Source organism: Pongo abelii, chromosome 11 (genome assembly GCF_028885655.2).
Source record: "Pongo abelii isolate AG06213 chromosome 11, NHGRI_mPonAbe1-v2.0_pri, whole genome shotgun sequence".
In the NCBI taxonomy this organism is placed as follows: Eukaryota; Metazoa; Chordata; class Mammalia; order Primates; family Hominidae; genus Pongo; species Pongo abelii.
Window position 1 is genome coordinate 40,603,267 of NC_071996.2, and position 576,716 is coordinate 41,179,982.

At 38.1% G+C, this 576,716-nt stretch overlaps 2 protein-coding genes, 1 long non-coding RNA gene and 3 pseudogenes across 10 annotated transcripts; 2 read left to right on the top strand and 4 right to left on the bottom strand.

Moving 5' to 3' along the window:
* Positions 1–269: 269 nt before the first annotated feature.
* Positions 270–2,010, bottom strand: LOC100454017 (14-3-3 protein epsilon-like; annotated as a pseudogene).
* Positions 2,011–21,001: 18,991 nt separating this feature from the next.
* On the top strand, positions 21,002–21,671 carry LOC100454387 (isopentenyl-diphosphate Delta-isomerase 1-like; annotated as a pseudogene).
* A 3,403-nt stretch (positions 21,672–25,074) lies between these two features.
* On the bottom strand, positions 25,075–230,308 carry LOC134759589 (uncharacterized). 4 transcript variants are annotated; one of them, XR_010135975.1, is made up of 5 exons: positions 229,913–230,308; positions 229,343–229,474; positions 125,102–125,222; positions 58,900–58,965; positions 25,075–47,823 (listed from the first exon to the last, which is right to left on the bottom strand). It is a non-coding gene; the product is annotated as an uncharacterized LOC134759589 (long non-coding RNA). The 4 variants fall into 4 exon arrangements; XR_010135973.1 differs by lacking the exon at positions 25,075–47,823 and adding an exon at positions 55,700–56,897; XR_010135974.1 differs by lacking the exon at positions 58,900–58,965 and having other exon boundaries at positions 25,075–47,812.
* LOC129057973 (E3 ubiquitin-protein ligase RNF14-like) lies at positions 126,286–138,695 on the bottom strand (annotated as a pseudogene).
* A 210-nt stretch (positions 230,309–230,518) lies between the features above and the next one.
* SPOPL (speckle type BTB/POZ protein like) lies at positions 230,519–304,558 on the top strand. Of its 5 annotated transcripts, none has more exons than XM_002812449.6 (11): positions 230,519–230,716; positions 281,413–281,550; positions 281,739–281,860; positions 282,144–282,295; positions 283,796–283,923; positions 290,329–290,506; positions 290,589–290,644; positions 292,106–292,228; positions 296,018–296,160; positions 296,250–296,303; positions 300,262–304,558. In XM_002812449.6, exons 2-11 carry the CDS (start codon positions 281,473–281,475, stop codon positions 300,404–300,406), a joined length of 1,179 nt encoding a protein of 392 aa, XP_002812495.1. In that variant the 5' UTR covers positions 230,519–230,716; positions 281,413–281,472; the 3' UTR covers positions 300,407–304,558. The 5 variants fall into 5 exon arrangements, 4 of the variants coding, with proteins under 4 accessions (XP_002812495.1, XP_054405314.1, XP_054405313.1 ...); XR_010135971.1 differs by lacking the exon at positions 230,519–230,716 and having other exon boundaries at positions 300,262–300,552; positions 302,094–304,558; XM_054549339.2 differs by lacking the exon at positions 230,519–230,716 and adding an exon at positions 285,686–285,782 and having other exon boundaries at positions 281,433–281,550; positions 282,215–282,295.
* Positions 304,559–401,425: 96,867 nt separating this feature from the next.
* On the bottom strand, positions 401,426–516,872 carry NXPH2 (neurexophilin 2). The gene is made up of 2 exons (XM_024243596.3): positions 516,326–516,872; positions 401,426–403,935 (listed from the first exon to the last, which is right to left on the bottom strand). The coding sequence occupies exons 1-2, from the start codon at positions 516,374–516,376 to the stop codon at positions 403,192–403,194; spliced, it is 795 nt and encodes a 264-aa protein (XP_024099364.1). The 5' UTR covers positions 516,377–516,872; the 3' UTR covers positions 401,426–403,191.
* Between the last annotated feature and the right edge of the window lie 59,844 nt (positions 516,873–576,716).

Here is a 576,716-nt window from a genome sequence, read left to right on the forward strand (position 1 = left end):
CATTTACATTAGGTATATCTCCTAATGCTATCCCTCCCCGCTTCACCCACCCCACAACAGGCCCCGGTGTGTGATGTTCCCCTTCCTGTGTCCAAGTGTTCTCATTGTTCAATTCTCACCTATGAGTGAGAACATGCAGTGTTTGGTTTTTTGTCCTTGCGATAGTTTGCTGAGAATGATGGTTTCCAGCTTCATCCATGTCCCTACAAAGGACATGAACTCATCCTTTTTTATGGCTGCATAGTATTCCATGGTGTATATGTGCAACATTTTCTTTGGTTTTTTTTTTTTTTTTTTTTTTGGCATTTTTAATTTGGGTTTCTTTTATTTAAGTTTAACGTTAATTCTATGTTGTGTTTAAGTAAGAACGATAAAGATTCTGTATCTGTGGCTCCAGTCAGATGTCCAATAGTACAAATTAGCTTCAAGTTACACATACTGAACAAAAGAGGCTGAGCGAGTGAAGGAGGGGAGGAGTGAGGGGAAGGAGGTAGGGGGAGGGGGAAGGAGAAGAAACAAAGAATTGAACAGGCATGCAGGCTTCTCCATACCACCTTCAACGCTAACCTGCTTCAGTGGGAGAGTAAAGTAGGCAAGAATGAGCAGCCACGGATTGTTGAACTGTTACCAGCACCATGCTTTTCAGCAACATTTCAGCAGAGTTTGAAACATTTTTTACAGCAAAACAATTACACTCCCTCCCCAAACGACCTTTAACCATCTCAAGCTAACACTCAATTACTTTCAAAAATCGGTATAAAATACAGTTTAAACAATTAGAAAAATGAAAACTGATACCACTTATGCCTCTATAGTGTGATTAACCTCTCTTAGATGCTTGCATCACCTAGAAGTCTAATGGCTTTCAAATGTAATTTCCTTTTCTAATGGTTATCTTGCCACATCTGGCACGGAGACAACACAGTAATGCTGAAAAAGCCTCTATGCAGTCCTGTTAGTGTCTTAAAGAACCGAAAAGCTGGGACCAGTAAAATCCATAGAAATTCACTCTTGCCTTTAAGAACTTTTGAAAACTGTTTTAAAACAACAACAACAACAACAACAGGGCAGGAATCTAAATTTTGAGACCAAATTTAAAAGTCAGATTTGGTGGTTCTCAGTGACAACGGGGAGTTTCCAAGGGGTGGGATGGGGAGGAGGGGGTGGTCAGAGAGGGTTTCTCTTGTTGGCTTATGTCTCACTGATTTTCGTCTTCCACGTCCTGCAGCGCTTCTTTATTCTGCTCTTCACTGTCACCCTGCATATCTGAAGTCCATAGTGTCAGATTATCACGTAACAACTGCATGATAAGTGTAGAGTCCTTACAGCTTTCTTCACTCAGTGTATCCAGTTCTGCAATTGCATCATCGAAAGCTGCTTTTGCCAACCTGCAAGCACGGTCAGGGGAATTAAGAATTTCGTAGTAGAATATGGAAAAATTGAGAGCAAGACCTAAGTAAATAGAATGCGCTGGTGGAAGTTCTGTCATTGCAATATCACTAGCAGCTTTATAAGCCACTAGGATGGTCTCCGCAGCCTCCTTCCTGTCATTTCCTGTGGCAAATTCTGCCGGTATGGTAGTCCCCTTTCATTTTATAATAGAAAACCTTGGACTCGCCAGTGTTAGCTGCTGGAATGAGGTGTTTGTCCAGTACATCCAGAATGTCACAACAGATTAACTTTAGCTCAGTCTCAACCATTTGCCGATATTCCCGAATCATTTTTAGCTTGTCTTCTCCTCCCTTGTTTTCTTCTTTCTGTTCAACGTTGCTGATTATTCTCCCGGAGGCTCTTCTAGCTTCAATCACATTCTTATTTGCAATGTGATAGGAGGTTTCTTTCTTCAACTGTCAGCTCCACATCCATCCCTGCTACTTTCTTCATTGACTCCACCATTTCGTCATATCGCTCAGCCTGCTTGGCCAGCTTTGCCTGGTACACCAGATCCTCTTGATCATCCATAGCGGCAGCGGCTCCGGCAGGGTCTTCACCACGGATGGAAGCGGACACTATCTCCGACTCTCTCAGCCTCTTGCTCCGCGTCAGGGCCTATGTGCCACATTTTCTTAATCCAGTCTATCATTGTTGGACATTTGGGTTGGTTTCAAGTCTTTGCTATTGTGAGTAGTGCAGCAATAAACATACATGTGCATGTGTCTTTACAGCAGCATGATTTATATTCCTTTAGGTATATACCCAGTAATGGGGTGGCTGGGTCAAATGGTATTTCTAGTTCTAGATCCCTGAGAATCGCCACACTGACTTCCACAATGGTTGAACTAGTTTACAGTCGCACCAACAGTGTAAAAGTGTTCCTATTTCTCCACATCCTCTCCAGCACCTGTTGTTTCCTGACTTTTTAATGATCACCATTCTAACTGGTGTGAGATGATACCTCATTGTGGTTTTGATTTGCATTTCTCTGATGGCCAGTGATGATAAGCATTTTTTCATGTGTCTTTTGGCTGCATAAATGTCTTCTTTTGAGAAGTGTCTGTTCATATTCTTCGCCCACTTGTTGATGGGGTTTTTTTTTCTTGTAAATTTGTTTGAGTTCTTCATAGATTCTGGATATTAGCCCTTTGTCAGATGAGTAGATTGCAAAAATTTTCTCCCATTCTGTAGGTTGCCTGTTCACTCTGATGGTAGTTTCTTTTGCTGTGCAGAAGCTCTTTAGTTTAATTAAACCCCATTTGCCAATTTTGTCTTTTGTTGCCATTGCTTTTGGTGTTTTAGACATGAAGTCCTTGCCCGTGCCTATGTCCTGAATGGTATTGCCTAGGTTTTCTTCTAGGGTTTCTATGGTTTTAGGTCTAACGTTTAAGTCTTTAATCCATCTTGAATTAATTTTTGTATAAGGTATAAGGAAGGGATCCAGTTTCAATTTTCTACATATGGCTACCCAGTTTTCCCAGCACCATTTGTTAAATAGGGAATTCTTTCCCCATTTCTTGTTTTTCTCAGGTTTGTCAAAGATCAGATGGTTGTAGATGTGTGGTATTATTTCTGAGGGCTCTGTTCTGTTTCATTGGTCTATATGTCTGTTTTGGTACCAGTACCATGCTGTTTTGGTTACTGTAGCCTTGTAGTATAGTTTGAAGTCAGGTAGCATGATGCCTCCAGCTTTGTTCTTTTGGCTTAGGATTGACTTGGCGATGCGGGCTCTTTTTTGGTTCCATATGAACTTTAAAGTAGTTTCTTCCAATTCTGTGAAGAAAGTCATTGGTAGCTTGATGGGGATGGCATTGAATCTATAAATTACCTTGGGCAGTATGGTCATTTTCATGATATTGATTCTTCCTATCCATGAGCATGTAATGTTCTTCCATTTGTTTGTGTCCTTTTTTATTTCTTTGAGCAGTGGTTTGTAGTTCTCCTTGAAGAGGTCCTTCACATCCCTTGTAAGTTGGATTCCTAGGTACTTTATTCTCTTTGAAGCAAAACTACCATCAGAGAATACTATAAACACCTCTATGCAAATAAACTAGAAAATCTAGAAGAAATGGATAAATTTCTTGACATGTACACCCTCCCAAGACTAAACCAGGAAAAAGTTGAATCTCTTAATAGACCAGTAACAGGCTCTGAAATTGAGGCAATAGTTAATAGCTTACCAACCAAAAAAAGTCCAGGACCAGATGGATTCACAGCCAAATTCTACCAGAGGTACAAGGAGGAGCTGGTACCATTCCTTCTGAAACTATTCCAATCAATAGAAAAAGAGGGAATCCTCCCTAACTCATTTTATGAGGCCAGCATCATCCTGATACCAAAGCCTGGCAGAGACACAACAAAAAAAGAGAATTTTAGACCAATATCCCTAATGAACATTGATGCAAAAATCCTCAATAAAATACTGGCAAACGGAATCCAGCAGCACATCAAAAAGCTTATCCACCATGATCAAGTGGGCTTCATCCCTGGGATGCAAGGCTGGTTCAACATATGCAAATCAATAAATGTAATCTAGCATATAACAGAGCCAAAGACAAAAGCCACATGTTTATCTCAATAGATGCAGAAAAGGCCTTTGACAAAATTCAACAGCCCTTCATGCTAAAAACTCTCAATAAATTAGGTATTGATGGGACGAATCTCAAAATAATAAAAGCTATTTATGACAAACCCACAGCCAATATCATACTGAATGGGCAAAAACTGGAAGCATTCCCTTTGAAAACAGGCACAAGACAGGGATGCCCTCTCACCACTCTTATTCAACATAGTGTTGGAAGTTCTGGCCAGGGCAATCAGGCAGGAGAAAGAAATAAAGGGTATACAATTAGGGAAAGAGGAAGTCAAATTGTCCCTGTTTGCAGATGACATGATTGTATATCTAGAAAACCCCATCATCTCAGCCCAAAATCTCCTTAAGATGATAAGCCACTTCAGCAAAGTCTCAGGATGCAAAATCAATGTGCAAAAATCACAAGCATTCTTATACACCAATAACAGACAAACAGAGAGCCAAATAATGAGTGAACTCCCATTCACAATTGATGTCTTCAATATTTCTTACTGCCCCTTGCCTTGCTATCCTCTTTCAAGACTCTCCGTAAGGAGCAACGCTTTTTTGACAACAGTAGGGGATGAAAGATGTGAAATGGTTAAAGGAAAACTGCCACTACTCCTGCTGACCCACTCCACAAAATCCCTAAATTCAGAAAGTGCATTCAATCCAGGCCAATAGCTCATTTCTAATGTTTCACTTTCCCTCAAGAGAAATATGTATCAAAAGAAAATGAATCTAGCGTTTTGACTAAAGCTGCCTTCCCTAACACTGAGAATTTGAATTGCCTCTGTTTTGGTGCCCCAGCGATTTCAATATCTGATGCAGCGTTCCACATTAAGAATCAGAATGAATGAGAGGAACACCTTCTTTTATTTGTTTTGTTTTGCTTGTAAAGCAAAAGAAGAGTGATTGTGAAAATGGAAATGGAGAGGAGAAACAGAGGGATGACTCACCTGCAGACATGTTCCTGAGGGAGGTCATCTGGAGGAAAAATTCATATGGGTGTTGTGGATCTGGAAATGGACTCATTTAAACTCTCAACGTGCATGGCACACCTACTTGCACATCCAAGGACATATGTACCTCAGTTGGAAGCTTGGTGGTTTGGAGAAAGTTCCTGATTCAACAAAAGTTAGAAAGCGGGGAGGTTTCAAGACCTGGAAGTGAAATCTAGACTACAGGGAGCCGGGAAAGAGTCAGAAGGAGAGGAAGCTGGGAGTAGACAGTTGCAAAACCCTCTCAGTGCTCTTAGGCCACACTAAGAATGTTGGTCTTTATCCTAAATCAGTGGGAATCCCTTGAAGTAAATAAAGGTAGAACAAGATTAGATTGACATCTTAAAACAATAAAATATGGACTTAATTAGGAAGTATAGGCAGAAGGGAATAATTAAGAGGCTTTTAATTATGGGAGTCAGTCCAGGGAAGAATAGTGGAAGTGGTAGTGGAGAGAATCAGACAGGCATAACAGATATTTAGAGAATATAATTAATAGAAATGGATGAATTATTGGATATGGGAAAGATGAAGACGAAGGTGTCCAAAAATGATTTCTGGGTTTCTAGTTTGCAGGTCTCGAGAATTTTTCATTATTTTTTTTTTTCTGAAAAACCTATAATTGATATAATGGGAAATAAAAAATAAATTTTTAAAAAGAATGAACAAAAATCTTCAAAAATAGTATTTGTAATTTCATATCATGTTTACAATGTGATCATAGATAAGACAATAAAATAATTTTTAAATGAGAAGACTGATATTTGATAACCTGCAAAATGTATTTTTAAAAAACCAGGTGTTACACTCTAAGTATCTTGCTTTTGAAATATAACATTGGTGACCAGTTGTGGTGGCTCATGCCTGTAATCCCAGCACTTTGGGAGGCTTCCAGCACTTTGGGAGGCGGAGGGGGGTGTGGATCACTTGAGGTCAGGAGTTCGAGACCAGCCTGGCCAACATGGTGAAATCCTGTTTCTACTAAAATACAAAAATTAGCTTGGCATGGTGGCATGTGACTGTAATCCCAGCTACTCGGGAGGATGAGGCAGGAGAATCGCTTGAACCCAGGAGGCAGAGGTTGCAGTGAGCTGAGATTGCACCACTGAACTCCAGCCTGGGTGACAGAGCGAGACTCCAACTCAAAAAATTTAAAATTTAAAATTTAAAAATCAAAAGAAAGATAACATTGGCTATATCTCAAATGGCACCAATGCCATTATCCTTCCACTACAACCCTCAAAGCAAGACCATTTTTTCAGTGAATAGTAGGCCTCCCAGCGTAAAAAATTAGCTCTGAATGCATAGAGAAAGTAACTAAATTCAACATCAGTGTTATTTTTTGACCTATGCATCTTTCACCATATGAAACTGAAAATAATATGTATTATCAAAATCTCTACTTTCTTGCATAGTTCATCTGATCCAAAGAATCAAATAGCACATTGCTGAAAACACACCACCAATTCTCATGTGGTTATTTTGCAAATCAGTTTCTTTTTCTCTACTTTTATGTAACACATAAAATTTTCATATAGTTGAAATGAACTGTGCAGAGGAAAAGGTAAATGCCAGCAGGCATCTAAATATTGTAGCATCTGTTATATTTTACACTCTGTAATCACAAATTTTATAAGGCTTCATTGCATTTGAGGCTGGATTCTTCACAAATTATTGAAGATTGATAGCTGTAGTAATTGTCATTACACTTATATTTTATTATATCGAATTACATAAACTTCTACCTTTTTTGTGATAATATTTTTCTAGATAACAATTCATGATGTCTGCTTTATATTTTCTTGTAAATGTGTAAAATTTATATGATGTGAAATTAGCATCTTCCAATTAAGGTATCTCAAATTTGGAGGGTGTGTGTATGTGTGTGTATGCGTGTATGTGCACATGTGCTAGTATATGTGTGCCCAGATTTGAACATGTGTGTGCATGAGTGCATGTGTGTAGCATTGCTAATTATGAAAAAGCGTTTTCTAGATAATTTAAAACAATAGCCTTTCTTTTAAGTTTTAGACCTCTAAGTTAACATGATCTTTTTCTCTCTTTTTAACCACTTATTAAAGTTCATCTCATCTGCCTACTTTCAAGGCTAACAGTTATTAAGTGTCTACTGTGCACTTGGTACTATTCTAGTATTACTATGGAAACAAACTCTTGTAAAACCTCATTTAACTTACAAAAGACCCATATGTGACAGGTAAAATTCACTTCATTTTATAGACAAGGAGAAGTCTCAGAGAAAGCTACTAACTTTGCCCAATGCTGTTTAATCAGGTCTCTAACATTGGTCTACCTCAGGGCCACTGCATCTAGTCACCCATGTTGTATATTGCACAACTCCAGGAATGCCACTCACAAAGCCTATTATATATACGGCACCCCTTAGAGCTTTCCAGTGCTACAACCCTATATCTGTCTTGAAAATCTAATATATTTTTTACTGCACTATTTTACCACCTCACTAACTCATTCATATTAAAGTAGCAGGAGTAGAATACAGTTGGGTAAAGAAAATAAGGAGTCAAGTTTCACATTGCACTTCTTGAAAACACCACGAATATTTCTCCATAATTATTTTACATTATTCAATCCTTAAAGCAACAACTCTCTCATATTTCCATTCTTATACAAAAAAGTATTTATGATCATATGTAAATAACCTAAGTACAAGCTAAACTATCATTATGGACTGCCTTTATATACTATGTACTGTGAAATTTTTTATTATGACAGCATGAACAAACTAGCCCGAAATGATCTTTTGACACTCAGAATGAGTCATGTATTGATACACAGGCTGGCACTCATTTGAGCAGGAAGTATGCCTCTCAAGCATCTTAATCTACTTATAAACTTCTACCTTAATTCAAAATTGTACATTTCTAAATGATTATACTGTACATAGAGTATGCTTTCCAAAGAAAAGATGTATTAAAATAGTGAACATCTGCAGAGACATGGTTAAATGAGCAAAGACAATTTGAAAGCATTTGTTGTCCTAATTCCTAGCAAGTTGACAGACAATGCCCCAAAACTCTCTATCGGATCCAGAATAAACTAATAAGCTAATCAGAGCATAACAAGCCTTTGCTAAGTGATTTCATAAGAGAACTATAAGTATGTTTAAGCAGCACTCATGGGCATTTCTCACTAAACTTGCAAACTCATTCTGAGAAATATTGTTAAATATTAGTAAATCCATGGAGTATAATATTCTCACTAGTGATTAGGGCTCTAGGGTACAGAGTAAAATGAAGAGGTATATAATTTCCCCCTGTGAATTCACAAACAATGAAGTTCTTTCTAAGTGTCTCCTCAAAGCTTCTGATCTTCAAGCTGTAGCACTGAAGTTCCATTTACCTAGTTATTAATGAGGACTCTTCAGGGACTTATGATCATGAACAATTTGGTCATAGCTCTCTTAAAATGTTGAAAGTTATTTTCTTAGGAAAAATCCTTTAGTTCAAGAATTTGTTGAATATCAAGTTTATGAGGCAAATCTAGAAAACTCTGTAGGAATACTATAATTTGCTAACCAAAGTTATTATGTCATGCCTAAGGGAGCTTATAATTCATGAAGCTGTCAGGATTCATAGCAATCAGTAAACAGAAAATTATTCTCATAAATAAATATTAATAATTAAGAAATATAAAAAGTGGTTTTCAAAATATCTAGTGACTGCACAAGCATTTGGGTTACTTTCATCTCCTTTGAGTGTTTTATTTCTCTTATGAGAATTATAAGCTGTATCAGTATCATGCCCAAATATAAGAAAACCTTCTAGATCAAATTAACAATAGCAGATATAGTCTATTTCTGTATAGACAAAATAAGAATCACAGTAGAACAATTCTAAATAAATTATGGCTCTCTGTGTTCTCTAAATTAATAAAATGAAAAATTTAAAAAATTTAGAAAAATCTATCAGGATATTCCAATCCCCCTCCTCCTCTTCCTTTTTCTTCTTTCATTTTAGTTTTAAATTCAAGTTATAATCCAAGAAGAAATATGTATTAGTCCATTTTCATGCTGCTGATAGAGACATACCTCAGACTGGGCAATTTACACAAGAAAGATGTAAGATTTGGACTTACAGTTCCACATGGCCAAGGCCTCACAATCATGGTGGAAAGCAAGGAGGAGCAAGTCACATCCATGTGGATGGCAGCAGGCAAAGAGAGAGCTTGTGTAGGAAAACTCCCCCTTATAATAACCATCAGATCTCGTGAGACTTACTATCATGAGAACAGAATGGGAAAGATCTGACCCCATGATTCAATTATCTCCCATCAGGTCCCTCCCGCAACGCATGGGAATTTAAGATGAGATTTGGGTGGGGACATAGCCAAGACATATCAAAATATAAACCTTTTTTCCCTCTACAATTATATAGAACTTTATAGCTTTTTTACATTTTAATTATTCAAAACTCAGAATGGTAAAAAGGTATTAAGACATTTTTGCTATTAATAAATTGGTAAATATTATAGTTTTCAAACTTTTTCTTTATGTTTATTCTTCCTTATTTAAGGAAAGAGGAGAAAAATAGATCATATCATGTGAGAAAGAAAGAAAAAAAAAAACCCTAAACCTCTCCCTAAACATGAAAGTTTTCTTCAAAAGATAGAAAACTCTCTTAGAAATATATTCAAGCAGTCACAGTCAAAGTTGTGTCCACTTCTGCCCACTGGTACTTTATACAATATGTCCTTTTGAATTCTCTAAAATGATTCTAATTTTATTATTTCTCAATGTTCTACCTTTGAATCATCAGAGAGCCTTTTCATCTAAACTATTTCATGACTGCAAATATTTAGAGAGTAAATTCATTTCAAGCCCATGGATATCACTTTTCATGCTGAAAATCATCCAAAGCACGTCCAAGTTAACCTATTTTCCTGTTTTTGACACAAGGTGCCCATCTCTATGAGGAAACCTGGCTAATGACCAATTTACAGTTTATGCTGTAAACAGCCCATACTGCCTTTATATTTTGCCTCTTTACAAAGGATGGAAAAATCTAAAAAAATAACCCATCGTAGAGACAAGTACATTTTATAGCAGAAAGGTATACCTCACTAGTATTAAAAATCACGTCTAAAACCTGTAACTTTGTTCCATCTGGTGAAACAACCTTACATTCTTCTCCACAGGCCAGTGATCACTTTGCTGCAAGCTCGGGAAGGATATTTCTCATGAATGTGATAAACTTTCTCTTCACTATTGACTCTTCTCTCTCTCCCTTATCTGATAAGGCACAGAGAGGCTTCCTTAACCTATACATACACATAAATGAACATGTCCATATGGTTTGCAGAGAGAACTAGGCAATTTGGATGCACCTGAAATACAGACCAATTCAGCATGTCCAATATTCATTCCAATAACATCATGTTCTCATCATTGCACCAACTTCCCTTTCCAAAAACCTTTTACTGTTATTAGTGTTACCATCTTATCAACCAGAGAGTGAGCACCACAGGGAGGAGGTAGCATGCTTACTGTGTTCACCACTGGAATCCCAGCACTCAGCACAGAACACTGTTGTCTTACACACAGATGATCCTCAACAAAGTATTGAATGGCAGACCAATTTTCTTAGTCACTGAGACTTAAAACCTTATCAACACAGCAGTTAAGGTTAGATAGCAAGACTAGTGACCCTACCATCAAAAGGCCTGGTTTCTATTTTAGAGTCTAACATTATATAAATGCTTGACTTCAGGCAAACTGCTTACCCTCAATAGAGCTAAAAATTTGGGGCATTGGAGAATGGAGGCAGTCAAGCAACTAAATAGTTCATTAAGAGAATTAATTCATTGAAATATTCAAAAATATTCATTGACTCTAAGATTTATTCTCTTCCTAAATGCTCCATATATAGGCAATAAGTCCATATATAGGCAATAAGTTTACCTTCAAAATGTTATTTGTATCTATCTGTTTTTCCCTGTTCCTGTTGCCAGTCTCCTGAGAGCTGGCTTGTACCACCTCAGGTGTGAATTAACAAATTCTCCGTAGCATAGCAGAAGAATTTTCCTTAAGTTTCTTTAGGCATGACGATTTTGCAATGCTAGCATGCACAAGAACCTGGGATGTTTGTTATAAAGACCCATTCCCAAGACACATCTCCACAGACTTTGATGGGGCATGCCCAGGATTCTCCAGCTGCAGCAGGTAGTCTGCAGAGGATATCCTGAGAAACTTCTTCTTTTTTTTTTTTTTTTTTTTTGAGATGGAGTCTCACTCTGTTGCCCAGTCCAGAGTGCAGTGGCACAATCTTGGCTTACTGCAACTTCCACCTCCCGGGTTTCAAGTGATTTTTCTGTCTCAGCCTCATGAGTAGCTGGGATTAGAGGTGTGCACCACCATGCCTGGCTGATTTTTGTATTGTTAGTAGAGGTGAGGTTTCACTATATTGACCAGGCTAGTCTTGAACTCCTGTTCTCAAGTGATCCACCTGCCTTGGCCTTCTGAAGTGCTGGGATTACAGGCGTGAGCCACTGCACCGGACACTGAGAAGTTTCTTGACTGCAGTGACTAGTAAATAGGCTTAAAAAGGCATCCTCAAAAATATGAATATTTATAATCAAATTATGTGTATGTACATTATGTGATGAAGCCTCTGTTAAAGATTCCTAAACTACCAAATTTGAAGAGCTTCCAGGATGGTGAACACATCCCTGTGCTGGGATGCACACATCCCAGGGGGCACTGCAACTCCACAGCAAAAGAAGCTCCTGAACATGAGACTCTTCCAGACCTCACACCATGTGTCTCTTCACCTGACTGCTAATCTGTATCCTCTCTCATTTCCTTTATAAAACTAGTAAACATCAGCAAATGTTGAGTTTTGTGAGTCCTTTCAATAAATTATTGAACTTTGATGGGGGAAAGGTTGTGGGAATTCTTGGCTTTGTAGCCAAGTTGGACAGAAGTGTGGATACCCTAGGAGTTCATTATTTGCTACTCAGGTCTGAAGGGCCTTGTAGGACTGAGCCCTTAAACCAGTAGTTAATGTCAGAATTGAGTTAAATTATAGAACATGAAATTGACATCCAGAGAGTTGGGAAATGGGTGACTGCAAGGGGGAAAATCCCTATACATTGGGTGTGAGAAGTGTTGTGACTAGAGAAACAGTTTTCCTTTCATTATATTGCCCGCTACTACTAGAATGAGTGCTTCTAGGACACACTATATGTGGAAGAATAGAAATAAAACATCCAGAACATGTTGGAAAAACAGGAGTCAGCATGTGACAAGGAGAGGGAAAGAGGTTCTATGAGAGAAATAGCCCACAAGCAATTATTTCTCATGTTCCAAATGACACCTGAAACTCTTGCAAGAAAATCTATTAGGACCGAAAGTGTGTCACTATGCAACAAAGCAGCAGTAACACATAGCAGAGGAAATATCCTCTCACAAGCAAAATGCAAAATAAGCTGACAGCAACATGTAAGCTGGTAAGAATATATATTTGATAAGGATCATAGAAGCTACAGCAATGTGAATACATTTTTTCAATCACTTACAGATATTTTAAGGAGCCACATCCTATAGAATCCCAGCTTTTCAGTTATAGTAATCAAAGGAGCAAAATATTCTCGAGTGCCTACCTAATATCTGCAGAATGATGGGTCAGGCACCATGGAGGAAGAAGAACCAAACAATCTGCTTTGCAGGAGTTTACTATCTGAAGAAAAAATTAGAAAAGTCAGAATGTTTAGAAAATATAAGAGCACACTTAATGGTAAGCAATATACTAACACACGGCACTGTGCAGTGACATACAAAAGCATTTGATTGAATGAAGGATTGATTGAAGTGATTCTTGGTCATTAGCTCACTCTCTCCTCTTCCCACATGAACCCTTGGATACTGATTCATTGTGGTTTACTTAATTTTTAAAATGTAGAGTATGTAAGATTACTCATGCTCTTCCATTCATCATACTTTCACCATCAATATGCTAACAACTCTTTTATCTCATTTTATCTTTATTTTAGTATATTGCCCCTTTTATAGTTCTCCCTCCTTTTCACCCTTCCAACCTTCCATCTAAGTGGTTATTTAAATGCATTAGTTCCTTGAAAATTAGAGTGTATTTTATATGTGCTTTTAATTTGCATAAATGATAGTGTTAGTATCTTGTTTCTTGCTATTTTCATTCTTGCTAGTGTTTTTGAGATTAGATTATTCCATGCTGTCAAATGTAAATCTAGCTCATTGTTGCTAATGGTTCATAGTAGTCCAACATTCTGACATATACATACACCTCCTTTTACTTGGCCATTCCATCAGGTTTCCTGCTATCACAAGCAATGCTGTGAAAATCCTGCACAAAGTCCGACGATTTTTCATGAGCTGAATTGTAGCATCAAGACATGCTTATTTTACTAGGTAATTTCAGCTTTTCTCCAGCATCATTGCAGCATTTTAGATTCTCACTAGCTATGCGTGTGGATCCCCCTTCCTCTCGACATGTTTACCTGCCTTCTAACTTCTGCTAATTTGGTGATTATAAAGTAATATTTTATTGTTTAAATTTTTATTTATGTACTTAGCAGTGACTTTGAGAATCAGTTTACATATGTATTACCATTCACATTGATTTCCATTCAACTACTGTACTCATTTTAATAAATTTTCAGTCCTTTTATTTCCTAAATGGCATGTGTTTTTTAACGTATTTTAAATATTAAACAGTTCTCAATCTTGTAAATTCCATGTTAAAGCTTCCTATAATGTTTTATTGGATATAAAACTCTTCTTTCGATTGCAGTCAAATTCCCTAATCAAGTTCCTGTTTATTTTTGTTATTTTGTTTCTTTACTGTTATTTTTATGCCTGTGTTTTTATGGGTTTTTTTTTTTAAAAAAACCTTTTCTAGCTCAAGATAGAACATGCCATTCTCCTACATTCCTTTCCTCCTCTTCCTCTTCTTCTTTTTTTAATACCCAGATTTGTCAAATGTCTGTTTTGCCAAGAAAGGCAATTAAAAATTCAACTTCATCACTGACTGTCATCATTGTATAAAATAAATGAATATTTTAACACCAAATTACAAGGAGAAAATTTCACAATAATGATAGTCATTTACAGGTGAATAAATTTTATACTTTGAAAAACTTTCCATATCTGATTTTTTTTTCTTCTCAGTTCATAGCACACTAGTTTACGAACCAACAATTGGGACCCACTGAATTAAGACATTCTCCACCTTAGAGCAGAGATGTGGGTCAAGGGACCCTGCCTAAGAATGAATGGAAGCCAAACAACTTTGATCAAGTGGATCTCTGGTGCTCTGCCAGGGATTGGATCAAAGTAAACTCCAGGTAGCCACTGATGTGTTTTCTGACATTACAAATTAGATCTGTCTCTTCTTGGGTTATATATACATGGAATCACAGTCTATTTACTCTGTGGTGTCTGGGCTTTTCTGCACAGAATATTTTTGAGCATCATCTATGTTTTTAATGTATCAGTAATTTACTGTTTTTATTGCTGAGTAGTATACCACTGAATGAATATACCACACAGAATTTATCCATTCACGTGTTGATGAACATTTAGGCTGCTTCCACTTTTAGGGCCATTATAAACAAAGCTACTGTGAGCAGTTTGTACAAGTCTTTGTATAGACTTAGGTTTTCATTTCTCTTGGGTAAACAGAAGTTTACTTTCTGGGTTATATCATAAGGGTATGTTTTACCTTTTCTTGTGCCTTCTTTGTTGAGTGACCCTAAATATTTACAGTTCTTGTTATTTGGGGAAATATTTTGTTAACCATTATTTTTCATTGTTAATTAGTGATTTTGATTTTTTAAGTGGGTTTTGTACCAGCAAATGGACAGACTATTTCATAGTTATAGTAATTTGTCTGCAAGTTTGATTTTGTGTTGTGCCTAGGAGTTACAGACATAGACTATTAGTACCACGTGGTACAGATATAATTGGGGGAAAATCTTATTTGTAGAAAAGTAGTAGGACACTCACAATCTTGTGAACTCGCATTATTCCCTAGTTTAGGCAGTGCAAATTTGGATTGCATGGGCCATGACCAGTGTTCCAATAGAAAAAGACCTTGCTCCCTGCAATACTCTACACATTGATAGAGACAAAGGGCAAGGAACCATTCTATCACTATATTTAAAAGGAAGCTCTGATAGAGGCAGTCATGTTTTTAGAAAGGGGACCTCTGAAAATCAGCAACTGGATCAGTCTGTCCCTGCATTGAGCTGGCTCAGACCTGCTCAGTCAGCTCTCAAAAGGTCAGCTATGCAAACTGCCTCCACAGAGAAAAGAAAATACATATCCAGAGACACCCAGATGTGTACTCCCCAGTTTGCTATGAAGCTAACCTGGAAATAACAGTAATTTTAATTCTTTCTCTCTGTTCTTTCATACCTACGACTTGTTTTTCTTATGTTTGCCAGTTCCAAAAGCATATGGAACACAGCAGTGCTATCATATATACACAATATTATTTCTAAACTTAAGAAAAATTCATATAAACATACCACATTATATATTTATTCTACCTTTTTTGGTAATATTTTTTGATATCAGGCTAAGAAAGTTTCCTACCAACCCTACCTTACTAAGAATGTCTTCTGGTATATTTACTGAAATAATTATGAGATTATTTTTCCAAAGGGCCATGAATTATCTTGTACATGTGTCAAAATATTCTTTGGTTCCTGGTATAAACCCTACTTGATCACGATATACTTTAAATAAGCAATTAAATATATAAAAAAGAAGTAAATAAAGAAAAATAAAGTCAGATTTGTTCAGCTCAACACTTTAAAAGGAGTCTCACATTTTTGTTTACATGTGAAGTCAGCCTATATTTTTGTATACTTGAATTACCATTTTCTGGTTTAAAGACCAGGGTTAGTGAAGGACTAAGTAAAATGTAACTATTGTTTTATTGCTGTTTTAAAACAAGTAGACAGATACAAAAAAAACAATCTACCTAAAAAGGCTTTTCTGATAAACAGAACCAAATTAGAAGACAGTGAAGAACAGGTTAGCTTAACATGTCAACTCTTATTACAAGAAAAAAAGGAGAGAAAAATCTAGCTTTTATATAAGCTCAACTTAAATAACAATAATTATAGTAATAATACAATGCTTCTACACTCTTGGAAGAAAACCAACTGTTATAAAACATATCTCAAAGAAAGGACTGCACAGGCATAAAGAGAGCCTAGGCTCCCTAACTTATTCCCATATTACAGTGACCTGACAACAGAAAAACTTGGAAGTATTGGCCTAATATGTTCCGAAGGTCGTTGGAGCATCCCAAAGCAGGTTCTTAGAGAAAAACGTGATAGAATAAAAAGAGAGAATAATGTAAACATGTTTCTTTTAAATTTTATATAAAAATTTAAATATTAACCTGCATATTTTAAAACACCTTAAGTATTATACTATATGATAGTCGATCCCTCCACTGACTCTAGTCAGAGTCAGTGAAGGATATAAACCAGGTAATGGTATAGTGTTGCCTTAGCTGTTCCACCAACTAATTGGCCTCCTTGCTCAGAAAAGAAAAAAGAAGTCTGTGAAGTGAGTTGTGATGGAAGAAATCCAGACAACCTGAAGCTCAGGCTGTTCTTTCTGCTTTTTTTAAAACCCAGGAGGATTGGCCCTACCTGGAGTCAGCAAGGAAAGAAGTCAAAACTTATACCAGTTTCACTGAGAGCTGTCCAGTTTTCCTTTTCTACTTCGTGTTTTGGATTAACTTGTTTATGATAGGAAGTTTCTGTACCTTCAAAATTTCACAGTACTCCCTTTTCAACTGCTGATCCACTGCCTTTTTGTGGGAAAAAAAGAGAAATGAGGAAGCAGGTTTTTAGCTAACATTTCAATTTTCTCTAGTAGTTATTAGAATATTCAAGTGTTGTCATTATTCTCATGCAAAATTTGTGCTTTCATAAATAAATCCTTCAAGATTTTCAAGTTGAGGGAAAGTTAGTGATTACAGCCTCATGATTCTTCTTTTTTGTTATACCTGTGCTAAATCCTCTCTCTACATGCATTTTGTAGTATTTACATCTTCTGTCTTTTCTCTTGATCAGGTTTACTAGACGTTGTATGTCTTATTATACTCAAATAATAACTGAGTTTTTGTTTTATTAAGCCTCTCTACTGGATTTTTGTTATTCTCTGTTTTTAAAATTTGTACCTATGTAATTATTATTTCTGTCCTTATACGTTTGCCTTTACTCTGATGAACTTTTTTGTAGCTTTGTGATTTGAATATTAATCCCATTTATTTTTTGTTCTGCTTGTTTTGTGATGTATTTAAATCTATACATGTCTCTTTAAGTAAAACCAGAGATTCATCCTGCAAATATTGGCCTATATTCAAATAGTATGTACATTAGCTCTAAGAATTCATAACTTCTCTTATGATTTTTAAATAAAAGCCATTTAGCAAAATGTTACTTAGTATTCAGCCATATGAGATGGTTTTAGCTTTTCCTTGGACTTATTTCTAATTGTATTGCATTTTAATATGAGTCTACATGGTATTAAAGAATTAGATTATACTGAGGCCTTCCTCTGTGGCCAGTATCTGGTCCATTTGTGTAACTGTTCTTTGTCCGTAAAAAGAATGTCTTATCTTTTGTTTGAGTCTACAAACTTCTATGTATCTATTCATTTAAGCTCAATAATTATGTATATTTTTGATCTGCTTGATTTAACAGTTTCTGAGGTTTATGTGTTAAATTCCCCAATTAGAATTGTTGATTTATCTATTTTTCTCCATAGAGCTACAGGTTATTGTTCTGAATACATAGTATTAGGTATGTAAATGTTCATGATTATTATGCCTATTATTCCTATTACAAGTGCCCTCATTGGCCTTTATGATTTTTTTTTTTGCCTTAAATTCGATATTAAAACCATTAATCTGACTGTTTTGGGGGGAAGATTGCATTCACCTACTATATCTTAAGCTGTTTTTTTCATTATCACTCTAATTATATTTCTTTGTTTTAAATATCACTTTTAGATAAATATTGCTGTTTTTAATCATACTCAGAAATATCTCTTAATCTTTGAGATAATCTTGAGTTAATAAACATTTATTATAACACTAATAGCTAAATACATATTTCTGTATTTTATTTTATATTTACTACTTTATTTTTTTCTCATTTCAACTTGCCTCTGATCTTTTCCTTCTCCCTCCCACCATTCATCTCTGTCAGGTTAGTACCATTCTGTAATTTTATTTGTGGATTGTTCTTTATTTATTTGTGTTGTAGTGATTTTTTATTTAGAAAATAAACCTCACCAAATTATGTGTTCCCACCTTCTGTGTTCATCTTTTTTCTTACTGGATTATTAGTTTGAAATGGTCTGGGTGGAGATATCATAAAACCAATTAATAATGACTTACATTTTTTTTTCTCATCTAAAAATATGCTTTCATTTTAAGGGGCTGCTGGCAATAGCTCATCAGTTTAACAATATCAGGGTCAACATTTCTGCTATTCTTTTTTCGCTTCCTCTTTGTTGCAAAGCAGCTCCCATACCTCTTGCCATCACTTCTGTGTTCAATTCTTCCCCTTTTACCAGTTGAAACTTTCCAAGAAGCCCCACAGCAGGCATATGCTTACATCTCATTAGCCAGGACTCCTTTGTATGTCCTCCTCTAGTTGCAAGAGAAGTTCATAAAATAAGTATTTGCTTTGCCAAATTCTATAATGTATATAATTTACTGTTAACAAGAAGGAGGAAAGAGATATGTTTAGCCAACCAAAATGTCTTCCACAGGTACTTCCTCCAGTGTCTCACTACCATGTGCTTACATTTGGGTTTGCTTGGTGGCTCTTAATGAGCCCTTTCAACAAGCTCTTAAAACTTTCTGTGATTTACGGAAGTGTTAAGGCATTATTTCTCTCCTTTCATCTGCTTTTTCTTCATCTGTGGCTTTGTTTTTTATTATACTGTAAGTTTTAGGGTACATGTGCACAACATGCAGGTTTGTTACATATGTATACATGTACCATGTTGGTGTGCTGCACCCATTAACTCGTTATTTAACTTTAGGTATATCTGTGGCTTTTAAAGGCAGATACTGACACATTAATTTCACTCTCTGTATCCTTTAACTTTTCTCATTTTTCCAAATCCTTATTTTTTACCCTTGTCTTCCAGAAGAGTCCCCTAACAAGATATTCCCACTTGCTGTGGCGTATTTCAGCTGTATTAATTCTGTGATTCAATTCATCCACTGACTTACGGTGATAATTACAGGTTTTACACCCATTATCTTCTAAGGGTTTTTCTTCACGAATTCTTGTTACTGTTTCTTTTTACCATTAGCCTCAGTTATCTCTCTGAGAATATCTTGGGTTTTCTTGTTCTTGTCGTTGTTGTTACTTTATCTCTTTAAAGCAGTTTTAGGTTCCTAAGAAATTAAGAGGAAGGTTCAGAGACTTCCCATGGGCTCCTTCCCCAGACACACACACCATTCCTCACCAGAGTGCTATATGTGTTAAAGTTGATGACTGACATTGATAAATTATTATCAACCAGGGTTCAGAGTTTACATGAGAGTCCACTCTTGATGTTGTAGATTCTATGGGTCTGGACAAATATATACTGATGTGTGTTCATCAATGTAGTATAATACACAGCAATTTCATTGCCCTAAAATTCTTCTGTGTGTTACCTATTCAACCCTCCCTCCAGGCCCTGGCAACCACTGATCTTTTTACTGTTTCCATAGTTCTACCCTTTTCAGAAGTTTTACCTCTTCCATACAGTGGAATCATACAGCATGTAGCCTTTTCAGATTGGTTCCCTCCACTTAGCATTTAATGGTTTCGTTATGTCTTTTTATGACTTGATGGCTCCTTTTTTGGTGGTGAATATATTCCGTTATCTGGATGTGCCACAGTGTGTTTATCTATTAACCTACCAAAGGACAACGTGTTGCTTCCAAGTTTTGGCAATTATAAATAATAAAGCTGCTATAAATATCCACATGAAAGTTTTTGTGTGAACATACTTTCAAGTCATTTGGATAAATACCAAGAAGAGTGAATGATAGATTGTACAATAAAAGTAGTTTAGCTTTATAAGAAACCATCAGAATTTATTTCAAAGTGAGTGTACCATTTTGTATTCCCACCAGGAATAAATGAGATTTTCTGTTGTTCCACATCCTTGCCAGCATTTGGTGTTGCCAGTGTTCTGGATTTTTGCCATTCTAATAGATATGTAGTGGCATCTCATTGTTGTTTCAATTTGCATTTCCCTGATGACACATGATGTGAAGCATCTTTTCAAATGCTTATTGGCATCTGTATATCTTCTTCGGTGAGGTATCTATTGAGGTCTTTTGCCCATTTTTTAATTAGCAAATGTGACTGTACTGCCTCTAATCCTGATTTCTCTACTCTCAACTGGTGATGTTGGTCTCTTTTCTTACCCTAGTTCCTTTATCTATACAAATGTCAGTACGCTACCTCTTTTTTGATATTGTGAAACTGAAAGATAGTATATGCATAAGCATCTGCTACATAGAAGGAAATCGATACTAGTTTCCCTTTCTTCCATCCAATCAAAATCCTGCCCCATCAAATATTATTTCTTCACTGAAGCTGTTTTCTATCATTGGATCTTTACTCTCTTCTTCCGATTAGGAAATCTTAGATATTTAAGAACTCATTTTTATCAAATAAAAATGTGTTACAACTTTAAATGATCTTAGAAATCTGGTACTCTTCACTTATTTTAGTAACATGCATGATCAATGACTAGGTCAAAAGCAGAGTAGAAATAGAACCCAAGTATTAACTCAGTCCACTGCACTATGCATAATTCAATAATAAATTGCATTCTTTCTTTTCAAAAGACTGCTGCTTAATGTCATTTGTGTTGCCTCCACAACCAAGCTATAAATTCATCAGGATAGGGTGTCCATGGCCAGAGGCCGCTCAGGACATTGTGTAACGATGCCTGAAATAAACACTGACCACCTCGACGAGCAACAGGTTCAACTCCTGGCAGAGATGTGTATACTTATTGATGAAAATGACAATAAAATTGGGGCTGAGAACATTGAGAAAGGGTTATTGCATCAAGCTTTTAGTGTCTTCTTATTCAACACCGAAAATAAGCTTCTGCTACAGCAAAGATCAGATGCTAAGATTACCTTTCCAAGTTGTTTTACTAATACTTGTTGTAGTCATCCATTAAGTAAACCAGGTGAACTTAAGGAAGGAAAATGATGCCCTTGGAGTGAGGCGAGCAGCACAGAGGCGGCTGAAAGCTGAGCTAGGAATTCCCTTGGAAGAGGTTCCTCCAGAAGAAATTAATTATTTAACACGAATTCACTAAAAAGCTCAGTCGGATGGTATCTGAAGTGAACATGAAATTGATTACATTTTGTTTGTGAGGAAGAATGCAACTTTGAATCCAGATCCCAGTGAGATTAAAAGCTATTGTTATATGTCAAAAGAAGAACTAAAAGAACTTGGGAAAAAAAGCAGCCAATGGTGAAATTAAGATAATGTCATGGTTTCAAATTATTGCAGAGGCTTTTCTCTTTAAATGGTGGGATAACTTAAATCATCTGAATCAGTTTGTGGACCATGAGAAAATATACAGAATGTGAATATGTAGGTGAATGATTACTGAAAAATTTCTCTACTTAACAAACTTAGAATGACTTTTTTCATTTAAATTTAGTTCACTATCATCAATGTATTATATACACTGATACTTTACAACTTGTGCGGAAAAAAATAACTTACTATTTTGTATCACACACCTTGTATATGTGTTCTGTTTTTAAACGACATTTATGAGAGATTATTGTGAAATGAGAGAGAGCAAATAAAAATTTAACCTGTGCAGACACATGCTTATGGCAAATTTGAACAAATGAGTGAAGCCCTGTGTTTTTAGTAAGCTGTGATAAACATTTCTGGAGCACTCGCAGAGCACTGTTATTTGCCAGGTGCTTTATGTATCCTTAAATTTTTATCATAGTTCAGAAAAATGTGCAAAGGAAACTATTGCTTAGCTCCTTCAAAACAGTCCTAATTAACTTCATATTAACAGATTAAACTAGCATAGCAGATTCAAGGGAAATTAAATGATATGGACCCTAATTTGTATCATTCTGAGTTGATTGTGTGGTTTATCCATTCTGGAAATATGTTGATACTTAAAGTCAGCCATTGCTTTTGATAAGCAATATTGATTAGGTTAAATCTTCTTTTAAATAGTATTTGCCAATTAGCACAGTCTGTGTTTTCAGAATTACAGTGGGCACAGAGGTGTTCATAAAATGGGAATTGAGTCCCACTCGACAAGAGTTGCTTAACCTTGACACTGTTAACATTTGGGCTGGATAAAATCCTTGGGTGGGGGTACGTCCTGTGCATTATAGGATGGTGAACAGCATCCCTGGACTGCACACTGGATGTTGTTAGCATCCCTCTCCCATGACACCCACAATTATACCAGATGTTGCCAGATGCCCCTGGGGGACAGAGTCAACCCCCAGCTGAGAACCACTGTCCTACAGAGCAGGCAGTATTGTAGGGAGAAATAAATAACAATGATAAAGGCCAGTGTTCATGTTAAATGGATTGAGATTATGGAATGTGTATATTAATGTTAAAAATTATATCTTGATCAATGCACTTTTATAAACTTGCCATAGATATCTCAAATTTGAAATCTCACAACAGCTTTATTATTCTTAAATGCTGTATGATAATGAAAAAAATAAAAATTTATTTCTTACAAAGTTAAAAAAATTCATCAGGATATTCATTCATTCATTCATTGACTATTTTATCTATCAATTAGTTATTGATCAGGAACATAAACCAGGCGTTATTCTGAATGAATATACAAGAATGAAAAACAAATAAAGCAGGTATCAAGTTTTATACATATCCAATTATAGCACGAATCACATACTGAGAACATTATTACTCAATAGTTACTTGTTCGATTGACCTTAACAGACAATTGCATATAGCGATAACTAAATAAGCAGTAATTTATTATTTGGATTTCAATGTGAAAAAGACAATTATTTTTTCCTCCAATGTCTAGTACTTTAGTCTATGGATTAAGCTACTTTTTTTTTCTTTCAGAATAATTTCCCTCCCAAGAGATATCTTCAAGATTTAAGCAACTTCATTGATAAGTTCTCAATAAGACATGTCCAGACATCTGAATCCCAGATGCTTGATAAGTAGGAAAAAACAGAAAAAGTCACTTAAAGGGGCAAGAATATGTAAAAAGGTTTTCATATCTCATATCATATAAGAAACGTGCTGAAAATGATAAATATTGTTCACTAAAAATGATTATAATTCAAGATGCTATTAGGGAAACAGATTTAATTGTATTTGTCTTAGACAAATTAGTTTTGGTTAAATGAATCTCTGGTGGATTGGACCAGGAGAGGTAGTAGGAAGCTTCTTTATTGTAAGGACCTCAGTGAACTTCAGATATTTGGAAAACTGAGGTAGCAGAAAAATCTGGTATTTTTGTCCTGCCCAGGTGAAGAGTGCCTGGTAAAAGAAGTACCTGTGTACTTTCTAAGAGCAGGACAATCTGCTGAATCATGAAAACCCTAAAGACAATTTTTTACTTTTTTAATCCTGAGGGGGAAAAAGGGAGACAGACTTGTGCGATAGAAAGATTCCAAGATTGAAAACATATAGGCACAGGTGTGCACCCATTGTGTAGTAGGTATCTCCAGAGACTATCTAAATTCTGATTCTACTTCTGGGACTTAATGTCTTCACCTGTAAATTGTGGTGTCTGGTTCATCATAGACGCTCAGTAGCTGTAGCTACTACTACCATCACCATTATCGTTACCACCACCAACAAAAAAGATGAAAGAGACTAAAGTGAAGCTATTTAGAATAGTGGCTACATGATTAAAAGTTATCTTGCACAGGTGAAGAGGTATGTATCATTACTTGCCTAAGATTTTTTTTTTAAGTTATCAATTATCAAAGCCAGAATTCTCAAAGTCCAAGGTCCATACACTGGATGCAATGTTGTGCAACTTTTCGTGGAGCCACAGGATAGGAGTTTTGCCAATGTGTTGACAAGGGCCTCTGACATTACAGCATCCCACAGTGATATATTGCAGACCAGGCATTTCACTACTTTATGAGCAGAATCTGCTTCAATACAGCAGCAGCTGAATTTGCAGTTCAGAAAGAAGACTGGAATAAACATAGCCTGCAATGTTTATTTTATGTTCATATTATTTACCAAGAGGAACCATGCTCAGTTGTACCAAAATAAGATGACATTGACAAGTTCTTACATTCAGCATTTAATGAGTAAATCCACAGTCTATGTGAATCCCATTGCCTTGAAAGTGAGGGAAATAAAACCACCAAGGGCCTCATTGACTTCAGAATTGTGAGAAGTCCCTGACTATATTACAGACCATTTATCCAAATAAATTTCTGATTATTCCACAATATGTCAATTCCAAGTGCCTACACACATGCTTCAGTTGCTCTTTGGGGGCCATTTTTCTACATAGAACGTGTTCCTGGAAAATACAGAACATGATGAGAGAGCCTTGCTAAGCTGAGCAAGATGGGTGTGTGGGTGGGCAGCTATTCTTTAGGCATTCAGGAAATTCTGAACGTAGAGCGTGAGCCACTGAAAAACTGTAGACCCATAATGCATGCGTAGCTGTCAGCGGAGGCCTCGTATGATAGAATTAAGCAGTAGCACTAAGGAAATCTGAGCATCTTCATTTGGGCGTTTTGAAGCACCTCAGACTAAGTGAGTTAAATGGTGATTATTGCTTTGCTTGGAAATATGAACTAAGCAGCTGTATTTTTATTTACAAATTTTTTATGACAAAGGTTATATGGGTTTATTGTATACAAACAAATATACACAAAAAAGTTGAAAAATAAACTAAAGCCACTAATCAGTATGATCATTTTGACATATGCATATTCAGATTTTTGTATTTATTCATTCAATTTTATTTAAATATTACCTTTAAGCCAGGCATATCTCTAAGTACTAGAAATGCAGAGAAGATAATATTTTTATCCATAGGTGATATGTATACATATTTTTAACAAAAATTGCACTCATAGAGAGTACGTACATTTAACTTTACTTTTTGTCAGTCAACAATATCATGTAAATTCACATAAAGACATAAACTTAAAAATGTAATTTCAGTGGCTATGATTACATTGAATGGCCATGCAGTAGCTTATTTAACCAATATTTCTTTTTTTTTTTGCATTAGAACTAGTTTCTAATTTTTCCCCTATTAAAAATATCCTGATCAAGATGTTTGTAAAAACTGTCCACATTGCATTGGATAAATAATTAAATGTGGGTTTTATGGATCAAGAGAATGGGTCAAAAACATGGCAGTCATGTTTTTAAGGTTTCAAACAGGTTCCAAATGTCCTCCAAAAAAATTTGTCCAAGTTGCATAATTCCTAAAAGGACAAGCAAATGCCTATTTCCTCACAACCTTGACAATCTTAATAATTTAATAAAAAATTAGATTTTATGAAAAGAGAGTATCTTATTTAGTTGTATTTTCCCTGTCTTTGGTTACTAATTGAACAGTTTTTCATAAGCATATTGCCTATTTGTATTTATTATTTTTCTGTTTTCTACTGAGTTTTTAAAATTTTCTAATATAAATTGTTAGCAGTCTTGGGGTGTTTGGGATAAATAATTTATGCTTATTTCCTTTAAGAAATTAATACTTCAGATTGGAGAATAAAATTACTGAAGAGTTTAAGAAATAAGCAGACAAAGTACAGAATCTTCATACGCAAGTTCATATCGTAAAATGTCCAGGACATCAATAAGTCAATGCTAAATTGAAGTGCATAGAAGGCTGAGAAAATCCATGGGGCGTGGCTTCCCAAGTTTACAAAAAGAAGGGGCTGGGCCGCCTAATACAGGGGAACATGCTGGCTGGGACTGGTTGTCCAGCAACCCAGCTCCCCTCTGTTCCAGGCTTCTTAGCAGAGGTGGCCAATGAAGGTCTCTGGAACTCCATTCTCTCATTTCTAACACAGAGGTAGACAAGATGATGCTTTTCCCTCTAAAATTCTAGGGAGCCAGATACAGAAGAGGTTACGAAGAGAACAGAAAAAAAAGGGATGAAGCATCAGAGTCAGAGAAACATAGATAACATAGAGAGAGGCATTCCAGATAGAAATGCAGTGTGCCATCACGTAGAAATGTGGAAGAGCATGGGACACAGCAAAGAGTTGGGTGTGAGCTGAGAGGAGCAGGAGATGAGATTATGGAGAAAGGCAGCACCTGATGATGAAGGACCACGGAAGGAAGATAGGAAGATATGGCTTTAGACTTCATTCTGTAGTTAAGAAGGGAATTACTGAAGAGTTTTAAGTGAGCGAGTCATAAAAACAGATTTAAGGAATTATTTTTTAACTAACTAAAACAAAACAAAACAAAACAAACTTTGGCAGTGATACGAGATCTGATTAGAAGCCTGGAGGAAGGGCTCCCAAGTCAGAGGCTGTCTATTGCAAAGTCAGTAGAGAAATAACGTGGATCTGAACTAAGGCAGTGGCACAAACTGCAAATTACTCTCAAGACTAAAACTTCCCCCTAAAGTGAATAAGATTTTCTAGAAAGATAATGCTAATAAGAATAATAGGGGAAAAAGAATAATAGGGCAAAATTTTAATAGCGATATTAACTCCTTAACATTGCCATTGATCAAAATTGACAAAGTGTGCCCTCTCATTTCATATTAGTTATATGCTCAACCAATTTTCTTTAAGCTAACCATAGCTTAAAGAATTTAAGCTGTTAAAAATAGGTATTTTTAACAGCCATATGCTGGGGGCATTTTCACAGTGCATGAAGTGCTAACATGAGTGCTATAAAACCACTGCCTACTGTGAAGTTCTTCTAGCCAAGATCACTGCCTCTGCTTCAGGAAAGAACTGAGTAGTTGGGGGAGATGATTACAACAGGAAGGATCTGAGCATTCCTTTAGCCCAGGATCCAAGTCCACTGAAATCTTAACAGAACCAAATTCTGGGCCCACCTCCTGCTAACAGATATGGTTTCCTAGAGGGCCTGGTGGGTGGAAACTCTTTCTCTCCACAGATACTAGGCAAATTCACATCTTTGGGTTAGAGGGTCAACTGTGCTATGACTGGTTGTTTCTGGCCTATTTCCAAAAAAAGACCTACTGAGAATCATTCCTGGTGCTGGTTTAGAACTGGCTCAGATCTTCTTCCCTTAATTCTCCACTTCACATCTACACTCCTGACTGAACTTTCTGCTTAGAATATGCCTACAGAGATATTACTTTGATCCTAGCTTCTTAATCAAGCCTTTAAAGCAAAAAGTCCCAAACAATCTCAATAACAATAAGCTGTTTATGTGATTGAATTCATTTAGGTACCACTACTACCTGTGAAGAAGGTCCAAATATTATCCTGATTTTACAGATGAGAAACTGAGGTCCAAAGAAGCTAGTGAGATTGACCAAGGTATCACATCTAGTAAAGAGTAATACCTAGGAGGTTTACCCAGGTTGGGCTCCAGGGCCTTGGTGGCACTTCCACACTGTATAACAGAGATGCTGTTCTTTTTTAAATGGTCACTATACCTAGAGTTCAACTGATAATTTAAAAGAAGGAATTTGCCAAGACAAATTGTAATCCTATTTTAGAAGTGGTCACTTTCAACATCTCAGAATCCTCATGGTCCAGGTGGCCTCAGGTGCCCAACAGAGACCTTTTCTGAGACAAACAGAATTCAGGGTCACTGGCTTTCAAGAAATGGAGCAACACTTATCTTTTTAAGGAGATCTTAAATTCAGATATACATGAGATTTCATTCTGAATAGAATAATTGTATAATGTCCTAAGAGATCAGTTTATTTTATTAATTTAAGCAGGAATTAAGTATTTAGGTGACGGTTATTTATTGAGCGTTTTTCAGATGAAAGTCTGTTGCTATTGACATTTCTTTCTAAATACTAATGCAATACAGCCACAAAATGAGAACTCACAAAAGAGTTGTGGATGGGACACATATTTGGGTAAAGGATCCTTATAATTGGAGGAAGGAAAGCTTAAATACATACACATGTGCTCCTAAGGACTTTTTGGTGAAACATAGTGATCTATCACACACAACAGCTAAGATATACATACATACACATACATGCACATACACATTACTACTAGGATGATGGATTAGTCTGTTTTTCATGCTGCTGATAAAGACAAATCTGGGACTGGGAAGAAAAAGAGGTTTAATTGGACTTACAGTTCCAAGTGGCTGGGGAAATTCTCACAGTCATGGCAGAGGGCTAAAGGCACTTCTTATTTGGCAGCCGCAAGAGAGAATGGGGAAGAATCAAAAGGGCAAACCCCTGATAAACCCATCAGATCTTGTGAGACTTAATTCACTATCACAAGAATGGCATGGGAAAGACCCACTGCCATGATTCAATTACCTCCCCTTGGGTCCCTCCCACAACATGTGGGAATTCTGGGAGATACAATTCAAGTTAAGATTTGGGTGGGAACACAGGCAAACCATATCATTCCGCCCCGGCCCCTCCACATCTCATGTCCTCACATTTCAAAACCAATCATGCCTTCAAAGCAGTCTCCCAAAGTCTTAACTCATTTTAACATTAACCCAAAACTCCACAGTTTAAAGTCTCAACTGAGACAAGGCATGTCCCTTCTGCCTATGAGCCTGTAAAATCAAAAGCAAGCTAGTTACTTTCTAAATACAATGGGGGTACAGGTATTGGGTAAATACAGCTGTTCAATTGGGAGAAATTGGCCAAAACAAAGGGGTTACAGGCCCCATGAAAGTCCGAAATCCAGCAGGGCAGTCAAATTTTAAAGCTCCAAAATGATCTCCTTTGACTCCAGATCTCACATCCAAGTCATGCTGATGCAAGAGGTGGGTTCCCATGGTCTTGGGCAGCTCTGCCCCCATGGCTTTGCAGGGTACAGCCTCCCTGCTGGCTGCTTTCACGGCTGGCATTGACTATCTGTGGCTTTTCCAGGCACATGGTGCAAGCTGTCAGTAGATCTACCATTCTGGGGTCTGGAGGATTGTGGCCCTCTTCTCACAACTCCACCAAACAGTGCCCTAGGAGGGACTCTGTATGGGGGCTCTGACCCCATATTTCCCTTCCGCTCTGCCCTAGCAGAGTTCTCCATGCCCCTGCAGCAAATTTTTGCCTGGGTATCCGGGCGTTTCCATACATCTTCTGAAATCCAGGCGGAGGTTCCCAAAACTCAGTTGTTGACTTCTGTGTACCCACAGCCTCAACACCATGTGGAAGCTGCCAAGGCTTGGGGATTCCACCCTCTGAAGCCACAGCCTGAGCTCTATGTTGCCCCTTTCAGCCACGGCTGGAGTGGCTGGGACACAGGGCACCAAGTCCCTAGGCACACAGCATTGGGACGTGGGCCCAGCCCACAAAACCACTTTCTCCTCCTGGGCCTCCAGGCCTGTGATGGGAGGGGCTGCCATGAAGGTCTCTGACATGGTTTGGAGACATTTTCCCCGTGGTCTTAGGGATTAACATTAGGCTCCTTGCTACTTATGCAAATTTCTGCAGCCAGCTTGAATTTCTCCTCAGAAAATGGGTTTTTCTTTTCTACTGCATTATCAGGCTATGAATTTTCTGAAGTTTTATGCTCTGTTTCTCTTTTAAAACTGAATGCTTTTAATAGCAGCCAAGTCACCTTTTGAATGCTTTGTTGCTTAGAAATTTCTTCTGCCAGATACCCTAAATTATCTCCCTCAAGTTCAAAGTTCCATAAATCTCTAGGGCAGCGGCAAAATACCACCAGTCTCTTTGCTAAAACATAGCAAGAGTCACCTGTGCACCAGTTCCCAATAAGTTCCTCATCTCCATCTGAGACTACCTCAGCCTGGACCTTATTGTTCATATCACTATCAGCATTTTTGTCAAAGCCATTCAACAAGTCTCTAGGAGGTTCCAAACTTTCCCACATTTTCCTGTCTTCTTCTGAGCACTCCAAATTGTTCCAACATCTGCCTGTGACCCAGTTCCAAAGTCGCTTCCAAATTTTTGGGTATCTTTTCAGCAACATCCCACTCTACTGGTACCAATTTACTGTATTCATCCATTTTCATGCTGCTGATAAAGACATACCCAAGACTGGGAAGAAAAAGAGGTTTGATTGGACTTACAGTTCTACATGGCTGGGGAGGCCTCAGAATCATGGCAAGAGGGAAAAGCCATGTCTTACATGGCAGCAGCAAGAGAAAATGAGAAAGAAGCAAAAGTGGAAATCCCTGATAAATCCATCAGATCTCATGAGGCTTATTCACTGTCCTGAGAATAGCATGGGAAAGACCAGCCTCCATAATTCAATTACTCCTTCCACAACATATGGGAATTCTGGGAGGTACAATTCAACTTGAGATTTGGGTAGGGACACAGCCAAACCATATCAGATGACAACCTATTTGCCCATCATCTTAATGGAAAGTTAATGCTTCCACTCTAGTTTATTGTGATAACATAGATCTAAAATATATCCCCCAATACAAAACCTTACATAACATATGGGTTCAGTGATTACTGATTTAAATATTTGCTTTGAATTTGAATAAGACTTGGAATCTTTAAAAAATAAAACTACTGTGATTTTAAGAATTATGCTATATGGGATATAAAAAAAGCAAAAACATTATTTCGATGAACCCTTCCTAGCATACATACACCTTACATCAAGAAGAACTATTTGCTCAGAAAGTGGTAATTTCCATTTTAAATGAATCTGAGATTTCAACTATTTTTAGTGGTACAAAATTTTTACAACCTTTGACTCAGTACCTCCTACTAAACGCATCCTTTCAAAAGCAAGAAATGTTGAAGGTCTGTCTATATTATTCAAACCAGCAATTAGATCCAGATGTTACTGCACTTTATATTTAGATACCACATTTCAATATCTAAAAAAGAAAGAATGCTCATGAAGGACAGAGAGAATAATTTATAAATGCAATTAAAGCATATTGTTTAGACTCCTTCTCACTAATTTACCTGATTGCAAAGTAAAATTAAAAGAATTCATATTTAAATGTAAAATTGGGCCAATGAGTAATGAAATTTTTCAAACTGTGTGTACAAGGAAAAGAATACCAAGTATACAATGGTTGTGTCACATACAGTCTGTCGATTTTATAGCTTTGCTATGACATCTTCCAGCTTTTTTATAAGGCAGTCAAATTCTAGACAGTATGATGGATACATTTATATTAATTTTAAAGAAAATATATGGAATGATTATTAAAGAGCAACTTGAAACTAACTACATGTTATATACAGTAGCAAAGCTGCTAATAGAGATCTATAAATGTTGCTGATGTCATGTGCTTTCTTGGCTTGGAATGCTCTTCATTTAGGAAAATAATAGAATGGAAATGCTATGCTCCAGCTAATGCTACTTGAAAAACCATAGTATATATATGGAAAATGGATATAGGTATATCATACAAAATATAACTTATTCTTAAGTTTGGTTGACCAGGCTAAGAAAGAAAGAGAATGGCTAGGTACCCCTCCCCTTTAATTATCAAATGATCTAAGTACTTGTTTAAATTAAGTCAATATGTTATGGCATTTTTGTGGCAGTGGGTATTCTTAATTATAGCTTTGGCTTTGGGTAATAATAAGTGGGTTGGCCTTTTCTAAGGGTATAACAATGGCTGGTAGCACAGAGGTAGTCTGCATTACTTGCCACTAGCAGAGGAGCCTGCAATGGGTTAATAGCTGGATGCCACGAGAGCTGTACAGGGTTGAGAACTGGAACCAACAATTAGGTGAGAAGTTGCTAAACTAGTGAGTAGTGAATGACCATTGATTCTTGCAGTTCTGTGCCAGAAAGACACCATTGTATCCAAATAATTGCCAGAACACAAGGCTAACAATCCTCTCTGGTCTCTAATTAATTGTTCATGATTCAAGTGATTAACGTATGCTACCATGTTCTTTAATGTTACTGTTCAGGTTATTACAGCACATGAACTTCAGGGTAAACAGGAATAATTCACTCATTCATTCACAATATTAGGTATCCACTTTATACTGGTCACTAATATGTATGCTGAGGCTTTTACATTAATTAGAATTAGTTTCCTCTGTGATCTCAAAAATATGAAAATAATTATAGATCAAATAATAACAGATACTATTTACATAGGGCTTATGACATGCCAGATACTATCCTAAGCATTTTACATACATTATCTCATTTAACCCTCACAGCAACTTCATGAGTTAGGCATTTTTATTAGCCCATTTTGTAACTGAGCATATAAAGGCACAACTTGTTAATTTGCTCAAGGTCACACAGCTAGTAAGAAATAGAGCCAAGACTCAATCAAACCAATCTGGTTTCAGAGTTCATTCTTTACCACAGTACATATTCTGGCCATGTATAATTCCAGGTAAGCAGGGTAGGCCAAGCTTATATTGTGAAAACACAGCCACGAAAGCCAAAGTTTCCATTATCTTGCTGTTATGCTATTTCTATATCTGCCAGTTTCTAAAATGCAAATTTCTACATCCTGTTCCAAAATGGCTATGCTAGCACCAACCATTATCTTTATTCCAGCCAGCAGGAAGAACTATTTTCTTTAAGGATTCTTCCCAGAGGCTTCCTTCACAAGCAAATAAGCTTGTGCATCTCACTGATCAAAATTTAGTCATATGATTGTAAGGGAGTCCGAGATGTGTAGTCTTTGTTCTAAGTGATCCATACCCAGTTGTTATTTGATAAGCTGATACTGAGGAAAAAGGGAAGAGCAGCATTCTTCATCAAAATATTGAAAAACCAGCCCTAAAACAACTGCTCTTTTCAGAATATTTCTATTATTGCCCCTAGTATATTTTTCATTCTACATCAGGTTCTTTTTGAATCTAGATGCCTTTGGGGTCATTGGTAGACTGTGATTCTGTCGGCTCTTCCTCATGTGATCACTGATAATCAGCAGACAGCACCTGTGTCTAAGACATGTTAGCAAACTGGAAAACAGTTACACTCCTCATACCACAGATCACCACTAGTTCCCTCTATCCTTTTGGTAAAAAATTGATTGAGTGAGTTTTCATTATAATAAAGTACCTCTATTTATCCGATCAGGAAAAAGAGTTCGTATTGTTACAATTATTATATTTGTATACATGTTAATTCTAGGACATTTGCAACAGTCAAAACAAGAAAAAATGTCATTGCTTAAGAATGCAGAAAGACAAGGCACAATGACTCACTTCTATCATCCCAGCACTTTGGGAGGCCAAGGCAGGAGGATCCCTTAAGCCCAGGAGTTTGAGACCAGCCTGGGAAATGTAGTGAGACCCTATATCTACAAAAAAATTTAAAAATTATCCAGGCATGGTGGTGTGCACCTGTAGTTCCTGCTACTTGGGAGGCTGAAGTGAGAGGATTGCTCAAGCCCAGGAGGTCCAGGCTGCAGTGAGCCATGATAGCATCACTGCATTCCAGCTTGGGCAACAGAGTGAGACTCTGTCTGAAAAAAAAAAAAAAAAGAATTCAGAAAGAATATATAAGACAGGGTATTTATCAGAGGCATGTTAAAAATATCCATGGCACTGTATCAATGCATAAAGGAAATGCTGTTGGTTTGGAATGTTATGAAGATTTAGGGTCCTTCCTCCTCCAAAAATGTATTCTTTTCAGTGTTCCGGAGTGCCTTTTCATCAGTCACACCAGGGTGATACCCACTAGTCAATATAATTTCTGTTTCATACACTGCAGAACAATCAAGGAAAAGTTCTTGTAATAGGTGCTGCTCTCTTGTTCACAACTTGTAGTTTGCTCATTAGTTAATGACTGTTCTTTGCACAGGAGACTTGTTTTTTCTCTTTTCTGAAGTCTCTAATTATATTCTTTTAGAAGTTGAAAGGTGATGAGTAGGAGTTGTTGATACCATAAAATAGAACACCAAAGTCCCATAATTCCATGTTGCTGGAAATAGTTTAAATTAATAGCAGGAAGCACTGTCGCCTCTTCCGTCCAAGAATATTAAAAAAAGGTGTTATCCTCAAAGGAGCCGGGGAATATGTAGATTAATTTGTAAACACCAGATGCTGACCTGGAGACAATAGTAACTTTAGGACATACATGAAATGCACAATTTATTTTCTGGTACCCTTCTCTGATTTCTGAACCCTTCCATTTTCTGCTGTCCTCTGCCTTCATATTCTCTCACAAGCTGTCTTATGTATCCACACTCCTGTTAAAAGGAGTGTTTAGTTTTGTGTTTTTACTAAAGCAAGACCCTTAGTAAAGTAGTTTTCAAAGAGAAGAATCCAAAGAATGCCTGTTCCAATGGAAACTTTTAGAGTTCTAGCACTTACAAAGGCTAGGCATTGTGGCTCATGCCTGTAATCCCAGTACTTTGGGAGGCCAAGGTGGGATGATCACTTGAGGCCAGGAGTTTGGGAATTCTAGTACTTACAAATAGAGGGAATTCTGAGTGACTATGCACTCCTGGTATCTCCAATTTCTTCGTGAGCTAAGTGCTCCCGTACTTGGCTTCCATGAGAATCACCTGGCTACACAGCCAGATTTAAAACCACTGACAATCTATCACATATCCCATGAAAGATAAGGCTGCCCTTGCTTATAAGATGAATAGAGTTGACAGAAGATTTGGATGTTCTTTGAATCTACAAAAGAACATGGCACTCAATTTTTTCATATGAAACTCTATGTGTTAAGTTGCCTATTATTAATTATCCAAGGAACAAGAACACTAAAATGAATAGAATTTTGTTCAATACTGTCTAATAATGATCAAGGTTCATAATAATAATCTTAAGGTTCTATAAGAGAGCAGTCCTCAATCTTCTTGGCACTGGTGTCCAATTTTATGGAAGACAAGTTTGTCACAAACCAGCTGTGGGGGGATGGTTTCAAGATGAGTCAAGTGCATTACATTTATTGTGCACTTTATTTCTATTATTGTTACATTGTAATATATAATGAAGTAATTATACAACTCATCAGAATGTAGAATCAGTGGGAGCCCTGAGCTTGTTTTTCTGCAACTGGACTGTCCCATATGGGGGTGATGGGAGACAGTGACAGATCATCAGGCATTAGATTCTTATAAGGAACGTCCAACCTACCTCTTTCACATGCGCAGTTCACAATAGCATTTGTGCTCCTATGAGAATCTAATGCTGCCACTTATCTGACAGGAGGTGGAGTTTAGGCAGTAATGTGAACCATGGGGAGCAGCTGTAAATACAGATGAAGCTTTGCTTGCTCACCTGCCGCTCACCGCCTGTTGTGCGGCCTGGTTTCTAATAGGCCACAGACTGATACTAGTAATTTTTAATTCAGTAATATTTTATGTAGACCTTTTATGTATGCTAGTTCTTTGGAAGTTGGCATTTTATATGTACTGCAGTGACTTCATTTATCAGAATAATAACATAAATAACTCAGCACCCAATAATGCTGAATAAAGGCAAGTGTGCTGGTTAGGCTAATGCAAAGCAATTGATACATGGCCTAAAAATGTTGAGCTATACAAAAATTTGAAAGACCACAAAGCACAATAGGAAAGGGTATGGGCTTTGAACTCAGCAGACATGTGTACAAATTTGTATTCACCAACTCATTAGCCATGTGAAAACAACCTAGCCTCTTCAGTCTGACTCCTGTCTGCAAAACATAAATACACCTTTCTCTCAGGGTTGGCCAGCAAATTCAATGAGATAATGTTTGCAGAGTGCCTGATACAAAGTCAACATTTAATATATGATAAATATTACTATTTGTGGGGGACATAAATGAGAAAATCAGAAGCTTCAAGGTACACCTTAGAGACCTAAAATTGAGGTCATCACTGGGCTTTTTTATACCAAGTCTTGGCCACAGCACAGCAACTCTGAAGGAGGAGATCTTGAATGTGGCCTAAAAAGTTCAGGTGTTTTTGATGGACGTTGTCAGCAAACATCACTGAAATTCTCAGCACTTGAGGACTTTCAGCCTGAAAGCTAGAGGGCTGCTTTATCAGTTTCCCTTATCCTTCACCTAAACATTCCCTTTTGTGAAGAAAGTCTTCCCTACTTCCCAGCAGTTAAGCACCACTCCATTTCCTGTGCTTAATCAGAATACCGTTGGAAGTTAGCTCAGAAGGACAGTTTGTTCCTCCCACTTTAAGCCAATGACAAAGAGTATCAGCTGACCCATTTTATTTTATTTTGTTTTATTTTATTTCTTTATTTATTTATGTATTTATTTTTGAGACAAGAGTTCCGCTTTTGTTGCCCAGGCTGGAGTGCAATGGTGCGATCTCGGCTCACCGCAACCTCCACCTCCCGGGTTCAAGTGATTCTCATGCCTCAGCCTCCTGAGTAGCTGGGATTACAGGCATGAGCCACCACACCCGGCTAATTTAGTATTTTTAGTAGAGACAGGGTTTCTCTTTGTTGGTCAGGCTGGTCTCGAACTCCCAACCTCAGATGATCTGCCCATCTCGGCCACCCAAAGTGCTGGGATTATAGGCATAAGCCACCGCACCCTGCCTTTATTTTGAAATATAATTTCCCTCTTGCACATCTTAACCAATCCTGAGGGGCCAAATAATGAAGGTATTACTTCATAGGAGCCTCAGCTTCCCCATTCTTCCAATAAAGTTTGTAATCCCTACCTAAGAAGACATAAACTTTAAGCATGCACCACTGACTCTAAGTGAGACTCAGAAAAGGAAGGATGGTGTCAGAAAATTAAGGAGTCATGGAATCTGTAAACATCGGTAAACGATTTGTAACAAGGTGGTAAGTATCACCTCTAAAATTTTAAGTCACATTTCCTACCCAACACAAAATACAACTATGACTATGGATGAAAAGATCTCCATCTTGCAAATCAAGAAAGCAAGGCCAGCTAATATAAATGAACCAGGGAAGAGTTCAGTTCCTCGTGGCAGAAGCATCTTGACAAAAACGAAGCTGCCCATAGTTCTACAAGCCTTTCCTTTAGCACCTCATATGCAGGACTGGTCTCCAATACACACAAAGATATAAAGGCTAATGCAGAGATAATTATGAAGTCCCTAAATGGTTACGAATAGATTTCTACAGGATATGTCCAGAACTCTTGTTTTACCACCCACACCTTCTCCCTACCTTAGTCTTCCCCAACTTAGTAAGTGACACCACCTTTCAGTTTCAGTCTGAATATAGGAGACTGTCTTTGACTCCTATATTTTTCTCACATCCTGTATCTAATGGATCAGCATATCTGAGGGTTCCATCAGCAAATCAAATCTGAGGGTTCTAGATTCGAAACATAATCAGAATCACACCACTTCACATTCTACTACTGCTGCCACCCTGTCCAAGCCTACGGTGGTGGTTTGGATAATCTCGTACGATTATTGCAGCTACTGCTTACCTGGTCTCTCTGCTAGGATCCTTGCCTCCCTGCAGTTTATCCTCTGCACAGAACACAAAATGGCAAGCTGCTGGAGGGGTTTTCTCCCCAGCTCCACCCTCAGCTTTGAGCCATCCCTGTGCCTATGCCTCAGACAGCGTCTCTCCACACTCTTGCCCCTCTCCCCAAGGTGGACCATTGTTGCTTATTACCTGGGAAAGGGGTTGGGAATTTCTCTGTTGTCATTGCCCAACTTCAGTCTTAGGTGAACCCTGTGTTGCTGGATCTTAGAGGTGGTGTTTAGTGATGCTGTCTTCTTACCTCTGACAGCCAAACTCTGCTCTGCGTCTTAGGTGAGTCTTCTGCAAGACAGTATTTCCTGCCCTGTCCAGCAGTAGGAGCCCTTAAATGGGCTTGACCCAGGATACTTTCCTATTCCTCCCCCAAAGTGAGAGGGCTTTTCTTTTGCCCTCTCTCCAGCAGCAGCAGTGGTCTTCACCTCTACCTGGGACAACAGGATTTGCTGCCTTTCCCTCAGTGACCTCAGACAGGCTTTTGTTCTATAGGAGAGAAAGATTCTGTCCAGGCTTCAATACAGCTGGATTCCTCCAGTCCTGCAACACCACGGGAGAATTTTCCAGGCCTTTCATCTGCCTTCTATTCTTCTAATCTTTTTGTGGGATGTCCCACGAAGAAGAGCCTTCAAGTGGGTGCAAACACTACTGTCTATGCTCCAAGGACCTACTTAGCAATTCCTTAAAATTTTTAGCTGAATGTGTTTTATCCACATGTATGGCAGCCCTCATTCTGCCCACACTGCCCATAGGTGAGCCAGTGCTTGCCTTTCAGGTCCTTGGAGGCACCTGTCTTATCTTAAATTTCAGACTGTTGGCTGCCCTGTGAATTCACCAGATGGGGTTGACAAAAGTTTAGGTCTAGTAGTCTATTTTTTATAGTTGGGCTGGGAGCTACTCTTTCTAGCTTCCTACATCCTAGGCCAAAGTAGCCTCCCTCATAACTAGATTTTTGCAATAGTCTTACTAGTTAGTTTCCCTGTCATCTTTCTCTCTCCCATCTCAGATTATGCTTTCCAACACTTGTTTCATTATGTTTTCCTCTAACACATTCAACGATTCTGTATTTCCTAGCAGATTAATTCCAATGTTACAAGCTGACATTCAGAAGATCATACTTTTTAGTGCTTGGAAGGCCCTTAAGAGTTGTTTACAGACCAACTACCTTTCTAATCTTCTCTCTTTTTACCTTCAGTTCAAACCCCTCCCCTTTTATACACAGTCTCTTAGTGTCTCAACCCACAAACATCCATTGGACACTTGATTATTATGTATCACATTGGGTACATTGGATTCAGAAATGAATCAAATACAGACCTTCCTCCCATGAAGCTACAGCTTAATGCACATTTTGCTCATTTCTACTTTTACCTTTGCTCATTCTGTGCCATTGAGCAATGGGCCTGCCATACCACATCCTACGCTCTGTAACCGGTTCTTCATACAAACCTTAGTCCAAGCACCATGATCTTCATAATGTCTTCTTTAACTATTTCAGGCTCATTGCTATTTCCCTTCCTTGTGTTCTAAGGTACTTCATTTGTATCTTTCTTCTATCCCTAATTAAATTATAAGTCCCATGAATGAATGGACCAAATTTTAGCAAAACTTCATGTTCTACCATATTAGTTTCTGACCCTTTAGGTACTCGATAGATACTTGTAAATGATGTTGTATGTCACAGTCATTAGAAACATCACCTGGGATCAGACAAACCTGTGTTCAAATTCAGACTTATTTGTCATTTGAGGGAGGCTTTTTAACCACAGTTTTATTTGCCTAATTTGAACAATGATGAATACAGGGTTGTTGTCAGGATAAATGAGATTTGTATATAAAGTGTCTGACAGTTGGTAAGAGTACAGTAAAGAGGAGACAGAGTATACCAGTCCTAAATTATGGGTGCAGCAAAGCACCCACATGCAGCCACAGGCTGATTTTACCCAAGTACAGAGGGTCTTAGAGCTCACCTACAGGAACTTGAAACCATGAAGTCTTCATTAGTAGTTAGTGCAGAAAGTATTGCTGACCCTTTGCCTGGCTTTGCAGTCACAATCACAACACAAGTAGAAATACCATCAGCAGCGTGGTGAAACACAAGAATATCAACCTATCTGCCTAAGTAAAAAAAGCCACTACAACACTAGTTTAAAATATTTAAATAAAGTGCACATTTCTTGAAAAATTCTGGTTCAGAGGGAACCGAAAGTAAGCATCTTGATCAGAAGCCTACAGCAGAAATCCTGTCTCTTTAGATGGTGGAAAGGGAATATTTAATTGCAAAAGATGCAGGTTCTTTTTTTTCCCCCCCTTTTAAAGATAGTCGTTAGAGAGCAGCATGCGACATACCAGTAACATTGTCGCTAAGTCTAACAGAAGTCAACGCTGAGGTTCATTGGAAAAGGTGCTAACACTAAGTTGATGGCCTTCATCTTTCTCTTGAAGAATATTCTAAATTATGAGGAATAAATAAATAATGGAAGGAAGAAAGGAAGGAAGGAAGGAAGGGAGAGAGGGAGGGAGGGAGGGAAAGTATGACAAAGAAGAAAGAAGGAGAAAGAAAGAAAAGAAAGAAAGAAAGAAAGAAAGAGAAAGGAAGGAAGGAGAAAGTAAGAAGAAAGAGAGAGAAAGAAAGAGAGAGAGAGGGAGGAAGGAAGGAAGGAAAGGAGGGAGGGAGGGAAAGAAAGAAGGAAGGAAGGAAGGAGAAAAGAAAGGAAAGGAAAGGAAAAGAAAAGAAAAAAGAAAAAAAGAAAAGAAAAGAAAAGGAAAAAGACCTTCCAAATGGGTTCACTGGTTAATTCTATCATACATTTGAGAAAGAAATTATACTAATTCTCTACAATCTTTTTCAGAAGATAGAAGCCAAGGAAATACTCTCTAACTCACTCTATTAAGCCAGTATTACCCTAATACCCAAAGCAAAGACATTACAAGAAAGAAAAACTGTACAACAATATTTTTCATGAATAAAATGGAAAAATCCCCAACAAAATATTAACAACTTAAGTCTAACATGTATAAAAACACTTTATACCACAACCAAGTGAAACTTATTCTAGGTATACAAGGATGGTTCAACTTTAAAAAATCAGTTAATAGAATTAATCACATCAATAGGGTAAAGGAGAAAAATCATATGATCACACGAATAGATGCAGAGAAAGCATTTGACAAAGTCCAACACACATTCATGATAAAAATCTTCAGCAAACATGGAACAGAGGAGAAATTCCTCAACTTAATAAAGAATATCTGGGGAAAAAAAGAACACCTAGCAGCTAACATCATACTTAATGGTAAGAAACCATAGGCTTTCCCACTATGTTAAGGGACAAAATGAGGATGTTTCCTTAGTACTCCTATTCAACATTATACTGGAAGCCCTAGCTAATGCAATAAGACAACAACAACAAACATAAAAGCTATACAGACTAAGAAAGAAGGAAAAGAAAATCATTGTTTTCAGGTAACATGATTTTCCATGTAGAAAATCTCAAAGAGTAAAAAATATATTTTGTAAAAAGGCTCTGGAAACTAACAAGCAATTATAGCAAGTTTACAGGATACAAGGTTAGGTCAATTGTTTTCCTATGTACCAGCAAATGAACAACTGGAATTTAAAATTAAAAACACAATACTATTTATATTAGCACCAAAATAAAAGAAATCCTTAAGTATAAATATAACAAAATATGTATAATATCTATATGACGAAACTACAAAACTGATAAAATAAATCAAAGGAGAACTGAATAAATGAAGAGATATTCTATGTTTATGAATCGAGAAAGCTCAATATTGTTAAGTGGTCAATGCTTCCCAATTTCATGTACAAATTCAATGAAATTCCAATCAAAACTTTACGAAGTTATTTTGTAGATATCAACAATTGATTTCAAAGTTTACATTGAGAGACAAAAGACACCAAACAGCCAGCACAATATTGAAGAAGAACAAAGTTGGAGGACTGATAGCTACTCAATTTCAAAGCTTATTAGGCTTATTATAAAGCTACAGTAATCAAGACAGTGAGGTAATAGTGAAATGACAGACAAACAGATCAATGGAATAGAATAGATAAACAAGAAATGCTCGTGTTTGATAAAGGTACAAAGGCAATTCAATGGAAAAAGAATAGTCTTTTTAACAAAGAGTGCTGGAATAACTGAAAATCAACATGCAAAAAAAAATACTAATTGTAGATGCAGACCTTACACTTTTCACAAAAATTAACTCAAAATGTATCACATCCCTAGGTGTAAAATGCAAAACTATAAACTCCCAGACAATAAAAGAAAATCCACACAACCTCAGGTTTGGCAAAGACTTTTTAGATAAAAATCCAAAACATGATTCATAAAAGAAAAAATTAAGAAATCAGACTTCAGTGAAATTCAAAACTTCTGCTCTCCAATAGATACTGTCAAGACAATGGAAAGACAAACCACAGACTAGGAGAAAATATTTTCAAAAGACATATTTAATGAAGGACTTTAACCCAAAACATACAAAGAACTATTAAAACTCAACAGTAAAACAAACAAACAAACCAGTTTAAAAAATGGCCAAGGCTGAGTGCGGTGGCTCATGCCTGTAATCCCAGTACTATGGGAGGCCAAGGTGGGCAGTTCAAGACGTCAGGAGTTCAAGACCAGCCTGGCCAATATGGTGAAATCCCGTCTCTACTAAAAATACAAAAATTGGCCAGGTGTGGTGGTGCACAGCTATAGTCCCAGCTACTCAGGAGGCTGAGGCAGAATAATTGCTTGAACCCAGGAGGCGGAGGTTGCAGTGAGCTGAGATCGAACCACTGCACTCCAGCCTGGGCAACAGAGAGAACTCCATCTCAAAAAATAATAATAATAAATAAATAAAAACAAAATAAAATAAAAATAGCCAAAAGATCTGAATAGAATCCCCACCAAAAAAGAGGAAAAGATGTTCCACATCATACGTTATTAGAAAAATGCTAATCAAAATGACAATGGCTAAACTGCAAAACACACATGACACCAAATGTTAACCAGGAGCAACAGGAACTCTCATTCTTTGTTGGTGTGACTGCAAAACAGTACAGCCACTTTGAAAGACAGTTTGACAATTTCTTACAAAATTAAACATACTCTTACACAAAATCCAGCAATAGCATTCCTTAATATTTACCTAAATGAGTTGAAAACTTATATCCACATAAAAAGTTGCACGTGAATGATTATAGTAGCTTTATTCATAATTGGCAAAACTTGGAAGAAACCAACATATCATTCAGTAGGTGAATGGATAAATGAATTATGGATACAGTCACACAATAGAATATAATTCAGCACTAAAAAAAAACAAAATGAGCTATCAAGCCTTTAAAAGTGTGGCAGAACCTTAAATGCATATTGCTGAGTGAAAGAAGCCAATCTCAAAAGGTACATACTATATGATTCTAACTATCTGACATTCTGGTATAGGCAAAACAATGGAGACAGCGAAAAGATCAATGTTTCCAGAGGTTGGGTAGGGGGAGACATGAATAGCTGTAGCACAGAGGGGTTTTAGAGCACTGAAACTACTCTGTATGATACTATAATGACAGATTCATGTCATTGTATAGCTGTCAGACTGGTATAATGTACAACACCAAGAGTGAATCCTAATGTAAACTATGTACTCTGGTTGATAATGATGTGTCAGTATTGGTTCATTGATTGTAACAAATGTACCACTCTGGTGCCCCACGTTGTTGGTGGGGAAGATTGGGGTGGGGGATGAAGTGTAGAAACTCTACTTTCTCCTCAGTTTTTCTGTAAGTCTAAAAGTCATGTAAAAAAATTAAAACTATTCATTTTTAAATACATAAATAAAGCAAAGAGAAAAAAGAATGAGAGTAGACAGGAGATTTATGGTTCTGTCTGTAAAATCAAATGGAGGGTCAAAGAAGAAAAACTGGGAAGAAATCCAGCAGTCAGGAGCATGAGAAGCACAAAAGAGACTAAAGAGACAGTGATTTCAAATAAGGTCAAGCAGTTAGCACAGGTCATTCTTGCAGAAAGCTCTGTGGCATTGCTGCCCACTTCAAGAATGGCAGAGAAGGCCTCTGACCTCTGGGAAGAAAACCAGAGTGAGCAGCATTTAAGTAGCAATTGAAGACAAGCTTATATAAATAAGAAGGTATTTATCTAAGCCAATTTGTAGTATTCACTTAAAAATTCCTTTGTAATATGTAAATGTAGGTAATTAGTGGTTAATATGTATCTAGTTTTTTAAATAGTTGTGATTAAGTGATTTTATTAAAGATATTATAATTTCCTTTCTCATAAGCATTGGATATCTTAACCCTCTGTTTCTCTCTTGGACTTATGCTAACCTTACAAGGGCCATTTGGGAGAATGTTACCCAAATTGCAGGTAAGCATTTTGATTGAGGTGCCCGAACTAGTTTCTTGGAACTAGCCCTAGCATATTTTAATTAAGATTTCTTTATTTTATCTTTTATCCAACAGAGAAACATTGTGCACCCAGTTTTCTAAGCTCTGAGCTTCACCAGTTATTCCTCTGCCTGTCCTGCCTGTAGCTAAACCCTCCAGCTTGCCGTCAAATAGTAACTTCATTACATTTAAGAAAACCCTGAGATTGAAGATGGCTAGTTGCAAGAAGATTTATCTGTTTATCTGAATAGTAATAAGCAAACCTGACATTGAATCCATCTCCTGACTTGCTTAAAGAATAACATAATAGATTCTGATGCAGGCAGTATAAAGCTTTCAGTTAAATCTATTCACATGGTGTGTGTGAGCACACGTGTGCGTGCTCATGTGTGTATGTGCATGAGCTTTCATGTATTTTCTACAATGGGCACACAAATAGATCAATCCCTACTGATCTTTATCGCAGGCCTGGGAAGGTATGAGACCAGCCTCATTCTGATAGGGTAAGTTTGGGTGGTGAAAGCTTCAGAGTGAATCAGGAACCTTGGTCCCAAAGGTCTGGCTAAGAGCTATAATGTGAAAGAGAATGGCTAGGAAGAGAGGGAGGAAAGCAGAGAGTGTGAAAATTTAGTGCATATAGAAAAGAGAATTAGGGAACAATACAGTGTCCAGTTTCATCCAAAATCTCTGTGGGATCACAGAACTTGTAAAATCTCTGAGTCATCAGTAGGAAGTAACACAATATCAGGACAACACTGGCAGTAAGATGTTACATGTGGAGAGAAAGACCATGTAGGAATCCAAGCAGATTAGAAAGGAATGCTGGCAGATGCCCCAAGTCGGGGTGGAGGGCTTGCAGGGAAATATTTGGGGGACCATCCTTGGGAGCATTCAGAAGGTGGTGCAGAGTCTTCAAGGAAACTGGAGGTCTTGGTCTGCTAGGTAACATTAAATATGACTTAGAAGAGGTGCCAGGGAAGCTTCTCTGAAAGCAAACCTTAGGACAGCCTTTTCAAGTCAAAGCTTATGTTTACACAAGGCAATAATGAATGCTCTTTTTTTTTTTTTAACATGTCTTTCTGTAAACATATATTTTTATTTCTTTTGCATAAATAGCTAGGAGTGGAAATAATGGATTGCATTGTAAGTGCATATTTAATTATGCAACAATGCCAAGTGCATATTTAATTATGCAACAATGCCAAGCAGTCGGCTTCAGGAGCAGCATCACTTTGCACTCTTATTAAAAGAGCACAAGGGTTCCAGTTGCTCCATATCCTCACTAACACCTGCCATTGCCAAGCCTTTCCAATTTTAGCCATTCTAGTGGGTGTGAAGAGGCATCTCATTATAGTTTTAATTTGGATTTCCCTAATGACTAATGATGTTGAGCACCTTTCCATGTGCTTATTGGCCAGTTGCATTCGGATTCCTCTAAATATAGGAATACCCACCTGTAAGAGACAGAAACTCATGGAAGGGGTGGAAACCTGTTAGTTTTCTTTCTTGTTTTAAGCCTCTTAGAACTTGTTTTATTTTTTATTTTTCAGTTAATTTTGTTTTTATTTTCATAGCTTATTGGGGAACAGGTGGTGTTTGGCTACATAAGTTCTTCAGTGGTGATTCATGAGATTTTGGTGCACCCACCACCCAAGCAGTACACACTGCACACAATTTGTGGTCTTTTATCCCTGGCCCCCTTCCCACCCTTTACCCCTGAGTTCCCAACGTCCATTGTGTTATTCTTAGGACTTTGCATTCTCATGGCTTAGCTCCCACTTAAGAGTGGGAACATACGATGTTTGGTTTTCCATTCCTGAGTTACTTCACTTACAATAACAGTCTCCAATTTCATCCAGGTCACTGTGAATGCAATTAATTCATTCCTTTTTATGGCCGAGTAGTATTCCATCATTCATATTTATCACAGTTTCTTTATCCACTTGTTGGTTGATGGGCATTTGGGTTGGTTCCACATTTTTCGGTTGCAAATTGTGCTGCTATAAACATGCATGTTCAAGTATCTGTTTTGTATAATGATTTCTTTTCTTCTGGGTAGAAACCCAGTAGTGAAATTGCTGGATCAAATGGCAGTTCTACTTTTAGTTCTTTAAGGAATATCTACACTGTTTTCCATAGTGATTGTACTAGTTTATATTCCCATCAGCAGTATAGAAGTGTTCCCTGTTCACCGCAACCACGCCAACATCTATTGTTTTTTGATTTTTTAATTTATTTTTTTATTATGGCCATGCTTGCAGGAGTGTAAGGTGGTATTGCATTGTGATTTTGATTTGCATTTCCCTAATCATTAGTGATGTTGACCTAAAACTCAACATCCAAGAATCTAAGTACAAGAAAGGCCACCTCACCAACAGGTACAACACCTCTTGCTTTCTGCATCTCCGCTTTATCTAAAGTCTGAACCCAGGAAGAGTCAGAATTAATTAAAAGGCTAACTATATAAAGAACAATATTTTGACAATTAGCAAGATTTGAATAAGGTCTATAGATTAGATAATAATACTGTATCAAAGTTAATTTTCCAACTTTAATAATTGCACTGTGGTTATATAAGAGAAAATCTTTGTCTTAAGAGATATGCACCAAAGTATTTAGGGATAAAGAGGTACCATATTTGCAACTTTTAAATGTTTATTAAAAATATATGAGGTGGGAGAGACAAGGAAAAGGAGAATGATGAAACAAATGTGGTAAAATATAAACAGTCAAGGCACCTAGGTAAAGGTTATGCAGAAGTTCCGTGTTTCTTGCAACTACTCTAAGTTTGAGGTAATTTCAAAACATAAAGTTATTATAAAAAGTCTTTGTCAACAACAAAAAAAGATATAAATACAGCTATTCTTATTTGTAGAATAGAGGCTTCTTAAGCTTTAGGACCCAAGTGATGTTGAAAATGTGGCATGCTCACTGCAAAATACACCCGACCTCCCACCCAGCATCCTTAATTGTATGGCTATCATTTCTAGAGGTTAAATTTTTTTCAGAAATCTCTGTGAAAAGATGAACATGTCTTAGTTGGAAGGGTACTGCCTTAATCTCTGCTCATTATCTAAGTGAAAGAAAGCAAGACTCTAAGGAATTTTTTTCTCTCTGGCTTTTTTGAGACTAACCCAACCAAAAGCCTTGCCCCTCTTTTCATGAATGTAGATTTTGTTTTCATTAGTTGTATAAAATCACATTAAACTCCCTCTGGGAGAACAGTAACATTTATTGTCAAAATAATTTCTTTTGATTGATATATCATGTTTCTAGAATAAGGCTCAAAAATTTTGTTTGTGCTTCTTACAGTCAGCAGACAATAATACTTATGGTCTGGTGTATTAGCCACAGCCATTTTTTGTGCTAAGTCCAGTAGGGATTTGGTATTGGATTCCTACTTAAGTGAAAATCACGATGCTGATTTTTTTGAATCATTTGCTTTGTGTTTCACATTTTAATGTAACACATTTATTGAGACTTTATCCAATGGTAAAACATTCACAGATAAAAACATTACACATATCCTATAGGTGCTTGCAGAAAGACCCTTTCATTTTCACTCTAGCATTCCAGCCTGAGTCTGGAAAATAAAAACCTCTATCACTTCATAATTTCTACCCACTCTTGAAAGGATGGTTGACATCTCATTGGTGGAGCTGAAAAACAGTTGAGCCTTCTCAACTCAGGGCCTTTCTCTTCTCTCTGTTCAGATTAACTAGGGTGAGTGCATTCTTCTCTGTTCCTGTTTCAGGGAGCAACCACCCATAGGTCCGGAGTGAGACTCACTTGCTAGAGGCAGTTCTGAAGGTCCATCTCATTCCCTGTTTGAAGACTCAGAGATATAAAGCAACAGTCCTCAGTGATTATATCTGCTCTGGAAAGACCACTATAGCCTTTCCAATAATAAAAACAATAGTCCATTAACTGTCTTCTGATTCTTTTATAATTTATATAAATTTGTTCAGAACTCCAAAGAGGAAGAGTGCTATTTACTGGCCCCTTAAAATCATAACATTCTTATAGCTTAGTTTTTCCACTTTCATATTTGTGGTCTTTCTTTTTGTGAATTCACATTGCCCTAACTGAGGTTTAAAGGCAACTTAGATTTCTACTAGGAATCGGTAATTAATGAAACTTCTATTTACATTCCAAAACAAAGTAGGTATTCATTATCTGATGAGTATGTGTTTATTACCAGGCATTAGTGACCATTAGGAAATGCAGTCCCTTCATTTCAGAAGGCTTCATTTGAACTTCACAAATCACATTACAAACTCTGTCAACACCTTCAACTTTCTGATGAAGTCAATAAATAGAGAAACTGGACTGGGACAGGACCTAGCCCGGCTTGGAAGGTCAGATGGAAAGTGGAGCAGCCTGGGTCTGGAAGAGACTCAATCACTGCAGGCAGCAGAGCCAGAGGAGCTGACCCAGCAACCAAGACTGTCTCCCTCCAGGAGGCTAGTGGATATTAGGAGAGTTCATTCTTTCTTCTTTTGAAATTTGTATTATGATAAAGAGAGATAAAGTCTGAGAATGTTGCCAATCTAAAGGAACAAAATAAATAAACAAGACAATCCAGTGAACTGAATTCTGGTAATACCATTAGACTTCTAAATCAAGCTGTGATCCTTGGTGTTTTTGTTAGGAGAGCCATTAAATACACTATCTTAAGGAAGTCATGGTAGGCTTTCTCCAATTTGTGCTTGAATAAATATTAGCTGATCAAGAAAATCTACTTATACTTTTCAATTTTCTTTATTTTAGGCATAAGGTAAATGCTGTAATGGTATATCATTCAGTTTGAAACAGAAAAATAAAAATTATACTAAGTGTTTAAGCCAGAGGAAACTTAATACAGGGACTCAGTCCCCCACGTGATGAAAGAGCTAAAAGATGACCAGGGGATGGTGAGGCATCAGCAGGCAGCCTGGAGGAGGCTGGTCACTAGAGCCCAAAGGCCAGGGTTGTCTGACAGAATTTGAAATACAGCAGATCCATCAATGAAATCTAGAGCCATGGAGAGACTCAGACACTGAGAGAGATGCTGTGTGAGTCACACAGATGGGGGAAAGACCCTGGCTCTTCCCTTTCACTCTCCCTCTGACCTTCTGTCTGTGACTCCCTTTGGCTAAACCCATGTAATCAGCTGATACAGGGAGGGCCCAAAAACAGCCTGCAAGGATTGCTCTCCCTGCAAGCCCTCATCTAGTGATACTAAGTAAAGCAAGAAGGGATCTGAAAGCAAACAAGCCAAAACTCTGCACAAGCAGTGTTTGTAAATTAGCAAATATCCCATCTCAAAAGTGTTAAATGTCTATTCCAGTGCTTTCTAATCAGAAGAATGGAGGATACAAGAAGTATTTGCTCACCATGTCCATTCTGTTCCTCATTTCTTCCTCCCAAACCATAAGGAATAAAGAAAATGGGTTTTTTTTTAAAGATCTCCAAATAATTCAGATTACACTTTTATTGTTCCTCATTCCTTCATCTTTCTTTCCTGGAAACAAGGCTCTACCTCAAGTCAAAATTCAAAATGGTATGCTTAAATGGTAATATTCTTAATGATTTTCCCTTTTTTCCTACTTTAAAATTGGGAGGAACAAAACACTCTAACAAATGAACAAACCACAAAAAAATGTTTTCTATCCTAGGAATTCCAAGACCACTAAACCAACATTAATTCTTAATTATAGGTTCAAATAAGAGAATTTATAAAACTAAAAGGAGACAAAATTTAAAGAATACAAAGTGGCTTTATGTGACACATTAAAAAAAAATCTTTTTAAGTGTGACTTTTAGTATGAGTTAAATGGATTTCTGTTTTAGAAGGTAAAAATGACACTCTGCCTGACCTCTCAGTCCATAATAGGATTCCTTGGCACCATCTATAATGATTTTGTCTCAATTCTACCTATAATACTATAAAGTGGAGGCAGCAGAACCTAGGTCTGAAACTGGGGAATAATTAGTTCCATCCATGAGTGGAAATTTTATGAGTTCAGTAAATGAGGAGTGTCTGGTTGAGTACTTAGGAGGAAAAGGGGAATTTGGTGTAGTAAAGTCATAATATACTACTTATCCGGAACCTTCTCAGGAATCTAAAGGTCATCTGCCTTTCAGTCCCCAAGAAATACAACCCTGCAGAAACCTCCCTGGCCATTTACAACCTGCCTGGCTCAGCTTTCCCTCAGGGCCTGAAGGACTACCCCATCTGCCAACTCAGGCAGCCAGACTATCCTGAGGCCTTTTCTAAATCCTTGATATATGATCTCACCTGTCCTGCACGGAATATGAGGCTAAGATATTATCAGAGAATGTGCCCAGGCTGCAGCAGTCAGATTTAACCCCTGTTCTGGGAGGTGACATTTGGGAAGGTAATTAAGGACTGAATAATAGGCTTCCTCATATGACCATGAGAGTCACCTCTGTGAGAATTTAGAAACCTAAAGTCCAGTGTGATGAGACACAATTAGGGATAGGAGAGAGTTTCAGACATTAAGTGGCTCTGACAAAGCTTTTCCAACAACCCCTTCCCTATCACTTGGAAAGAATTCATTGGGATGCCCAAATCTGATGTCAGCTATTCTGTGGGGACATCAGAATGATCTCAGGATGCACTGAGGATGCGTAGTGAGCAGCTAAAACACCCCTGAAGATCCTTATTTCTTTCTTATATTGGTGTTATCAATCTATTTATTCGTTTATTCTTTTGGCACTGTCTTCCCTTTCTCTCCACCCTTCTCTTTCTATACAAATAGATTTGAACCACAAATGAACAAAATTGAAAAGTATTTTCCAGGTTAACAAAGTGCTCGCCCCGTATAATTTTACATGTTGACGTGCTGCCCTCTGTCAGATGTTTAGTGCTTTTCCATAATGATGAAGTCATCTTGCCAATTGCAAAGTCATTTGATAACCCAGCCAATTATCTTAAGTGACTTTATTTTTAATTTTTAAAGTTGTTTTTATTAGCCAATAATTGATTAATAATTTCCACCTTGTTCTGCAATTGATTTAAAATATAAATCAATATAAATCAATTTTAAGGACATGTATATTTTAAGATATAAATTAAATGTATGAGAAAAAAAGAAAGCAAAACAAGATATGAAATTGAGCAAGAATTGAAGTGAATACACACACACACACAAACAAACATTGAGATCAAAACATTGAGATCACATTCCAGTAGGTGGCTTAGAAGTTTATATGTAAGCTTTAGAAAACATAAAATTGCAAACATGGTCAGTTGAACCATTAAAAAATGTATATGTTCCATTAGACAAATGCAACCCATCCTGACATAAAACCTGAAATAAAATCCCCTCATGTAATTAAAAATTTATCAATAACTAGCTACAGAAAACACAATTGCAATATTTTAGGGACATTTTCTATAATATTCCCAGATATAAACCAATGTCATCATGACAAAGTCCAATTCCACCAGAGAGATACAGCAGGTTCACAGTTACAGGAATTAGCTCTGTGCTGGAATAAATTATTAAAGTAATGGATTTCAGAGCACGTGGAGGTAAAAATGTACTGCTTAAGTATAGTTAAGCAAATAACAAATCTTCATTACAGGGTGCTTCTCTCAGCTAAGCTTTGACAACTGTAAGGAGTAAATGGTTTATTATGTGGTCTCTCAACCACTACTCTCGTGTTTCTAGTTAAAAACCAGCCTCCATGGCTTGATATTAAAGCTAGGGTTTTATAAGACAGCACTCTCTCATAAAATTTTCACCTTACACAAATATGTATTCTGCCTCAGCTCAGAGATGAACTAAGAATAGGATCAAAGTTTTCCTTACACACTTATTTGGATCAACTTCAAGATTCAGACGAAATGATTGGCAAAATCCCAGGGTTCTACTGTGTGTAATTTTGCTCCAATAAGTTTGGCCTAGAAAAATGTCTTCAAGGTCATAAGTAGATTCATGCATTCATTCAATGTCTATCGAGCACCTCTATGTTTCAGGCCCTCGCCTAGATGTTATGGAAAGAGCAGTAAGCTAGCATAAACAGACAAAAATTCAGTCCTCAATGATCTTACCTTCTAGTGGATATCTGAGTTGGTTATTAAAAAATTCAATAAAACATTCTTTCAATATCTGGATTTGAGAAAGCCCATTTCTAAGTGTACTTTCCCAAAAATGATGTTTGAAAAATTAAAACTATTAATGTATCTCATTTCCCAATGTATACCTCTTCTTAAATTCAATGTCTTTTTTTGCAATCACTTTGTAGGCCATTTAAAAAACCATCTTCATGTTATCTCACAGCTTTTATCATCAATTTTTATAGACTTCCAACACAAATACTTATTACAAATATAGAAAATGATTTTGTAATATTACATAAATGGTGGCATTATATATATTTCTGAGGGGGGGAATATTTCACTATTTTCTTGACTATTGAAAATTTTAAGGAATTTTTATTAGTTTTTCACAACCCGTTCTCAGTCTAGTAAAAGATAGTTATCAAATCTGATAATCTGGAAAAAGATATTTTATATTCTATTCTCCGTGTTTAGTCCTTTTAATTTAATGTTAATTTCTATGTTCTGTATTTCTGGTGTATATTAAGTGCTTATTAATCAAATACTAGATTCTGTTTAGTGAGGAATTGACACTAATATTGCCAAAAAAGTGAAAAAGTAGATCACAATTTTATTACACTCAGATTTTTAGAGATATCTCTAATTTAAAGAATTATATTGTGTTATACAATGCAATAATATAGAGACAGTCCAGATTTACGAGTTAAATCACACTACTCCTTCACGGAGAGTTATAAATATTCCAGTTTGCCTACTATTTGGGTCAGGACTATGTCATAATCAATTATATGACTCAAACATGTTGGAAATTATATATTTTTAATGAAATACTTCATATAATAAGTAGTCATGATTGGAAATACGTTATTTTAATGAAACGTTCTTTAGGAAAAAGAGGGGTTTTTTAAGTCATGGATGTGAATAAAAATAGAAAGACATACTCATGGGATGCAAAACAATCCCCTAATCCACAAAATTCTGTAAATTTGATTATTTTTTATTTCCTATAATTATTTGCAATAGTAAATCTTTAGATATGTTTATTTCTAAACATGTAAATAGTTTAAAATAAGGTAAAATTTAGCAGATATTGAATGGATTTTAAAATGCTCAAGGGGGTTTTATTTTAGGCACAACGGTAATTAGGTGAATTTATAAGTAAGAGAACTGGCCCTGTTCTAAGGTAGAATTTTTCCAAAAGCAAAAAATGCAGAACAGACAAAAAGGAAGCAATGATTCAATACAGCAATTAATAAATTGAACATGTTATACATTTTAAAACAAGAAGTTCTTTAGCCCGTGAAATTAGAAAAGAAATATCAATAGCTAATATGTACTTATGTGTTGAACTCCTGGTCTCTGTTCTAGTCATTTTATATGTAATCATTTACTCTTCCTAACAACCTTCCTGGGTCAGTACTTTTCTATCCCCATTTCACAGGCAAGTAAACCAAGTCACAAAAACTCAGAAAAACTTGCTCAAGGTCACTCAACTAGTAAGTTCTGAAACTGGGGCTTTAACTCAGGTATTCTGGCTTCAGAACCCCTATGATATCCCTAATATTATAACAAGCATAAAAATAATATTTAAAATGAAAAACTGTGGGGCCGGGCATGGTGGCTCACACCTGTAATCCCAGCACTTTGGGAGGCCAAGGCAGGTGGATCGCTTGGTCAGAAGTTAGAGACCAGCCTGTGCAACATGGCCAAACCCCGTCTCCACAAAAAATAAAAAAAAAAAATTAGCTGAGCGTGGTGGTGCGTGCCTGTAGTCCCAGCTGTTTGGGACGCTGAGGCAGAAGGACTGATTGAGTCTGGGAGGTCAAGGCTGCAGTGAGCTCTGGTTGCACCACTGCACTCCAGGCTGGGCAATAGAGTGAGACCCTGCCCCCCAACCCCTTAAAAAATAAAATAAAATGAAATGAAAAACTACAGATACATTAAGTAAATTAGTTAAGAGACAATAATATCTATTATATCATTTATCATTTGCAAATGAGAAAAGGAAGGAAGGAAGGATCAAGAGAAAAAAGGAAGGAAGGTAAGAAAAATATTTGAAATAGAGGAAAAATTGTATGCTTGTCTACATAGGAAAACCTTTGGTATGCAGGTAACCTCAGTAACTGACAATCATTTTAAAGTTTCTAATTATACCAGGGTGCATATGTATGTGTGCCTACAGATAGGCAAGAATATATCTTGTAGATGTAATATATTACGTAAGCATTTATATATATTCTATATGTAATATATTATACACACATATGTGTATATCATATATGATATATGTCATTATATGTGCATATTCATATTATTTATGCATATATCCACACTTGTGTAATAAATGTTCAATAAATATTTGTTGAACAAACAAATTAATGCATATATACATATATACTTTTTGGAAGCTACACATGCAGTATTCAAAATGGTTATCTTCAATAGGGTGGGCAGGGTTAGGAGGATGAAGGCTTTTACTTTTCACTTCATACCTTGTGGTATTGTTTGCATTTTCTACCAGTATTTACATATTGCTCCTTACTTTTTCATGTCAACTGTAATTATCCAGAAAACAGGGTTGTGGGGCTTTTTTGCTCTATACTTATTATATTAAAATATAAATAAATATAAAGAAACACAATATTTATTGACTACTTTTAAAATAATGATAGGAATCTAAGGGAAAACACACCATGCCTTGAAATTTACCTGAACTGATTCAGAGCAGTACAATAAATAGGTTACCCAAAAGAATGGGGTTGTTTTCTTTTTGGTCGAAAGTCTCATCTCATGAATTTCCAATTCTCCAAATTTAAAATAAATGAATGTAAAAGCAGAGGTGAGATCACCACCACAGTTAGATGATAAATGCAAGGACCTATATCTCTTACTTTTAATCCTGTGTTATATTCCATTAAACTGCTTTCATTTATTCTGTAGATCTGTCCTGCCAGCCATATAGCCATAATTTAAATATTAAAACTGAAATCTTCTTAGAAGTAATCTTACTTCCTACTTTTCTTTTTGCCTTTCAGTAATTATTGTACCTGTGGGCAGGTGGTATAAAGGCTATGAAGTATATTAATAGATTTTTTAGTTTCATGATTATCTGATACAAAACTGAAGTGTTACCTTTCTTAAATGTAATCAAGTAAAAAATTATAGTTTTGATTAGCCATTGAATAAGTCCAGAAACATAATCAGATACTTGTCCATTTTGTCAACCTCTGATTTAGAGTCTTCATTGCAATTGAATGGCCTGATTCTACTAACAAATAAAATATTTGATTTAAGTAGACAAGGAAAAAATGATTTTTTTTCCATGAAAAGTTTCCTTTTCTCTTATGCAAAGAGATGGGCTAAAATCTTCCTAATGGTCTATTAAAACTACTAAGATTTGATATGGAAGGTAGGATGACTTTCAGTAATCTGATATACGTTAGAATTTTTATTTTATCACCCTCTTCTCAAATCAAAAAGATTTCTTGAACTTTTGAAATATAAGACATCAGGAAGAAGAATCATGATCTCTACCCAGAAATGTTCATCTCATTAAAAAAAATAAGATACAAATAAAAAATAAAAAGTTAAGCTTTCTACTAAAGTATAAAATTGTGCCATACAGACAATAAATCATCACTTTCTTTTTTTTTGTCATTCTTAAGATTTTTAAAAATCAGTTCCTCTACTTTCTAATGTTGGATTTCTTTGGGGTCCATTCTTTCAGGTTCTTCTCTACACCCTCCATCAGTGATCTCATCCTTTCCCATAGCTATGAAACAGTACCACTTCTGGTACTTCCCAAATGTATAGTTTTAATACGTCCTCAGACATGATAGTCTGCTGTTATTTGGTAAATCTTCTTGGATATCTTCAATGTTCCTAAGATTTAAACACCACAAAAATTTAACTCTTGATCATCTCTTTCCCACAGCTAACTGCTTTACCTGCATACTTTCTAGCCTCAGCTACTAAAGCCAGAAATCTGACAATCATCCTTCACAAGCTGACATTTCTCCTTAGCACCTATATCTCATCCATCATAAAGGACTATCACCTTCCAAAATATGACCTGACTCCATCCACTTCTCTCTTTGCACTTTTGTTGCTTACCTAAGTTCCTAACATTTCCTTTTTTTTTTTTTTTTTGACCTTCCTTTCTCCTCCATTCCATTTTCCATACAGCAGCTGAAATGACTGATTTAAAGTAAAAATCTCTGAGGTGACTCTTTCTCTTAAAAGCCTTCAAAAGTGTCTCATTACAGTTAAGATAAAATATGAATAACATTTGATTCACATTCCTTGTGATCTTTATGTCTCAAAATCATTATTTTTCATGAAACTGATTATAATTTGTTAATGCATTTTATATGAGTGGTCTTTATTTTTGGTTTAATTTTATACTTTTCTGTTTGTTTAATCATCCCCTAGTAGACATTAAATTCCATGTATAAGAGGCCATGGTTCTTTATACACATAATATCATTTAATACTCAAGATAACCCTGATGTGGTTTGGATCTGTGTCCCCACCCAAATCTCATCTTCAGTTGTAATTCCCAATATTGGAGGTGGGGCCTGCTGGGAGGTGATTGGATCATGGTTGGGGAGATCCTTCATGAGTGGTTTAGCATCATCCCTTTGGTGCTGTTCTTGTGAAAGATTTCTCATGAGATCTGGTTGTTTAAAAGTATGTGGCATCTTCCTCCCTTTGATCTCCTCCCTTTCTGCTCCAGATATGTGAAATGCTGGCTCCCACTTTGCTTTCAACCATGATTATACGTTTCCTGAGGCCTCCACAGAAGTCGAGCAGAGGTAGCATCATGCTTCCTGTACAGCCTGCAGAACCATGAACCAATTAAACCTCTTTTCTTTATAAATCACCCAGTCTCAAGTATTTCTTTATAGCAATGGGAGAATGGACTAATACAAACTCTATTTTATTTATTATCCAAGTTTTACAGATAAGGAAATTATGACTCAGGGAAGATGAGTGACTTTCCTGAGGACACACATCTAATATAATGCAAAACCAGATTTAAAAAGACCTTTTGGAAGCTAAGATTTAAATGGTTATTTGTGATGTTGTATCATCATCCCCTACAACCCACTCCTCATTGGAAATGTTCAAAATCCCAGTTATACTACGGAACTCCCTCTTGAAAATTATTAACAAGCTAAAATCAACATGAAGGAAAATCTTAAAAATGTCAAATGTCAAACAAATTTTTAATTGCATGATTATGAGGGAGGTAGGATAAGAAACTGGTTACTCCATATTTTTAGGGGATATATTTTCATATATAGAAAATTTAAGTGCTAAGAGTTTTCAAGAAAGACAAACCCAAATCCCAGTTCCTCCATTTCAGTTTTCTAATATGTAAATGGCTTTAGGATTTAAGGAATAAATTAGATAATATGTATGAAGCATTTAGCATAGTCTTACACTAAAATATAACATTGTTTTATTAATTAGTCATTTTTTCAGCACACTAAACAATCATCTATTAGGAGAAGTGGCACAAGATAATGTGTTCTCTGTTTTAAGTCAGAGGGTGCTCATGGTCAAGTAGCAGTGAGCATGGAATAACTGCAGTTATGCAAGATGAAATCTCCCAAGGGATCCGGGATGACCCTCCAATTCCCTGTACTTGAGAATTCCCTCCATAATCCGTGGGGAACTTTACAGATGAGTTTAGTTCACAGTTTTTTCAAGCCCTGACCTTATCACAGTTGTAATTATAGAGATCCTTTCTATTTTATTCGATATCCTTGATTCTCTCCTTTAGTGTCTTTCAAGGACTGGTTTGTGCCTTGCTTTTTCCAGCCCTCCTCAGGGACTGTTGTTCTGATACCTAGGTCTTTGATCCTGTTTTGTGGAGGCTGTTCTCCAGGGCTGCCTGCCTGGACTGAGACATATTATCTAAGGGAATACAGTTCTGGGTTCCCTGTTGATCTACTCTGTGGTCCTGCTGAGAAACACTCCTCCAGTGTGGTGATCATGTTAGCAATCATCAGTTGTCAGAAATCATGTTTCTGGAAACCTTGCTCTGCTGCTTATACTCCACACCACTTCCCCCTTCTGTAAGCATAAAACAGGAGGTAGGTCCTGATGTCCACCTGTGTACCATATATGCATGTTGTAATGAGATCCTGTTCAATTCCTTTATTCTATAATGTAATGTCATTAACTTCTTTGCTAATTAACCCTTATTAAAGGATTAAAATTCTGAAGACCCAAGACATACACAATGGACACTTACAGAAGAAAATGCTTGGGGGTACGGAGAACTTCTAATATCCCTCCAGAATATAGCTAACATATTCAAAAGTAGTTAATTAATGCCAGAAGGTTTTTTTAAAAACCACAGGGAAACTGTCATTTCTTTAGAACTGATGTTAAGATTAACTAATTAGGAATTGAAATCACTAAAAATACTTTGGGAAATAATTTTTAAATGCTTGTTTGTGTTACTGGCTGTGGGGGAAATCCAAGAAAGGGAATCAGACTCTGGTGCCCTCCCAGTTTCTCTGCAATTGGTATTCTCTCATTTCTGGTGACCCTGGTCCCATTTCCAAATGCCATCCCTTTCCTTTGTGATGCATAATCACCACCTAACAGGGATACTTCTCCAGCCTGTTGTCTGTATCCATCATGCCTTATCACCCCTGTCACAGATCTATCCTCCCCTGGTCAGACCACCTCTTGCTAACCACTCTTGCCTACTCCTTTGCACTAATTCCTTTAGAGTCCTCTTTCTATGTCTAGTGTCACAGGGCACAGAATGAGGAGTTAGACAGTCCTCATTCATGAACTTCCACCACACCTTTCCCAACATACCCATGTGCATTCATTTCATAGGTGGATGCTGCCAGGTTAGCAACTTGCCTTCTTCTTTGTAACTATCTGTGAAAACATATGAATAAGGGACAAAGTAAGACTTATGGAGAAAGGGGGAATGAACTTGTGAGTCCATGATCCCTCTCCCTTAATGTTCAAAGATATTAAAACAAGTCAATGAAGTGGCTAGGGTATAGTTAAAGCAAGAGCATAACTAAGAACAATAGGTCCCCTGAGAGGTCACTTAATTATAAGGGTGGAAGGAATCTGGAAGCATGAATATGTATTTTTATCAAGCAATGGGTGATATGAGAGTACTGGTCTCACTCACACACACTGTTAAAAATTATATTATTACTAGCATAATTAATTTTGGTAATGTGAGTGTACTTTATAGACCACAGCAGGGTGGGGGCTCTGAATTGAAAGAGCTTCTACCACTCATGAAACTATTGTTGCTAGGACAATTCAACCAAGATCCATGACTAGAAGGAATATGGGGCCATCAATGGTAGATGTCTTGATCCATTGATGATAGCAAATGGGGAATGAGGGAGAATGGTCATGAATGTGTTCACCTTCAAGGGGGACATCAATTTCTGCTCCCCCAGGGGGAAGCAGCATGAAAGCAATGGTGAGACGTGGTTCATCGACATGTATACACTCTCCTGGGGCATGTCAGAGATATTTGGGGAGAGAAACTCCTGGAAATATTAAGAGCTTTTTCTAGTAAAGTAGATAGAAGATCAAAATCCTTATAATTTATAATAATGTAAACTTGTGTGTGTGTGTATATGTGTGTTTTATCTAAGAGCTAGTGAAATTTCCTTACACCCATACTCTTTTCTCGAACTTGAACTCCTGACCTCAGGTGATCCACCTACCTCGGCCTCCCAAAGTGCTGGGATTACAGGCGTGAGCCATCACACCTGGCCAACCCTTAATCTTTTCTAAGAACATTTGACCCTAAAAAAAAAAAACATGAGTTTCCCCAGTGATACTATTGCCTTGGTATGGCAGAAACCATTAGTTGCTGATTATGTTTAACAATAATTGAATTTTTATTGAGTATATGGTTTCCCTGAATAGATACTACATTTTTCAGTCTTCCTTGCAAGTATGTATGGCCATGTAATTAAGTTCTGATCAATGAGATATAACCAGAGTTTTTATGTAGGAAACTACCAAAAGTTTTCAGGAACCTACCCTGAGACAGCTGACATATGCCCTTGTTTCTTCTTCTCTATGCCTTCCTCCATCCTCCTGCCAGAAACGTCATGCCACTATCTCGGACAGTGAGGATGAGGACCATACCTGGAGATAGTAGAGCACCGAGGCAAGGAGGTTGTGTTCATGGGGCAGAGAGCCATCATACCAGCCTGGGAAAACAGGAGATGGTATTTCCAGACGTTTTCACAGTCTGGCACCTGGACTGGGATGGCTAGAAAACTGAGGGGTAAATGGGCATCGCTTTGTGGCCTTTTCATGGAAGGTGGCTTAGCCAAACTATCTTCTGGCTTTTCTTCTATGCCGCTAATTACTCCTTCTTCATCATCTTAAATGGACCACTTTCCTCAGCTTTCTAGCCATTCCCCAAGGATCTGCCCTTTTGATCCTATGCATTTCACTTCTCCCTCTACACTCTCTCCCCAGGTAAATTACCTCTGAAGGCTGCTAAGTGACCAAACTCTACCTAGAATGACATTAAACACTTTTGCAACATAATTCCAAGCTTTTCTTCCTCCTCTCTCCCCAGAAATCCAACAGCACTTTGGAGTAAAAATACACACTGAAATTCTCCAGCTTTTATTTAGGCTCCCCTCTCTGAAATAACCTGCTCCTGCTTTCAGTCACATGTGACCATGTGTGCCCAGTGTTCAACACAGTCAGTCCTCAATGAATATTAGTTTCAAGACAGAAACAAAATTCTTGTCTTTTTGTCTTTGTGAAAGTATCCAGTATGCCCTGAAAGAACTAAGCAGCACCACTTCCTGCCTTCCTAGCAGTTATCCTTGTACTTGTATTTACTATAACACATATGATAATGTATTAGACTGGGTTGCCTGTCTGTGCCTTTTCCCTTGTCCTTTGAGCAAAGACTACAAAAATGAGCAGCCCAGGGGTCAAATCTTGCTGCTGACTGGTTTGGTCATCACAATATTACTAAACAATTAAATTGGAAGGATCTGGCAGCCACTATCCAATTTCTCAAGACCCAGCCCTCCCTATTATCTTATTCTTGCTTTTCGTATATTCACAAATAAGTTCCTGCCCCAACTTCCACTTTCCAGACCCTTAGAGAACAAAGACCAGTCCTTAGTAATCACAGTCCCTGTAAATGGGCACTCAATAAGTGCCAAGGGGAAATGAGATAAAATCTTCTTTGATGTTTCTACCCTACCTAGGGCCTCAGCTAAAAAAAAACGAACGAACGAACGAACGAACGAACGAAAGAAGGAAGGAAGGAAGGAAGGAAGGAAAGAAAGAAAAAGAAAGAAAGAAAGAAAGAAAGAAAGAAAGAAAGAAAGAAAAGAAAGAAAGAAAGAAGAAAAGAAAAAAAGAGAGTTATAGTGTATCCCTGGGGTGTTTGCATTTTAACAGATTTCAACACTGCAAAACCTTCAACACTTCCTCAACATAAGTATTTAAGAATAGAGCTCTTTTAAGGTACACCACAACTAGATACAGGTTGAGTATCCCTCATCTGAAATGCTAGGGACCAGAAGTGTTTTGGATTTTGGAATTTTTTCAGATTTTAGAATATTAGCATATACATAATGAGATATCTTGGGAATGGGGCCCAAATCTAAACACAAAATGTATTTATATTTTATATACACCTTACACACAGAGCTTGCAGGTAATTTTATACATTTTTAATAATTGTGTGCATGAAACAATGTTTGTGTACAGTGAACCATCAGAAAGCTAAAGGTGTCACTATCTCCCACCCACGTGGACCATCTGTGGTTGTTTGGCATCATCATCTTTCCTAACTTTAAATTTATAGGCTACCAATAAGCAATCATTTTCTTATACTTATTCACACATAAGTATTTAACAGTAAAAAACATGATACACCATTAATACAGTTGAAAGATAATGTGTTCAGGGTAACTACGCAGCGCCATAGCATCACCACAATACCTGCATCAGCTATTAGATAACAGCAACAACAAACAACGGCAGGCTTTCTGTTTCCACCCATGATGCTGTCTTTCAATTAAAAAGGTTATTGTAGGTTATTGTACACTGTATTTATTTTTATTTATTTTTCTTAGGTGAGAAGAAACATCAGAGGCAGTTGAAGGGCCAGGAAGTGAGTCTTCTAGGGATGAGGAGGTGTTCTGCTGGATGGCTTTTTAAAATGTTTTCTCCACAGTCATCTGCTTCATTTACAATAATTTACAATAATTTTTGTCTTAGAAGTTTCTGTTTGATATTATAAACTGACATGATTTCTTGTTCTGTTATAAATGCGTGTTGTTCTAGTCCTTCAATAAGACCATCACACATTTTCACCATGTCATCTATAGGCACTTTTTCTGCAGTGTTAATATCTTATCATCACTATTACAGTATCATGATTACCTTGATTCAGAACCATTTCAGCTATTTCACCATCGGTCAATAAAAAAACTAGAGCCTCCTTATCCATGTTAAAAACATTTTTGATATCCACCTCTTCCAGCTTACTGATAGATTCTGAAGATAGCCAGCCTGGGTGACAAGAGCAGAACTCTGTCTCCAAAACAAAACAAAACAAAAAAATAATTTTCGTATTTACTCTTCATTGATCTAAGGATTCCCTGGCAACAGGGCTAAATCACCAAAGTCACATCTGAGTGAAAGTATATGATATGAATACTATTTTTGATGAGAATTTCAGCTGGGTCATGATACACAGTTCTCAAAGAATAACAAAATCTTGCAGCCATCATCTAGTCCAGCTTCCTTGCAGTGAGCACAAGCTACTGGTATAAAACATTTGTGAAACCAATCAGAAAATATATCCCCTGAGACCTGCCTTTTTGTTAGCATAACAATGGACTGGCAAGAAATTCCTTTCCTGAAAACAGTGAGGACAAGCTTTTGCCTATCACAGCAAGTTTACACTTATGCATGTCTGCTGCATTAGCACATCCCAGCACAATTATTCTGTCTTTGGCATCCTTAATTCCTTTAGGGGCTGTCTCACCTGCTGTAGACCATGTCTTTCTGGGACAATCATGCCAAAACTGTGATGAACTGAAAATTGAAGAGAACTATGTATTATAGAATGTAAAGGGAACAAGTCAGTATTAAGACTTGTTCCAATGTCAGATTTTCATCAGCAATGACCTTGGCAAACTCACCAAGGAATTTCTCTGCTGCTTTGTGATCAGCAGATGCTTTATTACCACAAATCTTTAAAAAGGTAATGGTGTGTCTTTAGTTAAGTTTCTGCAACCAGCCTGTTGAATAGTCACAGTTCCCTTCAATTTTCAGTTCATCATGATAGATCTTCACTTATTTCATGATAAGCATACCATTAAGTGGCTTGTGTTCACTGCTATGTAGATGCATCTCTACACATTTGGGATCTTTACTTTTAACATTGTGCAGTGTATTTCTACTTTTCATTAACTTCTCTTTCACTTGTGGCATCATATCTGCACTCAAAAAGTTTTGAATTTGGGAGCATTTCAGATTTCAGATTTTCATATTAGGTATGCACAAACAAATTAGGTATGCTCAACCTGTACTGAAATAGTTCCAGTGCTTCCCTGAGTTCTTCATTGCACCTTGGAAATACCAGAACAGAATGTGGGAGGACAGGGAGCAGGATTTGATTCTGTCCAGTTTTGTAGAAGGAATAACAATCGCTACTGCATGCCCAGTAAGCAATGGAAACTCAATCAAATCATCACCTTCATCTTTCTTTTATTCTTTAAAATGGTCACAGTGGTGCTCAGAGGTGTCTGAAACACAAAATTACTTTTGCTAGACCTTTTTCTTTCTGTCTTCACAATCTGTACCCATGCTAGCCTTTTTAACATTAACATAGAAGATGAGTTTCCTTCCAGCATACATTTGAAAGTGGGGAATTTTACATAACCCAAATAAACTTGGAATTTTGTATCTCATTATATTTTTAAAAAGGAGAAAAAAAGAAAGACATACCATCTAGGAATGTGAACACATTTTTACAATTGCTTTGAGATTCAGAGCGTGCATTTTTTTAATACTTAATATCTTGTTTTCTTCATTTCCACTGAAATAACTCTGCAAGTTCAGTTTATTTTTTAAACCACTTTTTTTGCAAATCAGTGGGATAAAATTACCATATCTTCCAGCAATATAAAATAGTTTTATAGCTTAGCACTTGAAAAACAACTCCCATCAATCACTAGCGGTAACTGAGGCACTTCGTATACCAAACAACTTAAGCTGAAAGTGAAACATCACTGATTGGTGACAAAACAATTTTTGCCTTGTTAGTTTCTGGCATGTCTTCTCATCAATAGGTGTTAAATCTAAAGTAAAGTCAATCTTTGGCCCTGTTTAAAATATTTCTAGGGCCTAGGAGGTGGGTGATGGAAAAATCCTGTACATTTATTAAAAACTACAACTGTGGCTGGGCACAGTGACTCATGCCTGATTTCCTAGCACTTCGGGAGGCCAAGACAGGTGGATCACTTGAGCCCAGGAGTTTGAGACCAGTGTGTACAACATGGTAAAAGTCTGTCTCTAAAAAAGCAACAAAAATCAGCTGGGCATGGTGGCACACACCTGTAGTCCTACCTACTTAGGAGGCTGAGGCAGGAGGATCATTTAGCCCAGGAGGTGGAGGCTGCAGGGAGCCGTGATTGCCAGCCTGGATGACAGAGTGAGACCCTGTCTTAAAAAAATAAAGGATAACTGTAAATGTTTTCCTGCAAATATTGCCTGAGGAAAACTCCTTAAGGTCATTACGATCTTTCTATCACTTTCACCACAACTATTTAGTGATTTTACTAAATATAAGTTGAATCTGCTAAGTAATAAAAGCACATGTTGAAAGGAATACAGTTGTTTTTTCCTTGCAATTTGGCACTATACTAACATCCAAACCAGTTATCCCTGAACCCCCAAAAGAGGAAAGTCTTCTGTAATACTACTTTCTGTCAAAGTGTTTATTTCTGTCTGGCAGTTAGGTACAAAGTTATTTTTGTGGGGAAACATTGCTGAGACAGTATTCTACAACTTTATTGTTAGCAGATACCAATCTTCAGTATAATAAAAGCTGAGCTCTATATGAATGAATTTAATTTTTAATCCATATTATAATATGTATACATGTATTGTTAATACATATTTGAAAGGAATGAATGGAATCATATTTTAAGTACTTTTCTCAAGCCAGTAAACAATTTTTTTTTTCATTTCTTCTAATGTGAGAACAGCCAAGTTTACAGTCAACATCACTGGAGAAATACCAAGAAAGAGAAAGAAGAGGGCTAAATAGAAGATTTGCTATTAGTTTATTTATTCAATCAACAAATATTCATTAAGCATCTTCTCTGTGCCAGGAAGTGTGCTGGATGCTGACGCATTGTGGTGTCTAAAACTTATAGTCTAAGGAATAGTTTGTGATTCCATGAAGCTAAATAGTAACTTCAGAAGGCCATTCCCCACATCTCCTCTAAGGTCTGAAGAGAAATATTCTCAGACACATGAAATAAGTCCCATTTCCTCTCTGTCTGCAACCTATTTTTTATTATATATTTATCTGTTCTTTTCCAACAAAAAAAGTGAATTGTAGATGTAGATTACATTGAAACCATGGTCAAAGCGAAGCATTTCTTGTAGGTAGTATTTTTTATTAGGTTTTGTAATAAATTATACAGGTGGTGTTAAAAAATTGAACAGTTTATTAATGTGAACCCTCATTAGCATATATTAAATATTATTTATTAGAATGTTAAAAATTTATTAGTGTTTAAATTAATCATCAAATCACTTTACACAATTAAGTCTAATTAATGCAGAGAAATTTCAGAGGGAGGATGTTCTAAAATCCTCTCTTTTTTTTAAATTAAGGAAACAGCATGAGTCCAGTCCAGGTTGTTACACTGCCCTTAAGCACAGCTCAATTATTGGGCAGAGAGGGAGTTTTACATAAAAGCATTTTCACTGTTTGGGCACAAGGATTGTTGGGCCTCAGGAACCAAAGTGCTTTCAGGGCAATCATGTGGTAAGATGAGAAATCAAAGGGTTCCTTGAGTGGCTATTAGTTCGGGAGAAGCCCTCACAGGCAACTCTAATGTTCCTTCCTTTATCTGTACCCAAGAGTTAAAAACTGCTGCACTAAACTCTAAACTCCTTGAGGACAGGAACGGTGTCTCATTCATCTCTGCATGCTGGTGGCCATAACTATATCTGACAGTAAGATTAACTGTCAGATAGACAAATAATTTCTTCAAAAAATCTCAGGCTTTCTCATTTATTTATTTGTTTATTTACAGAAGGAGTCTTGCTGTGTCGGACAGGCTGGAGTGCAGTGGTGTGATCTCGGCTCACTGCAACCTCCACCTCCTGGGTTCAAGCAGGTCTCCTGCCTCAGCCTCCCAAGTAGCTGGGATTACAAGCACGCACCACCATGCCCAGCTAACTGTTCTGTATTTTTAGTAGAGATGGGGTTTCACCATGTTGGCCAGGCTGGTTTCAAACTCCTGACCTCAAGTGATCCGCTCGCCTCAGCCTCCCAAAGTGCTGGGATTACAGGTGTGAGCCACCACACCTGGCCGGGCTTTCTCACTTATTAAAACAATTTTTGAGTGCCCACTGAGTGTTAGATACTCTGAAAGTTAAAGTGTTATAAAATGAAAGGCAGCTGCAGTTATCTATTTCTGCAACTAAAACATGGGAACGCCTTGAATACCTTCTTAGGGCTATAACGAATACATGAGATAAAGATACCTTAGTGTAGTGTCTACACATAGGAACCACTCTAGAATTTTAGTTATCATGATGTCTCAGGCTATTGCATCACAGATGAAAATTATAGATATTTTTTCTGTTTCTGACAACAGAGATGTGAGAAATGTTGCCTACTTCATCTGCCATTTTTCTAGGTGTATCTCTTGGATTACCTTGGGGAGTAGGGCTGGGACTAGGAAAATGCAAGAAGAGAACTAGGACCCCAAAAGTAAGGAAGAACCCACTGTCAAGGCTGTACAAGTGTAACTCTGCACCTCTAGGATATGGAGAAGGAGCACCTCCTTAAATTTTGTACTCTAGGTGCCTCCTTGACTTCCAACCCTATTGGAGAATCTCCCTTATATAGATGAGTCACCTTAGAACTACTGAGAGTACACTTCTTTCGGAGTGTGGGAAGCTATCCCCAATGTGTGAAAGAAGTATAATATGACCATTTGGATTTTGAGCATTTAAGAGAAAACTGCTTATAATGGGTTAAAGAGTGGCCCCTCCATATTTGTGTCACCTGAAATGTGTAAATGTGGCTTTATTTGGAAACAAGGTCTTCGCAGATGTAATTAAATTAAGATGAAGTCAACATGGATTAGGGTGAGTCCTAAATCTAATATCATTAGAGAGAAAATTTGGACACAGAGACAGACACACAGGGAAAAGGCCATGTGAAGACAGGGTAGAGATTGGAATAACGCATCTGCAAGCCAAGGAACACTGAAAATAGCTAACAACCACCAAAGCCTAGAAGAGGCAAGAAAGAATTCTTTCCTAGAGCCTGTGAAGGGAACATAGCCCTGCTGACAGTTTAATTTCAGATGTGATGTCTAACCTCCAAAACTGTGAAACAATGAATTTCTATTGTTCTAAGACACCCATTTTTTTTCTATTTTATTATGGTAGCCCTGGGAAACTAACATACATACTCTTTAATCACTAGATGTGAATCCCCGGTGAGAGAAGGAAGAGAGTGGTCTGGATCTGTGAAGTGTAGGACAGAAACAATCATGACTTGGTGTTGTGGGGCCTCCTATTTCCCTGGGAGGAAGATATACATGCAAATGCAAAGACTGAGCACTAGGATCTGAACCCCTGGGAGCCAAGAGTGAGAGAGCTGTGACTGAACTTAGCACTGATCTGGCTAAGTTCAGTCCAAAGATGCATGAAGTCCCTGGTGGAATCTTGTCATCAACGTCAAGAGCATGGAAGAGCATCTTCTGATAGCTCTACAGGGCCTGTTGCTCATCAGAAACAAGTGCCAGCAAGGACCTGTGGGAACAGCAGGTGTCTCCCTACATGAGTAAGAAGCTGGACTAACCACTCTCCCTTCCTTGGGCTAACTATACTCTTGGAGGTTCTGGGCAGTTTGAAGATGGTTTCTAATTGTACTTTAGTTCTAGTCTCCAAGACAGTCTTGAAGTATGAAAAGGAGGAACCACAGAAGGTTTTACAGAGAGATGACACCCACACTGATGAAAAAATAGGAGTTAGCCAAGAGATGAATGGCTGGAGAAGCATTTCAGGTGGAGGAGCTGACAAAAGTGAGGGCCTAAACTTGGAAGAAGGATGGCACATTGGACTTCTGAAAAGAATTGAGAAAAACAAGAGCATAGACTAAAGTGTAGGAGTTTCAAACTATGTGATGAAGAAGTAAATGGTCTATGTGGCCAGCTGGGGAAGTGGTGGAGTTGGTATAGATGAAGGAAAAAAAAAAAAAAAAAACACTGAATCCTAAAACCAGGGCCACAATGGAGGTAACTGAAACTCCAAACACATTTCCAAATCTAAATGGTTGTTGTTTCATTAGTACTATTGTACCACCCTCCAGTTGCACTGTGAGTTAAATGGGGGTTATTGGGCTAGCCAAGGAATTATAATATATATAGTGTATATTTTTAATGTTTCTATTGATTATTATCCTCCTGAAATCCAAACAACCAACTTACAAAGAAGCCCAATCTATTTCTAAAAGGCAAGCTAGCTATACTAACTACCTGCCACATCCTGAAATGGCCTTGAACCTAGAGAGGGGTTGCAATTCAGTATAAATTATCCTCTGCTACTTTTGCATTCTTAATTGCTGATGAGCAAATTCATCACTTTTCTTTAATTTTCACATGCTCTTTTTCATTGAGATAGCCAGAAATGCCACAATCGATCTTGATAAAACCGATCTGGAGACAAGAACCAAAATACAATTAGAAACACTCCCTTACTCTCACCCCTATCACAAAGCTGTAATAGTGCTGGGCAGGAACTAGACAGACAACCCCTTGCAACCCCCTGACCATGAATTAGTGATCCTTGGTCCAGTGTCCAGAGACAACTGTATTTTCATAGGAAAACCCACACTTTCAGTTTTAGCATAAGGAAACTACAAGCCTGTGCTGCTACACTCACCAGTAAAAAGCAATGGAGATTGAATAAGGATGACAGTGGCCTTCCTTGAATTCTCTCCCTGTCCATGAATTAAATCCTCATAGAGGTGAGACTGTCATCACCACACAACCCCAGGAAAGGACATGACTGATTGAGTTCATATTATAATACCTGGTACTTCTCCTGACTCTGGGAAAGAAACATAAAATAAAGATGCCTGTACCATGAAATACTCAAATATGTTCTTCAGAATTCAAGGACTTAAATTATTCATTGACTGGGGCATTTTTTTTTTTTGAAGGAGAATAAAAGGGAAAAAAATACCCTAGTCTTTCTGTCACAAAATAAAATATCAGCCCTAATGTGCAAATTCACCTGCAGAACACAGTATAATCCCATATTATAACCAATTTTGTAAAAATTGAAAGTATATGCAAAATAAGATAAACAAAAGGAAAGGAAAGCAACTGAGTGCAAGAAAATAGCTCACAGCAAGTGACATTTAGAATGAAAGACAGAAAACCCACACTATTTTGTTCTATGCTTAAATAGACCAAGAGCAGAAATATACAACAGACATTTGATAATCAATATAACATTACCCCAAGGGCACCATATACAACTATAATTTTAAAAACAAAACTCAAGGAAATGGAACATTTAAATCAGAAGAACTTTTAACAACAAAATGACCAAAAAAATGGTTTAATGTTCTTTTATACCAGGGAATTCTTAACTTAAGGATTATTTTTCACAGCCAGTTTTTGCCAAGCAATGAGAGAACAGAAAAAAAAAAAAAAATCTTAGGTCTTTCTTGTCACTGTAGCCTTCATCATCACCACAATTCAACATGACACCATAACTTGTAAGAAATTCTCCCCGGCATCCATTTAACTGAACACTAATTGGAAAGTTCAGTGAACAGAAAAAGGCTGTGAACAATACATATTTCAACATGCTGTGCCCGATCCTGACCTTAAATGACAAGGAGGAAAAAAAATAGTTCAACACAGCCTCTGCATTCAGTCCTGTATTGTGAAATCATGATGTGGTTTAGCTCCAGGAAAGATGCCAGGCTCGTGGTGAAACCTCAATAAAACCTGGAAACTCCATGTGAATCAATCTGCTCCACACACACAGTTTTATAAAAGAGCATCTGGATCCCCTGCAGTGAAGTCAGGAACTCCACAGGTGAGAGGCAATAATAAGACACTGCTGAAAACATGAGCTCTGAAGCCAGACAAACAAGGGGTTTAACCTTGTATCTATTGCATTCTTGGGCAAAGAGCTTTGCCTCTCAAATTTGCTATCTGTAAAATGGGGCTAGTGATAACAATGTCATGAGCTATTGTGAGGAATAACCTTGATGTAAATATAGCACAGCCCCTGCCACATGGTAAGTGCTGCCTTAATGATAGCTAGCGCATACTGAGGAGTTACAGCATGTCACTGAAAAACTTTTGTCTCTGACATGAGCTAAATATTATGATTATCCCCATTTTACAGAGAAAAAGGCTGAGGTGTAGAAAAGATTAAGTAGCTTGCCTATGGTCACACAGCTGTTAAGTGGTAACCTGGCACTTAAACCAAACATTCTGGTTCCAGTTTGCACATACTACTTCTCATGTAGTTTTATTAAATAAATAATAGAATAAATGAATAAATCATAGTTATTACTTTTTTATTCCTGAAAATTTGATAAACTAATAGGGAAGTGATAGGCAGAAACACTATACTCATAAAATAAGATAGTATATAATTCATAGCTACATTTAAATCTGAAGCATCAAGCCCTACAAACAAGTGAAGACAGAAAGGGTTGTAAAATCCATTAGGAGAGTCTGGTTATCATTTATCTATGGTACTGCACTGGAATATCAACTTTATGGGAGCAGAAATCTGATGTGCTCTATCTCTGGCACCTCAGTAAGAAGCGATGAAAGGGTGAGTAGATAGATGAATGGGTAAGTCAGGCAGTGCCAGGGTCCAGGACCCCAGAGCTGTCTCCTCAGATGTGCTCCATGAAGACACACCAGCTCCGAAGCTGGCCAGGTATGAGAAAGCCCACTGGGGTTCTGTGCGGACACAGCCACTCTAGGACTCACAGAGACAAACCCCCTGTCCTATTGAGTGGGAAGATAGTGAGCAGGGTTTTCTCCAGCCACTAGGCAGCCTCAAGTAGACATTTACTGAATAGGTAAGAGGTCTTCATTAATAGGCTTCTTCCACACATAGAACCAGAAACAAATCCAGAGTCTTTTTGAGGTTTGTGCAAAGTGCTATATGACAATACAATGAGGTATCGGGATCACCCAGCTCTAAATCACCATGCAATTCAACCCTGCCCTTCTAGAGCACATACCACATGCAAACTACAGACTTTGGAAGTGAAGAACTACTGAGCAGAGAGTATCTTTGCCTTGCTGCGATGGAGCCTTAAGGAGATAAGATGTGGGAAAGACCTCACATATTGGGCAGTAAAAGATAGTAATGAGTTGCAGGTTTCCTTGGTAGAAAAGAAGAAAGAAGTGAATGAATAACCCCAGAGATTTATTTCCCAAAACTATTTTTGTGTCACTAATATTCTCAAGAAAAAACAATCCAGTTGAGATTGTATGTGTCTGTTCGTTGTTTGGTTTGTTAGGTGTTCCACGACACTCCTTTTGAGAAGGAGAATAGGAAAGGTATAAGTTCAAACAAATCACAATAGGACCTGGTCCTTTTGAAGGGGTTGCTATAAAAGAGAACAAATTTATTTCAAGTTTGAATGTTTAAAAACCTAGATTTGCCACAAATATTCGTTGAAATTGCCTCATAAGACATCTTGCAGGGCTCCTCCATGGGATCTGAAATTATGGAAGATGAAATCTCCTCTCAAAGACCCCGTCCTCCAGGTATTTGACCCCCAAAGAAGACAAAATAAAAACTAACACTTAAGGGGTCCATATGTTGCCAGTCACTGTGTAATGCATTATCTTATTTGACCATGACAAAAGATAAGAAAGACTGTAGTATGATACCTGCTTTAGAGAGAAGCTAGGCAACTTGCTAAAGTTCACACAGCTCAGAACAGAGCAGAACTGGGCTTTAAAATAATCCTTACTTTTACCCATTAATTATTTTCCATGCTAGGCTGCCTAGGAAGGGATGTTTGGTGATAATATTACAAACTAATGGAATAGCCAAAGAAAGCATAACCTAATTTTACCAAACTTAGTAGTCCCTATTATTTGAAGGATAGGTGTGACCAACCAAAGGCGACCAGGCTGTTGAGGCTCCCATTCTTACCTTGTACATGAACTCCATGTCATCAAAAGGGGGAACAAGCCTCCCCTTCCCACCAAACTCACAAATGCTTCATGAGTTTTCTAGACTTTATGGTGGTTTTTTTGGGGAGAAGAAAGGGTCTCATCACATATCAGAAGTCTCTAAAATCCAATTTGAGCATTTCTCTTTCCCAGAAAAAAAAAATGTCTTTCCAGAATGTGCATGTCTCCACTCTCTATCTTCCACCTCCCAGCCCAGCCCTGAGCCCTAGTTTCCTGTTCCACATGCCTCTTAATATTCCCTTACCTAAACAAAACCCTGCTCACTGGCTAAGCAGAGGAGACTCAATGGGGAAAAAAAAACAAAAAACAAACAAAAAAAACCTAAAAAACTAAAAACAAATCAAAACAAACAAAAAAACCGCCAAAACCACCAGGGGAATGAGGAGAGCCTTTGATCATCCTTTCAGAAAGCAGTAATGAAATGTGATATTTGTAAGCATGTAGTGTGTGCTGGACATTGTTCTTGGCCTTCAGGATACAACCATGAACAAGACAGCCTGGAGCTGATAGTCTAGTGGGGAGGACCCAACCACCAAATAAGAAAGCCAATTCATCAATCCCATCATTCCAAGTGTTGGTAAGTGGCAGGAGGGACAACAGTATAATGGTATGATCACAAGGACTAGAATTGGTGCTAGTTTATATTTCATGGCCAGCAAAGGCTTCTTTGAGCAGAGGAATTTTTATCTGAGTCCAAACTGGGAGGGCACAACCATGCAAAGATGGGCATTCAAAATAGAGAAATTAGCAAACACAAGAGCCAAGGGGTCTGTCCTAAGAAGGAAAGGGAAGTTGGGGTGAAGAAAAGAGAATCAAAAGTGTGCAGGCAGGACCTCATGGTCCAGAAGAAGTCTGAATTTCATTCTCAAGAGACTCGGAGGCCTCTGTAGAATTTGAGCAGGGCTGTGTAGCATTTTTTTTCTTTTTTCTTTTAATTTTTAATTTTTTTTATTTGAATACAGACATCATTTCAAGAGACTGAATAGCATTTTCTAAAGGCTACTCTGACCACTGGTTGTGGAATGACTGTGAAGGGCTGTGGGGAAGGGGGAATGGGTGCTCCCACACCCTCACACTCAGCCTGTTTGGCATTTGCTTTCATTTTGCTCAAGTGCCACAGGGCTTAGATTAGAGTGATCTATTTCTTTGAAAAAGTGGATGTATTTGTAATATGTGCTCAAAGTAAGGCAACCAAATCTGCTGTGAGGGGCTAGGACGGGGTGAAGGATGACTCTCAGGTTTTGAGGTGGATCAATACCGGGGGAGGATTAGTTGGTAGGTAAAGCGAAGAGTGAGGGAGGGAAGTTGAGACCAGAGTTTTAAAAACTCTATTTTTGCTACAGAATTTGAATTTTATTTGCTAGGCAGTGAAGGAGCTATCAAGGGATGTTTATTTGTTCTCGTAGTTTTTAATAAACTTTTTCTGAAGTAGGATTAGCAGGAAGGGCTGGTTTTAGGGAATGCTCCCACCCAGAAGGGCATGTGTTTACTTTATTGCTTTGCTGTTGTCATCTTGAAATTCTTCATAATTTTATCGTTGATGTTGTGTTTTGTAAGTGAAGTCCAATGGAACAACGAAGTACATGTAAGAGCAGAGAAGACTCACAAAATGTGCCTGTCCATGTTTCTTGCCATTCACTTGCATATAGCATTCACGACACCCCGTGAGCTTGGAATTTCAGTAGACCCAGGATGCATAGGAATTCAGGGTGTTGCAAGGTGAGTACTAGGTGAGTGTGTGTAGAAACCAAGATTCCAAAGACTGTTGGTAGAATGTGTGCATTTCAAAACATGAAATAAAATGTACTTATTATGCTACTATTGATGAACATTGAGGTAGCTTCCAGTTTGGGACTATTATGAATAGTGCCACTATGAATATTCTTGTACATATTGTTTAATGCACACATTTAACCATTTCTGTGGGGTATTTATTTACAAATGAAGTTGCCAGGTCATATAGTCAGTTTTAGTTGATAACAGCCAAATGGTTGTTCTGTGAATTATATAAATTCTGCATTTCTGCCAGGGATTATAAACATTCTACCTGTTCCTTGCTCCTGTCAGCAGCAATATTGTTCAGATTTTAAAATGTTAGCCATCCTGGTGGGTGTGTAGTGGCATTTCATTAAGTTTTAGTGTGTATCTTGCTAGTACCTAAAAAATTTAGCACCTTTTCAGATATTTATTGGCCACATGTAGATCCTCTTTTATAAAGTGTCTGTTATTCATGTTTTTCCACATGGATATCCAATTTTATTACTTACTTTCTTTCTCTTTTTTTTTCTTTGTTTGCCAGTTTCGCTCTTGTTGCCCGGGCTAGAGTGCAGGCGCACAATCTCGGCTCACTGCAACCTCTGCCTCCCAGGTTCAAGTGATTCTCCTGCCTCAGCCTCCCAAGTAGCTGGGATTACAGGCACCCGCCACCACACCCGGCTAATTTTTTGTATTTTTAGTACAGACAGGGTTTCACCATGTTGGCCAGGCTGGTCTTGAACTCCTGACCTCAGGTGATCCACCCACCTCGGCCTCCCAGAGTGCTGGGATTACAGGTGTGAGCCCATACCAGACCAATTACTTGCTTTTTCTAACTATTTTGTAGGAGTTCTTTATATATTCTATACTACTCTTCTTTTGTCAGAAAAATGTATTGCAGACGTCTTCCTCACTGTACCTTGAATTTTCACTTAAGTGTCTTAATTTTAATGCAGCTTGATGTATTCATACTTTTTGGTTAAAAATTTTTCTGTGTCCCTTTGGTTGTTCTTTCACATTTATCTTCATGCCCTACATAGAATTGATTCTTTACATATGTCATGATAGAGGGAGCACCATTTCATTTTGTTCCACATGGATATCCAATTGGCCTAGCACCATTTGTTGAAAAAACCATTCTTCCCCACTGCACAGCAGCACTATCTTTCTCCTAAATCAAGGGGCTAAATATCTGGAATCTCTTTATATGTATACCTGTTGAAAGAGTTATTTTTATCATGCCAACTTCTCATTGTGTTTGCAATTTTGTCAACGATTCCATGTCTATTTATCTATCCTTTTCAAGTAACATATTGTCTGGATTATATTTGACATCTCGAAGTGTATATTATTTATAAAACATCATTTAGAAAACATTTTGACATTTTATAAATATATTTTTCATCTATCATGTATAAAACAAATTGATATCTAGTATATGATATATGAGATAGATGATCTATTATGATACATGATTTATTATATAATATATAAGTCAACATGTATTATTTATAAAACAAATTGATATCTAGTACGGACTCAACTTTATTTTTCTTCTCTGATTGTCTTGCCTATCTCTGCCTCTCATCAAAGGTTTTTGATAAGCAGAAAAAATGACTGTTGTGGGATCTTACCAATCTTTTAGTATCATAAATATCTTGGAAATGGTCTGAAGGAAGAATTGGTAATGACCAGAACACTAAGAAGAGTGATGATAAAAGTTTACTAGGATCTTTATATTAGAAGTGAAAATTAAAGGGTGTGATAAAATATAATCAAGAGGACACACGCCTGACTGAATGTAGGAGGAGAGGGAAAGGGAGAAGTAGAGATAACCGCAAAAGCTGAGGCCCAGATAGCTGAAGGATTGGTGAAAATGTTCATTGAAATAGGAAAGAGAAGACCAAGAGTTGGTTTGAGGAATGGGTGAAAAGACACATTTAACAGACAAGTGGAATGGAGTCTAAAGGATTTAAGGAACCACAGCTGCAAGTGTCCAGCAGGCAATTGGAATGGTGAATTCATGGTTGAGAGATCAGGGCTACACACGGAGAATTGGGTTTATGTGAATATTGATATGTTGTAGATTAAATGTAAACTCAAAGGGAGGATACATGGAGAGAGGATAGGGGAAGAAGGGATAGTAGAAGACAGAGATTGAAAAAGAGACCCAAAGTGGGAAGATAAACGGTTGACAGAAGAAGGAGGGAAAGAAGAAGGGACAGAGCAAGGAGAGAGGAAGAGAAAGAAAAAATATTTAAATTTGAGTTACTAGATAAGAGCCTAGCCATGTCTTTATTCCAACACCAAATCCATCTACTGATTCAAGTACTCCACTAGAAAATTATTTTAGTGGGACATTCATGTGGCAGAACCTCTGAAACTCTGCCCACCTCGTGCAGTGCTGTTCTGTGCCTAACTGCCAGCTCCTTCCCAGCAGAAGAGCCGTGGGCTGATGAGTACGTTTTGGGCCCCTGTATTTTCCATCAATGTGTATGCATTTGAAATAACAGCAGGTCATTGAGTACTAATTCCTAACATTATTACAGTGTTCTTCTGAAGAAGAATTAATGTATAAATTGATTGACTTGAGGATCAGCGAAAAGTACGTCACGCATTGTGGTAAATTATAAAAAATAATGCCCTGCTTCCTAATTGCTTTCAAAAATTTTTATGCAGTTGCTTATCTTTTTTTATTACATATAGTCAAATTCTGTAATGTTAATGATTCACAAATAAAAAACATTAAATATTCCTGATGGCCTGTACACAAGGTTAATTTACACCCTGGAAGCCAGATAAGGTGTTAACTATATTCAGGCTGCACTTCAGTGGTTTGAAAGGTAATTGTTTTACATTCCCAGAGCTTAAAAGGGACTTCCAAAAATAGAGTAGGCTATCAAACACAAAGAGACAATAAAACACTTGAATTGTTGTTATCTTAACATTCCTTTCTATTCCGTGATTTATCTAGCACTAGTCAAAGTACTTTTCGCCAAATAAACAATAATGAAAGGTAATATTTTGGATAAAAATTTACCATCATTGATTAGAGTTTTGTAGCAACAATTTTGAGTCATCATTTAGAAAAAATAGAAAAAAATTCCTTTTCTATTTTGGAAAACCCTAGTTATAAATTTAAAGATCTGAACCAGATTCAGCAGTCATACCCATTCTTCTATAGTCTGTCAGATCCTTTGGGTTCAGGACATGCTACCCCAAACTATGACACCTTGACATTTAAGAAAACAGTAGAAGCAGGAAGGTCACTCTCATCTTCCCCTCATCCCTTCTCCCCTGAAGCAGGCTATGAAACTTAGCTGACCTTCCCCTGGTGTAGGTCATAAAACCTTTATTCCAGAGGTACCCACCATATACCTGGAGGAAAAAAATACCATCACTGAAGACACAGAAAAACAAAGAAGAATCTGAATACATAAGCCTTGCCAAGCCCCCTCCAGTGTATTACCATTGGATCATGCCCCCTTCTGCTGTTCATACTGTGTCCAGAATTGGTGGGTTCTTGGTCTCACTGACTTCAAGAATGAAGCCGCGGACCCTCGCGGTGAGTGTTACAGGTCTTAAGGCAGCACGTCTGGAGTTGTTCATTCCTCCCGGTGGGCTCCCGGTCTCGCTGGCTTCAGGAGTGAAGCTGCAGACCTTCGCGGTGAGTGTTACAGCTCATAAAAGCAGTGTGGACCCAAAGAGTGAGCAGTGGCAAGAGTCATTGCAAAGAGCGAAAGAACAAAGCTTCCACTGGGTAGAAGGAGACCCGATCGGGTTGCTGGGTCGGCCTGCTTTTATTCTCTTATCAGGCCCCACCCACATCCTGCTGATTGGTAGAGCCGAGTGGTCTGTTTTGACAGGGCGCTGATTGGTGCGTTTACAATCCCTGAGCTAGACACAAAGGTTCTCCACGTCCCCACCAGATTAGCTAGATAAAGAGCGTCCACACAAAGATTCTCCAAGGCCCCACCAGAGTAGCTAGATACAGAGTGTCGACTGGTGCATTCACAAACCCTGAGCTAGACACAGGGTGCTGACTGGTGTGTTTACAAACCTTGAGCTAGACACAGAGTGCCGATTGGTGTATTTAAAATCCCTGAGCTAGACATAAAGGTTCTCCACGTCCCCACCAGACTCAGGAGCCCAGCTGGCTTCATCCATTGGATCCGCACCGGGGCTGCAGGTGGAGCTGCCTGCCAGTCCCCCGCCCTGCGCCCGCACTCCTCAGCCCTTGGGTGGTCGACGGGACTGAGCGCCGTGGAGCAGGGGGCGGCGCTCATCGGGGAGGCTCGGGCCGCACAGGAGCCCACGGAGCGGGTGGGAGGCTCAGGCATGGCGGGCTGCAGGTCCCGAGCCCTGCCCCGCAGGAAGGTAGCTAAGGCCCGGCGAGAAATCGAGCGCAGCACTGGTGGGCTGGCACTGCTGGGGGACCCAGTACACCCTCCGCAGCCGCTGGCCCGGGTGGTAAGCCCCTCATTGCCCGGGGCCGGCAGGGCCCGCCGGCTGCTCCGAGTGTGGGGCCGCCAAGCCCATGCTCACCCGGAACTCCAGCTGGCCAGCAAGTGCTGCGCGCAGCCCCTGTTCCCACTCACGCCTCTCCCTCCACACCTCCCTGTAAGCTGAGGGAGCCGGCTCCGGCCTTGGCCAGCCCAGAAAGGGGCTCCCACAGTGCAGCGGTGGGCTGAAGGTCTCCTCAAATGCCGCCAAAGTGGGAGCCCAGGCAGAGGAAGCGCCGAGAGCCAGCGAGGGCTGTGAGGACTGCCAGCACACTGTCACCTCTCAATACTTCTGCATGACTATCCTTCTTCATCAAACTTACCATAAAATATACAGTTTTTTCTCTTTCTTTGTGTCTTCATTTCTGATGGCTCCTGTGTCATGTAAAACTTCTATTAAATAAACTTATATGCTTTTCTTTTATTAATTTGTCTTTATTATAGGTGTCTCAGTCATGAACCTGTGATGGGTAAAGAAAAAAATTGCCTCTGCCCTACAGGAAAAACAAGCTGAAGGCAAGTAGTGACGATTTTTTTGAGTGGCTTATACAAAAAAGGGCATTCCTTAACTTGGACACTGGAGGACAAATTTAAGCCAAAAAGTAAGTCCCTGAGCAGCATTTTGCTCCCCTCCCCTTTTTGCTAAGAATAACCTTGTTAAGAATATCAGTAAGTGAGGCTGGACATGGTAGCTTACACCTATAATCCCAGCAATTTGGGAGTCTGAGGCCAGAGAATTGCTTTAGCCCAAGAGTTTGAGACCAGCCTGGGCAACATAGCAAGACCCCCTCTCCACAAAAAATACAAAAATTAGCTGTCTGCGGTAGCAAGTGCTTGTGGTCCCAGCTACTTGGGATTCTGAGGCAAGAGGACCGCTTGTACCCAGGAGGTCCAGGTTGCAGCGAGCCATGACTGTACCACCGCACTGCAGCCTGGGAGACAGAGTGAGACCCTGTCTCCAAAAAAAAAAAAAATTAATAAGTGAACATACCACATTAACATTCTGTGACACATACACATTATACTTCATTGCTGTATCATGACTGGTAGCTTGATTACTAGGGCAATTGTCTCATGAGTCAGTTATTATGATATCTACTAGCCAAGGTATTTCTACATAGTTTAATAGTTTTCAAGGCCAAAAAAATTGGAGTGTAGCAATAAAAATTATATTACAAAAGCAAAATAAAATAATATGGCTGAAGAATAAACCCAGAATTATTTTGGCACTAAAATGTTTATCATTCCTTTGTCTTAAGAGAGGTTCTTCACTCATAAAACCTCAAATAACATGTGTTGTTATCTTTGTGCTTTTGAAATAATAAAAGTGGTAAAGGTCAGGTACACATAGTCTTTGCTTGCCTTTCACAAACAGTTATTTTAAAATGTATGTGTGTGAAGGGGAGTGGTGTTATGTGCTTAATTTATTTTTCTGTAGTTACATTGATTAATAAAAGTCAAATATATTCAAATGAGTCATACTTCAATATTAATTTGTTTTAAAAAATAATAATTAACTTTTTAATAGAGATGCTTGAACACAATCTAAGAAACACTTTAGAAAACTATCTCAAAAGTTTGTTTTTCTAACCAGGGAATTAATCCTGAAAAAAATTCACAGCCCAATCAGCATCACTCGTGACTTTATAAAATATTCTATGTTTTCAGGAATGCAACAGCTTGAGTTAGATGAAAATTAAAATTCTGAGGTTGATTTCAGTGTACTTGAACACTGTGTAAATTCACTGAGCTCAGGCACACATTTATTTACTTGAGAACTTTTCAATAAAGTCCTTACAATATGCTTATGGCTCCAAATAAGCTGTGAAAATCACAAATTCTAAAACTATGAATATCTTTTTGTGAAGTGGTACACTGAAATTAACACTACACTTTTTGAATAAAAGGCCAAGGTAGAAATGTCTCCAATTTTCTTGGCTAAGGAAATGCAGCTGAAGCTTTGTCTATCGTGTTGCTGGGTAGCAATTTCTTAAGGTAGCAAAAGAGTAACTTCCAGTCAAAGACAGAAAAAGTCATTCTATGTTGAGCATGCTGGGAAAAGTCTTCCACTTCATTCTTCCCTTTGACTTAAGAAACACCTGGCATGTTTCCTAATATTGCCTATTAGACTTTCCCCTGCTCTCCCCGAGAACACAAACTACATATTATTTTCAAATAAAGTATATCCCACTTGAGCTGTTTCCAACCCCATTAATCTCTTAGAGAGCAGATATGAAAGTGAAAGACCTTTGTTATTTAATGATGATCATAATAATGACTAGCGTGCATTACATGCTTACTATATGTCAAGCACAGCAGTAGCTCTTTGCCTATATTATTTCATTTAATCCTCACACAATGTAAGAAGTTGATTCCATATTTCATCATCTCTAGGAGGTCATCAGTGCATTATAATTTTTTTAAATACACAAATGAAAAAAGGGGAAAAATGCCATAAACTATAACGTAATCTTTTCTTGTCACTTCAAAGTTTTCTTCTATACTTGTTGAAAGAGTTCTTGTATCAAAGCAGTCTCTCCTTGCTTTGCAATTTTTCTCATCTATCTCAAGGGAGTTGCAATTTCTCCTGCCTTCGGTTCTATGGCTTGTTGTGATAAGCAATCCTTCTGCTGCGCCTCAGTAAAAAACATATAACCCAATTTCAGCCACTTGTGGGTATGTTTCTTTCTTGGATGTCATAAAACACTTGTTTTTTTCTTTGCAAGACAATCTGGCATAATGATCATTTTTCTAATGATGAATATTTGCTTCACGAATATCAAATCTAAACACCACTCCTCTGTTTTTGCATATACATTAACTTTTTGTCTTAAAGCCAAATATATTGTTGAATTTATCTGAAGCCAATTTAAATGGCAAACTAATTCAGCACATGCAGTAATGCAAATGCTCATAACTCAGGTGAGATAACCCTGACCAGTGATGACCAAGTGCATGTGTGATCAAGGCAAAGCCAACTACATTTCCACTATCACACGTGCAATAGTGACCATAAATCACCACTGACTGTATGAGATATGAAAATGTAAAATATTGTGTTCCTTGGAATCTGTGCAATCCGGTGTATTCAAAACATTATACAATTGTTAAGAAGCTGAGTCAGAAATGTTGTACAAGAAATCTGACACTCGATTGCACTCTCTAAATTGCTACCTTTACACTAGTTTTAGGAAAATAAAGAAAACAGATCCATTCCCTTATCTTTAACATTCCCTTATCTATAACTTTGCTATAAAGTTGGAACTCAATATAACTTCCACTTCAGGTCTGTGGATTTAACTTCAAACCTTTGCTGCTGCTGCTGCTGCTTCTTGTGCTTTTATTAAATAATGACACCAGTCTTGGTACTCTGCATAAAGGGGTAATGGTTTCAGGCTGGAGAGTTTATGATCTAAATTAGACAGGATAAAACCAGGAAAAGAGATGACAAGAGATTGTGAGGAGCTGGTATTGGTTTCAATTTGTTTCATTTTCACAGTGTCAATTTTCTTAATGCTTCCTCAATTCACACTTCCCATCTCTTTTCTCCCAATAATTTCTGAGATGCGTCAAGAAGTTAGTATGTTCCCTTTGTTACAAGTGAAGAAATCTGAGAAGTCTACCCATATTCACACAGCTAGTAAGAGGAAGAGATATATAGTTCTAGCTCTCTCAGATTATCCCTGTATTCAGGACCATGTTCAAGAAAATTATAATCTTGTTGTTATGTTTAATAAATGGATGAATACAATGTATCTGATCACACAAAAAGTCTCTTGCGAGAGAAGAATTTGACCACACACCAGATCCCAAACATCCACCTTGAATTTAGTGAAAATACAGCAAGATGGGATGGTTTGGAGCATGTGCTCCGGAGTAAGCCTGTCTTGGTCCATACGCTGGCTCTGCCACTAACCAGCTTCACGTTTGGTCAAGTTATTTAACATCTCTACACCTCTGTTTTATTATCTATAAAGTGGAGATAATAATAGCAACACATAAGAGAAAATAAAAGGCTAAAATTATATCAATAAGATTGTGTATAGAGTTGAAAGAATGGTCTTTAAAATAGACAAATTCTGAGAAATATGTTATTAAGAAAAAAGAGGAAAATATAAAATAGAAACTTAGAAATGATGAGTAAAGAAATTTTGAGGAAAAGAGAAGGTGCTCTTTATTGTGATTTTAAACTTGAATTGACTACCAGTTCACCTTCAATTTTTATACGTTATTATTCACTTAAATATATCTCTAATCTTTCTAGTGGGACCTCAAAGGGTTATCACTTCCCAGACACCTTCTTTTGCTCTCTGAATAATTCTTCTGTTTAAATTTCCAGAAACATATTCACATATCATTTCCATAGTCCCAGTACTATTTGTTTATGTGCCTCAGCAAGTACATCTGATAAATGCACGTTTTCTTTCCTGAAACCAGGCTGACTTCTTGGTATTTGTGAAAACACTCGAGAGACATACTGAGCAAATGAATGCCCTTTGAATTTCTTGTCTTTTAGTAATGGAGATAGTTACCACCCCTTTTCAGGACTTTTAAAAAGCATGCCCACATGAAAGTAGCTTATGGAAAAGTAATATCTCATTTGCGATGGTGTTAGAGTGCTCCAAAAGGGTAATGGTGAAGAATAATTGCACAGCCGAGGTGAAGTATGTTAATTCAGCAAGAAGTTTGTTTTTCCAATAGGAAAATCTAGGCTTATTACATATCACAATGTCATATAACTACAGCTACTGCACAATATACTCTTCACAGTAATGCAAGGTGGAAGGGTAGTGAATAATCTCAAGCATTACGAAATAATAATGCTTTCATTTGTGGAGGACCATGATGGTGCTAGCTTGTCTTTCATATTTCCTTTCTTTGAATAACAGAACCGCTTTTGTACTCCCCATGATTCAAGGGGCTTTCAGTCAAGTATCCCCTCCCCCCAGCCACCATATCCACAATCACAGGAGCAGCAAGAAAATGACCCAAGATCATCCAATCAGAGGTCCCCTTCCCGCAGTCTGCAGTGGTTCAGGAATAGGCACAGGACCCAGGTCAGGCCAATCGGAGTCCTTCTTGGGAAATTTCGACTCGAGCTAAAAGAAAGATTCTATTTTCTTTATGTTATGGTGTTAGAAGGATACAAGCTGAAGCTCCCTGTGGCCATATTAAGGTTTTGAGACGAAAGCTATCTGGTGTAGAAGAGATTAAGGTACAAAGAAAAGCAAAGTCATGCAACGATCAGAACATGTGACATTTCCAAAGACACTATTAACCTTCTCCTCTACCTTGCACCCTTGGCATGCTTTTTCCCCTTGAATACCATATGAACAATGCTCCCTGGAGTAGTCTTAGAAAAGAGGAAAAAAGCATCCAGGTCATTCTGAATACCTAGTTCCAGCCTTTTATAAGCATGTTTCTACAGCTTATCCTTCAATCCTATAAAATACCCAGTATCCTGTCCAGTTTTATCAGCCAATTAATTCCAATTGCCTTTTTAGATATTTGAGTTGAACTTCCTTCACTTGCAACTGAAAGGGCACTGAATAGTGCAAACTTTCTATAACTTTACAAAGTGCTCTCATACACATACAGAGTTATGGTGTCTGTTTTATGGATGAGAAAACAAAGAGGTAAAGAATTTGTCTGTCACTATAGTGGAGCAGAATTTTTTAGTAGAAATTTTTTTTAAATAGAAAGAAAAAGCAGGAAAAAGGTGAGAATTATATCTGGGATTTTTTTCCATGTAGGTTCAATGAGTTTTCCTCCAGGGTATATACTATGCCACATCTTTTTGTCTCCAAATTCAGGTCGGATTTAGGAGAACATTCCTTGATCCTCACTAACTCACTGCTGATTCCAGCTAAGTGCTCTTCATTCCTCCTGCCCACACTCTAGCCTGGAGAGAAGCTTACTATTGAACTGCAATTGTATTTACCAATGCTTTTTAATAGTTAATATTTATTAAACACTTACTATTTCCCAGGCACTGCTCTAAAGCACTGAATCTGTATTGACTCATTTAATCCTCAATAAATATTTGTAAGATAGGTATGACAATTATTTCTACTTAATGCATCAGGAAAAAGAGGCACAAAGGATTTTGTAACTTGCCTAGGTCACAATGCTAGATAAGTGGAATGTGGATTGGAATGGAGGAAATCACACATCAGAGTCTGTGCCTTTGCCCATATGGTCATCACAGTTTGTTCAGATGGTCTGCCTTAGACTCTTGAATGTATTTTATATCACCTGCATACGTGGGTACCCTTTTTAATTCCTACTCTTATATTTTGGGTATTTCCTATCATATCATTTTTGTAGCCTGAGTGCATATGGGAGCTGATTGCTCCTCCTTTTTTTCCTTCCTTGGCTCTGTCTTCCTCTTTATATGACTAAAAGTAAACTAATGCTCATTGCATATGCCCAGATATTTGCAGCACTTAGTTCCACAAGCTGACAATAGGAGAAGAGTGGGCCAAATCTGAGCTGACTATTTACTGAACTAACATTGCCTAAGAGAGACTACCCAGGGCACCCACAAGTAACAAAACTATTTTTAATATTTACTTCTCCTCTCTTCCTGTTGGCCTTCTGTAATATGAAGTACCACCCAAGATAAAACTATTCTCTTTCTGAAAACTGTGAGGCCAGTTATCTGCTTTTGCTCAATGTATTGGGTAAGTTGCACTATATATGAAAATAGTTCAAATATCAAAAATAAATTTTATTATTATTATTATTATACTTTAAGTTTTAGAGTACATGTGCACAATGTGCAGGTTTGTTACATATGTATACATGTGCCATGTTGGTGTGCCGCACCCATTAACTCGTCATTTAGCATTAGGTATATCTCCTAATGCTATCCCTCCCCACTCCCCCCACCCCACAACAGTCCCCGGTGTGTGATGTTCCCCTTCCTGTGTCCATGTTTTCTCATTGTTCAATTCCCACCTATGAGTGAGAACATGCAGTGTTTGGTTTTTTGTCCTTGCGATAGTTTGCTGAGAATGATGGTTTCCAGCTTCATCCATGTCCCTACAAAGGACATGAACTCATCCTTTTTTATGGCTGCATAGTATTCCATGGTGTATATGTGCCACATTTTCTTAATCCAGTCTATCATTGTTGGACATTTGGGTTGGTTCCAAGTCTTTGCTATTGTGAATCGTGCTGCAATAAACATATGTGTGCATGTGTCTTTATAGCAGCATGATTTATAATCCTTTGGGTATATACCCAGTATGGGATGGCTGGGTCAAATGGTATTTCTAGTTCTAGATCCCTGAGGAATCGCCACACTGACTTCCACAATGGTTGAAGTAGTTTAAAGTCCCACCAACAGTGTATAAGTTTTAGACCTAAAACCATAAAAACCCTAGAAGAAAACCTAGGCAATACCATTCAGGACATAGGCATGGGCAAGGACTTCATGTCTAAAACACCAAAAGCAATGGCAGCAAAAGCCAAAATTGACAAATGGGATCTAATTAAACTATAAATTCTTAAATACTCCTTCCTCCAAGAGTTTAATTTTCCATCACTTAAATAAACCTAGTGACTCATTTATTAATACACTTCTAAGAAACAGACTCTATGGAAAAGAAAAAATAGTAAACTTAAATGAAGAAACCTGGAAGTTGCCATCTCACCCACGTGACCAATGTTAATATCACCAGTAATTAAAAATACTGATATAATGTATCCCCTCAGAGGATGCAATAAAGAACATATTACCCATGTGGCATTTTCCTCCCAAAATCTACACCCTTAGTCTAAATAGGAGAACGCTCCAGACAAATCCAAATTGAGGACCATTCTACAAACACCTGACCAGTATTCTGCAAAAATATCAAGGTCTTGAAAAACAAGAAAAGACCGAGGAACTGCCACAGATTAAGAAGACAATGGAGACACAATGACTAATTACAATGTAGTATACTAGATTGGATCCTTGAACAACAGCAAAAATTACATTAGTAGAAAAACAGGAAATTTGAAGTAAACAATAATTTAGATAATATTATTGACAAACGTTAATTTCTTAATGTCCGTGTTACTATGTGTATGTAATATGTTAACTTTAGAAGAAGCAAGATGAAATATATGTGAGAAATCTTCATACAATCTTTGCAACTCTTTTGTAAACTTAAAATTATTTCAAATTTAAAAGTTAAAAAATCTCAGCATAGGGTAAAGTATGTGCCATAAGGAAAACATGCAATGTTCTGGCAGAAGACTTTACTTGAGGAATTTCCTGGGAGATGGTAATATCTGAGATGGTCAAGGTTTTGGAGATGAGAGTGCAGAAAGAGCATTTCTTCAGCATTTTCATTCTACTGACAAACACATCTCTTTTCTCTCCCATCTGTTCTGTCCTCCTTCTTGCTTTCTTTAGTCTTCTTCCCAATTATGTTGCACATCAGAGAATTCTGTCTTCCTTGTACTGAGTTTATGCCACCAGGTTAAAAAATCACTAAAGATTTCTGGGAAGAGGTAAACCTCAAAAGAATGTACATATCTGCATCACTGAATTCTCAGACCACTTTTCATTATGAAGATGAAACTTTTGACAACAGATTTACTGTGATAACTCTGAAGGTCATTGGCTATGATATTATTTCTGATAATGTACGTATACGTGGCAATGCCATTTCTTTTTAGGTAGGAGACAAAAATCTCTCGTAAGTGAGACTTTTTTTCAAATAATGAAAGTTTTATATCTTGAACATGTATTCCTGGAAAACTAAGGATCTACTTTTGGATGTAAATTCTCAAGAGAGCATGCAGAAGGACTGACTTCACAACAAAAAGTAACCTTTTAAATCCAGTGTTCCCACTCAATGTTCATTTATTATTCATCTAATTATTCATTCAACATTCTTTGAGAACTTGTTGTATGAGACATCAGGAGATACAAATGTGATTATCTTGACCATCCCTGAAGCTGTTAGTCCAGTGGAGTTCAAAGATAGAGTTCAGAATCCAGATAATTTACTGATCTACCTGTCTTCTATAATGGCCCATTAAAAGGATTATTGTACATTATCTTATGTGATTGTACAACCCATGCCAATTTTTAAAATATTTAATTGTTGGAAGTAGAATGCAGAAGTGATAGAGTCAGAGGCTATGTCTTATCTTGAGTGAAATTGAAATCACCATATCTAACCTAAAACCAGAACAGATGTATTTTGTTCTATTCCCAAATCAAATTTTAATAACCTCAGATGCTTCATTTGTGTTTGATACATTTTGAGTTCTTGTCCATCCCTGGTAAGAGTAATATGGTTGCTGAAAGATCTAGGCGCCTATTTGTGGCTCTAAAAGGCATCATAATATCCATTTGCTTTACTTTTTTAATACCTTAAAGTTTATCTACAAAGTTGAATGAATTCAAAGTTAATTTGGATAACTTTTTTTCTGATCCAAAATTTAGTTCTGAATATTAGGTGAGTTGCCTAATCCAACAAATTCAAATAAATTTTGAGCACAGATATACATGACATATTATCCTAGACATTCTTTCAGACCCACCAGTAAAATTTCTTGGATCATTTCTTCTTAATATATGAAATCTTCTGAACAGTATAACCCTGTACTTCCTTCAACTAAGACTTGTCTAATGATCTCAAGGAAACTCTTGCCTAGACTCTTGCTTTATATTTAGATCTATTTCCACTGGTAAACCTTCTTGATTTTTCAAACATGGGTACTTAATAGTTTTAAATTATTTTCCACTAACTGAAAAAAAATAACATTTAAAAGAGATTATTGTGTATTACTAAAGAAATATGTTCATTTTCTGAGACTCTATTTGCAAGCAGATTTTTTTATTTTAAAAACACAAATTGTACACACCAGATACAGTGACTATAAAGCTCACTGATTTGTAATTAGTGACCTACCTATGCAATTTACCATTTCTGAGACCTTAAACCTGTCCTAGGTGTAATTAAATGAGTAATGTATGTAGAAGCACCATAACTTTCAAGCGTCATATAAAATGATAATTTTGTATTATTAATACACATATTATTAGCATTCACTCATTCAACAAACATTTTATTTAGAACTCTTATTTAGAAACTAGGCATTATTTTCTTCAAGTGGCTTTTCCTAACCTTTTCCTGCCTACCTCCCCAGACTGACTGTGGTTCATCTTTATAATGCCATAATTTAGCTCATGATCTGAAACATAGCAAGTACTCAATAAATATTTATTAAATAATTTCAGGCATTCTTAGCCTTCTACTCTCTTCTACTTCTGACAGTATTTTCTAAATCAGGTTGTGTTAAAGTTACCTGATAGCTCCCAGTTTCATTCCATATGACCTGTAGTCTTGAACATTTTCATTTTGAATCAGTTTAAACTTGGCAGCATTATTGAGGTAATTAATGCGCATTCATACTTTGAGTTTTATATCTTCATTCAAACTCCATCTCTTTTTAAAAATTTAATTATGAAAGGCCCACCATATGTTTAAAAGCCATTATGATTGTTTAGATAGGGAGAGACTGGTGCTCCCTCTGCTGGCTCTGAAGAGAAAGAAGATAACTGGAAAACCATTGCAGAGTGAGACTGACATTCTGCCCAAGGCTTGCCACCCAAAGGATGATTTTAGAACTCTGAAATGCTTTACTGAATTGACTATATAACCTGAACTAAACTAAAATACCACACTAACACCTATGCTTGTCAGACATGAAAGAAATTATAGAAAGTGGTATCTTAAATTCAAGGTTAGAAAAGCTTTTTATTGAAAATAAATCTATATTCTAAAAGCCCTGATTTGATTATTATACAATTTATGTATGTAACAAAATTGTACTTGTACCCTATACATTTCAATAAATAAAAAATAAATAAACTAAGAAGAATAAAACAGTAAAAAGCATAAAATAAAACTTGACAGCTGGTATTAAAATAATAGGTGTATAAAATAACAATGATAATTTTTTCTAGGTGTGAGTAGTTGTTAACTTTGCAACTCCAACATATTATGTGTGTAGGGTATTTTACAGTTGTGACATAGATTAATGAGTATTATGCCAATTGATCCACACAAATAAATGCTTACAGTTAATAGGCCAATAATATTTCACTGTTGTTCCCTCCATTTGAAAGAGAGGAATGCCACCAAGGATGTATAGCTCTTCTACAGGACCAGCAAAACAATCCCATGACTTCAGATATTAATGACAGCTAAACTCTAATGAATGCTCACTATGGCTAGACACTGTAAAAAGGAGTTTATAAGCAATGCCTTCTTTAATTCTCATAACAGCCCTATAAAGGAGGCACGATTACCATTCCCATTTTATAGATAAGGAAACTAAGCCACAGTCACTTTCCAGCCCAAAATTCAGGATGACACCCCAACATCCAAGGTAAGACATGTGAAAACTCACAGAAGCCAACCCAAACGCAGGTGATAAGTTGCATGGAAATCACACACAATGTGGAGTACCATGAAATACTGACATACTGAAGTCTATTTTATAGACTAGAAACAAAATTTTTAGTGGTGAATATTACAAAAAAAATATATATATATATATATGGGTACCAACCAAGGTATATTTGTATTGCATATGTTTAAATATAAAAGTAATATATACATAGACTCTAGATTTGAAGGAGGATCTTAGGTTCCAGAATGTCTTCAGCTCTAATAAACATGGATACCTTATGCCTTGCAAAATTATTATTCACTTATTTAATTTAACAAAAGCTAAAAATTCTTCAGATTATGTTTCAACTCTTTTCAAATCAGTCCTGGAAGTCTCCTCATCTCCTTTTACAAGACAAAAATTGGCATGAATTAAAATCTTTTGAACCCTCCCCTCACCATTGGGTACAAGCTTTGCATTTAGGCTCAACATGTTTTCTCTTTAGGTCTTCAAACAGACTTTGCTGAAATCTTGGCTTTTCAAATGACTTGAAATATCATGAGCCACGACAGTAAAAATTTACATGGTAACAGAAACAACATGAGACTGAAATCAAAGACCTCTTACTGATCTTAATTTTGGGCCATATCATCCACTTTGCTTTGTAGGATTTATCCACAAACTCCTCAGAGTTTCTGTAGGAAATGCTAAATTTCTTTAACATCTCTAAATGATACAGATCTCCACATTCTCAGAATACACAGAAATTTTCAGAAAAGGATATTTTACAAAGTTAAAACTATCTACGATGAACCCAATTACCTTATGAGGTGGTGAAAGGGCTTCATTAGCTGTCCAGATTGCCATTTTTGTGCTCATTGTTTATCTAGCTGCATACACCACTGAGTAAACAGTCAGCAGCAGTTACCAAACTATTAAAATAATAGAAAATTATGAGGCAAAAACTTCAAATTCAGAAAATTCCACCCATAAACTTAATATTTTCTGAGCTTTTGAGAAGATACCCACGTGGTTAAATTTTTTAGCAATACCTCAGTGTTCTAGGGGAGGCTCATTTGAGAACCACGTCTTATGGGATTCAGACTTTGATCCTCCACCATCGTCTTTCCTTCCATTGTTTCCCCAAAATAGAATCCACAGGAATTGTCATTACAAAAAAAAAAAAAAAAAAAAAATGCCATGTTGAATTGCTTTTAATTTTATCTTATATTTGAAGGAAATTGAATTAAATCAAGCACCAGTGGATTGGCTCAGAGAGGGCAAAGCATGGGAGAAAAAGGCACTGGTTGCCATACAGTTGGCTGAGAAGGAACCAGCTGAACCCTAAAGGATTGGTGGAGGTTGAGTGTGGGCTGCTGTGACAGTGTAGAATCCCTGGCTGCCCCAGACACAGGAGGAACTGCTGCTCACCCCCAGGCTCATCTCCATGCACCTCCACAAGGTACTCATAAAAAAGATAGGGGCACAGTGGGTAACTGGGGAGACTCCCTCTTAGATGATACAGGCCAGGAGAAGGGGAAGAGCAGCCACTATGGGGAAAGCATGAACCCCAGACACCCTGCCCAGATCATCCTCTCAGAAAGAACAAAAGCCTCGAGCCTCTGTAGCGGAGGCAGAAAACCTTGTCACTTCCAGGCACAGGTTAAAAACCTATTGTTGATGACAGAATAAAAAAGAAAAATTATCTACCCCTGGAGGAGGGCAAGGAAACAGTCTTGGGCCCAGCCTCAGGATCTTATATTCATGCAATTAGAAGTGTGCTGTCACCACTGGGGAAAGCCAAAAAAACTCTCTCCTACACCAAGACATCAGAGAACGCCCTCCTTCACCTTCCACTACCACCCCACAACCACACCACCAACATATGATTATCATACAAGACATCAATTTCATTCCTATGTATGTACCCAAGGTAAAGGGCTAAGTGCCCACAAAACATGTACACATATGTTTATAGCAGCATTATTTATTATTGCTAAAAAGAACCTAAATGGCAACAACCTAAACTTCCATAAACTGGTGAATGGATGACAAACTGTGTTTTGGCCATTTGGTGGAATTCTATTCACCAGTAAAAAGAAATGAACTATTGTTACATGCATTAATGTGGAGGAATCTCAAGTGCTTTATGTTAAGTGAAAGAAGGCAGATACTGAAGATGATATGATATATGCTTCTCTTCTTAAAATATTCTAGAAAGGCAAAATTATAATGACAAAGAGTTCAATGGTTGCCCGGGGGTGGAAGAGAAGGAAATTGACTACAAAGAGGCACAAAATAACTTTTGGAGGGGATGTGAATGTTTTATATCTTAATTCTGGCAGTGGTTACAAGCCTATATACACTTTTCAAGTCCATAAACAAGGTGAATTTTATTTTATTTATTTATTTTGAGACAAGGTCTCACTCTGTTGTCCAGGCTGGAGTTCAGTGCCATGACCATGGTTCACTGCAGCTTGACCTCCTGGGCTCAAGCTATCTTCCCACCTCAGCCACCTAAGCATCTAGGACTACAAGCACACACCACCATGCCTGGCTAAGTTTTTAATATTTTTTTTTTTTTTTTTTGTAGCGATGAGTTCTCACTATGTTGCCCAGGCTGGTCTCAAATTCCTGGGCTCCAGCACTCCTCCTGCTTTGGCCTCCCAAAGTGCTGGAATCAGGCATGAGCCACCATGCCTGGCCTAATTTTATTATATTTAAATTTTCTCTCAGTAAACCTGACTAAAAATATCAAGAGATATAGATCTAGCCTCATTTCTGTCATAGTCTGAGTGATCTTAAAAAAACTTTAGTTCACTTCAACAAGCTTTTTTTTAATTATTATTTTACTTTACATTCTGGGATACATGTACAGAATGTGCAGGTTTGTTATGTAGGTATATGTGTGCCGTGGTGGTTTGCTGCACCTAGCAACCCGTCATCTAGCTTTTAAGCCCCGCATGCATCAGGTATTTGTCCTAATGCTCTCCCTCCCCTTACCCCCCACCCCTCAACAGGCCCTGATGTGTGATTTTCCCCTCCCTGTGTCCATGTGTTCTCATTGTTCAACTCCCACTTATGAGTGAGAACATGTGGTGTTTGGTTTTCTGTTCCTGTGTTAGTTTGCTGAGAATGATGATTTCATGAAGTACCTACTATGTGCCATGCCAGGTTATGTCAAAGAGATAAGCTAGCTGTGTCCCTCTAGGAACACAGAGTAATAAAATACTTCTTAAAATATTGTCAGCAATTTACAGATTAAACTTGAAATCCTATGCAAAATAAAAATATTTAGCACTATATGGTAATGAATTACATCATTTGAGAACTTGTGAGCTGTATCTCAAAAGGCTTTCAGAGGAAAATTTATAACCTAAAAGGCATTTATTGAAAAACAATAAGGATTGAAAATACATGTAGGAAAAGCTTAAGAAGCACAATGAAAAGAAACAAAAAAAAAACCCTCAAATAAATAAAAGGAAAGATATGAGCAAAACAAAAGAAACTATGCATTAAACTTAATGAATTAAGTTTATAGATTGCTTTATGCACAAATATCTCAGTCTTTAGTACATAATATATACTGTTAATCACCAACAACTTATAGTATTTATCCTTTCCTAAACTAATTTGACCACTAAACCGTGTATGTGTGTGTGTGTGTGTGTGAGAGAGAGAGTAAAACGTCTGCCTTATACCTGATTCATAGACAAAAATTCAGAAAACATTGGTCTAATGGCTTAATTAAATCATGTAACTTTTCCGAGCTCAAATTTACCTCTCTAGAAAAAAACTGAAATGTAAAATTCTCTCATTTCTACCCCTCAAAATCTAATTGGTTGTACAGAGGGCAGAAGACAGGAAAACCGATATAAGAGATCCACAAATAAAGTTACATAAAGTGGCAAGGACATCAGCAAGATAGTGGGCTAAGACTCTCCAGTGCTCATCTCCCTGCAGAAACATCAACTCATTCAGCTATGCATGCATAAAGATACTTTCACAAGAGGTAAGAAAACCAGGTAAAAGTTTACAATGCCTGGGTGTAGCACAGAAACAAGAAGAGACATATTGAAGACGGTAGAAAGGACAGTTTTACATTCCTATGTCATCCCTTTCCCAGTCCTGGACAGCACAGCATGGAGACAGCTATTCTCCAAGTGGGGAAAGGAGAGAGAATTGACTCCATATTTTGCTTCAGACCCAAAACCAGGCCTGCCCCAGTAAAATCCAGCATCAGGTAGGCCTCCATGGTCCCAGACCCCAGGGTAGTAGCTGAAGATGGAGGTTCTAGGCTCACCCTGGCACCAGGCTGGATCCCACAGCCCCAAGGCCCAAGCATGCCAGGTAGATTCAGTCTCTGGGCTGCCCTACTACCAGCCCAAGCTCAGTAATTCCAGGCTCCAGACTGCCCTCAGCACCAGGCCAATCTAAGTGACCCCAGGTCCCAGACCACCCCCAGCACTGAGCTCGCCCACATGGGCACAGGGTTCAGGCACCTGTCCTGGCATGAGGTTGCCCCCAGCAGTCCTAATAATCAGGCCAGGACCCAAGGATGAAGCCTCCAGACCATTCCTTACAGCCCCAAGATTCAGGCTGGTACCGGCAGACTAAGCCTCCAAAGCCACCCAAGCATCAGGCAGAAACCTATAGCTCGAAGTGTCAGGCTTGCTCAGCAGACTTAGTTTCTAGGCCTTCCCTAATAGCAGGTTAACCCCAGCAGCCCCACGCTCTAGGCTGACCCTAGCACCAAATAGCCCCAGATAGGCAGGCACACCCAGGCTTCGAACCCATCCCAATGCCAGGACAATCCCACAGAATCAGGTTCCAGGCCCACCCCAAGACCAGGCCAACCCCAGGTGCCCTAGGCTCTGGATTTCCTCCGGCACTGAGCTGGCCCCTATAGAAACCCTAGATTTCAGGCTCAATCAAGCACCAGGCTGGCCCCACATCCCTGGTAATCAAGCTGGTACACACGGACTCAGCTTCCAGGGTAGACCCCGTAAATACAGAATTCAAGCCCACCGAGTACCAAGCTAGCCCCTGTATTCCCAGGTTTCAGACCTGCTCCATGTCTAGGTCACAAAAGCTATGCAAAGTAGATACGCAGGTCACAAAAGTGATACACAAAAGATAAAAAGTAAGAAATCAAAAGACAATACTTGAGAAAATTACTTAATCACAAAGGAAGACAGTAAGAGAGAAAGGAACAAATTATCTACAAAACAATGAGAAAACAGTTAACAAAATGGGAGTAGTTAATTTCTGACTTAACAATAATTACCTCAAAAGTAAACAGATTAAATTCTCTAATCAAAAGACATACAGGAGTTGAATAGATACCAAAAAAGACTCAATTACATGCTGCCTACAAGAGACTTACTTTGCCTGTAAGAAGGCACATAAACTGAAAGTGATAAGATGGAAAAATATATTCCTATATTCCATGCAAATAACAATGAAAGAAAGCAGGAATAGCTATACTTAGATAAAATAGACTTTAAGTAAAAAAACCATAAAATGGGACAAAGGTGGTTATTATATAATGATAAAGGGGTTTGTTTATCAAGAAGATATAACAATTGTAAATATATATGCACCCAACATCAGAGCACTTAACTATATAAAGCAAATATTAATAGATACAGAAGGAGAGATAGACTGTCACACAACAATATCAGAGGACTTTAATACCTCACTTTCAGCAATGAACACACCATCTAAACAGAAAATCAACAAGAAAACATTAGACATCAACTACACATTGGATGAAATGGACAAAACAGATGTATACAGAATATTTCATCCAAAAGCAGCAGAATACACATTCTTCTCAAGCACACACAGAACATTCTCCAGGATGGGTGATATATTAGGCCACATAATAAGTCTTAGAAAATATAAGCAGATTGAAATTATATTGAGTGTCTTATCTGATCAGAATTTCTAAATCTCGAAATAAATAACAAGAGAAATTTCAGAAAATTCGTGAACATTTGAAACCTAGAAAACATGCCCCTGAACAACCAATGGACCAATGAAGAAATTTAAATAATATCTTGAAATAAATAAAAATGAACAATATCAAAATTTATTGAATGTAGCAAATGCAGTTCTAAGAGGAAAGATTATAGCAATAAATGACTACATCTGAAAATAAGAAAGACTTCCAAATAAATAACCTAGTGTTATACCTCAAGGAAATAGAAAAGGAAGAACAAAGCCCAAAGTTAGTAGAAGAAAGAGAACAAGAAAAGTCAAAACACAAATAAGTTAAATAGAAACTAAAATAAAAAAAAAACAGAAAAGAGCAACTCTTACGAGTTGGTTTTTTGAAAAGATAACATCAATAAGTTGTTAGATAGATTAAGAAAAAGGAGGGAAGGCTCAAATAAAAAAATAGAAATGAAAGAGTACATGAACAACAAATGTCAAAGAAATTTAAAGGAATATAAAAGATTAATATGTACAATTATATGCCAATAAATTGGATAACCTAGAAGAAATGCAAAAATTCCTTAACCTATACAGTATACCAAGACTGAATCATGAAGAATGGAAAATATGAACAGACAATATGAGTAAGAAGATTGACTCAGTAATAAAAAGTCTCCTATCAAAGAAAATCTCAGGACCTGATGACTTCACTGTCAAATTCTACGAAATATTCAGAGTAAATACCAATCTTTCTCAAATGCTTCCAAAAATATTGAAGAGGGAGTACTTCCAAACTAATTTTACAAGGCCAGCATTACCCTGATGTCAAAGCCAGACACAGACACCACAAGAAAAGAAAATTACAGGCCAATATCACTAATGAACATAGATGCAAAAATTCTCAACAAAATACTAGGAAATAAAATTTAACCACACATTAAAAGAATAATTCACATGATTAAGTGGTATTTGTCCCAGGATCCAGGATAGTTCTATATATGCAAATCTATAAATGTGCTCCAAAACTACCCATAGTAATTTACAAATCCAATGCAATCCCTATCAAAATTCCAATGACATTTTCCACAGAAATAAAACAAGTCCTAAAATTCAAGTGGAAACCAACGACCCTAAAGAGCCAAAACAACCTTAAGCGAACAGAAAAAGGCTGAAAGCCTCACACTACCTGACTTCAAAATATACTATAAAGTTATAGTAATCAAAATAGTATCATACAAATACTAACAGAATAGAGATCCCAAAAATAAATTCACACACTTAAAATTAATTATATTTGACAAAGGTGCCAATAACACACATAGGGAGAGGACAGTCTCTTAATAGTGTTAGAAAAACTGGATATTTACATGCAGAAGAATAAAATTAGACCCTTATCTTGCAACATATACAAAAATAAACTTAAAATTAATTGAAGACTTAAATGTAATACCTGAAACTGTAAAAGTATTCAAAGAAAACATAGGGGCAAGTTCCATAACATTATTCTGGGCAATTACTTTTTGATATGAACCTGAAAGCACATACCACAAAAGCAAAAATAGACACATGAGATTACATCAAACTAAAAAGCTTCTGCACAGCCAAGGAGACAGTCAGTACAGTGAAGAGTCAACCTGTGGAGTGGGAGAAAATATTTGCAAACCGTACAACTGATGAAGAGTTAATATCCAAAATACATAAGGAACTCACACAACTCTGTAGTAAGAAAATAACCTGATTTAAAAATGGGCAAAGGCTATGAACAGATATTTCTATTCACAGAAAGAAAATGTACAAATGTCCAACAGGTATATGAAATAATGCTCAATATCACTAGTCATCAGAGAAATGCAAATTAAAGTCACAATGAAATATAACCTCATACCTGTTAGAATGGCTATTACCAAAAGGTGAAAAATAACAAGTGTTGGTGAGGATGTGAATAAAAGGGAACACTTATACACTGTGGGTAGGAATGTAAATTAGAACAGCCATTATGGAAAACAGTATGGAAGCTTTTCAAAAGACTAAAAAGAGAACTACCATATGATCCAGCAATCTCATTTCCAGGCATATATGCAAAAGAATTGAAATCAGTATGTTGAAGAGATATCTGTCCTCCCATGTTCATTGTAGCATTAGTCACAATAGCCAAGAAATGGAACCAAGCTCTGCACTAGGAAATAAAAAATCAACCTAAGTGTCCATCAGTGGATAAATGAGTAAAGGAAAAGGAAGTGTGTGTGTGTATATATATATACACACACATATATATATATACACACACATTTACTATACATATACTATATACTATATATAATATATACTATACATATACTATATACTATATATTATATATAATATATAATATATATAATATAGTATATATATAATATAGTATATATACACTATATAATGTATATATAGTATATAGTATATATATAGTAAATGTGTGTGTGTATATATATACACACATTTCCTTTTCCTTTATCCATTTATCCACTGATGGACACTTAGGTTGATTTTTTTTCCTAGTGCAGAGCTTGGTTCCATTTCTTGGCTATTGTGACTAATGCTACAATAGTGTATATATAGTATATAGTATATATAGTGTATATATATACTATATATATTGTGACTAATGCTACAATAGTGTATATATAGTATATGGTATATATAGTGTATATATATACTATATATATTGTGACTAATGCTACAATAGTATATATATAGTATATAGTATATATAGTGTATATATATAGTATATAGTATATATAGTGTATATATATACTATATATAGTGACTGATGCTACAATAGTGTATATATAGTATATAATATATATACACTATACTATATACACACTATACATACTATACACTATATAGACTATATATAGTATATATACACTATACTATATATACACTACACTATATGTACTATATATAGTGTATATATAGTGTATAGTATATATAGTGTGTATATACTATACACTATATACTATATACACTATATATACTATACACTATATATTATATATACTATATATACTATATACTATATATACACTATATATACTATACACTACGTATATATACACACTATTTATACTATACACTATATATACTATACACTATATACAGTATACTATATATACACTATATACTATATACACTATATATTATATACTGTATACTATATATACGCTATATATTATATACTGTGTACTATATATACACTATGTATACTATATACTATATATACACTATGTATACTATATATACACTATCTATACTATATACTATATATACACTATATATACTTTATACTATATATACACTATATATACTATATACTATATACACTATATATACTATATACTATATACACTATATATACTATATACTATATACACTATATATACTATATACTATATATACACTATATATACTATATACTATATATACACTATATATACTATATACTATATATACACTATATATACTATATACTATATATACACTATATATACTATATACTATATATACACTATATATACTATATACTATATATACACTATATATACTATATACTACATACACTATATATACTATATACTATATATACACTATATATACTATATATACACTATATATACTATATACACACTATATATACTATATATACACTATATATACTATAAACTATATATACACTATATATACTATATATACACTATATACACTATATATAGTATATACTATATATATACTGTATATACTATATATATACACACACTATATATACTATATACATACACACACACACACACACACACTCACACACAATGGAATACAATTCAGCCAGAAGAAGGAATGAGATCATGTCATTTGCAGCCAGGTGGATAAACCTGGAGGAAATTATGCTAAGTGAAATAACCCAGGAAGAGAAAGACAAATACCGCATGATCTCACTTATATGTGGCATCTTAGAAAGTCAAGCTCATAGAATAAAGAGTAAAATAGTGGTTACCAGGGGGTGAAGGTAGGGAGGTAGGGAGATGGGGAGATGTTAGCCAGAGGATCAAAATTTTATTAGATAGAAGGAATTAGTTCAGGAGATATATTATACAAACTGGCATCTATAGTTAATAAGAATGTATTTTATGGCAAAGAGTAGATTTTTAAGTGTTCTCACCACAAAATATAATTATGTGAAGTAATGCATGCATTAATTAGCTTAATTTAACCATTCTACAATGTGTGTATATATATATTTCAAAACAATATGTTGTACATATTAAATATATACAATATTTGTCAATTAAAAATTACATAAAGCAACAGATAAATCATCTTAAATAAAAATATTTAAAAATTATAGCTGCATTATATAGAAACATTCCACAAATGAAAAGGAAAAACTGATCCACTAGAAAAGTGAGAAAAAGGAAATAATTTGGGGATTCACAGGAAATAAGCATCTATTACATTCATATTTTTTTAAAGGAGAAAAAGGCAATGCTGGTAGACTCCAGTTCACTCAAATCAGAAATATTTATCAAGCACCTAAGAACAAGTATATGTCAAATGGGCTAAATTTGGTCTGTTTCCCTAATCACAACTTTACCAACTTGTGAATCAACTTCATTGTTACAGTCCCTCAACAATAAGATTCAAGCTACCATTATTGCTTATTATTTTAAACTCGTTTTTTCTCATACTCTTGTCAGTAAGATACCAGGTGAATTGAGCAGTGTCATGTTAACTAAACTAGTTCTACATATTTAGGAAATTAACCTAAAAATCAATTTTTAACCCAACACTAATTGAAACATTTAATAGATGCTGCTGCCTCTAAGAAAAAAATAATTCATAGTTAGGTAATTAAAGCATATTTAATGTGACTTTGACATGTGCTAAAAAAGAAAAAAATAGAGAAACTATTCACTCTCTAATGAAAATGGCTTCATAAAACTAAAAAGATTTGGTAATAGTGAGCAACAGTCCATGAGAAACTGGTTATTAAGCAGTCAGTGCCCAGTTTGCTAGTTAATGAGGTGAGAAGAAACCAAGAGTGGTTAATAATCCCACAAACTGATCATAATCAAATCATTACAATGTTAATTACGGAAGTAAGAGGATTGTACCATGAAAATAAGAATAAATATAAAAATCACTGCTTTTGTCCTACATGTGTTATAATAAAGCATATTTTTCTAAGACTAGATGGGGCTCAAAAAGATGACACTTTCTTCTGCAGAGTTGTATTTTTCAAAAAAAAAAAAAAACCAGGTTGAGTGAGTTTATTGATAGCACCTAAAATATTTCCTTATTTTCCCACCTAAGAAATAAATTTTTGAACAATTTTTGAGATATTTTGTTTCCTAGACATCATATATATTCACAGGGCAAGTCATTAGTAACACAAATTATCCTCCAATCGTGTTGGAAATTTAATTTTCTTTATTGGATTTGTAAGTTGGTTATTATTCTCTGACTTATATTCTCAAGAGATAAATCAAATGTTTTCGTTCTATAATGTTGATAGAAATATTTTTGTTTGTTCATATGGCCCCTATGGATTTGTCTAATTACACATTTTAATAATAACCTAATCTCAGAACAATTGCCTCATCTGTCAATCTTCAGAGCATTTTTCTTTTGGTGAGCAGACTATGTTACTAAGGCTTAACTGAATAAAGATAATATATTTCCCACTATGCTCTGAGAAGATAAAAAGCTCCACAAATTTTTAAGTTCAAATTTACTTTTATCTGAACATAAGTCAATTAATTCTTGTTAGAAAAATGTAAAAAGCCCCAAAAAGTATAGAGACCAAAAAGGATGATTATCATAGTCCCACAAATCAGAGGCAGCTAATATTAATCTATATTTCTTCTCATTCTTTGTATTCACCTCCTTTAAATGGTTAAAACTATAGAAATATTCTAATTTGTTTTCACTATTTTTATTTAAAATGATTTAAGGGTAAGCATTTTCCATACCATCTCTGGCTGCATGGTATTATATGAAAAGCATCAACTATAGTTTATTTCACTATTACGTTATTAATAGACTTTAAAAGTATTTCTAAATTTTCACTTTTTTTTTTTTCTTTTTTTTGAGACAGGGTTTCGCTCTTGTCTCCCAGGTTGGAGTACAATAGCGCCATCTCGGTGAACTGCAACTTCCACCTTCTGAGTTCAAGCGAACTGAGGAGCCTGCCTCTGAGTTCAAGCGAACTCAGGAGCCTGCCTCAGCCTCCTGAGTAGCTGAGATTACAGGCATGCACGACCACACCCAGCTAATTTTTGTATTTTTAGTACAGATGGGGTTTCATCATGTTGGCCAGGCTGGTCTTGAACTCCTGATCTCAGGTGATCCACCTGCCTCGACCTCCCAATGTGCTGGGATTACAGGCATGAGCCACTGCGCCTGGCCAATTTTCACTATTACGTTATGAAAGATATCTTGGGTGAAATAAAATTGTAATAAAGAGCCCACGCAGAATCTGAAACAGACAGATTCAAATCCTCACTCAGCCATTTAGAAGTTTTGTTGAGAAGTGAAAGTAAGGTAAGTAAAATGTGCCATGTGCTAGACAACCAATGAATTAAGGCTATTGTTATAATGAAGTTTTTATAAATTTTATAATATTTTGCTATCATAGATGACCTGAGATTGGATTTCTAAGTTTATCAATATAAGCATTTTTAAGAGTTTTCCTACGTATTGCAAAATTGCCTTTCAAAATGCCATCTACTTTAAACTTTCACCAATATTACATGAGCTGTGCATGAAGCCTGAGCCTTAGCAACATTGGGCTACTCTCATATTTTCTAATTCAATAGGTGAATATCTTATGTCATTTCGCCTTTTATCTTTTCAAGCCCTAAATAACACTGTATGCTTTTATAATAAATTATCTGTTCATGTCTTTTGTCCATTAACATTATGGAGTCATATCAATATATGTAACTGCCTTAAATGTTAAGATAATAATAATTTGGCATATGTGTAATTAACTTTTAGTTTTTCTACCTTTAAATTCTGTTCATAATACCCAAGATATTGAGAATTTTCATATTTTTCTATAGTTGAATCTATTATTCTTTTCTTTTATGAATTCTTCCACCCTGTTCCAGGAATTAGAAAATAATCACTTCTTATTTCCACCGGGTCTAATGAGGTTTGATAGTCTACATTTACCTTTTTAATCCTAATAAAATATTTTTTGGTTTATGCTGTTAAATCAAAATACAAATTGAATTTCTCCCCAAGTAGCTAAACAATTGCCCAAATAAGATTTACTGAATAATCTTTCTCTTTCTCATTGTTCTACATCTCCTTTATGATGGATAAAGCTTTAACACATAATAAAGCTTAATTTTATAAGGCATCAAAATTTATCAAAGATATGATCCATTATACCTGATGAGCTTTTGGAAGCAGATCTCTGATTAAAGATCCTTGCTGCAACCCTCACCCAAATTATCTTACATACCTATTGGGTTCAAGTGGTTTTCAAGACAATAAAGGAAGATGTACAAAGAACACAGAATAAAAGAATTCTACGTTTTAATTTACGGTCTGATTTTTTCTTTTACTTTGCTCACATCAAACTTACATCATTAATGAAATGGAATGAGACAGAAATAGGTAACAGTTACCTAGCATCTATAGTGTTCCAAGTCCCTTTAGCCCCTCAAACTTCATGAGGTAAACATTCTTCTCCTAATTCTGCAATTATAGAAACCCATTTAGTAATTTTAACTAAACTGCCCAATACCACACAGTCAATAAGTAGCTAAAAATGGGATTTAAACCTGGATCACACTGACTAAAAAATTATGTTGGTTGAAAATGGCTTTTAGTTGGAAAGAAAAATATACACACAAACACACACTCAGACAGATATTCTTTTTTCCCATGGTGTATAATATTAATCTTCAGAAATCACTCCAAAGGGCTATTAAATATTTGTCCAGTAGCATATACTGCAATTTAGAGTCTTTATACTTTTCAAGAGTAAGTGTATATTTGAAGCTGGAAGGATAAAGAGGGAAAAAGCTCATGGTTGGGATGAGGGAATCTGCAACAGAGAGTGTGGAATGTCCCATGGAAGGTTACATGGAAGGTTAATCTGTTGGTTAAATCTCAACAGATCACCAGTGTCAACGAGGACTATGTTAAGACCAGATAATATGAGTTATAACTTAAAGGATGCAAGAATAGTGTGAAACAGAGTACTAATGAGGAATATTCCCTCTTTACTAATGCTACCAGTGATCGTTGCTTAAGGCCTTCAGCAACACAACCCAAGACGAAGGAGTCCAACAATCCTGATTATGACAGTTTCCAACATGAAATGACTGACTAAATTAGACTGAATCTGTAAATTTTATTTTCTGAGTCATGAAGAATAGGGATAGAGGTTCAGAAATTTAAATAAGCTATAGAAAATCATGTCAAAAATTATAATAGACACACACAGAACTGAACACCATGAAAACTAGATGAAAAGAGATGACTGTAAGGAAGGCATAGCCAGGCTACAGGTGTACTAGAAGTAAGAACAGGAAATCAGAAAATCAGTCTTCTCTCTGTATCTCACAGGGACTTCAGATCCTTTCTCTTGGCTTCTCCTTAGGTAGCTGCATGCTGCTGTCTCTCCTGGCCTCATCCTAGAAAAGGATGAAGAGCTGCTCTGCTGCTAACTGCAAAGTCATAATGTCATTCAGAAGTCTCCAGCTCATAATACCAGTGGCCCCTGCCACTTCAAATCCCATTTCCTCATTCCCTGCTTGGCATTTCTGACTTATGCACTCCTACTGATTTCTTACTCATCTCATTCTTCCTCTCTGCCAGCGCTTTTCCCTCTATTTTGTATGCTGATGGAAATGTCATTTATATTGTATTTGGTGGAGATGAAACTCATGAATTCCTTGTCAGAATGGGGTGTGTGTGCACACATGTAAATGTTATATATAAGACTGGACATATGGACTCTTGTTGTAATCCACATAATATAATGGATCCATCTTATTATATGAGGTGGGTGCAATTCTCGGTCCAAAACTTATGTTTTGCAAGAACCGTAACATATGTCTTTTTCTACGACTCAGCTTAATTTCTATTTCGAGTTCCCATGCTGCTGTAGTGGTAAAAACTCAATGTTAACCAGTTTGTTCCCACACCCCTCTCTTTCTCCAGGATTATGCCAAAGTTGTAGAGGCTTGCACAGTGCCAAAAAATTTGAGTGAGGCTCTTCAAAATCTTCCATTTTTCTACTCCAGGTCCATACTAGATCCCTCCACACCAGTCCCTGCCCTGGAGCCTGAACTAAATAGATCACATCCATGAGGTTCCCTTCCCTGTGGCTCCCAGAAAGATTCAGCCTTCTCTATCTGATTCTTTTCTTTCTGATTTCCAGAATCACACCCTCCTCTCCTCATTTCAGGCCTAGCACTGGCAACAGCTCTGCTGCTACAAGCCCCAGGTTCCTCAACTCTACACTCTTGCCTACACCTTATAATCAGTTCCCTTTGTAAATAATTTCTCCTCTAATTATCTAACTATGAGGGCACCAGACATTTCCTGCTGTGACCTTGACTGATTCAATTCTAGATGTTCATTGTCCACATAGATTCCCAGATATCTTTTATTCTGTCTGGTACCTGGTTGTCAGACCTCAAGATTTACAACATCCCTTGTGTTTGTCTACCTCCCGCTGCAGGCCTTGTCACTCCCCTGCTGCTTTGTCCATGCCAACTCTGGCTCAGAAATATCTGTTGGGTTGTCAAGGCTCTATCTGCCTGGACCTGTGTTACTCTCTCCCTCTCTGAATCCAAGGTTGTAAAATACAGTGAGCTCCCTGTCTCTAGGGAAGATCCACGTCTGCACACTTCCCACCCCTGCCCTGTCTACCTTATGCAACCCATACTAGGGGACAGGGTTGACTGGTGGGAGATGGGGAAAGGAATGAGGTACATAAAATACTGGGAGAGGAAATATATATGTCCTAACATATAGAAGTTGTTAATTTAGGTATTTAAACATCACCACCTTGTAACAAATCCATGAAACCCAACATTTACATAGTCACTAGAACCATCCAGCTTGTGGGTTCTGAGAATAAATAAGAACTTAAACAGTTCTTCTGCCAAATGCCAGGCTTTTCATTCATATAGCAAATTATACTTTGAAAAGCACATTGCATATAAAAGCTTACTGGATCCTCAGACAACCTGAAGAGGGCTATAAAGTGTACTTCATTCTATAGCTCAGAAACTGAAGTTTAGAGAGGTTAAATGGCCTGCCAAAAACTTACAGGCAGCTTTCCAGTAAATTATTTACAGTGAGTTATTACAATTGTAATCCTAATACTCGAAGTCAGACTGTCTCCCACCCCATATTACAGCTCTCATGAGATGACTGCAAGTGCTCTGTAGCTGCACAATATTATTGTCATATGAGAATATTCATGAGAATATGTGTATAAACTTCTTCAAAGTCAAGCAATGCATCTGTGGGCTTAGGCCACCAGGTTGTGGCTGCCTCCAGGCTGTTTCCAGACTCCCCACTTCCCGCCTTCCCTCCACTCCATCTGCTGCTTTTCCACCCCTTTCACACTCCCTGTCAATTTCCTGAATCACAGGTCCATTCAGAAGACTGTACAAAGAAGGAAAGAGGTGAGCGAGGGACCCTTGAGCAGCAAGTGAACTGCACCGAAATACTATGAGGTACATAAAGGAGAGGACACTACTGGGGGCATTGAATTCCCATAATGGAGCCAGGCTGAAGAAAATGAAGAGACAGCAAAAACAAAAGGAATTTCTATTTAATTCTGAGTCTAAGCACAGAAACTTGAGCCTGTGGACTGCAGTAGGGTGGATGGGCTAGGTGGAAATAAGAAACTCTGGGTTATGGGCTCAGATCTGTGGCTTGCTTATAAGGAACTTTGGGCAAATTAATTATTGGGCCTAGGTTTCCTTACCACTGAATGACTAGGTTATATTTGCAGTTTCTTCTAACTCTAATATATGGTAAGATGTCTACCTGACACTGTAATTTTGTGTTTTTCATTGAAGCATAAAATTGCATCATATGGTTCAGCTGCCATTTGAACTTCAGTGTCAAGTTTTGATGCTCTTGGGGAGTAGGTTTTTAAAAAATAGTAACAATTTTAGCTGTAAAAGTATTATTTTGAAGTTAATCTTACTCCAATTTCAATATAAGAGGAAAAATATGACTTGACTTATTTCATTGTAATCACAGCAAATATTTCACTCATGTCCTCATTCATTTAGCCAACATTGAAGGAACACTTACTGTGGGCCGGGTCCTTACTGTACTTATCCTTAGGCAATCAGAGTCTTTTTAGTTGGGGGACAGAAACAATACAGAGTGGATAAGGCTGTGGGTCATTTTAGAATATAGGTAAACCCAGGATGGCATGGCAGGTATAAAAGAGCAAAAAGGGCAACTAGCCCGACTTTCCCATGAAGAATGAATAGGAGCCCATCCGAGACAAATGGAGTAATATGTACTGTGTCTCAGCGAGGACTGGATATAGTCAAGGAATCATAGGGAAGTAGGAACAGTCTATCAAAAGGACTGGATATTTTGATGACTAAATCATGAAAGTCTCTCATACACTGCCTGTAATTGACCTTATACAATTCCTTTGCTATTTGTTACCCTTGTGAGGTTTCCAAATGATGTGAATCTTATGGCAGTGCCTAGTATTTGTTACATCCTGACTTGTTCTTAGAAGCAAACATGCCTAAAGTCACAGAAAATTAGATATGAAAAGGACCTAATAAATCAACTATTCCAACCCATTCACTCAGAGAGATAAACAAATTGCTACTAGACTTCACAGCAGCAGAGCCAAATCTAGTTATCAAATATCTGGGCACCTATTTCAATGATTTTGTATTTTTTCTACTGAACCTCCCTGCACTTTCTGCCAGCCTTTAGGTAGAAATTCCAGAGAAGGAAATCAAATATTCTCTGTCATTCTGTGAATCAGCTACCAATCATTTAGGAAGTATGCCAGACCATAGAATCAATCATGGCTATATTTCAGTTGTGCTACCATACACAGAGTTGTGTGCCATATAATTGATACTTTGGTCAATAACAGACAGCATGTGCAATGGTGATCCCATGGGATAACAATGGAGCTGAAAAATTCCCATTGCCCAGTGATATCATAGCACAATGCATTGCTCATGTGTTTGTGGTGATGCTGGTGTAAACAATCACACTGTGTTGCAAGTCGTGTAAAAGTATAGCACATATAATAACATATAGTACATAACACTTGATAAGAAATGTCTATGTCACTGGCTTATGTATTTACTATGCTATGCTTTTTAATCATTATTTTAGAGTATACTTCTCATTCTTCTTATAAAAAATGTTAACTGTAAAATAGTCTCAGGTAGGTCCCTCAGGTAATATTCTAGAAGAAGTCATTGTTATAGGAGATCACTGCTCCATGCATGTTTCTGCCCCTGAAGGCCTTCCAGTGAGACAAGTTGTGGAAGTAAAAAAACATTGATACTGATGTTCCTGACCCTATGTAGGCCTAGGCTAATGTGTGTGTTTGTGACTTAGTTTTTAACAAAAGAGCTTTAAAAGTTAAAAAAATAAAAATTTTAAAAATAGAAAAAACTTATAGAATAAGGATATAAAGAAAGATAATATTTTGTACAACTGTAACAGTAGGCTCATATTTTAAGCTAAGTGTTATTGCAAAAGAGTTAAAAGGTCAAAAAAATTAAAAGTTTGTAAAGTAAAAAAGTTACATTAAGCTAAAGTTAATTTATTATTGAAGAAAGAAAATTGTTTTTATAAATTTAGTGTAGCCTAAGTGTGCAATGTTTATGAAGTCTACAGCAGTGTACAGTAATGTCTTCAGACTTCACATTAACTCACTGACACCCAGAGCAACTTCTAGTCCTGCAAGTTCCATTCATGGTAAGTGCCCTGTACAGGCGTACCATTTTTATACTGTATTTTTTATACTGTATTTTATACTGCATTTTTACTGCGCTTTTTCTGTGTTTAGAGATGTTAGATACACAAATACCATTGTGTTACAGTTGTCTGCAGTATTCAGTATAGTCACATGCTGTACAGGTTTATAGCCTAAAAGAAATAGGCTATACCATATAGCCTAGGTGTGTAGTAGGCTATACCATCTAGGTTTGTGTAAGTACACTCTTATGTTTGCACAATGATAAAATCACCTAATGATGCACATCTCAGACCGTATCTCCATCATTACGTGGCTGTATTTATATGTTCAATATTTTGAAATTTTTTTCATTTAAAACAGTCTTAGCTGGAAAGACTTATAAATGCAGACTGAATGAATATTGCAAAAATTTCCTCAGAGCTGACTAAAAAAGTGAAGTGGCAGATGACACTGAACTCACATTCTCTGATCATTTGGCAAACATTTAATGAGCACCTAATATGTGCCAGGTACTGTTCCAAGAAGTGAAAAAATGGAGGAACTGTAATAAGGCAGTGTCCTGGGCCACATGGTGCCTATCTACTGAGTGAGATAAAGCATAAGCAATGAAATGCACATTATTATGAAGTCAAACAGTAACAACCATATGACAAAGATTCAAAATACAGAAAGTGAAGAATGTTCTTTAAATTCTAAAGGAATAAAAAGTGCAATAAGAGGAAACTGTATTGACTCTTACTTCCAGAAAAGATACTTGAATACATTGAAGCCTTTCGCATTCACCTTCCTCTGTCACAAAGTCATTCTTAGAAACATAGTGGGAAGAGATAGGAGGCACTCTCAAATTTCTTCTGGAGTGTCAGGAACCACCCTCCTATCTCTTATCAGATTGGTTTTGAGAGACATCAAGCCTCATCACTTTCTCCTCCAAATACAAGGGAGAGCTTGTGTTTTTATATTATTTGGGCAATGGTTCTTCTTTGCAATACCTGTATTGCAGTTTCTTCAGGAACAGAAAACAGAAGAAAACAGTCTACCTGTTTTGTGGGTTATATGTGAAGTGGAGGGGCCTCTTCTTTAACCATTTGATCCTGGTGACACATGGCTAGGGCATTTTCCATACCTGTAGGGGATCCTGAAGCTTTTAGGTGCATTGGTAGCCTGAGGTCCATGACTGCACATGGGCTCCCTTCCTTTCCCAAAACACCCAGGTTACAAAATATTGCATTAAATTTCAGAAAGTTCATTGAAGACCATCAATAATCATCTTCCTGAAGACCCCTTCAAAAAACAATCATGTTTCTCTGCATTATGGAGAATGAGTTCTAACTGGCTTAGGCAGGGAGAATTGCAATCCAATAATGCACATGTTCAGAGGCCTCTTGGCAAAAGGGCTTTGGGCCACCAGTCTGCACGGTTCAGGAAGCAAAATTCACAGGGATGACCAGTAGTACTGTTAACTGCTGTTATTAAAAACAAAAGAGGATACCAATTTTCTTAATTTTAAAAAGGAGCTTTAAATATATATGTAAAAATGGTTGCTCCTGAAATTCATAGAATAAATACAATGGCATCCTTTAAATATTAATTCTCAACTCTACCCATATATTAGGATTAGAAAACTCTACAAATGAAATTAAGAAACTAAGTAAATAAAGAGATAGTCTATGTCTACGGATGGAAAGACTCAATATTGTTAATATGTCAGTTTTTCCTAACTTGATCTATAGAATCAATGTAATCCTAATCAAAATTCCAGCAAGTTATTTTGTGGATAAATACAAACTAATTCTGAAGTTTATATGGAGAGGCAAAAGACCCAGAATAGCCAACACAATATTAATGGTAAAGAACAATGTTGGAGGCCCGACATTACCGAATTTCAAGAATTACTGTAAAGTTACAGTAAACAAGACAGCGTGGTATTGGCAAGAGAATAGACAAAACAGGGTAGAAAGCCCAGAAATAGACCCACATGAATATAGTCAATGGAAATTTGACAAAGGAACGAAGACATTTAAAGAGAAAAGACAGTCTTTTTCAATAAATGGTACTGGGGCAGCTGGACATCCACATGCAAGAAAAAGAAAATAAATCTAGACACAAATCTTACATCCTATACAAAAATTAACTCAAAATGGATCATAGACCTAAATGTAAAATACAAAACTATAAAACCCTTAGAAGATAACAAAGGAGAAAAAATAGATAACCTAGAATTTGGCAATAACTTTTTATATAAAACAACAAAGGCACAATCTAGGAAAGAAATAACTGGATTTTATTAAAATTAAAAATTTATGCTCTGGAGAAAGGAGGTGGAGTAATATGGCCTGACCAAATATAAACTTCTACTGATCATCACCCCTGACAGGAACACCAAATTTAACAACTATCTACACAAAAAAAATCAGCTTCATAAGAACCAAAAATTAGGGGAGTAATCACAGTACCTGGTTTTAACTTTCTATCACTGAAAGAGGCACTGAAGAGGGTAGGAAAGACAGCCTTGGATCACCAATGCAACTCCTCTCCCATGCCCTGGCATAGAGAGAATCTGTGCGTTGTGGGGAGAGAGAGTGCAGTGACTGTGGGACTTTGCTTTGGACCTTAGTGCTGCCCCATCACAACAGAAAGCAAAACTGGGCTGAACTCAGCTGATATCCATGGAAGGAGGGTTTAATCAAGTGCTAGCCAGAGAGGAATCGCCCCCGCCAGAGGCTGGAACTTGAGTTTCGTCAAGGTTAGCCAACACAGGCTAAAGTGCTCTGGGGTCCTAAATAAACTTGAAAGGCAGTCTAGGCCACAAGGACCGCAACTCCTAGGCAAATCCTAACACTGTGTTGGGCTCAGAGCCAGTGGACTTGTTGGGCATGTGACCTAGTGAGACACCAGCCATGGCAGCCAAGGGAGTGCTCTTGCTACACCTCCCCAAACCCCAGGCAGTACAGTTTGCAGCCAGAAAAGTGACTCATTTCTTCTATTTGATGAAAGGAGAGGGAAGAGTAAAGACGATTTTGTCTTGCAACTTGGATGACAGCTCAGTCACAGTAGGATAGGGCAGCAGGGAGAGTCATGAGGCCATTACAATAAACCCTATCTCCTGGAAAATGTTTCTGTATACACCCTGAGCCAGAAGGGAACCTGCTGCCTTGAAGGGAAGTATCCAGTCATAGCAGGATTTATTCCCTGCTGACTAAGGACCCCATGGCCCCTGAATAATTAGCAGTGATACCCAGATAGTAAGTCATGGTCCTTGAGCGAGACTTTGAGACATGCTGACTTCAAGTGTGAAACAGCACATTTCAAGCTGTGGTGGCTGTGGTGATAGACTCCTTCTGCTTGAGAAAAGCAGAAGGAAGAGTAAAGGGGACTTTGTCTTGAACTTTAGGTACCAGGTCAGCCACAGTGGGAGAGAACATAGGGTAGGCTCTTAGGGTCTCTGATCCCAGGCCTAGGCTCTTGGATGGCATTTATAGACCTGCTCTAGGCCAGAGGGAAGCCCACTGCCCTGAAGGGTGAGTCCCAGGCTTCGCAGCATTCACCATAAGCTGACTGAAGAGCCCTTGGGCCTTAAGGGAACATAAATGGTAGCCTGGCAGTACTCCCCATGAACCTGAGGTGGTGGTGGCCATGGGGTGAGGTTTCTCTACCTGTGGAAAGGGGACGAAAGAGTGGGAAGAACTGAGTCTTATGGTTTCAGTGCCAGCTCAGCTGCGGTACAATAGAACACCAGGTAGGCTTCTAAGGTTTTTGACTCCAGTCTCTGCTTTCTGGATGGTACCTGTGAATGTACCTGGGGCCTGGAGGAGCTCATCTCCCTGAAGGGAGAAACACAGGCATGGCTGGCTTCACCACTTGCTGATTGTAGAGCCCTAGGACCTTGAGCAAAGATAGGTAGTAGCCAGGTAAGGGTTACAGCAGACCTTCAGCGAGACCCAGTGCTGTGCTGGCTTAAAGTCTAACCCAGCACAGTTCCACTAGTGGTGGCCACAGGGTTGCTTGTGTCACTCCACCCACAACTCCAAGCACAGAGAGACACGGCATTTGTTTGGAGAAAGTAAAGGGAGAGAACAAAAGTTTCTGGTAATCCAGAGAATTCTTCCAGATCTTATCCAACACCACCAAGGTGGTATCTCTATGTGTCGGAAAGAACAACAGCATTACTGGGCTTGGGATGCCCCCTAATGCAGATAAAGTTTAGATCACAACACCCAAACCCCTTCAAATGCTTGGAAAGCCTTCCCAAGAAGAATGAGTACAAACAAGGCTAGACCACAAAGACTACAATAAATATTATACCTAAGTCTTTAATGCCAGACACCAATAAACATCTATAAGCATCAAGAGCATTCAGGAAAACATTACCTCACCAAACAAACTAAATGAGGCACCAGGGACCAGTCCTGGAAAACAAAAGATATATGATCTTACAGACAGAGAATTCAAAACAGCTGTTTTAAGGAAACTGAAAGAATTCGAGATAACGCAGAGAGGAATTCAGAATTCTATCAGATAAATTTAACAAAACTACTGAAATAATTTAAAAGATCAGACAGAAATTCTGGAGCTGAAAAATGCCAATGGAATACTGAAGAATGCATCAGAGTCTTTTAATAGCGTAATTGATCAAGCAGAAGGTAGAATTAGTAAGCCTGAAAACAGGCTATTTGAAAATACACCGTCAGAGGAAACAAAAGGAAAAAGAAAACAAAAACAATGAAGCATGCCTACAGAATCTGGAAAACAGCCTCCAAAAAGCATATCTGAGTTATTGGCCTAAAGAGGAGATAGAGCAGGAGGAGTACAAAGTGTACTCAATGGATAATAACAGAGAACTTCTCAAATATAGAGAAAGATATCAATATTCAAGTACAAGAAGTGTATGGAAAACTAAGCAGACTTAAAGAAGACTACCTTAAGGCATTTAATAATGAAACTCCCAAAGGTCAAGGATAAAGAAACAATCTGAAAAGAAGCAAGAGAAAAGAAACATGACATACAATGCAACTTTAAGATGTCTGGCAGCAGACTTTTCAGTAAAAATCTTATAGGCCAGGGGAGAGTGGCATGACATATTTAAAGTGCTGCAGGGGAAAAAAAAAACTTTTAACCTAGAATAGTATATCTGGAAAAAATATCCTTCAAACCTGAAAGAGACATAAAGACTTCCAGACAAGCAAAAGGTGAGGGATTTAATTAACACCAGACCTATTCGATGAGAAATGCTAAAGGAAGTTCTTTAATCAGAAAGGAAAGGATGTTAATGAAATCACCTGAAGGTCCAAACTCACTGATAGTAATAAGTACAGAGAAAACACAGGATATTATAATATGTAATTGTTGTATATAGAACTACTCTTATCTCAAGTAGAAAGACTATAAGATGAAGCAATCAAAAATAATAACTACAACAACTTTTCATGGCATAGCAAAATGAGATATAAATAGAAACAATAAAATTTAAAACCAGGGGGATTAAGTTAAAGTTAAGAGTTTTCATTTTTCTTTTTGCTTATTTGTTTATTTGTTTATAAAATCAGTGCTAAGTAGTTATCAGATTTAAATAATGGGTTATAAGATAGTATTTGCAAACCTCATGGTAATCTTAAACCAAAAAGCATACAACAGATTATGTAAAAAATAAAAAGCAAGGAATAAAGGAATAAAAACATACCACCAGAGAAAATCACCTTCACTAAGATGGGAATTAAAGAAAGAAGGAAGAGAAGTCCACAAAACAACCAAAAAACAAATAACAAAATAGCAGAAGTAAATTCTTACTTATCAAAAATAACATTGAATGCAAATGGACTAAACTCTTCAACCAAAATACATAGAGTGCCTGAATGAATTTTTTAAAAAAGACTCAATAATCTATTGCTACAAGAAACACATTTCACCTATAAAGACACAGATAGACTGAAAACAAAAGGATGGAAAAAGATGTTCCATGCCAATGGAAAACAAAAAGGAGCTGCAGTAGCTATATTTACATCAGACAAAATAGAGTTCAAGACAAAAACTGTAAGAAAAGACGATGAAGGTCTTTATATAATAATAAAGGGGTAAATTCAGCAAGAGGACATAACAATTGTAAATATAAATGCATCCAACATTGGAGCACCCAAATATATAAAGCAAACATTATCAGAGCTAAAGAGAGAGATAGACCCCAACACAATTACAGCTGGAGACTTCAACACCCCCATTCAGCATTTGACAGATATTACAGACAGAAAATCAAGAAAGAAACATGAGACTTAACCTGCATTACAGACCAAATAGATCCAACAGCCTTTTACAGAACATTTCATTCAACAGCTGCAGAATACACATTCTTCTCATCAGCACATAAATCACTCTCAAGGATAGACCATATGTTAGGTCACAAAATGAGTCTTAGAAAATTCAAACAAATTGAAATAATATCAAGATTCTTCTCTGACCCCAATGAAAGAAAACTAGAAATCAATAACAAGAGGAATTTTGGAAACTCTACAAACACGTGGAAATTAAACAATATGCTCCTCAACGATCAGTGGGTCAATGAAGAAATTAAGAAGAAAATTGAAAAATGTCTTGAAATAAGTGATACTGGAAATACAACATTCCAAAACTTATGAGATACAGCAAAAGCAGTACTAAGAAGGAAATTTATAGCTACAAGTTCCTACCTCAAAAAAGAGGAAAAACTTCAAATAAACAATCCAACAATGCATTTTAACGAGCTAGAAAAGCAAGAGCAAACCAAACCCAAAATTCATAGAAAAAAAGAAATAATAAAGATCAGAGCAGAAATAAATGAAATTGAAATAAAACTGCAAAAGACCAATTAAACAAAAAGTTTGATTTTTGAAAAGAGAAACAAATTGACAACCCTTTAGCCAGACTAAGAAAAAACAAAGATCCACATAAATAAAATCAGAAATGAAAAGAAAAACATTACAACTGATACAGCAGAAATTAAAAGGCTCATCAGTGACTACTATGAGCAACTATATGCCAATAAATCGGCAAATCTAGAAGAAATGGACAAATTCCTAGACACCAAGATTGAACCAGGAAGAAATCCAAAACATCAAAAGACCAATACCAAGTAATGAGATAGAAGCCGTAATAAAAAGGCTCCCAGTAAAGAAAAGCCTGGGAACTGATGGCTTTATTGCTGAATTCTACCAAACATTTAAAGAACTAATTCCAATCCTACTCAAACTATTCCAAAGCATCAAGGAGGGAATACTTCCAAACTTATTTTACAAGGCCAGTATTACCCTGATACCAAAATTAGCTAAAGACGCATCAAAAAAAGAAAACTACAGGCCAATATATCTGATGAATATTGATGTAAAAATCCTGAATGAAATTCTAGCAAACTGAATTTAACAATATATTAAAAAGATTATTCACCATGAACAAGTGGGGTTTATACCTGGGATGCAAAGATAGTTCAACATATGCAAATCAATCAATGGGATACATCATAACAACAAAATGAAGGATGAAAACCATATGATCATTCCAACTGATGCTAAAAAAGTACTTGATAAAATTCAACATCCTTAATTTTAAAAAACTCAAAAAACTGAATATAGAAGAAACATACCTCAACATAATAAAAGCCATATACAACAGACCCATAGCTAGTATCCTACTGAATAGGAAAAGACTGAAAGTCTTTCCCCTAAGATCTGAAAAATGACATGGACGGTCACTTTCACAACTGTTTTTCAACGTAGTACTAGAAGTCCTAGCTAGAGTAATCAGACAAAAGAAAGAAATAAAGGGCCTCCAAATTGGAAAGAGAGGAGTCAAATTATCCTTGTTTGCAAATGATATGATCTTTTATTTGAAAAAACCTAAAGACTCCACCAAAAAACTATTAGAAATGATAAACAAGATCAGTCAAGTTGCAGGATAAAAAATCAGTATCATTTCTATATGCCAACTGCAAACAATCTGAAAAAGAAATTAAAAAGCAATCCCGTTCACAAAAGTCACAAATAAAATTAAGTACCTAAGAATTAACTTACACAAATCAGTGAAAAGCCTCTACAATTAAAACTATAAATCACTGATGCAAGAAATTTAAGAGGATACAAAAAATGGAAAGACATTACATATTCATGGATTATAAGAATCAATATTGTTAAAATGTCCATACTACCCAAAGCAATCTACAGATTAAATGCAATCCCCTATCAAAATACTCATGACAGTCTTCACAGAAATAGAAAAAAAAATCCAAAACTTATATGGAACCACAAAAGATCCAGAATCGCCAAAGCTATCCTGAACAAAAAGAACAAAACTGGAGGAATTATACTACCTGACTTCAGATTAATACTACAGAGCTACAGTAAACAAAATAGTATGGCACTGGCATAAAAACAGACTCATAGACCAATGGAACAGAATAGGGAACCCAGAAAAAAGTCCATACATTTACAGGAACTCATTTTCAGCAAAGGTACTGAGGACATACATTGGAAAAGTACGGTCTTTTCATTAAATGATCCTGAAAAAAAATGGATATCTATAGGCAGAAGAAGAAAACCAGACCCCTATCTCTCACTATATACAAAAATCAAGCCAAAATAGATTAAAGATTTAAATCTAAAACCTCAAACTATGAAACTACTACAAGAAAACATTGAGGAAACTCTCCATGACATTGGCGTGGGCAAAGATTTCTTGAATAATGCCCCACAAGCACAGGCAACCAAAGCAAAAAGGACAAATGGGATCACAGCAAGCCAAAAGGCTTCTACATAGCAAAGGAAACAATCAACAAGGTGAAGGGACAACCCACAGAATATGAGAAGATAGTTTCAAACTACCCATCTGATAAGATATTAATAACCAGATGATATAAGGAGTTGAAACAACTCTATAGAAAAAAAATCTTGTAATCTGATTTTAAAAATAGGCAGAATATCTGAATAGACATTTCTCAAAAGAAGATATACAAATGGCAGATATAAAAACATGCTCAACATCACTGATCATCAGAGAAATGCAAATCAAAACAGAGACATCATCTTACTTAGTGTACACTTTCTGTACATCGGGGAAAGTGCAGAAAGAGTCTGTATTTCCCCAGTGACGTTTATCCAAAAGTCAGACAATGACAAATGTTGGCAAAGATGTAGAGAAAAGGGAAACCTCCTACTCTGTTGGTGGGAATGTAAACTAGTAAAGCCACTATAGAGAACAGTTGGAGGTAACTCAAAAAAAAAAAAAGAAAAGAAAAACAGAGCTACCGTATGATCCATCAATCCTATAGCTAGGTACTCAAAATAAAGGAAATGAGTATATAAAAGTGATATCTGCATTTCCATGTTTATTGCAGCACTTCACAACCACCAAGATCTGGAAGCAACCTAACTGTCCATCAACCAGTGAATGGATAAAGAAAATGTGGTACATATACACATTGGATGATTATATACACATTTCAGCCATTAAAAAAATGAGATCCTGTCATTTGCAACAACATGGATGGAACTGAAGGTCATTATGTCAAGTGAAATAAGCCAGACACAGACAAACTTCACATGTTCTCACTCATTTTGGAAGCTAAATTTAAAACAACTGGACTAGTGGAGATAGAGAGTAGAATAATGGTTATCAGGGGCTGGGAAGGGTAGTGGGGGGTGGGGGCTAGAGGAAATGGTTAATGGGTATAATAAATAGAATGAATAAGAGCTAATATTTGGTAGCACAAATACAAGAATATAGCACAAGGGTGACTATAGTCAATAATAGTCAAATATAGTCAAATAGTCAAATATAGCACAAAGGTGACTATAGTCAATAATAATTTAATTGTACATTTTAAAATAACTAAAAGAGTATAATTGGTTCATTTGTAATACAAAGGATAAATGGTCGATATGATGGATACCTCATTTACCCCGATGTGATTATTACACATTGCATGCCTGTATCAAAATATCTCATGTACCCCATAAATATATATACCTACTGTGCACTCACAAAAAATAAAAATTAAAAAAACTGTTCCATGATAAACATTGTCAACAGAATAAAAAGAGAAGTCTAAAGCCAAGAGGAAGTATTTGCAAATGACATATCTGATGAAAGACTCTTATCCAAAACATGCAAAGAACACATAAAACTCAACAATAAGAAAATAAATAACCTAATTTAAAAATGAGCCAAAGACCCTAAAAGACACATCATAAATGAAGATATACAAGGAGAAAATAAGCAATGTCATAATCAGAGCAATGTAAATTAAAACATAAATAAGATACCACTACACACCTATTAGAATGGCCAAAATCCAGAACACTGAACACCACCAGATGCTGGAGAGGATGTAGAGCCATGGGAACTCTCATTCACTGTTGGTGGCAATGCAAAATAATACAGCCACTTTGGAAGACAGTTTGGCAGTTTCCTACAAAGCTATATAAACTCTTACCATATGATCCAGCAATTGTGTTGGAGGCGGAAAGATTGAGGGTCATGATCAACTCAGTATACCACTGGAGGCTACATGAGTAAACAGCAAACAGTTCTCATAAATGCAGAATGTTGGCAAACTGACAAACTGCCTCTGCCGCCCAGAGGGAATGCTGAAGGCAGTCACGACCCACGCACGAGTGTTTCCTCTGATTAGGCACATCTGAAGCCTGTTAGCAATAAATGAACCTGTGATCAATTAAGCAGCTGACCAATCATCACCTCCTCCCTGCTCTTTCTCCCCAGTAAATAAGAACGGCTGTTGAAGCTCAGGGGCTGCCTTTGCTCACTAGAAGCAGGAAGCTCTCTTCTTCTTCTCTTGACCCCTTCCTTTAAAACAGTTTCTTTTGTCTTAAGTTTTCATATCTACATTCGTCCCTTCATTCAGTCTCATAATAATGGTCTCAAGTAGTAACAGTAGTAACTGTCATAGTGACGGTCTCAAGTAGTAACCGTGGCAGTCAGCCACACAACTGCACTCCTTGGTATCTACTCAAAAGAGCTGAAAACTTACTTCCACACAAAAACCTATACATGGATGTTTATTGCAGCTTTATTCATAATTGCCAAAACTTGGAAGCAACTAAGATGTCCTTCAGTAGGTGAATGGATAAATGATGGTACGTCCAGGCACAATGAATTGTTATTTAACGTCAAAAAGAAATAAGTTATCAGGCCATAAAAAGACAGGGAGGAAATACAAACGTATATTACTAAACGAAAGAAGCTAATCTGAAAAGGCTGCATACTGTATGTTTCCAATGATGTGACATTCTGGAAAAGGCAAAACTATGAAGATAGTAAAAAGATCAGTGGTCTCCAGCAGTCAGGGGGTTAGTATAGTGTCATACTATAGTATCATACTCTGTATGGTGAGTATGTGTAATTAAAAATTTGTCCGAGCTCATAGGATGTGCAGCATCAAGAGTAAACCCTAATTTAAATTATGGACTTTGGGTGATGGTGATGTGTCAGTGTAACCTCATCAATGCAGCAAATGTACCACTCAATGGAGGATGTTGGTAATGGAGGAGGCCACACAAGTACAGGGGTAGAGGGACATATATCTCTGTACCTTCTGCTCAATTTTGCTGTGAATCTAAAACTGCTCTAAAAAATAGTCAATTTCTTAAAAAGAAAATAAGTACTAGTGCTAGAATGTGTATGAATCTTGAAATACTATGCTAAGTAAAAAGCCAAACACAAAAGACCACACATATTATGTTATTTCATTTATTCAAAATGTCCTGAAATGGCACATCTATAGAGACATATCTAGATTTGTGGTTTCTATAGCCTGGGGTTAATGAGTAAGGAAAAGAGAAAGCTAATGGCTATGGGGTTTTGGCGAGGAGGGAAGATTAAAATGTCCAAAAATTAGTGTTGATGGTTGCAAGGCACTGTGAATATACTAAAAACACTTAATTATACAGTCTAAAAGGATAGATTTTATAAGATGTAAGTGGTATCTCAATCTGTTTCTTAAAAATATCAGCCTCTAAAAATATCTTCACAAGGACAGTTCTATGAAGTGTGTAGTCAACGATAAGTGTGTAGTCACTATTAAGTGTGTAGTCACTTAAGTATGACATTAAGGTAACTTTTTCAATCCATGGGCTCCACCCATTTCTTTTTTTAAACACAGTATTGGGGATGATCAGCATACAAGAAACTGCACATAATTAATGTGCACAAATTGATGAGTTTAGAGATAAGTGTATAATCTTGAAACCATCATCACAACCAAGGCTACAAACTTGAACACATCACTTCCCAACATTTCTTCCTGCCATCTTTATTATTTTTATTCATTTATAAGCTTTTTCTTTTGTGGTAAGAGGTCTTAATAAATGATTACACTTTTAGCAAATGTTTAAGTATACTATACATTATTGTTAACTATGAGCCCGGTGTTGTACAGTAGACCTCCAGAACTTACTCATCTTGGACACCTAAAATTTTGTACTCTTTGAATGACACCTCTTCTTTTCCCCTCCCCCCAGCCTCAGATGACCACTATTCTACTCTCTGGTTCTATGAGTTTTACTATTTCAGATTCCTCATAAAGGTGGTTTTATGTAGTACTTGCCCTCCTGTGCCTGCTTATTTCACTTAGCATAATGTCTTTTTAGATCCATTCATATTATCGCAATGGCAAGATTTCCTTCTTGTGTAAGCTTAATCATATTCCATTATATGAATATATCACGTTTTCTTTATCCATCCATTTGTCTATGGACATTTAGGGTATTTCCATATCTTGGCTATTGTGAGTAATGCTGCAATGAAAATGACAGTGCAGATATATTTTTGAGATCCAGATTTCAATTTCTTTGAATAAATACCCAGAAATGGGATTGCTGAATCATATGGTGACTATACTTTTACTTTTTTAGGAAACTCCATACTGTTTTCAATAGCAGCTGCACCAAGTTATTACATTAACAATACATTAATACATTCCCACCAACAGTGTACAGGGTTCCCTTTTCCCTACATCCTTGACAAAACTTGCTATCTTTCGGGTTTTTTAAATAGTACCCTTTTAAACTGGTGTGAGGTAATATACCATTGTTTTGATTTGCATTTCCCTGACAATTAGTGATGTTGAGTAACTTTGCATATACTTGTTGGCTATTTATATGTCTTCTCTGGTGAAATGTCTACTCAATCTTATATATTTTGGATATTAGCCCCTTATCAAATGGATGGTTTGCAAATACTTTCACCCATTCAGTAGGTTGTCTTTACTTTTTGTTGAGTGTTCTCTTTGTTGTGAAGAAGCTTCTTGGTTTGATATAATCCCACTTGTCTATGCTTGCTTTTGTTACCTATGCTTTTGGTGTCATATCCAAGAAATCATTGTCAAATCCAATGTCTGGAAGCTTTTACTCTGTTTTCTTCTAAGAGTTTTGCTTCAGGTTTTGCATTGAAACCCTTAAATCATTTTGAGTTGATTTTTGTATATGGTATGAGGTAAGAATCCAAAGTCATTCTTTTGCCTGTGGGTATCCAGTCTTCCCAATACCATTTATTGAAGAGACTATCTTTCCCCATTATGTATTCTTGATACCATCATCAAAGATTAGTTGACTTTATGTGTATAGTTTTGTTTCTGGGCTCTCTATTCTGTTCCATTTATGTATATGGCTGCATTAAATAAGTACCATAGTGTATTTATTTCTGTAGCTTGTTATATATTATTAAATCAGAGAGTATGAACAGCTTTGTTCTTTATTCTCAAAATTACATTGGCTAATCAGGGTCTTTTGTGGTTCCAAATAAACTTTAGCATTGGTTTTTTTCTATGCCTGCAAAAATTGCCATCAGGATTTTAATAAGTATTTCATTGAATGTGTAGATTATTTTCAATAATATAAAGATTTAAACAATATTAACTCTTCCAATCTATGAACACAAAACATCCTTCCATTAATTCATGTTTTTAATTTTTTCAACAATATTTTATAATTTTCAGTGTAAAAGTCTTTTGCCTCCTGGGTTAAATTTATTCCTAAGTATTTTATCTCTTTTGATGCTATTGTAAGTAGAATTTTTTCTTAATTTCCTTTTCAGAAAATTCCTGTTAGTGTATCAAAGTAAAATTGATTTTTACATGTTGATTTTGTGTCCTGAAACTTTACTGAATCTATTTATTAATTCTTATATTATTTTTGTGGCATCTATAGGCTTTCTACAAATAAGATGACATCATTTGCAATCAGGACAATTTTTACTTCTTCCTTTGTCGCTTGGGTGTCTTTTACTTCTTTGTCTTGCCTATTTGCTATGGCTAGGACTTCCAATATTATGGTGAATAGGAGAGGCAAGAGTGGCATCCATACCATGTTCTGGATGTTAGAGGGAAAACTTTCAGCTTTTCACCATTGGTATGATGTTAGCTGTGGGCTAATCATAAATGGCCTTTATTGTACTGAAGTCAGTTCCTTCTGTACGTAATATCTTGAGTTTTTATTATGGAAGAGTGTTGAATTCTATCAAATGCTTTTCTTAAATCTATTGAGATTATAATGTGATTTTTACTCTTCATTCTGTTAATGTAAACCATCCTTGAATCCCAGGAATAAATCCTACTTTGTCATAGTGTATGATCCTTTTAAATGTGCTGTTGAATTTGGTTGGCTAGTATTTTGTGAAGATTTTTCCATCTATTTTTATAAAAGATATTAGCCTATAGTTCCTTTTCTTGTGGTGCCTTTGGTATCTGAATGATGCCTCAAAAACTGAATTTGGAAATGTTTCTTGTTCTTTTTTTTTTTTTTTTAAGTTTATGACAAATCGGTATGTCTTCTTCTTTAAATGTCTGATAGAATTACCCCGAAGCCATCTGGTTCTGGGCTTTTATTTATTGAAAGGTTTTTATTATTATTATTACTGCTTCAATGTCCTTATTTGTTATTGGTCTGTTCAGAAGTGCTATTTCTTCTTTATTCTGTGTTAGTAGGTTGCATGTTTCTAGGAATTATCCATTTCTTCTAGTTTGTTCAATCTGTTGATGTATAATTGTCAGAGTCCCTATGATCCTTTTGATTTTGGTGACATCAATTGCAGTATCTCTACTTCCATTTCTGATTTTATTTGAATCTTCTCTTTTTTCCTTAGTCTAGGTTTGTTAATCTTCTTTATCTTTTCAAAGAACAAAGAATTTCATTGATTCTTTTTCTATTGTTTTCCTATTCTGTATTTCATTTATTTCTACTCTATTTTTTTTTTCTTCTGCTAAGTTGGGGCTTCATTTTTTCTTTTTCTAGTTTCTTGAGGTACAAAGTTACCTTGTTAATTTGAGATCTTTCTTCTTTTTTAATGCAGATGTTTATTTCTATAAACTTCCCTTTTAGTACTGCTTTGCCTATATCCCAAAAGTTTGGGTATGTTTTGTTTTTGTTTGTTTCAAGATATTTTTTAATTTCCTTTTTTATTTTTATTTGACCCAATAGTTATTTAAGAATGTGTTGTTTAATTTCCACATTTTTGTGAATTTTTCCAGTTTCTTTCTATTATTGATTTCTAGTTTCATTCCATTATGATCAGGTAAAATACTTTAAATAATTTTAATTTTATTGAATTTGTTGAGAATTGTTTTGTGATCTAGCATGGACTCTATGCTGGAGAATGTTTACGTGTATTTGGGAAGAATGAGTATTGTGCTGATATTGAGTAGAATGTTCTATATATGTCTGTTAGCTCCATTTAGCCTATAGTATTCTTCAGTTCTGCTGTTTTATGGATTTTCTATCTAGATGACCTATCCTTTATTGAGAGCGGGGTATTAAAGTTACTTATGGCCAGGAGCAGTGGCTCACGCCTGTAATCCCAGCACTTTGGGAGGCTAAGGCGGGCGGATCACGAGGTCAGGAGTTCGAGACCATCCTGGCCAACATGGTAAAACCCCGTCTCTACTGAAAATACAAAAAACAAAATTAGCTGGACATGGTGGCACGTACCTGTAATCCCAGCTACTTGGGAGGCTGAGGCAGGAGAATCGCTTGAACCAGGGAGTCGAAGGTTGCAGTGGGCCAAGATCATGCCATTGCACTCCAGCCTGGCGACAGAGTGAGACTCCATCTAAAAAAAAAAAAAAAAAAAAAAAAAAAATTACTTACTAGTATTATGTTTCTATTTCTTCTTTCAATTCCAAAATGTTTGCTTTATATACTTAGGGTCTTTGATGTTGGGTGAATATATATTTATGATTGTTAATCTTTTTATAAAATTTTCCCTTTATCATCATCTAATAACCTTATTTGTCTCTTGTGTAATTCTTTGATTTAAAATGTATTTTGTCTGATATAAATGTAGCCACTCCCGCTTTCTTTTGGCTAGTTTTTACATGGACTATCTTTTGCCACCCCTTCACTTTTAGCCTATGTGTGTCCTTAAACTTAAATTGGGTCTCTTGTACACAGTGTATAGTTGGGTATTACCTGTTTGTTTAAATCCACTCAGCCATTTATGTCTTTTGACTGGGGAGGTTAGCCCTTTAAATTTAAAGTAATCAGTGATAGGTAAGTACACTACAATTAACTTGACATTTTGTTAATTGTTTTCTGTCTCTTTTACAGTTCTTCTCTTCCTTTCTTCCTCTCTTGTTATCTTTATTGTGTTTTGATGGCTTTTGTAGTTATATACTTTGATTCTTTTCTCTTTATCTTTGGTGTATCTACTGGAGATTTTTTCTTATGGTTACAATAAGGCTTGAATTGAACATTTTATAATTGTGACAGTCTATTTGAAGTTGACAACATCTTAACTACAATTGCATACAGAAATTTACACTTTACTCCCCCACAACTTTATGTTATTGATGTCAGATATTACTTCTTTTTTATATTATGTTTCCATTAACAAATTTCTGTTGTAACAGGAATTCTTAATAATGTTGTCTTTTAACTCATTATAGCGTTAAAAGTAATTTATGTGTCACCATTACAATATTACAATATTCTTTGTTTATCTTTATATTGACCTTTATAGTGAGATTTATAATTTCATATGTCTTGGTGTTGCTGTTTAACTTTTTTTTTTCTTTCATTTCACTGTTAATACCTCTTATAAGGTAGATCTAGTGGCAACAAACTCCTTCAGCTTTTGTTTGTTTGGGAAAGTCTTTATCTCTCTATCATTTTTTTTTTTTTTTTTTTTTTGAGATGGAGTCTCACTCTTTCGCCCAGGCTGGAGTGTAGTGGCACGATCTCGGCTCACTGCAAGCTCTGCCTCCAGGGTTCACGCCATTCTCCTGCCTCAGCCTCCCGAGTAGCTGGGACTACAGGCACCCACCACCATGCCCGGCAAAATATTTTTTTAGTATAGACAGGGTGTCACCATGTTAGCCAGGATGGTCTCGATCTCCTGACCTTGTGATCCGCCCACCTCGGCCTCCCAAAGTGCTGGGATTACAGGCATGAGCCACCACGCCCGACCATTTCGCCATCATTTTTAAGGGACAGTTTAGTTGGTTATAATGCAGATACCCAGCATCAGCAATATAATACAGATTTTTTTTTCCTTTCAGTATGCTGAATATATCATCCCATTCTTTCCTGGCATGTAACATTTCTTTCTTTCTAATAAGATCATTTTAAAATTTATTTTTATTTTTAAGGTTAAGCATCCCCTTTGACAATCCAGAAACATAGTCCTTGCTCACTCTTTGGATACACACACCTAAAACAGTTAAAAGTGATTCCTCAATTTTCAATGACAAAGTAGGAAAAAAGAATATGTTCTCAAGCAGTCAAGCAGCAGTTCAATTTTTCTGTCCTCTTTTCCAAAAAATCTTACTTTGCTACCAAGCCACTCACCAAACTATAAGAAAAGACAATTTTTCAAAAAGCCAAGAAAACCCAGAAAAAGGAATAGGTATCAATCCAAAATTATCACCCAAAATACTGCCATTGCAAAAAAAAAAAAAAAAAAAGGAAGCCAAATTCCCATAGCTTGTTAGAGAAGATATTTAAAAAGAATTCAGAAAGTTAGGACCAGAACTACAGTGGTATAGACAGGTTATACTGTTACTACAGGCATATATGGTGCTAAATGTGGATAATTCAAGAACTTTCAACTTGGGAATATATTAGGCTTTCTCCTTTTCCATCAGAGGAAATAAAAACAGGTGCTGCTGGAATTAATATTAAAATTGTCCTTAGAAACAGAAGGTAGGGCAAAGGTAAAGAGGGGGAATGTGGAACAAAATAGTAAAGACAAGTCATTTTGAATCTACGCTCTAATGCCCAGGAAGGGTGAATAGAACTTAAATTCTTCTGAGCCAGTATCACTAAATTCTAGATTTGGCCTGAAACCAGTGGACCATATACACCACTAGTAAATATCAAGTGCCCAACAGTATTTGTGGTATTAAAAAATATTTTTAAAGTATTATAAATTTCCATTCTGAAAAGCAGTATATCAAAATAACACTGGACCACCCAGTCAGTTACAGAATACAGGGCTCCCTCCAAAGAGAACTGACTTGGCCAAAATTTAGGTTGGAAAGAATGTGAGTAACATGGAGTAAATTAGATCAGACTCACAGTATAATTTTCATAAGCCTTCTACCCACCCCTGTTGTAACGAGTAGTACTGAGGGAGCTCCAACAGAATGCCTTAGAGGGATACTTCTCAGAGACAAAAAGAGTCTCTAAGTTTAACTCTTGACCCCTCTTTTCCTACCTAAAGCTTTGGAGAGAAAATAAATATTTAACTATTTGGTGCTTTGCATACATTATATTTAATATTCTGTTGTTTCATTTTCTGAAGCTTTGGCTTATAATTTTGCTCAACTTACATTACATTAAAAAATGTATGAATGCACCTTCATCAGTAGTACCACATGAAAATATAAAACTTGTTCTTCCATATCTTCTATACAGGAAGAGTGAATAAATAGTGCCATAAATATCCTGCAAGGCTACTTTGTGTACTTGACAAAAGATTAGGGAAAACCAATCCACTTGCATATCTTGAGCAATCATTAACTAGTCTTCAATCCCATCTTCCCAAATATCTCCATTAACATCCACAGTATGAAACAGCCCATTAAAACATGGTGAGGTAGGATCAGTGAAATGTTTGTAAGAGTCTGCTCTAGAGAAAGAACCCATGCAAATCCAACAGAAATATTGCATACAGCCAGTACATGTCATCTTATTACATTCATCAATTTCTCTGTGGGAGTTCCACAACATGGCAGCTGTTTGAGTTCTTTTCTAGCCCCTCCTTACTTTCCATCTCTTCCAGTGCCTTCTGAATCACCCTCTTACGATAACTTTGTTACAAAAATCTTTTATTGGCCTCATCTGCATTCAGGGATTTATTTCGTAAGTCTATTAATTTATCTGCAGTCACCTTACATAGAGAGACCCCATGGTAGGTCAATTTGCCTAAGGTACAGAAGGCAAAATTGCAGCTGGAGCAGATGCTCATGCTGCAGCCAGGATTCTGCATCACAGGCAGCTGGCAGCATGAGCGGGGGCAGTACACCACATGTGCCACCAGGTCTAAAGTGGACTGGAGGAGAAGGCAGTGATAACAGGCACTAGCTCTTTGACCTGACCAGGAGTGGCCATCAAAGGGCACTTTGGTTTTGGGCAGTTGAGGCATTGGACCTGACCATCTCTGATCTGGAGTTCAAAGTCGTTCTTCAGACAAGCTTTGCAGTATACATACCTGCCCTCCAAGAAGTACATGCATTCACTGCCCAGCTTCTTACAGAAACAGATATTGCACAGGAAAAATTTACTATTAAAGCATTTTATGTGCTGAGCTCGATCAAAGTCAAAGATTTTCTGGATTAGACTTGACAATGATTCTACATCTGCACAGCTCTCTCATCCACAATTTCCTCTTGGTCTACATTAGATCCAGCAGCTCTTCCAGTATCTAGCTCTGTGCTGGGAGAAGCTTGAGCTGTCATTCTCTACACTTATTTCTGAGAACCCATCTTGAGCTCAAAAGGAGAGACAATATTCAAGTACACTAGGGTCTCTTCCTTAGGAAACTGCATCCAGGCAGAAGGACCACGCTGCCATGGTGTTCTTGCCATAGGAAGTCTAAGTGCTTGCATAAAGCAGATAGCAGTCACAAATATCTTGAAATTCTGTGGCAAATCCAAATAGAACCCGGTTTCTCCACTTTGAACAGACTCTGCTTTTCTAAATTCATCCCCATCATAAATACTCTCCAGGGCCAACAATTCACCCTCCTGAGCTTCTCTGTCTTCTGACAACATTTAATTTTCTAAGGAACTGTTAATAACAATCAGAAGAAAGAGATATTAACATTGCAGTCTCTGTTTCAGTTCAGAGTGGAGTTCGTGCAAATCCCATTTATTCTCCAGCTGGTGGAGCTGAGACTGCTGAAGCTGGATATGCTGGCCTGTAACGTTTCTGCTGTGAAGTCTGCTGATAGAAGTTCCCTTTTGTGTGAAAAGTTTCTTTTCTCTTGCTGTTTTTAAAATTCTCTCTTACTTTTATAACTTAATTATAATGTTTTTCCAGTATACCTCTTTGGGTTCAGCCTATTTAGGAATCTTTGAGTTCATAAATCAGAATGTCTATTTTCTTACCTAGATTTGGAAAATTTTTAGTCATTTCTTTTTCTTTTATTTTCTTTTTGAGACAGAGTCTCGCTGTCTCCCAGGGTAGGGTGCAATGCCACAATCTCAGCTCACTGCAACCTCCACCTCCCGGGTTAAAGCAATTCTCACATCTCAGACTCCCAAGTAGCTGGGATTACAGGTCCCAGCCACCACGCCTGGTTAGTTTTTGTATTTTTAGTAGAGGTGTGGTTTCACCATGTTAGTCAGGCTGGTCTCAAACTCCCAACCTCACATGATCCACCCACCTCGGACTCCTAAAGTGCTGAGATTACAGGTGTGAGCCACTGCGCCTGGCCCATTATTTTTAAAAATAAGATTTCTTCCCATTTCTCTTTTTATTTTCCTTCTTGGACTTCCATAATGGGTATATTGTTTCATTTGATGGTGTCCCATAACTCCCATAAGATTTTTCACTCTTTTTTGTTCTTTTTTCTTTTTGTTCTTCTGACTGTATAATTTCAAATGAACTGCCATTGAATTCACTGACTCCTTCTGTTTGATTTAGCCTGCTATGAAATGAAGGTTGCTAATAAATTTTTCAGGCCAGACATTGTATTCTTTCATTCCAGGATTTCCGTCTGATTCTTTCTTATGTTTTCTATTTCTTTGTTGAACTTGTTTTGTTCATGTCCCTATTGTTTTCCTGATTTAGTTTCATTGTCTGTGTTCTCTTGTAGCTCCTTAAGTTTCCTTAAGTCTACTATTTTTAATTATTTGTTAATTTTTTTTAGATCTCTGTTTATTGTCATTTACTAGTGTTCTATTGAGTTTCTTTGATGGTATCATGGTTGCCTGATTTTTCAGGATTTCTGTAACCTTTTGTTGATGTCTGTGCACTTGAGGAAGCAGTCACCTCTTCTAGTTGTTACTAACTGGTGTTAGCAGGGAAAGATCTTTGCCAGTCAACTCAGTCAGAGATTCCAGGTATATAAACTGGCACAGTTCACAGGTCAGCTGGGGAGCAGTGTTCACAGGCATGTGTGTCTTTGGTGGGCCTGTTGCAGGTATTTGCAGGGGGCAGTCCTGCTGTTGGGGTCTGTGGCTGGCCTGGGCTGCCACTGGAGTCCACAAATGGGTGTGGCTACCTTCAGGGTCTATAGGAAGGTGGGGTCACCATCAGGTTCACAGGTGGGCCTGCTGCTGAGTCTACTGCCATGAAGCTCCATTAACTTTCTTTGTGCCTTAGACAAATTACTAAAGCTTATTAAGTTTGTAATTTTTCATCAGTTATGGAGATCATACTTAAAGTATAGTTGTGACAATTTAATATTATATCATAGATAAAGTACCTGGAATGAGTTTTTGTCACTGTTGTAGAATAAAATTACTAAGGAATGATGAGGAAAGGCTAAAATAAATCCCATGATACTGAATTAGAGTCAGAGATATCAGCATAAACTCATGTTTATTTTAAAATATTTGCAAATAGATACAGGAATAATTATTGATATGTATGTATGCATGACTTAACATACATATACCTATTTCCTAGCTTTGTGAGCAGAGAGGACTTAGAAGCAGATATTCCAATATCAATCAGCACATCTAATATCCATATCTTAATTACTAAATACTATTCTCCAATAAAAAGAATAAGAACTCCCTGGAGAAATGGCTGATTCTAGGACCAGGGCAGCAAAAATACAGATAAATCTGGACCATCTTGCAGTGCCAGAAAAAAGAAAGCACTTTAACAATAACAAAACAAAGGATGGGTACATAACAATAGGACATAAGAGCCAACCTGAAACATTTTTAAATGGGCAAAGATGGAATAATTTTAACACAATAAATAGAGATAATACTGGATTATGACCACCCAAAATTAAATAAATATCCAGTTCATACTGATCTAAACAAATGATTAAATGCATAAATAAATTGGGGAAAATAAATGAATATTCTTTAGAAAAGAATTTTAAAGAAGAAACAGAAAGGAAATTAAGGAAAAATAATATCACCATTACATACTGTGATACAGGCTGGGAATCCCTTATCTGAAATGCTAGGAACCAGAAGTATTTTAGAATGTTTTTTTGATTTTGGAATGTTTTTATTATATTTACTGGTTGAGCATCCCAAATCTGAAAAGTCGAAATTCAACATGCTGCAATGAGCATTTTGTTTTAGCATTGTCAGTGCTCAAAAAGTTTTGGATTTTGGAATTTTATATTTGGGATACTCAACCTGTGATGGCTGTAGGCAGGATCCATAGATGAATGCTAAAATTTGTGGGTGGATCTTTATAAGGAAAGAGTACATTTGCTTAGACTTAAATAAGTATTATGCTCAAAATATTTATCAATTACTGTGGTGGTTTTAACATTTGTTCACAAATTCCTCGTAAGTTTTCAGAGAAGAAAGCTTGTATCACTAGTAGTAGTCATGTTGATATCACATACCTCTGATAACATGACGCTATCAGAGAATGTATCACTTTCGTGATATTCTTCTTGCCCAGAACCTCAGTCAAATCATGAGAAAACATTAGAAAACCCCAAGCTGAGGGTACAAATACCTGACCAGTACTCTTCAAAACTGTCGAAGTAAACAAAGAACAAAGAGAGACTGATTAGAGAAGACTATGATGTCATGATGACTAATGCTATATCTGATATCCTGGATTTAATTCTGGAGCAGAAAAAAGACATCAGTGGGAAAACTTGTGAAACCTGAATAAAGTCTGCAGTTTAGATAATATAATAGTATGCCAATGTTAAGTCTTAGTTTTAGTAAATATACCATGGTTACATAAAAGACTAATGTTAGGGGAAGCTGGATGAAAGATATTCAGGCATTCTCTCATCAGCACAATTCTTCTGTAAATATATAATCATTTTAAAATAAAAAGTTTTTTTAAAAAACTGCTTATATCCTTAATAAATAATAGCTATTATCATAGCTTTCTAAGATGACTCCTCTTCTGTTTACAATCCACTTTCCCTTTTTCTGAGAAAAAACTTCCTCCTTGGCCTCCAGACCCCTTTGGTTATAATGGTGAGTTTCCCAGAAATCACATTAGTAAATATGGTGCCTCCTACTACATACCTCCTATGCCCTGCCCTGTCATAGTTGATTGGACCAGGAATGGGCCCTTGACTGAAACTGAGCCAATGAGCCCCTTTCCCAAGGAATTTCAGATTCCAGATACATCTGTCTGATATCTTGACTAGGAAGATCTATTTAAGAGCTTTTAGAAGCTATTTTCTAATATCTTGCCTGAGAAGCAAAGAAGCCATTCTATAGCAAAAGAGCAGAATAAAACAGACATGCCCTGAAAGGGAGATAAATCAGTAGAGAGAAGACTACCTGGGTCACTATGGAACTCCAGCCTTTAGTTCTGAATTCTATCTGCTTCCCTACCCTTAGATTCCACAAAATAACCACTTTCTCTGTTGCTCTTTAGGTATAAACTGGCTAGATTTGGTTTCTGTTAATACAACTAAAAAGTGTTAATATAACCACTGTGTAGAAAATGACATGCAATGCATCTAGACTATTTCCTGTTGTGTTTGCTTTTCAATAATTAAGGTCAGTAATTTTTTAGTCATATTTTATATAAACTATCTGGTTAAATTACCTCTATGTTTACATGTATACCACACCTATTCAATTCTGATCATTTGTTTATTCTGTGTTCACTCTCCAAAATGCCTTCATTTTATCTTATGCCCCAATTCTATCTATACTTCAGGGCTTGATTAAAATGTCATCTCTTTCATGCAGACTTCCCTGTCACCCACCCAAAAAGAGAAAGAAAAAAAATCCCATGTCTCCTTATCTGCACCTTTTGTGGCAATTATTTCTTTTTATTTGCATAATTATTTACATATACTTATTCTCTTTCCTCTTAGATATGAAGCTACTTGAGTTCACTATCCCTGTTCTTATTCAGGCACCATTTCAAGAAATATTTATATAATAATGTAAACACATACATTAATTTCAACTGCTTTAAATAAGACAGAAATGCGAGATATTAATAATATTCAACAGCATCCTTTTCCTGTACTTAATAAGAAAAAAAATTTTAGGTAAAGTTATCTCACACATACTTCTAAAAACATATTGGAAAATATCTTCATCACCCTGGGTTTGGCAAAGACGTCTTCTTTTTTTTTTTTTTGAGACGGAGTCTTGCTCTGTCACCAGGCTGGAGTGCAGTGGTGTGATCTCAGCTCACTGCAACCTCTGTGTCCCAGGTTCAAGCGACTCTCCTGCCTCAGCCTCCTGAGTAGTTGGGACTACAGGCGAGTGCCACCACACCCAGCTAATTTTTGTATTTTTAGTAGAGACGGGGTTTCACCATGTTGGACAGGATGGTCTTGATCTCTTCACCTCGTGATCCACCTGCCTCGGCCTCCCAAAGTACTAGGATTACAGGCGTAAGCCACCACGCTTGGCCAGATTTCTTAAACAGGACACACAAAAGTACTAATAAAAGTGAATACATTACACTATATTAAAATTAAGAATTTGTTTATCAAAAAAGTATAATTTAAAAATGCTATTAAGATGGGAGAAAATGTTTGTAATATACATAAAAGACTAAAACCCAGATATTTTAAAATGTACAAATCAATTTTTTATTTTAAAAAGGACACATTCTAATAGAAAAATGCACAAAGACTTGAGCAGTTCCTTCACAGAAAGGGATATCTAGATGGCCATTAAACTTATGAAAATGTGCATGACATCCACAGTCACCAGAGAAATAATGCCTATTAGCCACAGTGAGATACCACTTCACACCTGCCAGAAGAGCTGAAATGAAAAAGATGGAAAAAAAACCAAGTGTTGACAAAGTGGGTGAGGAAGTAAACCAGGAGGCATTGCTACTATGAGTGTAAGCTGATGCAATTATTTTAGAAACTAGCTCAGTATGATGAACTAAAGCTGAACGCAGGCATAATTTATGACCCAGTAGTTCACACCAATGCATGTATACATGTGTACATCAATAGACATGTATAAGAATGTTGATAGCACCATTATTCATCATAGCCAGAACCTGGAAACAAACGTCCATTAACAGAAAAATGGATACAAACACTGTGGCACATTCATACAGAGGCACATTAAATAGCAATGAGAATGAACAAATTATCGCTAAACTCAAAATATATGGATGATTGTATAAACATAATATTGAGTGTTTGTTTTTTAAAGCAGGAACAAAGATTTTTCTACTGTGGGGTTCAACTTACGTAAAGTTCAATACTGTGCAAAACTAATCAGTGATGTTAGAAGTCAGATTGTGGTTATCTTTTTTCAGGTGCTAGTGCCTAGGGTGCTGGTATATTCTATTTCTTAGTGCAGAGACTGACTATACAGGTGTATTCACTTTGCAAAAACCCAGCAAGTTGTAAACTTATAATTTGTACACATTTCTTTATGATGGTTATGCCTCAATAAAATATTTTTAATAAAAGGTTTTTACACATTATTTGCAGCAACAATTTAATGCCTTAGGCACCATGCCAAAGAATTCTGTATGTATGAATTACATACCCTTTTAGTAGCACAAAAACTATTAAAACCAATATTTTTATATTACACCTTTAAGAATTAAGAGGTAAAATTACACAGTGATTTATTCAGCAGTACAAATGGAAACAATAATAAGTGTTTATTGATTCTGAAATTATGGAGGCCCGAGAATTTAAATCAGAGTTTCAGTATGCTGAAGCAATTCATTTGTTCAAATCACCTTGGCATTTATGATTAGCTAGAATTTGATTAATCGGGGGTATATGTCATCATCTTGCAGTGTGAAAGTATCCCCCCAAGTCTCTTTTCCTTTGGTGTATTTTGATCTGGGGCGTTCTGGGATTGTCCTTAACATTATAAGCTCACTTGGAAAGGCAGATAATGCTTAAAATCTAGCCAAGTGGGTTATGGCTCCATTAAAACTATCAGAAGGATCAGCAGAAATAAGTAATAAGAATCTACCTAGGCCAAGAAACAAAATCTGCTGTATGCTATAGAAATCTCCAGATAAAAGGTGCTTGCTTCCCACCTCCAATCCATAATGAACTTAAAACAATCCCCAGGACTTCTAGGCCTAGTACAAAAACATTTAGTTAGGTTTTCTGGGTTTCAGCAATTTTTCTCAGTAATTAGATTTAAGTTCAAATAGACATTGGTACGCCTGGAAGAATCACAGAAGGCACTACAGGGCATAAAGCAACAAGGAACTGTGCACCTCAGAGTAGGGGTGGTTGCTAGTTAAGGAAAGGAAAGAGGAGCCCTTTAAATTGTATACATTTTTTGAGACTAAAGATGTTAAGTAATGGTTCAGGCCAGTTAACCCTGGAATGCTAAACATTTGCTAGTCACAACTCACCATCTTGTTCCTTCAAAATGGGCACTAACGTTATCAACAACCTTGCCACTTCACACACACCCTCAAAGAGTTCAGGCTTCTTCCTGGGTTTCATACTTTAGGGGTCTTCACAAATTCCTAACTCTCTCTCTCTCTCACACACACACACACACACACATGCACACACACATACATACATACACACACACACACACACACACACACACAAGCATACCTATTAAAAAGCACATATGTGCCTCTGCCACTCAAGACCCTGTCCTTGACACTGGCATCATGTCACTAGAACCCTGTACTGTTCAGTTCCCAGGTAATTGCTATTCCACACCTCTTGCCCTACAAACTCAACTGTGCCCTTATGTGGTGAATGTATGAGGACTGTGCTAATTCCAGTATCAGAGTCAGAAGCTGCCTCCCAGTTGCTGTGGATTGAATGTGTTCCTCCAAAGTTCACGTATTGAAAACAATCCCCAAAGCAAAAGTGTTGGGAAATGGGGCCCTTTGGAATGTGAATTGATTAGTGCCACCATAAAAAGGGCCTGAAGGAGTGGGTTCACTTTCTTCTGCTCATCTGCCATGTGGGGACACAGCAAGAAAGCCCTAACCAGATGCTAGCACCTTGATCTTAGACTTCCCAGCCTCCAGAACTATGAGAGTATAAATTTCTTAGTAATTATATTCAGATGTCTTTGGTATTTTATCAATTTTTAGTTATGTAAAAACCATGGATGTAATTCACATTTCTTTTAATTTGGTTTTATATGTGCTATAAAAGTTATATTAGAAACAACTGGAAGATAAAATATATGTTATGTAACAGCTTTTAGGATGATTTATCACATTTAAATATTAGCATATGGCATGTAGGCCTCCATTTTTTTATCTAGCTACACACTTCACAAATGTAAAACGGAGGTCTGCAATAAGTCAGATAAAACTCTATCACCTCATTAATACCATTTCTAGTTTTTAGTCTTCATATATATTCTCTGATGTCAAGGTTATTTTTTAAAAAGTAAAAACAAAAGAATTATTAGGAGTTTTAGCATCACAACCTAATGTAATATTATACTAGTAACTTTTTTATCTTCCTAAGTCTTTTAATAATCAGAGGTGGTTTTTTCTGTTTTCAAATGTTAGAATCTGATTATCTTTTAATCAAACATTAGTTTATTCATAATCATCTGCATTTTTATTTTTTATTTACAGGATACTTTATGTGCATAATATTTCCCAAATCTGCCTAATCCTAAAAAGTCACATGGACCACTTCCAACACACAAATTTCTACATCCCAACCCATATCCATATTTCCTGTATCAAAATACCTAGGAAAGACAAGTTTGTGTATCTTTTTTCTTCCTTTTTTCCCTCTTCTCCCCTCCCCTTTTTAACGAACACCTGAAAGGATTCTCATGAAATAAGTCTGAGTAACACTGTTTTGTAAGCAAGCGTTTTTCAGTGACGGATCACAGATTATTATTCAACTTCTCCCAGCTTGTTAGGTCAAACAACAAACATAGGTCATCTCTTTTATGACTTAGAGTTGGGTCATATAACATCTCTCTCTCTCTCTCACTCTCCCTTTTACTGTCTTTCTCTTTTACCCTCCTCAAAACCAAATGTCTTTTAGTAACATCTTACAGTTATTCAAAGCACTTTCACATCTATAGTATTGTCTTAATTTATTCTCAAAACCAGGCTATGATAGAGGTGTTATTATCCTCAAGTAGTAGATTGAGAGACTGGACATAGAAGGGCTGAGGATCCTGTCGACATCATCATGTATCTAGGCAGAGATGAGACTAAACTAGGTCTCCAGTTCTAGTGTCAGTTAGCTCTTACAGTATGATACACAACCACAAAAACTCAGTGGCATTCAGCAAAGAGCATATAGTTTGGGTTGAAGTGCCTGAGACTGGGCTGGGGCAGCTCCTCTCCTGCATCTCATACTGGAACTCATGCTAGAGGCACCTGGGGCATAATCTTCTCCTGGCACTGCAGAAACACAGTGCAGAGGGAAGCAAGCCAAACCACTCATAAAAAATTTCAAGCCTCTGATTACATCATACTTGCTAATTTCCCTTTGGCTAAAGCAAACCCAAGTCAAGGAGGCAGGAAGCACACTCTGGCTAAAATGAAGCCATAGCAAAGGAATGAGTCTATTATTTTACCAGTGCTAAGGAAAACTTTGCATCAGTTATTCAATCTACTTCACTCAAAGGCACTGTTCTTTCTACTAGATCATACTACTTTGACCTTCAAACTTTGACATAGGCTTATTTTCATGGCTTACCCTGGCTATTTTAAAATTTGCTACATAGGAAAATGTAATTTTACAAATAATGTATAATTAAAAGCTCATCACAAATTAGTGTATTACCTTATACAAAAATAATGAATACCAAACAAATGTTTCAGTAAATAAGAAAATAAATATATTAATAGTTCGGCTTGCTAAGTCTACCATAAAATAATGTTTCATGCTAAAAGTTTGTCTATTGTTTGACTAAACACTAAAGAGCTTTCTTTTAAGCAAATCCACAAGTAATAGTAGAATAGCTAAGAATTTGTACAGTTATGAAATAAAAGCTTAGAGAATGAAGAAAATGTTTTTAAATGTTAAATTTCTAAGTCTATACCTTCAGGCAATTGCATATCTTGAATTTTCTTTTTCAAATAATGACTAGGAAATTTGTTTTAAAAAGTCACTTTCCTGTTATATTCTGTAGACAAATATTTTTCAGAAAAAAAATTAATATTAACATTTTAATCACTAAGCAGAAGTTATTAATAATGGAATTCCTTGAATGAACTATTGTTTTCAAAAGACACATACATACATTTTTTCAATTTAATTAATATTTAACCATAGGAAGCATGTTTTTAATTGGACAAAAGGTAGACTCTGGCATCATGGAATTTGGGTTCCAGTAGGTCAGTTCAAATATAGTTAGAGCACAGGCATAAAAGTGACTCTGTTATCAAGTTGCTTGAGAAACATGTTGAAATAAAATTGATTGTATTATTAGTCAAAATATTATCTGCCCCTACATTTGGGAGGTTACACTTTCACCTTATGAAGTATCAGGCATAGTTATTTGACCAGCAGTGACCTCCCTGTGAATGCATAATACAACCCTGCTCCGCTGACTTCAGGCATATATATCTTGAGGTATACCTCCCTGCAGGAGGATTGTGTATCCCTGTGATGGTGAACCCAGGACTTTTTTAACCAATGAAATATACTTGGAAATGACCTGGGCCACTGGAAGAAGAAGATTTGTGTACCACTGTATAGTTATGCCATGCTCTGTTCTCTCTCTATGATGAGGCTATACACATTTCCCATTGATACTGCTTCCTCTGCCTTGATCCCAAGCGAAGATGTAGAACAAAGTTTCAGCTGACCTTTGATAAGCCAGCTGTAGTGTGAATGAGAAATGAATCCTTGTCTTTGTAAGCAACTAAGATTTGGCTTAACACTCTACAGCCTAAACTTATACTCTACAGCCTAAACTTACTGGTATAGAAATTGATCCCCAAAGTGAGTGTTATCATAACACAAAACCTGAAATAGCTTCAGTGCTGGACAGTGGATAACCAGGAAACTTATTTACATTAGAAAGATGTGACCCTTACCATGTAGTGGCCAATTGGAATAACTAGGAAGAAAGATAATGTACGAAATGAGCTTATGGCTTTAAGTGGAGAGGTTGGGAGACATAATGTTAAGACCATTCTTTGGTTGCTATTGGATGCATTTGGTAAGGTACTGCAAAGAAATGAACTCAGAAAAGGACTGATGGCTTGTAAATAAGAGTCAAAGGAAATAAAGAGAGCACAGAAATTTCTGGGCCTTTCAGTTTTGAAGGATGCAACTGTTTTTCATCTCCAAATGGTAAAACATTAAACCAAAAGAGAAAGCTTTGGGTGACAAAGGCCAATTTGAAAAGAAGTTTCATGGGAAAGACAAAATCAAGCATGTGACCATAAAACCCATTGTGAAACTTCTGAATCAATTAAGAAATCAAACAAAAATCCTTTCAGTTAGACAAACGGCAGAGGGAGAACATACTAAGGATGTGCCTTCTGTGAAAATCTCATCAGCTTACAATGTCCAGAATTAATATTAGGAAAAGGAGCATGTATCAAGAAGAATTGATGATGTAGGTATTGGTACAGGAACTAAATAAAATAAAATAGACAAAAGGCCATGTAAGTTTTTGAGAGAGTTGTACTCAAAAAGATCATCCAGTCTGGACTAAATAAGAATGACTGAGACATAAAGTAACTCTTGGTCCTGAACTTTCTGTGAGTAGTATATCATTTGAGGTTAAGTCAGGAAACCAGAGCCACTATATGTATCACAAGGAATGAGGAGAGCATCCATCAAAGTACAGAGAAACAACAAAAAAAGAAAATAAAAAGGAATAAGGGATTTAATACGGGAATTAGAGTTTATATAAACGTGAGTGGAGCTGGGAAAGTAAAGGGATTGGACGTAGAAGTTGAGAAATTGTCACTAATGATTTTATCCTGATGTGCTGGCATGGGAGCACAAGTTGGAGCTTGCAGGAAAATATAAGTAACCTGTGTGTGTCACTGCCAAAGAGGAACTGGAGAACCTGGCCTGGAGAACCTGGCAAAGAAGGAGCTCAGGGAGAGTCCTGTGTAAGCCTCTGTGGATCCACAAGCTAAGATCAGGTGGGCTTGAGGCAGCTGTTGGTCAGCGTGGCCAGCCATCAAGATGAGCTGGAGCAGCAGAGTTACAACCAGAGACTCACCAGGCACCTCTGCAGATGATGCCTGATGACCATAACCTCCCAAGAATGATGTCCTCTACTCTTATCTGCCTTCCAATCTGATAAAATTTCTTTTAATGGACCAATCCATCTCACAACCATACAGAGAAGATTCTGAGAAATGTAGTTCCTAATCTTAGACAGGAGCCCAGGTGCTAAGTCAACAGTAGACAATTCAACACAAAAAGGAAGCAGGCTCAGAAGCAGCTGGGGGTGAGGGGAGGGCAAGGAGAGCATTTTCAAATGTGGCCAAAGATGATCATGAAAAACGTAGGAACTCCCAGAAGATGGGGCTAAAAGTCATAGAATACAATGGACTGAAAATCTACTTACAAGAACAGAGACTAGGCAACTAGGCTGTGAACTTGGAACAATTCTGCACCGCCTTCCCACCCCCACCTGCCCTGCCACTGCACCCCCTGCTCAGTAGAAGAATCTTGCTTAATAGGATTTCAGAATATCTATGGACCAGTAACTGCTCTCATTGTTCTCCTTTCCAAATAGAAGAGTTAACTGTCATTATCCTGTCCCTGTTCTTCCATCCAATCAGTGTTCAAGTCATTTTAGATACTTTTTAAATACAGTTTGACAGGTACCTGCAAACTGTAGCCTTCAGGCCAAATCTGGGTGTCTCCCATTCTTGTTAAGTACAGATGTCTTGGAATGCAGTTCATTCGGCTTTCTATGGCTGTTTTTGCATTATAAGGGCAGAGATGAGTAGTTCTGACAGAAACTGTAGGACCAACCCACAAAGCCTAAAATATTTACCAATCTGGCTCTTTGCAGAAAAAGTCTGTCCACTCATAAATAAGATCTATACAATGCAATTGGTGGCTGTTGCAGGAAGTCAGGGACCCCAAACGGAGGGACGGGCTGAAGCCACGGCAGAAGAACATAAATTGTGAAGATTTCATGGACATTTATCATTTCCCCAATCAATACTCATAATTTCCTATGCCTGTCTTTACTTTAATTTCTTAATCCCATCATCTTCGTAAACTGAGGATGTATGTTGCCTCAGGATCCTGTGATGATTGCGTTATCTGCACAAATTGTTTGTAGAGCATGTGTGTTTGAACAATATGAAATCTGGGCACCTAGAAAAGGAATAGGATAACAGCGATTTTCAGGGAACAAGGGAGATAACCATAAAGTCTGACTGCCTTCAGGGCCGGGCGGAACAGAGTCATATTTCTTTTATTACAAAAGCGAATAAGAGAAATATCACTGAATTCTTTTTCTCAGCAAGGAACAGCCCTGGGAAAAGAATGCACTCCCAGGGGCAGGCCTCTAAAATGGCCACTCTGGGAGTGTCTGTCTTATGCAGTTGTAGATAAGGGATGAAATACGCCCTAGTCTCCTGCAGCGCCCCCAGGCTTGTTAGGATTGGGAAATTCCAGCCTGGAGAAATTCTAGTCAGACCAGTTCTCTGCTCTTGAACCCTGTATCCTGTTAAGATGTTTATCAATGACAATGTGTGCCCAGCAGGACATGGAAACTCGTTAGCAATTCTAATTTCACCCTGGCCCTGTGATCTTGCTTGCTCTGCCCCCATTTGTCTTGAGACATTTTATTGCCTTTGAAGCATGTGATCTCTGTGACCCACACCCTATTCGTACACTCCCTCCCCTTTGAAAATTGCTAATAAAAACTTGCTGGTTTTGCGGCTCGGGGGCATCAAGGAACCTGCCGACATGTGATGTCACCCCCGGAGACCCAGCTGTAAAATTTCTTTCTTTTGTACTCTTTCTCTTTATTTCTCAGACCAGCCTACACTTAGAGAAAATAGAAAAGAACCTACGTTGAAATATCAGGGGCTGGTTCCCCCGACAGGTGGCTGTGTCTCTCGTCTCTCCTTTAATCTATTAGTTCCAGAGATGGCTTCATAGTAGTATATAATAATCTTTCTAACTTCTCTTTACCACTACATATTACTCCATCATGTGGATGTAACATAGCCTTCAACCAGTCCTCTTATGATGGGCACTTGGGGTTTTCTAAGCCTTTTGCTGCAATGAGTAGCCTGTGCAAATGTCATCTTGTTTTTTCCCTCCATTTTATTCAAAATAGGTTCTTAAAAGTAAGATTTCTGTGCCAACTAATAAATATTGCCCACTTGCCCTCTGCTTGAAATTGTACATTTCTTTATTCCAACCAACAATGTATGAGCATGCCTCATCCAGCTAGCAGGGATGCTGTCAAACTTTTGAATTTTGGCTAATCTCCTAAATGGGAAAAGGGATCTAAGTGTAGCTTTAAATTGTTGAACCCTTTACCAATGATGCTGAATACCTTTGCAAATAGTTAAGGGCCATTTTTATTTTTTTCTATCTTACTTAAATCTCTTGCCATTTTTCTATAGGATTTATAGGATGTTTTTCTTCTCTATTGTTATAAACTCTTTGTATACTCATAGTATTAAACTTTGTCTTTGATATACATTGCAAATACTTTCCTTGTTTTCACTTTCCTAGCTTTTCCTTGTTTGTGCCATGAAAAGTTTTTTGATGTTATTATTTTGAATTTTTATGCTGTCAAATTATTAATATCTTTCCTTACTGCTCTTGTATTTTGAGTTATATTTACAAGAGTTTCTCTTATGCCTAGGATATAGGTTTGCACCTATGATTTGCTTCAGTACTTCTTTGATTTAATTTAACTCTCTGGCACATTTGGAATTTGTCCTAGTATGTAGTAAGGAGAATGAGACCAATTTTCTCTCTATTGCCATCTACTTATGCCAACACTAATTTATTTAAATAAGTTATTTCCCCCCACTAAGATTATTTTACACTACATTTGCATATGTATTTGGGTCTATTTTTTCTTTCAACCTTTGCTATAATGTTATATCCTTCTAATTTAGAGGTTTCATAGTATGTTTTAATATATTTCAGGATTAGTCTACCTTTTTTGTTTTTTTTTAAAGGTTCTTATGTCTACTCTTGCTTCTCTTTTTTTCCAAATAAACTTTATAGACAACTTTTCTAGTTCCAGAAAAAAAAAACTGATGGCATTTTTATTAGGAGTATATTAAATGTATTAATTAACTTAGAAATAACTGATATCTGTATTATGTCAAATTTTACTGTCCAAAACTTATCTCTTCTGGTTGTTCAACTGTACCTTTGGATCTTCCAATAGTGAGTTATAGTTTTCTTTACAAAGGCTGTAGACATTTCATGTTGAGCTTATGCATAGGTGTGTCTTTGTGTCCGTTTTTAAGCATAAATTGGGTCTTCAATTTTATTATTACTTCAAATAATCTCTCTCTATATATATATGTTTATTCAATTTCGTATGTCAGTTTTAACTCTGCAATTTTATTACACTATGGATTATAGTAATTTTTATATAGATTATTGATTTTTTGTCACATAATCATACCATCTGAAAATGGAGATAATTTAACTTAATGCTTTAACTTATTCTTTAAAATATCAACTCTTAATTATTGATTTTTAAATTAGATTATCCAGAAATGAAGAGGTCTGTTTTTACCTTTCAAAAAACTACATAAGAATCTGAGATGATACATTGGCTTCTTTTCTTCCTTTGTTATATTAATTAAATAAGTCAAATGCTAATTGAGTGCCAATTTATAAAACAATTTTACAGTGAAATCTTTAAAATATGTTAAAAACTCTGAAGTTTAAAAAAAATGTGTAACCTCAAGTTTGCAGGTTTTATCTATTACTTAATTGGAAAAGTTACAAATAGAAAAAAGGATCAGCTCTAGGCATAACTATCAAATGGTTAAAGTTTGAAGTTTTCTCTCACAATTTGTGACCCTTTCTTAAACCTGTATTTCCCCCAAGGATGTTTGGTTATCATATTTACCCCTTATACTCTAAGAACACTTACAAAGAAAGCCACCCAACCTTGGATATCCTCTTTATTCCTGTCCTTCCTGGCTCCCATCTAACGTAGCAGAGGCTGAGCTGCTGTCAAAGTAAGAACTTTACCTAAGCACTACAAGCATAACCTAACTCTGTTTAATCTGGCATGTAAATATGATTCCCAAAAGGAACCAAAAAACAAACAAACCAAAGCAAATGATATGGTTTGGCTCTTGTGTCCCTACTCAAATCTCATCTCAAATTGGAATCTCCACGTGTAGAGGGCAAGAGGTAATTGGATCATGGGGGTGATTTCCCCCCTGCTGTTCTTGTGATAGTGAATGAGTTCTTACAGGATCTGATGGTTTTATTAGGCAGATTTCCCTATTCTTGCTGGCTCTCTCTTACCTGTCACCATGTAAGACATGCCTGCTTTCCCTTCCACTATGATCATGTTTCCTGAGGCTTCCCCAGCCATGCAGAACTGTGAGTCAATTAAACCTCTTTGCTTTATAATTTACCCTATCTTTACAGCAGCGTGAAAACAGACAAATACAGCAAACAAACAAAAGCTAGTGTGAATGAAGCACTGATGACTAAGTAAACTCAGAATGACTTTTCAGACTTTCAACAAAAATGGTATTTCTTTTTCTTTAGCTAGCACTCTTTTAACCAGCCATAAGGAGGGTCACAGAGTTTCAGGTATGAAAAATATCCTAGCCTCATTTGACTCACCTCCACCCCTTTCCCTTTACAGGCTTAAATTTTCCAACCAACAGCCCAATAACTGACAACAAAAATGACTGGCTGGACTTAGGACAGAAAATCTGTTCTGTGACTTCTTCCTATCTCCTTAGTTCCAATTGAAAATTTGAAAATGAGAACCTCTCAGTTCAAGTGGGACCAAGCTAGAACATGTGCAAAAATCAGTACAAATCCATTCTTGTGACTTCTAAAACATAGTAGATATTATGTGCTATCTATTGCATGAACGTGTTGATATGTTTATGTCAACAATATTATATTTGACTGTAAAGGATACTACATTTTATTAAATATCCAGAGATTACCAAGGGGACTTTATGATCAATGTCAAACTCTACAGTAAGCTTTGTACATTCATTTTCTCTGGTATGCAGATATAGTTACAAGTAAAGGTTTTCTCCAACTTTGGGTAGAATCACTTTAAAAATTCAGAGTTGGCCGGGCATAGTGGCTCACACTTATAATTGTAGCACTTTGGGAGGCCAAGGTGGGTGGATCACCTGAGGTTGGGAGTTCGAGATCAGCCTGACCAACATGGAGAAACCTCGTCTCTACTAAACATACAAAATCAGCCGGGCGTGGCAGAGGCTGTAATCCCAGCTACTTGGGAGGCTGAGGCAGGAGAATCACTTCACTTCAACCTGGGAGGCAGAGGTTACGGCGAGCCAAGATAGCACCATTGCACTCCAGCCTGGGCAACAAGAGTGAAACTCCGTCTCAAAAAAAAGAAAAATTCTGAGTCAATAAATAAACAGAGTCTCATATATTGTCAGTAAAGGTTTTGATGAGTTGGAATTTCCAGAACCCAAGAAATGAAAATGGAAGTGTAAAATAGTACTCATGAGGGAAAACATCAAACAGATTTCTCTTTGCCATGTATTTCAGCAAGTTTTAGATTTCAATTAGGGTCTGACTTTGGATTAAAGTTAAAAGTCATAGTATCAATGACTGAATCTCAAATTGCCTCTGAAACATAGGGACGGGCCCACCAAATGATGAAAGCACTTTCAATCACAAGGAAATTTCCTTTAGGTTTCCTTCTCTGAACACTCCTTAATATTTAGCAAATATATGTTGTATTAGTGCTGATAGTATATAATATTTAAATATGTGTTGGTTAATAAACTCTTAGTTCTTTGAATTCAGTCTGTTGTATTTCTCTTGTGCTATCCACTAAACTTAATAAAAGTCAGAGAGAACAATGTGATGTTCAATATATGTAGAAGATTGATTTAGACCAGTAAGTCGTGTAAAATAACAAATACATTCAAATTATAGATGAGGACCCAGAATTTAATCTAGAAACAGAGATTCAAAGGATTTTTAATAGACTTTTGTGAGGCTAGGAATTATATTTTTCTTATCCTTGCCTGGTATTGTAGGAGTTCACAGCACAAGGATTTTTTTTAAAGGCACAGTAAATATGTGCTAAATAAATTAATTAATGAGTTAATTTTGTTCTCAAATTTGTGTTTAGAAAATACTGAAAATCAGTAGAGACCTTCATGAATGTTATGCAGAAAGGGAAGAAGGTCTTCAGACATTTTCTTCTATGCTGCATAAGCACAGATCTCTGCTCCTGTTTTCCCTCTTTCTCAGATACCTGTAACTTTTGCAAGTTAACTCCACACATCTGGTAGCTGATAAGTTTTAACTGACATTTTCCAGAAACGCTTGAAACACCAGTGTCCCTTAAACAATCCAAATCAAGGGTTTGAATAGTGGACTTTAAGCACTAAACGAACATAGGGTTCTAGTGTGGGGTGTACACGCACAGGTGAGAAAGTCAGCTTGAGGTTCTGTCTCCAAACCTTACAACAGCCTAATGAGGTAGATACTATTATGCCCTTTTAAAGATGCAAACACTGAGACACTGAATGGTGTTTCTCAAAGTGTGGCCCTGGACTGATGGCATTAGCATCACCTGGAAACTTGTCAGGCAGATGCTTGGGCCCATTTCAGACCTATCGATTCAGAGACTCTGGGGTGGAGCCCCATACATCGTGTTTCAGCAAGAAGCCTGGGTGATTCTGAGGCATAGTAAAGTGTCAGAATCACTGCATTAGAGAGCTTAAATGATTTGATTTGCCCAGGGTCCCACACAGATGGGAAAGGCAGAGCTGGTAACTGAATCCAGGCATCAAATGCCAATATCTCACTTTATTTCACCCCATTTCCTCATGTTGGAGAGTCAGTCACCCTCCACTCTCTCAAAAGGCCAATCCTGTGCTAGAGCTGAAATTCAACAAGGAAAACGATGAAGCCACTTCCTAGGAGAGCCTCACAACTTCAGAATGTTAAAGACTCTTAAAAATCAGTTTACATATAAAGTCCAAATAAGTATATAATCTTCCTGATTAAAATGGAACACATATAATGGTTTTTGCTATGAAAATATAGAGATCAGGAAGGACTTTTCACTCATTTCATTCTGAGCTTTCTCTAAAATTGTTCTTTATAGATCTTAAAAATGACTTTCTTCTCTTTATCTAATCTGATCCTGACAATGAGTAGATGTTTAAAAGAGGTAAAGTAATTCATAGTAGGATACATGTATTTCGTGTCTTAATAGCCATTTTCCCTTTCTTGACCTGAGCTGACCTACAAAATTCTCTAAGAAGAGAACAAAAAGTTAAAAAAAAAAAAAAAAAAAAAGACTCTGAAATGACTTTGTTGGAAGTAGCACAGTACATCGGTTAAGAATCTAGGTTTTAGGCTGGGCACAGTGGCTCATGCTTGTAATTCCAGCACTTTGGGAGGTCGAGGGGGGGCGGATCACCTGAGGTCAGGAGTTCGAGACCAGCCTAGACAACATGGTGAAACCTGTCTCTACTAAAATACAAAAATTAGCCGGGTGTTATGGTGAGTGCCTATAATCCCAGCTACTCAGGAGGCTGAGGCAGGAGAATTGCTTGAACCTGGGAGGCAGAGGTTGCAGTGAGTGGAGATTGCACCACTGCACTCCACTCCAGCCTGGGCAACAGAGAAAGACTCCGTCTCAAAAAAAACAAAAAAACAAAAAAAAAACTAGGTTTTGGAATTAGAATCACCTGGATTTGATCCAATTCTGACAACTTACTATGTCCAATAATTTATTTAGATTTCTCATGCCTCAGTTTTAGCATCTAAAATGAAGATAAAAACTATACCTACTTCATAGAGTAGTTGCAAGAGTTTTATGAACTTAAAAAAAAAACTAGGTTCTGGAATTGGAATCATCTGTATTTGATCCAATTCTGACAACTTACTATGTCCAATGGTTTATTTAGATTTCTCGTGCCTCAGGTTTACCATCTAAAATGAAGATAAAAACTATACCTACTTCATAAAGTAGTTGCAAGAATTTTATGAACTAATACAATGAAGCACTTAGCACAGTTTAAGCACAGAGTAGATGCTTAATAAATGCTGGCTTATTGTTATTAGTGTTACTACTATCATTAGCCATGTGAAAATACTACAGCTAAGCTCCAGGTTTGCCATTTGTGCATATAGTTATTCATTCAACATGTTCCTCCCCTTTATGTCATTCCTCAAGATGTTTTGTAGGGCCCCTTTAATTTTCAGTAGGTATTTCTTCTGCCTGTGTTTCATCTCCCCGAGGACACAAACCCACACATTCACACACCCACTCATTCTCATGACTCAGGTTGTCACACTCACATCCCAGAGTCTGGGCCTTTTTACCAAAGCTGATTATAGGAGTGAAGATAACTGCAGAAGATCTTTTCCCTGAAAGTGTCCTTGCCACCAATCATCGCCGCCTGTCATTTTTAGTGATTCTTTGGTGTTAAGATGAACTATTTCCTCACCACATACCCCTTTTTAAACAAAAATGCCACTGAAAATGGGTAACTTACTAAATCATCAGTGTAAATAAATTATCGAATTGAATGAAAGAAAAATGTAGATCTTGAGTATGTTGGATTCTTCAGGGAGAGGAAGTAAAAGTTCTCCAGTGGGTGACTGGAGGTGTCAAAAGCAAACCTGTGCATTAGACCTCAGTCTGTAAAAGCTGACAAAGGCCTTTGCCTTTGAAATCAATACAAAGTTGCAGAAGTGTCTTTCTATGTACACATTTTCACCTGAAAAATGTTAGCTCCGTGATTTACCCAGGATCAGGGTAAAAATATTGAGCACAAATATCTACAGTCATATACACAGCAGTGTCATATGGGTAACCTCTAACTAGCCTAAGCAAACCAGATAAATAGAATGATAATAAAAGAGAGAACATATAATTTCACATACATGTACCTCCATGAAAACTTCATACAGAACCAAATACACAAAGACTCCGAAAATTTATATAAAGATAGTACCAATCTTTCCACCTACACATATTAACCCAGCAACATTGGTCTAATTCATACCATAGAAGTACCTAACCTAGACAAGTTCAATGCTAACATTAAGGAGACAAACAATCATGATGGTTAATTTCATGAGAGTCTCTTTTGAGAGTAAGGAGTCTGGGTCCTCATTAAATTAGCTGACTTTAGATTCCCAAAGTTGCAAAATTAGCATCTCCACCCTCCCAAAGCCATCACCATGTAGCATGGCCAATTACACTCAACAAGCATCAGCATATTTGGGCTTTAAAAGCTGCAGTCAGTTGCGCAGATGAGTTGGGCATGTTTCCAATGCCTTCCTAAGTATGAAAATAAACATATATTCAATAATGACCTAATGGGAAACATTCAGTGAAGCATCTGACAACCAGTTCAGACTGGCACCTTTATCCCTTTCAGTTTCATCTGTCTCTCCCAGTCAGTCAAAGGACTAGGCACCAGTAGTGTTTTGGTGGGGAGGGGGCTGGTGGTTCTTGCAGAAGTCCAGGTGTTTTGCCTAAACACTGATTATGACAATGTATCCTACAGTGGTAGGCATTCTATCTGCAAAAGCCTGATAACTCTATCAGACTCTGCTCGATCAAGCGACTCCAGAGGCCCCCTTTCATCTTCAGCTTGAGGCAGATCTCAATGGGCTGAAAGAGTATGAGAAACCGAGATAAGTGCAGGCTACAATTACAGAGATATGTCTTTGCTGCTGCAATTAGAGTTGTGTCAGCGCTTCTATTAACCTTTGCATTGCCAGCATTTTCCAATTTGGAATTCCAAGTGAGTAACAGCATTTAAACTAAGAAGAAACACAAGCCACTGCCTGAGTTACAGACCCGTGAAAGGGGTGAAAATGGACAGCAGCGATAGGACAGTATCTATTGAGCTGCTAAACAAGCCAAGCAGGGATTGGGAAAGTTTACGAGAGTGGCTCCCACACCACTGTTCTTTTGTACTGTGATGTTGAAACAATTTCTGGGGATAGGGTGGACTATTACTGTGTCACTGAGAGAAACTGGGCACTGGTAGGATCTCAATAATTTATTGGGCCTTTCCCTTCCCTGTATTAGATTCTCTAACCAAATACTCCTTTTAAACAGTTTAGAATAATGATTTTCAGACGATTTTGAAATGAAATATACAGAATTCGTGATTATCCAATGAGTTTAATAACTCTTTATATTTATGCCCATTATGGCATTCAAGCCTCACAATAATCTGTATGATGCATGGAATATGTGTTGTTATGTCCCATTGACAGAGATTGAAGATAAAAAGCAGAGAAGCTAGGTAAATTGCCCAGAATCACACAGCACGTTAATTGCAGGACCAACACAAACCCAAGCCTATTAATTAATATCTGGAATAGATTACATTAGTTTTCACCATTAAGGAATAGAAAACTAAAGTATCTTTTCTTCTTTATACCACAAACCAGCCGTCAGTTGCTGCACCAAAAGAAAAGAAAAGAAAAGAAAAGCTCTGGTTTTGAGAAAAGTTAATCATAATCTCCACTGAGAAGTATTTATCAATTGTATTATACATAACATAGAATTTTTTTTACAACCCTCCTCAAGCACCTAAAATTTTTTTCACTAAAATTATTGTTCACCCATTAGTTATTCAGCTCTTAAACTCTAATAAAACTGAAAACAAGACAATGATCTTCTCCTAGAAACCAGATTCTGTCTCTCCTCCATATTTGATTTGCTTCAAGTATCCAAGCATAAAATTAAAATGAATGATACAGCCACTGTCTTTTTACTTACCCCTATCTGATTCTCTTGCCCCAAAAGCATAGTCTTAGGAATGTAGAAATGGAACAAATTTGAGTTTGGTTGATTATTATTTTTTTATTAATAGGATTAAATATTAATTATGTTACACTTTGTTTACGAATCTGGTTTGGAATGCTGTTTTTCCGTCAAAACTTAAGGGCAATTTCAAGTTTATCAGGCCGAGTGATGTGACTGACATTTCCAGCTGTGTGTCAAACCAGTTTGGATTATACAGGCCTGAGTTGATTATCAAGAAATCTAAGGCTAAATTTCAAATAGCTTTGGGCTAACTGAGTGATTCCCAAACTTGCTAAAATAAAAATAATCTGGAGCTATTTTTAAAAATATAGATTCCCAGACTTATCTGGAATCTACAGTTTTAAGGTGTGCCCCAGGTGACTACTTCTCTCAGCTACATTTGGGAAACATTGTGCTAAATGTTCATTTTAAGTGGAAACTAAAAATAAAGCAGGGATTTTTACTGACTTTTTAAAAGATCTTAGAAGCTCCTCTTAAATCAAGAAATTCAAATTAATGTTTGTCAAGAAAACTTGGGAAAATAAAGACATTATCAAACATGGTCATCGCCTACTATATACATATTTCAAGAAGTTTTTGTTATAATCTTTCTGTAGGCATCAATTCTTCCTAAAATTTGTATCACCAGCAGCTAAGCCAGGTCTACACACTGTGCTTGGTATAGAATGCTTAAAAATATTTCATTAAAGAGGGGGAGGAGCCAAGATGGCCGAATAGGAACAGCTCCGGTCTACACCTCCCAGCGTGAGCGACCCAGAAGACGGGTGATTGCTGCATTTCCATCTGAGGTACCGGGTTCATCTCACTAGGGAGTGCCAGATAGTGGGCACAGGACAGTGGGTGCAGCGCACCGTGCACCAGCCGAAGCAGGGCGAGGCATTGCCTCACTCGGGAAGCGCAAGGGGTCAGGGAGTTCCCTTTCCTGGTCAAGGAAAGGGGTGACAAACGGCACCTGGAAAATTGGGCCACTCTCACCCGAATATTGTGCTTTTCCGACAAGCTTAGGAAACAGCCCACCAGGAGATTATATCCCTCACCTGGCTCAGAGGGTCCTACGCCCACGGAGTCTCGCTGATTGCTAGCACAGCAGTCTGAGATCAAACTGCAAGGTGGCAGCGAGGCTGCGGGAGGGGCGCCTGCCATTGCCCAAGTTCGCTTAGGTAAACAAAGCAGCCAGGAAGCTCCAACTGGGTGGAGCCCACCACAGCTCAAGGAGGCCTGCCTGCCTCTGTAGGCTCCACCTCTGGGGGCAGGGCACAGACAAAAAGACAGCAGTAACCTCTGCAGACTTAAATGTCCCTGTCTGACAGCTTTGAGGAGAGCAGTGGTTCTCCCAGCACGCAGCTGGAGATCTGAGAACAGGCAGACTGCCTCTTCAAGTGGGTCCCTGACCCCTGACTCCCGAGCAGCCTAACTGGGAGGCACCCCTCAATAGGGGCAGACTGACACCTCACACGGCCGGGTACTCCTCTGAGATAAAACTTCCAGAGGAACGATCAGACAACAGCATTCGCAGATCACGAAAATCCACGGTTCTGCAGACACCGCTGCTGATACCCAGGCAAACAGGGTCTGGAATGGACCTCTAGCAAACTCCAACAGACCTGCAGCTGAGGGTCCTGTCTGCTAGAATGAAAACTAACAAACAGAAAGGACATCCACACCAGAAACCCATCTATACAACACCATCATCAAAGACCAAAAGTAGATAAAACCACAAAGATGGGGAAAAAACAGAGCAGAAAAACTGGAAACTCTAAAAAGCAGAGCGCCTCTCCTCCTCCAAAGGAACACAGTTCCCCACCAGTAACGGAACAAAGCTGGACGGAGAATGACTTTGACGAGTTGAGAGAAGAAGGCTTCAGACGATCAAACTACTCCGAGGTACAGGAGGAAATTCAAACCAAACCCAAAGAAGTTGAAAACTTTGAAAAAAATTTAGACGAATGTATAACTAGAATAACCAACACAGAGAAGTGCTTAAAGGAGCTGATGGAGCTGAAAGCCAAGGCTTGAGAACTACGTGAAGAATGCAGAAGCCTCAGGAGCCAATGCGATCAAATGGAAGAAAGGGTATCAGTGATGGAAGATGAAATGAATGAAATGAAGTGAGAAGGGAAGTTTAGAGAAAAAAGAATAAAAAGAAACAAACAAAGCCTCCAAGAAATATGAGACTATGTGAAAAGACCAAATCTACGTCTGATTGGTGTACCTGAAAGTGACAGCGAGAATGGAACCAAGTTGGAAAACACTCTGCAGGATATTATCCAGGAGAACTTCCCCAATCTAGCAAGGCAGGCCAACATTCAGATTCAGGAAATACAGAGAACGCCAAAAAGATACTCCTCAAGAAGAGCAACTCCAAGATACATAATTGTCAGGTTTACCAAAGTTGAAATGAAGGAAAAAATGTTAAGGGCAGCCAGAGAGAAAGGTTGGGTTACCCTCAAAGGGAAGCCCATCAGGCTAACAGCGGATCTCTCAGCAGAAACTCTACAAGCCAGAAGAGAGTGGGGGCCAATATTCAACATTATTAAAGAAAAGAATTTTCAACCCAGAATTTCATATCCTGCCAAACTAAGCTTCATAAGTGAAGGAGAAATAAAATACTTTACAGACAAGCAAATGCTGAGAGATTTTGTCACCACCAGGCCTGCCCTAAAAGAGCACTAAACATGGAAAGGCACAACCGGTACCAGCCGCTGCAAAATCATGGCAAAATGTAAAGACCATCAAGACTAGAAAGAAACTGCATCAACTAACGAGCAAAAGAACCAGCTAACATCATAATGACAGGATCAAATTCACACATACCAATATTAACTTTAAATGTAAATGGACTAAATGCTCCAATTAAAAGACACAGACTGGCAAATTGGATAAAGAGTCAAGACCCATCAGTGTGCTGTATTCAGGAAACCCATCTCACGTGCAGAGACACACATAGGCTCAAAAGAAAAGGATGGAGGAAGATCTACCAAGCAAATGGAAAACAAAAAAAGGCAGGGGTTGCAATCCTAGTCTCTGATAAAACAGACTTAAAACCAACAAAGATCAAAAGAGACAAAGAAGGCCATTACATAATGGTAAAGGGATCAATTCAACAAAAAGAGCTAACTATTCTAAATATATATGCACCCAATACAGGAGTACCCAGGTTCATAAAGCAAGTCCTGAGTGACCTACAAAGAGACTTAGACTCCCACACAATAATAATGGGAGACTTTAACACCCCACTGTCAATATTAGACAGATCAATGAGACAGAAAGTTAACAAGGATACCCAGGAATTGAACTCAGCTCTGCAGCAAGCGGACCTAATAGACATCTACAGAACTCTCCACCCCAAATCAACAGAATATACATTTTTTTCAGCACCACACCACACCTATTCCAAAATTGACCACATAGTTGGAAGTAAAGCTCTCCTCAGCAAATGTAAAAGAACAGAAATTATAACAAACTGTCTCTCAGACCACAGTGCAATCAAACAAGAACTCAGGATTAAGAAACTCATTCAAAACCGCTCAACTACATGGAAACTGAACAACCTGCTCCTGAATGAATACTGGGTACATAACGAAATGAAGGCAGAAATAAAGATGTTCTTTGAAACCAACGACAACAAAGACACAAGGTACCAGAATCTCTGGGACACATTCAAAGCAGTGTGTAGAGGGAAATTTATAGCACTAAATGCCCACAAGAGAAAGGAGGAAAGATCCAAAATTCACACCCTAACATCACAATTAAAAGAACTAGAAAAGCAAAAGCAAACACATTCAAAAGCTAGCAGAAGGCAAGAAATAACTAAAATCAGAGCAGAACTGAAGGAAATAGGGACAAAAAAAACCCTTCAAAAAATTAATGAATCCAGGAGCTGGTTTTTTGAAAGGATCAACAAAATTGGTAGACTGCTAGCAAGACTAATAAAGAAAAAAAGAGAGAAGAATCAAATAGACGCAATAAAAAATGACAAAGGGGATATCACCACCGATCCCACAGAAATACAAACTACCATCAGAGAATACTACAAACACCTCTATGCAAATAAACTAGAAAATCTAGAAGAAATGGATAAATTCCTCAACACATACACTCTCCCAAGACTAAACTAGGAAGAAGTTGAATCTCTGAATAGACCAATAACAGGATCTGAAATTGTGGCAATAATCAATAGCTTACCAACTAAGAAGACTCCAGGACCAGACGGATTCACAGCCGAATTCTACCAGAGGTACAAGGAGGAACTGGTACCATTCCTTCTGAAACTATTCCAATCAATAGAAAAAGAGGGAATCCTCCCTAACTCGTTTTATGAGGCCAGCATCATCCTGATACCAAAGCCTGGCAGAGACACAACCAAAAAAGAGAATTTTAGACCAATATCCTTGATGAACATTGATGCAAAAATCCTCAATAAAATACTGGCAAACCAAATCCAGCAGCACATCAAAAAGCTTATCCACCATGATCAAGTGGGCTTCATCCCTGGGATGCAAGGCTGGTTCAACATAGGCAAATCAATAAATGTAATCCAGCATATAAACAGAACCAAAGACAAAAACCACATGATTATCTCAATAGATGCAGAAAAGGCCTTTGACAAAATTCAACAACGCTTCATGCTAAAAACTCTCAATAAATTAGGTATTGATGGGAAGTATCTCAAAATAACAAGAGCTATCTATGACAAACCCACAGCCAATATCATACCAAATAGGCAAACCTGGAAGCATTCCCTTTGAAAACTGGCACAAGACAGGGATGCCCTCTCTCACCACTCCTATTCAACACAGTGTTGGAAGTTCTGGCCAGGGCAATTAGGCAGGAGAAGGAAATAATGGGTATTCAATTAGGAAAAGAGGAAGTCAAATTGTCCCTGTTTGCAGACGACATGATTGTATATCTAGAAAACCCCATTGTCTCAGCCCAAAATCTCTTTAAGCTGATAAGCAACTTCAGCAAAGTCTCAGGATACAAAATCAATGTACAAAAATCACAAGCATTCTTATATACCAATAACAGACAAAACAGAGAGCCAAATCATGAGTGAACTCCCATTCACAATCCCTTCAAAGAGAATAAAATACTTAGGAATCCAACTTACAAGGGACGTGAAGGACCTCTTCAAGGAGAACTATAAACCACTGCTCAATGAAATAAAAGAGGATACAAAGAAATGGAAGAACATTCCATGCTCATGGGTAGGAACAATCAATATCACGAAAATGGCCATACTACCCAAGGTAATTTATAGTTTCAATGCCATCCCCATCAAGCTACCAATGACTTTCTTCACAGAATTGGAAAAAAACTACTTTAAAGTTCATATGGAATCAAAAAAGAGCCCGCATTGCCAAGTCAATCCTAAGCCAAAAGAACAAAGGTGGAGGCATCACACTACCTGACTTCAAACTACACTACAAGGCTACAGTAACCAAAACAGCATGGTACTGGTACCAAAACAGACATATAGACCAATGGAACAGAACAGAGCCCTCAGAAATAATACCACACATCTACACCTATCTGATCTTTGACAAACCTGAGAAAAACAAGCAATAGGGAAAGGATTCCCTATTTAATAAATGGTGCTGGGAAAACTGGCTAGCCATATGTAGAAAGCTGAAGCTGGATCCCTTCCTTACACCTTATACAAAAATTAATTCAAGATGGATTAAAGACTTAAACGTTAGACCTAAAACCATAAAAACCCTAGAAGAAAACCTAGGCATTACCATTCAGGACATAGGCATGGGCGAGGACTTCATGTCTAAAACACCAAAAGCAATGGCAACAAAAGCCAGAATTGACAAATGGGATCTAATTAAACTAAAGAGCTTCTGCACAGCAAAAGAAACTACCATCAGAGTGAACAGGCAACCTACAAAATGGGAAAAATGTTCACAACCTACTCATCTGACAAAGGGCTAATATCCAGAATCTACAATGAACTCAAACAAATTTACAAGAAAAAAACAACCCCATCAAAAAGTGGGCGAAGGATATGAACAGACACTTCTCAAAAGAAGACATTTATGTAGCCAAAAGACATATGAAAAAATGCTCATCATCACTGGCCATCAGAGAAATGCAAATCAAAACCATAATGATATACCATCTCTCACCAGTTAGAATGGCAATCATTAAAAAGTCAGGAAACAACAGGTGCTGGAGAGGATGTGGAGGAATAGGAACACTTTGACACTGTTGGTGGGACTGTAAACTAGTTCAACCATTGTGGAAGTCAGTGTGGCGATTCCTCAGGGATCTAGAACTAGAAATACCATTTGACCCAGCCATCCCATTACTGGATATATACCCAAAGGATTATAAATCATGCTGCTATAAAGACACATGCACACGTATGTTTATTGTGGCACTATTCACAATAGCAAAGACTTGGAACCAACAACCCAAATGTCCAACAATGACAGACTGGATTAAGAAAATGTGGTACATATACACCATGGAATACTATGCAGCCATAAAAAATGATGAGTTCATGTCCTTTGTAGGGACATGGATGAAATTGGAAATCATCATTTTCAGTAAACTATTGCAAGGACAAAAAAACAAACACCGCATGTGCTCACTCATAGATGAGAATTGAACAATGAGAACACATGGACACAGGAAGGGGAACATCACACTCTGGGGACTGTTGTGGGATGGGGGGAGTGGGGAGGGATAGCATTAGGAGATACATCTAATGCTAAATGGCAAGTTAATGGGTGCAGCACACCAGCATGGCACATGTATACATATGTAGCTAACCTGCACATTGTGCACATGTACCCTAAAACTTAAAGTATAATAATAATATAAATATATATATTTCATTAAAGAATGAATGAAAAAATGACCCAAGTCCCCACTTCTTCAAGAAGTTCACACCCATCTTTCCAACCACCTGTGATATCTTACCTCTCTCTCTCTTATGCATGTTATAAATAGAGCCTACAATGCACTTGATCCTATTGAACGCAATTGTTCCTCTAAGGCAGCACATTGTGGTAAAAAGAAATACGACTTTCGGTTCAGGCACCCATGGACAAATTTCTTAACCTAGAATCAACATGTGGATATGATAAGTATTTTACAGGGTTGGTGAGGGGATTCAATGAGTAATGCCCCCAAGTATTATGTATAACCTCTTTAAAACTACCTAAGTCTTCTTATACTTAATACAATGCCAAGGTCACTGCAAGAGCTTGGTTTATTCTATTTTCCTTCCATTCTTCCCTCACTGAATAATCTACAAATCCTTCAAGATCAGGGACCAAGTCTTACACTTCTTTATATTCCTTTGCCTCTATCCTTTGTCAGTTACTCTGAGCATATATGTTCAAATAATTGTGAATTTAGAAAGATCAAAATGAAATGGAACAGGAAAATAACAGTAGAGAAATAAAGAGAGAGCACTGAAAGAAAAAAATACTTAAAAAAATTAAATGCTGGAGGCCAGGCGCGGTGGCTCACGCCTGTAATCCCAGCACTTTGGGAGGCCAAGGCGGGTGGATCACGAGGTCAGGAGATCGAGACCATCCTGGCTAACACGGTGAAACCCCGTCTCTACTAAAAATACAAAAAAAAATTAGCCGGGTGTGGTGGCGGGAGCCTGTAGTCCCAGCTACTCAGGAGGCTGAGGCAGAAGAATGGCGTGAACCCGGGAGGCGGAGGTGGAGCTTGCAGTGAGCCGAGATCGCGCCACTGCACTCCAGTCCAGGCGACAGAGCGAGACTCCGTCTCAAAAAAAAAAAAAAAAAAAAAAATTAAATGCTGGAAAGAGTTGTCTTCTCAATAATTATCCCAGGCGCCATGGAACTAGCCCTCAGTGCAGAATTAGAGTTGACATCCTAAGACGGCCCAGCAGGAGTTGTTTCTCACAGCAATAATTGTTTGTAGTTTTGCTCACTTCCAGTAACTTAGATTTCAGAACAAAGAGTAAATGTTTGATTTTTACCTACACTGCACAGTATTCTCTCTGCAATACCGTTTTTATTTGCTGAGGCTTTTCTGCTTAACTGCAAAGTTCAAAGTTTCTTTCAAATATAATTCATGTAATTTTTAATCTTTAAAGTCAAATGGAGAGGAAAAGTAATACTATATACTGCATGTAGCCCAGAATTCTCCACATTCCTAGCTCCAAATAAAAACTAAAAACAAATGGGAAGACAGGTTTTTGTTAAATTTTTTTAAATATTTTTTATTTTTTGAGACAGGGTCTCATTCTGTCACCCAGGATGGAGTGTAGTAGTGCCATTATGGCTCACTGTAGACTCAACTTTCTGGGCTCAAGTGATCCTGCCTCAGCCTCCTGAGTAGCTGGGACCATAGGCAAGCACCAACATGCCTGGCAATGGAAAAAATAGTTTTTCAGGTTGCTTTCATTAATTAACTAAAGTAATTTAGCGCTAAAAACCCACCAGAAGTCTTTTTACAGATGAGTTCCAAACTGAGACCTAAAGACGGTAAATGAACCACCTAAGAACAAATCAATCAAAATTCCAACCAGGATGAATAATTTATATCTAAAGAAATTTATAAAATCATTACATTTTAGACCCACAAATGATCTTAGAAACACCCAGGTCTAAAATATCACTCTCAAATAGAAATACTCAATACAACATTCCTGATGGTGCTGCCTGAATATTACCTCTGAGAGTTAATCACTTGTCACAATTAGACAGCTCATTCAATTTGTGAGATATTTTATTTTCATATCTAGCCATAATATCTTTCCTTCTACACTCTGTTCCTGGTTCTGATATTTGAGAAACTGATTAATGCTGCTTCCTTTTCTCTTTAATATTTTCACATTTCTTTTAGGCATTATACTCCAGAGCTTTTAATAGTCAAATAATTGTATTTTATTATTTTTTAAGTTCAGGGGTACATGTGCAGGTTTGTTACATAGGTAAACTTGTGTCATGGGGATTTGTTGTACAGATTATTTCATCATCCAGGTATTAAGCCTAATACTAATTGGTTATTTTCCCTAATCCTCTATCTCGTCCCACCCTCCACCCTCCAATAGGCCCCAGTGTGCGTTGTTCCCCACCATGTGTCCATGTGCTCTCATCTTTTAGCTCCCACTTATAATTGAGAACATGCAATATTTGGTTTTCCGTTTCTACATTAGTTTGCTAAGGATAATAGCCTCCAGCTCCATCCATGTCCCTGAAAAGGACATTATCTTGTTCTTTGTTATGGCTACAGAGTATTCCGTGGTAAGTATGTGCCACATTTTCCTTATCTAGTCTGTCATTGATGGGCATTTGGTTGGTTTCATATTTTTGCTATTGTGAATAGTGTTGCAATGAACATATGTGTGCATGTGTCTTTATAATAGGATGATTTATATTCCTTTGGGTATATTCACAGTAATGGGATTGCTGGGTTGAATGGTATTTCTGTCTTTAGGTCTTTGAGGAATTGCCACACTGTCTTCCACAATGGTTGAACTAATTTACACTCCCACCAGTAGTGTATAAGCATTCCTTTTTCTCCACAACCTCGCCAGCAGCTGTTATTTTTTGACTTTTTAGTAATAGCCATTCTGACTGGTGTGAGATAGTATCTCATTGCGGTTTTGATTTGCATTTCTCTAATGATCAGTGATTTTACTATAAATTTTTAAATATTTCATGACCTTGGTCTCCTCCAGATATTCTGTAATTAATATTGATGAAGATAACAATAGAGAAAAAAATAATTATGAAAACAACCTATATTTATTGAGTGTTTTCTATGATACAGCATTATGACAAATGATTAGCATTTACTATCTGTTTTGTCCAGTGCTGTATTCACAGCACCTAAAACAGTGCCTGACATACATTAGGCATATGATGAATGTTGGTTGACTGAAGCCACCTTCAACAAACTCTTCAAAGTAGGCATAATTATTCCTATCAAAGAGCCAATATATATCACAGTTGGAATTTGAAGATAAGTCATTTTGACTACATAACTTGATACATGCAATTAACCATTGTGCTTTAGGCTTACAGATATTCTTTTCTCAAATTGATTCCATTTATTAACTATTACAGTAAGTCCTCACTTAACATCGTCAATGGATTCTTGGAAACTGTAGGTTTAAACAAAGCGATATTCAACAAAACTGATTTTACGATAGGCTAATTGATACAAATAAGAGTTAAGATCCTGTGGCATATTTCTGGTCACAAAAACATCACCAAACTTCTTAATAAAGACCCACTTCTAATAGTAAACATTGAAATAAATGTGGCCTACATGTACATTTCAGAAAGATTAATAAAAACAAGTAAGATAATTACTTAAATCTAATTTTTAGTGAATCAGTGAGTCACAGCAGTAGTAGTGGTGGTGGGTTCAATCGAGAAATAAATGTTTGCAAAGTGAAAGTTGTAATGAGCACCTCCAACCACCACACAGTCCAAAAACCATAAATATAGTATGCTCACTGAGTGCTTTCATGCCAAATTGTTTATTGTCCTGGATTTGTATGATTATTGTATACTTTACACATTTTTATCTTACCATCATTACTATTCATTCTTCATTTTCCAACCTGATTATTCCAATTCAGGGTCTTAGGTAGCTGGAGCCTTTCCTGACAGCTCAGGGCACCAGGAGGGAACCAGCTTTAGACAGGACACCATTCCACTGTGGGGCACACACACACAGACACACACATATACATACACTCTCTCAGACTGGCATCATTTAGACATACATGTTAACCTAACATGCACAGTCTTGGGATACGGGAGGAAACAGAAGTACTTGAGAAAAAAGTCCATGCAGACATAAGAAGAATATGCAAACTCCACACAGACAGTGACCCTGTCCCAGAATTAATTTTTTTCATTGATGGCATAATAAAATGACTTTGCACAAAATGATGTTATTTGAGGATATGTTGTATAAGTAAAAGTTCTGCAGCTAGAAGTGGATTGTATAGTATTCTAGAATTCTGTTCATGGTAGTTGATTCCTATAATATACAAATAAGCTGTTATTTCTTGATTCCTGACCCCTGCAAGCTACTACTCTATTTCTTTTATTCCCGTTTCAGAAAAATCCTTTAGAGTTATCTGCCTTGCTGTTTCCAATTCCTCCTCTTCAGTTACCTTGTAAAACCACTTCATTTACTTTCTCCCCAAATCCTCCATGAAAATTGTTCGTTAGGATCTTCAATGACTTTCACTGTACTAAATCCAGCAGTCCTAGTTATACTTCACTTATCAGCCACATGAAACACAATTCATCCCTCACTTCGCTCCAATACACTTCATTCCTTGCCATCCAGGACAACTTTCTTGGTGTCCTCACACCTCACTGAGCACTCCTTCTCAGTCTCAATCCTCTTTTTAATCCAGAGCTCTTGGTATTAGTGTGCCCCAGGGCACAGTCCTCTTTATCTATACTCACTCCCTTGTGATCTCATTCTTTCTCCGGGCTTTAAACACAATTTCAGTGCAAAGACTCTCAACTGTCACATTCCTGCCCATAACTCTCTCTCCACTGCCTTATTTTAATGTCCAACAGAGAACCAAAACAAAATTCCTGCTCCCAACCATTCCAAACCCACTCTACCCACAGCCTTGCCTGTCTCAGTTGATGGAAACTCTATCCTTGCTGAAGGTCAACACTCTTGGAATCAACATTGATATTTCTCTTTCTTTAACATATAATCTGTCAGAAAAATCCTAAACCTCGATTATTTTCTTTTTAAAAATGTCACCCTTCCACTCAAAACCTTGCAATGGCTCTCCGCTTCACTTAGAGTAAAAGCCAAGTCCTTAACTGGCCTTTCATGTTCTGCCTGATCCATTCCTCTATTACATTAAACATCACCCTCATTAGCTCACTTAATCCTCGCAAAAACCCTATGACAGTTTGTTATCCCTACGTTGTAGATAAGGAGACTGAGGCTCAAAAAAAGTATTTTTTTTTGTTTTTTGTTTGTTGGTTGGTTTTTTTGAGACAGAGTCTCACTCTGTTTCCCAGGCTGGAGTTCAGTGGTGTGATCGTGGCCACCAGGAGTTGCTCAAATCTCTGCAACCTCTGCCTCCTGGGTTCAAGTGATTCTCCAGCCTCAGACTCCCAAGTAGCTGGGATTATAGGGACATGCCACCATGCCGGCTAGTTTTTGCATTTTTAGTAGAGATGGGGTTTCAACATGTTGACCAGGCTGGTCTCAAACTCCTAGCCTCAAGATTCACCCACCGCAGCCTCCCAACATGCTGGGATTAAAGGCATGAGCCACTGGGCCGGCCAGAAGTTAAGTATTTGATCTAAGATTAAAAGACTAGTGAATGATATAGCCAAGATGTGAACTTGAGTAGCAGTAATCTTTATCATTCCATTCACCGAACCAAGAAGAACAGACTTTCATTGCAAAACCCCAAGGAGGCAAAGAAACAGGTGGTACCTGGTACCTCTAAAAATGAGAGGTGGATGTAGGACTAAAAACAGGTAAATTCATTGAAAATCTGATTAAAATTTCAGTCTTCACTTTGCATAGACAGGCACTTTGCATAGACAGATCCTCCCCAAACTTGGAAGAGGAACTGAGACTTATATGATGCTAAGGGAGGGCCAGAGAGATGCAGGACTGGGGAATACTGGACATAAAGAGCCAAATCATTCCCCAGTCTAAAATGAGATAGTATGTTTCCTTGTATTTCCCATAACTTTTTCCATGAACATTTCAAAAACAATTTTTAGAACATTAGCATGGAGTAGTATAGACCTGGCTAAATAGCTTAGTCCAAAAATAATGAAAATGACAAGTCTGCATTCAAAGACAAACTACTTAATGACTAATTTTTTTAATTGGTTCTAAGCTGAGACCTTTGTATAACAAGTTTCAGCCTAGAGAAAAATTTTTATGCTGCAGTTATGAACTGCTGATAATAGAAGATTTAATGGAATTTCAAATAGGCCATTAATTGTAACATATCAATATAATAACAGGAAGATTAAAATATGACTAAACTAAACAAGTTCAATACAGCTTAAGGACTTTGTTTGAAATTAAACTTTCCCAAGTATATATTTTGATATCAAATCTTGAAAAGTTAAATACTGAAACAGCAAAAGGTTTTTGTGGCAAATTTCCATAATATTCCTGAATAGCTTACTCTAACAACTCTGCAACTGTACGAATTAGAAATTAGATCAAGCATAAAATAAATTGGGATAAGACAGTTGTGTGTGTGTGTATTTATAATTTCTTATCCTTTTCAAAAGAAAACTTTGTGAAATGTGATTCTAGAGGGTAAATTTTGAGGTGTTTGTGACTTTTAATTTATTTCTCACAATATGGGGCTGCAAAACAGTAAAAAGGATTGGATGGAGTATTGTTGTTGAGTATATTGAGTGTAAACCTTGGAAAGGACAGATGGTGTATAGAGATATTTCATTCCGTTTGGGGAGAACAAAGAAAAAGATATGGTGGTAATAGCCACTATGTTGTTCTTCTTAGGACGGTACCGTGTTGGAGAGAATTATATAGATTCCAGCTGTATTTTGTATTACCATGTGTATACCAAAAAGACTCGCTGGTGGGTTGGATGTGGGAGGTGAAGAGAGGAAGAAGTTAAAAATGATGAACAAGGCCGGGCATGGTGGCTCAACCTTGTAATTCCCAGCACTTTAGGAGGCCAAGGCAGGCAGATCACCTGAGGTCAGTAGTTCAAGACCAGCCTGGCCAACATGGTAAAACCCCCGTCTCTACTAAAAATACAAAATTAGCCAGGTGTGGTGGTGCACACCTCTAGTCCCAGCTACTCAGCAGGCTGAGGTAGGAGAGTCGCTTAAACTCGAGAGGCGGAGTTTGCAATGAGCTGAGATTGCACCATTGCATTCCAGCCTGGGTGACAAGAGTGAAACTCCATCTTTAAAAAAAAAAAAAAAAAAAAAAAGATGAACAAGTTCCTGGCTTGAGCAACTAACAAAATGATGATGTCATTTGCTGAAAGAAGATGAGTAGGGCAAATAAGTTCATGGGGTGTGGAATCACAAGTTCTGTTTGGAACTTCTACAATTTGTGATGCTTGCGAGTCATCCAACAGGTGAAATCAATTAGGATGCTAAATATCCAAGTCTGGAGTCATCATCTCCACTAAACTAAGGACATCAGCAACAGTGAACACAAAGTTGGTCAGATTCAACATTATATAAGCACAGAGTAGGTGGTCACCTTCAAAATGCTACGACATAGTAGCAAAAGTCTAGTAGGAAAGTGAGGAAATCTAGATTCTTGTTTTTCTCCTCATTCCACTATCTAGCTGTGGGATTCATTCTAACTTTCTAGAACTCACAATGGTGCAACTGTTTATAGTATACACTCCAATTCAGAAAACTGGGGCCAAGTTCTAGTTGTGCCTCTTACCAGCTACGTAACTTCAGAAAAGATAAAATATTTGTGCCTCAGTTTCCTCATCAATAAAAGGGATATCATTATAACTATTTCATAATTATCTTGAGCATTAAATTACCATGTGTGTTTATGCGCACATATACACACAAGCATAACTTAAGATTGTTTCTGAAACATAGTAAGTGCTAATTAAGTGTTTGTTATTATTATAAGATGGATTAGATTACAATAACATCTTTCAGATTTTATCTATTAATAAGATCCTTTCTTCTAAACAATATTATGTAGAAACTCAATATGTAAATTTATATATAAGTAATAAAGAGGGAATCGCTACGGCTGGAATGTAGAACCCATATCCTACCAGCTTAACAGTTTCCCCTCCCTTTTCCCTGTCAATAGCTTCAGTGGAAGATCTAGGAAATTTCTGATTCTCTTTTTTGAAAATCATCAGACTAGATAATCTTTCCAAAGTGAGAGAGAAATAAAGATGTTTTCAGACATACAAGCAATAAAGAGTCCAAAAATAGATCCTAACTAAAAGAACTCAGTGCTTTGGCAATAACAGTAGTGAAGCTGGAGGTTCAGTCCATCTTACTGGAGGGATGCTTCTTCTCTACTTCTATGTTCCCTTCCATATGGTGCGTCTTCCACTTGCATCACAGCCCTGGGCTTCCTCTCCCCACCCCACCCCCAGCTCACGAGTCCTCCTCTGAGAAAAGTATCTTAATATGATGGGAAAATTTGAAAGGAGAGACTGGGTGTAAGCAGTGCAGCCACTTCCTCTCTCCTTCTGCTTGGGAGCCAGTTGTCTATAGGAAGAACCTTATGCTGTGCTGCTTCCATATGGTACTATCCAGGCACATTGCCACCCACTGTCAGGGGGCTTTTGCTATTATCCAGAACTGCCTATGACGTGGTTTGTATAATTATCTAATTCTGGGGACTGGTATTAGAAAGCCCACTTGTCCACCAGTAGGCAATTTTTCAAGTATCAGCTCTGTTGGTAACAAATATCACATTTGGCTTCCCATATGGCTTACACTTTTGTTTTTGTCTTATTTTTAATGTATTCAGAACTTGGATGACAAGATGTATGCTATTTAGAAGACCCCCTTGACCTCCAATAGTGTGGGGCAAAAACAAAAACAAAAAAACAGTGAACTCAAAAATACATCAAATATGTTGGCAAATTCCTGAGATAAGAAGGTTCCAGATCACAAAAACAAAATTTATCATGCTAAAGAGGTTGGATTTTATCCTGTAAGGAGTCAAAGGTCATTAGAACACTTTAAAGAAAAAACAAATGGCCAGATTGGTATGTTTGATTATTTTCTCAGACAGGGTCAGCATAGAAAGACGACAGTACTGAAAACCGGCTAGCATCAGGTTAAAAAGAAAAGGCAGCATTCTCTGAAGGCCAAATTCACCTGCTTTATAACTTTGTCTAAGGCTGTCTCAAATGATGATGTCATGTTTTCCCAACCTACTATCTAATTTTAAGCAGCTGGTCAGCCTGTTCCATAGATTTCATTAAGTCAAGCAATCGGATAAGCAAATCTTCAACTGCATTGGGATCTTTATCATGCTGTTTCAAAGATGCTTTACAACTTTCCATTTAAAAAAGAAGAATGAAGTAATGTTGTTTCTCTTCTGACTTCCAAAGTTTACATTTTCATGGCATATACATGATACATTATTATTTAGAATTTTATTGTGTAATTTAAAAAGGCAAAATACTGATAATCACAGAGTGATAGCTTAAGAACTAAAATTTGTGGCTATAAAATAGGTCATTTGTCACAAAATTAGCACAATTTTAAAATGTTGATGCAAAACAGATGTATACTACATTGCAGCATTTGTTTTCTCCCTGCATACAATTTGTTCTTTTTAGTAATTGTGAGAATATGTCAAGTACCTAATAGTTCCTCTTAGCCATAAGCTAGGCCTTAAGCTGATACTTGGTTCCTTGCCTTTCTGAGTCCTCTCTGTTTGTGCCATTCCTCTGAGAAGAATGCTTCCAGCAGAACTGACTTTGACATAGAAGTAAAGTTAACAGTTTCTGCTACAAACATTTATTAAGTTTCATAGTCAGCTAACACTGTCCCGGGCACTGGGAATACTGTAATGAATAAGCAAGAGAGGACACAGTCCATGGTTCGGGAAGATCAAAGTCACACACAAGCGAAAGCAGTAGTAGTAACACCCCATCCTCAGTTCCTAAGGGTTCCCCCATCCCGACCTCCTATCAGGAAATCCCCTGATGTGTACACTACCTGATGAGGAACTTTGTTGAGGAAACACAAGAAAGGGAGGGAAAGGATACTCACCTGGCTAGGCAAATCAGCCAAATCACCTGAGATGACAAACATCATAATCATAGATTGCCCTGCTTCCAGGAGGAGCCACTTGGTGACTTAAATCATTCAGCTGTTTCGTTGTTATTCTTTGTTTTATTGTGTTTTCTTCAACACAGCTGCTAAGTACTCCCTTTCTTAGCAGGGAAAAAAGTGCAGGCCTAGCTATTTCTACAGTCCAGCCATTAGTTCCCTAGGAAACAAAATATATTAATACGAAAACTCTTTTAGTAAGAAAAAGCCTACCCAAACTACTTGGAAGAAACAGACTTGTCTGGCTTTCTAGCTGGGAAGTTCCACCAATGAACTTCAGGCATGGCTAGATCATAGTGCTCAAATTACGTCTTAAAAGATTTGACTTTCCCATTCTATCTCTGTTTTTCTCGGGGCAGATTCTTCCCACATAGTGGCAGAGCTGACCATCAGCAGCTCTAGGCTTCCATCATCTTTACAGACAATATGCCTATCCCTCGCCCTCCCCACACCAGCGAACTGTCTCTTTCCTCATAGTTTCAGCAAAATTCCAGGGATTGTCCTCAAGAGAAATGCTAGAAAGGAAAAATACGTATATCCACTTTAAAAAAAAAATGTATATCCACTTTACATAAAAGCCCTGTAATATTTTTAAAGACTTTTAAATAAAGAGAACAAAATAACAACAACAAAAAAAATCAAATTACCATGACAAAAAACTGTATAGATTGATGTTTTTTATAGATCTCCCTCTGGAGTTTATGGAAATGTCAATAGAATTAAGCCAGCTATTTCTTAGCTCCTTTCACTGACTCACTTCTTGTTGTACTGTTTAGAACGATCTCTGCCTAACTTTTTTGTTTAGGTTTTTGTTTTCAGGATAATGCTCACAGGTTTTCCCAACTTCTTGGTTGCCATCCTCTCTTTCTAATGATATAGCCAACAATGAAATTATGTAGCCACTAGTTATAGGTAATAGATCCAAAGAGAGCCAAGTAAGACTTGTATCTTCTCAGAACACTATAGGCTTTCTAGATCTAAGGTCTTCTGGCTTCACCTGGAAAAGTCAATTTACTTAATTCCTTGATGCTTGACCTATGCTTTACTCCAATATTTTTTTTAACAATGGTTGTCAAGCACAGAGCTGGAAATTTGTCTCTATGGGACTGGAACTTAGAAAGCTGATGCTGGGCTTTGAGAAACCCTCACAAAAGAGGACAGAGACCAGGCACTCTAAGGAAGATGAAGATTGTACACATTCTCTCAAGCTGGGTGGGCCTCTTGCCCCTGCCATTCTCTCAGGCTGTAGAAAAGTGGAGACAATGAAAAGTAGTCAGCCCACTACCTGTGGCTAAGAGGAAAACAAATTCTTCTCATATGGTAGGAAGAATGCACCTGTACTGTATCAATGGAGAATTACCTGGGCATGATCAAGATTAAAATAAATCTCATGGCAGAAACAAACAAATATTTAATGCAAAGTAAAAGGACCTAGCTTGGAAGATATTATAGTTTAAAAATGAGATGGAAATACCTCACAGTTGCTTTAAGCTATAGATGAATTTAATAAGAATATAAATTCAAGGGATTTTAAAAATGAACTGAAAAATGAGTTGATCAAACAACAGTTTGAGATAAAAAAGAAGTTTGTCAGTCTGAGAAAAAAACAATTAAGGATGGATAACATTGTTCTCAGGCCATAAAATTCGTTGGCTCTTCTCTCTTCTTTCAAATAAAATAGGGCTTAGGAACTCAGGAAATAAAGCAGACTCATTGTTTGAAGAGCTTCCCTAAGATACCGCCTGTTTCCTGCTTTAAAGATAATACACCTTCTCTTCAAATTAGGAAAGATCAAGGCTTCATGAAGACTTTGGTGGAAACTTGGCAAATGCACATGTGTGCATGCACACACACTCACCAGTGGAAAGGAGTAAATATTTGAGACCTATTGAAGAGTTAAAGTCTTTGTGTTCCTTCAGCAACATCACATAAAATGACAAGTATGCGCTGATCATTCTCACTGGCCAACCCCTCAATACCATTGCCACCACTACCATTCTCTGACCTTCTCTAATATGCTGTGGTCCGGGAAAGCTGACCCCTGAGGACTTATCACCCTTGTTCCTTTGTCCTTGGGCTTCCAGTTGGGCAGGAGATCAGAAGGTAGGAGGAGGGAGAGGCCAAGATTGTTTTCTCCAATTTTTCCCTGCTGCTTTGTAGGTCTCTGGCAGTAGATATAACACTCCATACGCTGCTGGTGTGAGAGGGGACCCTCCTTTCTGTCCCCAGTTGTCAGTTGACTCCAGGAACGCTACCTCCTCCCCTTGTGCCTGTAGCAGCTTCAAGCAGTTGTTAAGTCTCTGGAATCTCACTATTGCTTATTTTTTTCTCTTAATCTCATTCTCACCTCAACAGTACTTCTTAATACGTCTAAATTATAAGCAAATAGGGCAAATTCTGTTTCCTCACGGATCCAAACTGAGTTGCAAATACAGATACTGACTTTGGCCAAATTGAGAAAAATGAATAATTTCAAAGGAGCAAAGAAAATAAAAAAGGTTCTGATAAATATAGAATTGTTCTCATAGGGAAATGGCTAAAGATAATAATAGTGAATGTAAAAAAGAAAAGAAGGAAGAGAAGGAGGACCAATCTAAGAGATTAGGGGGAAACCAATATATAAGAAAGTTAGATAAAAAGGATCTAACATAGATACTGGGTTGTAAAGAACCAAACAAATACAAAAAGTTATTTGAAAATACGAAACAAGAATAATTTCCCTGAATTGAAGGCAAATGCTGCAGACTGAAAGAACACACTGAATTTGAAAGAAATTTGATGCAGAGCAGTCAACGCCAATTTATATTCTAGTTAGGTTATTCTCCTTACGCTAGTTGTGCTACTATCAAGCACTAAGGAAAAGAATTCAAACAAAAAAGACCAAAAACGCCAGTCACTATCACCGGGGAAGTAATCACACTGGCCTCAGATTCCTTGACAATTGGAGATTGGTTGTACCGATCTTCATGGTTCTGGCAGGAAATCATAGTTAATAGTACATTGTAATAGTCCTATTATGTTAAAAATAATTTTTAATAAAACCTGGAAGGTAGACAGAATGAGATGACAGAACGTATGTGACTGTTAATGTCCTCATCATTTATAGCAGGGAATCACTATTAAAACTGAGACCTTAAAAAAAAAAAGACTACAATTCCAATCTTTTTTTTTTTTTTTTTTGAGATGGAGTTTCGCTCTTGTTGCCCAGGCTGGAGTGCAATGGTGCAATCTCGGCTCACCACAACCTCTGCCTCCTGGATTCATGCGATTCTCCTGCCTGAGCCTCCCGAGTACCTGGGATTACAGGCATGTGCCACCATGCCTAGCTAATTTTGTATTTTTAGTAGTGATGGGGTTTCTCCATTTTGGTTAGGCTGGTCCCGAACTCCCGACCTCAGGTGATCCACTCGCCTCGGCCTCCCAAAGTGCTGGGATAACAGGCGTGAGCCACTGCATCCGGCTCCTCCAATCTCTTAACATTTGTGTTTTTCCAAAATTTCTTCCACAGTTTTAGAGGAATATTTTACGTTGAAAGAAAAAAAAATATTTGAAGCTTACACTTCTATCAGGGTGTTTGGGAATTTTTGTTTGGTGTGTATGTATGCACGTGTGTGTGTATGGGTCATAAAGAAATTTGTTTGTTTCTTTTTCACTTTAAAAACACATCTGTAGGCCAGGTGTGGTGGCTCACGCCTGTAATCCCAGCACTTTGGAAGGCTGAGGCGGGCAGATCACCTAAGTCAGGAGTTTGACACCAGCCTGGCTGACAGAGCGAAACCCCATCTCTACTAAAAATACAAAAATTAGCCAGGCAGGATGGCACACGTCTATAGCCCCAGGTACTCAGAAGGCTGAGGCAGGAGAATGGCTTGAACCTGGGAGGCAGAGATTGCAGTGAGCTGAGATTGTGCCACTGTACTCCAGTCCAGGCGACTGAGCAAGACTCTGTCTCAAAAAAAAATAAATAAATAAATAATAATAATAATAATAATAGGTCAGGCATGGTAGCTCACGCCTGTAATCCTAGCACTTTGGGAGGCCAAGGCAGGTGGATTGTTTGATTTCAGGAGATCAAGACCAGCCTGGGCAACATAGCTAAACCCCATCTCTACAAAATATTAAAAAATTGCCTCGGCATAATAACACACACCTGTAGTCCCAGCTACCCCAGAGAGTTCCTTGAGCCCAGGAGTTCAAGGTGGTAGTAATCTATGGTAGTGCCACTGCACCTCAGTCTGGGCTACAAAGTGAGACCTTGACTCTCTAAAAAAAAAAAAAAAAAAGTCATCTATAATATAATCATATTTTAAAGCATTTCCTTCCTGTCTAGCTGTCTATTTTTTAAAGAAACATGCGTGGATAAAGTTCATCTAATATTAACCAAGTTTCTTCTTATGTGGTAAGATTTAACTGATTTTTAAATCTCTACGTTTGTACTTTTTGCAGTGTTTGAATTCCTTCTAAAAATACACTTAGTATTTACAAGAAAAGATAGAATAATTTATTTTATTAAAAATGACTGTAAACAAGACAAAATATTAACCAACAACTATAAATCTCTTTATGGAGGGATATGAATCATTTTAGCATTCTTCTTTTACTTTTTTCTAATTGACAAATAATAATTCTATATATTTATGGGGTAGAATGTGATGTTTCAAAACATGTATACATTGGGAGATGATCAAATCAGGGTAATTAGCATACCCGTTACCCCAAATGTTTATCATTTCTTTGTGGTGAGAACATTTAAAAACTTCTTTTTCAGTTATTTTGAAATATCTAATACATTAACTATCGTTACCCTGCTGTGCAATAGAGCAGCTAGAACTTATTCCTCCCAGCTGTAACTTTGTACCTGTTGACAAATGTCTCTCCTTTTGTCCATCTACCTCCCCCAACCCAAGCCCCTGGTAACCATCATTCTGCTCCCTACTTCTATTGTTTTTATTTTTTAATTTTAGCATCAGAATTACTTGCAAATCTGCTCTCTCCTTCTATGAGCTTGCCTTTTTTAGATTTTATGTATACATAAGATCACACAGTAATTGTCTCTCTGTGCCTGACTCATTTCACTCAACACAATATCCCCTAGGTTCATCCATGTTGTTGAAAATGACAGAATTTCAGTTTATTTTTTAAGGACGAATACTATTCCATTAGGTACATACACCACATTTTAAAAATCTATTCATCCCTTGATGGAAAGTTAGGTTGTTTCCATATCTTGGCTATTGTGAATAATGCTGCAATGAACATGAAGGTGCAGATGTCTCTTTGGCATACTGATTTTAAATCCTGTGAGTATATACCCAGTAGTGAGATTGCTGGATCATATGGTAATTCTATTTTTAGTTTTTAAAGAAATCTTCATATTATTTTCAAAATGTCTACTAATTTACAATACCACCAAGAGTGTATAAGGGTTCCCTTTTCTCCACATCCTCACCAACACTTATTATCTTTTATGTTTTTTATAATAGTCAATCTACAATTGTGAGGTGATATCTCATTGTGGTTTTAATTTGCATTTCTCTGATGATTAAAGATGTTGAGCATTTTTTTCATGTATCTGTTGGCCACTTTAAGAAGTGTCTATTCAAGTCCTTTGCCTATTTTTAAATAGAGTTGTTTTCTTGTTATTGAGTAGTTTGGGTTATTTATATATTTTGGATATTGGCTCCTTATCCCATATGTGATTTGAAAATATTTTCGGGGGGAGGAGCCAAGATGGCCGAATAGGAACAGCTCCGGTCTACAGCTCCCAGCGCGAGCGACGCAGAAGACGGGTGATTTCTGCATTTTCATCTGAGGTACCGTGTTCATCTCACTAGGGAGTGCCAGACAGTGGGCGCAGGTCAGTGGGTGAGCGCACCGTGCGCCAGCCGAAGCAGGGGCGAGGCATTGCCTCACTCGGGAAGCGCAAGGGGTCAGGGAGTTCCCCTTCCAGAGGTGACAGACGGCACCTGTAAAATCGGGCCACTCCCACCCGAATACTGTGCTTTTCCGACGGGCTTAGGAAACGGTGCCCCAGGAGAGTATAGCCCGCACCTGGCTCAGAGGGTCCTACGCCCACGGAGTCTCGCTGATTGCTAGCACAGCAGTCTGAGATCAAGCAGCAAGTCGGCAGCGAGGCTGGGGGAGGGGCGCCCGCCATTGCCCAGGCTCGCTTAGGTAAACAAAGCAGCCTGGAAGCTTGAACTGGGTGGAGCCCACCACAGCTCAAGGAGGCCTGCCTGCCTCTGTAGGCTCCACCTCTGGGGGCAGGGCACAGACAAAAAGACAGCAGTAACCTCTGCAGACTTAAATGTCCCTGTCTGACAGCTGTGAGGAGAGCAGTGGTTCTCCCAGCACGCAACTGGAGATCTGAGAACGGGCTGACTGCCTCCTCAAGTGGGTCCCTGACCCCTGACCCCTGAGCAGCCTAACTGGGAGGCACCCCCCAGCAGGGGCAGACTGACACCTCACACGGCCGGCCAGGTACTCCAACAGACCTGCAGCTGAGGGTTCTGTCTGTTAGAAGGAAAACTAGCAGAAAGGACATCCACACCAAAAACCCATCTGTACATCACCATCATCAAAGACCAAAAGTAGATAAAACCACAAAGATGGGGAAAAAACAGAGCAGAAAAACTGGAAACTCTAAAAACCAGAGTACCTCTCCTCCTCCAAAGGAACGCAGTTCCTCACCAGCAACGGAACAAAGCTGGACGGAGAATGACTTTGATGAGCTGAGAGAAGAAGGCTTCAGACGATCAAATTACTCCGAGCTACGGGAGGATATTCAATCCAAAGGCAAAGAAGTTGAAAACTTTGAAAAAAATTTAGAAGAATGTATAACTAGAATAACCAATACAGAGAAGTGCTTAAAGGAGCTGATGGAGCTGAAAACCAAGGCTCGAGAACTACGTGAAGAATGCAGAAGCCTCAGGAGCCGATGTGATCAAATGGAAGAAAGGGTATCAGCCCTGGAAGATGAAATGAATGAAATGAAGCGAGAAGGGAAGTTTAGAGAAAAAAGAATAAAAAGAAACGAGCAAAGCCTCCAAGAAATGTGGGACTATGTGAAAAGACCAAATCTACGTCTGATCGGTGTACCTGAAAGTGATGGGGAGAATGGAAACAAGTTGGAAAACACTCTGCAGGATATTATCCAGGAGAACTTCCCCAATCTAGCAAGGCAGGCCAACATTCAGATTCAGGAAATACAGAGAACGCCACAAAGATACTCTTCGAGAAGAGCAATTCCAAGACACATAATTGTCAGATTCACCAAAGTTGAAATGAAGGAAAAAATGTTAAGGGCAGCCAGAGAGAAAGGACGGGTTACCATCAAAGGGAAGCCCATCAGACTAACAGCGGATCTCTCGGCAGAAACCCTACAAGCCAGAAGAGAGTGGGGGCCAATATTCAACATTCTTAAAGAAAAGAATTTTCAACCCAGAATTTCATATCCTGCCAAACTAAGCTTCATAAGTGAAGGAGAAATAAAATACTTTACAGACAAGCAAATGCTGAGAGATTTTGTCACCACCAGGCCTGCCCTAAAAGAGCTCTTGAAGGAAGCGCTAAACATGGAAAGGCACAACCGGTACCAGCCACTGCAAAATCATACCGAAATGTAAAGACCATTGAGACTAGGAAGAGACTGCATCAACTAACGAGCAAAACATCGAGCTAACATCATAATGACAGGATCAAATTCACACATAACAATATTAACTTTAAATGTAAATGGACTAAATGGTCCAATTAAAAGATACAGACTGGCAAATTGGATAAAGACTCAAGACCCATCAGTGTGCTGTATTCAGGAAACCCATCTCATGTGCAGAGACACACATAGGTTCAAAATAAAAGGATGGAGGAAGATCTACCAAGCAAATGGAAAACAAAAAAAGGCAGGGGTTGCAATCCTAGTCTCTGATAAAACAGACTTTAAACCAACAAAGATCAAAAGAGACAAAGAAGGCCATTACATAATGGTAAAGGGATTAATTCAACAAGAAGAGCTAACTATCCTAAATATATATGCACCCAATACAGGAGCACCCAGATTCATAAAGCAAGTCCTGAGTGACCTACAAAGAGACTTAGACTCCCACACATTAATAATGGGAGACTTTAACACCCCACTGTCAACATTAGACAGATCAACGAGACAGAAAGTCAACAAGGATACCCAGGAATTGAACTCAGCTCTGCACCAAGCAGACCTAATAGACATCTACAGAACTCTCCACCCCAAATCAACAGAATATACATTTTTTTCAGCACCACACCACACCTATTCCAAAATTGACCATATCCTTGGAAGTAAAGCTCTCCTCAATAAATGTAAAAGAACAGAAATTGTAACAAACTGTCTCTCAGATCACAGTGCAATCAAGCTAGAACTCAGGATTAAGAATCTCACTCAAAACCGCTCAACTACGTGGAAACTGAACAACCTGCTCCTGAATGACTACTGGGTACATAACGAAATGAAGGCAGAAATAAAAATGTTCTTTGAAACCAACGAGAACCAAGACACAACATACCAGAATCTCTGGGATGCATTCAAAGCAGTGTGTAGAGGGAAATTTATAGCACTAAATGCCCACAAGAGAAAGCAGGAAAGATCCAAAATTGACACCCTAACATCACAATTAAAAGAACTAGAAAAGCAAGAGCAAACACATTCAAAAGCTAGCAGAAGGCAAGAAATAACTAAAATCAGAGCAGAACTGAAGGAAATAGAGACACAAAAAACCCTTCAAAAAATAAATGAATCCAGGAGCTGGTTTTTTGAAAGGATCAACAAAATTGATAGACCGCTAGCAAGATTAATAAAGAAAAAAAGAGAGAAGAATCAAATAGATGCAATAAAAAATGATAAAGGGGATATCACCACCGATCCCACAGAAATACAAACTACCATCAGAGAATATTACAAACACCTCTATGCAAATAAACTAGAAAATCTAGAAGAAATGGATAAATTCCTCAACACATACACCCTCCCAAGACTAAACCAAGAAGAAGTTCAATCTCTGAATAGACCAATAACAGGAGCTGAAATTATGGCAATAATCAATAGCTTACCAACCAAAAAAAGTCCAGGACCAGATGGGTTCACAGCCGAATTCTACCAGAGGTACAAGGAGGAGCTGGTACCATTCCTTCTGAAACTATTCCAATCAATAGAAAAAGAGGGAATCCTCCCTAACTCATTTTATGAGGCCAGCATCATCCTGATACCAAAGCCTGGCAGAGACACAACAAAAAAAGAGAATTTTAGACCAATATCCTTGATGAACATTGATGCAAAAATCCTCAATAAAATACTGGCAAACAGAATCCAGCAGCACATCAAAAAGCTTATCCACCATGATCAAGTGGGCTTCATCCCTGGGATGCAAGGCTGGTTCAATATACGCAAATCAATAAATGTAATCCAGCATATAAACAGAACCAAAGACAAAAACCACATGATTATCTCAATAGATGCAGAAAAGGCCTTTGACAAAATTCAACAACCCTTCATGCTAAAAACTCTCAATAAATTAGGAATTGATGGGATGTATCTCAAAATAATAAGAGCTATTTATGACAAACCCACAGCCAATATCATACTGAATGGGCAAAAACTGAAAGCATTCCCTTTGAAAACTGGCACAAGACAGGGATGCCCTCTCTCGCCACTTCTATTCAACATAGTGTTGGAAGTTCTGGCCAGGGCAATTAGGCAGGAGAAGGAAATCAAGGGTATTCAATTAGGAAAAGAGGAAGTCAAATTGTCCCTGTTTGCAGATGACATGATAGTATATCTAGAAAACCCCATTGTCTCAGCCCAAAATCTCCTTAAGCTGATAAGCAACTTCAGCAAAGTCTCAGGATACAAAATCAATGTGCAAAAATCACAAGCATTCTTATACATCAATAACAGACAAACAGAGAGCCAAATCATGAGTGAACTCCCATTCACAATTGCTTCAAAGAGAATAAAATACCTAGGAATCCAACTTACAAGGGATGTGAAGGACCTCTTCAAGGAGAACTACAAACCACTGCTCAAGGAAATAAAAGGATACAAACAAATGGAAGAACATTCCATGCTCATGGGTAGGAAGAATCAATATCATGAAAATGGCCATCCTTCCCAAGGTAATTTACAGATTCAATGCCATCCCCATCAAGCTACCAATGACTTTCTTCACAGAATTGGAAAAAACTACTTTAAAGTTCATATGGAACCAAAAAAGAGCCCGCATCGCCAAGTCAATCCTAAGCCAAAAGAACAAAGCTGGAGGCATCACGCTACCTGACTTCAAACTATACTACAAGGCTACAGTAACCAAAACAGCATGGTACTGGTACCAAAACAGAGATATAGACCAATGGAACAGAACAGAGCCGTCAGAAATAATGCCACATATCTACAACCATCTGATCTTTGACAAACCTGAGAAAAACAAGAAATGGGGAAAGGATTCCCTATTTAATAAATGGTGCTGGGAAAACTGGCTAGCCATATGTAGAAAGCTGAAACTGGATCCCTTCCTTACACCTTATACAAAAATCAATTCAAGATGGATTAAAGACTTAAATGTTAGACCTAAAACCATAAAAACCCTAGAAGAAAACCTAGGCAATACCATTCAGGACATAGGCATGGGCAAGGACTTCATGTCTAAAACACCAAAAGCAATGGCAACAAAAGCCAAAATTGACAAATGGGATCTAATTAAACTAAAGAGCTTCTGCACAGCAAAGGAAACTACCATCAGAGTGAACAGGCAACCTACAAAATGGGAGAAAATTTTCGCAACCTACTCATCTGACAAAGGGCTAATATCCAGAATCTACAATGAACTCCAACAAATTTACAAGAAAAAAACAAACAACCCCATCAAAAAGTGGGCGAAGGACATGAACAGACACTTCTCAAAAGAAGACATTTATGCAGCCAAAAGACACATGAAAAAATGCTCACCATCACTGGCCATCAGAGAAATGCAAATCAAAACCACAATGAGATACCATCTCACACCAGTTAGAATGGCGATCATTAAAAAGTCAGGAAACAACAGGTGCTGGAGAGGATGTGGAGAAATAGGAACACTTTTACACTGTTGGTGGGGCTGTAAACTAGTTCAACCCTTGTGGAAGTCAGTGTGGCGATTCCTCAGGGATCTAGAACTAGAAATTCCATTCGACCCAGCCATCCCATTACTGGGTATATACCCAAAGGACTATAAATCATGCTGCTATAAAGACACATGCACACGTATGTTTACTGCCGCATTATTCACAATAGCAAAGACTTGGAACCAACCCAAATGTCCAACAATGATAGACTGGATTAAGAAAATGTGGCACATCTACACCATGGAATACTATGCAGCCATAAGAAATGATGAGTTCATGTCCTTTGTAGGGACATGGATGAAATTGGAAATCATCATTCTCAGTAAACTATCACAAGAACAAAAAACCAAACACCGCATATTCTCACTCATAGGTGGGAATTGAACAATGAGAACACATGGACACAGGAAGGGGAACACCACACTTCAGGGACTGTTGTGGGTTGGGGGGAGGGGGGAGGGATAACATTGGGAGATATACCTAATGCTAGATGACGAGTTGGTGGGTGCAGTGCACCAGCATGGCACATGTATACATATGTAACTTACCTGCACATTGGGCACATGTACCATAAAACCTAAAGTATAATAATAATAATAATAATAATAATTACAATAAAAGAAAAAAAAAGAAAAAAAAAAAAAGAATATTCTACGCCAGTATTGCAGAATAAAGAAACATGGATATGTTAAAAAAAAAAAAAAGAAAAGAAAATATTTTCTCCCAATCTGTGGATTGTCTCTTCTCTCTATTAAGCTTCTTTTACTTTTAAATAAAAGTTTGTTTCATGCCTTTGCAAAACAAGTTTCCAGACTTCATTTGAGAATATGCAGGAAAGTTCAATAATTTGTGACAGCATATTGCAGGGTAAAGAGTACTCAAGCTTTAGATTGAACCTAAGTTAAATATCAATTATCTATTGTTATGTAGTAAATCACTCCAAACTTAGGTAGCATAAAATGACTACTATTTTATATACTTATGATTTTGTGGGTCAAGTAGTTAGGCAATGTACAATGATAATAACTTGTTTCTGTTCTTTGATGTCTGGGACCTCACCTGAGGTTACTTAAATATCCAACAGCTGGCTGGAATGGCTCAATGGAGGCCATATGTCTGGAGTCTTGGTTCTGACTCTTAGCTTGGGCTCCTCATATCATGGTAGTCTCAAGGTTCCAAGAGGAAGCATTACAAAGAAGACAAACCCCCTAAGTCCAAGTGCTTAGTAAGCCTCTATTAATATCATGCTTGCTAATGTCCCATTGGCAAAAGCAAGTCCCAAGGTCAAACCTAGACTCAATGTGGGAAGGGCATACACAAGAAATTTGGATCTTGGCTCTATCATTTTTGACCTTGACAAGTAATTTTATTTCTCTGAGTCTCAAAAGAGTTTTCTTTTCTGTAAAATGATGATAACAATACCCAATTCACTTGGTTTAAGGGATTAAATGAAACAAAAGTATAGCTAACAGAGAACCTAAGAAATAGTATATGTTTAATAGATATTAATTTTCATAATACTTATTATAAAAACATAAAGGGTACTTTTGTTTAAAAATGGTTGCACACCTCATAAACTTGCCTTTTGAATAAGTTTTATACAGTTTTGATTAGCACCATTTTAAATCTGTTTTTCAGTGTTTTCTCTGGGTCCCCACACAAATTCTATAAGTCCTTCTATGCAATGGTTACCTTATTTTCTATTTCCTTTGTTTCTCATCTTAACTTTTATTTTTACAGGCTTCTAATCAAAAGTACATTTTCCATTAAACTACTTGGAGGACATCTTATTTGTTCCTTATGCAACCTTATGATATAGATAAAGAAATTATTATCTTCACAGCTGGGGAAATTATGGCTGAGAAGGGTTAAATTAATATCTAAGATCATCCATTAGCATAGGCAAGACTATGTCCCAAGTCTCAGTCTTCCCAGGCTTCAGAACTGTAGACCATAATATATCTTTCTAAATTCTCATGAGCCTCTTGAGAAATCTATGTGAACATTCCAGAAATGTTATCATTGCAATGTTTCTACAATCTTTTCATATGTTGATTTACTGTCTAATAATAGAAACAGAATCCACCATAGTTAAGGGAAATTAACTTACTTTCTTCAGATATCAGATGCAAACCTGTTATAATATTAGTATGTATTTAACATTGTAAGAATATGTAGGAAACTTCTGGCTGTAAAAGAGCTCTTTTCTTTTTATTCAAATAAAAAAGGACTTAGAAACTCACTGATTAACTGGAGAGTGTTGAAGGGAGACTCCTTAGAATATACCTGTTTCTGCTTTGTTTCCTTTAATTAAGAAAGATCAAGATCTCATAAAGATGCCAGTGGAGGCCGGGTGCCATGGCTCACTCCTGTAATCCCAGCACTTTGGGAGGCCAAGGCAGGCGGATCACCTGAAGTCAGGAGTTCGAGACCAGCCTGGCCAACATGGTGAAATCCTGTCTCTACTAAAAATATGAAAATTAGCTGGGCGTGGTAGTGCGCACCTGTAATCCCAGCTACTTGGGAGTCTGAGACAGGAGAATCGCTTGAACCCGGGAAGCAGAAGTTGCAGTGAGCCATGACCGCGCCATTGCATTCCAGCCTGGCTGACGAGAAACTTCGTCTCAAAAAAAAAAAAAAAAAAAAGAGGCAAGTGGAAGCTTGATATTTGCAGATGAGTCTCACATACCAACACACATTCATTCATACAAGCATGCACACACACGTACACATCAGCAGAAGCAGGTAAACGTCTGATATCTGTATACTGATATCAAATGTTAAATTCTGTATAATCTTTTACAAAAGTAACACACAGATTGAGGAGGAGTACAAGATTTTGTGTACCAATTAGAGATCTTCAGTTGCAATGAAAAAGGCTAGCACTGGCAAACCTGAAAAATAAAAAAGGACTTACAGGAAGGATATGGGTGGCTCACAGAAGCAAAGTAATAACTGCCGAAGTGTGCTCAGCAAAGAACCCAGGGATGCAGTTAGCAAGAGCCAAGTAGCAGGAACTACTCTGTGGTTTTATTAGGTCACCTCTGTAGGGATGAATTAGCTCTATTTTTCCTATCTTTATATCACTCTTTTTAAAAGTTAAATCTTGAGCAAGAATGTTTGATTGTTCCTTATACTCACGCCTTGGCCAGGTGAGGACAGGGGACTTTGACAGTTAATAAGACTACAAACATTGGGCAAAAGGTAACTCAAGAAAGGAAATCATGGTATTATAACAAGAAGAAAAGAATGCTGGACCACTAAAAACTAAATTACAGACCAAAATGTCTTGTTTAGATTTAAAACATTTTATAGAAGGAGATATTTGCCCCAGATAAACCCAATAGCTAAGCTGATTCAAGATTATCCCATTTAATCATTACAGAGACTTATGTTAGAAAGTTCTCAGTACATCAGGTTAGAATAATTTTATATTATTCTCTTAGTATGCTACTTACAGTTATCTGTTTTATTGTTATTAAACCTGTCACTTAAAAACATAAGCAGCACAATATAGTTCATTCCAAACTACACTTTCTTTCATCTCATAATTACATTAGAAAACACTAAGCCTTCTGCTACAATGAGATAATACAATTCCTAGGTGTTCAAAGACACATGGCAAACAATGCCTAAAAGGCAATGTTATCTTACAGTTAAATATGCCTACCTCTGAGGGTTTTACCACTGCTAATGTGCTTTTAGAATTCTGAAAGAAATGTACTATACGAATGTCGTTGATTGGCAAATCATTACATACCAAATACCTAGAGAAAAATGATAGTAAGAATTCAAAACAATATAGTGAGTATATTTTGAAATGAATTTTGAAAAACATACATGGAAATTAAAACCTTTTCTGCAAACTGCCATAACTGTTTTCCTTGATTATAATGAGACATTGGCAGAACTAAGTATTTGATATCTATAATCATTTAAAAGATGAAAAAAATGGCAGATAGGAGGCAGGACTAACTTGCAGCTCCACCTGAGATGGATAGAACAGCACGTGGAGACTCATATTGTGAACTTTTGCTCTAAAAAACTACCACATGAACATATCAGAAAAACCAAAAGAATACAAGAGACCCTTTGAAAGAAGCAGGTTGCTGCTGCAAACTCCATGAGACAGCCAAAAAACTGTGAGTGCCCAAAGTGTGAGAGGGGAAAGTCCACCTTCTAACACACACTCTCACTGGGGAACCTGTCAATCCAGATCACAGGAGAAAGATCTAACCTTATCTAGATCTGAAACAAATGTAGAGAGCCAAGAGAAATACAAAAGTAGAAGCAGCAGTGGGAAGAGCCCTTTAGGCACTGCCAGTCCTCAGGGAAGCCATTTCTGATTTTATCTCACAGGGATCCTTGGGGAGGTCTGCCAGTGGAAATGGGGGAAGGATCACAGGGAGAAGGAAACTTCTAGCAGATCTTTGTAATAATTTTGACTGAACATGAATTTTCCTGGACACAATTGGGTGGGTGGGGGCAAAAGGGAAATGCAGATAGGAGCACAGAAGCCATGGCCAGCAGGTAGGGGTGGGGCCTGAAAGCCCTGCTTACTTTCTTAGCAGGAAAGCTTGTAGCCTGGGGCAAGATCTCAGTGCACTAAACACAACTACAACCAAGGATCCTCACAGAGTCCACGACACTCCCCTACTACCTCCACTGGAGCAGGTGCTGATGTCCATGGCTGAAAGACCTGAAAACCAATCACATTACAGGACTCTTTGCAGATACTCCCCAGTACCAGCCCAGAGTCTGGCAGCCCCACTGGGTGGCTAGTCTCAGAAGAGCAATAACAATCACTGCAGTGCAGCTCTCAGGAAGCCCCATCTCTAGGGAAGGGGGAGATCAATGGGACAAAAGAATCTGAACAGCAGCCCTTGAGCCCCAGATCTTTCCTCTGACATAGTCTACCCAAATGAGAAGGAACCAGAAAAACAATTCTGGTAATATGACAAAGCAAGGTTCTTTAACACCCTCAAAAGATCACTTTAGCTCACCAGCAATGGATCCAAACCAAGAAGAAATCTTTGAATTGCCAGTAAAAGAATTGAGAATGTTGATTATTAAGCTACTCAAAGAGGCACTAGAGAATGGTGAAAACCAAATTAAAGAAATTTAAAAAAAAATACAGGATATGGATGAAAAAATCGCCAGAGAAATAGCATAAATAAAAAACAATTAAAACTTCTGGAAATGAAAGACATACTTAAAGAAATGTAAAATACACTGGAAAATCTCAACAACAGAATCAAACAAGTAGAAGAAAAAAACTTCTGAGTTTGAAGACAAGGCATTTGAATTAACCCAATCTAACAAAGACAAAGAAAAAAGAATTAAAAAAAAAAAGAACAAAGCCTCTAAGAAGTTTGGGATTATGCTAAATGACCAAACCTAAAACTAATTGGTGTTTCTGAGGAAGATGAGAAATCTAAAAGTTTGGAAAACATATTTGAGGGAATAGTCAAGGAAAATTTCCCTGGCCTTGCTAGAGAACTAGACATCCAAATTCAAGAAGCTCAAAGAACACCAGGTAAATTCATCACAAAAAGATCATAACCTAGGCACATAGTCAGCAGGATATCTAAATTCAAGATGAAGGCAAGAATCTTAAGAGCTGTGAGGCAAAAGCATCAGGTAACCTATAAAGGAAAACCTATCAGATTAACAGCAGATTTCTCAGCAGAAACCCTACAAGCTAGAAGGGATTGGGGTCTTATCTTTAGCCTCCTTAAACAAAACAATTTTCAGCCAAGAAGTTTATATCCAGTGAAACTGAGGTTCATAAAGGAAGGAAAGATAAAGTCTTTTTCAGACAAACAAATGCTGAGAGAATTCACCACTACCAGTGCCAACTGGTAGACTACATACACTACAAGAGCTGCTAAAAGGAGATCGACATCTTGAAACAAAACCTCAAAATAGAAAAAACAGAACCTCCTTAAAACATAAATCTCACAGGGCCTATAATACAATACACAATGAAACAAAAAGGTATTTAGGCAACAACTAGCATGATGAGTAGAATAGTATCTGACATCTCAATACTAACATTGAATGTACATGGCCTAAATGCTCCACTTAAAACATACAGAATGGCAGAATGGATAAGAATTCATCAACAAAGTATCTTGTTGTCTTCAACAGACTCACCTGACACATAAGGACTCAGATAAACTTAAGGTAAAGTGGTGGGAAAAGATATTCCATGCAAATGGACACCAAAAGTGAGCAGGAGTAGCTATTTTCATATCAGACAAAACAGACTTTAAAGCAACAACAGTTAAAAAAGACAAAGAGGGACATAATGATAGAAGAACTAGTCCAACAAGAAAATATCACAATCCTAAATATATAAGCACCTAACACTGGAGCACCCAAATTTATAAAACAATTACTACTTGACCTAAGAAATGAGGTAGATAGCAACACAATAATAGTAGGGGACTTCAATACTCCATTGACTGCACTAGACAGGTCATCAAGACAGAAAGTCAAGAAAGAAACAATGGACTTAAACTATACCCTAAAACAAATTGACTTAACAAATATTTACAGAACTTTCTACCCAACAACTGCAGAACATACATTCTATTCATCAGCACATGGAACATTCTCTAAGATAGACCAAGGTCTATCTTGTATCAGCTGAAGCTCTCTTGAAAGCTCCACCTCCTGGCTGGATAGACCTTGTTTTGTGGCTAATACCATGTAGGCCTCAAAACAAGACTCGATAGATTTAAGAAAATCAAAATTATATCAAGTACTCTCTCAGACCACAGTGGAATAAAATCAGACATCAACTCTAAAGAAACCCTCAAAATCAAGCAAATAAATGGAAATTAAATAATCTGCTCCTGAATGATTGTTAGGTCAATGAAATGAAGATGGAAATTAAAAAATATTTGAGCTGAACAATAATAGTGACATAACCTATCAAAACCTCTGGGATACATCAAAAGCAGTGCTAAGAAGAAAGCTCATAGCATTAAATGCCTACATAAAAAGTCTGAAGGAGCACAAACAGACAATCTAAGGTTATATTTCAAGGAACTAGGGAAACAAGAAAAAAACAAACTCAAACCCAGCAGAAGAAAAAAATAAAAAGGATCACAGCAGAACTAAATGAAACTGAATAAAAAAAATCCGTAAGACAAATGAAACAAAAAACTGGTTTTTTTCTTTTTTCTTTTTTTTTTCAGATGGAGTCTCTCTGTCGCCCAGGCTGCAGTGAGGTGGCTTGATCTCAGCTCACTACAATCTCTGCCTCCTGGGTTCAAGCAATTCTCCCTGCCTCAGTCTCCCAAGTAGCTGGGATTACAGGCACCTGCCACCATGTCCGGCTAATTTTTTTGTTTGTTTGTTTGTTTGTTTAGTAGAGACAGGGATTTGCTATGTTGCCCAGGCTGGTCCCGAACTCCTAACCTCAGGTGATCTGCCCTCCGCAGCCTCCCAATGTGCTGGGATTACAGGCGTGAGCTACTGTGCCTGGCCAACAAAACTGGTTTTCTGAAAAGATGAAGAAAATTGATAGACCACTAGTGTGATTAACCAAGAAAAGAAGAGAGAAGATCCAAATAAGCTAAATTAGAAACGAAATGGGAGATATTACAACTGATACCACAGAAATACAAAAGATTATTCAAGTCTACCACGGACACCTGTATATGCACAAATGAGAAAACCTAGAGGAGATGGATACATTCCTGGAAAGGTAAAATTCTTCTAGTTTAAACCAGGAAGAAATATAAACTGTGAACAAACCAATAACAAGCAGCGACATAGAAATGGTAATTTTTAAAATCACCAACAAAAAAAGACCAGGACCAAATAGATTCTGAGCTAAATTCTAGCATTCAAAGAAGAATTGGTACCAATCTTATTGACACTATCCCAAAAGATAAAGAGGGAATCCTCCCTAACTTCATTCTATGAAGCCAGTATCACCCTAATACCAAAACCAGGAAAGGACATAACAAGAAAAGAAAACTACATACCAATATCCCTGATGACTATAGATGCAAAAATCCTCAACAAAATACTAGCTAACCAAATACAACAGCATATCAAAAAGATAATCCATCATGATCAAGTGGGTTTTATACCAGGGATGCAGGGATGATTTAACATACACAAGTCAATAAATGTGATACACCACACAGGATTAAAAACAGAAATCACATGATCATCTCAACAGACACAGAAAAATCATTTGACAAAATCCAGCATCCTTTTATGATTAAAACTCTCAGCTAAATTGGCGTAGAAGAGACATTTCTTAAGGCAATCAATGCCATCTATAACAAACCCACAGCCAACATTATACTGAATGAGGAAAAGTTGAAAGCATTCCCCCTGAGAACTAGAACAAGACAAAGATGTCCACTCTCACCGTTTCTATTCAACATACTGGAAGTCCTAGCCAGAGAAGTCAGACAAGAGAAAGAAATGGCATTCAAATTGGTAAAGAGGAAGTCAAACCATCGCTGTTCACTGATGATGTAACTGTATACTTGGAAAACCATAAAGACACGTCCAAAAAGCTTCCACATCTGATAAATGAATTCAGTAAAATTTCAGGATACAAAATCAATGTACACAAATCAGTAGCACCGCTATACACCAACAGAGGCCAAACTGAGAATCAAGTCAAGAACTCAATCCCTTTTATGATAGCTGTAAAAAAAACACAAAACAAAAAAAAAACCACTTAGGAATATACCTCTATTGGTCCATTTTCATACTGCTGTAAAGAACTGCCCACGACTGGGTAATTTATAAAGGAAAAACATTTAATTGACTCACAGTTCAGCATGACTGGGGAGACCTCAGGAAACTTACAATCACGGCAGAAGCTGATGGGGAAGCAAAGCACCTTCATCGCAAGGTGGCAGGAAGGAGAAGTGCCGAGTGAAGAGGGAGGAGTCCTATATAAAATCATCACATCTCGTAAGAACTCACTATCATGAGGTCAGCATGGGGGAACTGACCCCATGATTAAATTATCTCCACCTGGTCTCTCCCTTGACACATGGGGATTATGGGGATTATAATTCAAGATGAGATTTGGGTGGGGGCACAAAACCTAAACATATCATTCTGCCCTGGGACCCTCCCAAACCTCATGTCTCTTTTACATTTCAAAACCAATTATGCCTTCCCAATAGTCCCCCAAAGTCTTTTTTTTTAATACTTTAAGTTCTGGGATACATGTGCAGAACGGGCAGCTCTGTTACATAGATCTACACATGCCATGGTGGTTTGCTGCACCCATCAACCTGTCATCTACATTAGGTATTTCTTCTGATGCTATCCTTCCCCTAACTCCCATTCCCCATCAGGCCTCAGTGTGTGATGTTCCCCTCCCTGTGTCCATGTATTCTCATTGTTCAACTCCCACTTACGAGTGAGAACATGCAGTGTTTGGTTTTCTGTTCCTGTGTAAGTTTGCTGAGAATGATGGTTTTCAGCTTCATCCATATCCCTGCAAAGGACATGAACTCATCCTTTCTATGGCTGCATACTACTTTATGGTGTATATGTGCCACATTTTCTCAATCCAGTCTATCATTGATGGGCATTTGAGTTGGTTCCAAGTCTTTGCTTTTGTGAACAGTGCTGCAGTAAACATACGTATGCATGTGTCTTTATAGCAGAATGATTTATAATCCTTTGAGTATATACCCAGTAATGGGATTGCTGGGTCAAATGGTATTACTGGTTCTAGATCCTTGAGGAATCACCACACTGTCTTCCACAATGGTTGAACTAGTTTACAGTCCCAGCAACAGTGTAAAAGCGTTCCTGTTTCTCCACATCCTCTCCAGCATCTGTTATTTCCTGACTTTTTAATGTTCGCCATTCTAACTGGCATGAGATGGTATCTCATTGTGGTTTTGATTTGCATTGATCTAATGACCAGTGATGATGAGCTTTTTTTCATATGTTTGTTGGTCACATAAATGTCTTTTTTTTTTTTTTTTTTGAGACAGAGTCTCACTCTGTCGCCCAGGCTGGGGTGCAGTGGCACGATCTCAGCTCACTGCAAGCTCTGCCTCCCAGGTTCACGCCATTCTCCTGCCTCAGCCTCGCAAGCTGGGACCACAGGTGCCTGCCACCACGCCTGGCTAATCTTTTGTATTTTTAGTAGAGACAGGGTTTTACCGTGTTAGCCAGGATGGTCTCAATCTCCTGACCTCATGATCCACCTGCCTCAGCCTCCCAAAGTCCTGGGACTATAGGGTTTTTTTTTTTGTTTTGTTTTTTTGAGACAGAGTTTTGCTCTTGTCACCCAAGCTGGAGTGCAGCGGCACAATCTTGGCCCACTGCAACCTCCACCTCTGGGGTTCAAGCAATTCTCCTGCCTCAGCCTTGCAAGTAGCTGCGATTACAAGTGCCCACCAGCACGCCCAGCTAATTTTTGTATTTTTAGTAAAGACAGGGTTTCTCCATATGGGCCAGGCTTGTCTCAAACTCTTCACCTCTGGTGATCCTCCCGCCTTGGCCTCCCAAAAATGTCTTCTTTTGAGAAGTGTCTGTTCATATCCTTCGCCCACTTTTTGATGGGGTTGTTTTTTTCTTGTACATTTGTTTAAGTTTCTTGTAGATTCTGGATATTAGCCCTTTGTCAGATAGATAGATTGCAAAATCTTCCCCCCATTCTGTAGTTTGCCTATTCACTCTGATGACAGTTTCTTTTGCTGTCCAGAAGCTTCATTCCAGCACTAACCCAAAAGTCCAAGTCCAAAGTCTCATCTGAGACAAGGCAAGTCTCTTCCACCTATGAACCTGTAATATCAAAAGCAAGTTAGTTACCTCCTAGATACAATGGGGGTAAAGGCATTGGGTAAATATAGCTGTTCCAAATGAGCAAAACTGGCCAAAATGAAGGGGCTCCAGGTCCCATGCAAGTCTGAAATCCAGCGGGGCAGTCAAATCTTAAAGCTCTGAAATGATCTCCTTTGCCTCTATGTCTCACATCTAGGTCACGCTGATGGAAGAGGTGGGCTCCCATGGCCTTACGCGATACCTAACCAAGGAGTTGAAGGAACTCTACAACAAAAACTACAAAACACTGCTGAGAGAAATCATAGATGACACAAACAAATAAAAACACATCCCATGCTCATGGATGGGCAGAACTAATAATGTCAAAATGACCATGCTGCCAAAAGCAATCTACAAATTTAATGCAATTCCCATCAAAATACCATTATAATTCTTCACACAACTAGAAAAAACAACCCTAAAATTCATATGGAACTAAAACAAACAAAAAAAAGCCTGCATAGCCAAAGCCAGACTAAGCAGCAAAAAAACAAATCTGGAGGCATCACATTACCTAGCTTCAAACTATACTACAAGGCTATAACCACCAAAACAGTATGGTTCTGGTATAAAAATAGGCACATAGACCAATGGAACAGAATAGAGAGCCCAGAAATAAAGCCAAATACTTACAGCCAGCTGATCTTCAACAAAGCAAACAAAAACATAAAGTGGAGAAAGTACACCCTATTTAACAATTGGTGCTGGGATAATTGACAAGACACAGGTAGGAGAATGAAACTAGATCCTAATATCTCACCTTATACAAACATCAATTCAATATGGATCAAACATTTAAATCTGAGACCTGAAACCATGAACATTCTAGAAGGTAACATCAGAAAAACCCTTCTAAAGATTGGCTTAGGCAAAGACTTCATGACCAAGAACCCAAAAGCAAATGCAACAAAAACAAAGATAAAAAAGTGGAACTTAATTAAACTAAAAAGCTTCTACACTGCAAAAGAAATAATCAGCAGTGTAGGAGTGGGAGAAAATCTTCACAAACGAAGCATTTGACAACGGAATAATATCCAGAATCTACAAGGCAATCAAACAAATCACCAGACCAAAAAAAAACAAATCCAAACAAACACAAATAATCACATCAAAAAGTGGGCTAAGGACATAAACAGACAATTATCAAAAGAAGATATACACATGGCCAACAAACATATTTTTAAAATGCTTAGTATCACTAATTATCAGGGAAACGCAAATCAAAACCACAGTGCAATACCACCTTACTTCTGCAAGAATAGTCATAATTAAAAAATCAAAAAATAATAGATGTTGGCATGGCTGTGGTGAAAAGGAAACACTTTTACCCTGCTGGTAGAAATGTAAACTAGTACAACCACTGTGGAAAACAATATGGAGATTCCTTAAAGAACTAAAAGTAGATTTGCCATTTGCTCCAGCAATCCTGCTACTGGATATCTACCCAGAGGAAAATAAGTCATAATATAAAAAAGACACTTGCACATGCATGTTTATAGCAGCACAATTCGCAATTGCAGAAATATGGAACCAGCCCAAATGCTCATCGATCAACGAGTGGATAAAGAAAACGCGGTATATATACATATACCATGAAATACTACTCAGCCATAAAAAAGAATGAAATAATGGAATTCGAAGCAACCTGGATGGATTTGGACACCATTATTCTAAGTGAAGTAACCCAAGAATGGAAAACGATGCATTGTATGTTCTCACTCATAAGACGGAGCTAAGCTCTAAGGATGCAAAGACATAAAAATGATACAATGGACTTTGCGGATTCAGAGGGAATGGTGGGAGGGGAGTGAGGGATAAAAGACTATACATTGGATACAGTGTACGCTGCTTGGGTGATGGGTGCACCAAAATCTCAGAAATCACCACTAAAGAACTTATTCATGTAACCAAATACCACCTGTTCCCCAAAAACCTACTGAAATTTATAAAAAATCATTTAAAAGATGGAATAAGGAGCTGGGGTTATTGGAGTCATCTCTGTACCTCATTCCCTGAACAAAGTCAGGGAATGAGGTAGACAGATGAAATTCTGTGAGTTCTCTAGCAGTTTTTCATAAGGGTGGATAAGAACTCATGTGAACCTATAGAGTTTTAGAACTTAGAGAATCTAGAAGTAAAGAGCTCTTAGAAATCATCCAGGCCAAACTCTTCATATAACAGTTTCTTTCTTATCGTTCATGTGGTTTATAAGTCTTATCCAAAGATAGTAGCAATCCTAGTCATGCTAATTCTAATTCACTGCTTACCCATAGTACAGTGGAAACTTTTACCAAAATATCTGGAAACAGTTTTAAATTGTTTTTCTCTACCAGGATGCCCCCATGTTGAAGGAAGTAGGCAAAAACTGTGATAAAAATATGAGCTAGTCCTTTGTCTTTTGAATGCCTTAAAAACACCCAAAGAATCTGTGAGCTGGTAGAAACCCAAGAGGCTACTTCTTTATACATTCTTTGTCTTGTTCTAAAAAATAATTTATGGCAGCTTTAGAAGTCAACTAGTAAAACCTTATTTCCCACAGAGGAACCTTCTCTATGACATCTCAAATTGATATTTTCTTTTATTTTTCAAAGATGAAACATATTCACAAGTATCTTTCCCTTGATAAAGCTGATTATTAGCAAAAGAAATCTCCCCTATATGGATTTACATCCTCTTTCCTAAAATATACACTTTATTTAATACAGTCCACTTTTAGGACTTCTTTCAAGATCATAATCTGTCCATAATCTTCCTAGCAACCCTAGAAATTTTTCTTCCTATATCAAAGAAATGGCCTAACAGAATCACTTGTCCACTGTCAAAAGTAAGTTGCCTCTTCTGATTCTGAATCAGCATCAGAATCACTTGTTGTACCAATTCATAGGCTCCACTCCAGACCTAAAGTATCGGAATCTCTAAAGATATGACCAGAGAATCTACAACTATTACATATCAATAAAAAAAATAGAAATTTTTAAAAATTATACTTTAAAAAGACCAGAGAATCTGCATTTTAAATAAGCATATTCTGATTCTTGCATACACTTAAATCCTTGAACTAGTGCCTAGAGGATAGGGATACAAAGCTAATATGGATTTGACCATCTTAAAACTAACTCCTAGAAAAATGCTTTTATTCTGCAAGAAAAAAAGAGCATTGTTATCTGAAAGCTCTATAGTCCCCAAAGCAATACATTAACATAGCTGTAGGAATCCAGTGTTTGGCTAGTACTTACTCAGTCTGTTGGGGGCTAATTGTTCAAGGGGTTGCAGTCTTCATGGAGAAAGTACACAGAAACAATGAAGAACAAACTAGCACCAGACCCAAAAGGTTGGGGATGGGGGCAACTCTATGATTTTACTCCATGAATATGAACAATACTTCAACATACTTGACATTTAAGGAAAGCTTGTTTTATAATAAACTTTGGATTCTTGAGAGGCTTTTATGAAATTTTGTCTTTAGTAGCACAAAGTAGGGTTAATCCAATTCTATGAGCCTTAAACCAATACTCCAGAGTGCAGTTTGTCAAGAACCTATGATTGAGTTCTAGACTAACATACCAAATGTATCTCAGGGTTTAATCCTTAGATGGCTCTTCTTTTCTCTATCTACATTCACTCTTCTGGTATTCTCATGGCTTTCAATATCACCTATACTCTGCTGACAGCTAAATTCTCTAGTTCAATTCTCTAACCTGAACTCTAAATTCATACCCAATTGCCTATTTGACATTACTGCTTGGATATCCAATATACATCTCAAACTAAATATTTCTAAAACTGAATGGTTCATCACTTTCCAAACCTAGTCCTTTTGAAGGCTTTACCATCTTAGTTAACTGCAAATATATCTTTTCAATTGCTCAGGCTATAAACTTCAAGTCATCTTTAATTTCTCCTTTTCTTTTTTCACCCCAAATTTGATTTTTCAACACATCTTCTTGGATCCTTCTTCAAATTCACATCTGGAATCTGACTTCTTCTCACCATTTCAACCTCTACCACTTGATCTGAGCCACCATCCTCTCTTGACTAAATCTACTGTGATAGATCTCTAACTGGTTTCCCTAGTTCTATGCTGTACTCGCTCTAATCCATTCTTTACCACAAAACACAGGATAATCCATTTAAAACTAAGCTCAAAGATATCATTCCATTACTCAAAATTCTTCAGTGTTTCCTCATCTCACTCACTCAGGTTAAAAACCAAAATCTTTACTATGGCCTACAAGACCCTACATAAATCTGGCTCCTCATGACCTCTAAGATTTCATATCAAACTATTCTGCATCTGGCTCATGCTGCCCCAGTATTCCTAGCTCTGGTCTCTTAATGATGTCATCATGTTCCTGCCTTAGGGGCTTTGCACAGGCTTTCCTCAGATATTCTCATTGCTTACTTCTTCGCCATTTTAAGTTATTGCTAAAAAATCTCACTTTCTCTGTCAATAACCCCCTGACTACCCTGTTTAAAATGTATTTAGTGCCCAGAATTACTTACCCTCTTTTCTGCTTTGTTTTTCTTTCATGTAATCTCACCTTTTAAGATACGCTATAGGCAGGAGAAGGAAATAAAGGGCATTCAATTAGGAAAAGAGGAAGTCAAACTGTCCCTGTTTGCAGATGACATGATTTTATATCTAGAAAACCCCATCATCTCAGCCCAAAATCTCCTTAAGCTGATAGACAACTTCAGCAAAGTCTCAGGATACAAAATCAACAGGCAAAAATCACAAGCATTCTTATACACCAATAACAGACAGAGAGCCAAATCATGAGTGAACTCCCATTCACAATTGCTTCAAAGAGAATAAAATACCTAGGAATCCAACTTACAAGGGATGTGAAGGACCTCTTCAAGAAGAACTACAAACCGCTGCTCGATGAAATAAAAGAAGATACAAACAAATGGAAGAACATTCCATGCTCATGGGTAGGAAGAATCAATATCATGAAAATGGCCATACTGCCCAAGGTAATTTATAGATGCAATGCCATCCCCATCAAGCTACCAATGACTTTCTTCACAGAATTCGAAAAAACTACTTTAAAGTTCATATGGAACCAAAAAAGAGCCTGCATTGCCAAGACAATCCTAAGCCAAAAGAACAAAGCCAGAGACATCACGCTACCTGACTTCAAACTATACTACAAGGCTACAGTAACCAAAACAGCATGGTACTGGTACCAAAACAGAGATATAGACCAATGGAACAGAACAGAGCCCTCAGAAATAATGCTGCTTATCTATAACTATCTGATCTTTGACAAACCTGACAAAAACAAGCAATGGGGAAAGGATTCCCTATTTAATAAATGGTGCTGGGAAAACTGGGTAGCCATATGTAGAAAGCTGAAACTGGATCCCTTCCTTACACCTTATACAAAAATTAATTCAAGATGGATTAAAGACTTACATATTAGACCTAAAACCATAAAAACCCTAGAAGAAAACCTAGGCAATACCATTCAGGACATAGGCATGGGCAAGGACTTCATGTCTAAAACACCAAAAGCAATGGCAACAAAAGCCAAAATTGACAAATGGGATCTAATTAAACTAAAGAGCTTCTGCACAGCAAAAGAAACTACCATCAGAGTGAACAGGCAACCTACAGAATGGGAGAAAATTTTTGCAACCTATTCATCTGACAAAGGGCTAATATCCAGAATCTACAATGAACTCCAACAAATTTGCAAGAAAAAACAAACAACCCCATCAAAAAGTGAGCGAAGGATATGAACAGACACTTCTCAAAAGAAGACATTTATGTAGCCAAAAAACACATGAAAAAATGTTTATCATCACTGGCCATCAGAGAAATGCAAATCAAAACCACAATGAGATACCATCTCACACCAGTTAGAATGGCGATCATTAAAAAGTCAGGAAACAACAGGTGCTGGAGAGGATGTGGAGAAATAGGAACACTTTTACACTGTTGGTGGGACTGTAAACTAGTTCAACCATTGTGGAAGACAGTGTGGCAATTCCTCAGGGATCTAGAACTAGAAATACCATTTGACCCAGCTATCCCATTACTGGGTATACACCCAAAGGATTATAAATCATGCTGCTATAAAGACACATGCACACGTATGTTTACTGCAGCACTATTCACAATAGCAAAGACTTGGAACCAACCTAAATGTCCAAAAACGATAGACTGGATTAAGAAAATGTGGCACATATACACCATGGAATACTATGCAGCCATAAAAAAGGATGAGTTCATGTCCTTTGTAGGGACATGGATGAAACTGGAAACCATCATTCTCAGCAAACTATCGCAAGGACAAAAAACCAAACACCGCATGTTCTCACTCATAGGTGGGAATTGAACAATGAGAACACATGGGCACAGGAAGGGGAACATCATACTCCAGGGACTGCTGTGGGGTGGGGGGAGTGGGGAGGGATAGCATTAGGAGATACACCTAATGCTAAATGACAAGTTAATGGGTGCAGTACACCAACATGGCACATGTATACATATGTAACAAACCTGCACATTGTGCATATGTACCCTAAAACTTAAAGTATAATAATAATAAAATAAAATAAAAAATAAAAATAAAAAGATACTCTATAACTTACTTTTTTTTTTTTTTTGAGACAACATCTTGCCCTGTTACCCAGGCTAGAGTGCAGTGGCACAATCTCGGCCCACTGCAACCTCAACCTCCTAGGCTCAAGCCTTCCTCCCACCTTATAATGTACTTTTTCACTTTTATTTATTATCTACGTTCTTCCAGTGGAATATATAAACTCCACCAAAGCAATCATTTTTGTCTTGTTTTTTATTTTCCCTCTCTCTGTCTCCACTGCTGTATTTCCAGTACCCAGAATAGTTCCTGGAACAAAATAGGTTTTTAAATAAATGTTTTTTAAGTGACTCAGTTAATAAATAAAGAAGTTTAACTGGCTTTGTGGCCCTGATAGGACAGGTCACTTAACCTTACATCCTGTGTATCCTCATTTGTAAAATATGATTCATGATTCTTATTAAGGTCTCTTCCACACTCTGAAAGTAAAGTGATGCTCACAGATCCACAGTTATGGAAGGAAGCCCAGTGAAGTTCTGGGGCACAGCCTGGCTGTTTGAAGACTGTTGTAAACCAAGCTGCTGTGGCCATGAGAAAGGCACCCAGTGGTTCCTGTGATAAAGACTGAGTTTCAACAGAACTTGGTGTTAAGGAGAATCTGAGGTTGTACTACCCTAGAATAGTCATAAATAAAATCTGTCTGGTGGTTTCATCTTTATATCTTTTTTCTGCTTTGGGCAACCCAAGCTGTGTTCACTGCCTGTACTCAGCATGATTTTGTAAATGCTAGCCAAACTACAGAGTTTAAAGGTATGAAATACCTAATTAAAATGAGACTTCTGGTGGGAATAGCTTTCAGAGAGTAGTAATATGACTAGACAATATTTAACAAAAAAAAGTCTGAGTCTAGGAGTCAAGGGAACTGGATCCTAGATCTGGTTCTGTCACTGTGTGACTTCAGAGAAGTCACTTAGCTTTTATGCCTCAGTTTTCTCATTTGTCAAACCGGGATTTGCCAGCCCTCAGAGGATAATTGTAGGGATTGCATAAAATAACAGATAAAAAAGTACTTTTAAAGTTTATAAATGCCCTGCATGTTTCATCCTTTTAAAGCACTAACAATGTATTATGTTCTGAAAATGACAGAGAATTAAATGTGATCTTCACTCATAAAACTAGGAGATACAATCCTACAGGTCCACAATTTACCTAACAGGATATGACATGATCACTGGGAGATACTCCAGAAAAGAGGCTGTTGACAGAGTGGAAAAGTCAGGCATATGCAATTACAATGTTGAATCCAATCATCATCATGAGTTCAGGGTAGATATTTACGGATCATCATGGAGACCAGGAGGAACCTGACATTCTGAGTGGGTGGTAGAAGATTTTCTTTGGAGAGGCAAAGTTATCAAAGACAAAGTCACTTCCAACTTAAGAAGCAGATATTTTACAAGCTATACAGTTCATCCATTTAACAGGCCCTAGCATTTGCTGCATACAGAAATTAAGTCTGGTTGCCATGAGAGGATACTGGATATTCTGAGTGCCACACTTGGTACCAGCACAGCTGTAATCAGGACAGATTGCAATAAGGATACTTTTTTCTGGCTCCATAGATACTGACAAAATCCATGTTTTCTTTTTCCAGGGCCCAGCTCAGAAATCACCACTGATCAAATAAAGCACACATTCCCTTTGGCACTAAATTTGACTCGGCAGCGTCTGTACAGGGATCCTGGCAAGTAAGAGAATCATTTTTCTAACCCATGGCCAGTCCCTGGAAGTGAATCTAATCATAGTATGGTGTTCCAAGAGGGGAAGTGAGAAATTTTCAGAGATGGGCAGAAGGGAAGATATAAGAATAATCATAACAAGATTCTAAGGGGGGAAAGCCATATTGAATTAAACTTTAGATGCTCTACAGCAGCTCTGCAGTGCCCAAATAAGTGCCTATAAAAAACTAAATACATGTGTTAATTAATGAAAGAATGAAACCTAGTCAGGGTCGGCTAAGTATCTATAATTGTATTCATTTGGTTGCAGAACCAGAACATTCAGCCTTTAGAATCACTGGGGATTGGCTCACCGCTGTGTGGAAGCACAACTGTTATTTCTGAATGCCATCCACCATGGCTCAGCCACTGAGATGAAGCGCCATTCAGAAGAAGCAAATGTGTGCTCTATGTTTCAACCAGTCTGATTTGGCCAAGATCACACAGATAGGTTCTACAAAGAAAGCATTATTGCCATTATCATTGAAATACAAATCTAGTTTTGGAAGACAAGTGCCTTATAAATACACCAATTGAAAAACAAGCAGAGTGAATTTAAGCTATTTAAGTATGAGGAGATTCTTTAACAGAAATGCCTTCTTCTAAGTTTCTCTGCCAAATCTTCTTACTACATTTAAAGTTCTCAAAACCTTTTTGTTTCATGTCCTTGATTCTGGTCCCTTCAATGACTTTAGCTACTGTTTAGTACTCATACAGAGAAATTTCTCTTATATGATACAGTCAGGGAATGCAATATCCCAGCTCTACAATATTCTGGCTTCTAGAAAGATATGCTTTTGGCATACCATATAACATTTCCAACAGGTTTCGAACAATAATAATACATGATATTCTATTACATCATATTATATTAAATCATATTATAATCATATATGGGTACTTCTGCTGAATGTAGTATAATCTTCTGGTGACTCATCAAGTATTTTAGGGTCATGGTTTGTCTGTTTTATTGATGCTCACAAAAGCAAAACAACCATGCCAAAGTGCTGGTGAGTGAAGCATTATATTGAATAGATTCCTGCTAAACCCGAGAACATCTTTGCCCTGAAACTATCTGGTATCTAGATAGCTCTTGGTAACCCTAGGCATTTGCTGTCAACATAGCAAGATCAGCTCTACTTAGTTTCCCAGATCAAACAAGATCAGTTGTGCTCTATTTAGTGTATTGTTTAATGTCTTCCTGTGATTATATTCATTTATGTTTTAAGTTTTTTTCACAATAGACTCCTTCTTTTGTTTTCATTTCAGATTATCTCCAGACTCCAAGATTTTATTTTTTCATAGCAATTTCTTCCCCTCAATGCTTATTTTAATGCTATGCCCAATGAATTCTTCAAAAACTAGCCACTAACTGGTACTTACTGGCTACGTTTTGTGAAACAAAAATTACGGGAGGCCATTGTTTTAAGATGGAATTCCTGCACTAGTCCCTAACAAATTAGACCAAACCAAAACGGGGTCACTCATACTAAATGGCACATAATCAAACTAAAGCTTTAAGAAATCAAATAGGTCCCAAATGGACCAACTTTTCCTGAACATAGGAGACTCCAGTCTACCTGAGTCAGAATAATAAGGAAGTCCTCTCTCCTTGAACCTGCACAAAAAAGTAACCTGATATTAAATAATCAGTTATTTTTAATCTTTTTTTTTAGGTGGGGTCTCACTCTGTCACCCAAGCTGGGGTGCAGAGGTGCAATCATGGGTCATTGCAGCATAGAAATACTAGGTTCAGGACTCCCTCACCCTCCCGAGTAGCTGGGACTAACTACAGGCACACACTACCATGCCCAGCCAATTTTTTATTTTGTTTTTTGTAGAGATGAGGTCTCACTTTGTTACCCAGGCTGCTCTCAAACTCTGTACATCAAGCAATTCTCTTGCCTCATCCTCCCAAAGTGCTGAAATTATAGGCATGAGCCACTGGGCCCAGCCCCACTCAAATTTTTATTTTATTTTATTTATTTTATTTATCTTATTTTAATTTTTTTTTATTTTTCAGATGGAGTCTTGCGCTGTCACCCAGGCTGGAGTGCAGTGGTGTGATCTTGGCTCACTGCAACCTCTGCCTCCCAGGTTCAAGCAATTCTCTTGCCTCAGCCTCCTGAGTAGCTGGGACTATAGGCATGCACCACCACACCTGGCTAATTTTTGTATTTTTAATAGAGATGGGATTTCACCATGTTGGCCAGGCTGCTCTCGAACTCCTGGCTTCATGATCCGCCCACCTCAGCCTCCCAAAGTGTTGGGATTACAGGTGTGAACCACTGTGCCCAGCCTCAGTTATTTTTATATTGCTCTTTTCCTTGTCCGCACTTTACAAAACCCACTGTTCTGCCATTGCCCAGTGGGAGTTTTACTCTATCTTGAAGAATAGAAGCTGCCCCAATTCATGAGTCACAGATAAAAGCCAATTCTATCTATAACTAAATTTGTTGTAATTTTGTCTTTTGACAATTTTATATGGCGAAAATAGCCAATGTGCTAAGTGAATAACCAAAATATTCTTGTAAATAACATAAATTTGTGGTTTCCTAGTATACTCTGCAGAGCTCTGGGATTCTCTAGATGTGCTTCACTGATCACTGTGATATGAGGAAGAGGCTAAAGTCACGTCGCTCTGCGCATCCCATATCCTTCAAGCTGAGCAACTCCGTCCTAATCCTTTTTCTTTTTATTTATTTATTGAGACAGGGTCTTACTCTGTCATCCAGACTGGAGTGCAATGGCTCCATCACGGCTCACTGCAGCCTCGACCTCCTAGGATCAAGTAATCGTCCTGCCTCAGCCTCCTGAGTAGCTGGGACTACAGGCATGTGCTACCACACTCAGCTAATTTTTGTATCATTTTAGAGGTGGGGTCTCCCTATGTTGCCCAGGCTAGTCTCAAACATCTAGTTTCAAGCAATCCTCCTGCCTCAACTTCCCAAAGTACTGGGATTATGGGCAAGAGACACTGCACCTGGCCCTTGTCTGTTTTATATAGTGGATTTCTACACAAGATTGTGTGTAAATGTGTTTTATAGCAAAAAAATAGTTTGACAATTAGTAACATTGACCCAACTGCTAATTGACAGTGAATATTTCACTTCGGTGACTCTACTTGCTTGTTGACAAAGCTACTATAGAGCAGGGGCAGTGATATTGTCAAGTCCTGTTTTGTGTGTGTGTGTGTGTGTGTGTGTGTGTACAAATATTTTTAAATGCTTACCAATGGTTCAATACTGAATAAAGCCTATGTACTCCCAATGATTACTGTCCAAAGTAGCATTATGCAAAGTACTTAACTGAGCTTCCACCCTATGATTCTAAAAGCTAAGCAAAAATGCTTGTCACTCTTTTGAAGATATGGGTTATAATTATTGGAGAAGCACGTTCACATGCAGTTTGACTCTTCCCCACATTGGAGTAATTACCCTGCATTGTAGCTGGACTCAGGGGATTTTGAATGTAGTAATGAATTGCTGCGAACCTTCCAAGAAATACAGAACCATATGTCTCGGGAAATGGGTTGGAGGCTGCAGCTATAGATAAGAACGTGGGAAGGGAATGCTAGTACTTCTAAAGCCAACTGTGTAAGGTTATGAATTGAAATTCATTGCTAATGTGGATGAAGCTGGAATGTATTTTTCCCATGATGTTTAGCGTGGAATTTGTCATAGTAGCAGGAAATTGTATGCTAAACTTTTAAGTTGCTTTCCAGTGATTAACGAACAGAATGTCCAGATTCTTAGAATCTTCATACTGGAAGTTCAAATTTACATGTAGCTTATGTTATCTAGATGGCTACAATCATAAACTCTCAGAAGCTTAGGCCAAATCATAAAAAGGCCAAAATATGAGAATGAAACCATTGAGAGTTAAAATACAGAAGTTGAAAGTTGCCAACTGTAGAAGTTTTATATTCAAGAGATATTTTCTTTTTCCTGAGGAGACATTTTCTTTTTCCTGAGGAGATCGAAATCCAGTCAAATAATCAAATGTAAATAAAAAATATAACTTAATCAATCAAATCCATCTGTAGAAAGGATGGGATGTGTTTATAGAAGCCCAGTAATTCAAACCGAAGCTAGAAAAGGTGGTATCAAAAATAAAGATTTATAAAAATTTGTACTATCCAAGAAGAAGAGAGACTATATCTAGGTCACCTGAGGTAAAGTCTATCAATAAATAAGGGTGGCTCATCAAGCTTACAGCCTGGTGAGACAATATTCCAGATCTCAAGCTTTCTTACAGACAGGAGACAATCTTTCAGATCTCAAGAAAGAAAGAATAGATAAAATAAACATCTATAGTCAGTTGACTTTAAGTAAAAGAGATAATCCTATATCATCTGAGTGGCCCTAATTCAATCCGTTGAAAAGCTTTACAGCAGAATGAGGTTTCCTGGAAGAAGAAATTCTACCTATCAGCTTCAGCTTGATACATTTTGGACTTGTCTAACCAGCTCCCACAACTGCAGCCTGGGTGACAGAGTGAGACCCTGACTCAAAAAAAAAAAAAAAAAATTCCTTAGTATATATTGCCTATTAGTTCTGTTTTTCTGGTTGAACTCTGACTGAACTTCTCCATTAGTTGCCTGACAAAGGCAAAGCCTTCATCAAAAACAAGTAAATAAAGAAAGAGGAAGACTAGTGTCAAGCAAACAGAGGATTAAATTTAAAGGAGTGATAAAGGGAATCCCCCGATGATGGTAACTGACTAAAGATCCCTGGGACAACACTTGTGAACCGTATTCAATAGGCTGTCTAACGTCCACAAGGGAAACAGGAACAGATACTTGCAAAGTGAAGTTTACTCACACGTGTCAGATTAGTGGAAGTTAGTAGCTTGAGAGGAAGACAAAAGTCAGAAAGAATTAAAAACAATATTGACAGTAATTCTTAGTGACTAAGACAAAAGCTGCCCGGCAGTTCGGTGGAACCACCGAAGTCTGTCTGGAGTTCACTGTAAGCCCAGGAAGCAGGGACATCAATGAGACTGTTCTGGAGCCTTGCATGTGCCATAATTATGTTTTGCCTGAGATTACTATTAATATAAACTTCACATTCCAAAGAAGAATCTACTCTCTATTAGAAAAGCCCAAGGTAAAGAAAGTCTGAGCAATGAACGCTTCACCATGGTTTCTTGTATTAGAGAAAATGAAGGTTTCTGAATAGCATTTAAAAAATTATCATGGAAATGTGCCAGGAAGGAAAAGGTTTCCAGGAGGCAAAGGGGAATTAAAATATGTGTTGATAGAAAAATGTGTTTAGTTGATAGAAAGAAATTCAGAACTATTCAGGTTGTGCTGTGGGGAATAAAACTTTCGTACCAGAGTGACAACTTTGATACCTCTCAACTATCAGAGTCTATAAAGTAAAATCATGTTATTTAGATATCAGCATCATGTTTTTGGCTCAAATTAGTCAAAGACTAAATTTAATTCAACTTTAGATGTAAATTAGATTGTTAGGGAAAGGAATGCCTTCTGAAGTTCTGGGTAGTCCAGAAACCATCAAGTAATGAAATTAAGCAAGGAATTAACAGCAGTGCATTCTATTAGACCTCAGGTAGGTTTACGAAATTTCATTTAGGTGAGTCATAGATGCAGAAGTGCATGAACAAGTTATAGATAGTAGTTATGGCTCTCAAGGATCAAACAAGCAGTGGCTTCAGGGCTTTCAAGATATTTCTTCTACATCATGATCTGAGGATTCTAATGAAAGTTGGAGATACAATGCCTTATTCTTTAGTGTATTTTGTCTTACAGTAATAAAAACAAATGCACTTATATGTGTATATATGGATAAGCACTATAGTATTACAAATTAGGCAGACCGAGACATGAGGCATCCTGGTACCTTAGCAATTTGTATCAATAAGAAAGGAGCAAAAGCTGAGACTTTGAAGAACATAAGACCTGCCAATCTTGAACAGCTTGCTTCTGGGGGACTAGTCAGGAATTCCAATGCCCAAAAATCAAAAGATATGGAAGCCCAATGCTGAGTAACTAAGGGTCCCCATCAGTCAGGTAGGGAAAGCATCAGAAATCCATCTGATGTTGATTATAACTCTTGTCACAGCAAGCTTCTTGCCAGGAGCCAGGATCCACAGGAGAGAGGCTTGATACAAGCCACACAGGGAGTTGGAGTCACAGCCAAGTGAATTGCAGCTTGAGGAGTATCTCAAGCCCAGCAAGGAAAGCATAGCAGATTGATGATCTGAATTAATATGGTGGCTAACAGGGGAGAAACAAAAACTCTGCAACAAAAGGTTTACATGCTCCAGGAGCTTGGCAGGACCATACCAATTACAAATCAGAAAGAATGGTGCTAAGAAAACTGCTTTTACCACCTGACCTGGTTAGGCTCTGCTAGGAAACCGGAGTCACTGGGGGCAGCCTGAGAGGGGCATTTTTGACTTCAGCTGGATAGACCCGGAGAATACAAAAGTAAAGAAAATAAGTTCATTAAGGACAACAGGCACATATCTGTAACTACATAAAAAGAAGCGACACGAGTCCTTTTTCAAGGCTATTATATATGCTGTGTCCAAGGAACCTTTGTCAGTAAGGAATCAGAGTTTTTAATGAATAGGGTTATGGGAGTCCTATGCTATACATTTCTGAGCAGGTGAATCAAAATAAACTTCTGCACATTTACTCAGACAGATATTTGTTCAGTGTGGTAACAGGGACTGTTATGTTTTGATCTCAGTAATAGTTCATGAAGCCTACTGGACAATCAAGGAAATGATGATCAAAGCAAGGATATAAATAATCTATACATCTATACTTTATTTCTCCAGTAGAGTGTGAAAAAAAAAATCTCATTAGCCTTTGAAAAAACTTGGGAAATAAAAGCAGATGTCTTGGGCCAGGTGCGGTGGCTCACGCCTATAATCCCAGCACTTTGGGAGGCCAAGGCAGGTGGATCACCTGAGATCAGGAGTTCGAGACCAGCCTGGCCAACGTGGCGAAACCCATCTCTATTAAAAATACAAAAGTTAGCCGGGCATGGTGGTGTAAGCCTGTAATCCCAGCTACTGTGGAGCCTGATGCAGGAGAATCACTTGAACCCAGGAGGCTGGGGTTGCAGTGAACCGAGATCACACCACTGCACTCCAGCCTGGGTGACAGAGCGAGACTGTCTCAAAAAAACAAACAAACAAACAAAAAAAAAACAGATGTCTGAAGAAGTCATCAAGAAAAGCAACTAGTCAAAAAGATTTTAAACAGATACATCTTTAATGAAGTGGCTGAAGGTGTTTTTGTTGTTTTGTTTTTTCCTGTTTCATCCCAACTGATCCCACAGAGTGTTGGTGGCAGGATGTTGAATGGCAGGATATCAATCAGCACTTTTCCAAGTCTGAATGGGCTGTCATTCTACTTTCTTTGGTAAGAGAAGACTTAAAGTGGATGGAAAAATGCCTTGGCCTACCAAAAGAGCTTTATTCAGCAACCCAATCCAATTACTTTCCCCTCAGTCCACAGATACAGCAAACCTGGACCTGGAAAACTTGAAATAGGAACACTTTTATACTGTTGGTGGGAGTGTAAACTAGTTCAACCCTTGTGGAAGTCAGTGTGGCAATTCCTCAGGGATCTAGAACTAGAAATACCATTTGACCCAGCCATCCCATTACTGGGTATATGCCCAAAGGACTATAAATCATGCTGCTATAAAGACACATGCACACGTATGTTTATTGCGGCATTATTCACAATAGCAAAGACTTGGAACCAACCCAAATGTCCAACAATGATAGACTGGATTAAAAAAATGTGGCACATATACACCATGGAATACTATGCAGTCATAGAAAAGGATGAGTTCATGTCCTTTGTAGGGACATGGATGAAATTGGAAATCATCATTCTCAGTAAACTATCGCAAGAACAAAAAACCAAACACTGCATATTCTCACTCATAGGTGGGAATTGAACAATGAGAACACATGGACACAGGAAGGGGAACATCACACTCTGGGGACTGTTGTGGGGTGGGGGGAGGGGGGAGGGATAGCATTGGGAGATATACCTAATGCTAGATGATGAGTTAGTGGGTGCAGCGCACCAGCATGGCACATGTATACATATGTAACTAACCTGCACATCGTGCACACGTACCCTAAAACCTAAAGTATAATAATAATAAATTAATTAATTTAAAAAAAAAAGAAATACATCTTCATCTGTCCCTCTGATACGCTTGCAAAGGAAAAATTATGAAGTCACCCCTTATAAAGGCTGTCCTGATTCACAGAATATTCATTCAGAGGCTTTTCTTTATTTCATTTCTCAGAGTTCTACTATTTAACAAAAATTAAAATTAAAATATCCTTTAGTAGTTGGGACACTTTTTTTTTAAGAGGATAGGTAACTTTTTCTATCTAGTTAATGGTTTGGGGATAGACAGGCACATCATTTCTGGATAAATAGATCTCCTCCAAAGAGTCAAGTAATTTCTGTAACTTTTAATTTTTAATTTAACCCTAATACAACAGCCAATGGTTTTAGTGCTATAAGAGGTCTGAAAAGATTATCTTGCCCTATCCCCTATATTCTAACCAATAAAAGATAAGTAGACACATGCCTTCATTTTATGGAGTTCAATGCTATGCTCAGGTCTCACAGCAAATAAGAGGGTAGAGAATCCAAAACATGTTTACCTCATGTGGAGAGCCTTGATCTACCACACCATGCTGCTTCTCTTCTAGATCTGTGGCTGATTTAAGCTACGTTATTATAAACCAGGCCATAGATATTAACTCAGTAATTGAGTTTTGTGAAATTCCCAAGCTAGATGAAGATGATTAAAGAGTATCTTCTCAAAAACAACTTTATTATTAAAATTTAAATAGGTCTTGTAGAGTAAGTGTGGGTAATAATACACCTTTTTTCCTCTTAATAAAGCAGTAAATAATAGGAGAGTTGTTTATAATTTCTAATATTCTCATACCAATGCTTATAATTATACAATTCCTTCATATCACAGTGAATATATTCTGGTTGGGGATAAAATTCAAGTCAAGACTGTAATCAAAGAAACAAAAAAAAATGAAATCACTATACAGAAAGATATGGTATCACATGCTGGTGAAGTGTGGTAAAAAAATTTGCATATGTTCCCCGTGCCCCTTGGTGGATAAGACTAGAAGACCTGATAAAGAAGGATATAGGAAACCTAAAATGGGATATTTCCAAATTGGAATAATGGGATTTACACTATGCTACCCTTATTCCAGAGAAAGCCATCATTCTCCACCAAACATAGCTAAGCCAAAACCCTGGTTTTCGGAGGTAGCAGATTACCACACAGTATGCACTAAGAAGTGAGAAGTGGTGTTTCTGCAGATAGTCTCAAGATGGTTGGGTGGTGACTCAAGCCAGCCTTTGAGAAATCCTTATTTCCAAAAGAAAAAGTTGGGATATAGAAAATACAGTTTACTATCAAAAGTACATCTTGTTATAGGCTGGGCCCAGTGGCTCACGCCTGTAGTCCCAATACTTTGGGAAGCCAAGGCAGGCAGATCACTTGAGGTCAGAAGTTCGAGACCAGCCTGGCCAATATGGTGAAACCCCGTCTCTACTAAAAATACAAAAAGTAGCTGGGGATGGTGGCAGGGACCTGTAGTCCCAGCTACTCGGGAGGCTTAGGCACAAGAATCGCTTGAACCTGGGAAGCGGAGGTTGCAGTGAGCCAAGATCGTATCACTGCACCCTAGTCTGGGCATCGCAGCAAGACTCCGTTTCAAACAAACAAAAAAAATACATCTTGTCATAAAGTGTTATTAAAGTTATTGAAGCATATATTTCTGTGAAATATTTTTAACACACATTTTATGAAACTAGAGATTTGATTCTTTACATTAACAGTGTAGACAAAGACCTCTATCTGGTAAGTTATCATTTCTAATTCCAAGTGCATGTGACCATGCATATTCCTATCTTATTTTAGAATAAAATTTTTTGGTTTTTATATTGCTTGTAAAAATGCAGGTTATTTTAAAACAAGATCTACAAATTGATTTTTCAAACACTGTGGTAGAAATATTTAAAGGCAAATTAATATAAACATGATATGATTGATGATACTTAGAAATTTTTTTTTTTCAAAAGTGGTAGTCTTTTAAATTTTACACTTGTAGGTAAGAATATTTCTGGAGAGCATGTCCAGACTGATTTATTCATATAAGTGTTATTTTATACACTGGTTTGTTCCTAAAAGAAAGTAAGGGACATTACAAAGATACAAACCGTATGAATTTATGTTCAGATGGCTAGGTTAAATCAAGGAAATACTGTAGACAGTTGTATATTAGTAGATTAATAAAACAAAATTTTGTAACTTGTTTACTGTAAGTCTGTTGTAGGACAAAGTGACTCTTCAGACTAAAGTCCTTCATCCAAAGACTCAAAAAATGGATGCTGCATTTATCATTTTCCAGTGGGTTTCAGAGCATATCATCTTTAGGTTTGTCAAAAATTTTTTTAAAGAATCATTTAAATGGTATATGATGCTATCAATTCTAAATTTTGTTCTAAGCCACAAGCCTCTATTGATATAATGTTGGGATATATATTTTTTTGTTTTCTGTTTTTGTGTTTTAGGGAGGATGATGCCTACATATATTTGCACATTGAAATTGTTTCTAGAATAACAAGTAAGTTCATGTCAATGCTTACTAAATTTTGTGTGTGTGTAATTTTTTTGTTAAACCACTTTACTGAAGTATGATTGATATATTAAAGGTCATAAATATTAAATGTACACAACATGATGGGTTTGGAAGTAGGCATACACCCATGAAACCATCACCATAATCTATGCCATAAATCTACACATCACCTCCAAAGTTTTCTCCTGCCCTTATTATTGTTGTATGTGTGTATGATAAGAATATGTAACATAAAGTCCACCTTATACATTACAGTATTGTTAACTATAGGCATTATACTGTACAGTAGATCTCTAGAATTTATTCATCTTGTATAATTGATACTTTGTACACTCTGACTAATACTTCCCCATTAATACCTCCCACCAGCCCCTGCCAACCATCATTCCACTCTCTGCGTCTATGAATTTGACTATTTTAGATTCATCATATAACCGAGATAATGCAGTATTTGTCTTTCTGTGTCTGGTTTCACTTAGAATGATATCTTCTGGGTTCCTCCGTGGTGTTGCAAATGGCATGATTTCTTACATTTTTAAGGCTGAATAATATTTCACTGTATGCATATACCACATTTTCTTTATCTATTCATCTATCAACAGGCATTTAGGTTGTTTCCATTTCTTGGCTATTGTCGTGAACCTAGTAATACAGATATCTCTTCAAGATCCTAACATTAATTCCTTTGTATAAATACCAAGAAGTAGGATTACTGGATCATACGGTGGGGTTATTTACAATTTTTTGAGGAATCTCCTTATTGTTTTCCATAGCAGCTGCACCAATTTACATTCTCACCAACAGTATACAAGTGCTCCTTTTTTTTCCACATCCTGGCCAATACTTCTTAACTTTTTTTTATTATTAATACTCCTCCTAATATGTATAAGGAAATATCTCACTGTGGTTTTGATTTGCTTTTCCCTGATGATTAGTGATGTTGTGCACTTTTGATATAAGTGTTGGGCATTTGCATGTCTTCTTTGGAGAAATATCTATTGTGATCCTTTGCCAATTTTTAACCAGATTATTTGTTGTCGGGCTTTTGGAGGGTTTTTTGGTATGGAGCTGTAAGAGTTCTTTATATATTTTGGATACTAATTCTTTATACAGACATATGGTTTGCAAATATTTTCTCCTATTTTGTATTTTGCAGGATACGTTTGTCTCTCACTTCATTTGTTTTCATTCATCGTATCTTCACAATATTTATACTTGCCACATTGCTTTCTAAGTGATATTTGAAAAGTGTGTTTACATGGTATTCTTGCAACTGTAAAATCCTCCCAGAAGAACTGAATCTTTTACATTATCATGCCTTATTTTCCCTCCCTTTAAACCAGTTCTGTTCCCTCCCTTTAAAACCAGTGACCTTGATAGGGATTTAAAGCGATACCATCTCACACTAGTCAGAATGGCAATTACTAAAAAGTCCAGAAACAATAGATGCTGGTGAGGATGCAGAGAAAAAGGAACACTTTTACACTGTTAGTGGGAGTGTAAATTAGTTCAACAAATCAGTAAATTAGTTCAATTGAAATTAGTTCAATTGTGGAAGACAGTGTTGTGATTTCTCAAAGATCTAGAGGCAGAAATACCATTTAACCCAACAATCTCATTACTGGGTATATATCCAAAGGAATATAAATCATACTATTACAGGCTGGGTGGAGTGACTCATGCCTGTAATCACAGCACTTTGGGAGGCTGAGGCAGGCGGATCACTAGAGGTCAGGAGTTTGAGACCAGCCTGACCAACAGGTGAAATCCTATCTCCACTAAAAATACAAAAATTAGACAGATGTGGTGGCATGTGCCTGTAGTCCCAGCTACTCAGGAGGTTTAGGCATAAGAATCACTTGAACCTGGATGGCAGGGGCTGCAGTGAGTCGAGACTGCACCACTGCACTCCAGCCTGGGTGATAGAGCAAGGCTCAGTCTCAATAAATAAATAAATAAACCATTCTATTATAAAGATATATGAACCCGTATGTTCACTGCAGCACTATTCACAATAGCAAAGACATGGAATCAACCCAAATGCCCATCAGTGATAGACTGGATAAAGAAAATATATACCATGGAATAGTATGCAGCCATACAAAGGAATGAGATCATTTCCTTTGCAAGGATATGGAGGGAGCTGGAATCTATTATCTTCAGCAAACTAACACAGAAACAGAAAACCAAACACCACATGCTCTCACTTATAAGTGGGAGCTAAACTATGAGAACACATGGACACAGGGAGGTGAACAACAAAAACTGGGGCCTTTCACGTGGGGAGGTGGGGGGAGTGAGGCCATCAGGGAGACCAGCTAATGAACACTGAGCTTAATACCTAGGTGATGCAGAATTGGAAAAAACTACTTTAAAGTTCATTTGGAACCAAAAAAGAGACCACATTGCCAAGCCAATCCTAAGCCAAAAGAACAAAGCTGGAGGCATCATGCTACCTGACTTCAAACTATACTACAAGGCTACAGTAACCAAAACAGCATGGTACTGGTACCAAAACAGAGATATAGACCAATGGAACAGAACAGAGCCCTCAGAAATAATACCACACATCTACAACTATCTGATCTTTGACAAACCTGACAAAAAAAAGAAATGGGGAAAGGATGCCCTATTCAACAAATGGTTCTGGGAAAACTGGCTAGCCATATGTAGAAAGCTGAAACTGGATCCCTTCCTTACACCTTATACAAAAATTAATTCAAGATGGATTAAAGACTTACATATTAGACCTAAAACCATAAAAACCCTAGAAGAAAACCTAGGCAATACCATTCAGGACATAGGCACGGGCAAGGACTTCATGTCTAAAACACCAAAAGCAATGGCAACAAAAGCCAAAATTGACAAATGGGATCTAATTAAACTAAAGAGCTTCTGCACAGCAAAAGAAACTACCATCAGAGTGAACAGGCAACCTACAGAATGGGAGAAAATTTTTGCAATCTACTCATCTGACAAAGGGCTAATATCCAGAATCTAAAAAGAACTGAAACAAATTTGCAAGAAAAAAACAAACAACCCCATCAAAAAGTGGGCGAAGGATATGAACTGACACTTCTCAAAAGAAGACATTTATGCAGCCAACAGACACGTGAGAAAATGCCCATCATCACTGGCCATCAGAGAAATGCAAATCAAAACCACAATGAGATACCATCTCACACCAGTTAGAATGGTAATCATTAAAAAGTCGGGAAACAACAGGTGCTGGAGAGGATGTGGAGGAATAGGAACACTTTTACACTGTTGGTGGGACTGTAAACTAGTTCAACCATTGTGGAAGACAGTGTGGCAATTCCTCAGGGATCTAGAACTAGAAATACCATTTGATCCAGCCATCCCATTACTGGATATATACCCAAAGGATTATAAATCATGCTGCTATAAAGACACATGCACACGTATGTTTATTATGGCACTATTCACAATAGCAAAGACTTGGAACCAACCCAAATGTCCAACAGTGATAGACTGGATTAAGAAAATGTGGCACATATACACCATGGAATACTATGCAGCCATAAAAAAGGATGAGTTCACGTCCTTTGTAGGGACATGGATGAAGCTGGAAACCATCATTCTCAGCAAACTATTGCAAGGACAAAAAACCAAACACTGCATGTTCTCACTCATAGGTGGGAATTGAACAATGAGAACACTTGGACACAGGAAGGGGAACATCACACACTGGGGCCTGTCATGGCATAGGCAGAGTGGGGAGGGATAGCATTAGGAGATATACCTAATGTAAATGATGAGTTAATGGGTACAGCACACCAACATGGCACGTGTATACATATGTAACAAACCTGCACGTTGTGCACATGTACCCTAGAACTTAAAGTATAATAAAAATATATATATATATAAAAAATACCTAGGTGATGGGTTGATGTGTGCAGCAAACCATCATGGCACATGTTTACCTGCGTAACAAACCTGCACATCCTGCACAAGTACCCTGGAACTTAAAAGTTGAAGGAAAAATAAATAAATAAATACATAAATAAATAAATCTAGTATTGATTTGGGTTATTTCAGTTTGTGTTCTCCAAATAATATTTGTTCAAAATAAAGTAATTTAGAAAATGCTCTAAAATGTGAAAGACTTACGAGAATTTGAATGTAAGACAATATCCTTTAATTTTGAAGAATACTTTTGGGCAAAGTATTAAGAGTCTATTATGTGCTTGGCATCATACTAAATAATAAGAGAAATATAATACAAAGAGGCAGAAAGAGATCAGAAAGCTGGAGATGTGGGTACCTAACTGGTATCTCACATACACTGTGGTATGCGTGCCATTTTGACTCAGAAGGCAGTGGTTGGCTTTTCTCAGAGGGTGATATCATGCTGATTGCTAAATGAAGAAGAAAGTGAACAATGTGAAATTTTAGGGATACAACATGAGGAGGCAAGGTGTGAATCATACCAGGCCAAAATGGCCATAATATGGGGTCTAGATTTATGTGTACTAGAAAGCAGTCCTTGGGGTATTTTTCGTAGGGATGTAGTATGATGTGATTCATATTTTTCACATTGCACCCTATCTTGTACATAGAAAATAATAGTGTCTTAGTGGCAGAGTGGAAGAAGAGATTTAGTAGGAGGCAAGGGTTTAGCGTAAGTGGGAGCTGAGAGAAGGAGGCTTGGATCAGTAGAGGAGATGAAGAGAAATGGACAGAATTCCATAAAGAAATTCTGAAGACAGGCTGGGCACAGTGGCTCACATCTGTAATCCCAGCACTTTGGGAGGCTGAGGCAGGCAGATCACCTGAGGTCAGGAGTTCCAGACCAGCCTGGCTAACATGGTGAAACTCCATCTCTACTAAAATACAAAAATTAGCTGAGTGTGGTGGTTCACACCTGTAGTCCCAGCTACTCAGGAGGCTGAGGCAGGAGAATCACTTGAACCCAGAAGGCGGAGGTTGTGGTGAGCCAAGAACATGCCACTGCACTCCAACCTGGGCGACAGAGCGAGATTCTATCTCAAAAAAAAAAAAAAAGAAAGAAAGAAAGAAAGAAAGAAAAAAGAAAAGAAAAATTCCAAAGACATAACGGACTGGGAAAATATTTGAACCTCATATTGCTTTTCTACAAATCAGTAAGAAAAAGACTGATAACTGAAAGTAAAATGAACAAGGAATGTTAACAGGCAGTTTGCAGAAAAGGAAATAAAAAATGCTTCTAAATATATGTTAAGCTGTTCGATTTCACTCTTAATAAGATAAATGAAAATGAAAATTACACTGAAATGTATATTTACCAAAGATTAGCAAAAAGAAAAGAGTTTAATAGAATATAAACTTGGGGAGGGTAGAAAGAAATATTATCATACATTTCTGGGGTGAATGTAAATTAGTATACTGTCTGTGATGGACAATTTGCAGGTATCTTTCAAAATCACACATGTACTTATTCTTAGACCCAGAAGATTCTTCTCATTGTAATTTATCCTAGAGATAAACCTTTATTCTACGTCCTGTAACAGGCTGTCGGTGCTCTGCTCACGTTCATCAGATATGCAGCCTTCTACCAATGACTCTCAGAAGCTGGTGTGTATTCACTTCAGCTATCTCACTCTTGAGATTAAATAATTGTGAGGAGTGTGTTTTTCTTCTTTCTCAGATTTCCTCATTTGAGCTTCCCATAAGGTTAAACTTCAGTTGCCCATGGCAGTACCTTGGCTCGCTACTGCACCATTGGATGACTGCCTTCTTTTCCCTGGATCACTTCCCTCTTTCTTTACAGGTTTTCCCAGTACTTCTGAATAAATTACTTACAATCAAGATTTGTTTCTGGAGAAATTCAACTAAGACAATCAATCCAAGCCTTTTCTCTGAATGTTCTTTCTACTTTTAGATTCCTAACAGGGGTGCTACTGGCATTTGGGTAACATATGTCCATGTCATATAATCTTGCCATTACCTTTCAGGATGTTTAGTGTGTCTCTTCTTTGGACACAGAATTCCACTAGTTACTGTGACAGCCAAAAACTTAATACATGCATTTCCATATTTCCACGTGTCTTTCTCTCTCCCCTGGAAACACAGCTTTTCCTGTAGCCCTCTCAAGTAGTGCCAATATCTTCTCTCAGATGCCACATACCACTAGGCCAGTGGGGGGCTCCTTACTGCTTCCAGATCATTTTCTCTTCTTCCTCTAAAACTCCAGCTTTTAATATCATATTTTCCCACCATATTGCTATGATTCACTGTGTTTCCCTTGACCACTCCTCCTCATTCCTTAAAGATTTAGCCTTTAGCTGATTGACATTTTATCAAACACTATTCCTATAATAATTCTTGGTGATTGTAATATTCATGTGGATGATCCTTTCAACTCCATGGCCTCTCAGTTCCTTGACTTTCTCTCTTCTCTTCTTCAATGATCTTATCTGTCCTTCATAAGAGAACCTCCAGAAACTCCTACCAAATACCTTCCTGTATCTCTGCATCTGTGCCCACCTACTGCCTTCTCTTCTGTTACTATAAATGAACACCCTGCGCCTATCCAGACCAACATGTCTTCTAGTGTTCTAATCCCATACTTTCCTGCCCACTGAAGGATATAATTCTAGCAATTCATCTTGCTCTACCTGCATCCCAAATTTTTCCCTCTTCATAGCAGTCAAATATGCTGCAATTTTGCCCATCTGAAAATGATAATACGCTCAACTGGTTTTTACTCTACTTCACTGGCTACTTTACCACAACCTACTTTGCTAGTTTTGCCTTGTCTCTTTGATTCTAACTATTGGAGGGCCCCCACGGCTAAGCCCATGAACTTTTCTCTATCTTTTTTGATTATGATTTTGATTATGATTTTTTGACTATGATTTTGTTAATTTCTGTGGCTTTCAATATCACATATAAAATGAAAATTCCAGAATTTATTTATCCAGTTTGATCTCACCTCTGCATTCCAGACTTATATATCCACTATCCTTTTTGATAGCTCTATCTGGTATCTGATAAATAGTTCCAACTGGAAATTTTAAAAATCAAATTTATATCCTCCTGTCCAAACATGCTCACTCAATAATCTTCTGCTTAGGAAATGGCATACTCATCATTCCATTTGCTCACACCAAAGTCCTGGCATCATTTAATTTCTCTTTCACACTCTACATCTACTTTATCAGCAAATCTTTTTGGCTCTGTATTAAAAGTATAAATAGAACTCAATCACCACTTACACCTCCATTGCCCCCAACTTTCTAGTCTGAACCATAATCCTTTTTTAAAATTTCAATAGCCTCCTGATTGGGTTCCCTATTTTCATTTTCCCCCACAGTCTAATTTCACTACAGAAGTCAGAGTGATCCTTTTAAGACTTAAGTCAGATCATGTTATTACTTTGGTCAAAACTCTGTATCTTATTTGGAATAAAGGTGAATGTTCATATAATGGCTCACAAGACCAGATAGAATCTAATCCCTCAGGCACCATTCCAGTCTCCTCTTTAACCTCTGAATAAATAACTGGAGAATGGAGACAGGTTCCACATAGATTTCTGGAGGTAGAACTATTAAGACCTTCCAGTGGATTCGATGTGGCAGGATTAGGGAAAGAGAGCAATAAAACATGGTAAACAACTCCCTAGTTTTTGGCCTGAGCACCTGGATATATGATTGTGTGTTAACTCTCATGGGAAAGACTAGGGCAAGAGTAGGTATGGGCCTACCTAATATGTATTTGTAGGATGTGGTTATAGCAAGTAGATCCGAATTCTGTCATATACATGTTAGGCTTTAGGTACCTACTGGACATTTAAGTGAAGATCATGAGTATGCAGCTATAAAGTCCGGTAAGAGAAAACTAGGTGAGTGTATTTCATGAAATCTATAGAAGATGCTGCTGTTACTAAAAGGATGCAATGTTGAGAGATTTTGATGCTGCTGAGATATTTAGGAAAAACTGAACAGAGGCTGACAATGAATCAGATACATTCAGGTCATTGGTAACCTTGTGAAACCTTATTAGTGGAAAGATGGGATGGGTTAGGGACAGAATAGAAGGAGTGAAATGGAAGAGAGTTTATACAACTAACATGGTAGTAGAAAGATAAATTGATTCTGATTGCATCTATTTTTAACCATCATCGTTGTGATATAATTAACATACCATAAATCTACCCATGTAAAGTATACAATTCAGTGGTATTCAGTGTATTCAAAAGATTGTACAACCATCACTACTATCTAATTCCAGAACATTTTCAATATGTCCCAAAGAAACCTCACCTTCATTAGCAGTCACTTTCCAATCTCCCAATCCCTGCCAATCACTATCTTCTTTCTGTCTCTATGAATTTGCCTATTCTGGACATTTCATGCAAGTGAAGTCATATAATACATGGGCCTTTGTGTCTGGTTCTTTCGCTTAGCATGTTTGCAAGGTTGTAGTGTGTGTCCATGCTTTATTCCTTTCTATGATTAAATATATTCAATTATTTTATGGATATACCATATTTTATCTGTTTATCAGATGATAGACATTTGGGCTGTTTCTACCTTTCGGCTGTTAAAGATAAGGCTGCTATAAGCATTCATGTATGAGTTTTTGTGCAAAAATATTTTCATTTCTCTTGCGCACATCCTAGGAGTAGAATTGCTATGTCATGTAATAACTATATGTTTAGCAATTTGAGGAACTGCCAGACTTTTCTAAAGTGGCTGCACCATTTTATATTCCCACCAGAAATTCCAACCAGATTTGGGTCTTTTAAAAATATATTCCATCTCTACTTAGCTTTTTGAACATTTGGAACATAGTCACAATAATTGTTTTAGTGTCTGTCTCTGCTAATTATATCATCTGTGCCAATTTTGGGTCCGTTTTGATTGACTCGTTGCTCTCCCCATTATGAGTTGTGTTTTTCTTTTTCTTTTTCTTTGTACGCCCGGTAATCTTTGATTGCATGCATACTTTGTGAATTTGTTGGGTGCCGGATACTTTTGAACTCTCATAAATCTTCTTGAGCTTTGTTCAGGTATGATGTTAAGTTACTTGGAAACAGTTTGATCTTTTCAGATGTTGCTTTTATGATTGGTTTGGCAGGTTGAGAGCAGTTCTCAGGCTAGGGCTAATTATTTCCCACCACTGAGGCAAGACCTTCTTGAGTACTTTATCCAGTGCCTATGAATTACGAGCTTTTCCAATCTGGCCGGTAGTGGGAACAGACACTATTTCTGGCCCTATGTATGTTATGGCCACAGGTTCTCTCTACTTCCTCCAGATGATCCTTTTCTAGGCCTCATGTAGTTTCTTCATAGTCATGATCAAAACTCTTCTGAATACTTGACAGAGATCCCTCTGCAGACCCCCAGGCTTTACTCTGTGCAGCTCTCTCTCTCCTCTATCACTCTTTCCTAAGAAATCTCACTGCATTGATCATCCTGGACTCTCAGCAATGTTGCCTCAATTCAGAATCATAACTGGGCTCTACCTCTGTTCTCCTACCACATGTCATGACCTGAAAACTCTCTCAAATTAGTAAACTGGGGCAATAGTAGGTCTCATCCATTTTATTTCCTGTATTTCAAGAATCACCATGTCCATTGCTTCATATCTAGTGTCATAAAAACCATTGTTTCATGTCTTTTGTCTGTTTTTGTTGTTGTTTAGTTGTTACAGGTAGGTGGGTAAATCTAGTTCTATTACTCCACCTTGATCATATATTTTTTCTAAATCAGAGATAGCAGGGAGGACTCTGAAATGGCCCATCATCAATGCCTTTCCTTCCTTATTTATGATGAGAATGAGAGCTTTGACTCAAATCATTTCTATGTATATTTACATAGTTGTTTCTCAGATCTTAAAAAACAGATGGGGCAAGCACTGATACCTCAAATAGATTTCTTTTTTGGAAACAAAATATTCCACTGAGGAACAGTCATTTATAGTATGGGATGCTAGCCCAAGCTTTGTCCTGGCAGAGTTTACAGATCCAAATGTCTGCACAGAGGCTTGACAGATGTGAAGCGTAGGCCAGATGTAATATGTGATGAACTAAGAACACGACAGTGAACTGGAGAGGCAGGCTTGGTCCAAAGTCCTTCAAATTCAAAAGCATGACAGAAAATAAAAGTGCCCTAACTTTCTGACTGAACTAAATCCCACAGTCTGCATCCAACACTCTGACCACCCACCTCAGTTATAAGATAGTTTTTATTTATTTTTCACCAACCACAATAAGTAGCACTGAATAAGATTGTTTTATTAAAATATCTTGTTCAAAAATATCTTTAAAAGAGCAATACATATTATTAATTTTTGCACAGTGATATTATTATTAATGCCCATAAGTCCTTCAAAGGAGGCTCACTGTCCCCCAAAAGAAGATTAACTAGGAGAATGCAAAATCATAGATGAGGAGATAAGTGTAATTTTCCTGAAGCAGTATTTTACCAATCTCAGAATGTGTGTCCACAAAGCTTAGCAATATACTCATGTCAAGGACAGTAGTTACATCTCTTTTATCTTCCCAGCAAAAAGTAACTCTTTTACTACAACCAGTTTCACCTGTTTTGCAACTTGCTTTGGTCAATATTTTCTTTAGCTGGGAAGAAAGCTAACTGACACAGTGGAGATGGAAAACTGGTTTTAGAAACCTATTGATATAAGCTACAAGAGACATATTTGGAGAGCTGGAATCAATATTTTAAATACAATAATTTATAGACTTTACATAGTTATACTTTGGTTTCCAGTTTTCTAGAAATTAAATGATAGCTAAGACTATCATATTAGGAATTGAAATATGAGTGATTCTACAGACTGACTTAGCTGTGATGCTCAGTCCTGCAGCTACTCAAGGTAGTCCATACAAGTACAAACCCAAAATATCTGAGTCATGTTATGAGTGAAATATATGTTCCTACTAATATTCAATCTGAGTTACCTTGCCTTTTAAAGCACATCAAAGGATTTCAACATACAATAGTCAGATATAAAGTGTTAGTGTGTTTTTTTTTTAACACCTAGTAAAAATAACAATGTTATTAATCGTATGAAGAAGAAAGACCATCTTGGTTAGGTAGTCCAACCACAATACTTAACAGGAAGATTAGTTTCTCCAACATAAATACTTAGTAACACACACCACTGCTGTGACAATCACCACTGACTTTCACTGTAGGGTTTTTGGATCTTTAAGGTTATATTTTATGACTGAACTGCATTTTTAAAAGACTTTTCCCAAATAATCTATGAAAAACCAGACTTCTTTTAATTATGGTTTGTTTTAACAACTTATATTAAAAAGAAGGCACATCTTTCCAAGTAGGTTTTGTTAAATCAGTGGTTTTCAATTTGGGGCGGTTTTGTCTCTTTTTTTTTCCCCCAGGGGACATTTGGCAATGTTGAGAACTGTTTTGTTATAACTAGACAGGTAGGTGCTACTGGTAGAGATGCCACCAAAAATCTTACAATGCACAAGACAGCTCCCTACAACAAAGAATTATCCAACCTCAAATGTCAATAGAACTGAGATTGAGAAATCATGTGATAAATCAAGACTGTGATGCTGTTAAGCTTCTGTATAAATTCTAGTTGAGAAATACCTTTGTGGTAACTTTTAAAATTACAATTGTTTCAAGGAAAACAACTAATTTAGGCTTATTTACTATTTCAAAATAATAACTTCTTATTTGCTTAGCATTTTATCGTTAAAAAAAAATTTTTTTTAAATAGAGACAGGACCTCTCTATGCTGCCCAGGCTGATATTGAACTCCTGGGCTCAAGTGATCCTCCTGCCTTGGGCTTCCACAGTGCTGGGATTATAGGCATGAAACACCATACCTGGCCTTTTCTTTTTATTTTCTTTTAGCCTTTTATCTTTTGCACAATCCTTTCATATGTTTCATCTCATTTTCTCCTCATAGATTTGTGGTGAAATTATCTTTTTTCCTGTTCTGCTATCAAGGGCACTGTTGTGCAGGACAAGGCTATAGGATTCAAACAAGCCACACTGATTCACATTCTGAATGAAAAACCCAGTGCTCTTTTGCTATCCTATGACATTCTTGTTAAGGACACCATATGAAAAGAAATTTAAAAATAAACAAAAACAAATCATTGTGTACCTCTGGGAATGTGACCCCAGAAGATAGGTGTCATATGCTCTAAGAATGGAGGAAGCAGGAGAGACATAGGTTGGGTATGGAGGTGAGGAGCAAGTATGGGGAGTAAGAGGTGGAAAAAACAATGACATTACTAAAGCCACCTGGAGAAGCACAGGCAGATTCCTAAACTGAATGTGACAGCTTTCCTGTGAAAATCATTCCTTCTCCCCTAAGCAGGGTAAGACCCTTACGAAAACACAAAATGGATAAATCTGCTGAATTCAACTAGAAAAACAGAAACCACACTTATTTCTTCAAACAAAGAATGTGACACAAGGAATCTGTTGCACAGGTGATGGAAAAACTGAGAAGAATCCAGGGGAAATTCTTCCCTGGAGAAGCAACCACAGGAAACTATTACACTTTTAAGTAGGTGGCAGGAGGAGGTAGTATTGTCAGATCCCAGGGCTGATTTCATGGTAGGCCTGTCCAGCAAGAGAGGGAGCCTCTGGGGAGACAGCTGCAGCGGATGGTGCCTAAAGCAGAAAGAGATGGGGAGATACATTGGTTTCTCCCACCCTCCAGTCACCTGACAGTGCTCCCTGTTAGCCTAGCCCAGTAGGAAGCCAGCTAACACATGGGTCTGGAAAACAGCCTGTAGAAGCCAGCTTAGGTAAGGACAGAGAAGGGCAGGAGAGGAGTATCTTCCAAGACTAGCAGGCTAGTCATCACATGTCCCGCGGAGGAATGCCAATGGAGGAACACCATGGATTGGTTCAAGTGATCAAGTAAATATTCCAGGAACTTAATCATGTTTTCTTTCAAAATAAGATGTTTTAAGTCTATCCTGGACCAAACAATTAAATAACTAAAATTAAAATCAAACTCAGAAGAGAAAGAGTATTTGAAAAATGAAGCACAGTACCTTTTTGTATAAATATCCAGGCCTTTTAGGGTTAAGTGATTACCACAGAGATAAAAGTTTTTTTAAAATAGAAAATAGAAAGAAAACAGCTCTAATAGGGGGAATTTTGTCACACCTGTTTTGCACACAGTAGGCTCCACAGTCAAAATAGAGGCAAATTCTTGCTGAGCTTTTGACGACATGAAAATAAAGGCATTCATCACCTTTCCTCTCAAAATTGCAGACTGCAGCAGAACACCATTTTTAAAAGGCTAGTCTAATTTCCTTTCTGGGGGAAAAAAATGAGAAAGGAAACTAAGGAGACAAAAATATATAAACGCAGACTCTCCCTCTTAACTGGATCACTGTGTACCCAAAATATGTGTAATTCAATTTTAATAAATATATTGAAATTGCAGAATCACTAGTATAGAGACCTCAGAAATCCTGGAACACAAAAGCCAACTATTAATGGCTATTTCAACTGAGTAATGGTTAACATTTACAAGAGATGTAATCTGGGGTAATTGCTGGGGATATTTTGGCTTTCTTGTACATGTTCTTAACCTGATAACTGATCAGAAAAGCCACAGAGAAGAGTAGCAGGGATGCCACATGTGACTGAGTCATAAAAGGCTCCTTTAGAGAAGGAGACACTCAAAGCACAGGGAAATGTAAGCAGGCACCTTAAGTAGGAAAATGTGAAGTGTGATTTCTGGTAGCTGTCCTACTTGGGACACAAATGGCCTTTGCTGGTCAGTCCCAGCAGGCAGGGCAAGACTAAAACACCCAATATGCAATCCCAGACCAGGGCTTTGAAGGGGGCTGGGGCTCCAGGGAGCCAGATGAAGCTGCAGCCTTAAGAGAGTCCAGTTATCATTTCTACAGGGTCAAGCAAACGAATGCCACAGCCCAAAGTGGCAGTCGCCTGGAGGCAGGGTCCTCAGAGATGGAACAAGGGCTTGAAAGGGAATCTAGGGGCTGGTGAAACTCTTGAAATCCAGGCAGGCCAGCTTGCTTTGGGAATAAGGGGAGTGTTTGTCTGAGAGCTGCTGGCAGAAGGTGAGTAGCCAAGACAGGGGATCAGGCAAAGAAGCCCATTAGGATATAGAAACTGGGCAAGAGAGAGATTTAAGTGATGATGGGGGTGAGGGGCTTGAACTGCATCATAGAGACGTGTGTAAGTGTTTGCTTTCCTCCCAGAGGTATTTTTCTCATCCTTTAAGGCTCAAGTTCTCACTATAGGTGCAGTGCCCAGAGCTCATAAGCATTTCCCAGTCTTATCAAATTGTTTGAGAGCTGGACAAGAAAATGGCCTGGCTCTAAAACACAAAGCAAACTATAAAATGAAATTAATAAATGTTTCAAGAGGAAAATTATATGAATTCCTTTAATTTTCATAACAAAACATTGTGCTTTTCATGTGGGATAGGACTACATTTTCCAGTGTTTGATAGGATGTGGGATGAGGCCTCTGAAAGAATATCCAGGGTTTATGTAACCCTTGAATTTGCCTTTCTTCTGCTTGGCATAGTTCAGGCAGGGTAGGTCCAATGTGTTAAGACTTCAGCAAGGTTGGGCAAAGAATGGAAGGCAAAAGCTCAAATCACCATAGCCAGAAATGTGGGGGAGGGGAGGAGAAGAGACTGGAAGGAAGGGTGTCTGGGACAGTTGCAGAGGTTGGCTCGACTGAGTGCTGAGAGATGCAGGCACAGTGCCCCTGGAGAAGGTGCAGTCTGGTTTCTAATTTTGGAAATGGTCATACCAGGGTTTCCAATTCAGCAGGCAGGCTAGCAGTGAAAGACTGAAGTGTAGGAGAACCATCTGGAGGCCAGTGGCCATTCAGTTTTGTGTGGGGGTATAAATACAGAATGGACAAAAGCAAGACAGGGCTTAGTTTCTAAAGTGGGGAAGCAGCAGAAGGGAAGTGATGACTGAACAGGAGAATCTGGTTCTTCTGAGGCACCAGACCAGTGGAAAATCAGTGAGTCAAGGAACACTGAGGTCCAGAGGTTCCAAGGCTCCTGGGTTTACTTAGTGTCTGACTGGCTACAAGGCAATTTCAGGAACACCACAGAAGGTCAACCAATGAGAATGGACTTCTAGATTGCTTGTCTGGGAGCAGGGCCTAATTCTATTCTATACGCATCCTCATTGGGAGGAGGGTCACCTGAGTCTAAGTGAAACAAGGGGTGATCCAATCTGAGATTACCCTGGAGACAGGACCGCTTTGTGTGTCCAGAGAAATAGGCATGGAACTGCCATTTCTCGAGTCAGGTTCCAAGGTGACTGGGGTGAAGTGGCTCCAATTTAGGAGAAGGACACAAAGACAGGAAACCACCCAGTGAGCACTGCAGGGGCAGATGTTTAAACAAACTTTTCTAGCCAGGTACAGCCCTGATAGGGAGGAGGGTGTGTCTCTCTGAGGAGACCACAGACCCTGACCCGGAGACATTGTGATGACTGAGCAGAGATAAAAGAGGAGGAGACCGATCAGTTGCACCTCTAGAGCCAATTAGGGCTGGTGCAGAGGATGGTGGCCTCTAGCTGAAGAACAGACTGGAGAGCTTTAGACATCCCCTGGGTCTGTACCCAGGTTCCAGGGCCAACCACAACTCCTCTTTCTCTGTTACCTGAGAACAGAGAAGGGGCAGGGCCAGGGCACCAGCAGGAGAGAGCTTAGCTGGCCAAGCTGAAGAGAGAGGTCATTAGGGACTAGATCATGGTAGCAGCGACTGCCTGGATCCTGGCAGAATAAAAGAATTCCAGCAACAGTAAGTGACTTTAGATAAGAGCCCTCAGCTGATGCCTGGAGGGATGCTGTAGGAGTTTTGGATAATCTTGTAGAAGAGATCATTTTTATTGTTTTTCTTTTATTACACTATGAATAGAGGACCTGCAGGTAGGGTAGCCAAGACTTTTCCCAGATGATATATTCCCCAGCAGAAGTACTGCTATTTCTAATGCGTGAGGCACTAACGATAAAGAATCTACGGATTACTAGCATTTCAAGAGCCTCAACCACGTTTTAAACCTAATTCAAATGAATATTTAACTGAATGGCTATAAGATGTGGCAGTACGCCAACCATTCAACTTATTCTTCACATTTTTCACAAGAAAAACAACAAAAATCATCTCTCCTATAGACCTGACAGATTGATTATCCAAAGAACCAAAGCAGTAAATTTATGAATGTGTATTTAATTTGAAACAAAGAAGCATTCTGAAATATTTGACATAATGTGACTGGGAACATAAAGGTAAGAGTGTTGGCCGGGCACTTTGGCTCATGCCTGTAATCTCAGCACTTTGGGAGGCCAAGGCAGGGAGATCACTTGAAGCCAGGAGTTCCAGACCAGCCTGGGCAACATGGTGAAACCCGGTCTCTAGAAAAAATAAAATGAAAAAAAAAAAAATTAGCTGGACTTGATAGTCCATGCCTGCAGGAGGCTGAGATGGGAGGATCCCTTGGGCCCAAGAGGTCAAGAATGCACTGAGTTATGATTGCACCACTGCCCTCCAGCCTGGGTAACAGAGCAAGACGGAACGGAACGGGATGGACGGGACAGAACGGGACAGAACGGGATGGGGAAGGGACGGGGAAGGGATGGGGAAGGAAAAGAAAAAGGAAAGGAAAGGCAGAGAAAGAAAGAAAGAGAGAAAGAGAAAAGTAAAAGAAAGGAAAAAAGGAAAGGAAAGGAGGAAGAAAGGAAAGAAAATTAAAAAAAAGAAGAAAAGAAAGAGAAAAATAAGAAAGAAAGAGAAAGGAAGGGTGTCAATGAAGGACTTAAAGGACTTAAAAATGGTCCTGTTCTCAGAATTCAGGGTAGGCCCTGTTCTAAGTTTCCTGAGAATTCTCTGGAAATGATTTTTGAGTGATAAGTACATCAAATGTTTGGGTCCTTTTTTGCCACAGGCATCACTAGACAAGGCTTACAGGTGGAATTGCTTGAGTTCTGAAGTTTTTTGTATCCTTAAGAAGTCAGTAACATATAATATAAAAGTACTACAAAACTAGGAATTCACAAGCAAGGTGAAAAGCCAGAGGCAGAAAAATGAAGACATGGGAAAAGAGAATGAAATTACGTGTACAATAATTTATAAGTTATTAATATTAAACAAGGGTTTTGGTGTTTCCTTCCAGATAAAAGGGCTGATATTTATTACAGTGAAAAATAATTAGCAAATAAGTTGTCATTTCTTTCCACATTGATTCCAGAAGCTAAATGTTATTTTAATTGTATAAGTGTTAGCTTATGGAAGTTGGGACTGAGTTTGGTTTCCTTGAAGAAAATTTAGGAAAGAAGGGGATAATGATTAGAAAAATATGTGGGATGCCAGGTATGGTGGTGCGCATCTGTAAGTCCCAGCTACTCAGGAGGCTGAGACAGGATTGTTTAAGTCCAGGAGTTTGAAACTGTAGTGAGCCATCATCATGCCTACAAATAACCACTGCACTCCAGCCTGGGCAACAAAGGGAGATCCTGCCTGTTTAAAAAAAGAAAAGAAAAGAAAAAGAAAAAGAAAGAAAAAGAAAAAAAGTGGAAACCAGCTTACTAGCAAAGAGCTTGGTGGACTGCATTAAAACGTGCAGGGGCATTAGCAAAATCTCCAGAAGCAGCAAGCCCAAGAAGTACATCACTGAGGATTCATAAAGTATTGCATGCTTGCTAACAAGCATATTCCTTGCTTTTTTCTCTCTACATGGAAGATAATAATGGATTTGTGAGTTTTGTAGAGCTTAGTTTCTGACAACTAGAATTGGAAAATTATTGTATAACCCAGGTGGTGGTGTGCAAGGCAGTGGTGAGTCCATCGTGCCCACACAGCCATGAAATGGGAGCATCTGTGGTGTTTAATTTAGAAGAGGAACAAGATGTTATAGTCACTAAAATATCAAAGTAGGAAGCTTGATTGGTTCTTCAGGCAGAGCCTCATAGGGTTGGGTCATGGAGATCCAGAGTCTGAGGCTCGTCGGTGTATTAAACTCAGAACGGCTGTTCTGATCATCTTCACTAACTGCTGACATAATTATAGAAGTAGAACTTCCAAGTTGGCCATATACACTGAGGAGTATAAATAGTTTCCTACAGAAAATCAACAATAAGTAGCAAAATAAATATGCAAAAGTTATACGCATATTTATTCAGTAGGCTTTTAGGCAGGACAGGTTGGGTGATCCTAATGGTTAATGCCTTAAACGAAGCAAGCCCAATACTGACCTAGCAGAGGCAAACTGTGCTCTACATTAATGATAAAGCTGTTATTTCTCTATTTTAAAAATTTATTTACGGCAGCAATAGATGAAAGCCTATCATATCTCTCTAGTTTTCCAATAGGTATCCAGTAAGTAGGAAATCAAATTAAGAAGGTAGTTCTTTAGCAGACTGGTAATAAAGCATCAAGCTTTAGTAAGCTTTAATCCAAGCTTATTGATTAAAACCATCTTTTACTTTGCTAAGCCATCACAGTTTTGTTAGCATTACTTACAAGCCATATTCATTCTTACTATTTACTATCATTTTATTAGTGGGTAAAGTCATTGAATACTGCAAGCAAGAGAGGAATGGCATGTCCTAACACTTAGGGTAAGGAGATCAAGCCTAGGGATAAGACTCTCTGAGAATACCCTGAGGAACAATTTGACATCCTTGTGGTGGAAGTTTATTGAATCAGTTCCCAACTTCAGCCCAGTAAACTGTGAAGGGTCAGCATCACTCTTAACTTCCAACTGGAAATGTACTTGATGGACTTATAATTTAATTCTATGAGTGTATTATATTTATTAGGTGTCTTATAATTTTTAATTATTGGAAGAGAGGGGGTGACATACTACGAAGGGGTTGAAAGAGCTATAAGGCTTAGTCAAAAATTACATGTAATTTTTGCTGTATGTCACATACCATAAAGTTAACACGGGTGCACAGTGAGTGTAGCAAATAGTTTCAACTGTTGTTTGCTGGTGTTTGGAGATGGTGAAACGTTTGCACAAATATTTCCTCTCTCCACCAACTCTTCCCCCATTCCCTAATGCTCACTTCCACTTCTTTTTTTTAACTTTTGGAGTTCCCTGATCTGCATAAACATTCTACCAACTCAGCCCAAGGCAACTTTGAATTTTATGGTTACACTGCTAATTTTATCTTTATCTGAAAACTTTTGTCTTAAAGACAATTTTGTCTTAAAAGACAGATTTTGTCTTAAAGCACGTTTTGTCTTAAATAAGTCAATAAGATTGCTAATGTAAGGTCAGGTGCTAATCCTAGCACTTTGGGAGGCAGAAGTGGGAGGCTCACTTGAGGCCAGGAGTTTGCGCCCAGCCTACGCAATATGGCAAGTCTCTGTTTCTGCTAAAAATACAAAAATCAGCCGGAGTCACGCCTGTAGTCCCAGATACTTGGTAGCCGAGGCACAGAATTGCTTGAATCCGGGAGGTGACCCAGGATCGCGCCACTGCACTCCAGCCTGGGGTACAAAGCAATATCCTGTCTCAAACAAACAAAAAGAAAAAAAAAGAAATAAAAAAATAGCTAATGTAGTATTAATTTGAAATGAGGGGGATCTGCCTGTCCAGTATTCAAATCCCAGTAACCTTTGGATGAATTACTTGCCATTTCTAGTTCTTGTTGCTTAATTTTAAGATGGAAATTTCTACCTTGAAGTTTTAGAGAGGTTGTTGAGAGAATAGAGATGATACAAGTCTATGCTTAGAATACTCAGCACATAGCAAAATAATAAATATTCTCCCTCTGCCCTCTCTCTTTTCTTGGAAAGCCAGGTAAGCAATGAGAAGTTGGTTTATGGCCAGGTGTGGTGGTTCACGCCTGCAAATCCCAGCACTTTGGGAGACCAAGGTGGGCGGATCCCTTGAGCTCAGGAGTTCGAGATCTGCTTGGGCCACATAGCAAGACCTGTCTCCACAAAAATTTAAGATTACCTGGGCGTGGCACATTCCTGTAGTCCCAGCTACTTGGGAGGCTGAGCTGGGAGGATCACTTTAGCCTAGGAGGTCGAGGCTGCAGTGAGCTGTGATGGCACCACTGCACTCCAGCCTGGGTGACAAACAGCCCTGTCAAAAACAAAACAAAACAAAATAAAAATTGCTGACGTATGCACAGTTAAAGTAAAAAGAGTTGGGATCCTTGAATGACGTTCATGTCTGTTCTAGCAAAGACCGGATTGTTGGTCCCCCAAACTTCTTTAAAGTTTACTCCTGGTAGCTCGATTAAGTATCTTTGTCCCATGGCCGTGGGGAATAAAGAGTTCAGTAGTCACTCCCTTTTTAAACTAAATGTCCGAAGAGACAAGGCAATCCCATCCTCTCTTCACACATTTGTGCAGGTGCAGCTTTATTTCCCACCGTGCGGTCCCAGGAGGACGCCTGCTCTTCTGCACTCACTTCCTAGGCATCCCTGGCCGCCCCTCGGCAGGCTCTCCTGGCCTGAGACTTCCAGCTGAGCCTCATCCCCTCCACCCGAAATACTGCTCCATGGGTTACTTTATCTACCTGGAAAGTTCTGGATTTCCAACTGGAGCCTGTATACTGCTGGTTGTGTCTCAGCAGTTATTACAGCTCTGGGCTCACAACGGGAGCTTAGCAAAAGTTCCACCCTGGCTTCCTAGACTGCTACAGCTCCAAGAAAAATGGAGCTCATTGTGTGCGCACAAACGGCCGCCGCCTTTGGCGTCTCCCGCGGATTAGACCAAGTACGAGGTCTCAGCAGGCTTTTAGGCAGGACAAGTTTTACGCTTGGCCATATAAGGGTCAGGCTAAGCAAGGCGCCTCCGTGCGCCTAGCCAGAGCGATGCGGGCTGCGGAGCCTGCCCAGCCGGTAGCCCAGTGCCTGGCGGCGGCAGCGGCGGCAACTTCCCAAGCGCGGCGGCAAATCCGGGCCCGCCCGGAAGTGCCCGGCGCTGGAGGAGGGAGCAAGGGCCCGGGAGCCGCCGCCGCCGCGCGCACGCGCCCTCGCGGGCTGGGGGCCGGGGCTGGAGTTGTAACTCGGAAGCCGGAGCCCAGACGGGCCCGCGGCGGGGGGGGGTGGGGGCTGCGCGGGGGCGGGAGCGGCGGAGGTGGCCGCCCCTGGCGGCGGGTTTGTTTATCCCGGGGAAGAAGTTTAGGAGCGGGAGATAGGGAAGGAGGGCGGGTCGGGGAGGAGGGATGCGGTTCGGCGGAGGCGGCCGCCACAGGGACTTGCCGCCATCACCCCTGCTGCCACCACCGCAGCCTCGGGCTCCCAGGGCCGACACGGCCACCGCCTCAGCGGCAGAGGAGTCTCCACCGGGACTTACCGCCGCGGCCCCGCACGTCCAGGTAGGCGCCCCTCCCCCGGTCCCCGCAGCAGCTCCAGGCGCTTGCTCGCCTCTCCCGGCTCGCCGTAGACCGGCGGCCTCCTGCTCGCGCCTCACTGCGCCCTCTTCCCTCTGGGTCCCGGACCCCGGCTCGGGCGGCGAGCTCCGGCCTACTCTGGGGGCTACCTCCCATGCCCCCGGACCGCCCTTCCCTCGCGCGGCGGCGCCACTTTCCCCGGGGTTGCCCCCAATCCCTGCTTGATTTCCCAGCCTCCACCTTCCAGGATCCCCTTTAGTTTTACCCCCGGGCCTCGCCCCTTTTTTTCCTCTGGCCTCCCTCCTCCTCTATACCTGTATACCTCCATGCCTGCCCGTTTTTACCTGAGTGCTGCCCAAAGCCAGAAACGGCATGCTCTCCCACCGCGCAGTGTCCACTTTCATACCTTCTCATCCCAAATGCAGACACTTGAAACTCTCGTCCCTGTTAGCCCATTTTAGGCAGAGTTCTCAGCTCCGCAGACCGCTCAGTACCTCCACTCCGGTGGTCATATCTTTAACCTCTCCACCTGCTTTCTAATACATTTTTGCTAACTTATACCAGAGTACGTCAAGCTAACCGCGCGGTTCGGGGTCCAAGTCTTCAAAGAGCCCACTTTTATTCCTGCTGCTCTCCTTTTTCCTAATTCTTTTTGAGTCAATGTATTTGTGTATTGATTCAACATAAAAGGGATGGTAGCATTTTCTCTCTCAAAGCAGTCACACAACCCAGTAGAAATAAGATTCACCATGTGCTTATCCTAACTTTCGCTTGTCTTTTTCCTGACTGTACTCTGTCATTCAGGGATTCTTTCCAGGCCTCTGATGCTTTGTCTATTTTTGAATAATCTTGGGCCTAGTTTGACCCATTGTAGTACTCACTTTCCCACTTGCAATTGAATCCACTGTTTCTTGGACTAGATACTGACAGAGGTAAAAGGTTCACACCTTGAAAAATTACATCTCTCCTGCCACAATGGGATTGGTGGAATATTTGAAATTACCATTTCATCATTCTTGTGAGAAATGTTGCCTAGTGGTTAAGAACTCTTCTCTAGAGCTCAGACTAGTATGGTTGCCAGGGTGTAAACCCTTGCTCTGCCATCTACCAGCTTTGGCTTTGGGGAAGTTACTTAATATTTCTTCACCTCAGTATTCTTACAGCTGTAAAATGGGTTTATGATATTACCTCATAGGATGGTGCTAGTAATTGCACGAGTAAATACAAGTAAAGTACTTAAAACAGTACCTGGCACAGGGCAAATATCTGATAAATGTTATCTTTATCATCACTTCTTGGTTTGACTCGATCTGGCTTGTGGGTAGATTAGTTCTAAGACAGGAAGGTGGGAATGGAAAGCTACCTTCTTATTCTTTGACATTTAACATCCTTTCTTGGTATAGATAGCACTTATAATTTGTTATTGTATAAATTAATTCCTTCTGATTTGAAAACTACAGGGTTTTAGCCCACCAATTTCAAGTCAGCTAACTACCAAGCTACAGATAGGTCAGTCCTTATTTCACATGTCTATTTGGAACTTCTACAATTTTACCTTTGTTTTGAGAATAAGCAAAGTGAAAGTACTGTGTATAACAGATTCATCATACTGGAAAATGAGATTTTACAGATAAAAATTTTAGTACTGTAAGTTAAATACTCAAAACTGGTGGTATTCTTCATACTCATCTGATCTTTATCTTCAGTCACTACTCGAGATAGAGCTTTGGCTTGTCTTCATTTAGAAGACTGGTGGCCGTTTTCTCTTAATGTGTTATGTTCATTCATATTCACATGTCTTCTTGGCTTGGTGTTTACAGAATTTTACTCACTTTAAAAAATGCTGACAGTTTTTGCCGTATTTGCTTACCTCTTGTGCACTATTGCTTACTTATTACATTTTTAAAGGACTCACATTAAAAGATCTGAATAGATATTACTTTTGTGTTGTTTTAAATAGTAGAAGTTTGAAATCACTATTTGCTGTCCTAATTACATGTAAAAATATGTACATATGTAACTATCAGAATAAAAGTGTTTTTCCATTTATAGTTTAAAATCATTCCTGTGCCACCACGGAGCATGTCGCATACTTGGGGTGACACTGTTTATGGTAATGCTGTTCCCTGACCTAGAATAACCTTTGCTCTTTCTCCTGCATATCCAGGTTCTACCTGATTTTCATCTCTCACTGCTTCCACATAGTTCCTTCCAACATTTAGTTTCTTGGCTTTCCTAATGTCTATATCTGCATTTTTGGCCATGAATTTATATAAGCAGTGCAGGTTGAAGAAAAATAACTCCCCTAGAATCAGACTTTTAAAGCTTATAGAAGTTTGAAAGGGTGGTATAAAATTGACATTTAGTATTTACTCTATGCCTAGCACTATTTCTTTGGTTTTGTAAATGTTCTTTCCAAAAATATTTAATGAGCATCTACCATGTGCCAGGCATTGGGGATACATGAGAGTGGCCCTTCTCAACCATGTTTCTGGGTGAAAATCAAACCCTAATGCTCTGAGGCATCTAAGCTATGTAATGAATTATCTCATCTCCTGTGCACCTAGAATAGTACTAGCTATGTACCATTCTTGAGAGAACTAAGGAAGTAGTTACTCCAGTCAGTTTTTGTAGGGCTTGATTCTGCAGAGCACTAGTTGAGAAAAGCTCCTGTACAGAGAAGAGTAATATGCAGTCTCTGCTTTTTTGTAATTTTATTCTGATGTGGCACTGACAGGCAGTTTATATGTATTAACTTATTTAAACCCCATAATAATTCTTTAAGAAGGCTTTTTTATTCCTATTTTACAAATGAGGAACTTGAGAAACAGATTACTTAACTTCTGCAAAATCAGACAGTTGAGAAAGTTTTGCAGCCAGGCAACATAGTTCTCATCTATTACTCTTTTGCTTCTCACACCTTTCACTTCCTTGTTGATTTACTTTAGAGAAGACTCACTTCCTTGTTGATTAGAGAAAATTCTTCACCTTTCTGAATATCTTATTTATTTATTTTTTATAAATATAAGCTTCACAGCAGAGTTTCCTTCTCTTTTCATGTTGTTTAGTGAAGAAAGTAAAGGAGATGTAACTCTTGTAAAGCACTTCATCAAAAGTCTTATGTCAAGCCTTATATATGACTAAATATTGAAGGCATTTACATTTAGTGGTCATGCTCACTGTTTTGTTTCCTTGCTTGGATTTGTTCACTTAACGAAAGTTTATTAACAACCCATCTGTGCCAGGCACTGTGTTAGTCTCTGGTGACATGTGGTAATAGAAAGAGATTACTTGTGTTCATGGAGGCAGAAGTCTGGGGAATAAAATAAAGAAAAAAAAATTATAGGCCAGGTGCCTTGGCTCATACCTGTAATCCCAGCACTTTGGGAGGTCAAGGTGGGCTTATCACTTAAGGTCAAGAGTTCGAGACCAGCCCAGCCAACATGGTGAAACCGCGTCTCTTCTAAAAAAAAAAAAAAAAAAAAAAATAGCTCGGTGTGGTGGCACACACCTGTAGTCCCAGCTACTTGGGAGGGTGAGGCAGGAGAATCTCTTGAACCCCGGAGACAGAGCTTGCAGTGAGCTGCACTCCAACCTGAGCAACAGAGTAAGACTCTGTCTCAAAAAAAAAAAAAAATTATAAAAATAATTAGTTATCATTACTGCTACAAAGGAAGATGATTGTGAAGAACGAAGGCACACCAATCCATCAGGGAATGCTTCTCTGAAGAAATGACTTTTAGACAGAAACCTAAAGGATGAACTGTAGTGACCCAAGGGATGTTGGCAATTTCAACTTTCTGGACCTTAGCACGTGAGGTTGGTTGATGGGGAACAGACTGGAGCAGATCACAATGGCCAAAATCCATGCTAAGCATTTTATACTTAATCCTAAGAGCAATAGGAAGCCACCAGAGAATGTGAAACAGCTGAATAAGTTACCCAAATTTTTGCTTTAAAAAAATCAGTTGGCTGCTCTGCAGAGACAGGTTGGAAAGAGGCAAGTGTAAATACAGGGAGACTAGTTAAGTCATTGCTTCTCAAACTTGTCTGTGTTGAAGGACCAATTTTGTTTTAATTTTCTATTCATACTGGTATTTAGTAACATACAATAAGATGTTTGTTGTGGCAGTGTCAAATTGCTGTAAACATTCCTAAATGCTTTCTCTAGGTTTCTATATTTATTTCATTTCAGACCAATAGCAAAAGTTTGTGGACCAGTGTCAGTGCACGGATCACAATTTGAATAGCATTGAGATTAGCTGTTACAGTAATGTAGTCAAGAGTTGGTGGAACCTTGGTTCAGGATGGCAGTGATAGAGATAAACTAGCCTGATGTGACAAATATTTGGGGGGAAAAATTGGTAGGGTTTAGAGATGGATGAGATTTGGGGGTCCTGGGGAGAGGAAAAGGCTGACTTCCAGGGCCAGTAGTTCTTGTGCCTAAGGTGAGAGTACTGGGGGAGGAGCAGTTTTTTATTTTGTAGTTTCAGGGAAGGGGGAGGTATTGGTCATTTTTCAATTTGAGACTTATTAAACTTGAGACTGAGACATATAAGTAGAGATGCCTAGTAGCAATTGGATGTATAGGTCTGGAGCTCAGCAAAGAGGTTTGGACTGGAAATAAATTTGGAAATAGTCAGCGTACAGTTTATAATTGATGTCTGGGAGTGAAGGATGAGATTGCTTAAGGAGAGAGTATAGAGAAGATAAGGGGGCTTATGAGTAAGCCCTGTGAATCTTTCACATTTGAACTTTGGTAGAAAGAAATGGAACAAAAGAGGCTGAGAAGGAAGAAGCTAGAGGTTGGAAGAAAATTTTGTTGGTATCACTGAAGCCAAGGCAATAGACTGAAAAAGAAGGGAGTGGCCAGTTGAATATTTTGAATGCAACTGGGAAATTAAGTGGCAAACTAAAGAGCATATGCTGAATTTAGCAACATGAAGAAAATTTTATATCTCTGGTTGTCAATACACCCATAAACTGTTTGATGATGAATTTTGTATTAATCTGCCAAAGCTACAATCCTAAATTAAAATAAAATATTAAATCTATAGTATGAACCATATCTGTCTTCCGGAGTTCAGACATGTTTTTATTATCATCTGGCTGTTCTATAAGTATCTAAAACCTTTCACAGCTTAAACTTTTCACAGCTTATTCGTTCATAGTATGTATTTTTTAAATACTCACTATTTATCAGACACTGAATACTAGACTTCTAGGTATGGGATTAGAATTCAGAGACTAGGGACCGTGGACGATTAAACAAGTATTTGTTTTTCTTGTGTGATTAGTGCTCTTGTGGCAGTTTATTCAGGTTGCCTTGGAAGCACAGAGCAGGGGCATCAGAGGAGGCTTTCTAAGGAAAATGACCCTTGAGCAGAGTGTTTGTGAAAGTCAAGTTACATAGGTGGAGAGGGTGAGTTAAACATAGGTGGCAGAGGAGTTTAAAGAAATGATACTCTAAGTAATTTGAAAGCCTGCAAAGGCAGAAATTGGGGCTAGAGTACACGGGTGGTAGGTTGGAGAGGTTGGCCATGCCATTTAAAGGTTTCTCACTTGAACTTGTACCTTTTTTGGATTTTTTTTATTAATATCCTTACCACCCATATAGTCACTAAATGTGGACGTATCTTTTTAATATCTTTAAGAATTAAATATTTCTTTGTTTTAGTATTTATTGCCCAAGGTAGTGTTTATTTTTGCTAGTTAGCTTTACATTATATGTATTAAATCTATACTTACAGGTTCATTCAATAACTGATAGCATACTTAAATATTTTAGTTACATTCCAGTGACGACTTATGGAAGAAATTTTATACATGTAACTTTTTCTCTCAATTTTAGGGAGTTTAAAAGGAAAGACTTGCTAAGGATTGGTGAAGATGTACTACCTAACCTTGGGTATGTGGTCAGTGATGGTGTTTCTGGGCTCAGTAGAATGACAGGCATCCCCTGATAGCTTAAATGTTATTTTAGGTGGTTGTATTACATCAAAGAGTCTACAAATCCCTGGACTTTTCTCTTGGACCATGGGTAGAATACAATTTATCTATAGACGTGGATAAACTTTTTGAAGAATACTGTAGTTGGCAAAACCTTAATTGGCAAGGGCAGGGTCTCATAGAAAATAATGGGATAGAAAGGAAAATTATGTTAAAATTAATTTTATTATTTATTTATTTATTTATTTATTTGAGACAGAGTCTTGCCCTGTCGCACAGGCTGGAGTGCAGTAACGTGATCTCAGCTCATTGCAACCTGTCTCCCGGTTCAAACAATTCTCCTGCCTCAGCCTCCTGAGTAGCTGGGACTACAGGCACAGCCATCATGCCTGGCTAACTTTTGTATTTTTAGTAGAGATGGGGTTTCACCATGTTGGCCAGGCTGGTCTCGAACTCCTGACCTCAAGTAATCCTCCCGCCTCGGCCTCCCAAAGTGCTAGGATTATAGGCTGAGCCACTGGGCCTTGCCAAAGTGAATTTGAAAAACACAGTAAATGAAAAATTCTAGAAGGCATCTACTTTATTTTATTTTTTGGCAGAGACAGGGGTCTCACTGTCTTTCCCAGGCTTGTCGCAAACTGCTGGCCTCAAGAGAATTAAGAAAATTATAACTTTAAAAATTTATTTTTACTAGTTCATACTGGCTTTATTTTTTTTTTTTTTTTTCTTTTCTTTTTTTTTTTTTCTTTTATTATTATTATTATACTTTAGGTTTTATGGTACATGTGCGCAATGTGCAGGTAAGTTACATATGTATACATGTGCCATGCTGGTGCGCTGCACCCACCAAATCGTCATCTAGCATTAGGTATATCTCCCAATGCTATCCCTCCCCCCTCCCCCCACCCCACAACAGTCCCCAGAGTGTGATGTTCCCCTTCCTGTGTCCATGTGTTCTCATTGTTCAATTCCCACCTATGAGTGAGAATATGCGGTGTTTGGTTTTTTGTTCTTGCGATAGTTTACTGAGAATGATGATTTCCAATTTCATCCATGTCCCTACAAAGGACGTGAACTCATCATTTTTTATGGCTGCATAGTATTCCATGGTGTATATGTGCCACATTTTCTTAATCCAGTCTATCATTGTTGGACATTTGGGTTGGTTCCAAGTCTTTGCTATTGTGAATAATGCCGCAATAAACATACGTGTGCATGTGTCTTTATAGCAGCATGATTTATAGTCCTTTGGGTATATACCCAGTAATGGGATGGCTGGGTCGAATGGAATTTCTAGTTCTAGATCCCTGAGGAATCGCCACACTGACTTCCACAAGGGTTCAACTAGTTTACAGTCCCACCAACAGTGTAAAAGTGTTCCTATTTCTCCACATCCTCTCCAGCACCTGTTGTTTCCTGACTTTTTAATGATTGCCATTCTAACTGGTGTGAGATGGTATCTCATTGTGGTTTTGATTTGCATTTCTCTGATGGCCAGTGATGGTGAGCATTTTTTCATGTGTTTTTTGGCTGCATAAATGTCTTCTTTTGAGAAGTGTCTGTTCATGTCCTTCGCCCACTTTTCGATGGGGTTGTTTGTTTTTTTCTTGTAAATTTGTTTGAGTTCATTGTAGATTCTGGATATTAGCCCTTTGTCAGATGAGTAGGTTGCAAAAATTTTCTCCCATTTTGTAGGTTGCCTGTTCACTCTGATGGTAGTTTCTTTTGCTGTGCAGAAGCTCTTGAGTTTAATTAGATCCCATTTGTCAATTTTGGCTTTTGTTGCCATTGCTTTTGGTGTTTTAGACATGAAGTCCTTGCCCATGCCTATGTCCTGAATGGTAATGCCTAGGTTTTCTTCTAGGGTTTTTATGGTTTTAGGTCTAACATTTAAATCTTTAATCCATCTTGAATTGATTTTTGTGTAAGGTGTAAGGAAGGGATCCAGTTTCAGCTTTCTACATATGGCTAGCCAGTTTTCCCAGCACCATTGATTAAATAGGGAATCCTTTCCCCATTTCTTGTTTTTGTCAGGTTTGTCAAAGATCAGATACTTGTAGATATGTGGCATTATTTCTGACGGCTCTGTTCTGTTCCATTGATCTATATCTCTGTTTTGGTACCAGTACCATGCTGTTTTGGTTACTGTAGCCTTGTAGTATAGTTTGAAGTCAGGTAGTGTGATGCCTCCAGCTTTGTTCTTTTGGCTTAGGATTGACTTGGCGATGCGGGCTCTTTTTTGGTTCCATATGAACTTTAAAGTAGTTTTTTCCAATTCTGTGAAGAAAGTCATTGGTAGCTTAATGGGGATGGCATTGAATCTGTAAATTACCTTGGGAAGGATGGCCATTTTCATGATATTGATTCTTCCTACCCATGAGCATGGAATGTTCTTCCATTTGTTTGTATCCTCTTTTATTTCCTTGAGCAGTGGTTTGTAGTTCTCCTTGAAGAGGTCTTTCACATCCCTTGTAAGTTGGATTCCTAGGTATTTTATTCTCTTTGAAGCAATTGTGAATGGGAGTTCACTCATGATTTGGCTCTCTGTTTGTCTGTTATTGATGTATAAGAATGCTTGTGATTTTTGCACATTGATTTTGTATCCTGAGACTTTGCTGAAGTTGCTTATCAGCTTAAGGAGATTTTGGGCTGAGACAATGGGGTTTTCTAGATATACTATCATGTCATCTGCAAACAGGGACAATTTGACTTCCTCTTTTCCTAATTGAATACCCTTGATTTCCTTCTCCTGCCTAATTGCCCTGGCCAGAACTTCCAACACTATGTTGAATAGAAGTGGTGAGAGAGGGCATCCCTGTCTTGTGCCAGTTTTCAAAGGGAATGCTTCCAGTTTTTGCCCATTCAGTATGATATTGGCTGTGGGTTTGTCATAAATAGCTCTTATTATTTTGAGATACGTCCCATCAATTCCTAATTTATTGAGAGTTTTTAGCATGAAGGGTTGTTGAATTTTGTCAAAGGCCTTTTCTGCATCTATTGAGATAATCATGTGGTTTTTGTCTTTCGTTCTGTTTATATGCTGGATTACGTTTATTGATTTGCGTATATTGAACCAGCCTTGCATCCCAGGGATGAAGCCCACTTGATCATGGTGGATAAGCTTTTTGATGTGCTGCTGGATTCTGTTTGCATACTGGCTTTAAAATCTTTTGCTCTTGCCTTCTTCTTGGTTGTAAGTTTTGTATGTCTTATATAACAACTGTGTGCTTTTCATGTATTTATTATGGCTCTTACAGGTACCCTTTTAGAGGCCTTTTATCTCTATGTTGAACATAACTATAGCTCCTGTTTGGTATTCTTTATACCTTCTTATATGTTCTAAAAGAGGTCAGGATAATTATTAGCATTATATTCTGAATTGTGTAATACATGAGACTAAACTTTACATAGGTAAAAGCTAGCAGATTAAAATGATTTTTTTATTCTCAAGTATGAAATTTTTGCACCTCAAACCATGATTGGGACAGTTTAGATAGGAGATATGTATATGTATATATACCTGAAGTGAAAACATGATGAAGATACTCATCTCTGCAATATGAATATATTTAGAAAATACTCCCCTTCCCCCAACACACACACTTCTTTGGAGTTGGTGTATTTGCTTTCATCCTATATTAGATAAATAAATAAAAATATTTAGGGTTAACAATTAAAAACAAAGAGGTGTTTTTATTTTCTGCAGAACTGAAGGTTAATAGTATATCTAAAAAGTAGTGTGCTTTTGAAATATTATTTTATAGGTATGAGCTGAGATTAAATTCAAAAAACAAAAATTACAAAATATAATGTTATATTTATTGACAAAGAAAATACCATTGTTTCCTGTTTGGGTATGTTTTCTGAAGCAAATGTAACAATTTTTTTCTTGTGTAAAATACATTTGTATCTCCCCTCCTCGAACCCCCCAGTTAGGTGATTTTTTTAAAAAATAGATTTTATGTTTTTGAAGCTGTTTTAGGTTCACTGAAGAAGTTGAGCAGAATCTACGAAGATTTACCATACGTCCCTTGCACCCATACAGACATAGCCTCCTCCATTATCACCATTTGCCACCAGAGTGACCCATTTTTTAAACTGATGAATCTGCATTGATCCATCATTATCATCCAGAGTGCATGGTTTACATTAGATTCATGGTTGGTATTGTATAGTATATTCTATGTGTTTGGACAATTTTTATGACATCTATCTACCATTATTATGTTTTTCACAGCCCTAAAAATCCTCTGACCTAGGTCTATTCATTCCTCCTTCCTGCAACCCCTGACAACCATTGATCTTTTTACTGTTTTGCCATTTCCAAAGTGTGTAGCCTTTTCAGATTAGTTTCTTTCACTTAGTATTATGCATTTTAAGTTTCCTCTGTGTCTTTTCATGGCTCAATAGCTCATTTCTTTTTAATGCTGAATAATATTTCGTTATCTGGGTGTACCACAGTTTATCCATTGACCTACTAAAGGACTTCTTTGTTATTTACAAGTTTTGCAGATTATGAATAAAGCTGCTACAAACAACCTTGTGCAGGTTTTTGTGTAGACATAAGTTTTCAGCTCTTGGTAAATACCAAGGACCATGATTGATGGGTAGCATGGTAAGAGTATGTTTAGTTTTGTAGGAAACCACCCAACTGTCTTTCAAAGTGGCCATACCATTTTGCATTCGCATCAGTAATGAGTGAGGGTTGCTATTGTTCCACATCCTTGTCAGTATTTGGTATTATGCTGCTGTTGGTTGAAGTAGTCTATAGATGTCCATTATGTCTAGTTGATTGATAGTGTTGTTGAGTTCAAACTTGTCCTTACTGATTTTCTACCTGCTGTTTTCTGTTAGAGGGGTGTTGAAATGCCCATTTCTGTTAGAGGGGTGTTGAAATGTCCAACTACAGTAGTGGATTCATCTATTTCTCTTTGCAAATCAGATTTTGCCTTACATATTTTGATGCTCTGTTGTTAAGTACATACAAATTAAGAATTATGGAGAATTTACCTCTTTATCACTTTATAATACCCCTCTTTATTCCTGATAACTTTCTTCACATTAAAGTATAATTAAGTGATCTTTAAGGTAAAGATTGCGATAGTCTCAAGGTGTTTTTTCAGCTGTCATTTGGACATATTTTTTAATGTTTTAGTAGGAAATTCCTCTGTAGTTTTTATAAGACAAAAAAAGAAATAAAATAACAGTGAGTATAAATTTGTTCTGAGATTGCCAAGGCAAGTACAAATACAGGAAGCTACCAAATATCTAAACGAATTTAATTTCATTTAATTAAATTTTTTTTGGTGACAACACTTGGGATCAGTTTAAACCTTTACTAACCATTTAGGAATTAAGTTTTGGTAGAAAAGCTCAAGTGGGTCATGGGCACACACTAAGCAGATTTGATCATTTCTGAGTGCATTTAAAGTGCAACCTTTATCCAGCATGTAGAATTTAAAAATAAAAATAAAAATAAAGTACATATTTTAAAACATTAAAATACTTTTTCCTGTAAGCATTTTATCAATGGCATTTGAGAACTGGCTTGAATTGTGGAGTATCTTGGTTTATGCATTAATGTTATTGATGATTTTATTTTCTCAGGTGTCTGATTTATTTTTACTGTTGTCTGTCTGCCTCTCCCTACCCCAAGTGTTTTATCAACAAAAATTGCACCTTTAAGTTGTGTAATGAAACCAGCATTTTTTCTTAAGAGAGTATACCAGGTGTATTCGCACACAGGCCTGAGAAACTGACAGCCTTCTACAGTTTAAAGATAACCTTTACATCAAATTTCCTCATGGATTATTTTATTAAAAGAGAAGAAGTACCCTTTGTAAAGCACTTGTGCCAGACAGACACTGTGTTGAGTACTTAAGACATTTTATCTCATTTACTTCTTATCACTAACCCATGAGGTATAGATAATACCATAATTTTTTGAATCACAGTTGCTGTCAATTACCAGATGGATTATTATTTTATGTACTCCAGAGAGAGAGCACTGCGGATTATAATTGTAAGATGCCATCAATTTCAGAAATGTTAAAATATGACAAAAATAGCTGTCTTAGAATTAGTGAAAGGTGGAATTAGTGCTACCTTGTTTTGTGGTTATCACTCAGGGTTCTCAAGACAACTCACCTCACAAAATGAAGTGAAGTCAGGACAAACGTAGGTCTGTCTGCTTTACTCCAGAGCTCTCCAGGCATCAGAGCATAGAGACTAGGAGCATACAGCCACCTTGCCATTTAATAGCTGTATGACTTTAGGGAAGTTACTTAAAGTCTTAGTTTTCTCTTCTGTAAAATGGAAATGGAAATGATAATGGTAAAACCATATAGTTGTTATGAGAACTGAATGAGTTATATATACATTTATAATGTGCTTTCCATGAGGTTAAATGCTTTGCATATATATTGGTTAATTAAAACAGTATTGTTGTTTCTGATCTAAGTAGATGCTTGCTTAAAAGGGAGAGGAAAAGAGCCTTATCAAATGGTTCATTGATATTTTGTGCACATAATAAATATTAAAGTATTTTATTGATTTGTCTTTTAAAATTAATGTAAGATTGCAGTCTTGACAATTTTGACATCTAAATTACATTTTTATTTTCATAAAAATAATACTGTATAAAGTTTTAGCTGAAATCTGCTTTCCTTTCATCTCTGTTATGACATATTTAGTCAGAATATTGATGTGCTATGATGGATATCTTGAAAATAACCTGTGATATAGTTGGGATTCCTGTCAACCTCATAAGAAACTGATTCAGAAATTTTTTTAAAGGGTTTCAGTATTATTGACGCTTGTTTTAATTTCAGTTAAAATATACTGCTTTTTCATTGCACAGTGTATAGAGGAAAGATTATACCGAGACAGTTTTTGTAATAGTTTTATATGCACATGATTTTGTTGGTTCACCTTGAGATTTAAAATCTTGTCATCTTTCTAAACCACAGTTCTATAAAAATAAAGTATAATCTTTTCGTATACCCTGATAACAAAAATGGGTTAAGACCTTCCTTTGAACTTCTTGCTTTTTCCTTCATTCCCACTTTTGCTTTGTTTTCATTGTTTTTTGTTTGTTTGTTTGTTTATTTTGGACTCACATTATTCATTTACTTCACACATAGTTATTGACTGACTGTTAAATGCCAGGTCCTGTATTTACAGTGATGAATTGGAAATAGCCCTTGACCTGGAAGAACTCACTATTTGGGATTTATTAAGTGTCTAGTCATTGAGTACTTAGGCATGGTGCCAAGGACTTTATCTATACATCTTTTGATTTAATCCTCGTAACTACACTGCTAAGGTAGGTCGGTGCTTCTTGAATGTTTCTATTAAATAGATGGCAGAGAAGAGGAAATTCTTGGGGAATCAAAGGGAGGTGACAGTCTGAGTGTGGTAATGGTGGTGGTGAAGGGGGAGAGCTTTGATGTTAAAATTCTTTTCAATTTAGGTTTTCTCTTACAAATGATTTGAAGCCATGGTGGCTCACGCCTGTAATCCCAACTCTTTGGGAGGCCAAGGCAGGAGGATTGCCTGAGGCCAGGAGTTCTAAACTAGCCTGGACAACATAGCAAGACGTTGTCTCTATAAAAAATTTAAAAATTAGGCTGGGCATAGTGGCTCACGCCGGTAATCCCAGCAGTTTGGGAGGCCGAGGCCAGTGGATCACCTGAGGTAAGGAATTTGAGACTAGCCTGGCCAACATGGCGAAACCCCGTCTCTACTAAAAATACAAAAATCAGCTGGGTGTAATCCCAGCTGTAATCCCAGCTACTCGGGAGGCTGAGGCAGGAGCGCTTGAATCTGGGAGGCGGAGGTTGCAGTGAGCCGAGATTGCACCACTGCACTCCAGTGTAGGTGACAGAGTGAGTGTAGGTGACAGAGTGAGACTCCATCTTAAAAAAATGATAAAAATAAAAATAAAATTAAAAAATTAGCCACATGTTGGTGTTGTGGTGCATGCCTGTAGTCCCAGCTACTCAGGAAGCTGAGGCAGGAAGATCACTTGAGCTCAGGAGTTTGAGGAGGCAGTGAGCTATGGTCTTGTCACTGCACTCCAGCCTAGGAAATAGAGCTAGACCTTACCTCAAAAAAAAAAAAAAAAAATTTGGCTTTTGCATTCTGTTAACATACCTTTGTTTGTTTTGATATAAACAAATTTTTAATGTAAAAAAATTAATTAGCATAAGGGAAGAATCAAAAAAGTATCCTGTCCCAATTTTAGGGTAGAGGGAATATGGTACTGGGAGCAGAATTTTATTATACACTTCAGAGCATCAAGGGTGCTCATTTATTTGTTAAACTTTTTTTGCTTTTTTATTTTAAGTAAACTTTTGAAGTGTAACGTGCAAAGACATGCACATATCATCATACAGCATGTATGGTCTTTCAAACTGGCTTCTTACCCTAAACATACATATATGGTTATGTGATCTATAAACACCGAATATCTGAGACAGGTCTCAGTTAATTTAGGAAGTTTATTTTGCCAAGGTTGAGGACCTGCGCTGGGGTAACAGCCTCAGGAGGTCCTAACAACATGTACCCAAGGCAGTCAGAGCATGGTTCGGTTTTATACATTTTAGGGAGACATGAGACATCAATCAACATATGTAAAATGAATATTGGTTTGGCCCAGAAAGGCGGGACAACTCGAAGCTGGGAGAGGGCTTCCAGGTCACAGGCAGATAAGAGACAAATAGTTGCAATCCTTTGAGTTTCTGATTTGCCTCTCCAAAGGAGCCAAGCAGATACGCATTCATCTCAGTGAGTAGAGGGGTGACTTTGAATAGAATGGGAAGCAGGTTTGCCCTGAGCAGTTCCCAGCTTGACTTTTCCCTTTAGCTTAGTGATTTGGGGGCCCCAAGGGATTTTTCCTTTCACAGATTCAACCATGTTGTCTGTAGCAACAGTTTATTCTCACTGCTTTATAATATTCCACTGTATGACTCCGTATATCATGATTTATCTGTTTACTGTTAATGGACATCTAGGTTGTTTCCAGTTTGGGGCCGTCATGAATAGAGTCCCTATAAAATATCCCTGTATTCCTGTCTGTGCATGTCTTTTGGTCCCATGTGTTCATTTCCCTGGGGAATGTACCTTGTAATATAATCACTGGGTCATATGTGTGCCTTGTTCAGTTTTAGTGTAACCCAGTGATTTCCAAAGTTGTTGTACCAATGTATAACCTCATCAGTAGTAGATGAGAATTTCTAGTTGTCCCACATACTCTGGAACATTGGCTTGATATTCTGTCTCATATATTTAGCCATTCTGGTGGGTGTAACATGGTATTAAGTTGTGGGTAGGCTATTTTCTCAAAATAAACATGATTCCTTTCCCTACTCCTACCCTTGGTCCCCTCCTTTGTGTACACCAGGGAAAGTGGAACAGAGACCTGTGTATTTTCATAAAACCTATCAGATGATTCTGGTCACCTTGCCAGTTGGTAAGATGCAGAATATACAACAAATTTAAGTATAATTTAAGGAAAATGAGACGGTCATGAAAATTATAGCTCCACAGTGTAGTTTATTGACTTTCTGACAAATAGTGCTCTTCTAACTTGCTAAACATGGATGAGTTTTAAGATTTTGCAAGCTGGTGAAAAGTTTTGTAGGCTTTTTTATTTTACTGAGTGAGTTTGCAACATTGGCCCAAAGCTCTAATTACACAATGCTGGAATGCGCTTGTTCTTACTTGACCATCTACCCATATTGCAGGTTGTGTTCATTCATTATTCTGTGGGGTTTTGCTGCAGTTTAAAGAAGGGAAACACTATATGAGCAGATCTTTCTCAATTTTCAGAACTTGAAAAAAGTTGACAAAATAAATTTTACCATTTCCTCACAGCATGCTATGTGTTTTTATATCAAATTTCTTGTTATTTGTGGAGTTTTTCGTTTAAATTTCACGGAAGTGTTGCTAAGCTGTATTTTTTGTCATTTTGTAGTGAAAATCCAAGAGTGCAAAAAATATTTTTCCCTTGTATCCTTTTCAGTGTTAGGATTGTAGTTAATCTTTTCTCATTCCTTAATCATTGTAGATTATGTTAGAATCATATGTAGGGAAGTGTCATTCCTGTGCCTTTTGGGGATAATATTTGTTGATTTCTTCTTTTAAGATATGCACATCGACTCTTAACTCCAGATAAGCTCATAGTTTTCCCTTTCTACATTTTATATGCCTAACTTTTTACAGCTATTCTTTTTATAACTGGCTTCATTTCTTACTGCTGCAAAGTACTGTTTTAAGGTAGAGCAGCCATTTGGTAAATACTTGTGCTCTACATATTCAAAAGTATTTACTGATTATTGCTAGTCACAGGACTCTTGGAATTATTAGCTCATCATCAGAAGAGCTAAGATGTCATTCATTATTTGTAAGATTTTTATTTTGGAATAAACCTGTTTGACAGCAATTAGCTAAAAAACAAAAAACAGAAGTACATGTTTAATGAAAGCATAACTTATGAAGCTGCTATTCTGTTTTTTAAAATTTTTTACAGCATTGTTCATCAGCTCAAAGAAGCAGACAGTGGGTGGTTAGATTGATATGGAGTGGAGGGTTTACGGGATGGTTGCGGTAAGAGAACAAAGGAGTGAAATGTTAACCATGCTTGCTAGAGCGTATTTGAAGTGGTGATGCATTGTGGGTTTGAGGTTTGACAAGGAAGGAAGTTGAAGCCATAATGGGAATAATGACTTAAAAAAAATGGGAAGGGGCTAAGGAAGTATTGGTAATAAGAGATATTGAGGGATTAAATTGGTGACAGAACGGGAATAAAGTCTGTTGTAAAAGATATACTGAGGTTTATTTTCAGAGTTGGTCAAGCTATTCTAGGTAATAAGTTTGTTTGGAAAAGATTGCTATAATGTTATGTGGGTGAGATCATTCAGGAATGTCAAGGAATTTGATGCTGGTAGGTTGAAAATCCACAGGGTACACTCATCCAAGGTGATGATAGAAGTAGTGAAGAAAACTGTGGAGGGAGACAAGTACTGATGAAGTCCTCAATAAGGGAACCTAACTATTAATAGAAGAGGTGAGCCCGTGATAGCCAGGGAAAAGAGGAGAAGAGGGTATAGCATTTGACTCACACAGTTGCCAAACAGTTTTGGAAGAAGGCTGGAAAAGTGGTCTGGAAACAACATCAGGGAGTTGAAAGAACTCTAATTGCTCCATATTCCTTTTTTCTAGATCCTTCACGGGGGTAAGAAAAGAATATTATTTGAGCAGTTCTGGTTTATCTGCTTTAATTGAGTATTTACCTCTTTGACCTTATCTTCATAATCTTTGTTTCACCAGTGCCTGACCTATTTAGGTACTTAATAAATGTTTGTTCCGTAAATGCTAGACAAATGTGAAATTGTGCCAGTGTCCTGGAATTCTAGAACAAAGAGCATTGCTTAGACATTTGAAAAACTGATTTGAAAACTAGTAAAAGAACTGTTACTTTAACACAGTTATATTTTCAAAGATGGAATTAAGTACCATAACTATAATGAGACATGTTTGTGTTTACAGGCATAATACGGGAAATAAATTACATAATTTTTTACATAAATAGGTGGATGACAGTTTCTTGATGGATTATAGAGGGTGGTTGGGATGTTAGAATATTCTTGATTTTTAGAGGTTGGCAGGAGGATATTGTGGAATCGATGCATATCTTTTAGAACTTTCGACAATTATTACACCTCTGATCTCTGACTGCTGCTTACTTTGTTGTTTCCTTTCATTGGAGCATTAGGCTTTTGAGGATTGAGTTGTAGCAGATTAATTTTGGGGCAAGATGGGTAAAGAAATCTTCAGTAATTTTAAGTAAAAAATTTCTGGCCGGGCGCGGTGACTCACGCCTGTAATCCCAGCACTTTGGGAGACTGAGGCAGAAGGATCGCGAGGTCAGGAGATCGAGACCATCCTGGCTAACATGGTGAAACCCCGTCTCTACTAAAAATACAAAAGATTAGCCGGGTGTGGTGGCAGGTGCCTGTAGTCCCAGGTACTTGGGAGGCTGAGGCAGGAGAATGGCGTGAACCCAGGAGGTGAGCTTACAGTGAGCCAAGATCGTGCCACTGCACTCCAGCCTGGGTGACAGAGCGAGACTCCGTCTCAAAAAAAAAAAAAAACCTGACCTAGGCCGGGGCATGGTGGCTCATGCCTTAATCCCAGCAGTTTGGGAGGCCGAGGCGGGCAGATCACCTGAGGTCAGGAGTTCAAGACCAGCCTGGCCAACATGGTGCAAAAATACAAAATACTAAAAATACAAAAATTAGCTGAGTGTGGTGGCGCGTGCCTGTAATCCCAGCTACTTGCGGGGCTGAGGCAGGACAATCACTTGAACCTGGGAGGCGGAGGTGGCAGTGAGCCGAGATTGTGCCATTGCACTCCAGCCTGGGCAACAAGAGCGAAACTCTGTCTCAAAAAAAAAAGAAAAAAAAAAGAAATTCTGACTTGGTAAATGAAGAAGGAAGAGAAATAATGAAGGCAAATGACTCTATTATGATTTTGTTAAAAAAAAAAAAAAAAAAAGAAAAACTTTGGAAGTGGGGGAAGCTTTAATGAAATGTTTAGCCAAATTGTTCTGAAACAGAAGAGGTTAGGGAAGAATGAGAGAAGGGAGAGGGAGAGAACATAGTTTTTATTATAGATGAATTTGTTTTAAAACTAAGGTAAATTTGAAAAATGCTTAGGGTTAATATTAGTAGATCCAGAATTGGCAATAACGGTGCAGGAACTACCCTAAGTACTTTATAGACCTTATCTCCTGTAATACTCCTGTAATATGACTTTTATGAGTAAAGAATTATTCTCTTTCTGAAAATGAGAAAATTAAGGGCCAGAAAAGGAAAGTAACTTGTTCAAGAATATAAAACCTAAGTTTCTTTAATTTACAAAGTTTTATACACAGACTTTACAAATACATTTCAGTGAGTTTCGAAGGAGGTATTCACCATTGTAACAACAGCCAAATAAAGATATAGATCATTTCCATTACTCCAGAAAGTTCCCTCAAAGGTTATACAATTCCTAAGGGACATGTTAGACATCAGTATGTCTTTTTCCAACTGCACCTCCACATTGCTTGTATTAAAAGGCAGATTGGAGCTACTAGAGATAAGCAGTGTGAGAAGAGCAGAACTGATAGCTGGTGTATACCTGATGGAGAGCCAAGCAATAAAAGTTTAAACAGCAAGAATAAAACCTTTAAAACTATATTTGGACATATTTAACTCTGCTGTCTTTCATAGTTCCCAAGATTATTTCTATTTTGTAAACAAGCTCTATCTTAGAGTTTTATATTGATACTCATATGAATAATTTATTGAGTGCTTTCTATCTACCAGACACTGTATTAGGTGTCTTCTGTACATTCCCATTCAATATACCAGTCATTTGAGATAATTGCCATTTATTATTCCCATATTATAGACAAGAAAACTGAGACCCAGAGACCTTACACTGCTTTGGGATTGAACCCAAGTCTGATATCAGAAACTAAACTTTTAACTGTGATGGTGTTCTCTGGATCATTCTGTAATACTAAATTATTTTTGGTGCTTTATTTTAGAAGGCATTAAATTATGTACTGTTTTGTAAACATCTAATTCTTTACTAGTGGTTGACTTCTTATCCAGTCAGCATATCTTTGCTTACTCTCTGTCACGTTCTATACTAGGCAGTGGTTGCATAAAGATGGAAATATAGTAATCTCAAGGAGCTTAGCGTATTCAATGAATTGGAAAAAATCGTAGTGTTTTCACTTAAAAATTCTGGATTCAATTTCTGATTTGTTGGGCTTAAAAGAAAAAACACCTTAAGTAGCATTGCTTTTCTGTGTTTCACTTTCCGTATATGTAGAATAGAAGTAAATACTTAACAGGTTTGTCTAGAGGATCAAATGAAATAATGTATGTGAAGAATAAAGTTTAGGTGGTAGGATCACTTGAGCCCAGGAATTCAGGACTGGCCTGGGCAACATAGTGTGACCCCGTCTCAAAACAGACATAAAATTATGCAGGTATGGCATGCGCCTGTAGTGCCAGCTACATGGGAGGCTGAGGCGAGAGGATTGCTTGCCTGGGAGGTCAAGGCTGAAGTGAGCCATGATCACACCACTGCACTCCAACCTGAATGACCGGGTGAGACTCTGTCAGAAAAATAAAATAAAAAATAATAAATTTTAAAATAAAAAAATTGGTTTGATGTGTAAAGCAAACTCTTACAGATTATTGTACTATTAACTACAATACATTTGATTAATTCTATGTGGGTGGCATTTTTTGTGAAAGTCCCAGGTAGCTAGGGAGTAATTTTTACCCAGGAAAATGGTATAGGGACAAAGGGTGGTTAGTGAAAGTTTTACAGAAGAGGTGACATTTAAGATTAAAATGCAGTGTTGGTGCTTAAAGAAATAAGGTTAAATTATCTATCACTTATTAGGTGAAATAGCCTACTCTATGAGCTGAGTAAAAGAAGTGTATTACTACAGTTTATAAACTAGAGCTTGAATTAAATTGACTAAATTTTGTTATATCAAAAATGTATATTTTTGTATTCCATAATGTTTTATAAAAGACTAATTATGCATAGGTAATTTCTGATTCCTTCTGTCTTTTAAGAGCTTTAAGCCATTGCTGAAATTTGCAAAACTTGGTAGGCCAGTGCTCAAGTAAATTTGTTTTTAGAGACTATAGTGAACTTGAAGGTACTGCTTTGGCATTAAGAGTATCTGGATGATCCTGTTCCTTTTATCATGTTTGTGTTGCTTAAAAATATATACATACCTGCATACATACATGTACACAGACATACATTTGGGTCACAACATTTGGTTTCAGCTATTTGTAATTTTCACCAAAAAAGGCTGGTCAAGTTTTGCTATTTTGTTTATTCACTTAAGCACATTGGAAGTTGTAGATTTTATCTGGAGGACCTCTGAGAGCTAGTTCAAATTATGAGGTTATAGGCTGTCTTTGTGTTGTTCTTCCTTGTTTCTACATGGCCTACATTAGTGTAGGTTCCCCAAAAATACTCAAATGGGTCAATGAATAAGAGAGAAAGAGAGTGAACAAATGAATGAATGATTTTTTAAAAAAAGAAGAGGCTGTGCAACTTTCCATTGTGAGTAGTCACCTAACTGCTAGTCTGGCCCATTGTAGTTTACTACCCTGTTTATGTATTACTGTAATTTGAAATCTTACCTCTTATAATTGTAGTTATAAACTGTGATGCTAACTGAATAAAGTTGATTTTTAAAAATCCTAATACTGTATAAGACTATTAACATAGATACACTGGGCTTCGTCTTTTCTTATATGCCTTGTTTATACAATATTATTAATACATAATAGAAAAAATTGGACTTGTCACAACTAGCATGCCATATAAATGTAGTTGTTTGCAAATGATGATTTTAAAAAATGGTTTCCAGAGATCCAGAATATCTTTAATATGTTATGCTGTAGGAAAAGTAATCAGGTTCTGCAATGACCTGTAGTTGGTATTTTAAAAGAAGGTAATTGCAGTGTGAGGAAATTATTTGGTGATGTTGAGTGAATCTTAACACTACAGTTTATGAATCTGCATTAACTTATGGTAGAACTGGACAGAATATAGCAATTCTTGCCTCCAGTTCTGTCTGTAGCCAGAAGCTCAGTGATGTGCCAAAGAGTACATAGCCTGAAACGTGAAATGGGTAGAAGTAGAATCCAGGTATCTCAGCACATGGACCCCAGAGCTTTTTTTTTTTTTCCCTTCCATTTTTACTGTTGCCATGGAAAATGACATTATGCCTGTATCTAGAAATGTTGTTAGATGATTTCTTGCTTTTAATCTTTTCTTTGAAAATACATTAAAGCAACAGAAATGAAGTGATTTTGTGGGGTTATATTGTGTACACAGGGGTTCACTCTTGGTTTAATTTTTAGTTGTTTTTTTGTGTGTGTGGGAGAACCCTGGCAGTAAGTGACAAGGCAGCAGTAAACAGAGGCTCTAAATCTTCTCTTTTATAACAGCATGTGTTAATAGCTTTTAGGAATTATCAAGTAGAAAAAGAGTTGTTCCAAAAATATCTGGAAGTCTTTACCCTTGTAAACTTTTCATGTATCTATAAAATGTAATTAAAACTACCTCCTTGCTTTCAGTGTTGGAGGATGTTGTGGACTTCAAAAGAGATTCCTCAACATTGGAATAAGACCCCCCAAAAAAGAAGTTGAAAGTAGGCCAGTTCCTCAGCATAGTACCCAAGTAAAATGGAAGACTTATTCAGAGATGGAGGACAAATGAACACCTGGGGGAATGATGATGAGTTTTTTTTTTTGTTTTAGTGGTATTGATAGCTTCCTAGTTCAGCCTTCAGACTAGAACAGAGGTTCTTAGTGTGAGATCCCAGGACCACCTGAGACTTTGTTAGAAATGCAAATTTGGGAACCCGACCTGGACCTGCTGAACCCTTAACACCCGGATTGAAGCCCAGCAATTTGTTTTAACAAGCCCTCCAAGGTGATTCTACTGCACACTTAACTTTGGAACTTACTGCCCTAGAAAAACAGAAAGCCTTAAGGTCTATCATTGTAATCACTTAGAGGTGGGGATTGTTGCTTTAGAACCACATGAAATTGCCAGTATTCTGCTTTTGACATACAAAAATGTCAGTGTCATGTCATTCAACCTGATACAATTGACTGAAAAAACCTGTCAGACTTTGAAGGGAGGTTGCGTTTTGTTTGGGGCAGAGAGCTCACACTACAGAATAGCTATTTCACTTATGCCTCAAGGACCCAGGTAAGTAGACCATAAGGTAAATGAAGGTATTTGTTCACCCCCACCCTTTTTTTTTTAAACTGGGGTCCTGTGTAAATATATTACCAACACCAGTTACTTCAGTATACCCATCACTCCCTTCCTTTCCCCCAGCTCTGTTGGCTTCCCCTTTAAATAGAAATATATATAACTAAGAAGAAGGAATATTTTTTCCTGTCCTTAGACAATTTTTTTTTTCTTGAGGGTTCAGCTGTTGCCATTACTGTATCTTTAACCACCCCCTCTTCTTGCCCCTGCACATTCTTTTCAATAGCAGTGGTGTCCAGCAATGCCACTTAGTCTAATCAGTCTGCTGAAAGACACAGCTGTTTCTATTTCAGAGTGGAGCCTCTCCATTTAGTACACATTTTAGTCAACTTTAAGTAAACTGGTTTTGAGTAATTAAAACTACAAGATGGACTTTCTGTTTTCATGTGTAGGTCAAAATTAGCTATTCCATTAGTTCTCTCAAAACACGTAACTAGCCGCCTTCCTTTTTCATTTTATTTTTAAACCAACACTGAGTGTTGTGCTAGCTTTGCCTTACAGAAATTAATAAACTAGAGATGATATTATACTTAGGTAATACCACAGCCATGCACATAAACTCTATAGTAAAAGACAATAAATGAAGTAGGCTAATGGGGATGTATATTAGTCCGTTTTCACACTGCCAATAAAAACATACCTGAGACTGGGCAGTTTACAAAAGAAAGGTTTAATTGGACTTACAGTTCCACGTGGCTGGGGAAGCCTCACAATCATGGCAGAAGGCACGTCTCACATGACAGCAGACGAGAGCTTGTGCAGGGAAATTCCTGTTTTTAAAACCATGGGATCTCATGAGACTTACTGTCACAAGAACATCACGAAAAACACCCACCCCCATGATTTAGTCATCTCCCACCAGGTCCCTCCCACAACACATGGGAATTATGGGAGCTACAAGATGAGATTTGTGTGAGGACACAGAGCCAAACCATATCATTCTGCCCCTGGCCCCTCTCAAATCTCGTATCTTCACATTTCAAAACCAATCATGCCTTTCCAACTGGTTTTGAGTAGTTAACCCCCAAAGTCTCAACTCAGAAGTCCACAGTCCAAAGTCTTATCTGAGACAAGTCCCTTCCACCTATGAGCCTGTAAAATCAAAAGCAAGTTAGTTACCTCCTAGATACAGTGGGGGTACAGGCATTGGGTAAATATAGCTGTTCCAAATGGGAGAAACTGGCCAAAACAAAGGGGCTCCAGGCCCCCATGCAAATTCAAAATCCAGCAGGGCAGTCAAATCTTAAAGCTTCAAAATGATCTCCTTTGACTCCATGTCTTGAATCCAGGCCATGCTGATGCAACATCCTATGGTCTCAAGCAGGTCTGCCCCTGTGGTTTTGCAGGGTACAGCCTCCCTCCTGACTGCTTTCACAGGCTGGTGTTGAGTGTCTGCGGGTTTTCCAGGTGCATGGTACAAACTGTCAGTGGATCTACCATTCTGGGGTCTGGAGAATGGTGGCCCTCTTCTCACAGCTCCACTGAGAGGTGACCCAGTAGGATTCTGTTGGGGGAGGGCTCTGGCCCCACATTTTCCTTCCTCACTGCCCTAGCAGAGGTTCTCCATGAGAGCCCCACCCCTGCAGCAAACTTTTGCCTGGGCATTCAGGTGTTTCTATACATCTTCTGAAATCTAAGCAGAGGTTCCCAAACTTCAATTCTTGACTTCTGTGCACCTGCAGGCTGAACACCACATGGAAGCTACCAAGGCTTGGGGCTTCCACCGTCTGAGGCCATAGCCTGAGCTGTATGTTGACCCTGTTTAGTCACAGCTAGAGCGGCTGGGACCCAGGGCACCAAGTCCCTAGACTGCATAGGGCAGAGGGACCCTGGTCCCAGCCCATGAAATCATTTCTTCCTTCTAAACCTCCAGGCCTGAGATGGGAGGGGCTGCTTGCTGCAAAGGTCTCTGACATGCCCTGGAGACATTTTCCCCATTGTCTTGGAATTAGCATTCGACTCCTCATTACTTATGCAAATTTGTGCAGCTGGCTTGAACTTCTCCTCAGAAAATGGGATTTTCTTTCCTTTCACATTGTCAGGCTGCAAATTTTCCAAACATTTATAAACTCTGTTTCCCTTGTAAAACTGAATGCCTTTAACAGCACCCAGGTCACCTCTTGAATGGTTTGCTGCTTAGAAATTTTTTCCACCAGATACCCTAAGTCATCTCTCTCAACTTCCAAGTTCCACAAATCTCTAGGGAGGGGCAGAATGCCACCAGTATCTTTGCTAAAATGTAACAAGACCCACCTTTGCTGTAGTTCCTAACACATTCCTCATCTCCATCTGAGACCACCTCAGCCTGGATTTCATTGTCCATATCATTATTAGCATTTTGGTCAAAGCCATTCAACATGTCTCTAGGAAATTCCAAACTCCCTGTTTTCCTGTCTGCTTCTGAGCCCTTTCAGACTGTTCCAGTCTCTGCCTGTTACCCAGTTCCAAATTCCCACATTTTCCTGTCTCCTTCTGAGCCCTCCAGACTGTTCCAGTCTCTGCCTGTTACCCAGTTCCAAAGCTGCTTCCACATTTTCGGGTATCTTTTCAGCAGCGCCCCACTCTACTGGTACCAATTTACTATATTAATCCGTTTTCATGCTGCTGATAAAGACATACGTGAGACCAGGCAATTTGCAAAAGAAAGGTTTAATTGGACTTACAGTTCCACGTGGCTGGGGAAGCCTCACAATCATGGCAGAAGGCAAAAGGCATGTCTGACATGGTGGCAGACAAGAGAAGAGAGCTTGTGCAGGGAAATTCCGGTTTTTAAAACCATCAGATCTCATGAGACTCATTCACTATCATGAGAACAGCATGGGAAAGACCCGCCCCCATGACCCGTCTCCCATCGGGTTCCTCCCACAACACATGGGAACTATGGGAGCTACAAGATGAGATTTGGGTGGGAACACAGAGCCAAACTGTATCAGGGTGGTAGAAGTGTTTCACGTGAGCTGACTGGCAGTCAATAACTGATTTCAGTTTTCCAGGTAATTGACCTACTGTGTTATATACTGCTTTTCTTCCTACTTAATAGTGCTTTTTTAAAAATAGAAGTTGTGGCTGGGCATAGTGGCTCACACCTGTAATCCCAGCACTTTGTGAGCCAGGATGATTGCTAAGGGCCAGGACTTTGAAACCAGCCTAGGTAACAGCAAGACCTGCATCAGTAAAAAAGTAGAAAAAAAAACAAAAAACAAAAAACAAAACACAAAAAACAATTAGCAAAGTATGGTGGCACATGGCTGTAGTCCAGGCTACTCAAGAGGCTGAGGCAGGAGGATCTCTTGAGCCTGGGAGGTTGAGGCTGCAGTGAGCCTTGATTGTGCCACTGCACTCCATCCTGAGTTAGAATGAGAACCTGTCTCAAAAAAAAAAAAAAAAAGTTGTAGTTGTATCAATTTTTGCATTACATGAGAGAGTAGAGACAATAGGGTATCATCCATTCTCACCTTCACTCCCAGTTTTATTGTGCTTGCTTTTACTTGTGTTAGTGGTTTCTATAATGTTCTGTATGTTCTTTATTAGCTCTAGATAGTATTACCCATGTTTCTGAATCATATTCTTGTTCCTTTCCTTACTCCTTCAATCTCCCAATTTTAATTAGTTGTTAATTTTGCATCATCAAGGTATTTGCATTTTGTTCTGACTATAACTTTTTTTACTTTTTAAATCAATTCTAATGATTTTTTAAATCTAGAAATAGATGATTATATGAATATTTACTTTAGAACAAAGTGGAATGGCCCCACAGAGTCTGAAATGTAATCCTGTGTACATGAAAATTTCATCAATTGAAAATTTTCCAAGTGGAAAATTCTAGTGGATTCTCATCTGATTGTTGTTGTTGTTTCCTACTCTTCTTCTGAGGTTATTCAGCTCTGTTGTCTTCACTTCCATGTTTTCTTCTTCATTTGGTTAGAGCTGTGGTCTTTAAAATGAGACATTCATATAAAAGGAGGCATGCAAAATAATTTAGGGGAATATCAGGATTTATTAGAAATTAAATCACGTGTTAATTTTTATCTATAATTTTTAATTTTTGGTATGTTTTACAATACATATATTAATATAGTGATGTATATATTTTATAAAACTATACTAAGAGTATATTCTGATTTTTTTTACTCGTAAGGGTGTGCCATACAAAAAAATTCAGAGTTTAATTGGGTTCAGAATACATTTTAAATATAGGATGTCAAACTTTTCAAGTATGTGTTGTCTGAAAATGTCCTTTATTTGGTCCTCGTTCTTGAATAAATTTGAGTATGGAATTTTTCTTTTGTTTTTTTGTTTTTTTGTTTTTTTTGAGACAGAGTCTCACTCTGTCACCCAGCCTGGAGTGCAGTGGCGCAATCTTGGCTCACTGCAACCTCCACCTCCTGGGTTCAAACAATTCTTCTATCTCAGCCTCCCAAGTAGCTGGGACTACAGCACCTGCCACCACACCCGGGTAATTTTTGTGTTTTTAGTAGAGACAGGGTTTCACCATGTTGGCCAGGCTGATCTCAAACACCTGACCTCAAGTGATCCACCTGCCTCGACTTCCCAAAGTGCAGGGATTACAGGCAGTAGCCATGGCACCCAACCTGAGTATGGAATTCTAAGTTCAGGTTTTTTTTTCTTAACAGCATTTACCCCTTGCCTTAATACAGTATTCAGATTTTAGTCTGACTTGTTCCTTTGTAGATAACATAGAAGTTTTAGGATTTTCTTTTTTTAATGGAATTTTGAAGTTTTATCCAGATGTGTCTAGGTATAGATCTTTTTTCAGTAATCATTCTTGGCAGTTAATGAGGCCTGTCTATGAACTTGTGTCTCCCTTCAGATTATGGAAATAATCTTGTGTTTTTCTCTTTATATATCTCTGTTGTTCCTAGTCTTACCTTCTTTAAGTTCACCTGTCAGATCAATACTGGACCTCCTCAATCTGACCCACAGTTCTCTCATTTCTCATATTTCCTATATTTGTGTTTTTAATCTGTCTCCTCAGAAGTCGTCTTTATCTTTTATTTTCTACTCATGCATCAGTTATGACTATATTATTATCTATCTTGCACATTAAACTTATTTTGTCATTTATTTTTAATCAAGAAGTCTTTGTTTCTGACCACTTTTTCAAAGCAGCTTGTTCTTGTCTTATTCAATTGTACTTTATGAGAAATTTTTTAAAAGTATACCATTCAGTCCCCTGAATTGTCTCCATTTCTATGAGAGCTCTTTGTTAATTTTTTTCTTCCCATTTTGGACCTTCTCTTTTATCTATTAGTTTTCTCCAAATGTCTGTTATCCTTGGCTTTCCATTCATATATGAGGATGAGGGACTGTGTTGCTAAAAGATGATATCTGGCTGTCATGGTTTTCAGGGCAGTTGTGTAGATCTGTTTCCCCAGCATCCTCTTCCTTGAATGGGAAGGTTATGGACACTTTCGGTATAAGTGGGCAAGGTGTCTCAACATGATGACTTCCCTGAAGTTGCATGCGTAAGTTGGGAACTGTTACACATGTCAAAGTAAGGAGGGCTTTATTTTGTGTGGGAGAGTGCTCTAATACTATTTTACTTCTGTTAGAAGTTATCTTTTCTCCTTATTTTTCTTCGCATCTGGTTCCTAATGTGTGCTATGATATTGAGAGTTAGTCCAACCTGTATCCTGTTTGTCTCTCAGGAATTGGTGCTCTCACAAGAAACATACCCAAACAGGTGGCCCTCTTCCTTTAGAGGGCAATTGTTGGGTTTTGGCGTGATGGTAAAAGCTACAACTGCCACCCTTGGGGAAGGGTAGAGCCCCAGCTGTCTCATCTAGCCTAAATACCGTTTCTAAAATAATTACTCTGAGGCTTGCCACTTGGCGTTTTCCTGCTCTTTGTGTATGTGATGAAAGGTTAATTTTTCTTCGGGCCTCCTTGAAAGAAACATGGATACTTACAGTACCCTGGATTGTGATTTATCTACCTTTATATCTCTGCTAATTTATTGCCATTCCTCTGACTTGAATTTTTAAAAATGTCTGATGTACCAGTGTCACACCCTTTCTTATTTTCTAACGTTGTTATTGGTTTATTTTTTTGTAAAAATTTGTTGTCATCTCATTGAGTATCGTGTTGGGAAATAAAAGAGATTGATAAATGTGTTCATTTCACTGCCTTGAATCATATACATTTTTCTCAAAGTTCCATCTTGGGTGCAATATATGACTCAGGTATCTAGAAATCAGAAAATTAATAGAAAAACTGTATATTTTGTCACATATGAATTGACAAGACAGTATGACTCCCTTTTGTTCTGGGTTATTAAAACCAAGCATTATCTGTTACTTACATGCTGGAAAGGACATGTCTGAAAGAATTTAGTGTAAGCTTCAACTCAAATCCAGTCAAGCGCTGCCAAATTTTAGTGCTAGGACTTTGGGTAGGTTACTTTGCATTTTTGCGACCTAGTTTACTTATCTATAATATTGACAGAGGCAGTTATTATCTTCCTCTTAGAGTTAATTTGAGAATTAATTAGACAAATACTTAAGCCTGGCATATTGAAAAAATCTGTTCTCATTGTTTTTAAATTGCCTCTCTTCAGGAAAATGTTATTTATACATTTTAGATAGCCCCTTCCTTATAGGACAGATAAGTTTCTGCAAAGTTGTCTGTGAAGCAGATTATTATAAAACAAATTTCAAAATAGTTCTCTTTGTAATATTTGGGGAGAAAAATTATGAATTGAAAGCTCTTGGTGAAGAAGTTTGTTAGTGGCTTGCTGGAATGAGTAGAAAGTATACTTGCAGAGAGAAGTTAGCTACTAGAAATGGTTGTCCCTCTTAGGAAGCACCTGCTGAATAGTAGAGCTCTTTGCATAATTGGGCTCATAGAAAGCCAATAAGTAATACCCATCTCGTATCATTTTTCTGTGTGTACTTCTATAAAGCTATAATGAATATGATGTATTCTTTATGGCCCTTTTGAATATGTTTTTGACCACCCCGTTTCCATATTGTACTTCATTGTTACCTTGGACATAAATGAACTGTTTGTGTAGGTATGTGTATGTGTGTATGCATGTGCCTGTGTGTGTGTGTGTGTGTGTGTGTGCACGCACACGCGCTTCTGGACTCTCCTTTTTCATTAGTCAACTTCTCTGTTTTTCCTCTAGTACCACTCTGTCCTAATTACAGTTGCTATATTTTAGGTTTATGTTTTCTACTTCTAAGTCTTTCAACTTTGTTGTTCATGATTGCTTTGGTATTCTTGACCCATTTGCATTTCCATGTAAGTTGTAGAATCAACTTGTCAGTTTCCACAAAAAGCAGCATTGGGATTTTTATTGTTATTACATTGAGTTTATATGTTAGTCTGAAAATACGTACTTTTTTTAAACTTTTATTTTAAGTTCAGGGGTACATGTGCAGGTCTGTTATATAGGTAAACTCCTGTCATGAGGGTTTGTTGTACAGATTATTTCGTTACCCAGGTATTAGTTAGCCTAGTACCCATTAGTTCTTTTTCCTAATCCTCTCCCTCCTCCCACCCTTTACCCTCTAATAGGCCCCTGTGTATGTTGTTTCCTGCTATGTGTCCATGTGTTTCCATCTTTTAGCTGCCACTTACAAGTGAAAACCTGTGGTATTTGGTTTTCTGTTTGTGTGTTAGTTTGCTAAGGATAATGGCCTCCAGCTCCATGCATGTTCCTGCAAAGGATATGATCTCGTTCTTTTATGTGGCTGTGTAGTATTCTGTGGTGTACAACATTTTTGTAATCCAGTCTACCGTTGATGGCATTTAGGTTGATTCTATGTCTTTATTGTGAATAGTGCTGCAGTGAACATATGTGTGCATGTGTCTTTGTGATAGAATGATTTATATTCTTTTGGCTATATCCCAGTAATGGGATTGCTGCGTCGAATGGTAGTTACGTTTTTAGGTCTTTGAGGAATTGCCACACTGTTTTCCACAATGGTTGAAGTCAGTCTGAATATATTAAAATTGATGTCTTTACAATAATGAATTTTCTAATTCATGAATACTGTATATCCCTTCATTAATTTAGCTTACCTGTACTTTCTCTTAATATCATTTTGTAGTTTTCAGTGTAAAGATGGCATCCTTCATTAGATTTATTTCTAGGAAGTAGACTTTTAAATTATACTTTGGTATCTTTTAAAATTTTTGTGTTCCGATTGTTGCTAACATAAAAATATAATGAATTTTTATATGCTGACTTTCTATACAGCATCCTTGACAAACTTCCTTGTTATTCCTGTTAGTTTGTCTGACTCTAGCATGTTAACTGTGAATAGTAACCATTTTCTTTATGCCTTTCCAATTCTTATACTTTTCCTTCATTTATTTTTGCCTTAAGGTACTGGATAGGACCTCTAGTACATGTTGAATGGAAGTGGTAGTAGTGGTCTTCTTGTCTCATTCCCGTTTCTCAGGGAAACCTTACTGTAGAGAGAGAGAGAGAGAGAGAGAGTGTGTTTGTGTGTGTGTGTGTTTTAAGACACTTTTAAAATTAAGGATTTAGTCCTAGTTTGTAGCGTTTTCATCCTGAATGGGTATTGAATTTTATCAAATGCTTTTTCTGTAACTATCAAAGTGATCTTTTCCCTCCTTTTTCTGTTAATGGGATAAATTACATTAATAAATTCTGATTTTGATCTAGTCTAACAGTTGGAGTATTTGGGCTTATGTATAAATGTAATTATAAATAATATATACTTATCTACAATCTTTCCCTTTTTCTCTCCTTTTTAAAATCTATTTTATTTTTAGTTACGCTGTCTTTTCTTGTAGTGGTTACTGTAGAGATTACAGTATACTAGATGGAGTTACTTGAGCTACTACCAATCATTATTTTTACCCCACTTTCCCAAGAATGCTAAAACCTTAGAATAGCTTTTTCCCCATGAAGAACTTTTTACTCCATTTATCCCTCATGGTTTTTACATTACTGTTGGCATGCATTTTAATTCTACTTATATTTAAGCCCCAAGATATTACAATTTTTCATTGGCCAGTTTTGGAAAATTCTTACTTACCTCTTCAAATATTGCTTCTCTCTTTTTCTTCTGTGACTCCACTAAATAGGTGTTAGACTCTTGCACTGTGTCTCACGTTTGCCTTAGGCTCTTTGTAATAACCTGTATTTTTTTCTCTGGTTTAGTGAAAATACCTTCATTGATCTTTTGAAAAGTTTTCTAGTCTTACCTTTTGCTGTTTAATCTATTCAACTTAAGTAGTAATTTCAGTTATTTTCCAGTTCTAGAATTTCCATTTAATTCTTTTAAAATTAAATTATTGGTAAAACTCTGTTGTCTGTTGGGGTTTTTTTTCCTCCTAGCTTTTATTCATAAGCATCTGTTTTTTGGCAGCCTGATAATTTTTGATTGAATAACTGTCATTGTAAAAATTGTAAAGGCTCCAGATGATAATCTTTTAGACAGGATTTATTTTTTCTTTTCTTAGACATGTTAGTGTGGGAGCTGATAACTTTTATCCAGCCAGGGACTAAAGTTAATCAAGACTGTTTTAAGGCTATTTGTACATTTGATTTGTCTTCATACAGTCTAGTTTTACTTTACAGGCGTTTCAATTTAGAGTCTTAAAGTCTTGGGACACTCTCTCTGGCAAATCTGAACTCTAATCCTTGTCTCGTCTGTAGTATAAGATGTCTGAAAACTTTGCCTCTTGGCTTCCTGCTGCATGCAAAGTCAGTATTTGGCAGAAGTCTTAAAGAGCACCTCACCAGGATCTTAGCCCCTTGGGTATCCTGTTTAATCTCCAGCGCCATAAGGCCAATAGAATCTTTGCTGATAGTTTCACCCCATGGCAGTGGCTCTGTCTGGGTAAAGTATGGATTCTCGCTCTTGCATTATGGTTAGAATCTGCAAATATTCTTGTGGAGAAAAGTGGCTATAGTCTGTCAGCCCAATTTATTTATTTATTTTTGTTTGCTTTGTTTGTTTTTTTGTTTTTTTGTTTTTTGTTTGTTTTTTTTGTTTTTTTGTGGTTTTTTTTGAGACAGAATCTCACTCTGTCGCTCAGGCTGGAGTGCAGTGGCACGATCGCCTCCCAGGTTCACACCATTCTCCTGCCTCAGCCTCCCGAGTAGCTGGGACTACAGGGGCCTACTACCACGCCCGGCTTTTTTTTTTTTTTTTTTTTTTTTTTTTTGTATTTTTAGTAGAGACAGGGTTTCACCGTGTTAGCCAGGATAGTCTCGATCTCCTGACCTCGTGATCCGCCCGCCTTGGCCTTCCAAAGTGCTGGGATTACAGGCATGAGCCACAGCGCCGGGCCTTGTTTTCGTTTTTTACTTCTGTAATGACTTGAAATGCCAGCCCACCTTTGGTTGTTCTCCCTTCTCTAGAATCTTGTGACCTTTTGTCCTGATTGCTTGAGCAGCTCTAGATACCTTTAAACATACTTATTTTTATTCAAGTTTTTCTATTTCTCAGCAGAATTTAGTTTACCTGCCAGTTACTCCATTATCCCCAGAAGCAGAACATCCCATGATAGCCTCTAAGTACTTTTTATATACATTAATTGTTTTGATCATTACCAGGCTTATCTCCCCTGCCCATCTTTACCGTCAGCTGTCACCAGTAAAGTTTTACTTACTGTTTCTACTCCAGCACTCACTCTGTGCTGAGTGTGTATGTGTATAAATCTCCTATTATCCACTCAGCAACCATAGGGCAATGAGGTGCTATAATAATTTAATAAACAAAGGAGAGGCCCAGTATCTATAAGATCACAAAATTCATGGCAAAGCACTGATTCACATTGGTCTCAGTATATAACTCTTGCTGTTAAAGTCTATGCTGTTGTTTGTGGTCTTTCTATAATCTTGTTTGCTTCCTATAGAATATCGCTCAGGGAATATCTTCAGGACATTCTTTCTGTCCTGAAGTGCTTCATTATCACTCTGTACAGTTCTCTCTCATATTATCATATTCAAAATATCTCAGTGTCTGTATCCTCTACTATGTTATAGTTTTTGCCAAGACTAGGGAATGTGTTTTATTTATCTTTGTACCCCAGGGTTCATTAGAGTGCATGATATATTTAAGCATATAATAAATGTTTATTGTATTTCCCTAAAGTCATTGTATACTTAATTTGAATAGATTTAAGAAATTTTTATGTGTATTATTATTTTATCACCTTTATAAACACTTATTAGAATCTTAATTATTCTCCCTGGTACAGTCTTAGCAAAACTGTTGAACATTATGTGTTAAGTTACGTATTATATTAACTCTTTTTCATCATATATATAAAGTTGTTTTGACCTCAGGCAGTATTTTGTTATAACATCCTGAAGCAGTTCAGAGGACTTTTAGCATAAATATGGTAGTATTTCAAAATTGTAAAGTAATTTACCATTTGTTAATTGCAGAATTAATAAACAAAAATACTATATGTATAATTAAATCACAATTGATTAAGCTACCTCCTAGAAGATGAATGAGCTGATTGCAGATAACAATGAAAGATGTAGCTCATAAGCATCAGTCTCATTTTATAACTGGATAAAATTTTGATAATACTCTTTAGACAGCATGATTTTTTTTAACCCTACTTTGCTGGGTAATTTGTATATTTTATTGGTCTAGAAGCTTGATAGCTAACACACTTGTTGATATACTGCACAATTGAAGACATTTGTTAAAGAAACTTAATAGTTTTTCCTTTGGGTGATTAAAAATAACGATTAGTACTTTATTCTCTAATAGTGGCTAATATAGACTCAATAGTTATAGAAGATGTTTTATAGAGTTGACCCTCTGTATCCACCGATTCTGCATCTGAGGATTCAACCAACTGTGGATCAAAAATATTTGGGAAAAAAAATTAACAATACGACAATTTTAAAAATCAAATAAAACAGCACACTATAACAACTATTTACATAGCATTTACATTGTATTAGGTGTTAAGTAATCTAGAGATGATCTAAAGATACCAGAGGATATATGTATATGAAATGCAGATATTATGCCATTTTGTATAAGGGACTGGAACATCTGTGAATTTTGGTATCCATGGGAGTCCTGGAATCAGTCTCCCATGGAAACAAAGGGACAACTTTGATTACTTTTTAATCACAAATGAAATGTGTATATATGTGCATATGGACATGTATGTGCAAGTACTTTTTAAAAATGAGGCAAAATTCGTATAACATAAAATTTATCATTTTTACTTTTTTAAAAAGTACAGTTCAGTAGTGGCTTAGTACATTGACAGTGTTGTGCAACTAGCACCTCTGTCTAGTTCCAGAACATTTTATCAGTCCCAGAGGAAACTCCATAACCAATTACTTACCATTTCCCCCTCCCCACAGGCCTGGCAACTACTAATCTGCTTTTTGTATGTATGGATCTGCCCGATATTTAATACAAGTGAAATGATACAATGTGGCCTTTCGTGCCTATCTTCTTTCACTTAGCATAATGTTTTCAAGATTCATTGATGTTGTAGCATGCATCAATGCTTTATTTCTTTTTTATGACTACATATTATTTCATTGTATGACCAGGCTTAATGGCTTACACCTGTAATCTCAGCACTTTGGGAGGTTGAGGTGGAAGGATCCCTTGAGCCCAGGAGTTCAGGACCAAACTTAGCAACAGTGAGATCTTATCTCTATAAGAAATAAAATTACCCAGGTGTGGGCAGTGAGCTGTGATTGCATCACTGTATTTCAGCCTGAGTGGCAGAGCAAGACCCTGTTTAAAAAAAGGAAAATTCATTGTGTACATGTACCACATTTTAAAAATTCATTTATTGCTTGGTGAACATTTGGATTGTCCATCAATGGATGGATTATTAGCTAGTAACCTTTTGGCTATTGTGAATACTGCAGCAAAGAACATTTATGTCTCTGTCATTTGAACACCTGTTTCCAGTTCTTTTGGATATATACCTAGGAGTAGAATTGCTGGATCATATGGTAATTCTATGTTTAATTTTTTGAAGAATCCTTAAACTGTTTTCCACAGCAGTTAAACCATTATACATCTCCACAAGCAATGTCCAAGGATTCCAGTTTCTCTACATCCTCGTCAATGCAGGTGATTCCCCACTCCTTTTTTTTTTTTGAATAGCCATTCTACTGGCTTTTTTTTGGGTCTTTTTCAGCATTTTTACTGTGATCCATGTGTTTATGGGTTTCTTTGCATTTAACCTACTTGGAGTTGATTGAGCTCCTTAAATGTGTATATTATTGCTTTTCAATAAATTTGGGAAGTTTTCAGCCTTTTTTTTTTTAGTTATTTTTTTCTGCTTCTTTTGTCTTTCTTCTCCTTCTGATGCTCCCGTTATATACATGTCAGTGTGCTTAAAATAATGTCCTACAGTTCTCTGAAGGTAGAGAACTTTTCATTTTTCTCTACAAGTAGAGAAACTGTTCATTTTTCTTCATATTTTTCTGTCTAGATTGTATAATCTCTATTGATTTGTCTGTAGGTTCACTAATTCTTCTATTAGTTCATATCTACTGTTGACCTCCTCTAGTGAATTTTCATTTCAGTTATATTGTTCAGCTCCAGAATTTTTATTTGGTTCTTTAAAAAAAAAAATAACCTTTACCTTTTTGTGGATATTCTTTTAATTTTTTTGTGACATTGTCATCATACCTTCCTCTAATTATGGTTTTCTTTAGTTCTTTACACATACTTATTAATGGCTATTTGGAATGCTTTGTCTGTTAAATCCAACATGTAAGTTTAATCACAGTTTCTGTTATCTGTTTTTTCCCCAGCATATGGGGTCATACTTTCTGTTTTTTTGTGCCTTGTAATTTTCTATTCAAAGCTGGATATTTTATGTAGTAAATTGAGAAATTCTTGGAACTGGTTTCTTCCTTCCAGTGCGTGCTGTTGCTTCTTGCTTATTTTGTTTATGGACTGTTTTAGTGGAGTCTATTTAGTGCCCCCTCCCCCCACCACACACACACACACACACACACACACACACACACACACACACACACACACACACACACACACACACACACACACACACACACACACACACACACACACACACACACACACACACACTTAAGCCTCTGATGTTGCACCTCTGGGGAAGCAGCCTTGGGTATTCCCAGTTACCCTGGATGATGGTGGTTTGGCAGGGCTCCGTTTTTGCCTGACTACACACATCTGTTAAGGTCCATTAATCTAGTGCTAATTGCACTGTTTTCAACAATGCCCTGGGGCATTATGTTGTTCTACAGACTCATCAACTTTGGTTTCCTTTGAAGAAATAGTTCCCTAAGTCAGTGCTTGAAATTTCTTCTGAACCCAGGTGGGCTCCTCTCAGCTGTCTCTTTTCCTGGTTTTTTTTTCGGGCAAATCAACTGTCCTGTAGTTTAGCCTTTGTATCCATTGATTCCTCCAGTCTCTTCTCATTTGCCTCTCACAGCCTCTACTGTTTTTCAGATCATGCTTGCCTGTTTCCTTGCAAATGAAGTTCGTTTCTCTGGGAAGAGATTAAAAGCAGTCTGCTTTATGGTCCACTTCTTTCCACAGGCAGACATCTCCAAGCCCAGGCTCTGGAGTAAGGAGGAAGGAACAATGGTATTTCTTTCCCAGTGATACCTCTACTGTAGGAGCTGAGCTGGAGGGAGGCAGTAACCTCAGTTCTTATCTTCACGCTCCTGGTATGGAACCCACAGCTTACAAGCCAAGACAACAGTGATTGGTACCCCGACAGCATCATGCCCAAAGTAGAGCCTCCACCTTTCCGGCAGTAACAGATTTGAAGAAGGGAGCCAGCCCCTACCTCTTGGCTTCGTTCACCTGGAACATCAGCATTAAGTAGCTAGAGGTGTAGCAGGATGAGCCAAACAAACAAACAAAACCCATCAGACACCGAGTTGAGGAAGGAAAGGACTTTATTCGGCCGGGAGCGTCGGCAGACTTACATCTCAAACAACTGAGCTCCCCGAGTGAGCAATGCCTGTCCCTTTTAAGGGCTTACAACTCTTAAGGGGGTCCACGTGAGAGGGTCGTGATCGATTGAGCAAGCAGGGGGTACGTGATTGGGGGCTGCATGCACCAGTGATCAGAACAGAACAGAACAGAACAGTGTGGGGATTTTCATGATGCTTTTCCATACAGTGTCTGGAATCTATAGATAACACAAGCAGTTAAGTCATGGGTTGATTTCTAACTACCAGGCCCAGGGCGTGGCACCGGGCTGTCTGCCTGTGGATTTCATTTCTGCCTTTTAGTTTTTACTTCTTTTTTCTTTGGAGGCAGAAATTGGGCACAAGACAATATGAAGGGTGGTCTTCTCCCTTAGAGGCAGGATGAGAAATGTTGACATCCTTCCTGTCACAGGAAGACTTTGACTGGACCTGTTGGAAGAGGGAACACAGTGCTTGTGGCTACACCAGTCTAGAGTGGAGTTTCTGACTCCTTGAGTTAGGACAGAGCAGGTCCTAGTTCAAAGACCACAGACTCTCACATTTCTCATAGTCTCTACTAAATTTTCTTGAATAAATGTTTCTTCATTTGTTCTGTGCTTCCAGCAGTGTTTTTATATTTTTCACCAAATTTGCTGGGGAGTATGTCCGTGGAACTCCTCAAGTTGTCACGCTGAAAGTTTTTTTCATTAGCGTTCAGTCTCTGATGGTTATGGGGGTCTGTTCACATTTTCAGTTTCTTCTTGAGTCAGTTTTGGTAGTTCCACATTTGTGAATTTTAAAATTTTTGGTTCTGTTACTGATTTATAGTTTCATTCAACTGCAATCAGAGAAGATATTTTGTATAATTTAAATTTTTTTAAATTTGTTGAGACTTGTTTTGTGGCCTAGCTAGCATATGGTCTATCCTTGAGAACATACCATATGCACTTGAGAAGAATATGTGTTCCACTGTTGATGGGTGAAATGTCTATTAGATCTAGTTATTTTATACTGCTGTTCAAGTCTTCTCTTTATTGATCTTCCTCGTTCTGTGCATTATTGAATGTTGGGTATTGCTGTCTCCAACTGTTATTGTAGAATTGTCTATTCTCTCTTTAATTCTGTTAGTTTTTGCTTAATATAGTTTGGGGCTCTATTATTTGGTGTATATATGTTTGTACTTGTCACACCGTCTTGATGAATTGACCCTTTTATCAATAGATAATATCTTTTGTCTCTCGTAACAATTTTTGACTTAAAGTCTGTTTTGTCTTATGGTAGCATAGCCACCCAGCTCTCTTCTGCATGAAATGCCTTTTTTCATCCTTTCACTTTCAACCTATTTTTGATTTCCATAAACACAAGAACCCTTAAAAATATTCTTCCAGTCTTTTCAGATTGCCTATCTGTTGGATCACTTCTTCAGTGCTTAGCCAGGCCATTTGCAACTCTGCCTTAGTCTTCACTTCCTGTTGGCTCAGCAGTGTCAGCCAGCTTAGGACCTTCTTACCTGTTTTCTTCTTTTTTTTTTCTTTTTATTATACTTTAAGTTTTAGGGTTTATGTGCACAACGTGCAGGTTAGTTACATATGTATACATGTGCCATGTTGGTGTGCTGCACCCATTAACTCATCATTTAACATAAGGAATATCTCCTAATGCTATCCCTCCCCCCTCTCCCCACCCCACAACAGACCCTGGTGTGTGATGTTCCCCTTCCTGTATCCGTGTGTTCTCATTGTTCAATTCCCACCTATGAGTGAGAACATGCGGTGTTTGGTTTTTTGTCCTTGCAATAGTTTGCTGAGAATGATGCTTTCCAGCTTCATCCATGTCCCCACAAAGGACATGAACTCATCATTTCTTATGGCTGCATAGTATTCCATGGTATATATGTGCCACATTTTCTTAATCCAATCTATCATTATTGGACATTTGGGTTGGTTCCAAGTCTTTGCTATTGTGAATAGTGCCACAATAAACATATGTGTGCATGTGTCTTTATAGCAGCATGATTTATAATCCTTTGGGTATATACCCAGTAATGGGATAGCTGGGTCAAATGGTATTTCTAGTTCTAGATCCCTGAGGAATTGCCACACTGTCTTCCACAGTGATTGAACTAGTTTACAGTCCCACGAACAGTGTAAAAGTGTTCCTGTTTCTCCACATCCTCTCCAGCACCTGTTGTTTCCTGACTTTTTAATGATCGCCATTCTAACTGGTGTGAGATGGTATCTCATTGTGGTTTTGATTTGCATTTCTCTGATGGCCAGTGATGATGAGCCTTTTTTCATGTGTTTTTTGGCTACATAAATGTCTTCTTTTGAGAAGTGTCTGTTCATATCCTTCGCCCACTTTTTGATGGGGTTGTTTGTTTTTTCCTGTAAATTTGTTGGAGTTCATTGTAGATTCTGGATATTAGCCCTTTGTCAGATGAGTAGGTTGCAAAAATTTTCTCCCATTCTGTAGGTTGCCTATTCACTCTGATGGTAGTTTCTTTTGCTGTGCAGAAGCTCTTTAGTTTAATTAGATCCCATTTGTCAATTTTGGCTTTTGTTGCCATTGCTTTTGGTGTTTTAGACATAAAGTCCTTGTCCATGCCTGTGTCCTGAATGTTATTGCCTAGGTTTTCTTCTACGGTTTTTATGGTTTTAGGTCTAACATGTAAGTCTTTAATCCATCTTGAATTAATTTTTGTATAAGGTGTAAGGAAAGGATCCAGTTTCAGCTTTCTACATATGGCTACCCAGTTTTCCCAGTACCATTTATTAAATAGGGAATCCTTTCCCCATTTCTTGTTTTTGTCAGGTTTGTCAAAGATCAGATGGTTGTAGATATGCAGCATTATTTCTGAGGGCTCTGTTCTGTTCCATTGGTCTATATCTCTGTTTTGGTACCAGTACCATGCTGTGTTGGTTACTGTAGCCTTGTAGTGTAGTTTGAAGTCAGGTAGCGTGATGCCTCCAGCTTTGTTCTTTTGGCTTAGGATTGACTTGGCAATGCGGGCTCTTTTTTGGTTCCATATTGACTTTAAAGCAGTTTTTCCCAATTCTGTGAGGAAAGTCATTGGTAGCTTGATGGGGATGGCATTGAATCTATAAATTACCTTGGGCAGTATGGCCATTTTCATGATATTGATTGTTCCTACCCATGAGCATGGAATGTTCTTCCATTTTTTTGTATCCTCTTTTATTTCATTGACCAGTGGTTTGTAGTTCTCCTTGAAGAGGTCCTTCACATCCCTTGTAAGTTGGATTCCTAGGTATTTTATTCTCTTTGAAGCAATTGTAAATGGGAGTTCACTCATGATTTGGCTCTCTGTTATTGGTGTATGAGAATGCTTGTGATTTTTGCACACTGATTTTGTATCCTGAGACTTTGCTGAAGTTGCCTATCAGCTTAAGGAGATTTTGGCCTGAGACGACGGGGTTTTCTAGATATACAATCATGTCATCTGCAAACAGGGACAATTTGACTTCCTCTTTTCCTAATTGAATACCCATTATTTCCTTCTCCTGCCTGATTGCCCTGGCCACAACTTCCAACACTGTTGAATAGGAGTGGTGAGAGAGGGCATCCCTGTCTTGTGCCAGTTTTCAAAGGAAATGCTTCCAGTTTTTGCCCATTCAGTATGATACTGGCTGTGGGTTTGTCATAGGTAGCTCTTATTATTTTGAGATACGTCCCATCAATACCTAATTTATTGAGAGTTTTTAGCATGAACGTTGTTGAATTTTGTCAAAGGCCTTTTCTGCATCTATTGAGATAATCATATGGTTTTTTTCGTTGGTTCTGTTTATATGCTGGATTACGTTTATTGATTTGCATATGTTGAAGCAGCCTTGCATCCCAGGGATGGAGCCCACTTGATCATTATGGATAAGCTTCTTGATGTGCTGCTGGATTTGGTTTGCCAATATTTTATTGAGGATTTTTGCATCGATGTTCATCAGGGATAGTGGTCTAAAATTCTCTTTTTCTGTTGTGTCTCTGCCAGGCTTTGGTATCAGGATGATGCTGGCCCCATAAAATGCGTTAGGGAGGATTCCCTCTTTTTCTGTTGATTGGAATAGTTTCAGAAGGAATGGTACCAGCTCCTCCTTGTACCTCTGGTAGAATTCAGCTGTGAATCCATCTGGTCCTGGACTTTTTTTGGTTGGTAAGGTATTAATTATTGCCTCAATTTCAGATCCTGTTATTGGTCTATTCAGAGATTCAACTTCTTCCTGGTTTAGTCTTGGGAGGGTGTATGTGTTGAGGAATTTATCCATTTCTTCTAGATTTTCTAGTTTATTTGCGTAGAGGTGTTTATAGTATTCTCTGATGGTAGTTTGTATTTCTGTGGGATCGTTGGTGATATCCCCTGTATCATTTTTTATTGCATCTATTTGATTCTTCTCTCTTTTCTTCTTTATTAGTCTTGCTAGCAGTCTATCAATTTTGTTGATCTTTTCAAAAAACCAGCTCCTGGATTCATTAATTTTTTTGAAGGGTTTTTTTGTCTCTATTTCCTTCAGTTCTTCTCTGATCTTAGTTATTTCTTGCCTTCTGCTAGCTTTTGAATGTGTTTGCTCTTGCTTCTCTAGTTCTTTTAATTTTGATGTTAGGGTGTCAGTTTAGATCTTTCCTGCTTTCTCTTGTGGACGTTTAGTGCTATAAGTTTCCCTCTACACACTGCTTTGAATGTGTCCCAGAGATTCTGGTATGTTGTGTCTTTGTTGTCGTTGGTTTCAAAGAACATCTTTATTTCTGCCTTCATTTCGTTATGTACCCAGTAGTCATTCAGGAGCAGGTTGTTCAGTTTCCATGTAGTTGAACGGTTTTGAGTGAGTTTCTTAATCCTGAGTTCTTGTTTGATTGCACTGTGGTCTGAGAGACAGTTTGTTATAATTTCTATTCTTTTACATTTGCTGAGGAGTGCTTTACTTCCAACTAAGTGGTCGATTTTGGAATAAGTGTGGTGTGGTGCTGAGAAGAATGTATATTCTGTTGATTTGGGGTGGAGAGTTCTGTAGATGTCTATTAGGTCCGCTTGCTGCAGAGCTGAGTTCAATTCCACGATATCCTTGTTAACTTTCTGTCTCGTTGATCTGTCTAATGTTGACAGTGGGATGTTAAAGTCTCCCATTATTATTGTATGGGAGTCTAAGTCTCTTTGTAGGTCTCTAAGGACTTGCTTTATGAATCTGGGTGCTCCTGTATTGGGTACATATATATTTAGGATATTTAGCTCTTCTTGTCGAATTGGTCCCTTTACCATTATGTAATGGCCTTCTTTGTCTCTTTTGATCTTTGTTTGTTTAAAGTCTGTTTTATCAGAGACTAGGATTGCAACCCCTGCCTTTTTTTGTTTTTCATTTGCTTGGTAGATCTTCCTCCATCCCTTTATTTTGAGCCTATGTGTGTTTCTGCATGTGAGATGGGTTTCCTGAATACAGCACACTGATGAGTCTTGACTCTTTATCCAATTTGCCAGTCTGTGTCTTCTAATTGGAGCATTTAGCCCATTTACATTTAAGGTTAATATCATTATATGTGAATTTGATCCTGTCATTATGATGTTAGCTGGTTATTTTGCTCGTTAGTTGATGCAGTTTCTTCCTAGCCTCGATGGTCTTTACAGTTTGGCATGTTTGTGCAGTGGCTGGTACCAGTTGTTCCTTTCCATGTTTAGTGCTTCCTTCAGGTGCTCTTTTAGGGCAGTCCTGGTGGTGACAGAATCTCTCAGCATTTGCTTGTCTGTAAAGAAATTTATTTCTCCTTGACTTATGAAGCTTAGTTTGGCTGGATATGAAATTCTGGGTTGAAAATTCTTTTCTTTAAGAATGTTGAATATTGGCCCCCACTCTCTTCTGGCTTGTAGGGTTTCTGCTGAGAGATCCGCTGTTAGTCTGATGGGCTTCCCTTTGTGGGTAACCCGAGCTTTCTCTCTGGCTGCCTTAACATTTTTTCCTTCATTTCAACTTTGGTGAATCTGACAATTATGTGTCTTGGAGTTGCTCTTCTCGAGGAGTATCTTTGTGGCATTCTCTGTATTTCCTGAATTTGAATGTTGGCCTGCCTTGCTAGATTGGGGAAGTTCTCCTGGATAATATCCTGCAGAGTGTTTTCCCACTTGGTTCCATTCTCCCCATCACTTTCAGGTACACCAGTCAGACGTAGATTTGGTCTTTTCACATATTCCATATTTCTTGGAGGCTTTGTTTCTTTTTTTTCTTTTTTCTCTAAGCTTCTCTTCTCGCTTCATTTCATTCATTTCATCTTCCATCACTGATACCCTTTCTTCCAGTTGATTGAATTGGCTACTGAGGCTTGTGCATTCGTCACGTAGTTCTCGTGCCTTGGTTTTCAGCTCCATCAGGTCCTTTAAGGACTTCTCTGCATTGGTTATTCTAGTTAGCCATTCGTCTAATTTTTTTTCAAGGTTTTTAACTTCTTTGCCATGGGTTCAAACTTCCTCCTTTAGCTCGGAGTAGTTTGATCGTCTGAAGCCTTCTTCTCTTAACTCATCAAAGTCATTCTCCGTCCAGCTTTGTTCCGTTGCTGGTGAGGAGCTGCGTTCCTTTGGAGGAGGAGAGGCACTCTGATTTTTAGAGTTTCCAGTTTTTCTGCTGTGTTTTTTCCCCATCTTTGTGGTTTTATCTACCTTTGGTCTTTGATGATGGTGACGTACAGATGGGGTTTTGGTGTGGATGTCCTTTCTGTTTGTTAGTTTTCTTTCTAACAGTCAGGACCCTCGGCTGCAGGTCTGTTGGAGTTTGCTGGAGGTCCACTCCAGACCCTGTTTGCCTGGGTATCAGCAGTGGAGGCTGCAGAACAGCGGATATTGGTGAACAGCAGATGTTGCTGCCTGATTGTTCATCTGGAAGTTTTGTCTCAGAGGAGTACCTGGCCATGTGAGGTGACAGTCTGCCCCTACTGGGGGGTGCCTCCCAGTTAGGCTACTCGGGGGTCAGGGACCCACTTGAGGAGGCAGTCTGTCCGTTCTCAGATGTCCAGCTGTGTGCTGGGAGAACCACTACTCTCTTCAAGGCTGTCAGACAGGGACATTTAAGTCTGCAGAGGATTCTGCTGCCTTTTGTTTGGCTGTGCCCTGCCCCCAGAGGTGGAGTCTACAGAGGCAGACAGACCTCCTTGCCCTGTGGTGGGCTCCACCAGGTTCAAGCTTCCAGGCTGCTTTGTTTACCTACTCAAGCCTGAGCAATGGCAGGTGCCCGTCCCCCAGCCTCGCTGCCACCTTGCAGTTTGATCTCAGACTGCTGGGCTAGCAATGAGTGAGGCTCCATGGGCGTAAGACCCTCCGAGCCAGGCGCGGGATATAATTTCCTGGTGTGCCGTTTGCTAAGACCATTGGAAAAGCACAGTATTAGGGTGGGGTGACCCGATTTTCCAGGTGCCATCTGTCACCCCTTTCTTTGACTAGGAAAGGGAATTCCCTGTCTCCTTGCGCTTCCCGGGTGAGGTGATGCCTCGCCCTACTTCGGCTCACGCTCGGTGTGCTGCACCCACTGTCCTCCACCCACTTTCCCACACTCCCCAGTGAGATCAACCCAGTACCTCAGTTGGAAATGGAGAAATCACCCGTCTTCTGTGTCGCTCACACTGGGAGCTATAGACTGGAGCTGTTCCTATTCGGCCATCTTGGCTCCACCCCCCACCTGTTTTCAAGCATGTGTTTGGCCCTGGGCATACCCATAGCTTTCTAGATTTCCTGGTATATATGGGAGCTTTTCAAAGCTTTTATTCCCCAGCTTCTTCCTTCCCACGCGTTTTTGCCTGGTCATTGCTTGTGCCAGCTCTGATTCCTTCTCTAGGTGGCTATAACTAATACATTTGCCTCTTAATGCTTTTGATAAATGCCAGATCCGAGAATGCTGTCCCCTTCCTTGGGGAAGCTCCAAGGCAGGTGAAACTGGCCCTTCAGTCAGTCCTTCAGGGAATTGCCAGACTGGTCAAAGTACATTACAATATGTTTTAGAATAAGGTCCATCTTGCTCTCTTTGGTAACAGCATCCTATACCAGAACGAGGGCAAATGACTATATATCAGCATCCTATATCAGGAATGAGGGCTGATGACTTGGGCGGACCACCAAACTTGGGGAGGGAGCCATAGTAAGCAGGTTTGTTAAAATGCCACAGCCCTTTCTCACCGAAATTCAGTAGCTTGTTTCTTCATTAAGCATTCCCTTAGCTGTTAATTTTTTTTTTTTTTTTTTTTGAAACGGAGTCTTGCTCTGTCGCCCAGGCTGGAGTGCAGTGGTGTGATCTTGGCTCACTGCAAACTCTGCCTCCTGGGTCCACGACATTCTCCTGCCTCAGCCTCCCGAGTAGCTGGGACTATAGGCGCCTGCCATCACACCCGGCTAATTTTTTTTATTATTTTTTAGTAGAGACAGGGTTTCACCATGTTAGCCAGGATGGTCTCGATCTCCTGACCTCATGATCCGCCCGCCTCGGCTTCCCAAAGTGCTGGGATTACAGGCGTGAACCACCGCGCCTGGCTGGCTGTTAAGTTTTTGATTCAGTTCCAGAGTTTCAAACAAGCTGATTCTGACCATTTCACCAGCTATTCATTTCTTTTGTGGATGGATGGAGTTTTGGAGCTCTCTACTATTTTGTGACATCTATGTGTATATACATTTTTACATATCTACGAATTTCTACCTATGTAGTTGAGGGATTCATAGATATTTTTAAAGAATGTCAAGAAATGTATTGGTATGATAATCAACAATTCAGGATACAGGTTACTTCTGGTAAAGAGAGGAAACATGATAGTGGTAGAGACACACCAGGATGGTGGGTACATGATTGTTTGACATGTGATTCTTTTTTTGTTTTCTGAATATTTGAGATTTTTATATAAAGTTAGATAGTTGTGTGTGTCTATATGACATATATAAAACATTGTGACATTCAAGCATTTTGTTGAAGTAGAAAGTCTTGTATATGTTTATTCGAATAACAAATCTTGCTTTCCCTTTAATAAGTAAAAGTAGGAATTATCACACTTGAAATGCTTAAGACTAGTTTATATGATGGAATAGGGAAGAATCTTTTACTTATTTGTTGATGTATATAGATTGATTGTCTTGTGTTTTTCTCTAGATCTTAGTTTCATTGTACCCTCTCTGCAGCCTTTTTCTGTAAGAATGAGAATAGGAAGGCCTGAATGTTAGTAGGTAGTTGATAGTCTACTGTTTTTATTTTCATTTTTCTTCTTATGAAGAGGAGGAAGAAAATAGAATCCTGGAAATAGCACTGAAGTGGACTTTGGGAGATCTTTGTCTTTGTTCTTTGTTCTAATATTCATTTAACAGTGTAAATTTGGACAGTTTTTATTTTCTGTGCCAGTCCTCATTTGTAAAATAAGAATTGGAACAATAGGTAAGGCCTGTTTAAGCTTTGTAAAATCTGGAAGGGCAGCATGATTCTATGGAAAGAGCATTGACTTTGGAGCCAGGCAACTTTGTGTTCAACTATTTTCTAATTACTTTAAAGTAAGCTTTCTAAACTCTTTTCTCATCATTAAGATGGGGTATTAACACCCATCTCACAGAGCTACTGAAGAATGAACAACATATATAATATCTTGTAAAGTGCTCACATATACAGTCTGTTCACTCAGAGTCTCCATACCCTTATCTTGTAACTACATCCTTTGAAGTAAAGCTGGAGAGAAAACAAACAAACAAAAAAATCCTTGTAACCTTTTATGTAGCTTGCTTTTATTTTTTTATTTTATTTTATTTTATTTTTGAGATGGAGTCTCATTCTGTTGCCCAGGCTGGAGTGCAGTGGTGCAATCTTGCCTCACTGCAACCTCCACCTCCCAGGTTCAAACGATTCTCCTGCCTCAGCCTCTGGAGTAGCTGGGATTATAGGCGCCCGCCCCCATGCCTGGCTCATTTTTATATTTTTAGTAGAGACAGGGTTTCACCATGTTTGCCAGACTGGTCTTGAACTCCTGGGCTCAAGTGATCCACTTGCCTCAGCCTCCCAAAGTGCTGAGATTACAGGCGTAAGCCACCATACCTGACTGTAGTTTGCTTTTATATATGAATTACATTTGAAGTGTATATGAAGTATATTTTTATATATGAGGTATGTTGTGAGTTATACTTCAGGAAGATAATAACTCTTCTAGAGATATTGAAGAACTTTCTCTTTACCCTCCAGGGTTTCTAAGTTTTTTATTTATGTGTTTTTGTTAGTATTAAATTATAATAGTATCTTTTTATAAAAGCTTAAAGATTCAGGTTAATGTTTTCTTTGATTTCTTTCTTTTTACCTTCTACCCCAGGATCTATTACTTAAACAGTAACATAGACACAAGATATTACATATTTTCTGTAGTCCATATGAGTTTGAAAATAACCATGTTTTCCACTACTTTTAAAAATAATTACTTGTATTTCTGTATTAATTAAAACATAACACATTTATGACTTGTGAATAAATAAAAATAAGAAAAAAATCTCATCACCCAGAGATAGCCTTTTAATATTTAGATGTATTTGACATTATCACTGAGATGCCAAAGTGCAACTCACTGCCTCCACCTGCCAGTCTGTTTTTCTTTATGCACCAGTACCTCTATATACTATTTATATTTGTAAAAGCAATGTCCTGTTAGGCATACTGTTTGATTTTTTTAGATAAATAACATATCCTGAACACTTTTCCCTGTCATTAAGAAAATTTAATACACTCTTAATGGTTGCACATTTTCCGTGTATTAATATTACAGAAATATACTGTGCTCAGAATAATCTTTCTCACAGTTGTAATCATTTTCCTAGGATGTATTTGTAGGATGAATCTGACAAAATTTCTTTTGATACTAATTATAAAATTGATCTATAGCAAAGCCTTATCCCCAGTATAGTGATGTCTGCTTCTCTGCAATTTTGCTGGCTGTAGGGCTTAACAGTTTAAAATAATCTTGGACAGTGCAATAGGTAGAAAACGTTATGGGTTCTTTTTCTATTTCATTGATTACAAGTGTGGGTAAACTTTTTTTTTTTTTTTTTTGGTAATCATTCTTCTGTGAAATGCTTGCTCATCTCATCATTTTTTTTGTGTGTGTGAATGTTTTTGAAATCAATGCAAGTTGCCAGAAACCATATAAATGCTTTCATGGACATCAAATAACACCATCTGCATTTTTATACTTTTAGAAATTGGTAGCTTATATTTTAGCATCATTCCCTTCTTGCCAGAAATCTCACCATGAAATAATAAGGGAGATTATTATACTATTTATATTCCCGCAAGAAAAGTATGAGAGTGCCTCTCCTTACACTCTCACTCATCTTTTGGATTGTTCCTAGTTTGATAGGTAAAAAGTGGCTTTTTAATTTAGTTTTAATTTTTATTTTTCTAATTACAAGTTTCTTTCCTGTGAGTTATTTGCTTATTTTCTTATTTGTAAAAATTCTTTATATATTAAGGAAATTAGTTATATGTGCTATATGCATTTCAGATATTTTTCTTGGTTTATTGTTTTTGAAATTGGTCATAATGGTTTATTTTATCAGGTTTTTTTACAGTCACTGGCAAAATTATTGACCAGGACACATCCCTCTCATATATTACTAGAGATTTTTCTAACAGACAAGTCTAATAATCATTACTCTTTCAGTACATTTATTTAATTAACTATGAATTTGCCTAAAATAAATATTCAACTTTTGTTTCTGGTCCTGTTTCTACTCCCTAGTCTGTAGAAAACAATAGTGGTCTGTCTTGGAGAATGTTCCACATGCACTTGAAAATAATGTGTGTTCTAGTATTGATGGGTGAAATGGCTGTTAGGTCTAGCTAGTTGTTTTACACTGCTGTTCAAGTCTTCTATTTCTTTTTTGATTTTCCTGGTTCTGTGCATTATTGAATGTTGGGTATTGCTGTCTCCAACTATTATTGTAGAATTGTCTATTCTGCCTTCAATTCTGTTAGTTTTTGCTTGATATAGTTTGGGGCTCTATTATGTGGTGTATATATGTTTGTACTTGTCATACCTTCTTGATGAATTGACCCTTTTATCAATATATAATATCCTTTGTCTCTCATAACAATTTTTGTCTTAAAGTCTGTTTTGTCTGTGGTAGCATAGGGTTCTCCAGACTTCAGTACATATATTGTCATGTAATCTTGAAACCCTCTTGCACCTCCAGAGTGCACTACTTATGTAGCTTATTCTGATTGTGCCTCTTTTAGTAAGTTACAAAGCAGCAGCATCTGGTCACTAATATCCTGGTTAGGTTATGAAGAGGTAATTATGCATACCATTGGATACCGTACAAGAACAGCTACCTGGGAGGAAATTTTGTGACATAGTACGTCTCGGTAAGAAGCACTCTGTTAGGGATGAAGTCTTATCAGAGAACCTGTTGTCTGAGATAGACGTAGACTTTTGTAGAAAGTCTGTATTTCTTCTTACAGAGCATTCATTGCCTGTTACATTCCATTCTGTTTTACTTGACGAAAACTTCTGGAGTCTGACAAATGGGTAACTAGTATTTATAGTTCTAACTTTGCAAACCTTTTGGTTTTCATGACTATGTCAATAAAAAGGTGAAGGAAGGTGAACCAGATATTAACTGATGTCATTATGTTTCCATGATATTTTGTGATTTTATGTATATGCTCTTACTCTTAAACTATATGTTATTTTAAAATTTGTGATTTTTTGGAGAACATGCCTTTACAAAATAATCTTATCTATAAATACTAAGTTTGTTTAGATTTCAAGTGTTACATGTTACAAAAACTTATTTCTTAAAATCATTAAATTTATCTAAAATTCTCACATGTTCCTTCATAATCTAGTTTGGGATAGTAACTGTTTCATGTCTGTTTAAATATGTCTTCCCTCTTGATTCTGTCATTTAAACTTTTTAATCGGTACATCAAACTTCTTTCCTTTGTAGGTAAGGTACTCAGCTGTGTGGGGTACTACATAAATCCTAAAAGACTACAATAAAGTGGCAATGTCTCGGGAACCCACCCCACCTCTACCTGGAGATATGTCTACTGGTCCCATAGCAGAAAGCTGGTGTTACACACAGGTACATGCTCTTAAAAATCCCTCACTTTATGTCACTTATAAATTTTACGGTATGTTGAGAATAGTATTGTGAAACACTTTGCCATAGTTATTAGAAGTGTTAGAAGACTGGATCGTAGAATGTTGAACATGTAACAAGTTAAAAGTATTACCATCATCATTATAAAAGTGGTTTTCTGAATCTCTTAGGTTAAAGTAGTAAAATTTTCCTACATGTGGACCATTAATAACTTCAGTTTTTGTCGAGAAGAAATGGGTGAAGTGTTAAAAAGTTCAACATTTTCATCTGGCCCAAGTGACAAAATGAAATGGTAAGATTTTTGTTTGCTTTGAATTTTTGTTTTTGATGTGATCAGCTGCTCATGATTTTGTTGTTATCATTGTTCCTGAATGAGTATTAATGTAATTTCATATTAGATTGGTAATATGTTCCTAATAGTGTGGGGAATTATAAAGAACTGTGAGGATGTTGACAGGAGTGCTGTTTGTGACATTAACACATGATTTCAGTGTTCTCTCTCTCTCTCTCTCTCTCTCTCTCGAATGCTTTTCAAGTATTATATTCCTCCATATGAGCTTATTGTTTTATTTTAGGTGCCTGAGGGTAAACCCAAAGGGATTAGATGATGAAAGTAAAGACTACTTGTCCTTATATTTGCTTTTAGTCAGCTGCCCCAAAAGTGAAGTTCGAGCAAAATTCAAATTTTCCCTTCTGAATGCTAAAAGGGAAGAAACAAAAGCAATGGGTAAGTGATTTGCAAACTGAGTGAAGACATTTCTGTATAACTACATATTGTGACTTCTTCTGCACCTTTACCTAGAAAAGTCTGGGACTTTTTTCTACTAAAATCTGCTTGACCTGAAACTTTTAATTTGACCATTATTTAAATTCAGCATAGAGCTATAATTATTTTACTGAGCGTTAGACTTCGTAAAACATGTAAAAATGATTAATAATATTACTTCTTCATGTCCTAAAATGACATCCAGTTGTCACTTAGAAAAATAGTTGCTGTTAGGGCAAGGTGCCTGGTTCAGTGCTTGGCATATATAATACATGCTCAGGAAGCGTTTCTCTCTTGCCTTTTTTGCCAGGTAATAAAATCTGAAGAACAATGAGAAAGAGATAGAGTGCCCTGATATTTTGTCACTAGAATTTTTTGAGCAATAGATTGAACACTGACTGAAAGGAGCCGTTTTTCTTAGTTTCAGGGCCTATTAATTTCAGTCCAAAATTCACATATATAGCCAGCTGAAATGCAGTAGCCTTGAGCTTCATAGTAGAAGAGTGATGTAGGAAATGTACGTTGTGTATGGCAGGAGAATAATATTTTCTAGAAGTGAATCACAGAATCAAGTAACTTGATTACAGAAAATTCACATTCACATACATTTTTAAATAATGTATTGCTAAAATAATATATATTTTCACATTGTCTCATCTTAAGATAGTGGAGTATTTCAGGTAGATTGATTACTGATTTTCCACTTCCATTTTATTCTTTGTATAATAGATGATGAATACTTTCTGTAGAGGATCTTGTTTACTGCCTGGTATATAGTCGTTACAGACTACCTTAGGCATTTGAAATATTTGCTTCAGATATTTATTAAATCTATTACAAATTACACGAAAAGCATCTTTTGGACTTTATGAAAAATTCTTTTTAGGGGAGAGGAGGTTATGTCTGGAGACTTAGGAATGATAAAGGACTTTCTTTATCTTTTTCACAGGTTCATGGATTTTTCTATAGTTGAGTAAAACTTAAATCAGTGGGATGGGTATGCCAGGAAAGCTTAAACGTGCCTTGATATTTAGAACATCCATTTTTGAAGGGAGAAGCAGGAAATAAGATGTATATTTCTTACCAGATTCTGATATTAGATGATGAGTAGTGTGCCTATACCAACATATTTTGATCCTATTTCATTGTCTTTTAGGGCCTAGATTGTTAAAAAGATCTCTTCCTTCTCCATGTGATTTGATCTGACTTTTCTATTTGAGATCCAGAAGTCTGAAAGTGAGCTCATTGACAATGGCCAAAATTGAGTAGGCATATGGAGTTACTGTTTCTACCTGACTTAAAACTCTTACGACATTTGATTTATAAACACAAATATCTGTAATTTTTATGATGGATGTATTGACAAGTCCTGCTTTCACACATTTTATTTAACTGTGTTACCATGTTTAAAAAGTCTCTTGGATATTTATTTTATTTAAACTCTATTCTGTTTTCCACCAGAAAGCCAAAGAGCATATCGATTTGTGCAAGGGAAGGACTGGGGTTTTAAAAAATTCATTAGAAGGGACTTTTTGCTTGATGAAGCTAATGGTCTTTTACCAGATGACAAGCTTACATTATTTTGTGAGGTGGGTACATCTTTTATTCTAAGGAACCCCATGGTTTATTTAGTGATATGGCAAAAGTATAAACTGGATTAATGACACTTTAAAAATTAAGTAATTGGTATAGTTCATCAAGTTTCATTCGTAAATTCTTGACTAGAAAAAGCTTAGAAGATTCTTGACACAAACCAATGTAATGACCCAGTCTGGAAACATTCTGTCATATTTCTAGCTGTAATTTGTGTGTACACTTACTCAACAACATACTACATCCTTCTTCCTCTTGAAAAGATTGTGAATGTGAATATGTGAACATTTCTGAATATTTTCTTCATTCTGAGCAACTGACATAGATTGTCAATTTTTAAAAAATTTTCAGATTGATTGTATTAAACATTATTACTGAGAGTTTATCAGTTTGAACCCGAAGTACCTGGAAAACATTGAGAAGCTTTCTGATTGTTCAGGTGGTTGGATTAATCTAATTAAATAGCATTCTAAGAAATAGTTCTCAAATTTTTAAGATATGCCTATCTCTATTGACAAATTTATAAGGTGTAATTATGTGCATAGAATGGGATATTTTGAAAGTTACTAGCATTGCCTCTGCCAATAATGTACACTTATGATTTGTCCTAATTTGATGTTTGGATTTGCTTTTGTCATGTTATCATTAGGTAGTTTTATCTATATGAATTTTTGAGATTCACCTTTGGACTGAATTCAAGGATTATATTTTTAACCAGTACAGTTTATAGAGAATATACATCAGTAACAACTTTATCAAAATGTTTAAGGCAGTTGATAATTTTCATAAGAAAGATAGTTGAAAAGATTTTTATCATGTACTCAACATTAGATATATTTCAACAGATTATCATGGACAGATGAGTGTCTTAGGAATATAATAACTTCTTTAACTGTAAGTTAGCTGTAATCTTTTTATAGTAAGTGTATAAGATTTCTTGGCAAGATTACAAACTAATTGTATGACATTATGTCAGAAGGATAATTGAAATATGCCCCCAGAGACTATATAATTGCATCTTATTTTTTACTTAGACAAGTTAAATGAACTGTATGATGAATTTATTATGAATACAATTATTTGGTTGACAAAACACATAGCACAAGTCTTATCATTAAATAATTGGGAAGAAAACAGTATTTGTTGCTGACCAGCAGATATTCTAAGTAGTAGTCTAAATAAATATAGGTTATGCTATATAAAATTTTTAGCATCCTTACTGTAGAGTCTTCCACAATTTTAGCAGTTATCCTAAATTTCCACATGTAAATTGTTTAAATGTTAATTTAGAACAGAAAGGATCTTAAAGGTTATTTAATCCAATTTTAACAAAAACAAAAAATGACGAGCTAACATAGTTTTAGAAATGAACCTTTTTAGAAAATACCTTTTTTTTTTTTTAGAATTGAAATAGTGTTTACAGATATTTTCCTAAGTACACTGTGCTGGAACCTAGACAACCAAGAAATTCAGAAATAAGGCTGAAATTAAGTTTAAGATTTTTTGTGTGTGTGCTTGGTATCCATATGCTACATGCTAGTGACCCCCAAAAACAAAACCCAACATGACATATATTTTAAAGTTGGCATCAGTCAGATTCATTTTTGGATCCTGAAATATACATCTTTTTGCTGATATAGATATTTATACCCTGGGCACCGTATTTAGCATAGGTGGGCAAAAGGTACTTTTAACTAACATTCTTCATGCCCTCCACTGTTTGTTCCACCCCGCTCACGGATGCCCTTCCTTCTACAGAATCTCCAGCACTGCTTGCAGAAGAGGAGGAAGCATTGCACTACCCTTCCTAAAGAACTGCCTCCTCCCCCTCCCCTGCAAGTGGTGCTGTAGACAGGTAAGGCAGTTGGGTGCTACCCTTTTTGCACAAAACATAACTTAATCTTGCAAGTTCCCTACGGTGGTTAAAGTAGCCGGAGATAGGGATTGGTAGCAGTGTAAGCAGCTCTGCCCTCTTGCCCAAAGTGATGCAGAAAATAGGAATTAAGAAATAAGTAGGAAAACTAGAAAACTGGTTAGTTTAATTTATCTTTTGAAATCCAACAGATTTTAAATACTCAGTCTACAGACCCACGCCATTTCATGATATACAGGAAAAATATATGTACAGATAATGTATATATAAACAAGTATTTCATGAGGTTTAACTAGCTCCTTTTTAAGGACACATCTTTTTTCCCATCCTGTTTATCTTTTGCTAAGATAGTGTCTTAGTCCATTTCGTGTTGCCATCAACAGAATACCTGAGACTAGGTAATTTTAAAAGAACAGAATTTTTATTGGCTCATGGTTCTGGAGGCTGAGAAGTCCAAGATTGAGGCTACATCTGGTGAGGTCCTTTTTCTTACATCATAACATGGTGGACATCATCACATGGTGAGAAAGAGAGAGAAGAGGTGAGGGGAAGAGTGGGGATTGTTGGAGGGTAGGAGGGTGTGTGTGTGTTTGTGTGTGTGTGTGTGTGTGTGAGAGAGAGAGAGAGAGAGAGAGCAGGCCAGACTCGCTTTAATAAACCCATTGTCTCAGTAAACACATTAATCCATTCATGAGGTTAGAGTCCTCATGACCTAATTACCTCTGAAAGGTCTCACCTGTCAACATTGTTGTATTGGGTATTAAATTTCCAACATATGATCTTTGTGGAATACATTCAAATCATAGCAGAGAGCCTTTCTGTTTTAAAATAATTATATATGATAGTGGGTGGAAGTTGGGATTTATTTTCTAAAAAGCCCTTTCTGGCAAAATGAAAAGTTGACTACCTTATTTCTGTCACCAGATTTTTTTTTTAAATGACACCAATCTATGAAAATCAAAAAGTCTAAAACTCGCTATCCTGGAAGATATTCATGTGAAATTCGACTGTTAAAAGTTTCTCACTTTGGAGCCGGTGTGGTGGGTGTTTGGCTAGTTGATTAAAATGGCACAATTGTAATACTATTTAGCATTGGAAATTCCTGGCTTTTAGAATTAGTTGGAAAATTCAGATTTCAAAAACTGGAACCAATAGTTACCTTAGCTCTACATGAGAAGAGACCTAAATTTTTCAGGATAGTCACAGATTAGATCCCTCAAATGTTCCTTGTCAGTCTAAACTATATTCTCTGAGTTGAGCCAAAAGCAGATTTGAAAAGGGGCTGTCAAATGACTTTGAGGTTTTGCTTTGCAAGATTTAACAATTTTGAAGATTACACATTTGCCTCTTTTTTTTTTTTTTTTTTTTTTTTTTTTGAAAGAAGCATAACTTTGACCTCAGGAAAGAATCTCAGCCTTTTTCCTGAATTTTTTATTCTAGGTTCCATTCAGTAAGAGTATTCATTACCTGCATTTGAGTATGTAATAGATAAAACCAAATTTTTAACATTTTCTTAAATATAGGTATCAAGAAAATAATCACAATCCATTGCATATGTCAATTTTTAATTAGATCATTAATTTATGTTCTATAAGAAGTCTCTTGAATACTCTTTGGAATATGAAGTATTAATTATGTGTCTTAGTTAAAATTTGTGGTTGCTGTGATAATACTATGTAGATAGGTATGTCAATAATACAAATCTTCTGAATTGTTCTTGCTTATACAAATATAATATCAATATCTGTGTCTGATAATATTGTCTTTATTTTTAATCCTTTTATTATCTGATTTTTTGCCAAATTTTTACATTAAATACGTTATTTTGAATTTGTTAAGAGACAGTAAGTAGAATTCAAGAAATCATTTCTGAAATTAAATACATCATCATATTTTGTAACTCTGCTGTATGTATCATGCAAGCCATTGAACAGATCCAATTTTTTCTGTCTAGAAATTTCAAGAGCAGTGCTTGATATGAACAAATAAATGCTGTTAGGGTCTAAAGACCTGATCCCTTATGAAACCTTGAATATTAACACCAACATTTTTTGTGTCTATATCATTAGATTATAATGTGTAGTAGAACAGGGCAGTTGGGTAAGGATTAGTGAAACTTTTTCTCTTTTATAGTTATTAAAATTTTAGACATAATTTGATTAAAAACTTGATAAGATAGGAGCACCTTTATTGGCAGATCTATTTATACAATATCTTGTGGCTCCCATACTTAGAGAAACATCTCATAAGATTGTTGTAATAAATGCTTTTTGGTCATAATTGTGTTAATTTTACTAATTTTTAAAAATATCAAAAAAATATTGTACAAAGAGCCGTAAAGAAAGGAATCTGGGCCAGGCATGGTGGCTCACGCCTGTAATCCCAGCACGTTGGGAGGCTGAGGCGGATGGATCACGAGGTCAGGAGATCGAGACCATCCTGGCTAACACGGTGAAAACCCGTCTCTACTAAAAATACAAAAGATTAGCCAGGCATGGTGGCAGGCACCTGTAGTCCCAGCTACTCGGGAGGCTGAGGCAGGAGAATGGCATGAACGCAGGAGGCGGAGCTTGCAGTGAGCAGAGATCGCACCACCGCACTCCACTGCACTCCAGCCTGGGCGACAGAGCGAGACTCCGTCTCAAAAAAAAAAAAAAAAGAGAAGAAAGGAATCTGGAGATTTATGTCTACTAGTCTTCCTTTGGTACAAGCCACCACAATGTGATTTGGAACACTTTGTTTACCTTGTCTTTATCACGGTTTGAAATCTCTTTATAAAATAAGGTGAATAGATTAGATGGTTTCTATGACACATATGATTTCAAAAGGTTAATACGTAAATTGAGGGCAAAAGCGGTTAATAAAAATATCCTCAGAAAAATAAAGATTTTCTAGTTTTTCTTTAGAAGTGTTGTATTCATTCACATGAGATATATGTTTGTATGTCTGGATGTATTGGGTCTTCTAAGACTTAATCTTCTCCAAACATTTTACACTGGAGCATTATTAGACTTTGTTAGCATGTTGGTAGTTTAGCAAATTTATTTATTTATGATTCCGTTTTCTGCATAGTTTACTGTATATATGTGTGTCCTTATTTATACTTTAATGAAAGCCTAATGAAATATTGTTAAATTAATGCAGCTATCTATTGCTGTGTAACAAATGATCCCAAAACTTAGACGTTGAAAACAGCAATAGATAAGTAATGTAGCACTTTTTGTTTTGTTTTGTTTTGTCTTTTAAAAAAAAGTCATTTACTTTGAAACATTTACTTACTAGTTAAGGTAGTATTTTCTTTAAGTGTATTTTTTTACATGTATTAAATGTAATGTGAAATTTTTAATAGCATAGTAGAATCTGTTTTTTAAAAAAGTGGTGTGCAGCCAGGTGGTGTGGCTCACTTCTGTAATCCCAACATTTTGGGAGGTCAAGGCAGGTGGATCACTTGAGGTCAGGAGTTCAAGACCAGTGTGGCCAACATGGTGAAACCCTGTCTCTACTAAAACTACAAAAATGAGCTGGGTGTGGTGGTATGTGCCTGTAATCCCAGTTTCTTGAGAGGCTGAGGCAGGAGAATCACTTGAACCCAGGAGGCAGCGGTTGCAGTTAGCCGAGATCACTCCGCTGCACTCCCGCCTGGGCGACAGAGCCAGACTTTGTCTCAAAAATAAAAAATAAATAAATAAATTTTTTTAAAAAGTGGTGTGCAAGACTTAAGTCAATAGTGTTTTAGGATATTATTCAGTATGTAGTCATCTTTTATGGGGAATAACTTGATCCATATTATATTGGAATCTCCATAAAAATAATACTGTAATCATACCTTTTATTATTTAAGTAAATAAAAGTCTGCAGATCGAACTAAATCATATTGCTCTTGCTGTTGATCTTCCATAAAAGATTTTCATGAACTTTAATAATTAGTTGCTTTTATGGAAGTTTTTGTACCTTAAAATTTAAATCAGTTTAATATGTATTTAAATTAGTTTTACTAGAAGTGAAACATTAGGAATAACACTTTAAAAACTTCTCAATTTGCATATCATAGACTGTAATTTTATCACTCTTTATACTGTAAAAAGTCATTTTGACTTCTAAACAAAATACTGTGTTTATGCACATATAGTAAAATTTAAATGTAGGTAGGTTTGAAGTGTAAGAAAATAAAAAAGAAATTTTTTTCTCCACCTCACAAAGATGTATTTTTGTTTGAGTTTATATCATATTGTGGCTTTTCTATTGAGAAATATTTTTGTAATTACTTTAATAATCAAGCATTCTAACCAATTGATAAGCCATTTATTTACATAAAATAAATTGAAAAAGATCTATATTATTTCTAATTTTTTCATTTCTCTTCTTTAAATTGTGTTTTTAATTTCAGTTTCTGGATATTAGAAATTTTGATTAGGAGTACATTGAATTATCCAAATAATCTTAAACATAAAAAATTGAAGTATAGACTTAAACTAATTATTGATGCTACTTTGTGAAAGTGTTTTTCTTGCTGTCCCTTTTTTATTAGGTGAGTGTGGTCCAAGATTCAGTAAACATATCAGGACATACTAATACAAATACTTTGAAGGTGCCTGAGTGTCGTCTAGCAGAAGATTTAGGTAATCTCTGGGAAAACACAAGATTTACAGACTGCAGTTTTTTCGTGAGAGGACAAGAATTTAAAGCTCATAAATCCGTGCTTGCAGGTACTTTCTACTTATGGGGTAATATATTACCTTTAAAAAAATACATTTATGCATAAAATAATGATGCATAATCTTGTTACAGCTCGATCTCCAGTTTTTAACGCCATGTTTGAACATGAAATGGAAGAAAGCAAAAAGGTAAACATGGCTTAAAGGCTAATATTTAATTTATATAAACGTAAAGTAGTTGGGTGTATGTTTTAAAAGTAATAGTGCAATGTTCTCATTGTCATACTGTGATAAGCAGGGAAAATTTTTACAAACAGGAAAAAAATGTGTTCTGTAATAGAACAATAGATGTAGCTCAATGTGGATGTGCAGTCAATATTCCAGAGAACAGCTATTTTTTATGCCCATCTGGTAGGTAAACTGGATAGTTGTTATCCAAAAGGATAGTTATCCAAAGGACTATTCTGGTCCATAGCTATTTGAGAAGTCTCTGTTCAAGGTATGTATTCTCCCTTTGTAGACTTTATGGATTGATTTTTGGAATCTGTTTTCTAGCAACAAAAATAACATAGATGACATCAGTATTATTGTATACCAACTGTAATCAGGATGTTACCTACTTGACTCCCCCAGTTGTTTCTCTTTTACTTGTTATCATGAAATGTAATTATGTTAGAGATCAGAGATTGATTCTTTGTTGTTTGCATAACTTGTGAACCGTAGGGCTCCAGCTGGACAACTCCGGAGTTTTTTCATGTGGCTCAATTTTATTCTTTCTGCAGAACTAGATGCTGCAATAAAATAACTGCTTTCTTTCTCCAAATTTTGGTTTGGGGAGATGCTGTGATCAGCCTTCTGATCACTTCCAAGTTGGGAGACATCAATGATGTCATATACTATTGACATCAAGGGGTCAGAAAAATTTGTTGTCATTTAGTTAGATATTTAGCTTTATTGGTCTCAGCAGAGAAACTAAATACAAAAACATGCAGTAAAAAAGCACTCTTTGGACTTGACTATTTTTCAGGTAAGCAAGGAAGTGCCAGTATATGATAATACATGCCATTTTTGCAAATGGAAGAATTCTGAGGTAGTGGGCTTTATTGTTACCTCTAGTACCTTGCCCTACTTTTGCTTAATTCTGGGAATTAAGAACTGTTTGTTATAGGATCTTAGGTGTTGTATTAGGACCTAGGGATTCAACAAAGAAAGGGTTAATAGCCAATGTCCTTTAGAATAGTGGTCAGAAACTTAACACAGATGTATTTTATTTGGCTTATAGTTTTCTGTTTGTTTACTTGTTTTTTTTAACTTTTTAATTGAAAAATTGGGGCTCCTTTTTCCACATGGTGGTGCTTGGCTTGGTCTGAATATCAGGATATGGGCTGTTCAGCTGGTCATGGTTCCCACCTCTCCGATAGTGTATGCTTTTCCTCTTGGACTTGTCCACTTCACTTTGCCAAAGTACTTAATGAAGTTTACCTACCTCAGTTTTAAAGTAGAATTTAGAAATATCTGTATATGTATATTTGAGTTATACACTATTTTAGTGTAGATTTAGGGCTTTTAAATTACTGTCAAAGATTCACTTTGGTTCATTTGTGTGTGCTTTTTTTTTTTAAACTTTTTTGTGTTGTTTTTCGATATCAGAATCGAGTGGAAATAAATGATTTAGACCCTGAAGTTTTTAAAGAAATGATGAGATTCATTTACACAGGGAGAGCACCAAACCTTGACAAAATGGCTGACAACTTGTTGGCAGCTGCAGACAAAGTAAGTAATTAGGTCTTAAGGAACCAAAATATACCCTCAAGTTTGATTTATATAGAAAGCTGTCATCAAATGAAAACTCCAAATAACTTGTATTATTTGTAGATGGCTCTTGAGAGCTTTATGAAATAGCATACAGTGGGGTAATCTGGAAATGAAATTTTTTTTTTAAAGTCATGATGTGAAAGTATCTTGAGCCAGAAAGAAGTGGCTTTTTTCATGGGAGAGTAACTTGTAAACTCAGTCGTTTTGAGTGTATGTGGACTTCCGTTTAAAAGAACACACATAGTGACATATATAATTTTCAGATATCTTTAGTCTTGAGATATAGTGCATGACCTTTTTTAAAAAAAGGAAAAACTGTTGGATATTATGTAACTTAATTCTCTCCACATAGAGATTTTTTTTTTATTATGACAGCATAGAAAGAGCAAAAACAATATTAACAATTTTATAATACTTTTTTGTAATGGTGATTTTTTTGAAGGTAGAGAAACTGCAAAAAACATCAGAAAAATCTCTAAGCCAATGGTTCTCAATCCTAAAAGCATATTCAGTATACAGGTTCACATATGCATGTATGTATGTATATATGTACTTATGCATGTGTATGTGTCGATGGATGGTATGTGTGTATATATACACAACATTTGAAAAATGTTACCATTGGGGAAATTGGACCAAGTGTATATGGAATCTATTTTTTCTGACAACTGCACATGAATCTATGACTGTCTCAATAAAAACTTAAATTAAAAACATCGTTTACAATAGCAGCATCATCAGTATTAAATACATAGATATACATTTGAAAAAAGAGGGTTAAAACCTACACACTGAAAATTATAAAGGTATATTACGTGATGCTGAGGTTTGGGGTATGATTGACCCCATCACCCAGGTAATGATCATAGTACCCAATAATAGGTAAGTTTTCAGTCCTTGCCCCCCTCCCTCTCTACCCCCTCAAGGAGTCCCCAGTGTCTGTTTTTCCCATCTTTATGTCCATGGCATTACACAATATACCTTTGTAACAAACCTGCACATGTATCTCCCTGATTCTACAATAAAAGTTGAAAAGAAAAAAAGAAAATACAAAATATGCTAAAAGAAACTCAGGAAGACTTAAATAAGTACATAAATCTTGTCCATGGACTGAATGTCTCAATATTGTTAAAATGTCAGTTGTCTTTAAAATTGATAGAGACTCAGCATGTTCCTCTCAATATCCTAGCAGTCTTTTTTCTTTCTTTTTTTTTTTTTTTTTCAGAAGTTGACAAGCTGATTTAAAATTTTATTGTAATAACTTTGGAGGAAAAAAAGAATAAAGTAGAAGACTAACACTACTTGATATCATGACTTACTATAAAGCTTTAGAAATTAAGACAGTGTTGTATTGGTGTTAAGATGGGCAAATAATGGAACAGAATAAAGAATATGAATATGAAAATAGACCATCACATTACGAATATTTAATTTTTGACAAAAGTGCAAAGACAGTTCAGTAGAAAAAGGATAATCTTTAAACAAGTGGTGCAGGAGCAGTTGAATACCTACATGTGCACCTCAAACCATATATAAAAAGTAAGGCAGGCCTCGCATAGTGGTTCACACCTGTAATCCCAGCACTTTGGGAGGCCAAAGTGAACGGATCACTTGAGGTCAGGAGTTCAAGACCAGCCTGGCCAACATGGTGAAACCCTGTCTCTACTAAAACTACAAAAATGAGTTGGGTGTGGTGGTATGTGCCTGTAATCCCAGTTTCTTGAGAGGCTGAGGCAGGAGAATCGCTTGAACCCAGGAGGCAGAGGTTGCAGTGAGCCAAGATGATGCCACTGCACTCCAGCCTGGGCAAAAGAGCAAGATTCCATCTCAAAAAAAAAAAAAAAAAAAAAAAGTAGTACGAAATGGATCATAAACCTAAAAATCTAAAACTTCTAAAAGAAAACGTAGGAGAAAGTCTTTGTGACGTTAGGTTAGGCAGAGATTTCTTAGCTGTGACACCAAAAAATCTGTAAAAGAAAAAAATGATAAAATAGACTTCAATAAAATTTCAACTTCTTTTCTTCAAAAGACAGAATAAAAAGATTAGCTACAAACTGGGAGAAAATATTTGCACAGCGGATATCTAAAGAACAACTTTCATTCAGAATATATCTGACTTTTGTATTCAGACTAAAGAATTCTCAAAACTCAGTTATAAGAAAACAATGTTATTTCTAAAAGTAGACAAAACGTTTGAGCAAACATTTTCTGAAATAATGTCTGAAATACATAAAAAGATATTCTAGTCAAGCGTGGTGGCTCACACCTCTAATCCCAACACTTTAGGAGGCCTAGGCTGGAGGATCACTTGAGCCCAGGGGTTTGAAACCAGCCTGTGCAGCATAGTAAGTCCCCATCTCTACAAAAAAATTTTTTTTAAATTAGCCTGGTGTGGTGCCATGTGCCTGTAATCCCAGCTACTCAGGAGGCTGAGATGGGAGGATTCCTTTAGCCCAGGAGGTCGAGGCTATAATGAGCCCTAATTGTGCCACTGCACTCCAGCCTGGGCAACAGAGCAAGATCCTGTCTCAAAAATGAAGGATACTCAGCATCATTAGGTCGTTAGGGAAATGTAAATTCAAGCCATCATGAGATATTCCTGCACATCATTACAATGGCTAAAAGTACAAAGACCATACTAAGTGTTGTCAAGGATGTGGAAGAATAGGATTCTCATGTTAAAGACACGGAAAAATTAGGGCTCTCATGCTATTGATGGAAATGTAAAATGGTACAACCACTTTGGAAAAGTGACAGTTTCTCAGAAAGTTAAACATGAACTTACACTGTGATCCAGTGAGTCCAATTTTAGGTTTTTACCTAAGTGGAAAGAAAGCATATGCCCATACAGACACTGGTATATGACTAACAGCATCATTTGTAACAGCCAAGAACTGGTAACAACCCAAATATTCATCAGCAGTTGAATGTGTAAAACATATTGTTGTATATCTATGTATGATGGAATAAAAAGGATTGAACTATTGATAGGCAATAACATTCATGATTCTCAAAATAATTATACTGAATGAAGGAGTCAGACAAAAACAAATATGTAATATGTGATTTCATTTATAGAAAACTCCAGAAAATGCAGACTCTATAGTGATAGAAAGCATATCAGAGGTATCACCTAGGGTGGGGCAAGAGGGAAAGATTACAAAGAGGTAGGGGGAAACTTTGAGGGACAATTGGTGTATTTACTGTAGAGTTAATGATGATTTTATGGCTGTATAAACTTACCAGAATGTGAACCTTATGTGTACTTTATTGTGTGTCAATTATACCTTAGTGAAGCTGCTTAACATATTAGATCACATACACTAATACTTGCAAGAATGTTTAGTGGTTATAAATATGATTTATTTAACGTTATAATGAATTCATCCTTCAATACTGAGTGGTGGCAACATGCAGTATACGTGGTGGTACACATTAGTGTTTGAAGTAGTAGAGAAGAGAAGTATGTTTATTAAGAATATTGAGTAATAAGGTAGCTTTTTAGAATAAATCCTACTTTAAAAATACACTTATGCAAATTGCAGTTTCCTAAAGAAAATTAGTCTTTCTTCTAAGTGCATTCATTTATATTTACTTCATATTATGTTAAAACAGTAACTTAAAGAATTTTAAAATAATCTTAAATAATAATCTATTTTACCTTTATTTTCCAAGTTGCAAATGTATCGTGTATTCAGGAACTTAGTTGGAGTAAATGTTTAATGGTTATATTTTCATTTTGGATAGTATGCACTGGAACGGCTGAAGGTCATGTGCGAAGAAGCTTTGTGTAGTAACCTCTCAGTAGAGAATGTTGCGGATACCCTTGTCCTTGCAGATTTGCACAGTGCAGAACAGTTGAAAGCACAAGCCATAGACTTTATTAATAGGTAAGCTATGCTTGTATTTCAGTGGGCATGACACCTTCAATATTTTTTCACTGGATTTTTTTTTAAGTATGTTTAAATCTTCAATGCAGGTGCAGTGTACTTCGACAACTTGGGTGTAAAGATGGGAAAAACTGGAACAGCAAGTAAGATGACATCAGTTTCTGACTTAAAGTTGCTCTGCATAAGTGAAATTAAGTGTTTGCATAGCCTTTTGTTCATCTACAATAAGTATGAATCCAAATGTTATATGAAGCAAACTGCCAGTTATTAAAAACAAACAAAGACTACTTAGTGGATTCCTGAGGCTATGCTCCCTTGTAGGTCAGCTTCTAATGCAACCTCGGATGGATGCTGTAATATCTTAAGTGCATAATGCCATGTAGTATATAGCAGAGTCCAGGTATTGCTAGAGTTACAGTCCATGCCCCTTCAGAAAGCATTCCAAAAAGTGTGGGAAATAATTCATTTACTCCTATGAGGAATGTTACCCTCCAGATTTGCTAAGAAAGCCTTTACATTTGAAGGCTGACTCACTGCTTCTTAGGTTAGCCAGGTACCTTGAGTAATATGCTATATTAGGCTAGCTTCCTAATAGTCCAAAAATGGTAGCAATTTGATATTCCCTTTTCCCTAGTGAAACTATAAGGGGTTGGATAGTTGCTATATCTTTCTAAGACTGGATCTTGTGAATATGAACATACTATTCTACTTTTTTCCCTTCTCTTACTTTTCATGACTTTTATATTCTTTGTTATTATTTGAAATCAAAATAGGGAAAGAGTCAGTAGTTCGAAGTGTTTGTATCTGCTTTTGATTAGTTTTGCCTATAAACCCTTAAATTTCATTTCCTCAAATTATCAAAAGTTGATATAAGAAAGTGGGAATTTTTTTTTTTTTTTTTTTTTTTTTTGAGATAGTCTCGCACTGTCGCCAAGGCTGGAGTGCAGTGGCGTGATCTCGGCTCACTGCAAGCTCCGCCTCCTGGGTTCATGCCATTCTCCTGCCTCAGCCTCCCAAGTAGCTGGAACTACAGGAGCCTGCCACCACGCCCGGCTCATTTTTTTGTATTTTTAGCAGAGACGGCGTTTCACCGTGTTAGCCAGGATGGTCTCGATCTCCTGACCTCATGATCCGCCTGTCTCGGCCTCCCAAAGTGCTGGGATTACAGAAGTGAGCCACCGTGCCAGGCCAAAAATTTTTAAAGAAGGAAATGAATTAGTTTGTTGACTTAATTATTTCCCATTGCTTTAATCTGTTTTGATATATGTTAAGTTGTTTAACTGAGTTCATCTTATTAGTTAGTAGATTCTGTTTTCTGAAAGTAAAAAGTAGTGACTACTTTAAAATTATTGGTTGTCTTGTATAATACGTTGATCAGTGTATGCTAATATGATATCACCATGGTGTTTGATCCTAGAGAAAAATTGTTTTGAGTTTAAAGTATACTATATTAGCATCAAATGGCAATTTATGATCCTTTGTACTTAGCCATTTTCAAGCTCTAGTTTTACTATAAGGAAATACTTTACGTTTTATAACTTTTTCTGTGTCAAAAAATAGCTTGTTTTGTACCCCCTTGGAGAAGCTGTATTCATATTCATCAATAGATATTTATTAATAAATGAAAAAGGTATAATTGGTATCTGTGTGATTCTAAACAACTAATTGAAATTTTGAACACAGTGACACACTGGCATTAGGCTGATGCAAAACTAATTGCAGATTTTGGCATTACTTTTAATGGCAAAAACCACAATTACTTTTGCACCAACCTAATAATTTGATGTTTGCCAACTTAAAAAATTGTTTTGTTGGTATCAGCTACTATTTAGTTCAGCAAACATTACTCTAGCATCTTCTGTGTTTCAAGTACAATGCTAGGGTGCTGCGTATAAAAAAAGTTTCCAGGGAAAATTCTTGGTCTTGGGAAAGTTATCTAATAGAGATAGATACATAAATATATAATTTCATTATAATATGGTAAGTAATACAATAGAAGAGAATATGTACAAGCACTTGACTAACCCTGGAAATTTAGAAATGGCTTCCTGGATATAGCTGAGTCTTAAAACACAAATAGGAGTTAGCAGAAGTAAGAAGGAAGTAGCAAGCATTGCAGACAGAAGGGACAGCATGAACCAAAGTATAGAAGCGTAAAGTAGTAGTTGATCATTCATTTGACAGATACTTATCCTTTATTATCCAGTAAATTACCAAGTCACGGTGCACAGTATAGAGAATACAGTGGTGAGCATGACATATATTTTCCCTGCCTTCATGGAGTTTATGGTCTAGCAGCAGATTAAACCGGTAATTGCAATAAAACATAATGACAGGGAATATGTAGCATACCCATAGGAGCGTATAGCAGAGACTTAACCTAATCTAGGGATCAGAGCACAAAACTAAATGCCAGAAATATTGTAGAGGTTACCTTGGTGAAGAAGAGGGAAGAGAGGAAGAAAAGTACATCCCAGAAAAAGGAAATGAGATGTGCAAAGTTTTAACAAGGGAAGAGAGGAAGAAAAGTACATCCCAGAAAAAGGAAATGACATGTGCAAAGTTTTAACAATGAGAAAGAGCAGTATAGTGTGTGTGTGTGTGTGGCGGGCGGGGAGGTAGGTAATGAGAAGAAGCTGGAGAAAGTAGGCAGAGGTCAGACCCTGAAAGGCCATGTAAAATAACATTAGAATTTTTAGATATTCAGAGTAGTAGGTGTCCAGTAAAGCGTTTTCACCCAGAGTGGGACGTGATTAGTTTTGCATTTTTAACAATCTCTGCATGCAGGGTGGAGAACGAATTGTGGGGAGGTTACGGTGGCGATAGTAGTTGAGAAACAAGGTTGAATACAGGTAGACCAGTTGGAAGTTATTGGAACAGTTCAGGCAAGAGATGACCGGTGGAAATTAGACTTGATTGGTGACAGTGGGGCTAGAGAGAAAAGGAAGAAATATTTTGAAGGGAGAATCTAATATTTGGATATTATTTGGATGGTAGATGGCATAAAGTAGAGAATTGAGGCAAGGAAGGGTAACTAGATTTGTTGCTTGAGCATTTATTTACTGTTATTGTTTGGTGAGAGCATAGTGTACATAGGGTGCAATAAGCAGTTCAATATCAGAGTATAAAATGCCAGATCATGGAAGTGGGAGGTAGGAAGTGGGGGGTAGAGTAAGAAACCAAACATAATATGATGCTGTATTTATCTTTGTAAAGAACTTGGATATGGGCAGTGGGGAACAATGAAGAGGGCCTCATATAGTCATATTTGTGTTACCAAGGTAACATTACGGAAGCTCGGTTTAAGAGGAGCAGGAAACTAGAAGACCACTTAGGAGTCTGTTGTCATAATCCAAACGTGAGATGATGTGGGCCTTCAACTGGGATTCAGGACATCTTTGAAGCCTTTCAAACCTTAAAATAAGGTTTTGATGATAGGAGAGGAGAGTCTAGGGTCACTGCCAGATTTCTAGCTTGCATCACTGGATGATGGTGGAAGCTTTAGGTGACTGGAAAGGTAGGAGGAAGGATTTGGGGTTAGGGAGAGGGATGATGAGCTCTCATCTGACAATCCTGAATTTATGGGTCTTGAGGCACATCCAAGTGAAAAAACCAAGTGGTTGCGAATGAACCTTGTGTGGAACCCTAGAATTTAGCAAATCGGTAGTTAACATCATTGAATTTCATAGTTAAAATTGTGAAGAGTGGATGAGATAGAATTAATAATGCATGTTAAGGGAGGAGAGTAGAGTTCAATATTTGTAACTCAAGAGAAAATCTGCCTTATAAGAGGCATGTAAAAGAAGAGAAAGGGGCTCTTGAAAGAGCTGGTACAGAAATTGTAACAATGAGAGTTGTACTATGAAGACCCATGTCACATACTTTAAGGGAGCAGAACTTCCAGAAAAATTTAATAGTTTCAGTTGCCACAGAAAATACCAGTAAGATAAAGATGGTATTTTAATAAAAGCAAATGATTTGAATACATAGGTAAAAAGTGTTCATATATTTTGAAATTTGCAAGTTTTTAAAAAATTGACAGTGCAACAGTACATTTTGAAAAGTATTCTTTAGTAAATATCTTTTAATTCTATTTTTCAGCCAAGCAACCGACATAATGGAAACATCGGGGTGGAAGTCCATGATTCAGTCTCACCCTCATTTAGTAGCAGAAGCCTTTCGAGCACTAGCATCTGCACAGTGTCCACAGTTTGGCATTCCACGCAAACGGCTAAAACAGTCCTGAAATCTTCCATGAACAGTTGAAAAATGGAATTGACTTTCACTCCTCCAGGTCCAGAAGGATTCTAATACACAAACCATAAGCAAGAGTTGTTTCTGTTGTTTTGTCCACAGAACAGAAGCTGAAAAAGCATATTGCTTGCATTTCAGGTGGATAATTTATGGTTTATTCTTCAGCTTTAAATTAGACTGATTAATTCACTTCAAGGCCTTAAATTATCTTCAATGACTTCTCTTGTTCATATAATACTTTAATTTTTTTTTATTGTGCCTTGTCATTTTGACCAAGGCTATGCAGGATTGCACTAGCTCCATAATGCAGTAATATTGATAACTGAAGATATTAAGTTTCAAAAGGATCTTCCATTATTTTGCAAAAAGAAAAATGAATTTTATAGGGTTTGTCCTATGCTATCTCAAAGTTTAAGTTCTCTTTAAAAGCACTTGTATTGGAGATTACCAGTAATGTCTCCAATCTAAGTTCTATAAATATGGGAGAACCCTCTTACCTTCAAGGTAAGTTATGGCAATACACTGCTTCAATTCTAATTTATTTTTCATTTCAGGGGGCAAATATGCAATGAGTTGGCCCAGATTTTTAGTGACATTTGTGATGTTTGTCTTGTATGTTAACTGTCCAACAAACTGTGGGTTTATTCTGAGTTTACAATTATTGAGAACTGATTGAGGTTAAGATTTCATGAAGAAAGCATGTATTGTGTGGAAGTAATTTTTTTTTTAATTTATACTGACCTACATTTATATGAAGAATTCTGTACATGTTAAAAGTAAGGATGACCAAATGCAAATTTAATGAGTGGGCCAATTAAGAAAGATATATATGCACTTTTACTGTGTAACTTTTGTATGCTGAATGGTACATATATTTTTTTGCTTTTGAGGGAATTAATAAGGTATAATTAATTGTGTCTTAACTTTTCAAAGAAATTTTTAGATGGAGGCAACTGGGATGTTTGTGATAATAGATGAGAAAGACATCCTTGATTGTAGTTAAATTGGTTTGAATTACAGATATTCATTATTGAATTGACTCCTATTTTCTCACACTTTGGAAAAGACACCTGAACAATAAATGAATCCTGGATAGTCTACTCTCCTTCAAACAATGAACTGATACTTGCCTTCGGGAGATGCATACAAAAGGAGAGAACCCTTAGACTATGTCAGGTCACACTAGGAACCTCCCCCCACTCCCCGTTTTTCTTCATTGTGTTTCAGTTACTGTACTAACATTGTGGATGATACTGAAATTCTGCATAATGTGAACAGGATAAACTATTTATAAACTGCTTTTCATGGGCCAGTTCTTTATTATAAATGAATTTTAGCTTTAAATGCATATACACATTCAGTGTTTGATAGTTGTGTTCTTAACGGAGGTTTGTTCTGGTGCATTGTCCTGGAGAAGTAGAAGCAGTCAGTGTTGGGGTACCACATCTGACTTACTGTGGTGGTGACAATGTGCTTCTTAAGGGCAAGATTTATATTTGACCACAAGGGAAAAAGTGTGTCACTGGAAAAAAACGCATATACCTATGTTTGCAAACATAACTATTCATCAGATTAAAATTTGTATAATTTGTTTATTTAATGTTTGAATTCAGGACAAAAGAAAAAATGAAGCTTGAGGTGTTTTCAAATAGACCTTATTTTTGCTATCTCTTTGTTAGGTGTTAACTGAAGCAATTCGAATATGTCCAGATTCATTTGGATTCATATTTACATTGAAAAAACTCAACTAAGCATTTGTTATCCACAACAACCTAGAGTTTAAAAAGATCGTATTTTCACCTGTCTTCATTACTTGCTATGTAGTTTCATTCTTTGTCGCGGTAACTTAAATTTGAAATTGGAAGAATCTCTTGGGATAGAAGAAAGATTCTTACCTGGTGATGGACTTCATCCTTCATCCTGTGTAAGAGTATTATGGGAAGTAGAAATTCACTTCCTTAAATCCATCATAAGATTGAGCCTCAAGTTTGCAATATACAATTTTAAAAATACACGTACACACATACATATGTATACATTTCCAGTTTAAGATTTTGCGAGGGTCTTATAAGAAAACAAAAATTCCCTCAGGCTATAGAATTATGTTGTCATATATCAGAAAAGTACTGATGTATCCATTTATCTCCAATGCACACCACACCGGCACATTGTGATTTAATTCACCGCTTGAATCTGTATTTCTAACCACAGTGACTTCAGTAAAAATACCATATAATGAACATTTCAGCTTCTTCTTACTTACTCGAGAGTTTATGGCAAATCTTAAGGATTTTATTATAAAGATTTTTTTTTTAGTTTGGTAGCACATTTTGTACCAAAAATGTCGAACACTGTGCTGTAAGAATATCCATGTTTGTAGAAATGTCCACTTTTCAGATAATATAATGCCTACTATTATACTAACAGAATCATATGGTAGTTGATTTATTTTTTTATTTATTATGTATATTTTTGGTATTGTGGGTTCTTGAGGCAATGATAAAAACACTTAATGTATTCTGACATGAGTGCTCTAATAGCCTCCTCCCCCTCATTTTTAAACTGCATACATTACTTTCAAAATAGGTATAGATATTCTGTCCAGCCTTTTGAGCTATTAGCCTGTTCCTGTTTCCCTTTGTCACCTAAGCAAGGCTTTTTCTGAGAAAGTAGTGAATGGTTCCAAATGTTGCATACTATAAAAATAATCATTGGGTAACTGTTGTTTAGACCAACACTTAGAAATACTATATTTGTGCCTTTTCATTTTTTAATTTTAATGTGTGTTGATATTTGGAGCACAAATAATGAAGGTGCCATAATATGGCTTGCCAATGTTACCTCCTTGAATAGTCATGTGTCATTGTCTTGAATTGGTAATTGGAGAACCTTGCATGAAATATGTGATCGTGTGTGTGTGTATGCATGTGAGTGTGTGTGTGTGTGTGTGTGTGTGTGTGTATACATACCTGTATTTGCTTGGGGCTTGTGTGTGGTATGTTAAAAAGAGTGAATTTCTGGAAATCAAAATCAGTTAAATGTTGAAAGTTCAGGTTAGCAGAAATATTTCATTTAAATGTGCTTTACTTTGGAGGACAATTGATTAACAGAGGAAATGATAATTTTCAAAAATGTGATCAATTTACTGCATGATGAAATGTGAAAACAGTGCCTTTTTAGGACATCAATTATAATAAAATTGTTTTAAAATATTAACAAAGATCTCAAAAAGTTGTCATGAACATTATTCGTTTATTTTTAAACTGGATCTAAGTAAGAGCTTAGATGGCCAAAATTAGAATTAATAATATACCCATTTAAATTTTGTTCATAAGTTTAAAATCTTAATCAGAATTCTTTATAAAATGTGGGTGATAGGTATGACCCAGTGTTACTAAAATAGAACAGGGATTGTGAAAATCCAGCTAAACATACTTAAGTATACTTGGCTTAGAGCCAAATATACTTGAAGAGGTGAATTATTCTGACTTGGACATGCATGCTCTTTGATGGATAAAATAAAAATATTCAATGTATTCTTACAAAAGAAGGTGGGTGGGTGAGTGGGTTTGTTTTAGTGTTCTCAGATTATAAAGACAGCACTTTCCGCACACAAAGTGTATTTTACAAATCTTTTTTATACAAATTAATGAGCTCTACTTTATTTAAGTGTTCATGGAATGATGTAAATTTTAGGTCCAGTTGAACAAATATTGAGTGCCTACCATATGCAAGACTAACTCCTTACTAGGAATGAAATCACACAGTGTCTTCTGTTTGCAGTATGTGAACTTTATGTTTGAAAAGAAATTCTTATATTTAAAGTTTTTTGTTGTCAGAGTTTATCATTGTATACTGTAACCCAGTAAATTTTGCATTCAGTTTTAAAAAATGAAGATGTAACTTACGTGAGTCTCATTTTTGAAAATGAAATTCTGCAAAAATTATTTAAAAATTAGTTCTTGGGGAAGTTGATTTTCAAGATTCAAATGTATAAAAACTTATATTGAACTTTTCAGCCTCGTTTTTAATTAGCTGATGTTAATGATAAGATACATAATACTTGTATCTTGTTGCTGAAAATATTTTTTGCATTTCAACACATTGAGTTAAAATAAAGTTGTTACTACTTATTCAAGATTAATTGGCTTATCTTGTGTTTATTTGAAGAATACATACTCTTCTTTTTCAGGTTGGTATGATGCTTTGCAAAAGAGCCATGTATTTGATATGATAAATCATGCATAGTAATTGTCTTCTCTACATAGGGAAGCTCTTATTTTTTGGAACCAGTTGAAGACATTCTTAACTGTGAAATATTAACATGCATTTATTTTAATATGTATGAACCATCAATACTGGATGACTTATTCTAATGCTACGTACCATTAATGTAACAGATCACCTTTTCCCTGTCATTCCTATCCTGTCTTAATTTCAGTTATCCCAGAAAATTTAATCATTTGATGCTATCAAAAAGCAAATTGGGGCAAGATATTCCTGAGTCAGTTTAATAACAGTAACACAATTAGTGCTTTAAAATTATGGCCAATGTGGCAGTAGAAAGGCACAGTGAAAAACCTTCCATGTACCTCAGACACACATACATGCACTGAATTTTCCCTAATAGAATAAAAGAGGGCTGAAAAATTTAGAACATCATCTATGCAAGTAAAGTAGGATAAGTGGTTAATATTCTAAATGTTACTAATGAACTCTATGTAACCTTTTGCTTCCTCCTCTGCTGCAGCCAGCCCCCTTAATACTTTGAGAACATTGGGATGTGATGTCTCCGTCTACCACCTCAGAATCATTTGTTCCTAAGAGAAGGCCAAGAGTGGCCCTTGGTTTGATCACTGTTTTTAAATAGAAGACACATTGGTAGAAATCTTTCACATAATATGTTGCTGCTTTTCGGGGGGTGTTGGGGAGTACCAGAGAGGTCTGCATGCATCTGCAGTGTACACTGGCAAACAAAAGATTTGTCATTCCCGTTGTCCTGTTGTGCTTCCTTTCCACCTCTCCCTGGCTCTTCCCCCACCCCCTTGTTCCTTTTGTAAAGGATGCAGGTGTAGTCTTGTGCCAGTCTGTGACATAACACCTGAACAATTTCTATGGTATCCTACCCATTTGCTCAGATTCAAACCAGGCCTTAATCGATAACAAGCAAAGAGAAAGGTGGGATTTGTAAATACCAATTACAGCAAAAAAAAAAAAAAAAAAAAAATAGTGCTCTGAGAACTCTGCTATTCTGCTTAAAATAGATATATTGCCATAAGGAGAGGTTTTTAGAATGTGTCTTTTATAAAGTCCTAAAAAAATTGTGATGGTCATTATAACAGGCAAAGATGAAAAATGAGAATGGCATGGAGTTGAAAAAAGGTACTAAAGTTAGATGCATTAAATTTGATCAACACCAGAAATGATAAAGCAGACATTTGAATCAGTAGAAAACAAGGTTGAGAAATGTTTCCAGATTATAAGGACAAGAATAGAGAGATGAAGAAAAAGACAGTTCAGTTTAATTTATATTAGCAGTTAATTAAATGGAGTGCCTGGCACTGTGTGGAGCTGTTTGCAGTGATAAAGTGGAAATAGTCTGCGTGTTCATGAAGTTTATTTTCTTGAAGAAAATGCAGTCATATAATAGCATGTGATAATTGTGATAGGAATACAAGAGGAGCCCCTAGACTAGGGTGAGGGTGGAAGTCCCAGATGGCTTTTCTGAGGCAGCGATGTCCAAATTGAGATTCAGTGGAAATTAAGCAGCTTAGTGAGGGTGTCATCCAGCCCATTATTTGAAGTCTTAGAGGCTGACCAACGTTCATATAGAACATTTATAGAAATGAAAATGAACATGGCTATATCCTACTGTGTAAAGGGAAGAAAGGACTAACATAAATCAGTAAGGCAGGGTTACAGTTTATTATAGGCCTTATTAAAGGAACCTGACAACCTGGGAGGACTGAAGTGTTTCAAATGGGGGTATGTCATGCTGATCAACAATCTATCAATCTTTACATAGTTTGGAGGGAGCTTTTTCCATTAAGGGGAGATTTGAGAGGAAACCCTGAAACAACTTGAAAATAAAGTGCATAGGTAGAAGGAAGAAAGAGGAGTTAAGAGTGGCTTCCAGGTTCCAGGTTTTGCATTTGGCTAACTGGGTGGAGGGTAGTACTGTTCCCTGATAGAGTAATCACAACAATGGGAATATTTTTGGGAAAAAAAATTTCATTTGGAGGCTGTTGAACTTAGGTTTCCTATGGTGCATTCTGGTTAGATATGTGAATCATAAAAGTGATATCAGTTATAAAGGAAGTAATGATCAATACACAAATGATAATCTGCTTATGTAGGCTGAAGAGAAGGCAGCTCAGGGCAGAAACAGATAAAATGTTATCATTATGCAAAAGAGGATGTATAATAAGATTAAATCAGGAAAGTTTCCCTCCAGGAAGTTGGAAAGGAGAATGTTTCGAGAAAATAAATGGCTAACAGTGTCACATACTGCTGAGTGGCCAAATAGGAAGTTAAAATGTAAAAGATTTTTCAAAGAAGAAATGAAAGGAATCTTTGTGGAAAGAAGTAGAATCTGAGTGAGCAAATGGATGGATGCTCCAAGTATAGGAGAAAGTAGGCCTATATTTGGAAATTATAAACAGTTGTCTTCCTAGGAGACTCAAATTTAGAATTTCATGCCAGCTTGGTAAAATGGCTAGGAAAATCTAGAGATAATCCACAAGATACATGTACTGATGGAAACCATCGATGGGAAATAAAATCCCAATCACAGTGGCAGAAAATGAAATGGAAAAAGTCTAGGAATTTTCTTGTCTTGAGATTTGCGGACTCTACAAGGAAGAAAGTATCCCACAAAATTCTACTGGAAGGTAGGGAAAAAAATGAATGCTACATAAAGTAGAAAAAATAAGCCATGCTATTATGTACCAATATTTAATAAAAATATATTTGAGGGAAATATAAAACAACAATATAATAATATTTGTCTTCAGATTATGTACTGGGGATCATTTGTTCCAATGTACTTCATTTTCCAAGCTTTTCGTAATGTATTACCTTATTAATAAGAAAAAAGATTAAATATTTTTAAAATGTACACTCTGGGCAAGTCAGTATATCAAAGCTATCCAGAATGGTAAAGATGGTAAAATCAAGAACAGTAAATTAGTGAAATCATTGACTACACCCAGCTTGGGAAAGGTAATATTTTAGGTCATGTGGTTGATTTGGCAGTTTGTATTTAATTCTTATGCGGACCATCATTACTGATGAGATGTTTATAATCATTTGGAAGTAACGTGGCATGCAATTACTAGGATAATGTAAATTCCTCTTACTTTAAAAAGACATTTTGTTGCCCATGCCTATGTCCTGAATGGTATTGCCTAGGTTTTCTTCTAGGGTTTTAGGGTTTTAGGTCTAACGTTTAAGTCTTTAATCCATCTTGAATTAATTTTTGTATAAGGTGTAAGGAAGGGATCCAGTTTCAGCTTTCTACATATGGCTAGCCAGTTTTCCCAGCACCATGTATTAAATAGGGAATCCTTTCCCCATTTCTTGTTTTTGTCAGGTTTGTCAAAGATCAGATTGTTGTAGATGTGTGGTATTATTTCTGAGGGCTCTGTTCTGTTCCATTGATCTATATCTCTGTTTTGGTACCAGTACCATGCTGTTTTGGTTACTGTAGCCTTGTAGTATAGTTTGAAGTCAGGTAGCATGATGCCTCCAGCTTTGTTCTTTTGGCTTAGGATTGTCTTGGCAATGCAGGCTCTTTTTTGGTTCCATATGAACTTTAAAGTAGTTTTTCCCAATTCTGTGAAGAAAGTCATTGGTAGCTTGATGGGGATGGCATTGAATCTATAAATTACCTTGGTCAGTATGGCCATTTTCACGATATTGAGTCTTCCTATCCATGAGCATGGAATGTTCTTCCATTTGTTTGTGTCCTCTTTTATTTCGTTGAGCAGTGGTTTGTAGTTCTCCTTGAAGAGGTCCTTCACATCCCTTGTAAGTTGGATTCCTGGGTATTTTATTCTCTTTGAAGCAATTGTGAATGGGAGTTCACTCATGATTTGGCTCTCTGTCTGTTATTGGTGTATAAGAATGCTTGTGATTTCTGCACATTCATTATGTATCCTGAGACTTTGCTGAAGTTGCTTATCAGCTTAAGGAGATTTAGGGCTGAGACGATGGGGTTTTCTAAATATACAGTCATGTCATATGCAAACGGACAATTTGACTTCCTCTTTTCCTAATTGAATGCCCTTTATTTCTTTCTCCTGCCTGATTGCCCTGGCCACAACTTCCAACACTATGTTGAATAGGAGTGGTGAGAGAGGCCATCCCTGTCTTGTGCCAGTTTTCAAAGGGAATGCTTCCAATTTTTGCCCATTCATTATGATATTGGCTGTGGGTTTGTCGTAGATAGCTCTTATTATTTTGAGATATGTCCTATCGATACCTAATTTATTGAGAGTTTTTAGCATGAAGCACTGTTGAATTTTGTCAGAGGCCTTTTCTGCATCTATTGAGATAATCGTGGTTTTTGTCTTTGGTTCTGTTTATATGCTGGAATATGTTTATTGATTTGCATATGTTGAACCAGCCTTGCATCCCAGGGATGAAGCCCACTTGATCATGGTGGATAAGCTTTTTGGTGTGCTGCTGGATTCGGTTTGCCAGTATTTCATTGAGGATTTTTGCATCAATGTTCATCAGGGATATTGGTCTAAAATTCTCTTTTTCTGTTGTGTCTCTGCCAGGCTTTGGTATCAAGATGATGCTGGCCTCATAAAATGAGTTAGGGAGGATTCCCTCTTTTTCTATTGATTGGAATAGTTTCTGAAAGAATGGTACCAGCTCCTCCTTGTACCTCTGGTAGAATTCAGCTGTGAATCCATCTGGTCCTGGACTTTTTTTGGTTGGTAAGCTATTAATTATTGCCTCAATTTCAGAGCCTGTTATTGGCCTAGTTAGGGATTCAACTTCTTCCTGGTTTAGTCTTGGGAGGGTGTATTTGTCGAGGAATTTATCCATTTCTTCTAGATTTTCTAGTTTATTTGCATAGAGGTGTTTATAGTATTCTCTGATGGTAGTTTCCGGCCGGGTGTGGTGGCTCATGCCTACAATCCCAGCACTTTGGGAGGCTGAGACAGGCAGATTGCTTGACCCTGGGAGTTCAAAAACCCCATCTCTATAAAAACTGCAAAAATTTTGTATTTGGGGGCATGATGGTATGGGCCTGTAGTCCCAGCTACTCGGGAAGCTGAGGGGGAGGATCGATTGAGCCCAGGAGGTTAAGGCTGCAGTGAGCCAAGATCACATTACTGCACTCCAGCCTGGGTGACAGATTAAGACCCTGTCTAAAAAAATTAAAAAGAAAAAAGACACTTTCTGTGTGTTTGTGTGTGTGTGTGTGTGTGTGAGAGAGACAGAGAGGGAGGAGGAGGAGGAGGAGGAGGGAGAACTGTTAACATTCAAGCATAAAAGAACTTAGCACATTCAGTATGATATTGGCTGTGGGTTTGTCATAGGTAGCTCTTATTATTTTGAGATACGTCCCATCAATACCTAATTTATTGAGAGTTTTTAGCATGAAGGGTTGTTAAATTTTGTCAAAAGCCTTTTCTGCATCTATTGAGATAATCATGTGGTTTTTGTCTTTGGTTCTGTTTATATGCTGGATTACATTTCTTGATTTGCATATATTGAACCAGCCTTGCATCCCAGGGATGAAGCCCACTTGATCATAGTGGATAAGCTTTTTGATGTGCTGCTGGATTCTGTTTGCCAGTATTTTATTGAGGATTTTTGCATCAATGTTCATCAAGGATATTGGTCTAAAATTCTCTGTTTTGGTTGTGTCTCTGCCCGGCTTTGGTATCAAGATGATGCTGGCCTCATAAAAGGAGTTAGGGAGGATTCCCTCTTTTTCTATTGATTGGAATAGTTTCAGAAGGAATGGTACCAGCTCCTCCTTGTACCTCTGGTAGAATTCGGCTGTGAATCCATCTGGTCCTGGACTCTTTTTGGTTGGTAAGCTATTGATTATTGCCACAATTTCAGATCCTGTTATTGGTCTATTCAGAGATTCAACTTCTTCCTGGTTTAGTCTTGGGACAGTGTATGTGTCAAGGAATTTATCCATTTCTTCTAGATTTTATAGTTTATTTGCGTAGAGGTGTTTGTAGTATTCTCTGATGGTAGTTTGTATTTCTGTGGGATCGTTGTTGATATCCCCTTTATCATTTTTTATTGCGTCTATTTGATTCTTCTCTCTTTTTTTCTTTATTAGTCTTGCTAGCAGTCTACCAATTTTGTTGATCCTTTTAAAAAACCAGCTCCTGGATTCATTAATTTTTTGAAGGGTTTTTTTGGTCTCCATTTCCTTCAATTCTGCTCTGATTTTAGTTATTTCTTGCCTTCTGCTAGCTTTTGAATGTGTTTGCTCTTGCTTTTCTAGTTCTTTTAATTGTGATGTTAGGGTGTCAATTTTGGATCTTTCCTGCTTTACTAAAGAGCTTCTGCACAGCAAAAGAAACTACCATCGGAGTGAACAGGCAACCTACAAAATGAGAGAAAATTTTCGCAACCTACTCATCTGACAAAGGGCTAATATCCAGAATCTACAATGGACTCAAACAAATTTACAAGAAAAAAACAAACAACCCCATCAAAAAGTGGGCAAAGGATATGAACAGACACTCCTCAAAAGAAGACATTTATGCTGCCAAAAGACACAGGAAAAAATGCTCATCATCACTGGCCATCAGAGAAATGCAAATCAAAACCACAGTGAGATACCATCTCACACCAGTTAGAATGTCAATCATTAAAAAGTCAGGAAACAACAGGTGCTGGAGAGGATGTGGAGAAATAGGAACACTTTGATACTGTTGGTGGGACTGTAAACTAGTTCAACCATTGTGGAAGTCAGTGTGGCGATTCCTCAGGGATCTAGAACTAGAAATACCATTTGACCCAGCCATCCCATTACTGGGTATATACCCAAAGGACTTTAAATCATGCTGCTATAAAGACACATGCACACTTATGTTTATTGTGGCACTTTTCACAATAGCAAAGACTTGGAACCAACCCAAATGTCCAACATTGATAGACTGGATTAAGAATATGTGGCACATATACACCATGGAATACTATGCAGCCATAAAAAATGATGAGTTCATGTCCTTTGCAGGGACATGGATGAAATTGGAAATCATCATTCTCAGTAAACTATCGCAAGGACAAAAAACCAAACACCACATGTTCTCACTCATAGATGGGAATTTAACAATGAGAACCCATGGACACAGGAAGGGGAACATCACACTCTGGGGACTGTTGTGGGGTTGGGGGAGGGGGGAGGGATAGCATTAGGAGATATACCTAATGCTAAATGACGAGTTAATGGGTGTAGCACACCAGCATGGCACATGTATACGTATGTAACTAACCTGCACATTGTGCACATGTACCCTAAAACTTAAAGTATAATAAAAAATAATAATAAATAGAAAAAAAAGAAAAAAAAAAACTTAGCACATCAAAGTCTTGATCAAATCCATTCCTCTTGGGATTTAAGGTTTTAGGCTGAATGGACAAGTGTTTCCTTTTAGTAATAATTATACAATTGAGCCCTTATTTGGTATAAGATACATTGATGCCAAAAGAAAAATACAAAAAAAGACATGTCCTTTAGTTCACCTTGCTGACAATTAGAGCGACAGTTATTAATTAATAATGATCAATCTTGCTAGATATTTATAAAAAACAGACTTTGTTTATTTTCTCTTTTGGTGTCCATTTTCTGTTTCATCAATGTGTCCTCATTTAGCTTTATTACTTACCCTTTGTTTCCTAGCTTCTTAAGGTGAAGACTTAAATCATTAGTTTTTATATAGTTCTTTTCTTATGAGCATGTAAAGTTTTTAATTTTTCTCTATCTGCTATCTTAATTACATTCTATAATATTTTGTTTGTTGTATGTATGTTCATTATCACAAGTCAAAATATTTTCTAATATGCCTTGGGATTTATTCTGTGGCTCATGGGTTTACCTTCTATATTCGGGAGAATTTTCCTAGGTATCATAGTTTTATTGATCTCTTACTTAAATCTGTGGTGGTCAGATAATATACTCTGTATAATTTCAATCAGTTGACATTTGTTGATATTTGTTTTATGGCAGAATATGGTCTATGTGAAGGTTTTATATGCATTTGAAAAGAATGTGTTTTCTGCAGTTAAGTGTTGTGTGTTATAAATGACGATTAGGTAGAGCTGATTGATAGTACTATTTAAATCTATATGTTTACTCATTTTTGTTTCCTTTTTTCCAGCAATTACTGAACAATGGTGTTAAAATCTGTAACCTTATCCATGGATTGGTTTGCTTCTCCCTTTAGTTCTTTAGTTAATTTTTTATTTGTGTATTTTGAAATTCTGTTATTAAGGGCACATATATTTAAGGTTGTTATGTCTTCTTAATTCGTTGATTTTTTTAATTTTCACGAAAGATCTTTATCAATAGTGAGACCCTCTTCATTTTAGAGTTACTTTAATGATTAGTGTTGTCACATCAGCTTTTTATACTGTTTTAAAAGTTATCTTTCCCCATTCTTTTACCTTTAGTTTACTTATCTCTTTATATTTAAAAGTGTGTTTCATGTAAATAGCATGTAGTTGGATCTTGCTTTTTATCCAGTGTGAAAATCTCTGCACTTGGAGTGTTTACTCCATTTCAATTAATGTGATTATTTTTAAGTTTGGGTTTAACTCTTCCATCTTGATATCTAGTATTTATTCCATCCATTTTTTATTCCCCTCTTTCTCCTCTCCTGCTTTATACTGAATGAATTGCACTTTAACATGTTCTGTTTTATCTTGCATGTTCAAACTTTTGCTACAATTCATTTGATCTGTTTTCAAGTTACCCTGAAGATTACAATACGTACCTTTAGCACAGTCTATTTCAACTAATACGACACTTCACATACAGCAGCCTAATTCTGTTTAACCTTTTGTGCTTTTATCTGCTTATATTTTACTTCTACACATGATATAAAACACAAGATACATTTTTTTAATTTAAAATAGGCAAGAGTTTTTAAAGTCCATTTAAACGTATATTTATACATATGGGGTTTTGTTGTTGTTGTTGTTGTTGTTGTTTTTGAGACGGAGTCTCGCTCTGTCACCCAGGCTGGAGTGCAGTGGCACCATCTTGGCTCACTGAAAGCACCACCTCCCGGGTTCATGCCATTCTCCTGCCTCAGCCTCCCGAGTAGCTGGGACTATAGGTGCCCGCCACCACGCCTGGCCAATTTTTTGAATTTTTAGTAGAGACGGGTTTCACCGTATTAGCCAGGATGGTCTCAATCTCCTGACCTCGTGATCTACCCGCCCTGGCCTCCCAAAGTGCTGGGATTACAGGCATGAGCCACTGAACCTGGCCCTTTTTTTTTTTCCCCCACAAAAAATGTCAATTACATTTACCCAAATATTTACCCTTTCAGGGCTGGCTGTTCCTTCTTTCAGATCTTTATTTCCTTCTAGCATAATTTCCATTTAGCCTGAAGAATTTCTATTAGCATTTCTTCTACTGAAACTTTTGTGTGTTTCAAATTGCTTTTATTTCTCCTTCATCTTTTAAAATTTATTTTTTCTTTCTAAAATGATCAGAAAGTATCCATTTTTAAATGACCATTTCACTGGATATCGAATGCTAAGTTGATAGGTGTTTCCCACCCTGCCCCCCACAAGACTTTAAAGATGTTATTTCATTGGGTCCTGGTCTCTGGTTTTTTTTTTGTGTTTTGTTTTGTTTTGTTTCATTTTGTTTTGTTTTGTGGTGGTTTGTATTGTTCCACTGTGTGTAATATGTGGTTTTTTCCCCTGCTTTATTTGCTTTTAAAATTTGTTCTTTATCTTTGGTTTTCAGCAGTTTTACTGCAGGTATGATTTTCTCTGAATTGATCCTCCTTAGGATTTCTTGAGCTTTTTGGATATATAGTTTGATGTCTTTCATCAATTTTCAAAAATATTTTTAAATATTTTTTCTTCCTCATGCTCTCTTTCCTCTCCATCTGTGACTCCAATTATGCATCTATTAAATCATTTGATATTGCCTCACATATCTCAGATGCTCTGTTTTGTTTTGGTTTTCTTTTTTTCATTCTTTAACTGGTTTGTTTTCCAATTTGGGTATTATCTATTGACCTATTTTCAAGTTCACATATTATTTCCTAAATCGAGTCCAGTTTGCTGTTAAGCTCACCTAATGAGTTTACTTCCAGAATTTCCATTGATTCCAATGCCTCTACTAAAATTTCTTATTCTCTTCATGCATATTGTTCATCTTTCCACTATATCCTCAACATTTTTATTACAATTTCAAATCTTTGATAATTTCAATTTCTAGGCCATAGCTGGGTCTTCTACTATTTCCTATCATAACCATTTTATGCATGTTGTTAGACTTATTGGCATAAAGTTGTTTGTTCATTATATTCCCTTTTTGTTAACCTTTTAATGTTTGTAGGACATGAAGTAATAGCCCTTCTTCGTTTCTAATTTTGGTACTTTTTTCCCCTTTCTTGATTGCTTTTGGTAAACGTTTATCAGCTTTAATCTTTTCACAAGTCAATTTTTTTATCTCTTGATTTTTTTCCTGTTGTTTATTACCTATTTTATTGATTTCCAACTTGTCTACTTATTTCCCTCTTTTTCATTATGCTGTTTAATTTTTTCATTTTTTTCCTAGCTTTTTGAGTTAGAAGCTTAGATCATGGATTTTACACCTTTATTCCTTCCTGACATAGCATTTAAAGCCATAACTTTCCTCTAAGAAAATCTTATAATACCATCTTACAAATTATTTTTATTGTGTTTTCATTATTGTTCCATTTCAACCATTTTCTAACTTCCTTGTAATTTTTTTCTGTTATCAATGAGTTATTTGGCAGTGTTTTAGCTTGATTTCCAAATAGCTGGAATTTTTCTATATATCTCATTTTTAATTTTTATCTTAATTCTCTGGTGGCCTGAGGATATACTCTAGCCATTGATATTTACTGATGCTTGTTTTAGTACTCAGCATGTAGTTTCTCTTGGTAAATGTTTCAAATGCATTGAAAAGAATGTAACTGTCGGTTGTTTTCTGTAGCAGTCCACAAATGTCTATTAGGTCCAATTGATTGGTAATGCTATACAAATCTTCTACACTTTACTAATTTTTATGTGCTGTTTTCTATCAGTTACTGAGGGAGGGATGTTGATCTCACCAACTATAGTTGTTGAATTGTTTATTTCTCCTTTCAGTACTGCCCATTTTATTTCTTATATTTCAAGCTCTTTTTATTAGATACACATGCATTTAGGATTTTTATGTTTTCCTAATGAATTGATCTGTTATCATTAAATAATATTCTTCTGTATCCCTGATGACACTCTTTGTCTTGAAGTCTACTTTAGCAATATTAATATACACTACCTTTTTTAGGCTCACATTCTCATGGTACACATTTTTCCACACTTTAACCTTTCACTATCAACTTGATGTTTTTATATTTACAGTGAGTCTTTTGTGGAAAACACATATGTTGGTCTTAGCTTTTTATCCAGTCTAATAAGCTTGCCTTTTGATTGGTGTGTGTAAACTATAAATATGTTATGTAAATGTTATTGTGTAATTACTGATAAGTCTGAATTTGCATCTACTACCTTAGTATTTCTTTTTTATATGTCCCTTCTGTTTTTCATTCTTTTGTTCGTCTCCTCTCTTATGTGTTTTTTAAAAAAGTTTTCAATATCCTAATTTATTTCTTCTGTTTCATTTTTAGCTATACCTTTTTTCATTTTTAGTGGTTATTCTAGACATTACAATATGTATCCTTAATGAAAAAGATTAGTTTACTTAAAGTTAATGTTGCATCATTTCATGTAAACTATAAAAAATATACAACTGTTTAATTTCATTTATTGCTTCCCCACCCTTTGCACCACTGTTGTCATACACTTTATTTTTAAATACATTATAAGCCCTACAATATCCTGTTGTAGTTATTTTAAATAGTTAATATATTTTTTAAAAAAATAAGAGAAGAAAAATGAAAAAAATTTCTATTTATCCACATATTTACTATTTCAATGCTCTTTACTTATTCCTGCAGATCTGAGTTTCCATGTAGTATTTTTGCATGTATTTATAGAGTGCTGGCAGGGAGTTTGTGAATAAGTTAATGTTTGATAAATAGAAGACTAAAGCAAATATACAAACAAAAATATACAATCAAGAAATAGCCATATCAACAAGTTTGGAATTTGGCAAGAGGAAGGTAAATTCCAGAGTGAAGAGGTCAGAGTTGGCAGGGTTTGTCTCCAGGAAGCAGGAAGTGACAAAGCATGGGGCTGCTTTCTCTTTTGTTTTACTGTTTGACTCTTTATATTATGTACATGTACTTCTCTGATAGCAAACAAAAATCGTTAAGCTAATGGGAATATCCAAGTGAGAGGGAGGGCATGAATATACAGGAAACAGGCTAATGGGTTGTGTATAATTTCATGCACATTGTGATGGTATTCAATAAAGTAAGAGGCCTTAAATAGGAGAAAGGATAGTTACTCTTGTCCATTTTAACAACAAGGAAGGAGAGTAGGATCAAAGTAGGTTATGGTAGGTTTTGTTAATGGTGGCAAATGTCCAGGTTACGATCGGTGAATCCGACCAATCTGCAGCAATCTCAATTCTTGCCTCCTCAGAAGGAAGAATTCTACTTAGGGTCAGAAGGTAGAAAAAGAGACCGAGGCAAGTTTCAGAGCAGGAGTAGAAGTTTATTAAAAAGCTTTAAAGCAGGAAAAAAAAGAAAAGTACACTTGGAAGAGACCCAAGCGGGCACTGTTAGGGTCAACTATGCCATTTGACCTTTTGACTTGGGGTTTATATGTTGGCATATTTCCAGGGTCTTGAATCCCTTTTCCCATGTTTCTTCCCTTAGGATGGGTCACCCGCATGGTGACCTGCTAACACTTTGGAGGTAAGCATATGCAGTGTGTTTACTGGAGTTGTATGCATGCTTGCCTAAAGCATTCTTCCCATTTCCAGTGGAATGCCCCTGGAAGGTTATACTCCGCCATTTTGCTTCTTAATGTGCATGCTTGTGCCCACTCACCCAATTCCTGAATATTTTATTGGAAGCTGCTGATTACCAACCTCGAGTGTTTTTATCTATTGGGAAATTGCCTCTCCCTGGCACCGGCTGGACCAATTATCATTTTAGTATGACAACTGCCGGCCCATCAGGAAACTGCCTCCTCTGGCACTGGCTGCAACCAATTGTTATTTTAGAAAGCCAGTGTGATAACTGCCGGACCATCATCTGATGGTCACCTCTGACATTTCTGGTGGTGGGGTGGGGGGTAGGGTGGTTGGTGGGGAACCCTCTGCTGCCCCACTCCTGCCTGACTAGCTACCTACTGTAACAGTTTTATATATATGGTGGTAGGAAACGGGTGTTCTGGTTCTGTTTTCTCTATGAAGAAATCAACATGAGAGTGAAATGAAAATGCAGAATCAAACTGCTTTTTACCTGAGAACTAACAGTGATAAAGATAAGATTTCTTTTTCATTTTCAAAATTTTGATTAACTTTTTTTTAGTTATTTTTGTTGTCATGTTCCTCCTTATAGCCTGATATGTTACTTCTTAGTTTATTTTATCTGTATTTCCTTTTTGGGTTTCTCCTTTCCTTCCACTTAGTCTCAGGTTTATTTTCTGAAAAGACATTTGTAGGCTTTCAAAGGTATGTTCTTTTTCTGCTCTCTGAATAACCCAAATCAGCTTTATGACTGTCTGAGAGCTGTTAGCATCTGAGGAAAAATCATAATTGTCCATGTCATCTCTGTAATTTCTGAACCCCTTCTGAGCTTTGGATGGTATATAGTCAAGATTTCAAACAAGCTTAAAATCCATAACTTTCTGTCTTAATGCATAACTTTCTGTCTTAATGAGCCAGATAGATATGTTTTGTGCCTGGAGGAAGGATTTGGTAAATCTGATAGTAGTGACTAGAGAGATCTGCATAGATATTGAAGGGACACTCAATCTAAGTCGGATGATTAGGACTTGGGTCAGCCAATCAGCTGTATTTCCCTGCTCTCAGCACATACTGATTTAAGTGGAGCTATTGGGAATCAATGTCTGCAATTGAATCCTTCACTGCTTACTGTGTAATCTTGGTCAAATTACTTATCCCCTGAGTTTATTGCCTCATCTTTAAAAATGTTGATAACTTTACTATCTCATAGGAATGTTGTGAGGATTGAATGATAGAACAGATGTGAATGCAGCTATCTTTTTTTTATTGTTGTTGTTGAGACAGAGTTTCTCTCTTGTCCCGCAGGCTGGAGTGCAATGGCGCCATCTCAGCTCACTGCAACCTCCACCGCCAGGATTCAGGAGATTCCCCCGCCTCATCCTCCCGAGTAGTTGGGATTACAGGCATGCGCCACCCACACCCAGCCAATTTTTGTGTTTTTAGTAGAGACGGGGTTTCACCTTGTTGGCCAGGCTTGTCTCGAACTCCTGACCTCAAGTGATTCGCCCACCTCATCCTCCCAAAATGCTAGGATTACAGGCGTGAGCTACCGTGCCCAGCCTGTGAATGCAGCTATCACAACTGGCAAACATACAGGTACATTCTGACTACTGGAGAAAACAGCTCTCAATTGCCCTCCACCACCAACTGACACTTGGTAGTTAACATAAATAACAGCCTGGTCAACATGGCGAAAACCCATCCATCTCTACTAAAAACAAAAATTAGCCGGGCATGGTGGCACTTGCCTGTAGTCCCAGCTACTCGGGAGGCTGAGACATGAGAATCACTTGAACCCAGGAGGCAGGGGTTGTGGTGAGCTGAGATCACATCACTGCACCCCAGCCTGGGTGACAGAGCGAGACTCTATCTCAAAAGAAAGAAAAGGAAAGAAAGATAGAAAGATAGAAAAGAAAAAGAAGAAAGAAAGAGAGAAGGGAAGGAAGGAAGGAAGGAAGGGAGGGAGGGAGGGAGGGAGGCAGGGAGGAGGGGAGAAAGGAGGGAAAGGAAGGCAGGCAAGAAATTGTTCTTTGGAGAGTCAAGAGTTTTCGCCTTTCATTGAGGCCACTGGCAATCAGTTTGAGGTTCTGATGTGGGAAGTGTGAAGACAAAATGAAGATGACACTAGCATAGGAAAAGGGAAAGGGGCTGAGATTGGGAATAGGAAGAGGACAAAGCAATTCCAGGACAATAGGTGCTGAGGTCCCATCTCAAGTTCATGGCCATGAGCACAGAGGGTAGGAGCAGACCCAATATTGCCCAACTGTGCTGATGTGCTAGCACGAAAATGTAGGTTTAGAGTGAAACTAATGAAACTTCAGCTTCAAGGCTTATCACTGCACACATGAGCTCCTTTAAAGGCTCTGGGAGGGATTCTAGTAATGCAATTGCATATTCATATATTTTCATAAGATTTACAAAATACAATATTTTGACTGCAGTTGATTAAGACTTTGGCCTCTATTCACTCCCCAACTTTCTGTCACTCTTCCCCTAGTGTTGGGGAGGTAATGGAGTGGCCACAGGCGTTATGAGGTTCCAACTAAGGAAACTGAGTTGGAAATATATTTCTGCTGTGTTTTGGGGGATTTGTGCATGTGGGGCACACAACAGGTTGTAGGAATAATCTTGCCCACCAGGCTAACTCTCTGAAACTATGTAAAAAAGGTGAAAAGCTAGATGTTGTACATGATATAAATATGTCCTATTGCACCTGGCATTGAAGTAAATGGGTAATTAAATAGAGAAACAATGTTTGAAATATATGGAGCCAAATGGCCTGTGGGAAAGCCTTCCAACTCTCAGATATGTAACATTTCAAGAGGTAAATTCAATTCTCATTAATACCTAACAAAATGGAAGTTGTGTTCTGTAAGAATATTTTCAGAAATGCACATATATAATTGCCAATGCATAATCATATTTTTCTTTTTTGATGGAATTTGTGTGAAATGTATCACAATTTCTATGTATGTAGGGCACAAAACCTGTACAAGTACTCCTAACAGCTGTACAGCTTCATGACACATGAAGTCATGTTTTATGCATCTTAACGTACTGCATCTCATTATCAATAAGTTGTGAAGGCAGAAGTTTTTTAAAAAGACTATCAGTCCTATAACACAAATTTCATCAGCCATGTTTCAGACTAAATTTTGTTTCCATTACCTTTTTAGAGATATTAGAAAATTGTCAATATGAACAAGTGTTCAAAGGTTTTATGCCAAACAAATTGTGGGAAAAGAAGAAGTATAGTGTATATCAGACAATTAATAAAACATTGTGTTGTTTACATTGATTTTGTGATGTCTATGTCAGCTTTTCAAGGTTTGTAATTTATTATAATTCCTTTTCTCATTTGAAATCTTCACTTTTCTAACTAATTTTTTTATAATAATTTAGTTTTTTTATAGAGGCCCCCTAAAAATGTATAAACTTCAAGCCTCACAATACCTGTAATGGCCCCTGACAGTGAGAAAATGCAAGATAGGACAGGTTTTCTGGAAAGGGACATTAGTTCACTCCTAACACTACTGAGAGCATCTAGTTTATTACTAAACTGGAATGAATCATTCCACAGATGGGACTACTCTCAGAAATTGGCTTCTTTGCTTTTAGTACCTAGCTATGGACTCTTTAATTCTGCATAATGGATCAGCTGCATCCTAGAGCAGATGTTGTCCAAAGCCTTTGGGTATCTTTGTGCTTAATGACTTTCTCTTTCAAATGAGCATGAGACTTCTCAAGCCTTCCTGTTTCCTTCTAGCAATATGGGGCAATCAGGACATAGGACCTTGAGACACCAAAATAAAACTTTGTGATGTTCTCTCTGTTATTGCTCCAAGGAAACACTTTACCTTAATTCGCTCTCTCTTTAAAAAAAAAAAATTAGGGTAAACCAAGGAAATCCCACTTACATTTTACTAATTAAAGTTGGGCTTACATTTTTTCTGAAACAGAACCAGGTGCACTGTGTTTCAGTGATTACAAATGCAATATTAATATTGCAGATATTCACAAGGTAATATTTCAAATGCAAACTCCTAATAAGAATGTGTTCAATTTATTCTGTTACTAGCCATCAAGAATCTCTGTTTTCCTATCTTCTTAGTCAATGCTTGTACCTCTTAGGGTTCTGAGTCTGTTCTATGAAAAAGTTGCTCAGAACCTCTCCCAAAATTGCCTTGGTTTAAGTGACCTTCTGCTTACAGTGTTCAAACCTTTTTTTTTTTTTTTTTTTTTAGCTGATCCTTACTTTTCTCCCCTCGATTTCCCTGTTCTTTGTTATTCTCCCTGACCACACTTCTCCTGCATTTTGTTGTCATTCAAGAAAAGCTGGAGAGAGAAAAATTACCTGGTAATTCTTATCCTCTCTACTGGGAGGATAAGGTGGGACTCATTCCACCTTAACAAGATGACTACTGATGACATCAAACAAGAGGACAGATTCTGCCTAGAGACCACTGGGATCCGACGCTGGGTTGCAACCAATGGTGAAATCAGAACATCACACTTACTAAGAGAGAAGACTTTGTAAGCCACTTATTTCAGACCAATAGAAGTGAATTATCGTGAACTTAGAGTAAGAGGGAAGTATTTCTTAAGTTTCTCTTGTGGTGAACTGGAGTTTATCTCTCTGCTTCTGGGAGAGGTACCAATGTAATCCTGCTTGAAATGTCATTTTGAGAAAATATTCATTCATGGCGCAGAAAAGTTTGAAAACCCTTGGATGAGATTGTATATCTTTCCAGCCACCTGAAATTGAGGTTTAATCTGTATTTTTATCTGTGTTTAATGCACATTCCTCACTTTGTCTCCGGGGTTCTCCTTAATAGTTTATTTCCTGAGTCTTCCTCCACTTACCCTAACCAGGGATATATCTTCAAAGGTCCAAATGATGAAAAAATTTTGTGTATATCTTTACTTTTTGATAACACACCCAGTGTCCTTCTCTTCCTCTTATGTTACTGTCTGAACTCAAGGCTTAATTTATCAAATTACGTCTGACTACTATTTAGGTCCTCCATTTTCTTAGATAGGGAAGATCACCAGTTATACCAACTACAATTATTTTTATACCACACCTTTTACAAGTAAACTTTATAATACTATAGGAACTTCAAAAATTAAAGAAAAAACAAGACAAAATGTGTCAATCATTAAATAAGAAGTTTTTGAGATTCCAGTTAGCCAAGGCAAAAAGAGAAAGCTAATGAATTAACATTATCCAATGTTAATGGATAGTATCCATTACCAAAGGAAGGTATCAATTCCTCAAATAGCATTTTTCTAAATTTTGATTTCTTAATGTAATTGATAGATTACAACATTTCAATAAACCTAGCATCTCCCATGTTCTCCAATACTCTCATATATCTTCAGAATCTATAAAATGGTAATAATGTAGTAGTCTCATCTTATGCAAGGGGCATATGTTCCAGGACACCCAGTAGATGCTTGAAACCATAGACAGTATTGGACTCTACATGTTCTCCTCTTTTCCTATACATACATACCCATGATAAAGTTTAATTTATAAATTAGGCACAGTAAGTTTGCTGAGGATAACTAACACAGGAACAGAAAGCCAAACACTGCATATTCTCACTTATAAAGGGGAGCTGAACAATGGAAACACATGGACACAGGGAGGGGAACAACACACACTTGGGCCCTGTCAGGGGATGGGAGTGGCAGGGAGCGAGAGCATCAGGATAAATAGCAATGCATGTGGGGCTTAATACCTAGGTGATGGTTTGATGGGTGCAGCAAACCACCATGGCACACATTTACCTATGTAACAAACTGGCACATCCATGTATCCCAGAACTTAAATATAATTTTAAAAAATTAGGCACCGTAAGAGATTAACAATAATAACTAATGATAAAATAGGACAATTATAACAATATGCCAGCACCATTACTGTTGCCATTATTAAGTAAAATAGGTTTATTTGAACATAAGAGCTGCAGTGCTGGGACAGCATATCTGATAACTGAAATGGCTTTTATGTGATTAATGGGTGGGAACATCTACAGCACAGATAAACTGGACAAAGAGAAGATTCACATCCCAGCTGGGCTGGAGTGGGATGGTGTGAGATTTCATCAAACTACTCAGAATGGTGTGCAATGTAAAACTTATGAATTATTTATTTCTGGAATTTTCCATTTAATATTTTTGGACTGAGGTTGACCACAGGTAACTGAAATCACAGAAAGCAAAACCGCAGATAAGTGAGCTGGAGGTGGAGGACTACTGTAATAGTAACTATTAAAAATCAACATTTTTGTAGGTCAGAAATAGTTAAATATTGCCAATTTCTCGTAGGTTAACCCCATATCTCATGGAGTTTAAAAGATCAGTTATATAGAGAAAAGTTTCTCCCACCCCATCTCCATCTAAACCTAATGATCCTTTCAATGGTTTATTGTATCTTCTTCCAGAATATCTGTACATCAATGTAAGCAAATAAAAATATCTATTCTTTATTTTTCTCCTTTTCTTGGAAAGAGTACACCATATTCACCCTTATAGGCCTTGCTCTAAAAAAAATGTATCTTATATATCAGTAGCTTTCTGTCACCCTCCCACCTCTTTTTTTTTTTAATAGTGTAAGTATTCCATTGTAAGAATGTAACATGAGATACTTTACCAACCCTGACTGATGACTTTTCAGGTTTATGATGTTTTTTGTAAGATGACTACTGATAACATAAGACAAATGTTTTGCTATTATAAATAATGTTGTAGTGAATAACATTGACATTGTGTCTATGTACGCAGACTGTATGATTAAGATAAATTCTCAGAAGCAGAGATGCTGAATCAAATGGTAAATATATTTGCAATTTTGATAGTTACTGCCACATTGCCCCCACACAGCCAATTTGTGCTCCTGCTGAGTATTGAATGAAAATGCCATTTCTCCACAGTATCATCAACAAAATGTGCTGTAAAATGATTGAGCTTTTTGCCAATACGATAAGGGGAAAGTACTGTTTTACTATGGTTTTAGTTCATATTTTTATTCTTATGAATAAAGCTTAGTATTTTTTCATTTAAATATCATTTGTATATTTTTCCCCTAAAAAGTTTATTCATCTTTTTTCTCCCTTTACTTTTAAATTATTGATCTTAGTCTTATCATTTTCTGGGAGCTCACTGTATATTAGGGAAATTAGCACTATGTTTCTAATATAAATTGTAATTATTTTCCCCAGTTATTCACCTATATTCTGACTCTGCTTATGTTTTTGTTTTACCAAGTGCAAGATTTTATTTTTATGGGTGTGAACATATATATTTATCTGTTTTTTCTTTAATACAGTTTAGATTTTGAGTCATAGACCTTACTCTAAGGTTATAAAAGATTTTGCTATGTTTTCTTCTAGTATCTTTATTTTTCAAAAAAGACATTCAATTATTTGACTCATATAAAATTTTTTATTTTATAGAATGTAAGATTTGGATCAACGTTATTTCTTTCTTAATGTGGCTAATTTTTCCATCATCATTTATTGAAAAGCCCAGCTTGTCAGCCTTGTCAGGTGGCATTTCAGAAGCCACCTTAATTTATGTCTATCTCTGAGTATTTATTTTGTGCATTGCTTATTCTACTTAATCTTGCTCCTATAACACACTGTTTTCATTATGGAGAATTTATCATCGGTTTTAACATCTGGTAGTCCTAGGCTCTTTCCAATGCTCTTCTTTTTTAGAGTTTTAGAATCACCTTTTTTAAGTTATTTAAAAAGTATCCTCTTGGTACTTTTGAGATTACATTTCTAAATTAATTTAGGGAGAAGTAACATTTTTGTGATGAGTCTTTTACTCAAGAATACCTTTTTATTTGCTTAAGTCTCCCGACCTTCTGAAATGCTTGCCTCACATAGGACTTACATAGTTCTTGTTATTTTTACCCCTAAGCATTATGTCTTTTTTATTGCAATTAGAAATGAGATTTTTGTCTTCTGTGACATTTCCTGACTTGTACATTTTCTGATTTCATGGTATACATGAAATCTATTGATTTCTGTATATTAATTTTATACTCTGCTACCTTATTGAATTCTCTTACTGCTTGTAGTAGTTTTCTAGTTGATTTTTAAACTCCCCAAATATTAAAATCACATAATCAGAAAGCAGTGGTGGTTTTATCTCCTCTTTTTCATTTCATATAAGCAATATATGACTATATTATCATTGTATAAAAATGTCAAACAACATGGAAAGATTTTGAATCACAAACTAGAATCTTTCCTAATTTCCCCAATCAACTATCTTTCCCGAATGTAACCACTCTTCATCTAAAGCTCTACAGACCTATTTCCATTTCCTTTATCTACATAAAACAATACATGTTTGTTTTATATTTTCATATTTGGAATATAATTTATATCCTATACTTTTACATAGTTGTCTTTTAAAATATTTTTTGAAACAACCACAAACCTACAGAGAAGCTGCAAGCACAAAACAAAGAACATATTTTACTAACCACTTGAAAGTAAGCTACTGACCCAATAACTCTGAATACTTTAGTGTGAATTTCCAACATACAAGGATGTTATGCAATAAAATCAAAATCAGGTAATCAACATCAATGCATCAAGACTGTATATATTAGTTAGGTCAGGGAAACAGAACCAAAACGATAAGTGCATGTATATAAAGGGATTTATTATAAAGTATGCGCTCCCATGACTTTGAAGGCTAAGTCCCACAATCTTCTGTCTGCAAGCTGGTATAGTTTGAAGACCTGAGAACCAGAGAGTTGATGATGTGGATTCTAATCTGAGTCTGAAGGCCTGAGAACCAGGAGCATCGGGGGTAGGAGAAGATCAACGTCCCAGCTCAAGCAGTCAAGTAGAGAAAGAATTCGATCCTCCTGCACGTTTTGTTTCATTCAGGCCCTCAGCAAACTGGATGGTACCCACCCATATTGGGGAGGGCCATGTGCTTTAGTCAGTCCACCAATTCAATTGCTAATCTCTTCCAGAAACACCCTTAAATAACATTTTACAGGATATCTGGGCATCCTGTGGCCCAGTCTGGTTGACACGTAAAATTGACCATCACACCATCTAATCTGAGACCCCATTCACATTTCAACGATTGTCTCAATGTTCTTTGTGGCAAAAGGAGCCAGTTCAGTGTCACATGTTGCAATTGGTTGTGATGTCTGTTTACCTTCCTTCAGTGTTTCCTTGACTTTCATGACCTTGACATTTTTGAAGATTACTGTCAATTATTTTGTAGAATGTCCCTTAATTTAGGTCTGATTTTTTTTCCCTCATGAGTAAGTTCAGATTACACACAGGAAAACAGGGACATTGAACATTTTAAGTGCTGTTGGTTATCTATATATCTTCTTTTGTAAAGTGCTTGTTCAAGAGTTTTATCTACTTTAAATATTTTTATTTTATTGTATTATTTTACGATTATTAATTTTTATTATTAATTTATAGTAATATGTATATTCCAGATATAAATCCTTGGCCAAATATACCATTTAAGAAAATCTTAGTCTGTGATTTGTCTCTTCATTTTCTTAATGGTAACTTTTGAGGAACAAGAAGTTTTACATTTTGATAAAATATAATTTTTCTATTTTCTATGGTTAGTAATTTTTGTGTCCTGTCTAAAACAATTTTTGTCTACCCTACATTCATGTTGACATTTTTTTTCTGTTTTCCTTTAACACATCCAAATTCTAGATTATACATACGGCTTTATGACTCATTTTGAATTGATTTTTTGTGAATGCCATTGGGTAAAGTTTCAAGGTTCTTTTATTCTTTTTAAATTTAGAATGGATATCCTGTTCTGTCGATCCTAGTGCCATTTTGTTGACAATACTCTTCTTTACCTCCATGAATTGCTTGATACCCTTCTGCTGTCTTTGTTAGGGTAAAATTTATATAACACAAAACTAACCATTTAAAAGTGTACAGTCCAGTGGCAGTCAGTGCCTTCCTGAGGTTGTGCAACCATCACCTATATCTAGTCCATAAACTTTCCGTTGCTCCCAAAGGAGACCCCATGTCCATTAAGCAGTCACTCCCCCATTCTGCCTTCCCTTATACATTTTTTTGAAAATCAACGAGCTGACCAATATGTTCAGGTCTTGATTTTGTTCTATTAACCTATATGTCTAGACATATGCCAGCAAAGCAAGTTTTTGGTCACTGTAGCTTTATAGCAAGTCTTAAAATCATGTTGTAAAAGTTTTCCAACTTTATTATTTTTCAATATTATCTTGACTACTCAAAGTTCTTTGTATTTCTCTATAAATCTTAAAATTAGCTTGTCATTTTCTATTAAAATAAAGCCTGGTAATATTTTGATTCAGAAGGTATTGAATTTATAAATAAATTCAAACTTTGAGAAGTATTGACATCTTAACAATATAGAGCCTCTGAATCTATGAATATGTTATATTTACACACTTGTTTAAGCCTTCTTTAACTTTTCTCAGGGAGTTTTTAGTTTTCAGTGAATGAAGCCATTTAATCCTAGAGTTTTCTTTGTGAGAATGTTCTAATTACACATGATTTTAAAAATAAATCTAATGTTATTCAAATTTTCTATTTCTTCAGTATATTTTGTTAAGTTGTGTTTTTTAAACGTATTTCTCCAGTTCATGTGTTATTCAATAGTTGGCATTATGTTGTTCTTAACATCCTCTTTTTATCTCTTCAGTGTTGGCAAGCTGTGTCATAACATTCCCTCTTTATTCCTAAAATTAGTAATTTGTGTTTTATCTCTTTTCATCTTGATCCATTTTTGCTAAAGGTTTATCAATTTTATTAATATTTTCTAAAAGTGAACTTCTTGTTTTAACTTTTCATATTGTTTGTTTTCTATTTCCTTAGCTTTCATTTATCTTTATTATCTCCTTTCTTTTACTTACTTTAGGTTTGACTTTCTCTTCTTTTTGTGGCTTCTTAAGGTGAGATCAATTGAGCCTTATTTTATGGCCTTGCATAAAATGTTTCATCCTGCTGAATGTTTCATGTACATTCTGCAGTTGTTGGGTATAGATTTCTATGTTCAATATAGAAACAAACCTACATGTCAAGTTGGTCTATTCCTTAGATACTTAATACATATATAATTTATTTCAATACCTGGGAAGAGGTGTGTATCTAATTTTTTTCAAATATATACCCCTTGTTTTAATATCTGTCACAGTTGATTTGAAATGACACCTTTTTCATATCATTACTATCCTCGACTTCTATATTACTTCTTGGGAGTCACATACACAATTACCTAATATAAGAACTGCCATAAAGAACCAGTCTTACCAATAATTTACTGGAAGTGTATTTTATTTATTTATTTATTTATTTATTTATTTATTTATTGAGACAGCTCTGTCGCCCAGGCTGGAGTGCAGTGGCACGATCTCAGCTCACTGCAACCTCTGCTGCCCAGAGTCAAGCAATTCTCCTACGTTGGTCTCCCGAGTAACCGGTAATTCAGGTGTGTGCCACCTTGCCTGGTTAATTTTTGTATTTTTAGTAGAGATGGGGTTTCAGCATGCTGGCCAGACTGGTCTCAAACTCCTGACCTCGTGACCCGCCCGCCTCGGCCTCCCAAAGTGCTGGGATTACAGGTGTGAGCCACCGCACCTGGCCCTTAGGGTACTTTATAAACAGACGTAATTCATCAACACCATTAGTTCCTCTTTGCTTCTCTGTGGTATTCTAACCTATTATATATATATGTGTGTATATATATAATATATAATGTAAACATATATATGTTTAAATATTTGCATATTTTATATAGTCTACCTTATATATATTTTAAGTACAAAATTACTAGATATGTTTAGGGCCATGCTAAAAGCCACAGCAATCCAACTATATAATAAATCACTATGAAATCAATGACAAGGACAGTGCACTTTTAGAGAAACCATGATTTTGCTAAATAAATGCTCAACCTATAATAAGTAATTTGAATTGGCTTGAATTGCTGACATCTTTTCTTAACTCCTTGAGATAATACTAGTCAGAGTGCTGGGGTCTTCCTCTGACTGAACTGTGAACGAGTTTATAACATGTTCCCTTGGAAGAACTTGTTCTTTTTAGCTTGGTTCATCCCTTTGAGCTTAGCTAGCAGTGAGTAGAAAGCACTATTCCTGTGAAAGAGATGGTGTGAGTAGACCATGTTGGCTGTTTGGGTGTAGGCATGTAGTAATGGGCTAACAAATACTTTCTCTGGCCTCTGGGCTTTTTATCTTTTCCTCAGCCACCTTGGATAGAATTAATTATTTTCTCCTAGAGGCTTAGAACTTCGCTCTTTAGATGTTGATCACATACTGGTTTGTCCTATTATTTGAAGACATGACCTACTCTACCTACCAAAATGTTCCTTTGGAGGCCAGAGGCCATGTCTTTATAATTGTAGGTGTCATTGAACCTGGCCCTCTGCTTTAGCACTTGGGAGGTGTAAAGATTAAGCCCTCTGCAGGCACACTGGCTCACACCTGTAATCCCAGTACTTTGAGAGGCTGAGGTGGGCAAATCACAAGGTCAGGAGATCAAGACCATCCTGGCCAACACGGTGAAACCCCGTCTCTACTAAAAATACAAAAATTAGCTGGGTGTGATGGCACATGCTTGTAGTCCCAGCTACTTGGGAAGCTGAGGCAGGAGAATCACTTGAACCTGGGAGGCAGAGGTTGCAGTGAGCCGAGATCACACCACTGCACTCCAGCCTGGCAGCAGAAAGAGACTCCTTCTCAGAAAAAAAAAAAAAAAAAGAGTAAGCCCTCTAGATCACCAGAAGACAGGGTCAGAGACACAGTGCTAGGGCTGTCAAGCACGGATGCTGCTTTCCTTCCTCGGAGAAGGGTGTGGCCTATCATAATGCATTTGGCTCCAGAATCAGCTCAGTCTGAACCTTTTAAACAAGAATGCCAGGATTGTCAGAGTTATTGTGGACTGGACAATGGAAGTCCCAAGTTTAAAAGGCAATGGGAAGGCAAGTACTCAAGGTGTTTTCTGCTCAGGATTCCTAACCAGGTCAGAGAGTGTCACCAGCAGCTGTGCACCATCTGTGAGTCAAAGCTTCAGAGAGAAGCTCTCCTAGACAGGCTGTATCTGATTCTGCTCCATACTGCTGCCTGGCTTCCCTTAATGTCAGGCTCCTTGGCTGAATAAATTAGGAATTTCTGGTCTATGTACGTAGTATTTTCCCACCAATCTCTAATCTGCATGAAATGCCAGAAAGAAAATTGAAAGCACTGTGGTAAAGGAGAGAAGAGAAGCTGTAAAACAATGAAGTGTGCCAAATGAGACTATAGGGAAATCCAGTTGGATGCCTAGACAGACAGAGTTTGTGTTTTCTCTACTTAACTTACTAGATGAAACAGTGGTGGTGGTTGTTGGTGGGGGTGGGGGGAGATGATTGTAAATTAGGGGAAAAATTGAACCAAATAGCTACTTTGCATTCAGCACACAGTAAAAAATATACTCAGAGGAGCTCTCGGTTTTAAGAACCAGTTGATCAAGGCACGTTTCGGCTGTGAGTAAAGAGCCACTTATGACCAAAGCTGTGTGCAACAGCAAAGCACAGCAAACCGTGGCTGCCAAGACTTCCGATTACGCCATTAATAAACTTCATGTCCTTGCTTAAGTAACTCAAACTCTCTAGCACTCTGTTTCCTATTCTACCAAGGGAAAGCTTGAACCAGGCTCTTTTACTCCATTTATTTGTCTCCTAAATGTCAAACACAGTGCAAAGATATGAGCAGACTATGATGAGAGAGTCCCTGCTCTTGAGGTCACATTCCAACCTGGAGAAAGTTCAGTATCTACCTTTATACACAGCCAAATCCAATAAAACTTTATCAGATTCTTTTTATTTAAAAATCCTATGACTTCATGGAGGAAATGAGATTAATAAAAGTAGCTTGAAAATTAAAACCACAGTACTAATGCAGGTTTTATCATCATCACCCCAAAACCTGAAAAACCCCAATTTACATTGAATTTGCAATTGATTCATGGTTTTGTTCTTCATGAGGAAGAAAAAGTTGCAGACAGTATGTTGTAGCAAAGATTTATGCAGAGAAAGGTGTACCTCTCTTTATGGAAAAATAGTTTATTATTCATTTATTCACTCATTGCTGGATGTTTTAAACAGATTTGTATAAACTCTGGGCACCATTTGGATATAGTTAATGGTGGTTTAGCTATGGCGTTCCAAATATACCCCCTTAAATAAAATTATCTCCCATGGCAGAAAAAGTTATGTCTGCTCTTGGTGTGAATATAAATAAGTAGTATTAGAAGGTGATTTGGCAGATGCAACCAAAATTTCTACCAAAATGTTGAAAAAGAGTATACTTTGTAACCTAGCAATTCAAATCCTATTCAAAGGCAATGTACATGCCAAGGCATATACATAAGGCTCTTTGGTGCAGCACTTTTTAAAAGCAAAAAGTAGAAATGGCCTAAATTCCAGAACTACAGGAATAGTTAAAATGCTGGGCCACTGAAACCAATGAAATATATCTAGAGATACAAATGTAAAAATATCTGATAGCACATTACTAAATTTTAAAAAAGCAAGTCACAGAATAATACATACTTTTTTACTTAATTTATGTAAAGGAAGCTATACACATGTCTATATACACTAAGCTATATCCATTAGTTACCTGGAAAAAAAAAAGAATTCTAGTGAAAAGTAAAAGAAGACCTTAGTTTTTTGGGGTTTTTTTTGTGACTTTTATAGTTTTGTGTTTCTTGACTCTTTTAACATGAGAATGTTGTCTTTTATTACTTGTGAATGATTTTCATTTTAATAATTAAAATATAGAGAAAATAGAGTAATGATTCATGTTGCCTTTTTCTGTCAAATTAAATGCTGTGCAAGAATACAATGGTTAAGAACATGAACTTTATATAGTCAGACTAACCTGTGATCCAAATCTGCTCCTAATACTTATCAGCTATGTGACTTTGTACTTGGCACTCTTTTGTGTAATTCCTTTGTGCTCATTACTAGGAGTCATGGCCTTTACTGTGCCCTTATCCATGACATTATTGGGAATAGTACATCGATTATATGTAATATTTTCTGATTCTTTTAAAATATGAAATGTTTTGATTAAACCTTACAGCATCTCTTGGACACATAAAGAAATACAAGTTGCACCAAGAGAGTTAAGCAAAAGATGCTCAAAAAGAAAATTGTAGTCATCACAGAAAATCAAAGTAATTTATAATTAGAATAAATTTTATAATTAGTATAATTTGTGCACAGTTATTTGGAAATGGATGGGTGCTATTAATAATGCTAGAAAAAGTTTACGAAACCCTAAACAAATCTAGTCTTCTTTTACTTTTAAAAGATTTATCACACACACATATTATATGTATATAACATATCATAGCATTTTAATTATAAAATGTATTTTTATAAGTAATAGAAACTACATGTGAGTTACCCAATAAAAATGACATATCAATAAAATATAAGAAAATTAGAAGTTGGAAACAAAAATGACTCTAAGGAGAAACAAATAATATGTGCAAATAATCCTGAAACTAATTTTTTGTATTTTTAGTAGAGATGGGGTTTCACCATGTTGGCCAGGCTGGTCTCAAACTCCCGACCTCAGGTGATCCACTCGCCTCACACTTCCCTTACAGGCGTGAGCCATTGCCCCTGGCAACAACAACATAATTAGTACATTTTCTGAAATAAAGGAAAGAGTAAATTCTGTGAAATAAATATATAATAATTTATGAATTTTGTATGTCTTTATTACTCATCCTAACATCATCAGCCTTTCAACAGAATACCCAGACAGACCATCTGATATTTTGCCAACTTTCAGTTAAATAAAAACCACAGCTTTCCAATTCCTATAAAAATTTTGTAGTAATGAAGGTGTATTTGTCAAAACAGGAGAACAGAACATATTTGGCTTAACAATTTGTAGCATGAAATATAACTTTGAAATAATCGGACATATGCTTCTTGGGTCTCCATCTGTGTTCTTATCTGGAGCCCTGAAAATTTTAGGGATGGGCTGGTGTGTTATACTTACACAAGTGACCCTTCTACCCATACAAGGAGCAAATAATCATAAGTGTTGCTGGTCTTACCACAGGGGAAGTAAAGCATCCTGCGGGAGTGAGGAGTGAGGTGTTGCTGGTTTTCCACGGAAGCACTGGAGCGTTTCAAGCCCTTGGGCTTGATTCATGACATTCTTTCTGTCTAAGTGACTATAGAGGAGGAGAATACCCTCTCCCCCACATTCATCTAGACACTTCCTATTCCCTCTTCATGTGCCAGTGTTGTGGTGTGAATTGTGTTCCCTAAAAAGATATGTTAAAGTTCTAACTCCCTGTGCCAGTAAATGTGATCTTATTTGGAGATACCGACTTTGCAGACCTAATCGAGTTAAGATGAGGTCATACTAGAGTGGGGTGGGTCCAAAATCCAATAACTGGTGACATCATAAGAAGACTATGAGAAACACACAGAGACCCAGGGAAGAGGCCATGTGAATGAAGATGGGAGCAGAGACTGAATTTAGATTCCCACAAACCAAGGAATGCCAGAAACCACCAAAAGCTGGAAGAGGAAAAGGAGGATTCTTCCTTACAGACTTCAGAGAGAGCATGGCCCTGAAAACACATTGATTTCAGACTTTCAGCCTCCAGAATCATGGGAGAAAAAATGTCTGTTTTAAGTCACAGCAGCCATAAGAAACCAGTACCAGTATCATTATGTTTTAAGCCTGTGGGCCTGACTCATAAGTGTCTATCAGAAATGCCCTCTCCTCTATATTCACTTAGATGTTTCATATTTCTCCTTTGCATGCCATTCATGGCTTTCAGGAAGACTTTGTTGGCAGCCCAGGGCAGGTCTGGCTTTATGCTATCAGATGGAATGGGCTATAAGTAGAATGTGACCAGGCTGATGGTGAGGCTGCTTCTTCTAGCCTGGCATCATATTGGCTTTCCTCTGCAGTTGAGAAGAGTTATGTGCAAGCTTGTGGCAGCAGCAAGTCCTCCTAATATGTCCGTGGTGTCAAACTAACTCATTAGACTGTGGTAGCTGTGGTTGACTCCTGGTTTCTCCCAACTCTACCCTTTTGGCAGGCAGCAACCCTGGCCAGCAGCTGCTCATGGTCTAGGAAGGACAGCTGTCTTAACACTCATTCATCTGTAGAGAGCAGCCTTTTGGCTCAGCGGATGGCTCCACCGGATGCTCAGCTTGTTTTCAGTTCTGGAGTCTGAAATCCCCAGTGCCATCTACCTGACATCAGTCTCAGATGCAGCATTTTCAAAAGGACCCTGATGTCAGCAGCTGCTTGTGTGGGTAACACTAGGTGAAATCATCCACTTATGTTCTCAGGTTAAGAGTTGATTAGGCCAATTGTATCCAGATCATTTTCCCCTATGAACAATGGCAGCTGCATGGCACATTTTTCAAAAATTTAGTCTAAAATATGTGAAAAATATACTGTTTTCCTTTTTCTTGGAAATGGGAAAATAGATTTGGACTCAGTTCCTGAATTATATTTTCTCTCTCCCTGGGTTTCAATAGCAAGCCTAATGTAACCGTGTGTAAAAAGAAGTATTTTAATTTGGAGGGAAGGAGTTTGCCCTCACCACAAATCAACATTCTTTTCTCCATAAAACACTTGAGCTTGAATATGCAAATGATCCCCATGTAGGCATAATAATTAGTCATTCTTTCACAAAGAAATAATTGATGAACATTGTGGTATATGACAGACAGCATTAAGATACATCAAGATTCTTTTGGATCTCTCAGCTTGTCAAAAAACAGATGTCGATTTTGTGGCCTTGCTGGTAAAACATTGGACTCTTTCTCTTGGTGCACAATTTAGTCACCTTCTATAATTTGCTTTGAAATGAACAAGATCTGGAGTAATATATCTTCTATTTAATGAGCAATATTACAAACAAGATTAAAAGAAATGGCTATGAAGCTATTGTCTTTGCAAATTGAATTTGGCAAGAGACGACTACAGACAAGTAATGAACTTACTAGATACATCACGGGGACAGATCATCATACTCCGGAATGGCATAGCTTTCTTTACAAACTTAAGTAAATGTATGAGAGAGATTGTCATTCAAATACTAACAATTACAGAGATTCTAGGATGAATTCCAATAAGCTCATGTGGTTTAATTATAGATGCAAATAGAAAGAAATCATTATTCACATAATTTTTGTTGTTAACTAACCTTTTGGAGTAAAGTTGACATAGAGTTGGAAAATCTGTACATTTAAAAAGTGTTACTGTTTATGGTTACTGCGTTAGTCTGTTTGGACTGTTATAACAAAAATATCCTGGATGGGGTTGCTTTAACAACAAACATTTATTTTCCACGGTTCTGGAGGCTGGGAAGTCCAAGATTGAGGTGCCTACAGATTCAGTGTATGGTGAGGGCCTGCTTTCCAGTTCACAGACAGCCATCTTCTCACTGTGTTCTCACAGGGTTGAAGGGCAAGGGGCCTCTCCAGAGTCTCTGTTTACAAACTGTGCTTATCCCATTTATGAGGGCCTCACCTTCATGACCTACCTAATCACTTCCAAAAGCCCTACCTCTAAATACCATCACATTGGGGATTAGGTTTCAACATATCAATTTTGGGGGGGCCAGAGAGATTCAGTCCATAGCAACTACTAATGTTAATAATAGCAGTTACCATTTACTGAGTGGTTACATATGGTAGCCACTCTATTTAGTGCTTTCCATTTAATCCTCACTGCCATAGAAAAGAGATAAGTAACATTGTTATTCCCATTTTCAAATTAGCAATGTGAGTGTTTTAACCATAAACTTGTCCGAGATCAAGAGTTAGAGAAAAGTCAGAATTCCACGTGTGCCCCATGACTTGAGGTTCTGCACTTTTATTTGCAGGGTGAAACATCTCACAGTGGAAGAGGAGCATTCTGTGTTGAGAATTTCCATTGATGAAGCCAACTGAGTGGCCTGATTCCCTTGGACCAGCAATCTAGAGCTAGGGAAGATGTTGCCCCAAGGAAGAGGCACAGCAGACACCTGGCTCTCCTCTTGGGTTTCTGCTTTCTCTGAGAAAACGGAAGTTTGAGGCCTCTAGAAGCAGTGCATTCCCTCCAAAGGGAGGTTGTAGATACATTAATTAATACGATTTTAATTCAAAACTTCCTGAGGCAGATAATTCTAAATGATTATCCCCAAAATATTTCCAACACCCTTCTTTTTACCACCCACTGACCTCCAAATACTCAATTTTCCAGTCTTCTTTGAGCTAAGTGTGGCCCTATGACTCACTTCCAGCCATGAAAAACAAGTGCAAATCTGTTAGGAGTATGTTCTGGGGCAATTTTTGCTCTCCTGATGAAGACAGAGGCTGTTGATCCACTGAACCCACCCAGGTAATCACTTACTTTGTTCTTGTTCTAAGAGAAAAATGACCCCAACTATTACAGTTACTGTGAGTTGATTAGTTTGTTTCTACTACCAAATATATTCCTAACTGCTACAGCCTTCAATAGTTAATCATATTTAAAATTTTTCTTATTCAGATTAATTAGGTCAACAGTCAGGTAAGATAATTAGCATAATATTATCACCATTTTAAAGGCAGGGAGGAGGGTGCAGGCATGGTGGCTCACATCTGTAAATCCCAGCAACTCCAGAGCCTGAGGTGAGAGGATTGTTAGAGTCCAGGAGTTCAAGACCAGCCTAGGCAACATAGAAAGACCCCCATCTCTACAAAAAATTTAAAAATTGTGCCTGTAGTCCTAGCTGCTGGGGAGACTGAGGCAGGAGGATCACTTGAGCCCGGGAGTTGGAGGCTGCAGAGAGCTATGATCACACCACTGCCCTCCAGCTGAGTTACAGGGTGAGATCCCCATCTCCAAACAAAACAAAACAAAAAAGATAAGGAGAATACAATCTAGGGTGACATCGCTACCCAGTGTAAGAGCTGGAGCTGGTATTCAAGCCTTCCAGCTCCTGCCTGGGTGCTCTTCAAAACACTTAGTGAAGAGGCCTGAGTGGTAACCATCAGGGATGTGAATGTTGTGGGTTTTTTCCTCATCTTTTCCATTAGATCCACATAGAACTCAAATATCACTGCAGATTGATTTCAAACAGGGAAGGAAAAAAATACATTCGATATCCCCTGAAAGATGAAGGGAATCATTTACGGAATAGAGAGAGTTAGATTACCAGATGTAATGAATATGCAAGAGAATTCTTCAAACACACAGAACAGAGAAATGGAGAAAAATGAAAATAAACTTCTATTATGGTAGTGAATTGGCTAAGGAATTAGCACAGGGAAAGGGAAAAGGAAATCACCCAAATATTTCAGTGTGCTTATTTTATTCAAACCTAAGCAAAGAGAGCTTAATGAATGCAGCCTGACTGGAGAGAGAGAAATGAAAAAGAGAGAAAGAAAAAATAATGAGGAGAGAGGAAGAAAGAGAATGAGAATTTGAGATAACTCTAAACTGGAGCAACCATGTGGATTCCTTAATTGGAGGAACCAGGAATCAACATACATAATATAGATTTCCACATTTTTTTCTTCCTATCAAGAAATCTAAATGGAGTCTTCAAAAGGTTCCTGTTTTGGGAGGAGAACAACACAAACTGGGGCCTGTCGGGGTGGTGCTGGGGAAAAGAGAGCGTTAGGAAAATTAGCTAATGCATACTGGGCTTAATACCTACATGATGGGTTGATAGGTGCAGCAAACCACCATGGCACACGTTTACCTATGTAAGAAACCTGCATATCCCGCACATGTACCCCAGAACTTACAAAAATAAAAATAATTTAAAAAAAGATCTTGTTTCAAGTCCTCTCACTGGCATTTGGAGAAAGTTGAGTGATGTTCTACATTGATGGCTGCAGGCAGTCAACTTTGTGATGTAGACAGTGGCTTTCTTTGGCAAAGATGTTAACTCCACATGGCCTGATATCTAGCTAGCTTTGGCCCAGCATTGAAATTTACGTTTAAAAAGCAAATGTTTGAGAGGCATAAGCCATTGCCACTCAAAGACATACCAAATCAGAATGTTCCATAGATGTCTAAGCTGAAAGATGGGTAGAGGACAAAGAGTTTGGGTGTGAAGGCAGTGACACAAGTTTGGAGCATGAGGCCCTGATTAGCAGGCCTGGCTGCAGTGCCATGGAAGAGAGGGTTAAAGGTATTCAGATGAGATGCACTACGTGGCTCAGAGGACAGAGGGATGATCAAAGAAAAGTTTGTCCAGCCCTGTCCAAAGTGGATTTGTTTTAAAATCATGTAATGACTCTGATGCCTGAAAGATCTCGTCTACAAGTATGCCTCTTGTCTGGTCCTTTCCTTTGAGCTATATTCCTTGGTTTCTGCTGCAGAACGAATAACTTCAGAAGCTTAGTGGTTTATGACAAAGCTCACAGGTCTGCAGATCAGCTAGGCAAGGCACTGCTCAGCTGGATTAGGCCAGACCCAAGCACCTGGTTGTGTTTTGGTCAACAGCGCATCTTAATTCTAAGGCTTGGGCTAGAAGGGCAGTGGCTTGCTAAAGCACGCTCTTCTCATGAAGGATCACAAGAGGACAAGCCAAACATGAAAGCATGTTAAAAGTCTCTGTTTGCATCTTGGCCCCTAATCTTCTACTGACCAAAGTAAGTTTCAGGGCCAAATTTAAAATCACTAGGTGGGGAAACACACCCCTCCCACTAGGAAAGTTACATGGAAAAGACTGAGTGTAAAACTCTATTGCAAGCGAGTGAAGAATTGGAAACAAAAATCCAACATGCCACAGAACTCTAGCCCCATTTATCTAGGTGCCTAGGAGAGACAAATGCCTTTGGATATCTCTAAGTCACTTTAAATTCAACATGAGCAAAACTATACTTATGATCCATCTCCTCCTCACTCCATACATGCACACACAGCCCATCCCTCCTTCAGCTTCTCCTGTCTTGGTGGATGGCACCACCATTCATCCACCTACCTGGATAAGCCAAACCCTAGAGTCATCCTTGATATCCCTCTCTCCATCACCCTTTCTTAACTAATCAATTGCCAAGGCTTACTGATTTATTTCCTAAATATCCCTTGAGTCCATCCATCTTTCTCCATTTCTAATACCACTAACCTTTGCTCAGGCTGCTGTCTACTTTTGCCTGGGTTTCTGCAGTACAACCTGTCTGGTTTCTTTACATCCATTCTCACCCACTTCTATCACAGCCTTTGCACTATAGACAGTGATCATTTTAACAATGCATATATCTTATCATTCTCTTGTTTAAAGCTGTCCAGTTGCTACCCGTTATCCTCATGATAGCTATCAAAGTATTAAATGTGGCCTATAGGACCTGCATAATCCAGCCTCTTCCTAACCGCCATCCCATTCTATAGCCCACTCTCTCCTTGCCCCCTGAACCCTGGTAACACCTGCTTACTTCAGTTCCTTCTCGGCTCTAAGCTCCTCTGATGCAGGGCCTTTGCCTGTGTTGTCCTCTGTTCTAGGAAGCTTTTAACCACATTCTTTGCCTATTTGAGTTTGATTCATTCCTCCTATGTGAGCTCAAATGTCTGTTTCTCAGAGAAGCTTTTTTCACTCATAAAGACTATAACAGATCTTTGATTGTCCTCTCTTCACAACATACTTTTCCTTTTTGGCCCTCAACACAGGTTTTATTGTTATGTGATTGCCCAGGAAGGAAATCCATGAAGGAATTGGCTATAGAGGTGCTGGGCATGCGGGAAACAATTGGTGGAAGCCACTGCCATCCCTGGCACTGGAAGGGACGAAGGGGAGAGGTGGTGTCATCAAAACCTGAGAGCTGGAGAAAGCCTCATGGGTGATGGGAGGAGAAGTAGTGATGGGGAAAAACATCCCTTGGCTTTTCCCTTCCTCCTCTCCTCCAATCTCCTGCCAAGGTCTTCTGTTGACTGAACCTACCAGAAAGACAGAAGGCAAAGGAAATATAGCAGAGCAGGGGAGGAGCGGAAAACAGCTCTGAGAGCAAACAAGCATAGGCTCATGACTGCAGGTTACATATTTGTTTATGTGGTTATTTGTACACTATCTGTCTCCCATACCAGACTGCGCCAGGGTTGTGTTAATGTTACTGGCCACTGATTCCTCAGTGCTTTTTACAGGGATTAATATTGGTCCTTAATATTTGTTGAATGGATGAGTGAATGAGACATCTCTAAGAATGGAAAAATAGGTATGTATTAAAAGTCTGGTGGGCACTGTCTTGAGAACGAAAATACTTTCTCCCTCTACCTCTCCCTATCCCCTTTCTTTTCCAGAGGTTTCTAGTTTGAACTTACCATCCATAGTTTTGTTGTTGGCGAAATGACAAAAGTATGAAATTGTGATGCTAGTTGTCCATATTCACACACACACACACACACACACAGTTTCTTTCTCTTCCATTAGTCACAAGGACAGGGCCCTGTGGAAGGTCTTTTGTAGTTTGCAGAACCTGTTTGTGACACCGAAGAATCTGTGGGAAACCAGATGCCAGCCTCTTGTTTTCCAAGGGGAATATTAAATAGGGGCTATCAGTCTCTCCTCTGACTTTGAACAAAATTTTTTAAAAGTCAAAGTGTTTATGTCTATAACCATGTCAACAAATGATCGAACCAGGTTATTTGCAAATGTGTGTGTTTATTTATTTATTCATTTTTGAGATGGAGTCTAGCTCCGTTGCCTAGGCCGGAGTGCAGTGGTGAGATCTCTGCTCACTGCAACCTCCGCCTCCCAGGTTCAAGCAATTCTCCTGCCTCAGCCTCTTGGGTAGCTGGGACTACAGGCACATGCCACCACATCTAGCTAATTTTTATGCTTTTTAGTAGAGACAGAGTTTCACCGTGTTGGCCAGGCTGGTCTCGAACTTCTGACCTCAAGTGATCCACCCACCTCGGCCTCCCAAAGTGCTGGGATTATAGGCATGAGCCACCGTGCCCGGCCCAAATGTGTTTTTGGCCCTATTTTCAGAATCTGTCATGAAAGTCTTTAAACTGTTTTGGGGAAGCATTGATAATTGGGGTAAGCTATCATTTGGAAATTACAACTTTAAGGAGAGATTATTATAACCATAGCCACGGATGGGGTGGTGAGTGGTGGACAGAATCTCAGAGATAGTGAGACAAGTCTCTAGGCATTATTGCAAACTGATTCTACCTGCTACGTAAAACTGTGTAAGAACCTCCCAGGATCCCCGTCTTGGTGTTGATAGGAGAGTAAGGCAGACAAAGACCAGGCTCACGGACCCATGAACACTTCCTTGCTTTTAGTGTTCTTTCCTTGATACCCTTAGTGACTAATGTGGGAAAGGCAGTGGTGTTCCTCAAACATCCCAGTTGCTTCCTCATATTTTTCAGCACCTGCACAGGTAGGCAGGGTTACAAGACTGGTTCTGGCTCAGGGACTGTGACTGGAGAAGATGCATGTTATTTTCCAGGCCAATGCATAGACAAGCCACCATGGCACCTGAACTGGACTTGTGTTGAAATGCACAGCTTGCATGGCTGAGTAACGCTGGAGGGAAGGTGTTCTAGAGAGTTATTTGGACCCACAGCAGACTTTGTATGAGCAAGAGACCTCTGTTATGTTAGGCTACCAAGATTTTGAGAGTATTTATTACTATAGCATAAGCTGGCCTATTCTGACCAATAATGTGTGGATACAGTAAAAGAAGGAAGACTTCTAAAGCTTTTGTCTGGTTGCATTGTTCTGCCTTTTCTTCTGTCTATTCTCTTTCCTTTGAGAGTGTAAGGAGTACATTGGGGTGTGTGATATTATTTTATATATATATATATAAAAATATGTTTTAATCCTTCCTGGCTCATAACTCCCATAGCCCTTGTTATAGGCTTTTCTTATAATGTTGGGGTGATTTGAGCCTCAGAAACAGGCCTCAAAAATAGACGCTTTCTCTCTGACCTTCTCCTGCCTTCGTTTCACCTGCTCCTTTGTTTTCCTCCAAAGCAGGACTCTAATCTTCCCCCACCTATCCAAAAAGAAATTTTATGACTTAGCTTGTCTGATTGTAGATCATAAGACCCGCATTTCAAAAGGAGCCCTGCCCCATACCTGGGAGGAAAGAATGCTGCATAGAGAGGCCAAGAAAAACCTGAACAGACAGGCCTTGCTGGGTTCCTCACTCAGCCTATTAGTATTAAGTCATACCCTTTTTATCAGATCTTGTGTCTACACCAATGTCTATCCAATCATGTCTATCCAATGAAGTCTCCATAAAAGGCCCAAGAAGACAGGGAGCTTTCAGATAGCTGAACACATGGAGGTTCCTGGAGGATGGTGAGCCCCGGAGGGTGGTGAGGCTTGGAAGCTTCACACCTCTCCCCATACCTTGCCCTGTGCAACTCTTTATCTATATCCTTTCTAATATCCTTTCTAATAAACCAGTAAATGTGTTTCCCTGTGTTCTGTGAGCTGTTCTCACAAATTATTCAAATCTAAGGGGCAGGACGTCACGAGACCTCTGATTCATAGCCAGTCGGTCAGAAGCACAAGAATAACAACCTGGGGTTAGCAATTGGCATCAGAAGCTGGGGTGGGGTGGGGTAGTCTTAGGGACTGAGCCCTCACTCTGTGGGATCTAACGCTATTTCCAGGTAGGTAGTGTCAGAATTGAGTTGAATTAGATGGCACGCAGTGGTGTCTGCTGCAGAATTGATTGCTTGCTTTTTGGTGGGGAAAACCCCCCACATATTTGGTCACAGAAGTCTTCTGTGTCGATTGATTGTTATTGTGGTTGAGAGCAGAAGAAAAACAATTTTAGTTTTTCCACTCAAACGGTGAAAAATAAGCCTAAAAATTGAGTTAATTTGGAGCTTGGTTGTGACAGTCTTTATTTCCGATATATTGAATCTAGGTCTAATAATAAAAGGAAGAACTCTAGCTAAAAGTGGACAGGCCAAATTCTTTCAAAGCCATTGAACTTCTACTATAGGATACAGCCTATAGAACATTCCTGGGCAGAATCTCCAGGCATCATGTGAGATGGGAGGGGGTGTTGGAAAAAGGCTTCTTATGCTTCAAATTCCATCCCACCATTGCTCAAGAAGATATATTTGTTGGACTAATAATATTTTGTCTCTGTTAACATTCAACACTTAAATGAGTACTTAGGAACACATTGAAGATGCAAAAATGAAATACCTTCTTGAGGCCCTAAAGGAGTTCACAGGGTAATGCTTTTTTTTTTTTTTTAATTATTTTATTTTTTGTCTTACTTCTATCACCCAGGCTGGAGTGCAATGGCATGATCTTGGCTCACTGCAGCCTAAACTTCCCAAGCTCAGGTAATGCTCCCACATCAGCCTCCAAAATAGCTGGGACTATAGGAACATGCCACCATGCTTGCTGAATTTTTTTTATTTATTATTTTTAGTAGAAGTGAGATTTTGCCGTGTTGCCTAGGTTGGTTTCGAACTCTTGGGCTCATGATTGGCCCTCCTCAGCCTCCCAAAGGGCCAAGATTACAGGCATGAGCCGCCATGCCCATCTGGTAATGCTTATAGTCACAGCAAGACGTTAAAACCAGTGTCAGTCATGAATAAATAAGTCAGGGTTAGATTTCTAGGCTGTACAAGACTGAATCTATTTCATTACACTGTTTTATTTCTCTTGTATCCCTTATCACAATCTGAACTTTTACAAAATTAGCTAAACTTCCTCTTATCTGCTCCTGCCATTAGAGTGTGGCACTGGAAGAGCTAGGAGTTGCCCGTTCATCACTGTATCTCCAAAGCATAAGAGGGTGCCTGGTACAAAGTAGATGCTTGATAATATATTTCATAAATGAATGAATAAGTGAATAAATGAAATAAATGAATGACAGGGTGGAAAAGTGCTATTGTCTGCACATATGGACTCACTCTCTGGGGAAGTCAAGGCTGGACGGAGATCAAGTTTGCTAACAGACCAGGGTGAGAATTTTGGGAGTCCAGGGACCTGACTGATGGGGAAGGTGAGAGAACTGTTCTCAAAAAAAAATTTGGGAGTGGAAAAGGAAAGGCCACCGTCACAGTTTTGCCTTACAACCAGTGCTAGAAGTTTGGCTGGTTACATGGTTAACCCTAAAGAAATATCTAGAACCACCTCCTTAGCACTATCTGAAAGTTCACATCTTCTGACTGAGGGCACAGAAAACCTCTGGCTGTAGAGTATCAAGCAGGGAAAATTTATTTTTTAGGGGTGACAGGAAAAGTATTCCATGATGCTCTGTAATATTTCTGGATATTTCAGATGGTATGTGGTTTTTTGAATGTCCTATGTACATTTTGATGGATTACCCAATGACTATCTTATGAAGAATAATACAGACATGTAAATACATATGGGCTACATCTTGGCAAAATAAAGTCATCCTGAAGTAAATTCTAAGGATGTTCTGAACTGACACTTCTTAAGCACAACCGAATGTCCTGGTGGCTTTGCCTCCCACTGGGGCTTTTTGGCTCTTGTTTGGCCCCGGCAGCTGCTGCAGCTCTGTCTGAATTCACACAGGAGCAACATGATGGTGCTCAGCCCTCGCTGAAGTGTCCTGCTGAAGAGTAAGGAGATGCTTGGACTATTCAGATAGAGGCCAACTGGAAGTACGGGGCAGTCAACACAAACCAGAGAGGCAAACTTTTGGCCAGTGAGACATGGAAAGGGAGAAGAAATACATTCTTCTTTCTCCCCTAGAGTGAGGACCAACCTGAGTCCCAGTCACCTGGAATCTCCTCGGACGAGCATCCCTTGAGATCCAGCACATGGCAGCCAGTGTGCTGACGATTCCTTCCTGCCTACTGGCTCCTCCTTATTTCTGCCTCTGTGGAACTGTATTCTCTAATCAATAATAGCACATACATATTGCCCCAGACTGTACCTCCTGGGAACCCAGGATAAAGCACTATCTAAACATTTTGTCTTGGAATTGTAATAAACTTCAAAAGAAAAATACAACTTGAAAGTTAAATATTTATTGTGTGCACTTCTTTTCTTCATGTTTACACCAAATCATATAAAGGTCAACTACTTTCAGGACTCTGTGAAGTTTCCATTGAAATAATGTCCAAATTTCTGCCATCAGAAGTGTTCCCATGGCTGGGCACACTGGTTCACATCTTTAATCTCAGCATTCTGGGAGGTCAAGACAGGTGGATCGCTTGAGCCCAGGAGTTCAAAACCAGCCTGGGCAACATGGGGAAACCCCATCTCTACTAAAAATACAAAAAAATTAGCCAGGCATGGTGGCAGGCTCCTGTAATCCCAGCTACTCAGGAGGCTGAGGTGGGAGGATCGCTTCAGTCTGGGAGATGGAGGTTGCAGTGAGCAGAGATTGCACCACTGCACTGCAGCCTGGGTGACAGAGTGAGAGCCCATCTCAAAAAAAAAAAAAGAAAAAGAGAAAGAGAGAAAGAAAAGAAGTGTTCCCATGGATTGTTGCAAGCAGTAAAAAACCACAGGAAGAGAGTCAGCATCTTTCATCAGCAAGCCCTTAACAATTTTGATGCTCTTTCACCTTATATCTTTTTTCTTATGCCATTGTAATAATACTACTTTTACATAAAGGGAAATTAAAAATAGGAGGTTTAACTGATGTGTTCAAAGTCAAACATTAAAAAAGGCTCCCGCATGGGGTCTAAAGTCCAGGCTTTCTGATCCTCAACCAAAATGTCTTACTTCCCTGCTTGATTCTCCAAACCTTACCCTGTTGAAAAGCACATAGGGAGGGGCACATGAGTACTCGGAGGAAAAAGCAAGCATATTGGCTGAAATGGGTAGAAAAGCTCAAATAATTTTTAACTTAATAATTTTAGTTTTAATAAACCTCAAATTTCAGATATGATGGAAAGCTACTGCCTGGAAGATAATTTCAATGTTCCATTTGAGCTGTTTTTGTTCTGGATGCTGTGTCTCATGACACAATGTTAATAGTTTGGCTTGAAACCTAGAGGTATCACACAGCAGTCCAGGTACTTTGTGAAAAGTATTGAATGCAAAGTATTCTCATACTTTGAGAACCAAGAAAAAGAACACTAACTTAGAATAATAAGAGAAGGAAGAACTAGTAAAGAAATCTCGAGTTCTTTCAGGATGAAGAGTCAGGACTCTACAACTTTATTTTGCCATTTAAAATGTTGTCCAGGGCCAGGTGCAGTGGCTCATGTATGTAATCCCTGCACTTTGGAAGGCCGAGGCAGGTGGATCGCTTGAGCCTGGGAGTTTGAGACCAGCCTAGGTGACATAGTGAGACTCCATTTCAACAACAACAACAACAACAAAAAAGACAAAGAAGAGAAAATTAGCCAGGCATAGTAGCACATACCTGTGGTCCCAGCTACTTGGGAGGCTGAGGCAGGAGAATCACTTAAGCTTGGGAGGCAGAGGTTGAAGTGAGCCATGATCATGCCACTGAACTCCAGCCTGGGTGACAGAATGAGACCCTGTCTGTAAATAAATAAATAAGGTTGTTCAAAAGATCACATTTTCAAGTACATTCCTTTTTGGGGGTGTTTGGTTGACATTCACTGTGAAAGAGAAGGGGTGGATTAGGGATTGTTGGGGTTGGAGTGGATGAATTGAGCTAAAGAATGCCTCTTGGGGAACTGAAGATCTGAACTCAGAGACCTTTTCGTGTCCTTAGAGAGGACAAGATGGAGACACAGAGGAAGTTTATTGACTGCTTTCTTGATGTGAAATAAAAGGGCATCAGGGGCCATCACTGGACAAGATTGGGGATAAGAGTTCCTCCTACCAAAAAAAGCCACGCTGCCACTAGCCCAAGTACAGTGAGCCTTTGCACAAATTAAAAAACGGCCCAACATCTCCCATGGACCTGTGTTGCTGCTTCCCTCAGGCGATGGCTACTGTGCTGGTCACATCTGTTCTCTGATGGGGACTGCTGCTAAAACCCCACTAGCTTTAGGGAGAAAAACAGCGCTCTTGGTAACCCTCCCAGCACAACTGAGATGAACCATAATGTGACTTTTAAATAGACCTGACTATAAACTTGGGGAGAGTAGAACACAAACTGAAACTTACAACTGCTACCAGGAGGACAAATCTCACTCAGTCTAACTGCAATGTCTTTTGAGAGGGCCCTGTCATCTAGGTCCTGACCTGCAGCTATGTGATAGGGATGACTCAAAATGCCTGCCTTTCAGGAATGCACCAAGAAACTCACTTTTCTTGGAATTTCCCGGGCTTGTTCATTCAGCTGTGCAGCAGCTCACATGGAAACCACAAATCTCATTCCCAGAGCAAGGTGCCAAAGAGCAGTCTCACCCTCCCCATTGTCTTTGGTCCTCCAGCACAGACATCCTCCAGAGCACAGAACAGGTGGAGAGAATTTATTTGCATCTCTCAATCACAACTCATAATTTTATTTTATTTATTTATTTTTGAGACTGAGTCTCGATCTGTCACCCAGGCTGGAGTGCAGTGGTGTGATCTCGGCTCACTGCAACTTCTGCATCCAGGGTTCAAGCAATTATCCTGCCTCATCCTCCCAAGTAGCTGGGACTATCGGTGCCCACCACCACGCCCGGCTAATTTTAGTATTTTTGGTAGAGACAGGGTTTCACCATATTGGTCAGGCTGGTCTTGAACTCCTGACCTTTTGATCCACCCACCTCAGCCTCCCAAAGTGCTGGGATTATAGGCGTGAGCCACTGCACCCAGCCACAATTCACAATTTGCAAGCATAGGACAAGCTAGTCCTGTTTTAGGATGAAGAATTTATTTAATACTTCAGGGACACACTTGTCTAAAATATTCAACTTACTTTGCTACACAGTTTCCTTAATATTTTAGTCTTAAGTGGTTATATTTGCTGCATGCAAAGCTTCCCTAAGGGCACTATTTGGGTCCTTACCTTACATGTGCATGACTGAAAAGGACTCTTACCAGAACGTGGAGAAGTTAGGGCACGAAGAAAAATCAGGGTTTCTGAACCAGAACACCAGAAACTGCATAGAGCCATAACATAAGATGCCCAGCTTTAGAAAAACTGAACCCTCAGTCCCTTCTAGGAGTAACCCAGATTCACGCTAATGAGGACAGTGGGGAAAGCCGTCATCAAATGTGGCTCAATGGGATTGTTCACTTTCCAATCTGTCAGACTCCAGTTCTGGCTCTGCATTTGATGATTATATTTGGTACCAAACTGGTTTATATTTCATACTTTTATGCACTCAAGTATTTACTTCCTTATAACAGGACTAGTCTTCCAGATGTTGAGAATATCTGTCTAGCTCCAACACTAAGTACAGAGTATGTGTCAATTCTTTATGTCTTCCTACTTATTTCTGCTCCTCTTAGCTACAGTAAGAACCATGCAATTACAAAACATAAAAAGGTTTACTCTCTCTTAATCCATACTCAGCAAAGGATCTGATCCAGCTGCCTATTAGTGGATGAGTTTTGAAAAGAGAGTAACTTCCAAATTGCGCATCATCTGAAAAATGTCCCCCAATCTCGTAAAGCTACAATCCGCCAAGCTACTCGCTGATTTGTACAATTGGACATTTTCCTGTGGCTGCAGAACTTCAGAATTGGCAATCTGACCATTTTAAGCAAATCTATACGTGGGATACAGTCTCTCCTACTTCATATCAATAAAAAATCTACAAAGCCATGGTTCTCTGGATTTCTATTTCTCATTTTTCTTTCCTGGGCTACAAACTGGTTTTTCCAAAATTTATCTGGGTGCCTCAAAAGTGTTTCAAAACCATGTTCGCTATTTTCCATTGTAAATAGGCTTCTTCTGAATAACTTTTATTAGGTAAAGTTTAGTTAAACTGGTCACTCATTTGCCAAGTTTCCTAATTCAGCTTAGACATCTGTCTCTCCCTACTCTCATCTATTCTGTAATCAAGCCCAGGCATTTCTCCTTGCTGACTATTAATATCTCTTGATGCTCTTTCCTCCCCACCTCCATGCCACAGGTCTTCGCCACGCCTCCCGAGGACTATTCAGCTGAGTGATGATTTACCATGAAGGTTTAGTACATGAAGCTTAGGAGTCACACTGCCTGGGTTCAGATCTCACCTGCCACATTCTGTCTGGTCTTGTTCAAACTATTTTATGTCCCTAAGCCTCATTTTATGGAGCTATAAACAAGAGATCATATTAGTTTGATGATTAAATGAGATGATGTGTGTAAATGTATTTATAATAGTGTGTGCTACATAAAAAGTATTATCCTAAAACTCCATAAAGTCAAAGGGCTTGTTTGTGTTATTCACCACTCCATCCCTACTGCCAAGCACAACAGAATGTACAGTATATAACAAGTGTTCAGTTTTGTGGGATGAATGAATAAGGTTTCATGATACCCCTCCAATTTATTCTCCACAGCCTTTCCAGAGTATGGTAAACTGTATTATTGCTCAAAACTGTTTCTGCTCATCCTTCTGGGGGGATATTCTACTCTGCTCCAGTGTCACGCTTAGCTGTGTGAGTTCCTTTGGTCAATGCAATGGGAATTGTGTATCCTGGGACATATCTGAACAAAAGCTATAAGCACCTGCATGTAGTCTTCTAGGTTTTCTTTTCCCTCTCCCACGAGACCAGCAATATTTCAAGTAGAAGTTGCTCTGTCAGTGGGTCCTGGAGTAAAGTCAAGTGAAACTGAGCTAAGGTCTAATAGTATCAGACATGCAGAATAAGCAAGAAATAACCCATCACCGTTTTAAGCCACTACAATTCTGGGCTTGTTCCCTCTTCCTAGCTTATCCTGGCTGACCATTCAGAAACACATTTAAGAATGTGTTTCTCTCCATTAGCTACAAAGTAATAGTGTAATATGTTCAGTGTGACATACACTATCCTTCATCATTTGTCAATAAATCATCTCCTCAATCTACCCCTGCCTGTCTGTTCTGAGACATTGTGTTCCAACCACACAATTTTTTTTTTTTTTTGAGATGGAGTCTCACTCTGTCACCCAGGTTGGAGTGCAATGGCACGATCTCGACTCACTGCAACCTCTCCCCCCCCGGTTCAAGTGCATCTCCTGCCTCAGCCTCCCAAGAAGCTTGGACTATAGGCACCTGCCACCACGCCCAGCTAATTTTTGTATTTTTAGTGGGAGGGGTTTCACCATGTTGGCCAGGATGGTCTTGAACTCATGACCTCGTGATACACCCACCTTGGCCTCCCAAAGTGCTGGGATTACAGATGTGAGCCACTGCACCCAGCCCCAATTTTTTTTTTTTTAAAGACAAGGTCTTGCTCTGTTGCCAAGGCTGGTGTGCAGCGGCATGATCACAGCTTACTGTAGCCTTAACCTCCTGGGGTCAAGCCATCCCTCTCACCTCAGCTTCCCAAGTAGCTGGGACTACAGGAACAAGCCACCACGCCTGGCTAGTTTTTTAATTTTTGGTAGAGATGGGCTCTCCTTGTGTTGCACAGGCTGGTTTTGAACTTCTGGACTCAAGCAATCCTCCTGCCTCTGCTTCCCAAAGTGCTGGGATTATAGGCATGAGCCACCATGCCTGGCCTCACACAGATATTTTAACATCTCCTAAACATTGATCTGAAGACCTGTTTCCACCTCTGTCTGAAATCATCTCTTTCCTTGATGCTTGCACTTAAGAAAAGCAGAACTACCTTTGCCTCTAGCTAGCTTAAGGCAGGCTATGTAGCAGAATATTAAACAGTTGACAAAATCATTTGAAAGACTAAGGGAACTAACTATAGACTCAACTTCCAGTAATGATTCCCAATGCTGCACCAAGAGCCAGGCTGACAAGGGAGCTGCTGCTTCAACCACAATCAGAAAACTGCCTTCCGAGCCTAGTGGCTGCCTCTATTGCTGCCAGCTGCTGAACTGTGCTACTTTTGTTATGATTGGCACCAGCAAAACTAGTCGATTAATCCAATTTCATACTCAAGTCTCTCATAAATGTGTATAATTGGCAAAATCCAAGTCACACCCAGACTGCCAAGTTGCAAGGTTGAGAAATGTTTTTAACTTTCTAGGCTCTGTAATACAGAAAGTCATTCTAGAAAGAAGTTGTAATAAATGTTGAGCCGATTGTTCCATACTCTCTAACACACAGTTTATTAATTTTTATAGTGCTTCACCCTCAAAGAACTTTCATTAACCTTGTCTTATGAAGACCCCTTGAAATTTGTAGAACAAAGATCCTCATTCCCATCTCTAAAATAAAGAATCTGAGACTCAGCAAAGTCACATGGTGAAGCCAAGACTAGATTTAGTTTTCCTAAATCTTAGTCCAGTTCCTCTCCCATGACACTCAGGAATCTAAGTTTCACTAGAACCCTAGGCTCTGAGCATTTGAACTTTTAGAGTGATGACTGCTGCTGTTTCGCTGTACAAGGTGGCATCATCAGCAATGCAGGAGTGCTCCCAGAGGAAAATCTGCCTCCGACTGGGTGGGGAGAGTCAGCTCCAGGGAAAATAATTAATCCTTCAGTCCTCTGATTCCTATTAGGATAGTGTCTCTCTCATTTGTTATCTTTAAATGAAGTGAAGTGGGTGCTATCAGAAAAGTGGTGCCTCCTCCTCGACTTACTGTGAAGTTGGTGGGCAGGGGGAGAAAAATATTTTCCACATTTTTATTTTCACTGGAAATTTTCACTGGAAGAGATAAGGCTTTGTGGGCTGATCATACTCCTAGTAAATCCTGTTTTGCTGTTATAAAAAATCCAACTAGAAAAGAGAATTATTGATTTCCCTGAGAAATAATGAAAAGCCATTAACGTATACATTTCTGTATGCATTAAGAATTCTTGTGTGAGAACATTACTCTAATATTTTAGATGGGCACTTGTAGAAAATTATTTGGTTCCAGGTCAAAGAAGAAATAAATTTTAAAATTCAAGGGTCTGGAATATTAGTTTTATAGCTCAAATCTAGAAATTGTTGAATCCTAGAGTGTTTCAGCTAGAGGAAATCTCCGAAGTTATCTGTCTAGTGTATATTTCAACCAAATTTAGAGCAAAAAAAAAACAAAACAAAAAAAAACACCCCTATTTCAAATAAGATGTTATGGAGAAACCTCAACCAGAAAAATAAAACTGTTCTGAATGATAAGAGGCAAGAGGGCCAAGCCTGATGTAAGTCACTTTCTCACAATTTTCCCACCCACCGGATCTCCAAGGAACCAAGGCTTCAAAAACAACAGTTCAAAAGCCACAAAAATTGTCAAGCTAAATAAAGGCCAACTCAATGCAATAGAAATTGCTACGAGGCAAAAAGGGTTTTCCCAGACAAGGCTTTATTGGAGCTTATGCCCTGGCATAACGAAGGCAGCACAAGGGGAGAATTCTCTGGCTGACTCCCCAAAAAGAGCCAGTAGGGATTTTTTTTTTAATTAGGCAAAGTGTGGGAATTGATATTGTAAACCAAAAATAAAACTCTAAGGTCCCCAAACCATCTGAATGGGTCCCTCCTCTGGCCAAGGGCATTCCAAAATTAACCTGAAAAACTAGTTGTGGGCTGTGATGGGCAGGGGGAGCCAGGCATGCCTCATTATACTCTCCTCTCTTTTGGAATTACTAATAGAACAGACTCTTTCAGTCTGATAAGAAGCATTTACAATCTATTCTCTCTGAAGCCTGCTACCTGGAGGCTTCATCTGCATAATAAAATCTTGGTGTCCCCAACCCCTTATTGTGACCCAGATATTCCTTTCCATTGATAATAACTTTTTCAACCAATTGGCAATCAGAGAATCTTTGAATCTGCCTATGACTTGGAAGCCTTCTCTTCCAGTTGTCTTGCCTTTCAGGACCAAACCAATGTACATCTTACATGTATCAATTAATGTCTCATGTCTCCCTAAAATGTATAAAACCAAGCTATACTCCAACCACCTTAGACACATGTTCTCAGGATCTCCTAAGAGCTATGTCATGAGTCATTGGTCAGTCATATTTGGCTCAGAATAAATCTCTTCCAATATTTTACAGAGTTTGACTCTTTTTGTCAACAATATCAGGGATAGGGTATGCAGGGTGGGGTGGGCAAAGCACCTGAGGGGTAAGGTATGAAGGTCAGCATATCTGGTTGCCATGGATATCTAGAATAATGGGCCATCTGGTGGTATGGCCAGCAGTAAGAAGACTGTAAATCAATTGTGTAGCATTCCTGCCCAAGGTAGGACACTCTACAAACTTGGTTCACAACTGTGGTTCCATCTTGGATCTCCTAAGGCTGGTTTCTGAAATTCTTTAAGTAACAAGTATGGTTAAACATTATGAGAGCACAGAAGAACAACATAGACTGGCTATTTTCTTTTCATGACTATTGATGGGTGTGTTAGTCTGTTCTCACACTGCTATAAAGAACTACCTGACACTGGGTAATTTATGAAGAAAAGAGGTTTAATTGACTCACAGTTCCACAAGCTATACAGGAAGCATGGTCGAGAGGACACAGGAAAGTTATAATCATGGCAGAAAGGTGAAAGGGAAACAAGCATGTCTTACCATGGTGGAGCAGGAGAGTGAAGAGGTAAGCATAACACACTTTTTTTTTTTTGAGATAGAGTCTCACTCTGTTGCCCAGTCTGGAGTGCAGTGGTGCGATCTTGACTCATTGCAACCTTCACCTCCCGGGTTCAAGAGATTCTCCTGCCTCAGCTTCCCGAGTAGCTGGGACTACAGATGAGTGCCAACATGTCTGGCTAATTTTTGTTTTTAGTAGACATGGAGTTTCGCCATGTTGGCCAGGCTGATCTCAAACTCCTGACCTCAGGTGATCCACCTACCTTGGCCTCCCTAAATGCTGGGATTACAAGTGTGAGCCACCACGCCTGGCTGGTGTCACACACATTTAAACCAATCAGATCTTGTGAGAAGTCACTATTGTGAGAATAGCAAGGGGAAAATCTGCCCCCATGATTCAATCACCTTCCACCATGTCCCTCCCCCAACATTAAGAATTACAATTCAACACGAGATGTGGCTGGGGACACACAGCCAAACCATATCAATGGGTATGGCATCAGTGAGGTAGTGGTGTGGGTTTGTGATCAGTGGGAAAGCATGAAAGAATGCTCAAATGGGGGTGAGCTGAAGTCAAGCCCTACCTCTACTCAGTCTCATTACCAGCCTTAGGATTTGAACTCAGGTCTTCTTATTTCCATTGTTTTCCCTTGAAAAATTCCTTGGACAAAGTTCTTGTTGGTGACTTCTGCACCTCTCTCTTTGCCTCATCCCAAGGACTCACACTTGCTTCTCACAGCAACTTAAGGGTCAGCTGGGATGATTCTATTCATGTGGGTCTTGCCTCCAGGCTCAGCCACCTTGATAGGCAATAGGGATGAACTGAAGACAATACATTATCTTTGATCTTAAGGGGAAACAGTGTAGGTGAGTTGTTAAACGGGTGTTTGACCTTAAGGGGAAACAGTGTAGGTGAGTTGTTAAATGGGTGTTAAATCAAGTTTAGCCTAAAGCTGCCTCCTTACATATTTTAAGTTTGGCCTAAAAATTTCTCTGTACATAGTGAACTATAACCTAAATGAAACTGTATACAGACTATAGCCTACCCTTGTGCCAATCACTGAGTTTTGGCCAATCAAAGGTGGCCAACTGTTCAAACCGTGTTGAAAAAAAGGCAAATGCCAAGCTGCAACCAGTCTGGCTGTTTCTGTACCTCACTTCCCTTTTCTGTATGCTACTTTCCTTTTTCTGTCCATAAATCTTCCACCATGACTACACTGGAGTCTCTGAGCCTACTCTGGCTCAGGAGGCTGCCTGATTTGCAAATTATTCTTTGCTCAATTAAACTCTGTTATACTTAATTCAGCAAAAGTTTTTCTTTTAACAGGGGAAGACCACAGATAGCCAGGGAAATGAAAAAATAAAGACATGGATTTTACAGAAAATTCTAATTTATCTGGTAACTGCCTGGGTCATCACTTTTGTGCCTTACTTCCAGGGCCTGGATATTTAGAGGGACAGAGCCAGGGCAAGCTATCCTTTTTCTATTCTGCCCCTCTCTGTTTTCACTCAACAACAGCTCTGAACCTCTTAAGACAGTGGCTCTCAAACTAGTTCCAAGGTTAAATTCTAACAGTGGCATGCATTTACATAAAAATTAAGTTAATTTATAGAATTTCCACAAACTAAAGTCTACCTCCCAAAGTGCTTTTTAAACTTTGATGTCTACCATTGCTTGCCTGTCGCTGAGAGCTAACAGATGGCAAACCTAATGAATATATAGCAAAGGAATATTTATGCAAAACTTAGAAGCAACTGATCCTGCTCAGGTTTGCAGCTTGTTTCTTTGTGGACCCGTGGGCTCACAGGTTTATGCTGCATCCTTACAGTGCAGGCTGTCATAATTCACATAATAATAAAAAGAATAGCAATCTTTATGCTTATATATATGTAGAATATCTCTGTATTATTGCTAAGAAGCTTATAGTAGTGGTAGTGTCTGGGAAAGATAAAATGTCTTGGAGTAAGAGGTGGGAGAGAAACTGACTTTTTATTGTATATCTGTGTTTATGTGTTGACATTTTTATCATGTGCATCTCTTCAGTTTTCAAAGAAATTAAAATTGAAATACATGTGCTTTAAATATCTCGGTGCTGGTATCTCACTCCACAGATTCTGATTTAATTTGTCTGGGCTGTGATCTGGGCATTGGGGTTTTAAAAAACTCTTTACTGGCTGGGTGCAGTGGCTCACACCTTAAATCCCAATACTTTGGGAGGTTGAGGCAGACAGAGCACTTGAGCTCAGGAGTTCAAGACCAGTCTGGGCAAAAAATACCCATCTCTAAAGAAAACTCAAAAATTAGCCAGGTATGATGGTGTGTGTCTGTATTCTCAGCTACTTTGGGGTTGAAATAGGAGAATTGCTTGAGCCCCAGAGGTGGAGGTTGCAGTGAGCTGAGATCGTGCCATTGCACTCCAGCTTGGGCAACGAGGTGAGGCCCTGAGGAAATTAGAATGTGCAGCCAAGACTAAGAATCATTGCTCCAAGTTATTATCAGAACTTTTCTGCTATCATATATTGATAATTGTAAATTGTGTATGGCAGGCATTCCTAGCTTTTTGAGAAGGGCCTCTTGAATGTCAAAAACATTCACAGTACCTTACACCAAAGCTGACACATATTTAGTGTGTGCTGATTGAGAAAATATCAAATGTCAGAAAGTTACTATGAATTAATCTCAACAAAATTGATGCGCATTTGGAAAATCATAGTATGTATATGCATATAGGTAGGAATCAATACCAATGCTCTCTATAGGTAATTCTCATACTTCTTATATAAGATTTGTACAAGGGTTTCTTGTAAAATCCTTGGTTTCCTAGAAGTTCACAGTCCACAAGGTAGAAACTACTGAATTTAGGAATTGCTTTTCCTGGACAAGACTGTAGAGAGACATTTTGACCTCCTGGGCAGTAGACAGCAAACAGTAAGCATTTTCCTAGTGTTGACTTAAATTCTGCTTGTTTCTTTGTTATTGTTTTATTTCAATTTCTACTCATGTGCCAATATTCCCCAGAACATAAACCCTACCTCTTCCCAATCTTATTATAAGACATGTCTAAATATGCAGCAGGCTTTTCTCTCTTGGTGACTTTCCTGGGGCTATAGGCTTTGTTTAGAATGATAGCAGAGAATAAATCCTGCTTCTTTCTGACCTAAGCCTCCCACATCATGATGACACCCTGCTCAACCTAGCTTTAATGGAAATCATCTCTGCACCCTTTGTTCACATAGAGAGGTAACTAGCCCCTTAAATATTAGAAGCCAGCCTGACTTTTCTCTTTGAAGGTAAATATTAGGAAATCTCTTTGTTCCCTGGTGTTGGAGGTCAGTGGGGAGGGACTTAGTGGAGAGGCACTATGGGGAGCTTCTGAACTTCTTTTTGTAAAATAGCAGTATGAATATCAGACTCTTATCAACAGCTCATTAAAGACAAGAAAATTGCCAATCTCGAATGCTCCAAGCTTTGCCATCCCAAATTTTTTGTAGTCATGAATTACATTTACTCTTTTTTTTTCTTTTTAACCTCCAACCAATGATCAAGTTCCACTCAGCCAAAGTCTAAAGAGAACTATTAAGTATACTGTATTTGGCTTAGATATATCACCAGGCCATAGTATGGTTTTTACTAAGCTGGCATGGTTTGCACGGTTGGCATGGTTTTTACTAAGCTACACACATCTTTCTGTCAGTCCTGAATACTATGGATTTTTGTCCTCCCTTGTGAATACCTGACTCTGCCTTAAAGTGAAAAACAACTAAAGAAACAGAAAAACACTTGACTCTTTGAATATGTAATAAATATAAGGTTCAAGTTCTACCCATTTTGCAAGCAAGTAAGATTCCAGGCACCAATCCACCTGTAGTAACTTTTACTTAATTGTATTTCAAAGGCATATAAGGTGAGAGTAGTAGCAGAAAAAAAGTTGGTCTCACCTAAATAGCCACATCATAGCTAACAAATAATGCCAAAAGATTCTTCTAAGTCCACAAGAAAGATGGCTTGTTCTTCCAAAGAGCTTCTTCTTTGGTTTTTCCTTAGCCATCCTTGTGAAATTCTGTATCTATTTAATAAAGTTTTCTCTGCTTTATTTTTATATTCTTTCTAAACATGATCACAAAAGTAATATATGGTTATTTTAGAGCATTTGGGAAGAAAAATATATATTAAAAATACCTTAAAATCACCTATACAATTCAGAGAAAACCATTCCACATTTGGTTGAATTTCCTTTGCTTTTTTTCTCTATGTAAAGTATGTGTGTATTTACACAAATATATACATGAATTTATAAACAAAATAGGAATATACTGTGTACATACACGTTTTTGTATTGTGCCCTTTTCTCTTAAAATCTATTATGAGCATTTGTTTCCCCATTCCACACGCCCCCTTCTCCGTTCTTACATTCACTGCCCCAATTTCAGATCTCATTTCCTCTGTTCTGGCTTATTACAGCAGCCTCCCTACTGGTAGTTTTCTCAGTCCTCACTGAGAAATCCATCCTCAATGGCTACTGTCAGAAGCATGATTCTACAATATGGCACTGATCACATCATTCTCCTATTTTAAAAGCCTTTCATATGTTGCCTCTCCCCACAAAGTAAATTCAAGTTCCCCTTTGTTTCCTCATGACCTTCCCCTGCTTACTTAGGCCTCTCAGTCACACCCAGTTGTGCTCTCCCTCCATATATTTTATGCTATTGCAGCATTTCTGAAAGTGTGGCTCACACCTGCTTCAGAACCACAGGAGAACTTTGAATAATGCAGTCTTAGGTCACACGCCAGGCACCCTGAATCAAAAACTCTAGGCATGGTCCCTGGACTCTGTATTTTTTTTTTCTTTTGAGACAGAATCTCACTCTGTCACCCAGGCTGGTGTGCAGTGGCTCCATCTTGGCTCACAGCAACCTCTGCCTCCTGGGTTCAAGCGGTTCTCCTGCCTCAGCCTCCCGAGTAGCTGGGACCACAGGCGTACACTAGCACATCCAGCTAATTTTTGTATTTTAGTAGAAATGGGGTTTCACCATGTTGGCTAGGCTGGTCTAGAGCTCCTGACCTCAAGTGATCCGTCTGCCTCAGCCTCCCAAAGAGCTGGGATTACAGGCGTGAGCCACCGCGCCCGGCTGACTCTGTTTTTAATAAGCTCTCCAAGTACTTTTTGAATATTCTAAAGCATGGAAACTTCTTTTCTAAGGCCACCTAAAATAAAACACTAACATTGACTGTTGAAAGGCATTTCCCATCAATTATATACTTCATTTGATCCTACCTGCATTGCTCTGATTTTGGTTATATCATTTATTCTACTCATTAAGCAGATGAGAAAACATGCAGATGATCAAAAGACAGTAAGAGATTTGTCCCATCCACATAACCAGTAAGGTCTGGAGATAAGATTCAAGTCTGCTTTTTCCAAATCCAGATTCCATGAGCTTTCACTTCTACAGTAACCAGCTTCCCACTTTGCTCTGTAAAGAGGGTGCTATGTGCTCTCTGGAAACATTTGATCATTCTTTAAAGGGGACATCACAGGTGCTCTTACCATACATATTTCCCTCTACACACCTTTCCAGTGCATGCGGTTGGTGAGCTTAACCTTAGATACTTAACCTAAGATTCTCTGCCTAACATCTTTCTCTTGGCCTGAGCAAGGGTAGATTAGAAGTGCCAAGGAGTTGGTGACTGGAGCCAATGACAAATGGGAGCTGGGGGATAAATACTCCAGCTTCCTTGCCTGGAGTGGAGTGAGAGGACACTGAGATTTGTGTTACATTTTCTCCCTAAGTTCCCAGGAGAGTTCACAGTGATGTAGTGCTTGGTAAAACTTCCATTTATCTTCTTCCTTCCTCCCTGTCTCATATTCCCACTTTCCTCCCAAACTTCCTGGGATCACCTTCCGAGGAAACCACTTGAACTTATCCCAGACTCAAGGTCGGGCTCAGGGAGCTCAGTTTAAGACCAAGACCCAGCTTAAACAAGGATTTTGAATTTCAAAAGACAGAAACACAAATCACAATGATAACAATAACAACAACAAATATTAGTGCTCCCAGAGGTGAGAAGCCCAGGTATAGGCTTGGTTTCTGGTAGGGCCAGCTGAGTGGATGGGAAGAATATCAGTCTCTCTTTCTCTCTCTCTCTCTCTCCCCCTACACACACTTTCACTGAGAGGCTCTGGCTCCGTTTCCCTGCCCCTTCCCTCTCTCTCTTTTGTTTTTCTTTGTGTAGATTTATGCTCAGTAATCGGTATTGTGCTAAGCCATGCTGGAGCCTGAAGCAAAAACAAAAATGATTCCCCATATACATCTTTTTATACATTTTTAACGGTTAAATTTTTTCCAGGACTAGATTTTAAAAATATTATTGATGAACTTACTGTAATTAACATCAAATGATAATAAATTCTGTTTTCAGTATATATAAAATATTTATACTTAAAAAATAGTACTACAAGTTTTACTACACCCACTTTTTAGTTTTTAAAATATTTTTACAACTACTTTAATATTCTGGAAAAACTAATCACTGAGAAATATGGAAAAACATGTATATAGAAGGTTAATTTTTCCTTTAGCCTCAAGCTCCAGTGTGGCTTAGCATGACATTGTTATTTAAAATTTCAATATTTTGTTCATTATAGATTATTTTCATCACTTTTTATTTTTTAATGTCAAGTTAAGCTATTGTCTATCTTTATTTGAGGGTTTTTATTTTTTAATTGGCAGCCTCTTAAGTTTTGTGCCCAAGGCCAAGGCCTCACTTGCCTCACCTTATTCCCAAGCTGTGTGTCAGCTTAGAACTGAGGGTGGGACCCTTCTCCAGCACTCTTACTATTGCTGTTGTTAAATATCATGGAAGGACTCTGGCCCTGATTGGGTTCCATTTCTTGCCCTTCATCTAGTAACTGTTGTCAAGCAGACAAAACCCCATGATTTGCTGATACCTGATGTAGAGAAGATGCCATGATTGACAATCCCTCTGGCACCACAGGGAATGAGGTTGTAGCAGTTTTGTAAAGAACTGGAAAAATCATATGTTCACCACATGAAACCTTTCCAAATGACCCTTCTCATTTGTCTTCCCCAAAAATTTTATACATTATTAATTACTGTTAACATCACATTGTATTATATTTAGTTGTTTATTTATCTCGCTGCATTGATAGAATGTGAACTCCTCAAGGGTAAGATTTGAGGGGATGTGCTCAGAGGACTAAATGGGATAAGGTGTGTAGAGTGCTTAGCAGAGTACCTGACATAGAATGTATGCTTGATAAATATGAGCATTGTTATTACTCTTTTCTTCTTTAATTCTTGGCCCTTTGGCATTATTTGTTGAATAAACAAATTGTTTTCATACAATATGTTTTTATCTGTGCAAGCTACAAGTCCTAGGCCTGGTGGTACATTTTTAAAAAATAAGTAAGTTACTCTTTGCTCATTACCGGATCAATAGAACCACCCACATCACTCTAATGGCAAAATCTCTCCTAATTAGCCCGTTTTCACCCTGCTGTAAGAACTGCCTGAGACTGGGTAATTCATAAAGAAAAAAGGTTAATTGACTCACAGTTTTGCATAGCTGGAGAGGCCTCACAACATTTACTATCATGGCGGAAGGGGAAGCAGGTGCGTCTTACATGGCAGCAGACGAATGTGTGTGTGAAGGAGAAACTGTCAAACACTTATAAAACCATCAGATCTTGTGAAAACTCACTATCACAAGAACAGCATGGGAGAAACTGCCCCTATGATATAATCACCTCCCACTAGATCCCTCCCTTTACAAGTGGGGATTATGGGGATTACAATTTGAAATGAGATTTGGGTGGGGACAAAGAGCCAAACCATATCACTCTCCAGTGGTTGGGTTCTACTGCTAGCTTGGCCACTGTCTGTCTATCATTGGTTAGCAGCTTAGTCCTCTGCTGATGAGGCTATTGTAACCTCCCCGTAAGACTGTTGCTCCCAAATTCTCCTTCATGATATCTGGACTGGACACTCACAACTTAATTGGCATTAGGTAACCAAGGAGATGAGATCTCTCCCTATAAAATGATGTTCGAATCTTTTTGCATAGAGCTGGTTATTCCAATAAAAATATTTTATCCCAGGACTCACTCCTCTTTTTTTTTTTTTTTTTTTTGACAGGGTCTTATTCTGTCACCCAGGCTGGAGTGCAATGGTGCAATCTCTGCTCATGTGCAAACTCTGCCTCCCAGGTTCAAATGATGCTGCTGCCTCAGCCTCCCAAGTAGCTGGGACTACAGGCATGTGCCACCACGCCTGGCTAATTTTTGTATTTTTTTAAAATAGAGATAGGGTTTTGGTATGTTGCCCAGGCTGGTCTCAAACTCCTGGACTCAAGTCATCCACCCACCTCGGCCAACCAAAATGCTGGGATTACAGGTGTGAGCCACTGTCCCCGGCTGGACTCACTCCTTTTGAGGTGCAGACTTTTCTACATGGGGACCAGAATTATTTAAATGGTCATATCCGCTCATGACTTAAGTGTCCATTTATTCCCTTCCTTTTGAACTCTGTATTTAGCACAACAGTCCTCAGAATACTCAACAGTGGATCCATTAACAGAGGTAATGACTAGCACATTGCACTAAGCCAATTTCCCAGTGGAATTAGGCATGCTTTATTCATGGGATTACTCCCTACACATCTAGGACCACCAGGCAATCCAGTGCCTGAGGCTACTCTCCTGGGGCCTAAGTGAGATGAAGACAGTCTGAGTTTGCCTTTGAGAAATGCAGGCTGCATGACATGACAAGTCCTGCTAACCATCTTCCCTCTCAAAGGCAGCTGTACTTTCTAGAATTTGCCATCCCTGGGGAACTCCCTTTAGTTTTCTTAGATGTATGATAAGTGAGGATATTTTAAAAATCAATTGTACTTCCATACACTAAAAGCAAACAATTAAAACTTGAATTTAAAAAATAATACCACTTAAGGTATAATAAAAATGGGAAAATATAAAATCCTTAGGGATAACTCAGATCAAAGGTGGATGATAATAATATATTGAAACATATAGAAGGAAACATAAAGAAGACCTAAATACATGGAGATGTGTGCTGTATTTATGGTACAGAAGAGTCATTATTGTTGAGAAGTCAGTTCTCACCAAATTGATCTATAAATTCAACACAATACCTTTCAAAATTCCAGCAAGCTTGTGTGTAGACATTTAAAAGCTGGTTCTAAAATTCCCATTGAAAGGCAACAGACCTAGAATGGCTGAAAGAATTTTGAGTTCTTAAACTCTGCAACTACAAAAGTTATTATAAAGCTACAGTAATTGAAATAGTGTGTGGTATTGGCACTATGATAGACAAATTAATCAATGGAACAAAATAGAGGGTAAAAGGATAGATCTAACATATATGGTCGACTGAACTTCAATAAATGTCAAAGACAATTAAGTGAGAAAAGATACTCTATTCAACACAGGGTGTTGAAATAATAAGATATCATATGCAAAAAGAAAAACCCATGCATATCTCATACATATACAAAAATTAACTTACAATGGATCAGAGACCAAAATGTAGAACCTACAACTATAATATATCTAGAAGAAGACACAGGTGATAATCTTTGTGAACTTGAATTGGAAAAGATTTTTAGATACACCAATAAAAGAATGACGCATAAAGAAAAAATAATGTTAAACTTCATCAAAATTAATAACTTTTAATCTTTGGAAGATACCATTAAGAGAACAAAAAGCTAAATCACAGACTGAAAGAAAACACTTGCATTTGAAAAGCATATATCTGGCTGGGCGCGATGATTCAGGCCTGTAATCCTAGCACTTTGGGAGGCCAAGGTGGGTGAATCCCTTGAGCCCAGGAGTTTAAGACCAGCCTGGGTGACATGGTGAAATGTCATCCATACAAAAAATACAAAAAGTAGCCAGGCGTGGTGGTGCATGCCTGTAGTCCCAGCTACTCAGGAGGCTGAGGTGGGAGGATCACTTGAGTCCAGGAGGCCAAAGTTACAGTGAGCTGAGATGGTGCCACTGCACTCCAGCCTGGGTGACAGAGTGAAACCCTGTCTCAAAAAGAAAAAAAAGAAAAAAAGAACTAATAAAGAACCTGAATTCAGATATTCTCTATACAGCTGATTCTCATTATTCAAGGTAGTTATGTTCTATAAAGTCACCCCAAACACTGAATTACTGAATAATTGCTGCTAGGGTAAATACATGATTAGGTTCCTGTGAGCCTCTGGTCACGTCACAATTTTCATCACTGAATCAAAACATAACTTTGTTTTATATGTGATTTTGTTTAAACAAATTTTCTATTTAATACATATTGCTGATTCATTAACACTGAACTCACTGCTGACATCACTGTAACTCATGCCTGAATGAAGCTTATGGAAAATATGTATTTTCTCCATAAGGCACATGACAGCGTTCTTGTGATTAGGAACACTAGAGAGGACTTCAACACTAGGGTTAGAGGCCATTTAAAACAGTGACAACACTAACAGAAACCACAAAAACGCAAAAGGCATGATGCAAGGTAGTCTGTGAAAAGGACACTTGCTTAGAGAGTACACGAGCTTAAACTAGAAGGCAGAGCACTGCCTTGTTCAGCCTCAGCTGGGAGAGAATATGTGCCCAAGCCACACAAATTTTTTACCAGCCTATGCATGTCCATGAATGACTATGAATGTGCTGTAAGTACTGATTTTGAATTTACAAACACATTTAAGCAAGTAGGAACATTTGCAAATACAGAATCCACACATAACGAGAAACGTATATTTACATTTAATAATAAGAAAACAACCACGTTTAAAAAAAGATGGCAAAATGTTTGAACAGACACTTCATTAAAGAAGACATATGGATGGCAAATAAGCACATGGTTATTTAACATTAGTCTTTAGAAAAATGTAAATTGAAGCCAAAAATTTATACCATTACCTGTGTATTAGAAGAGTTAAGATTAAAAGGACTAATGAACTCATCAAGAAAGTGAAAATACAACGTACAGAATAGCAGAAAAATTCACAAATCATATGTCTGAGAGAGTCCAGCACCTAGAATATATAAAAAAGATTACAGCTAAACCACAGAAAGGTTTTAAAAACCAAACTAAAAATGGGTCAATGACTTGAATAGCCATTTCTCCAGAGAAGATACACAAATGGTTAACAAGCACATGAGAAGATGTTCAACATCATTATCCATTAGAGAAATACAAATCAAAATCACAATGAGATATGACTTCACATCCATGGAATGGCTATAGTTTTTAATGAAAAATAAGTGTTGGCAAGAATGATGAGAAGTTGGAATCCTTGCGCATTGCTGGTGGGAATGGAAAATGGTTCAGCCACTGTGGAAAACAACTTGACAGCTCCTGAAAAAGTCAAGCAGAATTACCACATGATCCAGTTATTCTATTTACCAAAAAATATACCAAAAAAGATGGAAAACAACCATTTAAACAAATACTTACACATGAATGATTTATAGTAGCACTATTCACAGTAGCCAAATGTCCACTAATGGGTGAATGGAGAAACAAAATGTGGTATATCCATATAATGGAATATTACTAAGCTGTAAAAAGGAATGAAGGACTAATCCATGCTACAACTCAAAAACATTATGCTAAGTGATAGAAACCAGACACAAAAAGTCACATATTATATGATTATATTTCTATCAAACAATTAAAACAGGTAAATCCCTAGAATGACTTCCCCATGGGCATTGTGTTTCCTTTGAAGGTGATAAAAATACTTTGGAACCTAATAGAGTTGGTAGTCATGAATGTACTGATTCAGCATTGTGAATGTACTGAATGGTACTGAGCTGTACACTTTAAAATAGTTATGTTATTTTATGGCAATTTAATTTAAAGTAGAAAAGAAGAGATTGACCATACCGAGTATTGTCAAGAATATGGAAAAAGTGGAACTCTACAAAACTAGTAGAAATGTAAAATGGTTCAATGACTTTGGAAAATTTGGCACTTTCTGAAAAAGTTAGATATTCATCTACCATATGATCCACTGGTTTCACTCCCAGATTTTTACTCAAGAGAAAATAAAATTTACTAAAGAGAAAATATAAGTCCATACAAAGGCTTATACCTAAATGTTCATGATGGGTTTACTTGAAATAGCCCCAAGCTGGAAGCAATCTAAATATTCATCAAGTGAATGGATAAACAAATTGTCTTATATCCATACAATGGAATATTACTCAGTATTCAAAAGGAATAAACTGCCAAAATATGCAATAACATGGATAAATCTCAAAATAATAATGCTGAATGAAAGAAGCTAGATAAAAAAGAGAACATATTTTTTATTCTAATTACATAAGTTTCTAGAAAATGCATATCAATCTATAGTATTGAAAACAGAAACCATGGTTATGGGTTGGGGGATGGGGATGGAAGATAGGAAACAGAGGGAAGAAAGATTAAAGGAGGAATAAGGAAAATTTGGGGGATGGTGAGTGTGTTCATTTCCCCTCCCTACCCCCACCCCCATTCATTTAGCAACATTTACTGGGTGCATATACATACAATGTGGCATAAACTGTATTAGGCACAAGAAATACAATATTAAGTGTACATGATATCATTAAAATGAACTCAATGATTTAGAATTTCCCTTATGTCAATCATTGTTATTGGCACTTTATATGCATTATGCCATATAATTCTCACAATAACCTTATGAGGGAAGTACAATTATTCTACCCATCTTGCAGATGTAAAAAGTGAGGATAGGAGAAATTAAGTATTTTGCCTCTAAATTTACACTCTCAAAAGTGGTAAGGCAGGAATATGGACCCATATGTCCTAGAGCCTACAGTCTGTGCTTTTGGTATGGTCATTATCTTGATTGTGGGGATGGTTTCACCAGTGTATACATATGTTAAAAGTCACATTGTGCGCTTTAAACATATGCAGTTTATTTTATGCCAAGTTAACCTCAACAAGACTTTTTAAACCAACAAACAAAAAGACACACAGCATCTATCTCAGGGTATTTTAAACCAGACTTCTCTCTGCTTTTTAAAGGTTTTGATATTTCATATATACTATTGGCATACTAACTAATTCACTCAGTTCATTCCCCTTCCATTTATAGCAGGGCTCAACACAAACTATGTTATTCCTGAATATGTGTCTCAGGAGATCTGAGAGAGGAAACTCTCAAAACTGGGGATCACTGTCATTCTTCCTTGAATCATAAGAAAAGCCAAGTGCCACTGCTGCCTCCTTCTCTAAGAAGTAGTATTGGCCAGGCGCGGTGGCTCACGCCTGTAATCCCAGCACTTTGGGAGGCCGAGGAGGGCAGATCACAAGGTCAGAAGTTTGAGACCAGCCTGGCCAACATGGTGAAACCCCCGTCTCTACCAAAAATACAGAAGTTAGCCGGGCATGGTGGCACGCACCTATAATCCCAGCTACTCGGAAGGCTGAGGTAGGAAAATCACTTGAAACTGAAAGGCGGATGTGGCAGTGAGTTGAGATCACGCCACCGCACTCCAGCCTGGGTGAAAGAGCAAAACTCTGTCTCAAAAAAAAAAAAGTAGTATCTTGTATTCATAGAGCACTTTTCACTTTTTCAAATTCGTTAAAACATATTAAATTCACTGGTTCTCACAACTCTGAGGAAGTCTAAAGCAGTACCCCTCAAGTATGGTCTGCAGACGTTTACCAATCCACAACAAGGTAGGTATGAAAACAGAGAATGAAGGTACAGGAACTGTTAGAGCAATCTGAAAGAGCCATTTTGCATTTATTAAATTTGATAATGACAATTGGGGGCTTTATTTTATATGTTATTTTAATTTTACTTTTTCTATTATTTTCTCAAGTTATAAATTATTTTAATGAGAACTATATTACCTTCTATTTTGCAGAGTAATTGAATTGAATATTGACATAGAAAAACATGTAGTGCTCCAAAATGAATAGATTCTCTGTCTCTCTCTCCTCTCTCTCTTTAACGTATAAACCTTCTGAACTCCATATGGAAAAGATGTTTACTAACCCAGAAAGGAATAGTTGCTGTTTAATACAAAACGTCAACAGTGCTGCCTCTGACTTCAGACTATTGTGCTTTAATTTCTGCCTCTCCTACTTGCTAACTGTGATTTTGGGAAACTATCTACTCTGTGGCTTTTTTATTAACTGTTAAGTAATAATAATATAATCTTCATCAATCCTCTCTTACAGGGTTTCTGTGAGTATATAAAAATTGTCTACAAGAGGACCTTGCACATAGTAGGCACTCAACATTAATTAATAATTTTAAAAAACAATTAGCCAAATCAGGAGTAAAATAAAACAACCCAGATTTTCTTATGTTAAAATGTTCCAATTATTTATGATTATTAATTTGAAAATGATCTTCTTAACAGCAGGGCTGTACCGTATCTCAATGGTGGGACTGTGCTCTATCACTCTTTGCAACCCTTGAATCCATGCTAGTACTTGGCATGCTGTCAGCACCTGATAAATATGACTGGAACACCCCTCGCCAAGAGCTGGCATGCCCGGCTCTTCTCAGTGCCCAGCCATCCAGTATCAACTTTCAAAGTCCTGGCCTCAGAGACTCATTCAGGCACCATCCAGTTAAAAAGCAGCTCATCATTCTCTGTCACTGTCTGGCCCATTACCTGATTTATTTTCCTCACATCTCTCATCGTCGCCTCAAATGATCTTTTCCATTATTTGTTTACTTATGTACTATTTTTTTCCTTCTTGCTAGAATATAAGGGTCATAGACTCAGGAAACCTGCTTGTATATTTATTTGTCGGATCATCACCTCAGGGCCCAATATAGTGTCAGGACCATAGTTCTGTAGCTTTTGTTTATTTTTTGTATTGTATTTTAAGAAAGTCTCAATTCACAGTTTAAAATTGAAAATTTAAAAACAGTAAAACACAAGTGTGGTCCTTCACCACGGATAGTTTGAGAGATGCTGGTTTAATGGGCTTATTCACTATTTCCACACATATATAAACTGAGCTGCAGGAACGTTCAGAAACATACCCAAAGGCTGATAAGGGTTGACAGCATAGAACCTGAATAAAATCCAGGGCCATGGACTCCTGGGCTCCTGTTCTGTGCTCTCCTCCTGCTGCTAAATCCCTTGCCTTTAGCAGGATAATACATTGAGCCTCTCAGGCTGTATAGATATGTGAGTTATTAATGTTTTTTATTGCAGGTGACCAGCAATGCGCCCCATTCTGAACATTTCCTGATACCAGTGCAACAGCTGACACCTCCGAAGTTGCGCTGAAGCAGTGGGGGGTTCTATTGCTGACTCTGTTGAACCAGGCCAGGATTTTCATTAGTACTGGATTTGCCTTGCTAAATAAACATGCTTATTTGGTTTTAATATATTAGGCTTTGCTATTCAGAACTAGATTAAATTGTCAATCATCTCCCCCATATTTCATGTTGTTTCCTCTGGGCAGGGGCATGTGTGATGTTACACATGTCTCGCCAATAAAACAGCCCTCTGGTTTGAAATCTGTTCAGGACATATAGCAAGATGTCAAATTAATTGTACCGAAATAATGAGTTAGCACCAAATGCTAATTAAATATTGATGAAAGTCATCCTTTCAATTATCTTCATTATGGCCCCATGGTTTATGTTGGCATTAAGTGCTTGCAGTATGGGTACGTCTGGTAATTAGCTGTGTACTATAAAAAAAAACCCAAGTTATCGCCCTCCATATTAAAAGCACTTAGAAACCACTTGGAAAATGGAAACTCTGAAAAGAGGCAGCACTTTTTTTCTGAAATTGTTTGAAATTCTATGAATTCAGTATTTCCTATTTGTCTTGGGTACAAATTTCCTAAAGTACTAAATAGTTCTTGATTTGTTTATTTATTTTTTAAACTGGGTGCATTAGAAGTCAGAGGGCCACTGAGGTTCTGGATGAACTCTGCTGATTCATGTTTTTTGCTACTCAGGTTAACTTTTGACATCTTCTTAAACACTTCTACTGCCTTTTACTTTTCTCCTGCCTGTAGACCAAATGGCTGCCTCTGGCAAATATGATCATTATTATCATCTAGTGAATTATGACTATGAAACTTCTCACAGCACAATCTCGGCACCACCAGCATTAGAATCATCAGGGTTAATAATTAATATGCAGATGCCTGGGGCCCCACGGGTGAACCAACAAAGGAGAAATCCAGAGATGCGGACAATAAAGTTTGTCTAGCAATATATAACTCAGTGCTTTTTTTTTTTTTTTTTTTTTGAGAGGGAGCCTCGCTCTGTTGCCTAGGCTGGAGTGCAGTGGCACCACCTTGGCTCACTGCAACCTCTGCCTCCCAGGTTCACGCCATTCTCCTGCCTCAGCCTCCCGAGTAGCTGGGACTACAGGTGCCCACCACCATGCCTGGCTAATTTTTTTTTTTTTTGTATTTTTAGTACAGACAGGGTTTCAGTGTGTTAGCCAGGATGGTCTTGATCTCCCGACCTCGTGATCTGCCCGCCTCAGCCTCCCAAAGTGCTGGGATTACAGGTGTGAGCCACTGCGCCCAGGCAACTCAGTGTCTTTAATCCTGGCTGAAAATTGGAATCAACCTGGGGTCTTTGAAGACATTCTGATTTAATAGGTCTTAAGTGATGCCGGAGTATATATGTGTATGTGTGGAACATGTGCACACACAAACTCACACACACGCATGCAGGCACACTGTCTCTTTTTGGTGATTCTTTTGGCTTGGGTGGGGAATCACTATGGTAGGTTCTTTAGCAATAAGTGCAGGAATATTATTCAACCTTAAAAAGGAAGGACATGCCGACACATACTAAAACATAGGTGAAACTTGAGAACATTATGCTAAGTGAAATAAGCCAGTTACAAAAGACAAACACTATACAGTTCCACTTACATGAGGGACCCAGAGTCATCAAAGTCATAGAGACAGAGAGCAGAATGGTGGTGGCCAGGGATTGGGGGCAGAGGGAAATGGGGGATTTTTTGTTTAATGGGTACAGAGCTTCAGTTTTACAAGGTGAAAAGAGTTGTGAATATTGATGGGAGGTGATGGTTGTGCAATATTGTGAATGTATTCAACACCACTGAACTGTACATTTAAAAATGATTAAGATGATACATTTTACACTTTGCGTATTAGGCAAAAATAAAAAATAACTGAGAAAAATGAAAACAGTATGTGCACTCTGCTATGCTGTCTGCTTGGAAGGAGGTTCTTCCTCGAGAGAGCCACGTGGCACATCCCTTCAGCTCCTTCAGATCTCAGTTCGAACGAGGCCATCTCAGAGAAGCCTTCCCTGACCTCCCTGTAGAAAATGGCAGCACCCTCCACCTGACTCTGGGACTCCCTATGCCTCTACCATGTTATAGATTTCTTCTTAGCCCTTATGACCGTCTCAACTGTGCCTAAAACAGACCCCGTTACATAACAAGAACAAAATATTTCTTGAATGAATAAATAAATCATTTCATTTCACAATAATCCTGCAAGGTACATATTATTATCATTATTATAAAAATAATCTCAAAACATTTAACTGCAATCATGTTGTGGAGTGTGGACTTCAACTCAAGTGTGTGTCTGGCTCCAAATCTATGCTTTCTTCACTCATGATGCTCCTTCTTTGGTCTTCTAATTGCATCTTCCTTTGGCTGACACTCAGATCCCCAAAGAAGGAGAGTTAGCTGACCAACCATGTGGGGGAGTTTGAGGGGTCCCCAAAGGTAAATATGACCACCACCAACTCCTTCGCCTGTATGCCTTCAATGTTCAAATGCTTTTCACTTCAGATAGGCACAGATATCTTCTTATATAAGAGCAAGTCCACAGAAATGAACCAGATTTGCAGAATTTGGCATATAGAGATGAGAAATGAGGTAGGATTTGTTATCAGTGAGAACTGTTGACTGAGGAGTGAGGTAATGTCATCTCTTCTGAGGGTTATTCATCTAGATTGAGTTATGGTTGAAAAGAAGGAATGGACTGGAAAATTTCTGAAGGAAGTGTTCTTGATTCCTCTGAGGAGCCAGAACCTAGTCCCATTCCTGCCATGTATCAGTTGCCATGAAAATTTGAGATGGCTGCACCTTTGGCTGTGAGTTGATTTCCATCACACGCTGAAGGAAGGTGCTTGCTTGACAGGGTCCAAGTTTCCCCCAAATGTTGGGAAATTGTATCAGGATGGAAAAACAAATGGATCTGGGTGTGAAAAACTGTTTCATTAAGAAGACTTCTCCAAATAAGCCACCTAGAGAGGAATGTGATCAGCAATTATGCTGCAGAAGGACGAGTTGTGGGTCAATTCACAAGTTTGGGGAATCAGGCAGGGGGGGCAAGGGGTCTTTGCAATTCAAGTGTCCAAATTTCTCCTACCCTCCAGCATTGCAAGGTCAGAAACTCCACTCTGGGTGTTTGCTCTTCTAGGTTAAGTGTCACTCTCAAAATCTCCACTTTTAAACTATTAGCCCGTGGGATGGCACGAACACTATGGGATGATGAAAAGGGTGTCAGACTGGAGCAAGAATAGCTGGGTGACCTTTAAAAAGGTATTTAGGGGTTTTGTGTGTGCCTTGTTTTATTTATTTGTAAAAATGAGAGCCAAAACATTTGAATGGTGTAGGTTAGGGGCGATGTATAAAAAGTGACTGGCACACCAGACATGTGATTGATGCACATTTGGCAGTAGCTGCTTCTGTCATTGTTACACAAAGAGATGCCAGGGTATTTGGAGTTTGAAGGATAAAAACAAGGACTAAGTGTCATTCAGGGGAATTGAGACTCATGGAATTTTTCTCCATTGAAGTGATATATTCTGGTAAATGATTGCTGCCTGGAAAATTAGACCAGTTGGAGGTGTGTCATGCAGTTCTAAAAAGCAACCCTTACCTGGCCCGGCAAACAGGTGATGACCTATGCAATGTGAAAAATTCCTGCCAGAAGAGTTCCCTGCCCTCAAACCGCACTCCTCTATTCGTTGTTAGTGATGAACTTTTTTTCTGAGTGACAGTTAATATGCATCCTGTTAAAAATGTGAATACACTTATGTGCTGGGCATTTGCCTGCTTGTTTTCAGATGCATTCCTTTCAACATGAAACAAGCTCAGGGGGAGAATCAGGTGCTGTTGGGACAACTCAGCATGGAGTCATGGAACATTATGAACTTGGAGTCTGGAAGCCCTGGGCACATATGATGAATCCTGACTATCAGTTATTGGCTGTGTGACTTTACACAAGTTACTTAACTTCTCTGAGCCTCAGTTTCCTCATCTGTATAATGGAGGTAATGAAATCCCCTTCCTAGGTTGTCATGAGCACTAAATGAAATAACATACAAACACACTAATACTGGCTGGTCTCCAGCAAAGGCTCATGTGAGGAGGCTGCTATCAGAATCACTTGCAACATGTGAAACGGCCTGGCAGAGACTCATAGTAAATGTTCCATAAATCTCATTAAAAAATTAATTTGATTCTATAGCTGTTTTATGTTTATTCATTGAGTTGAGACAGAAATAGGAGAAAAAGAGAGCATTAGAGAGAGTTGGTTCTGTTGATTAAGACTTCTGGCTTCAGACATAGACAAAAACATTCTGTATTTTGGTTATGGCTCTTGTTACTCCTGGACTCAAACTTCAAGTGGTTTCCGTCTTACTCAGAGATAAGCCAAAGATCTCACCTTGGTCTGCAAGTCCACGCATGATTTAGCCCAGGCCACTTCCTTAGCATCAACTCTTGCCACATTCCCCTTGCTCAATGCATTCCAGCTATGCTGGCCTTTGTGCTATTCCTAGAACAGAACAACGAATTGCGCCACAGGCTCTTTACAATTTTCAGTTCCGTCTGTCTGGACTACTCTTCTTCATCCCCATCTTTATGGCTAGATTCCTCACTTCACTCGGGTCTGTACTAAAACATCACCTCTACAGAGAGGCCTTCCTTGCTCACTATATGTAAAACAGCACTCTCTTTGCAGCACTCTCTCACCTCCTCTCCCTGCTCAATTTATCCTCCTAGGCTTTAGCTACAGCGTATGTCTGCTTATTTTATTATCCGCCTCCCCTTATTAGGAAGTAATCTCCATGGCTGGGTGTGGTGGCTCACGCCTGTAATCCTAGCACTTTGGGAGGTGAGGCGGGCAGATCACCTGAGGTCAGGGGTTCAAGACCAGCCTGGTCAATGTGGTGAAACCACATCTCTACTAAAAACACAAAATTAGCCGGGTGTGTTGGTGAATGACTGTAATCCCAGCTACTTGGGAGGCTGAGGCAGGAGAATAGCTTGAACCCAGGAGGCAGACGGTGCAGTGAGCCAAGATTGCGCCACTGCACTCCAGCCTGGGCAACAAGAGTGAAACTCCGTCTCCAAAAAAAAAAAAAAGTAAACTCCATGAAAGCAGGGACTTTATGAGTTCACTCACGTATTTAGAAGAGTACCAACACTTAGGAAATGATCCCTTAATATGTGTCGAATGAATTAACGAATAAGGACAAGGGGTGAGAAGGGAAAGGGAACTGATATTGTTGAGCTCTTGCCCTTTGCTTGGTGATGTGCCAGGCTTCCTAACCACTCTGTAGGATAGTCATGTTCTCACCATTACACACATGGGCTCAAGACTCAGAAAATAAGTAGCTGCAACTGCAAAGTCAAAATGTCCAAAATTACAGTCATGATCTTCCCTTCAACCTGTCTTGCTTCCAGTGCAGCCTAACTCAGTGAATGGCAGTGTCCTCTTCCTCTTACCAGTTGCTCAAATCAGAAACATAGGCATCTTCCCCTGTGCACTCGCCACCCTCATTGCCTATATCTAATCCATCATGAAGTCTTATTGATTTTGCCTCCTAAATACCTCTCAAGTCCATCTGCTTCTCGTCATGTTTACGGTTAGCACTCTAAGTCAAGGAATCATTATTTGTCACTTGGATCTTGCAACAGCTTTTTAATTGACTCCCTTTTGTCATGATTGCCCCTCTAATAATTCATTCTTTTCAAAGAAACCTGAGCAATCATTACAAAATGCAGAACTGATTATGCCCTGCTCTCCTCTCTTGCTTAGATATTTTGATTATTTCCCATGTTCTTAGCATAACACCAAGGTCCTAGATTTGGTCCATCAGGCCAGGAACCATCTTCCTTTGCCTCCTTTCTACCAATTTCCACTCTGCTCACTAGGTACTGGCCATGCTGGTCCTATGACATGTTTTAATTTAATTTAATTTTCTATTTTTTAATTTTTATTTTTAGTAGAGACAAGGTCTTACTATGTTGCCTAGGCTGGTATCGAACTCCTGGCCTCAAGCAATCCTCCCATCTCAGCCTCCCAAAGCGCTGGGATTACAAGTGTGAGCCATCTCACCTGGCCCTTGTGCCATGTTTTTAAATATTCCAGGTACCTCCTCAGTTCTCCCAGCACATTCTCATCACCTTCATTCCCTGTCCAGCTGTGGTGAGTTAATTCCTCATCCTTTAGGTTTCAGATCAATTTATTTTGAAAGTGTTTCCTGATCCCACAGCCTAGACTGATGTGAACCATTATGGAACAAGTGGCTTCTCCTTCAGAAAGTTTATCACAATTGTAACCAAGGAATTGTAAAATTATGCCTGTCTTTCCTTCTACACTATAAGCTCCTTGAAATGGTGTCCTCTACATCTATCTTAAGGCTGTTTTTCCAGCACTTAGTGTAGTATTGCACAAAGAAAGCCCTTGGTAAATAGTGTTGAGTTAATGAATGTAGCCCCATTTTGAATGATGAACCCAATGAGGCTAGACCCTGGCTTCGAACCTAAGGCTGCGTGACTCCTAACTACCCCAGGGTTCTTTGCAAAGGTACCGAGGTGAAAGTGCTGCCAAGGGACTATAGCGCAGTGGAGGAGGGAAGTCCCAGCAGTCTGCAAAGTCCTGCCTGAAAGCAGGACCCAGGATGCACCTACGTGTGGGTCCAGTCCCAGACCAGGTGAATGCAAGTGCTGTGTTCTCCCCCCATCACCTGGCTCCTTGGCTGGTTTAGATTTTCATTACTGGGGTTCACTTTTGTTTTTTTCCTTCTGTCTACTTTTGCAGCCTTGACAGAATATCACCTTTCAGGAGATGAGCTGCCTCATTTTGAGCTGTTAATATAAGAGATGTGAAAGCTTAATTGATAGAGAGTGACGAGATAGGTGCTGCCGTACATCTGAAAATGAGGTGTGTGAAAAGAAATTGGATTTGTGGTGATGGTGACAGCTGAAACAGGGCTAGGCTGTTCAAGGACAGCTAGAATTCATTCATTCATTCATTCATTCATTCATACAGTGTCACTAGACACTGATATAATATGAAGTGTACAAGGAAAAAAAAGAAACATGTGACTTCATGGATCTTATGTGTTAGTGTGAGAGAGACAATAAACAAATAATAATTAAATACATAGCAACATTAGGTGATGGCAAACACTGAAGAAAAATAGATGAGAGGGATTGAAGTGGAGCTATATTTTTTTAGATGAGTCATCAGAGAAGGCCTCTTGAGGAGGTGACATTTAAGTAAAGATTTAATGAAGTAGGCCATATGAATACAGAAAGATTTCTAGCAGAAGAAATAAGTGGCACAGAAAGGAGTTTGGTTCATGCTTCAGTTACAGGAGGCTAAATGCTTTAATAAATACCACCCACCCCACCACCAAAACTCAGCAGCTTGACACAAAAGAAGTTTGTCCTTTGCTCACAGCAGGGACTAGTGTGGCTTAGTGTGGCAGGCACTAGTGTGGCTTAGTGGACGTGTGTCCATGTATTCCTCCAAACATCTAGGTGGCTCTACGGCCCTCTAGGATCTTGAGTCCTCTGCCAGATCTTCTGCATCTCATTGGCTGATGAGGGTGTTATAAATAAAGTTTCAGTGCCGCAAAAGAAATAGCACTCAAATATAAAATTTTCTTTTTTATTCTCAGCAAGGTAATGTACTTCTATAGAAGGGTGCACCCTTACAGATGGAGCAATGGTGAGCACACACTTGGACAAGGGAGGGGAAGGGGCTCTTATCCCTGATGCCTGCGGCCCCTGCTGCTGTGTCGTTCCCCTATTGGCTAGGGTTAGACTGTGCAGGCTAAACTAATTCCGATTGGCTAATTTAAAGAGAGTGACGATGTGAGTGGTTTGGCGGGAAAAGTGGTTATGGCAGAGCAGGTAATCGGAATGAGTCAGGGTGGAGCAGATAATTGGAATGAGTCAGAGTGGAGTAGGTAATCGGAATGAGTCAGGGTGGAGCAGGTAATGGAAAAATGTTGCTTTACGAGGAAGTTAAGTCTAAACGTAGAAGGCAGGCAAAGAATCGAACATACCGACATACTGACATACTGATTCTTTGAAGAGAAATTTAAAACTCATATCTAACAAGGGAAATGGATCATGTGGCGGTTTCTACCAGTTAGGTCTGCAAATGTTATGTGTCACTTCTGTTCTTATTCCACTGGCCGGAACTTAGTCACATGCTACACCTAACGGCAAGGAAGACTGAAATATGCAACCTGGCTGTGTGTCCAGTAGAAAGAGGATCGAGGCTTGGTAAAGTTACTCAATCTCCTCAGGAGATACGAAACATATACAAAAGGCCAGAATGACTGTTGCTGAGTGAATAAAAGATGAATTCAAGAGGTGGGCAAGTGCTAGGGCAGGTAAGGTCTTGAGGTCACGCTAGGGACTTTGTATTGTTTTCCTAAGTAAATTGGGATGCTACTGGAGGATTTTAAATAAAGTGATATGCTTAGATTTAAATATTTTAAAAACACCTTGAAATCTCTTTGGAGACTATCTTTTGGAGACTATGGCAATCTTTCATGGGAGAAATGATAGCATCGAGCAGATCATGGCTGTGGTGAAGTGCTGAGAAGTTTGATTTGGAAAATATTTTTGAGGGAAAAACCAACACAAGTTCTGTCAAATTGGATGTGGAGAATGAAAGAAAGAGAGGGAGAGGTATCAATGAACTGTGCTGTTTGTTGTAGGACCTAGGTAAATGGTTGTGTCATTTACTGAGATGGAGAAGAATAGAGAGGGTATGGAGACAGACATGAAGGAGTCTCTTCTAGACGTTTAGTTTATAAAGCCTACGAAGTAGCCAGCTGATGATATCAAGTGGGCAATTGGAGATGGGGAGCTCATAGTGGGAGAAAAGGGAGACTGGGGCTGGAGCAATACAGTGTGTAGTTATCAGTGTGTTGGTATATGAAACCAATAATAACAGACCACTGACAGTAGAGAAGAGAAGAATTTTGAGGGCCATGCCCAGGAGTATTCCAACATTTAAAGCTCAAATCGTAGGCTCGTGGACTCAGAAATAAAAAGGCTCTAAGAGGTTATGAGGTCCAACCCCTCGTTTTTTCAGCAACGAAATGAAAGCCCAAATGGTTAAACTGCTCATACAAGGTCAATTTGTGCTGCAGAATCAGGCAATAATCCAGACCCTTGGGTTACATGCCTGTTGCTTCTTAATCTATCTTATAATCAAAATAGTAATTCCTGGGATGAAGGATAAGAGAGGGAGGGGATCAATGGGATAAGAGGAAAAGAGAGGAAAACAAACTGCTTGACCATCTGTTTGCCCTTCATCCTTGCAATAGGTGCAGAACACATACTATGTGAAGCGCACAGTTTTAGATGACTTTTGTATTATTTCAACTACGAGGGGGAAGGGAGAGAACTAAACATCAGCCAATACTGCAGGAATATTGCAGGAAACACATTTCAGATTCAACTGAGGGAGAATATGATGAGTTCCTAAAAGACAAAGAAAACTCTCTCCATTGTCTTCATATTATAAAGCAGAAATTACTCTGTGTCTTCCCTTGTCTGAGGGCTCCGTATTTAGGGTATGGTTGGCGATGAAGGGAGGTGACGGCATGGCAAGAACATAAAGGAAGCCATGAGGGAGGTGAAAACAGGGAATATTGCATTGAGGGCAGGTCCCACCTAATCAAATGGGGAAGAGGTTAAATTTGGAGACTAAAAAATAACTACAGATGCCGGGCACGGTGGCTCATGCCTGTAATCCCAGCACTTTGGGAGGCCGAGGTGGGCGGATCATGAGGTCAAGAGATTGAGACCATTCTGGCCAACATGGTGAAACCTCGTCTCTACTGAAAATACAAAAATTAGTTGGGCGTAGTGGTGGGTGCCTGTAGTCCCAGCTACTTGGGAGGCTGAGGCAGGAGAATCACTTGAACCTGGGAGGCAGAGGTTATAGTGAGCTGAGGTTGCACCACTGCACTCCAGCCTGGCGATAGAGTGAGACTCCATCTAAATAAATAAATAAATGAACAACTACAAATAGTGATAAGATCAACAGTATACCAAGAAAATACTCAAGATGAGAAATAAAGTGCATGTAGTGGAGACAAAAATGAACCTCACCAGGGAGGAGAGGGAGAATATTCCTATCTGCTGCCTCTGATAATCGTCGTGGGTGAACCAGGCAATGGCAAATAATTTAACTCCATCCTTCCTTCTGGATTTGTGAATTGGCAATCTACTGCAGGGTGGAGTTTGCTCTTCCCCTTCATTTTTTAATTCATTTATATCAGCATGTACTCACAGGTTCTTATTTTACTCCAGGGGTTACAATATGTTACAGTCATTATTTAACACTCCAATTGGCCTGGACTTTGCCAAGGTGAGCCTCTTTAAGCTGGTTCCTGTGCCCCTTTGATATCCCCATCATTACTCTCTGGCACAAAATGTTTTCATTTCATTATGAATTTTTCATTCCAGGCCCTAGCCCTGGAGAGACCCATTTCTCCAAGAAGACTTGGTTTCTTTTAATGGAGAAAGATATTAAGAAACAAGATGTGACCTCCAGTGTTGTTTCTTCTAGAGTCTCTCATAGGGCAGTGCTAGGAAATCTATGTAAGTATGCACATATATACACCTGTATCTCTATCTGTCTATCTATCTATCTATCTATCTATCTATCTATCTATCTATCATCTATCATCTATCATCTATCTATCTATCTATCTGTCTATCATCTATCATCTATCATCTATCTATCATCTATCTATCTATATCTATCTATCTATCTATCTATCTATCTATCTATCTATCATCTATCTATCTGAAGTCAGTTTATCTATTATAAGCCAATTTAGTCCAGCACTATAAGGCTTATTAGCATTCTATTTTTCTTAATTGTAATTCCCTTATCTGACAATGAAAAACCAGACTCCAGTTATTCTCAAAATATTTATTCATTTGCTGAGTCTGCTGGCCACACCAGCTGAAAATAGGGTCCTGGATACGCTGGTGCCTCCCATCACAATTCCAGCCTCACTGAGTATAGGTACGCTGAGTATACGTTGAACCTGATGAAGGCGAAGGGGAAGGAGGAAGCCGCCTATTATTTGAGAAACTGTCATTGAAGGGGTTTCTCTCATGTGCTTCCAGCTATATCCTCCCTGCTTGTTTTTTCTGTTTTCTCCTCTATTGTCCACTTCCGTGGCTTGCAAGGCCATTTGTTGACTTTACTGTTACAATTGCCACAGGGTGAGCACAGCTTTGCTCTCAGAGCCAGTGTTGCTCAGCAAACCTGCAGCCCCAGGACACAGCGCCCCATGGTCTCTGCTCTGCCCTCTTTCCACCTCTCACCCCAAGGCCACTCAGCCTAAGCTCAGAAGGACACGGATCCATCAGCTTCTGGCTCTCACCTTGCCCTGATGTCTCTCCCTTACTTTCATTAAACAACAAGGAAACACACCAACAAAACCACTTTTACTTGCTTCTGGGTCTTGTCTTATAATTGTAACTGTAATAGATTCATTGTCTGATGCACACAGCAAGTCAGTATGTGGAGACTCCGGGTTGTGGTAAGGAGATTTAATCACAGGACCGCTGCATGAGGGGAGGGGAGGAAACCTTAAGTCCATCTCCCTGAGGAATTTCAGGTTAGGGATTTAAGGGCTTTGGAGAGGGCCCAGTGTGCAGGTCCTTGATTAGTCAAGAGTGCAATGTGAAGTCACGGGGCAGGGAGATGAAGCAGCTGCATTCTCATGCTGCTCCGTTCCTCTGTGGGGGTCTTCAAACTGGTTGCTGGAACTCAGGGCCTGAAAAAACATCTTAAACCATCCTTAAAAAAACATCTTCTGGTTCTAACATCAGAGATCCCGTCTAAAGGAACAATGAGGATGCAAATCAATTCCTAAACAGTCTTATGACCCTAGTGTTAGAAATCCTACCTATAGGAACACTGGGGATGCAAATGGTCGTGTTTTTTTTTTTTTTTTTTTTTTTAACTACCCCTGCCCCCCGCCCTTCGCTCCCCGCCTGCCACTACACCTGGCTAAATTTTTATATTTTTGATAGAGACAGGGTTTCCCCATGTTGCTCAGGTTGGTCTCGAACTCCTGAGCTTAAGTGATTTGCCCATCTCGGCCTCTCAAAGTACTAGGATTACAGGTGTGGGCTGCTGTGCCCAGTCACTACCTGACTTTTAGCAACAAGGAGGTGGGCCAGAGTGCAGCCTGATTAGTGCCTCATTATAGCTATATTTCTGTCCAGAACCTGGCATGCAATTCTTGTTAACCCTGTGGGGACAGTTTCACAATTCTAGTCATAGAGACTCAAACCTAGTCTGTTGACTGAGTGGGGAGCAATGCCTTTCTGCTCTTAGTCTCTTAGCTCCCCACTCAGGGCTTCCTCATCCACTACCACTCCTCTCTGAATAGCATCCTCATCCCCTCCCCTCCTCTTCCCTCTCCTCTCAATAACAAAGCTCATGCCAAGCAAACTAATGAATGTAAACAGATCCTGGAGGAAAAAAGGTGGAGCAAAGTCTTGTCTTGAACTCAGCCAACTCCAAGTCCCTATCTCCCTGATCTGATGTTCTTTTGCTGCTTTTAGCAACACCTAAAGAATAGGTTGGGTAACATCCCATAGCCATCAATGCCCCGTGGTACTCTGGAGAAAAGCACTCTGCTCCAGAGCTGGGCCAGATACCAAGTGATTCATGCAGAGCCAGGCTGAATGGAGAAACAAAGCTGTGGACTGAGGGGACCCCTTGGATCATACCATGAGATGTTCAGCTTCCATATCTCTTTAATTTATAGCACGGTTCTGAGTAATTCCTGTGTTTCAGACACAGTGCCAAATAGCAAAAATGTAGGAATGAATAGCAATAATCTTAATATTAGCAATAATAATAGTCTGTTTCCTCAATTTACTACCTAGATTAAGAGACAGAGAAATGAACAAGTAAATGCAATGTATTATATTTTGGGGGATGCCAGAGTTATGATGGAAACACAGAACAAAGGGAACCTGGCAGAGACGGTGAGGAAATGCTTTCAAGACAAGGTCATGGGCATTGGAAGGGGAGTAGAAGTTAGCCAGGCTCAGTATATGACAGAAACAAAGGCATTCAGGGGACAAAAACTCAACACTTGGAGGGGAGGCTTGTGTCAATTAGCAAAATGTCAAGAAACCAGCAGAATCGTGCACTGAGGGTCGGCCTGTACAGTACAAATTGGTACAGTCTCTCTTGAGGACAATTTATGTGTCAATAGTCTTGGTCTTTGACCCATTAATTCCACCTTTATAAATTTATGCTGAGGCAATAGTCAGAGAGGTAGAAAAAAACTTATGCACAAAAACTGTTTATCTCAGTATTATTTATAATAGCAACACATTAGAAATAACTTCTTTGCCTAAGAAAATTAGGGTGGCATAATCATGGAGTGGAACACTACTCCACAGTGGCTGTGAAGACTTTAAATGTAGTGTTTTAGCTCATGATTAAATTTGATGGGAAGTGTTCATATTTTGTTATTGTAGTACACAGTTGGTCGTTTTCCCAGCATTCAAGTCTCTGCTCCTTCTGCCAAAGTGACATCATCTTCCATTTCAGAAATTCAATCCTTCCCATGGTGAAGCAGTCATGGAATCTGGGAATAACAGACCCTGCTTCTCCCATCCCTCAGCTGCCAACCCGAGGGTGAGCTCTTATGGGTTTAAGCCCACTAGCTTACCCACTTCCTCACTGGGAAGAAGCACCTCTCCTAAGTGGGGCCATGAGAATGAAACTAAGGGCTTCTGTTTCATGATTTAGGGAGGTCTTCTCTTGATTCCCTTCTGGATGAAGTGGCATATAGATATTAAGTCTAAACCTGAGGTTAAATTAAGTTTAGCCTAAAGCTGACTCCTAAAGCTTTTAAGGTTGGCTTAAAGGTTTCTCTGTGTGTAGTGAATTGTGACCTAAATGGATGCTTAAACCGACTGCAAACTACTCTTGTGTCAGTCTCCAAGTTTTGGCCAATCAAAGGAGGCCAACTATTCAAACTGTGTTCTAATTAGGCAAACACCAACTATAACCCAGTCCGGCGATTCTATACCTCACTTCCATTTTCTGTACCTCACTTTCCTTTTTCTGTCCATAACTCTTCTTTTACCATGCGGTTACGCTGGAGCCTCTCTGAATCTATTCTGATCTGGGGAAACCTGATTCTTGAATCATTCTCTGCTCAATTAAACTCTGTTAAATTTAATTTGTCTAAGGCTTTTCTTTTAACACTGACAAGACTATTTTTTGCTTCTACAAATAATGAAGTGAGCCTGAGAATGAAGCCAACCGACGGAAAGGGCAAATGTGACAGAATTGCAGAAAAATTTAGCTGGATTCTTAAAACAGCCCTATTTCAGGGATTTTGTATTACATGAATTAAGAGATTTATTTGATGGTTTAAGCCAGTCTGATTTGGAATTTGGGTTACTTACATATGAGAACATCTTAGCTGACACAGTTAAGTGAAAATCGTAAATTGCAGTAAATGAAACTGCAAGTACACATAGATAATTTCCTATCTTTGTACACAATTTATTCCTTCAAATGTTTTTAGAAGTCAAATAATAGGGGAGGTGACAATTGGGCTGAAGTGGGAAGGTTTACTGTGAGTTGATGAAGGGACATGCAGAGGACAGTGTGAGGACAGAGGCGGGAAGGAGTTTGATGATTACCAGGGACTCAAAGACAACCAAGGTGGCCGAAGGGACTGAAGGTGGGGAGGTGGGGCCAAGTGAGCCTGGGAAAGTTGGGGATCAGACCAGGCACACATTGTCTTTTAAGCTAATTAAACACGAGTTGTCTTCATTCTAAGAGCAATGGCAAGTAAATAAAAGTTTTAAATAAGTGGGTAGGGGACCCAAAACTGGGACAGTATGAAGAGAGGATCAAATTTACATTTTGAAAGAGAAAGATCATTCCAGCTGCAGAGTGGAGAATGAATTCAAGGGGAGGGCAAAGACGGAATGAAGCAGACATGTAGGCTTACATCCCTGCACATAGGGTGGGTAATGGCCGGAGCACACGTGGTTAGTGAAGAGGGAGAGGTGTGGGTGAATGGAAAGCAAAAATCAATGAGACTGCCTGATGGATAGGATATAGGAGATGAGGGAGACTCCTCTGTCTGGGGTCTATAAGATTTAGAACTTATTATCAATAAATAGAAAAGATATGAAGTTTCATATGGTGAGATATTTTGACAAAATTCACATGGAGATCATAGACCACAGTGACACTGCAGCGGGCAGGGGGTGTGGGATGTGGTATAGGCCACAATGACTAGAGGAGATTCAGGGAGGAGCAGGGCCTTAAAGGAGTGGTGGAGTTTGGACAGGTGATGAAATTACGTGATTAAAATATTGAAGTGGATTTTTTGCTATCTTAAAGTAAGCAGAAACTATCTGTTATCTGAGGGTGACTGGAAAAGCCCAAGATTTCCTCCAGGCGAGAGAAAAGAAAACATGGTTCATAGATCAAGCAGGAGGGGAGTGACAGCAAGAATCAAGTTGGTTTCTGCTTGCACCCTATTGAGTCCAGTTCATTGAAAAATGGATTGCAGCCAGGCACAGTGGCTCATGCCTGTAACATCAACATGTTGGGAGGATGAGGCACGTGGATCACTTGAGCCCAGGACTTTGAGACCAGCCTGGGCAGCATAGCAAAACCCCATCTCTACAAAAAATACAAAAATTAGCTGGGCACGGTAATGTGTGCCTGTAGTCCCAGCAACTTGGGAGGCTGACTGGAGAGGATCACTTGAGCCTGGGAGTTTAAGGCTGCAGTGAGCAGAGACTGTGCTACTGCACTCCAGCCTGGGCAACAGAGTAAGACCCTATACTCCCCCAAACCCCCCCAAAAAATGGATTGCATGCCCAACTTTTGGCAGAGCTAGTTATCTGTGGGAATCTATACCCCAGGATTAGCAGCAAGTCCGTTGGAATTTCATCTAGAGCAAGGGTTGGCAAACGAAGGCCCAAGGGCCAAATCTGGCCCAAAGCCCACTTTTGTGAATGAGTTTTACTGGACCACAGCTCTGTCCATTCTTGAGTATCACCTAGAGCTGCTTTAGCTACAGTGGTAGGCTTGAGTTGTGACAGAGACTCTTTGGCTCACAAAGCAAAAAATATTTACTGTCTTGTCCTTTGAGAGGGAAATTTGCTGATCCTTAACCTAGAGATACTGAGGTACTACAAGTTTGCTTCCTAGTGCAACACAATTTTAGAGAGAGATATACTAATTTAAATGAAAAAAAAACTCAAAAAATTTTTATCGAACAATATTTGAGGAGTCACATAACAGGTATAGAAAGAAAGAAAAAAAAGAACTAATGAATATTTTACCCATATTTCTCCTATGGCAGTTAGCTACTATTCATTCAATCTCTCATTCACTCAATAATTATTTACTGAATGCATACTGTGTGCTAGGCACACGGCTAGATGTAGGTGATTAGCTAGGAAAACAAAACAAATCTCCTTTCCCCTTGGGGCTTTATTCTTGGGAGTGGGGAAGAAAAACAAGAAAAATGAAAGTAAAAATATGCAGAATGTAGATGGTGCTACAAACTGTGGGGAAAAATAGGGCAGGAAAGGAGGATAGATAATGGGGATGAGGATGGTATATTAGCCCATTCTTGCATTGCTATAAAGAAATACCTGAGACTGGGTAATTTATAAAGAAAAGAGATTTAATTGGCTCATGGTTCTGCAGGTTGTATAGGAAGCATGGCTTCTGAGGTGGCCTCTCGAAGCTTTTACTCATGGTGGAGGGCGAAGCAGGAGCTTGCGTGTTACATGGTAAAAGCAGGAGCAAGAGAGTCATGGAGTGGGGGTGAGGGGATGTGCCACACTCTTAAATAACCAGATCTCACGAGAACCCACTATTGCAAAGACAGCACCAAGCCATGAGGAATCCACCCCCCTGACCCAAACACCTCCCACCAGGCCCCACCTCCGGCACTGGGGATTACAATTCAACATGAGATTTGAGCAGGGACAAATATCCAAACTATATCAGATGGCTAGGGTGGCCTCACTTGATGAGAGAACATTAGAGCAGAGATTCAAAGAGGTGAAGGAGAGAGCCATGTGACTCTGGGGTAGAAGACTTCCACAGAAAGGACGGGAGGGCAAGTGTCCCAAGGCAGGGACATGCCTGCTAGGTTTGCAGAAGAGGAGGAGGTGAGTGGAGCTGTGGTAGAGCTGAAGGAAATGAGATTAGAGAAGTAGAGGGGTCAGATGGTGAGGATGACTGTAGGCGCTTCGGCTTTTCCTCTGAATGAGAAAGTAGCCTTGTGACATTGTGGACAGTGGAGGAGCATGATCTGCCTTACATTCTGAAGGATCACTGCCTGCTGCTTGAAAATGGACTGTAAGAGGCCTGGATAGAGAATGAGAGCTGGTTAGGAGGCAATCATCCAGGCCAGAGGGGATGTGGTTTGGAATACAGGGATACAGTGTAAATGGTAGGTCCAAATAGGGCTCGTATTTGGATTGGATATGAGGTGTGAGAAAAAGAGCAGTAAAGTATGACTCAAAGTTTTGGGGGCTGAGCAAATGGAAAGATGACAGAAGCCAGTATATGAGCAGACTTTGGGTGGAGGATTAGAGTTTGAACTTGGACCTGTTCATGTTGAAATGCTTACTGTGAATCTACACGGAGATGATGAATAGACAGTGGGATGTATGGGTCTGGAGTTCAGGCGAGAGATCCTCTTTGTTTTAGCCCTGGACATAGCTGTTCAAGAAATTTGGGGAAACTAGAAGCCTTAGAAAGTTAAGATACCGTTGAACATGATGCACTCAAAGGCCTGCAGACTTAAGGACTATTTAAAACTTCTTTGAGCACCGAGAGGCACAAGCTTTCTTTCTTTTAATGAAACTGAATTTCGAAAATAGCTTAAAACTAGTTTTACCTAATTAATAAAAATGACTCAACAAATATGACAACAATACTCTATTGCCTGATTTTCTGGGGAAGACCTAGCTGACAATTTAGTGGGAAAACAAAAACAAGGAAACCAAAACAAAAACAAATTATAGCATATAAAAATATAGAGGGTCTTATAAAATGTGAAGCATATTATAAAATTTTCTACAAAAAATTAGAATAATACCTTGTGGAGAACCCGAGTGTGGCAGTTTTTATTGAAATGGGGGAAGAGTGAGATGGTTAGCAAAGACACCGTCCTGGTGAGTAATGTTTAGAAAACCATTTCCCAGTTGACATCTGAGAGGCACATTTCTCTCATACCTATGAATCTGGATTTTCTGTTCATTTTTTTTTTTTTAATTGAATCCCAATAATGGTGCCTCACAATCTGAATAACACGCCTGGAGGGACACTATTTTCTTCCCGTCTGGTTTTCTCCATTTGCTGCTACTTCCCTCAAACCCATCCAAACTCTGCCTTCTTTGCCTTGCTTTGTCCCATGAGATTCTATTTATTTACTTATTTATATTTTGAGATTGAGTCTTGCTTTGTCACCCAGGCTGGAGTACAGTGGCATGATCTTGGCTCACTGTAACCTCCACCTCCCGGCTTCAAGCAATTCTCCTTCCTCAGCCTCCTGAGTACCTGGGTTTACAGATATATGCCACCACACCCAGCTAATTTTTTATTTTTAGTAGAGACAGGGTTTTGCCACGTTGGCCAGGCTGGTCTCAAACTCCTGACCTTATGTGATCCACCCACCTCAGCCTCCCAAAGTGCTGGGATTACAGGTGTGAGCCACCGTGCCCAGCCTTGTCCCATGAGATTCTGACCTCTACGTATTACACCTTGTGGTCTCCGTTGCTTATTGGCTCATGGTTGGATTGGTTAGTAGAAGTCACCAACAGATTAGAAGGCAGGAGGAGAGAAAAGTGGAGGTGTTTCTTCCTGTCTTTTCTCCTTGCTCCTAGCTAAGGTTCTGGTAGTGCAGGATGTGTTTTGAAATCGTTGATGGCTGCAGCTCTTGTCTGTCATCTCCTCTCCCATATTTCCATCTCACTGAGCTTTTGTAACGCTGTTTCCTTCCTTTCTCCTTCAAGCCTGGGGTAGTGGGGACTTCCTATGGATGACTTCCCTGGATGACTCAACAACTCTTGGTAGTTACCCTACTCGTGCAATTCCTCTGTAAGTAGTCCCTTTATTAAATTTCTTTCAAAATACCTCTTCAGGGTATTATCTGTTCCTGCTGGAATACTGACCAACACATCAGCTAAGCTTTTAAAGAACCATTTGACAGGTGAACTCTTATTAATTTTATGATTATGGCCCTTAATGGATGCATCCAGAACATTGTGTCTCTACTGAACTAAACTAAACGTAAGTTATTGAGCACACCAGGGGTCACTTTAGTTAGTACTAGGGAGAAACAATGAACAAAAACAATGAAGGACCTGGCAGCGATAGCTCATGCCAGTAATCCCAACATTTTGGGAGGTTGACGTGGGTGGATCACTTGAGGTCAGGAGTTTGAGACCAGTCTGGCCAACATGGTAAAACCCTGTCTCAACAAAAAATAAAAAATTAGCCAGGTGTGTTGGCACATGCTTGTAATCCTAGCTACTCAAGAGGCTGAGGCAGGAGAATAATTGGAACCTGGGAGGCAGAGGTTGCAGTGAGCTGAGATCTCACCACTGCATTCCAGCCTTGGCAATAGAGTAAGACTCTGTCTCTAAATAAATAAATACAAACAAAAACAATGAGGAAGAAATCCACAATCTGAGGAAGCTGGAAGCCCAGTCCCTTGTTTATACAACTTATGTACCCATTATTTATCATTGCATCAACACTGTACCCTTACCCTGGCCAGATATCTCATAACTAAAGTTGTATCTCAAGTCAACATCTTGTATGTAGCATGTGGTCTTCAGACACAGCTATTCTGCCATGTTATAGTCATTACCATCTTATAAGAAAGTCAAATAAAAATAATATTCAGTTATAATTATTTTTGGTTTCATTGACATGTCCTTGAACTAAGGTGCTAACACTCAGCATGGAACCCCCTATGCTGATACTCAAACAGAATCGGTATGAGAGTCAGTTTGAGAAGATTTGGGGATAAAAGAGTTAAGAATTTCCAATTGGGTAATACCAAGATGTGTTTTGAAATGTTCCCCTTGACTGTTTCTTACATAATTATATTATTTGTGAGTGAGTTAATTGCCTGATCTCCCTGCATCCCTCACTACTGTGAACAGAAAGATAATCATTTTTTATATGCAGTTGATAGGGTTTTATTATATTGAGTTAGAAAAGACCTGAACAAAAAACGCCTTCCTGATTTTTGCCAAAAAGAAAGGCTGCCGTTTATTTCTTAACTACAGTTGTTATTTTTGGTAAATGTCCTCAATAAATAATCATTTGTTATTTGGCTTTATTGCCAAATAACTTTATTTACTTCCTTTGGCATACATTTTGGAAATAGTTTGTTTTGTAGAATACATCAGAAAATAGCCTTGCTGAAAGCTGGGCAATTGATGGGTGCTTTGTGAAGAGTTTTTTTGGGGAAGGGTAGCTATCTAGTTTCTTCTGCCTTAGAATGATTTTCAAGTCCAAACTATTCCAACTATGCTTTGTGCAATAAAATGTTGAGGACCCCAGTGCACACTATTCTATGTGTTGGTGTGAATTAAAAATAACCTCTGTTAAATGTTACTCACCTGCCTTTGATAGACTTGTCTCAACAGAATTTTCTTTCACATCATCAATTTATATGACTGTGCAAAATTCTGTTGCATAGAAGTGCCTCAATATTTTTAACAATTCTATCTGAAAACTTCAGTTGTTTCTAATATGTTTGTGTTAATACTGATGCTCCAGAGAATAGCCTTATCACTTAATCTTTACGCTTATCTATGACTGGCTTCTTAGCAGTGCAGGAGCTGGATCAAAGAATAAGCAAAGCCTGTATGGCTTTTGAAAATATTGCCAAATTCTCTTTGAGAAAGCGGACTATGAGAAAATTTGCTTTCTTCCATACCTTTCAACTTGGTCAATATTTTTAAAATTTTCAGTTTGTTAGGTGGAAAACAAACCTTCATTCGCATTAATTTGACAATAGTGACGGCAAAAGCTTTTCATATATTTACTAACCATTTATCTCCCTCACCCTTCCTTCCACCCTCCCTCTTGAGCTCTCTCCCTTCTTACTCCCTCCATCCTGTAATTTCTCCCTCCTCCCCTTCCTCCCCCCATCCATTCCTTCTTTCCTTTCTTCTTCCTTTGAATGACAGGCTCATGCTTGTGGTTCAACTGTAACTTGCTTCCCCAATATCCATCCCCCGCTTCTTTTTTAGTGAAAATACTTCAATTTTATTCAGGGATGTCATCTGTCAAATTAAATGACAACAACAACTGAATTTCTCAGCCTACCTTGCAGCTCGGGTTGGCCATATGGCACAGTTCTGGCTAATGAGAACTGGAAGTTGCCAAGAGGAACTTTGGGGAAAGCCCTTTAAAATGAGGGTGGATATGCCAGCTTGTTTCATTTTACTTTTGCCCTGTGTCTCTTCCTTCTGCCTGATATAAGACTGCATTTTTGCTGCAGGTTGTCACCATCAAGTGAGAAGGGGATAAAAGCCACCTGCTAAGGCTGGTACAGCAGGAAAAGCCTGGCCCCTGTCGGCAAGGCTACGTCATGATGCTTCCATAACAACTCCAGACAGCTTACCCCGAGACTTACATTACCTGCAAAAAATAAAAACTTCGTTAGGTTAAATCATCTCCTAAGTTGGGTTTTCTATTGGGTGGAGCTAATATAATGTTCTCTGTCTATATTATTGTGGAGAATATATTTGATTATTGACTAGAAGGGGTATTATAGACTTAAAGGGTATTAACACTGTATTTAATGAGTGTTGCCACTTTCCAGTTTTTCTTTTCTTTTTACCTTTTTTGTGGCCTGTTCTGATATTTTAAAAATTAGTTGTCAAATTTATTGGTCTTTTGTTTAATGGCTCCTGCTTTAGTGATGTATTTGGAAAGACCTTTTTTTGTTTCTTTGTTTGAGACAGAGTCTTGCTCTGTCACCCAGTCTGGAGTGAGGTGGCATTATCTCAGCTCACTGCAACCTCCGCCTCCCGGGCTCAAGCGATTCTCCTGCCTTAGCCTCCTGAGTAGCTGGGACTACAGGTGCACACCAACGCGCCGGGCTAATTTTGTATTTTTAGTAGTGATGGGGTTTCACCATATTGGCCAGACTGGTCTTGAACTCCTGACCTCATGATCTGCCTGCCTCGGCCTCTCAAAGTGCCGAGATTACAGGCATGGACCACCAGGCGAGGCCAGAAAGCCCTTTTATAAATTTATATGATTATTCATTTTTACTTATACAGGATTATTTAAAAAAATTTAGTTATCAAATATATCAGTCTTTTGTTTTATGGCTTCCACTTTAGTGTTGAATTTGGAAAGATCTTTAATAAATTTACATGATTATTTATTTATACTTTTATGTGATTATTCACTTACATTTTCCTTAAAAATTTGGTTTAATTTATTCATTTATTTATTTGTTTATTTATTTATTTATTTTGAGACAGTCTCGCTCTGTCGCCCAGGCTGGAGTGCAGTGGCGCAATCTCGGCTCACTACAAGCTCCGCCTCCCGGGTTCACGCCATTCTCCTGCCTCAGCCTCCCGAGTAGCTAATTTTTTGTATTTTTTTAAGTAGAGACGGGGTTTCACTGTGTTGGCCAGGATGGTCTCGATCTCCTGACCTCATGATCCGCCCGCCTCGGCCTCCCAAAGTGCTGGGATTACAAGCCTGAGCCACCGCGCCTGGCCTGGTTTTATTTTTTATATATACTAAACTAGAATGGCATATGCACTGACTCCCCTTCCCATATCCACGCAGACTCTGCTAATCGATTATGCCACTCATTCTTAGTGAGCATCAATGTAGGCTGCAAATCTATTTTTACAAGCCACTTTAAATGCTTTTCTTGGACAGATGGAGTGTAAGTAAATAAGCAGTTGTAGACCGATCTACTGTTATCTTTAATAATATTGGTAAAGCACCAGTGGGAGCAAACAACCTACTAATATTTCACAGGTTGGAAAAGAAGCTGAGAGGAAACCTTTTATTTTTTCTTTAATTGTGTAGCTTCCAGTCTAAACAGAAAGTCAGTACAATTCAGATGACAATATCCTTCAAATGACAAAATTACTGATCCACCTAAAGGAATCAGCAACAATTATTTAGACAGACACATACGCTTTTTTTTTTTTGACCTCTTAGTTTTACAATATAGGGTGGTGTTGGGTACTCTAAATGTTTATGGAGGATTGGCGCTTGCAGTATTCATAATAGTGTCAATTTAATTGGAAAGGCTTAAGGAAGAGATAACTTTTTCTTTGCAAAACAGCTCAGAAGTAGGAAGTAGTTATTCATGAGTTAAAAGCAATACAAGTCTTCAGGTAACAAAATGTTTTTCAGAAGGATGTGAGGAGCTAAAAGTAAGGGGAATATCAAGAGTAGACCCAGGAAATAAATTATCAAGAGCATGGTATTTGGGAGTGATGCAGATTTTTTCCTTGACTTTCAGTTTGGCCCATTCCCTTCATTCTCCCTCTTGTAACCTGCCGGCCTCCTATTTAACACGCCATATGCTGTTGCCTATTATGACTTTTCCTCTCGCTTTTTGCTTAAAATGGCAAACAAAGGGGCACTGCAGGTATAACTGCACATACAATTTAAAGGAAATATTTTTAAAAAATATGTATTCCATAGTTGCTTTCAAGGCTTAATTTATATTATTGGGTCCTAAAAGGAAATGCTTAGGCAACCTCTAAAACCTTCCCTCTAGTCTGCCACTTTGCTACTAACTGAAGATGAGTGGCTGGCTGCTCTGATGTTATCGATGGTGATACCACAACATAAAGTAGGAAGAAATAAATGGGAATGGGCTTTACTGGTTTAACCTCCAGAAGAATCATGGAACTAAGAAGACAGGTTGTGGGAGGGGATCAATAGTTGACAAATGAAAAGAGTCTCAGTCAGTTGGAAAGGGCATTTGTTTTCCCGTGACGTAGCAGAATAAATCACTTGTAGAATCCAACAACTCAGGATTGTCTTTTGCAAAATAACACTCTATGTTTTATGTTACCTAAAATCTTTGAGAACTATAGTGCAAAGTATTTTTCTACATTATATGACTGGGAAAGTAGAAGTACAACAATCCAAACTGATGCTAAAAGAGATGCAAATCTACTATTAATGTCATTATCCAGATGAAGTACTTACTGTAACACACAAAATTCATGAAATGATGCTAGGTAACATGGAATCTCTTTAGTAAAATATGATTCCTGTTTTATTGGAAGGGATTCATTTAAGTAAAGAAACTTCTAGCTTACTAGTAACATATGATCTCTATGCTCATTTTGAGAATTTTTTCTGAAATTGTTATGTTTCTAGAATTCTTCATGTAAATCAAATTTATGTTTGGCATTAGGACTCTTGATTGGCTGCATGTAACATAAGCCAATTTGAACTGCTTTTTTGGGTTATTCTACATTTTCCCTTCTTCTCCTAGTTTCCATCCATTCTCTGCTATTGGCAAGTGGTTGGTGTGTGGTTGGTGTCTGGCCACTCTCTTGCTCTATGCTCTGGAATGCTGAGCCCTGTGGACTCAGTCTCTTGGGTCATCATGTTGGTTGACTTCTGGTTGGGCTTGGCAGTGGGAAGCCTTGTCAAATTTGAGAGTAAGAAGAAAGAGAGATCTGGATCTTCCTTCTTTGCTCTCATTTGAGCAGTAACTACACTCCTTGATCATAGCTCCCACCAGGATGGACAGCCTTTTCTTCACACTCTTGTTCTTGCTGGCTCTCAGTATACATTTTCTTCTCTTATCTTTGGCCTAACAATGGCAAGGGCCTTCAGCTGTTGCTAATCTATGGGCCCTTCACTGTATTTGTCAGCTGTTATTGTGACAACAAACAACTCCAACGTTTTGGTAGTTTAAAACAATAGGCATTAGTATTTTTCTCATGAAACATCAGAGCTGTGGATTTGGCTGTGGCCCAGGTTCAAGTGTCTTCTCATTCTGGATCCCAGGTTGAAAGAATATGATGTTCTGTTGGTATAGGCAAAAGCACAAGACAGAGCTCAGCTCAAACCCTACAATTGCATGTAAAGCTTCTACCTGGATAGGGAAAATGTCAAGTTCACTCACATTCAAATGGCCAAAGCATGTAACACAGTCAAACCCAAAGTCAAACAAGTGGGGATGTATACTTCTCCCACAGGAGTATTAGACCATTTGAGTGACCTTTGTTTTCTGTTAGGTGTCTGACTAATACAGTTATCTATAGAAAAAATATTTTTAAGGAAAGCTTATTACAATGATACATAGAGCTCCCTTGCTGCACCCAAAGGCAGAAATTGCAGCCAGCCTTCAGGAATGAACTGGAATGAGAGACTGGAGTACTTTCCGGTCTTGCCTTTTCTCCTCTCTGCTCCTTTCTGACTGTTTGCTTCCATTTTTCTCTTTTTGCAGGACAGTTTCACTTGCTTCTCTTACTTAGATTTTGGAAAACATTATGTCCAACATCTCGTAAATGTAATGTTCCAAGATGAACTGTCTGTTGGTCTTCACTCTAAATTCACAGAGAAGGCTTCTGACTGGCCCAGTGTGGGTGAGATGCTCGTTCCCAGTGTTACAGACAGGGCACAATGGGCAAGGCCACACTGTACAAAGCAGCTGCAATGTAACATGGATTATGCTGACGTAAAATTAAAAGTAAAGAGCAAGATTATTGACCAGGTGCCCACCATGTCCAGACCTCTTTTTTGCCGTACGTTTTCCTTTGGTGATCGCTGTTTTGTTAAGCGGAATCTACTAAGTAAAATTGGAGTTTTTTGCTTTGCTTTTTTGTTAAGTGCAATATTTATTTTCTACCTAAAAGAAATCCGGACTTTGTAATATGAAGGCCCTTTTTTAAAGAAAAACCTTTGATTTTCTCTATGCAACACTCTAGGTCTAAATTTTCAATTTCTTTTAAATATGGATGGAAAGTAGACATCTCTCTGAAGGCAAGTGAGAAGTGTACCTGCAAATATGGATTTCAGCCTAGTAATGAAGATATTTGTTATGATATATGAGGTAATTTTGGAGGGAGAGATTTTGAATAAAAATAATGACATCTAATTATTTACATTGACCTTGATATGTTTATACAATATAAAAGTAATTGGTAGCAAAAAAATAATACTAAGAGTATTGTAGTTTAAAGTTCTTATCTTCCTTTACTGCTCATAATCTGTGTGATATAAACAACACTGTGAGACAGTTATTATAACTCCATTTTGCAGGTAAGTAAACTGAAACTCAAAGAGGTTGAATAACTGGCTTAAATTCATAGTGCTATTAAATGGCAGATTCAAGACATAAATCCAGGTTGGATTAACTCCAAAGACTGTGCTTATTTGTAAATTATCTAGGATGGTGGCCGACCAGAGTAGGCATCAATAAATATTAGCTTCTTTTCTCTGTAAAGTTTCTTTCACTTCTATAATGCTATGATTTGCATGATTCTTTCATAAAGTGAGTGGAGTGGGATTATGATAATGATAGGTTCTATTTGCCAAAATGGATGTCACAGGGACTCTGAGAATGAGTTGGTTTCCCAGATTCTATTGGGAGTGGGATCTGAGCTTAATCTTCCTAAAACAGATTTGTAATTGAAAAACTTTTTTTTTTTTTTAATTTTCTTAGAGAAAGGGTCTTGCCCTGTCACTCAGGCTGGGGTGCAGTGGTGCAATCAGAGCTCATGGCAATCTTGAACTCCTGGGTTCAAGTGGTCCTCCTGCCTCAGCCTCCTAAGTAGCTAGGACTACAGGTGTGCACCACCACATCCAGCTAATTTGTTAATTTTTTTTTTTTTTTTGGTAGAGGTCTCACTATGTTGCTCAGGCTGGTCTGGAACTCTAGCTTCAATCAATACTTTTCCCTTGGTCTCCCAAAGTGCTGGGATTACAGGCATAAACAACCACCCCCAGCTTGTACTTTCTGTTTGACCCACCAAGTTTTGCAAAATTATGTTTCAGGGACTAGAATAATTATATTGGACTTCTCTTTATCCTAGGGTGGATAACAAGAAAGAAGGTAGAGGGCATCCCATTATTCACACAATCCTGGGGGTACCCCATTTGTGACTTCATATCCAGCCATGCACTATTTTCCACATAGTTTTCTCAGGAAGTGTTCTTAGTGTCTTTTTATTCTGGTCAAAAGTTTTAAATATCAGATATAATGTTGTGTTTATTACATTACCACATAGTACATGATTGCAACTCCGTAAAAACTCCATACACACAGACACACAGACACACACACACACAAAACTACATATATACACACAGATACACACACAAACACATCCATATATAAATAAAACTGAGAAGAAAAACATAGAACAAATATATTTAATTTATTAGTAATGGGATTATAGGTAGTATTTTTAAATCAAAAATTTTCTTTTTTTGACATTTAAAAGCTATTTATTTAAAGGAAACAATAATGAATTAGTGCATCACAATGCTTCAATTAGCCAGAATACACACAAAATGGAGCATCCCAGGCAATGGAAGGAAACATTTGTAATAATTTAAAATACCTCAAAAACCTACGCCTGTAATCCCAGCTACTCGGGAGGCTGAGGCAGAAGAATTGCTTGAACCTGGGAGACAGGGGTTACAGTGAGCTGAGATTGCACCACTGTACTCCAGTCTGAGTGATAGAGTGAGACTTCATCTCAAAATAAATAAATAAAAATAAAATACTTAAAAAACCTATAATTTAAAAAAATATATATTTTTATTGATACCCGATCTTTGTACATGTTTATGGGGTACGTGTGATATTTTGTTACACGGATAGAATACATAACGATCAGGTCAGAATATTTACGGTATCACCTCGAGTATTTCCCATTCCTTTGGGCTGGGAACATTTCAAGTCCTCTCTTGTAGCTATTCCGAAATATATAATACACTGTTGTTAAGTATAGTCACCCTATCCTGCTATAGAACATTAAAACTTATTCCTTCTCTGTAACTGTATGTGTCCATTAACCAACCCCTCTCACCACCTCCAATATACCCTTTCCAGCCTCAGATACCTATCGAACTACATCTCTACCTTCATGAGATCAGCTTTTTTTTTTTTTTAACTCCCACATATGAGTGAGAACAAAAAGCATACCAATTTATCTCTGCCAGGATAGACAAGAAATGTATACTCTGGCTTGTCTCTGGAGAAGGGCACAAGGTAGCTATGGAAAAGAAGTAGGAAGGAGGCCTTCCTCTGTATACCATTTTGGTACCTTTTGAATTAGAAATTAAAGTAGTGCATTACCAACAAAAAGAAAGATAGAAAAAAATGTATACTCATCTTCCTTGCCTTAGTACGGGAACTGGAATTAGCATGATTCTTGAATTTTTGTTTCCTTATCTTAAGAATTCTCCACATCTATTTTATATGGATCTTTTGGAAAACACACGTATTTAAGTAAACAACTTCCCTACATATCTTTCAATGCAGTTTAATACCATATATATGACACTTTTTAAGATAACAGCTTTATCTGGGCATTGTGAAACATTCAAAAAGTATAAAATATGGAGAACCTATATTTTAGGTGATGGAAAACGTAAAGAAGTATGAGTAACAGGGCAAACTCAAAGTTGTGCACATTAAATTATTACTGCAATGCCTAGCATAGACTCAAACACACAATTCAACTAGACAAAGATCAGAGTGTGCTAGAGTATATAGATAGAGAAGATTTTGTGCAATGTTGTTGTTAGGTCATGCCAAGCTGCAGTAACACATTCATCCTAATATTTTAATGATTAAAGAACAATGCAGTTGCTTATCTCTCATATAGCAGTCCAGGGTAGGTTTGGGGTTAGTTGAGTGACCTTTTTCCATTATCAGAAAAGTATTCAAACTGGGGATTTCTTTGTCTCTACCAATGTGTCCTCAGGGCATCTATCCCAGTCAGACGAAGGGAAAAGAACACAGAGAAGCATGGGAACATTCTTGGGTGAGTCTACTCCTAAAAATGCACACACCCTTTCCTCTCACACTCCACTAGCTGTGGCTCAGTAACAAGGCCACACCATACTACATGAGATGCAGGGCTAGCCACACAGTTGACCTTTCCATTGCAATAGAGAAGTAGAATGAATTTTGGTGGACAGCTGGGAGTTCCTATCCCAGATACGGAACATCAGTGATTTGGAGGAATAAAGAAGATGACGAATGGCTTTGCCCAGGCAGGAAAGACAGTAAGTATAACAAGACTGTTAAACATAGCCAGGACTCCATTTCTTTAGCTGATAAAGAAAACTCATTCTAGATGTTTTCTAAAATTGTTTCTGGCTTTTAAATTTCTGTGCTTCTGAGAGCTAACATTCTGTGGGTATTGTGTTCAGCTGAAGCAAGGTGCTCATGTTTGAAATGGTGCAAAATAACTCTTACGATGTGGGTAGAGTGGGTCTTGAATAATCAGTGTATTGCACTGGAGATTTTTTTAAAAATCAAGCAACAGATATTGATCAAGTACCTACTTGTGATGGTTAATTTTAAGTGTCAACTTGACTGGGTGAAAGGATACCCATATAGCTGGTAAAACATTACTTCTAAGGGTGTGAGGGTGTTTCTGGAAGAGAAACAGTAGACTGAGTAAAGAAGATCCACCCTCAGCAATATGGGTAGGCACCATCCTATCTAGTGAGGGCCTGGATAGAACACAAAGGTAAAGGAACAGCGAGTTTGCTCTCATTCTCTTGCTAAGCTGGGACGTCCATATTCTCCTGCCCTTGGATATTGGAACTCCTAGTCTAGGGCCTTTGACCTTGAACCATGAGCTTTCCTGGTTCTCCGGCTTACAGAGGGTATATGATTGAACTTCTTAGCCTCCATAATTGTGTGGGCCAATTCTCTCCATGTATGAGGATAACACATCTTCTTATACATTTTTCTACATGTCATATTGGTTCCATTTCTCTGGAGAACCCTAACATACTATACACTTTACCAGGTGCTGTGGAGGACACAAAAGAGTTAACTCATTATTTTAGAAAATAGATTAAGTACTACAGATGCACCTCAACACACGGGGTTACGTCCTGATAAACCCATTGTACGTTGAAAATCCTAAATTAAAAATGCATTTAATACACCTAATCTATCGATCATCATAGCTCAGCCTAGCCTACCTTTAATGTGTTCAGGCACATCAGCCTATAACTGGGTAAAATAATCTAACTCAAAGCCCATTTTATAATAATGTGGTGAATATTTCATGTCATTTATTGAGTACTTTACTGAAAGTGAAAAACAGAATGGTTGTACGAGTACTCAAAATGCTGTTTCTACTGAATGCATATGGCTGTTGCAACGTTGTAAAGTCAAAAAATTGTAAGTTGAACCATTGTATATCAGGGACTGTCTGTATTTATGGGACAGCTGAGTTGAATGTAGAGAAGGGAAGTTTTAAAATGAAGCAGAATGGGTTATGTTCCCAGGATTCCAGACCTCACAATACGGGGTAGGAGATTGGGGTGAAGATGAAATGATCTTTGAGTATCATCTACAAGACTTTTCTGAAGAAAAAATAATCTCTAATATGAACTTGTTTTCCTGATTTGTCTCTTGCAATTGGCAATATTAAGTTGTCATTTATTGAGAGTTCTGATTAATCAACATTGAGTTAACTTTAGTCTCCCTGCAAGTAAGAATGCATGACTCCATCCTCTATATTTTACAGGCCAGTTAATTAATTTAAAATTCTTTATGAGGTGAAATCAAACCTTTAGGCAATCAAGATATTCCCCAAAACATACCAATTCCTGTGAAAATATATACTCAAGTGCCATAATCACCTGAAAACTTCCCAATGTAGTGTTCTACTGCTGTTAATTCTTAGCCAGTCATATTGCTAATGTATTCCAGGACTCCTATCTTTGGATATAAGGATTTAACCTGACTTACTTTGGATTTATCCTGACTTACTTTTCTGTAGTTTCAGTTTTAAAAAAATTTGTGATCACAGATAAATTATTTTCCTAAATATTTTAGGGGGAGGTTATTTCCACCATTTTCAGGTTCAGTTTTGGCTACTGGGTCCTGTCTTGTTATAAATTCATTGCATTAATTTTTGCTGTCTTGAATACCTGTTTCAATTTACCTTTCTTATGTAACACAAGAGCTGGGACTAGGAGTCAGGAGAAATACATTTCAGTTGGGTTTGCCATTTACTAGTGGGCACATCATTACCCTCATGGGGACTTGGGTTTTCCTGTCTGTCAAATAAGAGGATTAAGAAGGTAGTGTAGGTTGCACTCTCTTTGAAATATTACTCTTCTATATGTTAATATGTGTATATGTTTAAAAGTTCCGTTGCTTTAGTTTTTAAACAGTTTGTGACTGAGTGCAAAATTAGCTTCCATGAATGTCTTTTTCCTCAATAGCAGTACTAAAGGGCAAAAAATGGTTTTGTAGAAATGTGTGTATTTGCATGCTTAAGTGGGCTCTGATTTATATTGTTCCAAGTACCATTACTGACAGTTAGGTATGCTTTGAAATGAAATTATGACTTAGAAATATATGTGGCATATATTCTACTCCAACTTACAAACAAGCTTATGGGAAACTTTAAAAAAATTCCACAAACCCTGCTAACATCTAAGAACTGTATAAATCGATTTACAGGTTTTTTTTTTTTAGCATAGAAATAATGTTCATATCTCTCAACTTTTGAACATCAGATAGTTTTAAACCTCATTACTTCATGTCAAAACAATAATAATCATAATGGCAGCTCACAAGTAGAGTTCTTTCTTACTAGATGCCATGCTATGTACAAAATGTTTTATGTGAGTTATTCTTTTGCCCTACTTTAAAATCTCCACAGCCAAGATGCCTATTTAACATGTATCTAACGGAAACCTTCTTGTTCAATTGGTATCACACACACACACATGCACAGAATAAGCCCTTGTGAGGAAAAGAAACAAGGAAAACAGAGTCTTTAAAAAATAACCACCCAGGATTAATGTGACAGATCTAGCAAATTCTTTTTATTTACATAGAAATGTGTACACATACTTTCTCTGTACACAGAAAATTCTAAGTATATATATACATATATGATTCCCACGTATTTTACAATAAATAATATTTTACTCTTGTTTCTAGGTGAAAATAAAAAGATGTCTCAAAATATTAATCACCAACCACAAAATTACAAAAACACGTGGTGAACTCAGAGCAAGAACTTCAAGCCTGTACTACCACACACTAAGCTTAGTACAATTTTTACAAAAGACAAAAATTGAACACTGCAGATATTACCGGTAAAAGGAAAGAAATGAAGATATAAAATAGAGAACAGAGCTCTTGGTTTTTTGAACAGTGTGGTAAGAGTATTTCTTGTTGGTTAGGACTTCTCTTCCTTTAGTCCTGAATTTAATGTTTTACTTTAATATTTTACAGATAAGAAGGGAGAAAGAAGTTAACATCTATTGTAAAAAAAAGTGACCATTCCATGAGCGTCCTGAGTTCTAGAAGCCTTTTTCTTGACCAACCAGACCCCTGTTTCTGTTCTAATTTAATGATCATTCAGTTCTACCATATAGGACTGCTATTCACCCCCACAGGGAAGATGAGAAGGGCACTGACTGTGAAGTGACATTAATTTGAAAGTCATTTCAAAAGTCTGGTAAGCCAGGTATCTTGGTTGTCAGCACTTAATAATTAGAAATGTTTAAATATAACTCTCTATTTCCACATAGAGTTTGATCTCTTATTCAAATATTAACTAAATGCAAGGAGAACTTAATCTGGGAGGCTAGAAATAATGAATCCATAATCCTGAAATTTCCTCCCTCTACTTCCCACTTTTGTTTTCTATTCTAGTCTAGGAAACAAGCACTTTCTCTCAACTTCAGAGCTGTTCTACACATGTGTAAAGAATCACACTATCAAATCAATTGAATAAAGCTCTAAGCTATAGGATGCATACAATTTTGTCATTTTTTGATTAATTCCACGGCATTTGAATTTATCAGAGGAGTCTAAAAGCATCATGATTTTTGTTATTGTTCAACAAACTTATTCTCAGATTTGCTTTCCCATTACATCAGTATTCAAACTCAGGGGGAATCATAAGAATGGTGACCAACACAGGGCTAAGTGCTTAAATCACATTCCACACAACTGTAGCTCAGATGATAAGGAACTTGGTTCCACTGTGGCACTGTAACTTCACACATGAATTTTGAAACACATTTTACCTTTTCTTCTCTCATATCAATAACAGCACAGATGGATGGGGGAAAAGATAGAAATATTAATAAAGAGTTCCAATGTCAAAAACACAATTCGTCTATCAAATACAATCTTTTCCTTTACTGCATCTGCTATTTCTGCAGTAACCTTCCAAAACATATTTCAAAGGCAGGCTCATTTCAAGAGCAATGTTTATCACATGCATAACTTTGTTCCTTCTTGTCACATATTGCTATCATTGATGTTTCTTTCAGAGAAACAATAAGATTTCTAGAACTTAGTCATCTTGCATGAAAGTGATGGTTTCAAAACAGTTTAACTTTTTAGATAAAGGTACCTATGATAGAAACAAACAAATTTCACATTTAAAGATGTCTCTTTTTCTTTTTTTAAATTTGAAAACCTGATAGGGAACTATTGTGCACTGCCAGAAACAAAAGGGATCCTTTATCATAAAGAGCTGGGCTTGTTTCTTGGTCATTCTAATCAAATATATATGTATCCCTCATTTCCACCACAGCAGGAAGATCAGCCAGAAGATAAGTATGGGGTCTCACTATGGTAATTGTAGTCAGGGCACACCTTTTGCACGAGTTTATAATCAACACTGTAAAAGGCAATGTAAATGCAAATGACCTTGAAGGGCTTGGAGCACAACCAAGACACATGGCTCTGAGTCTGCTCCTGGTAGCAGATCTTGGATGGGTCAAAGTTGCACAGGGCGGTCTTTTTTGCCCGATCTGTTTTTTCATACTCAATGCGACAATTGAAAGATTTGGATTCCTTGGTCTCCAAGGTAGACTGGGGGGAAACTTCAAATTCCACCACCTTGGAGGGTGGTACCAAGCTCACTGAAACATTGCCCAGGCCTGTTGAATTATGTCGGAAATACACACTGAAGGTTCCATTTCCATGGTCAACAATTTTCCCTGTGATGAGGAGATTGAGTTTGACCGTTTTAATGTTGGAATGAAAGTCACCCCATCCAAACATTTTCTTAAATTTTCCTGTTTTTACTATTGGCCTCCGTTTAGTTCTTGCCAATGGCTCCCGAATCTCCGTGATGTTGGCCAGCCAATCCCAAAAGTTTTCCATGCTGTCTGCATACGCCATGGGGCCGGGCTTGGGCACCGGAGACTGTTTAACAAACAGGCGCAGGGGACTGATGATCCTTGAGTGCACCACGTTGCCGACCAACGTCCCTGGAGCATCTTTGTCTTCCCAATCCAGCCCCTCCGTGGCATGCACCACTTCCTTACTGTCACAAAATAGCTATTTGAAAAGAAGAAAGAGAAATAAACTTTAGATTAGTGCTGTGACTGCGCACTCAAACTGAAGTCAAAGCGCAAGGGAAATTCTTTCAACATTATTTAGATTCTTGTTCGACAGCATTTCACACACACAGCCGGGCTCAACAGTGTAACAAGATGAGCATGTAATTCAAGCAATGGAAAATTGTGAGTATGAAAATTAAAAATGGTGAGGTTAAGAACAAAGTATTTCATTTTAATGGGTTGATGTGGTTTTAGTCTCTGTTTCCTGATCTTCACAATTCTATTTTCCAGATTGGGGGAGGTAGTATATTTTGACTTCTCATTTGATATAATCATCAACTTGTCAACTCTTTTCTTTCAGGTGGAAGACAAAAATAGAGTGCTGAAGGTATCTACAAAGGAGCTAAAAACTGTGAATGATATTGATGTCTTTTGAGTATATTTGGAAACATTAAGGGGATTATTACGTTCAAAGGCTTATAACATGTAATTTCATAGCTGTTTATATAATTCCATCTCAAACTCTGTAACAAAAAAGGCACGTGATGAGGATTAGAAAGTTCTACAAAAAGTTTTAGTTGAAAAAATATAAGTAAAAATTTAGTTGCCTTTATAAAAACAGAAAGTAATGTAGAGAGGCATATTTTGAATTAATAGGTTGTATACGAGTTAATAAATTTTATTACAACTGAATTATATCCTAAAATAATTGCTAAGAAAATGTCATGTGCATGTGTTTTATGGGTTCCTCAGTATTTTGGTTCAAATCATAGCCACTGAAATGTAAGACTTTATTTGCATTTTATTTTTCTTTTTATTCTTTGTATAGTACAAGAGTCCCCATGTTTACTAAAAATAATTTAGTTAAGTAGATATGGATTTTGAGGGACAGAATCACTATATATGATGCTGTTGCATGGAGTGAATATTTATGGATGATTTATAAAAAGTCTGGAAAATAGAGGTTTCTAGTGGAAACACAGCCTCTTATCTCTAACGGCACAAACCACTCTTGTAATGATTCTATGGAAAACTGTCAGCATGATTAAATGGATGAGGAAAGAAGTGAGGCTTTGGTTATGTACTTTCTCTAGCCCTTTCAAACTTGGCAAAGCACTTGGTAAAAATGCTTTCAGATTATTCCCAAAATTATTGCTTTCAGTCCAATTTTGAAAATAAATGAAAGACATAGCCTGGATTATAAATACTGCATTTGACTAGATGGTATAGTTTGATAACACGAGGTTATCTATTGTATGTTCATAAAAGTTTAGAAGCTTAAATCCTAACAAGACTTTGTGAAAAGTGTTTCCACCTATGTCTAGTCCCCAAATCACTTTAAGAATCCAAGGACTCAAAATGTATAGATAGGTTTCTTTAAAATTATTTTTTGCTTTGGTAAGGATGGGAGGGTGCTACAACATATACTTCTCCCTTTGGTTAATTTCCTGGAAGCTTTTCTTCCGCTTTTCTGGAGTTTTAAAAAATTCAGAACAAATTGGTATGATGCATATTCTTACATTTTGAGAACCTAAATCCATATGGCCTCTTCTTAGGGGCTTATACACCCTGAATTGATACTCCTTTCTCTCCTGGTGTTGAAAGGCTGGCAGATTCCCCAGGGAAAGAGGGATCATTACTCTGGATTTCTGGCTCAAAGTATTTCTGATACTGTAACTACAGCTTTCTGATTTTGCACACTTTTTTTCTCTTTTATTGGTATATAATATTTTACATATTTATGGGGGTACACATGAGTATTTGATACATGCATAAAATGTGTAATGATTAAGTCAGAGTATTTAGGGTATACATCATCTCGAATATTTATCACTACTATGTATTGGGAATATTTCAAGTCTTCCCTTCAAACTACTTTAAAATATACAACACGTTGTTGCTAACTATAATATAGTCACCCTACACTGCTGTTGAACGTCAGAACTTGTTTTATTTTATTTTAAAAAATGGGATTAATTTTTTTTTTTTGGTAGAGATGGGGTCTCAGTTTGATGCCCAGGGGGTCTGAAGCTGCTGGCCTCAAGTGATCCTCCTGCCTCATCCTCCCTAAGTGTTGGGATTACAGGTATGAGCCACCGTGCCTGGACTAGAACTTATTTCTTCTATCTAACTGCGTTTGTACTCATCCATCAATCTCTCTTCATTTCCCCCATCCCACCCTCAAATGCTTCCCAACCTCTGGTACTATCAAAATTCTCTATTTCTATGAGATCAAGTTTTTTAGCTTTTACATATGGGTGAGAATATGTGTCTATCTTATTTCACTTAACATAATGACTTCCAGTTCCTTGAATACTATTTATTTATTTTTAGAGACAGGATATCACTCTGTCATCCAGGCTGGAGGCATAATCATAGCTCACTGCAACCTCAAACTCCTGGGCTAAAGTGATTCTCCCTCCTCAGCCTCCAGAATAGCTAGGAATATAGGTGCATACTACCATGCCTGGCTAATTTTTTTTCCTTTTTTTTCTTTTTTTTTTTTTAGACAGTCTTGCTCTATCGCCCAGGCTGGAGTGGAGTGGTGCAATCTCAGCTTACTACAATCTCCACCTCCAGGGTTTAAGAAATTCTTGCACATCAGCCTCCTGAGTAGCTGTGATTACAGGCATGCACCACCATGCCTGACTAATTTTTGTGTTTTTAGTGCAGACAGGGTCTCACCATGTTGGCCAGGCTGGTCTCAAACTCCTGGCCTCAAGTGATCTGCCTGCCTCGGCCTCCCAAAGTGTCATGATTACAGGTGTGAGCCACTGCTCGGCTTAATTTTTTATTTTTATACAGATGAGGTCTTGCTATGTTGCCCAGGTTGGTCTTGAACTCCAGCCTCAAGTGATCCTCCTACCTTGGCCTCTCAAAGTGTTGGGATTACAGGAGTGAACCATCATGTCCAGTCCTTTGAATACTCTTACTCATGATGTGTGCAAACTTCATTCCAATCATTTGGTAATAGCCCATGGAGGTCAACACCCAGACTCTGATTCCGACTTGAGTTTCCTGAGAATAGAGACAGCCTGGTCCAAGTGACCTGTCCCAGCATCTCTGCAGAAAGAGGGCCAAGGGTGCACGGGCAGATGAGAAGCTCTTGCTAATCAAGGTCCAATTTCTCTTCTGTGATCATGATTCTTGCTGCCAATAGTCTACTACCTATTTTTCACCTGTTTCCAGTATTTCATGAGATTTACCCTGCTTGGTAAATGCTTACAGACACACCTACCATTTGCAGAACATCTAGTTTACAAGAAGTGCTCCCTTACTTCCCAATCTCTACTCCCTGATTTGGTACAGCTTCTGAACTTCTTCTCTCACTCCCACCTTCCTTCTTCTACTTCATGCGATAGAGCCCTTCTGACATTTTCCCCTTTAAGCTTGCTTTTAAAAATATGTCTTGGTTCTTACCTTTATATATCATAATATCAACTACTTTATTACAAATACCGTGACACTTTATCAGCAGAACTAAAATACATTTTCATTCAAAAATATTTTTTCAACCACAAGTATAAAAATATTCTTTTATCAGCAGCAACATGCCCTCTTTTTCTTTAAAGTGCTTGTTTAATGCTGTATGTTCCCCTAAATTTTTTTCTGCCTGGTTCATTTTTCTTATTTTAGTGCTTTGCCCAATTTTCTCCTCACTTTCCTGTTACTGATAAACCCATAAGAATTGAGCCCATCATTCAACAACCAGTAAGTTTTGCAATCATGTAGTCTTAGCTGATCTTGGTGCACTTTCAAATACATGATAGGCACCGATACCTTAAGAGATCCTTCTCTTGTCCCTAGGACTTTCATTGTGATAGTTCTCAGATTACTCAATAATAATGATAATAGTAATAATAATAGCAATAGGACATTACTGAGACATTTTCAAAGATCTGAAAACTTTCCTGATAGCAGTTTATGTTGTAAGAGAACATGAACCAAATATATGTGACTCTCTTTAAAAAAATGAAAGTAGAAAACATTCTAAGCTTATCAAACAGATAAATTGAGTGTCATTATTTGCTTTTACAAAAGTTGTTTTCTTCTTTGGAAAAGGTTCCCTATATGAGAATTTGAAATGAAATTAGATTTCTAAAAAAAAGTCATTCTAACACACTACGGTTCATGTCCAAACCTGCTCAAAGAGCCCTTGATTTTAAGATTAGTCAATATAATAAAAATAATAAAATTTAGCTAATAGCAAAGATATATAATGTTTCTCTCTTCCAGTGACAGCATTCACTGGCAGTACCTTAGGTAAAAAGTACATATATATACATATATGTGTATATATATACATAAATCTATATAAAAGCACTTTTTTTAAAATTTGGCTTTCCTTAGCACATCATATTTCTAGCTTGTTTTGACAACAACATTAGTCAAGTTGGAAAAAGTGTGTACAACCTCATCCGTTTATTACTTTAAAATACACGGACAGTTCTCACAAGTGCTGACTTCCAAATCTAAACCCAAATCTCAAAAAGCTATCTGACAGTGATTTACCAGTAGAAGAATATAATTTAAAGGGCAAATATATTTCTCTATGTCTTTAAACAGATGACAATTTTATCTCCCCTGCTAACTTTCAGCCTTGGTGTAACTTGTTCAGCCTTCCTCTTGTTATAAATCATCCCTTTATAACATCAGTGTTGAGAGCTCAGGCACCCTTTTCTACACCAGGTCTACCTAGATGGTTATATGACCTAAGTCCCCAGTCCACATGCTCAACATGAAGATCTAATCAGAAGATTGGAGGCTGATGAGCCACAAGCCTGCCCACCTCCCCACTGCTTACCCATATATTCCCAATAGGGAAGCAGCCTGATATGATGTTTCCATCATATCAGAGCATAGGATTTATTGCCTAATGGCATTGTCACCCCTTGCTCAAGTGTATGACCTGAACCTCAGTTTTCTCACCTATATCTCCTTTGCTGTTTGGCTGTAAGGACTAAAAGAATGGACGGAAATTACTGGGCCTATTTCTTGGCAAAAGGCATTCGATGACTGATGGTTCTTCCATGGTCCAATGGATAATCTTGTGCCTCCTACTCAAGAAGTGTCTCCAAAGATTTCTGTGAATTCTCAAGCCTCCAGGAAACTGATTAGTGGTTAATTGAGCAACTTGTTCAGTGCCATGTGATAAATTAATGACCAAGTAGAAATCAACCCACTCAACCCCAGAACATCAATCAAATGTTTCCCTATGTTTCTAGTCTTACTGGCATCTGAGTCACATCCAAATCCCAGGTGAGCTCTCTTTGCCAACAAAATGTGTTTATAGATCTTTGATTCCAATCTACTACATGAATCAGCAAAGGGAGCTGAGAATATAAAGTTTCTGGCAGGTGCCCTCATTCCTGAACAGACAATTTCTGTGATACAACATGCTGGGAGAAGAATGTAGGTGGTTCTGAATCTGTTGGTAATCCACTCTGTCCAAGGCAAGATTGTTAAATGTTATCTACAAAACACGTAGCTGTATATTCCTGGTTACTTTTGTATTTGCTGGGGCTCTTCGTGCTAATTTCAGTATCCCTGCTGTCTTTTCCCCCATCATATTATAATAATAATGCAAAAACATTTAACCTCAAGCATAAAATGGAGTTTTACAAAGGGGAAGAAAGAAAAATTGCTGTGCTTTATCTGTTTGAACATTCCTTGATTTCAACACATTTATCAAAGCTTAAGTAATTTATGTCTTGGCAGGGTGTATCAGTTTCACAAAGCACACACATTAGCTCGATACAATGATATCATATTAGCTTTTTCTGCATCTTACAGAAGAGCTCAAAAAGATTAATAAATGCAGAAGCCTTCATCAATTAAATGAAGCAGGTGGAAGGAAGGGAGTAGAGGAATAAGACTGTATTTCATTTTGGTTCTTTTGTTTTTAGGGGGGAAAAGCTGACAGGTTCAAATCATTCATCATAACAAGCTAAAGTTGAATTTTACTGATAATTAAATGCATTTTTTCCCAAGAGGCAGAGAAGCTGCAATGAATTTTATAGTAGCAGATGTGAGAACTGTCACAAATTATGGAAATAATTTATAAACTAAAAAGCATCTTCCTCTGCAAACATTATATCAGAAGAGACTTTTAAAACTGTATTCACTATATATTTTTTAATAAACATTTTTATTTTGGAATAATTTTAGTTTACAGAAAAGCTGCATAATACAAAGAGTTCCCATAGACCCTGCACCCAGACACTGCACTCAGTATCCCGTACCGTTAACATCTAACACTATAGTATATTTGCCACAACTATTAAACCAATATTGATACATTATTACTAACTAAAGTCCATACTTTAATTGGATCTCCTTAGTTTTTCTTTAATGTCTTTTATTTGCTCCAGCATCCCGTGCAGGATCCCACATTAAATTTGGTCATCACCAATCCTTAGGTTACAAAGATTCTCAACTTGTCTTGGTTAGAAGTTTCTCAGACTTTCCTTGTTTCAGATGAACTTAAATGTTTTCTGAAGTACTTGGCAGATATTTTGTAGAATACCCTTCAATTTGGCTTTATTCTATATTTTTCTCATGATTACACTAGGGTTAGGGGTTTTGAGGAGGAAATACACAGAGGTAAAGTGCGGCTTTCATCACTCCCTCTCAAGGGTACATGCTAAGCAACTTGTCACTGTGACATGGCACTGTGATGTTAATCTTGATCTGGCTGAGGTAGAGCAAATGTATTTTTTTAAGGTTTTGTTTTCAGAATTCTCGTAAGTGTTGCAGATTGTTGTTATCATAACCTTAGTTGAAATTACCTTTAATTCAGTGGCACTTGGTTTAGGATTTTTTTTTTAAGTCAGGAACTCCAAAATTTCAATTTATAACTCTTTACAGTATCACTGAATTATCTAAAATAACCTCAGAGTTGTTTAGGAATTTACAGACTATTTCTAAATTATTCTGGCAATTTTATGTGTTATTAATGTGTCTGTCATCACCATTATTCATATCACTATTTTATTTTTATTTAATATTAATTCCTTAAAAATTGCACCCACTTTGATAGTTGATAGCTCTATAAAAAAGAGCTTATTCTATGAATATCTTATATAGAATTAGAATTACTTGCTGACTACATTAGAATCAAGTATCCCTTCTCAGTTTAGAAGCCTGCCCATTTTACTTTATTCTACACATCCAGTGAGAAAGGATCAGTCTTTAGGTGCGGCTTTCTTTGTAGGTCAACTTGTTTATCAAAGGGAAGGGAGCTAGTGAAAGAAAACATCACTAAGGATGATTCTATATGTAGAGCTCTGGGTGGTGCAGGGACACAAATGCTACTTGGTTTCCTCTGGGTTCTATGACAGTCAGATATTTTCCACATTTATAGGACAACCCTTTCCTACAGGTTCATCATGGTGACAGCTCCGCTTCTTCTCCGGAACTGTATGTTGGGCTGAATCCTGAACAGCAAGGGGAAAAGATTTCTCCACACTCACTGAATAATGAAAACTAAACAAAAAGCATTCAAAACTTTGAGCTTCTGGGGTTCAAATTCCATTTAATATAAATCATGCCTTTATCAGAACAGTCCTAATAGGTGGTACTTTTGTTACTTACAGAGACACCAAGGGAAGAGATATTGCCACCACCCTTGCTGTCCTAGGCCAGTGATTAACAAGTCTAAATGACACGTTTACTAGCACATATTGACTCTTCACCTACGTGGCTCCGGGGGAGTAGCAGAGGCCTGATTTTTTTTTTTTTTTGGTGACAGAGTCTCGCTCTGTTGCCCAGGCTGGAGGGCAGTGGCGCGATCTTGGCTCACTGGAAGCTCCACTTCCTGGGTTCACACCATTCTCCTGTCTCAGACTCCCGAGTAGCTGGGTTTACAGGCATTCGCCACCACGCCTGGCTAATTTTCTGTTTTTACTAGAGACGAGGTTTCTCCATGTTGTTCAGGCTGGTCTCAAACTCCAGACCTCAGGTGATCCACCTGCCTCGGCCTCCCAAAGTGTTGGGATTACAGGCGTGAGCCACTGCGCCGGGCCGAGACCTGAATATATGCCCTTTCTGACTCAGCAAGAAGAGACTAGGTGATATTAACACACCCTATTTAAGAAAATGGAAAGCGTAAATCAGTTTAGAAATATTTCCACAAAAATACTATTTTATTTTTGCAGGATTAAGCTTATTGCTTCACTGATTTTGCCTATACCTGCAATCACAGGAATGCTATTGTATTCTAACATTGTACTGGCTAATCACTGGACTGAGAAGAAAAAGTGGAGTGTCCCAATCAAATCAGTGCATTGCAGAAAAAAATCTGTCACTGCATCCTCCAGTGGCTGAATTTACCCAATCAGAAAAATTGTCCCAAGAGCAAAGAAATGAATAAGAAAAGGAGGGGCAATGAAGTCAATCAGGACAAGCAGGGAAGAGCAAGAGACAGGAACAGAAGTGCTTTGATTTATTAGAAGGATTTGGCGTCAGGAGCATAAAAATGGATAATGGGTGCTGTAACTTAACCATCCCAGCACACTGTGCAAGCCACATTCCCTCTCTGAGCTTGGTTTTCTTAATAGTAAAATGGTAAAAAGCACAAGATAGGGTTGCACTTCAAAGAGATGAAGGAGGCTGCAAAGTGGAAAGTGAATTAGAGCGAGGCTGGTCTACAGGCAGGAATACTTGTAAGGAGGTGAATACTGCACCACAGAGAAGTGAGGAGACCCTCAACCAGGTTCACAAATGTATGCGTTCATTTTTTTAAACACTTATTTGACACACACTTTTCAAACACATTTCAGGAGCCCGCATTTGTGCTGTAGGCACTGAGAGTACACTGCTGAGCAGGACAGACACAGGTCCTGTCTTCAGACAATTTGCAGACAGCAAGGGGGTGAAGCAATTCACCTCGTCATAGTTCTCATAAGGTCCCATCTCTTGTTCTCTCTCTCTATATATATACATCTCAGTATATCAGAAGGTGGAAATGCTAAACCTAATTAAGGGAACAGGGTAAGCAACAGGGCAGGGAGTGAACAGAATTAAGCAATTAATATCTTTATTTGGAAGAGTGAAATGAAATCCAGGCCTTACTGGTTGACAGTTGATAAAGAATGAATTTGTGACAAGAAAACCAATTGATCTTAGAATTTATACTCCTTTATATCTGGTTCCAAATTGTATATTGATTTGTTTATAATTACTAATGAGAGTGTGATAACATTGTAAGACAACAGTTATATTTTTTTCCTAGTGAAAGGCTAACTTGGTGACTATTTTCATGACCATAAACAGGCTCCGATGTTCAGTCTTTGCTGAATTCCTGACTTGCAGCTACCAGCTACAGTGCTTGGAAGCGGTGACCTCAGCAGGCCTGGCCTTTCACCTTTCTACCTCCAAAGAGCTTTTGAAGGTGCATAAGATGCAGTCTTGGGTTCTGGGACAGTCAGCCCTTTGTCATGATTATGCTATAGCCTTCTTCTATATAATCCATATAGTATGTATTAGTGCTACTTGATAATTAGGTAACTATGCTCTGGATTAAAAAGAATACTCTGAAACAATATAGAGTTGTCTTTATGTTTATAGGTGTGTCAAAAATATGCTAACAGACAATAAATGTAGGTAACATCCACAGTTTTCACAGGGATTACTGATTGTTCTAAATGAAAGGCAAAGCAAAACAACCTAATTTCCCCTGATAATCATAAAATTGAAGAGGCGTCTATAAGAGAATGTTTTCAGATTTATGTGTTTATACTCAATATAAAGTATTATGCCTTTACTGGTTTAATACGAAGCACTTGCTATAACACATATAATACACAATGCATAGATTGCATAGATCACCTACCACTAAGAAGGAATGTTGTAACTATTTTATAGTACGTAGTCCTCTACTTATCAAAGAAGAAAATTTTGACTTTCCAGGACTAAGCTGAATGAGCTGAATACTCCAAATGTGTGGATTTGCAGCAAGCTGGGAGAGAAAGTTGGCTTTTCCTTGATAACAGGACTGGCATATGCTACTAGAGAAAATTTCATACAGATCAGTACAAATATTTTTTTAAAGGCAGCTGGCTTATCGGTCTTGGATACCCTATAAGTATTTATTATTGTTTCAGAATGATGACCATTGGTAAGTGCAAGTTTGGAAGAATAAGTGGTTTTCTGAATGGATTTGTTCATGGTGTTGTAACGATGGGAATCTATATTGGTGGTCATTAATGATTTCACTGGGGTTATTAATTTAAGTCAAGAACCCCAAAGTGACCACTATTATACAATCTAGAGGTGGCTTACAGATCCCTTTGCACTTGAAGAATTATAGAACCAGTAATAAAAGTGGTTCAAAGCCTCATTTGGGTTGCTTACATATAGCTTATATAGTTAGATTGCTTTGACAGTACTGTCCTATATCCTGCAGCTGAAACTAAAATGACAAGCTGCTCAGCAGAAAAAAGAACAACAGAAAAAAACCCAAAACCCTGTCATGATCAATTTCATCGGCATCCCATTTGAATATAACAAAGAAAATATATAATTAATGATCAAATTCAGCATACCATTAAATTTATTGCTTGTAAACAAATCTTGGAAAGCATTTCTCTGGGTAGAAATTTTGCAGAATGTCAACCCTGCTGACAAAACAGGAACATGCATCTGCCGGACAGCATACAATGCTGTATTGATGATTAGTAGTATGGCTTGCCCTAGAGTCATATTTCTGGTGCTCCATTACAGAACTGTCACAGTAGATTAAAAGAAGAATGACAAAAAAGGAATGAAAAATGGTAGAATCAAACATATATCAATGTACTAATTGTACCTATTAATATTTTGTGGCATAATGTGGCATTATTCCAAAATTCATTTTGTAAGTTGAAAAACAAATGATTGCTTAGGAGAAGAAAGCTAAACAGTGGACATCCTTTCTGCTGAGAGTGGCAAATTCATTTTACCTTCCAGATATCTTTTAATAGCTACCCTTTACGTTATTCTAAATTGATACAGGAACTAACAGGAAACATAAATGTGAAGACAGAAATCTTAGCAGTAAGAGCCAAAAAAACTAGATTGCAATGCTTGGCAGTAGTTTTATTGCTAAGGTTAAATATGGCAATTCTTATTTTATCTTGATGACAGTAATCTGAAAAATCAGTGACACAAACCTCTGCAAAAAATTCAGTACACACACACATGCATGCACGCATGCCTACACACACTAGACACACAGAAATATCATGTATGCATGCACACACCATAGTTCTCTGTAAACATTTAGGAGGATAGTGTCAAAGAAAACTTAGATTTTATTTTGTATTAGAAAGCTGAATTAACAGAGCTCTTTAACAAATTATGAACGGGCTGGAAAAAAATGTTAAAGATGCTTTGTTGGAAGGCGCTGCTACATATGATATGGCTGTGTGTCCTGAGTTAAAAAGGGTCAGATCACAGTCTCAATACAAGTTTTGCGAAGTCAAACAAGGTATTCTTTTGATAATCTAGTAGATTGAAACACTCCTTTTGTTGCTAAGGAGTAAGTGACTCAGCATGGCAAGTGGCACTGTCCACTTTCATCATTCAAGTTTTCAATGAGAGACATGAGCTTCACATGATGGGAACACATATATACTTCTGAAATATAATGGCCTGGGAGAGACAACACGAATCTGTGTCTTGACTGCTAAAAGTTGGCGTTTAAAAAGGAAAGTTGCAATGGAGGGAAGAACAGTCAAGTGAGGAGTAGTAATGCCAGATTATTCTATTTCCATGCCATTTTAGGCAGAGTTTCAATGAGGGACAAGGAGACGTATACAGGGGAGGAAGAAGACACAGGTGGTGTGGGTTTGGAAAAGTGACTTTGTGTATGCTTTGTATTTTACCATCAAATCCATTTAATATTTCAGTCTTCAGGTACCATTAATTTGGCAATTAGCACATACTCACTGTGATGGTGAGTCTTATGTGTCCACTTGCCTAGGCTATAGCATCCAGTTAACCAAACACTAATCTAGGTGTTACCATGAAGGGATTTTGTAGATATGATTTGTATCTACAATCTGTCCACTTTTTGTTGTTGTTGTGTTTGTTCATGATGTTAGCATTTATTTATTGGTTACATTCTTTCACCAAACATGACATTTGTTAATTTAAAATAAATTTTCCAACTGTCTTAGATACATAGTACAGTATTTCACTTAAATGTAAATATTCACAGTGTATTGGGGATTTTTACAAGATCCTACATAAATATGCTACTTCATTATGATCCAATATAAATATGTTTTTTAAGTTCAGCAACAGTTTGCAAACTATAAAATATCTATCCACTAAAAATATAAATGCCTATTACTTGTGCATTTGAAACTGATAATTGTGTTAAAAGTATTTTTGCAATAATCATTCCTGACATTTCTAATGAGAATTACAGAGCCTTCACAAATAACCTCATTTGATTCTTACATCTACTTTGTGAGGTATGTAGGGCAGGAAATAGCCTTAGAGAGGTTAAGTGGCTTGTCTAAGGTCCAAGTATTGAGAGGCAGCAATAAATCTAGGAATCCGGTCTTTGTATAAGGCCATTGTACTTTCTATAGTAATACTCTAATGGACTCAACACCAAAAACAAACAAAACAAAACAAAAAGTCAAACAAAAAAAACCTGATTAATATATTTGCCTTATAAATAAAAAACAATTTTCCTCATTATAAAGTAAAAAGTTTATTCTAGAAAGTGAAACTAAGAAAACAGAAAAATTAAAGTCTGATAACTGTTAACATTTTAATATTTAATTCATATTTTCTCTCTAATATAAATGATCCATATTTTATATATAATCTTTAATTATTTTTAAGAACAATATACTGTATTTAGTTGCATAATAGGTCAAATGCTCTGGAAAAAAGATCTTGCAATCACTACAAGTAAAATCTAAATCCAAATCAGGGTCAATTTTATCTAGACCTCCTCCCTAAATCCTGGATGACACTTTCCTGTTTCAGCATTTGCCATCCAAGTCCAGACCAGAAGGAACTGGGACTGTTCCGGGCAGGAGCAAGCTCATTGTCCTCTGGACCTGCTGGGGTGGCTGCCCTGCCCTCTTAGCCCAAGAATCCCCTTTACATCCATGGCTCTGCCCTCAGAGTCATGCTTCCTTCATTTCTTTCCTTCTCTGTCCCTATCACTCCAGGCTGGCAATATTACTGGCAGTATAAAATTCTCAAAACTTTTTCAGTCTCTTGTGAAATTCACGGGAGTTTAACCCATCAACAACAGAGCCCTCCGCACATCTTCGCTGGATACCTGCATCTCTATTCCTGGTTTCTGCTGACATGACAGATTGCATCCATGTGTCTTTGGAAAAAGTTTCCCAGCCATATCTTTGGTGTCTTCTCCAGACCAATCAGTTGATTTTAAGTTAAAAAGATTATTCTTGATTATTGGGGTTGGCCTTATCCAATCAGTTAGAATGCCTTAAAAGCAAAACTAAGGTTTCTCTGAAAAAGATGAAATTGTGCCTCAAGATGGCAGCATCAATTCCTGCCCAAGAATTCCCAGCTTGCTGATCTGCCTATGGATTTTGAACTTGCCAGTCCCTGTAATCATGTGAGCCAATTCCTTGAAATACAGCTCTTGAGATATCTACCTCTCTGTCTTACTGGTTCTGTATCTCTGGAGAGCCTGTTTGATTTTAATAGATATGCTCATGTGTAAATATCTTACTTTCATAACTCAATTACGCCTGTTGCTTTCTTGTATCCTCCACAGAACCTAGTTACAGATTCACCTTGACTTACCATGGGGTTATGTCCCAATAAACTCAATTTAAGTTGAAAATATCATAAATTGAAAATGCATTTAATACGCTTAACCTACTAATCGTCAGAGCTTAGCCTAATGTACCTTAAATGTGCTCAGAACTCTTACTTTAGTTGGGCAACTATAGTTGGGCAAAATCCTCTCACACAAAGCTTATTTTATAATAAAGTGTTGAATATCTTATGTAATTTATTGATGTTCTACTAAATGCTTATTGCTTTCATACCACTAAAAAGTTGAAAAATCTTAAGTTGAACCAAAGTAAGCTGGGGAAAACCTATATAGGGTTACTTGATGGTGACTTAATCACAGGTTTGGACTTAGGGCCAAGTGTCTCTCCATGCTGCTCCCAGAGTAAACCATCAAAGTATAGGTCACCATCCTTGCCACATTGTTTATTATTATCATTTTTGTTTTTTGACTTGGTTCTTCCTCTTGTATATTCCTTGATGGCTGCTACCTGATCTTATTTATCGTATGTCTCTAGCCCCTCTTATGGTGTCTGATTTACAATAAGTACCTAATAAAAATTGAAAAAATAAATCTGACTGGAAGTGTGTAACTTTCTGGACCTCTCACAACTTTTTATTTCCTTAGACCACTTTGGGAAACGTTTTAAATCCTAATTAAAACTTAATCAATAAAGCAGTCAACCAGGAAATATAATGGAAATGAGGGGCATCTTTCCTGGCGTCTGGAATTATTTGTTAAGGAGATAAAAATCAAAGCCTTTTCTACTTCTCTGGTGATCTCCTGGTGGGGTCTTCTTTCTCTTCTCTGCCACCAGCAACCTCTTCCCATACCTGTCTCAGAAGTCCTGGAAAAGTTTCAACAGGACTGTCCTGGAATTAAGAGATGGTCCAGACCACAGGAAGAGGCAGTCTCTCTCTTGCCATCATTTCATGTTAAGCTCCACCCATTAGGAATTTGGCCCAGTAAATTTTCTAAAATGCAAATTTAGCTGTGAGATGTCTTTTTTTTTCTGTCTTTCAAAAAAACCTGCTTTATTGAGGTATGATTGATGCACAAAAAGTTGTACATATTTTTATTTATTTATTTATTTATTATACTTTAAGTTCTAGGGTACATGCGTACAATGTGCAAGTTTGTTACATATGTATACATGTGTCATGTTGGTGTGCTGCATCCATTAACTTGTCATTTACATTAGGTATATCTCTTAATGCTATCCCTCCCCACTCCCCCCACCCCACGACAGGCCCCAGTGTGTGCTGTTCCCCTTCCTATGTCCAAGTGTTCTCATTGTTCAGTTCCCACCTATGAGTGAGAACATGCAGTGTTTGGTTTTTTGTCCTTGCAATAGTGTGCTGAGAATGATGGTTTCCAGCTTCATCCATGTCCCTACAAAGGACATGAACTCATCACTTTTTATGGCTGCATAGTATTCCATGGTGTATATGTGCCACATTTTCTTAATCCAGTCTATCATCGATGGACATTTGGGTTGGTTCCAAGCCTTTGCTATTGTGAATAGTGCTGCAATAAACATACGTGTGCATGTGTCTTTATAGCATCATTATTTATAATTCTTTGGGTATATACCCAGTAATGGGATGGCTGAGTCAAATGGTATTTCTAGTTCTAGACTTTGAGGAATCGCCACACTGTCTTCCACAATGGTTGAACTAGTTTACAGTCCCACCAACAGTGTAAAAGTGTTCCTATTTCTCCACATCCTCTCCAGCACCTGGTATTTCCTGACTTTTTAAAGATCACCTTTCTAACTGGTGTGAGATGGTATCCCATTGTGGTTTTGATTTGCATTTCGCTGATGGACAGTGATGATGAGCCTTTCTTCATGTGTCTTTTGGCTGCATAAATGTCTTCTTTTGAGAAGTGTCTGTTCATATCCTTTGCCCACTTTTTGATGGGGTTATTTTTTTCTTGTTAATTTGTTTGAGTTCTTTGTAGATTCTGGATATTAGCCCTTTGTCAGATGAGTAGATTGCAAAAATTTTCTCCCATTCTGTAGGTTGCCTGATTCACTCTGATGGTAGCTTCTTTTGCTGTGCAGAAGCTGTTTAGTGTAATTAGATCACATTTGTCAATTTTGGCTTTTGTTGCCATTGCTTTAAGTCTGTAATCCATCTTGAATTAATTTTTGTATAAGGGATCCAGTTTCAGCTTTCTATGTATGGCTAGCCAGTTTTCCCAGCACCATTTATTAAATAGGGAATCCTTTCCCCATTTCCTGTTTTTGTCAGGTTTGTCAAAGATCAGATGGTTGTAGATATGTGGTATTATTTCTGAGGGCTCTGTTCTGTTCCATTGGTCTATATCTCTGTTTTGGTACCAGTACCATGCGGTTTTGGTTACTGTAGCCTTGTAGTATAGTTTGAAGTCAGGTAGCATGATGCCTCCAGCTTTGTTCTTTTGGCTTAGGATTGACTTGGCAATGCGGGCCCTTTTTTGGTTCCATATGAACTTTAAAGTAGTTTTTCCCAGTTCTGTGAAGAAAGTCATTGGTAGCTTGATGGGGATGGCATTGAATCTATAAATTACCTTGGGCAGTATGGCCATTTTCACGATATTGATTCTTCCTACCCATGAGCATGGAATGTTCTTCCATTTGTTTGTGTTGGAGATGGAGATTGTGCCCAGGCTGGAGTGCAATGGCAAAATCTCAGGTCACTGCAACCTCCTCCTCCTGGGTTCAAGCCATTCTCCTGCTTCAGCCTCCTGAATAGCTGGGATTACAGGCATGTGCCACCATGCCTGACTAACTTTTTGTATTTTTTAGTAGAGACGGGGTTTCACCGTGTTGCCCAGGCTAGTCTTGAACTCCTGAGCTCAAGCAATCCACCTGCCTCAACCTCCAAAAGTGCTAGGATTACAGGTGTGAGCCACCATGCCCGGATGAGGCATTTTTTTTTAAAGTCTTTACCTAGCTCCCTGTTACCTAGAGCAGTGGTTACAAACTCAGCAGTGGGACCCTTTCTCCACTAAAGTACACTTTTGTAGAATTCCATTATATACAAAAGATACCAGTACCATTTATTAATGCATTATATATGAGTTCAGATGTGTAACAACTATTATTAAAAGCTTCATGAATGACAGCAATAAGGATCTTATGACAAAAATGAAACTTGAAATCAGAATTTACAGATGATCATTGCAGTCATATCAGCTTCAAAACAGTTCATGGCAGCATTTCATACATAAAGTGTCTCTTGACATCCTGATAGACTTGGTCACCACCGCCCCCTCAACCCCCAGCCCAAACCTCCTTTGTACTCCTATAGCAGCACCTGAACTGGTTTGTGTCCTTTCACTAGACTGAACTCCTTAAAGATAGGGACATTTTCTTATTCTCTGTTGTGTTTCCAATGCCTTGGACAATAAAGCACACATGTTTAATAAATATGTTTCTGAAAATGTGTAAGCTTCCCCACTAAGCTCCAATGCCATTTCAATACTAATTTTATGACTTGGTTAAATTTTCCCCTGGAATTTTTTGTATTGTCATTTCTCCCTGAAATTTCCTGGAGGTTTTATGAATTGGAAAATTATTCTTTGCATGTACCCAAATGACCATATCATGTTTCTAAATTATTGGGCATCAAAGCCATGAAGTTTAATTGACTGTGATTTTTTAGGGAACCTGAAGAGAAGAGCCATGCTTGAAGAAGGAACAAGGTGAGAAGCTGCAAAACATTCCTGATGGGGTCCTACCAGCTCTAGCCCTTGGAGACTCAAATATAATCTCAGACTCCTGGCCCCAGAGGAGGAGAGTGGTTGGGTTTGGTGGAGGGGCTTGGTCAGATGCAAGCACGATTCTGGAAAATAAAGGCTGTGACCCTCATTAACAGGGTAGGGGAGAGAAAGACTACTGGGAGGAGTGTCCTCCAGTGTACACGGGACAATTAGCACAGCATCCACTAAATTGCCAAGGAGGGAGCAAGCTTTTCCAGGAGCGCCCATGTTGAGGTAAAGTACCAAGGAAGAAATTATTCAGATCAGTCCCAGTTTTATAGGGAAATCTGATTATTTCAGACTACAAGTGTTCTGGACCTAAATCACTTAGGAAAATGCTTCATTTCTCATTGTACTGCATTTGGCTTTTATAGGCAAATTTAGCCATCTATTAAATAAGCTGGAATACTTAACATCTAGTGGAATAGCCCCAGTGTGTTACTGGGGAGGGAGAAGCAACAAATGATTCATTAGGTCTTTATGTACAGAGAAATATCAAGACATGAACTTATCGACTTGCTGATTAAACAGTTCACTTTGATGCTCCCTGAACAATTATTATATACAGATCACACTGGCAACATCTCCTAAAAGGAAGAACTTGTGGTGGAACGAATGGGCCTGTATATGCAGGAAGTAGCTTGAGGGGGTGGCAGAGGGAGGAAGTGGTCAGAAAGTAAAGTTATCCAGAAACTCAGAGACAATCTTGAAATGTAAACTTCCCCTTAACAATGTCTGTCCCTTACACGATAATAAGGTCATTTGTGCTGATTTCCTTTCTGATTTTCCTCCTGCAAACATTTTCTACTCCCTTGGCACATGCCTCATCCTTCCCACCTATGTGTCTCTGTCCACCTTCCCCCATTGGCTCAACCCAGAGCCTCAAGTTCTTCTTGATACCTCCCTCGTTTTCACTCTTGAATTCATCACTAATTTGTATATTCTATCTCCAAATCCATTTTATATTTGTGTACCTCTGTTCCCCCATTGTCAACATGACCTCTCTCCTGGGTACCTTCAGAAATGCTCATGTCCCATCTCGCCCTTTCGACCTGCTTCACACGCAGCATCCAGAGTGACCTTTATATACACAGGCCATGTCCCTCCACGGTTCACCCTCCTCAGTGCATTCCATTGCACTGATAATAGAATTCAGACTCATTAAATGGTTAAGAAGGTGCTTCTAGAGATGGCTCTTTCTGGCTGTCCAATGCATAATCCACTCAGTGCTATGTACTCACTGTCTTTGACTTTCTCTCAAAAAACTCAGAAATTGAAGAAAAAAAAAGCAAAACTCAGAAAACTTTGCTCATGGCTCTCTTAAGACACATTAATGTTTGGGCTTGTTTCACCATCTCTCACTAGACTGCAAGTTACTTACAGTGTCCTGTAACATCCATTTCACACATATTTGGGGGGCACCCCCATATTTCAGGTACTATGTTGGGCACTAGGATACAATGGTGAGTAAGAAAGGTTCTTACTCTATGAAGGGTAGTGTCTAGAGGAGACCAACAGAAACCTTGTAAACAAATACATTCAGAAAATAAATAGAAACCATGGAAAGTGCAGAGAATAAACCCAATACGAGATGCACCAGAGAATAGGTGGGGCCCTTTAGATTGGGTGGCCAAAGAAGACCATCTTGAGAAGGTGACATTTAAGCTCACACAGGGATAGTTAGCCGGAGCTCGCCATCACAACAAGGGAGGAGTGTTGTGGGCAGAGAGGCAGTATGTGAGGAGCCTTCTAGTCAGGGAAAGTGTGGTGAATTCTGAGAATTGCATGAGGCTAGTGTGGAGAAAGGGCACAAGGTGATTTTGGAGAAGTGGGCAGGGGTAAGAACATTTGGATTATCAAGGTGAGTGTCTCACTTGAAGGAAACAATTAATAGGTACTGTTGGGTTTCCAGGAGGTGACTCTATTCCAACTGCAAAATTCTTCAACTTACAAAATCGATGCCCTTAAAATTAAGAGAGAGTCTAGAATTGAAGTCTCCACATTCTCAGTTGAGCATTCTATCTAGTATCAATATAGGGTGTTAAGTACCAACAATTCCGTATCATCTGAAAATGACTGATGACTGGCGCATCTTCTATCATGCACAGATTGAATGTGAGAGACATATATTAATTGACAGTCTTTTATCAGCATGTGTGAATGCTTCTGATAGTTTTCCTGAGTCTATCTTCATTCTAAAAGCAAATATTTCTCTGTGCCTGAATGCTGCCTCTTCCCTATTCTCCCTTTGCCTAATTAGCCCCTTATGTTTTCTGCATCAGGGAAGTTATTCCTCACATGTATAATTTTCTGGTACATGCACTCTTGGAACCTGAGCGACAAGGTAAGAAGAAAGACCACACGTGGAGGCCCTGAAATACATGGAGATGGAAAGGGGCCCAGATGAGTGCAAACTGCCAGCCATCCCTTCCGAGGACCCAAGTATGTGAGCAAAACCATCTTGAGCCCTCCAGATCAGTTCAGCTGTCAGGTGAGTACCACTGAGCAATCCCAGTCAATGCCCTTTCCAAAAGCAGAAGCGGAAGAACCAGCCAACTAAGCCCTATCCAAAGTTCAGACCCATAACATCATAAGATATAATAAAATGGTTGTTGCTTTAAGACATCAAATTTTATGGTTAATAACATAACCAAAATATACAGGGTGTGTGTAACTCTATGAAATGAGGTGATAGCATAGTAGCTACAATGTACAGGTGCTAAAGAGGTAATCAGAGCTTTGCCCTATAGATGAGGTTGTCTGAATGTGGAATGACCTGCAGAATTAGCCTGCAGAGTTCAGCTATGAGTCATTGTGATTTAAGCAGCTCCCACAAAGCCCGGGATCTGCCTAAATTCTGCTTCCAAGATTTCATGGTTCCTGTTGAGGCAGATTCTTGAAAAATCCAGACCCAATCCCTGAGCTTTCCTGAAAGCTGTCACACTGTCACTGCTGGTATGAATTTCACAAGATATGAAGGTCATGTTTATACCACCAAAACATCAATGCTTGTTTATCATCAGCCACTGCAGTTCTGGTCATTTTTTATATTTCAACAATATTCAATATATGTGTAAGGGAAGCTTTAAAACAAGCCTCAAATGATAAGCAACCCTCTCTCTGTTTTGTTTTGCCTAAAAATTCTTATCAGTCTTGGGTCTTCACCAGGTACCTTTTTGCTGTGAAGAGAATTCTTGAAGATTAATCCTAAGTGTCCACTAAAGATGAAAATGATGGAGCAAGTATTGTTAACGTGGGCCAAGAGAAAGCAGATGAAATTAATAACTGTTAGTTTTAATTTATTTAATAAGTTCACAACAGGCATCATTCTTATGCACAGCATATTTTGTCTTTAGATATCTCTCACTTCTCATCTGACTATGACCTGATTTTAAAACGTGTGTGCCTCAAAATACCTGGAGATTTCTAATATTTATAAAGAAATCACATAAATAGCAGAGGATAGCAGAGGAGAAAGCAGTTAGAAGAGGCCTGGCTGTTCTCACTCCTCAATTCATCACTAATTCTTATACTCTGTCTCCAAATCTAAGCTCAGTCAGTTGTCAGAATCTCAAGAAAGCCTTTTGTTCATATAAATTAAACTTTTTTCATTTCATTTTACAACACATGTAAGTTATAGTTCCATTTCATGCATACTTTTTTAAAAGAAGATTCAAACAAGCTATTAATGGATTTCTAACCTTTAAAAACACTCTGATTTCCTCTTTTCCATATTACTTATTTCTTAATGCCTTTGCTTGACTTTTCTTCATGGTTTGCTCCATGAATGTGTTGTGCTCCTCATGCTTTACCTCTCAACATAACTGAAACACTTAGGAGTGGCCATCTGTTCTGGCCATCATTGTCAGTTACAAGAAGGCTAAAGAATGTAACTGCTGATCCCCCATTTCCTTACCGACTACATACTTACAAGAGAGAACTTGCATTGTGAAAGCATGGGAGTCCCTCCATTACCTGCCTTTGGTCAGATTGAAAACATAAGCTAAGACTTATGTTTAGGAGTAGGTTGGTTTGGGTATGGAAAAGATCAACCCATATGTTCTGTCATGTGAGCCATCAGAATTAGCGATTAACTTCTGAGACAGTTGATGAGAATGAAGAACAGGATATTCAGAACCCACAAGTCTGATTGCCAAGCTTTATTGTGTGAATTTCTGCAGTATCCTCCATGAATTACTGGTAAAAGGTTGCCATATAAATTATAGATTCTTGATGGTGACCATGTCTTGATTTTTTTTTTCATCAAAGATGTGACTCTCTAGAAGCAGTAAACTATAAGAGAGCTGTATTGGTGTACCTGCAGGGATGTCCAGCATTAGCCAGGTGAGATTCACAGTGGTTCACTGTAGGTCTGAGGATGGAGACAGTAAGTAGGTAAACTGTGGCTTGGGAAAAGGATGAGATTTCTAACCATGAGGACTGCCTATCAACAGAACAGCCTGCTCCAGCCTGCTCCACCTATGACAGTGTTATGGGTTGAATTGTGTTCTCAAAAAGATATGTTGAAGTCTGTTAAAGCAAAATTAAAATGAAAACCGGGCCTGAAAAATTCCTGGGCAAACAAAACCTGGTAGGCTTTAAAAATAGCCTTCATCTTGCTTAAGCTGCAAACATGAGTAAAACTTGGGTCATTTCTGGTAGATGCTCGTGTTAAAGAAAAACGAAACTTAACCTGAAACTTAACCTCAGCCAATCAAGAGCAGCCAACTAAAATATATAATTATATGATAGAGGACTTTCCATCAAGGTAAAACAAAAAAGGCGATTTTAAAAAACTGTAACCAGCCAAATAATTGCTTTGTCTTATTTCCATATTCACCTGGTAAATATTTTCCTCTAATGCTTCCTCAGTGGAGCACTATACCTCTTTTGGTTTGATGCCTCCCAACTGAGGAACTGCTGTTTACACAAATTAACTCTAAATTTTTATTTTGCCTCGGATTTTTCTTTCAACAAATCCTAAACCCGGGTACCTGTGATCGTGACCTTATTTGGAAACAGGGTCTTTGCAGATGTAATCAAGATAGTTATTACGGTAGACCCTAATCCAATTTGACCGGTATCTTTATAAGAGAAGAGAAGCACAAAGGTAGACACCATTGACTCTGTGAAGACAGAGACAATCTCTGAAGATGGAGTCAGAGATTGGAGTTAGGCTGCCACAAACCAAGGAACATTTGGGGCTACCAGAAGCTGGAAGAGGCAAGGAAGAACCCTGGCCTAGAGGCTTCAGAGACGTCATGGCCCTGCCAACACCTGGATTTCAAACTCATAGCTTGCAGCCTATGAGGGAATTTCTGTTGTTTTAAGCCACTGGAATGTGGTTTGTAGTATAGATGGTCTCTGACTTATGATGGTTCAACTTACAATTTTATGATTTTCTGACTTTATGATGGTGTGAAAGTGACACACATTCAACAGAATATCAATAAGTTACACAAGCTATTCAACTAGTCAGCCACACAATCACAAAGGTAAGCAACAGATATTCTAGAATGCATTGCTCCCAGATTATTTTGCAGGCTATTGCAAGTGTTTGGAGCAGGTGTGAGAATCATAGAGTGTACTACATACACCTAGATGTATAGCCTACTACACACCTAGGCTATGTGGTATGTAGTAACTGTTGCTGTACTGAATATGGTAGGCAATTGTAACACAACGGTAAGGATTCATGTATCTAAACATGTCTAAACATAGAAAAGGGACAGTAAAAGTATGGTATTATAATCCTATAGGACAACCATCATATATGCAGTTCACTGTTGACTAAAATGGTATTATGTGGTGCATGACTATATCATTGCCTGGTGAGAAAAGTAAGTTGCATAAATAGGAAATCCAAGAATACCAAGGGAAAAGAATTCCAAATCGATATTAGTGGCTAGATGAAAGACTGATAAACAAAAATGGTTTTCTAAATTTTAATATTAAGTGTTAAAATGCAGTTTGAAAAAGATACTGTTCATGGTAGCAACATAAATTTTAACATATGTAGGAATAGCCTTAGCAAGAAAGTTTAGCATTTCTATGAGTAAATTTATAAAACTCTGCTGAGAGGAACAAAGGTCTACACTAAACGAAGACACCAGGTGCTTGCTTGGGAAGAATGAATAATGTGAAGATATTACTTCTGCCCAATAATGTGAAGATATTACTTCTGCCCAAATAAATCTATATATTCATGTATTTTGATTCAAAAACTCCACAAATATTTTTGAGAGTAAAAATGATTTTTATTCAGAAATAAAAGAATAATATTAAATATTTCTTGAAATCAGAAACCTGACTAGTGAGGTTAAAATGAAAAAATAAACTGATAAACTATTCGATATAAACATGAAGAAAAAGCTTCGTTCCTTTGTCAGATAAAGAGATTTTACATGTTATCAAGAAAAGATGTAAAAATCAAAATGGGAACATAGGCAAAGGAAAAAAACCCCACACAATTCATAGACAAGATATACAAATAGCCAATGAATACTGTGGTAAGCAGATAAGTATCCATTTAAAAATAATGACAAGGCCAGGCATAGTGGCTCACACTTATAGTCCTCCACTGTGAGAAGTTGAGGTGGGAGGATCCCTTGAGGACTGGAGTTCAAGGCTGCAGTGAGCTATGATTGCACCATTGCACTCCAGCTTAAGCAACAGAGGAAGACCCTGTCTCTAAAAATAAATAAATAAATAAATTGAAACATATTTTCTGACAATTAAGTTGGCATAGATATATATATATATTTTTAATAAAACAGTCAGTGTTGAAGGTTGGGAAAGTGCCTGGAAGAATAAACAAGTACAATCTTCCCAGAGAAAAATGCAGGCACATGAACCAGTATCCTTAAAAAGTATGATACCGTTGAGCCCAGTGTACCATGTCTAGGAATTTACCTTAAGGGAAAAATTATGTTCTGGTATATGGAAATAGATATAACTCAATGGAATAGAATAGAGAATCCAGAAATAAACCCACATATTTCAACAGCTTTTTATCTGACAAAGGTCTTATATCTAAAATATAATAAAGAACACATCCAACTTAATAATAATTGAAGACATACCACTCCATGTCAAAAAATGGGAAAAATAATTGAGCCAAAGAAAATACATTTCACTAAAAATATACACATGGCCCATATGCTCATTATAAAGTGCTCCATCTCATTAGTCATCAGGGAAATGAGACTTAAAACCACATGAGCTAGCACTCCATACCCACTAGAATGGCTAAAATTAAAAAGACTGGCAGTATCAAATGGTGGTAAAGACATAGATTAACTAAAATTCCTGTACATTGTTGGTGGGAAAATAAAATGTAAAAAGCAACTTTGGAAGGCCATCTGGCAGTTTTGTATAACATTAAAGAAACACGTTTACTAAGACCCAGCACTTTTACTTCTAGGTATTTATCCAAGAGAAATGAGTATATATGTCTAAGCAAAGACTTTTACACAAAAATGTATAGCAGCTTTATTTGTAATAGTTCCAAACTGAAACACCCAAATGTCCAAATAATGAACCATCAAATATAGATAATTAAATAATGGATAATCAAATAGAAACTAATGGATAATTAAATTGAAAATAAAAATAGTAAACCTATTAGATAAAAAAGTAATTGTAGAGAAAACATAAATAGGTAATTTCATATAATTAAACAGTACTCAGAATAAAGATAAAAACTGATAACATGCAACAACATGAATGAATCTCAAAAAGATCTCAGAAAATAAGAGTATATGTGGCATAATTCCATTTATATGAAACTCTAGAATAGGCAAAACTCATCTATAGGCAGATCAGCGGTTGCCTTTGATCAAGAGGTTGGTGGTGTTGACTACAAAGGGACTTAAGAGAACTTCTTGAGGACATGAAAGAGTTCTAAATTTTGATCCTGGTGGTGGTTATACATGTGTATACGTTTGTTAAAACTTTTGAAAATGATTTAAATAATAAATCAAGATGGTTTATTATACTGTATGTAAATTATATCTTTTAGAAGCTTATTAAAAATTTGAAATAAATGATGCCCAGAATTTATGTACTAGTCTGTTAATTATAGCATTATTCATAATGGTAAGAATATGCATTTAATGGAAGTATTAAAAAATAATTTATATGGGTATCCATTAAAATTATATAAGTAAAGACTATTTAATAATGTGAAAAATAAAATACTATAAGTGGGGAAAAGTGATATACGTTTGTAAAAAATAGTTTATATACAGATTTAAAATTATTGGCAGGAAATATACAATTCATTAACGGGTTGTCTCAGGATAATAAATTATTGGTATTTCTTATTTTCTTCCTTGTACTTATCTCTGTTTCATTTTCTACATTAAACACACTTTTTTTTAAATTTGGAAAAATAACGCAATATGTTTGAGAAAAACAAAATAAAAATAATAAACTAATAGATAAATCATCACTAGAGAAAATATAAATGAATAATATTAACATTTAATAAAAAGTTCAACATTACTACTAATTAAATAAGTACATAAACAATAGATACTTTTGTGATTAACAAATTGGCAAATATGAAATATATGAAAACAACAAATATTTTTTCAGAATGAAATACCTACTGCTTGAAAGGCTATTTCACTTTGTTATGACAATATAAATTAGTAAAGCATTTCTGGAAAACAATTTATAACATGCACAAAAAACCTTAAAGTTCTTCACTCTTTTGATGTAATAATTGTACTTCTGAAGTGTCCTTAGGAAATTTTTCCTCAATACCAATGGTGACGAATGCACAATGATGTTCACTACAATGTTATTTATACTTTGATAAACTGCAAACAACCAAAATCTCTCAAATTTGAAGAAAATTTTTAAGTGATTTTAATACATTTACTTAAGAAATTTTTATCCAGTATTTTTAAATGATATGGGTTTTAATAATATGGGGAATACTCGTTTCTTTAATGTTAGGTTAAAATAGTTACAAATATATAAAGTACTATTTCAAGTATACTGTATATCAAAATGAATGGAAAAAAGTTAGAATGAATATCCTAAAGTACATATAGGTTATGACTGGGCAGAAAGGTTTCTCATAATTTTCCCTTTATTTTTAATGCACTTCCCTATTTTGAAAGAAGTCAATAATAAACAGGTATAAATTTAATAACGTCTTCCAGTAAGACTCAGGAACTAAAATATTCCCAGATGAAGGTGAACAGATTCAGGTAACTTGCTATTTAATGTAGAATCAGGACCAGGCGTGGTGACTCAGGCCTGTAATCTCAGCACTGTGGGAGGCCAAGACGGGAGGATCCTTTGAGCCCAGGAGTTCAAGGTCAGCCTGGGCAAGATGGCGAAACTCGTCTTTACAAAAAATTTACAAATTAGCCGGGTGTAGTGGTGCGTGCCTGTGGTTCCAGCTACTTGGGAGTTGGAGGCAGGAGGATTGCCTGAGCCCAGGAATTAGAAGGGGCAGTAAGCTATGATCACGCCACTGTACTCCAGCCTGGGAGACAAAGAGAGATTGCATCTCTAAAGTAAAGAAAGAAAGAAAGTCGAATTATTTAGTCTTCAAGTTTCTGGCGAAATTGAAAAGGGTAATGAATTTTGGGACTCAAAGTACTTTGATGCCTGGACAGTAAATAATTAGGCATTTAACAAATTTAGTTTCGTATATTGGATTCTTAGCATACCAGGGACATGATGGTTAATAAATGCTCATTACACTAAATAGAAATAAAAAAATTATTGAAAATGTATATGAATGTATGTATGTACATAAACATATATACACACATACACAACATAAAGCAATCTCCCCACTTGATGTATAATATAATATGTAACAAAGTTTCAACTATATATGTAGAGAAAATTGGAATGAGTACAAACCCATTTTGCAGTTGTCAATAAAGTACAAACCTTAATCTTTGGGAAGAAGAACAAATAAAATTGTCTATGGAAATGAAAGTGCTGCCCTATAGCCCAGGGAGAAAAGAGCAAAGAGGAAGGCTTTTTTCCTCCCTTATCCAATCACGGCTGACCCCATGGTAGAGCTGTGAAAATAGAGAAAGTAAAGAAACAATGCAATCTAGATTACCAGTCTATGCCTTGTGAATAATTCATTAAGAATCATCGTTAATTGAGTAGGGGGAAAGGCAAGACGTTTCCCTCTGGCTTCCTGTGCTACTCTCTGTGAAAGCAGCATCCGGCAAATGGGATGGTAGAGATGGCCTAGGGGCAGCGGTGAGACTCGATGAATAGGGTTAAAGAAGCAAATAGGTTAATGCGGGTAGCCTAAGGCGGACATGGGAGTGAGGGCAGGCCTTGCTGGACCAGGCTTCTGAGAAGGATGGATGCTAGCACAAGGGGCACATTTTCTGCAAGGAATAGGCTGAGTCAGAGCTTTGGGTAAGAACTTTCCTATTTGATCCCAGCCAGTTTCCTGCTGGGGTGCAAAGCATCAGCTGTGAAAACATGTTCATGAGTATTTTCTTGTTAATAGCAATCTTTAATTCAAAAGATGGAAAGTAAATCTATTTTGGCTGCAGGACGCCAACACAGATTAGGATATAAGTTGAGGCTTGTGTGTTAATATGCCTCCCTCAATGCACGTTCAATGTAATAATATAACATTGTTCCATTCAGGTGCTGAATACATCCTTGTGCTGGGCTGTGCTGTTTGAGGGCGTCACAAAATTCTGTTTTCCTATTTCCCAGTAAGCCATGTAAGGCAAGTGATAATATCCTCATGTTGCAGATGAGAGATCAGGGCACAGAGAGTTTAAGCAACGAATTCAAGTTCCCTGAGCAAGTGAACCCTGGAAAATAAGCAGAGCCCAAGTCCCCAAATCCCTTTATTATCCCTACAGCAATGCATCTAATAGCCCATTTTAATCCAGCATTCAAACCATTTTTAACATTATCTACAGCTTTTCCTTTAATTGAATAGGCTGTATAATAACGAAGCCTTTAGGAAAATACATATTTAGCACTATAAACATTTAGAAAATAAACCTTAACAGTTCAACAATTCTTTTCACCTATCGACATCTGGTTTTGAAAATTTCTACTGTGCTGAAACAGTTTATGATATTACTAACAATTACTGCTGGGTATCAAGCCACATAAATATTTAATGATACCATTAATTTCTGAAAGAAAAAAGAGAATTTTCACATTAGGTTTAAATGAATATGGAATTTATTTCCCCATATTTTGCACTGATATTTAATTTGAAGTTCTTGAATTGAGGCCTCATGTCTGTGATTGATGAGAATTTCTCATGGCTCTTTAGGCCTCTCTGTTCACCTTTAAATATGGGCTTTCTTCTCCCTCATGCAAGACATAAAAATGGGAATGTCCAACTCTATCAGACCAGCACCTGCTGACCATCCGTCTGTTGGACTTCTTAATGTCCTCCCTCCTGCTTGTTTCTTGAATGCCTGAGAGATTTCGCTTTACATTTGCTAAGACTGGTTCATTAAAATACTAATTTTAAACTGTAATTATCTGTTGGTTCGTATCGGTGGTTGAACCACAGTGGCGCTGATATCTTCTAACTGCAGGAGAATTTCACATCTGTTCTCATCCCCTGGAGTCTTGAGCAAGACGTGGTGCTGGAAAGGAGGCAGTTTGAAAGAGATGTAGAAAACAGCGTTTTAAGAAAAGCGACAAAGGCAGGCAGGAAGAATTATAAATATGGTAAATAGACTCAATTGTAAAACTATTCATGATAATACCTTCTGGGGAAAAAAGCAAAAGCAATCAAATAGGAAGCATGCCAGGTAACAGTGCTGTTGTCAGGTTGGGAGGATCTTAACCGTGCAGTAGCTCATCTAATTCTAGGAGCGTTTGCAATCTGCTGGCCCAACTGGGTGAGAAGTGGGGTGGGGTGGGTTATACCTTGTTCTACGATAAAGGTCAAGGATGTCTTTAGCCTGGTGTGGTATCAGCCAGCCTAGGGAATGCCCATTGGTTGGCAGAACTGAATGCAATTATCTGATGTAAGCCATAAATAAGTGAGAAGAAAATCAAAAAGCAAACTGAGAAAAACAGAGTGGGTTTTAGAAAAGAAATAGGAATACAAAGATGGATAGGAAGGAAGAAGAAAGCAAGGGGGAGAACACACACACCCTGGGGAGAAGCAGCCATATTTTTTGAGCACCAACTACACACAAGGTACTGTAGAAGGAAGGATAAAAAAAGGGCTGTTCACTGAAGGTTTATTGTGTGCTTGGTGATTTGCTTCTTTGGGTCAGGTGGGTATCATCTGCAGCGTGCAGATGAGGAGATTGCGGTTTGGCGGGATCAGATTCTGACTTTGAGACCCTGGTTGTCTAATTACTTACTCTATGTCTTTTTCATTATATGATGTTGCTTTTTAATATTTCAGGGAGATGCAGAAATGAATAAGACACACATCCTTCCTTTAAAGAGCTCAAGGTCTTAGTACAAATCATAAAGCAGTGTCATCCATATGCTACAGAAACTTGCCTCATTCATCTGGGGCTCTGGCCTGCATACAGAATCTCCGCTTTCGTAGGTGGGGAGACTCTAGATAACATTTTATTTCCAGGTGAACACCACCCACACAGGCAGTTGGCTTTCACAAGAATCAGGCCCTGTCACTGCCTATCATAGGAGAGGTCGGTTACTCCGGTTTAAGGCAAAGCTAGTGTGGAGGAATATCGGGAGAATTCTCTGCAACACAGAGGCCACTTTATCATTTTCCAGAGACTGTTTCTTTTTATTTCCTTCCCCTTCCTTTATTTCCTTTTTTCCTCCTTTTCTTCTTCCTTTCTCTTTCCTTCTTTCTTTCTTACAGGGTCTCTCTCTGTCTCCCAGGCTGGAGTACAGTGGCACAATGATAGCTCACTGTAATCTCAAACTCCTGGGTGCAAATGTTCCTCCTGCCTCAGCCTTCTGAGGAGCTGGATCTACAGACACACGCCACCACCCCTAGCTAAATATTTAAAATTTTTTGTAGAGACAGGAAGTCTTGCTATTTTGCCCAGGCTAGTCTTGAACTCTTGGCCCAAGTGATCCTCTCACCTTGGCTTCCCAAAGTGCTGGGATTTCAGGCATGAGCAAAAGCATCTGGCCTGTTTCTTTTTCTGTTAGTGTATTCCATACTTAGGTCCTGACTTGAATAAAACTATAAATTTGTCCCATAGCCTCTTCTCACCTCATGGCTTCCACCCCTACCCAACCACCATCAGAAGAAACTACAAAAGATTCAAAATTTTTCTTGAGTTACCTTCCCACTCTCCCAACCCCCACAACAATAAGCTGCATAAATTAACTTGAAGAGAAAAAATGATAGAAATAGAGTAACAAATGAAGCCAGAGGGACCAACATTTCTTAGACAGAGAGTGTTCAATGCTTCAAATACAGTACAAAATGTTGCTGCCTCTGTCTACACTGGATGTGAGAACTAAATTGCCAGGTGCTAAGAACAACAACGACAACAACAAAAAGTGAAAGATTTTTAAATCTTTGAGCAAACAAATAAGCTTTAACAATGGCCAAAGCAAAGAGAAGATAGGGAAGTTTAGGAAGAAGGAAGGGAAAAAGAACTTCTCTATTCTGAGTGTAGAAGGAGGTGAAGCAAATGAATGTTAAATCAAACTTAATGAGAACTAAATCAAAGGATGTTCTATTGACAAATTAATTTGGAAATCATTTAAGAAAAATTGTGCTTTGGCTTTTATTTATGTCTGCTGGAGTGAATGGGCCATGTTCTCTCCCCTGTATTAAATAGCAAGTATTTAACCCAGGAACTTAAAGTCCATTTTTCTTTTATATCCTCAGGACCCAGTGACTGAACTGCTAATAATTTAGCTAATGGAGTAAAACCTAATGCTTCGAGTGTTGAAGCAGGGAAATAAAAATTCAAGATTTCCTGTAGATATGGGATGCATAATATTTAATGCTTCAGAGATCATCAGTAAAAGAAAATATTAAAGCCATACATACCCTCTGAGAGTCTAACTAATGAACGTCTCCCAGCTGTTGTTGAAAAGTCAGCAGCAGCATCAGTACTGATTTCAAGACAAAGCACAGCTGACAGATGTTTGAAGGGATAAATCAGGCTGTACAAGGATTAAAATAATAAGTCCCCAGGGCCTTCTAAAGGCAGAGGTGCCACAGTAAACTATTTCCAGCCACTTGAGTACAAGTGAAATATGCATCCTGGGGGTCATTATCCAGCAACCCATGAGGCATTGGAGAGGTTGGCATATTACTAAAGCCTAGCACAGGTTCTAACCACACTGAGCTTTAAGTAAGGAGAGCTTTTACTGTTACTTCTTTGTTTTAAGGGAGTCTCAAGGATTCTAATTCAGTCACAATGTTTGGGACATAACGTGACTAAATGTGAACTTGGTCAATAAAATGAAACATAACAACAGTGATTATGCATGTACATGTTAACCTATGCTTAGCATGTAATACAGTTATTACTAAAATGTATGATAAATAACCTCCTAACTGAGAAACATGCACTTCTTGAGAACTCATCATGTGTCTACTCCTGTTTATCCTTTAGCAAGGCAGGTTAGGCAGGATCTTATTTAAAACATAAGAGGTTAGTCCTCTTTCCAAACTTAGGCAACCCCTGACATTCACAGGCTTTTCCTGCACCACCAGCCTGGACATGACTTTATTATATCACTTGCTAAATTACATTGTAATGATTTGAACGTATGTGAATTACATTCCCTTGCCCATACCCGAATGTGAACCTATTGAGGACAAAACCTATATCTGAGTCAGCTTTTGTCTCACAGACCCTTGACAATGCCTGGGATACAGGATATTTGATAAAGGTCTAGCCTTTTCCTATGTGCTTTGGGAGCACCCGAACTATATGTTAATGTTCCTGACTAAAATATGTCCTCAAGCTATTAAAATATAAAATACAAGTAGATATACTGTCTTTATACAACTTCTATGGAAGGTAATGACTGACAGATAACCCAGGCTCTGTAAGCCAGAGGCTGGTCCCTCCAGCTTTGTGTTAGAATCACTGCCCCTTAAAGCCTTAAAGAAGCACAGCCTACAAACTATCAGCAGTTCATGATGGCTACTTTTGTGTTTGGAAACTTTTATAGCAAGTTGATATTAGAACACGATTTAATCATGTGATTGTGCATGTTATAAAAGCATCAGATTGGCACCTAAACAGCAGCTGGTTATTTATACAGACAGTTTGAGAAACACAATCCTAGAAAGCTTTATGCCATCTCAGACCAATTAAATCAGAAGGAGGGGAACTGGGAGCCTGCACATCTTCAAGGTATTTAGCTCCTTTAGAAGATTCTACTGTAGTGATATTTTAGGGGTTTCTTTTTTGTTGCTTTTAGAGACAGGGACTTGCTCTCTCACCAAGGCTGCAGTGCAGTGGCACAATCATGTCTCGCTGCAGCTTGAACTCCTCGGCTCAAGTGATCCTCTTGCCTTAGCCTCTTAGGTAGCTGGGACTATAGGTGTGCACCACCACGCCCAGCTAATTTTTTTTTTTTTTTTGAGATGGAGTTTCATTCTTATCATCCAGGCTGGAGTGCAATGGCACAATCTTGGCTCACTGCAACCTCTGCCTCCAGGGTTCAAGCGATTCTCCTGCCTCAACTTCCCAAGTGGCTGAGATTACAGGTGTCCACCACTATGCCCGGCTAATTTTTGAATTTTTTTAGTAGAGACAGGGTTTCACCATGTTGGCCAGGCTAGTCTCGAACTCCTGACCTCAGGTGATCTGCCTGCCTCAGCCTCCCAAAGTGTTGGGATAACAGGTGTGAGCCACCACAGTTGGTCTTACAACATTTTTTTGTAGAGATGGAGTCTTGATATGTTGCTCAGGCTGGTTTCCAACTCCTGGCCTCAAGCAGTCTTCCCATCATGGCCTCTCAGAGTGTTGAGATTACAGGCATCAGCCACCGTGCCTGGCCAATAATATTATTAACAATAAACATTAAGATCCTTTTTTTCTTCTTGATTTGAGACATGGAATTCTCATATTAAGTATACGTATATTTTAAGTCATGTCTGAGACATTTTGAGACAATAAATAATCATTCTTTTTAAAAAGAAAGCTTTTTATAGGAAAGATGAAACAATAACATGTAGTACTATGCTTATTTTGGCAGTCTAAAGACCCAGACTGTCATCTGTCTAATCCCTCTTAGTAGATTTTGCTCAGTCACTGATTTTGGTGCTGCCATTACAATTAGCAGAAAGTTCCCATTATCTAATTGAATTCCCTGAATTTATTCTACACTATCACTGCCAAGTTGGTCATCCTGCCTGTCTTTGAACGTGGTGTGACAGGGAGCTAAATATCTCCCAAGGGAACCTATTTCATCTTTAAATTCTCTATTAAAATTCTTGTTTCTACTGAGCTGAAATCTGTCTGCCTAGAACTTTATTCAGTGGTTCTCGTTCTCTCTCTCTTTCTGAGTCTTACAGAACAAGCTCAGTGATTCTTCCATAAAATCAACATTCATATAGCTGAGGATGTTTGTATTACTGAGTAAGCCCCTCTTTGGACCAAATGCCTCCACTTTTTAATCAAAAACCATTCTTCAATTCTCATAACCATCCTGGTGACTTCACTCTGATTGTGATCCTGTTCCTTCAAATTCCCCATAAAAATGTAATACAATCAATGAATTCCAGAAACATTTATTAAATCCTTACAATGTGAGAAGGATGCAAAGTTGAAAACCAGGATTTCTGCTCTATATGTGTTTACAGTTTTATGTATCAGAGTGTTTTAAGGGAAAACAATCTGTGCCTGTGGTCTGACCATTACAGAACATACTATGTGTATTAATAAAAAGATAACAAATATTTACTAAGAATTTTCTCTGTGAGTGTTATCTCATTTAGACCTCACAACAATCCTGAGAGGCAGGTGTTATTATACTATCCTTATTTTACAACTGAGGAAACTGATGCTTAAGGAATTAAGTTGGCAGTGTAAGCAAGAGAGTAGCAGAGCTGCTGTAGTCTGTATTAAATGACATGCTCTAGAAAAGTTAAGAAGTTGTTTAAGGATGTTAACCAATTGGCCAGATTAACCAACGTTCTCCATTGGCTCTTGCTGATGCCGAAGTATCCCGAATGCACACAGCTGGTGGGCTGTTCTCTAGGATCTATCCAATTATTTTGAATTTTATGTGAGATAGCTGTTTGTCCCCATCCTGCTTATGCCAGTTATATTTGTCATTTTAATTACGTAACTTAATAAAGTATTAGATAGGCTGATGAATATGAATGAGAAAAAAGTTGTCCTTTATATGAAAATTAAGGCCAGGTGTGGTGGTTCATGCCTGTAATCCCAGCACTTTTGGAGGCCAAAGCGGGAAGATTGCTTGAAGTCAGGAGTTTGAGAACAGCCTGGGCAACATAGAAAGACTTCATTTTTTTTTTTTTTTTTTTTAAGTAGCCAGGTGTGGTAGCATGTACCTGAAGTCCCAGCTACTCAGGAGGCGGAGGCTGGAGGATCACTTGAGCCCAGGTGGTTGAGGTTATAGTGAGCTATGATCACACCATTGCATTCCAGCCTAGGTAACACAGTGAGACCCTGTCTCTAAAATAAAATAAAACAAAGAAAAAAAAGTTAAGGTGAATGATTAGAGAAACTTGTTGCTGCAGATGGGTCTTTTAAAAAATTGCTGTTCAATAAGTGAGAGCAAGAAAACTATTAAAAGAAAAGGAAAAATGTAAAAATTCTAGAAAGATTTAGATTGATTGGAAGATGTCTTTACTTGCCCCGTGACCAAAAAAGAAAAAAAAGAACAAGAAGAAGAAACAACAGCTAGGAATCTTCTTAGATGATTCACTATGGGTGAGTTTTATTTAAATGACAAACTTCAGTCAGGGGATTCGTCTTCCGAAGGACGATATTCCACATATTGTTATAAGCAATCGGAATACACATCAAAAAAATTAGAACAAAGGCCAGCCACAAACTCCAGATATGGCCATATCAATGTGTACTTGATATACCCTCAAAGGAAAAGGTTTGATTCTACATCAAATAATTTGTGAAAGAATGAGCCTTCAGCATTTAAGTTTAAAAGTTTCACGTATGTTGGATATTTTTATGAATCACTTGTGGCCTAATCTGGGGGGAGAAAAGTTTCTACTACGCTGAGATTTGGAGCTGGGATCTAAAACTGGGTTGTCTGACCCCAAAGAGCATTTGCTTGACATCTGTGTGTACTGCCTCCAAATGCTTTATGCTATCACTTTCCTCTTACTAAATACCACAGTCTATTAATACAGTCTAGGGTTGCATAAGCATTCTGGGAAGCTTATGCACATTTGGAAAGCTTTTGCCATATTGATGACTCACAACTTTAGTTTATTTTCAACTAAAACTTTTCCATACTTGCTAACCATATATCCTTTATCCTCTGGTGGTGGTGTTCTTTTTGTATCCAAGTGCCAGGTCTTAAAATTATCCCTTGTAACTTTCTTCTCTGTGGATTTGGCCCATCATTCTAGCCTGCTGAGATCCTTTTGAATCCTGTCAGCCAACAGGTCCCTCTCTCTCTAAGCCTCATGTCATTAGCTAATTTAATAAGTAAGACTTGTGTCTGCCCTTTTAAAATCTGACCTTGTCAGAAGACTCCCTGGACAGTCAAGCTGATTACTACAGATACTCCCTCCATTTCTCTCTTACTGAAATAATTTGTGATGGCAGTCACAAATCTGACTGTCCCAAGATGCCAGGGCTGTCTCCTCTTATAGAGCCTCATGTGTGGCACTGTGCTTGTCTTGTCCATAACTGCACCTACCCGACTACACACGGCATTTAATAAATGTGTTTAAATCACAGAATTTCATTGTTTTTCTGGCATGGGACAACAGGAAAGCCTATCTGGAAAAACAACAATAACAATAAGACAGCTGCTACTTTCCTCAGCCATCACACATGCTACCCACTTCACAACTATCTCCCTGGCCATGAACTTGAACTTGAGAGAAAAATGAGCATCGATGAATGACGATGTTTTAGAAAGTATCTGAACATACGATTGAGCTGGCACTATTTTGTACATCAGGATTTGAATATTGCAAAGGACTGTATTGATTGCCTAAATCTAAAAATAATTTCATTAATGGAAGAAGATGTAATGTGATTTAATATGCAAATTAACACTGCATTCACTGAAAACTATTAAACCAGCTCATTCAGCAATTTGAATGAACATTGCTAATACATTTCCAGAGTTTTCTTTTTCCTCTTCAATCATACTGAAAACTCTTGAAAGACAACAAATGTCTTTTAGTTCTGAATACTCTATATAGCAGTCTAGAAATAGGCCAAGCTAATGTGAGGTATAGTGCTTATTATTCTTTGAATGTTGTTCTAAGTTAAGGAGACAAGTTGCAGAAAAGTTAACTACTGTGAACTGGAAAACCTCCAATTAAGTAGTTGGATTCCAACCTCTCCTTGACTCACAGGCTGGAGGACATTTATCAAAGCATAGGGACATCGAGACTGAAAACAAGGGCTGATTTAGACAACAAAAGCTCTGATTCACTCTCTGCATGTTGACAAAATATACTCTATACCCACAAACTTAAGCTGTGTCCATGCACACACAAACCACTCTGAAACAAAAACAAGTGAGCATTTAAATTTAGACCAATTATGACAGCAAAAGCTGTGTTCTTTGGCATTCTACCAAACAAAAAGCTTCAGAAACCAGCACTTCAAATACTCCCCTGGTCCACACATGTATTCTAGCAGCAGGGACTGGCAATGGAGCTAATTCCAATCAACGAGGAAGCTATTTAGGTCCCACAAGGCTGACTCTGAGAGTCGCTGGGGGATGCTGGGGTGCTGGCTCCACTCGTGATGGTACAACAGCCCCTTCTATCCTCTCAGGGAAACAGGGGCAGATGCCCAGGGGAGGCTCACACTGCACTTTCTGTCCCATCCTAAATCCTACAGCAGCCCTCACAGTTTCTCTTTTTATAATTTTATTTTATTTTGGTGAAATAGAGATAACAAAATTTGTCATCTTAACCATTATTAACAGACTTTATTTTTTAGAGCAGTTTTGAGTCCACAGCAAAATTAAGCAGCCAAGTACAGAGATTTCCCATATACCCCTGCTCCCCTCCCCACCCACAGCTGCCTCATTACCACCTTTCCCCACACCAGTGTGGTGCATTTGTTACAATCAATCCTACATTGACACATAACTACCACCTAAAGTCCATGTTTATATTAGGGTTCACTTTTGCTGAACCCTATGGGTTTTGACAAATGTATAATGACATGCACCCACCATTATAGTAGCATACTAAATAGTTTCACTGCCCTAAAAATCCTCTGTGCTTTGCCTATTCATCCCATCCTCTCCCCAACCCCTAAGTCTTTTACTGTCTCCCTAGTTTTGCCTTGCCCAGAATATCATCTAATTGGAATCAGCAAGTACTCTTTTCAGATCAGTATCTTAGTATTTCACTTAGTATTGTACATTTAAAGTTTTTCCATGTCTTTTCATGGTTTAATCATTTCTTTCACCTGAGGAATAACATTCCATTGCCTGGATTTACCACAATTTATTTATCCATTCACCTACTGAAGGATATCTTGGCTGCTTCCAAATTTTAACCCCTCTTATGTGTACAATTCAGTGCCATTACTTGCATTCACAATATTGTGCAACCATCACAACTGTCTATTTCTCAAACTATTCCATCACTTCAAAAAGGAACTCTGTTAAACATCAAGCAATAACTCCCATTCCTCCCAGCCCCTGGTGACTTACTTTCTGTCTCTATGAATTTACTTATTATTTAATATTTCATGTTAGTGGACTCATACAATATTTGTCCTTTTGTGTCTGGCTTGTATCACTTAGCATGATGTTTTCAGGTTTGTCCATGCCGTAAATATATCAGAACTCCATTCCTTTTTACTGCTAAATAACATTTAATTGTATGTACGTACCACGTTTTGTTTATTCATCATCTCTTGATGAATACTTGGGTTGTTCCCACCTTTGGCAACTGTGAATAATGCTGTAAGGAAGATTGGTATAAAAGTATTTGCTTGAGTCCCTGTTTTCAATTCTTTTGGATATATATCCAGGAGAGGAATTACTGAGTTATATGGTAATTCTATGTTTAGCTTTTAGAGAAACCGCCAAACTTTTTTCAGCAACTCCACTATTTTACATTCCCACCAACAACACACAAGGGTTCCAGTTTGCAGCTTCTCTTAAACCCAAGCAGAGTAGTTAGTTCAAACGAAGGTTATCTTGAAGTTACCTGGCCTATTGATTAGCTGGCATCCTTCCTCCACCATAGACTCTATGAGATAAATTTTACTATAAGCTATTATAATTTACCACTCTCAGGCCTACATTTCTCCATTAGTTTCCCTCACTAAGACTTCTGTTTCTATGCTCTGGACCTCGTTGATCTCCTAACATAACCTTGATTCACTCACCCTCTGTTTCCCACCCTGCTGAAGCAGTCCAACACACCTCTGACTCCCTAACTCATCTAAACCACCCATGTCAAACACTTTACCCAAGCCAGCTTCTCCGACTTCCTCAGTCTCTGCCCGACCTTCCTTGGGCCACTCAGCATCTGTGCTAACGTCCTCCCTGCTCCTTGGTTCACAGTCATCTTGCTGCCATCTTCCTGGAGCCGGATCCCCACTTAAAATGAGGTGAGATGCTCCCTTTGACTCTCATATTGCAAAATGTTATCACTGCACCATTCTATTTAAAAATCTCACCCAGAGGAGGAAAGCTCACTAATTAATGGACACTTTAATGGAATTTCCTTCCCGCTTTTATCACTTTTTTTTTTTTTTTTGAGATGGAGTCTCGCTCTGTCACCTAGGCTGGAGTGCAATGGCGCCATCTTGGCTCACTGCAACCTCCACCTCCCAGGTTCAAGCGATTCTCCTGCCTCAGCCTCCGGAGTAGCTGGGATTACAGGCACCCACCACGCCCGGCTAATTTTTGTATTTTTAGTAGAGACAGGGTTTCACCATGTTAGTCAGGCCGGTCTTGAACTCCTGACCTCAAGCAATCCACCCACCTCAGCCTCCCAAAGTGCTGGGATTACAGGCGTGAGCCACCGCGCCCGGCCCCTGTCGCTCTTATACCTTCCTTTCATTCATCCATTTGCCTCCATCCTACTTGATCTCTTGGCTATCTCATGACAACAGCTTGCAAACCTGTGTCTACCTCTAAATTGTATTTGAATTGAATCCATCTTTGGTTGCAGTATCATATACAGTGCAGATTCTTTTACTCAAACCTATCAATTGTTCTTCAGTTCCTACTCAATGATTCAAAAGGATGATTCTAGCAGTTCAGGCCTCCCACAAAAGCCCAGTCCACCTTTTCCATGATATCTCCTAACAGACATCTCCCCTCCAGCTCCTGACTGCCCATGCTGGGCACATCCCTTTGTGTCTGGCTCATGACATGGCCTTTGTGGTTCTCATTTACACTGTTCTTTGCTTAATGAACTTCTACGTTTTGTTCAAGGATGATGTTTCCATGATCACTGTAGCTAGAAGTAAAATGAAGATCCTCTGCTGGTCTGGCACAGTTTGTACCATTTGGCTTATGTTTAGTCGATCTGAAGAGCAACCAGTTAGCTTGGGATGTCACTAGAAGAGGGCAGATGGCTGGTTGCCAAATGGTCTCATAGCAGGGCACCTTGGAACATTCACCAAGGCCAGTATCTGATCTTCAGTTTAGTAGGCTGAGGCACTTAACTTTGAGCAGCACATCCTGGGCGGAATTGCCTCTCAGGAATAAATACACATCACATCAGCTCATGGAACTGATGTGTGTGTGCACGCACATCGCAGAATGCCACTAAGTTAGTTAATTTACAGCGACAGCTAGAACCTTCATGGATGGAAGTCTGTGCATTACATGAGTAAAACAGTCTCTCCCCAATGGATAGGCCTAAACTAGAAGCCAATTTAGAATCAGAATTTTCAGTGAGTGTGGAATCAAACCAAACTGCTGGCTTGATGAGTCAAAACAGGAATTTCTCTGTCACAGAGGCTGAACTGCTCATAACCTTAGGCCAAAGATCATTTCCTGTTTCTGGACTTCGGAGTTCTCTCCTCTCTGGGTTGACCACATGTTGACTCAGTTTTACTCAGAATGGTGAACAATACAATCATCACAACATTGCCCCCCACCTTGGGATACTAAGGAGCCTTCAAGTGCAGTTTTGCTTTCCCCAAATTCTGTGGCAGCACAGTATCTTTGGTTTATCCCCTGACCAAATTCAGCCACTAAATATGTCTAAGTATACCTGCTTGATTTAACTCCCAGAAGGCAATGCTTCCTTCCCCTCACCCCCTTCCTATGTTCTTGAGAGTTACTTTACTGTTCCACAAAGCACTGGCTACTGTGCCTCTGACCACAAACTCCACTGCACTATGAACACTTGGGTTCAGCTCTTATCTTCATGTGTGAATGGAAAACTCCAGGAAGACTAGACCAAGGCCTTATACGATGGTCTATGCCACACATGGCCTAGCACACAGCAGGTGTTCAGCCAATATTATTGAGAAAAGGAGCAAACAGGGGCTGTATTAGTAAATACTTGTGATAAATTCCTTCCAATTCTTTCTTCTCTCAGCTATATCTAACACTGGTGATGGTCTTCACATGATTTTTAAGTGTTGGTTATTCAAGAAAATCTTCTGAATGAAGAAATAAACTAAATTAATTATCCAAAGCTTCCAGGTCTTCAGTAATTGACTATAGAGAAACAGTCCTTGCTAAGTCCCAAGGGGCCTCCTTCTGGGAGAAGCCTGAATTGAAAGGCCATTCAGGATCTGCTTCCCCCCTGCCGGTGGTTCTTCTGACATGGATCTGCAACTGGACTCTTGCCAGCTGCCCTTTGGATTTGGGTCTGACCTCCCTTGATTCAAGCACTGAGTCTCAGCAGTCACAGGACAGCATGCTGAATTTTCTAGGAGGATTTGTTGTTGACCCAAATGGTCTGAAGAGGGACCTTTGTACATTGGGAGTGACAGATTATTTGTTCCCCCAGCCATCTTTAGAAGCTTCCAAAGGAAGGGAGACAAGATAAAAGCCCAGTGTATTTCGCTCAGAGCTTTGCTGCATGGTGTTGGGTTATCCAGTGTGCTCAGGATTCATCTCCTGATTTCAGTGAGGGAAATAAAATGAATATAGGAAAGGAAAACATGATATATGTAAAACCCTTTCTAAAGCTGGCTTTAACAGCACTTAAAGTCAACTGTAGAAAACATTCTGGGTGTGTGCGTGTGTGTTTTAATTGCAAATTGGTATGCAAAATCTCTGTTTGCTCAGATCTCCAGAGACTGCATCATGATGTGTGTTCTGTGATGAGGCCATGGGACCAGGCAATAGAACTGAGACAGGACAGCAGGGACGAGGGGAGCTTCTCCAGCCTTTTGTTTCATGCCAAGTCACAATGTACTCATCAGGGGAATCCAATGTGTTTCTTATCAAACCTTTCTATTTTCAGCGTAAATTACTGAACAATCCTCCAGATACTGATTTTTATCTGCTTGCTAGATAAATATTAGTTCCTATTGGCACATTCCTATTCAGTGCACCACTCACAAGTTATGTAAACAAAGAAACAAACCAAAAAGCAAAAAAAAAAAAAAAAAAAATTTTCACTACAACCAATAAAACAAAACAGAAAAAATCAGCAAGAAGAGTTTCTTTCTTTTTTCTTATTATCATAAAAGTGTAGCAGCTTAAATATATGTCCTAATACAATAAATCACCCATTTGTATGGTTATTATTGGTTATTTCAGTTCTCAAAATTCATACTAGAATAAATTAAATTTATTTTCTATCTCTGCTTCTCTCTTGCTGTAGGTATGTGCATACATAGGGGCAGAGGGCATGCTAAGCAAAAGAGCAAATAAAATCTCAGCATAAGATCCTTACAAGTAGGTATATTTTGTATTATTGGCTCCCTATTTAAAAAAATTTATTCGTATTTTCATTAATTCCACAAATATTTATTAAGCTCCTGTCCTATATCCCACTTAATAATGGATATATCTTTTTAAGCTAAATTTCATATCCTGAATATCTTTGAATTACTAGAAATGGGGTAACTTTTCTCATTAATTAGAAGACTTCCAATTTCCACACCTTAGGAAGAACCTTAAAGTCTTTTGAAGGTTTTATTCAACGAATGACTGCTGGACTCCTCTATCTAACACAGAGACAGGAAGCAGGCAGGCTGTGTTCGCTTCCCTACAAATTGGAAATAACACACATTTCTATTACTGGTCTGATAAAAAAAAAATCCAAGAAAAAAGGTACTGAAGATCCAAGTCCACCTTCTGGGATAATGGTATTGATTTCGTTGAATTACTTTGCTCCACTATATCCTTATAGCAAATTATCTAATTTGTTTCAATGGATTCATGCAAAAGAACACAAGAACAAAAAGTCCAGTGCCTGAAAGAAATTAGACTATGCACCTAAACAACTTGAATTCATGTCAAATAATATAACATATAATGGCATAATATGTGTATATGTATTTTCCAGAACTGACAAATGACATTAATGTACAGATGATAATTCAGCAAGAATGACTAAAAGAATTTCATGAGTAGACACATTATCGTAAATTTCCTGAACATCAATGGGAAGGTGGAAAAGTAAAACTTAGAAGTGAAATTTAAAGCAAAATATGGGTTAATCATGAGTGATGGATGCATTGGTGTTCTATCAACTCTAGGTACTCTCATCTGAGCATGCTGAAAAGAATTCTGTTTCATTGTAGATTCACTACAGTCACTTTGTTTTTTACTTGAATCCCTGGATATTTACTATAATTGACTATAAGCTAATAGCTCTCTTGGCACAATATTTATTATCTATTAAGTGAGTTTAGAGTTTGATTTTTCACTACCAACTCAATATTTAAAAAGCAGAGATTATTTTATACTGGATACATACAACTATTTAGCTCAGTTATTTAGAGTAGAGTTTCTCAACCTTGGCTGCAACTTACAATTATTTGGGGGGAATTTTTTGAGCCCTTCCTCTAGATTTAATTTGTCATAATGTGTGCCATACATCAGATTTTTAAATAAATGTATTGAATATAACAAACATCACAATAGCAGGGTGAATTATAACAAAGTGAACATAACCCTGTTTACCAGGGTAAATAAACCAGGGTTTGTTTACCAAGTGCTTTCTCCTCTGAATTGGAGGGGAGAACACCTCTGTGTCACTGGTCGGGCATGTGGACAGGTGGGTTTCCCAGGAGGGCACACTGACTAGAAGCAGACAGGAGGCTGGGAATCCTTACAATAGCCAAAGGAGATCCTTATTCTGGTAGTAGAGGGCTTTCCTGTTTCTACTTCTGGACAAAGCTGTTTCCTTTATATTTTCCCTCTAGAGGTCCAGAGTCACCTAAATCTCCATTTCTTTTCCCTCCCAGGTCCAGGACGTTTACTAGAATCCCTTCCCTGTCTCATCAGCCACCTCTTCAACAGAGAAGAGGTCTTGAATTTTATACCAAGGGCAGGAACTCTCCATGCCAGCTATATAGTAGCCTCTGTGTCCTGGGGTGGGGTGAGGGCTAGGGAAATAGCTGGAGCAGCTATTCTAAAGTTAATTCTTACATATCTTGGCAATTGCCTGATGATCTACTTTTGTCTTTGTCCTTGTTGACTTTGTACTTGGAGTTTCTTTGGAAGCTTCTTTGGAAGTTGAGAAAAACTGCTATTATCTCTGGTGTTTCTGGTTTTAGTTTTTCTTATTCTGATTTCTCTCTCCAAAATTTCCTTACACTTCATAGCATACCTAACTCCATTTTTTAAAATAGCAACATTATGTTGCATTATCTTTATATGGATATATCTTTTTATTATTTCTTGAAACCATGATGTTACGGTCTGCATGTTTATATCCCCCTAAAATGGATGGTAGTAGGAGACGGGGCCTCGGGGAGGAAACTAGGTTTAGATGAGAGCATGAAGGTGGAGTCCCAAGGGTGAAACTAGTGCTCTTATAAAAAGAGAAAGACTAGCGCTCCCTCTCTCTGCAATATGAGGATTCATTGAGAACACGGCCATCTGCAAAGCAGGAAGAATACTCTCACCATACACTGAATCTGCTGGCACCTTAATCTCAAACTTTCCAATCTCCAGAACTGTGAGCAATAAACATCTGTTGTTTCCAGAACTGTGAGCAATAAACATCTGTTGTTTAAGCCGCTCAGTTTGTGGTATTGTTGTTACAGCAGCCTGAGATGACTAAGACAACAGGTATTCGGTCCTTTTCTAGATACCTATCCCTGTTATCCTGAATAGCCCCTTATGATTGGTTCCACCAAATTGACTGACGTAGCTATTGTTTCTGCTCATAAAACACAGTGAAAAGCAGCATGACCCAGTGGAAAAAATACTGGGTTTAAGGTTTTGAGGTGATGGTTCTAGTTCCCACCCTGGAATAAACTTGTTAAGAAAGTATGATCAAATCACCTTGTCTTTCTGGGGCTGCTTCCTCATGTTTAAAATTGAGGGGCAATTCGCTGGTATTTACCAAAATTAATAACACACTTAACTTTTGAGCCCACAATTCCTCTCTCAAGAATTTATCTTGCAGGTATAACTGCACATGTTTGAAATGACAGATGGATAAGATTATTCACTACAGAATTAAAAGAAAGAATTCTTTGGTGTGATATTTGGAACTCATGTATTTCAACTCAACAGAGAAATAGTGAAATAACAATGATCTATCACACAATGGAGTGCTATGAAGCTGTAAAAAAGAAGGAAGGAGCTTTTTATATACTGATAAGGAAAAATACGCAGGATATGTTATCAAACGACCAAAGACAAGGTGAAGAAGAATGTACATAATCATACACCTACCCTATGACCCCATAGCCACATTCCTATGGCTTTATCCCACATGAGAATCACCTGGAGAACGTTTAACAGTATTGACGATATGGCATCTCAAGGCAACTGTCTTAGTCTGTTTTGGCTATAACAAAATACCATAAACTGGGTAACTTATAAACAACAGAAACATCTCACAGTTCTGGAAGTGGGAAAATCCATGATCAAAGTGCCAGCTGATTTGGTGTCTAGAAAGTGCCTGTTTTCTGGTTCACAAATGGTGCCTTCTTGCTCTATCCTCACATGGTGAAAAGGGAAAAGCACTTCTCTTGGAAAAAGGTCACTAAACCCTTTTGTGATGGTTCTAATCAACTCCCAAAGCCTCTTCCTCTTAATGTCATCACCTTGGGAGTTAGAATTTCAATGTATGAATTTTGGGGAGACAGAAACATCCAGATCACAGCAGCAACCTGTATGCTTCAGAAATATGAACAAAAGATCAAAAGAAATTTGAGGAATCAAATGGATCCTAAATAACCCTAAAAATTCTAAATGTTATCAACAGAAATGTAAGGAATCAAACGTATCAAAAACAACTCTAAAAATTCTAAATATTATCCTTAGAAAGATTAGGAAGGCAATTGTACCTGCAAAACAAGTCAAGAAAGAGATTTTTGGAAATTAAAATAAGATTGCTGAAATTAAAGTCATTAGACCTCTCAAACATTATAATAGAGTTGAAAATCAAGTTATTGATCTAGAAGCTCAAGCAAAGAAATTTCCAACAACCAAAACCAAAAACGCCATAAGAAATAAAAGAGAAAGTAAAAACATAAAGAATGGGTTCATGAAGTTAAATAGTTGACTAAAAAAAGTTCTAAGAGATGAGAAAAGATAGGAAAGAGGATGGAGGAGAGAATAATAATAATAAATAATGAAATGAAAATATCCTAGGTTTAAGAAAAATTAGGTCATTCATATTGAAGTCCTCACCAAGGCTAAGTGAGTTTGATGGGGAAAAGACACATACTTAAACTTTACATACTGTTGAAATTAGTGAAAAGACAATTTAAAAAATTTCTAATGAGAGAGAAAAAAATGGGGCCACCTATAAAGGAAGGAGAGTTAACAACAGATTTCCCTTCAGCAACAGTGGACACTAAAACTCAAAGAAGCAAAGATTGTGAAAAAACAAACAAACAAACAAAACCCTCTCTGGGATAATGACGATGAGTTTAGAATTCCATATTGAAACTACAATTTTTATGTAATATTTTCAGTCATACAAGTTTTAGAAAGCTTGTTGCCCTCACAAGCTCTCCAAAAACATTACTCAAAAAGGCTCTCCAGCAGAACAAATGAGAAAGAAATATATTGAAAAAGAGTATATGAGTCAGAAAGGTAGCAGCTGAATATGACTTGAAAAGGGAGAAAACTAAAAGGAAATGAAAAGAGAAGCCACTGGACCTTGATGCCTGGGGCATTATCCTATGAGTGGCTAAAGATAAGTGTCTTAATGATATATTTAATTCTCTATAAATCCAATAGCATAACTTGGTTCTGTAGTAAATATTTATAAGAGCATAATCCCATTAATGCCTTTTAAAGTTGGTTCAAAAGCTTTGAATTAACCTATAGACTACACATGGAATACATACATAATCATAGTCCCAGAACAGCAGATAAAGGGAAGTAGAGGAGACGGGAGACACAGTCTCACTAGAGTGTAGAGTTTCTAAATCTAGAAGTCAATAGCTACTCTCTAAAGTTGGGGGGTGGGGGAGGAAGAGGAAAATGTAATTTAAATTGTAATGATAACCCTAGGAAAATCTACAACACAAAAACACTTTTTTATTTTTATTCCTGGGGAGAGAATTAGAGATACAGTAAGAAGGACAGCTTAACTTTTCATTTTTGATTAACAAGCTCGTTTATTAATAAAAGATTACTTAAATAACTCAAAGTAGAGCTATATAATGGAATACTGTGTGGTCTTTGGAAAGAATGAGATATGTCTATACATATTTTTGTGGAAGATTATCCACAATTATATATACTTAATGTAAAAAAAAAAAGAATTTGCAAAACAGAGTATCATCCCTATTAAGGTAAGAAAATTCTTTATATGTCTGTGTGCATGTATATAAGTAAATGCATTTAAAAAGTATCAGAAAGGAGAAGCTACAGGTTGAGGGTACAGGGGAAGAAAGGAATCTTTCAGAATTTACTTTTTAAGCTTCTGAATTGTTTTACTGTTTGTAATAAGTAAATATAATACATAATATGTAAATATTACTTTTAAATAACTTTCATACTTTTTAATTACAAAGGTAATTTTCTTAAAAAGTAAAAAAAGCAAGTATATGAATGTATAGTGTTACTTTCTTCATTTAAAACTTTAAATGAGCTGGGAGCTATGGCTCATGCCTGTAATCCCAGCACTTTGGGAGGCCAAGGTGGGAAGATTGCTTGAGCCCAGGAGTTCGAGACTAGACTGGAGTCTGGGTAACATGGCAAGACCTCATCCCCTCAAAAGCCACAAAACTTTGAATGTTTAAATATATTATTAAAATTAGTCTTTATTTTTTCATAGCCAAATAATGCCAGTGTTATTTATTAAAGTATTTCCCATGGAATGGAAACACTCTCATTTTCATATTGTAACATCCCAGATGTACTTATATATGTTTCTTGGTTTGATTCTATCCCACTACTCTATTTGCTTTTTCTTGTGCAAATAGCTTTTTATAAAAAAATTATTACATTAACTTTAAAGCAAATTTCAATATATGGTACTACATGTACCACCTCATTATTCTTTTTCCCTCATACATTCTTGGGAATTCTTGCATTTATGTTTCCATATGAACATTCAAATCATTCAATCCAGTATAAAAAACAAATCTATTGAAATGTTCTGGGATTAGATGAAACATGCAGTTTTAAGGTAAAAAAAGAAAAAAACAACAACAAAAAACAGAGGCTATATGGTTAGATCAGCAGAGGTCAATCGCCACCACTGGAAGGACAATGCAAAGTAGGTCTCGTACTGATGGTATGAAGAACAAAAGCAATGACTGGGAGAGAGTCTTGTCTTCTTACATACAATCCTCAGTAACAGAAAACAAGTATGCTTGTAAACTTTCTCACAGGCCATGACGAAACATGAGTATTTACAGACAGCAGTGTTCGCTGACCAGGGTCATTATAAACTGAACAAACAAACTTCGGTGAAGAGCAGGCATTTCTTCGGCTGCTCTGAAGGGGTGGTGAGAGGCAAGGCCACGTAGTCAAGAGTGAGGGCTGACTGCCCCAGGACTGCTGGTGTGAAGAAGTAACTGACAGTCATAAATTAAATCTATTTATATAACTGCAAAATGGATGACCAGGTCACTGAGGCACTGCAGCTACAAAGAGAGAGAAAAGGCTCTGACAGTGAGGAGTGTGCAGCTCTTTGGAGGAACTGTAATCCTAGGTGCAGAGGAGCCACGGCAGCACAGGGGGCCGGCTCCACCCGCACTGGCACTGTGGCAAGAAAATACGGTTCAGATCCCTGTTCTCCCACTTTCTAGTTATAGGATCTTGGTGTCTCTGAGCTTCAGTTCCTTTATCTGTAAAACATAGATAAATGCTTCTGAGTAGAGCTGTTGTGAACATTAAACCAGATACAAAGCCCTTTGGACAAAGCCTGACAAATTGGAGTCTCTCAAGAGATGCTAGATATTAATGATAATCCAAAATGCAAAACAGATGGAAATAGGGCAGAGAAGGTAGTATTTAAGAGTGCCTGAAGTAGAAGAAAGTGTGTAAACGTGAAACTGAAGGACGCATGCAGGGCATTATTAAATACTTTTGTATTGTGAAATTAAAAGTTGCCAGAGGGGCTGAGTGTGGTGGCTCAGGCCGTAATCCCAGAGCTTTGGGAGGCCGAGGTGGGTGGATCACAAGGTCAGGAGTTCGAGACCATCCTGACCAAAATGGTGAAACCCCCATCTCTACTAAAAATGCAAAAATTAGCCGGATGTGGTGGCATGCACCTGTAATCCCAGCTACTTAGGAAGCTGAGGCAGGAGAATCGCTTGAACCCGGGAGGCAGAAGTTGCAGTGAGCCGAGATTGCACCATTGCGCTCCAAGCTGGAGACAGAGCGAGACTCTGTCTGAAAAAAAAAAAATTGCCAGAAGTGGGGAAAGCTGAGCCAGCCAGAAGGCTGAGAGGAACACAGGAATCCAATTAGAAAGAGTCTATATGCTAGGTCATGAAATCATGATTTTATATTATAGAAGTTTTTATTTTTTTAATGGAGCAAAATAATAAGATTCATGTTTTATAAAGACCCTCCTGACAACAATATCGAGGATGTACTGGAGGAATTTGGAGGTAGGGCTGTGTGGTAAAACTGTAGGTAGGAGGATCATTTTATTTTATTTTTAAGTCACAATGGAAGAGATATGATGTATGTAGGGGAAAAAACTAACTTAGAAAAAGAATATGTTTAATAGCTACAGAGGAGACACAAACTATGGGAGTTAACGAATCACCCTTGCTAGGCTCAGCCTTGCTTTCTTACCTTTCTTCTCTCTCTCGGCAGACCTAAAACTGATAAAGCTTTAAACCTCTCCAGGCTGAGTAACCTTGTTAGCAAGTGGGATAATGCCTGTAAGGTTGCAGGATTTAGATGCAGCAGGTAGATATGAAAGTGTAGTGTGCTTTGAGTATTCTGTCTTTATTGAATTTGCAGACCTACAATAGCAATGGATGGAGCATGGCTATTTTTGCTTCAAAGTCAGTTGCTTGATTCAGTAGAAAGAGCACCGACTACAGTCAGACTGTGGGTTGAATGCTAGCTGCTCTATTTACGCTATAAGTAGGTAAATTAATTTCTCTCAGAAAGTCAGTCTCATCTGTTAGTGTCTCTCTCATGAAATTCACTAGTAGAAGTAGACAGAACAACAATAAACAAATACATATTAAAGAATGCTACTGGTGGTAAAGAGCAAAGTGAACAAGAGCATAGAAAGTAACTGAGAACTGCTTTTTATTTAAGGTGGTCAAGAAAGGAATCCATGAGAAGGTCATATTTAAACACACATTTGCAGAAAGTGAGAAAATAAGCTTTGAATACATTTTGGAAAAAGAGAATTCAATGCCTAGAAAACAGCAAATGCAAATGCCCTACGGCAGAAGAAAGCTGGCCTTGGGGGAAGGAAAATCAAGGAAGTATGTGTAGTTGGAGTGGAGCCTGAGCAGGGCAGCATGAAGACTCACCCAGTAAGCATTGGCAAATGTCCAGGCCAGGATTTCCTCCAACTGACCAGAGGAATAGGAAGCTGTCCTGGGCAGAGCAGAGGCACCATCTAACTGGCTTGAAGATCCCTAGGACTACAGTGTTGAGTGCAGACTGTAGGGGGCAGTGGGAGGAGAGATCTTCCAATAGTTAAGGAGTTCCTGCAATGATTCCAGTTGAACAACGAAGAAGAACCAGTCTAGGCTAGTAGGTGGAAGAGCTGTGTGGTGGTTATATTCTAGATAACGTTTAGAAGGTGGTGCTGATAGTATGTGCCGATGGATTGCCAACGTGTGATCTTTGCTCAAGAGATTTTGGCTGGTCTTGTAAGAATAAAACAAAGTAAATAAAGTGCCTATAATTACTCAAAAACATCATTTCTTTCCACCTTCCTTTGAGGTTCTTTGGCCTCTGTAGCTCAGGCCTCTGCAAGTGCTCAGCATATGCAGAATCTGGTCAAGAGTGGCACTGGGTGATTTTTCAGCCATTGCCTATTGCCTGCTGTGTCCTTGTCTACTTGTTTTCTGGGTGAACAAAAACAAAAAGGTTAAGTACCACATTATTTTATATCTATCGCCAGGGCAAGCAAAAGCAAAAACTGCTTGAGACGAGATATTTTCTTTCCCACAACAAGACTGAGGAGATTTATTGTAGGGTTTCACATTAAAGCAAAGCTAAGCAACACAAAGAGACAAGCAAGCAAGTGAGCAGACAGACAAACCGGGTCCATCTCTCAAAGCTCAAAGCCCTCATCCAAGGAACTTTAATGAACCCTTGAAAAGCAAACAGCAGTGGCAGAGGATTTAGTTTCAGGAGGGGGAAATTTTAAAAAAATTCATTGGAGATTATACATACTGGAAAATGAATGAAAAATCATGGTTGAGTGTATTTAGCAGAATACTTGGCATTTGAGGGGAAAAAATCAGCCCATTTGGCTCAAACCTATCCCTGAAATCTAGTTCTTAATGATTACGCCATGAGGACACTCTTCTCTGAGTGAAGTTTTTGTTAAGCCAACTGTGAGGGGAGCAGTCTTGGTTCTTCCTAATGCCCTGCTTTCCCAAGTTCTATCTCCATGTGGAACGCTTGCCTTAGTCTTTTCTAGGGTGGGCATCTCACAGGCTCCCTGGCTTTACTTCATAAAGGGAAACTGATATGTATTGGGCCTCGCCTCCTGTCAGGACCTTGGTACTCAGTGGAATTGTCACAGTACCATTGTAGGTGGAGTATCATTATTTCCGCTTCTCAGAGGTGGTGCTGGAGAGAAGCTGGGCCACTCGCCCACACCTCACAGCTGTTACTTCATGACAGCAGGGTGCAGCTGAGCTGCCATGGATTCCAGGCTTTTTGGCCTCCCCTAGCCTTCCTCCCAGCACATTCTCCATTGCTAACTGGTATTTTACACTGACTTCCCCCGGATTATTTCACCATTGCTCCTAAACCATTCAGGTCATAATTTCTTTTCTTTTTTTTTTTTTTTAACTTTTATTTTAAGCTCAGAGATACATGTTCAGGTTTGTTACATAGATACACTTATGTCATAGGGATTTATTGCACAGATTATTTCATCACCCAGGTATTAAGCCTGGTATCCATTAGTTATTTTTCCTGATTCTCTTCCTCCTCCCACCCTCCACTCTCTGAAAGGCCTCAGTGTGTGTTGTTCCCCTCTACGTGTCCCCGGCTTCTCATCATTTAGTTCCCACTTATAAGTGAAAGCATGTGGTATTTGGTTTTCTGTTCCTGTGTTAGTTCCAGCTCCATCCATGTCCCTGCAAAGGCATGTCATGGTTTCTCAATACTTTTATCAGGAACAGTTGTAGGCAGAACATTCTATCAACTTTAGGGAATGTTGCACCCATTTAGCATGACTCTGTTTTCTGCCAGTCAGTATCATGTCTTCAGAGACTGCAGGATGTGATGAGGCTACCGGAAGTAATGAACTCAGGTCTGATCACCAAACCACTGCTGTCGAATGGGGTGATTGTATGTGTGTGTGTGCATGCTTGTGTGCTTACAAACAATGCAAATAGCCTAATCCCTTTGTGGGGCAGAGCTCAGCAGGTCATTGTTCACTGCTGGATGCCTGTTCTTTTCATCCTAACCGTTTTTCCCCTGGAACTATTTATTATTTCTTCCTTTAAGAAAAGAATAGCCTCACAGGGTGTTGACGACACTGAGTAGCTCATAATATATGACTGCTTCAGTGCAAAGGAGATGTGGCGAAACAGTGAAACTCTGCTCCTCATAATTGTGTGTATATGTGTGTGTTTTCTTGTCCAAATGTGTCTGTTAGTAGCTCAAGAAGATAAATGTTATTAATCAATTAGTTAATTAAACAAACAGCAACGGAGTGCTTATTCTGCAACATGCTTTACGCTCCATGCTCTCTTTGAAACTAGGCACTCATACACAATAAATACCATTACGCACAGTGGAAAATCAGTCTGTGAGTGGAAGAGGCTATGCCAATGGCGACATTTGCTGTGTGCTCTGATTGCTACTGAGCTCTCCCTTATTCTGGTGCTCCACAATTATGGACAACTCAGTATTTTCTGCATTAACAAATGGGAACAGTGAGAAAGATAAACCAAAACATAGCACGATTAAAACAAATCTATATTTGCTTTTAAATGTAGTCTCAAATATAAACAAAGATTGTTTACTTCATAGAAGAGTTAGGACAGTTAGTTATTGGAATACTTTATCCTACTACTTTAATCCTCTGTGAGTTTTAAAATGTGCAGTTATTGAAGTAATTCATTACAAATATTTACAAAGTAGTTGATGTTTAACTTTTTCAGCTGATGCTTTATGTTAAATGGACACTGAGCTTGCATTCCAAAATAGATAAGACAAACTCATACATTTATCTACCCTCTGAACCCAGATCTTCCCTTACATTGCATTTTACTCAGATCTATACCAATCTGTAATAGATGTGAGCTTCTTGGGGAAGGATTGAGAAAGGAGGTGAATCCATAAAGTTAGGATTTCTCACACGAGTGTTGGATTCGATAAATAATTTTTGGCTTAAAGGCAAGTCATTCATTAACAGAAGCTAAAATCATGGTTTCATGAACGAAACCGTTTTCTTCACAGTTTTAATTCAAGGTTGGGACAAAAAGATGTTGTAGACTTATGTTACATAATATTTGGCATTGTGGATGCACCGATTTTTATTCTTAAGTTTATCCCATATTCATCCCACCAAACTATTTATATAATTGTTCTTTGTATTTCAAAATCATCTTCTGATGATGAATTATGTTTTCCAGCTTCAGTGATCAGTGGCTTTATCTAACAGTCTCCCTGTGCTTATTTTCCCCTGCATAAAAAATCCATTTACTGTGCGTAAAGAATTTTCAAATGCACAGGTAAGAAGTATTATCATTGTTCCAGTAATGTCATTCACATTATCTCCATTTATATTCTTGTTTCAGGATGTAAGAATATGTCTCTGTGCTGCAATTCTTTAACTATATCTGGATATTCTAGATTTTTGCATACTGACTTTTTCTCTTCAGCATTCATAACACCTCCCAAAGTGTGGCCAACTTAGAGGCTTTTTGTTTTGTTTTGTTTTTGTTTTGAGATGGAGTCCTGCTTTGTTGCCCACGCTGGAGTGCAGTGGCACAGTCTCAGCTCACTGCAACCTCCATCTCCTAGGTTCAAGCAATTCGCCTGCCTTGGCCTCCTCAGTAGCTGGGATTACAGGTGCCTGCCACCATGCCCAGCTAATTTTTTCATATTTTTAGTAGAGATGGGATTTCACCACGTTGGCCAGGCTGGTCTTGAACTCCTGACCTGAAGTGATCTGCCCGCCTCAGCCTCCCAAAGTGCTGGGATTACAGGCGTGAGCCACCGGGTCAGCCTGCCAACTTAGAGTTTAATTAATATAATGTTGATTTATTTCCTCTTAGGTTGTTAACCAATATGCAGAAATTGTGTTACTATACTTTCCTTAGGATTTCTAGATTAAAAATATTCAATCTATAGTGAACTAAATTGCTTAATTTGCATCTTTTTTGGAAAACAGTAAAAAAAGAAACACACACACACACACACACCCTCCAACATAGCACCAAAGGCCAAATTTTATCAGTTGAGTCAATGAGATGTGTGTGTTTTTTTAAAAATAGGCTTTATTTTACAGAGCACTTTTGAGTTTACAGCAAAATTGAGCAGCAAGCATAGAGGTTTCTTCCACACATGCACAGCCTCCCCCATTGTCAGCATCCTGCACCTCAGTGGTACATTTGTTACACGAGTTGACCCAACATTGACACATCATTATCACCTGAAGTTCACGGCATTTATTAGAGTGAACATTAGGGTTTACTTCTGGTATTGTACATTCTATGGGTTTGGACAAACGTATAGTAACATGTATCCACCATTATAGTATCATACAGAATAGTTTGACTGCCTTAAAAATCCTCTGTCCTCTCTCTATTCATCCCTCCCTCCCTGCTCACCCCAGGCAGCCACTGATCTTTTCACATGCATTTTCTAGATGCCGTATAGTTGGAATCATATAGTAGAATGTAGCCTTTTCAGATTGGCTCTTTCACTTAGTAATATGCATTTAAGGTTCTTCCAAGTCTTTTCATAACTTGATGGTTCATTTTTTTAAAGTACTGAATAATATTCCATTGTCTGGATGTGCCACAGTTTATTTATCCACTCACCCACCAAAGGACATCTTGATTGCTTCTGAGTTTGGGCAATTATGGATAAAGCTGAATCCATGCTCAGGTTTTTGTGTGCACATAAGTTTTCAACTTATCTGGATAAATATCAAGGAGCACGGTTGCCAGACTGTCTTCAAAGTGGCTAAACCATTTTGTATTCCCCCAGCAACAAATGAAAATTCCTATTGTTCAACATCCTTGCCAGGATTTAGTGTCAGCATTTTGGATTATGGGCATTCTAATAGGTATGTAGTGGTATCTCACTGTTTTTTTTTTTTTTTTTTTTTTTGCAATTTCCTAATTACATATGGTGTGCAGCATCTTTTCATATACTTATTTACCATCTGCATATCTTCTTTGGTGAGGTGTTTGTTAAGGTCTTTGGCTCACATTAAAATCTGGTTGTTTGTTTTCCTATTGTTGGATTTTATAAAATCTTTGTATATTCTGGATAATAGTCCTTTATCGGTGCGGGGGGCAGGGTGGGGGGGTTCTTTTGCAAACATTTTCTCCCAGTCTGTGGCTTGTCTTCTCCTTTTCTTGACACTGTGTTTTACAAACCATTTTTAATTTTAATAAAATCCAGCTTAATGAGGCATGTTTTCATAATATTTGACCAAAATAAATATGTGCCCACTTTATTAACTCTTATTTTCATGAGTGTGTGCACCTTGCCAATCTTTCAGAAGACAAAGGCAGACATTACTCCATGAATGAAAATATAAAGTAGTTGGAGGCTTGAGGTTCTAGTGTCAGGCTGCCAGGGTTCCAATCCTGGCTCCCATATTTCCTAGGTATGTGACCTTGGGTAAGTTTCATAATGTCTCTGCTATGGACTACACTGTGTTCCCTCCAAATTCATATATTGAAGCCCTTGCCTTCAATGTGACTGTGTTTGAAGATAGAGCCCTTAAGGAAATAAGAGGTGAAATGAGGTCTTAAGAGAAGAAGACACCAGAGTGCGCTCTCTCTCTCTCTCTTTGTCTCTCTTCTCTCTGTCTCTCTCTTTGAGCATGCAGAGGATCATATGAAGACACAGAGAGAAGATGGCCACTTGTGAGCCAAAGAAAGAGGCTTCACCAGAAATCAACCCTACTAGGACTCTGATTCTGGACTTTCAGCATCCAGAACTGTGAGAAAATACATTTTTATTTCTTTAAGCCACTTAATATGTGGCTTTTCTTATGGCAGCCCTTGAAGACCAATATAATTTCTAAAACTGAGTTTTCCATCTTCCATGTATAACAATAACATGTGTCTGATAAGGACTATTTGGATTAAGAAGAATGGCATTTAAATGATTTGGCATAGGACTTGTCATATAGAAAGATCTTGATGAATGTTAGCTATTATTTTCTTAATAAGAGGGTGCTTACTGTACCGGCATTCAAACAGAAGGCTTTTTACCTGAAACACATTCTTCCTTAAGGCATAAATAATGCTTATAAATGTGTCTGTAGTTTTTTAAATTCCTATATGAAAATACTGCCAGAACATCAATGTAGATGCATTTATTCTCTGATAAAAATGTTTGACATTATGTAGACAGCAAGTTATGCATAATAAATAAAGCAAAAATTATAGATTAAAATGGCACACATCAGTAAAATATCCAGATGTGCCCTTACAAAGTATTTGCATGACTTCTGTTTTCATTGTCTAGTCTAAATGTTGGGAATCATGCAAACACAGTCAAAGTTTTGCTAAGGGCTTATGCTACTTCCTGGTACACTAAGGCCTTAAACCTTAATAAGGTCTTTTAGGAATCTAATCAATTTTCTACGGTCAAATAGATTAGGATTTTGCTTCTATTTCTTTTCATACATATTAGCCCAATTATTAGATAAGATTTTCTGGGGAAAGTCATAGATTACAATGTATGGTTCCATTCTCCCAAGCTATTCAGAATTCTCCTGAGGTTTTGCCAATTATTTCATTAGAGAATAAGTTATTCCTATTGTCTTAAAAATCAAATATATTTCGTTTTTTAAAAAATGAGACTGATATTGAATTCTGCTTATAGCTGTATTCTTTCCTAGAAGTAAAAATAGTTCTAATATCTCCCCAAGTATTTTCTTGGACAAATTCGATTTACTTGTTCCTTAAAAGAAGTGACATTTCTTTTATAAAATGAGATAGGTAGTCAAACAGGTCTATCTTTTCTTTTTTTCATTAGAAGCACAGTTTTCAGTACGTGCTTGCATACTAAGTCTATACCTTTAAATGAGGGGAGAAAGTAGAGGGCTTAGAAGACTTTGAGGTAAGTTTCTTTTGTCTTTGATGCTTCCAGATAATTTACTTCTACTTTCCTTGTCCTAATGGAAAAATGTCGATAATAATAAAGGAAACTTTTCTACCTCTGGTTTAGTATTTGAGGGGAGATTTGCTAAACTCCATTTGAGGAAAGTTCAAAAGTTCTTACCTGTCCAAAAAAAATCTTTTGATCTACATTACTCTTCCTGTCCCAATATTTTCTCGAGTTTTTCTCACCCCAGTAAATAACACCATGAGTTTCTCAAGCCAGAAGCCCAGTAATGATCCCTCATACCTTCAGTTCCCTCCATATTCACATTCAATTCTTCATCAAGCCTTGTCAGTTTTACCTTCAAGCCCTATTTGGTGCCCACCTATGACTTTATTTTCATTGCCACTACCTTTAGCCAGGCCAACAACTTTGTTCACCCAAATTGCTCAGTTAGCCTCCTAAGCATCCACTTGGCTTCCCACTGTCTCTTCCTCAACAGCTTTAGTGCCTAATACAGTTTGGCTGTGTCCCCACCCAAATCTCATCTTGAATTGTAGTTCCCATAATCTCCACATGTCATAGGAGGGACCCAGTAGGAGGTAATTGAATCACGGAGGTGGTTTCCCTCATGCTAGTCTCATAATAGTGAGAAACTTCTCATGAGATCTGATGGTTTTATAAGGGGCTTTCCCCTTTACTGGGCTCTCATTCTTCTCTCTCCTGCCACCTTGTGAAGAAGGATGTGTTTGCTTCCCCTTCAGCCTTGATTGTAAGTTTCCTGAGGCCTCTCCAGCCCTATGAAACTGTGAGGCAATTAAACCTCTTTCCTTCATAAATTACCCAGTCTTGGGGATGTCCTTATAGCAGTGTAAGAACAGACTAATACAGCGCCTTTAAAAAATAGAAATCAAAATGTTGCTTTCCTATTTAGCCTTCTAAAATCTTCCTGCTGCATTTAGAACACAATCTGAATTTTTTGCTATGGCCAAAATGTTCTCAAATCATGAATCTCCGCCTACCTTCTTAACATTACTTCTTTCCACAGCAGCACACTTTCCACGGAAGCACACCATTTTTGAGCTACATTGGCCTTTTAGTTTCTCAAGCTGCCAAGCTCCTTCCGACATGTTGCAGCTTTCAAACATGGCCCTGTATCTTTTGACACTCCTCTCTTGAAGGGCTTATGATTCCCCTGTTTCAATCCGTGTGGGTTTATGTCTTCTTTGGTCAATAGCGTGCTTCTGAAGTGATGTTACATGGATGTTTTTGTCTGCTCGGGCTGCTGTAACAAATACCGCAGACTGGGAGGCTTAAACAACAGACATTGTCTCACAGTCCTAGAGGTTAAAAGTCCAAGATCAACGTGTCAGTAGGTTTGGTTTCTTCTGAGGCCTCTCTCCTTGGCTTGCAGATGACCATCTTTTTGCCGTGTCCTCAGTATGGTCATCCCTTGGTCTGTATTGTCTGTGTCACATAATTGCTTCCTCTTACAAGAACACTAGTCATATTGGACTAGGGCCTGCCCATATGACATATGACTTTTTAACCTAATTTCCCCCACCTCACCCTTTTTTTTTCTTTAAAAAGAAACAAAGTTTTCCTCTGTCACCTAGGCTGGAATGCAGTGGTGCAATCATAGCTCACTGCAGCCTTCAACTCCTGGCCTCAAGTGATTCTCCAGTCACAGCCTCCCAAGTAATTGGGATTATAGGTGTAAACCTTTGCACCTTACCCTAAATTACCTTTTTAAAGGCCCTATCTCCAAATATAGTCACATTTTGAGGTCCTGGAGGTTAGGACTTCAACATATGAATTTTGGGGGCACAATTCAGCCCATAGCACTTCTGAGGTGTGGTTATAAATGGCCAGGCATCATATCTTGTTTACTCTTGAAGCCCTGGGCTGCTTGGTAAGAAATATAACTACACTGAGGCACCATGCTATGAGGCAGCCCAGGGCAGAGACCATTTGTATAGATGCTCAGCATGATGGCCCCAGTTGAGCCTAGCCTTCAAGTCATGCTAGCACAAGAGCCAGACATGAGCAAAGTTCTAATAACTCTAGATGATTTCAGCCCCTTGCCTTCCAAGTTACTCAGATGTTAAAAGTCTGTTTTCTCAGTGGATGCTCTGTAAAATGTGAAACAGAGAAAAGCCATTTCTCTTGCATTCTGTCCCAATTCCTGACCACAAAACCCATGAGCACAGCAAATTGGTTGCTGTTTTACGCCACTGGGTCTGGAGTGGTTTGTAATACAACAATAGCTAACTATAACTCCATCTCGGGTCTTCACAGAGGCTCTTTGCTCTCCCTGGTATCCTCTTCCCATGCCCTTTGTTGTCATTCTTCACATTTTGCCTTAAACATCACCTCCTTAGACAGGCCTCCTCTGACTGCCAATGTAGTTTCCCCTTTCATTGTCTTACAGGTCCCTGTTCCTCTCCTTCAGAGCTTCCCTAAATATTTATCATTATTTACTTCTTTTTATTTATTCAGTTTCTGCTGCCTCCATTGTGCTGCTTGCTTTTTTAGAGCTGGAACCACTTTTCTTTTGTTCACCCTGCATAGGATGTGCTCTACGTGCTCATAATAAGAGGCTGTGGAATATCTGTTGAATAAATAAATGACTATGAGTTCAGTATTGCTGTGTTCTTGTTAGAAAAAAAATCACTGAAAGCAAACTGATAGGATTTAGGAAAAGCTCAGTCAAACTTAAACAATACGCTTTTATTGTGTACCTGATCTTGCCAGCTCTAATCTAGTAGCTGACAATGCAGTGATGACCCAGGAAACCCAAATGTATAAATAGATCCTCTAGAGAAGAACATAGTGGCAACTCACAAATAATCCTCTGTTTGTCATCATCTCTCTGGGCTTTGACAATTTAAGGTAAGAGTTATGATTAATATAATGATTGGGCTAAAAATACTAATCCCTTGGTAGATAGGGCAGAGTTTCCAAGTTCACCAGGAAATACCATGCTGAGCTTTAATCTGTGAACACTCAAGATGATCAGTTTTAGCAAACTGGGATAGATCTTCTAAAGACTGGGGAGGTCAACCTGCAGACAGGACTGGAGGCCCCAAAGACAGGAATGAAGACCAAGGATCCAAGATCAGCATTCATTTATAGAGCAAGTAGGGCCACTGGACCAGCACAAGCGGGAGAGAGTAGAACGGCCCTAATCAAGTCCAGCTTCTTCACAATCCCTGAGAGTCACCTTCTTTTGAAATAATATGTTTTGGGGCCCAAAAGTTTTGTGGTGGTTTCTAGCAGATTCTGTCATTATTCACAAGATATACATTGCCTGAACCTTTGATCCATATGCATGCACTTCTGCCAAAATCTGTAAATTATCTCTGCATAGGCTTCTATATAGGTGGGCAGGTGTGTATGGATAAGTGGATTAAGAGGAAACAGAAACAACGAAACAGTGACTAATGTGGCAACACAGGTTAAGGAACTGGCTTACTGCTCCAAGATACCTTGATTTAAATCCACAGTATGTCAAGTTGAAAATGGGAAACTATGGACAACATTGCTTTGCAAGTTTGCTGATCTCATACGCAATGTGTCAACAGGAGGGCTCTGTGATTAAGGATGTAATCATCTTGGGCAATCAAAGATGTTTTTTGAATCCGGTAGAGAAAACTGGCCTATGGAAAGTCATAGAGAAGAGGAGAAAGTCAGGAAGCTCTCCTGGTGACTGGTCACACATCCAGCACTGGAAGAGAGTATGAGATGCATCTGGGCCTTTTAAAAGGCACCAGCATGGTCAGGTAAGGAGGACAAGTAGAAACACTGATGTGTGAGATTGCAAAGGAGGGGATTCTTTTCAGGAGATGATCTCCTCTGAAATCTGTCAATGTCAGCCTCGGGCTGTGCACTTCCTTCCAAGTAAGGTGAGATTTCAGGCTCTCTCAGGCATGTTGACTGAGGCTTCATTCCTGTGCCTGAAATCTCTGCTGTGCTGGACCTGCTGTTCTCCCGACTTGTCACCTTGGCTTTACAAGACATGCTAAGGTTTTTTTTTTTCTTCTTCTTCTCCTTCTTTGTCTAGGATCTTTTAAGTGTTCCTCCTGCCAATATTCTGATTCTAATCTGTGGCTTTGACCTGTGATTCTGGAGTCCTCATAACTGGCTCTTGGTAATTCTTAACACTGTAGCTCTTCCTGGTTCCATTCCTCATTCTTTCTATTCCACTTTTAGAGGTCTGCTCACCAGTGCTGATTAAGCACATTATGGCACATTTGACTTAAAGCCAAAACTTCTAGATTAAAAGAAAAAATTCAGAGGCAAATCACAAATATTTGGTATTCTATAAAATAAACTTCCAAGCAATTGAATATATTTCCCTCATTTTCATGTAGCTGCTGTGACTTCTTCCTTGTAAATCATCTCTTGCTCTGTTTGACATGCACAAATCCTTCAAATGCCTTATATAGTTCTTTTTTCTGAACACTTGAGAAAAGTGAACTTACCAAAGTAATTTGTGTTGTATGGTTTTTCTTGTACATCCATCCCATATGTACAGTCTATAATGAAATGACCTGAAGGAGAAATTCCCTTGAAGCTGTTCTTTCTATTGAATAAAAAGTTTCTGAGATTCTCTAGTATGAATGGTTTAGTGATAAGTGTATTTAAAGAAATCAAGATAAACAAAAGGCCACTTTGTTAACTGAGAGTAACTCAGAAAGAACGGATGCGAAGTTACACATATTAAGAAACATCTGAATTTAAATAGGGGATGAATGAAGATCTGGATATTTTATTTCCGTGTAAACCTAGAGGAAAGCCATTAACCAGATCTTCAAGTGACTCAAAACTGGGAGAGATAGTTAATATTTCAGGTAATATAACAAAGAGCCAAAAGGATCTTGAAAGGCAAGAAGAAAAGAGTTTAAATGAATGGAGAGACATGTGAAGTCTTGCACTTAAACTTAGAGAAAAATTCTTCAGAAATTGTCATTTTACGTGAAAATATATCTGTATGTTGAATTGTCCTCTAGCTACAATTATTAATAACAAGGGATATGACACATAAGAAAGCTCTCACAACGTTCGGCTGCATTAAAAGTACAGACTATAGGGGACCATCAAAGGAGGCTACTGTACCCATGGGGCTCAGACTGCATCCTGATATTCAGACTTGATTCTAAAGATGACATTGAGTAATACATTATTTCCTGAAGACGGTGACCTGCATCTGCAAGTGTCCTGAAAACAAAGTCAGGGATAGTGGAAAGATTTGCAACTACATCAGGAAAAGAAAAGATGTAGGGAAAAATGTGAATGTTCATTGTAAATACTTGAAGAAATGTCAAGCAAAAGAAGAATAAGCCTGAGCACGGTGGCTCACACATGTAATCCCAGCACTTTGGGAGGCCAAGGCAGGTGGATCACCTTTTCAGTAGTTCAAGACCTGTCTGGCCAACATGGTGAAAGCTCATCTCTATTAAAAATGCAAAAATTAGCCAGGTGTGTTGGTGGGTGCCTGTAATCACCTACTCAGGAGGTTGAGGCAGGAGAATTGTTTGAACCTGGTAGGAGGAGGTTGCAGTGAGTCAAGATCCCACCACTGCATTACAGCCTGGGTGATAGAAGAAGACTCTGTCACAAAAAAGAAGAATGAGATATTCGAGGCGGCTGTAAAGGGCAGGTCTAGAATGCACAGAAGTCACTGAGAAGCAGGATTTACTTTGGAGATATTCAATTCAATGAGTCTGACTATCTGTTATATTCTGAACCTTGGGGTTACAAAGATAAATAAAGCTGAATTTCTGTTGTCTCATTCATAATTTAGAGCGAAAGGTGATGAGGTAAACACAGTAACTATTAAATGTGACAGGTGGTAGAAGGGAAGAAATGGTCAAGCCAGGGAAAGCTTTAGGGAGAAGGGCATACTTGAGCTGAATTTTAAAAACGAATACCTCCTTGTAGAAGGATGGAATGTGAAATAGAGAGGGTGATCCTGAAGATGGGAATGCTAGCTATAAAGGTGATAGCAATAAGCCAGAGGGAGACCACAGTAGTGATGAAAGATTTTGAAGAGGCAGAACAAACAAGACTTGGTGGCTGATGGGGTATGGTAAATGGGGTGAAGAAAGTATGAAACCAGAGTGATTCCCAAGATTTGTGCTTTTGTGCTCAGATGGCTGATAGAACCATTTGCAAAGAGATGCAATACGGTGAGCATGGATAAGAGGAGAGGAGAGAGAATTCAGTGTAGGGTAAACTGAGCTCACAGTGGCTCAGAAACATCTTGATAAAGATGTAGAATGAGGAGATACAAATCAGAAAACTGGTCAAGGGCCAGGGATGTAGATTTAGGGGTCACCAGTCCATAAGTAGTAATTAAAATCTTAATCTGGGGTGTGACCAAACAGGAAGAAGGTGAAGTCAGTAGTTGAGGTTAGGCAGAAAGGCAGTTATATTAGGTAATAAGCATAGATAGAAATGGTGCTATTCTGGCAAGTCCATGACAATGGATGCCCCTGAACTTGGGGATGTTGGTTTTTATGAGTTATGAGGTAATCAGCCTCCTATAATTCCATGAATATGAAACAGCTGAACTATGAGACTGATTCTTGTAGGAGTTTTATGGTTGGGATTCTATGATGGTGTTGTATTAATCTGTTTTCATGCTGCTGATAAAGACATACCTAAGACTGGGAAGAAAAAGAGGTTTAATGGACTCACAGCTTCACATGGTTTGGGGAGGCCTCACAGTCATAGTGGAAGGCAAGGAGGAGCAAGTCATATCTTACATGGATGGCAGCAGGCAAAAAGACAGTGAGAGCCAAGCAAAAGAGGTTTTCCCTCATAAAACCATCAGAACTCATGAGACTTATTCACTATCACAAGAACAGTATGGAAGAAACTGCCCCCATGATTCAATTATCTCCCACTGGGTCTCTCCCACAACACAAGGGAATTATGGGAGCTACAATTCGAGATGAGATTTGGGAAGGGACACAGCCAAACCATATCATTCTTCACCTGGCCCCTCCAAATCTCATGTCCTCACATTTCAAAACCAAGCATGTTCTTCCCAAAAGTCCCCCAAAGTCTTAACTCATTTCAGCATTAACTTAAAAGCCCACAGTCTAAAGTCTCATCCAAGACAAAGCAAGTCCCTTCTGCCTATGAACCTGTAAAATCAAAAGCAACTTAGTTACTTCCTAGATACAATGGGTGGTACAGGCATTGGGTAGATACAGCCATTCCAAATGGGAGAAATTGACCAAAACGAAGGGGCTACCAGCCCCATGCAAGTCAAAAATCCAGCAAGGCAGTCACATCTTAAAGCTCCAAAATGATCTCCTTTGAATCTATGTCTCACCTCCAGATCACACATGCAAGAGGTGGGTTCCCATTGTCTTGGGCAGTTCTGCCCCTGTGGCTCGGCAGGGTACAGCCTCCCTCCCAGCTGCTTTCACGATCTGGCATTGAGTGTCTGTGGCTTTTCCAGGTGCACAGTGCAAGCTGCCAGTGGATCTATCATTCTGGGGTCTGGTGGAGAGTGGCCCTCTTCTCACAGCTACACTAGGTGGTGTCCCAGTTGGGACTCTGTGTGGGGGCTCCCATCTCACACTTCCCTTCTGCACTTCCCTAGCAGAGCTTCTCCATGAGGGCCCCACCCTTGCAGCAAACTTCTGCCTGGGCATCCAAGGATTTCCATACATCCTCTGAAATATAGGCAGAGGTTTCCAAACCTCAATTTTTGACTTCTGGGCACTTGTAGGCTCAACACCATGTGGAAGCTGCTCAGTCTTGGGGCTTGCACCCTGTGAAGCCAAGGTCCTCACTCTACATTTGACCCTTTCAGCCACAGCTGGAGCAGTTAGAATGCAGGGCACCAAGTCCCTAGGCTGTACGCAGCATGGGGTCCCCTGGTCTGGCCCATGAAACCGTTTTTTCCTCCCAGGCTTCTAGGCCTAGAGTCACCTTGGCTCCAGTTCCCAACAAGTTCCTCATTTTCATCTGAGACCACCTCAGCCTGGACTTTATTGTCCATATCCCTATCAGTATTTTGGGCATAGCCATTCAACAAGTCTCTAGGAAGTTCCAAACTTTCCCACATTTTCCTGTCTTCTTCTGAGCCCTCCAAACTGTTCCAACCTCTGCCTGTTACCCAGTTCCAAAGTTGCTTCCACATTTTCAGGTATCTTTTTAGGGGCATCCTACTCTTGGTACCAATTTAGTGTATTGGTCTGTTTTCATGCTGATAAAGACATATCCAAGACTGGAAAGAAAAAGAGGTTTAATAGACTCACAGTTCTACATAGCTGGGGAGACCTCACAATCATGGCGAAAGGCAAGGAGGAGCAAGTCACATCTTACATGGATGGCAGCAGGCAAAAAGAGAGTGAGAGCCAAGTGAAAGGAGTTTCCCCTTATAAACCATCAGATCTTGTGAGACTTATTCACTATCATGAGAACAGTATGAAAGAAACTGCACCCATGATTCAATTATCTCCATCTGGGTTCCTCCCACAACACAAGAGAATTATGGGAGCTACAATTCAAGATGAGACTTGGGTGGGGACATAGCCTAACCATATAAGGTGTCCTTGCTTTTCACTTCCTTATGTCTCCAGTACCCACGCATTTTCACATTTATTTCAGAGTTGGTGTCTTTCTGGAATGTCTCAGCCTCTCTGGGTCATTCTCTCCCAAGTCAAGAGCAGCATCTTTGGATTATGCAGAGTTGGATGCTCCCTCCAGCTCTTGAAATGGCCAATATCCTCATCAGTATCTATAAAATACATGATTTTCAGGCAACTAAAAAAGTGGAGAGTTTCTTTGAATCATTACATAGTGTGCCATCCTTTGGAAGACATTGCCAGTCTTACTATATGGTAAATACCTCAGTGATCAACACGACGGAGTTGACTCATTGCCTTGTTAAACAGAACACCTTCATTTTTTTTAAATTATACTTTAAGTTTTAGGGTACATGTGCACAACGTGCAGGTTAGTTACATATGTATACATGTGCCATGTTGGTGTGCTGCACCCATTAACTCGTCATTTAACATTAGGTATATATCTCCTAATGCTATCCCTCCCCCCTCCCGCCACCCCACAACAGGCCCCAGTGTGTGATGTTCCCCTTCCTGTGTCCATGTGTTCTCATTGTTCAATTCCCACCTATGAACACCTTCATTTTCATACATAGAAACAGTCTAGTGTAAAGGAAAGAAAGCAGAGTTTAAATTAAGATTTGAGTTCTATATCTGACTTTATTACTTTCTAAAATTTATTTTCTTCATCTGTAAAATGGGAATAATATACAGCTCATGGAGGTGTACTGGTAATTAAATAAAATGATGAAGAGAGAAAACACTTGGTATAACAAATGACACTTGGTGGACTCATCCCCCAAATGGAAATCACTATTTATAATTTTATTTTGGAAAACATTTTCATCTCCCCTTATTGTGTGCAAAAATCTTTATCTAGCCTTTAGAGATATACCTATTACATCAATCCACTAGGATAAAAGATTTAAAGCAAAAAAATTTGTGATAATTCAAAGGATTTTTATGGCACTGATAAATGGGTCTTTTGTTCAGTATAGATTTCCTCAATCACTTCAATGCTCATTATAGAAGCACCTCTGTTCTATTCTCTCTTTTACAGTTTTGTTCCTACAACAAAGGAAATCAAAGCACTCAAGTTCAATGTGATGCAGTGCAACTCTGATCTAACTACACTGAAACAAAGAGTCAGAACCAAGGGGACTGCCTGAATTTGCTCCCCTTGCTCTGCCTGGTTAATGCCACATGCAGAAAATATGTTATCGCTCATGCCACATGTACCGCAGCATCAAAGGGCACAAAATCGGATGATTGGGAACTTTGTCTCTCATCAGCTTCTTTGGAGATGGACAGGCCTGTAAGACCTTGTCTGCATGCAACTCACACAGACTCAATAGACTGCACAATGGAAGTTAACAAGCCCTGAAAGAAATGTTGGCTGCAATAATTAACGAAGTCCTGGGAAACAGAGTTATTTGTTTTGAGAGGGGAAACTTCTAAATACAATGGGTTAAAATCCAGCATGGATGTAGGATGATGAATGCGTGTACATATTATTGCTTCCACGGGAAATGTTTTACTGCCTGAAAGCAGAAATTATCAAGTATTGAATCAATAATAAAAAAATAACAACACCTTTCAACAACACAATAATAATAATGATAATGAGCTTTTATTCAACCAAGTAATCACTGAATTCCACATTAGATTAATATACTAGGAGGTTCCGGGAAGAGAAGGAGAACGAGGGCCACAGCCCCAGTATGAATGAAACCATTGGACATATATAAGCAACCACAGGATTTAAAACCAAAATTATAAGTACACACATACATTCAGAAGAGGGAGGGATAGTTACTAGTTGGGATGATCAGGAAAGGCTTCATATGAGAAGCAGCAATGAAATGCAGTGAGGAGCTATTTTGGAAATAGAATATGGAATGAGCTAAGGTGTGGAGGGCGTAGAACAGGAGGACGGGAATGAGAGAGGGAAGAAATGGCAAGAGGTCCTGCATACCTGTCACATGGGCACCACAGGGGGATCACGGGAGGCAAGGCTGGTGGGACATGGTGGGGGCAGGTTACTGAGGGACTTAGATGCCAGGTTGAGGATGTTTGACTTTCCTCTGCAGTTTAGTTGATGGAAGCCATCTGCTCTCAAGCAAGGAAATAACATCTGATCAAAGGGGCTGTGCAAGCTTAACCCAGCAATAGTGAAGCTATCTCAGGTTCATTTTTTGGAATGAAGTAAGGTCTGTATGGTTTATTTCATGAAACAAAAAATAAACATAAGCAAGCAACAAGATAGTGGCATTAGAAAATCAGTGGAATTAGAAAGAGAAGAGGAAAAAAAATAGAAGTAGGGAGACCAGACAGAAAGCAGGTGGGAGGATACAGTTCTTGACCCTGGAAATTTGGATATATAGACTTTGAATTGTTTCCATAATAGCTGTGGTAATTTTGCCCTCATCCCTCTATCTCCACTCTCTATAATCCTCTTAAGCACAATGGCGCCAGTTTTCACAGTGGCGTTCCATATACCCAGAAAAGACACATGCAGACTGGCCCATGCTGGGGTCAAGATCACACTGGAACATTAGGGCCACAAGGCCACCAATGACCTGGCCACAGGAGATCCTGACAATGATGATGGAGTAGAAAAGGGTGAGGCTAGTGTAGAGTTTAGTAACTGGGCCTTAGGTAACTTAGGAAGAGAGGGCTGTAGAACTGTTTATGTCTGTCCTTTGAAAAAAAGAGTTAACAACATGAAGTAAAGTATCATTTTTCATCTTTCTGGCTGGAGGTGCTCTGAAATGGTGCTCTGTTTTTTCTGTTTCCTCTCTTAATTTGCCACACAGGTGTCCACTTGTTCTTGAACTTTGCTTGTTTGCTTGCACACCTTTCCAGAAGTTTACCAAAATGTGGTGAGGGGTTCTAGTCACCCTGAAATGAATCCGCTAATTAAATTAATTTTATCTAGGGTATATGGCTTAGTCCAATTAAGTTACAAAGCCAGTCACGTCAGAATAAATCAACCATATTGTTACATAACTCTTTTTAATAAACAGAGTTATAATTATATGAAGGCAATTCTGAGGATGCCATATGCTACAACGCAGGGAACCTAATTTATTTCATTGATTTGGAGAGACAAACTCACTCATGTGTAATAACTTTTATCATCCAAGATTTTAATTCTTATTGCGTTGTAAAGTTTAAAGTCTCCTGCTTGCTTTATAGATCACAGTAAGAATTAGTTTGCAATGGGGCTTGTGGGAGAAAAGAGGGTATGTATTAGGTATGAAATGGTATGCATGAAGCCACGCTGTAAACTCTGCCACAGAAATATGGGGGAAAAGTGCTGATTCTTCCTGCCCTTTTGAACAGCCAATACAGTAGAGATGTGTGTGGGGGTTGGGGGTGGGGTGGGAAAAATACATCTTGAAATAGATGCTTGAAGTGGAGAACCATACTGGGACAATCCCCTTGCTTCCCACCTCCCTCCACATTTTCCTGGCAAGTAATAGGTGCTATATAAACTCCTGGTAAAAATGACTTATTTTAAAATATAACAGAAATTCCACTTAACAGATCTGAGAAAGGGAATGAAAACACCTTTGTCTGTCAACTTGGCCTGATTCTCTCCGAATGCTGTTGACTTTTCAGCTTTGTTGAGGATGGGACCAGGGAAGCATGCAGGGGCGTTAGTCTATGGCAGCATAATGTTCAGTTACTGTCTCTGGCCAAGCGATTGCTGGCAGAGCTGTGGGCATCACTGGCCCAAGAGACTCACACACACTCATTCATTCAGCCACTTAGACAGGAGGAACTCAGAAATGCGGGTGGAAGAATGTTCTTGAGAGCTCCTGTGGCTGACCTTTCTTTGAAGAGATTTTAGAGAAGCTAGAAAAACAGGAAATCATCCTCCACGTTTTCTCCCTCATATTTCTTGCTAATGAGTTCTAGAATTGTTTAGTCCAAAAATCCCAGTGATTTTGGGGAAAGATGCACAAGCTGATATCTCATTTAGGGATGTAATTTCCCTGTCTGCAGAAGTAGTTCTACTCATAAATCCTATTTTGAAATAACCTAGAGGCAAATATTACTAGAACAAAATAATGTATATTAAAGCAGCAAAAGTGGCAGAAATTGACGTGAAAGCAAGGTACTTAGTGGATTACATACTTTCTGCAGTGGTTACAACTAATCCTATTCTGGGCTGCTGCTTGAAATAACGAGATATCACCTACATTTGCTTCTATTTCCTTCCTGCCCTTACATAATTAATTAGATGCCAAATTGACAGAAGTAGAGGATCCCCAAAGCACAGAAAGACCTGTATTGCATTCATTTGGGGGCATTAATGGGGAAAATGTTATTAATAGCATGGTAAAATGCACTATTGCTAATTCACAGTTACAACTTCCACAAAATTGAGCATATTGCTCTCTATTTAGTGGGCTTGCAAAGTCAATTCCATGCCATCATTACCTCATGATTCTAGCCAACTGTCAGCATTCCAAATGAAAGAGATCAACACAAAATTTGGACCAGATTGAATGAATTCATTACCAGGGTATTAATCCCAGGAATAATGAGTCTTGGGCTCAGATACAGATTGTTTTATTGATCTTCCAAAGCTCCAGATCTGGGGTGTCCGGCAGCCTCATCGTGTGAGATGCCTCAGAGCTAACTCTTGACTCTATCTTCAGGGCTCTTTACTGTCATGAGGGGTTGGAGCTGCAAAGGAGTATGGGTTTCTTCTGGAATCTACATGGGTTCAAATACTGAGGAATCCTGGAATAAAGTGAGACCTTTTTAACACATCATATTTGGAAATACGCCCCGGAACTATTTGGAAATAATGGAGCATATTTGGAAAAAATAGGTTGCTTTTGACTAATGGAGAGATGGATTTGGGTCTTATGGGAATGTATCAGAATGTATTTCTGACAGGAATTTTCTCACTAATATTTCTGTGGAATGTTCATTTCAAAAACCCTGGTATGACTGTGGAGTCAGAGAAGAGGAGAAGAGTGTCCAGTAACAGCAGCAGATCCCATGATGTATGAAAGTGACAGGTGTACAGGACACCAGTAGGGCAAATGAATGAGCAAGCAAGTCTCCTGCTTGGCTGAAACTGTATCCATTCCTAGCAAGCAGGCATCTGCCCTTGCTGTTGGGCCCAGAACAAGTCAGCTTTATTTGATGAACCCAAATAAAAAGAAATATTGACCTAATTTATATCCTAACTGTAGTTTTGCAAAGTCAACAAAGTGCTTTTGAAGCTCAGCTTCCATAGGTATCCAGGAGGTCTAGAGACTGACCTTGAAAACAATGGAGTACATCACAATAGAGATATGGTCGTGATTAAAAATAACAACAAATATTGATTGGTCTCGGATATGGCAACCACAAACAGCAACAACATTTTTATCCTGCATTTTCGCTTCTAAATCCATGTGTATTGGTATAATTTAGTGAGATCATTTCTTATATGCAGGACTATTCCCTCTGATAAACAGTTGTAGCTCACATTTCAAAGAAAAAATAGCCAAAAGAAAGCAATCACAAATGTATTTCAAGAGAGGTATGCTACTGTCAAAATAGTTCTTTTGCTTGCTTGTAACAAAGGCAGTTAGCCTGCATTAATTACATACAAGAAGAAATGGATTTACATACACCACAAGTTATCTCTGCAAGTCACAGTCACCTGAGCGGGATCCACCTTAGCAAAAAAAAGACTGAAATTAATGTCCATTAACTGGCGAATGTATAAATAAACTGTGGTACATCCATACAATGAAATGCGATTCAGTTATTTTTAAAATGAAGTACTGATACCTGCTACAATATGAATGAACCTTGAAAACATTATGGTAAGTGAAAGAAGCCAGTTAATTCAACTACATATTGTGTGATTCCATTTACACGAAGTGTCCAGCATAGACAAATCCATAGAGAAGTAAATTAGGGGTTGCCTAGGACTGGAGAGAGAGCAGGTAGGAGATGAAGAGTGACTGCTAATGGGTATGGGGTTTCTTTTTGGCAGACGAAATGTTTTAAGACTAGATAGCAGTGATGATGACACACCTGTGAATATACTGAAACCCACAGAATAAGACACTTTGAAAGAGTGAATTTTATGGCTTATGAATTGTATCTCAATGAAGCTGTTATAAAAATGATGGAAGTAGCCAGGTGTGGTGGCTCATGCCTGTAATCCCAGCACTTTGGGAGGTTGAGGTGGGCAGATCACCTGAGGTCAGGAGTTCAAGACTAGCCTGGCCAAGATGGTGAAACCCCATCTCTATTAAAAGTACAAAAATTAGTCAGGCACGGTGGCATGCACCTGTAGTCGCAGCTACTGGAGAGGCTGAGGCAGGAGGATTCCTTGAAACCAGGAGGTGGGGGTTGCAGTGAGCCGAGATTGCGCCACTGTGCTCCAGCCTGGGTGATAGAGTGAGACTCCATCTCAAAAAAATAAATAAATAAATAAAAAAGACAGACGCTATCCTGTTATTTTCATTAACTTACTATTTTACTTTGTCTTTAAATATCCTACTCTCTTACTCACTTTAAGAACATTACTCCATCCTCATTATTAGTAGAGGGGTGATTTGGCCAGAAAAAAATTATATGTGTTTTCAGTAGGTATAATGTTATATGGATTTGTCTATTACACTGTACTTTCCTTTTTAAGAATGTTGTCTGCATAAATAAAGTAGGTGACAGTATGTTTCCTCTTACAAGTATAGATAAATAGTCCGTGAAACTGATGATTGGATCCATAATGGATATGTTTTCTGTCAAAATAAATAAAAGTGAAAACAAAAAAGACAAGGCTTTTCCAGAGGGAGGGAATGAGAGAGAATAGTAATGCATTGTTACCTTTGGTTCTAGCCTGACTACTTCACATTATTCCTTAAAAAAAAAAAACAAAAAACTGGCTGTTCCATTAGTACCCAAAGGCATCTTTTGGACCAATATTTTATTTGATCAGATCAATGTTTTGACACTGGGTAGGTGTCCATCTGATCCCAGCCTCTCTACAGTTACTGATGCATTTAATCTGCTATTTAATCTACTATCTTCCGTATGTCTCCCTCCTCCAGGTGCTCCAAGCCTTCTTCCTCTTCTTGAGCCTCTCTTACTTTATGGACCTGCTTGAACATGCTTCCTAGTCACTCTCTCTCGGGCACTGGTCCTTAAGGTCTGCTTTCTCCCACTGTGTGATGAATAGAACTCTTCCTGGCCCCACCATGTAAGGACCACGAATCAAGCTCACTTCTTCCCTGCCTAGGCAAAGGATCTCTGAGTGTAGACAGCTGCTTCCAGAGGACTTTTCCTATCTCCATGCCCACATGCTGTGGAAAATGATGTGGGGAATGTTCCTGGAGAGTGCAGGACTCTTAGCCACGCAGCCTTTAGGTGCAAGTACAGAAATGTGCGCCCAGCTGTCAGCTCTCCATGTGTGGCTGGCAAAGCAAAGGAAACAGCTGCAGCTGCTGCAATGATGAAAACACGACCTGATTTCCATCACTCCTCTGTGACTGCTGCCCCTAAGACCAACCCTCTCAAGCTGCCCTGCTTGTTTTCTTGGTTGCAGCTGTAGCTGGGCATGCCAGGTGCCCAGCTTACTGGGAAAACTGAATGCATAATGCTTTTCATCTTAATGCTACAAAGGAGAAGTAGAGTGAGGGCCATTCCCTGAAACAGGACCAATAGGTTGTAGGATTTGAACCATATATTAACAAATTGCTCTCTTAAGTAGTTTTACCAATTTACACTCTCACCAGCAGTGCATAAGTGTCAACTTGCCTACCTTCTCTCAAAGACATAATGGATATGGAATAGAATCTTTTTGCTAGTGACTATTAGTGAGTTAAGCAAGCTAATTGTGTATTGGCCACTTAAGTTACCACTTCGGTGCAATGCCTATGCACATCTTTTTCTTCTTTTTTTTGGGGGGGGGGTGTTGTTTGCATGTTTTTCTTTATAGTTCTAAAATCTTATACAAAAAGTTAATTGTATAATACCTTCTAATAACAGAAAAGTAGAGAAACATGAAAGAGCATCAAGAAGAGAATCAATAAATAAATTGTGGCATAGTTATATACTGGTACATGTTATAGCAATAAAAATGAAAGACATTATGTTTCAAAATGGAAAAATCTTGGAAACATAATGTTGGGTTAAACAAACATTTGCAAATGCCAGGCACATCTACCCAACAATTTCAGGACAGCTGTTACCTATGGAGTGAGAATGAGAGGAATTCAATTATAGGGTGGGGGAGAAGAAGCAGGAAGGTGGTTTAATTGTATCTCTAATGTTTTATTTAAGAAATTTGATATGGCCCATAAGTACAAAATGATTAAAGAGTCATAACTCCACTGGGTGATAACATGGCTGGTGGCCTAGTCCACCAAGAGATGGTCAAAATAGCCATCCACAGATTCTGGAATTCTGGTGGCAGTGCTGATAGTCATGGGGATAGGAGACAAGGAAGGTGGCAGCACATGGGGGAATTCGTCATCCCGTATGGAAGTTGTCTGAATGGACTAGGTTGGCACCTTAAGCCCATTCTAGGAAGGTGTTAGGGGATGCTGCACATTGAGCCTGCAATAGCAGCCAAGCACACCAAATTCTCAATTTTCAATTTTACATAATAGAGATGCCCCTGGGTACCTATGGAGACTTCTTCACGGCCCCCATCAATCCCTCTGTTATCCGCCTGTGCTTGTTCCCCACTGGGACCTCAAGAAAGGACAAGCTATTCAGTAGAGGTGCAACTTGTGTCCTGTGAAGGGGCAGTTCACTTTGCCTCCAGGCACCGGGGGACAGGACTGCAACTGAGAACCTCCCTTGGGGAGGAACTGGCCAAGGCTTTCCATGCTCCCTCGTTGTGCCTGGCTCCAGCCAGACAGAGGATGAATGGTGACCTGTATCTGACTTTAGGGTTAGTCTGTGACAGACCTCAGGGCAACAGGAAGCTTTGGTGGGCAAGCCCTTCTTGGTAGGCCCAGCTTCCCCAAAATGCCCCAATGAATGAGGATATTGTCAGTCCTCCAGGAAGCTAATATTTGTTGTAAATGGAATGCCAAATTGAGCACATGGGAAGACATCCAAAAGACTAGTGCTCTCTCTTGCTCATAACCTACTCACCTTGGCCTCTCTTACTTAAAGCTCCAAGACCCCACTATCACTGAACAAATTCCTACCATCAATTTCACATGAGAATTCTGCTGTTGGTGTTGTCTACCCCACAGAAGGTCCCACTGCCACCACATACTGCCTTTCATTTTCTTTTTCTCAAATAAATTTCCTACAAAGAAAGGATTTTGAAGCGGAAGACAGCAAAACGGAAGTGACTGTATGATAAATGCAGTGCCTGGCCCTGATCCTGAAAAGAGGGTACCCTTGTTTTTTCTAAATCTTGCAAGAAGCTTCTTTTTAAATATGTAGATAACAACCAAAAGCAAGGTTTCATCAAATACATTATATTCCCCTCCCACCTAAGGTTAAATACTCTGCTATGAAGATAAATCTCAAGATATTTGAACATTCTCCTATTGATGGACGTTTAGGTCCTTCCTAATTATTTGCTATCATACGTAGTGCTGTGATGAACATTCATGCATGTTTATCATGCATCCTGAGGGTGGACAAAAGTTGACAATTCAGTTCTTATTAAGCTTGAAGGAGATCAGGCAGGGAAAGAAAATTGATGCCCTTGCTCAGTGAACCTTGCTGGATGTCAGGTGTTCTGGGGCTGGTAGTTGCTAGGCACATTGCTTGAGGGGGACTGGATATTTGGATAAGAAGTCAGAGAGGTACCTGCCCTCATTCTGGGTCTGTGCTTTGACACTAACTGGATGGAACACTGAAGGTCCAACTGGAAAGCTGAATGTAATCCCAAAGGCTGTGAAGGGGCCCCATGTGGTACACTTGGCCCCTGATTGTGACCTGTCCCCTCCCGTGGCTGTCAGACCCTCACGGTATTAATGGATATCTCTGGAAAATGGCACCCTTTCAACATTGGAGGCTCTGCTATTCCCTGGCTGGATCTATGAAGAGTGGGTGTCAAAAAGGGGGCCGTAAGTCTCACTATGCATACGTGGTAGTGTACTTTAGGATCTTTTATCCAAATTCAGTCACTCTGGCTGGGCCTATCCTTCCTGTTACAAAGGCCTGAGAAGGACTGGGGGAGTCCCATCTCTTCTTGAAATCCACTAGCCTGACCACAGAAGATGTTTTCCAAGGACTCATAAAACCCATTGAGGGATATCAACCGTCTCTCCAGAATTTGTCTACACTGCCTCCCTTCTCTCCAATTTCAGTTTGCTGCTTCTATCTACCTTGCCTCAGCTCTATTTTCTCCTCCATACCTTCCCTAGAGGCTCTCACCTTCAGGCTGTCTTTGCTCTGATCACTATTTCTGGACTTATTTCTCCAGGATGATTTTAACATCTTCCCTCTGACATGGCTTTTGATGCTAAGTGAGTGGGTCTAGAATTTAGCTATGGGTCCCTTTATCAGCTTTGCCATTTACCGGGGTAAATTACTTCACATATTCATTTATCTAGTGTTTCACAGATGTTGTCATGTGGGAGGCACTGTGCTAGGTGCAAGTAACACTGCCATGTGTCACGAAGGAAAAAGGACAATGAGCAATTAAAGTTTGCTTAAGCTCTCTAGCCTCAGTTTCTAATCTGGAACACAGAAAGGAGACAGTTATATCTATCTCGATTGACTTGGTGAGGACTGCTGTAAGGCTTTCAGTAGTGTTTGAGAATGAAAGCTCGTTAGATGTTAACTCGATATCATCATTTGTATCTTCTGCAGGTCAGCATTGCAATGAGGCATCCTGTTGCCCAACAAGGCCACTTTCTAGGCTGTTTCTCCATCATGGTCCAATCTGGGACAATTATAGGACAAGAATAGAGTACAAATAACAAATGATGTGCAAAAAATGTGGTAGTGCCTGGAACAATTTATTGCTGAAATGGATAGAAATAGATTAGAAATAAAGAATGCCTGCATCTGAGATTCTCTCTCTCTTTTCCCCTCTCTCTTTTACATGCACACACACACATACACACATGCACACACATACAGTAATACCATGGAAGCTGTATTTATTAGAGAAGAAGAAATTGTCATATTTAAATAGTAAAAGAAGAAGCTTCTACTTACTATTAGGTTAACTTTTAGAAACCAAAGATGGCACATTATTGCAAAGCTAAGAAAAAGATGAATCAGTGTACAAAGCAGAGCACCTGAAGTTAGACTAAAAAAGACATTAAAAAAATAAATTATGCATTGTGATCAGCAAGCTTAAGGGATGCTCTGATTATATAATAAAAAGAATCAAAGAAAAGCAGTTTTTCATTTTGGCTTTTTCACTACTACTCTTACCAAAAGGACACAATTTCTTATTACTTTAGTTCATCCAATCCTAAAGTTTTAGGTTTCATTATGGCTTTTATTTCACTAGTGATATTGTTAGGCAAATTTCACCTTGAATTTTAATCTTCACGTGTTGAGGGAGGAACCTGGTGGCAGGTGACTGGATCATGGGGGCAGTTTCCCCCATGCTATTATCATGATAGTGAGTGAGTTCTCAGGAGGTCTAATGGTTTTGTAAGTTTTTGGCAAGTTCCTCCTTTGCTCGCTCTTCTCTCTCCTGCTGCCTTGTGAAGAAAGACATGTTTGCCTCCCCTTCCACCATGATTGTAAGTTTTCTGAGGCCTCTCTAGCCATGTGGAACTTTGAGTCAATTAAACTTCTTTCCTTTATAAATTACCCAGTCTTGGGCAGTATCTTTATGGCAGTGTGAGAATGGACCAATACAACCAGTAAAGTTATTATTAATGATAATACCTTACATTAATGATATACCTTTATGTTGATAAAATTCCTTTTATATACATTATCTTTGATTATTGATATGTTTTAAACATTTTCCAGTAATGGATCCCAAATGTACAAAATGTTCAGTTAAATTTTTATTTAAAATAATAATTTAATACAAGTTCAAGAATTAAGACGTTTTCTTTATGCTTTATCTTTCATCTGCCTCTTTATCCAAGCAGAATTATTAGTGTAAAAATAAAATACAGATATTCAAGGTTTTGAAGATAGTTGCAGAAAAAAGGTAATTTTAAATCACAAATAGTTAAGAATACAATTTATAATGTCAGAATAAAATAATAAATTTCACTGACATGAAATATTTCTCTTATAAAAACACCACAACCTAGATTTTTTTCTTTTAAGAGATAAAATTTAAATGAGCAAATATTCTTCTACAAACTTAAGACCAATGCAAGTGTTTCCTAGTAGCTGAATAAAACAAGTGTGTTGCTTATTAAAAGGGACTGTTTCATTTTTCATTTCAAATGATGCTTAGAAGTCAGGTTGAAGCCAGGAACCTGGGGCCACAGGTGTCCAGTCTCAAATAAGACAAAGAAAATAGCATAGTAGGCATTTCACTGATTAGAAAACATGTCAATTTAAACATCGTTTTCTTCTCTGTCTTAACAGAAAATACACAAGGGATACACACACAATGATGTTCAGGGTGACAGGAGCCTTCTATAGGATAAAAATAATAATGCAGATTTTTTTTACTTCCGAAATACAAGTCTTCTTTATTCTTTTCCATGATGAAGATTGAAATGATGCTTCTTTTATAGCTCACCATACACTATGCTCAAAGAAGCATTTTTGTGAATGTAAAAATTGTATTCTGGTTTTAATAACTCTCATGAAGTAAATAGAGTAAGTAACCTGGAATATATGCAAATAATTTCATTCTAAACATTAATACATAGTCCAAATATATACTGGGGAATAAGCAAATGAAGGATTAAGTAATTCATCATTTTGGGGTACTAAAATAAAAAAAAAATCTCATGAAATTTTAAAACAAGTATTTATCTAGTAAATAGCCAAATTGTAGAGTTATAAACAACATCAGCAAGTAGAGCTGTAAATGTGAACCAGCAGATTGAAATCTCATTCGTCTAGTTATTTATTCAGCAAATATTTATTGAGTGCTGCTACAGCCCAGGAACTATGCCTAGGTATTAGAGACACAAAGGTGAATAAGACCCAGTCCCTACCTATGAAGGTCTTGCAGATAAGTGAATGATGGCAAATCTGCTGGACAAAAAATCACTTTAAAAATTAAATTACAAGTAAAAAGAGATGTATACACAGTCTCAGTAACTTCAAGACAACAACAACAACAACCATAAAAATCTAAATAGTACAGGCTTGATATGGGTAGGATCTGTGTCCTCACCAAATCTCATATCGAATTGTAATCCTCAGTGTTGGAGGTGGGACCTGGTAGGAGGTGATTGGCTCTTGTTCGGATATTTCCATGTCTGGCTTCTTCATTTCACTCTGGGCTCAGATCAAATGCCAAGTCATCTAGGCCTTCTCTTGCCACCCTCTATAAAGCTGTGCTCTCCTGCTCAACCCCACATCCCCGCCCCACCCCCACCCCATCTATTTCTCATTACCGTATGTTTCCTGCATAGCATCCTTTACTGCCCAACAGTCTCCTAGTGACTTACTGCTATTTTCTATCTCTCTGCTAGAATATATGCTCATGAGAGCAAGCAACTAGTTGTCAAATGAACCAGAATATCTTGACACAGAAGGTACTTGGCAAAAACATTTGTGCATGGAATCAGTGAGCAGTACAGATCACACTCTGAGATCCAGCCACCCACAGAAACCCAGATAAGAAAGATAATATTTAGGGAAGATAATTTTAAGAGCAAGGTAACTATATACTTCTCTCAGTTGTTTAATATATCCTCAACTTAAAATTTGGAATGTATTCCAAAATACATGAACTACATTATAACATCATCTCAAATAGCTATGTGCTTTGAATTGCCTTTTATTATTATGGCTTCAATCTGTTAGTCAGATTTTATGAGAAACAACCATACAAATTTTATTTCCATATTGGCTGTGAAACTATTGTGAACAATTTTTTCCTTTTACCTCCTTAAAATATCCTAATAAATCCATTCAGACTTTGTAACAAGGGAAAGTTTTGCCTCTCTGAGAAACTGGTATGTTCCCTCTTCAAAGGAGATGTATAATATAATCATATTTCCTTATTTTTCTTGGCCACCAGATAAAATAGTGTCAGCTTTCATGATGAATTATAATAACTGTATTAACCTTTATGGTTAAAGTATTTGTTTATTCCTTCATAATTCTGTTTAGATTTTTTAAAATTAATTTTATCGTATTTTTTCCAGGGTGTCTTCAATTCGTATTTGAAAGATTGTAAGTAATACTGAATTTAAATTGTAATGGTAAGTCTTAAATGTAATACTCAAAGTGCTCAATACTGAACTGAGTAACAGACATTGCTGAGACTGTGGAGAGATAACTCTAGGAATATTTGAGATGCTTAAATTACTTTGAGTTTGGTTTCAAAAATACATTGAACTATGAAATAGAGGCCCAAAAGGATAAGAAATAAATTTTGAGAATAAAGCAATAAAGAATGATTTAATTTTAGCTAACAACATTATTAAAGGCCTCCTGTTATCTAACAATGCGATAAGGCAACGTAAAGAGAGAAAGTCCACATATGATTTCTTTTACACTCAAATCTTATTTACTAGGCCCAGGATTCTGATAAATCCCTCATTTTCTCCCAGCATCAGACTCCTCATCCCTAGATTGAAAGAAAAACACTGTCCCAGTGGGGTTGTGACGGGGATTGAATGAGATAATAAAACTCAGGCATCCAGTACAGTTCTTGGCACAAAATTAATAACGGAGAATTCAGGAGAGGGCCTCTTATCTGATGCCTTTAGGTCTGGCACTGGGCCAGTTCAAAAGAGACAGCTACGTCTGAGACATGTACAACCTTATACATCATACACTGTCTTATACATTTTAAACATACTTTTAATGTCAGAACAGTTTTAAGTTTGCATAAAATTGTCAAGAAAGCAGAGTTCCCATATACACCACACCTAATTTCCCTAGTTTCAACATCTTATATTAGTATTGTATATTTGATATTATTAATAAACCAATATTGGTATATTATTATGAACTGAAGCCCATACTTTGTTCAGATTTCCTCAGTTCTCTCCTAAGGTCTTTTCCTGTTCCGGGATCCCATCCAGGTACGCATTCCATTTAGCTGTCACGTCTCCTTGACTCCTCTTGGCTGTGGCAGTTTCTCAGACTTTCTTTGTTTCCGACGACCTTAGCAGTTTTGAGGAATGCTGGTCAGGTTTTTAAAGAATGTGCTACAAGTGGAACTTGTCTGATGTTTTTCCCATAATCAGACTGGGATTACATGTTTGGGGGAGGAATACTACGTAGACAACATGCTGTTTTTCATCCACTATATTACGGATATATAAAATCAACATCACATTACAGTTAATTTTAACCTTGATCATCTGGATGAGGTATGGCTGTCAGCTTTCTCCATTACAAATTTATGTTTCCCCTTTTCATACGGTATTATCTCGAAGGAAGTTATTATGCACAGCCCATGCTTAAGTTATGTTTCCCCTCCTTGAGGGTGAAGTATCTATATAAACCATTTGGAATCCTTCTGCATGGGAAATTTGTTTATTATTCCTCATTTGTTTATTCAATAATTCATATCAGTAAGGATACATGGTTATTGATTTTATACTTTGGGTTATAATCTAATATTAATTTACTCTGTTGTTCACATTGCCCCAGGTTTGACCACTGAGGGTTCTTTCAGTTGGCTCCTGTGTCCTTGTGACACTAAGGGTTTGCCTGCGTTTTGTGTTGATAATTTTGTTTTTGAGCATCTCCTTACTTTCTGGCACTACAAGACACTCTAGGACCATGTTGTATATTTCCTGCCCAGGTTCTAGAATCAGTCATTTCTCCAAGAAGCCTTAATTCTTTTCTTGTATGAAAAATGGTATTAGAAACCAAAATCTGGTTTCTAGGCATGCTCATTGCTACTGGAGTGTTTTGTTTTCAGGCCCTCTCAGCTGGTAAGAGCAAGACAATATACATGTGTATGCTAACTTGTAAATATATACATATATCTATAAATATTTTTATGTGCAACCATGTATATCTACATTAAACTAAAACTGAGTGTCTACGGATGTCTCCAACTCTAATTCATTACCAAATAGATCACTGTAGCCTTCTCCCCTTGATATCTGTAAATTCCAGCTTCAGAGTGAGAAATCTAGCTCCCACTGTACACCATACATTGACTTAATTGATCTATTCCAGTATTGATGTATTGTGACACAAGAATTGTTAACCTACAACTCCATGGAAAATAACTTTATTAACTAGAGTACAGGGCTTATATACAGTTTCTTGCTGTTAGTTTTACAGACTCCACTCATCATTCATATATACAATTACTTAGATCAGGAAACATCACCCCCTCCCTATCCTCTTCAGTGAGGTTATTTCAATTTTTTTTTTTTTTTTTGAGGTGGGATCTTGCTGTGTTGCCAGTCTGGACTCACACTCCTGGGCTCCAGTGATTCCCTCCCATCCCAGCCTCCCAAATACCTGGGACTACAGTTTCAAATAATTTTAATACAATTAGGCTATTTTGTCATATTTTGTATTTCATCCTAAAATCCCCCAGCCTCTTTATTGATTTTTTAAGTTTACATATGTAAGGATTCAGTCGCCACACTGGAAAATTGTATGGACTTTAACAAATGCATAGCATCACATATCCACCATTAGAATATCATACAGAATAGTTTCACCAGACTAAAATACAGCCTGTCCTTCACTATCCATACCTTCCCCTTTCCTCTGAACCTTTGGCAACCACTGATCTTTTTACCATCTCTATAGCTTTACCTTTTCCAGAATGTCACATAATTGAAATTAGAAAGTGAGTGGTCTTTTAGACTGGCTTCTTTTACTCAGCAGTGTGCAGTAAAGGTTCATTCATACATTTTCATGGTTTGGTAGCTCAAATTGTTTTTATCACTGAATAGTATTTCATTGTATGAACATACCATGGCTTGTTTATCTGTTTAACTATAGAAGCACAGCTTGTGTGCTTCCAGTTCTTTGTGATTATAAATAAAGCTGCTGCTATAAACATTTGCATGCTGACATTTTTTGTGGAAATAAGTTTTCAAACCTATTGGGTAAATATCTAGGAGTTCAATTGCTGGGTCATATGATAAAAATACATTTAGCTTCATAAGAAGCTGTCAAACTGTCTTCCAAATATTACAGTCAAGCTGTATTCCAAAATTGCAATACAATTTTGTGTTTTGATCAGCAATGAATGAGAGTTCCTGTTGCTTTGCAGCCTAATCAGTAATTGGTATTGTTAGATTTTGGGGGATTTTAGGCATTCTTATGTGTATTGTGGTATCTTCTAGTTGTTTCAATGTTCAATCACGAATGACAAATGATGTTAAGCATCTTTACATATGTTTATGTGTTATCTGTACATCTTCTATGATTAGGTATCAGATCTTTTGGCCATCTTTAAATTGTTTTTTACCATTGAGTTCTAAGAATTCTTTGTATATGTTGCATACAAGTTCTTTATCAGATATATATTCAGCATATATATCTCAGTATGTGGCTTATCTTTTCATTCTTTTAATAGTGCTTTCACTGAGAAGTTTTTAATTACAATAAGGTTCAAGCTGTCAATTTTTTCTTTCGCAAAGTGTGCCTCTATATGACCCAAGATCACATAGATTTTCTCCTATGGTTCTTTTCTAGGAGTTTTGTAGTTTTGCATTTTAAATTTATGTCTATGGTCTGTTTTGAATTACTGCTGTGAAAGGTGTAAGTTTTATGTCTACATACATATGTTGCATATGAATGACCAACTATTCCAGCATCATTTGTTGAAAAGGCTATACTTTCTCCATTGAATTGCCTTTGTTCCTTTGTCAAAAATCAACTGACTATACTTGTGCAGGTCTGTTTCTTAGTTCTCTTTTTTGCACCATTGATCTATGTGTCTATATTTGTTTTTTTTAACTAATACCATGGTGTCTTGAGTACTACAGCCTAATAGTAAGTCTTAAAATCAGGTAATGTAAGCCCTTCAGTTTTGTTTCTCAGTATTATGTTGGATATTCTAGGTATTGGACTTTCTATAAAAATTTTAGAGCCAGTTTGCAATATCTGCAAAATATCCTGCTTGAATTTAAATTGGTATTGCATTGACTCTGTTGATCAAGTTAGGGATAAATGACATTTTAACAATATTGAGTTTTCCAATTCACAAACATGCACTGGCTCTCCATTTATTTAGATTTTTTTTGTTTTCTTTCATCAGTGTCTTGTAGTTTTTCACATATAGATCATGTACATGTTTTATAAGATTTATACTTAAATATTTCAATATTTTTTGATGCCATTGTAAAATTGGATGTTTTAGATTTCAAATTCCAGTTGTTCTTTACTGGTATATAGGAAACAAATGAACTTACTAACCTTGTATAATCAGACCTTGCCATACTCACTTACTCATTCCAGGAGTTTTTATTGTTTTTGTTATTGATTCTTTGGGATTTTTCTACTTATTCAATAATGTAATATTTATTAATTAAATGAATATTTGTTAATTAATCTTTATGTAATCAGTTTTATTTCTTCCTTTCTAATATGAACACCATTAATTTTGTTTTCTTGTCTTATTGAACTAGCTAGAACTTCCAATATAAATCTTTTTCATTTTGATGAAAACATATAATGCCAATCTTTCACTGTTAGGCCAAGATATTTTTCCTGCAGAATGGGTGTTATGTGTTATATTTCTTGCAGAAACCACACTTACTCTAAGATTTTTCAGTGCCAATTCTTTTAAGCACCCCCAAAATGGACACATTTGCAAAGAAATCTAGGTGCAGAATTTGCTTAAAATTTTAGGATTTTTTTTTTGCCTTTTTATGTTTCAAATGCCTTGGTCATGCTAATTTCCCAGCTATTTAAAAAAGTAGCTTTTACTTAAGCTTTCAAAAGTGTTTAACTGAATTTTTATGAATGAAAATCTCTTTCTCTTGGGAAACAATTTTTATCAATCCACAATAATAATTAATTAAATTATAGAATCACAATAACAAGTGGAGGTGGCATAAATATGTTGGATACAAAAGAACACGGATATAATAATAGCAACTCTATTGGTAGAAGCAGAAGTTTTCGCTCATGGCCTCAAACTCTGTTTCCACAAGGCTAATTAGTATATTTGACAGGGGAATCAAAGCCACTAGTTAAGGTGGCAAATCAGTTAAGTGGACTAAGAGGTAATGTATTGTATTAAATTATAGCCTTAATTTTGGACCAATGAACGAATGAAGCAATATTCAGTGGATATGTGACTTACTCATTCTAATAACTAACTAAACTCTTACTCTAAGCAAAGTAACATAACACTGTCTTTTTTATTTTGTGGAAATGTGACCATCTATACAATCTGAAGTAGTATGACTTTAATAAAAAAGATTTAAAATAGGTTTAAATCTATCACAATGCAAGGCTACCTGGGAAAGGAAACCAGCAGTTTAGAAGAATTGTATTGAGCACTTTACATAGAGATTTCCATTAATTTAAGCATACTATAAAGTTCTTCAGGGCAAGAAATATGCTTCCCATTTCCTCATGTTTCCTACAACAATGGCCTTGTAATGGTAGGAAATATTGGCTAGGCTGAACTACATTTCTCAGAATTTCCTTCTATGCTGGGTTATATGGGCCATGAGAGAGATTCTTGTGAGATGTGGAAGGGGTAAGGAAGAAGACACACACGTGCTGCTGCCAATCTGCTGCATGAACATGAAGCAGCAGCAGGCCCATAATGATTCCACCTTCCCTTGGATCCTCCTCCACTTTCTCTGACATCTGGGTCAGGTGTGTGCGTAACTCTCTGAGGAAGGGCCCTAGCTTCAGTAGGATACCCTTGTAACCAAGGTCAGAGTTAACCAGAGCTGACCTAGGTTTCTGTCCGTCTTTGTGGCGTTTCCGTTTATGCTTGTCAGTTCTTGCCTGCTTGTGATTTCCCCTTCCTGACTGCCTGCCCTGTGGAATTCATGCTGCAGCATGAGACACAGAGACAACAGGCTTACAGAGACTGATTACCCAGCCTCCAAGTTGTGTAAGGCCAACCATCCCCATAATAAATCTATTTATGTGTATACACACACAGATAAAAATACCTCACTCTCTCATATGTGTGTGTGTGTGTGTGTGCATGTGTGTATGTATGCGTATGTATGTATATGTGTGTGTTTATCTATCTATCTATCTGTCTATCTCCCACTGGTTCCACTTGCTTGGTTGAACCCTGACTGATACACACCTTAATGAATTTTCTACCAAAGTAACGTTCCTGAGGGATGGGAATGCTGGCCTGAAAATCATTATTAAGATGTGGCTTTCAACAAGCTCTGAGAATGAGAGATGGGAGAAGCACAAGGATGAATGAACCAAAGATGAACATGTTAAGACTCTCAAATAGACTCATGCTTTTAGAGAAATTTCTATCATCTTCTAAATTCACAGACTAAATCTCATAAAAGGCCAAAACCCTTTTATGATAGAAACTCTAGAAAAATGAAAAATCATCACTGGATAATACTGCACCTCTTTTGACAAAGCTGATTGCTGATTTTAAATATTATTTCCTAGAGTCTATCTATAATACTATTAAATAGTATTACGGAGGATCTACCCAGGGTCCTAGGACACCTCTGCCTGAATTCTGCTCTGGCACCAAGGATCACATTCCTCTATTCTTGAGAAAATTCTGTAGAATCACAGAATTTTAGGTCTAAGCATAACTGAAAGTTCATATCCTGTCTCCTTATTTACAGGGAAGTAATTGAGCGTTCATTACATTTTGACTTGCTCAAGGTCAACTAACTAATGGACAGGAAGAACGAAGACTAAAGCTGAATTTCCTGCTCCCAATCCAGTGTTCCACTCACAATAGTGTTTCTCTGCATGCCTCACGTCTCCACCTGCTCCCACCATGGGACTTCCTGATGAAACATACCCTGCTTAACCATCATATGTCTTTAGTTTGTCAAGTTATATGCTTGCATTTGCAAATTTCCAGCTCTCAAAATTGAAAGACTCAAGATTAGAGACTGTGGCCTGGTGGATCTTGTCCCTGACTGGTTGACCATGTCTGGAGAAATCTGATGTCATCAGAATGTACTTAACACCAGTTGTACCTCACCAAAAACACCAGCAAAAAGTTTGCTCACAAGTGGTCCCAAGCCACTCCATTCTTCTGAAAAATGAGAGAGAGCTGGTTGAATCTCTACATCACAATATGCTTATGTCATGAAAGTGTTTCCTCTGGATACCTTGACAGATATAAAACTTACCGTCTCAGGTCCTGAGGCAATTTTGCAGCCACCTACCCCAGTTATAAAGCAATTTGTGACCAGGTATGCTGGGGGAGGAATAGATTGACATTTGAACACTCTTTTTAACTTCTTTTGAACTTCAAAAGACTCTGGTGCATCATTTTTCAGGACATTAAAAAAATTTCTTTCCTTTTTTCCATTTTTTTAACCAACACATCTTTTGCACAGTGATTCACAACTGCCCTTGATAGTGGGTGTTTTTAAGGTGGCACATTTCACAAAATGTTTTCGTATCCTTTATGAAGGCAATGTGATATTTCAAATAGCAAAAGCTTATGATAGTGGCTTAAAGAGGCATGGATTCAAGAAACAAGAAGTCCTGAAGTGAGCAGGCTAGTGGTGGCACAGAGGGTCCACAATGCCCTCTGTGCCACCAGGCTTTGCCCATCACTATTCTCTGCTCTTGGTCCATGCTTGGTCCAAGAGAGAGGTAGCTCTTGGTCCATGCTTCCTCCCTCATGTTCACAGGATGGCTGCTTCACCCCCTAGCTACAAGTCTACATTCCAGGTGGGAAGGCGGGAAATGGGCAAAGTACCAAGGACAGAAAGATTGCCAGCCCAGTTTATCATTATTCTAATTTTTTTTAAAAAAAGTGTTTCCCAGAAATAACGCTCAGCAAATTTCCACTTGTATATCACCAGCCACACCTATCTTATTAGTCATCCTGGAATTTTACAGAAGACAAAGAGGGTATGGATAGAGATTGTGACAACTACTGCCACAGACTCCTATGCCACCCTTTCTCTTTTTTCTTTTTTCTTTTTCTTTTTCTTTTTCTTTTTTTTTTTTTGAGACGGAGTCTTGCTCTGTGGTCCAGGCTGCAGTGCAGTAGCATGATCTCAGCTCACTGCAACCTCCGCCTCCCAGGTTCACACCACTCTCCTGCATCAGCCTCCCGCGTAGCTGGGACTATAGGCGCCCGCCACCATGCCCGGCTAATTTTTTGTATTTTTAGTAGAGATGGGATTTCACTGTGTTAGCCAGGATGGTCTCGATCTCCTGACCTCGTGATCTGCCCACCTTGGCCTCCCAAAGTGCTGGGATTACAGGCGTGAGCCACCGCGCCCGGCTGCCACCCTTTTTCTATAAAGTGTTTAAGAATCATTCTGAATAAGGCTTCAAATTCAAAACCTACTTCTAGAATTTTTATTTTAAATAAAAAAATTAAAGCTTATTAAATTCATTCATCCCAAAGAAGTGGGAAAATTAACAAACCCAACTCTACATCAGACAAATGCCCATATATATAGGGTGACAGAACAATAAGATAAATAGGCTACCTCCCCCCGACTACCAATGAGCAATAAGACACTCATCTACAAACCATCTCCATTGCTCTCTGTTGTATACGAATCTGTCCCCATGCTCAATGTCTGCTTAACTTTTGAGATCTCTCAGCCTGACCCTTTGAAACAACAACAACAACAAAAAACCCCACGTTAGAAACATGCTTCCTAACAGCAAAATTCTGGGAAGATATATATAGAACAGAGAAAACCATATCTCATCCACTGCACGGAGCTCCCTGCTTTGGAGCGAAAATGCTGTCAGGGTCCTGAATAAATCATCTATCATCAAAAATCATAATGTGTCTAGAGGATTTTCTAAAAGCAAGTAGAACCAGCTCCCTTTAGGCTAGTGTTTCTCAAAGTGTCATCTCATCTCAAAAACTGCATTAAAAGTCCTTAGATGATGCTTAAAAATTAAAATCAGGTTCCTGGCACCACCTTAAACCCATGGTATCTATCTCCCAGGCAGAAACCCAAGAATCTGCATTTTTAGTAACTATCCCAGATCACTGCATACTAAAAGTTGTGAACTGCTTTCTTAGATTAAAATACCAGACTCATGGACGGAGTGAACAGGCTGGCAGAGTTCCTAGTCAAACCAGGTGTGGATTCTCTGAAGTCAAATGCTGGTGGGAGAACAATAATTTCAACTCCAGATAGAAAGTGAGCTCAGAGGAAAAGCTTGAGCTCCCTTGGCCGAGCAAACATCCCCGGCAAGAGCAGGCACCTGATTAAACCCAGGGTCTGCAAGTACACTCCTCCAGCTGATTAATAACCCTGCCAGGTAAGCATCTATCCTGTAGGGATTTTCAGGGTGCCAGAGTTTGCTCTGCCTGAAGCTCAGCAGGCCGTAAAGATCCAAAGATTTTGTCAAAACCTATTGCCACCATCTGCCCCCACCCTCATCTCCATTTGAGCATATCCAGTCCACCTCAATTCTCCCCTACCTAGGCTCTGCCTAACTTCAACTAATTCTTTCACCAGTGCATTCTCTGAAGGGTCCCATTACTAACCCCTACATCAAATGTTTCATCTGATCTATGTCATCTGATCTCATGAATCATCAATGGCTGTCAACTACTCTAGCAATGGGGCAAATCTGATGACCACTTCCCTGGTCAGGTCCCCAATAGTCAGGGGCCAGGACACACTCCTAGTCACATTTATGCATCAGAACTTTTCAATGTCATTTGGCTACATTTCTTTATGGGTTTGAGATTTCTTTGACTTACTAATGCATCTGCTGTGCCTCCTGTTGGTTTCAAGCAAGAAGCTGAAGAATGTTCTGTTGCACAGAAAGGAGTGCTATTTCCGAGAGAGGATGCAGAAAATCCGAAGGGGGTTTCTGTGCCACTTGAAGCTAAGGAAGCTGGTTTGGGCTTTAGTACCCAAGTACACCTTCTCCCACCCCCAAAGTTCACTAAAATAAAGTTGGGAAAGTGGTTTTTCTGGCCCCTTGCAGATATAAGAATATTTAACTTTCAAAGATTCTGGTTGAAGTACATATCTAAAGCAAAATATGTTTTATCTTATGCATCCAAAAGGCAGGCGTCCAAAGCTAACCGTTTAAAGTACTGATCAGTGTTCAGGAAGGATGTCAAGGGAGTAATGCTAAACACACAAAAACATCATATTTCAAAGAGTATAGAGTCACAAAGGCAGAAGTCTTAGATTAGGCTGGTTAAAATCGAGTAACATAAGAACGACTGAAACTTAGATAAGTTTGTGGGTTCTCAGAGAAAGAGCTTAGCAGGAATTTCTGTTGGAAAATATACTAAGCAGATTCAGAACTGAATGTGAGTGAGGGAGAAAGGAGCAGGTGTGAGGATAAAAATCACAGGTTTTGTTTCTGTTACGACACTTCTAGCTTGTCCCTGATATATCTGGAGATGAGAGGTTAAAATACACTTTATTACATTATCAACAGTGGTCAACTTGAGGTCACAGGCATCCACATTTGTTCTTTCTCCAGATTTTGCACCAATACTAGCACATCACTTGCCATGGTTCAGACATTACCCAGAAGCTCTAGCATCCCAAAATTTTTAATAAAAATATTCAAAGCTCTCATTAATAGCATTCAAAGATCACAGCCCTTGCCCACTGCTGGCACTAATATATTACTGCTCTTCCATTGCAGGCATTTCATTTAATAATATCTTGGGCACAGTTGCTTTGGTTCCACCTCATTTCAATATAAATCCAAAGAAAAACAAAATAAAATATTATGGAAGGAATGTGCTTAATGACTTGGTCACATGCCTTCACCATATCAATTCTGGTCTACTAACTAAATATGGTACAAAAGATGAGAAGGGTTTATTACACCCTAATATTTTTCTTGTTCAAAACCCAGAAGTCAAGTTGTTCTTGGATGAAAATGCAAGTCTCTTCTCTGACAGCCTAAGATGGAATGTTGTGGATGACAGCCCAAGATAGGATGCCTTCATCAAATGGAGACAGTGGGCTGTGTCTGGCTTAAACCAGAACAGTCTGCAGATGACACTCTTCAACTGAAAGTAGATCTGTCCCCTTTATCTACTGGAAAGAAGCTTGCTTAGTATAATGAGAAGAGGAGCTATTCCATACAGACCAAGCTTGGCTCCTTAAGCCAGACCACACTTATGTATTAATATATGCATAATTATGTTTCATTGTATCTACTTTCATATGCAGGAGAGCTTATTACAAATAAGTTACAGTGCTTATACGTAGGTGAAGTGATGACCGCTAAAATCATATCTGGTCTTCCAAAAACTTTAAAGTTTAAATCATGAAATAATCACTTTAATTGAGACTAAAATAAAAATCTGATACATGATGATTGGAATTTGAAAAGACAGTAAATTAAGCTATACTAAGAAAGTGTCCTTAGCATATAAATATCAGCAAATTAAACCTATTACCTCATCATAAAAATCATAAATCAATGAAGTAAGGAGATCAATGGAGGAAAGCACTAAAATATCAGAATAAACAAAAAATCAGAAATTTTGATCATAAATTTTAAATTATTGACTGCCTAAATCCTTATTTTCATAATATTTTTCTATCAAAGAACTGAATCTAAACTTTAGAAATAATATTTTTAATATATTAATTAATTATTCCTCTAATTATAAAAATACATTTAAAAAATAGTACACAGCATATTGTAGTAGAAACAAGTGAGTCTGTAATAAATATTATAAAGTCTTAAAATGTGGATGTTGTTGACTGAATATCAAACTTTTGTGGCTATATGTATTTACTTCCAAAGGGCAAACAATGGAATCAACCACTTCTCTGGCTACTGAGCATATCCTTTCTTTGTCCTAGTAGAGAAAACAGTTAAGCTTGAGAGAATCAGGTAGAGAAAGCAACAGTCTATTTTAGTACAGTGCTTTTTTTTTGTTTGTTTGTTTTTTGTTTTTTTTTTATTATTATTACTATTATTATTATTATACTTTAGGCTCTATGGTACGTGTGCGCAACGTGCAGGTAAGTTACATATGTATACATGTGCCATGCTGGTGCGCTGCATCCACCAACTCGTCATCTAGCATTAGGTATATCTCCCAATGCTATCCCTCCCCCCTCCCCCCACCCCACAACAGTCCCTGAAGTCTGATGTTCCCCTTCCTGTGTCCATGTGTTTTCATTGTTCAATTCCCACCTATGAGTGAGAATATGCGGTGTTTGGTTTTTTGTTCTTGTGATAGTTTACTGAGAATGATGATTTCCAATTTCATCCATGTCCCTACAAAGGACACGAACTCATCATTTTTTATGGCTGCATAGTATTCCATGGTGTATATGTGCCACATTTTCTTAATCCAGTCTATCATTGTTGGACATTTGGGTTGGTTCCAAGTTTTTGCTATTGTGAATAATGCTGCAATAAACATACGTGTGCATGTGTCTTTATAGCAGCATGATTTATCGTCCTTTGGGTATATACCCAGTAATGGGATGGCTGGGTCAAATGGAATTTCTAGTTCTAGATCCCTGAGGAATCGCCACACTGACTCCCACAAGGGTTGAACTAGTTTACGGTCCCACCAACAGTGTAAAAGTGTTCCTATTTCTCCACATCCTCTCCAGCACCTGTTGTTTCCTGACTTTTTAATGATTGCCATTCTAACTGGTGTGAGATGGTATCTCATTGTGGTTTTCATTTGCATTTCTCTGATGGCCAGTGATGGTGAGCATTTTTTCATGTGTTTTTTGGCTGCATAAATGTCTTCTTTTGAGAAGTGTCTGTTCATGTCCTTCGCCCACTTTTTGATGGGGTTGTTTGTTTTTTTCTTGTAAATTTGTTGGAGTTCATTGTAGATTCTGGATATTAGCCCTTTGTCAGACGAGTAGGTTGCGAAAATTTTCTCCCATTTTGTAGGTTGCCTGTTCACTCTGATGGTAGTTTCCTTTGCTGTGCAGAAGCTCTTGAGTTTAATTAGATCCCATTTGTCAATTTTGGCTTTTGTTGCCATTGCTTTTGGTGTTTTAGACATGAAGTCCTTGCCCATGCCTATGTCCTGAATGGTAATGCCTAGGTTTTCTTCTAGGGTTTTTATGGTTTTAGGTCTAACATTTAAGTCTTTAATCCATCTTGAATTGATTTTTGTATAAGGTGTAAGGAAGGGATCCAGTTTCTGCTTTCTACATATGGCTAGCCAGTTTTCCCAGCACCATTTATTAAATAGGGAATCCTTTCCCCATTTCTTGTTTTTGTCAGGTTTGTCAAAGATCAGATACTTGTAGATATGTGGCATTATTTCTGACGGCTCTGTTCTGTTCCATTGATCTATATCTCTGTTTTGGTACCAGTACCATGCTGTTTTGGTTACTGTAGCCTTGTAGTATAGTTTGAAGTCAGGTAGTGTGATGCCTCCAGCTTTGTTCTTTTGGCTTAGGATTGACTTGGTGATGCGGGCTCTTTTTTGGTTCCATATGAACTTTAAAGTAGTTTTTTCCAATTCTGTGAAGAAAGTCATTGGTAACTTGATGGGGATGGCATTGAATCTGTAAATTACCTTGGGAAGGATGGCCATTTTCATGATATTGATTCTTCCTACCCATGAGCATGGAATGTTCTTCCATTTGTTTGTATCCTCTTTTATTTCCTTGAGCAGTGGTTTGTAGTTCTCCTTGAAGAGGTCCTTCACATCCCTTGTAAGTTGGATTCCTAGGTATTTTATTCTCTTTGAAGCAATTGTGAATGGGAGTTCACTCATGATTTGGCTCTCTGTTTGTCTGTTATTGATGTATAAGAATGCTTGTGATTTTTGCACATTGATTTTGTATCCTGAGACTTTGCTAAAGTTGCTTATCAGCTTAAGGAGATTTTGGGCTGAGACAATGGGGTTTTCTAGATATACTATCATGTCATCTGCAAACAGGGACAATTTGACTTCCTCTTTTCCTACTTGAATACCCTTGATTTCCTTCTCCTGCCTAATTGCCCTGGCCAGAACTTCCAACACTATGTTGAATAGAAGTGGTGAGAGAGGGCATCCCTGTCTTGTGCCAGTTTTCAAAGGGAATGCTTCCAGTTTTTGCCCATTCAGTATGATATTGGCTGTGGGTTTGTCATAAATAGCTCTTATTATTTTGAGATACGTCCCATCAATACCTAATTTATTGAGAGTTTTTAGCATGAAGGGTTGTTGAATTTTGTCAAAGGCATTTTCTGCATCTATTGAGATAATCATGTGGTTTTTGTCTTTGGTTCTGTTTATATGCTGGATTACATTTATTGATTTGCTTATATTGAACCAGCCTTGCATCCCAGGGATGAAGCCCACTTGATCATGGTGGATAAGCTTTTTGATGTGCTGCTGGATTCTGTTTGCCAGTATTTTATTGAGGACTTTTGCATCAATGTTCATCAAGGATATTGGTCTAAAATTCTCTTTTTTTGTTGTGTCTCTGCCAGGCTTTGGTATCAGGATGATGCTGGCCTCATAAAATGAGTTAGGGAGGATTCCCTCTTTTTCTATTGATTGGAATAGTTTCAGAAGGAATGGTACCAGCTCCTCCTTGTACCTCTGGTAGAATTCGGCTGTGAACCCATCTGGTCCTGGACTTTTTTTGGTTGGTAAGCTATTGATTATTGCCACAATTTCAGCTCCTGTTATTGGTCTATTCAGAGATTCAACTTCTTCCTTGTTTAGTCTTGGGAGGGTGTATGTGTCCAGGAATTTATCCATTTCTTCTAGATTTTCTAGTTTATTTGCGTAGAGGTGCTTGTAATATTCTCTGATGTTAGTTTGTATTTCTGTGGGATTGGTGGTGATATCCCCTTTATCATTTTTTATTGCATCTATTTGATTCTTCTCTCTTTTTTTCTTTATTAGTCTTGCTAGCGGTCTATCAATTTTGTTCATCCTTTCAAAAAACCAGCTCCTGGATTCATTAATTTTTTGAAGGGTTTTATGTGTCTCTATTTCCTTCAGTTCTGCTCTGATTTTAGTTATTTCTTGCCTTCTGCTAGCTTTTGAATGTGTTTGCTCTTGCTTTTCTCGTTCTTTTAATTGTGATGTTAGGGTGTCAATTTTGGATCTTTCCTGCTTTCTCTTGTGGGCATTTAGTGCTATCAATTTCCCTCTACACACAGCTTTGAATGCATCCCAGAGATTCTGGTATGTTGTGTCTTGGTTCTCGTTGGTTTCAAAGAGCATCTTTATTTCTGCCTTCATTTCGTTATGTACCCAGTAGTCATTCAGGAGCAGGTTATTCAGTTTCCATGTAGTTGAGCGGTTTTGAGTGAGATTCTTAATCCTGAGTTCTAGCTTGATTGCACTGTGATCTGAGAGAGAGTTTGTTATAATTTCTGTTCTTTTACATTTATTGAGGAGAGCTTTATTTCCAAGTATATGGTCAATTTTGGAATAGGTGTGGTGTGGTGCTGAAAAAAATGTATATTCTGTTAGTACAGTGCTTTAACTGAAGTGTAGAAGTCTTGTCCCAAAGGATCTTTATGACCATACTGTAAGGAAAGGAAATAAACTCAGAGCTCCAAAACAAAGGGGTTTCGGGCACACTTTGAAGGAAATCAGTGACACTGAACCAGCAGACTGAGAGATTAGATGGCATATGCCAACCCAAAGTTTTTCCTTGTAATCTTTTACAGGTAGTTTTCCAGGGGCTCTGAAGCATAACCTGTCAAGGGAGTTACTGAGTGATTTCTCTCAATAGTCCATTCATTCATCCATTCAAGCATTTATCTCATGCTTACTATGAGGATGGCTGTGATATTGCAGAGACTGACACCCACATTCTTTGTATTCATAGATTTCACTTGAGCTAAGTGAAATACACAAAGATGTGCACCCACAACTACAATACCATGAGATAAATGCTACAGTGGACTTATGCACTTAGTGTGCAGCAGACCACAGAGAAATACTTAAAATACCTTTGGGGAGAGGTCTGCAAATGCTGGAAAACCCTCTCATGACCTAAGGCATTCCTCTTCCTGAGTCACTGGGCAGTCTTTCCCTTTGTGCTGGCTTATATTCCACCCTCCAAAAGAATCAGGAACTCACAAAGCCAAGGGATACTTAAGAGAAAATCTGATCCAGGGGTCTCCAAACCTGGCTGGGCCCCAGTATCACCTGGTGCTTTGGCTCCAGCCCAGAGACACTGATGTAGCATGCCTAAATGTTCTGAAAATGCTTTCTTGCTACGGCTGTTGTAGCTGGCCCATGGACCAGCATTTGGGAATCACTGAATCCAATCATCTCAATTTGCAGAAGGAAGAATTTAGAGGAAATTAACATCCACAGAATTAAAATGACTTCAGCAAATTAGTGTTATAGGCACATTAGGACAGCAATCATGAAACACCTGGCAAAGGAATTTTTAGTGCAAATATTTTCAAAAAATATTCCCAAGCCTTCTGATGTAAATCATATATAATAGGACTATCTATCTATCTATCTATCTATCTATCTATCTATCTATCTATCTATCTATCTATTTATCTATGTATCTATCTATCTGTCTATCTATCTATCCATCTATCTATGATGGTCACAAATTATATAATTGGTAAGAAAACTTCAAGAAAATGAAGTTTAGTAAAGGTACTTGTTGCAATGAGCTACAAATTAGCTTTGCTCTTCTCTGTAGGAGAGTTATAAATGAAAACACTGAATTGAAACTCTCATTCTTAAAGATATTTATTTTATCAAGAAGAAATAATTGGCCCCTAAAAATATTTTCTGAGGAAAAGCTTAGCATAGTGCCATGACTGCTGTAGACACTTAAAACTATTGAGTGGATGAATAAAAATATGAATGCAAGTATTAACAAAAAATGTTTTTCTATGGTCATTTCCTATATTAGCCTTTGATAGAAGCTAAGAATACATTGGTAAAGAAGGGCTTGACTTATTCAGGGGTGTGTACAGAGAATGGTAGTAGCATAATTAGGTCTATAACTTTCAAGGCAAAGACAATCAAATGAAAAACGCAGCCTTTTGTGTAGTGAGAAAGTTCAGTAAGAGAGTATTATTTGTGTGCCCGCATGTGTATATGTATAAAGACAGGCACAGGAATGTGCTGGCCTGTGCAGGGTGCTCCAACACACTCACTGTGAAGGGTACAGAAGCCTATGTGCAAGTTCATTCTCCATATATACAAAGGGATCAAGCAGCAGCCCAGCTGTGTTCCACTGTGGTTCTCAGACTTGATCACAATAAGTAAGGTCAATATTTATGCATAGTTAAAATTTTGTGAAAATATATTTCAAATTTTAACACCACCAGGGATTCTGTTTATGTTTCTATTACCATGTTTATCTCTGGAGGTTAACATGCAGCTTTCATAGGATATCTTCATAGATACATTTTTTAAAAACTAAGAATTGCCTTAAAGGAAAAACTTAACTAAAAATGCATTCCAATATAGAAGAAAATGATTCATGCCATTTATAAAAATAGAGTAACTCACAGTTTACATTTCAGTAAACTTGAAAAATCTCCAATTTTTCAATAAAAAGGAAATGCAACCTAGCTCCTAAGAATGGAATGTAAAAGCTGCTTTTTATCTCAAAAACATTGAATCAAATTTTACACTCACAATCACTGCACTCGTTTTCATATCAAAAATATAACCTGGGTTTGTGATAAACTCTTTGAAGAGTGTAATCCTACTATATTTTAATTGTAACAAATTTGCATGTCAAGTGTGATGTAGTTCACGTTTTTATTAACCAACCAATATTTGTGATTGCCAATTTCAATTTTATTTGATGTCTTCTACAAAGTAATTTTTCTCTCATTACTTCATTTTAAAATATGGAAATTAGAAGGCTTTACTAAAACTTTCAGAGCCAGCCCTAACAACTGATAATATCTGAACCTGACACAAAACGAAATGTGTGACAGTGTCTAGTAGGAAAGGAAATCTTGTCCAGGCAAGGAATATCAGGGGGAACATTCATCATTTATACCATCAAAAAGGAAAATTTGTCCAACAGAGATGTGTGCACTGGGCACAGTGCCTGACAGAGTTGGCACTCAGAGATATTGGTTGAATTGAACTGAACCAAAGGAAATTTGTCTGAATTAGAAAAACTAAAATGTTAAGAAAGAAACTAGGTCTACGCAAAATGCTGACCCCCTTCCTAACAGTTCAAAGACAAAGCATTTAGTTGAGAGAGGCTGAAGCGGTCACTTGGTTCAGCTTCTCGCATAGCCAGAAATCACCTATGGCAGGTTTCTCACCCACTCCAGGTCTCAACTGGGCTGTTTTTGCTCCCCAGGGGACATTTGTCAATGTCTGGAGACTTTTTTTGGTTGTACAAGTGGGAGAAGGTGCTACTCGCATTTGGGTAGGAGCCAGATGTGTTATTAAGCATCCTACAATGCACAGGATGGCTCCCAACAACGAGAAACTATTTGGCTCAAAATGACAACAGTTCTGAGGTTGATACACCCTGCCCTACAGCATGATCCAGCAGATGGCCTCTGCTTTCCCACTTCCAGAAGTCAACTCATGGCCACAGGAGCATGACTTTACCACTGCTGGACAGCTCTCCCTGCTGAAAAGACCAACTTCATTTTGAAATTTATGGAGTAATAAACATTTATCAAAAGCACTATGGAAAAAGAAGCATATTTTGAGGTCAAATACAAACACAAAATATACATTAAGGTCAAAATGCTTTTTCCACGTGCTAATTTTAAACTCATTTTCTAATTTATTTAAATTGTAGAAGAAATGAAAGCACAAAGTAAACAAAGATGCATACTGGATTTTTGTTGATTGTGTCATTTTTAATTCTTCCAGTATTTGACAACTTTTAAGACTTTGCGTCTATTTCTTAATTTATTAATATTAGATGGCTTCTATTAACTTCTTACTATGTAAGATAAGGAACCTGGCATGCTTGCCCTCTTTTACCTCTTGTATCCCCTTCACCTCCAAATTTTTATGATTTTGGTTCATCAATATTTATTATATTATACTCTGTTCTTAAGCAATATCTAAATCTTTCATGCTTTGAATATAAATCCATTTCAAAAACAGCAAACTAATAAGTAGCTCTTATAAAGCTGATATAACTTCAGTGGAACCCCCCGTAGAGTCACAGTGTGGCCTGACCACAGAAGGAAATGGAACCCCATGCTTTCCCAGGACCAGAGACTGAGTCACACTCAGACTGGAGTGCGACTGTGTGCTTCGTCATCCCTTCGCTCTATCTCTCTCTTGCTTTGCAGCACCTCTTTGAGGATTTCCCCAAATGGAGAGAGCAGTAGCTCCCCTGAGACCCTTGCATGCCCCAAATACTACTTTTTTTATTTTGAGTTCTGAGATCCATGTGCAGAACATGCAGGTGTGTTACATAGGTATACATGTGCCATGGTGGTTTGCTGCACCTAATCATTTTTACTTTCTCTAATTTTTTCCTCTTCTGTCCTTCATACTTGATTGATAATTTGACTATTGATTCAATATCTCCTACCCTACAAACTGTAAAGATATCATTTTGTTGTTAATAAGATATAATTTTTTTTCCTAAGTAATCTCTCTTGTTTTTCTGAAAGCTTTTAGAATTTTCAGATTTTTCATTTGAGTGTGGAAATTTCACCAGTTTGTTATTTTTAAGTCAGGCTATTCAACACTGTGTCTTTGACCATGTCCTTCCTCTCATTGCCTCTGTCCTCTCTTTCTGGAGCTCTTCATTGGATTTTCTGGATTTATCCTCTGTGTCTCTTCACACTTCTCTCATATTTTCCATTTTGGTCTTTTTGCTCTCTTCCATGGCTATACCTTGTAGTTCACCAGTATGTTCTTTATTATCTCTATTATTTTCAGCCTTCTCCTTCACTTTTTATTTTGTCAGTTATAAATTTCGTTTCTAATAATTATTTATTGTTCCCCAGTTGATCTTTTTTCATAGCAACCTGTTTTTATTTTCAGGATACAATATCTTTTTGACTCTCTGAGAATACTAACTGGGCATTTTAAAAGTTGTAATTAGTTCCTTGTATTATTGCTTGCCTCCAAGGTAAGTTGTTCTGTTTTCCCTTTGTCCTTTTTTTCCTGATGATTTCTCTTAAGTGTCTGGTGATCTCTGGTTATCTATGACTATTTAGAGTGGGGATCATGTGGATTAATATGAACAGCTGGAATGGGTCTTCTCTGTAGTTGTTTGGGTCTCTTTCTCTAATAGAGTTCCTTCTTTAGTGAGAGTGCTAATCACAAGTTTTCTAAGGGGAACATCTAGTGTGGGTTCCCTAGGATATGCAGAACTGTTCATCAAAGTGCCCTGCCCTTCTCAAGCTAAGACGTATGACCCAAGCCAACCAGGCTTTCTTACCCAGAATATAGCATCTTAAATGAAGTGAAGCAAGGATTGTAGAGACAGGGAAAAAAATGGTTGCCATTTATTCATTATCTTGGCTAATTGACAATTTCCTGACAAACCCTGGATTCTGTTCTAGACATGCCTGGTTCATACCCTTTCTGTGAGCTGCCCCATTTTTAATAATTTCTTCTCTGCTTAAGTTAGTCAGAGTCAGTTTCTGTTGCTTGTGCACAAACACCCTAAGTTAATAGAGATGGAAAGGAAACTGACATTTGTTAAGCTAATGTTATGGGCCAGGTATTTTACATTTTTTGTAAGTAATCAGCAAAACCCTCTGAGATAGCTATAACTACCATTATTTTATAAGGAAAGAAACTGAGATTTAGTAGATTTATTACCTTGTCCAAGATGCCAGAGGAAGCACCAGAATCCAAGCCAGTCTGACATCAAAACCTACGCTTTTCCCTCCACTCTGAAATATTCATGGAGCATTGAACATACAGGCCCCGCCGCAGTAAAGAGTATGTGATAAATATTGGAGGAGAGATTTAAGGCTGGGAAAGCCAGGAAGAAGAATTTAGACTCACTGTGTTCAGAAAAAGAGAATCGCAATCTCACTCTTAATAGTGTAGTGGTATAGTAAATCAAAGGAGAATTTAAGAAAGATGATTCTGTGATATGTGGGATGAATTAAAAAGGCTCATGTTGGAATAAGATACACCAGTGAGGAGGCTGTGATAGTGATGACACGGCTGGGGATGGAGAGGAAGAGAGTTTACAATGGGATTTGGAAGGAAATTTCATAGGATTGTGTGACTGAATGGTTATTATAGGGGATGAGGAAAGATGAGCCAAAAATGACTACAAGATTTCCAGTTGCAATGAAGGAAGCTGAAAGAATGCATGCACTTGCCTCCCTCCAAAAATCCCAGTGAAATGAACTAGAAATGCAAAAACAAGAATAAATGCATAAGGCTGCTAGAAAGAGAAAAGGATGCCAAAAGAGTCCATAAAATCAGAATTCCCAGAAGACACAAAGAAGAGTAAATCAAAATAATGGAAAAGCTAAGCATGCTGAGCAGCCTGTAACCAAACAAAGGCAAAGGAGAACCACACCTGGGCAGAACACTGAAGTTTTTTCCCCATGTGCACCCAATTCCCACCACCCAGCTTAGTGCAGCAGGAGTGGGGCGCGAAGCAGGCACCAAGGCAGCTACCAGGAGGCTCCCCTAAGCACAAAGCTGGTGGGGTTTTGGATGCTCACCCCTTACCCTGAGGCTCCATTCAGTTTGGACCTCTTAGTAACTTATCTATGAAATTTGCCCCTGAAGTCTTCTATTTATGCTGTTAAACATAGAAAGAAAATGAAGGCACTCCCCTAGCTACCATTCTTACAAAACAATTAATATAATACAAACTTGAGGGCAAAACAGGGCTCAAATTCACAGTGTGCAGTAAGTTTTTAAAAATTAAGGTAATAGTATATATAATTTTATGTGAAACAAATTTAAGGATACACAAACATGCATAATTTTAAAGTTAATAAAAGGGATTCAAGAAGGGTTGGTTGAGGAAAACCTGAGTGGCAAGTAGTCATAAAGGAAATAAAAAGTTTATAAAAGACTTCTTTTCCCAAAACAAAAAGGCCCAAATGGATTAGAATGATTCCCAACAAACTGCCAAAGAAAAAGCAATTCTCAAATATTTTAACTCTTCCCAGAAGTGAGGGGGAAAATATAGAAGTCTTTTTAATTCTAATCCCACCATAATCTTTATACAAAAATCTGGCATGTTTCACTTTAGTTATATTTCACTTATGAATATAGCCACTGTTTCTAAAAAAATGCTAAAAACACATACATAAAATAAAAATAAAAATTAACAAATAATAAACTTCATACTTAGTAAAGTTTATGTTAAAGTTGGAAACATGAGAACATGCTTAATTTCAGAATAATTCAATAATATTTTGAAGGTTCTATACAGTTCGCTAGGAGAATAAATTTTAATATGAGACATAATGTTCAATAAAAAGAGTCAAATATAAGATTATTTGCAGATGATATGATTGTCTAGACATAAAATCCAGGGGAATCAAATAAAAAATATTACAACTAATAATCGAGTTCAGAAATAGAACAGATACAAACATAAACATACAAAAATAAATAGTTTTCCTTACATTCCAGCAAAAACCAATTTTAAAATGTCAGCCATAAAAAAGATATCCATAACAACCTCGTAATGTACAAAATATTCAGGAATAATAGAGAACAATTGTGTGTGAGCAATATTAAAAAGAAACTATAAAATTTAAAGGCTGTAAAAAACTGAAACATAGGAAATTATTTAAAAAGGCAATTCACAAAGTAAGAAATACAAATTGTTATTAAATATGAAAACATGCTTTATATTCCTAATAAGTAATACAGTATACAATACATGTTAAAAACAATGAAGTACTTTTCTTTAATAGATTGCCAAATTTTTTTTTAAAATACCAACATTCAGGTAGCGTGATACAGGCATGCACATACAATGTAATACCTTATATTGGTACAACCATTTCAGAAAATGTTTATAATCATCAAAATTCAATATATACATTCTCAATATTGAACCAACATTTTCAATTCTAGGAATTTGTGTTACAGGTATACTTACAACCATATTAAAGTATTCAAAACTATTTAAATATTAATTAGAAACTGATTAATATATTATGGCATATCAATGCCATGAAATACTGTGAATCTTTAAAAGTATAAGTTGCTCTATCAAAGTAGCCAAAGTATACTATTGCATTAAAAACGCTTATTACAGAACATGGTACTGCGCATGATATAATTATTATAAAAGCATACATATCCATAATACCTGGAAAGACATATATTAAACTATTAATAATGTCCTGAGTATAAGGTATGAGGTGGCAGAAAGCAGGCAGGGGTGAGGGTGGCTACTTAAAGAAATTCTGAGTATTACTAAAAAAAAAAAAAATTAAACAGAAATCTTAGGTGGAGTTCCCCCAGAAGAACAGGCTGAAGCAACTATTTGAGGGCTATTGATTTAAAACAGGAGCACTTCCAGGGAAGCCTGCTAAGGGAGCACGGCAGCTGGTGAGAGAATGGGAAAAAGACATGGAAATGCGTGATCTCAGGCAAAGTCTTGCAGAGGGTAGCTTCAGCCTGCTCCTGCAGGGATGACCCAGATTATCTGTTTCACCTCAGTTATACCTGGGAGCTGTCCAGAGTCGGGGCGAGGGAGCTGGGCTTTCATACTCTGACATCTGTCAGTCATTAGTCAAGAGCTTTCCAGGGGAAGTGAATGGCACCTGTGGCTCTGAGTGCATTCTGGCAAAGTGCCTCCCCAAAAGAAATCTGGGTGGAGAACCAATAACATCCACTACAATATTACTTTTATAATAAAATACATATTTTCATTAAAAGAAAGAAAAAGAGAGCAAAAGCCATGTGCTACTAGTAAAGTAAAATTATATATTAATACTCTCAAATTCTACACAAGTCTGGGCACCTACTAGACAGGTTCCCACACCCACCTGCTTGTCCTCATATTCCTACCTGTCCACTAGAAAACCAGAGTTTAGCAGCCTGTGAACCCACACTTTCTCTCTCCTTTTTATCTTTTCCATCTGGAGTGGTATAGGTGAGATCCTGAGAAGTTAGAGGAACTCTCAAAACCTCTGCTGATCCTAACTGGAGCCACATTACTTGGCTACTAACTTAACATGAAAACGGCATTAAAGCTGAGACCCTTGGCAACTAGGCTCCATGAGGTTAAATTCTATTTATTTATTTATTTATTTATTTAGAGACAGAGTTTCACTCTTGTTGCCCAAGCTGGAGTGCAATGGCACGATCTCGGCTCAATGAAACCTCTGCCTCTTGGGTTCAAGCAATTCTCCCGCCTCAGCCTCCCAAGTAGCTGGGATTACAGGCATACGCCACCACGCCCGGCTAATTTTGTATTTTTTAGTAGAGACAGGGTTTCTCCATGTTGGTCAGGCTGGTCTCGAACTTCCGACCTCAGGTGATCTGCCCACCTCAACCTCTCAAAATGCTGGGATTACAGGGGTGAGCCACCGCGCCCGGCCCATGAGGTTAAATTCTAAATAGAACTCCAGATTAAAGAAACGCCCCAAGAATTCATTTGTTCTATTCAACTTCGACTTTAGGGCAAAGCTAAGATGAATGAGTTGAGGTTTCTAGCTCAGTGGTCACTGAGCAGAGTGGGATGTTTCCTAGAAATGTCCCTCAAGTCCATCATTCTAGGTGTCAGTGATGAGTACCTAGAAAGACAGGACTCATCATCAAAGTGGATGATTGAAGTTTACAATCTCTGCAGTCTACAGTCTGTCTCTGAAACCTGTGGTGTGCTTTTGTTGCTTCACCTGTAAAATGGATGCAATAACTATCGTTCTACTTACTTTTCAGAGCTGATGCACAGATTAACCATGAAAGAATTTTATAAACCATGTAGTGCTTTACATCCTGTCACTTGTCTTAGCACAAAGGCTCCAAACATTAAAAATGGGACGGTGGTGACTTCAAGATCCAAATCCATGAATGTTGGAAGGCACTTGTTCAGCACAGATGTGTGTGGCCTTGCACATGTTGAGTGTGAGTTAATAGTAAAACATCCAAGTAAAACAGAACAGTAAATTATGGAGACACCGACTTGGAGCCTGAGCAACAGGGTAGGAACTGAGATACAAGCTGGAGAGTCAACAACACAGGAGCAACAGGTAAATTCGAGACTACGGAAAACAGCACTTTTGAAAACTTCATCTTTTTTTTCCATTTTCATAGCCACATTCCTCAGGCCAATCCCAATCGTCTCCTGTTTGAACTATCCAAGTGCAAAACTTCATTAATACATATTCGTGTTATCATTACTACAAAATGTTAAATGATGCTTTATGGTCCCTAGTCATTTATTGTATGCATTATCTATTGAAAAGATCATACAGATTTTCATACTAATCAACCACTTTCAGTAGTTGTCTACACACACAAATGAGGAATGGAATTTGGGAATAGAAATCACCTGTGTTTTTAACAGCCATACTACATATGTGTTCTTTCCCTTTGAATAATATACATTATTTCTTAAATTACTGTTTTGGGTGAATAAATATGCCTGCTATATAACTTAAATTGATGAGATTTAAAAATTATCATTATATATTATAAAGCTTGAAAATCATAATCTTGCATATTCTTGCATGAAAAGACTTACACAATTTACGTAAATTTTGTTTTTAATGACCTTAGAATCACTTTATGTGGCAAAAAAGCAGCAATATCTCAAAGTCAAGTTTCATTTGTAGAGACATTTACGTGTTTACAGTTGGATTGAATCCCAGGACTAGTTAGTCTTTCTGTTTCACTTGGATTTTCTCCTAAGGTTAGGACCATTGGCAATTTTCTCCATCTTTGGTAGGTCTCACATGCCAGTTTTTTGTTTGTTTTATTTTTAAAATTTTGTAACATTTACATGTGAACTCCTGAAACCATTGCAGTTAGTTAAAAGTATTTCTGATTTAAATAGACTGTATTCTATTCAGGCATACAAAAGTCACTTGCTAGTTTTCTGGTTGAAGAACAGTATTAATCTGTAATGTTGTTTATCTTAATAATTAGAATTTAACTGAGAGTCAATTTTCCGTTTATTTAAATTGATGCAATGACTAGATGTTAGTTTACAATTTTAAATGGTATGGGGGAAGAAAATCCCTGAATGCACCATTTTAATTTACCGTTTTATTGATTTTGCTGATTATATGTTAAATAAGTGCTCATCAATTCTCTGCCTAGTTTTACTAAATTTTCCTTTTCCATAAGCACAGATCTAGTAATCCATTTTGTAGTGTTTTAAATCTACTTCTAAGTATATACATCACTTGTGATGTGGTTAACAGCATAAAATACATGTGAAATTTATATTTAAAACAATTACATTTATATGTAACATATATGTACAGTAACTAAAGATGTAAATCATAAGAAGAAAAATTCAGAGCCCCTGTTACAATATGTTAAAAAAGGAGAGATGTTAAAAACAAATCTTTATCTACTTTGTCATTAACGACTTCATTTTATAGATGAAAGTTCTCAGGCTGTTAAACAAACTGCCCAAGACACATAAACACTCACAGGTGCGCATGTGCACACATACACACACACTCACACACTTGGACCAACTCTATTTTGTTGACTGCTATGTTTTCACTGCTTGCTCTAGTCTCAGTGTAAAGTCTGGATCAAAACAGATAGTGAACAAATATTTGTTGAATATTCGACTTACCGGAAATAGACTCCAAGTCTTTTGACATGAAATTCATTGTTCTTTCTAAAACATGAATGGAAACATTTAAAATATCCTTCTCTATCTTCTAGTCTTACTGGGAGAATAGAATGTGATAATTGTGTGAAAGAAACTTAAAATTATGTAAGTCTATGGAAATCTAAGTCAGCGTTATTATCATTATAGTTTAAGTTTATAAAATGTCTCATTTCTCTTACCATTTAAGAAAAGAAAAATTAGCTAGAATGGCAATTTAGTATACGTGCTGCTGAAGTGAGCACAAGAATGGCAATTTTGGATACAACTATTTGATCTTTGTGAATGATCTGACTAGGAAAAAGAAAAATCTTTCCTACAGCATTTGGGTTTAAATAATGGAAATTTCATTTTTAATGGTAATTCTATAAGGAAAGATAATTTCCTTATTATATACCAATCTTACAGCATAATGAACCAAACACTTGTTTGAGAGTTTTAATCTAGATTTTCATAAGTTAAAAATAACATAAAATAGAAGTTTTCAGTCAATCACGTCTTAAAATTCTTTCTTTAATATGAAAATTTATACTACAACTTATACTGTAAATTGCTTTAGATTCCTTTTTTATTTAGCAGGATTTTGAAATAAAGAATAGAGTTGTCATCAATACCACTAATCAAATCACAGCTAATAAAAAATGCATTAGTAAATAAAGACTTATAAAAGGGCACCTGATTTTGGCATAATTAAAAATACTTATGATGAAATAGTGTTAGAAAATCTTACGGCACTACAATATATATGTTAACTGGGAAAAGGTTATCTAAAATCATTTAAACATATCCCAACTTAAATTATAACCAGTGTGGAAGTCAAAACCATAGGATCGTGCCTGCTAATTTAGTTACAAAGTCAATAATACAGAAATTAGTCTGTTAAATCACTATCCTGCATACTACAAGGATACCTAGAGAGCAACCTCATATGGGGAGCACTCAAAATCATTTGGAGCAATTTTTTAAAGCCGTTTTGAAATAATTTACTTCCAAATCAAGATATTAAATGCCAGCTTCTAACCAGCAATAATGCTTATGGCTAAGATAGAAATGAGATTCTTTACAGAAACGCTGACACAGCCTTAACTGTAAGCACTTGAGTGTGCAGCTATAATTCTTTTTTCAAATCTTTCCCAGTAAAGCTTCAGGTAAAAGAGTCCCCAGAATATGTAAACAGTAAGAGACAGTCTAGAGCTTTTACAAAATCACAAACCTGTGACACATTTATATTCATCTTTGATTGCTACCACTAAACGACTAAATCATTCAAGGTGTATTGATTAGCTCTTTAATAGATAAAAGGTGGGCAATGTCTTATATAAACCAACATTTCTTAATACATTTGATTGGCAAGAACTACACATTTTAAGCTGACAATGTAAACCTCTAAAAGATTTTTCAAAAAAGCTTTCTGCCTTGTTTAGCATTCCAATTATTAATCAAAAACCATAAAAAAGAAAAAAATTACAAAAAAATACGGAACAAAGATTAAGAAAGCTCTTCTTTTCCATTTGGAAACTAAACGATAAAATATTTTCCCAAGCAGTCAGTTTTCTGTATGGAAGGCATTTAAAACTGGACCAGATAACATAATATCAGAATAAACCAAGGGAATACAACTTGTACTGGGAGGTGGGTGACTGGAACCAAGGATTTAATTGTCTAATCTTAATTTTCATTTTTTAAAATGTCTAAAATAATGATGCTTATAATGAGCAGTTAATTTTAATGCACAGCCAACTCTAAGTCATCACAATGATATAGTGGTGGTTTTTTTTTTCTCTCCTCATTGTCACATAACCAACAGAGGACTATTCATCCGGCACTGGAAAATACTATTTTGATGTTTATTGATCAAGGCTGTATAAGGAAAATTGTCATTTTTGAATGGAAGATAGTAAAGAGTTATCAATTCTTGTAAGTACAGAAGAAGAAATAAATAGAATCATCAGAGTAAACAAATATTAAAATTATTAGTTTTAACATAAGTACCCTTAATAAATTATGTGACACTAAAAGGATGAACCTAAAATTTTACCATCCTTCATCACAAGGATCTGATTTTATAGGATTCTAAAAATTTGCCAACTTACATTGCTTTTAACTAATATTTTATTTTGTAAACTCAGCATTGTATCACAGTAAAACAAGTTGAAATGTGTAAGAAACTGATTTTTTAAATCAGCCCTAAATTTTATCTTAAACATTAGCTAATCATTCATTTAAATTAAAATTTATTCTTTTTATAATCTTCTTTTTACTTAAAGGCAAAAAATCACGCTTATTACCAGTTACAAATCATCATGCAAATCTGTAAACAGTTGACATCTGGTGAAGTCTTTACCTTGTATCATGATGAAACAACACTCATTTTGTTATAATATTCATTTCAAATGCTAATTTTTTCTTCATTAGATGGCAGAAAAGATATAACATGCTCTTAATATTCTTTATAAGAGTATGTTGCTGAATAAGAATTTTTAAAAAAGGAATACGTTCAAGATGGATATTTAAATCTTGCAAATAGTAATCCCATTAATTAGCTATAGCAATCTGTCTGTTAAAAGCACTATACACAGGCCAGGAAAATTGGGCAAGGACAGGTAAGAGACATACATTCTTCCTAGGCTACCTGCAGTATTTATCAATTCTGCTTACTGTTTTCTTAGAAGTTTTAAATATCACATAAACAGGTAAAAAAATTCTCGTTATTGTGACTGTATTATATATATGTGTATATTATATATGTTTTATATAACCATAATTAGTGACTTATTTGGGCTCAACTCCCTATGACTGCTTTCAGAAACAAACAGGTAATTTTCATATCACTAAATGTTCAATATGCACAAATGAATCTATTATTCTTTTAAAATATTTAATATTTTTTAAAAGTATGTTCTTCAGGCTGGCAGTGCAGATAGAAAAGTAAAATCCAATCTCGACAATAAGGTAACTTCACTCCTCCCCCACCAAAAGATTAAAAAAACAAAACAAAAAAAGCCTATGTCAGCAAAGGGCAGATTTTTTTACTACATATGCTTCCTAGAAAAGTAAAAGACTAGTTTCATATCTAGAAAACATTTTATCCCCTTGCTGTTAGGATTTAACAAAGAAGTTCAATATCAGCTGAAAAAGGTAGAACAAAACTATGAGCCATCCAAATGAGCAAATCATGATCTGTCCTTTTTGAGACCTACTGGAGTGGGGCATATTGTGGGACTGGGGAATATTTCAATTTAGATCTGCTCAGCCACTCTGTTTTCCTTTCACATTCTAACCCCCTTGTGTTATAAGGCTGGCAACAGCTCTAAGAATGTGGAGAATGTAAACAGCCTTTTATTGTCCGAAGGGATGGCAGCGTAAGGAATGTGTGCTTATCAACAGGGCTGCAGCTCCCCACCTCACTTACCATGATAAAGTGCTCCAGGAGAAAAACATTACAACCCAAGCACAATCCCAAAATGGATTAGAATTTGACATAAGCTTTTTTTAAAAGCGAATCAATCAATCCATGCTGCAATATTAGAATCTAGCTCTTAAGGAGGGCATATAATCTCTTCAAGATGTATTTCCTATTCCTTATTGACTATGGTGGTGTGGAAAAAGAAATCTAACATTTCCAATATAGGAGCTGGGAGGAGAACTTTTCCCCGACACGTGCCCAAATATATTTTCTCATCTTTAAGAGCCTATCACACTGCTTACGAAGCAGATAGACAGTTCATGTTTATTAAATGCAAAATTAATGAACTAAGATTCGTGAAGATATTCTGAAGACCCCACATAAATACCTGATTTCCCCAGGCTTTTCCTTACACACACCATACAAAAGCTGCTTTGTTAGATCACCTTTTATTAGAATCCAGACTAAAAAATTTTAAAGCAAGGGATATTAAAGATTAATGTGGCATATATTTTGGATTCATAATGCCTAAGATTTAAAATGTATTTTAACATGGAGTATTGTAGACAGCCAGTATGTGATGGCTCATTCAAGGATATTTGGGCATATCATCGCATTTTCTTCTTGATGCCATTGAAGAATTTCTGAGTTAACGCTGTGCAGGTGAAGCTAATCTCCACCGTAACAAGCATGGACCACGGGCATCTCAGTGGTCTCTCCAACTTTTAGAGTTCCTTCCACCCTCAGAACTTGCAAAGTGCCTCTGCCTTAACAATATCATACATATCATAAACTTTCAAAGTTACTTGATTTTCCCCAATAGGAAAAGAAAGAGACAAAGAGAACGAGAGAGAGAGCGAGCGAGAGACAAGAGATTGTCATCTTCTAAGTGCTTGGGCAAAGTCAAGTATGAGGACCAAAGAAACTATGGCATCAGGAGAAAGCCCTCTTAATAGCACCGTAATAAGGCAAGAGCTAAGTGACCAGAAGAAATCCATCACAGAGGCTGACCCAGCCAAAGCACTCCCCTTCTGTAATTTTACTTTAAAAGTTTCTTCTTGAAGGTCTTACTTTGGTTTTCCCTTAACTATAATTAGCCATGCATACAGAATATAGGCGTATATCAGGAGGAGGAGAGCGTGGCGCCTTGCGGGAAGAGCGAAGAGAGTGACAACGCGAACCCCAAACCACATTTTAATACGTTTCTTATTCCTCAGCGCCCCCGACCCACCCAGACCAGGCGGGAGAGGTCTCCCTGAAAAGACAGCTTCGAGATGCCCGAGAGGGGGCTCCTGCGCGGAGCTGGACATGAAAGTTACATCTTGTGTCCCCAGCTGGCAGAAAACCCCATCCCAGTCCCTAGCGCCAGACAGAAAACGAAGAGAAATCCAAGCTGTCCCCCAAATCCGTATTTTTGCCTAAGTTTTCTCCCAGCAAGGCGCCACTACCTGGCTCTGAGAACGAGGATGCACGCACTATGCTGTGCTTTGGAAGAAGTGTCTGTGTGCATCTGGGCAAAACACCACGTGAAAAATAAACGCCACCAAGCCTCTCAAACTGTGAACTGGAGGAAGGTCTTTCTGCCCCTTCTCATCCTATCAATTTACCTTCCATCCTCTCCTTGACCGCTTATCAATAAACCGCTTCCTTCTCCCGGACCTACTTCCCGGCCACCTTCTTCCTACTTTACCCCAGCACTCAAGTCCCAACCCGTGATAAGCCCCTCAGTCGCCTCTAGATCCCTTCTATTCCGTTCTTCAATTCTTCCCTTTCGACCTCTAAGGCAACCCGAAACTCCTTGCCCTCCGCGCGCCCCCAACCCTATTTCCCAAGCAGGCCCAGGCTGGGCTCCAAGTCAGCCGCCTGCGCGGTTTTCCCGCCGAAACGTGTCCCCGGCGCGTGGGGCGGCGCGCGGGCCGGGCACTCACCAGCTGCAGCAAGCCGGGGACCACCACGAGGGGCAGCGGCCGCAGGCGCATGGTGCAGGCTGGCGCGGCTTCTCAGGAGCTGCGCGCCCTCGCCTGCCTCTCGCGCATCTCCACTTCGCGGGGCAGGACTGAGGACGCCAGGGACACAGCGCGGCGCTTCCCTCCCGGAATCCGAGCGCTGCGCCGTGCCGCGCAGCTCTGGCCGGGTGGGCGGGCAGGGAAGGGGGAGGGTGGGCGGACCGGAGGTGCCTCTCCCGGCCCCCCGCGCGCCCCTCCTCGTAGGGGGCCGGCAAAGAGCGTGCGGGGCCGCTGGAGCTCCGGTACGCGGCTGGGGGCTTCAGTCGCGCCTTGGACTCTCCCGCTTGGCCGGGCTCGGGGTGAGCGCGGGGGGCGCCTGCGGGAGGGAGGCGGCGGCTCTGGCGCTTGGGTGATGGGTTCAGCGCGAGGCTGCTCTCCAGATCCGATCCCGCCGGGCGGATGCCTGGCCGAGCTGAGCACGCCTGGCCAGCAGGTGCCCCAGAGCCCCGAGAGGCCGGATGCCTCCTCCCACCCCCGCCCAGCAGAAGGCCGGTCCGAGAGGCTCCACTGTGCCAAGCGCCCTGCCCACTGACTGGCTCTCGCTTTGGCTGGGGAGATTGGGGATGGGGGAAGGAAAGGTTCTCCCTGGGTGGCTGCAAGAAGGAGTGCGCCCGCCTGGAGAGCGCCCAGAGAGTTTAGGAGGGGAAGGCGATTGCAGAGTCCTGGGGCGGGGCGTGGGGGCTGCGAACGGAAAGGCTGGGGCGGGGAGGTGAGGCTGGAGCCCAGGACGCCCTGGGAGAGTGCCCTACTCTGCCGCAGCGCCAAGCTCGCAGAGCTGCGGGTAAGGGGTACAAAGTGCGCCTGGTGCGGCTGGAAGGATTTCTGGGGTTGGGGAGTAATGGGGACCTCGAGGGACCAGGAGCAGAACTGTGAGAAACGGAGCTAGGTGATGTCCGGTTTACTCCGGTTTGGGGATGGTATAGACAGCTAAGTGTCCTGAAGACAGACGGAGTTGTTCCCAGACCTTCTGCCAGGGCTTTGGAGAAGCAGAATAAAGACAGGATACCCCACCGCAGCCTCCGACTTCAGAAATATCGGAGAGGGGTATCTTTGAGGCCGGGCGAAGCTGCGAACCTGATGCCTGTGAGTCTCGACCTCCGTGTTAACAACTCTCCATTGGAGAGATCCTTAACCTTTTACAATCTTTGTGCTGGACACTCGAGTGGAAAAATCAAAGGCAATGGGGCTCACAGACTTGCAGTTTTTACAGTAGATCAGAGTTTAGGCGTCATTCGTCACTCCTTTATTGAACAGGTGGGAAACCTAAGGTCCAGAGAGATACATTCACTTCTCCAAGGATGAGACTTCAGGCAGTTGCTCCGACAGAATACGCAAGGCGACTGCTTCTTACCTCTAGAAACGCAAAGCTCTTAGAGAAGAAAACCATGTTGAAGCAAGGGGTGGAACTGCAATTGATTTCTAGGCTTTAGAAAATAAAACACAACAAAAAGCACAGATTGGGTTGTAATTTTTGGACACACACACAAAAAAAGTTTCCCTCTCCTCTGCTTACCACCCCCACCCCAAAATACAAATGAAGGAGGGTTGTTAAATCTTAGCGGTTGAAGCAGAGCAGCCTTGTTCCTAGGTTTCAAAGGCAAGAGGATTGCTTTGACTAGGGCGAAGTCCTACTATTCCTTTCACTGAGTGTGCCAAGATTGTGCAGATAGGGAGGGAGGTTATTCCAGAGTGTTCTGGGATCCCAGTGTGAATTTGAGAGTGTGTTGTCCTTGAGCCTGCAGGTAGGGTGTCTTTCCAGTACAACTCCATTCCCTGTAGGGAGGGAGAGTGGCAAGCAAGGGGCATGCATCCTCCCTAAACCCTTTCTAAGCCTGACTGGGGGTTCCATGGCAAAGGATGCACCAGCTCTATCCCATTTCTGCTTGATCTCAGACTCTCCTTTTGCCTTGCAACAGACTCAAAAACAAAACCACTATTTGCATATCCAAATCTATATCTCACCCATTCCACTCCTCATCCCTGCAAAAATTCCCTCTTTACCAACGCTTAGAGCCCTGTTCTATCAGTTCTAGTAAATTATTCTGTCCTAAAACACAAATAAGAGGATTTCAAAAACGAAGGGTCTCTATTGGTTGATGTTGCCCAACTTTGGGTCCCTGGATAGGGCTGCATCTTACTTACAGACAACCTTTTCGAAACAAAACGGACATAATAGGAAGGGTTTTGCAGAAACAGAGGAACCCCTTTCTGAAGAGGTACAGCTGGAAGGGGAGACAGGCTAACCGCTTTGCAAGAGGCACTACCTCATTTAGACTTGGTGTCTCTGCCTGAGCTCAGCTGACTCATCTGTAGAGCCAGAAGGTGAGGTCCTGTCTCCATTTGGTACTTCGGTAGTTTGCAATTCTGCTGCCACAGGCTTTGTAAATGAGGAGGGCATGATTTAACACATTATTGAAATAAATAACAAAGTTGTTTAATTACTGGAATAGTTCACTTTTTTCCTTCAATTTGTTCATATTTCTTACATCATTTCTGTTGAGAAACTACATAAAGTTTAAAAATGGAACCTAAACTCAGACATGTGCCCTAGTAACACTAAGTATTCTTACAAAGAAACATGCTGAGGGATGTTGAATTCCAAGTTAAAAGGTAAAAAACACTAGCGAACTTTCATGCCCCAGTGATCAGGCCAGGTAAAAGAGAAGCCTAACAGCCCCACTAACCTAAGTCTGGCATTACTGTGTTTATTTATAAAATAACTGCTGATCTTTCTGGATTCCTCCTGAATTTTGCTGTACAGACTACAGTAAAGAGAAAGAAAGAATGGAAAGAAGAAAGGGAGAGATGGAGAAGAAAAGAATGAAGAGAGGCAGAAAAATAGAAGTATTTAAGACATTGTCCTCCAGCAGCATGCAGTCTGAGAAATATGCAATAAACAAAACACAGTAGACAATACAGCAAAATATAAGTGCTGTTTAGTACAGCTGGAGAAAGGAAAGATCATTGTAGGCCAGCATGAATGCTTCTTGGAAGAGGCGAAACGTGAGTTTGCTCAGCTTCCAAGAATGGCCAGGATTAGTCTACATGGGAGAAAATGGAGGAGATCATTCTGTATGGGAGAAACAGAATGAGCAAAGGCAGAGTGGAGGGTTTTTATAGGGCATAATTGAGGGATGAACGATAAGCATCCCAGACTGGCTGAAGAAAATATGTTGAGGAAAAGTGAGAAGAAAGTTAGGTTATGGGCTGCACTATAGAGAACTGGGAATGCCAAGCTAAACAGTTTAGATGTAATCTGCCGGAAATTATGGAGTCGTAAACCTTTTTTGGAGTAAACAAGTCATGCATGAAGAGGCATGAAGATATAGAGGTGGAATGAGGAGATGTTTGTGGTAGTTGGAAAGAAAGGAATAGAGGAATAGGGAGATGTGGGTACAAGGGCAACAGTGAACAGTGAACTGTGAACAGGAACTGAACTTGGGGTTTGAATATTTTCAAACTTTTCTAGCATAGTAGAGGAGTGTTTTTTTGTTGTTGTTGTTTTAACTGCTTTTTCTCTTTTCCAGTCTATTTAACAACTAGAGAATCAGATCAGTGCTTTCTCATTTTGCTAGGTAGTCTCCACAGTGTGAGGGGAAAGAGATTTTTTTTTTCCTCATACAAACCCGTAGTAGAAAGTGGGACCTACCAAATTTTACTGCTACGGAGTCCAATTGTAGTCTTTTAAAAGCAAAGAACATATCTAGGGTTATGTTCAATGCTTTGAGATCAAATTTGTCAACTTATGGCTCGTCCAGACCATTAATTTTTTCCGGTGCTTTCCCTCTGTACTTAACTTTCTCATGCTGTACTGTTCATTAGTATCATTACCAGAAAGTGGAGAAGGAAATAGTATGCATTTCAGAGTTTCAAGTGAATATTAGATAGTGTTCAACTTTCTCACTTTACAGTTAAGAAAACAGGCCTGAAAAGTTCTGTGACTTGCATCAAGTCACCTAGAGATGCATGGGCAGATCTGCGAATTGATTCAAAGGCCTGAGATTATCAGTGCACTGCCTGTTCCAGTTCATTACTCTGCCTCAGGTATTTTCCAATTGGCCAGCAGTTACAAAAGTTTTGATGTAGTCAACAAATGAACCTCTAGCTAACAATAGATGTGACAATGATCTATGAATGCTAAAAGCCTCAGGGTCTACCTTATAATCAGGAAAACAGGTTTGACTATAAGGAGCCTGAAACATTGATCTGGCAGTAATTTTAAAAGGGTATGAGGGAAAGGGAATGATATGGCGTGAGGCTACTGTGCAGCCCTCAGACTCAGGATTCCAGAACATGGTAGCATTTACCCCAAGGATAGGGGAAATTCTCAGGAAGGCTTCCAGCTTCTTAGACCTCTGCAATAGGAAGCTGGTGGGGTTTTTGGTAACAATTCTTAACAACTATTATAAAATCCCATTGAGTGGTCACTCTTTCTTTAGGAATTGAGTCACTTATTTAATAAAATATGATGCTGTATTGTATTGAATCTCAACACTGATTGCATAATAGAATCACATGGAACTTCAAACATCACTGAGGGTGGGCTTGAACATTGATATTTTTCACCCAGGATATTTCAACATACAGCCATGATTGGGCACTACTACTCTACCAGGAACTTGTGTTTCTTTTCTCCACCCTCTCTCTATCCTTCCCTTCCTTCCTGCCTTTCTTCCATCCTCTACAGAATTATAGCCCTAATTGTTGGAATACACTAAGGCTTTAACCGACTATCATTAGGACCTATTTACTTTCTTGATTCTGTAGGACCTTCTCAGGCAACAACTGGACATTTTCTTTGTAAATATTTAGCATAATTGGAGGATTTATAAAGTTTTATTGCATAAATTTATCATTTGTTTCAGGTTTAAACACAATTAACTGATCTGTAGTTAAAGTGTTTTCTCCCAACCTTTGGTGGCTGCAACACTACCTCTTCATTATCTCTTCACTTGGATGCTGGAAGGAGGTAACAGGAGTGTGTTGGTAGTTGATGCAACTATCAGTAGTCAAGAGGAGAGGCTAGAGGGGAAGGGAGGCAGGCAGGATCCCAGCAGGCCCTGTGATGAAAGGGCACCTGGGTCAAGAGAACATCACTCAAGACTGACAAGGCAGCAAAGAGCATCTTCCTGGGTGCCAATATTGCATCTCTACCAAATCAGAATGATTTGGTAAATGACTGATAAACCTGTCATTATCTTTCCATGGGTAGATTTGGTAAATGACTGATAAACCTGTCATTATCTTTCCATGGGTAGATAGAGATAAACCTGTCATTATTGTTCCGTGTGTGTTCCCATGCATTGTCCACAGACGCATGATTATTTAACTGAATAATCACCTTGTCTACTTGTACATCAAATATGACAGCTTTCATTACAAAGGAATTATTTAACCTGCCTCAAATGTTGCTTCATATATGGAGCGAAGGCAGGGGAACAGGACCATGGAAGGTTAGAATTGGAACATCTTGTTCAACCTCCTCAGTTTGTAGATGAAGAAACTGAGGCCCAGAGAGAGAAAGTGATATCCCCAAAGTCACACAGCCAGATTGTGGCAGATCAAGACTAGGCCCCAGAATTAGTGCCTCTTTGGACTATGGTAAGCTTACTCTGTGGGGTAGCCCAGAGCTCTGAGTTGCCTATTTCCTGTACCAAGATGATTATGAAAGGACAATGAGGGGAACACACATTTACAAAATATCATCTTAGTTAACCAAATGCAAATTTCCCAATTTGAGAATACTTAGAGTTCCTAAGAAGGGGAAGACAGAGACCTGGGATGAAAAGAGATTGGAGTAAATGCCATTGCCCCTCTAACCCCCACAATTTCTCATCATGAATGAATAAAGCACTATTGGTTGCAAGTGCCCAAACACAGCTCAAACAAGTTAAACAACTACAACAAAGGAAATTTAATAGTCTATGTGAATAGGAAGTTCAGTGGCTGAAAGTAGTTTTAGGCAATTTAAACCAAATTTTAAAATTCTTGAGCAGGATACTGGGCCAGCCATTCTGAGTTTGTGTGTAATTCCCTTAAAGTGGGCTGGGTGTGGCAGCTGGAGAAGGCTTGATGTTAGACCCTGGAGAGCAGAGAACAAAAACCTAACTCCTAGAAACTAATTTGTATAAGAGCCTGAACCCCCATCACCACTTGACATGGTCTTTCCTGGTTCAGGTGCCTATAGCTTTTCTTTGCTAGGTCTCTAACTGAATGACTCTCATCTTCTAACTTCTTATCCCACATTTCTGTATTTGCCTGGTTCCTTAACACTCATCACCTTATTAAATGTAGAGCCATACTTGCTGTAGCAGATGAACTGAGGTTGTAACATGTGGATGATGGTTCAAGTATCACATATGCAGCTCTCTTTACTATTCTTACCGCCAAAGGAACATGAAGTTGCTCCCTGTGCAACAAGGATGTCACCACTTGTCAAAACATAAGCAGCAGCTATGTTAAACCAGCAGGTTTAAAAACACCAGGGCACTATCCACCAGCTTTAGGTAATTATGATTTATTTTAGTTTGTTTGTTTATAGCCAGGTTCTTAGTAATTTAAACATTGCATTCTGAAATGCATGTGACTTTTTCACTGTGCCCTTTAGCAGGATGAATGAGTCCTGCCTTTTGAGTCTTCTTCATTGTTTTTGTGAAATGCAATGGCACGGTGTTCTTCATGGTCTCTCCAGACCTCAGCATTACTGTTCAAGTGCTGCTTTCATGTGTTATTTAAATCTGTGTCAACTGTGTGGTACCTTCCCACATTCAAACAGAAGTTGTGTTAGGAAACAAGTCAGCTAATTTTCCTACTCTGATAAAGTACAGGTTTACATTAACAGGCTACTAGGATTTGGTTTAAAAAAAAAAATCCCAATTTCTAATCATTGGGGACTTCTATTTTCCTCCTCAGCTGATCTAAAATGAACTTGTCTGGTGTTTCCCTGGCAAAGTAGTAATCACGCTGAGATTTTTTTTCACTATATTTATTGGAATATCTTGGGTGCTATCTACTGGCCAAATGTGGCATTGCCTTATAAAAGGTGAACAGGCAAATTGCCATAGATCTTTTAAAGATAATTTTGTGTGGGGGCTGAATATATGCCATAGGTTTTAGCACACTTGGGACCTGCCTTCTTGGACAATATCACTTCCAGACATTGCTCATTGCCTTTGAGATCGGGGGATCACTTGATCAGAAGTCACACAAGTTGTAATATAAGTGAAATATAATGGGTAGGCAGGTTCCTGCTTGTCCTTCCTTGAAATGGTTGACTATAAATAGCTTAAATCTAATTTGCACTTTGCTGAGCAATGTGAGTGGATAAAAATGTGACAAATTTCAAATGAGCTTAGCTATATAGATTCGATCAATAATCCTGTGTCTTCATGTGTACATAAAGGAAAATAAGAAGTTTCTTATAACTATAAGATTCTTTATAGTTATTTTGCACTTAATACTAGGTAGAAGGTACATGCCAATTGATAGTATTGGTCAAAATACTTGAAAATAAACACATAAATAATATTCAGTATAAGGTAAACTCATCCAATTTATGCTAACCAAATCATATTCTTTCCCCAGGAGTTTTTCTTTTTAAGCATCTTGTAATTTACCCAGAGGAGTACCTTATGCTTTAATCAGATTTGCAGAAAGGAACGTATCAGGAGAAAACACGAAACAGTGAGAAACTGAGAGTTTAAGCCAAGTGAGATGGGAGACATAGTCAAAGAGCAGAGGGATCTTACTTACTGTAGCAAAATGAGCAGTTGTCCCATTTAGGACAAATAGCTGTAAGGGAAAAGCCAAGGACATAAGATCAATATTGATCATTGGGAGGTAATGAAGAGAAAAGCCCAATATGTCAACATTAACTTAGGTGAAAATCTAGATTATAAGGCTGTACTTAACAGGAACTTAATGCAGGCATATAGATTTAACAATATACCAGAAAATAAAATGCCCTATCTTGATTTCTAAAGTTATTAAAATGCAACTTATGCCTTTAACTCAATTATTCTAAACTGCTTATTCAGTCATTTGGTGTTATTTTTGCCAGATCATTCTTACTTCAGGTTGTATTCTATTTCAGATTGTAATTTTTGAAATTGAATATCCTGATTCTGGGACTGTATAATATATTTAACTTATTCACTTTTCTGTATATTATTGAATAATGATAGATGTAAACATTTTGATTGAAATGAGAAAGACCATAAATTAAAATATTCAACTATCATTTTAAACCATTCTGTTTTGGCAGTGGAATATTTTTTAAAGTTATGTTTGTAGGTGGAAGTAGGAATTTTACTTACACTTATTTTCATTTTTGTTTTAAATTTTTTTCTTCAACTTTTAAGTACAGAGGTACATATGCAGGATGTGCAGGTTTGTTACATAGGTAAACCTGTGCCATGGTGGTTTGCTGCACCTATCAACCCATCACCTACATATTAAGCCTAGCATCCATTGGCTACTCTTCCTGATCCTCGCTCTCCCTCCACTCCCAGCCCAGGCAGTCCCCAGTGTGTGTTGTTCCCTTTCATGTATCCATGTGTTCTCATCATTCAGCTCTTACTTGTAAGTAGGAACACATAGTGTTTAGTTTTCTGTTCCTGCATTAGTTTGCTGAAGATAATGGCTTCCAGGTCCATCCATGCCCTTGCAAAATATATGATCTTGTTCCTTATTATGGCTGAATAGTATACCATGGTGTATATGCACCGCATTTTCTTTATCCAGTCTACCATTGATGGGCATTTGTGTTGATTCCATGTCTTTGCTATTGTGAATAGTGCTGTAGTGAACATAACGTGTGCATGCATCTTTATAACAGAACAATTTATAATCCTTTGGGTATATAAAGAGTAATGGAATTGCTGGGTCAAATGATATTTCTGCCCCTGCGTCTTTGAGAAATCACCATGCTGTCTTCCACAATGGTTGAACTAATTTAAACTCCCACCAAAAGTGTAAATGCATTCCTTTTTTTCCACAACCTTGCCAGCATCTGCTGTTTTTTTGACTTTGATAAAAGCCATCCTGACTGGTGTGAGATGGTATCTTATTTTGGTTTTGATTTGCATTTCTTTAATGAGCAGTGATGTTGAGCTTTTTTGTATATGTTTACTGGCTGCATGTAGGTCTTCTTTTGAGAAGTGTCTGTTCATGTCGTTTGCCCACTTTTTACTAGGCAATGTTTAATGTTTGTTTTCTTCTTGTAAATTTATTTAAGTTCCTTGTAGACTCTGAATATTAGACCTTTGACAGATGAATAGATTGTAAAAATTTTCTCTCATTCTGTAGGTTGTCTGTTCACTCTGATAATAGTTTCTTTTGCTGTGCAGATGCTTTTTAGTTTAATTAGATCCCATTTGTCAATTTTTGCTTTTGTTGCAATTGCTTTTGACATTTTCATCATGAAATTTTTGCCCGTACCTAGTTCCTGAATGGTATTACCTAGATTTTCTTAAAGGGTTTTTATAGATTTGGGTTTTAAATTTAAGTATTCCTTTTTTTTTCTTTTTTTGAGATAGAATCTCACTCTGTTGCCCAAGCTGGAGGGCAGTAGGGCAATATTAGCTCACTGCAAACTCTGCCTCCCAGGTTCAAGTGATTCTCCTATCTTAGCTCCCAAGTAGCTGGTATTATAGGTGTGTGCCACCATGCCCAGCTAATTTTTGTATTTTTAGTAGAGACAAGGTTTCACAATGTTGGCCAGGCTGATCTTGAACTCCTGACTTCAGGTGATTCACCTGCCTCGGCCTCCCAAAGTGCTGGGATTACAGGTGTAAGGCACCATGCCTGGCCTACATTTAAGTCTTTAATCCATCTTGGTTAATTTTTGTATGTGGTGTAAGGAAGGAGTCCAGTTTCAATTTTCTACACACCACTTCTCCCAGCACCATTTATTAAATAAGGAATCCTCTCCCCATGGTTTGTTTTTGTCAGATTTGCTGAAGATCAGATGGTTGTAGGTGTGTGGTCTTATTTCTGAGTTCTCTATTCTGTTCCATTGGTCTACGTGTCTTTTCTTGTAACAATACCATGCTGTTTTGGTTACCATAACATTGTAGTATTGTTTGAAGTCAGGTAGCACGATGCTTCCAACTTTGTTCTTTTTGCTTAGGGTTGTCTTGGCTATTCAAGTTCTTTTTTTGTTCCATATGAATTTTAAAATAGTTTTTTTCTAATTCTGTGACAAATGTCAATGGAAGTTTAATGGGAATAGCATTAAATCTGTAAATTACTTTGGGCAGTATGCTCTTTTTTATGATATTGATTCTGTCTATCCATGAGTATGGAATGTTTTCCCATTTGTTTGTGTCATCTCTGGTTTCTTTGAGCAGCAGTTTGTAGTTCTCCTTGAAGAGAGCCTTCACTTCCCTTGTTAGCTGTATTCCTAGGCATTTTACTCTTTTTGTAGCAATTGCAAATGGGAGTTCATTCATGATTTGGCTCTCTGCTTGCCTGTTATTGGTGTACAGGAATGCTAGAGATTTTAGCACATTGATTTTCTATCCTGAGACTTTGCTGAAGTTGCTTATCAGTTTAAGAAGCTGATATGATGGGGTTTTCTAGATATAAGATTATGTCATCTGTAAACAGAGATAATTTGACTCCCTGTCTTCCTATTTGAGTACCCTCTATTTCTTTCTCTTGCCAGAACTTCCAATGCTGTGTTGAATGGGAGTGGTGAGAGCTGTCACCCTAGTCTTGTGCCAGTTTTCAAAGAGAATGCTTCCAGCTTTTGCCCATTCAGTATGAGATTGGTTGTGAATTTGTCATATACACCTCTTATTATTTTGAGGTGTGTTCCTTCAGTTTATTGAGGAGTTTTTAACATGAAGGGATATTGAATTTTATCAAAGGCCTTTTCTGCATCTATTGAGGTAATCACGAGGTTTTTGCATTTAGTTCTGTTTATGTGATGAATCACATTTATTGATTTGCGTATGTTGAACTAACCTTGCATCCTGGGGATGAAGCGAACTTGATTATGGTGGATAAGCTTTTTGATGTGCAGCTGGATTCAGTTTGCCAATATTTTATTGAGGATTTTTGCATTGATGTTCATCAAGGGTATTGGCCTGAAGTTTTTCTTTTTTGTTGTATCTCTGCCAGGTTTTTGGTATCAGGATGATACTGGCCTCACAAAATTAGTTAGGGAGGAGTCCCTCCTTTTCAATTTTTTGGAATAGTTTCAGTAGAACTGTACCGGCTCTTCTTTTTACTTCTGGTAGAATTCAGCTGTGAATCCCTCTGGTGCTGGGTTTTTTTTTTTTTTTTTTTTGGTTGGTAAGCTATTTATTACTGCCTCAATTTCAGAACTCATTATTGGTTTATTCAGGGATTCAGTTTCTTCCTGAGTCAGTGTTGGGAGGGTGTGTGTGTCCAGGAATTTGTCCATTTCTTCTAGATTTTCTAGATTTTGTGCATAGAGGTGTCTATAGTATTCTCTGATGATTGTATTTCTGTGGGGTCAGTGGTGATATTCCCCTCTATCATTCCTGATTGTGTTTATTTGATTCTTTTCTCTTCTTTATTAGTCTAGCTAGCGGTCTATTTTATTATTTTTTTTGAAAAACCAGCTTCTGGATTCGTTGATTTTTTTTGAAGGGTTTTGTGTGTGTGTGTGTGTGTGTGTGTGTGTGTGTGTCTCAGTCTCCTTCAGTTCAGCTCTGATCTTGATGATTTCTTGTCTTCTGTTAGCTTTGGAGTTTGTTTGCTCTTGGCCTTCTAGTTCTTTTATTTGAGATGTTAGGTTGTCACCTTGAGATCTTTCTAGCTTTTTGATATGGGCATTTAGTGCTTTAAATTTCTCTCTTAACACTGTTTTAGATGTGTCCTAGAGATTCTGGTATGTTGTCTCTTCGTTCTCATTGGTTTCAAGTAACTTCTTCATTTCTGCCTTAATTTCATGATTTACCCAAGAGTCATTCAGGAGCAGGTTGTTGAATTCCCATGTAGTTGTGTGGTTTTGAGTACATTTCTTAATCTGGAGTTTTAATTTGATTGCACTGTGGTCTGAGAGACTGTTTGTTTTTATTTCCGTCCTTTTGCATTTACTGAGGAGTGTTTTACTTTCGATTGTGTGATCAATTTTAGAGTAAGTGCCATGTGGTGATGAAAAGAATGTGTATTCTGTTGTTTTGGGGTGGGGAGTTCTATAGATATCTATCAGGTCCACTTGATCGAAAGCTGAGTTCAGGTCATGAATATTTTTGTTAATTTTCTGTCTTGATGATTTGTCTAAGATTGTCATTGGGACATTAAATTCTCCAGCCATTATTGTGTGAGAGTCTAAGTCTAACTTCTTTGTAGGTTTCTAAGAACTTGCTGTATGAATCTGAGTGCTCCTGTATTGGGTGCATATTTATTTAGAATAGTTAACTCTTCTTGTTGAATTGAACCCTTTACCATTATGTAATGCCCCTCTTTGTCTTTTGTGATGTTTGTTGGCTTAAAGTCTATTTTGACAGAAACTAGGATTACAAACCCTGCTTTTCTCTGCTTTCCATTTGCCTGGTAAATTTTTCTGCATTCCTTAATTTTGAATCTATGTGTGTCTTTGCATGTGAGATGGGTCTCTGAAGACAGCATACCAATAGGTCTTGGCTCTTTATCCAGATTACCATTCTGTGTCTTTTAATTGGGGCATTTAGCTCATTCACATTTAAGGTTAGTATTGTTATGTGTGAATTTGATCCCATCATCATGATGCTAACTGGTTATTTTGCAGACTTGTTTATGTGGTTGCTTCATAGTGTCACTGGTCTGTGTACTTCAGTGTGTTTCTGTAGCGATGGTAATGGTTTTTTCTTTACATATTTAGTGTTTCCTTCAGCAGCTCTTGCAAGGCAGGCCCAGTGATGATGAGTTCCCTTACCATGTGCTTGTCTGAAAAGGATCTTATTTCTCCTTCACTTATGAAGCTTAGTTTGGCCAGATATGAAATTCTGGGTTGGAGATTCTTTTCTTTAAGAATGTTGAATATTGGTCTCCAATCTCTTCTGGTTTGCAGAGTTTCCACTGAGAGGTCCACTGTTAGTCTGATGTGTTTCCCTTTGTTGGTGACCTGGCCTTTCTCTCTGGCTGCCCTTAACATTTTTTCTTTCCTTTTGACCTTGGAGAATCTGACAATTATTTGTCTTGGGGTTGATCTTCTCATGGAGTATCCTACTGGGGTTCTCTGGATTTCCTGAATTTGAGTGTTGGCCTGTCTTGCTAGGTGGGGAAGTTCTCCTGGATGATATCATGAAGTATGTTTTCCAACTTGATTCCATTGTCTCTTTCAGGTACTCCAATCAGTCTTAGGTTTGGTCTCTTTATATAATACCATAGTTCTCAGAGGTTTTGGTCATTCCTTTTTATTCTTTTTTCTCTCTTCTTGTCTGCCTGTCTTATTTTAGAAACATAGTCTTCAAGCTTTGGGATTCTTTCCTCTACTTGGTCTTATTCTGCTATTAATGCTTGTAATTGCATTGTGAAGTTCTTGTATTGTGTTTTTTAGCTCCATCAGGTTGGTTATGTTCCTTTTTAAACTGGCTATTCTGACTATCAGCTCCTGCATTGTTTTATCATGATTCTTAGCTTCTTGGCATTGGGTTACAACATGCTCTTTTAGCTCAGTGAAGTTCATCATTACCCACCTTCTGAAACCTATTTCTGTCAATTCAGCCATCTCAGCCTCAATCCAGTTCTGTGGTCTTTCTGGAGAGGTGTTGCAGTCATTTAGAAGAGAAGAGGGACTCTGGCCTTTTGAGTTTTCAGCATTTTTGAATTGATTCTTTCTAGTGTTTGTGGGTTTATCTACATTTAATCTTTGAGGTTGCTTCCCTTTGAATGGTGTTTTATGGGGTCTTTTTGTTGTTGCTGTTGTTTTCTCTTAGTTTGTTTTTCTTTTAACCTTCAGGCCACTCTTTGTAGGGCTGCTGCAGTTTGCTGGGGTCTCTTTCAGATCCTGGTTGCCTCGGTTTTTCCCATACCTGGTGATATCACAAGTGAAGCCTGCAAAATAGGAAAGATGGCAGTCTGCTCCTTCCTTTGGAAGCTCCATTCCAGGGAGGGACTGACTTGTTGCTGGCCCAAATGTGCCTGTAGGAGGTGGCTGGAGATCCCTGTTGGGAGATCTCACCCAGGCAGGAGGAACAGGATCGGGGACCTGCTTAAAAAAGCAATCTGGCTCCTTTTTGATAGAGCAGGCGTGCTGCATTAGGGGGAACCCTTCCTTGTCCGGACCATTTGTATTCTTCAAAGCTTGCAGGCTGGAATGGTTGAGTCTACCAAACCACAGAGATAGTGGCCGCCCCTCTCCTCGGGAGATCTGTCCAGAGAGATCAGCACTCTGTCCACAGAACCCTGACTGGAGTGGCTGAAGGCCCCGAGGGGAGATCCCACCCAGAGCCTCACTTGCTGAGGCTCCACACAGCTCAGTGTATTGGACCCAAGGCCCTGGTGGCGTGGGCTCCCAAGGAGATCTCCTGACTCACAGGCTGCAAAGATCTGTGGGAATAGATCAGGGTCGCGCTTAAAGAAGCAGTCTGGCCACAATCTGGCAAAGCAGCTTCACTGTGTTGTGGGGACTCTTCCTCATCCAAACCATTTTTATTCTTCAAAGCTGGCAGGCTGCAATGGCTGAGTCTACCAAACTGCAGACATGGTGGCTGCCCCTCCCCTAAATAACTTGGTCCTGTCTCAGGCAGACTCCAGCCTGTTGCCATTGGCTGGCTAAAATTCCAAGCCAGTGAGTCTTAACTTGTGAGGTGCCATAGAAATGGGGCCCACAGAATGACAGTGCTTGGCTCCCTGGATTCAGCCTCCTTCCTAAGGGTATGTACACATGGATCTCCCACCTTGCAAGGGATCCTGGGGCCAGAATATGTAAAACTCCCAGGTCTCTGTGTGTGCCTAAGCAGCTGCTCTGCTGAGGCTCCACACAGCTCTGTGTATTGGACCCAAGGCCCTGGTGACATGGCCTCCCAATGGGATCTCCTGATTCACAGGTTGTAAAGATCTGTGGGAGAAGCATAGTTTCTGGGGCACAGTGACATAATCACTCACCACTTCCCTTGGCTGGGGGTGGGGGTTCCTTTGGCTCAGTGCTGCTCCTGGGTGGACTGTCACCTCCACCCCACTTTTCTTTGTTCTCCATGGGTCGAGTTATTTGCCTAGTCAGTCCCAATGTGAGAACGTGTATATTTCAGCTGAGGGTGCTGAATTCACTCACCACTTTCATTCACTCTCTGTGATTGCTGTGGACTTCAGCTGCTTCTAATTGGCCATCTTACGCTTATTTTTTTATTTTTTATTGTTCCTAAATTGAGCTCTTTATTTTTTTACACTTCAGGTGCTGTATGTATACTATCACATATAACCAATACAACAATTTTATAAGGTAGGTATTAGCTGAAATCTACAATGACAAAGATAAAGAATAGAGAAATGGAGGTAAGGGCAAGATGGCTAAATAGGAACAGCTCCTGTCTGCAGCTCCAGGCGAGATCAACACAGAAAGCGGGCGTTTCTGTATTTCCAACTGAGGTACCTGGTTCATCTCACTGGGAATGGTTAGACAGTAGATGCAGCCCACGGAGGGTGAGCAGAAGCAGGGTGGGGTGTTTCCTCACCCTGTAAGTGCAAGGGGTTGGGGAACTCCCTCCCCTAGCCAAGGGAAGCCATGAGGTACTGTGCCCTAAGAAACAGTGCTATCTAGCCCAGATACTACACTTTTCCCACTGTCTTCACATCCCGCAGACCAGAAGATTTCCTCGGGTGCCTATACCACAAGGGTCCTGGGTTTCAAGCACAAAACTGGGTGGCCACTTGGGCAGACACCGAACTAGCTGCGGGAGTTTTTTTTCATACCCCAATGGTACCAGCAAGATGGAACCATTCACTCCCTGGAAAGGGGCTGAAACCAGGGAGCCAAGTTGTCTTGCTCAGTGGATCCCAACCCCAGATAACCCAGCAAGCTAAGATCCACTGGCTTGAAATTCTCGCTGCCAGCACAACAGTCTGAAGTCTACCTGGGATGCTTGGGCTTGGTAGGAGGAAGGGAATCTGCCATTATTGAGGCTTGAATAGGTGGTTTGCCCCTCATAGTGTACACAAAGTGGCAAGGAAGTTGGAACTGGGTGAAGCCCACCGCAGCTCAGCAAAGCTGCTGTAGCCAGACTGCCTCTCTAGATTCTTCCTCTCTGGGCAGGACATCTCTGAAAGAAAGGCAGCAACCCCAGTCAGGAGCTTATAGCTAAAATTTCCATCTCCCTGGGACAGAGCACATGGGGGAAGTGGTGGCTGTAGGCATACCTTCAGCAGACTTAAACATTCCTGCCTGCTGGCTCTGAAGAGAGCAGCAGATTTCCCAAAACAGCACTCAAGCTCCACTAACGGACAGACTGCCTCCTCAAGTGGGTCCTTGACCCCTGTGCCTCCTGACAGGGAGACACCTCCCAGCAGGGGTCTACAGACACCTCATACAGGAGAGCTCTGGCTGGCATTTGGTGGGTGCCCCTCTGGGATGAAGCTTCCAGGGGAAGGAGCAGGCAACAATCTTTGCTGTTTTGCAGCCTTTACTGGTGATATCCAGGCAAACAGGGTCTGGAGTGGACCTCCAGAACTCCAACAGACCTGCAGAAGAGGGGCCTGACTGTTAGAAGGAAAACTAACAAATGGAAAGCAATAGCATCAATGTCAACAAAAAGGACTGCAAAAACCCCATCCAAAAGTCACCAACATCAAAGACCAAAGTTATATAAATCCATGAAGAGGAGGAAAAACCAGCGCAAAAAGGCTGAAAATGCCAAAATCCGGAATGCCTCTTCTCCTCCAAAGGATCATAACTCCTCACCACCACGGGAACAAAACTGGATGGAGAATGAGTGTGACGAATTGACAGAAGTAGGCTTCAGAAGGTGGGTAATAACAAGCTCCTCCAACCTAAAGGAGCATGTTCTAACCCAATCCAAGGAAGCCATGAACCTTGATAAAAGATGACAGGAATAACCAGTTTAGAGAAGAACATAAATTACCTGATGGAGCTGAAAAACATAGCACGAGAACTTCATGAAGCATACACAAGTATAAATAGCCAAATCGATCAAGTAGGAGAAAGGATATCAGAGATTGAAGACCAACTTAATAAAATAAAACGTGAAGGCAAGATTAGAGAAAAAAGAATGAAAAGGAATGAACAAAGCCTCCAAGAAATATGGGACTGTGTTGAAAGACAAAACCTACATTTGATAAATGTACCCGAAAGTGACAGGGAGAATGGAACCAAGTTGGAAAACTCTTCAGGATATTATCCAGGAGAACTTTCCCAACCTAGCAAGACAGGCCAATATTAAATTCAGGAAATACAGAGAAAACCACAAAGATATGCCCCGAGAAGAGTAATCCCAAGACGCATAATCGTCTGATTCACCAAGGTTGAAATGAAGGAAAAAACGTTAAGGGCAGCCAGAAAGAAAGGTCAGGTTTCTCACAAAGGGAAGCCCATCAGACTAACAGTGGATCTCTCTGCAAAAACCCTATAAGTCAGAAGAGACTGGGGGCAAATATTCAACATTCTTAAAGAAAATAGTTTTCAACCCAGAATTTCATATCCAGCCAAACTAAGCTTCATAAGAGGAGAAATAAAATACTTTATAGAAAAGCAAATGCTGAGGGATTTTGTCACCCCAGGCCTGCCTTACAAGAGCTCCTGAAGGAAGCACTAAACATGGAAAAGAACAACCAGTACCAGCCACTGGAAAAACATACCAAATTGTAAAGACCCTCAATGCTATGAAGAAACTGCGTCAACTAATGGGCAAAATAACTGGCATCATAATGACAGGATCAAATTCACACATAACAATATTAACCTTAAATGTAAATGGGCTAAATGCCCCAATTAATAGACACAGACTGGCAAATTGGATAAAGAGTCAAGACCCATTGTTGTGCTGTATTCAGGAGACCCATCTCACATGCAAAGACACACTGAGGCTAAAAATAAAGGGGTGGAGGAAGATTTACCAAGCAAATGGAAAGCAAAAAAAAAGCAGGGGTTGCAATTCTAGTCTCTGATAAAACAAAATTTAAATGAACGAAGACCAAAAAAGACAAAGAAGGATATTACATAATGGTATAGGGATCAATGCAACAAGAAGAGCTAACTATCCTAAATATTTATTCACCCAGTGCAGGACCACCAAGATTCATAAAGCAAGTTCTTAGAGACCCACAAGAAGACTGAGACTCCCACATAATAATAGTGGGAGACTTTAATACCCCACTGTCAATATTGGACAGATCAATGAGACAGAAAATTAACAAGGATATTCGGGACTTGAATTAAGCTGTGGACCAAGTGGACCTAATAGACATCTACAGAACTCTCCACCCCAAATCAACGGAATATATATTCTTCTCAACACTACATAGCACTTATTCTAAAATCGACCACATACTTGGAAGTAAAACACTCCTCCGCAAATGCAAAATAATGGAAATCATAGCAAACAGTCTCTCAGACCACAGTGCAATCAAATCAGGACTCAAGATTAACAAACTCACTCAAAACTGCACAACTACATAGAAAATGAAAAACCTGTTCCTGAATGACTACTGAGTAAATAGCAAAATAGGCAGAAATAAATAAGCTCTTTGAAAGCAAAGAGAACAAAGACACAATGTACCAGAATCTCTGGAACACAGCTAAAGCGGTGTTTAGAGGGAAATTTATAGCACTAAATGCCCACATGAGAAAGTGGGAAAGATAAAAATCGGTATCTTAACATCACAATTAAAAGAATTAGAGAAGCAAGAGCAAACAAATTCAAAAGATAGCAGAAGACAAGAAATTATTAAGATCAGAGCAGAACTGAAGAAGATAGGGACACAAAAAACCCTTCAAAAAATCAATGAATCTCAGAGCTGGTTCTTTGAAAAGATTAACAAAATAGACTGCTAGCCAGACTAATAAAAAGAAAGAAGAGCAGAATCAAATAGACACAATAAAAAAATGATAAAGGGGATATCACCACTGATCCCACATAAATACAAACTACTATCAGAGAATACTAAAAATACCTCTAAACAAATCAACTAGAAAATCGAGACAAAATGGATAAGTTTCTGGACACATGCACCCCCCAAGACTAAACCAGGAAGAAGTTGAATCCCTGAATGGACCAATAGCAAGTTCTAAAATTGAGGCAGTAATTAACAGCCTACCAACCAAAAAGAAAGCCCAGGACCAGACAGAGTCACAGCCGAATTCTACCAGAGGTATAAAGAGGAGCTGGTAGCATTCCTTCTGAAACTATTCCAAACAATAGAAACAAAGGAGCTCCTCCCTAACTCATTTTATGAGGCCAGCACCATCCTGATACCAAAACCTGGCAGAGATACAACAAAAAAAGAATATTTCAGGACAACATCCCTGACGAACATCAATGTGAAAATCCTAAATAAAATACTGGCAAACCAAATCCAGCAGCACATTATAAAGCTTATCCACCACAATCAGGTTGCCTTTATCCCTGAGATGCAAAGGTGGTTCAACATATGCAAATCAATAAATGTAATCCATCACATAAACAGAACCAATGACAAAAACCACATGATTGTCTCAATAGATGCAGAAAAGGCCTTTGATAAAATTCAACACCCCTTCATGCTAAAAACACTCAATAAACTAGGTATTGATGGAACATATCTCAAAATAATAAGAGCTGTTTATAACAAACCCACAGCCAACATCATACTGAATGAGCAAAAGCTGGAAGCATTCCCTTTGAAAACTGGCACAAGACAAGGTTGTCCTCTCTACCACTCCTATTCAACGTAGTATTGAAAGTTCTGGCCAGGGCAATCAGGGAAGAGAAAGAAATAAAGGGTATTCAAACAGGAAGAGAGGAAGTCAAATCATATCTTTTTGCAGATGACATGATTGTATATTTAGAAAACCCCATCGTCTCAGCCCCAAAACTCCTTAAGCTGATAAGCAACTTCAGCAAAGTCTCAGGATAAAAAATCAGTGTGCAAAAATCACAAGTGTTCCTATACACCAATAATAGAAAGCCAAATCATAAGTGAACTCCCATTCACAATTGCTACAAAGAGAATGAAATACCTAGGAATACAACTTATAAAAGATGTGAAGGACCTCTTCAAGGAGAACTACAAACCACTGCTCAAGGAAATAAGAGAGGACACAAACAAATGGAAAAACTTTCCATACTTATGGATAGGTAGAATCGCTATCATGAAAATGATGATACTGCCCAAAGTAATTTATAGATTCAGTGCTATTCCTGTCAAGATACCAGTGACTTTCTTCACAGAATTAGAAAAAACTACTTTAAATTTCATGTGGAACCCAAAAAGAGCCTGTATAGCTGAGACAATCCTAAGCAAAAAGAACAAAGCTGGAGGCATCACACTACCTGACTTCAAACTATACTACAAGACTACAGTAACCAAAACAGCATGACACTGGTATCAAAACAGTTAATATAGACGAATGGAACAGAACAGAGGTATCAGAAATAATACCACATATCAACAACCATCTCATCTTTGACAAACCTGACAAAAACAAGCAATGGGGAAAGGATTCCCTATTTAATGAATGGTGTTGGGAAAACTGGCTTGCCATATGCAGAAAACTGAAACTGGACCGCTTCCTTACACCTTTTACAAAAATTAGCTCATTGTTTTAAAGATTTAAACGTAACACCTAAAACCATAAAAACCCTAGAAGAAAACCTAGGCAATACCATTCAGGACATAGGCATGGGCAAACACTTTATGACTAAAACACCAAAAGCACTTGCAATGAAAGCCAAAATTGACAAATGAGATCTAATTAAACTAAAAAGCTTCTGCACAGAAAAAAGAAAAATAAAAAACTATCATCAGAGTGAATAGGCAACCTACAGAATGGGAGAAAATTTTTGCAATCTATCCATCTGACAAAGGGCTAATATCCAGAGTATACAAGGAACTTAAACAAATTTACAAGAAAAAAACAAACAACCCCATCAAAAAGTGGGCAAAGGATACGAACAGACATTTCTCAAAAGAAGACATTTATGTGGCCAACAAACATATGAAAAAAAGCTCATCATCACTGGTCATAAGAGAAATGCAAATCAAAACCACAGTGAGGTACCATCTCATACCAGTTAGAATGGCAATCATTAAAAAGTCAGGAAACAACAGGTGCTGGAGAGGATGTGGAGAAATAGGAATGCTTTTACACTGTTGGTGGGAGTGTAAAATAGTTCAACCATTGTGGAAGACAGTGTGGTGATTCCTCAAGGATCTAGAACTAGAAATATGATTTGACCAAGCAATCATATTACTGGATATATACCCAAAGGATTATAAATCATTTTACTATAATGACACATGCACATATATGTTTATTGCAGCACTACTCACAATGTCAAAGACCTGGAACCAACCCAAATGTCCATCAATAATAGACTGGATAAAGAAAATGTGGCACATATACACCATAGAGTACTATGCAGCCATAAAAAAGAATGAGTTCCTGTCCTTTGCAGGGACATGGATGAAGCTGGAAACCATCATTCTCAGCAACCTAGCACAGGAACAGAAAACCAAACACCACATGTTCTCTCTCATAAGTGGGAGTTGAACAGTGAGAACATATGGGCACAGGGAGGGAAACATCACACACTGGGGCCTGTTGGGGTGTCGGGTGCAAGGGGAGGGATAGCATTAGGAGACATACCTAATGTAGATGATGGGTTGATGGGTGCAGCATACCACCGTGGCACATGTATACCTATGTAACAAACCTGCATGTTCTGCACATGTATCCCAGAACTTAAAGTACAATAATAATAATAATAATAATGAAAGAATAGAGAAATGAAGCATTTTCCCCAAGATCACTTAGCTATCGTATGATAGGACCAGGATTTGGACTCAAACTCTAGAACTTTCTCTCCTAAGCATTGCACAGCATTGTCTCAGACTGTACCGCTGTTTGCATCTTATGAATAACACTCCAGATCTTTCCAAACATCTCTTCATATTTCTTTTACTGCGACTGCAGAAATGGGGTGGGGAAAGTAGCATGTAAGGTGATGCTTCTAAAGAAGGGGAGTGTGTGTGTGTGTGTGTGTGTGAGAGAGAGAGAGAGTTAGGAGAGAGAGATTGAGAGAGAGAAAGCGAGAGAGAAAGCGAGAGAAAGAGAGAGAGAGAGAAATCTGGCACAATGTCTGACACTGAGTGGGAATCCTCCCAGTGCTTGTTAAGTCTTAATATAAGATATGTTGTATTTCTTTATTTCACTCATGACTCCAGTGATGGGTTTCTCTGTGTAACCTCATCAAACTGGGACCCACATTTCCCAATATATTTTTCCATGTATAGCTGGGTTAGAATTGACCAATGTGGAACTCACATGAGATCTGATCTAGCCGGCAGAAGCTCTATAGCAGCCATTCTGCTTTAAAAAGTCTTCTCAATCTGTGGTAATAGATGGCCCCAGAGTGAACCCAGCAGCTCCACCCTGTCCTCCCTCTCCGTCCCATCTGTTTATTTTCCCTACTGCTGTCCCTGCTGGCCAAGGCTACCCCAGGCCCACCTCTAGATGCTGGGTGGTGGATCCACAGGGATAGTAAACGCACAGATGCAACGCCCTCCCATGGATTACTCCTTCCTGACCCTGCTGGGCCTTTCAGAACATCCTGAGAGCTCCAGTTTTTCACCTGTGCCAGTGCTGCACCAAGAACAATTGGTGACCCCTCACAGATGCTTCAACTCCCCCTTCCGAATTTTCACTTCCTCAGCCACTGCCATAATTGCATAATGTCTAATTTCTAACAGAAAAATCCCCAGTAACTCATAGTAGCCCTGCTTCCCTAACTGAACTTTGACTGGCATAATCTCCAAATTTTATCCTCCCTCTTTTAAATTAAGTTACAGATGAGGTCTCACTATGTTGCCCAGGGTAAAGTGCAGTGGCTATTCACAAGTGCATGACAGCCTGAAACTCCTGGGCTGAGCTCAAGCAATCCTCTTGCTCAAGCCTCCTGAGTAGCTGAGACTACAGGCTCATGCCATCCTGCCAGGTTATACTCTCTTTCATTTACAGCTTAAAATTGGTCATACTGATCATAATTGGTCAGTAAGCACTGAGTCCCTCAGTCCCCTTAATGTCAATTGCCTGATCTTTTGGGCTTAAATGCCTTCCTCTAGGGTGACTATGCCTCTTTCTGGTATGTAATGGAATAAATATTACCACAGGAGCATTTCTTGACTTTCCCTTTATTTGCCTGCGAAAGAGGATTCTGCCTGGATGTACTAATTGTTTCCCCCTCTTTCCCTCCTTAAGACAAGTCCTACCTTATCAGATTTCTTGGTGGGCTTTAATGGTGGTAATTCAAGTGTAAGTGGAGAGTGAAGTGAAACAAAAAGAAAGGAGGTAGTGAGGGTTCCAGAAGCTGTAAAGGAGAGAGGCTGGGCGCGGTGGCGATCGCTCACTCCTGTAATCACAGCACTTTGAGAGGTTGAGGCTTGTATTAGTCAGGGTTCTCTAAAGGGATGAAACTAATAGGATAGATGAATATATGAAGGTGAGTTTATTAGGAGAATTGACTTACACGATCACAAGGTGAAGTCCCACAATAGGCAGTCTGTAAACTGAGGAGGCAGCCAGACCAATTCCCAAAACCTCATAGGGCAGCCTTCAGTCTGTGGCCAAACGCCCAAGAGTCCCTGGCAAATCACTGGTGTAAGTTCATGAGTACAAAAGCTGAAGAACTTGGAATCTGATGTTCTAGGGCAGGAAGCATCCAGTAGGGAGAAAGATGGAGACCAGAAGACTCAGCCAGTCTACTGTTTCCATGCCTGCTTTTAGGCTAGTAGCTGATTAGATGGTGCCCACCCAGATTGAGGGTGAGTCTGTCTCTCCTAGTCCACTGACTCAAATGTTAATCTCCTTTGGCAACACCCTCACAGACACACCCAGGAACAATACTTTGCATCATTCAACCCAATCTAGTTGACACTAGTGTTAACCATTGCAAGGCAGAAGGAGTTTGGAACCAGCCTGGGAAACAAGCAGGCCCCCATTTCTACGAAAAAATTATTATAATAAATTTAAATTTAAAAATATATCAAAAAACAAAAAAAGAAGAGAGAAGTAGAAGAAGTTTTAGTATAAATGCAGTGGAAAAGAAAAAGAAGATTCTAAAAAATATTGTACAGTCTATACATGCTTTTCATGGTATTCAAAAAATTAGAAATCTAAGTCATTTTGAAATTAGTTTTAGTTGCATGGATTGGGTTCTTCAAATTGTGGCCCCTCTCTGGGACTTATCCATGTAGACTCTGGTTTTGAAAAGGTTACAGGCCAGGCGTGGTGGCTCATGCCTGTAATCCCAGCACTTTGGGAGGCCAAGGCCGGAGGATCACTTGAGGTTGGGAATTTGAGACTAGCCTGATCAACATGGAGAAATCCCGTCTCTACTAAAAATCCAAAATTAGTCAGGCATAGTGGCGCATGCCTGTAATTCCAGCTACTCAGGAGGCTGAGGCAGGAGGATTGCTTGAAGGCAATCGCTGGGAGGCAGAGGTTGCAGTGAGCTGAGATCATGCCATTGCACTCCAGCCTGGGCAACAAGAGTGAAAAACCATCTCAAAAAAAAAAAAAAGAAAAGAAAAGGTTACATATATATACATATATATATATAGGGGTCATGCCTATAAGACAGTCTCTGAATAGACCGCAAAAACAATTAATCTAAACCTCTCAAATTCCTCATGATTTCAACGCTTTTTATGACTCCAAATTAATCTTTTACGTATTACACAAAGTGCAGACGCTGATATCCAACATGAATAAGTTTTTCTCAAAGTATATTATTTTATGAAACAAGCTTCAGGGAAAGTTAAAATATTTACATTAAGGAAAAATTGAGTTCAACTAGGTTTGGAAAACATGAGACAAAAGAAAGTTAAACATATTGGTTTATTCAAGAACTATTTAAATTTCTTAATTCTTTTTTCTGGGAACTTTTGAGAGCCTCTTTTGGGAGTAGCATGATCCAAAATATATTCGTAGGATCACAAAAGAGAAACACATAGTAGCCACGTCTTCCTGCACAGAGAAGAAATTGAGCAGGGTCACAGGTAAAGTCAAATGTATCTGGATTTTTGTCTCTTCATTGATCATCCCGAAGAAATAATGGGGAGCAAATCATGACATATACAATAAATATATACAATTTTTGTTTGTCAGTGTTGTGAACTGGGTCAGACTTATGCATTTGACCTGGTAAGAGACAGATCAGCTTTTACCCCTTAATTCTGGTTAGCATATTTCTGATTAAAGAAAATTAAAATCAGCATGAAATAGAAGAAGTCTTGTTTTAGCTTTCTGAAATAAATACTTTGCATACAGTAAAATTCTCTCTTTGCTATGTACAGTGTCATGGTTTTATGCAAATGCATAGGTATGTATCACATAGAACAGTTCTAATTCCCTCACAATTTTCTTATGCTGTCCCTTTTTAAGCCCATCCCCACAACCCCAAACCCTGATAACCACTGATTTATTTTCCATCCTAATAGTTTTTCCTTTCCCTGAATATCAAAAATCATGTAGCCTTTGGAATCTGATCTCTTTCACTTAGCAAAATGCCTTTAAACTTCATCCATGTATTAAATAGTTGCATGAATCAGTAGGTACTTCCTATATTGTATTTTATAGATGTTTTAGAGTTCGTTTATCCATTTTCCTGTTGAAGAACATGTAGGTTCTTTCCAGTTTTTGGTAATTACAAATAAAGTAGTGTGAACCTAGATTTTTCAACTCACTTGAATAAATAGCTATTAGTGGGACCACTGGGTTATGTGAAAAGTGTATGTTTAACTGTTTTCCAAAGTGTCTGTACTATTGTGAATTCCTACCAGAAATGTTTGAGAGCTGCAGTTGCTCCATGTCCTCACTCATATTTGATATTGTCAGATTTTTAAAATTCTAAACCACTTATTTCTCAGGGAGTAGATGTTAAGTCTTCTCACCACAAAAATGATAAATACGTTCTCATACTTATCATACGCATATGTGAATTAGCTTGTTTGAGCCATTCCACAACATATACATGTTTCAAAACATCATGTTGTACACAATAAATGTATACAATTTTTATTTGTCAATTAAAGAATAAAACACAGATTTAAACTATTTTAATACATGTATAATGGCATGTCATTGTGTATTTAATTTGCATTTCCCTAGAGACTAATGATGCTGAGCATATATGTGTGCACAAATTTGCCATCCATATATATATGTATATATGTATATATGTATATATATATGTGTGTATATATGTATATATATATGTGTGTATATATATGTGTGTATATATATATATATATACACACATATATATACACACATAGAGAGAGAGAGAGAGAGAGAAGGCCTTGCTCTGCTGCCCAGGATGAAGTGTAGTGTTTTGATCATGGCTTACTGCATATCCAACCTCCCAGGCTCAATCGATCCTCCACTTCAGCCTCCTGAGTAGCTGGGACTACAGGTGCATGCCACCATACCTGGCTACGTTTCATATTTCTTGTGGAGATGGTGTCTTATTATGTTGTTCAGGCGGGTCTGGAGCTCCTGGGCTCAAGCAACTGAGACCACCCATTTCGGTCTCTCAAAGTGTTGGGATTACAGGTGTGAGTCACCACACCCACCTGCCATCCATATATCTTCTTTGCTAAAGTGTCTGTTCAAATGTTTCACCTATTTTTTAATTGTGGTGCTTGGTTTTTTAATTATTGAGTTTGAGAGTATTTATATACTCTTGGTACATGCCTTTTATCAGATATGTGATTTACATATTTTCTCCTATTCTGTGGGTTGTCTGTAAATTCTCTCAACAGTGTCTTTTGTGGAGCTAGAGCTTAAAACTTTGATAGAGTCCAGTTAATCAATATTTTCTTTAATGGTGTATGCTTTTGGTATTGTATCTAAAAACACATTGACAAAACCAGTGCAACACAGGTATCACCTAGAAGATACTGCCTTTACTTTTACATGATACCTTTAGGTCTATAGCCATTTGGAGGTTTTTTGTTTTTTCTTCTTCTTTTTCCCATAGGGATGTCCAATTATTCCAGCATCATTTGTTGAGAAGGTTTTCTCCACTGAATTGCCTTTGAATCTTTATCAAAAATCAGTTAACTATTTGTGTAGATCTATTTCTGGGCTTTCTATTCTGTTTAATTGATCTGTGTATCTATCCTTTTGACAATACAGGATCGACTTGATTACTGTAGCTTTATAAGAATAAGTCTTACAGTTGGGTAATGTGAGGATTCTGACTTTGTTCTTTTTCAGAATTTTGGAATTACCTATTTCAGTTCCTTTGCCTTTCCATGTAAAGTTTGGAATAAGCATGTCAATATCTACAAACAAAATCTTTCTGTTATTTATATTTGGATTTCATTTTGAATCTATAGATCAAACTATGTAAAAATGATGGAGGATGGAATTTTAAGGAGTTTTGATAATAATTCTTAGACTACAACAACAAAGAAACAAACAAAAACCCAAACCTTAATGGCTCCTTCCTATTAGAAGATAAAGTATAAACTCCCCAGCCTGATATTCAAATTTCTTTGTTATTTAGCAACATCCTGTTTTTTTTCCAGCCTTATCTTTTATAATTTCTAAACCTAGATTGGCACCTCCAGTGAAAGCAAATCACTGTTCCTTCTCATGTCCATTAATTCACATACCGTGGCCTTCTCATGTCCATTAATTCACTCCATTGCCCCCTCCACAATCCTGTTTCTCCCTTTATTTCTAGTCAAATTCATTTTCTTTTTTAATTTTAAAATAGTAATTGGCAAATATTGTATATATTCAACATGTGCAATGTGATAATGTGAGATATATGTGTATATATGTATATATTTATACGTTGTGTAATGATTACCACAATAAAATTAATTAACACATTCATAACCTTCCATACTGTACAGTAGATCCCCGGAACTAGTTTATATTATAATTGAAAGTTTGTACCCTTTGACAAACATCTTCCCATTTTCCTCACCCTCCAGCCACTGGCACCCATTATTTTCCTTTCTGCTTCTGTGAGTTCAAATTAAATCCATTTTCAAGGCTTACCTCAACTGAAACTTTCCCTGGTTTATCCAACCGCCAGTTGTCTCCTGCTTTCTGAATTACTTCCATAGATATTGTGAGGACGACTCATTAGATTCTTGTCAAACATTTGGGTGTATTTTTAGTATCATCTTTATCTGAAAAATGTCTTAACAGAAGTATCACCTGATAAATTCCTTCAAGATAGAGGCTATATTTATGTTCTTTTCCATCTGTACAGGATATAGAGTATGCAATGCACATAACTGACATTCCTAAGAATTAATTAATTAGAATGAACTTTCAATGTTTGAAACATTAATAATAAAATATTAAGATTTCCAATATAATTACAAATTTAAATATTTAACCTGGGAAGTATTTCTATGTGGATAGGGCCCTTTATGTAGTTGATCTCTATAGTTCTAAATTCTCTTTCTTTTTTCCCTCACTCCTCTTCATTGTCCCCACTCTTGGCATCTGGGTGGGCTCACATGTATTCATCTGGTATTTGGGGGTCCCCTGTGTGAGATCCTCTATGTAATGCCAAATTTCTTGGGGCTTTGCTTACTTCATTCCTCTGATCAAACATTTTCTCTCAGCTGTACCATGTCCTCAAAGGACACTTTCTTTCTAAATGATGTGTGGAGATCAGAAAGAGAAAAGGGATTTTGATCTGATGGATTCATCTTTGATGATACACTAACAGAATTCAGGTTAGGAATTTTTAGTGAAAAGTGCATGGTCTTTGAAGTCAGATAGGTCTATATTCAAATCGTCTACCAGATACCATCTTTGTGACCTTGGATGAATTGCAAAGTTTAAATAAGAGCACATATAGCATTTTTAGAATGTGGAGGGAAGCAGCGGGTAGCACAACACACTTTAGTTCCTTTGCCCCGATCTTCCTATGATCTTTCCCTAAAAATACAGTAAGTGCTATCATTTATTTAACATTTTCTGTATGCCAGACACAGTACTAAGTGATTTACACACATTTCCTCATAATCTTTACAGCAATCTAACTTTTTAGTATTACTGTGCCATTTTCACAAGAACAAGCAAGGACTTAAAGAGCTCTTTGTAAGGTCATAAAATGAGAAAGCAGTGAAGCTGATATTTGACCTGCAGTCTGATTGCTTCTAAAACCTAGGCTCTTAGTAACTATACCATGCCTTGCTAATTATATACACTGTGTCTTCTTAGAAATTTCATGGTGTGAGGTCAGAAATGAGGGACATTCAACATCTAGAAAACTTTGGGAGATATAGTTTAAGTTGCAAGGATTTTTCATATGGTCCTTCAGACGCTGCTGCAAGACACAGTTGCTTATAACCCCATTTGTAATTTATTAAATATATCTTATTTGGGCAAAATATATTCATGTATTCTCAGCACTCTGTGGGACTTCTTCCACTGGACTCCATGTAGCCAATTAACCAAGAAGCACTGTGAAGTCGTTCATAACACTGTTGATGGTGTTAATTCCATTGACTCTTTAAATATGACCAACTTGGTTAGCAAGAAGTCCATCCTTCTTCTGAGGTCTTGAGTCATTCTCTGTGGGGTTCTCTAGTTGTGATGGAGTTGGAAATGGTAGAAAGGACTTGGCTATTGACAGTCAGAGCTGCTGTGTGCACATCTGCAGCTGTCCTTTTCTGGGTTCTGTTGCCTTCAGTGACGATTGCTGCTATACCTTCCAGGGGATGCTTCCCTTGAAGCGGCTGAGTGATCAGTCTTCTCTGAAGGGTCAGCCTCTAGGGCCTGGCTCCTTCTGTGGCCAGGAGGGAAATGAAGTTTGCTTCTTGTGACCAACTTTCACTGGAGATTTTTAGAGAAACACAGTGTGAGCTCTAATGACATGGCTTTGTCCTTCTTCTCCTCCTTCTTGTTTTTCTCCTCATACATCTTTTCAAATTCAACTTTATTTTCCTCAAAGTTATACATGGTTTAAAAAACTTAATTGTTATGTAAGATTTATTATGAAAAGCAGTAGTCCTCTGCTTACCTCCTACCCAGTTACAGACTAGGACCTCATAATCAAGCACTTCAATCTACTTCATCTGATTCCTTTTGTATTTATTCTTACTTTTAAATCTTCTGTTTCTAATTTCAGTATTTTCCTCTATTTCTGCTTTCTGTTTTTTCTTTTTCTTTTTTTGAAACAGAGTCTCTCTCTGTTACCCAGGCTGAGTGGCGTGATCTCAGCTCACTGCAACCTTTGCCTCGTGGGTTCAAGTGATTCTCCTGCCTTAGCCTCCTGAATAGCTGGAATTACGGACGTACACCACCATTCCTTACTAATTTTTGTATATTTATAGTGACCAGGTTTCACTATGTTGTCCAGGCTGGTCTCAAACTCCTGACCTCAAGGGATCTGCCTACCTCAGCCTTCCAAAGTGTTGGGATTACAGGTATAAGCCACCATGCCCAGCCCTATTTCTGTTTTCTATTTCTAATTTTTCCCATTCCCATTTTCCTAAATATAATGATCTTGCCATCGTTCAGTTTTTCTGCAGCAGCCATTTTCTACTGGCTTTCTAATATGGAAAAGAAGGCTAAAATTTTCCCTCATTATTTCTCATCCTCTTACCCTGTTAATATAGTTGCATGAAAACCTTGGCTAGACATTTAATTTTTACAATATTATGACAACTACAAATAATTTTCATGGTTAAGCTATATGAATGACTGTGATTACTTTTCCTTTCCTACACATTTTGTTTTTCCTAGAATTAATAAATGCTTCATAATATACTATGGGTAGTCCAACCACAAACTTTCTCTGAATTATTTAAATATTCTCCCTGTACAAAGACAATTGGAGCCCTTCATCTTCATCTTCTTGGGGATTTCTCTCCTGAAGGCTTCTGACCTGCTCCAATCTGCTCTGGTTCTGTTATCTTCACCACTGTCAGAGTGTATTCCGGGATCTCTCTTCGCCTCTTTCTTAAATTGGTCTTTCTGTTTCTTGCATGCCATGGATTCTCTTTTCTTGATTTACTCTCCAATGTTAATGAGAGTAAATCATTTCCCTTCAGTAGCTTCTTGAGAAGATGTGCATGTTAGGTAAAATATTGGTGACACTGAATACCTGAAAGGCTTTTTTTTTAAAAATTTTTTAAACCATCACAATGCATTGATAGTTTGAGTGTAGCTGTTTAAGTTGTAAATCATTAATCATTTCCCCTAAACATTTTGAAGGTATCGGTCTATTAACTTTGAGCTATCTGTGTTGTCGTTGAAACTTTTTTTAATTTGTGACTTCTTATTTTGGCTTGCATTCCCTGAGTCCTTTAAATTGTTCTACTTGTCTCTAGCATTTCATGATGTTATGCCTTTCATGTGGGTTTATGCTTACTGACTATGCTGAGCACCCAATAGGCTCTTTTACGTGGGAAACACACCATTTAGTGCTGGGAAGTTTTGTTGAGTTGCTTATTTTATTATTTTCTTCCTTCTTTTTCTCCTTCTTTCTTTCCTTCCTTCCTTCCTTCCTTCCTCCCTCCCTCCCTCCCTTGTTTCCTTCCTTCCTGCCTTCCTCTCACTTTCTGAAAGGCTCATTATTCAGATCTTGTTCCTCCTAGACTCATTTTATCTTCTTACCTTTTAGTTCTATATTTTACCTTCCTACATTTTTCCTTCACTCTTTGAAAGATTTTTAAAATTTTGTCTTCCAAACCTTCTATTAAATTTTTGGTCATGTTATGCTGTTACATTGAAAGAGCTATTATCTGTTTCAATTTATTGATGAAATAACCTTTTCTCATTTTTCTGATAATATGATTGCGATTTTTGGAATTATCTTCTTCCTGTAGCATTTTTTTTTCCCAAATTGCTTTGTTTTTGTAAGCTTTGGTCTCAGTCTTTCATGTTAAGCGTTATTCCTAACGGTAGAGTGGTCTGTGCCTGTCTGCTTATGTTAAAGAATGGGTCACTGAAAAGTTCATTGTAACCATTGTGTGTGTGGGTGTCAACTCTGAGCTTCACTGAAAGTTGATTGGCCTTCATCATTTTCTTGGAGAACCCAAAGGTCAAAACCTTTAGCACTTTTCTCTTGTTCTGATCAGAATACTCAGAGAAGAATCTTCCAATCTCTACCTTGGAATCTACAAGCCTTGCATCCATAGTTTGTAGTACAGTTGACTGGCGATACATGCCTGGAAGGAATGCTGTCAAAATTCAGTATGTGAACTTTCACTTGATCTGTTTGTGTTAATTCTGCATTTCCAGTCTTCTAGGATGTCTAATATTCTCCAGTCCAGAGATTCTGTTTTGTAGTTTCGGGAGTGAGGAAGGGAAATTTGCCCATCTATTTGAAGCTGGGGAGAGGATTTTGGGAACATTTATTTCTTAAGCAGACTTTCAATTGATCTTCCTGTTTCTGATTACAGCTGAAACCATCTTTTCCTGAGCCTTTTCTGGGTCCTACAAATCTAGTTTCCTCTCAGCCATAACACAATTGGCTTAGGATTCAGCTTTCTTAAGTCTGCTAAGGCAGTTATTACAAGTCCTTCTGTTTTTTCCAATTTGTGTTTTTAATCCTCTTCCTTCTCATTATTTTTGACTTTGTGGCTTTAATCTTTAAATTAAAAAAATTAAAGATTTCATTTACGGTTGTCTTACTGGGATTTTAGGAAGTAGCAGAATTAAATGTATGTGTTCTGTGTACCATTTAAAACTGGAAATCACTTTTTTTTCCTGCTTTGCACCCACTTCTCAGCTGAACCTGGTCACCCAGCTTCCTTTGAGTCCCAAATCAGCTGCTTTGTGTGACCCACGCTGCCAGACACTTTCATTCATCCCACTGTCTTAGGACTCCATTGTTTCTCTCAAGTTGGTCCACGTCTGAACCCTAATGAAGCACTGGGTTCTCTTCCATTCCCTCAAGGTTCTTGGGTCTACGCACCTCCAGAGAGGTGGCTGGTCTCTGTTTTCAGTTCTCTAAGCATTTTTTGATCTGTGAAATCTCCTTGTAATTCCATCCTTAGAGGCTCCCAGAACAGCAAATAAAGTCTGCCCAGGGTACACAGAAGACAAAGCAGCCCCAAAGGATCTCATGTGCACTCAGCCAAAATACTATTGGATAATTTTCATATGTGATGTCTTTATAATTATTGGGATTATTATTTACAATCCTAGAAATTTATTTCTCACTTAGCCACATTTCCTCCTTTAATTTTTTTCTATAGTTTTTAGAATAAAGAGATTTTCTAATGCTGCCCTTTTATTTCTGGTCAATACCTCATTTTCTAAATAATTACACTTTTTAAATATAATTTTGGCACCTTATCATATTTATATACTATTTTAGAAATAGGTATCCATCCTTTTACTTTTGGGAGTATGGTTTCCTTACATAAAGCATTGGTTTTGCTTTTAAAGTTTATTAATATTATTATAATTATGAAACTGATGTGTATTCATTGTAAAAGACGAAGTTCAAGGAAGTTAAGTAATTTGCCAGTAGTCATCCATTTAACTAATGTCAAACACGGTATTCTCAACCACATCCTTGCTATTAACTACTCTGCTATACTACATTTTATTAACCCAAACTGTCTTTTGCAATAAAAGAGCCATATAATTGGTAGTTATATAAAAATGATGATAAAAATCCATCAAAGTTATTTTCTTTTAGTCTTACTGACATTCAAGTTCCAAGTTTATTATAGTATTAGCCAGTATTTTATCAGAAATAGTTAACTTGTTTATGAATTAATTCAACATTCAACAGATATTCTGCAAGCACCTACAATGTACCAGATTCTGTGCTAAGTGTTGGGCAGTCCCTGGTAGAAAAAATAATTGTAGAGTAAGAATTTTTTTTCCCTTTTTGGGTTTTACATACTGGCTTATCTTCACCTTCTCTGCTTATGAGAGAGATTCTTAATGCCAAGAGCTTTGATGAGTTCTTACCATGTTATGTCCTATAGCAGTGACATTGGGAGGCAATTAGTTTTTCAGCCTTCCAAGTCTTACAAGCTCACAGTAGGCATCCTACCAGCAGGTGGTGTTATAAATTACCAGCTAGATCTGCCTTAGAAAATCAAACAGATACCTTAAATCAACAAGTTTTTGGCTGATTTCCAGCTGTAACAGGATTTGCTCCAAATCATTCTCTGTAGGTACCAGCGAAAAATCAATGGGCAACTCACGGAATATGTGATGAGGGAAAAGGCATAAGTTGAAAATAAACAAAAAACCCAATATTTAGTAGAAAAATAAACCAACCATTTGTAATACTATTTATATTTATGAATCAATGCACCATCTCGATTGTCAATGTATTGCGTTTCCCTAAAAAAACTAAAATAACAAGCTGCTTCTGAGTTCAGTGCATGCTGGCCCGAGGACATGAGGAAGCTTAGTTTGTGTTGTGCTTTTATAGTTTTGGCACCAGGGGGCATGGGCTTCTCCAGGGTAAACATGGTCTTTCTTACATTATTTGTGAAGCAATAACAGAAACGGATGTCTGTAATACTTTTTTTCTTATGTGTTACAGTTATATTTCACTCAGATATCAGCATTTGGGGAAGTTGCCTTGAAGCAGTAATTTGTGACTCCGGCTGGACCTCTGAATCATTTGTGGAGGGTCTGAAAACTTCAGGTGCCAGGGCTCTTGGATACTCTGGAAAGCTCCACACGCAAGTGATTCTGTCAGGCAGTCGGAACTGAGGCAGCATGAGCCTGACCACAGGGAGCTACAACAGGGCTTCCAGGGCTCCCTGGGAGTTGGATGAAGGCTGAACTAGGCACAAGGTCCAGGTCAAGAGGACAAAAATAGGGATCCCAGTTGACAATGGGAATGCAGGAAAAGGATACAAATGCCTTTAGCAAATGACTAAAGTGTTGATTTAGAATATCTTTTTAAAAAGGTCTAAGCCCATGCTGTCCAATAAACACAGGAGGCATTTATGCAATTCTAAATTTTCCAATAGGTGCATTAAAAAAGATGACAACACAGGCAGAATTCATGTTAATAATATATTTAAACTCAATGTATCGTATATGTTATCAGTTTAGAACCTAATCAGTATGAAAAATTATTGATGAGAAATTTTACATTCTTTTTTCCTGCTAAGTCTTTGAAATCTAGTGTGCATTTTTTGTTGGCAATGTATCTCAGTTTGAACTTACCTCATTTCAGGTGCTTAGAAGTTGAAAGTCGTGATTGGCTTCCATATTGGACTGCTCAGATCCAGATGAACAATTGTTCTAAATCCATTGGGAAGCAAGTGGTAGAGCTCCCAAAGCAAAACAACAACAAACAAACAAACAAACAAAAAACCAAACAACAACAAAAAAAGTCAGAGCTAGAGTTAGAGGGTTTTTATGGGAAGTTTTCAGCGATCTAGGCCTTAGGGAAGATGTTTTGGAGATTTATGACTTTAATAACAAGTGAAATCACCGAGAAAATTGGTGGATGAAAAGGGAGTCCAATCACTGTGGAAGTGGGCAGTAGAGAAGAAACAATTGGAGAAGAAAATTAGAAATTTAAGAAAGAGAATAACCAGTGAGAGTTGAGCATTCGCTACACACCAGGCACTTTTCGATGTGCTTAATATACTTCCTTGTTGAGTATTTGCAGAACTCCTGTAAGTTAGATTGGGGCCACAGTGTATGACTGATTATGATGTGAGTGGTGGGTGTCCTGTGAAATTTTGCAATGCGGTGATCTCGAGGTTAGTACCATTATCAACCCCATTTTACAGATGAAGAAACAAGGCCTTCTTTTCGTTTGCTTCACTTTGGTATACCTTCTCTCCTTGTCTTCTGTTGTCTGTTCTGCAGTGATCTGCCTTTGCTGTCATTTCTCTCTCATTTGAATTGTTGTTTTCCCATTTAGAGGAAAAGAGAGAAAGTAGAATACTAGAGTCCCGATTTTTAATCACTGCTTCCTGGCTTTCAAACTGTTCACACTTCGTACTTTGACTTAAATCTGATGATGCTCCTGATATGGTTTGGCTCTGTGTCCCCACCTAAATCTCATCTTGTAGCTCCCATAATTCCCGCGTGTTGTAGGAGGGACCCGGTGGGAGGTGATTCAATTATGGGAGGGGGTCTTTCCCATGTTGTACTCGTCATAGTGAATGGGTCTCACGAGATCTGATGGTTTTAAAAACGGGAGTTTCTCTGCTCAAGCTCTCTCTTTGCCTGCTGCCATCCATGTGAGGTGTAACTTGATCCTCCTTGTTTTCCACCATGATTGTAAGGCCTCCCCAGCCATGTGAAACTGTAAGTCCAGTAAACCTCTTTCTTGTGTAAATTGCCCAGTCTTGGGTATGTCTTTATCAGCAGCACGAAAACAGGCTAATACAGCTCCATCTTGCTGCACTGCCCTAGCACAGGACTTATTACTAAGACCAACAGTTATCAATGACTTTTTAGACCCCAAAACCCCAACAAGAAAATAACAGCAATAAGAAAAGCCCAAGCAAATAAAACCAGATATCTCTACTTATATTGTAAAGACAGTTAACATTTTTTTTCTTCTGAAGCACAACAGAGTCTTCAGGATTCTCTTTTTAAGCATTGTAGGTGGTTAATACTAGATCAAACTACAGCATAAAGGGAAAGAGAGATACTGTGCTTTAAGATAGGATTTGGGAATGCATTAATAGAAAGTTATTTTAGTGCTAGTACACTCTGTTCTGCTAATTCTTAAGTAGTCTCTTAAACTCTAATTTAGAGATAAAAGAATAGGATTCCTTTATACAACCTTGCGTTATCAGATGACAAGCTGTGTATGTTTTGAAGGGCATGTCACAGCCATCTCCACTAAACACATTCTCCTAGATCATAGGGCTCTCTCAAAGTATGCTATATGTTCCTGAGTTACTGCATGTAATCAATGGACTTTGTTGGGTCATTCTGGAGAAACACACCAAGAAAGAATACAAGTTTGTATTTGTATGTTAAACAATGGAGAATTTAGAGGCTGGGTGTGATGTCTGTCTCCTGCCTGTAATCCCAGTACTTTGGGAGGCTGAGGTGGGATAATAACTTGAAGCCAGAGGTTTGAGACCAACCTTGGCAATAGCAAGACCAAGACCCTGCTTCTACAAAATAAAAACAAAAGAAAAATATTAGCCTGGTATGATGGCACATACCTGTAGTCCTAGCTATTTGGAAGGCTGAGGCAAGAGGATTGCTTGAGCCCAGGTGTCTGAGGCTGCATTAAACTATGATTGCACCACTGCCCTCCAGCCTGGGTGACAGAGTGAGACACTTAGCTCTTAAATTTTTTTTTTTAAAAAATGTATTTTTAAAAATGGAGAACATAGAGAAATAAAGAGAAACTTAAGCTTCTGAAAATACTGGGGGCTGGGAGGAGGATACAAGAATTTCTTCTGATTATGCTATAGTTACTTTTAAAGTCTATAAAGCAAATTTAAAGTTGCCTTGTATTATCTGTCCATGGTGCAAGCCAATGATTCTTTTAGGACTTGAATCCCTAATGTACAAAGGATGCCAATAATGCCAGAATTACAGGACGGCAATGAGGATTAGAAATAATGTGTTAGGAACATGTGCTATATCACATGTGCTGAATGGTACATCACAGTTCTGGAATGCAGCCGTGGCCAATGGGATTTTGTTTTCTGTTTCTTTTTTTAACACAAAAGTTTTAAATGTAGTTAGGCAATAGTAGGGAAATGTACAAAAAAATATATTCTATATTAAGTGCAAAATGAGAGGTATGGCTAAGACGTGAGAAGAGAGAGAAAGCTATGATTTGATTTGGTTGATGTGTATCTCCCTCCTTAGTCTGTAAGCTGCTTGAGGGTGGAGCCCTGTTCTGTTTTTGCTCACCATTGCATCCCCAGCACCTGACACAGGGCCTGGCTCATGGTAGATGTTCAATAATTACATTTGTACAATGATACAAAGTGGTCATTCATAAAGTACCAGTTATGCATTGCCCCTCCTCTCGGTGCTTTAATAATGCAAGCTAGGTAGAGTGGCCAAGGAAACCCAGGGAGGCTTCATGGAGGAAACAATCTTTGAAGAATTTATAGAGCCAGAGCTGGTGGCAGAAGGGCATTTCATGCATGAACAAACTTGCAAGGGTTAGAATTGTACTGTGTGTAGAGGTGATACTGAATAAACCAATTTCACCAGAGGTGATTTATTTTAATATTTATGAAGAAATAAGACTGATGGATATTTGGGATAAATTTCAGAGAGCCTTGAGTGCCAAGCTTGTTTTTCTAGCTAAGTGCAGTGGGAATTTCAAAAATACTCCTTTGAAACTGCTCTAATCAACAACTTCTCAAACCCTAGAAGCCACTAGACATGTAGGAAAAATATCCCCCCAAGGATTCCTCTGTCCTCATTCACATTGTGAGACAATTGCTGAGGGTCTGTAAGCAGAGATGCAGTGATGCTGCCTGTTTTGCATGGCCTGAGGCCAGGAAATCTCTCTGCCCAGCTGGGGAGCCCTAGTCAGAACAGGTTGCCTTTAAATGCACAATCAAAGCCAGGTCAAATGTGTTTCAGAACAGACTGAGAAATGTGAAGCCAAATATGATAAATTGTGGTGAGTAGTTGGCTGTGAGAGAATTTGGCTCTGCGTGCTTCCCCACACATCGTTTTGGGAGTGGTTTGCTTGTTGATTGTTGCGTGCATTTTGAAAGCAGAACTTTGGCTCATGCTACAAATATGGCCAATAACTCTTCCACGTATGCCACATGATTCCCCTGACTGCAAGGAGGTGCCAATTAACATAAGCATTGGTATTGCCTGGACTGGTCACAATTAGGTGCGATCCAATTTCTGTGATATTAACTGGAAATAACTCAATTGCCCCCTCACCTCCTCTAATTCACTTTTTCAATTTCCTTTTTATTTCTGTGCTGTGCTTTGTGATCCTGAGTTTTCTTCTAGGTACCAAGTGATTCCACATTCTCTCCACTTTGAATCTTTTTTTTGTCATTTTAAAATCAAAACTTAATTTACTTGCACAAGTGCCTAGAGTAACTATGTGCGGATTGTAGAACTTGATTTTGAGGTAGAATATTCTGACTTTCTATTATATCCAGACTTTGATTGGATTTTCATGCAAAACTAAATACAAGATATTTAATATGCTCAAAATACAAAATGCTTGGAGGACATTTCAGTTTCAGTGACATTTCAGAGTGTGTCCTGAAGAATTGTATTTCATGTTATTGAAAAAATATTTTTTGTGTAAGAAAAGTTGTTCTGGGATAGCTGAATTCACAGACCTGGCGTCTACCTTCCTAACAGCTGGAAGTCTCTGGCAAATGTACTTTTGGATCATTAGAAGTATTTAAATATACAATGATTCTAGATCTTGGCTAAGCTTCTCTCTTCCTCCCAAGAATAAATTGATATATTGGACAGCTGCTACTCTTTTGATAGTAGGATTTAAAATTATGCAACATTTTAAAAGCAGAGAGAAAGAGAATGATACGTAATAAAAAAGAAAGCTTTAAGAACACAGAAACAGGGGGGAGGAGCCAAGATGGCCGAATAGGAACAGCTCCAGTCTACAGCTCCCAGCGTGAGCGATGCAGAAGATGGGTGATTTCTGCATTTCCATCTGAGGTACCGTGTTCATCTCACTAGGGAGTGCCAGACAGTGGGCGCAGGTCAGTGGGTGAGTGCACCGTGTGCCAGCCGAAGCAGGGGCGAGGCATTGCCTCACTCAGGAAGCACAAGGGGTCAGGGAGTTCCCTTTCCAGGGGTGACAGATGGCACCTGGAAAATCGGGCCACTCCCACCCGAATACTGTGCTTTTCCGACAGGCTTAGGAAACGATGCCCCAGGAGAGTATAGCCCGCACCTTGCTCAGAGGGTCCTACGCCCACGGAGTCTCGCTGATTGCTAGCACAGCAGTCTGAGATCAAATAGCAAGTCGGCAGCGAGGCTGGGGGAGGGGCACCCGCCATTGCCCAGGCTCGCTTCGGTAAACAAAGCAGCCTGGAAACTTGAACTGGGTGGAGCCCACCACAGCTCAAGGAGGCCTGCCTGCCTCTGTAGGCTCCACCTCTGGGGGCAGGGCACAGACAAACAAAAAGACAGCAGTAACCTCTGCAGACTTAAATGTCCCTGTCTGACAGCTTTGAGGAGAGCAGTGGTTCTCCCAGCACGCAGCTGGAGATCTGAGAACGGGCTGACTGCCTCCTCAAGTGGGTCCCTGACCCCTGACCCCCGAGCAGCCTAACTGGGAGGCACCCCCCAGCAGGGGCAGACTGACACCTCACACGGCCGGCCAGGTACTCCAACAGACCTGCAGCTGAGGGTCCTGTCTGTTAGAAGGAAAACTAACAGAAAGGACATCCACACCAAAAACCCATCTGTACATCACCATCATCAAAGACCAAAAGTAGATAAAACCACAAAGATGGGGAAAAAACAGAGCAGAAAAACTGGAAACTCTAAATAGCAGAGTACCTCTCCTCCTCCAAAGGAATGCAGTTCCTCACCAGCAAAGGAACAAAGCTGGACGGAGAATGACTTTGACGAGCTGAGAGAAGAAGGCTTCAGACGATCAAATTACTCCGAGCTACGGGAGGATATTCAAACCAAAGGCAAAGAAGTTGAAAACTTTGAAAAAAATTTAGAAGAATGTATAACTAGAATAACCAATACAGAGAAGTGCTTAAAGGAGCTGATGGAGCTGAAAACCAAGGCTCGAGAACTACGTGAAGAATGCAGAAGCCTCAGGAGCCGATACGATCAAATGGAAGAAAGGGGATCAGCCCTGGAAGATGAATGAATGAAATGAAGCGAGAAGGGAAGTTTAGAGAAAAAAGAATAAAAAGAAACGAGCAAAGCCTCCAAGAAATGTGGGACTATGTGAAAAGACCAAATCTACATCTGATTGGTGTACCTGAAAGTGATGGGGAGAATGGAAACAAGTTGGAAAACACTCTGCAGGATATTATCCAGGAGAACTTCCCCAATCTAGCAAGGCAGGCCAACATTCAGATTCGGGAAATACAGAGAATGCCACAAAGATACTCCTCGAGAAGAGCAACTCCAAGACACATAATTGTCAGATTCACCAAAGTTGAAATGAAGGAAAAAATGTTAAGGGCAGCCAGAGAGAAAGGTCGGGTTACCATCAAAGGGAAGCCCATCAGGCTAACAGCGGATCTCTTGGCAGAAACCCTACAAGCCAGAAGAGAGTGGGGGTCAATATTCAACATTCTTAAAGAAAAGAATTTTCAACCCAGAATTTCATATCCAGCCAAACTAAGCTTCATAAGTGAAGGAGAAATAAAATCCTTTACAGACAAGGAAATGCTGAGAGATTTTGTCACCACCAGGCCTGCCCTAAAAGAGCTTTGTCACCACCAGGCCTGCCCTAAAAGAGCTTCTGAAGGAAGCGCTAAACATGGAAAGGCACAACCAGTACCAGCCACTGCAAAATCATGCCAAAATGTAAAGACCATCGAGACTAGGAAGAGACTGCATCAACTAACAAGCAAAAGAACCAGCTAACATCATAATGACAGGATCAAATTCACACATAACAATATTAACTTTAAATGTAAATGGACTAAATTCTCCAATTGAAAGACACAGACTGGCAAATTGGATAAAGACTCAAGACCCATCAGTGTGCTGTATTCAGGAAACCCATCTCACATGCAGAGACACACATAGGCTCAAAATAAAAGGATGGAGGAAGATCTACCAAGCAAATGGAAAACAAAAAAAGGCAGGGGTTGCAATCCTAGTCTCTGATAAAACAGAATTTAAACCAGCAAAGATCAAAAGAGACAAAGAAGGCCATTACATAATGGTAAAGGGATTAATTCAACAAGAAGAGCTAACTATCCTAAATATATATGCACCCAATACAGGAGCACCCAGATTCATAAAGCAAGACCTGAGTGACCTACAAAGAGACTTAGACTCCCACACATTAATAATGGGAGACTTTAACACCCCACTGTCAACATTAGACAGATCAACGAGACAGAAAGTCAACAAGGATACCCAGGAATTGAACTCAGCTCTGCACCAAGCGGACCTAATAGACATCTATAGAACTCTCCACCCCAAATCAACAGAATATACATTTTTTTCAGCACCACACCACACCTATTCCAAAATTGACCACATACTTGGAAGTAAAGCTCTCCTCAATAAATGTAAAAGAACAGAAATTATAACAAACTATCTCTCAGATCACAGTGCAATCAAGCTAGAACTCAGGATTAAGAATCTCACTCAAAACCGCTCAACTACATGGAAACTGAACAACCTGCTCCTGAATGACTACTGGGTACATAACAAAATGAAGGCAGAAATAAAGATGTTCTTTGAAACCAATGAGAACCAAGACACAACATACCAGAATCTCTGGGATGCATTCAAAGCAGTGTGTAGCGGGAAATTGATAGCACTAAATGCCCACAAGAGAAAGCAGGAAAGATCCAAAATTGACACCCTAACACAATTAAAAGAACTAGAAAAGCAAGAGCAAACACATTCAAAAGCTAGCAGAAGGCAAGAAATAACTAAAATCAGAGCAGAACTGAAGGAAATAGAGACACAAAAAACCCTTCAAAAAATTAATGAATCCAGGAGCTGGTTTTTGAAAGGATCAACAAAATTGATAGACCGCTAGCAAGATTAATAAAGAAAAAAAGAGAGAAGAATCAAATAGATGCAATAAAAAATGATAAAGGGGATATCACCACCGATCCCACAGAAATACAAACTACCATCAGAGAAAATTACAAACACCTCTATGCAAATAAACTAGAAAATCTAGAAGAAATGGATAAATTCCTCAACACATACACCCTCCCAAGACTAAACCAGGAAGAAGTTGAATCTCTGAATAGACCAATAACAGGAGCTGAAATTGTGGCAATAATCAATAGCTTACCAACCAAAAAAAGTCCAGGACCAGATGGGTTCACAGCCGAATTCTACCAGAGGTACAAGGAGGAACTGGTACCATTCCTTCTGAAACTATTCCAATCAATAGAAAAAGAGGGAGTCCTCCCTAACTCATTTTATGAGGCCAGCATCATCCTGATACCAAAGCCTGGCAGAGACACAACAAAAAAAGAGAATTTTAGACCAATATCCTTGATGAACATTGATGCAAAAATCCTCAATAAAATACTGGCAAACAGAATCCAGCAGCACATCAAAAAGCTTATCCACCATGATCAAGTGGCCTTCATCCCTGGGATGCAAGGCTGGTTCAATATATGCAAATCAATAAATGTAATCCAGCATATAAACAGAACCAAAGACAAAAACCACATGATTATCTCAATAGATGCAGAAAATGCCTTTGACGAAATTCAACAACCCTTCATGGTAAAAACTCTCAATAAATTAGGTATTGATGGGATGTATCTCAAAATAGTAAGAGCTATCTATGACAAGCCCACAGCCAATATCATACTGAATGGGCAAAAATTGGAAGCATTCCCTTTGAAAACTGGCACAAGACAGGGATGCCCTCTCTCACCACTGCTATTCAACATAGTGTTGGAAGTTCTGACCAGGGCAATTAGGCAGGAGAAGGAAATCAAGGGTATTCAATTAGGAAAAGAGGAAGTCAAATTGTCCCTTTTTGCAGATGACATGATTGTATATCTAGAAAACCCCATTGTCTCAGCCCAAAATCTCCTTAAGCTGATAAGCAACTTCAGCAAAGTCTCAGGATACAAAATCAATGTACAAAAATCACAAGCATTCTTATACATCAATAACAGACAAACAGAGAGCCAAATCATGAGTGAACTCCCATTCACAATTGCTTCAAAGAGAATAAAATACCTAGGAATCCAACTTACAAGGGATGTGAAGGACCTCTTCAAGGAGAACTACAAACCACTGCTCAAGGAAATAAAAGAGGATACAAACAAATGGAAGAACATTCCATGCTCATGGGTAGGAAGAATCAATATCGTGAAAATGGCCATCCTTCCCAAGGTAATTTATAGATTCAATGCCATCCCCATCAAGCTACCAATGACTTTCTTCACAGAATTGGAAAAAACTACTTTAAAGTTCATATGGAACCAAAAAAGAGCCCGCATCACCAAGTCAATCCTAAGCCGAAAGAACAAAGCTGGAGGCATCACACTACCTGACTTCAAACTATACTACAAGGCTACAGTAACCAAAACAGCATGGTACTGGTACCAAAACAGAGATATAGATCAATGGAACAGAACAGAGCCATCAGAAATAATGCCACATATCTACAACTATCTGATCTTTGACAAACCTGACAAAAACAAGAAATGGGGAAAGGATTCCCTATTTAATAAATGGTGCTGGGAAAACTGGCTAGCCATATGTAGAAAACTGAAACTGGATCCCTTCCTTACACCTTATACAAAAATCAATTCAAGATGGATTAAAGACTTAAATGTTAGACCTAAAACCATAAAAACCCTAGAAGAAAACCTAGGCATTACCATTCAGGACATAGGCATGGGCAAGGACTTCATGTCTAAAACACCAAAAGCAATGGCAACAAAAGCCAAAATTGACAAATGGGATCTAATTAAACTCAAGAGCTTCTGCACAGCAAAGGAAACTACCATCAGAGTGAACAGGCAACCTACAAAATGGGAGAAAATTTTTGCAACCTACTCATCTGACAAAGGGCTAATATCCAGAATCTACAATGAACTCCAACAAATTTGCAAGAAAAAAACAGACAACCCCATCAAAAAGTGGGCGAAGGACATGAACAGACAATTCTCAAAAGAAGACATTTATGCAGCCAAAAAACACATGAAAGAATGCTCACCATCACTGGCCATCAGAGAAATGCAAATCAAAACCACAATGAGATACTATCTCACACCAGTTAGAATGGCAATCATTAAAAAGTCAGGAAACAACAGATGCTGGAGAGGATGTGGAGAAATAGGAACACTTTTACATTGTTGGTGGGACTGTAAACTAGTTCAATCCTTGTGGAAGTCAGTGTGGCGATTCCTCAGGGATCTAGAACTAGAAATTCCATTCGACCCAGCCATCCCATTACTGGGTATATACCCAAAGGACTATAAATCATGCTGCTATAAAGACACATGCACACGTATGTTTATTGTGGCACTATTCACAATAGCAAAGACTTGGAACCAACCCAAATGTCCAACAATGATAGACTGGATTAAGCAAATGTGGCACATCTACACCATGGAATACTATGCAGCCATAAAAAATGATGAGTTCATGTCCTTTGTAGGGACATGGATGAAATCGCAAGAACAAAAAACCAAACACCGCGTATTCTCACTCATAGGTGGGAATTGAACAATGAGAACACATGGACACAGGAAGGGGAACATCACACTTCGGGGACTATTGTGGGGTGGTGGGAGGGGGGAGGGATAACATTGGGAGATATACCTAATGCTAGATGACGAGTTAGTGGGTGCAGTGCACCAGCATGGCACATGTATACATATGTAACTTACTTGCACATTGCGCACATGTACCATAAAACCTAAAGTATAATAATAATAATAATAATAAAAAAGAACACAGAAACAAATATTAAAGACTATAAAAGAGAAGGAATAAACTTCAAAACAATGTTTAGAATATCTAGGTTTTTTTAGTGTGAGATTACTTATACAATTGCTTATATTTGTGATTGTTCTCAGGAATAACTTTTATTTTTTATGTTCTTTACAGTATGTTTTTATTTTAAAATTAGAAAAATATAATATTAGGTAAGTCATTAGATCTGTAAAATCCTGTTAGGTTTGGCAATGTTACATTAGTGCTTTTCTGTACTGATGAAGTTGGTGGCCCTGCACCAAGCTATAACTAATCATGGACAGATAGCCCAGGCCAAGTCATTTAATCTTTCTGAACCAAAGATTCATTATATAGAATCACCTGGAGCTGTGCTGTCCAACATGGTAGACACTGGTCACATGTGGCCCTTGAGCACTTGAAGTGTGTCATATCTAAACTGAGGTATGTTGCGTAAGATGCACATTGGATTTTGAAGACTTATAAAAAATGTAAGATAATGTATTGATAATTGTTTTTACATTGCTTGCATGTTGAAATAATATGTTGGATATAATGAATTACATAATTATATTTAGAAAAATAACTTTACCTGTTTCTTTTTAACTTTTTAACATGGCTACTAAAAAATTTAAATTTACAAATGTGAATTGTGTTTTATTTCTGTTGGACAGCATTAATCTAGATGATGCAGGTGTTAACTTAATGACCTCTAAAATCCTTCTCACTTAACTCCTCTAGGAATCTAGAGTATATAAACAATGTATCAAGGTATGATAGAATGAGGATAGAACATATATGTCTTGGGGTTGGTGTGAAGGTAATTCATGAAGTTAGTTTCAGTGAATAGGAATAATATAATTTCACACAGGTGCTTGAAACCATCTGAGAAAAATGTTTGAAAAAATTTAAAGAAAATGATGGGGAAATGTAGAAAAAAAAGATTATTGTCTTGGAGGACATTATGCTGAGTGAAATGAGTTAGGCACAGGAGGACAAATATAGCGTGATGTTATGAGGAATCTTAAACAGTTTAACTCATAGAAGCAGAAAGTGGAATGGTGTTTGCCTGGGCCTGGGACCAGAAATGGGGAGGTATTGGTCAAAGGGTACAAAGCGTCAGTTAGAAAGGAGGAATAAGTTCTGGAAATCTATTGTATAGCATAATGACTGTAGGTAATAATAATGTATCTTTGAAAATTGCTAAGAGGGTAGATCTTAAATGTTCTGGTCACACAAAAAAATGATATGTATGTGAAGTGACAGATATGCTGTAATAACATAAAGCTAATGCTTTACTTAAATATTTCCCAATGTGTATATATTTCAAAACATCACATTTTATACCAGAAATATAATTTGTATCTGTCAATTATACCTTAACAAAGAAAAAAATGAGATGAAATAAAATAATTTTTAAATGAGTAGTGACATCTCGTATCTAATGTAGTAGATACTCTCTTACCTGAATTCTATTTGATTAATTAATATTTTTTCTGTAAGGCATATAACACTGGCTGAAGCTCACAAATGCACTACTTATTTCTTTCATGGCTTATCAGGTGCCCAGGCAATTATGCACCTACCAATTGATTCATGTACTTACAGGGACATTTGTCTCAAATGTATTGGTTGTAATGATTATTATTATTTTGACACAAGGTCTCACTCTGTCACCCAGGCTGGAGTACAGTTGCATGATCTCAGCTCACTGTAACCTCTGTCTCCTGGGCTTAAGGGATCCTCCCACCTCAGCCTCCAAAGTAGCTGGGAGTACAGCCTCATGCAACTGAGCCCAGTCAATTTTTGTATTTTTTATTTGGAGAGATGGGTTTCCCCATGTTGTTCAGGTTGGTCTCAAACTCCTGGGCTCAAGTGATCCACCCACCTGAGCTTCCCAAAGTGCTGGGATTCAGGTGTAAGCCACCATGCCCAGCCATTATAATTATTTAACTTAATAAAATACTAAGTAGTTGATAAAATAGAAATGTGAAAATATCATTGTTGTTTCTATGAAAAATCAGTTTAGTGTTTTTAAATCAGTAAAGCCAAGTTGTTAAATCATGCTGTAAAATTCTGTCTAGTTTTGGGGAGAACTACAAAAGTCTACAAGGATCCCATACTCAGTTTGTTTTACAATCTTATTAAGCTCTATGAAGAAAGTGGAAATTATAGACAATGTAGTATTTGGTGGTTTATGTAAGAATGGCAATGACTGCTCTTTGCCCCTACATCAAAAGATAATGCATATATTTACTTTTATACATATTGAGATACACATTTAATGTGTATATATTACATTATATAATTCCCTGCTATGACCATTTTTAGAATGTGACTACATAGTGTGTCTGACTATGTTGGATAAGATGTCTTCTAAAGCAGTATTGAGTTGCACTCCCCTTGACTCTCTATTTTTATAAATGATAACACCTCCACCCCAACCTTCTTATTCTCCCAGGCATAAGCCTGTGGTATTTTCCATGATTCTGTCATGCTGTAGACTAAACTTGTAATTCTTGAGACAAGAATGCATTCTATCCACAATCCAGCCTCAGGGTAACTCAACAGCTTCATCCTTACTACCCTGTTCAGGATCTGTGTGCTCCAGCCGAACTGAACTAATCACCAGTGATGCGTACAACCTGCAATTTCCTATCTTGGCTCGTCATGCTTTCTCTGGCTAGAATATTCTTGTTTTTTTTTTTTAAACCAGGGTTCTTCCACTTACCAGCTGTGTAATTTTGAAAACCATATCCATCGTATCTGGTGGGGCTGTTTTGGGAAAGAATGAGATAATACACCTGAGACACCTAGTACAGTACCTGGTATGTAGTGGTGTTAATCAGTTTTACCATTTTTTCTTTTTTGATGGGGATTTCCAATTGGAATCAATTTTTTCCTTAACTCCTTTAGCATTTTACCTGTACTTCTTTAATGACTCTTAGATTTTAACCTAATTTCATTTGTTAATGTACAATTTGTATCTCACTTAGTGTGGCAGAGATTGCTAGTTTCTTATCCCAATATCTTTTTTCCTCCCTCACTTCTTAACAGTGAAACCCCACATTATTCAGGAAGTAGTTTTTCCAGCGAAGGGGTATAATCAAAACCCCCTTTTGCTGTAACTGGTCATTTGACTAGGTTCTCTCCAAAGATTCATAAGCAAAAACATTGTGTGAGACACCTGGGAGTCTCCATAAAAGCTCAGAGACGAACCATTATTTGCTGCTTCTTCATTTGTGCTCCCTGCAATGCAGATAATAGCTCAAATACACCAGCCATTTTGTACCAGAAAATGATATTGAAATTAATTTTGGTTACAACACAAGCATTTTGGTTTTGCTCATATGCAAATGAATTTTATCTTGATAGATTGTTAGACTCTTGCAGAAAAATTCTTGGTCCAACTCACCTTTGTACATCTAACAGCATTATTTCTCTAATGATCTGTGACTAATTTATTAGAGATGCACACTTTTGAAAAATAAATAAATACGTAAGACATACAAAATGTAAGTGCCCATTTTTTATTATTAGGCTTTATTAGTAGGTTTTATTATTAGGTTTAAATGTGTATCTCAATATGTATAAAATCATTAGGAGTGATTTCAGCAGATGGTAGAATAAGTTTCTCAGCTTCTTTCTCCCGAACAGAAGTGCCACTAGTAAGTATTCACAGACAAGCATGCCATCCTGAATAATCCAGAAGCTGGAAGAGAGGCAGAGACACCCCCTTGGACCACAAAACTGAGAAAAACCACAATCTGATTAATGGTAGGAGGCACAGACCTCTTCCACCACCACAACCCGTCCCCCAAGCTGGCAGAGCACCACACGCAAAGAATGCACCTGGAGCCACAGTTTCTACAGTGGGAAAGGGGAACTAAAGGTGAACATTTGGCTTCCCTACCAATCTAGGAACCTTTGCAGCAGGCCCACTCCTATCTCATTTCAAGGGAAGCGCTGGGAGTGGTGGCCAGATTGAATCACCTGGAGTCGATTAGAGACAAAGAATAGGGGTGGGGCTCACAGCCATCAGCACACAGATCTTGGTAGCTCCCCTTCAGTGCAGTCAGCTGAGGCACCACAGCATAGAAAGCAGCCAGTGGTCCACAGGTCCACAGATCTTCCAGGACTGAGTTCCTAGCCACCTTTCCCACATAGCTGGGGTGCTTTTGTCGAGACTTTCCCAGACCTATCATACACTACAGGACTGAATTAAGTTCTAGTGCTTACATTAAATCTTCCCCAGATCTTGAAACAACTGCAAGTCAACAACTAAGTTCAGGTGCAGCAATGAAGTTCCAGTATTTACATAGTTATCCCCAGAACAGAAAGCAACTGGGGATCAGAGATTAAGTTCTGGTATGGTAATTACATTCTGAGGCTCACATTAAGCCTTCCTCAGATTGAGAAATAACTGCAGGTCAGCATTAAATTCCAGTGTCAAATAGTAAAGATCTAACACCATCAGGCTGGGTGCAGTGGCTCACGCCTGTAATCCCAACACTTTGGGAGGCCTAGGTGGGCGAAATCACCTGATGTCAGGAGTTCAAGACCAGCCTGGCCAATATAGTGAAACCCTGTCTCTACTAAAAATACAAAAAAATTAGCCGGGTGCCCGATGGGTGGAGGTTGCAGTGAGCTGAGATCACACCACTGCATTCCAGCCCGGGCAACAAGAGCGAAAACTCTGTCTCAAAAAAAAAAAAAAAACAAAAAAAACTAACACCACCAAAGAACACATACAAAGTCTGGAAGAGTTGGCCTTCAAATCAGCAAGCATCAATGCAAGGACACAAAGAATATGAAGAATCAGGGAAATATAACCCTACCCCCCCAAAACTCCAAAACAATAGCACAATGAATAAAAACTCCAGTAATAAACCTAGACAAAAAGGAGAATTATAAAATGACTGGCAAAGAATTCAGAATAATCCCCTTTAAAACTCCTGAGAAATTACAAATATAGATAGAAGATTAAATTTGAAAAACAATTCATGAACAAAAGAAGTTTGACAAAAAAAGAAACATTAAAAAAAGAAAGCCCAGAAACAGACTCTAATAACTGAACTAGTTATAGACTATAATAACTGAACTAGTTAATAAGAAACCTTCATATAATAAAATTTTCTGAAAAAGAGAGAGAAAAAAACTAGTAAGCTTAAAGAAATAATGGCTAAAAATTTCCCAAATCTGGGAAAAGACAACATCCAGGTACAGGAAACTCAGAGGTTGCCAATCAAATAGAGTTAACAGGAAAAATTAAAGTTTAATAAATTTAATTAGAAAAAAAATCGGAAAAAATGAAGATGTAAAACCATATTCATGGTTGTTTAAGAGTGTGTGTACAAAATGATTAACATAGAGAATCACTATTGTACTCCTATCTTTTGGTCATTCTGCAATATAATTAAACAAAAGGTCATGAGGAAAAGAGCGATTCCATATACTAGGCATGTTTACTTTGAATGAACAGCATGTATACCAACATTTAGGTTTTTAATGTGATGAATAATCTTGCTTGTTAATTTATTTAATCCAAGGATAGGATTAATAGCATTGCTATTTTCAGGGAATAATGTACAGTAGACTATTGATGGCAGTGGAAGCAGGGATTTTAAAGCACTTATTTCATTTCCATTCCCACTTTCTACTTCACTTATCCATAGGGCAGCTTTGCTGTTGCCTGCATCTTGGTGTAGTTAAAAACGTGGGCTCCAGAACCAGTCTCTCTGGGTTCACATCTTAGTTTGCTATTTACTAAATATCATGCATTGGGCAAGTTATTTAGATGATCTGTATCTCATTTTCTTTGTGAACAAAATGGGGTTGATAAATCTCTATAGAGTTGTTGTGAGGGTTAAGTTGATACATGGAAAGTGTTTCATAAGTACTCCCAAATTGTTAGCAACCATTTACCAGAGACCAAAGGTGGGAAACAGTGTTTGACAGCATCAGAGAAAAAGATGGACAGGAACAACAATCTGTTTGTTATAAAGCTCCTCCAGTATGGTGAGCTTTATGAACCATCTGCCGTGGCGGTGCAAGCAAGGGGAAAGCCTTCCTTCCTCCAGCCTTGCCATGCACTTGCTGGCCCGTACAAGAACCCTGCTGAGGTCAACCGTCCCTCAGAAAAGGGCAGTGCTGGGGCCTGGGAGTGCCTGCAGACCCTGGACCATCTTCAGACCCCTTTCTAGCTCCATTTTACTGCATTCGCCAAGAAAACTTCTGGTTTTACTTTCCTTTCCCTAAGAATTTTATTGATTGATTGATTGTAGAAATGGGATCTTGCTATTGTTGCCCAGGCTGATCTTGAACTCCTGGGCTAAAGCCACTCCCCTGCCTCCACTTCCCAAAGTGCTGGGATTGCAGGAATGAGCCACTGCACCTGGCCCATCTCGGACATTTAAAAATATTATTTGTTCCTTGCTGAGCCTTAAACACTATAGATCCTTTTTTTTTTTTCAGGACTTTTCATCTTCTGTTTAGATTGCCATTGCATTCCCAGACGTGGGTGGTGAGAGGCTAACTTTGGAGCTCTGACAAGTGGTGAGCTTCTGATTTACTCTTGCAGCCCAGCTGAGCCCTCTCCATACTGGCCATATGCCTGCTCCCTTCCTGCTCTCCTGGGCCTCTAGCTAGTCTCTACCTGTCTGATCTGAGCCCTAAACTCCCCCCTCTGGTCTCTCTTCCTGACTCCCTATATGTATGCGTGTTTCCAGAACCTTTCCTCTCCTGGTAAGTGATAGTAGAGAATCATCCAGCTAAATACAGATTTTCCATGTCTGCTGGATAAGATAGAAGATTGAATTTGAAAAACAATTCATGAACACAATGTTTCCTAATAAATAATAGCTAAAATGTGTTGAGAGAAAGAAGATTAAATATCTTATAGTCTTATAAGTTAATTCTTATCATCAGAACTATGTGACAGTGCAGTAATCAAGGCTTAATGAGCTTGAGCAATTTGTACAAAGTTAAACAGTTAATGGTGTGGAGTGGATTCAAGCTCTCTTTGGTGGCTGCAAAACCCACTGTCAGGTCAGCAGGTTCTGCTGCCTCAGCTAATCACTCGATACCTGGTGAGATGTTCTTACCTTCCTTTGATCCCCACCACAGCCCTATAAAGGCAGCTGAGAAGGGCCCATTATTGCTATTTTACAAGTGAGAAAATTGAGGGCCAAAAAAGACGGCATCAGAGAAGGGGAAAGAAGTGGCCTCCAGACCTCCTAGCAATGAGACTCCAGGGCTCTTGCTATTTCAAGGAAAATTGATGAGATTCTGCCCACAAAGTGTGGTAAGTGGGTGAAGCTCTGTCTCCTGTGTTGACTGGTCAGCCAACTTTGTGATGGCTGGAAGCCCTGCATCCTATCATCTGTGAGGTATGTTTAATATCGCTACTGGTAACAAATTGATCTGTGGGAAGTGTTTAAGCCTAAGCTCTTCCCCCAAGCACTTCCCCCAGATTTAGTTTATTTAAATCTAGTTTTTGTCCCCTACTAACCGGTAAAGAGTATTCGAATTTGTAAGTGTTCCTTTTACAGCTTTCCAAATGAACCAGCCAGCATGTAAGAAGTATGTTTTCCTTTTATTTGCTATTTGTAATATTATAGTTTTCACTCTCAGCGCCCATTGGCAGATGCACAGGGATGTTTAGAGATGTATTTGTCACTTGGGTTGGACTTGGCTTACATACCCAGCTCAGCTCCTGTATCAGGGACTCACCACTCACTGTTCATCACTGTTCACTATGCTCAGCAGAAATGAAGCCGCATGTTGACTGGAACAGTAGCTCTATGCTGCCATCTTCTGGAATTCTAGAGAAGATGCTTTTCCTGTGTAGTTTCTAGAAAATACTTTTAAGTAGAATTTAACAGAGACCTAGACAAACAGAAAAAAACTCAAAACATGATAGATGCTTGTATACTGAAGAAGGAAGCCCGAGAAGATTATTTCAAAACCAGAATGACTGTAAATAAAAGTAATGAAGTTATGCTATACTTTCATTTTCTTTTCAGCATTTACTATACTTGCTGTTATAAATTTTGGATTGAAATCAAATACCTGCTGTAGTATCGAATCAGACAGGGGTTGAGCATTATCTCCTGAAGATGTGCAATTTTCTTCTTGGCTAAAGCCAATTTATGACTAAGAAAGGCAATAGGGAACAATTCTCCCAGGATTCCATAGACAAAGATCACAGGAAAAGGGAACTTCTGAGATAAAATGGCATTTGTAATCCCTAAGAATGGCTCCAAAAACACGGTGCTTGCTATAAATCAAGATTTATTTTATCTCTTGAATCTACAGAGATTTCAGAACAAAGGACTTAAAAATATTTTCCAAATCCAAGGTGCCAAAAATGTTAAGCATTTTAGGGATCCTTGTGTTTTGAGGCTCAAACCTCAAATAACTGAAAAGCAATGTAGCCAGAATTTCAACTTTTAAATATATTTGAAATGGCATCAAATTATAAAAAGTTAAACATTCAGAAATCTTGCTATAAAAGTAATTGTAACTGCTATTTCTTTTCCTTGGCTTTAGGTTAAATGTCAGCTCCCCAAGGAAGCCTTCTCCAACTGCTGGCAGACGCCAAGCTCCCTGCTTTACTTCACTTGTTGCTCTCTGCCTTTATAACATTGAACACAGCTGTCTGTGATTAAATATTTATTTGTGTAATATTTAGTCAATTCCTCCCCTTCTCTCCTCAAACATGTTTGTTCTCCATGTCTGTCAGAGAAGAGATATTCAATAATTATTTGCTTAATGAATTAATGGCCTTTCGGTGTATGTCCTGGGGTCAGTATTTCTCAGCTTCAATCCCTCATAACTTCCTCATCCACAACTACTGACAATTTGAGTATCTCTGCCAAATCCAAATTCTCTAATTTAGTTATATTCAGCATACTCCTAAAGTATGTACTCAGATGGAAAGTGGGCTCTTTCAAGTTCAAAGAATTCTGATCATAAGGGTTGAAGTATCAGGGTTTCTCAGATAAACAAAAGTCCAAAGAACTAAAGCATCCCATTCTCCAAGTAATTTAGTTTTCAACGTCATTAAGCAGACACTATTCCCTCTGATTAATACCATAATATCTCAGCCTCGGCTAACAAATCAGTGTTAGGTTGCTGTCAGATTCCACTAAGAACTACGTGCATCTTCACTTGTCTAAGGTGCCGCTGGGTCCATCTATCTATCATAAAGAATCTTTGCCATTTAAGGAGTGATGTCGAGGCCGAGGTGGGTGGATCACCTGAGGTCAGGAGTCTGAGGCCAGCCTAGCCAACATGGTGAAACCCTGTCTCTACTAAAAATACAAAACATTAGCTGGGCGCGATGGTGCGCCTGTAATCTCAGCTACTCCGGAGGCTGAGGTAGGAGAATAGCTTGAACCCGGGAGGCAGAGGTTGCAGTGAGCCAAGAGCTCGCCATTGCACTCCAGCCTGGGCACAACAGCAAAACTCTGTCTCAAAAAAAAAAAAAAAAAAAAAAGAAAGAAAAAAAGAAAAAGAAAAAAAGAAGTGATGTCATTTGAAGCAGCATCCAGAGTCCCTCTGAAAATCCACTTTACACCGACAAGACACAATTCCACATGTTAAAACCAGTGCAATTACTCATCCTTTTCAGTGTGATAAGCTGCTAATGCTTCATCCTGCTACTGGAGCCCCAGTCTTGTTAGGGCAGGGGGCCCTCTGCTGGGGACATGCCTAGGTCACTGCTTCAAGGCTGATGATCAGGCTGAGTCTGTGTGTCCCTCTCACTCAGCTTCTGCAAGCACTGCCATTGGAGAACTGAGAGGACATCGATTGTGGTTGTAGAGCAAGGTTTACCTTTGCTTCTGAATAGCATGGTGTGTTTGAAACCTCATGTAAAATAGGTCCAGAAACTCTCAGACTTTGTTTAAAAGTGCATTCTCATATTTGTCTGGTTTCACATTTGATTTTCAGGTTTTACTGAAGTGAGCTGGTTGGGTTGTTTTCTGACTCTCTAGCAGGACAAATGAAATGAAGTTGCTCTCTAAATAAACTTTTCTACTTATACAGCCATCACTTTTTGACCTATCAAGTCCCCTACAGGTAACACGCTTGAGCCTATTGATGTGGTGCTATTCTCTAAGTTTCCAAAGCTTAAAGAATACCGGATAGCTAGGACCACTTTAAAGTCCGAAGTTAAGAAGTGGTTAGGCTATGATTTTGTGAATTTGCACTGAAAACATTGCCTAAGAGAAGAAAAAGAACAAAGAGTGCAGGCAGAGCAGAATAGTGTTTCATAGCGTTTTTGCATGTTCACTGATTTTGGTTTTGTTTTGTTTTGCTTTTCTGAGGAATGAAATAATCCCATTTGTAAAAAATGTTGCAAGGTCATTGTTTACTAAATCTTAGTTTACCAGATAGTTGTTTCACCAATGCAGTTTAGATTATTGGAGTGTGGTCTCACATTGCTGTCTTCTTTTCCAATATCGTAGCAAGGGCTAGCAATTCCCTCATTAGGACCCGTACTTTTATGTTTTTCCTGCTCAGTGGAGAACCAAAGACAACTATCAAATTGAACTGCTTTACTTACTCTTGTAATAGACAATTGGGCTTTTATAAGCATTGTTTGAAGTCCTTGTTTCTGGAAACTCTGCTACTGAAAATGTTGTTATTATCCAAGTCTGATGTGATCAAGATAGCAAATGCCTGGCCAAGAAGACAGACAGGTTGGCCTAGTTCAAGGAACATTAGATGGGAGGAACTTAGGCCTAGAACAGTCTGTTGATGTGAGATACAAAGCATATCTGACATTAGGTAAAAGAAAAAACCTTCTTTAAATTATGATTAATGCAAAATGAGCTATAATATGGATGTCATAATGCATCACTAGCAGGAAAAATTTTAATGCCAATAAAACTCACTGCAGTGGATCATATAAGTGCAGTGTATGGGATGTGTCAGGGGTGTACCATGTACAAGGGAGAAGGTACTCTGAACCTTGATTTCTAGATTCAGTTAGATAGAAACAGCCCTAGGCAGGGTGGAATAGACTGGTGGTTTCCCTTCTCTCATATTAATAAGGTATTAGCTGAGCACTTGCCATCTGCAACCAAAAATCCATTTTTAACATTTCCTGCAGCTAGTTGTGTTACATGACCAAGTGCTGGCCAATGAAACAGGAGCAGAAGTGAGGGAAAATTCTGGGTCAAACATATAAAAGTAAGGTGCTCACTTAATTCGGGTCCTTTTTCCCTCTTCCCACCAGCAGAGATGCAGGCGTGATGGTGGGAGTTAGAGAAAGGTATATGGTGGGAAGCATAGCAACACGAGAGAAGGGGCCTGCATTCCTGAAGATTATGGGGCCACCAAGTCAGCCCTGGGCCACCCAGTTGGACTTTTAATGACAAACAAAATATCTTTGAAAACCGTTGTGCTTTTGAGTTTCGCCTCTCCCCATTATTGTGCATATCCTAACCGATATAGGTGGACAATATTTTATCATGGTATCTTATCTTATTGGAAATAGTACTAGTATTTAGAGGGTATAATTGCATAAAGGTTAATGGTGCAGGAAAAACCTATATTCAATTCCAGGTTCCATCCCTTGCTTTCCAGTAAACTTGAGCAAAGAATTAAAATTTGCTGTGCCTCAGTTTATCTCAGTTGAGAAATGAGGATAATAGTGCTTAATTTACAGGATTGCTTTTGGATCAGTGAAGTAATATGAGAAAACTGCTCCACACACAATAACTATCTGATCAATATTTGCTATTATTACTATTTTCAACTTCTTTTGTAATGACTATCACACATGCCTGGTTATACAATTTGGTCTCTCCAGTATAGGTGCCCTCTCTACATAGCTGATTCCCATCTTAAACGAAAAGATTAACATTCCAATATTTAAATCAATCACTTGTTAGTTTGAACCACCATGTAAAACAATTAAGCTTTAGAGTCTCCTGCAAAGACTAGAATCAGTCCAGAAACTAGGTGCTTTTGGTTTTTTGTTTGTTTTTTTTTGAGACAGAGTGTCTTGGCTCACCACAGTCTTGGCTCACTCACCTCGATCTCGGCTCACTGCAGTCTCCATCTCCCAGGTTCAAATGATTCTCATGCCTCAGACTCCAGAGTAGCAGGGATTATATGCGCATGGCACCATGCCTGGCTAATTTTTGTATTTTTAGTAGAGACGGATTTTTGCCATGTTGGCCAGGCTGGTCTTGAACTCCTGACCTCAAGTGATCTGACCACCTCGGCCTCCCAAAGTGCTGGGATTACAGGCGTGAGCCACCGCGCCTTGCCCTAGGTGCTTTTTTGAATGTGAACCTATGATTTTGTGATTAAGCAATGAAACCAAAAAGATAACAATAATAAAATTAATAAATAGTAAGTAAAATTGATTGAGGATTTTATGTGCCAGGCTTTGTACTAAGTCTTTTAAATGTGTAACTTCCTACAATCTTTACTACAACTGCATAACATGGGCATTATTATACTACTTTTAAGAATGACAGAAAATGAAGACAGTTTAGTTATGTTTCTTGCCCCATAACACATAATCATTAAGGATTAGATGTGGAATTCAAATTCAATTATCATTATTGTTTTGTTTTAACTCCAAAGCCTACTTATTTTCTATTAATTTACCCTCTCTCCTTGAACTCTGGTTGAATGAAGCATGCAGTCTATATCCATGGTTTTTGTTCAACATATTTGGGTAAATACACATTTCCCACTTTTATGTTCCTTAGAGATCTAGAGATTGAGTTTAGGTTTATTATTTCCCTTGTTTATTAAGTACAGTTACATGCTGTTCTACAGTGTTTTAGTCATTGATGGACCACATACAACAGTGGTCCCATAGAGTTATAATGAAGCTGAAAAATTTCTATTGCATATATGAAGCAATGCATTACTCACATGTTGGTTGTGATTGCTCACCTGTTTGTGGTGATGCTGGTGTAAACAAACCTACTGCATTGCCAGTCATATAAAATTATAGTACATACAATTACATACAGTACATACTACTTGATAATGACAATGAATGACTGTGTTACTGTTTTACATATTTATTATACTATACTTTTAATTGTTATTTTGCAATGTACTCTTCTACCTATAAAAAAATGTTTACTGTAGAGCAGTATGCCCGGTTACACCAGCAGAAGCCTCATACATATTGTATTTACTACATTTGTTGATTGCATAATTTTCTCTTGTACTTGATGTGAGCATTACTTCAAAAGAATAAAAAAGATAAATTAAAACAATTAAAAAGTTCATAAAGTAAAAAACTTACAGGGAACTAAGATTAATTTGTTATTGAAGAAAGAAATGAAAAAAGGTAAGTTTGGTGCAACTTGTGTGCAATATTTATAAAGTCTTCAGTAGTATACAGTAATATTCTAGGCATTTACATTCACTCAGTACTCACTTACTGACTCACCCAGAGCAACTTCCAGCTCTGCAAGCTCCATCCATAAAAAAGGTCATGCAGGTATACCGTTTAAAAAAATCTTTTGTACTGCATTTTTACTGACCTTTTCTATGTTTAGATAAGTTTAGATACACAAATCCTTGCCATTGTGTTACAATTGACTACAGTATTCGTACAGTAACATGCTGTACAGGTTTGTAGCCTAGGAGCAATTTAGCCTACGTGTGTTAGGCTATACCATCTAGGTTTGTGTATGTACACTCCATGATGTTCATACAATGATGAAGTCACCTAATGATGCATTTCTCAGAATGTATCCCCATCATTAAGCAATGTGTGACTGTGTACCAGTTTTTTTTTTTCCATAATGAAAACACTTTAACTTGGGATTCTAGTTAGATTAAGAAAGTCTGCTTTTTCTTTAAATATTGTAGATGACAGGTTGATTTTTTTGGACATCATACCGTATATTTAGGATATATAATGAGGTAAGTGGTATACTAATAGCAAAGAGAAACAAACAAAGTGGCAAGTTACTTCTAAACTCTAGGCCTCAGTTTCCCCACTTGAAAAAATAAATCTGTTGGGCCAGATCATTACTAGCTCTTCTAACTATAAATATCATTATTTAAATAGAACTTTTTCTTTTTCTTTCCTTCCTCTCAACTTTCCACCTACCCTCCCTCCTTCCTTCCTTCTTTCCCTAAATTAGTCATATTAAAATACTTTACTTAGCTTTAATCATCCTGAGCAGACCATCTGCTTCTGTATTTTATCAAAAAGCAGAATTTGATCATAGCTGTTATAGAAGAACATTTACATTATTTATATTATAAGCAAATGAGTCTGACATTTATACCACTGTGGCCTAAATTCTCCTAAATCTTGTCTTATATGTGAAATGCGTATGATGTGTAAAGTTTTAGAAAGCTCTTAAGAAGGTTTTCACAGCTGAACAGTCTCTTTGATCTTCTCAAGACTTCAAAGCTGCAAGTATAGAATGCATTAATATTTCTTAAGTTCTGAATATGATTCACAGGTAATTCAAATTTAGTCTCAGAATTTTGGTATGATCATTGAGTGATGTGTATATCAAGTGGACACCATTAATGCAAAGCACCAAATCTGTGTTAATCCTACAAATATTTAGTTTTTGTACAGGATTAGGAAAAGACTCTCCTTGTAGTATCAGCTTTGGAAAATATGACAAATGTAAATCTATGTTT

What these genes read in the sequence shown, in the direction of transcription:
- SPOPL (XM_002812449.6), top strand. Translation starts at nt 281,473, where the DNA reads ATGTCTCGGGAACCCACCCCACCTCTACCTGGAGATATGTCTACTGGT. An exon ending in GGAAGAAACAAAAGCAATGG is followed by an intron (nt 282,296 to 283,795) that starts GTAAGTGATTTG and finishes GTTTTCCACCAG; the next exon opens with AAAGCCAAAGAGCATATCGA. An exon ending in GGGAAAAACTGGAACAGCAA is followed by an intron (nt 296,304 to 300,261) that starts GTAAGATGACAT and finishes TCTATTTTTCAG; the next exon opens with CCAAGCAACCGACATAATGG.
- NXPH2 (XM_024243596.3), bottom strand. Translation starts at nt 516,376, where the DNA reads ATGCGCCTGCGGCCGCTGCCCCTCGTGGTGGTCCCCGGCTTGCTGCAG. An exon ending in TCCCCGGCTTGCTGCAGCTG is followed by an intron (nt 403,936 to 516,325) that starts GTGAGTGCCCGG and finishes CTTTTCAAATAG; the next exon opens with CTATTTTGTGACAGTAAGGA.